The sequence below is a fragment of the Bolinopsis microptera genome, chromosome 11 (genome assembly GCF_026151205.1).
Source record: "Bolinopsis microptera isolate Bmic1 chromosome 11, MBARI_Bmic_1.0, whole genome shotgun sequence".
NCBI lineage: Eukaryota > Metazoa > Ctenophora > Tentaculata > Lobata > Bolinopsidae > Bolinopsis > Bolinopsis microptera.
In genome coordinates, this window is record NC_087082.1 from 4,828,765 (window position 1) to 5,319,912 (window position 491,148).

A 491,148-nucleotide genomic window follows, 5' to 3' on the forward strand; every position below is an offset into this window, starting at 1 on the left:
TCTCTAAAGCACTACCTTTAAAAGTGTATGGATATCTGATGAATAAACAACAGTTCTCAGACGCAATAGCTCTCAGATACAACCTGGTGGATATGCTCTTAGCACCAAGCCACTTATTGACCGCCTGCGAAACATCATCAAGCAAGTGTGGTTTGCAGATGATAGTGCTGCTGGTGGGAAATTGGAAGCAGTGTATAAGTGGTGGAAGGAGTTGCTCCAAGTAGGACCCAAGTATGGTTATTTTCCTAATCCATCTAAGAGCATTCTAGTAGTAAAGGACCCTCAGATGATTGTTTGGCACTGTTTGGAGAGTTCAATATGCAAATAACATCAGGTACCAGGCATCTTGGAGCAGTACTTGGCAATACAGGTGTCAAAGATCAGTACATTACCGATAAGGTTCAAGGGTGGTGTGACGACATCAAGATGCTAGCTGATATTGCAGAATCTGAGCCTCAAGCAGCCTACTCAGCCTACATCTCTGGCATCCAACACAGATGGAAGTTTGTTCAAAGGACTGTGCCCCACATCTCTGAAGCCATGGAGCCGCTAGAACATGAGATAAGACAAAAGCTCCTGCCAAAGATGCTGGGCAGGGAGATCTCAGACTTAGAAAGAGACGTGTTAAGTCTACCAATAAGATTGGGAGGATTGGGATCTTGTTTTATTGAACAAAAGCAATAGTGGACCAACAGGAAGTTTACACTGCATCCAGTACCCTCACCAAATCGGGGAAAGAAATGATCAAAACATTGAAGAATTCCGAGCTCCAAGCCAAGTTTATTGCTATAGCTGAAAGATGTGGCACCTCCTCTAAGAGAGCATTACTAGCAGCAAGAGAAAAGGGAGCGTCCAGTTGGCTTAACACATTGCCACTTCAGCAGTATGGCTACACTCTGAACAAAGAGGAGTTTCGAGACAGTGTCTGCTTACGCTACAGTTGGTGGATACCAAACACTCCCATCACCTGTGGATGTGGGAAAACAAGTGATCTTGACCACCTTCTCACCTGTAAGCTAGGGGGCTACGTGATAATGACCCACAACAACATCAGAGACACAATGGCAAATCTCCTTCGTGAGGTATGTCATGATGTAAAAGTTGAACCCCAGCTACAGAAGGTAAATGAGGGTGACTGCCTCAACCCCAAGACTATAACAGGTGACCTGTGACGAGAAGGAGAAGAAGGACGAGTACTTGGAGAGAGTGTTGAATGTGGAGAAGGCTACCTTCACCCCGGCTGTATTCCTCACATCTGGAGGAATGTCTAAAGAGTGTAAGCAGTTCGTCAACAGAGTAGCAGACCTCATTGCAAGAAAAAGGAAGGAAAGGTACTGCGATGTAGTAAGACACGTGAGAACTAGGATAAGATTTGCAATGTTGAGAACAACTCTTATTGCTTTACGAGGGTACCGAGGAAAGAAGGTGGACACCAAACGTGAGATTCAGCTATCAGAAGTTTCATACAACCTCATCCCTGCCCCTATAATGGAGTAGATCATGTGTTTTGTTAAAATGTTTTTGAAAAAATTATTGGTAGCAATGAATTGTGCTCTGCCAATTGCAACACTTGATTTAATTGAATGTACATATTCTGTTTGACACACTTTTCTCAACCTGAACTTAAAGGACTGCCCTAAGACATGTACGTGTGGCCAGAAATACTCAGCAAACCATGCGCTCATCTGCAAACTCGGTGGATATGTGTCACTGCGACACAATTCGCTGAGAGACACCTTTGCAGAACTAATGAGAACTGTGAAATGCAAGGATGTGCAGACTGAGCCAGTTCTTCTTCCAGTTGATGGTCTAGAGTTACCAAAGGGAACAGTCCTAGGAGACCAAGCTAGGCTGGACATTTCTGCAAGATCGATTCGGAATTCTTCAGAGAGGGCTTTTTGTTGACGTAAGGGTATTTCATGCCCCAGCCCCTCCAATGCAAGCAAATCGATCCCAGCGATGTACCAGTCCCATGAAAATGAGAAAAAGCGATGTTACAACGCAAGGGTTCTTGAAGTGGAGAAAGGAAGCTTCACTCCTTTAGTTTTCTCGACTTCTGGTGGAATGGGTGGTGAAGCTGAAAGACGCTTAAGAAGCTGGCCAGTAAGATGGAGTACCACACTGGCCAGAGGTACTCGGATGCTGTAGGATACATTAGAAAGCGCCTTCGCTTTGAAATCCTAAGAACAACAGTGATTTCTCTCCGTGGAGACAGAGGTGCAAGAAAAAACATTGTTGATATAAACAGTCTAGATCTTAACTTGGAGCCACAAGGCCAAGGGTAATTTTTGATTGATTAGGAAACTTTTTTAATTCTTAAAGGATAGATTTTATATAGGGTCATTGTTATATTATGTGTATATTGTTTGAATAATTTTATTTCTAAAGCAAATCGTATGATCTGCTGGATTGTAAGGAATTTAGTTATTAGAGAACAGGTTGTAATGATAGCTATTTATAAAGCTTTGATAAGACCTCATTTTGAGTATTGTGTCCAATTGTGGAATCCAGTTGCAGCTCATGGAAGTTTAGGGACTGTTTTGGAGCTAAAGAGCGTCCAGAGGCGGTTTACCCGACTTATTGATGAGGTGGGTACTCTTCCATACAGCCATAGACTGGATATCCTCAATTTGACAACGCTGGCAGAGCGGCGAGTACATGGGGACCTTATCGAAGCTTTTAAAGAAACTAGTGGTTTGACTGAATATGGATCAGGTTTGTTCAGAATGAGCAGATCTGGTCTTAATCTTGTTTCAACCAATAGATGAAGTAAGAGTGTAACTGAAGTTAGGAATCTCCAGTCTTCTTTTCTTCTGGAGCGAGTCATTCCTTATTGAAACAAACTCCCTCCAGATATCAAGAACTGCTCGACAGTTTTAAGCTTTAAAGTTAGATTGAAAGGATTTAAGAAAGAAATGATTTCTCAAAACAGTGCAAGTGTAAATGATTTTTACTTTTGGAATGTTTCAAATGAAGTTTTAGGGAAAATTGAAGGACCCAGTTATTTAAGCAATAAGGAGAGACATAATTAATATCTTTGGTTTCATCCTTTTGTGCAAAGAAGTGTTTTGTAAATCTTTATTCCACTGGGAAGTTTTAATGAATTATTTATATATATATATATATAATGTATTAGATTTTATTAATTAATAAAATTAAATTTGATAAATTATTAATGTTGATGGAAAAATATATTTATTTTAATTTTTTTTCTATTTAGTGCAATGATATTTTGTAGACACTTGTGATGATGTTATGTCATAATCTTTACTTACTTACTTACTTACTTATGTGTACAAGTGATAAATTAATAGATTAATTTACACTAAAAAATGTACAAGAAATACACAATTTTTACTTTGCAACACTGGTATATTCTGAACACACTTACCACTGGCTGGTGAATGAGAAGTTGGAGCTGGCAATGGTCCTTGTGGCGTGTTTTCTGGATGATGAATAAAACAAAAGTTTAATAAAACAAAAGTTAAATTTATTACCAATTATTCAATCAATACATATCATAAATTCTAATATTGGAAACACAATGCAGAATGGATGTCTTAAACTATAATTTTGTTGTCACTAATAATCTATTTACTTTCAAAGTTGAAATTTAGTTAAGTATGAAATGCCACCACATCATAGTTAGGGTAAAATATAATTCTTAAAAATTTTAAAATTAAGAAGATTGCTCTATGACTTAAACTTTAAAATTTAGCAAAAGATATCTAATTTTTAAATAGTTGGTTACAGTTTATGACAGTACTGGCATGACCAATTTTATTGTGGCTGGTAAAAGGACCCAGTTGCCTGTAAGGGCTTTACCGAACCCCTGGGGACCACAATGTGATAGGATCAGGCCAGATGTTTCTATGTAGAGCAATTTATTTATTTCGGAGCTATGGTGAATGAATTGATGTATGAGAGAATTCTACAGATCTTGTTCATGGTAAACATTTGCTCATTTGCAAAGAAACATGATGATAAGGTAAAGGAAATTATGCTTATAACACATTACAGCTTAGCTTTGTCTGAAGGAATCCTTAATAATTCAAGAAGTTTGCTGCATGTTTTGACTTTAATGCAACTGATCCAACGTTTTACACACCTATACAATGATGAGGACAAACAAAAAATTAAACGTTGGATGATGAAAGAGGGTATTGTTGATGTTATTCTCATGATAAATGTTCATCCCAAGCCTTCTTTAGAAAAAATGTGTCCACTCATTGCATCGAAGAAGAGATTGTATATAAGAGCACAAATTTACTGTGTTGGATGAAAGAAGAACTTGTGAATCCCATGGACATTTTGCCAATTGTTCCCACTACCCTTGATTTGATGAACAAGCCTATGGTCCAAATTCCAATATGCCTATCCAATAAGAACTCAATTGATAGCATATTGTTTACAATTAATACAGTTTTTGGTTTCACAGCATCTACCATTTGAACTAAGGATGACAGTACTGAACAATGAATCTGTTGACAGAATCATCCATGCAGTTGACATCCATCCAACTGGATGAGGAGAGCTAAATACTAGACTTTTTTTACTATGTTTGTCACACATGCTCCTTGTAGAAGTAAGATATCACATTCAACTCACCAGAAGTTGGATAACATTTTAGAATATATGGTGTGTAAAATGAAATGTAATACACTCCCATCCAGTGACTTGAGAGTAAGTCTAACTCAGCTGCTCATCATTTCTTCTGTCTTTGCTATCGTTAGTAAAGAATCAATGCTTAGATTAATTGATGATGGTACATTAAGAATCCTGCTCCAAACATTCTTAGATTCGGAAACTCTGATGACAGACCAAGGGAAAACGAACCTTGAAGATCATCATATTGATGCACATAAATCTGTACTTTACGCAGTTCAAGTTATGACTTTGGAGGGAGGTCAAGAAGTGAGATCTAAAGTTGTAGCAGCCATCAAGGGACTTTATTTAGTGCCAAGAAACCTTTCAAATCCTAACCTAGCCCTCAATTTTCCATTCTTACCCATAAGCTATACTATATTGTCATCCCCTTTAGTTTTAAGATTCTTGCTATAAAGGGGGGGGGGGGGGGGGTGACATGTCTCCAATGTCTCCCGCACCTTATCTTTTCGAAAAAGACAAAGACATTGGAGACATTGGAGACATTGGAGACACAGCTTTTGGAGACATTGGAGATATTGGGGACATTGGAGACACAGCTTTTGGAGACATTGGAGACATTGGGGACATTGGGGACATTGGGGACATTAGGGACATAAAATGGATATTAAAGGGCATTGGAGACATTGGAGACACAGCTTTTGGAGACTCCTCCTCCTCTTCCTCCTCCTCTTCCTCCTCCTCCTCCTCCTCCTCCTCCTCCTCCTCCTCCTCCTCCTCCTCCTCCTCATCCTCCTCCTCCTCCTCTTCCTCCTCTTCCACCTCCTCCTCAGTCCTCCTCCTGGGTCCTCCTCCTCCTCTTCATCCTCCTCCTCTTCCTCCTCAATCATCAGAGTTCTAAACTATTTTCACAACTACAATTAAATACATTTATTGAGGTATGAGATATGATAGACGAGCGTAAGTGTTGACGTGCAAAGGACTGCTGTGAGTGTACTTAAAGATTACTCATCCTCCTCCTTCTCATCAAAACTATTCTCATCAAAACTACTATCTGGACTGAAGGTATTGCGTTTACAGTGTTTATTGTGCTTCTGAACATTGAACTCTTGATAATATAACTATGTCGAATAATCAGAGCTCAGACATTAGTCTCCACTCTTGTGAGCGCCCTTTAGAACATTTGAACTTTTCATTCCAGTCTGAAAAATCAGAGAACTGTAACAATTGTCTGTCAAAAGACATCAAGATTGACTTTTTAGAAAAAAGTTGTCTTTATTGAATGAAATTATCAGAACTAGTGATCTCATTGCTCAGTACAATGATAGTCTCATATCAGATCAAACTCAAATACAACAACAGAGTTTTAAGTGTGAAAATTTGCTGCCAAACTTATCAGAGGAGATTGAATGTGAGATCATAACCATTACCCCTCAGTCACACGTTGTTATCAATCAAGTAGAAGCGTTTGATGTAGATGACATTGTTGTGGAAGATGTTGTATCGGACAGTTTGTTTGTTAACAACGATGTCGTGGACAAGGTTGTTCCACAGGAGGTTGTTGGAAACGAGATTGTTATCAGTGAGATTGTTGTTAACGAGGTTATGGCAGACAAGGATGATGTGTCTGATCTCCCTGTATCTACTGCTACTGGTGAATCACGGATCAACACCCCTAAGCCCAGAGACAAATATCCAAACTTGGTCCCTGCCCCTGTCTACGATCCTATAACACCGGGGCCAATGAATATATCTGTAACTTGTTCCCCATCACCAGTGAAACCAGTTACCCTACTAGATGATGGTCCATTCTCTAAATTTTCACTTGATCTATTAATGGAAGAACTTGAGTTCAGTCACGGTTTTAAAAACAGGAAATCGGTTTATTTTGGTGACTTTCCCTATGAGTATTCAGGTGCAACACATGACCCAAAAAGTGTACACAATGATTCCTACCTTGCTAAACTCAGCTCCTACATTAATGTGATATTACCCAATTTCAGACACAATAGTATTCTCGTCAATCTATATGAAACTGGAGCAGAGTTCATGCCAGCTCATAGCGATTCTGAATCATGTATTGTAGAACACTCTGATATTGTAACCATTTCACTTGGTGCGACGAGAACACTGCAAATTAGATCAAACGGCAGCAATGAAGTTGTGGGCTCTGTGCAGCTTCAGCATGGAGATGTCTTCATCATGTCCAAATTGTCTCAGGCTGACTTTCAACATGAGATACTGCCAGACGAAATGTGTGATGAACCCCGGATCAGCATCACCCTAAGACTGATGAAGCCCCCTAGGATCACTCAGTCAACTGAGTTTGGTCTGCGTTCACCGCCCCCACCCATCCCTCATTCAGGACACAAACTGACAGACTCTTCTTCACCTGCACTCTCAGTTTGCAAACAGTCAGCTAAAGCTTCACAAAAGTCTGTCCTATTCATAAGCAGCTCTATGTTCAGGTTTCTTGATGCGGACAAGTTATCATCGTCCACTGTTAGTGCTAGTAAACTGTTTTATCCTGGGGCTGATGCCAAAGTAATGTTAAATAAACTAAAAACTGACCTACACTCTGTTCCATCCCCATCTATTATTTATATTATGACAGGAACTAATAATGTGAACACAGTCTATTTTGGCTCAAAGTCACTGAAGGATGCAGCGGGTGACTTAAGTAATCTCTTAAATTATCTCAAGTCAGTGTATCCGAATGCAATAATTAATGTTCTCAATATTCTTCCCAGGAGTACAAAAGGCCGCAATGATGTTGTGGCAGAGCTGAATAAGGTTATTAAGGATATGTGTAGCAAAGATTCTTGTTTTAATTACATTAGCACCCATAATTTATTTAACTATAATAGAAGTGGATTCAGGAAAGAATTTTATTTTGCCAGACCATCTGCAAAAATATCTGATATCTGTCACCTCAATACAAGCGGTGTTATTCGACTTGCTAAATTTCTGAAGTATTGGGCCCATAAGCAAGTTTGAATTTTCAGAAAGATTGTTAACATTTATTTCATCTAGATAAGGGATAATTACACATTGTTCCTCATGTTTATTGAAGTTTTAGAAAGTTTTGTTATTATCTCATACAAATTTGCCAGTTCTGCAATTTATCTTATTCTGACAAGTTTATAGCAGCATAAATTGGAAAATTTTCATGCTCTCACAGCAGTTCTTGCATTAACCCGTGCATTAGTAAAATCACAGTTTCATACCATGCCAAAAAGCTTGCAGTGGGACATTGCAACATGCAGGGAGGACTAACAGGTATGCCAAAATGTCTTGAAATCCAAGATCTAATCTGGAAAGAGAAATTAGATGTTTTATGCCTGAATGAAACAAATCTTAAGTCGGATATTGACTCAGCCAGTCTAAACCTACCCAAGAATTTTACTTTTATCCGCAAAGACCGTCCTAACGACAATGGTCATGGGGGATGTGGCATTCTCATCAGTGAGCACATAAAGTTTAAAATGATTCAACTAAACTTAGTTTTGCAATATGACCAAATCGAGGCTATTTGGATCCATCTTACAGATTGCAATATTTTCATCTGCTGTTTCTACAGATCTGAGTTGTTTAGTCCTCTTGACAAATTTTTAGATTATATGACAGACTGCATGATGAGTATAGGAAGTAAGAATGTTATTTGGCTGGGTGATGTAAATATAGACCAAAACAACATCAGCAGTATGAACTATAAGAAATTAGACATTACAATGAAAATGTTTGGAATGGTACAGGTAGTTCAAGATATTACCCGCATTGCTAAACTAGGAAACAGAATCACAAAGACCACAATCGATGTTGTCATAACAAACACTTACTCCAAGTTTCTTGACTGCAAAGTTCTTGATGATTGTATAGGAGATCATCAGGTCGTAAAGTTCATTGTCGATTTCAATGTGCATAAGGCCTCAAAATTCAAGAAGTTACTAATAAGAGATCACAGCAAAATGAATGTTACTGCTCTTAAAGAATTTTTGGAAACTTGTGATTATAGACCAATAATAGATTCAACTAGTCTGAATGATGCAGTTGATGGTTTAAACGAACATATTGATCACTACTATGATCACTTCTGTCCAATTAAACAAATTAAGTGCCATAGTGATTACATCCATAAGCCATCTCCAGAATTTTTAGAAAGTAAGAAGTTGAAAGGGAAACTTTACCGTAAATTTTTAACACACAACAAGAACAGACGTATACATCCAAATGGTCTTATACACTGTAATAAATGTGACTCATTATGGATGGCATATAAACGGCAGAGAAACTATTCAACCTATTTGTCTCTAGAATTAATAGGAAGACTAACTTAGCAACAGAACTGAAAGCCAAGTGTGCCATGAATGATCTAAAGGGTGTATGGAAAACGATAAAGACAGCATCAAATCTGCCTGTTAAAGCTAACAATATCAATAACAATCTTGATGCTGAAACCACCAATAAATATTTTGCTGAAATAGGTCCAAAGATCCAAGCAGAAGTGCAGCTGGAAAATGAAAATGAATTTCTATCTTATCTACAAAATGAGCAGATTGACAACGAGACCAGCTTGAATAGCTTTACTGAAATAACTGAGTCCAATATCTTAGACTATGTGGCAAGTATCCCTTGTAGCAAATCCACTATAATGATCATATACCATTGAGAGTGTTTAGACAAATTTTACCTGCATTTATTGCTCCATTAACACATCTTGTTAATTTGAGTTTATCCAGTGGCATCATGCCAAACAGCTGCAAGGTTGCAAAAGTCACCCCAATCCATAAGGATGGTGATACTGAGAATCCTATTAATTATCGACCAATCTCAATTTTACCGATTCTTGGAAAGTGCATCGAATTTTGAACTCCCAACTGACTCAATATCTTGATGAAAAGGGAATACTTTCAGAGCATCAATATGGTTTCCGTAAAGATCACTCTACACCTTATCTCATGTTAGATCTGTTTGATCGTATATTTACTGCTAAGAACAGTGCCAAGCATCCTGCAATTATCTTCCTGGACATCAGAAAGGCATTTGATACTGTTAACCATGATATTCTCATTCAAAAGCTGAAGCATTATGGAATAAAAGATACTGCATTGAGCTGGTTTAGGAGCTTCCTCACAGATAGATTACAGCAAACTAGAGTTGGGAGTAGGATAAGCAGTTTACATTCATTGAACTCTGGAGTGCCTCAAGGAAGTATATTAGGACCAATTCTATTCAGCATTTTTATCAATGACCTGCCTAATGCATGCCTATTTTCTAAACCTTATCTATTTGCTGATGTCGGTGCATTATATTTTGACAATATATCTAGAGGAAACTATGGTAACATCAAACAAGAGTTGAAATTAGTTATCAGATGGCTTCAGGCTAATAAACTATCCCTGAATAATGAAAAAACAAAACTAATGATCCTTGACTCTAAGCCTAACCTTGATGCCATCCTTGTTGAAATTTGTGATGACCTTACTTTGGTAATCTGTGAAACTAAATCCCATAAGTACCTTGGACTTATAGTTGACAGCAGATTGAAATTTAATGAACATATTGATAACATTAAGAAAAAGATATCCAAAAGAATTGGTGCTATGTATAGATCAAAAAAACTTCTCCCTCTTAAGTTCAGGAAGATGTTTGCTAATGCACTTATGTTGCCACATTTTGACTACTTAGACACCATCTGGTCAAGAACATATAAAAAACGACTAGGAGAGTTAGATATCATGTACATTGTACAAAAAGGTTGCTAAAATAGCCCTAGATGTAAACATCAGAGAGAGGTCGGTTAATGTATACAAAAATATGGGGGGGGGGGGGGGGTGTCACGTCCGTCTATGTCCGCTTGTCTCATAGAATCCAAAAAGGACAGGACATAGGCGGACATAGGCGGACATAGGCGGACATAGACGGACATAGGCGGACATAGGCGGACATAGGCAGACATAGGCGGACATAGGCGGACATTAATGGACACCTAAATTGCTTAATAAAATGTTCAATTTTTGCTGTTATAGGGGGATCATGTTTTTTGTCCGTTCGGTACCCTATATTTTCAAAACGGACAAAAAATAGAGCGGACAAAAACGGACAAAAATGGACAAAAACGGACAAAAATGGAAATAACATTTAGATGCTTCCTCCTCCTACTTTTCCTCCTCCTCCCCCTGGGTCTTCCTGATCTTCCTCAGTCCTCTTCCTCCTCCCCTCCTCAGTCCTCCTCCTACTCCTCCTCCTCGTCCTCAGTCCTCCTCATCAGTCCTCCTCCTCCCCAGTCCTCCTCCTTCTCCTGAGTCCTCCTCCTGGGTCCTCCTCCTCCTCTTCATCCTCCTCCTCTTCCTCCTCAGTCCTCAGTCCTCCTTAGTCCTCCTCCTCATCCTTCTCCTCAGTCCTCCATCCTCCTCCTCAGTCCTCCCCCAGTTCCCCTCCTCCTCCTCCTATTCAGTCCTCCTCCTCCTCCTCCTCCTTCTCAGTCCTCCTCAGTCCTCCTCCTCCTCCTCCTCTTCCCTCTCAGTCATCCTCCTCAGCCATCCTCCTCAGTCCTCCTCAGTCCTCCTCCTCCTGGGTCCTCCTCCTCCTCTTCATCCTCCTCCTCTTCCTCCTCGGTCCTCAGTCCTCCTCCTCCTGGGTCCTCCTCCTCATCCTTCTCATCAGTCCTCCTCCTCCCCAGTCCTCTCCCAGTCCCCCTCCTTCTCCTCCTCCTATTCAGTCCTCCTCCTCCTCCTCCTCCTCCTCTTCATCCTCCTCCTCTTCCTCCTCGGTCCTCAGTCCTCCTCCTCCTGGGTCCTCCTCCTCATCCTTCTCATCAGTCCTCCTCCCCAGTCCTCTCCCAGTCCCCCTCCTTCTCCTCCTCCTATTCAGGGGGGGGGGTCCAAGGGGAACTTTGGGGAACTTTGGGAAAGTCCCCCAAGATTTCTGAAGTTCCCCAAAAAAAGTTCCCCAAAACTCCCCAAAGTTCCCCAAAATTCCCCAAAATTATTTAAAATTATTTAAAATTATTCAAAATTATTCAAAATTATTCAAAATTTCTCTAATATACATTAATACCCATTAATGTTAACATGTATGTTATTATAAGGTATAATCTTAACTTACTTGTTGATACTTGCAGCATGATACTTTGTTTGGCATGATAATTTTTTTGGGGAACTTTGGGGAATTTTGGGGAACTTTCTGAAGTTCCCCAAAAAAAAGTTCCCCAAAATTCCCCAAAATTCCCCAAAATTATTTGTTTCATTGATAATTTTTTGGGGAACTTTGGGAAAGTCCCCCAGGTTTCCTGAAGTTCCCCAAAAAAAAGTTCCCCAAAACTCCCCAAAGTTCCCCTTGGACCCCCCCCCCTATTCAGTCCTCCTCCTCCTCCTCCTCCTCCTCAGTTCTCCTCAGTCCTCCTTCTCATTTCTCCTAAGTCCTCCTCCTGAGTCCTCCTCCTCTTCCTTCTGAGTCCTCCTCCTGAGTCCTCCTCCCTCTCAGTCATCCTCCTCAGTCATCCTCCTCAGTCATCCTCCTCAGCCATCCTCCCCAGCCATCCTCCTCAGCCATCCTCCTCAGTACTCCTCAGTCCTCCTCCTTCTCAGTCATCGTCAGTCCTCCTCTGAGGAGGAGAAGGAGGACCCAGAGGAGGAGGACCCAGGAGGAGGAGGACCCAGGAGGAGGACCCAGGAAAAGGCCCCAGGAGGAGGAGGAGGACCGGGGAGGAGGAGAACTGTTGAGGACTGATGAGTCATCCTCCTCAGCCATCCTCCTCAGCCATCCTCCTCAGTCCTCCTCCTTCTCAGTCCTCCTCAGTCCTCCTCCTGAGTCCTCCTCCTCCTGAGTCATCCTCCTCAGTTCTCCTCCTCCTCCTCCTAGGTCCTCCTGGGTCCTCCTCCTCCTCCTCCTCCTGGGTCTTCCTTATCCTTCTCCTCTCTCTCAGTCATCCTCCTCAGTCATCCTCCTCAGTCACCCTCCTCAGCCATCCTCCTCAGCCATCCTCCTCAGCCATCCTCCTCAGTACTCTTCAGTACTCTTCAGTCCTCAAAATGTTTGTCCGCTAATGTCCACCAATGTCCGCTAATGTCCACCAATGTCAATCCATGTCCGTCCGGGTCCGCCAATGTCCGTCCGAGTCCGCCAATGTCCGTCCGAGTCCGCCAATGTCGGTCCGAGTCCGCCAATGTCCGTCCGTGTCCGCCAATGTCCCAAAAAACACGTCCGTTGTCTCATAGAATCCAAAAAGGACAGGACATAGGCGGACATAGACGGACATGACACCCCCCCCCCCCCCCAATATGGGATGGCTTCCTCTCCATTTGAGACGACAGGTTCATCTTAGCTCATATATGTACCGTATAATCAATGAAACATGTCCAAAGCATTTTATCGGGAAATTCTCGTATATTTCTGGTGGATCACGTGAGGCAGAAAACTGCAATCTTTATACTCCTAAATCAAGATCTCACAAGGAGTTTAACTATCTAGGAACTAAGGCCTGGAACATATTACCAAAGTCCCTTAGAGAGTGTGACGACGTTAAGAAATTTTCTAAGTTATACAAAGAAACTCTTATGAATATGGTGCTAACTGATGAGAATTACCAAGGGGATAACTCTTACGATAAATTCATGATCCCACCCAACACTAGCCAATGTATCTAGGCAGTTATGTTATTTCGGTTAAGTTATCTCAGTTCATAAGTGAATCCAATCTATCCCCTGCAATCAAAGTATTTCCATGCCTATTAAGCTATTACAGGAAATTAGGAACATCAGTGGAAAGGTGCACTGTCAATCATTATTGCTCCATACCTCCAGTCCTCCTGTTATGTGCAATTCTCACTGCTATGTATGCTCCTCATTTGTATCAATTATATTGATGATACATTGTTATTGAATATGAAATAATTTTCAACCGTATTAATTTATTAACTTATTGTAAATAGCAAGTTTGACAAAGGGATTACGTTTATTTTACCCGGAGTTCGTTTAAGTTTAGTATTGTAAATAGTTAATTTGACGAAGGGAATACGTCTATTTTACCCTGAGTTATGTTTTAGTTCAATCTTGACACAATTTTAAATTATAATTTAATTATTTTATATATATATGTATTGTCCATAACTAGGGTGGCCTGCTAACAGAACCATGATCTGCCTTGATTCATCCTTCAGCACAGAGAAAAGCTCCTTTTTTATACATTATGATTACAGAGGATCTGATATTTAGATATATATTGCTGTGCTGTAAAAATTGACTTTATTTATTTATTTATTTATTTATTTAGTCCTCCTCCTCAGTCCTACTCCTCCTCAGTCCTCCCCAAGTCCCCCTCCTCCTCAGTCCTCCCCCAGTCCCCCTCCTCCTCCTATTCAGTCCTCCTCCTCCTCCTCCTCAGTTCTCCTCAGTCCTCCTTCTTCTCAGTCCTCCTCCTGAGTCCACTTCCTGAGTCCTCCTCCTGAGTCCTCCTCCTCCTCAGTTCTTCACCTCCTTCTCCTCCTCCACCTCCTCCTCAGTCCTCCTCAGTCATTCTCCTCCCCCTCCTGAGTCCTCCTCCTGGGTCCTCCTCCTGGGTCCTCCTCCTGGGTTCTCCTCCTCCTGGGTCCTTCTCCTCCTCCTCTTCATCCTCCTCCTCTTCCTCCTCTTCCTCCTCAATCATCAGTCCTCCTCCTCAGTCCTCCTCCTCATCCTTCTCGTCAGTCCTCCTCCTCCTCAGTCCTCCCCAAGTCCCCCTCCTCCTCAGTCCTCCCCCAGTCCCCCTCCTCCTCCTATTCAGTCCTCCTCCTCCTCCTCCTCAGTTCTCCTCAGTCCTCCTCCTTCTCAGTCTTCCTCCTGAGTCCTCTTCCGATCCTGAGTCCTTCTCCTCCTCCTCCTCCTCCCCCCTCTCAGTCATCCTCCTCAGTCATTCTCCTCAGCCATCCTCATCAGTACTCCTGAGTCCTCCTCCTGAGTCCTCCTCCTCCTCCTCAGTCCTCCTCCTTCTCAGTACTCCTGAGTCCTCCTCCTGAGTCCTCCTCCTCCTCTTCCTCCTCAATCATCAGTCCTCCTCCTCAGTCCTCATCCTCATCCTTCTCGTCAGTCCTACTCCTCCTCAGTCCTCCCCAAGTCCCCCTCCTCAGTCCTCCCCCAGTCCCCCTCCTCCTCCTATTCAGTCCTCCTCCTCCTCAGTTCTCCTCAGTCCTCCTCCTTCTCAGTCCTCCTCCTGAGTCCTCTTCCTGAGTCCTCCTCCTGTGTCCTCCTCCTCCTCAGTTCTTCACCTCCTCCTCCTCCTCAGTCCTCCTCAGTCGTTCTCCTCCCCCTCCTAAGTCCTCCTCCTGGGTCCTCCTCCTGGGTCCTCCTCCTGGGTTCTCCTCCTCCTGGGTCCTCCTCCTCCTCCTCTTCATCCTCCTCCTCTTCCTCCTCTTCCTCCTCAATCATCAGTCCTCCTCCTCAGTCCTCATCCTTCTCGTCAGTCCTCCTCCTCCTCAGTCCTCCCCAAGTCCCCCTCCTCCTCAGTCCTCCCCCAGTCCCCCTCCTCCTCCTATTCAGTCCTCCTCCTCCTCCTCCTCAGTTCTCCTCAGTCCTCCTCCTTCTCAGTCTTCCTCCTGAGTCCTCTTCCGATCCTGAGTCCTTCTCCTCCTCCTCCTCCTCCCCCCTCTCAGTCATCCTCCTCAGTCATTCTCCTCAGCCATCCTCATCAGTACTCCTGAGTCCTCCTCCTGAGTCCTCCTCCTCCTCCTCAGTCCTCCTCCTTCTCAGTACTCCTGAGTCCTCCTCCTGAGTCCTCCTCCTCCTCTTCCTCCTCAATCATCAGTCCTCCTCCTCAGTCCTCATCCTCATCCTTCTCGTCAGTCCTACTCCTCCTCAGTCCTCCCCAAGTCCCCCTCCTCAGTCCTCCCCCAGTCCCCCTCCTCCTCCTATTCAGTCCTCCTCCTCCTCCTCCTCAGTTCTCCTCAGTCCTCCTCCTTCTCAGTCCTCCTCCTGAGTCCTCTTCCTGAGTCCTCCTCCTGAGTCCTCCTCCTCCTCAGTTCTTCACCTCCTCCTCCTCCTCAGTCCTCCTCAGTCGTTCTCCTCCCCCTCCTGAGTCCTCCTCCTGGGTCCTCCTCCTGGGTCCTCCTCCTGGGTTCTCCTCCTCCTGGGTCCTCCTCCTCCTCCTCTTCATCCTCCTCCTCTTCCTCCTCTTCCTCCTCAATCATCAGTCCTCCTCCTTAGTCCTCCTCCTCATCCTTCTCGTCAGTCCTCCTCCTCCTCAGTCCTCCCCAAGTTCCCCTCCTCCTCAGTCCTCCCCCAGTCCCCCTCCTCCTCCTATTCAGTCCTCCTCCTCCTCCTCCTCAGTTCTCCTCAGTCCTCCTCCTTCTCAGTCTTCCTCCTGAGTCCTCTTCCGATCCTGAGTCCTTCTCCTCCTCCTCCTCCTCCCCCCCCCTCTCAGTCATCCTCCTCAGTCATTCTCCTCAGCCATCCTCCTCAGTACTCCTGAGTCCTCCTCCTGAGTCCTCCTCCTTCTCCTCCTCCTCCTCAGTCTTTCTCCTCCTCCTCCTCCTCCCTCTCAGTCATCTTCCTCAGTCATCCTCCTCAGCCATCCTCCTCAGCCATCCTCCTCAGCCATCCTCCTCAGTACTCCTCAGTCCTCCTCCTTCTCAGTACTCCTGAGTCCTCCTCCTGAGTCCTCTTCCTCCTCCTGAGTCCTCCTCCTCCTAGGTCCTCCTCCTTCTCCTCCTCCTCCTCAGTCCTTCTCCTCCTCCTCCTCCCTCTCAGTCATCCTCCTCAGTCATCCTCCTCAGCCATCCTCCTCATCCATCCACCTCACTCCTCAGCCATCCTCCCCAGTACTCCTTAGTCCTCCTCCTCAGTCCTCATCCTCCTCCTCAGTCCTCCTCCTCATCCTTCTCCTTAGTCCTTCTCCTCCTCAGTCCTCCCCAGTCACCCTCCTCCTCCCATTCACTCCTCCTCCTCCTCAGTTCTCCTGAGTCCTCCTCCTGAGTCCTCCTCCTGGGTCCTCCTCCTGGTTCCTCCTCCTTCTCCTCCTCAGTCTTTCTCCTCCTCCTCCTCAGTTCTCTTCAGTCCTCCTCCTCCTCCTCAGTCCTTATCCTCATCCTCCTCTTCAGTCCTCCTCCTCCTGGGTCCTCTTCCTCCTCTTCATCCTCCTCCGATCCTCTTCCTCCTCAGTCCTCCCCCTGTCCCCCTCCTCCTCCTCCTATTCAGGCCTCCTCCTCCTCCTCCTCAGTTCTCCTCAGTCCTCCTCCTTCTCATTCCTCCTAAGTCCTCCTGAGTCCTCCTCTTCTTCCTCCTGAGTCCTCCTCCTGGGTCCTCCTCCTCCTAGTTCCACCTCATCCTCCTCCTCCTCCTCAGTCATCCTCTTCATTCATCCTCCTCAGCCATCCTCCTCAGCCATCCTCCTCAGTACTCCTCAGTCCTCCTCCTTCTCAGTCCTCCTCAGTCCTCTTCCTGAGTTCTCATACTCCTCCTCCTGAGTCCTCCTCCTGGGTCCTCCCCCTCCTAGGTCCTCCTCCTTCTTCTCCTCAGTCCTACTCCTCCTCCTCAGTCCTCCTCCTCATCCTCCTCCTCCTCCTCCTCCTCCTCCTCCTCCTCCTCCTCCTCCTCCTCCTCCCTCTCAGTCATCCTCCTCAGCCATCCTCCTCAGCCATCGTCCTCAGTCCTCCTCAGTCCTCATCCTCCTCCTCAGTCCTCCTCCTCCTGGGTCTTCCTCCTCTTCATCCTCCTCAGTCCTCAGTCCTCCTCCTCAGTCCTCCTCCTCAACCTTCTCGTCAGTCTTCTTTATCCTCAGTCCTCCCCCAGTCCCCCTCCTCCTCCTATTCAGTTCTCCTCCTCCTCAGTTCTCCTCAGTCCTCTTCCTTTTCAGTCCTCCTGAGTCCTCCTCCTCCTCTTCCTCCTGAGTCCTCCTGGGTCCTCATCCTCCTAGGTCCTCTTCCTTCTCCTTCTCCACAGTCCTTCTTCTCCTCCTCCCTCTCAGTCATCCTCCTCAGTCATCCTCCTCAGTCATCCTCAGTCCTTTTCCTGAGTCCTCATCCTCCTCCTCCTGAGTCCTCCTCCTGGGTCATCCTCCTCCTAGATCCTCCTCCTTCTCCAATCATACATCTACGTCTCCAGTGTCTCCAATGTCTCCAATGTCTCCAAAAGCTTTGTCTCCAATGTCTCCAATGTCTCCAGGACATGTCTCTGCACCCTATCTTCTCAAAAAAGACAAGAGACATTGGAGACATGTCACCCCCCCTATAAATGGCTACAGCTAACACTATTAATGCTAAGTACCAAACAACAAGTGGGAGGTGGATCGTTGGTATACCGTTAAATCGATTTAACACCGCAATTCCAGTCGCAAGCCTGGGACCACTACTAGCATTGTCACAACATCTACAAAGCTGCCATATAGCCTGACTGACAATTTTCTCGACTGACTGACAATGTTTCTTCTTTTCCCCATTTAGAATACAAAGATTATTTCATTTTAGCTTATGATTAATATTATATTTTTTCCTATAGTTTACCTAGATATAAGCCTATTTACACTGGAGGAAGGATAAACTTTTCAGTCAATATGATGAGGATACAGAAACTTAAACTTAACTCTCTTCACTTTTTTAAATCTTCATTTTGATATGTCTCTGATTTACTAGACTACTTTCATGAACTGCATGTATTTTTATGGCCAAGAAATGCTGCAGGACTAAATTAATATGTCGAACATAATTATCACCACCTTATATAATGGACAATTTTCAGTGAACTGTATTATATTTTTCTTATGTATATTTAATCTTTTGAATGTTCAATGCCTATTTTTCTCTTGAACAGATTTTTAACAGATTTTTAACAGATTTTTAATTTCCTCAATAGTTAAATTTTTAATGTAAAAACATGTATATCTCATTTCGATGATGTTATTTTGTTACAATACTGTACAATGTGTATGTGATCTTAAGACTTTCACAGTTTTTCTTACAGCGTTTATTATTTCTTGTGTTTTATATTCAAAAATCCATTCGGGTATGTCTATGAACTACTCAGGGATAGTTATAATATTATGTTAGCTTTTCTAGACCCTCGTCATCTGTTAACTACTTTACACATAGCTATTCAGTAGAAATTAATGTAAGCTTTTCTAAACCTCATCCCCTATTACGTGATATATATTTTGGTAAAATTAAATATTATAATGTATCAAAATTCTCAATTTTAATTTTACTCCAGCTAGCAAGTTCCATTAAACATGAACAATATAATCTCACAAGACTTTTGGTGTGTAACCCTCGACAAGGACAACAGGGATTGTGTTTGGAAACACGATGAAGAGGAAATATCTCATCACCTTATGATCGAGCAGGTAAACTTATCTTAATAGACTGAATCAGACTACTAAACTAAACGTTATCAGACTAAGTCTGACAACGTGTACATGTACATAACACTGTCTTAGTGTGAAGTCTATACACGTTCTTTCTTTCTAAATCCAGAAATTGGTATCCAATTCTGATCTAATCATGATTTTGAAATCTGATTAAAGAATATCCTAACTCTTACACGTCTTTTGGCCCACAAGTAAAAATACAAAATCAATGATATTACCCATACATAACACTAATAAATAACAGATAGTGTTAGGACTGAACTGCAAGGAGCGATGTATGGTAGAAGCTACCTCACGACTAATAAGCGGAGAGGAGCGCAGTACCATGATCTGTCAGCTCATACCTTCAGCTGTACCCAACTGTAAACTATCACTCAGCTTCAAACAGGTTTATATCCTTCTATCCTTATATGGGCATCACCTGCTGCTTTTTAGTGTTGCTTTACTTTTTGTGGATTTTACCGTAGCCTCCACTTTAACAACCAATGTAGGGGGGGCCAACCATATTAAAGTATATTAAAGTATATTCCCGGTACGGGTCAAAATCGGAAAAAATCCTACATTTTAATATACTTTAATATACCTACAATTAGAAGATTTATATTCTTCGTTAAGATTTACATGATGAACTATATTTTTCGCTCAGATTCTCAAGATAAGCCTGTTTTAGGACTAGTACATGAATTTCCATCCAGATTGGTCAAAAATTGGCTGAGCTATGAGCTTTAAAAAATATGCCCATATTTGGACATACGCTTTTGCCCAAATTCGCTTTTGCCCAAATTCGATAAAATTTCAATATTTTTTAATGAGACTAACTCTATGTGAAAGATATAACTCAGTGTTTGTTGAATATAGTGGATACTAAGTAAAAAGACCTCCATGAACAAAATTGGGAAAATTGCACATAATATCTCGGTTAGGAATAGGGTAAGGCACGTAATTTTGTCAGGGTACCTAATTTTGTCATTTTGCTCTGAAAAACTGCCTCGGCTCGGAATTTCAGCTTGAAAGAAAAGGTTTGTGTATAAAAAGAAAGCTTAGACTTTGCTGAAACTGCTCCTACAAAGTTTAAGTTTTTAGCTCTTTTGCATCTGTGTCAAAAATGAAGGCGAAACTGTTAACCCGAAAAATAAATAAGATCCTTATATTAAGGTTTTCTTAAGGAATTTTCAAAATTTTGATTTATTGCTATTTCAAAAGTAATTGAGCTAGCTTCATGCCATTGCATATTTCAAATATCTTCTACAGCAGAAGTATACGTACAAATTTTCAAGTTTCTAGCGCAATTATTGTTTAAGTTACAGAGGGTGACAAAATTAGGTCCGATTTTGCCAAAAGTACCTAATTTTGTCAAAAAAATCGACCTTTCTCAAATTTCTTGTAAATCACAGATTGTGTTGAATTGTGTTGATTGTGATTGCCTTATACAACTATTCTGAAGTTTTTTTGCCCATAGGATATGTATAAGGCACTTATAATAGCATAACACTTATAATAGCATATTTTCGCCGAGGTGGATAATCTGATTTTTTCAATCTAAAATGACTAAAAAAATAATTGATGAAATTACTAAGCAAGTGATCTATCTACAGACATGAAAATTTCAACCTAGACCTAGAACCAATTGTTTTTCAAGATACCAGTGGTTTCAGGGGCATTTGGGGGCTATTTTCTAAGATTATATACCCAAAAAGTGTCATCTTTTCATCAAGCTACAAAACTATGAAAACATCATATCTTTGGGATTTTTGAGGTCAATGTTGGTAAAAAAAGCGCTCGAATGATGCATCCAGGTAGTCTAAAATACCGAGAAACGGTTACTTTTTGCACAATCTTCAAGTGACAAAATTAGGTTCGGGGTGACAAAATTAAGTAAAGTCACCTAATTTTGTCATTTTTTCAAAATAATTTTTTTGAACATCTTCAACCCCAGCAATTTCGATCATTTTTGTGATAGAACTTGCCTAGACTGTCTACTATAACATGGTGGAGGTTTCATCTAAATCGGAATTTCAGACGAGGTTAAAACCCATGGTTTATATCATGATCAGGCAGTCGGAAAATTGCCAAAAAATGACAAAATTATGTGCTTTACCCTACTAGCCAAAATGACTTCATTAAAATTGAAATAACTTCATCAGTTTTCAATATTTTTTCAAGAACTTTTTGGAATCGATTAAGAATTGTATTTCAAGCTTATTTTGGGCAACAATTTTTGATGTAGGCCTCCAAGGAGATAGGGATATATTAAAGTATATTGTAGGTATATTAAAGTATATCCCCGGGTCAAAATCGGGAAAAATCCTACATTTTGATATACTTTAATATGGTTGCCCCCGGCCCCCCCAATGTAAGTGTTATTCGGTTGTAAAACAATGTAACTTATGGTTGTTAGCAGGTGAAGCTAAGTCTAGCATCAGGTGACGGACCTGTCTACCTGACAGGAACACACTCCCAAGAAATAGAGGAGGAGATGGACAGTGACGGTAAGAGCTTTTACAATTAGACGACTGATGCCCCCCCCCCCCCCCCCCCCCCCCCCCGACTGATGTCTAACATTTACAACATTCTGATATCCAGTCGCTGTTTTGATACATTTTTCTCTATTATCTAAGTAACTTACAAATTAACGATATTGCACTCCAAATGTAAAAGTTGTGTATAATCACTGTACAGATGAAGGTGAAGGTATGGAGGTGCCCCAGCTGGTAGACAATGAAGCTGAAGAAGAAAGTGGTGAAGATGAAGAAGAATCATCATCAGATGATGAGGTGAGATCATTACCAAGTATATTAATGTATACTAATTTATATATAAGTTATTTTTGTGCGGAAATGTAAGCTTTGGGACGTCAGACATTTTTACTGTGGAGCTATCTTTAACTGATGTTACATGAAAAGTTCAACATTTGTTATCTCATGGAATGATAGTCCATTAAATATTTGCCAAGCAAGTACAATAGATTTGAAGATCTAAAATATCATGCACACGGTCATTTCATTTCCTCAAATTACATGTCTTTATATTTGGTATTTGCAGGAGATAGATGAGGATAAGATGTTGGAAGAACTGGCTGCTGCACAAGCAAACAAACTGAAGAGTTTCATGAAGAAAGACAAAAGTAAGATTATCATTCAGTTTTAAACGCTTCTCTGGGATCCAAACTTAATTATATACGTATAAGTACGTATATATAATAGTAAACGTATATTATATAATAGTTAATACGTATTATCCGTCGGTTTGGAAGTTATTTCAATTAAAATATAATTTTCAGAAGCGATCGCCAGCTCAAAGCCTGGCCCCGCCTCCAAAAAGGCGCCAAAACCTGAAACAAAGGTCGCAGAGGTAGTAGAAGAAGCAAAGGAAGAAGTACCAGCCAAAGAAGACGAAGAAATGGAAGAAGCACCTGCAGCCCCAGCAGAAGCAGTAGAGAAGAAAGATGAGCCAATGGAAGAGATAAACACACCTGCCGCTGCGGTGGAAGCTGAGGAAGAATCAGACGATGAAGAAGAATCAGGTATGAAACATTTTCATAGAGCTCACAATTCAGTGGTTCTGTGTCTTTCGGGTGGTTTATCCTAATTTCTTAATTTGCTATTTGTTCTTCTGTCCAGTTAAGGGGGGTATCTAACCCCAAAAAACCCATATAACCTCAAAAATTCCCATTTTAAGGTTGGGTTTTTTGGGGTCGGACATCCCCAGTTAAATTTTGTTTTCAGTAATGAATATTTACAGATGAAGAGGATGACGACGATGAGGAGGATGATGACGAAGATGATGAGGATGAAGACGGTTTGTGTTAACTTTTCTCTGATTTCATGACTATCGGATTCTTCCCGCCTAGGCACATGCGTACTGACGGTCACAATTTGAACTTTAAGTTTGCGTCGCGCGCTGGTTATATTTCGTGTGAAAACTACGTTTTTCAGCGCTCGTCGATCAAAAATTTTCATTTTGCGCGGCTCATCTTACGAATTTTCCGTGTGATGACACTCTTTAGGGGCCACCTACTTAGGACGTCCGGCGAATAGGGGGGGGGGGGGGGGGGGGGGGGGGGGGGGGGGGGTTTGGAATTTCGGAAAAAACCCGGGGAGGGGGGGGGGGGGGGTTGTTTCTGCAAATCCGGACAGGGGGGGGGGGGGGGGGGGGTGGTCTGAAAATCTGCCCCCTACAAATTTGTCCTCTGAAAAGCATTTCGATGGTGGCCTGTTTGTAAATTCACCCACTGTCTGCACACGATTACACACGAATATTGCCTTTGCTGTTCACTCCAGTTCGACATATTATATGAGACTATTCACACGTGTAAATTATCTATTCCTCAGGAGGCGAAGAAGTGGAATCTGATGATGAAGAAGAAGAAGATGACGATGATGAAGAGGATGGCGATGAAGAATCAGAGGAAGAGAGTGAAGAGGAGGCCGCTCCAGTTACTAAAAAGAGGAAAACCGAAGCTCCAGCCCCGGTAAGTTGTACGACTCAGCTTTTAACCTAGGCGAATCGATTTTTTGTTTTCCTTGTTTTAAATCGTCCCAATTCTTTACTGCTTGTGTAATAACAGCTTAGCATGTTGGTCATTCAAGAGATAATAAGGGATGAAATTTAAAACAGGAAACTTACGAATAAGGTATTTCAAGTGAACCAACATGTAACAGCGTATTAGAGTGGTATAAACCTTGCAACAGAAAGCAGCTCAGAATCCAATAATCTATTTCCTATTTAATAAATCTTATAACGATAAGATGCTAGCATGTAAAAACCAATCGCTGGCCCATATGAAATAACATTAAACTTAACATTACACTTTCATTAAAAGCAAAGAGAAGCCGGAATCATGTTCCACAATCGTGTCCTTACTACACTGACGTATCAAGTCAGATCTTACTTTCCATTTTAACGGTTGTGTTCTCCTTTTGAGGCGTATTTTCCTCTTCCACTCCATTATTCTCCGTCTTCCCAATCTTCAATAACATCACGAGCAACACACCGGCAGAAACAGTGCTGACAATAGCCACTACCATAAACAAGTAGTAGAGCTTTCTCTTTCTTATCTTTCCGTCTCCACCCTCTCTTGGACTGATAACGTTTACAGAGCCTTGGTTTAGCATCCTCCGAACATGTCACTGTCTGCACTGTTGTATAGTTGAGACTTGTCACTCCGTAACCCTGGTCACACTGTATCTCCACCTTGTTTCCTGGTAGGAATAAAGGGACGTTATCTTTGTTTTCAACTCTTCCGTGAAGTACGGAGAACTGGTGTAGGGGGCAGGACTGAGCTCCAGTTTGTTCAGGCTCCTCAAAGCTTACCCCATGAAGTGATTCTGCGTTATTGCCATTGCTAGTGAAGAGTATGTAAGATTGGTACGAGACCGAGTATATTGTGTGTCTTTCATAGTCTACTATCGATGATTCGTTTGTCAAGAACATTATTTGTGGGTCCTCCTGGTTAGTCATTGAAATGTCCCGGCACTTGGCCAATACAGCTCGTAACACTGCCTCGTTCTTCTCGCCATAATGAACATCTAAACAAAAGTCTGGTCCTTCTACTGGTGTTATCTGATAATATTCTAGAGCGTCATTTTGGATCTCAACGGTTTTCAGGGCCCATCTGCTAGCTTCTGCGCAACTTTTCCAAGCCAAATGGTAAACTTCCTCCTCCACGTTCTGTAACGGTGTTTTGTGTTTAGTCAAACAAGCTAACCCTGCTCTGTCTTGCCGGATCAGAAATCCTGCTCCGGATAGACTTAGTGATACTACCTCTGAAATGCTCAATCCTGGAGTACTTCGTTGGACGTTCTCGATGCAGTACTTAAGAAGTGTAAAGTACAGGAGCCTTTCACGCTTTTGCTGTTTCGTAAGGAAATCTTGCGTGAATAAAGAACAGGTGCCGTTTGTGATATCGAACGAAAGAGCATAGCATTTGAAGATGTGTTTGCAGTACAGCCAGCATTGGTGCGCCCCAGCCGTAGTGAAGGTGGCCAAGAGACTATCATCAGGAATTATTTTCCAGCCGGTTTTCAAACATGCTACAAAATTGTCATCTATATCCAATGCACTGCACCTGCAAGCCTGAACTGCGATAATTAACACAAGAAGCGTTGTTGCGACTCCAGAGGACATTGCTACAAACGAATATTGTTGTTTAGCTACCACAGGTACTTTCCTAAGAGATTGTAAGGAGTTGGTTTAGTGTCCTTAATATGGCCAGAATTTTGTCTCTTTGCAAATTTTCACTTATCTAATTGAAGAGAACTGCAATAACCTTAATTCATCCTAATTTTTGTGAAACCTATTTTCGAGATGGCAGTTGACCAAAATATTTGGTCGCTCAATTGTTTTGGAAACCTAAATCAAAAATCAGAAAATTGAATTAAGTGTGAAATATGATTTTGCGCCTATCTTGAGCCTTGGGCTTGTGAGTCAAAAATTGACCAAATACGAGCATTACTGCACCATTGAGCGTCCGGGTCCCCCTCAAAAGTTAGGTCAAGGGTCATAGTTTTTGGTTAACTGGTTATCTCGAAAACACGTTTCTACAATAAAAAAATAAATCAGGGTGAACAGGGCTTTACTAAAAAACAAGCCTATTTCAAGTATCTAGATTTGCTAAAGAAAAAAGTTCCAAAATTAATTAGATTTAGAATCAAATTTACACTGCAATAAAATGAAAATAGTAAACAATTTAGAGATGCTCCGATCTGCTCACTGCTGTGCAGGACATTCGAATCAGTCAAAAATTGTCGATTCAAAGAATGCCCTTTTAAAGACTAAGAGAGGGCCGGGACTACGAGTGCCCATTGTCATGCTACAAAACGGTAATCTTTATCCAATGCACAGAGGGTGGGGGGGGGGGTAATGGCATAAATGGAGAATTACCCAAGGTTTTTCCATTTTCTCCATAGAAAGAGTCTCCATTTATGCCATTCAAAAACTGAAAGATACAACATACTGTACTCAATTTTGTTACAAAATTTTGATCTTTAAGGACGAAACAATTTAAATACAATATTCATCTAGTAAATAGAATGTAAATATCATTTCGAACACCAAAAAAACAATTTACCAGCTTGAACACAAGGGTCCCCCCCCCTTGTAAATTTTGAAAAAATTGTAAAATAATTTGTTTTTCAAATATCATAATTTTGGTACTAAACGTTTTGCCTTTCCAAGCTGAAAACAATCATTTAAAAATATTTCCAAGATTTATAAGTTTTCATGCTTTCTATCCCGATTTCGAAGTCCCCACATCACCCTCGATATGCGATCTTGGAGTCGAGGCTTCCCCTTTGTAATGCGATCTCGAAGGGCAGGCCTCCTGTATGCAATACGAGCTCGGGAGCGGTGAGTCAGCCTTTACATATCAATCGAATAACTCAGGCCGAAAATTTTCTTAGTCAAAAACTTTAAGTGGTTTTCCTGGAAACCACTTTTCTCCAGTGTTCATGTTACTTTGATCATTATGAGCCGAAAATATTTTTCGGGACCTAGCCCTCGATAATTTTTCCTGAAAATTAATGAAGTTTCTGATTGACATCCGGCCAAGCACCTTCTTAACTACTTACTATAGCCGGATATTCGATCGATTCCTAAATTGTATCACTATCAGAGTGAAATTGAGTGGAATTTGAATTGCAAAATTTACACAGCAATACAATAAAAACAGTAATTAATTTAAAGATGCTTCGATCTGATGTGCAGGACATTCAAATCAAGCCAAAAGTGTTTAAATAATAGAGTGTTATTAATAGAGTGCCCTTCTAGGGACTAAGAATCAAAACATATAGTATTTTATAGTATTATATATAAATAATAAGTTAATGAGTATAAACTATGGTATGTTGGTTTAATTAAGCATTTGATATAAATTATCGTTCAAATAAAAAGAAGCTATTCTGAAATGTTAGAATGACCCGTTGCCCCATACAAATTTTAAAGAAAATATTTCCAACTCTATACATAAAAGGAGAGTATAATGCTTTGCAGGGGTGTAGGAAGCAGGGGGGGGGGGCAATTGCCCCCCCCCCCCCCCCCACCCCCATAAAATCTGGGCAAGGGGAACATTTTTTTCCCCGTTTTTTCTAAGTTTTCTTGGAAACTACTTTAGTTCATGTTTCATGCTACGCTGATCATTATGAGCCGGAAACATTTTTTTGATTTTGAAGTCCGTACGTTCATTCGCTGTGGATGTGATAGGTTTCATATACTTATAAAAAACGTGATATATGGCCCGCAGATTTAAAGAAAAATACGCGAATTTGGTCCTCAGATTTAAAGGAAGATGAGCAATCATTTGTCCCGGAAAACTGAAAAAATCGCGATTCCGCACATGCTGCAATTACCTTTTGTACTTATCCCGACAATTTTTTGAAATTCAGGCTTTGGCGTGAAGCGCCAAAAAATTCAGGCTTTGGCGCAAAGTGCTTAAAAATATTTAGAATTTGCCCCAGCCGTAGTAAAGGTGGCCAAGTGACTATCATCAGGAATTATTTTCCAGCCGGTTTTTAAACATGCTACAAAATTGTCATCTTTATCCAATGCACTGCACCTGCAAGCCTGAACTGCGATCATTAACACAAGAACGTTGTTGCGAATCCAGAGGACATTGCTACAAACGAATATTGTTGTTTAGCTACCACAGGCACTTTCCTAATATAAGAGATTTTAAGGAGTTGGTTTAGTGTCCTTAATATGGCCAGAATTTTGTCCCTTTTTCTCATTTATATAATTGAAGAGAACTGCAATAACCTTAATTCATCCTAATTTTTTGTGAAACTTATTTTCGAGATGGCATTTGACCAAAATATCTGGTCGCTCAATTGTTTTGGAAACTTAAATCAAAAATCAGCAAAGTAAATAAAGTGTGAAATGCGATTTTGCGCCTATACTATCTTGAGCCTTATGCTCAAAAAATGAGTCTGCGACCACCTCAAAAATGTGGTCATGGGTTATAGATTGTTGGTCTTATCTCGAAAACACGTTTTACAATAAATCAGGGTGAACAGGCCTTACAAGAAAAAAAGTTCAAAAATTAAGCATTTGATATAGATTATCGTGCAAATAAAAATGGGCTATTCTAAAATGTTAGAGTGGCCCGTTGCCCGGGGCAACCTTTGCCCCATACAAATTTTAAAGAAAATATTTTCAACTCTGGAAACATATAAAAAGAGAATAAAGGATCTTGAATTCTGCTGCTAAAAATAACTTCTCATTTTGAATTGTTTTTTAATAATGTCCTGCGAACATCTGACCGTTCACGTGATGCCGTGATCTGTCACGTGGGCCAGTGACCGAGAGTGCCCATTGTCATGGATTTCAACTACGAAGAAAAGGAAGATGTAGAGGGCTGTACTGAAAGATGGTTCACTTCGATGGCAAGAGAACTGAAATTAGAAAACTTCGAAATTCGTGGAAATATGGACCAGGAAATACTCATGTCTCCGTCTATCTATAAAAGGTATATGGCAAACTGGGTTATGCAAGCAGCAGACCTCGTACGACGGCAGAGTAGTCAGATGAGCGCTATGATGGAAATCGTTGAGTGCCTCAAGACGGAAACACTAGCAGACAATGAAAAGATGGTCAGGTTGCAGGACCAGTTGCTAGTGCAGAAGGACGAACAGCTACAGTTGTTTAAGACGTCAGTTGAAGAGACAGTACAAACAACGGTGGAGACAGGAATTAAGAGCTACAGTGCAGCTGTACAAAAGAACAGCACAAGTGGCGCGGTCTGCAACAGTAAAATTCTGAAGAATGTAATGAAGAGTGTGGCTGCAGAGGAGGACAGGAGCAAGAATCTGATAGTGTTTGGTCTGAAAGAAGAGGATGAAGAACAGCTACCAGCTCTGGTAACCGCACTATTGGAGGAGATCGGGGAGAAACCTCATTTTGAAGCGACTAGAGTCGGCTGGAAGAGGCCAGGTACGGCTATCCGACCAGTCAAGATCACCGTCCCAAGCTCAACAGCAGTTCATCAGATTTTGATGAAAACAGGGAGACTGAAGATGGCTGATGCACACAAAAATGTATGGATCTGTCCTGATAGATCCAGTGAAGAGCGTGCAGCAAGGAAGAACGTGGTAACTGACCTGAAGAAGAAGAGGGCTGAACAGACTCATCTCGACCACTACATCCGTAACGGGAAGGTCTGTAGCCGGGTTAAGAAGACACCATGATGACGTAATTCATGTTTCTCGGACACCACCGATCAGTATAATATGTACTTGTAGGGGTATTTTAAGAGTTAACGGACGTTATCTGTATTTGAGAGACAATTATATTATATACATACATTATTATTTGATTGTTTCACACTTTTCACATTTCATAATTTTATTACTAGGTGGAGGTGATGTTATTGAGACTTTGGGCGGCCAAAAAACTCTTGTTCTGAAAGTTGTCCTCTGTACTTGTTTCACTGACCCACGCTTTTTAGCATTTATACATTTCGGCCCATTTTATATGTTTGTTCGAATTGCTGTACATTTGTATACTTGCTATTTTGTAAAAGTTTCAAATCAAATCATGATAATATACGACAAGATTTGACAATATATGACAATACATGGCAATACTTGACACTATTTATTCGACAATAAACGACAACATTTGACAATATATGCCAATATAAGACGATACATGGCGATACTTGACACTATTTATTCGACAAAAAACGACAATATTTGACAATATACGACAAAATGATATGACAATATACAACAAGATTGGACAATATGCTACAAAATGATATGACAATATATGACAATATATGACAAAATACGACAAGATTTGACAATATACGACAGTATATGACAGATTGACAATAAGTGACAAACCGTGGGAAAATGGGCACTCTTGGTTCCTGCTCCACTTGTTAGTGTTATTTTTGTATTTAACAAGAAATATCATAAATATTCAATGTTAGCATAATACTAGGTACAAAAGACTGGCTGAAAAACCTGTTGGATACATTTTAACGGAATTTATATATCGCGAGACAAATGGAAATGGTGTTTGTGACAGAAAGAATAAGATCTGTACTAAAATGATAATTTGACGATGATTCAGATGTTTTTAATTTTTCTAAAAAGTATCTACAATATTCACGATCAGCAACTTTCTCCCGCGGTGTTTCAGCAGCATGAAATCCCCATCAACAATATTTGTTCGCATTCCTTCATCAGCAAGGAATACGTCTATCGCAGCATTTCACAGCAGTGCCCCAACAATCAACATCCAAATAATTTGTACCTCTTCCAGATTCTCCCCATTACGTTTTAACCCATCACCTGGACGCAAAAAAAAAACACAAGTAATAACCACAGCTCACTTCAAATTCATCTGAATGCATGGGGGCGGGGGGGGGGGGGGGAGTAATGACTACTTTTGGGGACTTGGGGAATTACGTCAACGATTTTACCCCGAGTCCCCATGATTTTTAGTCCCCATTAGTCCCCAAAAGTCTCCATTAGTCCCCATTTAGATTTCAAAAAAATCTGGCTTCTCCAGACCAGATCGTAAACTTCTCAAGACTGAAGTCTAGAATATTTATCAATGGTCACTGGACATTCCTGACTTCTTGGGAGCTACTTGAGGGCTGTTAGAGTACCTCAGGTAAATTAAGGGAGGGGGCGGGGGCGACTACCAATGACAACATTGAGGAGACATATTGCATATATACGCTTATTTTATCAGATTGATCTAGTAACACGAGTTGTAGCGCAAGGAAAATAAACGCATTATCAAGGGGCCAGGGGGGGGGGGCAACGCCCCAAAAAGCCCTACACATATAAAAAATCCGAAGAGGGCCCTAGAAATCGGGGCCTTTTGACCCTGTATTTTTGGCATGAATTTTGTTCAATTTAAAACAAATATACACGAATTTGAAAGATGTGAGAGGGATGTAATTCTTTTCATACTCGACTATCTGACAGAGAAATACATTCACCGGGGGGGGGGGGGGGGGATTTCAGCATCAGCATTCGATCAAGAAAGCGAAGCTGAGAGAGTGCAAATATCAAGATTGTCAAGGGTCGGGTCAAGTTTGTTTCGCAAAACTATACTCCAGCAAAGTTTGCTTATCCTGTACAAACCGGGGGGGGGGGGGGGGGGGGGGGGTCCAACCCGATTTCCACATGAGTGTTGATGAGGCCAAAATCGGAAAATCGGAAAATTGAGAAATTTACAGAATCGATCTCAAAAACCTCTCAAAGGGATATAAGTCCTCCTCCTCCTTAGTCTTCCTCCTCGTCCTGAGTCCTCCTCCTCCTCCGATCCTTCTCAGTCCTCCTCCTCTTCAGTCCTCCTCCTGACTCCTCTTCCTTATCCTCCTCCACCTCCTGAGTCCTCCTCCTCCTCCTCCTCCTCCTCCTCCTCCTCCTCCTCCTCCTCCTCGTTCTTCCTCTTCCTCATCCTCCTCCTTCTCCTCCTCTTTCTTCTCCCTATCAGTCCTCCTCCTCAGTCCTCCTCATAGTCGACCTCGTCCTTAGACCTCGTCCTCCTCCTGGGTCCTCCTCCTGAGTCCTCCTGAGTCCTCCTCCTTCTCCTCCTCCTCCTCCTCCTCCTACTCCTCCTCATTCCTCCTCTTCCTTCTCCTCCTCCTTCTCCTCTTCCTTCTCCCTATCAGTCCTTCTCCTCAGTCCTCCTCACCCTCCACCTTAGTCCTCATTCCCCCTCCTCCCCCTCAGTCTTACTCCCAGTACTCCTTCTCCTCTCCTCCTCCTCCTCCTCCTCCTCCTCCTCCTCCTCCTCCTCCTCCTCCTGCTCCTCCTCTTCCTCCTGCTCCTCCTCCTCTTCCTCCTCCTCCTCCTCCTCCTCCTCCCTTCTCTTCCTCCTCCTCCTCCTCCTCCTCCTCCTCCGTGTGACATAATCATGATTGAGTCGATCCAACGCTCATTCACTGCAAAAATAGCAGGATACAAGTATCTTAGCTACTGGGAGCGCCTGAAGCAGCTTGATCTCTACTTCCTACAGCGCCGCCGCGAGAGGTACACGATCACACTTGTCTGGAAAATTTACTACGGTGAGATTCCCAACAGTGTAAACATTACTTTCCAACACTCTCAAAGAAGAGGAGTTACATGTCTTCGTCCTCTTGGCGGATCAAAATACAAAAGCACCAAACACCATGAGGTTTCATTCTTTTCCCTTTAGTGGCCTCTGCTTTGTATAACGCTGTGCCTCACGACATCAAGTCTATCCCAACCTTGCCAAAAATCCTCCTCCTCAGTCCCCAGTCCTTCTCCTACTCGTCAGGTCCTCATCCTCAGTTCTCCTTCTCCTACTCCTAAGTCTTCTTCCTCGTCAGTCCTCCTCCTCCTCCTCAGTCTTCCTCCTCCTCCTCCTCATCCTAATCAGTCCTCAGTCCTCCTCATCCTCCTCAGTCCTCTTCCTCAGCTTCAGTCCTCCTCCTCCTCCTCCTGCACGTCAGCCCTCCTCCTCCTCCTCCTCAGTCCCCAGTCCTTTTCTTACTTGTCAGTCCTCATCCTCCTCCTCATCCTCCTCCTCAGTCCCCAGTCCCCCTTCTCCTCCTACTCCTAAGTCCTCCTTCTCCTCCTCCTCAGTCCTCCTCCTCTTCCTTCTCATCAGTCCAGCCCCAGTCTTCCTTCTCCTCTTCCTTCTCATCAGTCCTCCCCCAGTCTTCCTTCTCCTCTTCCTCATCCTCAGTCCTCCCCCAGTCCTCCTCTTCATCAGTCCTCCTCCTCGTCCTTAGTTCTCGTCCTCATCCTCCTAGTCCTCGTCCTTAGTTCTCGTCCTCATCCTCCTAGTCTCGTTCTCGTCCTCCTCAGTCTTCTTCCTCAGTCTTCTCAGTCTTCCTCAGTCCTCCTCCTCAGCCCTCAGTCCTCCTTCTCAGTCCTCTTGCTCCTCAGTCCCCAGTCCTCTTCTACTCGTCAGCATTCTCCTCATCATCCTCCTCCTCATCAGTCCTCCTCCTCCTCAGTCTCCTCCTCAGTTCTCCTCCCCCTTCTCCTACTCCTAAGTCTTCCTCCTCGTCAGTCCTCCTCCTCCTCCTCAGTCTTTCTCCTCCTCCTCCTCTCCAGTCCTTTTCCTCCTCCTCATCCTCCTCAGTCCTCAGTTCTCCTTATCCTCCTCAGTCCCCTTCCTCTGTCCTCCTCCTCAGTCCTCCTCCTCAGTCCCCAGTCTTCCTCCTGCACGTCAGTCATCCCCCTCATCCTCACCTCCTCCTCCTCCTCAGTCCCCTCTTCCCTTTGGAATTCAATGACAGCACGGGAGATCAGAGCTTTAAATCCCCCCCCCCCCCCCCCCCCCCCAAATGCAATATGGTCAACATTTAAAAAGATAGCTCCACCCTGTTAGATCATTGTTTTCTCATTTGATAGTGTTTTTTGGACCACATTCCCTGAATACATCAATAAACCCCTAAAAGTACTGTGCAAGAGTCAGATAATATCATAAGCACTTAGCAATATCAAACTTGATAAATTGAAATTAATTCTAGGGGCCCCAAAAGGCCCCCCACAATACACATATCGAAATCCCTAAAGGGCCCTAAAATGGGGGTTTTTGGGGCCCTTTTTTTGGGGGTTGGCCCCCCCCCCCCCCCCCCCCCCCACCCCGAATATTTTTAAATTTCTATAATTTAAAAATTGGCGTTGGTTTTTTTTTTTTTGGTTTTTTACGACTTTATGGAAAAATCACAAAAGAGTGCTTGTCAGTGCTTAAAATAAAGATCATTCAAGTCTGTTCACAGAACGGCTGTTATAAATACTCATTCACCCATCATCTAACATCTTTAAGTGTATTAGAGGGTAGTCGAAGGGTTAATTCATGATTTTTCAGCGAGTCGGCTACTTCTACCTACTTCTACCTTCACGAGAGCTAAACTTCAATTAACCTCAATTTGAACTGACTTGTACAGTGGTAGAACACATTACAACCGGGCTTATCATTTACTTTTAAGTCAGATTTATCCTACTCTTATCTTGGACAAAACATCTTCGATCGTATTGTTATTAAACTAACTTGAAAACCATGAATAACTGTCAAAAATTCTGGGGACTTATGGGGACAAATGGTGAATTTACGTCAACGAGTTGACCTCTAGTCCCCATGATTTTTAGTCCCCATTAGTCCCAAAAGTCTCCATTGGTAGTCATTACTCCCCCCCCCCCCCCCCCCCCCCCCCCCCCCCCCCGAACGATGCATTTATAAGTATTATTTAGGGGGGGGGGGGGGTACCACTGTCCATTTTATCCCTGCACAAAAAAAACTGACAAAGACAAAAGGGACAAAAAAAAGATAATAGGACAAAAAAGACAAAAAAGACGGGGACAAAAAGGACAAAATGGACAAAAAGGACAGGGACAAACGAGACAAATAGACAGGGACAAAATCATAGATGCGGAGTTCGTTGATTTTTGGCGTAGAGTTCGTGGAGTTCGTTCAAAATTTGGAGTTCGTTAGAGTTCGTTGGAGTTCGTTAGTCAATTTTTCAAAAAAAAACATGGAAAATGTTTTTTTTTAAAAAGTAATCAGCTCAGGATTTCTCGCATGATCTCAGATATTTATTGGGGTAAAATAAAGAATAAAACTATAATATTTTTGTATAAATAAATAAATAAACGAGCAATACAGAATGTTAAATTTTACTAACTTTCAGCAGACATAACATCGGAAATATACTTCAACAGACTTGTTGAAGCATGTTTATGGGAACAGCGAACTTCCTGTTTTGACTTACAATAACGTAGATTTCCATGAAACGTAAACCAGCTTTTCAACTTATCAGTCGACAATCTCTTCCTCTTTTTATTGAATATATACTCAAATGAGCTCCAATTATGTTCACACAAGGAAGCTGACGTATGTTGTTTAAAGACCTTAATGGCCTATTGGCGCCAGAATGTTCCAGTCGATCGACCAGTCCTTGTACTGTGAAATGTACAGTGAACACGCGACGGCGTGGTAGAAGTTTCGAGTACCAATATATTTAGTTGTTTTACAATCGTATGTTATGTGTTGAATTGGCTGAATTTGTAAATACAATTCTGTTTTAATTTCATTTTACGTAAGTTGTACAAAACGAATCCTCAAGAAGTTCGTAATTTTGGGTTGATGAGTTCGTAGAGTTCGTTGTCACTGAGGAGTTCGTAGAGTTCGTACGTATCATCTATGGACAAAATGGACAGTAAAGAAAATAAGGTCAATTATCCGTTGAAATGCAAAAAATAAGTTCAGGCACAGTTCCAACAAGCTAATAAGTTGGGTAAATTCAGACAGAACAGTAAAGTCAATCTTGATTATATATAATCAGCCTTAGTGTACTCACTGTTCAAGACAACTTGGTCTAGTCCGATATGCCTGCTCACTGATTCACATTTGACGTATGAGCTAAACTTGATGATGACTTTTTTGATATCACCACTTGATTAATGGGATTAATGAAATATTGACTGAACCGTGTACACATTTATTTATGTGATGCCGTTGATGAATTCTGCTTATTTCAGTCCTTCAGTGGTTTCAGTTGATTCTAAGTACAGCAAAACACTGACATGAAAATCTAAATTGTTGATGTCGAGTAGAATATATACATTCTCTACATTTGAGCTTGTCTAATTTTTTGTCTCAATTGTCCAAAATTTTTGTCCATTTTGTCCATTTTATCCCCAAACACTGTCCTTCACAAAAAAATGTAAAAAAAGACAAAATGGACAGTGGTACCCCCCCCCCCCCCCCCCCCCCCCCCCCCCCCCCCCAATCAACTTGCTTCGACTGCTTGCTTTCCTCGAATCAAACTTTCCTGTAGATAGTATAGAGTGTAGGTCGTTCGAGAATGAATCTACTATGCTCTTACATTGGGATATGTGATTATAACGTGTTGATATTTAATTTTATCAGGAACTTATGATGTTATGAAATATGAAATATGAATACCTTAACAAAGCATTATATAGTTGGTTGATGAACGCGTGTCTCCGGGCAGTCTTTCTCGTGTTCCACACGATCTGGAGTTCCTTGCGAAGTAGGTCGTGGTTTCGTATCATCTGGGCAATACGATCAGCTTTCACTATATCAGATTCGACAAAACGATGCTTACAGATGTCTTCAGCGAGGAAGATCTAAGGTGTGTGGTCAGCAGGGTCCAGTCACAAGAATCGGGGCAGAGTCAGCTTAGCAGTTCCTGGCTTCTAAAGTCGATCCGCTCTGTCGGTGATTATACAACACATTTAATGACCTCTTTCTGCAACTCTGTATCTTTAGCTGCAGGAGACTTTGCCGCATTTCATACGGTCTTTCCTGTCTCCCCCAACAGATGATACAGGAATGGAAGGATCTGTTATCACCGAAACACTATGAAAATTTTACCATGGCTGTTGATGTAGTGTCTTTCCAGCCGTCGGAAGCCTTGTTTACCGGCTCTGTTTCCAAGTGTAGGTTTGTTTGACGCGTTGGTAGTAGCTGCATACTCTGCTTCTAGCCGGGGTCAGACAGTCTATTCATACAGGGTGGTGTGTAGCCGGGGTGACTTCGCTGATAGATTGTATCATATCCTTGAAGTGGGGCACTTTCGACTTTTTGAAGGCAATCCTCAGAAATGAGAAGCGGGCTAGGTGCCATATCCGCATTGCCTTTTTCGTAGTGCTGAAAATGCGAGGCCAGATCTGATGCCGGAACTGTAGCATCAGACTTACGGCGTAAACTTGTCATGTACTCTTAGTAATTCAGTAGTTGCTTCTACTCTGCATCTTCCTGAGATAGTTTCCCGATCATTCACTCCTTGGGAGGTTTCCCTTGCACCCCCAAACCACTGTTTCTCCCGCGGCTTGAGATGCTTGGCGTATACGAAAGGCTGTTGCTTAAATCACACTTACAAAATATAATCTAACTTTATCGGGTGACTTGCCTTTTAAGAGTTTCCTACGACACGACAGCAGTGTGCTCGATACCCTTGACGATGGCTTTTACCTGGCATAGATACAACAATTAATACCGCTTAATATTTAATAATAATAATTTCTTATGGAACGTGTGTAGCAATTGTAGTGATAAATAAACTAACAACGAAGGACGCAGCAAAGTGCCAAGAATCGCAAAGTAAGAAATTAGATCCAAACTGTACGATCTTTTGGCAGGGCGTTATCACGTACCAAATATGCATACAGGTTCATAACTATAAACTGGTACTTATTTATCAACTTTACTGTAGTACTGTCACTGTCTACTTTACTGCTGATAGTTGTACCTACAATGACTTTGGAATCTTCAACTACTTATAATCTATACACTGTGCACTTCAATTTCAAATAGTTCAGTTGCTGTACATGCAAAATAAAATGTATCATCATACATGAACCAATGACTGTACAATGTAATTCGGTGTGATCCAGCTGTGTACCGCAGAAAAGCAAACGAACGCAAACGCAGGAAGAACCAAGTTGAAGTTTTCTGCAAGTGTCAGGCGAACCGTTGCGCGCGCAAATATGGCGCGCCAGAATGTTCCAGTCGATCCGGACCAGTCTTGTACTGTGAAATGTACAGTGTACACGCGACGACGCGTGGTAGAAGTTTCGAAGTACCCAGTATATTTAGTTGTTTACAATGTATGTTATGTGTGAAATGGCTGAATTGTAAATTCAATTTCTGTTTAATTTCATTTTACGTAAGTTGTACAAAACGAAACTCCTCAAGAGTTTCGTAATTTGGTGTTGATGAGTCGTTGTAGAGTCTCGTTGTCACTGAGGAGTTCGTAGGAGTTCGTACGTTCATCCATGCCTAGGCACGGCTTGCGCGCTTGAAAAATAAAAATGCTGAAGAATCTTAAAAGTAAAACGCCTACCTATTTCCAAAAATCCACTATCATAATTTACAAGGTCATGCCTTTAGCTTTGGGGAACGCTGGTGTATGCCCCGGGATCCAAAATTTGATCACATGATCATAACTTTGGCACGTGAACTTATCATACGACGGTAATGATTCCAATTAAATTTTCTTAGTTACATTAGTAGTTTATAGTAGCTAACCGATCACAGATAGGAAGAGCAAATTTGGGCTTTTGTTCTGCGAACCGTGTGTTTTTTTTTTTGTTCTCGGTGGGCCCGACAGGTTTTTGTTGTGTAGTAGTGCTGGGGAAAACAGCTTTGATTCTCAATGATGTCAATATTGGTAATTGCCATTAGTGCCACAGTTGCTGTGGAAAAAAAAGTTATGTTCCCACCCCCCAATTATATATCGTAGAAGGCAATGATTTTACGCACATCACCATGCATCTGGCTGGATAATTAAAAACAAGGCAAACTGACCTTTAGACTTGACCACCAGCAATATCATTATATCCCATAGCTCGAAATAATAAATGCTTACATAGAAAAATCTGGCTGATCTTATCACATTGTGGTCCCGGGGTTCCCCGGTTAAAGCCGCCTTACAGGAATGGGTCCTTTTACAGCCCAATTAAACTAGTCATGCCAGTACTGTCATTATACTGTAAACAAACTATTTAAAAAAGAATTTTTTGTAGAAGAAGAATAAGATAGCTTTTGCTAGAAATTTTAAATTGTAAGCCTTAGAGCATCTTCCAATTTTAAAAATTTAAAAAATAACATTTTACCCTCACTATGAGGTGGTGGTTCAACTTAACTAAATTTCAACTTTGAGTAATAGATTATTAGGTCACAACCAAAATATAGTTTTGACTTCCCATTTTGCATGTGCTTTTCCATTATTAGAATTTATGTATGGTATTGATTGAATAATTGTACTAAATATAACTTTTGTTTATTAAACTTTTGTTTTATTATACTCACCTATTTCTCGTCTTTCCTCCTTCCATTCCAAACTTATTTTAGAATCCTCATTTCCATTCCACTACGGAATGAGTACAAGGTAAAACTCTTTAAATATAAAATGAAATGGTTAATCAAATAAAAACAAGATTGAGAAGAACAGCCAGAGACACTTCGTCCTTGTCCGTGCTACTGAGGGCTGCTGTATGGCTCTGTGCCAGGAACAACAGGATTTTCGCGATTATTTTGGCCAAATTTCGCGGTACGCGAATTTAACAGGCTATTATAATTTAAACTTTCATAAAATTGGTCGCGGGAGAATGGGAAATTTCGCGATTTCGTACATGCCGCGAATTCCTTTGTCCTGCTCTGTGCTGGGGCGAGGTGGGCTGGGACATATGGCGGGGGCGCCGGTGGGTTGTCCATTCTAGCGCTGTTGTTCGCCAAACAAGTTCCTCCAATTCACTGTTAGGTCTCTTATTCTTCTTTCTGCCCGCCTGAGGCGTTTTTGAGTTCTTCTAAAAACTCTTTCAGGGTCGTCTGTATACGCATGCTGATGGCAGTTTCCAGGCCTTCTCAGGTCCCTTGATGAGACCATGCTAGAACTAGAAAAGGTAATAGAAGGTTAGACAAAGCGGATACGGGAGGTTTAGAGATGAAAGTGGGATTTTCAAAATCATAACATAAATCTAAAAAATTTCTTCAAGTAAACAAAATTTGAAGTTAAAAAAATGAAACTCGTGAATGAATCACAATAAAATAATACAATAAATATCAAACAGAAAGAAGGAATCCTCAGAAAGTCCTTCCAGTTTCTGAGGCTCACAGGCTGTCCAGTGGTACAGTGCCCAAGTGCGTGTTGGAACGAATTCTCGCGAATCTCGCCATCACGCGAGTCGCTGTGTTGAATCGCACTGCAAATGCCTCTGTTGTGTTTTTCACAATTGGTATCCTCGAGTTTCTGAAAAACCTTTCTTCGTTCTCCTTGCATACTGCCTGTGATGCTGGACATCACCTGTCTGCACTCTCCTCATCTTGCTTCAACAACTCCTTGCATCCTTAGTTTTCAAAATGTTTCAGCAGCCTCATCATCGCTGCTTCACCACTCATCTGATTTAGGTTATTGTAGGGGATGTTGATGGCTCCCTCGTAATGGGAAGGTGGCTAGATCTAAAATTTACACGAATTGTAGCACTCCCGGAAATGTGTAACGGTTCCCGTATACTACCTCCATTTCACAATTAAAAAGTGTTCCTATAAATTAACGCAACTCTCCTAATATTACTATGGCCGCTGTAAACAAAGTTAATATATCGCGAAACCTAACGATACTATTTACTATCATTGGCCTTCTCAAATGACCATAGACCTTGTATCCCTGGTTTTTTGGGAAGGGTGATAGTGGCATCCTTCTCGATTCTTCTATTGTCCATTTTATTGAATCTGTTATTAAGATCTGTGTTTTCCTCCTTTAGGTTCATCTCCAGTTTGTGAGATTTGCAGGCAAACCGCTCCTCATGATCGTTGGTGTTTTCTGCTTACTGTTTCGGTGGGGCACTGGGCACAGTGCTCGCTTCTCCGTGACTGTTGTTGTGTCGGGTTGTGCATCTCTCAATGTGCTCTGAATCTCCTCCCTTACCTCTTTGTACTCCTGTTTGAATGTGTTTGGGAGGATTTGTAGCGGTTGAATCGTTTGTCCAATTCTTTCTGCACTATTCTTATGATCCTTTGAGTGGATTTCCATATCGGGTGTGGTGATTAGCCCTCACTAGTAGGTTTTCTTCAATCCTCTTATAATTATAAAACAAAATATTGATTATAATTATTAAAGTAATATAATAATTTTTGAAATAATTACAATTTATTCTCTTACGTCTTGTTTATCGAAAAGTTGTATAAAACGTATAAATTTTATATCTAAATCTTTGCCGATTATCCCATGAGAGAAAACTCAGGGCACTCCTAAGATTAGTCTACTTAGTGGCCAGTGCTCAAGAGCTATGTCCGGGATATTGATTAAAAGATCCAGGTCCGTTCTCTTAAACCCCAAATTCTTTGATGGATGCATCTAGAGTCAGGGTGGGTTATTTTGGGCCCTTTTTAGTTAGTCTCCAAGATGGAAAATTATCGCTTAAATAATTCTATTTTGTAAGAAAAAATTCAGATATGTAGAAAGTTTGTGTTCTGTTGGCCGCTTTCAGGCAATTTTTCTATGAAATCTGGAATGGCTAATCATTATACGTAAAACTGTCGCCACTGTATTTATAAAAACTCCAGGGCAGCATCCAGAAGCTCTGTGAGGTACCGTAGTGAAATCTCCAATGAAACTTGGTGTATGGTATTAAAACCTCGCTCGAACAAGAAAGAAACAAATTTAATTGGAATGAGGTTACGTGGGAATAAACCGAAAGGGGAATGGTCGTTAGTAACAGTATATGAAATAGGTTGACAGCTGCAGCCCGACATGAGTTTGCGCACAGGTGTCATGACACACGTGTTTTCGGGACAGGGTTAAGGTTAAGGTTAGGTTAGGGTTAGGGTTAGGGTTAAGGTTAGGGTTAGGGTTAACCCAACCACCGGTTCGGAAAACTCCTTGTTCGCGAAAAATGTGGGCCACTTGGGTTACTGTCAAACTCTGCTGGCTGCTGTGTATGTAATCCGCAGCATCTTGATTTGAAAGCTTTTTGATTACTGACTTAGTTTTTTTTTAGAGTTTGGTAATGTTCGAAATTAGTTGCATTGAAATAAAAAAGAAGATATTGTTAATGTTGTTATTGAGACTTCAAACATGAAAAACATGACAAAAGAATGAAAGGAGAATTTAGTGGATAAAATAAATATTGAGATTACAAAGAAAAATGAAATGAAAGAAAGAAAATTTTGGCAAAGTACGAGAAGAAAATGAATAAATCAATAATGTAAAGACGAAAGATGAAAAGAATGAAAGAGGTTATTTTCTGGTCAGTTAAGATTAATTAATTCATAAGTAGTTACACAAGCAGAACAGGTACTTTCTTTAGTAATTTTTTTTAATGGTCGTTGCCAGTTGTTGCTGTCTTGCATTGATGCCATCATGAGACTTCAATTTGATGGTTGTCAGAATGTTTAATGTAGGGGCTTATCACTTCAAGAGTTGATGGGAAAACCAAACCTTGTTTCCTGCCTCCGTCCTGTTGATGCACCTTTGTCGGTTCTTCTAAACAACATAGAAACTAGTTTTGGTTTCGCTACTTAAGCCGGCTGCGGATTTCTGAAGAAAAAAAATGTATAGGAATATAGATCTAGTGTGTATAAATATTTATTGTAGATGTAGATGAGTGAGCTGTACTGCAAAAAAGCTAGCAAACCTCTTTGTCGATAAAAAAGCTGTGATAACATACAAAGAATGAATAATGGTAATTAAACTGCCTTTAATTTATGATCATAAATGTATTATGTAAGCAAAACGAATTCGATTTAGAATTAGTCAAGTGAATAATACATTAATACACTCGAAATTTAATCAATTAATATTATTATCCGAAATAGGAAAATAACTCATATATTTAAATATACTTGGAACTTGTAACAGTTTTAGGTTAAATACTGCACTAGATTTAATGGCTAAGAGCGTGGTTTGAGACGGAATTTAGCTTCATTAGACTTCATGTCTCCCGAAATAAACTGCGGAACAAAGTGAAACAAGGATAAGTTTTAAAACGGTAAAACCAAAATTTTCGTCACGCATTGGGACTTTATCAAGGTTACACTTGATAAAGTCCTATAGCGTGACGACAATTTGGTTTTCAGTTTACTTAGTCTTGTTTCACTTTGTTTTCGCAGTTTTATTTTCGGGAGCGTGAAGTCTAATATGACAGCTAAATCGGAAATACTGACAATTTGGACGGAAATGGCCCACACGCAGTGATTTCTTTAGTATAGCAATAAACTTAACGGATTGTTTCCTATTCTCTTGATCGCTAACGAAGTTTCGTATGTGTTTAACCTGCATCTGTCTTCCAACCGTCTATTATTATGGAAATCCTAATATCATGGAAATAACTTATCTTTTTGTCTACTCTTGGAAAGGTACAAATTAGCATTTTCATGCAAAAAACGCTGTGCAAAAGTACGGATCCATCCCATTATATTCAATCACTCGTTGGGGTAATACGGGATAGCTTGGACCGGCCGGTTTAGTTGGACGTGGAGCCGGGTGCTGTATTTCTCCCTCTTGTCCTTGCCGCTGCCCTTTCTACCTCGGCTCCCTAACTCCTCTTCCCCGATTTCTAGCACAGGCATTCTGATTCAGTTAGTTAGTTATGTCAGCCCCCCCCCGGAAAACATTGACCAGAAAAAAGATAAGCACTTAGTCCATGGTGCCTGGTAACTGGGCTGTCTTAAGGACTGCGTCAGTCAAACGATATGACCTGTGGTTAGAATATATCTGTCCATAACATCAAGTCAAACATTCTTAGAAGATTTCTATAAATAGCCAATAGTGTCCCTCGACCATAGGAAATGTAAAATCTTTTTAAATCGATGAGGCCTGAGTTAAGTCGTAAATTTGATTTGGGAATGCAGATTACTGTTGTGAAGTTACCAATTTTACGTGAGTACTTGATTCTTTTTCATCCCAGTTTGAAAAATTACTAATAGAATTGTTCGTGCAGACTCGGCAAAGCAAATTTCTTGTCAAGTGTTTTGAAACCAGAAGAAATTTAAGAGTGAAATAGATTATTGTAAACTAGGTCTTAGTTTACAGATAGAGCAATGTCCGAACAAAAACTGTGTCTAGAGCACATTGATGCTGTGTGTATTAACAAGTGTACCTGTACAGCTGGCCGGCTGTAGGCACATCGGATCATTATATAACTAATATTCTCCTCAGATAGAAAGGACAGATGTAGCAATCATCCACTTATCTTAACAAAACACTATTCTATGATTACGAGAAAATGTCACGGCAGGTTTGATTACCACTTTGCAACATCTTAGTGGCTGAGCAGGTACGCATCACTCGAGAAATTATAGAGAATTTGATAGAACATCAAAGTGGATGTTTTTTTTAGGTCGAGCTTCACGATTTCACACTTGCTGTACTTCATTATAGAAAGGGCTGGTTGTGGGTGGTTCCACAATATCGTTTACGATAACCATTCGGATTGCTGAATCGGTGTTTAACCAAACTTTATTAACACACAAGTCTCGTTTTTTTCTTTTGCTAGCCAACATATTCGCCATGCTTTTATTATAAGCCGATCTTGAGGAGGTTGACTTCCCCAAAAGCATGTTTGATCAATTGCTTCATTAAAGATTGTGTGTGGCTTTAATGGCGCAAGATGCAAAGCTTTAAGAAGCTTAAGACGTTCTCAAGAACGATGTCTTAATGCCTATTGATGAACTTTAACAGTCAATGTTTGATAGGAGACAATCCTTGCCTGTGACTAAAAATATTTTTTGGCAGCTTCCGTGTTATAACTATTCTTTTCATCTTTAATAGACTGTTGAAGAAGGTTGATCGCCTTTCTGTGTGTTTCTCATTGCTTCTTCGACCATTAGCTTTAACCCAGCATCAGCGCTTTCGTGCCTTAGCTTGATATATAGCCCACCTTGCCTTTTAGATATGAGAACAGTTTTCGAGGGAACCTATAACACCTTTAAATTCCAACCTCATTATTCATTGTTTTAGTGATAAGATCTAAGGTGCTCTTCTTGGTTACGTCGTAAGACCATGCCTCAGACCAAAACAGATAATGTTGTTGATTTAGACCGTAGTTGACTAAAGTTGAAGAATTTAGCCAATGATGATCGATAATCCTAGCTTCTACTTCAAGTGTTTTTGGGCCATTTTTCTGAGGGCAATGATGTTCTGTTGCCGGCGAGAGGTTTGCGACGGGCAAATACTGGTAACCGTTAGCTCAACGAAGTTCGCAACCTCGGCTCCTCAAGCTCGCCAGAGAGCAAGGTTCACAGTGGTCCAGTAACGGTTACTAACACTTTCTGCCCTCTTATTGAGGGTGAGCTCTTTCAGGTGACCTTACGCCTGATGCAAATCTTCACAAATTCCAGTGTAGTCAGTTCATTGTACCTTCTTTGGAGGAGCATTTTTGATACGGATAGCATTTCTTAGTGGCCCTGATCTTTTGACGAAACAGGCCAAACCTATAGGGGGGAGGCCTTATGACGCAGTATCGAGATTTCTGCGTTAGTACCTTCTCCAAGTGGTTGTAGTGATCGAGGTCATTAGTGAGAATGAGCTCTCCGTATTTCTGTTTGGTGGTGGTTCGTCTCCCGTTTGTCTGTTTGTTCTTTGAAGTAAGAATGGTAACGAATGTGGTTCATGTTTTAGCCAGTGATGTTCTTGTATTGGTATTATTCTCGTTATGACTACTTTTTTTGCTTTCTATTTCTCCATTTCCAGCTTTTGTATGCATTTAAAACACGCATTAATCATACTGGAAATAAATTACTTTGTAGTGGTAATGTGTTTGTTATTTTTATTTTTTCCAGGAAATACCCGTCAGACCTGTTCTATTCTTTATAGCAGCTTAATTAGTTGTTCAGCTCGGTTGAGACATCATACCGGGCCAGGTGATATCTTTGCACCCTTGGTTATTATTACCGTTCATTCATGGTAGTCATTCTATGTTCGCATTACGGGCTTCCGCTTTTGGTGTGTGAAGCTGTCATAGGAGAAAATTAATTTTCATCTTCCAGGGACTTTTGACCCTTACGTTCACAATATGGTTTCTTTCTTCGAATTTAGGTGGGGTCATTTGGCGGCTGCGTGCTGTCTGGGTGCTGTCTGGGCTCCAATTCTTTGCTATATTCAAATATGGCTGAATCATGGTCCCTTCTTCCTGTTAAAAACCAAAGAATTAATTTACAATTATTGCTTAAATCCTATAAAGTAACTGTAAGATTTGTCTACTGCACACCATCTGAAACGGTTAGCAACAGTTTTCTATTGATTTACGGCTTGTCGATAAGTTCCTTCACTTTTGGACTTGAGAAGTGGTGGTTGTTATTCTTTACTTTTGGTTTTACAAATGATAGACTTTAGTGTTTCTTAACAGAGGTGCAATAGTAGAATCTTCTTCGTTTCTCCGAACTTTCGTCTTAGTGGTGGTTGATCGCCTGTTTGTGGTCTTCTGATTTTCTGAAAATAAAGAACTGGATGTGGTACTCTATCAATACATTACATAGCTCGAGGGTCCATTCTTATTGTCCTCCAGGGCGTGTGCTCGTATCCACTGTTTTAACCTGGAAGTGACTTAGTAATAACTAGTATAATAAAAGTTGGTCTTACGTGGCGAGGAAAGTGGGCGTTCCTTGATATGATAATGGTGGGCCCTATTTCCAAAAAACTATAGAATTTCGGTTTGTGAGACATTTTACCATTTTTTCGAAAAATGTCAAGAAAAAGGTTCATTATGGTTAAATTAAGTTTCTTAGGCGTGCAAACCTACAATTTACATTATCTGCAAAAGAGAAATAGAGAGTATATAATCGTTTTTGAGTATTAAAAGTGGAATTTCGTTACGGAGTGATTAGATAATTTTTCAAGATTTTGGACACCCCTATTTCTTGAACTAATTTTTATCTCAGATATTCCTTGAACGTTGTATTTGGGACGGCTTCCAGGCACTTTTCCAGAATTTTTCCTTCAATTTAATTTATCAAGTAAAAGTGTGTATTGCCTAAGGATTACAAAATTTGAGGGCTTCAAAATTTTGGGTATTGTTCCGGAGGGACTGTTACGAGTGACGCATCAACAGTTCTTCATTCACTCGAATATTTCATCATGTTTCATCTGTTCTGGCTCAAATAGTGGAATTCTTTTGCAAATAGATAGATATCCACTTTTAAACAAGGTTAGACACACAAATATATTGTTGTGAATAAATCAAAATCTGGTTCAAATCCTTGTCTGATCCACAATTCTGAAATAAAAATCCGATATGTGAAAAAATCAAACCTGGAGCTTAAAACTCTGTAAATTTCCCTGTAAAATACAGACATTTAATATCACTGTTGAAAAAAATATAAATCAGAGTTCTTTTCAAAGCTGTTGCCGACAGCTAACAATGTTTCTCCATGGAGGGCGGATTTTACCAACTACTTCAGAAGCTAATCTCTAACTTAAATTTGTAGATCTATGTTGATATAATATCTGCTTGCTCTAGATATTTGATGGTTACACTTCGGTTCTGACGAGTAAACGGTCTCGGGATGAGAGAGTATCCCTGGTCGTCTGGTCTATCTCTCTGTCAGGTCGTTGCGCAACTGTTGTTTCAGGCATTGTTACCGCAGTGTAAGGGGGATGTAGGAATTTTCACGTGCTTCCTTAATGATTCTTGATCTTAACTCCAGCGGGGGTTGACCAAATGTGTGGGTTGCACCCGTAGGGAGAGAGGTTGATATTCTTTAAGTATTCGGGTGAGGGGGAGGCCAAGTGTTGAGGTTGGTGCGAGCAATAGGGAGCTGGTTTCTTGGTGGAAGTGCTGTCGGGGGATAGTAACTTCAATCTTCCTGTGGTCTTCTTAGTGGGAGGTTGTTCGTGGGGACAGTTTATCGGTAATTCTGCCGGAAAATTCGTTCACATAAAATGGATAACTTCCACTTGTACAATTCAGTAATCAGTATGCCAACATAAACCTATCCAGTGTGGAATATATTAGTACTTGCTTTACTACCTTTTGCAACTTATTTTTTTAATCGAATTATTCGAATCCAGTAGCCAGGTTTGTTTCTCACGGATCAAATTATATCGCTGGCTACATTTAATAAGGTGCTGTTTGTCACTTACTTGACTATTACATTTTTGGTATTTCTTGACTGATTTTTATTTGTTTGTCCTATGTTTCACCACAAAGATTTCTGTGTGGAGAAAGGAAATAGTTATGTTTATATATGATGCCGTAAGATCCTGAATAAAAGACAGGATTTAGAATTATACTGTTTTAAGTCCTCTATGACTCTATGAAGACGTTCCCTCATACACTCTTCAGTACGCCTCAGAAGCTGGAAGGTTGTGTGCATTAGAATATGTCTCACTTCCGCTCAAATACCGGAACAACTCAGTCGTAACCCTTGTTAATACTTTAAACAGGTATTTTTCACACCAAGAAAAGAAAAGTGTGTGCAAAGTTGAAAAAAGTAAATTGACAAAAAAAGTTATTGTAACAAGATGAAAAAAGGAATGAAGAAATGAAAAGAAATGAGTGACCCTATATAAATGCGTTCCCTGTACAACACAGAATTAGTTACGCTAAAATCGTTATCCACAAACTGTGTTATATAGAGGCGGAAATACTGTCTTAAGATACAAAGAAAAAGGGGAAATGAAAGAAAGAAAAGTGCAAGATATGAAAACAAGAAGAAAAAGCAAAGTTATTAAGAATTTTGTTAAAGATCAATAATTGGAAATATGAAAAATATGTGACCTAGTGCAGCGAAAAGATGTGTATTATAAAAACAGAATTTGGCACATTATCTTTCTAAAGTATAAAAGGTTTAGTGTCAATTACACGCCCCGCGCCCTGCACGTTTCAGAGGTAAGGAATTTGTTGTTGTGGTCCGTGTTCTCACCAGTTGCCCTTTTTAAACACTCTTATCGGAGTGAAGTTGCATTTTGGCTCTCCGCAGTGCTTGTGCGGGAGTATGTACAAGCAGTTACGGGGCTCTCCGCACGTGGTGAATAGCCAGCCACTCGTTTTCTGGCAGTGTTCACTTTTTGTGCCAGTGTCCCTGTTTATTGAAAATACACTTATTGAATGAAATGTTTATCAAATTGTTATAATACACATTAATATCACATTTGTTAATATTTGTTTCAAGGTCCCTTCTAAGTCGTTCTTATCCTTTCGAGATCTTTATAGAGTGGAGAAAAACTCTTGAGCCAATGAATATCATAAACGTGCCATCCTCATAGGATTTAATAATATTTAAGATATGACCATCTTATAAATCCAAACGAAATATAAAACATTTTATCATTAAAATATCAGTCAAGTTTTTAATATCAAATCAAACACTAATTGGGTTTAAATTTGACTGGATGTTAGATAGTTTAGAATTTACAAATATCAAATGTAAAGTAACGAGAAATTCTATAATTTAACACTTAAAAATCTTTGAATCTAGTTTAAAAAGATGGGTCATACCCATTTAGTTTTACACGTTTACAATTTGAGGTTTTACAGTTGCGCTTGGGACTTGTTCTTTATTTGCATGGTGTAGTGATAGAGGTTGGGATCGGAGGAGTTTGAGATTGTAGATTGTAGTTGGGATCGGTTTCTTGCCAAGCCTTTTGCGGGCTGGAGTCGGATTCAGTTGGAAAGGGTGTGCAAGGGAGTGTGATCTTCTGGCGTTTTGGCAAATTAAGATTGTGAGTGTTAGTTAAGGGAAGTGTAGTCAGGTCGCCCGCCGGGGAGGCGTCTGTGGATGGCTGGTACTGTGGAGGATGCGGGGAATCAGTGTGGGGTGGTGGAGAGATACTACTCAATGAATGATTTTGCGTTGAGAGAGGTTCAAAAACAGATCGGGAGCAGGATTTTTACTCTTAGCCCGGAGTACATCGGTTCCGTCTAGTTAGTAGTTTTTTGCTGATTGATACCGAGATATCGTGATGTTGGCCTTGTACGGTCAGTTATTGGTTGTCGATTCACAGGTAATTCCGAGGACGCGTGATTAGTTGAAGGCGTATCCTATTTATGTGATTATTGACTGGACAGTGTACCCCCCTTAGTTATAATCCTTAAAATTTATTACAAAGTAAAAAAAACATTTGTAAAATGAATCTATCATTAAAAATATTAATTGATTGAAAAACCAAACGGAAAAAGCAGGCCCAATGTACATATCTCTACTATAATTCCAAACGATTCTTTTGTCTGTTGTCTATCTCTGTACGACCGCCCCCGTGCAAATAGACGAGAATAGGAAGTTGCGTAGTACTGCGTGGTACAAACGCGGATTTGTACACGCACGTGCAATGATATGTTGTAACGTCATTTTAATCGGTTTAGTTGATATTACGCTGTGTTTATTTCGGAGCAACATTTAATTTTGGCTGTTATCTACGGTTGTGTAGGATATGTTTTGACGCTATTTAAACTATTAACTACTAACCAAAGTAATACTATCAATATTAGTTCTTCCCTGTGACCACGGGTTTTCTATATATATATAAATAATTTATACATTAGCTATATTATATATAATTAGCGCCATGTAAAAATATACTTGAAAAAATAAAAAAAAATATTTATTTTTTGTTTGGGGGGGAGGATAAAAAAATCACATCGCTCGATGTCAAAATGATTATTTACATGATATAAATTTAGTTTGAGTCAAACAATAGCTCTTGCATCTAATCTCGAATCTACTCGCTCAGTTCATGTCGGCATTCTCTCATCGATAAACTGATCGCGTCTTGAAACGCTTTGTTTGGTGTTTTCCGGAGAGGTTGAAGTCAGGCGGTCATACTTAGTAATAAGGAGCTCTCTGAGATTATACGTGTTAAAGCCCTAACTCGCTCTTCAGTTCCATCTCTCGCCATATGGCCTGCGTTGCCCCATTTCAATTGCCACTTAATCTGCAGTGTATTTTGTTTTTCCTTTTCATCGTGTCAGAAAAAATCATTAACTACGTAGCGGCAGGACAGTACCTGGAACCTATTGAGTTCTTGTGTGAGTATCCAAGTTTCGGAGGCAGATTGAAACTTTAAATGTAGGGATGGAGGGATGGTCTTCACCTAGGAGGAGTATGGTGAGAGGAACCCCCCGGTAAATCCGGGGGACCCCCGAAAAGTGAAGGAGGAAACATGGGACAGTTCTCGATTGCAAGGGGTTAACACTGTGTTTAAAGAGGCGGAATACTGTATATGATACAAAGAAAAAAAAGGAAATGACGAAAAAGAAAAAGTGCAAAGTATGAAAAAAAAAGAAAAGAAAAGCTAAGTAATGAAAGAATTTTGTTAAAAGATCATAAAAATGGAATTATGCAAAACACATAAAAAAGTAGGAAACTTGTGATAGTGCAGCGAAAAGATTGAGAATTCATAAAAAGAATTTGGGTTACTTTATGCTTTTAAAAGGTATAAATGTTTTTAAGGTAAAATACAAGCCCGCTAAAACGTTCATCCCAAAAATTGTTATATAGAGGCGAATTACTGTTATTAAGTACAAGAAAAATAAGGAAATGAAGAAAAGGAAAAAAGTGCTAAGATATGAAAAAAAGATGAAAAAAAGCAAGTTATAAAGAATTTTGTTAAAAAGATCATAAATTGGATATGGAATATATGAGATAGTGAGCGGAAGCATGAGAATTAATAAAGAATTTGGCACATTATCTCAACGTATAAAAAGTTTTTAAGTGTAATACAAGCCCGCGACCTGCACGTATTTCAGATGTAGACATTTTGTGGTTTGTCCGTGTTTTTCTCACCAGTTGCCTTTTAAAACACTCTGAATCGGAGTGATATTGCATTTTGCTCTCCGCACGTGCTGTGCGGAGTATGGTAAAAGCAGTTACGAGGCTATACGCACGTGGTGGAAGTGCCCAGCCACTAATTTTGGGCAGCTGTTCTCTTTAAGAGCCAGTGTCACAGTTCCTTGTAAAAGGACGGTGTTAAGTATCTGTAAAATACCTGTCATTGACATGGGTTACCTATACTTATTGGTTAACAATTTAAACAGATAGTTTAGTTTTTTTAGTCTGGTTCAGAGAGGGAATTGTTCTTTTATATACTTTAATTAAATATACTGATTTTTGTTTGAGATTTGATAACGTTTTTTAACACGTACTTCACCTCTCTAATGGACAGTTCGATTAGCATGTGGCTTTCATGGACTTCATGTAATCAACCATTCTTCTTTTGTTTCTATAGCTTTTCTCCTGTGTCTCCAAACCGCTTGACCCATCAATATTTCCGCTTATGGTTGGTGGGCTAGACAGTGAAACACGCAAAATGTAGTGTATATGCGTTAAATTACATATTTAGCTCAAAAGGGCTTAAAGTTGGTTAGATTATAAGTACTATATATACGAGATTCTAAAATTGCCTCAACAATCGTGAATAAATAACTAAATAAAATACACAAGGTAAATGGAAGATGGAACTACACAAAAATATAGCTTCAATAATGAAGCTTCAAAAAGAAGAAATAAAAAAAACCTAAGAACCTGATCTTTCAACTTTGCATCTATATTAAACACAAGGCAATGAGTTCTATACTTTCAACATATACCTAAATTCTTCCTATTATTCACCTGGGTTACATTCTTTCAAAATGTGCAAATTTATAGTTGTCTATAGTAAAATGTCTCTGTGATGTTCATAGGCATGAATCGAAAAGGGCATTTTTCCGAGTATTTTAATTCTCTGAGCTTTCCTGCTCCTGGTTCCTCTTTTTCCCTGTCTTATTCTCCTCTCCTCACTGGATTCTCCATGCTTCAATCAAAGCTCCTGCTTCGCTCCAGCTGGTCTTCCTCCATTTGCTATTTCCATGCACCTATAGATCTTCTTTAGATGTTATCTTCTCCTTTTCTTTCGGTCCTATCTTCTCTATCTCTTTCTTTGCTAATGTGTTATTGAGACTTCAAACACGAAAACAGAATAAGAAATGAAAGAAAATTAGTGGAAAAAAATAAACTATAGAGAATACAAAGGAAAGAATGAAATGAATGAAAGAAATAGGCAAAGATAATGAAAAAATTTTAAAAAACAAGCATGTATAATAAATTCTGCCTCTTTCAATGTGATACAGGCAGTTCCAAAACTCTTATTATATGTCCGAACTCGACCGTAGCTGGGAGAACTAGCGGGTATCACGTTTTTTCCCAATCCCTTGACAGTGATACCGGGTTTGTAGCTGGGAGCGTCTCTCCCTTGCGTTCTGGATCATTGGATCTATATTCTTGCATTTTATGCTACATGTAGTATTATCGATTTTAAAGGGTCACAATTCTTGCATATTATAGATAAGTTTGAAGGATGCTGGTTTTGGCAGTAAGTTTTAATGGTTAGATTATGAATGCACCACATTATTTAAATTCTCCCATATTAATTAAGTACACTTACTGTATTAAAGTTCTGCATAAAGTTAATCTCCTTAGTTAGTCAAGTGTGTTGAGATTTTATTCATAGTGATTGGTTATTTTGTAAGAAAAGGACATTATTGTGTTCCATATGATATTGCTTTAAATTTACTGGAGTATTATTCTTTCTACGTAAATACGGCACAGTTTCCAAGTTATAAATGACCACACTCTGGGCCAAGTTGTATTTTTGGAAGGGTGACCTGGATGAATGGAAGAGGTCTGTCTCTGTATATCGCTCCATTTTGTAGCGGAGCTGCCGGGATGGTGTTTCTTTTGTTTCGTAAACGCCCGGGACATTCTGTTGTTTTCAAGCATGACCCTCCCCCCTATATATATTATATATATATATTATTTCCTCCGAAGCACTTTTCGTTTCTTGTATTTACCTGCTATTTTTTAATGTGAAACAAACATTACCTTATGCATTAGCTCATTATAAAGTGGTATTGCGGTAAAAAGTTATATCTTTCGAGATCTTGATTCTACGTTCGAGAATTTTAAGAGTATGCGTGTGAACTGTAGGTTCAAAAAGACACACAATTATTGAATAGCAACTATATCCCCTCAAACAAACCTATTCGCTTCAAAAATTTTTGGAGAGTCTTGGTAGCTGAAAGTTCTGTGTAGAGTGGTGACTGTTTTTCGTCCACATCGTTGGCATACGCTAATCGCTAAAGCTACCCTTCTGTGCAACAGATTGGGGGGGAAGACGCATATTTTGTAGCCCACGTAGGATATAACTGATGGATGAACCGCTTCTATCGGAAGAGGACACGAGTTCGGTTTTAAAGTCTTCTCGCTTTTATATCGTAAGATGGATACGTACTATTTTAAATAATCATGGTGGGCCAGAGTGACATGAGCCTTCCAAATGTTAGCTTTTATTCTCCCAACTGGAACCCATACATGACAACTAATACCTCTAATCCTTACGGAGGAGGTTCTTTGTAGGATTGGCTAATCTTGGCTTACATGAACCGATTGTTCCTAATGTCTCCCTTGAAGTGGCGACTCCCTGGGCTTAACAACTTCCTGGTGGAGCCACTGGTTTACACCTTCATGGTCAGATCACTGGTTTGCACTGCAGGTTTTTAATAGATATGTATTTTAGAAAACGAAGAGGAATCACCTAGACCTTTTCATGCACCAAATGTTCCTTATATGATTGCAGGTTTTTATATACAGTTAAAACACGATTCACCACGCCCGATTAACGGAAACCCTGGTTTGATTATACGATACCCCTCCCCCTCAACGTAGTCCCATTTATAACACTTATATTTTTAAACTCCGCAGTACCTCGGCGTTTTTACTGAATATTATGTTATTCAGTACTTACAATACCACAGACTTCTTTGATGGCTTTCTTCTTCACTGCAAAGCAAGACAATTTTGATTCCTTTGCCAACTGTTCGGAATTTTCTTTGTGAGGATTTTGGCTTATCCTTTATCTGAAAACAGAGTTTTGTTGGATTTTTTAGTAGATAGATAATCATGAAAAACTTACCTAAGGAGGGGACTGCTGTTAGAAAAAATCCTGGTGTGTATTATCAACGACTTGAAAAGAAATTGGAGGACTTTATGGCGGATAGAGTTCTGTGGCCACATCGCAATGATACCAGCTGGATGGCGAAAGTCGCATGAAAGTCACCTCACCAATACTAAATCACGACTAAATTATAAAAAATTCTTACAAAACAACCCTCCACAACAATGTGTTCCTTCTGAGTTATGTTCTTGACTCTTCTTCCAACTAGAACATCTCCATTTACCATCTGTATTAACGGTGTAAGTCACGTGACTTCCCTCTTCCTCTGGGAGGAGGATCTCTACAGAGGAGTACAGCATTAAACACACAAACCTTGACAAGCTTAATTAACAGCTGTAGCAGTTAAAATTAGTAACAAATATGACCAGCTCTTCTTTGCACATGTGTTTTGACAGTGTTCTTCTCATTTTAAATTCTAACTCTTGACAAGACACGGAAAAAAATTATAATTATTGCGTCTGCACTGTTCACTTTCCGATTCATTTCATTGTATCGTAACAAGGATGTAACAAGATCAAAAATATAACAACAAAATGTTCTACACTCAGAATATTGAGTGAAGCTACATACATCAAGAACGGGTTCCATATTTTAAACTAATCCAAATCTAGCCAGAAAAATATATACAACTATAATAATTACAATAATGACGAGAACTAGGAAGAAGCATGGAGAACAAAAACTTTAGCAATACATGACACGATAGAGCTCAAACAACCACAAACTCTGGCACAAAGTCCACAACAGCAATCACAAATCCCTCTAAAGTATCTGCCACATCCTTTACAGATACAGCAGCATATTTTACAACATTTCCCTTCTGAAGGGCCTTTTTCACCCTCTAAAATCATTAATTCGTCATCCTTCATGTTTTCTTGACACGAAACTTTTTGCGATGAGTTCTTGTCATCCTCTATAAGATGTTCTTCTTCCTCCTTCATAGTTGATGATCTTTATCGTGAGAAGCAAAACTGATAAATTAACTCGGCAAATAAAACAGTTTGATTTAGAATAATAACATGAGAGCTGGTTTGACAGGTAAAATATAAGAAACAGCGTGACCACGTGCGGACTGCACTAAACGTTGTATTTCTTGATGTTTTATGTAACAAGCTACAATTCTACTATTTTATACAGACATTATCATTTAAGAATGAAGCAACAAAGCATCTCAGCAGCACAGGATATAATATGAGTTAAATATTACCAGATCGTCCCCCAAAATCGGGAACTAACGTTTTATTTCACTATTTCAAGCCAGATAAATCTCTAGGCTGTTCAAGAAGCCCATTGTGGTATCCACCATAAAATGATTAAGATTCTCTAAAACCAACAACGAGCACAATTCTGAGAATATTGGGCGTACAAAATTTTGGATATTTTAGGATTTTCCCGAAAAGGCCCCAGAATTTAAACCCCTGAGCCCCTTCCGCCACCAACAACAGAACAGGTTGGAATATCGTTATACTTATAACCCTCGCATTACAATTAGCAACTGTTCATGTACTTGTATAATTAATTATTTTATTTATTTTTGATAATATGAAGTTTATCAACGACAATTAGTTTTACAATATTTGTTTTTATACTCGAACGGGGCAATACCAAACTAAACAAGCGAATAAAGTAATAAAAACTTCGACAACTTTCCTCTCCTCGTAAACAAAATTTGTTCTCTTAAAACATGTATTTAAAGCATAATATGATGTACATAAAATCCCAACATTCCACTAAGTTCTGCAATGTTGTCTGACTATATCATCTGGAGAAGTTGAAATAGAAGAAGTAAAGGACAGCAAGTGCAGCTAAGACTGGCAATATCCTAACAATACACTGTGCAACACCTTCGTAGCATTTACAGCACCCTCCGCAGCAACTCTTACAACATCCCCCCAGTTTCTTACAAAACAACCCTCCACAACAATTTGTTCCTTCTGAGTTATGTTCTTGACTCTTCTTCCAACTAGAACATCTCCATTTACCATCTGTATTAACGGTGTAAGTCACGTGAGTTCCCTCTTACTCTGGGAGGAGGATCTCTACAGAGGAGTACAGCATTAAACACACAAACTTTGACAAGCTTAATTAACAGCTGTAGCAGTTAAAATTAGTAAGAAATATTACCAGCTCTTCTTTGCACATGTGTTTTGACAGTGTTCTTCTCATTTTAAATTCTAACTCTTGACAAGACACGGAAAAAAACATTTTAATTGCGTCTGCGCTGTTCACTTTCCGATTCATTTCATTGTATCGTAACAAGGATGTAACAAGATCAAAAATATAACAACAAAATTACAACAAAATGTTCTACACTCAGAATATTGAGTGAAGCTACATACATCAAGAACGGGTTCCATATTTTAAACTAATCCAAATCTATCCAGAACAAAATATACAACTATAATAATTACAATAATGACGAGAACTAGGAAGAAGCATGGAATATTAGCGATACATGACACGATAGAGCTCAAACAACCACAAACTCTGGTACAAAGTCCACAACAGCAATCACAAATCCCTCTAAAGCATCTGCCACATCCTTTACAGATACAGCAGCATATTTTACAACATTTCCTTTGCGATGAGTTCTTGTCATCCTCTATAACATCTATAACATCCTCTAAAAGATGTTCTTCTCCCTCATTCATAGTTGATGATCTTTATCGTGAGAAGCAAAACTGCTAAATTAACTCGGCAAATAAAACAGTTTTGTTAAGAATAATAACATGAGAGCTGGTTTGACAGGTAAAATATAAGAAACAGCGTGACCACGTGCGGACTGCACTAAACGTTGTATTTCTTGATGTGACAAGCTATAAATTGTCTACTATTTTATTCATTTCATTGTATCGTAACAAGGAGACAAGATCAACAAAATAACAACAAAATAACAACAAAATAATAACAAAATAACAACAAAATAACAACAAAATGTTCTACACTCAGAATATTGAGTAAAGCTACATACATCAAGAACGGGTTCCATATTTTAAACTAATCCATAAAAAGCCAGAATAAAATATACAACTATAATAGTTAAAATAATAGAGCTCAAACGTCCACAAACTCGTCCACAACAGCAACAACAAATCCCTCTAAAGCATCTGCCACATTCTTTACAGATACAGCAGCATATTTTACAACATGTTCCTTCTGAAGGGCCTTTTTCACCCTCTAAAATCATTTCTTCGTCATCCTTCATGTTTTCTTGACACGAAACTTTTTGCGATGAATTCTTGTCATCCTCTATATCTATAAGATGTTCTTCTCCCATAGTTGATAGACTTTATCGTGAGAAGCAAAACTGATAAATTAACTCGGCAAATAAAACAGTTTTGTTAAGAATAATAACATGAGAGCTGGTTTGACAGGTAAAATATAAACCCAGGATACATGACATAAAAGATTCGTTTTAACTTGTTTGCATGAAAAGCATTAATAAGAAACAGCGTGACCACGTCCGGACTGCACTAAACGTTGTATTTCTTGATGTTTTATGTAACAAGCTACAATTCTACTATTTTATACAGACATTATCATCTAAGAATGAAGCAACAAAGCATCTCAGCAGCACAGGATATAATATGAGTTAAATATTACCAGATCGTCCCCCAAAATCGGGAAATAAGTCCACAAAAACAACCAAAAACCCTTTACAACATCCAAAAAACCCTCAACAAAAAACCCTCTAGAATATCCTTTACAGATACAGCAGCAAATTTTACGACATTTTCCTTCTGAAGGGCCTATTTAACCCTCTAAAATCATTAATTCGTCATCCTTCATGTTTTCTTGACACGATACTACAAAATACGGAGATACAACAAATTAGAGTAAATAAAGCATCTAAGTTTGATTTGTATAGGCACGTAACATGTGACAGTTTGATAATAGGTCCTCTCAATGGTGGGACAGGTAAACTTAGCTTAACATCCTTCACCTCAGACAAGAAGTTTTACTTAGTGGCGCTTTTAATTCCATAATTCTTAGACTCAGTACTATTTTTCACTTAAATTATAAAATGTAGCAATTAAGAACACAGTCTAATAAGTAGTTTATTAATTAAGTATGTAGTAACTGTGAGCAGTTAAAGCTGTTGTATACTAATTACTATAATAATACTTACATGTGCAACATTCCATAACAATCCGCAGACTATCGCTAACTAACTGTTTCCTACACTGAGCAGCTATAAATAACATATGTTTGGTAGAGTAATTACACACGCGTGTAGCTAGTTTTCTGTAGTGCAGTGTATACATTGTTAACTCTACACTGTTAACATTACAGTCTACACTAGACAGTCAAGTGTACATCATTTCGAGTAGGTACTAAGACACTATATTCACATCGCAACACGAATATCTACAGACTGTATGAATTTGTAGGTAGAATACTTAACAACCGATGTTAATACGATTCGTTGATGTGTCACTAAGTTACTACATTTTCAAATTATTTATATAATATTCGTAGCACTAACGTCTAACACACAGTATTAACCACACAGTACTAACCACAAAGTATTAACCACACAGTACTAACCACACAGTACTAACCACACAGTACTAACCACACAGTACTAACAACACAGTATTAACCACACAGTACTAACCACACAGTACTAACCACACAGTACTAACCACACAGTATTAACCACACAGTACTAACCACACAGTACTAACCACACAGTACTAACCACACAGTACTAACCACACAGTACTAACCACACAGTACTAACAACACAGTACTAACCACACAGTACTAATCACACATTACTAACCACACAGTACTAACCACACAGTATTAACCACACAGTACTAACCACACAGTACTAACCACACGGTACTAACCACACAGTACTAACCACACAGTACTAACCACACAGTACTAACCACACAGTACTAACCACACAGTACTAACCACACAGTACTAACCACACAGTACTAACCACACAGTACTAACCACACAGTACTAACCACACAGTACTAACCACACAGTACTAACCACACAGTACTAACCACACAGTACTAACCACAGTACTAACCTGAGAGGTGGCAGAGTGTTGGTGGAGAAGGTGCTATACAGCCAGTAAGAAGGCCACAACCTCAGTTTGGTCGGAATCACGTAGTAACGTGGTAACCATATTATACCTGGGAAATAAGGGACTATATTGTTATACTTTACTTTTAACTAATATAACTTATAGTATTGTCACATTAAATAGGTGTATGAGATCAGTTAAAAATAGCAATCTCTTATCATATTATATTTACGACATTCAGATTACAGGTATAAGTCAGCAAACTGAAAACAATCTCAGACACCGATTTCATCAGTTGATAACATTGATAACACTAAGAAACTATTAAAGTTAAACAGTAAAAGGTTAAAGGTGTACCAGTTTAATTAATAGTCAAACTCCAGGAAAAACAGTAACATTTCAGAAGCTAAACTTATTTCCGATTTAAAAGTATGATGTTAATTTTAAGGTTCAAACAGCCTGTACCTAATAGACCGAAGTAGAGAGCAACGGTCCAGAATCCTTGTAGTGTCAGCAGCATGTTGTAACCAACTTCCCTCTGCCCATAACCCCTCCTCCTGTAATAATATACAGTATACAATTGTAGAATACGTTATAATACATTATAGGGATTATAGTTTATACATTATACACACCCTTAACAAGCCATCTGATTTATAATACATGATTAGCTCACACAGCCAATGAGTCCACACCCTAAACTACAGCTTCAACACAATTTCTGTATTATAAATACGTAAATACAGTTATGTAACAACTAACATTTACTTGCTGTAGGGTGTTTTAAACTAAAAAACTGCTACTTTACAGCTAATCCCTATAAACACAGGTTTTTTTGTATATAAAATAATCTGTCCGTTAATTTTAATTCTAAATTAATTCAACTCACGTGTACTAAAAACAGCGGCAGTCTTGAGATGCAGATTTGTTCAGCGTTTATTATCTCACATTTTTGTTATATCATAAAATCCTGGTAATTTTAGATGAGTTAAACTGGCGAATACTTTTAGAAATTAATCTGCAAATGTAAATTAATCTGCAAATGTAAATTAATCTTCAAATGTATGCTTTTTATCAGTTTAATTTGCTTGGAGATATAGATGTATGTACTACCAGGACAAGCAACATATTACATAGGCGACAGATTTGAACAAGTAGATCTGAATAATAAACTGTAGCAGTACGTGATAATGTGATATAAATAAACTGTTTGTGCCAAAACAGCAAGACAATTGATGTAGAACATACAAGGCTTCGTTTCCCTTACACGCGCTAACTACGTCGTTTTGAACAGCTTGCTAATTGTCAGTTTAAATGCCACAAATTGTTGATTACACAACATAACAAATTAACGAATTAAAATTTAAATCATTCGTAGACATATTCAATTGTGAAATTGAAATGAAATGTCTATTGTGTTTTATTAAAAAATCATAAATCAATTAATTTATAAAATTTCCACGTTCATGTTACTTTGCCACTACTAACTACACTGAATATACCAATAAACAAAAGAACAAACAACACAACAAAGTACACAAGGCTAGTATATACAGCCAGTATACACGTATACAGAGAGCAATTACACAGTTGAGCTGCACATAATAAGTCAGGAAGTCAGGAAAAGCAGACTACTGGTAGAGCAATTTAGAAGACTACAACAGCGAACTGAGCACACTTGGTACTTTACTACTTTACTACATACAGTACTGGCTCTAATTAGGTAGAGCAGCAAATTGTGAACTGAGTGACTTACCTCTGGTGGACAAGCTTTTAATTTATTGTTTTATGAATAACATGCGCTGCTAGGTTTCTAATATCGGCGCAAATGTCAAGTGAGTACGTAAGTATTGCGACACGACAGAATGTTCTCGATCAGTACACAGTAGCCTGGTAGCCAGTAAGTCAACTAGAGAGTATCCAAAATTTTCAATTAGTCTCCTTAATTATACATTTTCTGATAACAAACAAGAGTGTGAAAGAAGATACTTTGATCGAATCATTGCATGTAAGTAATCAAATCACAATTGCTGTTTTATCGGTCAGGGGGCAATATTAATCAAATAATCAAAATCAGACTGAAAATACCTACACACATCAAGTTTTTATGATCTCAAAAAATGAGGCATAAGCAAATGGGTTCTAGAATCTAGATACAATGGCGATTTTTAAAAAGAGACAAGATTTTACAACCATTCTATCAAAAATCAACCGGTCAATTAAAGTTGAGTAAAAATTGTCAATACATTATGAACATAATATGCAGATCATTATGTAAATCAGTTCAACACAGCATTCCCGTTGTGAGAGCAGGACTGAAAAGTGAAAATCCGAGGACTTAATTTCCAAGACAGAAAACCCGATGAAATTTGGAAAGATACTAGATAGAGAAACAGATTTCTAGGAATTTATTTTTATGTCTTACGAAAATATGGCCATGCCATGGTAGTGTCCCATAAGAAAGCTCTGTATGGGTGTAGCGGGCCTACTGGGAAATGGCAACTTTTATTATTTTCTAGTTGTGCTAATGTATAAGGTAGCACAAACTAAGATAACCTAAAAAGCTAAAATAACGACATGAGAAGGAAAAGAAGCAACTGCTGGTCTGGGTATGTTGATGGCACCGGACACCGAGCGTTCAAGCACTTGCCAAAATAAAAACATTCTAACAGCCAGTTCATTTCGTCTACAGCTAGGAGTGGTCTAGGTTTATCCAATGCGAAATTAAAAATATACTAACAGGAGACTGTACACTGTTATGTAGCGTGCTGCGCGCCGCACATTATATTATTAACATTATATTAACGGGTGGTACTCGTGAACAAATATTGACGAGTCCAACTCGGCGCGCGTCCTGGTAGGTTATAAACCTACAAACATTATACTATTATATGATATTGTCAATTTTATTAACAATATTACAATATCAGCGCGCACAAACTTTAATGTTAACATTTAACGAGCGATACTCTTGAAACATTTGTTCCCAATTTGGAGGACTTCCCAGCAGACCTTACCGGCTAGCGATATTACTACAGGGTGATCGCCTTTTCACAGCTTGTTGAGCTCCGCGCGCGCTCGTGAGTTCATTGCATTTGCACGCTTCAAACATTCCAAAGATGCAATTGTACCGCGTACCACGTGATACGATTAAGCCAATCAGAGAACAACAATCGGCAAAGTTAAAGCTGTGCAGTTTTATATGACCTAAAATATGACTTTTCGCGATAATTCAAAATCTACGTTGTTTTTAATTTTCCCCCTGGGGGAACGTTATTTTTACAAGGCGAACATTTTATTGAAAACCAGACGTTTCTATCTTTTTTACTTTCAAAGTTAGGCTCCAGCCAGTAAGGTTTCCTGGGTTCACCGCTTCGACACGCCGCGCAAACTAGCATTCGTTGCTTTGTTAATTCGCAGAGCAACAATCTGGAAGGGTTAACATCGTCAATCAAGTTCCAAATATTCGACCATTTAAGCATTAAGACCGTCGACGAATCCAACCGCTCTAGTTGGACTCGTTGACGGTCTCTTATATTTGGAAAAAATATTTTACGAGTATCACCCGTTAACATCACATTATACATTTTATATTAAAACTTATATTAAATTCACTTTGAGTTTAATTTTCAATTTATGCTTAATGCTAGTGTTATTTTAAATTTTTGATATATTTTGCATGCACTGATCTTTTTATATGTTATATTAGTCTTTACTTCACCTAACCATGTAATTTTGCGATTGATCTTGCTCTAAGTCTAACCAGAGCCCTCTCGCTTGCAGTAGCGCGCGACCGCCGAAGGCGGCAAAGGATATTCTACTTGTGAAACAAGCGCATCACGCAGTATAGTACATAGTACGCGTATTATACACATGGCTATGTGAACGATTGATCTAATGTCTATTAGTATAATAATGTAACTATTACTTGATTCACGATGTCAATCATTTTCATGCGCATCTCGGCCCGTTGAGACCCACTGGTGCATCTTGCCAATCTATTGACGGATGTTACTCGTCTAAATTTCTTCGAAGTAGCGCGCGCCGCTTTCTTCTCGAAGGTGTGGTTGCGAGAATCATTATTTGATGCGCGGCGCGGCCCAGTAGTGCATCGCGCTACAAAACTTCTACTAGAGCCTTGCTCTAACCAATTTTTAAAAAGCCCCCTCATGACATGGATGATTCATGACATTTTTTAGAAAAGCCCCAATTACCTTGAACCAATGTATTTTAAACGCTGATATAATAAGTCAGAAGGCGCAGTTTATATCTCCGCCAAAAGCAAATTTGTAAGCACTCACGCGCATTATATCCAAATGTGATTTTAAATTTTCGCATTGGATCGTTGCGCATTGGATGGTTGCTAAGCCGCGCCCTCCAGCATTATTCGTTCAATTGAGACCTTCGCCCCGCATTTAAGCTACTCGTCTGATATGATACCTTTATTTTTTAACAGCTTGTTTTTTAAACATTTGATCAATTATTCTGTCTTATTTTGTTCCATTTTAAACTGTACGATCAGTTGTGTATGAAAATTATAATGATTGTCACGAGATGTTTGATCTAGTTATTAGAGTTGAGGTAATTCTAGTCCTTGTTATGACAGTATTAAAACTGTAATAATTGTCACGAGATGTTTGATCTAGTGGCTAGAGTTGAGCTATTCCTAGTCCTTGCTATGACAGTATTACAACTACAATAGTTGTCACGAGATGTTTGATCTAGTGGCTAGAGTTGAGCTATTCCTAGTCCTTGTTATGACAGTATTAAAACTATAATAGTTGTCACGTGATGTTTGACCTTGTGGCTAGAGTTGAGCTATTCCTAGTCCTTGCTATGACAATATTAAAACTACAATAATTGTCACGAGATGTTTGATCTAGTTATTAGAGTTGAGCTATTCCTAGTCCCTGTTATGACAGTATTAAAACTACAATAGTTGTCACGAGATGTTTGATCTAGTTATTAGAGTTGAGCTATTCCTAGTCCTTGTTATGACAGTATTAAAACTACAATAGTTGTCACGAGATGTTTGATCTAGTTATTAGAGTTGAGCTATTCCTAGTCCTTGCTATGACAGTATTAAAACTACAATAATTGTCACGAGATGTTTGATCTAGTTATTAGAGTTGAGCTATTCCTAGTCCCTGTTATGACAGTATTAAAACTACAATAGTTGTCACGAGATGTTTGATCTAGTTATTAGAGTTGAGCTATTCCTAGTCCTTGTTATGACAGTATTAAAACTACAATAGTTGTCACGAGATGTTTGATCTAGTTGTTAGAGTTGAGCTATTCCTAGTCCTTGTTATGACAGTATCAAAACTACAATAATTGTCACGAGATGTTTGATCTAGTTATTAGAGTTGAGCTATTCCTAGTCCTTGCTATGACAGTATTAAAACTACAATAATTGTCACGAGATGTTTGATCTAGTGGCTAGAGTTGAGCTATTCCTAGTCCTTGTTATGACAGTATTAAAACTACAATAATTGTCACGAGATGATTGATCTAGTTATTAGAGTTGAGCTATTCCTAGTCCTTGCTATGACAGTATTAAAACTACAATAGTTGTCACGAGATGTTTGATCTAGTTATTAGAGTTGAGCTATTCCTAGTCCTTGTTATGACAGTATTAAAACTACAATAATTGTCACGAGATGTTGGTCTAGTTATTAGAGTTGAGATATTCCTAGTCCCTGTTATGACAATATTAAAACTACAATAGTTGTCACGAGATGTTTGATCTAGTGGCTAGATTTGAGCTATTCCTAGTCCTTGTTATGACAGTATTAAAACTATAATAGTTGTCACGTGATGTTTGACCTAGTGGCTAGAGTTGAGCTATTCCTAGTCCTTGCTATGACAGTATTAAAACTACAATAGTTGTCACGAGATGTTTGATCTAGTTATTAGAGTTGAGCTATTCCTAGTCCTTGTTATGACAGTATTAAAACTACAATAGTTGTCACGAGATGTTTGATCTAGTTATTAGAGTTGAGCTATTCCTAGTCCTTGTTATGACAGTATTAAAACTACAATAATTGTCACGAGATGTTTGATCTAGTTATTAGAGTTGAGCTATTCCTAGTCCTTGTTATGACAGTATTAAAACTACAATAGTTGTCACGAGATGTTTGATCTAGTTATTAAGAGTTGAGCTATTCCTAGTTCTTGTTATGACAGTATTAAAACTACAATAGTTGTCACGAGATGTTTGATCTAGTTATTAGAGTTGAGCTATTCCTAGTCCTTGCTATGACAGTATTAAAACTACAATAATTGTCACGAGATGTTTGATCTAGTTATTAGAGTTGAGCTATTCCTAGTCCCTGTTATGACAGTATTAAAACTACAATAGTTGTCACGAGATGTTTGATCTAGTTATTAGAGTTGAGCTATTCCTAGTTCTTGTTATGACAGTATTAAAACTACAATAGTTGTCACGAGATGTTTGATCTAGTTATTAGAGTTGAGCTATTCCTAGTCCTTGCTATGACAGTATTAAAACTACAATAATTGTCACGAGATGTTTGATCTAGTTATTAGAGTTGAGCTATTCCTAGTCCCTGTTATGACAGTATTAAAACTACAATAGTTGTCACGAGATGTTTGATCTAGTTATTAGAGTTGAGCTATTCCTAGTTCTTGTTATGACAGTATTAAAACTACAATAGTTGTCACGAGATGTTTGATCTAGTTATTAGAGTTGAGCTATTCCTAGTTCTTGTTATGACAGTATTAAAACTACAATAGTTGTCACGAGATGTTTGATCTAGTTATTAGAGTTGAGCTATTCCTAGTCCTTGTTATGACAGTATTAAAACTACAATAATTGTCACGAGATGATTGATCTAGTTATTAGAGTTGAGCTATTCCTAGTCCCTGTTATGACAGTATTAAAACTACAATAGTTGTCACGAGATGTTTGATCTACATCTCGTGACAACTATTGTAGTTTTAATACTGTCATAACAGGGACTAGGAATAGCTCAACTCTAATAACTAGATCAAACGTCTCGTGACAATTATTGTAGTTTTAATACTGTCATAACAAGGACTAGGAATAGCTCAACTCTAATAACTAGATCAAACATCTCGTGATAACTATTGTAGTTTTAATACTGTCATAGCAAGGACTAGGAATAGCTCAACTCTAGCCACTAGATCAAACATCTCGTGACAATTATTGTAGTTTTAATACTGTCATAGCAAGGACTAGGAATAGCTCAACTCTAGCCACTAGATCAAACATCTCGTGACAACTATTGTAGTTTTAATACTGTCATATAGCAAGGACTAGGAATATCTCAACTCTAGCCACTAGATCAAACATCTCGTGACAACTATTGTAGTTTTAATACTGTTATAGCAAGGACTAGGAATAGCTCAACTCTAGCCACTAGATCAAACATCTCGTGACAACTATTGTAGTTTTAATACTGTCATATAGCAAGGACTAGGAATATCTCAACTCTAATAACTAGATCAAACATCTCGTGACAATTATTACAGTTTTAATACTGTCATAGCAATAAGGACTAGGAATAGCTCAACTCTAGCCACTAGATCAAACATCTCGTGACAATTATTGTAGTTTTAATACTGTCATAGCAAGGACTAGGAATAGCTCAACTCTAGCCACTTATAGGTCTAACATCTCGTGACAACTATTGTAGTTTTAATACTGTCATAACAAGGACTAGGAATAGCTCAACTCTAGCCACTAGATCAAACATCTCGTGACAACTATTGTAGTTTTAATACTGTCATAGCAAGGACTAGGAATAGCTCAACTCTAATAACTAGATCAAACATCTCGTGACAACTATTGTAGTTTTAATACTGTCATAACAAGGACTAGGAATAGCTCAACTCTAATAACTAGATCAAACATCTCGTGACAACTATTGTAGTTTTAATACTGTCATAACAAGGACTAGGAATAGCTCAACTCTAGCCACTAGATCAAACATCTCGTGACAATTATTGTAGTTTTAATACTGTCATAGCAAGGACTAGGAATAGCTCAACTCTAATAAATTTTATTCGTTGTTATGACAATAATATAACTCAGAATGTTAACAAGTTTTTGAAAAGACTTGTTAACATTGCTATCGCTTGAAACAACGATGCTGAAACACAAATTACATAAATTAAACTATTACATAGAAGAAGAAGATATCATGCCTCATTCGTTGGAGTTCTCAGACCCGTCGACACTCTACTGCACAATTTCTAAGAAGAGGGTTGACTTCCTCAAAATGGGAAACAGGAGAAAAAGCTACAGACCATCAAGGCAGAATTAAAAGAATCATTTACCTAATACTTTTTAACAGTCACAGAGTTTTATAATAAAACTTTGTAAGAATTTTGATCGTTCTTTAAAGTTGTTTTTTGTAACATCATATATTGTATTTCTCGACTCAAAAAAAGCATTATTATATAACAAACGAATCTTTTATCATTAAAGCATTTCATGCTTTACTGCCGGTTTACTATACGACTGAAGTGCACAATTGTATTGAAAAGTAAATTTATTCTCAATAATACGGGAGGAGGTGTTCTAACCAAATTGTACTAATATCACCCCGTAGGTATACCGGTACCGGTACACCGTAGGTACCGGTTTATTCTCTACTAAATATCGCCCATGTACAATATCGTCTCGGCCATGCTATTAATGTGCCAAGTTCGAATTCGGTTTCTTGCACTTTACTTATATATAATATTTTGCTTCCTATAAACTGGTATGTTAGGAAGCAAAAGTGGCTGTTTAATGTAACTTCAGGAAGGCGCGACTGTGAAAATAGTTGAGAAAACTACGCGCATTAATGCTAAAATGTGATGCTTTTGGCGGAGATATAAACTGCGCCTAAGTCAGAATCGCGATCGCCGCTTTATATGACATAGGGTAAAGGGTTAAAATGCTCCCGGCCCCTCATGGCGAGTTATCGGCGAAAATGTTAAATGTTCCAATCACGTGTTACTGTTATAACGTGGTGTAATCTTGTAGCGCGATGCGTTACTGATGTTTATCATTCAATTCTCCGACTTACAATAATCAATGATACTGCTGATTAGAACTCGATAATAGTAGAACAGTTAGACGCGCGATCACGTGGGCGCGTCACGTGCCACCAATAGCATACGCCGAGTCTATACCACGTGACACGAAAGCGCACCACGTGATATGAAACATCGTAACCGTCCACTTCTTTTACACGCAAATTCCCGCAAAAACGTTGCCAAAGCAGCTAATTCTTGGAATTTCTCCAACGCGTGGCGTGAGAAGTTGGCGACTAGCCAGCTACCCTTGTCCGTGCCCTAAAAATAATATTGTTTTGCTTGCTCTCCTTCCAGCTCTTGTTCCTGCTAACGTTCAAGCTATTGCTCCACTATGACAGATCGGTTTGACATTCAGATTGATGGTCTGCTTTCCAATCGTGTTCCGGGCAGTACAGTTAGAGTCAACAACTGGGCTCTAAACAAATTTAATTCTTGGCTTCAGTCATCCAGATTTGCTCGTGACTTCAATGACTTTGACCAAATTCCTGTTCAACGACTCAACTACATTTTAGAGTGCTTTCTTGTTTCTGTTGGAGTTTAATCACTCTCTTCTAAAGTATAAATCCCTTGTCGAAATCGCCGGAGATAATTATAATCCATAAACACTTCACGCTCAGGGCTAAATAAATGTAATCCCTCAGCTGGCGCTTCGGGATTACATATTAACACAAAACTCGTGCGCTACGCGCACTCGTATGTGTTTATCAGATCATCCCGCTAGCGCGGGATGATCTGTTATATAAACCCTTTGCGTGGCGGGTTTATGTTATTATAGCATCAAAAGTCTCCGTCATAATCGATTATACAGCCCATTAAAATGTAGCTTGCACTGAACACAACGTAATTACCACAAAACCGATCAAAATGATGATTAAAACAATCATTGCACGTGCACGTACACATTTCAACACTGTTACCATGGTTACTTTGCAACTACCTATTTCTCATCTATTTGCACGTGGGCGGTCGTGCAAACAAAAATAATTATCTGAATTATAGTATAGACTAGAAAACCCGTGGTCACAGGGAGGAAGGTAATAATATTCTTTTGTAGTCAGTTTTTGTAGCATCAAAAAATATCACAACTACACAGCCCATTAAAATGTAGCTCGCACTGAACACAACGTAGTCGTAATTACCACAAACCTGATAAAAATGATGTTAAAACGATCATTGTGCATTGCACGTGCATGTGCGTGTTTCAACACCATTACCATGGTTACTATGTAACTTCCTATTTCTCATCTGATTTGCACGTGGGCGGTCGTACAAAAATAATTCTTTGAATTATAATATAGACTAGAAAGCCCGTGGTAACAGGGACGAAGCTAGTAGTATTCTTTGAAAGAAAGTTTTAATCGCATCAAAAAAGATCCATCCCGACCGAAGATACAGCCAATTTAAATATAAAACACTTTAAACACAACGTAATTACCACAAAACCGATCAAAATGACGTTAAAACAATCTTTGCACGTGCATGTGTGCATTAAAACACCGTTGCTATGGAACCTTTTGGTTGTTACCTAAATTCCTATTTTTCATCTAATTTGCACGTGGGCGGTCGTACGTACAGTGTACAGTGTACAAAGGGAATTCTCTGAATTATAGTAGAGATTATTACATACTTAGACATCATTTTATTGAAGTTAATAAATATCTAACAAAACCTCAACAAACATAATCAAATTTAAAGTACAAAATGATTTTTGTCATGAAAACCTTTTTGAAACTATAATTTGTCATTTAATGAACGTTTGAAATAAATTAAAACGTGTAATTTCATATAATACTTAAAACTACAAAATATATTTGTATCAGAATTCTTTTGGACATAATATACAGTATTATATGAGTAATCTCATCTGATTTCTTATAGGAATCGAAATTTCGGATCTTACAAATACAACAAGAATTGCGCCCGTTGTTTCGTTTTGGCGGACGCTAGATTTCCGTTCACTATATTTATAAATATAAGCTCTAATCAGCTCACTGCATAATAATAATATACACATAGTACACTATACTACGAGTACGCATGCCACGTACAAATTGGGCTCATTACCTAATACTATACATTAATTAATACACTCACGCCGCGCATTTATTGACATGCTAGCTATATACATCATATCTCCGCAAGCAATACTCGCGCGCTGCACTGCGCGCTAGTTGTCATGGTAACTAACGAAAGGACGGACGACATATTTAAACCCACCTATCTCGTTCTCCAAAATCCACGTTTTTCTGCAAAAACGTCCATTCGTAACCTTTCACTATTGTCTTTTTACAAAAGAGTGTGAACGGAAAAAATTAATGATTTATCAACTTATTAAATTTAATAACTACTGTATAAAGAAATACTCAAAATATAGTTAATTAAACAGTTCAACGAGAAGCAAATTGTTCAACTGTGATCTGTGTATGTATGATGTGTTCGTGAATAAATCATAAATAAATCAATATCATCTGGAAACCAAACTCACTAACTACGCATGCTTCCCTTCGTCACACGTTGTTCAATAATAGGTCTCATATGTTGCTGATACACGTCTCTGTAGCTGGGTAACAATTGCGTGACTTCTAACGCAAGCTGGCACAACTCACGCGTTACGTCGTCACGTGACAGTAAATCGTCGCGTGATACGCCGCGGTTCCAGGCTTCGCATACCATCCACGCAGCCTCGTCTTCTGGGAACCTGGAGACATCAGGGGTTGGAGTGGGCATCAGGAAACCGGTTAATTATTACTAAATTAATATAGTGTAACTAACTTGTTATGATAAATATAGTGTAACTAACTTGTTACTTGATAAATATAGTGTAACTAACTTGTTACTTGATAAATATAGTGTAACTAACTTGTTACTTGATAAATATATTGTAACTAACTTGTAACTTGATAAATATAGTGTAACTAACTTGTTACTTGATAAATATAGTATAACTAACTTGTTACTTGATAAATATAGTGTAACTAACTTGTTACTTGATAAATATAGTGTAACTAACTTGTTACTTGATAAATATAGTGTAACTAACTTGTTACTTGATAAATATAGTGTAACTAACTTGTTACTTGATGAATATAGTGTAACTAACTTGTTACTTGATAAATATAGTGTAACTAACTGGTTACTTGATGAATTTAGTGTAACTAACTTGTTACTTGATGAATATAGTGTAACTAACTTGTTACTTGATTAATATAGTGCAACTAACTTGTTACTTGATAAATATAGTGTAACTAACTTGTTACTTGATAAATATAGTGTAACTAACTGGTTACTTGATAAACATAGTGTAACTAACTTATTACTTGATAAATATAGTGTAACTAACTTGTTACTTGATAAATATAGTGTAACTAACTTGTTACTTGATAAATATAGTGTAACTAATTGGTTACTAACTTGGAGGCGTACTGAGACCACAGCTTGAAGACCTGGGTGAAGTCAGGCGTATGTTTGCTCAGTCGAATAAACAGTTGACTAATAGTATTCCAGTTCGGCTCTGATTCTTGTAGGTGTTTCTCTATTGCATACCTGAAAAGAACCAACAAGTGAAACTAAAGATAAAACAGTTCAAAACTAAATTAACCATAATTTCTCTTTATCACACGTGCTATAAGTATAAATCAGAACAATATTCAGTGTATCTGACAGGTTTTAATTAAACCTTCAGTAGATATAATAATGATTTCAATAACGATAACGATACTGGAAAGTTGCAAAATAAGCCGAAGTCTTTAAATACAAATCTAAATCCAATGTTAGCACATTCCACAACTTTTTAAACTTTAAATACCTTTTTGTCTTCAAACTAAATAAGTTGATAATAATATTCATAATCTACAGGAATTAAGCTGTGCTATCTACTGTTTGCTTGGTTAAAAGTTTGCCGCCTATTTGTCACGAGGAACATCGGCCATTTTGTGTATGATACAACAAGATACAACCGTGTATGAATGTATCACTATCACGCATAGTTGTTAAGTTCGTCGACGAAATGCAAAAAGTTCGTCCAGTTCGGCACCTTTTAAAAATTCGTGAAAATTCGTGAAAATTCGTTGCGTAAATTTTCTTGGCATATGTTTTGATTTTATAATGAATGGCTTAGGTGCGATCACTATTACACTTGTAAACAAATGATACAGTTAGATATTATACATACTTGTATTGAAAAAAAACTAGATCAACAACAGATCATGACTTGTACTTCAATATAAACAGAGCTGGTTCACAGATTACAATTAAGCATCAATTATAGCAACAGCTCACAACTTATCATTGTTATCTAAATAATCTATAGCATATGTGATCTTAGTGATCTTAGTAAAGTTAAAGTTCGGTTAAAGTTCGTCTATTTCGTTAAAAAATTCGTCCAGTTCGGCACCTTTTTAAAGTTCGTCCAGGACGTCCGTAACAACTATGCTATCACGTGTATTACAATCTTTAGTCGTTCAATTTGACACTAAACGATCGTTTTTACCATGTCAAGTAACGCGGCACTATACTAATATATTTACTTTGACAGTTCACATTTCAGTTAAACGAGAATGTGCTCATTCCTGTATAACTGCCATCATTGTCGCGTTCTTACATGCCCTTCAGTTGTACGATAGGTTCATACTAATATTATGTGTTCATACTAACAGTAAACACCATCTGCCACTTTTGACTACAGTTTGTAGGTTTATAACCTACCAAGACGCGCGCCGAGTTGGACTCGTCGACGGCCCGGTGACCCAGCCCGTGGCAGAGTGAGCGCGGGACCGTGGAACCCAGGCCGTTATGGAACCCTCGTCGGTACCGTACTTCGATTAAAGTGTACAGTTATCATTCGTACACTTTCACCACATCAATCTGCTTTACCTATATCACATCAACAACGTCATGGAACCGTATTCTAAAAAAACGAACAGCTACACACAGTGACCGGCTGCCACCGAACGGCCAGGCCCCCCTCATTTATTCGGGAGATCAGATCATGAGACACCAATAGTGACGTATGATTAGTGATGTGGATCCATCAGTATAATTTAATTGACCTAGAAATGGCTAGATTTACAGAGTAGAGTCACAAGTCCGACTCTGTTCACCATAATATTATAGTTTTAATTGTGTTAATACTTTACCATACAACACGAAATAAAACAAATAAACCCTGTTTACCATTAGATAACATCACATGATCGAATCACGTGTTTTTGATAAACAGCTAAGACAAGGGGTAGGAGCACACTGCTTTTCATGTTTGTTTATAGACTGACCATTAGTTCTTTTACACAGAAGGTACTACTATCTTAACTATAATTGTCAATAAAGATTATCTTTTGGAGGGGACCGAGGCTCGTCCGCCGAAATAAAGCTGACACTCGCTGATCACTACGTTCATAGAAAAATTTCTAATACCCACATGATATGTTGGCTAATATATTTGGTTGCCTTAACAATTGATACAATGTTCTCATTTTCCCAATCTCATGATTCAATTTCACTTAACAAATTAACTCCTAACTAACCTTATGCAAACTTACCTAATGCCTAACACGCATTAACCCATTTATTTTATTTCTCATCTTTGGGGGCATTTGTTTTGATTGTTCCATCTTCTCGCACAATTCATTAAGTTGGGTGGAGTCATCGCAAGTGAAGGTTTGCATAAATTATCATTATGACATTATGAGCCTAACATATTTTTTTTCCGGTTTACTTGCACACGTTTGCGATCAAAAGGTGTGTCAAGACGATTTACTTTTACGTCGGTGGGGGGTGGTGGTTCTCACATGTGGTACGACACCACGTCGTGTACCTTTTAGTAGTACCTCACCTCTCGAATACAATTTTTGGAATCGAAGCTTCCCCCTTGTAATGCACCACATATGTATATACCAGTCAAGCGGTCAGATCTTAAAGAACATGTGTACTTCTTAATGCAATGCCATGATGTACAGAGTTGACAGTGAACTCAACCCAGTATCTAGCCCATTTCAGTCAGTTAAATTCTACTGATGTGATCAACATCACAAATTATACGTCACTAATTGGTGTTATGATCTGATCTACGTTGGAGACCCTAATAATAAGGGGGCCTGGTCGTCGGCCTCTCCAGTGACCATCATCAAGCTCACCACACAAGATACAGAAGATACCTGCAATGGGATCTGATCGACACTATCAAGAGGCGACTTCAAAATAACTTCTCCTGATCTCTACCAGATCAAGTCCACTGTTCTCCAGAGTAACTGCATCTCAATATTAGTACATCATGGTCTTAGTAAAGAACTACACCTTCAGTAACACAATAAACAGACCCTATTTTTGATAAGAGCGGAGGCGTGGCGTATACGTTTAAATTTCCAAAGGGTCCTTGAGTAAATGCAAAAGAAAACCGCTATAAATTCCCGGCACAAATTTCGCCCGCACGGGGTGATTTGCCGCAATAATTGGTATAAATTTACCCGCACCTTACCGCACATTTACCTTCATAGTCGGGTAGGGTACCGCATAATTTCGATTTTTTTTTAACCGCACCTAATATGAGCCTCTGGAGCATCACTTATAGCAACAGGCCTCCTACTTTACATTGTATCTAAAAAATCTATAGCATATGGTGAATCTTAGTGAATCTTAGTGCCACACTAGTGCTCACCTGTCCAATTGGCTGTATTTCCCTAGCAAATGGGTCGTTCAGAGCTTTTAAGTTTTGGAGTGAACGTACACCAGCTTTCCTGGTCATTTCTGTTTTAGTTTATTTCTCCCTTCGAGTAACATTTCAAACTGGCTCAATTTGTTTCGCATGCAAATAAAGTTCGGTTAATGTTCGTCCAATTTCGTTAAAAAAATTCGTCCCAGTTTCGGCAACCTTTTTAAAGTTCGTCCAGGACGTCCGTAAACAACTATGGTGGCAACATATAAAAGCGAAAAATGTATCAGCACTTGCCAAAAGATTGCTTAATGTCTGGTAAATTTGGCGAAGAGTGCGACTCGAGTGCAGCTTTCTGTGTTTGGAATATCCTTTTTGTGTTGCAAAGCTACTTTAAAACTGATACAAGGGTTAGAAGAATACCCGCATTTGTGTCATTCGCCCTCCGTGCCCTATAATAACCTACATATCGTATCATTATCACGGAACAACCTTTTTCACGAACCGAATGTTTCACGATATAATAATTTCACGCTCATGGCCGCCCAAACATTGTCCAAAAAAACTGATAAAAATTGTTGGTGATATTTTAATAACTGTTTTACTCTTAATATATAATCTCTTATTTATATATATATTCGGTAATATAAGAGAGCCAGATCGAACCCGAATAATGACCGCTACAAGTACGTTCCGACAGGTACTAGAGACAGACACAAGTGCGGCCGAGAGTGTCAATGCTACTGATATATATGGCATAGTCATGCCCCAACAATTACTGAAACGACAAAACGTGTGATCGATTATACCCGCTAGTAATTTACTAAAAGGATGAAAATAAAACAATTAGATTCAAGCCAAGTACCTGTCTTAGTGTGAAGTCTATACACGTTCTTTCTTTCTAAATCCAGAAATTGGTATCCAATTCTGATCTAATCATGATTTTGAAATCTGATTAAAGAATATCCTAACTCTTACACGTCTTTTGGCCCACAAGTAAAAATACAAAATCAATGATATTACCCATACATAACACTAATAAATAACAGATAGTGTTAGGACTGAACTGCAAGGAGCGATGTATGGTAGAAGCTACCTCACGACTAATAAGCGGAGAGGAGCGCAGTACCATGATCTGTCAGCTCATACCTTCAGCTGTACCCAACTGTAAACTATCACTCAGCTTCAAACAGGTTTATATCCTTCTATCCTTATATGGGCATCACCTGCTGCTTTTTAGTGTTGCTTTACTTTTTGTGGATTTTACCGTAGCCTCCACTTTAACAACCAATGTAGGGGGGGCCAACCATATTAAAGTATATTAAAGTATATCCCCGGTACGGGTCAAAATCGGAAAAAATCCTACATTTTAATATACTTTAATATACCTACAATTAGAAGATTTATATTCTTCGTTAAGATTTACATGATGAACTATATTTTTCGCTCAGATTCTCAAGATAAGCCTGTTTTAGGACTAGTACATGAATTTCCATCCAGATTGGTCAAAAATTGGCTGAGCTATGAGCTTTAAAAAATATGCCCATATTTGGGCATACGCTTTTGCCCAAATTCGCTTTTGCCCAAATTCGATAAAATTTCAATATTTTTTAATGAGACTAACTCTATGTGAAAGATATAACTCAGTGTTTGTTGAATATAGTGGATACTAAGTAAAAAGACCTCCATGAACAAAATTGGGAAAATTGCACATAATATCTCGGTTAGGAATACTAGCCAAAATGACTTCATTAAAATTGAAATAACTTCATCAGTTTTCAATATTTTTTCAAGAACTTTTTGGAATCGATTAAGAATTGTATTTCAAGCTTATTTTGGGCAACAATTTTTGATGTAGGCCTCCAAGGAGATAGGGATATATTAAAGTATATTGTAGGTATATTAAAGTATATCCCCGGGTCAAAATCGGAAAAAATCCTACATTTTGATATACTTTAATATGGTTGCCCCCGGCCCCCCCCCCCCCCCCAATGTAAGTGTTATTCGGTTGTAAAACAATGTAACTTATGGTTGTTAGCAGGTGAAGCTAAGTCTAGCATCAGGTGACGGACCTGTCTACCTGACAGGAACACACTCCCAAGAAATAGAGGAGGAGATGGACAGTGACGGTAAGAGCTTTTACAATTAGACGACTGATGCCCCCCCCCCCCCCCCGACTGATGTCTAACATTTACAACATTCTGATATCCAGTCGCTGTTTTGATACATTTTTCTCTATTATCTAAGTAACTTACAAATTAACGATATTGCACTCCAAATGTAAAAGTTGTGTATAATCACTGTACAGATGAAGGTGAAGGTATGGAGGTGCCCCAGCTGGTAGACAATGAAGCTGAAGAAGAAAGTGGTGAAGATGAAGAAGAATCATCATCAGATGATGAGGTGAGATCATTACCAAGTATATTAATGTATACTAATTTATATATAAGTTATTTTTGTGCGGAAATGTAAGCTTTGGGACGTCAGACATTTTTACTGTGGAGCTATCTTTAACTGATGTTACATGAAAAGTTCAACATTTGTTATCTCATGGAATGATAGTCCATTAAATATTTGCCAAGCAAGTACAATAGATTTGAAGATCTAAAATATCATGCACACGGTCATTTCATTTCCTCAAATTACATGTCTTTATATTTGGTATTTGCAGGAGATAGATGAGGATAAGATGTTGGAAGAACTGGCTGCTGCACAAGCAAACAAACTGAAGAGTTTCATGAAGAAAGACAAAAGTAAGATTATCATTCAGTTTTAAACGCTTCTCTGGGATCCAAACTTAATTATATACGTATAAGTACGTATATATAATAGTAAACGTATATTATATAATAGTTAATACGTATTATCCGTCGGTTTGGAAGTTATTTCAATTAAAATATAATTTTCAGAAGCGATCGCCAGCTCAAAGCCTGGCCCCGCCTCCAAAAAGGCGCCAAAACCTGAAACAAAGGTCGCAGAGGTAGTAGAAGAAGCAAAGGAAGAAGTACCAGCCAAAGAAGACGAAGAAATGGAAGAAGCACCTGCAGCCCCAGCAGAAGCAGTAGAGAAGAAAGATGAGCCAATGGAAGAGATAAACACACCTGCCGCTGCGGTGGTAGCTGAGGAAGAATCAGACGATGAAGAAGAATCAGGTATGAAACATTTTCATAGAGCTCACAATTCAGTGGTTCTGTGTCTTTCGGGTGGTTTATCCTAATTTGCTATTTGTTCTTCTGTCCAGTTAAGGGGGGTATCTAACCCCAAAAAACCCATTTAACCTCAAAAATTCCCATTTTAGGGTTGGGTTTTTTGGGGTCGGACATCCCCAGTTAAATTTTGTTTTCAGTAATGAATATTTACAGATGAAGAGGATGACGACGATGAGGAGGATGATGACGAAGATGATGAGGATGAAGACGGTTTGTGTTAACTTTTCTCTGATTTCATGACTATCGGATTCTTCCCGCCTAGGCACATGCGTACTGACGGTCACAATTTAAACTTTAAGTTTGCGTCGCGCGCTGGTTATATTTCGTGTGAAAACTACGTTTTTCAGCGCTCGTCGATCAAAAATTTTCATTTTGCGCGGCTCATCTTACGAATTTTCCATGTGATGACACTCTTTAGGGGCCACCTATTTTAGTAAGGGGAAAAGTGGCATTCCGTTGGATTCGAATGTTCACAAGGATTTCTCAACGGAATATGGTAGTTAGGACCCCTACGAACATAATTAGACTTGTTGCCAATTTTGTATCTCAACGGAAACACCACTTTTACCACTTTTTACCACCTTTGTACCACCTTTCTGGTTTGCCAAATATCTTTAGTTGTGAACATCATAGAAGGCTGAAAATTAACCTAGAATGTTTATCTTATCAAGGAGTAAAACTTTTGTATCAAAAGTTTTTACATCGGACAATCAGCTAATTGGATAATTACCAATTAGTTAATCACCAAAAAAAGTGAAAATTTTTTATTGGCTTAAAATGATTGAAATCGTTTGAAACACGGAGAAATGTAGTTTTTAGAAAAACATCAAAAATTTTTCACTTAAATTTTTTTTTCGAGACTTGAAAAAAAGTTTGAAAATTTGAAAATATTTTTTTCCGCCAAAAGTGATCGAATTGCATGAAACGTGGATAAAAATGCCTTGCAGAAAAATTTCGAAGATTTTTAGATTGAGGAATACTAAAATCATCAATATTTGAAGTTGGAGTTCAGTAAATCTCGACATATTTTAGTAATTAGGAATAGCTTAGCGGAAAGGGCTGGACCTGAAAAAGGTTAACCACACAATATTAGACTTTCGTAACTAATTACAATACAGCTTTATCAAATTCCACATAAAGAAACAGCACAAAAGGACCATTTAAGATCGAACCGATTTTACCTGCTGTACTATCATTTTATTGATTTCAATGATCAAAACCTCTGTCAATCTTGCCAATCTATACCGGGTATCTGAATGTACCGGACCTCTTATTTACCTCTATAATTAGACCCAGTTGTGCAAGAAATGCGATTTCTCACAGGGGTTTCTTTAAACTGTGCACTTTTTGTCACTCTCGCAACTCGCAAGAGGCCTGGTATTATAGGGGGGTATAGGAAGCGAGTGTAAATATACCTTCCATCATCCATTGTGGCTTTTTTGTATTGTGAATGCGCATGCCGCTTCGTTTGCTATGCCATATACCTCGAATAACCCCCATATGTCATTGCCAGGGTCGGGATAGAGCTGGAGATAGCATTGAAAAGTTGCTAGAAATAGCTAGATTTAGAGTAAACTGGTGGTAGCTGGGTGGTGCTAGCATGGATGTAGCAGAACGTAGCTACACGGGGTTTCATTGGAGTTGGTTATTTTAATGGCCAAAGAGTGCCGGAACTAAAGTTACTTAAGATTGCAGTTTAGGGGCAGTGTAAACCACGGTGTAGTCAGGGACACAGAGCTACAGTGCAGGAGTACTGCAAAAGAACAGTGCAAGTGATACAGTCTGCAACAGTAAAACTCCGAAGAAGGAGATTCAGATAAGATTGTGGCTGCAGAGGAGGAGAGTAGCTGGAACCTGATTGTGTTTGTGTTGAAAGAAGAGGAGGAAGAAGAGTTTCCTGCTCTGGTAACTGTATTTTTGGAAGAGGTGGGGTGAGAACTTATTTTCAAGCGACAAGGGTGGGCTGGAAGCAACCAGATACAGCTATCCGACCTATTAAGATCACCGTCCTGAGCTTAACAGCATTTCATCAGAATCTTATGAAAACAGAGAGACTGACCCACCCTTTTTCGATCCAACGAAACCCTTTATATAAATCGACTTTTCTGCATGAATTACTTCATGGTATCTTCTTATCAAGGCTACAGACCTTGCCGTACCGGATTTATTGATCAAAGTGAGTCTCTTTAGCCCTCTTCTTCTTTAGAGCTTTAGGTTAGTGATCAAACTCTTCGCTACTCGCTCTTCACTGGATCTATCAGGACAGATTCACATCTTTTTAGGTCTCAACCAGCCTTAGTTTTCCTGTTTTCATCATGTAGTACGTTCTGCTACCTCCATTTTAGCACCACCCAGCTTCCATCAGTTCACTCTAAGTCTAGCTTCGTCGGCGTTTTACTGTTGCAGACTGTATCACTTGCAGACTGTATCACTTGCACTGTTCTATTGCAGTACTCCTGCACTGTAGCTCTGTGTCCCTGACTACACCGTGGTTTACACTGCCCCTAAACTGCAATCTTAAGTAACTTTAGTTCCGGCACTCTTTGGCCATTAAAATAACCAACTCCAATGAAACCCCGTGTAGCTACGTTCTGCTACATCCATGCTAGCACCACCCAGCTACCACCAGTTTACTCTAAATCTAGCTATTTCTAGCAACTTTTCAATGCTATCTCCAGCTCTATCCCGACCCTGGCAATGACATATGGGGGTTATTCGAGGTATATGGCATAGCAAACGAAGCGGCATGTGCATTCACAATACAAAAAAGCCACAATGGATGATGGAAGGTATATTTACACTCGCTTCCTATACCCCCCCTATAATACCAGGCCTCTTGCGAGTTGCGAGAGTGATAAAAAGTGCACAGTTTAAAGAAACCCCTGTGAGAAATCGCATTTCTTGCACAACTGGGTCTAATTATAGAGGTAAATAAGAGGTCCGGTACATTCAGATACCCGGTATAGATTGGCAAGATTGACAGAGGTTTTGATCATTGAAATCAATAAAATGATAGTACAGCAGGTAAAATCGGTTCGATCTTAAATGGTCCTTTTGTGCTGTTTCTTTATGTGGAATTTGATAAAGCTGTATTGTAATTAGTTACGAAACTCTAATATTGTGTGGTTAACCTTTTTCAGGTCCAGCCCTTTCCGCTAAGCTATTCCTAATTACTAAAATATGTCGAGATTTACTGAACTCCAACTTCAAATATTGATGATTTTAGTATTCCTCAATCTAAAAATCTTCGAAATTTTTCTGCAAGGCATTTTTATCCACGTTTCATGCAATTCGATCACTTTTGGCGGAAAAAAAATATTTTCAAATTTTCAAACTTTTTTTCAAGTCTCGAAAAAAAATTTTAAGTGAAAAATTTTTGAAGTTTTTCTAAAAACTACATTTCTCCGTGTTTCAAACGATTTCAATCATTTTAAGCCAATAAAAAATTTTCACTTTTTTTGGTGATTAACTAATTGGTAATTATCCAATTAGCTGATTGTCCGATGTAAAAACTTTTGATACAAAAGTTTTACTCCTTGATAAGATAAACATTCTAGGTTAATTTTCAGCCTTCTACGACGTTCACAACTAAAGATATTTGGCAAACCAGAAAAGTGGTACAAAGGTGGTAAAAAGTGGTAAAAGTGGTGTTTCTGTTGAGATACAAAATTGGCAACAAGTCTAATTATGTTCGTAGGGGTCCTAACTACCATATTCCGTTGAGAAATCCTTGTGAACATTCAAATCCAACGGAACCCTTAAATCGACCACTTTTCCCCTTACTATTTTTAACGGCCAGGTAGCGCAGTTGGTTAGAACGCCTGTCTTACAATCGTTAGGTTGCGAGTTCGAAACCCACTGACTGCCTGGTCGTGGGGTGAGCGTCGTCGACGTTCAGCTAAGGATCATGAGTGGTCTATGCAGCCCCCCGGTCTACTCAGCCGAATACTCGAGAAATCGGGTGTGAGGGTTAAATGAGGAGCTGCACATTGCAGCAAAGTCTCGGACGAAGAAAGTATGGTACACACTACCTTAACCGTCACTGGCCAAAAAGATCCTTCGGCTTCCTGTAATTGGCTGGTTGCACTTGTGTAACATTGTGGCTGTTGGAATACACCGAAGTAAAATAAGTGTCTAGATAAAAAAAAAAAAAAAATTTAGGACGTCCGGCGAATGGGGGGGGGGGGGGGGGGGGGGGGTTTGGAATTTCGAACAAACCCGGGGAGGGGGGGGGGGTTGTTTCTGCAAATCCGGACAGGGGGGGGGGGTGGTCTGAAAATCTGCCCCCTACAAATTTGTCCTCTGAAAAGCATTTCGATGGTGGCCTGTTTGTAAATTCACCCACTGTCTGCACACGATTACACACGAATATTGCCTTTGCTGTTCACTCCAGTTCGACATATTATATGAGACTATTCACACGTGTAAATTATCTATTCCTCAGGAGGCGAAGAAGTGGAATCTGATGATGAAGAAGAAGAAGATGACGATGATGAAGAGGATGGCGATGAAGAATCAGAGGAAGAGAGTGAAGAGGAGGCCGCTCCAGTTACTAAAAAGAGGAAAACCGAAGCTCCAGCCCCGGTAAGTTGTACGACTCAGCTTTTAACCTAGGCGAATCTATTTTTTGTTTTCCTTGTTTTAAATCGTCCCAATTCTTTACTGCTTGTGTAATAACAGCTTAGCATGTTGGTCATTCAAGAGATAATAAGGGATGAAATTTAAAACAGGAAACTTACGAATAAGGTATTTCAAGTGAACCAACATGTAACAGCGTATTAGAGTTGTATAAACCTTGCAACAGAAAGCAGCTCAGAATCCAATAATCTATTTCCTATTTAATAAATCTTATAACGATAAGATGCTAGCATGTAAAAACCAATCGCTGGCCCATATGAAATAACATTAAACTTAACATTACACTTTCATTAAAAGCAAAAAGAAGCCGGAATCATGTTCCACAATCGTGTCCCTACTACACTGACGTATCAAGTCGGAATCTTACTTTCCATTTTAACGGTTGTGTTCTCCTTTTGAGGCGTATTTTCCTCTTCCACTCCATTATTCTCCGTCTTCCCAATCTTCAATAACATCACGAGCAACACACCGGCAGAAACAGTGCTGACAATAGCCACTACCATAAACAAGTAGTAGAGCTTTCTCTTTCTTATCTTTCCGTCTCCACCCTCTCTTGGACTGATACGTTTACAGAGCCTTGGTTTAGCATCCTCCGAACATGTCACTGTCTGCACTGTTGTATAGTTGAGACTTGTCACTCCGTAACCCTGGTCACACTGTATCTCCACCTTGTTTCCTGGTAGGAATAAAGGGACGTTATCTTTGTTTTCAACTCTTCCGTGAGGTACGGAGAACTGGTGTAGGGGGCAGGACTGAGCTCCAGTTTGTTCAGGCTCCTCAAAGCTTACCCCAAGAAGTGATTCTGCGTAATTGCCATTGCTAGTGAAGAGTATGTAAGATTGGTACGAGACCGAGTATATTGTGTGTCTTTCATAGTCTACTATCGACGATTCATTTGTCAAGAACATTATTTGTGGGTCCTCCTGGTTTGTCATTGAAATGTCCCGACACTTGGCCAATACAGCTCGAAATACTACCTCGTTCTTCTCGCTATAATGAACATCCAAACAAAAGTCCGGTCCTTTTACTGGTGTTATCTGATAATATTCTAAAGCGTCATTTTGGATCTCAACGGTTTTCAGCGCCCATCTGCCAGCTTCTGCGCAACTTTTCCAAGCCAAATGGTAAATTTCCTCCTTTACGTTCTGTAACGGTGTTTTGCGTTTAGTCAAACAAGCTAACTCTGCTCTGTCTTGCCGGATCAGAAATCCTGCTCCGGATTGACTTAGTGATACTACCTCTGAAATGCTCAATCCTGGAGTACTTCGTTGGACGTTCTCGATGCAGTACTTAAGAAGTGTAAAGTACAGGAGCCTTTCACGCTTTTGCTGTTTCGTAAGGAAATCTTGCGTGAATAAAGAACAAGTGCCGTTTGTGATATCGAACGAAAGAGCATAGCATTTGAAGATGTGTTTACAGTACAGCCAGCATTGGTGCGCCCCAGCCGTAGTGAAGGTGGCCAAGTGACTATCATCAGGAATTATTTTCCAGCCGGTTTTTAAACATGCTACAAAATTGTCATCTTTATCCAATGCACTGCACCTGCAAGCCTGAACTGCGATCATTAACACAAGAAGCGTTGTTGCGAATCCAGAGGACATTGCTACAAACGAATATTGTTGTTTAGCTACCACAGGCACTTTCCTAATATAAGAGATTTTAAGGAGTTGGTTTAGTGTCCTTAATATGGCCAGAATTTTGTCCCTTTTTCTCATTTATATAATTGAAGAGAACTGCAATAACCTTAATTCATCCTAATTTTTTGTGAAACTTATTTTCGAGATGGCATTTGACCAAAATATTTGGTCGCTCAATTGTTTTGGAAACTTAAATCAAAAATCAGCAAAGTAAATAAAGTGTGAAATGCGATTTTGCACCTATACCATCTTGAGCCTTATGCTCAAAAAATGAGTCTGCGACCACCTCAAAAATGTGGTCATGGGTTATAGATTGTTGGTCTTATCTCGAAAACACGTTTTACAATAAATCAGGGTGAACAGGCCTTACAAGAAAAAAAGTTCAAAAATTAAGCATTTGATATAGATTATCGTGCAAATAAAAATGGGCTATTCTAAAATGTTAGAGTGGCCCGTTGCCCGGGGCCCCATACAAATTTTAAAGAAAATATTTTCAACTCTGGAAACATAAAAAGATAATAAAGGATCTTGAATTCTGCTGCTAAAAATAACTTCTCATTTTGAATTGTTTTTTAATAATGTCCTGCGAACATCTGACCGTTCACGTGATGCGGTGATCTGTCACGTGGGCCAGTGACCGAGAGTGCCCATTGTCATGGATTTCAACTACGAAGAAAAGGAAGATGTAGAGGGCTGTGCTGAAAGATGGTTCACTTCGATGGCAAGAGAACTGAAATTAGAAAACTTCGAGATTCGTGGAAATATGGACCAGGAAATACTCATGTCTCCGTCTATCTATAAAAGGTATATGGCAAACTGGGTTATGCAAGCAGCAGACCTCGTACGACGGCAGAGTAGTCAGATGAGCGCTATGATGGAAATCGTTGAGTGCCTCAAGACGGAAGCACTAGCAGACAATGAAAAGATGGTCAGGTTGCAGGACCAGTTGCTAGTGCAGAAGGACGAACAGCTACAGTTGTTTAAGACGTTAGTTGAAGAGACAGTACAAACAACGGTGGAGACAGGAATTAAGAGCTACAGTGCAGCTGTACAAAAGAACAGCACAAGTGGCGCGGTCTGCAACAGTAAAATTCTGAAGAATGTAATGAAGAGTGTGGCTGCAGAGGAGGACAGGAGCAAGAATCTGATAGTGTTTGGTCTGAAAGAAGAGGATGAAGAACAGCTACCAGCTCTGGTAACCGCACTATTGGAGGAGATCGGGGAGAAACCTCATTTTGAAGCGACTAGAGTCGGCTGGAAGAGGCCAGGTACGGCTATCCGACCAGTCAAGATCACCGTCCCAAGCTCAACAGCAGTTCATCAGATTCTGATGAAAACAGGGAGACTGAAGATGGCTGATGCACACAAAAATGTATGGATCTGTCCTGATAGATCCAGTGAAGAGCGTGCAGCAAGGAAGAACGTGGTAACTGACCTGAAGAAGAAGAGGGCTGAACAGACTCATCTCGACCACTACATCCGTAACGGGAAGGTCTGTAGCCGGGTTAAGAAGACACCATGATGACGTAATTCATGTTTCTCGGACACCACCGATCAGTATAATATGTACTTGTAGGGGTATTTTAAGAGTTAACGGACGTTATCTGTATTTGAGAGACAATTATATTATATACATACATTATTATTTGATTGTTTCAAACTTTTCACATTTCATAATTTTATTACTAGGTGGAGGTGATGTTATTGAGACTTTGGGCGGCCAAAAAACTCTTGTTCTGAAAGTTGTCCTCTGTACTTGTTTCACTGACCCACGCTTTTTAGCATTTATACATTTCGGCCCATTTTATATGTTTGTTCGAATTGCTGTACATTTGTATACTTGCTATTTTGTAAAAGTTTCAAATCAAATCATGATAATATACGACAAGATTTGACAATATATGACAATACATGGCAATACTTGACACTATTTATTCGACAATAAACGACAACATTTGACAATATATGCCAATATAAGACGATACATGGCGATACTTGACACTATTTATTCGACAAAAAACGACAATATTTGACAATATACGACAAAATGATATGACAATATACAACAAGATTGGACAATATGCTACAAAATGATATGACAATATATGACAATATATGACAAAATACGACAAGATTTGACAATATACGACAGTATATGACAGATTGACAATAAGTGACAAACCGTGGGAAAATGGGCACTCTTGGTTCCTGCTCCACTTGTTAGTGTTATTTTTGTATTTAACAAGAAATATCATAAATATTCAATGTTAGCATAATACTAGGTACAAAAGACTGGCTGAAAAACCTGTTGGATACATTTTAACGGAATTTATATATCGCGAGACAAATGGAAATGGTGTTTGTGACAGAAAGAATAAGATCTGTACTAAAATGATAATTTGACGATGATTCAGATGTTTTTAATTTTTCTAAAAAGTATCTACAATATTCACGATCAGCAACTTTCTCCCGCGGTGTTTCAGCAGCATGAAATCCCCATCAACAATATTTGTTCGCATTCCCTCATCAGCAAGGAATACGTCTATCGCATCATTTCACAGCAGTGCCCCAACAATCAACATCCAAATAATTTGTACCTCTTCCAGATTCTCCCCATTACGTTTTAACCCATCACCTGGACGCAAAAAAAAACACAAGTAATAACCACAGCTCACTTCAAATTCATCTGAATGCATGGGGGCGGGGGGGGGGGGGGGGGGGGGGGAGTAATGACTACTTTTGGGGACTTGGGGAATTACGTCAACGATTTTACCCCGAGTCCCCATGATTTTTAGTCCCCATTAGTCCCCAAAAGTCTCCATTAGTCCCCATTTAGATTTCAAAAAAATCTGGCTTCTCCAGACCAGATCGTAAACTTCTCAAGACTGAAGTCTAGAATATTTATCAATGGTCACTGGACATTCCTGACTTCTTGGGAGCTACTTGAGGGCTGTTAGAGTACCTCAGGTAAATTAAGGGAGGGGGCGGGGGCGACTACCAATGACAACATTGAGGAGACATATTGCATATATACGCTTATTTTATCAGATTGATCTAGTAACACGAGTTGTAGCGCAAGGAAAATAAACGCATTATCAAGGGGCCAGGGGGGGGGGGGGGCAACGCCCCAAAAAGCCCTACACATATAAAAAATCCGAAGAGGGCCCTAGAAATCGGGGCCTTTTGGGGCCTTTTGACCCTGTATTTTTGGCATGAATTTTGTTCAATTTAAAACAAATATACACGAATTTGAAAGATGTGAGAGGGATGTAATTCTTTTCATACTCGACTATCTGACAGAGAAATACATTCACCGGGGGGGGGGGGGGGATTTCAGCATCAGCATTCGATCAAGAAAGCGAAGCTGAGAGAGTGCAAATATCAAGATTGTCAAGGGTCGGGTCAAGTTTGTTTCGCAAAACTATACTCCAGCAAAGTTTGCTTATCCTGTACAAACCGGGGGGGGGGGGGGGGGGGGGGGGGTCCAACCCGATTTCCACATGAGTGTTGATGAGGCCAAAATCGGAAAAATCGGAAAATTGAGAAATTTACAGAATCGATCTCAAAAACCTCTCAAAAGGGATATAAGTCCTCCTCCTCCTTAGTCTTCCTCCTCGTCCTGAGTCCTCCTCCTCCTCCTCCGATCCTTCTCAGTCCTCCTCCTCTTCAGTCCTCCTCCTGACTCCTCTTCCTCATCCTCCTCCACCTCCTGAGTCCACCTCCTGAGTCCTCCTCCTCCTTCTCCTCCTCCTCCTCCTCCTCCTCCTCCTCCTCCTCCTCCTCCTCCTCCTCCTCGTTCTTCCTCTTCCTTCTCCTCCTCCTTCTCCTCCTCTTTCTTCTCCCTATCAGTCCTCCTCCTCAGTCCTCCTCATAGTCGACCTCGTCCTTAGACCTCGTCCTCGTCCTCCTCCTGGGTCCTCCTCCTGAGTCCTCCTGAGTCCTCCTCCTTCTCCTCCTCCTCCTCCTCCTACTCCTCCTCATTCCTCCTCTTCCTTCTCCTCCTCCTTCTCCTCTTCCTTCTCCCTATCAGTCCTTCTCCTCAGTCCTCCTCACCCTCCACCTTAGTCCTCATTCCCCCTCCTCCCCCTCAGTCTTACTCCCAGTACTCCTTCTCCTCCTCCTCCTCCTCCTCCTCCTCCTCCTCCTCCTCCTCCTCCTCCTCCTCCTGCTCCTCCTCCTCCTCCTGCTCCTCCTCTTCCTCCTGCTCCTCCTCCTCCTCTTCCTCCTCCTCCTCCTCCTTCTCTTCCTCCTCCTCCTCCTCCTCCTCCAGTGTGACATAATCATGATTGAGTCGATCCAACGCTCATTCACTGCAAAAATAGCAGGATACAAGTATCTTAGCTACTGGGAGCGCCTGAAGCAGCTTGATCTCTACTTCCTACAGCGCCGCCGCGAGAGGTACACGATCACACTTGTCTGGAAAATTTACTACGGTGAGATTCCCAACAGTGTAAACATTACTTTCCAACACTCTCAAAGAAGAGGAGTTACATGTCTTCGTCCTCTTGGCGGATCAAAATACAAAAGCACCAACACCATGAGGTTTCATTCTTTCCCTTTAGTGGCCTCTGCTTTGTATAACGCTGTGCCTCACGACATCAAGTCTATCCCAACCTTGCCAAAAATCCTCCTCCTCAGTCCCCAGTCCTTCTCCTACTCGTCAGTCCTCATCCTCAGTTCTCCTTCTCCTACTCCTAAGTCTTCCTCCTCGTCAGTCCTCCTCCTCTTCTCAGTCTTCCTCCTCCTCCTCCTCATCCTAATCAGTCCTCAGTCCTCCTCATCCTCCTCAGTCCTCTTCCTCAGTCCTCCTCCTCCTCCTCCTGCACGTCAGCCCTCCTCCTCCTCCTCCTCAGTCCCCAGTCCTTTTCTTACTTGTCAGTCCTCATCCTCCTCCTCATCCTCATCCTCCTCCTCAGTCCCCAGTCCCCCTTCTCCTCCTACTCCTAAGTCCTCCTTCTCCTCCTCCTCAGTCCTCCTCCTCTTCCTTCTCATCAGTCCAGCCCCAGTCTTCCTTCTCCTCTTCCTTCTCATCAGTCCTCCCCCAGTCTTCCTTTTCTTCATCCTCAGTCCTCCTCATCAGTGTTCTTCCTCCTCCTTATCCTCGTCATCAGTCCTCTTCCTGATCCTCCCCCAGTCTCCTTCTCCTCCTCCTCCTCTTCACTCATCCTCAGTCCTCCCCCAGTCCTCCTCTTCATCAGTCCTCCTCCTCGTCCTTAGTTCTCGTCCTCATCCTCCTAGTCCTCGTCCTTAGTTCTCGTCCTCATCCTCCTAGTCCTCGTTCTCGTCCTCCTCAGTCTTCTTCCTCAGTCTTCCTCAGTCTTCCTCAGTCCTCCTCCTCAGTCCCTCAGTCCTCCTTCTCAGTCCTCTTGCTCCTCAGTCCCCAGTCCTCTTCTACTCGTCAGCATTCTCCTCATCATCCTCCTCCTCATCAGTCCTCCTCCTCCTCAGTCTCCTCCTCAGTTCTCCTCCCCCTTCTCCTACTCCTAAGTCTTCCTCCTCGTCAGTCCTCCTCCTCAGTATTTCTCCTCCTCCTCCTCCTCTCCAGTCCTTTTCCTCCTCCTCATCCTCCTCAGTCCTCAGTTCTCCTTATCCTCCTCAGTCCCCTTCCTCTGTCCTCCTCCTCAGTCCTCCTCCTCAGTCCCCAGTCTTCCTCCTGCACGTCAGTCATCCTCCTCATCCTCATCCTCCTCCTCCTCCTCAGTCCTCCTCTTCCTTGGAAGTTCAGACTGACAGCACGGGTAGAGATCAGAGCTTAAGTCCCCCCCCCCCCCCCCCCTAATATGCAATATGGTACAACATTAAATTAGATAGCTCCACCCTGTTAGATCATTGCTTTTCTCTATTTGATAGTGTTTATGGACCACATTCTCCATGTAATACACTCAAATAAACATAAAAGTACTGTGCAAGTAGTCAGATAATATCATTTAAGCACTTAGCATATATCAAACTTGATGAAATTGAAGTTAATTCTAGGGCCCCAAAAGGCCCCACACAATACACATATCGAAATCCATAAAGGGCCCTAGAAATCGGGGCTTTTTGGGGCCTTTTGGGGCGTTGGCCCCCCCGCCCCCCCCCCCCTATCAATTTTTCTTATTACTTTTGTATTGATTTGTCTGAAATGATATGCTCAGTAATTTGAAATTGGCGTTGGTTTCTTTTGTTTTTGACGATCATTGATGGAAATATTCACAAAAGAGTGCTTGTCAGTGCTTAAAATAAAGATCATTCAAGTCTGTTCACAGAACGGCTGTTATAAATACTCATTCACCCATCATCTAACATCTTTAAGTGTATTAGGAGGGTAAGTCGAAGGGTTAATTCATGATTTTTCAGCGAGTCGGCTACTTCTACCTACTTCTACCTTCACGAGAGCTAAACTTCAATTAACCTCAATTTGAACTGACTTGTACAGTGGTAGAACACATTACAACCGGGCTTATCATTTTACTTTTAAGTCAGATTTATCCTACTCTTATCTTGGACAAAACATCTCGATCGTATTGTTATTAAACTAACTTGAAAACCATGAATAACTGTCAAAAATTCTGGGGACTTATGGGGACAAATGGTGAATTACGTCAACGAGTTGACCTCTAGTCCCCATGATTTTTAGTCCCCATTAGTCCCCAAAAGTCTCCATTGGTAGTCATTACTCCCCCCCCCCCCCCCCCCCCCCCCCGAATGCATTTATAAGTATTATTTAGGGGGGGGGGGGGGGGGTACCACTGTCCATTTTATCCCTGCACAAAAAAAACTGGACAAAGACAAAAGGGACAAAAAAAAGATAATAGGGACAAAAAAGACAAAAAAGACGGGGACAAAAAGGACAAAATGGACAAAAAGGACAGGGACAAACGAGACAAATAGACAGGGACAAAATGGACAGTAAAGAAAATAAGGTCAATTATCCGTTGAAATGCAAAAAATAAGTTCAGGCACAGTTCCAACAAGCTAATTATAAGTTGGGTAAATTCAGACAGAACAGTAAAGTCAATCTTGATTATATATAATCAGCCTTAGTGTACTCACTGTTCAAGACAACTTGGTCTAGTCCGATATGCCTGCTCACTGATTCACATTTGACGTATGAGCTATTAACTTGATGATGACTTTTTTGATATCACCACTTGATTAATGGGATTAATGAAATATTGACTGAACCGTGTACACATTTATTTATGTGATGCCGTTGATGAATTCTGCTTATTTCAGTCCCTTCAGTGGTTTCAGTTGATTCTAAGTACAGCAAAACACTGACATGAACCCACATCCAGAAACACGCCATCTTGCCAGGCAGCCTGGGAGGAAATTTTTTTTGGGAGGAAAAACGGGAGAAAAAGAGGAAATTTTTGAGAAGTTACTCCTAAATTTCGAAATATTTTTTTGGAATGAAGACAAATTAATGGAGGAAATTTTTGAAGAAAATGTTTCGATTGTATAAAAAATCAAAGAGGAACATCCTGTCAGTTTTGGAACACAGTGAAATATTCTGATTGGAGAATGCAGATTGCTGTTGTGAAGTTATCAAATTTACGTGAGTACTTGATTCTTTTCAATCCCAGTTTATTGCTGTCCTACAAATTTCTTTAATGCCAAATGCCGTCTAAAACACCCTATTTCGCAAAAAATTTCCGGGGGGCTGCGCTCCCTAGCCCCCGCCAAGGGGCTTCACCCCTGGACCCTGCTGGGGGCTGCGCCCCCAGACCCCTGCCACAGCTTGCTCGCTACGCTCCCTGCGCAGCTGGATTGGACACGTCGACTTGCTTCGTTCGCCGACAGCCCCCTTCCCAAACTTGCGAGTGAAGCGAGCGGGCCACAGAATTTAGAAAAAAACGCATCTGGGAGGAAATATAAAACTTTCTGGATGTGGGGACATGAAAATCTAAATTGTTGATGTCGAGTAGAATATATACATTCTCTACATTTGAGCTTGTCTAATTTTTTGTCTCATTTGTCCAAAATTTTTGTCCATTTTGTCCATTTTATCCCCAAAACACTGTCCTTCACAAAAAAATGTAAAAAAAGACAAAATGGACAGTGGTACCCCCCCCCCCCCCCCCCCCCCCCCCCCCTTTAGGTAACATTGTATAGGAGTTGTAAAAACCTTGAAATAGGTGCCCTAGTGGTTAGAGCATCTGCCTTCTGCGCAGAAGGTTCAGGGTTCGAATCCCAGTGTCACCTAGTCTAGGAAGTAGCTAAGGATCCATAATTGGATCTATTCGATCTCCTCGGTCGATTCAGCCGAATGATAAGAAACTTGATTTAGGGTGAAATGAGGAGGGGTACCTGTTAAAAGTTCAAGAAACTTCCTAAGATACCCCTTCAGTACATACTGTAAACAAAGTACTATTATTATTATTAACAGAAAGCAGCTCGATGACTGATTTCCTATTCAATAAATCTTATAACGATAAGATGCTATAGCTAGCACTTACAAATCAATCGCTGAATTATCATAAAACTGTTAACATTGTTCTTTCATCAAAAGCAAAGAAAATACGTAATCATGTCCCACAATCGTGTTCCTACTGACATATCAAGTCGAAATCTTACTTAACATTTTAACGGTTGTGTTCTCCTTTTGTAGTTTCCTCTTCCACTCCATTATTCCCCGTCTTCCCAATCTTCAATAACATCACGAGCAACACACCGGCAGAAACAGTGCTGACAATAGCCACTACCATAAACAAGTAGTAGAGCTTTTCCTTTCTTATCTTTCCGTCTCCACCCTCTCTTGGACTGATGTAACGTTTACAGAGCCTTGGTTTAGCATCCTCCGAACATGTCACTGTCTGCACTGTTGTATAGTTGAGACTTGTCACTCCGTAACCCTGGTCACACTGTATCTCCACCTTGTTTCCTGGTAGGAATAAAGGGACGTTATCTTTGTTTTCAACTCTTCCGTGAAGTACGGAGAACTGGTGTAGGGGGCAGGACTGAGCTCCAGTTTGTTCAGGCTCCTCAAAGCTTACCCCATGAAGTGATTCTGCGTTATTGCCATTGCTAGTGAAGAGTATGTAAGATCGGTACGAGACCGAGTATATTGTGTGTCTTTCATAGTGTACTATCGATGATTCGTTTGTCAAGAACATTATTTGTGGGTCCTCCTGGTTAGTCATTGAAATGTCCCGGCACTTGGCCAATACAGCTCGTAACACTGCCTCGTTCTTCTCGCCATAATGAACATCTAAACAAAAGTCTGGTCCTTCTACTGGTGTTATCTGATAATATTCTAGAGCGTCATTTTGGATCTCAACGGTTTTCAGGGCCCATCTGCTAGCTTCTGCGCAACTTTTCCAAGCCAAATGGTAAACTTCCTCCTCCACGTTCTGTAACGGTGTTTTGTGTTTAGTCAAACAAGCTAACCCTGCTCTGTCTTGCCGGATCAGAAATCCTGCTCCGGATAGACTTAGTGATACTATCCTCTGAAATGCTCAATCCTGGAGTACTTCGTTGGACGTTCTCGATGCAGTACTTAAGAAGTGTAAAGTACAGGAGCCTTTCACGCTTTTTCTGTTTCGTAAGGAAATCTTGCGTGAATAAAGAACAGGTGCCGTTTGTGATATCGAACGAAAGAGCATAGCATTTGAAGATGTGTTTGCAGTACAGCCAGCATTGGTGCGCCCCAGCCGTAGTGAAGGTGGCCAAGAGACTATCATCAGGAATTATTTTCCAGCCGGTTTTCAAACATGCTACAAAATTGTCATCTATATCCAATGCACTGCACCTGCAAGCCTGAACTGCGATAATTAACACAAGAAGCGTTGTTGCGACTCCAGAGGACATTGCTACAAACGAATATTGTTGTTTAGCTACCACAGGTACTTTCCTAAGAGATTGTAAGGAGTTGGTTTAGTGTCCTTAATATGGCCAGAATTTTGTCTCTTTGCAAATTTTCACTTATCTAATTGAAGAGATCTGCAATAACCTTAATTCATCCTAATTTTTGTGAAACTTATTTTCGAGATGGCAGTTGACCAAAATATTTGGTCGCTCAATTGTTTTGGAAACCTAAATCAAAAATCAGAAAATTAATTAAGTGTGAAATATGATTTTGCGCCTATCTTGAGCCTTGGGCTTGTGAGTCAAAAATTGACCAAATACGAGCATTACTGCACCATTGAGCGTCCGGGTCCCCCTCAAAAGTTAGGTCAAGGGTCATAGTTTTTGGTTAACTGGTTATCTCGAAAACACGTTTCTACAATAAAAAAAATAAATCAGGGTGAATAGGGCTTTACTAAAAAACAAGCCTATTTCAAGTATCTAGATTTGCTAAAGAAAAAAGTTCCAAAATTAATTAGATTTAGAATCAAATTTACACTGCAATAAAATGAAAATAGTAAACAATTTAGAGATGCTCCGATCTGCTCACTGCTGTGCAGGACATTCGAATCAGTCAAAAATTGTCGAGTCAAAGAATGCCCTTTTAAGGACTAAGAGAGGGCCGGGACTACGAGTGCCCATTGTCATGCTACAAAACGGTAATCTTTATCCAATGCACAGAGGGTGGGGGGGGGGGGGGGTAATGGCATAAATGGAGAATTACCCAAGGTTTTTCCATTTTCTCCATAGAAAGAGTCTCCATTTATGCCATTCAAAAACTGAAAGATACAACATACTGTACTCAATTTTGTTACAAAATTTTGATCTTTAAGGACGAAATAATTTAAATACAATATTCATCTAGTAAATAGAATGTAAATATCATTTCGAACACCAAAAAAACAATTTACCAGCTTGAACACAAGGGTCCCCCCCCCCCCCTTGTAAATTTTGAAAAAATTGTAAAATAATTTGTTTTTCAAATATCATAATTTTGGTACTAAACGTTTTGCCTTTCCATGCTGAAAACAATCATTTAAAAATATTTCCAAGATTTATAAGTTTTCATGCTTTCTATCCCGATTTCGAAGTCCCCACATCACCCTCGATATGCGATCTTGGAGTCGAGGCTTCCCCTTTGTAATGCGATCTCGAAGGGCAGGCCTCCTGTATGCAATACGAGCTCGGGAGCAGTGAGTCAGCCTTTACCTATCAATCGAATAACTCAGGCCGAAAATTTTCTTAGTCAAAAACTTTAAGTGGTTTTCCTGGAAACCACTTTTCTCCAGTGTTCATGTTACTTTGATCATTATGAGCCGAAAATATTTTTCGGGACCTAGCCCTCGATAATTTTTCCTGAAAATTAATGAAGTTTCTGATTGACATCCGGCCAAGCACCTTCTTAACTACTTACTATAGCCGGATATTCGATCGATTCCTAAATTGTATCACTATCAGAGTGAAATTGAGTGGAATTTGAATTGCAAAATTTACACAGCAATACAATAAAAACAGTAATTAATTTAAAGATGCTTCGATCTGCTGTGCAGGACATTCAAATCAAGCCAAAAGTGTTTAAATAATAGAGTGTTATTAATAGAGTGCCCTTCTAAGGACTAAGAATCAAAACATATAGTATTATATAGTATTATATATCTATACTATAATTTAAACTTGACGAAATTTCCCCGGCAACGGGGACATAGAAGAAAAAACACCGAAAATCCGACCTCAAAATGAAGCCTCTGGTGAAATCAAACCCAGCTCGCAAATGGAGTTGAAAACCTCGCCATTTTTTAGCAGGGTTGTAGAAAAAGGGATAGAATAGGCTATAGCATTCTTAGGAATTTTGATTTAGGCTTTAGATTTTTTATAATTAACGTCGGAAGTGAGGTAAAATAACCGTTAGAATAATGTCGTTTTTTAGCAAAGGTTTACTGCGCTGTTGCGTAGCAACGTAAAAGTGCATCGTGCGCGAGCAAAAACATCTTAACTACGCGCGTTGTTATGCTGTATGCTACGTCATAAATTCAAAACTAGCTCACATTTACGCTTCACGCTATGACTTATTTCATAACTTTGGTTGTGATTGGTATTTTTTGATGCGGTAAAAAGTATCGTTTTGGGAATCCGAATACTAACACGCTTCGCCATTGTTAGATAAATCCATTATGTCTACAGTATAACAGAGCTATATGATGAGAGGAGAAATTAAAACATAACTGATTTTTAAAATTTCCTCGAACAAAGCTTTCGACTAGCGGGTTTCTAGTAAATAATAAGTTAATGAGTATAAACTATGGTATGTTGGTTTAATTAAGCATTTGATATAAATTATCGTTCAAATAAAAAGAAGCTATTCTGAAATGTTAGAATTGACCCGTTGCCCAATACAAATTTTAAAGAAAATATTTCCAACTCTATACATAAAAGGAGAGTATAATGCTTTGCAGGGGTGTAGGAAGCAGGGGGGGGGGGGGCCAATTGCCCCCCCCCCCACCCCCATAAAATCTGGGCAAGGGGAAACATTTTTATCCAATGCACTGCACCTGCAAGCCTGAACTGCGATCATCAACACAAGAAGCGTTGTTGCGACTCCAGAGGACATTGCTGCAAACGAATATTGTTGTTTAGCTACCACAGGCACTTTCCTAGAAGATTGAGGGCACTTTCAAAAACATCTGTCACGGAAAAAATTTTAAAATTTGTCAAAAATCAGATTTTGTGGCATAATTTGGTGGATAATTTTTGGAACGGGATGAAACTTCAGATATGGTGTGCTAAACCCTAACCTTTACTATCTCCACTTTTTGTTTCGATTTAGGGCTAAATCTGGTGGATAAAAGTGAAACAGACCGATCCACTTCAGGTGGGCCTTTAAAAATATTTAATTCCATCTAAACTCCTAAAATTGATTGAGACTTATAAATAATCGTTATAACTTCACAATTTCATATGTTAGGCCGGGATTTTTTTTAAGGGCCAAATTTGGTGGATATATTTTTTTACATCTTTTTTAAGACTGTTATTTGTTAGCTAACATCAATTAACTGGTCTTAAAATGGTGCAAAAGCAATGTTAAATCTATTGGCATCAACTATTAAAGTTCGAAGATTCAATTTAAATGGGCAAACTTTGGTGGAAAAAAGTCAATTTTAAATTAAATTTAACACGTAAATGCTCCCAAAAAATCAATAAATAATCATAAACATGATTAAAAACCATTTGAAAAAATGAAATAAAAGGATGTTGAACTTTAAATGTAAAAGGAAAGAAATGGTTTTTTAAGCTTTTGGGGCCAATTTGGGGGATAATTAACTCAAAAATATTTAAAATATGACCGGTATTTTGATACCCAAAATCAATTTTGGGCCCTTTAAAAAAGTCGGTTTGGGAGTTTATCAAAATTTTTTTGGCTGAAAAAGAAAAAGGTCTAAACAAACCCAAATTTTCCAGTATATGATTTCAAAATTGGGGCAAATCAAAGGCCAGAAAAAGTGGATAAAAAAGGGAAAATTTTAAAACCCGGGTTTTTTAAGCTAATTTCTTAGGAAATTTACCCCCAAAAAAAACCGGCCCAAAAGGGAGAAATTTGGGGGCAACTTTATTTGGGAAACTATACCCCCTTTCTTTAGGGACCCAGGGGCAATAATTTTCAGCTCTTTGGGCCCCTTTAAGAAATAATTTTTTGGTTTTTAAAAAAGGGGAAACCCACATACGTTATCAGTAAAGAAATGGTTTTTTCCCAAACGGAAGGGAAGGTTACCCACTTTTAAATTTATCTCCCAAATTTTTTAAACCTTAAAAGTCTTTTGGGAAACTGAAAATTTCTTTTTGAACGGGACTCAGAAAAAAGGGATTTTCTATTAAAACATTTGTAGTTTTCATGATAGAACACATTTTGGGGCCAAAAAAAATTTGTAAAAAAAAGAAATTTTCCCTTTTTGTAGGGTTTTTAAAATCCACCAAAAACGGCTCTAAAGGCTGAAAGGAGACATTTGTTAATTTGGGTATGAAACTTTATCCTTTTCTTTAAAGGCCCCTAGAGCAATAAAGGAATACATTTCCGCTTAAAGACGAAAAAAGGGGGCCCTAAAAAAGGGGATTCCCCAGCATTTTTGACTCAAAGGACTTCCCAAATCCCTTTCCCCGGGGGAATTTTTTGACCGGGAAAAGTGGGGGGTTTTTAGGGAAATTTTCCGCCATATTTTTCCCGAACCCCCCAATTTTTCACCCGGCGTTAATAAACCCCCTACCGGGGCTTTTAGGTTCCCAAAGGGGAAATGGGGGGCTCTTTTTTTTAATCGTTTCTTATATTCACTAAAGAAGACTACCTTACTCGGATTATTACGACGGGGTTTATTAACGACCGTTAAAATATGGTTCGGGAAAAATATGGCGAAATTGCTCAAAACCCACCACATTTACCGGTCGCCATTTTACCGGTGTCCAACCTTTCAATTTTAGATTCAAAAATTTTGTCTCAGATGTAAATTTCCTTATTAGAGATAAGCAAGTTTAGAAATTTTCGCATTGCTAAACTTGTGAAACAAGTCGAATTATCAATAATTGTTGAAAGTAGACAGAAATAATGACTCGTGGGAATCAAACAAGATGGAAAATAATTACATTTGAAGCGTAACAACCAGATCGATATCTTACTATATTTAAAGCGAGACATATATATATATATATTTATCTGTGCCATTTTACTGACACCAAGGCATCATCTTTAAACGCAACTTTCCCCGCAAAAACCGTAAAAGATATACAACTGAAATTTGTTTGACTGAGTCAAATGCTTTTATGCTTTTCAAATCAGCATGAAAAAATAAAAAATTGGCCAAGGAATAATTATTTTAGTGCCCAAAATTTGGACCCCCAAGTGGTGTCAAAAACGCGAATTAAATAGGTAATAATTATTTTAGTCTCTTGAGTCTTGACACCACTTTAGAGTAATACGGGTTCCTGTTAGTTAAGATAAAGGGAGAGCTGTTTAGTCTTCCAATAAGTTGTAATCATCTTCGTTATCTTCATCTGGATCATCCCTTTCATCAGTTTTAATTAATTCAAGTTTTAATTTAACTGTTACTTTACTTTGAGTCCTATTTCATTATGTAGAGATAGTCATACCTAAGAAATTAAAAATTGGCCTATTTAAATCAAATTTGACAATAAGGATATATTGACAAGAATTGGCAAAAAGGTGAATTTTTTGCAATTTTTAGCCAAATGAAGTCGAAAAACCTACAACAAGTGTCCCAATACTAATAGTCTTCTTTAGTGAATATAAGACAACGATTAAAATATGAGCAACCCATACCCCTTGGGAACCCTAAAAGCTGAGTAGGCGGGTTTATTAACGACCGGTGAAAATGTGGTTCGGGAAAAATATGGCGAAATTACCCTAAACCCACCACTTTATCCCGGTCATAATAATCCCGAGTAAGGTATTGGGACACTTGTTGTAGGTTTTTCGACTTCATTTGGCTAAAATTGCAAAAATTCACCTTTTTGCCCATTCTTGTCATATATCCTTATTGTCAAATTTGATTTAAATAGGCCAATTTTTAATTTCTTAGGTATTGACTATCTCTACATAATGAAATAGGACTCAAAGTAAAAGTAACAGTTAAATTAAAACTTGAATTAATTAAAACTGATGAAAGGGATGATCCAGATGAAGATAACGAAGATGATTACAACTTATTGGAAGACTAAACAGCTCTCCCTTTATCTTAACTAGCAGGAACCCGTATTACTCTAAAGTGGTGTCAAGACTCAGAGACTAAAATAATTATTACCTATTTAATTCGCGTTTTTGACACCACTTGGGGTCCAAATTTTGGGCACTAAAATAATTATCCTTGGCCAATTTTTATTTTTTCATGCTGATTTGAAAAGCATAAAAGCATTTGACTCAGTCAAAAAATTTCAGTTGTATATCTTTTACGGTTTTTGCGGAAAGTTGCGTTAAAGATGATGCACTAATTTTGGGCACTAAAATAATTATTCCTTGGCCAATTTTTATTTTTTCATGCTGATTTGAAAAGCATAAAAGCATTTGACTCAGTCAAAAAAATTTCAGTTGTATATCTTTTACGGTTTTTGCGGAAAGTTGCGTTAAAGATGATGCCTTGGTGTCAGTAAAATGGCACAGATAAATATATATATATATATCGTCTCGCTTTATATATAGTAAGATATCGATCTGGTTGTTACGCTTCAAATGTAATTATTTTCCATCTAGTTTGATTAACCACGAGTCATTATTTCTGTCTACTTTCAACAATTATTGATAATTCGACTTGTTTCACAAGTTTTAGCAATGCGAAAATTTCTAAACTTGCTTATCTCTAATAAGGAAATTTACATCTGAGACAAAATTTTTGAATCTGAAATTGAAAGGTTGGACTCCGGTAAAATGGCGACCGGTAAAATATGGTGGGTTTTGAGCAATTTCGCCATATTTTTCCCGAACCATATTTTAACCGGTCGTTAATAAACCCGTCGTAATAATCCCGAGTAAGGTAAAATCATTCTTGAAGCTCGAATATATCCACCAAAAATGGCCTAAAAATTAAATCTTCTATGCTATAATAAGCTTGAAACGATTTCCAACCTGATCCGTTCACTGAGTAAAGCTGGTGAACTTGTTGACCAATATAATTTTTTCAGTTGAAAATTTTAGGTATTGAATTTTATTTCATCGTTTTATTATCCACCATATCTAGCCTTAAAATTGGAATCTTTCTTTATTTTCGCCTTTTATCATAAAGGCATATCGATTTGCTACAATTCTATCTTTAAATAATCACCATAAATTAACCACACGTAAAGTTACAGGCCAACAAATGATATATCCACCAAACCCCTCTGAAAAGTATATCCACCATTATTAGCCCTGATTTAAATGCTTGTATCTCTGCTCATAGACATAGTAGACATTTTATTCTTTTTGTAAAAGTTGAACTATCGCAAATCCTCTGCTGAAAAAAGTTTAATCAAAATATTGAGTTTATCCACCAAATGAGAGCTTCTAGAAGTTGAAATTTTTCCCGTGACAGATTCGTTAACATAGTTTTTGAAAGTGCCCTTAGGTCCCCTGATATGGCAACAACTTTGATTCATTCGTCATTTAAATCGGATAAGACTAACACCCCTACGTTTCACACAGGTGCCAGTTAAGAACGGAAAGCCGGCTGCTACCCCCAAGCAGAAGAAGGAGAAACTTCAAACACCCTCCAAACCCAACCTTAACGATCTGAAAAAGAAGCTCCTCGCATCCCCCAGTCTCCCAAAGAAGTACGAGAAGTTCGTTAATCTTATGAAAAATGCTCATAAAGTTACCGACGAGAAGGAAATCAAAAACACGTGGGAATTTGTTCAAAAGAACAAGAAATAGAATAACGGGTTTTAATGGTGGACTTGATGACAGATTTTTTTACTAATTTATTTCTTTTATTATTTATTCGATGGTTTGACACGGGTTTTTTGCCAGTCTTCATTATATCGTCGCGGTTGTAGTGGACTCTGAATCTCAAAATATGAACATACCAGCGTTTGATTATATTACGAAAGTTAATTTTTAACATTATTACAATAATAACAACGTTTTACTCTTATTGCTGTCCCAAAATTTTGCTTTGTTGATAATAGTCCAAACTGAAGTTGAATTTTTGAATTTTGTCAATGATATCGCATTAATTTCCTACAACGGAAAAATGTGAATATTTGAATACGTAAATAAGTAAATACGAAGCTAACCAACAAAACTGTAGCAATGAGACGGGTTGTGCTCCTCTGTATTAGTGTTTACTTTGTCCACGGCACACTAGAGCCCCTTACTAAAGAGGAAAAGAAGAAAGGCAAGGAGAAGAAGGTATGTACGACACCCCCCCCCCCCCCCCCCCCCCCCCCTTAATTCAGTAGAGGACTACTGCACAATAGAGAGCTATTTTAGGGTTCGATCCGATTGATTAATAGTCACTATTGACCAATCGAACCGAACCACAAAACTATTGACTCTAGTGGAAGCTGATTGATTTATTGCTGTGACAAAAAATTATATAAATATGGTCACCTCTCCACCAGCATCTATGATATTAAAATTTATTTGTCAGTTTGCGGCCTGTATTATACTGTTCTTCTATTCAGCACCTGAACAAAAGATGCGAGAGCATTGTGCTGATGATTGGATCTTTGATCATTCTCGAACTGTACTACGAAATACATACAATCACGTCATATTAATGATTTCAAAACAAATGAAAATAATATTATTTTTGCAGGAGCAAAGACCGATCCTAAAAACAGTCGGTGAACGAGGTCTCATCAACACGGAGCCCACTTCTTGGGCTGAAGTAACAAAGAATTATAAGAAGTACAGTAGAAACCATGTTGACAAGAAGATGTTTAAAGGTGACTTGTTGGGTTTTGTCACACCTTGGAATAACCATGGTTACGACGTTGCTAAGACGTTTGGTGCTAAGTTCAACTACATTTCCCCAGGTTAGTTTTACTATGAGTTCCAGTACTTACTTGGTATTTTTGTTCGATGTAAAGTCACAAGATAAACAATCTTTGAATTTAGAAAAAAGGGCGTTCCCAGGGCGTTCACGGTTCATCCCGTTTAATCTTTAAAATCAGGTAATATACAGGGTGGGCCAAAAGTCAGTACCCATACTATACGTTGGGTCTTATACCTCCGCCTTGTTTTATATTTGAGATTTGTTGCTTAGGGGGGGGGGGGGGGGGGGGGGGTTCACCCTGATTTTTTTGTGAAACTTGGTTTCGAGATAGCAGTTGACCAGGGGCGGTTTGGCGGTTGGGGTCCCGCTCAATCCAGGAGCCTAAGTAAGTAGATGAAATCATCTACATTTTCTATGGCTTCCCCGGATCGACTTTGTAGGTCGCTAGATCGATCCTCCATATTCAGTGTCATGACCTTGGTCTTGCCTTCGTTTATGTGTAGTCCCACGCTTGCTGCCGCCGATTCTACTCTGAGCAGGAACTCCGAGTAGATCACCAAATTTGATCGATTTTGGCCCATAAATTGGTCAAATATCAATATTTTTGAATGAAACCAACTTTATATGGAAGGTTAGCTTATACTACACATTATTTATGATTATCAGCTCTGTATCTACCTAACTAAGGATTCTGTGTTCAAATAATCGCAAAAAATGAACAAAATTGCCCATATCTCAGTTCACGATATTTGCAAAACTGACTTCGCTCAAAACAATAGAACTCAATAGGGTTTCAATATTTTTTCATGAAATTTTCAGAATCAACGTAGAATTGTCTCATGACCTTAAGTTTTGGGACAGAATTTTGAGTTAGGCCTTTAAAAAAATTTGGCGGCCAAATTCTAAATTTAGCAGTGCAAATTTTGGAATTTGGCCGCCAAAATCGATCAAATTTGGTGATCTACTCTGAGTTCCTGCTCAGAGTAGAATCGGCGGCAGCAAGCGTGGGACTACACATAAACGAAGGCAAGACCAAGGTCATGACACTGAATATGGAGGATCGATCTAGCGACCTACAAAGTCGATCCGGGGAAGCCATAGAAAATGTAGATGATTTCATCTACTTAGGCTCCTGGATTGAGAGCACATATAGGGAGGTAAGGGTAAGAAAGGGAAAAGCGTGGGGTGCCCTACATAGACTGAAGGATATCTGGAAATCCAAACTCTCAAAGAGCCTCAAGATTAGATTGTTCATAGCGGCTTGTGAATCAGTACTGCTCTACGGATCAGAAACCTGGACACTGACAAAGGCTCAAGAGAAAAGTTTGGACGGGACATACACGAAGATGTTGCGTATGGTGCTGGGTATCTCATGGAAGGACAAGGTCAGCAATATAACTTTGTATGGTAGCCTCCCAAGGCTGTCAAACAAGTTACGAAGCAGGAGATTAAAAATGGCGGGACACTGCATCCGACATTCTGAGCTACTTGCCAGTGATTTAGTCTTATGGGAACCTACGCACGGTAGAGCACAGCAAGGCCGACCAAGACAAAGCTACTTGTCTATGTTACTGAAGGAAGTTGGGACAAACTCTAAAGAGAAACTGCGAACCCTGATGCGGGACAGGGATATATGGAGGGGGTTTTCTGGCGTAGATCGGACTTAGCTCCGACATAGTAGTAGTAGTAGTAGTAGTATTTGGTGCGTATGCCCAAATATGGTCATATGGTTTTTTGCTCATAACTCAGTCATTTTTTGTCCAATCTTGATGAAAATTCATATACGAGTTCAGGGAACCACTAGCTACAAGTAGAGTACCTAAAATCTGGATTTTCGGCATGTTCAGGGTATTTGGCTAAATTGGGCCTAATTTGGACCAAATATGGGCGTGGCTGCCCCGCGAGCACCGTTTGGCGGTTAGGGTCCGGGACCCCCTCAAAAGTTCGGTCACTGGTCCTAGTTTGTTGGTCAACTGCTATCTCGAAACCAAGTTTCACAAAAAAATCAGGGTGAACCTCCCCCCTTAAGGGGGCCGGGGGGGTCTTCATCAAAATTCTCTCGAAATTGACTTTATAGTTGTTTCTGGTAGAAGGGGGTGATATCTACCAGCTGCTTTTGATATCTACCAGCTGCTTTTGGTCCAATGGAAAAATATTGTTCCTAGCCGAAATTATCGCCGGTCTAAGGTCAGCGCTTATGTGTAATTGTATTGTTCGAGCGATTTTCAATCGCAAATTCTGAAAATCGAGTCGAAAAATCTATCTTCTCCTACATTTTTAGAGCAATCACCCTGAAACTTTCAGGATATGTTCTAGGGACCATTTAGAAGAGATCGTTCATGTCAAAATTTTGAGATAGGCCTTTAAAGAAATTTATTCAATTTTGAAAATCTTTGACCTCGTTTTTTTACGATGATCGTTTTTTGGCATGAACGATATCTTCTAAATGGTCCCTAGAACATATCCTGAAAGTTTCAGGGTGATTGCTCTAAAAATGTAGGAGAAGATAGATTTTTTAGACTCGATTTTCAGAATTTGCGATTGAAAATCGCTCGCACAATACAATTACACATATAAGCGCTGACCTTAGACCGGCGATAATTTCGGCTAGGAACAATATTTTTCCATTGGACCAAAAGCAGCTGGTAAATATCACTCCCTTCTACCAGAAACAACTATAAAGTCAATTTCGAGAGAATTTTGATGAAGACCCCCCCCCCCCTCGGCCCCCTTAATGCTTTTCAGATGGCATACTGTACCTACTTGTTCGAGGATTCCGTCGCCAAAATTTGAAAATTCGAATATTTTAGACCACGCTCTGACGCTCATTGAATATTAAGGGGGGGGGTTCATCCTGATTTTTTTGTGAAACTTGGTTTCGAGATAGTAGTTGACCAACAAACTAAGACCAGTTACCGAACTTTTGAGGGGTCCCGGACCCCAACCGCCAAACGGTGCCCGCGGGGCAGCCACGGCCATATTTTGTCCAAATTAGGCCCAATTTAACCAAATACCCTGAACATGCCCAAAATCCAGATTTTAGGTGCTCTACTTGTAGCTAGTGGTCCTCTGAACTCGTATATGAATTTCCATCAAGATTGGACAAAAAATGACTGAGTTATGAGCAAAAAACCATATGACCATATTTGGGCATACGCACCAAATTTGATCGATTTTGGCCCATATATTGGTCGAATATCAATATTTTTGAATGAAACCAACTTTATATGGAAGGTAAGCCTATACTACACATTCTTTATGATTATCAGCTCAGTATCTACCTAACTGTGGATTCTGTGTTCAAATAATCGCAAAAAATGAACAAAATTGCCCATATCTCAGTTCGCGATATTTGCAAAACTGATTTCGCTGAAAACAATAGAACTCAACAGGGTTTCAATATTTTTACATGAAATTTTCAGAATCAACGTAGAATCGCATTTCGACCTTAAGTTTTGGGACAGAATTTTGAGTTAGGTCTTTTTAAAAATTTGGCGGCCAAATTCCAAAATTCGCAATGCGAAATTCAGAATTTGGCCGCCAAACACCTATATTGTTCTCTCTGAACATGCTGGACGCCTAATCTTTTCAGAGACGGTAGATTATTAAATATTGCATCTGATCTGAAAAAATGATGCGAGACGGATTAGGATTTAGGAATGACGAAATTATCAAGCATTTTGTGTACCTCGTTAGCAAAATTGATTGGGTGAATATGTGACACCGTGACAGGACACCTTAATTGGACATCTTTAACAATTCCCATAATGGTTACCGGGATCACCTTATCACGTGATTAGGTAAGCCAATCACCTGATCACACGTAATGAATAAACTCATTATGCTTCGTATCTCAATCATCTGAGAAGCTACAACTCTAATTTTTTTTTTCAGGACAAGCGTAATTCGAATGGCCAAACACAATCCAATAAAATTTAGCTCGATCCGACTATCCAAACTATCAAATAAATGCGAAAACGAACCTTCATTTGAAAAAATGAAGACGAATATTTTTCGAGTTGACAAATTCCTCGAACTAGTAGTAGTACAGACAGATCCGTCTGAAAAAATCGATCTGCCGACACACAAAGCTTACAAAGGATTTTTGACGTTTTTGAGTCCTAATAGATGTCCTTTATGGCTGACCAACTTTTCCAAACTTTTCCACGTGTCTTAAGGCCACTTTTTGCCACTTTACCACTTTTTACCACCTTTCTTGTTTGTCGAATATCTTTAGTTGTGAACATCGTAAAAGGTTGCGGATCAATCGAGTGTGTTCATATTACCATGAAGAAAAACTTTTGTACTAACAATTTTTACGTCAGAAAATCAGTTAATTGAATAATTATCAATTAGCTAATTAGCAAAATTCTAAAAAATTTTTATTGGCTCAAAATGATCAGAATAGCTTAAAACACGGAGAAAAGTAGTTTTTAGAAAAACTTCGAAAATTTTTCACTTACATTTTCTTTCGAGACTTGGAAAAATTTCGAAAATTCAAAATATTTTTTTCCGCCAAAAGTGATCAAATTGCATGAAACGCGGAGAAAAATGCTTTTCAAAAAAACTTAGTAAATTTTTCGTTTCAAGAATACTTAAATCACCAATATTTGTAGTTGGAGTTCAGTAAATCGCGGCAGATTTTAGTAATCAGGAATTACTAAGTGGAAAGGTCTGAAACTGAAAAACGTTAACCATACGATATAAGAGTTTCATAACTAATTACAATACAGCCTTATCGATTCTCACAGAAACTGCACCAATGGCACAGTCAAGATCGAAAGACGAAACGATAGCCTGCTGTACTATCATTTTATTGATTTCAATGATGAATCAGTGGGGTTAAGATAATCACATTTGTAATAAATAAAACCTCTCTGTACCGTCAATTGTGCTAATCTAAACCGGCCTACCTGGATTACCAGACCTCTTCTTTTCCTCAACAATGAAGCCAAGTTGTCCATATCGCATTTGGTGGGCGATGTAAGTACATATCGAGCTGTATTCAATCACAATACGACACAATGCAATACGTGTATATTATATTATGGCCCTTAATGAGGTATATGAAACGTTCTATACCGTACACTTCTCGTTTCTCCCGTGAGAGGCCCGGTATGGAGAGGTTTTACAGTTTATCACGAAAACGTCTACTTGGCCTCATGACTCTTTGACAGATCAAAGAAGGCAAGAAAAGACCAGAAAGCTTAAAATGTCAACTCGCTCTTTTCAATGCTCTTAGATCTGTCCCACGTTAATCTCGAGCTGATCATCATGGGCCCCGAATATCCTGCGGGAAGAACCTGTATTTTTACTTCACAACGTCCAGATTTCAAATCAACATCCTCAATAACATTAACAATCCTTCCTGATCAGGATCTGTCTCTATTAGCAATTTCCAAAATATCCTGACTCTCGTGGAATATTTTACTGAATGAATTATTACCGGTTCTTTACTAACCCTTGCCCGACGCTCGTATCTAAATCTTATCCTTGCCCGTAGTTACCCTTGTTGATTTTACTTTTAGCCGACCCTGACAAATGGGGGTGTTTTTATACCGCATAGCAAATGAAGCGGTATGCAGTACAATACAAAACAAGTCACAGTAGATGTTGGAAGGTGTATTTACACTTGCTTCCTGAATCTGGCTGTTCCTTAGTTTCCCTGGTCTGTTCTTGCCTTCTTCGAACTGTAAATGAGCCATGAGGCCAAGTATATATGTACGTTTTCGTGATAAACTGTAAAACCTCTCTATACCGGGTTTCTCAAGGTATTAAGCGTTTCATAAACCTCATTAAGAGCCATATAATATACACGTATTGTGTCGTATTGTGATTGAATACAGCTCGATAAGTACTTACATCGCCCACCAAATGCTATATGAACAACTTGGTTTGATTGTTGAGGAAAAGAAGAGGTCTGGTAATCCAGGTAGGCCGGTTTAGATTAGCACAATTGACGGTACAGAGAAGTTTTATTTATTACAAATGTGATTATCTTAACCCCACTGATTCATCATTGAAATCAATAAAATGATAGTACATAAATAAAATAAATAAGTACAGCAGGCTATCGTTTCGTCTTTCGATCTTGACTGTGCCATTGGTGCAGTTTCTGTGAGAATCGATAAGGCTGTATTGTAATTAGTTATGAAACTCTTATATCGTATGGTTAACGTTTTTCAGTTTCAGACCTTTCCACTTAGTAATTCCTGATTACTAAAATCTGCCGCGATTTACTGAACTCCAACTACAAATATTGGTGATTTAAGTATTCTTGAAACGAAAAATTCACTAAGTTTTTTTGAAAAGCATTTTTCTCCGCGTTTCATGCAATTTGATCACTTTATGTAAGTGAAAAATTTTCGAAGTTTTTCTAAAAACTACTTTTCTCCGTGTTTTAAGCTATTCTGATCATTTTGAGCCAATAAAATTTTTTTAGAATTTTGCTAATTAGCTAATTGATAATTATTCAATTAACTGATTTTCGGACGTAAAAATTGTTAGTACAAAAGTTTTTCTTCATGGTAATATGAACACACTCGATTGATCCGCAACCTTTTACGATGTTCACAACTAAAGATATTCGACAAACAAGAAAGGTGGTAAAAAGTGGTAAAGTGGCAAAAAGTGGCCTTAAGACACGTGGAAAAGTTTGGAAAAGTTGGTCAGCCATAAAGGACATCTATTAGGACTCAAAAACGCCCAAAATCCTTTGTAAGCTTTGTGTGTCGGCAGATCGATTTTTTCAGACGGATCTGTCTGTACTATAGTGGTACTGAGTCATACCAGAAAGAAGTATTTCAATTCGGCACTCAGTGACTGAGCTATAAAAGCCAACGTATGGGTACTGACTTTTGGCCCACCCTGTATTTTCATTGTAAAAGTATATTCACACTATCCTGACTCACAAACTGTACGTATTTATCAGTGTGGCTGCAAATAGTTCCCACAACTCAAGGAACCTTCAAGATAAAAGGAGGGCATGATATAGATGCAGGGTGGGTTAGAGATGTCCGGGCTAACAATACAAATGTTAAGATAGCTCCGAGACTCATATTCGGGGAGTGGTCCATGGCACATCTCACTCAGGTAATGAAGAGATAACTTTTTTAGCGGCCAGCTTTTCGAACATTTGACTGCTAAACATCTTTAAAAATGTCAGTTTCGTCTGACACAGAAGACATGTTGCAAGTGTCTACAATTGCAATGTGATAACAAAACCCTTACATAATATGTATAATGCTTGTATAAATTGTCCTAACTTGCTTGTGTAACTTACATAACTTGCATAACCTGCTTGTGTAACTTGAATTGCTTGTGTAACTTGCTTGTGTCTAGGTAACATCGTCAGAAGGTGAGCTTATGCACTTGGTACAAGTTGTGGTGGAGTTCTTCAAGGGAGAAAAGTTTGACGGGGTTGTTCTGGAAATCTGGAGACAGTTTCAAGGAAGGGTTAGTAGTTGGGGGGGGGGGGGGGGGCCAATGCCCATTAAGTAGTCTGAAGTTAATTTATCCAATTATCCTGGGAATCATATCCTGACCAGCTGTACCATTCGCTTACAATTTATCCAGAGAAGTCAGAAAAAAGTTACTTCCATTCGGGAACTTATCCTCTATGATCTGTATTGTGCAATTCTTTATCATAATTTCAACCTTATCATTGGTAACGTTTCAATATAACCCAGGAAAAGCCAAGGCTGCACCAGATAATAAAAGCGATAAGCGAGGGAATGTCTGAGGGACAAATGACAACCCAGCTGGTCATACCACCCGGAGTGAGACCCTTCCCTGAGATATTCGACAAGTACGACTTTCAGATCCTGCAACCGTACATCGAGAAGTTTGTGATGATGACGTATGATCATCATCACGGTACTGGAAAAGCAGGTACGTTAGGGCCGGGGTCGTTTACATATTACGTAATCAGCCGAGGGGGGAGGGGGTTTTTTAAATGATTACGCTAGTGTAATTTTGACACAATAGCTATACGTGTAAAACTGATTACGGAGGGGGGAGGGGGGTTAACAATTTTCCAAAAAGTGATTACGTAATATTTGGACGACACCTTATCATCATTAAAACCAGGATGGGTCAAGGCTGAGTCTGAATTGACCCTAACGGGGGGAGGGGGGTACACTACCCTGACTAGCATGTTTCAGATTGTTTTGTATCTCTTTTTCACTTAGCAGAACCAGGTATTGATATTGACGATTAATTTACCATAGGTCGATTTAACCATAGGTACCATGGCCGTTTAAAAGCTATTAAAGCCCGCCCACCCCCCACCCGGCCCCTGTCCTCCAGCCATTGGAGTTTAACGAATATTCCACTCAATATTACCATGACAACCATGTGTTCAGGTCCGGTGGGTCCTATGGACTGGGGTCTGCGGAATATACTGCTGATCATGGAACACGAAAATAACGATAACTACCGACACAAGCTCCTCTATGGAGTCAACTTCTACGGGGCTGACTTTAGAGGAGACGGGCACTTTGATGGTGAGTTGATGTAACCTAGTAACCTAGTAACATAGTAACCTAGTAACCTAGTTGATGTAATCTAATAGAAATAGAAGACATCTTTATCATAGCTTTACCATCTGATAGTGTAACTTAGCAGGTGCTATGATGTTTCATTCCACAGATTTCTGAGGATTTAGGTTCAATCAATGATCAAGCATCATTTTGATTTATTTGATTTATTTGATTTATTTGATTTATTTGATTTATTTGATTTATTTGATTTATTTGATTTATTTGATTTATTTGATTTATTTGATTTATTTGATTTATTTGATTTATTTGATTTATTTGATTTATTTGATTTATTTGATTTATTTGATTTATTTGATTTATTTGATTTATTTGATTTATTTGATTTATTTGATTTATTTGATTTATTTGATTTATTTGATTTATTTGATTCAACTTAATAAGAACAGTGTATTGATACAGTAAACCCTGCAGCTATTGTAGGAAGCCAGTATATTGACCTACTCAAATCCGCGAAGCCCTCACAGTTCTCCTGGCACCTAAAGGCATCTGAACTAAGTTTTGAGTACAGGGATAACAAACAGATACACAAAGTATTCTACCCTTCTTTACGGGTAAGTTATTAAGTTACTATTGGTATGAGTGTGGATGTTATTGAGTTACTAGTGTTGATGTGATGTGTGTGGAAATTAGATTCACATTTACACGGCGACCAATACTGTATCCCCATAAGGTCCATACATTAATGTAGTTTTACTGAAGTCAAGTTAAATACTTAAATAGCATTACTGTACGAATTACATGCTTTGACTGTTTTTACGATGTACGGTTTCGACCATTAAAATCAAATTCACCATAATGTTATAATCATATTTAAATCAATTTGTCCCCTTTCAGTTTATCCAGAAAAGAGTGGAAGCAGCTGAAAGATTCAAGATTGGTATCGCTATATGGGAGATAGGTCAGGGTTTAGACTATTTCTTTGATTTATTATAAACTGTGTGGTAAGTCTTAAAATTAAGTTAATTTTAATTTACTCGTGTTTTAACTGCTAAACCTAAGTGACATATGTCTCATCTTGATGTGAAATGTTGTTATAAAGTTGAATTTTGTGTTACTGGTTTTTGGTCTAGAAGTATAGATGAGATTGATGATTTTATTTTGTTGTATAATGTTTGAAGTTTTAATGCACCGTTATTGTATATTTATTCAGAATTTTGGTTTATTTTATGTTTTGCATGAATTATGAGTTTTGCACGAACTAAATTGCATGATATTGAAGTTTTTGAGGCACCTACGATTGTATACAGCCGTTTGATTATGTTCAGAATTCAGATAAAAATGTAAAGTGGCTGTTTCAGTCGCTGGGTTGTGAAGGTGTGTTTCAATATTATTTACATTCTGGCTATCAACATTAAAGCATCCACAGATTCGCCATGTTGGTGTATAATTAAGTGGCCTCTAATTAAGTGGCCTCTATTTCCATGAAAAGACATTTCTGAGCTGATGAGATCTTTAAACTTCCTGACCTCAATGGATAATGTACATGGTGTGTTTAACTCAACCCTGGCCTTATTAATTAAATATTATTCATAGCATGGATTCAGAAGATGATGGCTCAATGGAAGAGGGGGATTTGGAGTATTTCTCGGATAAAAGGTCCTACAAATTCCTTCTCAGCAATCTTGAAGAGGATAAACCCTCTAAAAAGTAAGCAACATATTCTCGGAAAAATTAGTGTTTATGCACTTATTACAGTCTGCAATTCCTTGACAATATATCTAGAACACTGCAGGAATCAAATTATGTTACTAATCAGTAATTAGCTGATTTAAATCGCTCAATTAGCCAATTAACACCACGTGATAGCTAACCTAGCAACTGTTGATAACCTAGCAACTGTTGCAGATCTAAAACCACAGAGGATGTGTACGAAGAGAAGAGGTACAAGGAGGAGAAGGGTAAGCCAGTAGAGGAGATACACCACTTGTTACCTTTCAAGACAAAAGAGGGGCTCCAACAGCGGTCTAGAGTCATTGAGAAGGTAACACTGATTATCATAGTGTTAGATTTTTTACTATATAGGGGGGGAGGGGGGGGGGGGGGGGGCAATGGCATAAAATGGAGAATTACTTATGGGTTTTTCCCTTTTCACCATAGAAAAGGTCTCCATTTTATGCCATTTTATGCCATTGCCCCCCCCCCCCCCCCCCCCCCCCTTCCCCCACTATATATATTGTGTTCATTTGTCGTTGAATTGTTACTGTTTGGTATCAAAATAGATCCACTAACTGTTGCAACTGTGAACGCCTCTGTGGTCTTTCTATGATATGTCATTTCTACTTTTCTAGGAGAAGCCGGAATTGTAGTATTAGATACTACCTTAGTTCCCAAAAATTAATTAATCAAAACTAACTGCTGCAACTTTGAGTTTCTTTTGCACTTCACAGATTTAACATTTATCACTTGTAGGAGAAGCCGGAGGTTGAAGCAGCACCAGAGCCGGTAGAGGAAGAGTACCAACCTACATCTGTTTCAGAACTTTACTCTTTGAGACAACAGTATATTGCTAAAGCAAAACAGGCAAGTTCAAGTTGAGAATTTATTCACCTAATGTCTTATATCTATTGTATATACTGTTAACTGAACCATTCTTGACGTTCTATATTAAGACGCAATGAAACTACCGGACCACGATGTATGGGGACTTCGTTATATCGACTCTGTTACATCGTTTCCTCAAATTATTTGTTATATAGTGGGGGGGGGGGCCAATGGCATAAATGGAGAAAATGGAGAATTACTCATAGGTTTTTCCATTTTCTCCATAGAAATAGTCTCCATTTTATGCCATTTTATGCCATTTTATGCCATTGAAAACCTGAAAAATTTAGAATTTCGAGAAAAATTATTTTTTAAAAAGATATTTTCGGCTAATAATGAACAGAGTATCATGAAACATGGAGAAAAGTGGTTTTCAGAAAAAACTTTGAAAAATGTTGACTTAGAAAATGTTAGGTCCGAGTCATTTTCGATACGTACCTCCCGTACCGAGAGCTCCCGATTCCGAGCTCGTGTTGCAAAGGGGAGGCCTGCCTTCCGAGATCGCATTACTTCGAGTCCAAAATTGTGTATCGAGGGGAAGTTGTGGACTTCGAAAAACCGAAAAAATATTTTCGGCAAATAATGAACAGAGTAGCATGAAACGTGGAGAAAAGCGGTTTTCAGAAAAAATTTGAAAAATTTTGACCGAAAAAATATTTTCGGCTTATAATGAACAAGGTAGCATGAAACGAGTTTTTCAGAAAAACTTTGAAAAATTTTTACTTAGAAAATTACCCCTCGGTACACAATTTTGGACTCGAGGCTTCCCCCTGGTAATGCGATCTCGGAAGGCAGGCCTCCCCTTTGCAACACGAGCTCGGAATCGGGAGCTCTCGATACGAGAGGTACGTATCGAGAATGACTCGGGTCGAAAATTTTCTAAGTCAAAATTTTTCAAAGTTTTTCTAAAAACCACTTTTCTCCACGTTTCATGCTACCCTCTTCATTATTAGCCGAAAATATTTTTTTGGTTTTTCGGTTTATCGAAGTCTGCACCTACCCCTCGATACACAAATTTGGACTCGAGGCTTCCCCCTGGTAATGCGATCTCGGAAGGCAGGCCTCCCCTTTGCAGTGCGAGATTGTTTCGACCGTCGAGGATGTAGGTCTCACTTCTCAGTACCTATTACTCTCCCCTATTACTCACTCCTGCTGTAGCCTGTAGAAATAACTTTACACTAGAAGAGTAATTATGAGTTTGCCTGAAGTGTGCCTCTACTAACCTAGTATAAGCATCTAGTAGCATACTATGAGCTTTCATAAGCTTGTTACGCCCCTAGTAAGCGTAAATAAACATGTTAGGATGTCCAATTTAGGTGTTAAATGGTGTTAAAGATGAAATTTCGAAGACAAAATTCATGGCATAAAATGGAGAAAATGGAGAATTACTCATGGGTTCCATTTTCTCCATAGAAAAAGTCTCCATTTTATGCCATTTTATGCCATTGGCCCCCCCCCCCCCCCCCCTATATAGTAGTGTTGAAAGTATCAATATATCTCAACCATTCACCAGCTTGACGTTCTATATCCCATTGCTAGAAGGTAGGTTGCTAGTTTGCCAGGTAGGTTGGTAGGTAGGTTTAACCGTGCTATATCTACAGGATATAGCGAAGCTGTGCTGTGGAATAACAGAAGACCCGTATAATAACATAGCGGCAATGAAGAAGCTCCGACATTACTGTGCTACTGAGGACAGCAAGGCTGGTATGTATCTCTTTACTCTTCTTTGCTAGTAGGTAGGTTGCTAGGTTGCTAGGTAATGAAGAAGCTCCGACATTACTGTGCTACTGAGGACAGCAAGGCTGGTATGTCTCTCTCTTTTTACTTTTACTCTTCTTAACCTGGCCTTGCTGGCACTATTTAGGGCCTTAATGGATTTTGAAAATCGCCATAATTAATTCATACATAATTCGCCAAAATTCCCCTTGGCTTCCCCCCCTATTTACCTTAGTCCGGTATTTTAGATCTCTTTTACATCACAGAAAAGGTTGAAATTATCCACGATCCTTGGTAGCTTTGCTAACAACATAGCACACTAGACAAATATTCTAGTAAACAAATGTTTAAAAGCTCAAAATCTATTAATAAAACAAATGTTTAATAAAACAAATTTTTATTTTTACGGCACAATCAAATAATATCAATGATATATAAATCAGGGGAGGTTTGAGGAGGTTTCAAGTGCCGAAGGCCACTGCTTATCTTTAGATTTGAGAGTGACCTGTGCTTGAAACCCCCTCAACCATCCACTACGTCAATATACTTATTATCCCAGGTCAGACTGTGAGAAAGTTAGCTATAATCTCTCTGACTGCTATCTACAATGACATCCTGCCCTCTTACTCCATCAACCCATCCAAGGAACTAGAATCTCTCAGCAAAGAGGTATAACTTAACCCTGCTAATATCTCCCTCAATATCTTCCGTTATTCGGCCAGTTTCTGATATCTCCTTTCAGATTTGTACGCTAAGTTGTTTAAATCCACGATTTCTGATCGAATACGATGCAGGTGTCGTTATCGATATCTTCGTGAGAGATCTCACTTATTTATAAACAGCACATTCAATCAGGTGAAAGTGCAGCATAGTTATGAGACTGACCTCTTGAGGAACTACCGTGTATTCCTTGACTTGCTCTTTGAAAACCTTAACGTTGCCTTCAAGGTTAGCAAGCTCAATCTTCATTTTTATTGATAAGATAACACGATCTCCAAACAGTTATCTCTATTTTGAACACAAATTATCCCGTGAATCTGTTATCTGAGTGTATTTATAATGATTTATAAATCATAATAAATACCCTTGCTACAGTCGAAGGGAAAGATTAGACTTGGACGTTATTATGAACTATCCCTTTACTTGTTTAGAACCTTTATTTAATAATTCTTGCTGCAGAATAAGAAGCGAGCAGAGAGAGTAGCAACAGAAGTGTTCCAAGCCCGCCGGAATCTAGGACTCCTCTCCCTAAAGTGCATGGCAGAGCTGCTCTCAAAGAACTACAACTTTAACTTCAGGTCTAACATTGTGGTTACTCTGATCCCTTACGGGGCTAGTAAAGCTAAGGGGGGTCAGCTGGCTGATGTCGTCACTGCTACTATAGTTGAGGTTTTTACTTTTGGTTTTTACTTTTGGTTTTTACTTTCGGTTTTTACTTTCGGTTTTTACTTTCGGTTTTTACTTTCGGTTTTTACTTCTGATTTGTCTCCATTTATTTGTGTCTGGGGTAATAATAGTGTAAGATTTCATCCTTGACATAATCCAGAGATCATCTTCCAAATATTATAGAAACATTCTTATTCAGATATTTGAAAAGGACAAGCAAGGTGAATGTTCGGTCGAGATAGTCAGAGTGATAGCCTCGCTAGTCAAAAAGAAGGGCAGCAGTGTTAATGGTTCGTGACATATCTTTAATTTAAAGTATCAGCGTCACCATGGTAACCATCAGTGTGAAGTCTTGTAAACATTTTCACCGTGTCTGTAGTTAATAAGCCAACAAAAGGGAATTATTTTAGTGTTTCTTGTTTTAACCACGTTTATGCAACGTGCAGATAAATATTCAATGATATGCCACGTGCAGGTAAGCTGATCAGCTGTCTAATGCACGTGCGCCTGGTGGAACTAGGGGAGGTGAAGAGAGAGGAAAAAGAAAAGTTACCGGACACAGCCATGCTCAGCAAGAAACAGAGAAAACACAGGAAGGAACAGGTATGTGGTGACTGATAAGTTTTGGAGTGCTTTGCAATGTTATGTATTCTTCTACGTTTACAATCCCTAATAATTCAAAGAGATCTGTGAGTATGAAATGGTGTTTGCATATAAATTGTGCTGTAAATAAACTTTAATGACTACTGATATGTAAAGTTTATTTGAATTTTGAAATTTTTTAAAAAAATAAGGGTCCAGGTCAGAAATATATAGCACGCTCTCCTGAAAACCTTGATTAATTTTACCTTTCATTTCAGGCTAAAGTGAGGGTTGAGCTACGTGAGGCAGAGGCAGTGGAGAACAAAAAGAAGAAGTTCAGGCTTCAGTCAGAATCACTCGATCACATATTTGTGACGTATTTTAGAGTATTGAAACAGTTCCACGATACCCCACTTCTTCCTCTTGCCTTAGCTGGTATGATTTAGTTACTTCTCACATTTCTAGAGAGCTGGTATGATTTAGTTACTTCTCAGTTCTCACTTTCTTAGAAAAGTGATCTGAAATTTTCTACAACTTCTTCCTCCTGTATCAATATCATAGTACATAGTATATTCTCTACCCCGTCTATGATACCCGATTAAATTCACTTTTCTGCCATTCTTTATATCTAAGCCCAGTTTTACAATGCTACTGTAACGACAATGATATCACAACTTTAATTCTCAATAGGTTTATCCAAGTTCGCTCACCTGATAAACGTTGACTTCTTCACCGACCTGTTCGAGTGTCTGAAGAGTATTATAAAGGAGGAATCACTGAACCTAGCGGACTCGCTCAACTGTGTCTCTACTATTTTCACCATCTTATCAGGTTTATATTTCTATGCAATGTTATATCGAAATATTTTCCTCAGTATCCAACCTTACGCAGATTGAATACCATCGAAGACCATTTTTATTGAAGCCTGATAAATTTAGGTAAAATTGTATTATTTTGAAATATTTTAGGTAGTACATTGTACACAACTCTCAATTGAAACAAACACTCTTCAGGCCAAGGATCAGTTCTTGAAGTTGACATAGGAGAGTTTTACTCCTTACTCTACCAAAACATCCTCCTCTTCACCCCTGACACGCCCATGAAGACCTTCCACCAGCTCAAAGCAAGTCTCACCAGCACCCTAAAACGTAAAGTACCCCTCGCCTGCCAGATGGCAATGGTTAAGCGCCTCTGCACCATGTCCACCCACTTGAACCCTGAACAAGCCCATATCCTCCTCTGTGAGTCCAGGAAGATCATCAGAACCGCCCCGAGGATAGCTCAGATGTTAGAATCAGATGAGGACTTCGGTAAGCCTTTCTACCCGGAAGCAGACGATCCTGGTCAGGCTAATGCTGAGGCGGCGGTTCTGTGGGAACTGTCTGCTATTGCAGGGCGGTCTTATCATGAGTCTGTTAGGACTACTGCCAGGCATCTCAGTAGGTACGATCCTAATTCTACTAAGCGTTCAGAGGTCGACTATTTTCTGAATAATAAGTTCAAACGCAGTGCGGAGTGCTGTGTTTTGTTGGAGGAGAGTTTCCCTAATAGTTGTAAGAAAATGCATAATAGACGGGCACATTTAAATGGTCCGTTAACGACCGATCAACAAACTGATGATGTCAAACATTTGGAGTTTTATAATGATATTAAAGCAAATAGGTAGGGTTTTTTTTATGAAACGAAGGTTTTATTTTACGACTTTGGGGTAAGCTTGATTATTTAAGTTATGATAAGCCGACATGTTATATGGAAACTTATACTGCACTGGATAAGTGAATATTAATTAATTAACGAGACATTGTACATATATTCTTGTTTCTATATGCTTTAAAACGCTTTCTCTCTCTGAGCTCATCGTATTGATTATTTAAGCATCAGTGCTTAACATGATGAATAGACAACCGTATACATTTGTTTAAAAAGAAATACCTTTATTTTAAATATTGGCTTTATTTGACATTTTCAGTGTAACCTCTCCAGAAAATTATTCCTATCGATTCCATCTTTTTAGGAAGTATTCCAGCTGACGAATCTCGCTATTGACATCAAACGGTAGAAATGTTAAAACAGAATAATCTTTGTTTCCAGACATGAAGTTATTGTCCACAGTTCAACACACTTAGAAATTCTTATGATCTGTAATGTCTTCAACTAGCAAAGCTTCCACACTATTCAATCTCAAAGATGAGTACTTGAAAGCCAAGTCTGATACGAACAAGTCAACAGCTCAAGGCCCAAATAACCACAAGAAACTAAAAGACATCATCCACTACAAGAAGGAGGAGAAAGATAAACGACAGGCGGAGAGGGACGCGAAACAGAGGAAAAGAGAAGAGCGTCTAGCACTGACTCAGAAAGAAAAGCAAGACTTGGAAAACTCTAGGTCAATCTTGGAAGCGAAGAGTGCTGTTTACGACAAACTCTTAAAACGAGATGGTGAGTCTTCAGAAAACATCCTAGTAGATTTCTCTCAGAAACGTATTGAAGGACACGAGATTCCCTTTGATTACACCTCCAGAACTAGGAACTATGATGAGAATAGCGTACCTGTGGACGAATCTGAGGCGGAGTACGATGAAATTCATCTCTCGAATGTCGACAAGGGCGAGATTCGCAGCAAGGGTGTCGGGTTTTATAGCTTCTCCAAAGACCCTGAAATAAGAAAGCAGCAGATGGATTTTCTTAATTCTATGAGGGAATCAACAGAAAAGTCTAGAGAGATCTTCCAAGCCACAAAAACAAAGAGGAAGCAGGAAAAATTAGACAGACTCAACCGGCTAAGAAAACGGTTAAACATGGATCCTTTAACTGTTCTGCCAAACGAGAAATCTGTTGAAGACGAAGAAATAGATCCGAATGTATCAGAGATTGTCACACAGCCAGAGCCGAACTCGACTGCTAACTTGCAAGATCAATCTTCCCAGCCCCTGGACGTAGGAAAATCAATCGAAGAGAAGTTCCTGATCAGGGAACAAACACTTTGGGAGAAAAAGGTGGAGGACCTGAGGAATGAGCGGGAAATGGAGTTTGCTCCCGTGTATCCAGGACAACTGTATCCAGGCAACCATGATGCTCCCGTGTATCCAGGCAACCATGATGCTGGTAGGTCGAGTAGGACTGAGGAGCAGGAGTTGGACGATGAGGATGATGCTATCGTTAACTTTATATCTTTTGTCAGACAGAACACCTGAGCTAATGTTCTATTAAGTCTTGCAAGGTTAAGCAAGTTACCCTGAATTCAAAATGCCAGAAGACGAGCTAAAGCGGAAGAAATCAGTTTAAATAAAAGAGACTTCATTGTTATGATGGATGATGGCTTGTTGACTGTTCAGATAATTGCGTTTTGTATATTATTCTTTGGAGTTATCTTTGATTATGATCAAAACATGATGCTATCAACTTCTTTGAGAGTTTCAATCGATCTTAATTCATTCATGTTTGATTCATGTTTGATATTACGAAGTTAAATTTACTTGATATTCTGATGCTTTCACAAAAAGAGATTGCTACTTGCTATACTTCTCAGTCACATCTTTATCCATGCCTAAAAGCACAATCCTAAGATAAGGAATGAGATAGAAATGAGTAGAGATCACGATGAAGTACCCACTATTCTGCAACACAACCCTCCAACACACTTTACACCGGTATAACGCACCCAGCTTCAGGGGTGCTCTAGCTCGGTTAACCCCGTGTGTCGCTACTCGGAGGTTTTCTAGTAGAGTTGGAGCAGATGATCGGAACCGTCAGCTCTCTTCGCTCCCCATAAGAGGTTAGTTCCAGTCTCAATGTTGTCATTTGACGGCAATGTTTTTAACAACAAAAACGTTTACCCCCATTTACTTAAAACATCTGACATTACTTTCAAGGTTATATTTCTATGTTCAGGCATTTGATGGTTCATACAATGATTGAGTTTGTACTAATTTAATCCTCCTAATATCACCAGGAGATTATGTTGGCGAGGCCATAAAGAAGTCGTCTGATCTGACACCGAGAGAAAATGTGCGCCACTACTTAGAGATCATGAACAAGTCTATTGATAGTGAGTAAGTGAGTTGTTATTTGAGAATACATAGAAACAACGCGGCAGCTACAAAATTGGTTAGTTATTGAATTTTAATCCTCCTTTCTTATAAAACTTTTGGAAATGCCCTCCCCAGCTCAGTATCGCATGTGAATTATAATTTTGCATTAATACGAAACGTTTTGAAAAAATAAATGCCTCCCCCGGTATCGTATTTAATTTTGATATCAGTCACCTGAATAATAAAACTGTTTCTACGCTTATTGTTAACTCCTCACTTTCCAGTTGAAAATGATGTTCTGAAACGGCTCTGTGAATCACCTGAGGGACTTACCGCGGTTATGGACGCTAGAGGTCAGTGAGCAGTTCGTTGGATGGTATTATGCTGTAAATTGTAATAATTTATAATGATCTATGCATATTGTATTATCCCCATATTATTCTGCTATTTATATTTAGTTTTATAACATTTTGTTATTGTTTTTATTAATGAGATTTCAAAATATAATAAGATTTTGCTCAAATTTTAGAGATCTGAGTTTTACAATAAACATTTCAGCTGAATGCAATGACATGATAGTCAAGCTACCTCGACCCGAACTCATGAAACTAGACAAGATACTGTTCAAAGTGTTACGCTTTGCTGTTACTTTTGATAATACTGAGATATCCACAGTTAAACTAGGTTGGTATTTTTCTGAAAATATGAAAATTTTGAAAAGATGTCAGAAGTGGGATTTGAACCCACGCCCACATTCGTGGACCAGAATGCTCCATCTTACGACGGCAAGAGATTCTTGAGTCTGGCGCCTTAGACCACTCGGCCATCCTGACTGTTATACAAGACGAAATATGATAATCGGTCTTTATCTACTTCAACCTATGTTCAACTCTTTCGAAATGCAAAAGCAGAAATGACATTCTGATATAGGAGAGGCTGTAAAATCTTACCGTTAGTAAAATATGTAAAGCCTCATATTTCAATATTATATATGTTTTTGTCAATAACTCTTCATCAAGTTAGAAATCAGTAGGTTACTTGGGTTACGCACACGAGTTGAACACACGTCAAAAAAATTGATAATTAATTGCGATTTAGGCAAACTAGTTCTCAGACCACAATGTTTTATATTTACAATAGTTTGAAAGATTTGTTACGTCTATATTATATAGTCTCATTTTGCTTACAATAACACGCAATTTGTATTCAGAGTCACCTAAAGCAATTGTGGAAATGGTAAGGAGCAGTGACAGAGTTCACCCTATTAAAACTCAACTAGACCTTCAAAACAGACTTGCTGAAAATCGTAGGTACTCCAGTTGAAACGTCATTAAACTTCGTTCCGACGTCTCTTTCAGAAGCTTTGGTTGTTTGTACGAAAAAGGTGAAGGGTCGATTTCCCAGATTTTCAAATTGTATCCCATACTCTAAATCTGAAATAATCCACAGGTTCCGTATTTGTACTGACCCACACCCTCCTTCCCTCTCGCCCCCTGGTAATCCTGCACGTGGCTCACAGTTCAGGAATGTTCCAGTGTGTCTCAGACATCAAGGAGGGTCTGGATGAGAGCTTAGCTAGCTCTCTTTGTACTCCAACAGACGGACGGACACACGGACTAGACCACGGGAGGGAGATTAGTTCTGGAGCTGAGGATGGGGAGATATTGTCCTGTACTCGGTTTACAGAGGATGCTTCATATAGGAGAGTCAATACTTTCTACTCTATTTCTTCTCTGGAAGTTGCATTAAGAGGTATGGATCATGCTGCTCTCTTCATTTCAATTAAATGTCTGTACCATGACACCATAGATCAGATAAATAAAAGTGATGCTCCCAGTCCCTCTCACACTCTCATGACTAGGTATCCCCTGCGGAGGCTGGTGTATAGGTAAAGCAAAGTCCCAACTAACAGCACCCCGAACCCTCTACACCACCCTGTCTCCAATACCTGGTCTCAGGAACTGGATTAGCGTTTCTCTGAAGCGACCTAACCCAAGGGTGCTCAGACTTATCGGTAAATTCCAGATATTTATTTTGGGTTTTTTGTCTGAATTTCTTAATTCAGGGACTACGATTTAACCTTATTGTTTTCTGCCCTGTCATGTAAAATGATAACGTTATTTATGTATTATGTAAATAATATTTTCATTCCTTTCTCTAACCTTGGTAAAATTTAAAATTGAAACAGAAATATCCAGCTACAGGATCATATCGCACTGAACTAGAGAACATGTTGTCGTCTCCCTCAATAGTTGCCGTCCCTGAGGGTCTGCAAGCTACTGTCTCCAGGCTGGCAGCTTACTACCTGACCTCAGAGAAACAAAGAGGGAATGTTCTGGACCCAGTGGGTCACTTTCATGTCACCAATGGAGCTGTTGTGTGGGGTCTGAGATGGGGTGGCACCCGGTTAGTTTACATTAAAGAGTTTAGTGCTCAGTGATAAATTGGGGGGGGGGGGGGGATAACATTTTTTTGTTTTTTTTGTTTAGGTAAAAGTAGTTTTTTGAAAAAACCAAAAAAGGAAGGGAAAAAAAGGAAAAAAACCAATAAAATGATAAAAATATAGCTCAAAATCGAAATAGCTACTATTAATTATAGTCTCTAGATTAATGTCCCTAAAGTAACCATATCTCCGCTCAGGAGTGTTGAGATGCAGGAGCAGTCACTGGGACTAATGGTCAACTACTTGTACGACACCTCCTCCCCCCACAGAGCGACCCAATACGCCTCAGATGACAGGATTATATCTGTGGGTCCAGCTGTCAGCAACCTGCTGCTTGATTGACATTTTTAGTTATAATGAAACGGAAAACGCTCGTAATAAAATGTTGCTTTTCTGGTCGGGACTTTAGATTTATAACTGTTAAACGATTTTTACCTAATTATAAGTTTTTATTTCATAATAGTGATAGATAAAATTCTATAAACGAAATATTTTTTCATTCTGCATTCTAAAAAGAAATTTTACGGTAATTTGTGTTTTTGAGTACCTTACTCGGGAATATTATAGCGGGTTAATTTATGACTGGGAAAAGTAATAACCGGGAAAAATATGGCGGACTTTCCCAAAACCCGCCAAATTATCCCGGTCATGTATTTACCGGTGGCCGACCTTTCGAGTTTTTTTTTTTCAGAGGTCAACAAATTTTCAACCGAAATTTCTGTTTTTGTTACTTGTTAAAGAAGTTATTTCAATTTACAGTTACTGATATTACTCAGAAATAGAAAAAAAGACACGTCTAGTATTTAAAGGAAAATAAATCTATAGCAATAATAAGTCAAATCTTCATTAAAGCGTATTCTCATTCTCATTATCGCTAATGTCCCCTCCATTATCATTATTGATATCCCCCTGCTGCTGACCGTCAAATTCGAAGTTGTATTGTTGTCTTAACAAGACTTTCATTTTGTCCGCTAATGGGGCTACTGCTCTGAAGGTCAGCCGGAGCTTAATTTCCTGCCCACCGCTTGGTATTGGGGAACGTCTTGGCTTTGCATCTTCAACTGCTCCAGTAATCAATCCACCGTGGACCATGAAATAGTGGCACAGTTTACTCACTTCATGGGCAAGAAAAGTGAGAATCACGGTCCACCCTGAAATCTGATTTCTATAACCAAATTGTGATTTTTATAACGAAATTATGGTAGCAACTGCCAATAAAGTTACAGCCCTCCATCCACTGCTTCAAAAGTCTTCTCTAGCACATATGAGACTTCAGGTAAAATATGATGATCACCACCCCCTTGGAACCCCATAATCTGAGTCGGCGGGTTTTTTTATGACTGGTAAAATTTTTGACCGGGAAAAATATGGCGGAATCTTCCAAAACCCACCACTTTATCCCGGTTATAATAATCCCGAGTAAGGTATGTCACTTTCTAAAGTGTGTGCGATATGATTTTTGTATAGAAGTTCAGATCTTATCAAATATTTCTTGGTATCTTCAGTATTGATTTTAACCGCCAAATTTAAGGATTTGTTTCCCTTCTGTGTAGAATTTTACAAGACAATTAAATACGCGGCATTTTTACTTGGAAGCTAATTGTAATTAAAACGCTAAAATGGTAACCATTTTTCCGAAAAAGATTGTTTCCTTTTGTTCATACACTTATTTTTATACTTATTTTAAGGATGGTATATTAACGGAACCTCTTGAAAGAATCTAAAGAAATGTTAGGAATGTGAAGAAACCGAGCTGAGATGAATCAGAAACAGGCTGTTCTACTGCCTCTGAAGCAGATAAAAGTACCGTTGGAGCTAGGTGAGGATACTGGTCAAAAACACGGAATAGCTGTGGAAGTAAAATCAGTTGTCTTTATTAAATATCACTGCATAGACTTATACACTGCATGGACTATCATGTAGATTATTGGAATTCTTAAGTATTTTTATGACCATAATAAATGAAAAGTCTGCAGCCGTCAAAATTCTCCCATTCGTACCGAAAATTAAAATTAGCCCATCCAATCGTTAAAGAGATAAAATCTTCTGTGAAGGTCTGCCAAATGCCAAACGCCTCATAACTTAAAACTCGCACATCGTCGACCAATATTCTACCTACGTACGCACAAATCTAAAAGTTTCCATGAATATGAAGATAACGATAAATTCAATTTATCAATAATCATATTCAAACCGGCTTCCTATCTCATCCTTCCCCCCGAGCGATTAATTAAATTTATCCTGTTACCTTGGCAACTATTTACCCTGTCCAGAATGGAAACTTGATCACAGTTCCCGGTCGAGTATTAACTAAAACGAGAGATAAACAGATAAGCGTTGATTATTAATTATTTGGATTTGTGAACCAGCCTACCGCCCAGGATGGAAACGGAAGCTGGTTGAAGAGTCCGGCATGGTTAACTCGGTAATACACTACATTAGCCCCCATGACAACAAAACCTTCTCTAACAAGAAACAGGTACAGTTATACACTACATTAGCCCCCATGACAACAAAACCTTCTCTAACAAGAAACAGGTACAGTTATACACTACATTAGCCCCCATGACAACAAAACCTTCTCTAACAAGAAACAGGTACAGTTATACACTACATTAGCCCCCATGACAACAAAACCTTCTCTAACAAGAAACAGGTACAGTTATACACGACATTAGCCCCCATGACAACAAAACCTTCTCTAACAAGAAACAGGTACAGTTATACACTACATTAGCCCCCATGACAACAAAACCTTCTCTAACAAGAAACAGGTACAGTTATACACAACATTAGCCCCCATGACCGTTATGTCTCTTTCTTGTAGAAGTACGTAACGTTATGTCTCTTTCTTGTAAAAGTACGTACCGTTATGTCTCTTTCTTGTAGAAGTACGTACCGTTATGTCTCTTTCTTGTAAAAGTACGTAACGTTATGTCGATTTCTTGTCGAAGTACGTACCGTTATGTCTGTTTCTTGTAGAAGTACGTACCGTTATGTCTCTTTCTTGTAGAATCCGTACCGTTATGTCTCTCTCTTGTAGAAGTACGTACCGTTATGTCTCTCTCTTGTAGAAGTACGTACCGTTATGTCTCTTTCTTGTAGAAAGTTACTGTGCGAGCTCTACTTTGTGTTTAACGTTAAAACTCTCATATTGTACTTAAAAGTATACCTTGTCCCTGTCAAATGACATTTTAATAGCAGGAAAAGCTACGTTCCCTGTCATTTTAGTAGTCTCAGCTACCCTCGACCCTCCATAGGCCGAACCAAATGTAGTCTGAAACACGTTTTTATGATACTAGTAGTTGTAACTAGTAGTATAGTAGTATAGTAGTAGTAGTAGTAGTAGTAATAGTAGTAGTAGTAGTAGTAGTAGTAGTAGTAGTAGTAGTAGTAGTAGTAGTAGTAGTAGTAGTAGTAGTAGTAGTAGTAGTAGTAGTAGTAGTAGTAGTAGTAGTAGTAGTAGTAGTAGTAGTAGTAGTAGTAGTAGTAGTAGTAGTAGTAGTAGTAGTAGTAGTAGTAGTAGTAGTAAATCTTTCAAAGTACGAAATATCTCTTTAAAAGAGCATCCTAGGCAAACATCAACCATCTTCTAACTTCTTCCACTCCTCCCTATCTAAAGCTAAAAATCTAAGGTCTTCGAAATCAGTCAAATTCTTAAGTCTAATATCAAGATTTCTACTAGTCAAGTCTTTTCTAATAACATCTAATAAGTTTAAACATGGTCTACCCCGTCTCCCTTCCATAAAAATATCAGAATTTATAGCAAATAACATAGAGGTGTATGCTGGTGAGTCTTCCTGTCCTCTTAAGATATGTCCTAACATTCTCCATCGAAACTTAGAGACTCTCACAGACAAGGGAGTGACATAACAACGAGCATAGAAATAACCCCAGTAGGCCATCTGATGTTGAGGATTCTTCGGAGGTGTTTGCGATGAGCAATATCAAGTTCATTCAACGAAGCTAGTGGTGCAGCCCAGGAGTTGCAGTTGTAGAGTAGAATAGAGACTACTTGTGCCTCGTAGATTTTGATCTTCCTTTGGACTGAAATCTTGCTCTTCATCCAAACTTTCTGAAATTTACTAAAGGCAACATTACCAAGGAATATTCGATTCTTGATATCCTTAACAGTGCACATCAACGATCCTAAAGTTTTGTTAGAGCGCCACTCTTCATCACCTCTATACACTTTTCCAACAATCACCTTGCGTTTAACAGTGGGTTTAGGATCTGCTAAATAAAAATGGACAAATTCAGTCTTGGAAGAATTGATATGAAGGTCCCACTGCTGGAATATATCTTTAGCGATAGGAAGCATTTCTTTGAGTGGAGCAAGTTCAGTGTTATTAAAGTCAATATCATCAGAGTATCCTGTTTCGAGTGGCATGAATTCTTCTGAGATAGGAGGATTAGGGATTGGATGATTCACTGGGTAAGGTGTTGATGATACTTGGGAGAGTACAGATCTGAGGTGAATAAGTGCAGCAGCTTCAACAACAGTAAATAGATTACCTGATAGTGCATCTCCTTGAAATGCTCCAGTTGTGCTTTGGAACTCAATTGATACAGTATTATTGACTTTTACTTTCAACACTGTGTTTGATAGTAGGAGCCGTACCATCCTAATTTCATCACTAGTACAGCCAGCATCTTCAAGAACATTGAGTACTGTTTCTCTGCTGATGGTGTCAAAGGCACTTGACATGTCTATACTCATTCTGTGGTAGCTCCAATGCTTTCTAAGTACCACTGAGGTTAGCATACGTTGAGACCAAATTATATCGCCACAACTTCTACCTCTCTTGTAAGCACTTTGTGTAGGACCGGTGTACTGATCTAGCTTGCCTTGGATACGTTTTAGGGTAATCATTGACAGTAATTTTCTGGAGCAGTTTGAGAGGGTGAGAGGTCTGATGTTTGCTGCTGGACCAAGTGGTTTCTTGGGCTAGTAGTAGTAGTAGTAGTATACCTGCGTAGTAGTAGTAGTAGTAGTAGTAGTATACCTGCGATGGTGCTTAATAGGATATTACATAAATATACAATATACAGGGTGTTTCAAAAATAATGTCCTGATTTAAAAAAACAATTAAACAAAATTTATGAAGGAGCAAAATGCCCATTATCGGTTGCCATTAGTTCATAAAGCTTACAAATTTAATTTTTTAAGCTCATTTGTTCCAGCGATTCAACTTTGTTAATTTTTTTGGCTCTGTTCCAAAAAGTCGAATTTTGAGACAAATGGGGTTCACAAAAGAATAATTTTTCGATATATTTGTTACGCTTATAACCAAAATTTGAAAAGTTATTTCATTTGTACTAAATTTGACGATAAATCAAAAACAGGACACTATTTATGAAACACCCTGTACATTATGATAGTCATATAATATTCAAACAATATAAATATTTTGATGGATCGTTTACACTAAATATAAAAATCCATACAAAAGAAGTCAATATTCTCTATTATTAATTATATTAATCAGTTATCTAATTTCTCCACTTTTGTTTTTGGCTGTGTTATTAGTGTATGAGGGATGGTTCATTTGTTCGTGCTTAATATTGAAATTGTGAGAAACTTGTTTAATGAAGATCATCGTAATTATATTTTACTTCTTATTACAGTAAAACCCTGATTTACCGCGGAGTTTGGGGAAGGAAACAACCGCGGTAAATCGGGGTTTGCGTTAAATCGGGGTTTTCTGTTCACATTATGCATGTTAACCCCTATTTGGGAGAAGGAAATAATCTAGGTTCTACTGTATATCTATTATCTAATATTCTACTAGGTTTAATAAGGTTTTTATATCTCTGATTCTACTCTGAGCAGGAACTCGTTAGCCTTGTCCATGTATATATAAGTGCTATATCATCTGCAAAGTCCAATCCTGCAGTATAAAATTAATTTCTTATCAGTTTTAATTAGTATTGCTGCTCTGCATCTGCACACCATGTTTATCAAGTCTAGGAGAGCATTTAACTTGAGCCGGGTTTTAATTCAATGACCGGTTGGATATATTACCCTGGGACTCCTAATCTTTCATAACCGTATTAGACTCTGTTATCTGAACATTCTTTATGTGGAAGAGGTCTATGATGTTATTTAAGTCACTTTTATTGTGTTATTTGGAAATGTATGTTTATTTCCACGGCACGCACACTTCTGTACTGATTGCTCGTTTTTTGTAGTTTTCTGTAGTTTTCCTACTAGTCTTATAGTGGTTAGGGGGGGGAGCCAAGTGGATATTTGTAGATATTTGGATAATGTCATCCACTTTTTTCGTGAATTATCCATTGACAATAATCTACAAATATCTACATTTATCTACAAAAAATGTATATCTCAAATATGTGCCCAGAAATTCTACTGAATTTTTGGAGATAAATGTATAAATTTGTAGAATTTGTAGAATTTTCGTGAATTATCCATTGACAATAATCTACAAATATCTATGTTTATCTACAAAAAATGTAATCTCAAATATGTGCCCAGAAATTCTACTGAATTTTTGGAGATAAATGTATAAATTTGTAGAATGTCATCCACTATTTTCGTGGATTATCCATTCTACATTAATCTACAAATATCTACAAATATCCACTTGGCTCCCCCCCTGGTTAATTGTTATCCGAAAAGATTTAATAACGAACAAATTTGAAAACATAACGTTACTTATTTATGCTTATATTTATTATTTATGCTATAATATCTTTGTGTATATTGCCCAATGTGGTCATATTATGATATATAAATTACTTCGTCCTAGAGTTTGAAGACATAACCCCACAGATATGATTCTTCTTTTGGTCCTGTGCTTGTTTGCAGCTGGCTCTGCTCAGCTGCAAACCATGCCTCCCCCCTTTACCGGACCTGATGGGGGATTTCCTTTCTCCGTGAACGTATTTGACATAATGGGCCCCCTGCTGAGTGAAGGAATATTCGGGAACCTGACCGAGAGCGACCTCGGACTGGATAACATGACCTCAACAGGGTTCAGCCGAGAAGTAGAGGCCGTGTTCAACATGATGCGTCCTGACGTCTGTCCTGATGATCCCAAGAAGTGTTCTTTCTCCATGATCATGGGGTGCACCTGCCGGAAAGCCTTCAAGAAGCTTGGTAAGGACTGTACCTCCCTGCCGTGCGACATGTTCACCTACGTGTCCGAGAACGCAGCTGGGTACATGAAGAGGATGCTGCAAGCGGAGAGTATCGGGGAAATAGTGGAGGTGGTACTTGAGGGAGTTGCACCTCTCTTGAAGAAGGTCTGTAGTTGCAGTCCTGGTGTTTACAACGCAGTTGAGACCTGTCTCACTAAATATGACGGGATGATGCTGGGAGACGCGGCGGCCACAAAGAACTTCACAGACAGCATGAAGGGGCTGGAGTTCAAAGCACTGAAGAAGGCACTTGGAGTAGCTAGCAGCGCACTGTGTGGTTCCAAGGAGGGTGAGTGTGTTGAGGACTTCAGTGATATGATGGTTGAACTGGCAACAATGTTCGATAGGTCCCTCGGAGAGACAGCTCCCGGTGAACAATGTCTCTCTTTCAGACGGCTAAATGCTGTTATCATGAATGTATACGGAGCTATTGCTGGTATAAAAGAAGATAAGAAAATGAGTGAAGCTAAACGAATGAACGCGTGGGTGAAAGAAGTGCTGAAGGTAAAAGAAGACTTCTGGTGTGGTGCTCCCGATTGTGCAGAGCATCTTTCTGAGGAGTTCGCTACCTGTTGTGTGAGGAGTGGAATAAAGAAACTAGACATGAAGTTCATGAAGAACATCATCATGTTTGCTAACAGTGCTGCAAGTGTCATAACTGAGATGAGTGGAGACGATATGAGTGTTGATGCTCTGATGGCTGCAGACATGATGAAGGGGAAGACGTTGAAAGCTATACTGAGAGCTGCAGATCCTTTCGACAAAATGTGTCCCGAGCTTTACGAGGATTTTATGCCTGAGTGTTACTAGACTGTTCGCAGATAATGAAAAACTGATTTTTTGTGATTTAGTATTATGCTATTGATATTTTAAGTCTGTAAACTATTGTAATTCACTCGCATTTATTCAAAAATCACCCATCACATTTTTTTGTGAAAATTTATAAACTATATATTTTATTTCCTATCATTTGCAATAAGCTTGTTTTATTGGTCACTTAACAGATTTTGGTTGGGGACTGGCCCGAAGTGCCAGCCAATGTTTCAGTTTACTCAAAATATAATGACAATATAATAATCTCATGAAATAGTAAATGCTGAATGAAATGGTATTGAAACCTAAATAATAATAATAAGACCTGAGTGGGGCTTAGTGAGACTGGGTGGGACTGGGTGAGACTGGATGAGACTGGGTGAGACCGGGCCGAGTATCAACTTCAAGTTGTCCGGTTTTACAAGATATATGTGCTTTTTGGTTCGCCCTTCTTTGGACCGGTCTGGTAACAAGAAAATTTCTTTGAAGCGTTGGTTGTTATGCTTTGGATGTAGGACTATAATTTGCTGACACGTGCACAACCCTCCTCAGATAAAAGAGTACCTGGAGTCACGTGGAGATGACATGTCCACCCTCTCCCCCGACTGGTTTGTGTTCTCTGCCGCTGCAATACTGGAAAAGGAGCTGGAGTATGAGACTCAAGGTGTGGATTAGTTTGATGTAATTTTTTGGAATTCTAATATTTTAAATCATATTATCCATGGTACTTGACTGTTCGGAAACAACAATCAAAACAACGAGGCCCATTATGTGTCTAAAGATGAATGATGAATGTACAGGGTGTTCACGATACATTGAAACGGTTTTAAATGTCTATACAAAAATTTATGAAGGAGCAGTCCACTATATTTTCCACTCATTTTCTTTGCTAATCGGTTAAGATTATGTTTAAAACCAGTTCAGATTCGAATATTATACATACAGCTCATGAAATTTCGTATATTATTCTGCAAGGCTCTTCAAACATGCTATTGTCAAGGCCTAATTTGAGAATGATCCGAGCCCGTTTGTCGCCAAAAGGTACCTTTAACTCACCCAAAATACAGTTTTCAGGTGTTCTAAGTTGTTAGATACTGGTCTCTTAAGTTCATATATAAACTTTATCAAAATCTGACGAAAAATGGCTGAAACACAACATAACAATTATGAGCCTAACCTTTAAGTTCATACAGGGCATACACGATAAAATATGATAGCTTTCAGCCCAAAAATTGGTCAAGTATCGATATTTTTATACGAAACCAATTTGATGTGAAAAATAAAACCAAACTACATATTATTCACTACAATTTTTAGCTCAATATTTGTTGAAATGTGATTACTAAGGCCAAAAAACGTTGAAAATCGCTAGTATCTCAGTTTTCGTCTTTCACAAGAGCGAATTCGCTCAATTCGTAATTTAACTTCTCCAACATTTTCGCATGACATTTTCAGAGTCAATAAAGAATCGTATTTTGGGCTCACACTATTGATCAGATTTTAGATTAAGGCCCAATGAACAAATTTTGGGGCCAATTTCCAAACTAGTTCTGGCAGAAACACTCTTCGCAGTTATCACATTAACAACATTATGCAACATTATGTTGCAGCACAATATTTGAAATTTTGAGAACTGTGTGACATTTTTGATATCTGGACTGGTTGTAACATAACTTTAATCGATTAGCAAAGAAAATTAGTGGAAAATATAGTGGGATGCTCCTTCATAAATGTTTTATAGACATTTAAAACCGTTTCAATGTATCGTGAACACCCTGTAAAATAGATGTAAATTAAAGGTCAAATATTTATAAAATAGGATAAAAAGGATTTAAAGATTACAAATCAACAAATCAGGGGACACATAACAGCTCATAGTTAATAATTACCTAGAATAACATGTTAACATAGTTAATAATTACTTAATAACATGTTAACATAGTTAATATCACAGTAACCAATTAGTTGTCCACAGGCGGAGAGAAGAAGCTCCTGAACCGAGTAGCCAGCGCGGCACTGGATGTGATCTGTTCCCGGTCCTGTCCGGGGAGGGGGGGTACTCGTCCCTCGCTCTCCTGCTCCATGTGCCTCACTTACTATCACCACAAGTGTGTGCAGATACCTGAGGAGAGTGTGAGTAACCGTAGTAACTTGACCCCCCCCCCCCCCCCCCCCATCTTGTGTGTGTTTGTGCCATTGTTTAAGTAACGTGTGATATTTGCATAACTTACCTTACTGCCCGCAGGACGACTACTTGTGCCAGGCGTGCACGCAGACCACTCACCTGCAACAGAAAACTAAGAGGAGACACCTGGAGTCCCCTGCTTTCACCTCCATCCCTGATAAACCTGTTCTTATTGTACTCTCCTGTTTAGAGGACACTAAGGACCTTATCAATGCTGGCCTGGTTAGTAGATTACATGTTTCCAGCTTCAAGTCCAGGTATCTTTGGAAGGTCTTCAATGGGGTATACTTAACCTCTCATAAGAAGCCTGCGCAGGCAAATGCGCTATTTGCACGTGCAAAATAGCATTTTTAAAGTCATAAAACCAGGTTTGCAAGCAGTGGAGGAGGGTTAGTAAGACTCCCTTCCTCTGGAAACGAGGTGCTTTGTCGAACGTAACTTTAACAGATAACTGGTCTACCTTCAAATCTCAGTTTGAGTTTCTCGTTAAACTTGATTCCAGAGGTATGTACTTTCAATAGTCGTCGTAGTTTTCTGCTCTTGGAGACTAAATCATTAAACTGTTTATTATATATTATACACTAAAAAGAGCAAGTTATCTCTACTTATATTGTAATCAATTTAAACACAGCAACAATTTCACATCTACAATTACATTCTGTGTTTCGTGAAGATTTGCTCTGACTTTATCTCTATCAGGAATGGGGTTCAGCACACACATGAACAAGGTATGGGAATCTCTAGGACCAGTCCTTGGCTCGATTCCAACTCTTAAGTTCATAACCCTGGGTTCAGTGACTGCTCCTGTTATCTCCGTTCTCCTCAATAACATCAAGGGAATCAAACACTTCGAGGTTTGTTGTGTAACTGATTTACTATTTACTGTTTCTGATGCGCTGTTTCGAATTCTGATGTTTTTAGAATTCGGATTTATTTTATTGGCCATTGAACTGTTCCTTAAACTATTTACATTGGGTGAAACATTAACAACTTTAGATAATTTTTCAAATCATATCCCCCCACCAGGCTCAGTACATAATCCACGACTCCACGCGGCGCTACAACGACAACAAGCAGGTGAGTGAAGTGGAAGTGGAACCGTGTTCCTCCCAACCCCACCTCCGCCACCTCTCCCTCTGTAGTCCCACTCTGCTGAAACTACCCGCTCAGTCTGATCTCAAGTTGCTCAGGAAGTTACAGAGGTTACAGAACTTGTCCATTACCAGCTTCGTACCGGGTGGGTGGACTAGTATTCTTAGAATTTACTAGACTACTAGTCTTAATAGTAGTATTAATACTATTCTTACTTCTTAGAATTTACTAGACTACTAGTCTTAATATTAGTCTTAACAGTAGTCTTACTACTAGTCTTACTTCTTAGAATTTACTAGACTACTAGTCTTAATACTAGTCTTACTACTAGTCTTACTTCCTAGAATTTACTAGACTACTAGTCTTAATAGTAGTCTTACTACAAGTCTCCCTAGTCTTACTTCTTAGAATTTGATTATCTGATGTTATTAGTTATCTCACTTTCTTTTATCAGCTCGTTCCATAACTTTATCCAATTTATTAGCTTTTATTTCCAAGGTAAGGGGCTATGTTGTACTACTAATTGTGATTAGCTTATTAAGGGGGGGGAGGGCATTGTGAATTAGCTTATTAAACCAAGTGTTCTTTATTTCAGGAAGTCTGGATAAGGCGGGCCTAGGATTCATATCTCATCTGAGGAACTTGTCTGCCCTGCAGCTGGGTTCCTGTTCTAACTGGGCCGCTGATCAATACAGTGTCCTCAGCAACCTTACCAACCTCAAACATCTCAGGTACACGTCCTCAGCAATCTTACCAACCTCAAACATCTCAGGTACACGTCCTCAGCAATCTTACCAACATTAAACATCTCAGGTACACGTCCTCAGCAATCTTACCAACCTTAAACATCTCAGGTACACGTCCTCAGCAATCTTACCAACATTAAACATCTCAGATACACGTCCTCAGCAATCTTACCAACATTAAACATCTCAGGTACACGTCCTCAGCAATCTTACCAACCTTAAACATCTCAGGTACACGTCCTCAGCAATCTTACCAACCTTAAACATCTCAGGTACACGTCCTCAGCAATCTTACCAACCTTAAACATCTCAGGTACACGTCCTCAGCAATCTTACCAACCTTAAACATCTCAGGTACACGTCCTCAGCAATCTTACCAACCTTAAACATCTCAGGTACACGTCCTCAGCAATCTTACCAACCTTAAACATCTCAGGTACACGTCCTCAGCAATCTTACCAACCTTAAACATCTCAGGTACACGTCCTCAGCAATCTTACCAACCTTAAACATCTCAGGTACACGTCCTCAGCAATCTTACCAACCTTAAACATCTCAGGTACACGTCCTCAGCAATCTTACCAACCTTAAACATCTCAGGTACACGTCCTCAGCAATCTTACCAACATTAAACATCTCAGGTACACGTCCTCAGCAACCTTACCAACCTTAAACATCTCAGGTACACGTCCTCAGCAATCTTACCAACCTTAAACATCTCAGGTACACGTCCTCAGCAACCTTACCAACCTTAAACATCTCAGGTACACGTCCTCAGCAATCTTACCAACATTAAACATCTCAGGTACACGTCCTCAGCCATCTTACCAACATTAAACATCTCAGGTACACGTCCTCAGCAACTTTACCAACCTTAAACATCTCAGGTACACGTCCTCAGCCATCTTACCAACCTTAAACATCTCAGGTACACGTCCTCAGCAATCTTACCAACCTTAAACATCTCAGGTACACGTCCTCAGCAATCTTACCAACCTTAAACATCTCAGGTACACGTCCTCAGCAATCTTACCAACCTTAAACATCTCAGGTACACGTCCTCAGCAATCTTACCAACCTTAAACATCTCAGGTACACGTCCTCAGCAACCTTACCAACCTTAAACATCTCAGGTACACGTCCTCAGCAATCTTACCAACATTAAACATCTCAGGTACACGTCCTCAGCCATCTTACCAACATTAAACATCTCAGGTACACGTCCTCAGCAATCTTACCAACCTTAAACATCTCAGGTACACGTCCTCAGCAATCTTACCAACCTCAAACATCTCAGGTACACGTCCTCAGCAACCTTACCAACCTCAAACATCTCAGGTACACGTCCTCAGCAATCTTACCAACCTTAAACATCTCAGGTACACGTCCTCAGCAACCTTACCAACCTTAAACATCTCAGGTACACGTCCTTAGCAACCTTACCAACCTTAAACATCTCAGGTACACGTCCTTAGCAACCTTACCAACCTTAAACATCTCAAGTACACGTCCTCAGCAACCTTACCAACCTTAAACATCTCAGGTACACGTCCTCAGCAATCTTACCAACCTTAAACATCTCAAGTACACGTCCTCAGCAACCTTACCAACCTTAAACATCTCAGGTACACGTCCTCAGCCATCTTACCAACATTAAACATCTCAGGTACACGTCCTCAGCAATCTTACCAACCTTAAACATCTCAGGTACACGTCCTCAGCAACCTTACCAACCTTAAACATCTCAGGTACACGTCCTTAGCAACCTTACCAACCTCAAACATCTCAGGTACACGTCCTCAGCAATCTTACCAACCTTAAACATCTCAGGTACACGTCCTCAGCCATCTTACCAACCTTAAACATCTCAGGTACACGTCCTCAGCAATCTTACCAACATTAAACATCTCAGATACACGTCCTCAGCAATCTTACCAACCTTAAACATCTCAGATACACGTCCTCAGCAACCTTACCAACCTTAAACATCTCAGGTACACGTCCTCAGCAATCTTACCAACATTAAACATCTCATTATCTAAACAAAGGTCTAATTACAATTACAATTACAGGTCTAACAATAAAGAATATGTTATACATTTCTCTCAATGAATGATTATGTTACACTCACTTAACTGATATCACAGTATCACTATGTCGTTTATCGTTATAATAGTAGGTATTACATTTACCATTGTTTCAGACTAGAGAGTGGTCCCTCAGAACCTACAGTAGGACTGAGCTCAGCCCTGGTGAAGCTCCACCAGTTAATACAGCTAGAACTGATAGCCTTCCCTCTCCACGCTACTCTAAACGACGCCATCACACAGCTCCCCAAACTCAACCTCCTGAATCTGGCTCCAGCAGCCAGCAACAACGAGCAGTTAGCTAGTTAGTCGAGCCATTATTCTGTACTTTTAAATCATTTGTTATTTAGTTTGCTGGATTTGAGCCAAATTTCTAGAAATAAATACTAATAATTTGATTGCTTAAGGAAATTGTTTCAAATTTATATTTACCAATTAATTTGTAGAATAAGGAAGTACCCATAATCGAGATATGTTGCACACCATGCGTACATGCCATGCCAATCAATATCTCTACAAAGCTCTAACAGCAGGCCTCCCCCTAACAGCAGTATCCCCCCAGGAATGAACCAGATCCTGTTAACAGTTATGAGGTCAGGTAACAACTGGTGCGGGGAGTGGGGAGCCGTTATCTCCCCCCCCCCCCCCCTCTAACAGCAGTATCCCCCCAGGAATGAACCAGATCCTGTTAACAGTTATGAGGTCAGGTAACAACTGGTGCGGGGAGTGGGGAGCCGTTATCTCCCCCCCCCCCCCCCCCCCCCCCTCTAACAGCAGTATCCCCCCAGGAATGAACCAGATCCTGTTAACAGTTATGAGGTCAGGTAACAACTGGTGCGGGGAGTGGGGAGCCGTTATCTCCCCCCCCCCCCCCCCCCCTCTAACAGCAGTATCCCCCCAGGAATGAACCAGATCCTGTTAACAGTTATGAGGTCAGGTAACATCTGGTGCGGGGAGTGGGGAGCCGTTATCTCCGTTAACAAGACTTGTCACACTAACACCCTGGTGATACCGGTACTGCGGGCTTTTGTAGCTGACAGCGTGCTTTACAAGGTGGGTGGTAGGAAGTTGGTGGGATTGTTTTTCTGATTCATCTTGCTTGCCACTTTTGAAGATTTTTGAAGATTTTAGTGATTAGTTCACTTTTGGAATCTAACTCTTACAATTCAATAACTTTCCAATGAACACAACACCTCCTATTGCAGGCAGCATCTAGACGAGGTCAAGGAGACATCCTGATGATTAATGTGGCGGAAGCTAAACAACTCTTGGCTGAATTTCTCCCTGAAAAGGGGGTGTGTGGGGTGTACACGCTATCTAAAAACACTTCTCATTGGATCAAGATGTGTCACTGAACTAATCTGATGAGGTACAAGTTCGTTTTGGTATTGAGATCTGACAGTTGTTCCGGATTTAAACCATTGTCTCCGATACCGTAAGACCGGGATTCGACCCCCCCCCCCCCCTCCACTGTCTCCGATCGTTTTGGTAGATAAGAGTGCCGTCTTGGTGGTGGTGTCCGATATTTCTACCTATCCTGGCATCCTGTGGACCACGTCAAAGAATTGTCAGATCAGTTCTACTGAGCGGCCTGTCTTGACCCCCCTCTAATGACTAGATCGTGGATTGAACACCGATTAAATAATTAATTTTATGATTAATTATATTTATAGACATTGCTCCGATAGCTCAATATGTGGCTGAATACTGCTGACTAATATGAAAATCGGCTGATTCTTTTTTTTTTGCAATTTCGAAATCAATTTCTCAAACTGTACAGATTATGCAGGGATAATTGTCCTACTTTGTCCTTTTTTCTTTGAGCCTTATTCTTGTATAATTTATATGATTATATTTTGAGTAAACATTGTCTGGTTCTACGAGCCAGTCCCCAATCAATCGTGTGTACTTATTGGACGCAGGTTTTAGTTTCTAATCAAAGTTTTCCGTTTTGATGTGTTAAATTTACCTAAATCACAAAGAAAACTGTACTATAACAAAATTAAAACAAAAAATCCCAATTTCATTTCAATCGTGTTGATATCTCTTTAAGTTTTAGCTCTCATCATATTCATAATTAAAATTAGGCCATTGTGTGATTGTGCAAGTTAAATGTTCCTTACCAGCATCGGGGGGGGGGAGTAATGACTACTTTTGGGGACTTGGGGAATTACGTCAACGATTTTACCCCGAGTCCCCATGATTTTTAGTCCCCATTAGTCCCCAAAAGTCTCCATTAGTCCCCATTTAGATTTCAAAAAATCTGGCTTCTCCAGACCAGATCGTAAACTTCTCAAGACTGAAGTCTAGAATATTTATCAATGGTCACTGGACATTCCTGACTTCTTGGGAGCTACTTGAGGGCTGTTAGAGTACCTCAGGTAAATTAAGGGAGGGGGCGGGGGCGACTACCAATGACAACATTGAGGAGACATATTGCATATATACGCTTATTTTATCAGATTGATCTAGTAACACGAGTTGTAGCGCAAGGAAAATAAACGCATTATCAAGGGGCCAGGGGGGGGGGGCAACGCCCCAAAAAGCCCTACACATATAAAAAATCCGAAGAGGGCCCTAGAAATCGGGGCTTTTTGGGGCCTTTTGACCCTGTATTTTTGGCATGAATTTTGTTCAATTTAAAACAAATATACACGAATTTGAAAGATGTGAGAGGGATGTAATTCTTTTCATACTCGACTATCTGACAGAGAAATACATTCACCGGGGGGGGGGGGGATTTCAGCATCAGCATTCGATCAAGAAAGCGAAGCTGAGAGAGTGCAAATATCAAGATTGTCAAGGGTCGGGTCAAGTTTGTTTCGCAAAACTATACTCCAGCAAAGTTTGCTTATCCTGTACAAACCGGGGGGGGGGGGGGTCCAACCCGATTTCCACATGAGTGTTGATGAGGCAAAAATCGGAAAATTGAGAAATTTACAGAATCGATCTCAAAAACCTCTCAAAAGGGATATAAGTCCTCCTCCTCCTTAGTCTTCCTCCTCGTCCTGAGTCCTCCTCCTCCTCCTCCGATCCTTCTCAGTCCTCCTCCTCTTCAGTCCTCCTCCTGACTCCTCTTCCTCATCCTCCTCCACCTCCTGAGTCCACCTCCTGAGTCCTCCTCCTCCTTCTCCTCCTCCTCCTCCTCGTTCTTCCTCTTCCTTCTCCTCCTTCTCCTCCTCTTTCTTCTCCCTATCAGTCCTCCTCCTCAGTCCTCCTCATAGTCGACCTCGTCCTCGTCCTCCTCCTGGGTCGTCCTCCGCCTTCTCCTCCTCCTCCTCCTACTCCTCCTCATTCCTCCTCTTCCTTCTCCTCCTCCTTCTCCTCTTCCTTCTCCCTATCAGTCCTTCTCCTCAGTCCTCCTCACCCTCCACCTTAGTCCTCATTCCCCCTCCTCCCCCTCAGTCTTACTCCCAGTACTCCTTCTCCTCCTCCTCCTCCTCCTCCTCCTCCTCCTCCTCCTCCTCCTCCTCCTCCTCCTCCTGCTCCTCCTCCTCCTCCTGCTCCTCCTCTTCCTCCTGCTCCTCCTCCTCCTCTTCCTCCTCCTCCTCCTCCTTCTCTTCCTCCTCCTCCTCCTCCTCCTCCAGTGTGACATAATCATGATTGAGTCGATCCAACGCTCATTCACTGCAAAAATAGCAGGATACAAGTATCTTAGCTACTGGGAGCGCCTGAAGCAGCTTGATCTCTACTTCCTACAGCGCCGCCGCGAGAGGTACACGATCATCCTTGTCTGGAAAATTTACTACGGTGAGATTCCCAACAGTGTAAACATTACTTTCCAACACTCTCAAAGAAGAGGAGTTACATGTCTTCGTCCTCTTGGCGGATCAAAATACAAAAGCACCAACACCATGAGGTTTCATTCTTTCCCTTTAGTGGCCTCTGCTTTGTATAACGCTGTGCCTCACGACATCAAGTCTATCCCAACCTTGCCAAAAATCCTCCTCAGTCCCCAGTCCTTCTCCTACTCGTCAGTCCTCATCCTCAGTTCTCCTTCTCCTACTCCTAAGTCTTCCTCCTCGTCAGTCCTCCTCCTCCTCCTCAGTCTTCCTCCTCCTCCTCCTCATCCTAATCAGTCCTCAGTCCTCCTCATCCTCCTCAGTCCTCCTCCTCCTCCTCCTGCACGTCAGCCCTCCTCCTCCTCCTCCTCAGTCCCCAGTCCTTTTCTTACTTGTCAGTCCTCATCCTCCTCCTCATCCTCATCCTCCTCCTCAGTCCCCAGTCCCCCTTCTCCTCCTACTCCTAAGTCCTCCTTCTCCTCCTCCTCAGTCCTCCTCCCTTCCTTCTCATCAGTCCAGCCCCAGTCTTCCTTCTCCTCTTCCTTCTCATCAGTCCTCCCCCAGTCTTCCTTCTCCTCTTCCTCATCCTCAGTCCTCCTCGTCATCCTCCTCATCAGTGTTCTTCCTCCTCCTTATCCTCGTCATCAGTCCTCTTCCTGATCCTCCCCCAGTCTCCTTCTCCTCCTCCTCCTCTTCACTCCTCCTTAGTCCTCCCCCAGTCCTCCTCTTCATCAGTCCTCCTCCTCAGTCGTCCTCCTCCTCCTCCTTAGTTCTCGTCCTCATCCTCCTAGTCCTCGTCCTTAGTTCTCTTCCTCATCCTCCTAGTCCTCGTTCTCGTCATCCTCAGTCTTCTTCCTCAGTCTTCTTCAGTCTTCCTCAGTCCTCCTCCTCCTCCTCAGTCCTCAGTCCTCCTTCTCAGTCCTCTTGCTCCTCAGTCCCCAGTCCTCTTCTACTCGTCAGCATTCTCCTCATCATCCTCCTCCTCATCCTCCTCCTCATCAGTCCTCCTCCTCCTCAGTCCTCCTCCTCAGTTCTCCTCCCCCTTCTCCTACTCCTAAGTTTTCCTCCTCGTCAGTCCTCCTCCTCCTCAGTCTTTCTCCTCCTCCTCCTCCTCTCCAGTCCTTTTCCTCCTCCTCATCCTCCTCAGTCCTCAGTTCTCCTTATCCTCCTCAGTCCCCTTCCTCTGTCCTCCTCCTCAGTCCTCCTCCTCAGTCCCCAGTCTTCCTCCTGCACGTCAGTCCTCCTCCTCATCCTCTTCCTCCTCCTCCTCCTCAGTCCTCCTCTTCCTTGGAAGTTCAGACTGACAGCACGGGTAGAGATCAGAGCTTAAGTCCCCCCCCCCCCCCCCCCCCCCCTAATATGCAATATGGTACAACATTAAATTTTATAGCTCCACCCTGTTAGATCATTGCTTTTCTCTATTTGATAGTGTTTATGGACCACATTCTCCATGTAATACACTCAAATAAACATAAAAGTACTGTGCAAGTAGTCAGATAATATCATTTAAGCACTTAGCATATATCAAACTTGATGAAATTGAAGTTAATTCTAGGGCCCCAAAAGGCCCCACACAATACACATATCGAAATCCATAAAGGGCCCTAGAAATCGGGGCTTTTTGGGGCCTTTTGGGGCGTTGAAGTTAATTCTAGGGCCCCAAAAGGCCCCACACAATACACATATCGAAATCCATAAAGGGCCCTAGAAATCGGGGCTTTTTGGGGCCTTTTGGGGCGTTGCCCCCCCCCCCCCCCCCCCCCCCCCCCCCCCTATCCATTTTTCTTATTACTTTTGTATTGATTTGTCTGAAATGATATGCTCAGTAATTTGAAATTGGCGTTGGTTTCTTTTGTTTTTGACGATCATTGATGGAAATATTCACAAAAGAGTGCTTGTCAGTGCTTAAAATAAAGATCATTCAAGTCTGTTCACAGAACGGCTGTTATAAATACTCATTCACCTTGATTCACGATTTCAATCCTTCGCAGCTCGGTGAGGCACAGTGGTGCATCTCGCCGATCTACCGAAGTGGTTGCGAGAAGCATTATTTGATGCGCGCGCGACCCAGTAGTGCATCGCGCTACAATCATTCACCCATCATCTAACATCTTTAAGTGTATTAGGAGGGTAAGTCGAAGGGTTAATTCATGATTTTTCAGCGAGTCGGCTACTTCTACCTACTTCTACCTTCACGAGAGCTAAACTTCAATTAACCTCAATTTGAACTGACTTGTACAGTGGTAGAACACATTACAACCGGGCTTATCATTTTACTTTTAAGTCAGATTTATCCTACTCTTATCTTGGACAAAACATCTCGATCGTATTGTTATTAAACTAACTTGAAAACCATGAATAACTGTCAAAAATTCTGGGGACTTATGGGGACAAATGGTGAATTACGTCAACGAGTTGACCTCTAGTCCCCATGATTTTTAGTCCCCATTAGTCCCCAAAAGTCTCCATTGGTAGTCATTACTCCCCCCCCCCCCCCCCCCCCCCCCCCCCCCAGCATCAATAGTCCCATTAGCCTCTCTGTCGTAATGTTTGATGATATTATCGAAATCAACCGCTGAGAACCGTCCATGAGGTTTCAGTTTCTTCAGGAAGTTTCCTTCGATATTGAATAACCGCGGGAAATCCTGAGCAAAAGTGGAAAATCTTGAATTTCTGAATGGAACAAATTGGGCATATTGATAACTTAAGAACGTGGTCTCATTAAAAGCATGGGTTCGCTGCGTTGCCACATCGTGTCAGGGACTGACGATGAGGATCACGACGTGAGACAAAAAATTCAAGGTTGATTCGGAATTACAAATTTTATTACTCACAAATATGTCCAAAGTAGAATCCCCCCTCTAATGACTAGATCGTGGATTGAACACCGATTTTTATCTCAATTCTTATTTTACTTCGGACATTCCAACAGCCACATTGTTACACAAGTGTGTAACCAGCCAATTACAGGAAGCCGAAGGATTCAATTATACATTAGGCCAGTGACGGTTAAGGTAGTGTGTACCATACTTTCTTCGCCCGAGACTTTGCTGCAATGGGCAGCTCCTCATTTAACCCTCACACCCGATTTCTCGAGTATTTGGCTGAGTGGACCGGGGGGCTGCATAGACCACTCAGGATCCTTAGCTGAGCGTCGACGACGCTCACCCCACGGCTAGTGGCAGAGTCGGGAATCGAACCTGGTACCTCAAGCAATACCAGGCCTGGATTAACCAACTGAGCCACTAAGCCGTTACCAACTGAGCCACTAAGCCGTTAAAATTAATTAATTAAATAATTAATTTTATGATTAATTATATTTATAGACATTGCTCCGATAGCTCAATATGTGGCTGAATACTGCTGACTAATATGAAAATCGGCTGATTCTTCTTTTTTTGCAATTTCGAAATCAATTTCTCAAACTGTACAGATTATGCAGGGATAATTGTCCTACTTTGTCCTTTTTTCTTTGAACCTTATTCTTGTATAATTTATATGCTTATATTTTGAGTAAACATTGTCTGGTTCTACGAGCCAGTCCCCAATCAATACTTATTGGACGCAGGTTTTAGTTTCTAATCAAAGTTTTCCGTTTTGATGTGTTAAATTTACCTAAATCACAAAGAAAACTGTACTATAACAAAATTAAAACAAAAAATACAATTAAATTGGGAAATGTCAATTGAACATGGTCTGGCTTCCTTATCTCGAAAAAGTTATTGTGCAAAATAAAATGAATAAACGGATTATAGTTTTTTGATGTCCTGAAACGTTATCAAAATAAGCTAACCAGAGCCATTAAAATGTAAATATTTTCCAAGTTCCTGACATCGATGCAATGCTCGATAGGGCAATTGCTGACTTTTTAAACATATTTTCGATATCAGAAGTGATATTATTGTTTATGAGATTATCGTGTACCTCATTGGCTTAAGCTAGGTACTGCGCCATCGACAGTGAGCCGTGCGTGCTGACTGTAGGATGGTTTTTTAGCGCTAATTTCGGCCAGCACAATTTTCTTCAAACAAATAGATATTACGTATCCTTCCCGACCTCCGACAGCAACAAAAATTAGTCAGCTTACTCATAGACTTACAATTAAGGAAAGTGTCCGAAAAGTTTAAAGCATATCCAACCATCAGACATTATGTTACAGCTAAAAGCAGCGTATTTTGCCCCATTTTGATCACTATATCAACTCCGATATCCACCAAATTTTTCGGACAGTTGTGAAAGCCCTATTGGAAGGTCGTCGCCAATTTTCAGAATGATCTCATTCAAGGAACTGAAGATATATCCAAATAATACGACAAAAATCAACGAATTTTGTCAAATTTGGTCAAATTACGCGACTTTTACAGCTAATTTTGCTCCAAAAGCCGCGCACCATCAAATATGGCACCTAGGCGAAACTCACTGATCTTTTTAAAAAGGTATGACAAATTTGGTATTGTGAAAATTCTCACAGTCTCTAGAAAACAATGGTACAAAAATTTTTAAAATCCGAGCAAGTTTATTTTTATGGTGCACCCCCTACTTAAGCTGTAAACATTTCTCAAAAAGCCCTCTTCTTAAACACATTTTCGATATCAGAAGAAAGGAAAATAATATAATTATTGTAGTCAAACATGGACTCACTCAGTAGTCAATAACTAAATTGTTAAATAACAAATAACAGTTGTTAGCAATTCCTGTACATAAACATTCTTCACATTTCGTAAAATAGACTCGTGTTTTGAGCGATGACAAAATTTCTACCATAATAATCGGTAAACTTCACTCATATAACCAGACCCAAGCCGTAATCACCTTCGGATGCAATCAGCATCTTTTCTTAATTCAAAATTTACCAAGCAAATTCTTCTGGTGTCGTTGTTTGTCCTCCAGAGCACTGATTTTAACAAACTCTCTACCTATTCCTGAACCCGGGGCGTTCTGATGAGCTAAAACTACAGTTCCTAACTACCCCATCCTCTGTTTTGGCAGCTGTGTGAGAATGATTTTCAGGTCCTCAGTCCCCAACTTTTGGAGGTTTGTCTTCTCGCAGAGCTCGAGAGCTGCATCCACCATTTCGAAGAGTAGCTCTCCGTTTACCCTGATGTCAGCGTATTCCAGCACATCTGCTATGAGCGCCATCAGTTCCCCACCTTGGGAGGGTATAGAGTTGACGGCCGGATGTTATTCGCCGCTTTCTTCTCGAAATAGCCAGAGGCAAGTGCTACGCTACGAAGTAGCGCGCTCCGGGTTAATCCATGAACAATGGACAAGTTTAAAGTTATTACTATTAGTGATGATGAACAGGATTTCAGTTACAGCAGGGTTTAAGCGGGGGTTCACCCTGAATTTTTTGTGAAACTTGGTCTCGAGATAGCAGTTGACCAACAAACTAGGACCGGTGACCGAACTTTTGAGGGGTCCCGGACCCCAACCGCCAAACGGTGCCCGCGGGGCAGCCACGCCCATATTTGGTCCAAATTAGGCCCAATTTAGCCAAATACCTTAACGGGTGATACTCGTAAAATATCTGTTCCATATATTGGACCGTCGACGAGTCCAACTCGGCGCGCGTCCTGGTAGGTTGTAAACCTACAACAAATACCCTGAACATGCCCAAAAACCAGATTTTAGGAAAAAAATGACTAAGTTATGACTATGAGCCAAAAACCATATGATCATATTTGGGCATAGAAATGTGTCCGAAAAGTTTAAAGCATATCCAACCATCAAACATTATGTTACAGCTAAAAGCAGCGTATTTTGCTCCATTTTGATCACTATATCAACTCCGATATCCACCAAATTTTTCGGACAGTTGTAAAAGCCCTATTGGAAGGTCGTCACCAATTTTCAGAATGATCTCATTCAAGGAACTGAAGATATATCCAAATAATGCGACAAAAATCAACGAATTTGGTCAAATTTGGTCAAATTACGCGACTTTTACAGCTAATTTTGCTCCAAAAGCCGCGCACCATCAAATATGGCACCTAGGCAAAACTCACTGATCTTTCCAAAAAGGTATGACAAATTTGGTATTGTGAAAATTCTCACAGTCTCTAGAAAACAATGGTACAAAAATTTTTTAAATCCGAGCAAGTTTATTTTTATGGTGCACCTCCTAGCATACGCACCAAATTTGATCGGTTTTGGTTGTATCACGTGGTGACCCCCACGGTCGCTTCACTATAGTGTTTCGACGATACAGGGGGAGCCGCGCACTCGTGCGCGGCGGGTCATACAACGTATGACAAGGTTTTGGCCCATAAATTAGTCAAATATCAATATTTTTGAATGAAACCAACTTTATATATGGAAGGTAAGCCTATACTACACATTTTCTTTAATTATCAGCTCTGTATCTTGACGGATGTTACTCGTCTAAATTTCTTCGAAGTAGCGCGCGCCGCTTTCTTCTCGAAATGTTGGCCCGATGGCAAGTGCTACAAAGTAGTAGAGGCTCTTACGGGCATTGTCTGCTCGATACGCTAGGGACCCCAGATACACCTTACTAGACGTATTTTTACCGTAGAAACGATTAAAAGTAGTTTCAAGATGATTGGACTGATTTTTCTTGGTTAAAATCGCAAAAAACCGATTTTTGGGCCAAAAAACCATGTTTTTTTGATATTTTGAGCAAGTTAATTTTGTTGGCATATCGGCAAAACTTGCATGGATATAGCTAAAAGACAGCCGCACAAGATGGTATAAAAATAAAACAAATCCCTCTATTTTTTTGAGGTAAAAATCCAAAAAAGTGGTAAAAATTTTGACTTTTTTGCTTGAAGTTTGAATTATTTTTTTGCAGTTGTATTAAATCAACTCAAAAATAGTCACATCGTGTTTGCCTAAATTTTTCCTTTCTGAGAAGTACCCACTTCATATACTTTATCGAAGTTTGAATATTGTCACTCCGCAAGCGTTTTTGCCAAATTTTCGACGCGCACTACGCGCAAAAGCATTTAGTTGTTATCAATCGGCACCCGCGCGTTCATCATAAATTTCAAACAGCTATAACTCAGCGAAATTATGTCCGTTCTAGCTCATATTTTCACACCAAATAGAAAATGATGTGATCTTATTGCTGACAAAATATGAATATAATTTCTCTATTTGCCTTAGAGTAATAGACTGTCAAAGTTTAAAACGCGCATTGGTATAGCACGTGACTAATAAGGCCAAATCTATACTTCTTAACATGTTATCGATCCTTAGACATCATACTATTGTGTCCAATTAGCGGTTAGGTCTCTAAACTCGTAGCAGAAAACACGCCTTTTTGCCCGTAAGAGCCTCTACTAAAGTAGCGCGCGCCGGGCCAGATCATTAACAATGGTCAACTCTGTATCTACCTAACTGTGGATTCTGTGTCCAAATAATCGCAAAAAATAAACAAAATCGTCCATATCTCAGTTTGCGATATTTGCAAACACTGATTTCGCTCAAAACAATAGATCAACTCAATAGGGTTTTAATATTTTTACATGACATTTTCAGAATCAACGTAGAATCGCATTTCGACCTTAAGTTTTTTATTGGAATTTTGAGTTAGGCCTTTAAAAAAAATGGTTTTTGGCTCATAACTCAGTCATTTTTTGTCCAATCTTGATGAAAATTCATAAACGAGTTTAAGGGACCACTAGCTCAAAAGTTCGGTCACTGGTCCTAGTTTGTTGGTCAACTGCTATCTCAAAACCAAGTTTCACAAGAAAATCAGGGTGAACCCCCCCCCCCCCCCCCTTAAGTTAGTGAACAGAGTTTCAGTTAAAATTATCCCAATTTCATTTCAATCGTGTTGATATCTCTTTAAGTTTTAGCTCTCATCATATTCATAATTAAAATTAGGCCATTGTGTGATTGTGCAAGTTAAATGTTCCTTACTGCTTACCAGCATCAATAGTCCCATTAGTATCTCTGTCGTAATGTTTGATGATATTATCGAAATCAACCGCTGAGAACCGTCCATGAGGTTTCAGTTTCTTCAGGAAGTTTCCTTCGATATTGAATAACCGCGGGAAATCCTGAGCAAAAGTGGAAAATCTTGAATTTCTGAATGGAACAAATTGGGCATATTGATAACTTAAGAACGTGGTCTCATTAAAAGCATGGGCCCGCTGCGTGGCCACATCGTGTCAGGGACTGACGATGAGGATCACGACGTGAGACAAAAAATTCAAGGTTGATTCGGAATTACAAATTTTAGTACTCACAAATATGTCCAAAGTAGAATCGTCATCAGCGTTGAACAGAGCGAGTATGTATCTGACACAGTCATTGCAGTGATCCTCTGGTGCCCCTATCTCATCTGCAAAGTCCTTCACCATCTTGTAGAGGGCATCTTGGGAGATCTTTCCTGACTTGTCAGTAGCGTACCTTGTCGGGGTCAGATTTTACAATTCAGGGGGATTAAAATCAGTTTAATTGAATTGAACAGCTGATGCTCTTGAAACAGGATATATAGTAGATAACCTTCAAATCCGTACTTATTACAAAATAAGATGTACGCCTTCTTTTTACTATCTTGCATCAGCTCAATCTCTGGAATCTTGTAAAGCTCTTCAGCTTCTAAAAACGTACCTATTTAAACTGTCCCTAAATGAACTTGAGAAACATTATCGATAATCTAATTATTATGTATTATCATTAAACAAAGCTACTAACTTGAGGAGCAGTTCGAAGAACTCTACGCTAGTGATCTGCTTTCTACAGAAGCTGATGAACTTTAGGAAGAGCCGTTCCTTTTGTGGCAGCAGCAGTGCCAGATCTGATATCTTGATCCTGTTGTCGTTGTTCTTTATCTGTAGTTCGAATGCTTCTACCTGACATGGTGCATTTTGTTATTGCATGGAAATTTCAGAAGGTTTAAACTTTAAGCTCTATACTTAACAGTTGGCCTATTAAATTGAATTATTTTCATAATTCCCATTTCTAATCCGTACATTCATATAACTACAAGTAAGATTATTATTCTATTTTCTAACCTCAGATCTCAGTTTGTTGATATTGATCGTATCGTCGTTTCGTAGGGCATCATCTACATACAGTGTCTTAAAAAACTCTAGCAGTTCAGTCTGGAAATAAACGAGTTCACCCCCAGTTTACCAAAACTAAAACCAATCTTATCAAAATTCAAATTATATTAGATATTTGACGTTCACGCTTCAAATTCAACGTCTTTAGTATATCTTTTTGGGGAATTTAATTTTTGTAAAATCGTGTCATTGCTTTTCTTGATTATGCTAATATAGATTATAATGGCTATTTCCTTTAAAATAGGATGGCCGATCTATGACAGATATTATAGATGTCAACTAACAGTATTTTTTAAATTATCTTACCGCTTTGATACTGCCATCTTCATCTATCTTGTGGCTGTCCAGAATAGCCCTCACGTACTCTGCCTTCACTGGATACAGCTCTAGGATCTTCGTCAGCAGTAAACCCTTGTCTGTCATCTTGAAGAACTCTAACTGAAATATAAAAGATTATAATCTTTGCTGTATTCTATAAACGGTGTTACTTTTCTCCAATTACTTTGATTACCTAAATCATAAATAAGCACGAACTTCACAACTGGAAAATGCAATTATCGTTATCAGTTTTACACATGGCTTTGGCTATTGTATCAAAATTACACTAGTGTAATCATTTCGATACCCCCGCTCGGCTGATTACGTGATATGCGAACGACTCTTAAGTCGTATAACTATAGTTATACTGCACAGCATTTAGCATTTATGTCGTTGATCAGTTTTGAATATTAAATTTAAAAAGATCGCCCAGGCATTTTTCTAATATATTTTAATCGATCGAAAAGTATTTATCTTTAATCGGACGTTAAAGCCGCGCATTAATTCAGTTGGTCAGGAGTATTTGTGGTCCACGATCTATCGTGTGATCATAAATGACTCACTGCTTCAGCAGATCGGCCAAGGTATACCAATTATCAGCTTGATAAAACCGCTATTTTCAGCATGTTTACTTTAAATTTAGAATGGTCCTTGGACTTGGTAGTTCGATCGGTTAAAAGTCCTGTCCGTGGATTTTCAGATTCTTCATTTGATTTCATTCGAACTTTTTTTTTGTCTCCAAGAGCAAGTGCCATGACCCTAGAACCTAGTTCAACGATCGATGACCTTCTAGCCATATTGTGACAACTTCCTTAGCTTGAAAAAAATTCCTATGAAACCACGGTTGGATTTTATAAATTCCAACTTTAAAATCTGATCACCCGCAAAGTAATATGTACCCAGTGATTTATCTTTTTTTGTCGAGTCAAAAATAGGATTTTAAAAGCTCAAAAGTAGTTTAATTTTTGTATTTACAACTTGAACGCACAGGTTCGCCGTTATCGAACGAAGGCTACTTTTCTAAATGGAACATGCCTTAACACTCACTGTGGAGTAAATCAAAATGTAAAATACCCGGCCCGACAATGAATACCTTACAAATACAAACTCAGACATCAGAGAATGCGCAATGTTAGTGTTAGTGTTACCAGCTCAATAACATTAACCTTCAGAACGATACATTAAACGGTAAACAGATCATTAATTGAACATTGAACTGTCAGTGAGTTGGCTCTCGCAACTACACACCGAATAATTACATAATAGATCATCAGAACCGTACAATTTAACGTATTATTAGCTTCCACCGTGTACATCCAATTTTGGTTTGAGGATATTGGATATTGTCCAGGAAATTAATAAAATGCTATATTATTGGATTTGGAGAGGATTTATTTTTTCCCGATCCATGACTCGTGCCGAAGGCACAAAAGAGTCAAGGACAAGGGTTAGCGATCGAGGTTTTTTTTGTATATGGTAGCTTTGCGAGCGTGCCTGCGAGCGTGCGTGCGTGCGTGCGTGCGTGCGTACGTGCCTGCGAGCACTGTTATCGCCCACGTGACTATCTGCGCAAAGTTATTTTGCGTGATAATCTGAATTACATAATTGTTGGCGCGCGGCGCTGAACCAACCAAGTACATTATTAATTTCATCATGTACGTATCCCACTAGGCACTAATTGATAGCATATTATTATTATTTTGAGTTAGTATTACTATTGTCTATTACTATTTTGCACAGATCCGTGTCAGGTTGCATAAACAATAAACATATGGTTACATAGAAGTATACATACATACATACATACATGGTAAGGTCTCCTCCTAGTCGTTGGAGTGGCCTGCATCACACACATCGCGTTGGCGGCGTAACATATGTCTCCACTGTACTCGGTTGGTAGCCAAAGCTTCTGTTGTGTTGTTGTCGATGTTTTCAACACCTGTAAACTTAGCAGCATCTTCGAGTACGCAGGACTTCCAGTTCTTACGGGGTCTGCCCCTTGACCTCTTTCCATAATTTGGCTTCCAGTTCAACAGAAACCTCGGTAGCCTAGAGTCTGGCATTCTAACTACATGTCCATACCAACGTAGCCTGGCAGCACTGATGAAAGTCTCAACAGACTTGATGCCAGCCCTCCTAAGAACTTCTTCGTTGGTCACATGAAAGAACCATTTAATCCTAAGGATCCTTCTCAAGGAGGTTTGATGGAAAACCTCGAAGCGTTTCATCTGCTTTTTGGTGGTGTTCCAGACTTCAGCTCCATACAATAAGATGGTGAGGACAGCAGCCCTATAGATCCTGATCTTGGTTGGAGTCTTTATAGTTCTGCTATTCCAAATGTTCCAGAGCTGATGAAAGGCGCCATTAGCCTTCTGAATACGGACATCCAGGTCTCTGTTGATTGTCCCATCCCCACTGATAGTTGCACCCAGGTAGACAAAGTTACTAACCTGCTCGACGGGTTCACCCTCAACCGACAGTTCAATACAATCATCCTTGATGAAAGGTCGCTGGGAGGCGCACTTGCTTACAGCCATGCATTGGGTCTTCTTTGCATTTAGTCTGAGCCCAGCGTAGGAGCTGTAATGAACTAATAGATCAGTTGACTCCTGTAGGCCTTCCCCTGAGTTGTCCATAATAGCCATGTCATCAGCATAGTCGGTGTCCAGAATGACCTTTTCCTCGACCGTCTTCATCTCTTTCTGCAACACTGCGCCTTGACTGATGATCTTGTTGGTCTCAGCCAGAAATGCAGAAAAGTTTAGGCAGAAATTAAAGACAGGAGGTGCTTGAATGTCACCCTGACCTGTGCCTGAGTTAACATCAAACCAGTCTGTCAGCTCCCCATTAACCCTCACGGCACTCATGGTACCCCCAAAAAATGACTGAAATATTCTGACATATTTTTCAGGCAGCCCATAGTGTCTCATACTGCACCAAATAAAGTCCCTTCTGATAGAATCGAACGCTGCCTTGAAATCGACAAAATTAATGTAAAGAGGAATGTTAAACTCAAGACAGTTATGAATAATAGTTCGGAGAGAATAAATCTGATCAATACATGAGCGGTTCTGTCTAAATCCGCACTGATTCTCCCTGAGAAGACACTCCATACCAGCATGTAACCGCTTAAGAAGAATCATCTGAAAAAGCTTTGATGCTGTAGACCTTAAGGTGATCCCTCTGTTGTTCCCGCAGACTGAAGTGTCTCCTTTCTTCCCAATAACAATGATTACACCCTTTAACCAATCTTCAGGAACAGTCTCTTCTTCCCACACTTTCTTGAATAGACACTCTAGTTGATCAACTAGAGCACTCGCACCATACTTCAGTTGCTCGTTAGTTATCCCGTCCACTCCTGGGCTTTTGTTGTTCTTAAGCTTTGTCAGGGAATAACTTATCTCGTCTCTGGTGGGTGGTCCATCCGAACAAGAGAGAGAGTCAAAGTGTGGTTGGAGTGGTACTGTATCAAGGTCGGCAAGGTCGACACTTGATAATGGAGGGTTCAGAAGTTCAGTAAAGTGCTCCTTCCACCTATCCCTCTGCTGTTGGGGATCCGTGATCTTCCTACCGTCCTTGTCCCGGACACAAGATGCTTGAGGCTTCTTGTTCTTACCAGAGATCTTCTTGATCTTTGCCCATACCTCACGCTGCTGACCTTTGCTCGCTGCTTCCTCAAGATCAGTAGCTACTCTAACTGCCCAGTTATTGTCGTCTAGCTTGCTGCTTTTCTTGACTAACTTATTAAGTTTAGAATACTCTGACCTGTTAGCGTCCGAGTTTGGGTCTTTGCGCTTAAACTGTGCCCGCTGAATCAATAAATCCTTTGTTTTCCGTGACAGGTGTTGCTCCTTTGCCTTCCGGGGTCTTTTGCCTAGTACCTCCAGTGAGACCTCAGTGACGGTCTGACTGAGATTACGCCACATATCCTCGAGGTCGACCTCACTATCCAGACTTGCAAATCGGTTTTGAAGAGCCACATTGTACTCTGTAACCGTAGTACTATCCCTCAGGCGCTCAATGGCAGGCACATTGGGCCTGTTGGCGTTGATCTTTGTCACTGACTGAAGTTTGATTTTCAGCAGTCCTAGAACCAGATAATGATCGGAGCCGATGTCTGCCCCGCGACATACCCTAACATCAAAAAGTGACTGACGAAACCGCTTTCCAATGCAGATATGATCTATCTGATTGACGGTGAGCCCGTTGGGGGACCGCCATGTTCCCTTGTGAATGTTCTTGTGCTCGAAGAGAGTTCCCCCGATGACAAGCTGGTTCGTCGCACAGAAATCCACATGTCTTGTCCCGTTGTCATTTGATGAGCTATGGAGTGATTCCCCACCGATGACCGCTTCACTTCCATATCTGCCTGATGTTACTTTTGCATTAAAATCGCCGAGCAGTAACTTGATATCGTGACGAGGTAGCCCATCAAATGTATCTGTGAGTGTCCTATAAAACTTATCTTTCTCACTCTCCTCTGCACCCTCAGTTGGAGCATAGGCCACAACAACAGAGATGTTGATTTGCTTACTATGCAGCCTAGCTGTTAAAACCCGCTCCGATGTGGGAGTGAACGATATCAGGGAGTTTCTGATTCGTTTTGAAAGACTGAGACCGACTCCCTGTCTCTTGATCCCGTCGACTCTACCGGAATGGATGAGTAGACTGCCATTGTCCAGTAGAGTGGTGCCAGATCCAGGCATGTGAGTCTCGGTGATCCCCAAAAGATCCAATCTGTACTGATCAATGTTTTGACTAAGTTGGTAGAGCTGTGTAGATGAGCTGACAAGAGATAGAACGTTCCATGTTCCAAAACGTAAAAACTGTTTGCAATAATTTACTGGATTGGATTTGTTGAAAGCAGGGTCAACATGGATGATCTGTTGACTAATAAATCTGGTCGGATGACGAGTACCCCCTCTTCTCATCAGGCGAAGTATACACGATTTTCAAATTCAATATATATACATATCACCGGAGACTCGCGGGCGGAACAAAATATTGCACGCGCACGCGCGTGCAATATTTCATATGTCCCCGAGGGCGCTAGCCCGAGGAGGACATATTTTCGTATAGCACGGAGGGCCCATCGGGCCCGAGTGCTATACGATTTTTCCGCCCGCGGGTCGAGGTGATGTGGATTATATCCACCAGCGTGAGCTTTTTCTTACAGATATTAGTTTTTACTTTAGTTTCTTCAAGAGATCCGTTTTTAATTTAGTTTCACTTTTACTTTCAACATGTTTCTAATACGATAGTTCCGCCCTCGAGGCGAGGAATGATATCGTGTATATCCATCAGCGGGCGTTTATCACGAAGCTTCAGTTTGCAACAATCACAGCAAATTAATGTACAAGATTTCAGAAAAGTTACGAAAAAATCATGTTGCTTTTGGTTTAAGACATGTAAAACAGGCCAAAATGACTGACTATAGAACGAAAAACCGGCTGCTATCAAACAATGTTTCAGCTCATTGTTTCAGGTACATATTTTAATGTAAACGATCAAAATATAGGCCTCTCTCCCTCTCTCCTTCTCTCCCTCTCTCCCTCTCTCCCTCTATCCCTCTATCCCTCACTCACTCTCTCCCTATCTCCTCCTCTCCCTCTCTCCTCCTCTCCCTCTCTTTCTCTCCCTCTCTACTTCTCTACCTCTCTCCCTGCCTGAAACCAGAACAAGCACCACCAGTCGCCACAGAGCCCTCTACTACCAAGTTAGTTGTCATTATCATGTCAGTTACCCGGGTAACCAGGGTTACCCGGGTAACCAGTTACTACAGTTTCTGTAGCAGCTACTGAGTGGCTGTACACTTAAAAGTAGTAACCCAGAGAGCTCGAGATCACAGTCTGATCATGGACATTTAATATGAAAGTTAAAGATCAAATTCATAACATCAATTTAAATGGCAGTTTCAAAACAAAAACAGGGCAAAATATCTTTCGGGAACACAATAGAATAACACGTAAAATTTCGGCCTACATTTCAAGATTTATCGACTGAACTAGTGAAATGAAAATGGTAAACACAACTGAAATGGTAAACACAAAACAATTATCGATACTATAATAGAGATCACCGGCTTAGAATTTAGTCTGGACGTCTCCACGAATTTGGTAACCATAGTAACAGTGTGTCAGTGTCACGTGTTAATTATGAGCCAATCATGGCAAACTGCGTGACAACTGATATAGCGTCCGATAGGGTGAGCTCAGAGTGTACAGTTGATACATTCTTTACATCCACTGCATATTGCCGTGGGAATTTAGAAACAGAAACTACACCAATTAGCTCACTGTACGATTATTACAATTGAATTCATCGTTAATGAATTAAACCGGTTTCAACTATAGTTCTAAGTAACTTGTAAGTTGTTGTCTTATGGAATTTCACATGGAGACGATACAGAAACTGAAAATATTTTAGAGAACTCCGGGCTATATTGCTACTGGTCAAATTAAATGTCACTTGTTAGCGGGCTATATCATGAGCGGGCTGTAGAGATATCGGGCCCTTTGACAGCGGGCTGGTGAGAGCCCGCTATGCGAAAAAGCGCACGCTGGTGGATATAGAATTATATTAACTGGGCGCCGCTCGGCAGTCGGCATGTCACTTCGCCATATTTGCATGTTTATATAAACAGGGCCGTCCTGACTGGGCCGTCCTCAGGTTGTATGGAATATGATAAATACGCCATCACGGATCGGGAAATTGAGCGGCCATCCACAAGGCACAAAAGAAAAGCGGCCGCATTTCTTGTTAATTTAATTTTAATGACGTCAGACGTGGTGCACTACATTTCACGTCGGCTTTCTTTTAACATCTAACGTGGAACGTTAAATTTTTAATTTTAATTGTACTGTGCAACATTGTGTGCTGGTAGGAACAACTAGTGCATGGTTTGCGGTAGCCTTACTAAATATCTGTACGGCACGGGGCACCCCACGTACGGCACCCCACCGACATTATGGGTCGGGCAGCGTTTGAACAGGAAATATGTGATATTCATGATGGTCTACCCTAAAGGCTCTCCTACAGAGTCAAATGGTCTTTGATAAGATTTAATAGTATGTTTGTTAGATGTACAGGGTGGGCCAAAAGTCAGTACCCATACGTTGGCCTTAATAGCTCCGCCGTGTTTTATATTTGAGAGCTGTTGCTTTGCAGATGGCATACTGTACTTACTGGTTCGAGGATTCCGTCGTCAAAATTTGAAAATTCGAATATTTTAGACCACGCCCATTCAATATTAAAACACCTATATTGTTTTCTATGAACATGCTGAACGCCTAATTTTTTCAGAGACGGTAGATTATCAAATGTTGCATATGATCTGAAAACATGAGGCAAATCGGATTAGAAATGACGAAGTTATCAAGCATTTTTTGTATCTCGTTAACAATATTGACTGGGTGATTATGTGACACCGTGACACGACACCTTAATTGGGCACCCTTAACAATTCCCATAATGTTTAACGGGGTAGTTAACGGGGGCACCTTATCACGTGATTAGGTAAACCAATCACCTGATCACACGTAATGAATAAACTCGTTATGCTTCATATCTCGGTCATCTGAGAAGCTACAGTTCTAATTCTTTCAGGACAAACGTAATTCGAATGGCCAAACACAATTCAATAACATTTAGCTTGATCCGACTATCCAAACTATCAAATAAATGTGAAAATGAACCTCCATTTGAAAAAAATGAACGTGAATATTTTTCAAGTTGACAAATTCCTCGAACCAGTGGTGGTACTAAGTCATACCAGAAAGAAGTATTTAAATTGGGCACTCAGTGACTGAGCTATAAAGGCCAACGTATGGGTACTGACTTTTGGCCCACCCACTGTATATATAGTGTGATCGATTATATACTACGATATTATCCAACTTCAAGACAGGAAATTTGAGAGTACAGTAATGGGTAACTGCGGGGTTCATGATAATAAATGAATTTATAAAATTTATAATTTAGATTAAATTATTAACGGGTGATACTCGTATAATTTCTGTTCCATATATTGGACCGTCGACGAGTCCAACTCGGCGCGCGTCCTGGTAGGTTGTAAACCTACATTTAAATTACAATTAAAATATAATATAATTATATTGATTTTCTAGGGTTATTACTGGTAGACCTGTTGCAAGTTTTTACCTGTGCTAAAGACCGTTTTTTAGCCATCAGATGTTCTTTACTTTTCATCTCTATCAGTATCACTATCAGTATGATGGTGATGATGAAAAATATTTCAATATTTCAAGTTGTTTCACATAAATCATAAATCACAATGATTTAATACTTTGAACTTGAAATACGGACCTGTTGGGCCACAATTAACTGCATGCATTAATGTAAGCTACAAGATCAACTCCTAACAAACGGGTCAAACCTCTACGTAACATCTCACTACCTTATCCATAAAGTTGGATAAATTAAAGTTTATATAAAGTATATAACAATTAACACAATTTAATACTTTCAACACTACTAGTACTACATAACAAATAGTTTGAGAATTGTGTAATGTAACGTGATGGAAATATTTTAAGCGGGTATATCCTGTCCAAACCCAGGATGCACTACATGAAGAATTCGTTATAACTTTGTATGAAAAGCATTAATACTAAGAGTAACCCTAACCCTAACCCATACCAAAGCAGAATGGCTAAAACACGTTTAGACAAACAGAAGAGCACGACCGCATCTCGAGGAAGCAGTCAGATGATGAATTACTGACCACTTAGCATGATATACGCTCACTCCGCGGTTTGGAAAAGGAATAACAACCCTCTAATACCTGCTAATACCTGCTAATAGGTAGTACCCGGAAAAACATTAAGTCTTGTAACCCGTCCAACAATCTAAATATTGTTTGGTGACTTCCATTCTTTGGGCAAGATGACCGGGGTGTCATGTGACTGTGGTGTCCGGGGTGTCCGGGGTGTCATGTGTCACAGTTCGTGTCGATTAGTCGGCGCAGTCAGGTATTTTGTGGCTACTGTAAGCAGTTTTAGTCTGATATGGTAATTGATTGATACTAGTGGACACTCCCACTAATGTCTAGTGCCCATTACTGCTGCACATCTCGTTTAAGTGCAGATTGGTTAGAGCGAGCATCAACCCTTATTGATGTGGTCTGTACTATAGGTATATAGTATGTGGCATGGTTTAATCATTAGGGGACAGGCCGGGTCGTCCACATATTAACCCTCTCTTTTCATTATCAGTTTTACACATGGCCATTAGGATCAGGATAGTTCACATATTACGTTATTATATTATCGCACTGGGATCATCGAAATGTTTATCTACTTACTTACTTAGAAATTATTGTGTATCCTTTTACCCAAAATTTATACCATCTGGATTCTCAAAATGGAATCATTGCTATAAGTATACATTTTGCAAGTTACTTCTTCTTTTGCATTTTCTATCCTTCAAAATAAAAATCAGAATTGTAGTTGTATATTACAAGAGGCAAGTCTCATTTGAGAAGATAAGATTTTATTCGTTACAACTTAAGTTCAGCGCTATTAGTTTTACCGCGTAATGTGTAAAGCACTCAAGCCTTTACAAATTCAGATCTTAAAGTTAAGGCATATAACCACCGTCCGTGTACTAGGCGGCAATCATATCTTCATTCGTTAATGAACGCTACAGCCTGTCATTCTGCCTTAACTTCATTCGTTAATGAACGCTACAGCCTGTCATTCCGTCACATCTTCATTCGTTAATAAACACCACGGCATGTCATTCCGTCATATTTTCATTCGTTAATGAACACTACAGCCTGTCATTCCGCCATAACTTCATTCGTTAATGAACGCTACAGCCTGTCATTCCGTCATATCTTCATTTGTTAATGAACACTACAGCCTGCCATTCCGTCATATCTCCATCGGTTAATGAACACTACAGCCGGTCATTCCGTCATATCTCCATCGGTTAATGAACACTACAGCCTGTCATTCCGTCATATCTCCATTCTCCATCGGTTAACGAACACTACAGCCTGTCATTCCGTCATATCTCCATCGGTTAATGAACACTACAGCCTGTCATTCCGTCATATCTTCATTCGTTAATGAGCACTACAGCCTGTCATTCCGTCATATCTCCATCGGTTAATGAACACTACAGCCTGTCATTCCGTCATATCTCCATCGGTTAACGAACACTACAGCCTGTCATTCCGTCATATCTCCATCGGTTAATGAACACTACAGCCTGTCATTCCGTCATATCTTCATTCGTTAATGAGCACTACAGCCTGTCATTCCGTCATATCTCCATCGGTTAATGAACACTACAGCCTGTCATTCCGTCATATCTTCATTCGTTAATGAGCAATACAGCCTGTCATTCCGTCATATCTCCATCGGTTAATGAACACTACAGCCTGTCATTCCGTCATATCTCCATCGGTTAACGAACACTACAGCCTGTCATTCCGTCATATCTTCATTTGTTAATGAACACTACAGCCTGTCATTCCGTCATATGAACATTAAAGGTAAAGCCTGGGGTCCTCAGTAACCATCCGTCTATTCCACAGAAAAGCTATAAGCCTCTCGATGTCAAGCTTAAGGTTTTATTGTTATTTTTAGCTCTCAGTGACCACCTGTTTGTGAACAGTAAACACGAGTCATGTTTCATTCAAAACAGTCAACCAGTCTCATTTTGCAAGTGTCTCACGTTTTGTCACAGCTGCTTTGCGTAATTTCCTAAATTCAGCGATTCTACGATTAACAATTTTCGTGGTAGAAAGAAAAGGGGAATAATAAGCACATCACATTAACAGTAGCTTTTAATAAAGCGAATCCTAAACACAACCGCAACCAACCACAGCGGTCAGCACAGTTATTGAATGATCCAAGATAGATAGAACGGTCATTTAGCGCTAGTGTGATACATAGCTCAGATAGGATTGTGATTACTTTAATCTTGTTGACCAAATGAGATATCTGGATTGTTTGGCTCGTAACATAGCTCCATGTAAGGAATTTAATAGTCTACTATTATAATATCTACTGCCATATATGGTATAAACTATAAACAAAACCAAGGACAAAGGTACGTGTTCTCATCACCATATTAACCTGACCGTCTTTCACTTCTGTCTTATAGGAATACCTAGCGATACCATTAACCAGATTGCAATTGGATAATAAGAATGATGTCCCATATTGATGAACAACATTCCCTAACATGTCCCATATTGGTGAACAACATTCCCTAACATGTCCCATATTGGTGAACAACATTCCCTTACATGTCCCATATTGGTGAACAACATTCCTTAACATGTCTCATATTGGTGAACAATATTCCCTTACATGTCCCATATTGGTGAACAACATTCCCTAACATGTCCCATATTGGTGAACAACATTCCCTTACATGTCCCAAATTGGTGAACAACATTCCCTAACATGTCCCATATTGGTGAACAACATTCCCTAACATGTCCCATATTGGTGAACAACATTCCCTAACATGTCTCATATTGGTGAACAACATTCCCTTACATGTCCCATATCGGTGAACAACATTCCCTAACATGTCCCATATTGGTGAACAACATTCCCTAACATGTCCCATATTGGTGAACAACATACCCTTACATGTCCCATATTGGTGAACAACATTCCCTAACATGTCCCATATTGATAAACAACATTCCCTAACATGTCCCATATTGGTGAACAACATTCCCTTACATGTCCCATATTGATAAACAACATTCCCTTACATGTCCCATATTGGTGAACAACATTCCCTTACATGTCCCATATTGATAAACAACATTCCCTTACATGTCCCATATTGGTGAACAACATTCCCTTACATGTCCCATATTGGTGAACAACATTCCCTTACATGTCCCATATTGATAAACAACATTCCCTTACATGTCCCATATTGGTGAACAACATTCCCTAACATGTCCGATATTGGTGAACAACATTCCCTAACATGTCCCATATTGATAAACAACATTCCCTTACATGTCCCATATTGATGAACAACATTCCCTTACATGTCACATATTGATGAACAACATTCCCTTACATGTCTCATATTGATAAACAACATTCCTTAACATGTCCCATATTGATAAACATGTCCCATATTGATAAACAACATTCCCTTACATGTCCCATATTGATAAACAACATTCCCTTACATGTCCCATATTGATGAACAACATTCCCTTACATGTCTCATATTGATGAACAACATTCCCTTACATGTCCCATATTGATGAACAACATTCCCTTACATGTCCCATATTGATGAACAACATTCCCTTACATGTCCCATATTGATAAACAACATTCCTTAACATGTCCCATATTGATAAACAACATTCCTTAACATGTCCCATATTGATAAACATTAAACATGTCCCATATTGATGAACAACACTCACAAGGCTCATAAAACACCCACCTCCTGTTTTCAAGCATGTAGAGCTATTCTTAGGAGGTCTATAGGGCAATTCCACCGTGACGGACACCACGATTTTGCTGTTTTTTAAAGTTCAAACGAATGTTGTACTCGAGATGTTGTTTATTTATCAGCTCCAACTGTTTATTAGTCCACATTTAACCTTTCTACAGGTTGTGTGAAAATTTCAGACCCCTACTATTATTACTTTCTGAGATAGCACCCCTGTGACGGACGTGACGTAAATATGACACTTTTTTTGGGTGTCTACTCAGATGGTACCCAAATTTATCTCAAAAAGTTATCTATTGTATCTAATTTGGAATTACAATGATAGAAGAAGGTTTAGGGATTTCTGAGATGCCATTTTCTTAGAGATTGCTCAATTTTTGTTTGCGTGGCGCCATTTTCAAATTGTGACAGACGTGACTGTGACGGACACACGTTTTTTTTTCAATTTTTCCAAATCTTCCACTTGACACTTTTATCTTGTTCAGTGACATCTACTCTGTATTCATGCCAATTTTTAGGCCTCAAATACCCCCAAGAGGTCTGCAACAGCCAAAATCGTCCATTTTGGGCATACGCTAGGGTATCAGTCTAGGGGCATCAATTATTTCTTTACTTGAACAAATTTATAACTCTGGTAAAACATTCATCACTGTTCAACGCATCATACTGTTGAGACCATCTCCTAAAAGTTTCATTACTTTAGTGTTAAAAATGTGGAAGATATTGAATTTTTACTTCAAAAATATGCGAAAATAGGGTTAAGTCCATTTTTTGTGCCTTTAACCTCTGAAAAAGTTGTAAGCAAATAAAATGGCAAAAAATCAGTAAATTAAATTATTGAATTGCATATGATGTTCTTTGATAGTCTAGTCAACATAATCAACACAATCCAACCTTATTTGACTTCTATCTGTCTTTGTTTTAGTCAAAATAATGGAAATATGGATAAAAATGGCTAAAAGTGAGCCGTATGCCCATATATGGGCATATACAAAATTATACATAACTCGGTCATTTTCTGTCCAATTTTTGATTTGACGACATAGTTTTGTTGAGGACGGCCTCAGCTTTAAGAAAAATGCCTTTAAAGTCTGTTTAAAGATTTTTTGGAGCATTTTCAAAAAAATGTGACGGACGCGACAAGTTGGGACCCCCCTTACAAAATTTTTTTCTTAAAAGATACAAGCCTGATAATTTCTACGGTACTCCCTTACCTTCAGAAGAGATAGGTTACAGTGGTTTTTTGAATATAAATAGCACTATGTGGCTCTGAAAAAACTTTTTTGCTTAATTTTGTGACGGACGTGACACCATCTTTGTGGAAATTTTTTAGAAAAAGTATTTGAGTAACGGTTTTGAAACTTTGCATAGCTCTCATTCTTATGCATATGCCTAAGTGTATGGAATTTCATAGAGAAATATTGCTGCATACCCAAACTATGGCCCTTTGAAAATTTGAACGATTTTTTTCATTTCCGAGTAGTGTTCCTTTGAATGAGAAAAATCAAAAGTTAACGCAATATGAAACAAAAAACTTTTGTTGACTTGTAAGGTTAAGAGTCTAATGAACATATTTTAACCAAAATTAGGTGCCTATCTTAACATTTTTCATTTTCACCAAGTGGAACCTTACCGTGGAATTGCCCTATACTTGAACAGTACTGAATTGTAAGGAGAGCAAACAAACAAGTAGTTACAAAGGGAATGAATCAGTGACCTCCCTTGTACACTGTGCACTGTACACTGTACACTGTACACTGTACACTGTGCACTGCAGTACACTGTGCAATGTGTTGTGTGTACTAACATTTCCGTTATATTTGTTTTGCATTTGAGGGCAATTTTAAGGCTTCTTTGCAATGAATGATCAAATTTGATGAAAATATGAATGGAAAAGTTTTGAATTTTTTGTTAAAAACAGGTCTGGTTTACTTTCATCTTCATTCTTCAGATTTTAATGATAATCACCCCAATTTCGTCAATACCTGCATTGGTGTTTCTCTCTTTATCATTTGTTAGTGTCGTGTCCCCTTACTCCTTAGGTAAAAGGTGCAAAGTCTTAAGTGAAATCTCTATTTTATATTCAAAGCACCCTAAAAGACCCAACAAATTGGAATGTGGTGTTTTCAACAAACCTTTTGTAGGTTTATGAATAAATGTACGTCGCTATAACAGTAACACCATAGTAACACTCGTTAACAAACCTTGGACTTCTTTCCGAGGAAGCTCATCCTGGTTATCAAGTTTGCTTTTTTGCTGAGCTTTTTAGGAACACTCTGTTCGGAACTCTGTTCGGTCATATTAGAGTTTCCTTGATTGTTATCTCCTTGGTGTTGGTTTTTGTAGTTGTTGGCACGGTCTTCGAAGGAAACGTGTCGATCAGGAGGGGAGTTGTGGGACTTTTTAAGCGACAGTTTGATGCTTTTGCTGCCGGCAACCTGGCTACTACTGCTTCAAGTTCATAATTTAATGGTTTTATTTGGTTCGGTTATCATATAAGTGTAACCCTGATTGGCAATCTAGGTCCGACTGACTGTATAGTTATGAGACGAGGTTTTTCTGGTTATGAGAGGTAACGGAGTAAAAGTGTTCTACAATTAATGCAAAGTCAGATTTCAAACTCGCAAATCCTACACGATGTATAAACTGCTAAACAAATCCAAGCGAAGAGCTGTGCATTATAAAGCTACGGAACAGGCCTTGGCCACTTGAACTCGTCCTCTTAAATCCAAACTGAGTGCCCGGGTCAAAATGGCTTTAATTCGTCCATCTAGATTCTAGACAGATGAGCATCAGGGTACAATTCAATTAGAGTAACCTAGGAATTGTAATCTTTCCTAGCTGCTTCAAACTATTTAAATCTTGATGCAGTGCACAGTGCACACTGATTTACATGACTTTTAAGTTTTGTCAGTAAATGGGGACAAATGGAGTAAATTCGGGAAAAATACCCACAAGTTCACAACTCTCAAAGTAACTAACATATCATGGAAACTCCAGAAAGCTAAATATCGTTGTACGGGTAAAACAAAAAGCTGGCCACTCCCGCAACTACCCCTGTTAATTACGCCATTACGAGATTCCCATATTCCGGATAATGATGTACCCTACAATTTTCCGGTCACGTAGTGCTGTGTGTTAAGTTAGAGATATAACTTACCACGTGGGCGGGGTGAGATTGGGGGGAGTACCAGGAGTCCTGAGGAGGGAGGTTCCGCTATGTGCGCTCTGTGACCAAATTAAACAGTAGAAAGAAATGTATGTTCGATTCAAATCTTAAATGATCTGGCCGATATGATTACGCATTAGTCCGATGTTTATTCTGTTCTTGGCGGTAAAGCTCACGGTAAAGCTCGCTGTAAATAGCGATTAGGCCCCTTATTTGGGATAATCGCCCTCATTATCGTAATTAACACGACTCCCACTACAGCCCAGCAAATACTCCGAAATATCAAATAAAAGTTCAGATGTGGGTTATAGAACGAGTCCGGAGACAGTCTCCGCTAACCGTTACACCACCCAATCTGAGACACCTATCTGTGCTACTAACCTGGGGAAATTGGTACAAAATGGTTTTTTACTTGGTCTTGTCTCAGCAAAGTTACTTGTCTCACTAGCCATTCTACCACGAGTAGCTATCTCTAATGATCTAATGGTTATAATCAGGCAGCCCGGGTAGTAACGAGTAGCAAGTTCTCACTAAGTAACTTCGTAACTTAGTAACTAGGTAACTTAGTAACTTATTAATTTAGTAACTAAGTAACTTAGTAACTAAGTAACTTAGTAACTAAGTAACTAAGTAACTAAGTAACTTAGTAACTAAGTAACTTAATAATTTAGTAACCTAGTAATCAAGTAACTTAGAAACTTAGTAACTAGGTAACTTAGTAACTTAGTAACTAGGTAACTTCGTAACTTATTTATTTAGAAACTAAGTAACTTAGTAACTTATTAATTTAGTAACTAAATAACTTAGTAACTTAGTAACTAAGTAACTTAGTAACTAAGTAACTTAGTAACTAAGTAACTTAGTAACTAAGTAACTTAGTAACTAAGTAACTAAGTAACTTAGTAACTAAGTAACTTAGTAACTAAGTAACTAAGTAACATAATAATTTAGTAACCTAGTAATCAAGTAACTTAGTAACTAAGTAACTTAGTAACTAAGTAACTTAGTAACTAAGTAACTAAGTAACTTAGTAACTAAGTAACTTAATAATTTAGTAACCTAGTAATCAAGTAACTTAGTAACTAAGTAACTTATTAAATAAGTAACTTAGTAACTTAGTTACAAAGTGACCGCAGCACATGCTCTTGTAACCGAATAATTTGCTCAGTATGAGCAATGAGTCGTCGACGTAAATATGAATATTATGGAGTTCAACATAACAGCCTCGCCGGGCTAAAGTAGTGAATGTCCTTGCTGTACGGCAAGTTAAACAAGGAACTGAAACTACTAGGTTCCGTATCATGTTACTACATAATACTATAATATAACATACTACCAGTACTTACAATATAATCAATAATGTTACCCTAACGTTGGAACTGGTGAAAGCTAACATCGACCATTCAAAAGATAGTAATGATTGTTGACGTTGTTGTTATATTATTATATTGTTGGTTATGAATATATTTCACGAATTGCGTTGTTGTTGTTGCCAATCAGAACTGTTTCCATGATTTGGCTTGGTTCTCAGCAAAGATGGTGACTTTTAGCAAGACCGTGGTGCGTGGGCCGGGGGTGGGGTGGTGCGTGGGCCGGGGGGTGTAGTTAATTTAGTTATCACCAAACAAAGGTCTATAATAATGAGATGTCCAACAAAAGCATTAAGTGATTAACCATAAACGTTAAGCGATAGCACTGATAAGAAAAGATATATATATCGGATTGAGGTAGGAAATGGTACAGAGGGAAACGATATCGACTGAATCACGACCAAAATTACAGTTGTTCAGGTTCCCAGTGGGACTGAACCACGACCAAAAGTACAGTTGTTCAGGTTCCCAGTGGGACTGAACCACGACCAAAAGTACAGTTGGTCAGGTTCCCAGTGAGACTGAACCACGACCAAAATAACAGTTGTTCAGGTTCCCAGTGAGACTGAACCACGACCAAAAGTACAGTTGTTCAGGTTCCCAGTGAGACTGAACCACGACCAAAAGTACAGTTGTTCAGGTTCCCAGTGAGACTGAACCACGACCAAAAGTACAGTGGTCAGGTTCCCAGTGGGACTGAACCACGACCAAAAGTACAGTTGGTCAGGTTCCCAGTGAGACTGAACCACGACCAAAAGTACAGTTGGTCAGGTTCCCAGTGAGACTGAACCACGACCAAAAGTACAGTTGTTCAGGTTCCCAGTGGGACTGAACCACGACCAAAAGTACAGTTGTTCAGGTTCCCAGTGAGACTGAACCACGACCAAAAGTACAGTTGTTCAGGTTCCCAGTGAGACTGAGAAACTGAGAAAGAATGGACTCTTCAAAAAGATCTAAGCAAGGAGTGATTGGAGGACGTACTTGATACTGTTGTCCAGAAGCGATCCGAACTTACATAAAGTATTATAACCCCAGGTGATTGTTGATAAAGATCCCCAATTAGGGTTACCTGACATAATAAACGACTAGGGTTAGCAAAATCCGTCTCTAATTAAGGGGGCATACACCAAACCTGTCCAACCCAAATGACCTCATAGGCAGTTCAGTGACCTTCTAGCGCACCGTTTCCACACCAAAGTTAAAAATCATTTTGAGAATACCCATTTTTGTAATCAAGCATTTCCTGGTTAAGAGTGCAATTTTCGGAAAAAATAATTTTTTGGTTGAGACGCTATAATTTAACTAATTTTTAAGATGAACCTCGGAACCTATTGAATATTATTACAGGGTGGGCCAAAATTCAGTGTACATACGTTGGCCTTAATAGCTCAGTCACTGAGTGCCCAATTGCGAAATAATTCTTTCTGGTATGACTTACTACTACCACTGGTTCGAGGAATTTGTCAAATCGAAAAATATTAGAGTTCATTTTTTTCAAATGAACGTTCATTTTTGCATTTATTTGATAGTTTGGACAGTCGGATCGAGCTAAATTTTATTGAATTGTGTTTGGCCATTCGAATTACGTTTGTCCTGAAAAAATTAGATCTGTACCTTCTCAGATGACCGAGATATGAAGCATAACGAGTTTATTCATTACGTGTGATCAGATGATTGGTTTACCTAATCACGTGATTAGGTGACCCTGTTAACCACCCCGTTGAACATTATGCTATTATGGAAATTGTTAAAAGGGTGCCCAATTAAGGTGTCGTGTCACGGTGTTACATAATCACCCAGCCAATTTTGTTAACGAATAATACAGAAAATGCTTCATAACTTCGTTATTTCTAATCCGTTTTGCCTCATGTTTTCAGATCATATTATGCAACATTTAATAATCTACCGTCTCTAAAAAAATTAGGCGTTCAGCATGTTCAGAAAAAACACTGTAGGTGTTTTAATATTGAATGGGCGTGGTCTAAAATATTCGAATTTTCAAATTTTGACGACGGAATCCTCGAACCAGTAAGTACAGTGTGCCATCTGCAAAGCAACAGCTCTCAAATCTAAAACACGGCGGAGCTATTAAGGCCAACGTATGTACACTGACTTTTGGCCCACCCTGTATGAGTCGAGTTCTTACTCATTCATAATTCATATCTGTCAATTCATAGTACATAGTAATTATAAACTTTGCCACCTTAAAAGTTAACAGTCACCCAGATGGATCAAAGATTGTCATAATTATATTTACCCTGTAATCATAGTAAAGGTTGCTGAAGGAGGTTCTTCTGTCCCTCCGACCGGATCTAGGACTACTCAGTCCTGTGTCGGTGTGGAAGGGGGGTGCCGACCAGGGGCAATCCTCTATCTACAGAGAAGTGTAGAACGTAATATGGAACTACAGAGAATGTTATGCTCAATAAATCGGGTCTTCGATAATTATTTCAATAATTATTCTACAATTCATTTGAAGATACCTTCAAGCACTATCATATGGGTAATTATTCATAGAAGTATTACTATTACAGAAAGAAGAGGTGTCAAAGCTTTATTCAGAAAAGTTTGTACAAAGTACAAACCTCCTGATCCTGCTCTCCAAAACAACTGTTGCTGTCAAACTCGTCATCCGTTAAGCTTGAGGTCGAATTCCGTGACTCTAGTCCGGTCACCAGGAACAAGTTAGGGTTCACTGCCGAGTAACTAAATCGTCGAAACGCCATTTCAGAGCAATGCAAACTGTTCAAAGAAACGGTAGAATTCTCGTAAAAAAATAAAATACATTCAAAGCTAGCTCCGCGGACAAATGTGCAATCTGATAACGAAAACGGGACCAATTTTCCTGTTGAGTAGACTCTACTCAACAAGAATATTGCCCCCCACTCCACTGTGAAGGCCACCTCGTGAGTATGTGGCTCATCTGAGCAGATTAAGACTTATAAGACTACGAGTTGGATGAAAGGAACTTGATGTTAGATCTACTGATTACTATCACTGTATGCTGACTGTACACGAAGTACCGAGAGTATCCATCACGTACATTGTTGCACCTCATTGTCGGGTAGAAATATAATGTAGATGTTGCAGAAGCGCTACACCCGTCATGATACGGCATTTAGTATATGTAGTAAAAAGTTGGCACAGAATTCTTCTCTCCGATTTTTATAAATTTGGTACCAAAAGTTGCGTGCATGAAATGAAGTATTGTACTGAGCTGAATGAAATAATTCCACCGTGAAGCACGGTAAAAGTAAAAAATGCTACACGGCGCTTGTTCGCTGCGTGCACTTTATGGGTCCAAAATTCGCAAATTTTCCAGTCTTTGGCCTGCAATTTCCAAGGTATAACTATAAGTTATTTTCATATAATTATTATGATGTCGTAATCAGCTATACGAAACAAAACATTTAATACTATTATTGTTCGATTCAAAGAAATTTTATTTTCAAAATATTTGAACCCGAACATAATGATATATGTAATTTTTGAATTTTTTTTGAAAAGTTGATTCCTATGGCTATAGTCGCGGTCGAATAATTGTGATTTTGTATCAAAAGATTTTTCTGATCGAGCTGATTAAAATTCCGTTCATTCGTCCGGTTTTCTCTGAGACGTAATCCATATAATGGAGACTTTCACTTAATTGGGAGGTTGTTGTGCAATGTACATCCACAATGCAGGAGTTGTTGTTATTGGTGAAAATTATTGATGAATGATGAAGTCTGATAATATTGATATTTGCTAATATTGATGTGCTCTCGTAAGGTAGGTAGTTATTCGTCTTAACAATGTCAAAATTACATAAACAATTTCTAATTTCTAAACAAGGCAACAAGCTTGACACCGTTAAAAATCGAGTGCGATGATGTGAACCCTGTTTGGACTGGGTCGGGCTTTTTAGATACTGCCCCAAATTTATCAAAATCGGAGACAAAACATTGTGTGCGAACTCATGGCACTTATAGTCATAACTATAAGTATATAAATATACTTAAAGTATAAATATAAATAAAGTAATTAGATGCAGCTAGTTAGCAGAGCTAGTGAGCGGAGTCAGACTGTGATATATATATATGTTTAAATAAATAAAAATATATGTTTAAATAAATAAATATACGTTTAGCTGGATGCTAAACGAATCCGTTAAACGGTTGATATTTTTATTAATGTTTGCCGAGGGTAAAGATTAGAGTGGTCACAAGTACGCGTTCACCATGTTAATTAATTAGTACAGTTATCATATATTATTAAATTCAGTATATCTTCATCTTGGTAGTCAAAGTAATTTATTCAACGCGCATGTTCCTCTGTAAAAAGCTCAGAATTTGATGTTTGACAGTGACACCGAAATACTGCTGGGTGACCGTCCTTTTTATAAAATCAGTGAATTAGAAACTTCAAACTGGCCGCCATGTTACTGTCACCAATCTGTGGCCAACATTGGACCAATTTTTATTATTGGTCCGATGTACTTGTTTTAATTTTTGATGACATGAAAGGAACCGCAGTAAAAGAGGGAATGGTCGAGCATGGCATAAATGTGGATTTGGTAATAAGTTTATTGAGTAAGTTAGTAACAATATTTCAAAATAAAACATTAACGGCTTAAAGCCGACACACAAATCCTAAGCTCATAATGCCATAACATATCACTAAGAAATGAGAACAGTTTCTCGTTTATTATCTAAAGAAATTAGAATGATGTTAGGCTAGTATAATACTGATTACGTTCAATAAATATCTAAGTATCCTAATAAAGCTCATAATGCCATAACAATTGTTAAGAAATGAGAACCATTTATTATCTAAAGAAATTAGAATGATGTTAGACTAGTATAATATTGATTACGTTCAATAAATATCTAAATATCCTAAATAAATATCTAAATATCCTATAAAATGTCCTATAAAATATCCTATAAGCTCATAATGCCATAACATATCGCTAAGAAATGAGAACAGTTTCTCGTTTATTATCTAAAGAAATTAGAATGATGTTAGGCTAGTATAATATTTATTTCGTTAAATAAATATCTATTAACTGCAGACTCTCTGTTTTCTCCGAGAAGATTTAGGACTATAGAATGCGGAAATGATATGAAACTAGTTGTATGCATATTATTATTGCATAATTATGCATATTATTATTGCATAATTTACTAATTATCCGAGGTGATTTTGGACGTGATGATGATTTCAGATTTTCGAAAGTTTTTCAGCCCTTATGCTCAAAATTTCAGTTTAAGAAGCCAAAAATGAAGCTTAACGTGACAGCTTCTGAAGATGTGTGACTATACCTCGGGTCCGAAAAACTGGGCCCTTAAAAATAAACTAAATCTCCGAAATCTGGAGCCAGGTTTGGGAGACGCTGACTAGACGCTGACCGGTGATTATATCGGTTATACTTTAATAGCCTATAAGCTTTACATGACAGGTATCCGCGACACACTGTAACTACTCGACTAAAGATCCCTAGTAACTAATAACTCAGGGAACCCAGTAACTAATAGTTATATCAACCAACACGCACGGTTAAATACTCCAACTGGTAAAGTTACATACCCCTGATATAGGTTCTCACTGGAGTGTGATTTGCTCTACTAATGACTCAGTAGTATCTTACACCCCTCACCTGGTCCCCCCTACATGTAATTTCTAGCTGACATCTAGCATGTGGAGTAGACAATAAGCTGTTTAAAAATTAGAGACTGACTAGAGATTGTGATTGAGATTCGCATGAGGGCACTAGGGCCCTAGTAGGCTCCCTACTTCCCTAGTGGCCCATCACCGGCTATAAGTATGGACTAGGTACAAGATATTGTAAACTGTATTGTGTAATTAGTATAGAGAGAGAAACTATCTGTATAAAACACTGTACGCTAGACTTAGTATTGGCAACAATTATGATACAAAATAAGCTGATGATTTCCAGCATGGTAAATTAATTTGTAACCTCTAGTAGAGCTGTTGGATTATCACTGTCATGAAGATGTAACTAGGTGAGACCGAGCTAATAGTCGTTACCACTGGAAACCGAGCTAATAGTCGTTACCACTGGAAACCGAGCTAATAGTCGTTACTACTGGAAATCGAGCTAATAGTCGTTACCAGTGCGCGGCTCTACTTGTAGACTACAAGTAGAACCGCGCACTGGTCTCACCTATTACTCTATTAGCTCGGTCTCACATATTAGCTCGGTCTCGCCTATTAGCTCACCTAGTTACATCTTCATGACAGTTAAAACAACCCACCGTGTTAACATTGGAGGCACACTGAACAATTTAAACAAACGTGTCCTAGAATTCTGCGAAAGGGTACATTTTCTTGAGAGTTATCTGAATCATGAATATCCAACATAGTCTAGTCATGCTTCCTTTTCTTCTGAACCATCTAAATCATGAATAGCTTAGGTCTGTCTCACCTAGAGGCACACTCAACAATTTAAACGAACGTGTCCTAGAATTCTGTAAAAGGGGACATTTTCTTGAGAATTATCTGAATCATGAATATCCAACATAGTCTAGTGGCTGGTTTCTGTAGAAAATGTAGAGGGTGCAAGAGAACCCGCCAGCAGAGGTATTGTGCTAGCTGTGAATATGTGAGGTCACGAACCGGACAATATCCGGCTACAGAAGCACCGATCCCTTCAATGTAGCTGGTAATTAGCTAAAGTAAAGAACTAACGCTACAAGTCGTGTCACAAGATCAGTTCTGACTTTTTAATCGGAAAGCGAATCAGCATATTGTAGCGGCCAAATAGTATAACTATATGCAATATGCATGTATGAATGATACAGTTATATCCATTTTTAATTTCCTCCGAATCAACTAAACGAATCCTTAAAGTTAAATAGTGCAGCGTTTCTTTTATTTGGTCGCTAGCTTATAAACAATTATACTTAATTGCTGGAAAGAATTCATTGTAAAGCGGGAGGTAAAATGGTATTGAAGTTATAAATGCTAATTACAAATTACGGAATTGAGGTTATAAATGTGAAATAAAAATTACGGAATTTAGGTTATAAATGTGAATTATAAAAACATGACCTGTGCACGAGATCTCGACGCGGTGCTGGCTAGTGTTAGGTTACTAGTAATAGTAATACTGACCTTCATTAATTAATTTTAACTTCATCTAGGACTTTTCTCTTTTCAAATTTAGTAATTTTTCAAATTTAATTGTTTAGCTTTAATAGAATGCTACCTTTTACTTTAAGATGTTACATTATTCAAATTCTTCAAGTAAAATCCCCCCACCAGCATTCATTTGTTTAATCATTAATACAGGATATCAATTATCATGGTACCAGCACACCCAAACAAGCTGACAAGATGATCGCCCAAGATTGTTGCGAGCGTGCTAAATCACTCTACAGTCGATCTTCGAGATTTTCTAAAAGGGCCCCCGACAGTTGAGACCAACTTCCATAGATACTATTTTCGGACGCTGATTCCGAATCACCCCCCATGACATAGGGTTAAAATGCTCCCCTAGCGAGATATTGGCGAAAAACTGTCTCGATCACGTGATATGACCACGTCATCATCCAGATTATTGCATGGCAGCTCTTTGTTTCAGCAGTCTGCTTGGCCTTGTTAATGTCCGTTATCAGACTGATCATACTAAATTTAAAATCACCAATTATAACGTCAAGTTCCACTATCGGAAGTAATTAAATTATTTTTAATAACAGTTAAATCCTACCCATAGATGAAAATAAGTTCAAAAAGTGGCAACTGGCACATTAACGTAAACTGAAATTTGTTAACCTGGCTAGGGCTGTCGCTGAATTTTAAAAGGTTTTTGCCACATTAGTTTAAGTTAGTATTAATTCTATGGGGGTTTCTCCATGTGCTTGCTGCCCGCTTGCTGTGACAAGATGATCAAGGCCCCTGTCATGTGTCCGGAGCAAAAGGGCAAGGTGTCCACCCAAATGACGATCACCCGGAGACCATAATGGCGGAGGAGCAAAATCGCCAGAGGCGGAGATTTTTTGAGATATTGGGCCTAAATCCATTATAAAATACCCTCCTAGAGGCGCCACATGCAAGTTTGATGCAGTTTAGAAACGTTTTGAAAATAATTAAATTTGAAGCAAATTGATTAATTTGAATTTGATGGCTCTCTGGGACTTCCAAACAGGTTAAATTAACCTCTCTCAAGTTAAATTTCCTTGAGGTTAATCTGTTCACTTGAACTTTTTCTAAATTTAACCTGGTTTTGGAATTTTAACGTAAGCAGGGGTGAGAAGGTACTTTTTTACAGTGGTGAGTGGTGACCTTACCTTACTACGACCCTTCTTGAACAGTTTGTTCTGACTCTTGTTGTTCTCCGACAGCATCGCAGAAAAGGACTGTAACCCCTTTAATTTAGTCGTGCTGATCCTTTTCTGTTCACTTTTCTGTCTCTCTCGTTCACTTTTCTTGTCTATATCTCCTCCGTTCTTTCTCTTGTCCTGGTTCTCACTAGTCGCCCATCTTTCTTCCTCCCTCGGTGGAGGACTGTCCTAAAGGGTATATATATATATAGTACCATAATTAATAACAAAACTAGTCAAACTCTTCTCTAGGAAGAGAACATCTTAACTCGACAGAGAAATAAAAACAATGAAAGTTACTGTCACCAACACTGGCCAATGTTGGTGACAGAGATTGCAAAGTGTTAACATTCCCTTCCCCCCCCCCCCCCCCCCCCCCCCCCCCCCATTGCTGAGGGTGACAATGAAAAAGACTGCTACTGGCATGGGTGATGGGGGCCAATGACATAAAATAAAGAACTGCCCCAAGGTTTTTCCATACTATGTCCATAGAAATAGTCTCCATTTTGTGCCATTGGGGGGCTAATATCCTGACCTCTGAGCTGGAGGAAGCAGTAGAGGTTCTAGAAGGAAGTGTATACTCTTTATCCGGCTCACTGCTGAATGAAACTTTCGAGTGCAGCTTCTTTAACATCCTCTCTTTTGACATGTCACAGCTGGGTACGTGTATCACGTCATAGTATTGCTACTAACTTGCCTGGCTTAGGGTGATACAGATTTAGAGGTTGCTGTTCAGAAAAATCTCAAATAAACTATAAAGTTAGATGATACTCAACTACCTAATCAGTTAAAATATGATACATCAGTATAAGTGGGAATTTCAGTGGGCAGGAATCATGGTGAAGTTTTAAATTTAAGATCAATAAAACAGTACAAAGCAGATATAATGACAGTATAAAAACTATAAAGAAAAGGCAGAAAAACTGAAAGTAAGAGGTGAGATAATGCCACAACTTAGATTCCGATAGTTGTGCCACAATTACCGGCCACAACTTCCGGAACTTATAGCCCGCAAATCTGACATTAGCGACCTATACTGTTAACTTGTTAAGCAATGGCAACAACCCAATGCTCTCCTGTCCGGCTGTCCTGTTGTATCAGGAGTGCTGGTACACTACAAGCGATACAAGTCAATGTATAGTTTCGTAGAGCAGGACAATGTAAATTGCAGAAGCTATTATGGTATTGATAAATCAGCGCAATCATCATAGACACGTTCCACGAATAACTAGTCGAGCAACTAGTCGCTACTAGTCGCTACTTACCAAGCTCATTTAAACGAACAGAGTACTGGTTACCATTGGTTACCATTGGTTACCATTGGTTGCCATTACTGGTTACCATTTCTGATCCTATCTTACTATCACGTGACCAGACGAACAATTAATTACCCGGCCAGCAGCTGACCAAACCGCGAGATTGTGGTCACACACCACTACACATGCTACTGTATAGTGCACATGTTTTAGTTGCCGTGTGCACTGGTGCATCATCGTAACATGGACACGATTGGTATTAAAACAGGTTCGGTTTAACATGCTGCTCACTCCCACGCACACGTGCTGCAATTATAGAATTATTGGTCTCACCGTGCCCAATTGCTAAACGATCTTTATGTGCATAATTATGATAATTAATATTTTGTATATATACCACAGTGGCTGTGCTTTCCGCCTTTATACAGAACACAGGCGTATATAATTGATTACCTATTACAATTACAGTATGCATGATACGGTGAGTACCTACCGTAGGTACCCTCCGCAAGCATCCCTCCGTAGGATTGCCTCATCTCATTACTAAAATGAAAGTCACAACTACTAGTGCTCTAGTGCTAGCAGAGGATGATGACTTGGTGCTAATACATGTTGCATAATCAGTAATTAGTAATGAGTAGGTAGAGACTAGAGATGATGATATATGTCGTAATACAGCGACAAAATGGCACTGCACAACGTTAACCTGCGGTAACGTAAAGTAAAGCCGGGGTAAAGCCTGTTTAGGATGGTTTATTTGAGAATATAATTTAAACCTTTACAATTTGGTCTCCAAAAGGTTATTATTTCCTATGATTAAGTGACCAGTTGGAGCAGTTCAACCCTGAAATCGAGACATTGCACTGGGCGACCGACATCTACACTGTAAGATTAAAGAAAGTCTCAAAAGGTGATAAAGTCAGAACCGCGGGTATAGAGCAACTATAAAGTTACTACAGGGCTACCCTGCAATATAACATTAACATGTGGAGACTTAGCCTCATTAGCTGGCGCCAAATAGTGTCTAAGAACCATTATCTGGCTCAGTACCATTATCTGGCTCACAACTGTCTGGTGTGCGGCTATGTCACTGGTGTATTACCCTTACCCCATGTCACCTACTCATTATGATGATCATGGTGTATCGTGTCACCCGATTAGCATCGCTGAAATTTGTCGTATAAAATCGTGGTACACTTCGTGTTGCAATGTTGTGTAAGTTACACAACATTGCAACACGAATTGTTACACTGTAACTGTAAAGAAAGCATGAGTGGACTTTTCACCGAGTGACCAGTCGGCAGTTTCATTTTTAGCGGTGTTAACTCACAAACGGAACCCACTGAAACCTGGTAGCTATAACAAGTACTTAGTACATACTAAACCGGTAGCCGTATAGCGAAAATGTTTGACTCAGGGTTTAACAACACAACTTGTCAGTTGAAATGACTAATGTCTGCTTAATCGTCTCATCAAACTAAATGCTAAACCTCTACTAATCTTTGTGTGTCTCGTTTACTCATTCTGTAACTGAGGACACTAACTTAAGTAACTAACCTATTTCAAACAAGCATCCTGCAACTGTTCAGAAACCCTCTCCCCAGAAACCCTCTCCCCAGAAACCCTCTCCCCAGAAACCCTCTCCCCAGAAACCCTCTCCCCATAAACCCTCCCCCAAGAAACCCTCTCCCCAGAAACCCTCTCCCCAGAAACCCTCTCTCCAGAAACCCTCTCCCCAGAAACCCTCTCCCCAGAAACCCTCTCCCCTTGTGATTTCATCTATGAACGCTCAGGCCTCAGAGATAAACATAACTCACACAAAATGGCGTGTTAAACAGATTTTATTGAACTCTAAGCCATGCATTAGGCACTAGCTAACCCGTCATTTGTACGTGCTTTCTATGGTGTTAACAAATGATATGATCACTGAGCCCCCCCCCCCCCTCCTCTATCACTGCATTGTTATACAAGCTGTGAAGGGTGATTAGGGCTGGTAATTGTAGAGAGATCACCATTTTTTGAGTGTCTACAAAATATGACATGGGATATTACGTCATGTGTGTGTGGTAGTTAGTGCAGTACATACAATGAGTTAGATATGAATTAGTACTATCTAAATGGACGGGGCAGACTCGAAGATACGTAATTAAGAAAATGTAATCAACTATAAATGCTCAATAGTTAGAGAACATTAATATTTAAAAATCTTCAATTGCAACAAGACCCATAAAAGTTTCAGTAAATAATTCCACCGTGCAATTATTCGTGAACATATTACCACGACAGAGAGCTACAGTCACGATGTTAATTAAACTGTAATTACTACTATTAGCATTATAATCGCTCACGGAAGCACTGGGAAATGAAAGATCGAGCTTTGTTGAATGATTAATCTAGATTATTTGTTTTATCTAACATTTAATCATTATTATAATTTTCGAATCAGACTTAATGATGCTGTAATAAACAAACTTAAAATTAGTTTGATAACAACCTGGAGGGGGATTATTTAAAACATATAAGTGATACGAAAAGTTTGTTTTAAGCAGGAGCTTTCACAATATATGTGTAAATCGTCTTCAGCTGATAAATCGTCTTCAGCTTGATAACAACCATCCCGACATACCCACAATAGTACGATATGAAGGGGACGTTGATCTAGTGACGACTATTGGAAAAGGTCAAAATACCATCCTACCCAGCTTCAGTGAGCTGGAGTGTGTTGAAAATGAGCAGTACTCAATGCACAAGCCTGTTAGTATTAATAAGCCTTTCACAACGATATCTTCAACAATTGACTTCCGCTACCAAGCAGGATCTGGGATTAAAATACATCTCACACAACGAGAATACTATAGTATTTACTAATACCAGAATACTAACACTTCGTGATCATGGTTGGTTCTATTGTGAGACCCTCACGTAGGTCACGCACAGTGCACACGGTTTGCCGATACGACTACAACATAGCATGACCAAGGACGCTGGCAAACTTTCAAGAGTATGACAGTGAGCTGTGGTGAGCGCTGCAAATTATGTATACTAGGTACTTAACCTATTATATATCATCATAATATAGGTTAAGTACCTAAAGTTTCTGCACTATATTATGTTAATTAATAATTATACTCGTGTATTGAATTGCATTAAGTCGCATAATGTGCAGGGTGCGACAACTGACTCAAATAGAAAATAAAATCGACTATAAAACAATTCATTCTGCTGAACCAACACAGCAGGAGCCACATTAAAGGGCCGTCAAGAAAAGACTTTTACGTAAATTCAATATTCGGCAGTAAAGGCTACTACCAGTACTACTACTTCAAGTTAAAAAGTGCATTAGTATAATGCACTCGGTTTAACCACAAATGTAATTAGTGTTATATAATTATATTTATTGAGATTATTAGTATAGATTGCGTTATTCATTTTGATCGACATTATCTTAGCTTTTAAACTGACTGCCCGGTACTGCCGGTACCCACTGCCCGGTACTGCCGGTACCCAGCCGGTACCCACAAGTGCACTGCGCGGCTCACGCACGTAGACAGTATTTAATATAAAGATCCTCAGTATATTTTAGGATTTAACATGTAATGCTTAATACACAACCAATTAACCAATTAAATGCAATTAACTAATTAAATGCAGTTGACCCCAATCTGAATCTCATAACATAACTGAAATATAACTATAACATTAATTGAAATATGTAAATTATAAGAGACAGTCTGACGAAACAAAGTGTGGTAAGATCATGAGGTTCACAATATTTTAAAAATTTATCTTGAATTAAAGTATATATAATTCGTACATTGATATTTAATTATAGACCTTAATCCTAGAGTATTCACCCAGAACGTAGGCATACTCATAGTAATTTAATTCCAGCTGGCGCTGCTCAATTTAGGCTGCCAACAATGCTCCAATCTGAACTGAATATTTGAGATGCTTTCCATTAGTAATTACTAATTAATATACTAACGAGCGAAAACTAAAACACCCAATTTCCCTTTTATTTAATTTTAGATTTAAAATAACTTCTTAGCTGCAACACACAATTGTTAAAATAAATATGTTGTATAACTATAACTATCAATGACTAGAAGTAGAACCTGAAATATTTACAATGTTCCTTCTTCTTCTGATTGGTCAGCGTCGACTATAAGCCTTCCTTTCGGTGGCTTTCACAACGCGTCCCTATGTCTCCAACTCCTGCTGCTGGAGAGAGAGAAGAGACTCCCAAGGTATATACCATATTCATATTAATCATAGATATCGACAACAGACTCCGAGAGTCTTGAAGCTCTGTTACGACCACCCCTGGGGCCTGGTGCAACCCCGTCGGGTTAAAGACGGAGAGACAGGGGCTTCCAAGTTCCAGGGTAGATCATAGCCTGCTACGTGCAACTCGTAGGAGTATGCAGTGTTCCTGGTGGGTGTTATTTCTAAAACTGGGATCGTCAAACAGTTGATACACAGTTGCCTGGGTGTCTAAGCCAAAGCTTGTCTCTGGTCCTCGCTTATATGTTTAATATATCTCGAGTCACACAGTATCCTTTACTTTTACTTTACTTTACGTTGTTAAGCTGCAAGGCAGCAGGGTCATCTATGAAAACCACCCTTTTTCTTTTACTTCGGACAACCATGGCTGGCACCAGCACTTACAGGAACCCGAAGGATTGATAACTAAGGCCAGCGACGGTTAAGGTATTATACCTAACCTTCTTCGTCCGTGGCTCCGCTGTATAGATAATGTACAGCTCCTCATTTTACCCTCACACACGATTTCTCGAGCATTCGGCTGAGTAGACCGGGGGCTGCATAGGTCCATGGGAACCCTTAGCAGAACGGCAACGCCGCTCACCCCATGGCTAGTGGCACAGGCGGGGATCGAACCCGCAACCTCGTGATTGAGCAGCATATCACGAGTAAGGCAGGTCGACTAACGAACTGCGCCACTTATCCTGCTCCTGATTATTTCCCTATGTTTGAACCGTCCATGACTATTGCTAAGAGTGATTCCAACCTGTAACACTAACGTCACTGTAGACCGCTCCTCTATCGTTTTTGAGTGGCCGATCCAAAACCAAATCCTGGAGTTACACGAGACGTGAAAGCATGCGAGCGTCTTAAATCCTGGTGTTACACGAGACGTGGTAGCATGTGAGCGTGTTAAATCCTGGGGTTACACGAAACGTGGTAGCATGTGACTGTGAGCGTGTAGACCGCTCCTCTATCGTTGTTTTGAGTGACCGAACCAAAACCAAATCCTGGGGTTACACGAGACGTCATGGGAGCCTGTGAGCGTGTTAGTTTCCTAACACTAAGGAAGGTGTTATTTGCCTGTGGGAAGAGCGATTATGCTGGCTATTAGCGCCTTTGTTGTAGAGATGGCTAGTCCATTCCTTTGCATAGGTTAGAAACAGACGTGGTAGCCTGTGAGCGTGGAAGCCTATGAGCGTGTAGACCGCTCCTCTATCGTTGTTTTGAGTGTCTGATCCAAAACCAAATCCTGGAGTTACACGAGACGTGGAAGCCTGTGAGCGTGTTAGCTTCCTGCGACAGGTGTTATTTGCCTGTAGGAAGAGCGGTTATGCTGCGGTTCTAAGGTAAGTAGAAGCTATTAGTGTTTTGTTAACAACAATATATCTGTCGCACTGGTAACCCTGGTTACTGGTAGTGGTAGTATTTGTACTGGTAGTGGTAGTAATAGTATTTGCTCGCACTTAGATCTTGCCATGGGCATGAGACGTTGTCCTGTTGATGATGTAACCCTGGTTACTCATTGAAACAATATCTCTGTTGTCATGTCGGTATGAGTACACAAAGAAACATGTGCAGAGTCGCACACTGATGGAAAATAATAACAATGCAAAATTAACATCAGGGCCAGAGAAATCTGTTTTTCGTATTTGCCTACTGTTAAACAAATCTGTTTAGTCTGGCCCTACTGTGTGCTATTTAACTTATCTGTAAGACACATTGTATAGCAATAAATCTTTCATTAGTCAAAGAAGGATAATAGCATTTATAGCAAAGAAAACACAATGACGTAGTGATGATTCATTTTTAATGAATATGATTACTTTATTGTCTGGAAATTACCAAAGCCCAAATGCAGAAATGATACCGAGAATGAAATCAATCGCACGCTTTTTCTATTTGAGTTATTTTTTAAACATGAAAATAATCGTTCACTTTCCCCTCAGAATCCAACACCTTTATTTCATTTGATTTCTTTGTTAAATTGTTACAATAACCTACATAAATTCATAAATTGCGTGGTCGAGGCTCACTGTGAAGTGTATAAGTTTGGATTACTTTTTCGTTATTTTGTTGGAGATCGTATAACTTCTTGCTATACAATATACATAATACATTAGGTACAAACTAACGACAGTATGACATATGCTTACCCTACCAAAGTCATGGGACTTCATCCAACCGAAAAACTACCATCGGTGGACAAAGGCCGCAGGAATGCAATGCTCGAACTGACCTTGAGATCAAGGACAAGTTTTAAGAATATGGGATTGAGAGGAAAGTCGATGATCCAACTTAAATCTCACAAGATTGATGAGTTCGAGGAGGACGACCACCTTTTCACCAAACTCATGATCAGTTTTGCTGAAAAAGCTGAAGATGACCATTTGACTCTTAAGGAGCTCCTGAAGTATTCGGATTCCAAGCCAAATTCTCAAATGTTCATCAAGGAAGAAGGAGTGAGACTAGAATTTTTGAAGGACCCCACAGAGTGGATGAGTAAATGTACTCGCCATACACAAACCTTTGCAGAAGATGACCACTACATTGGTTATATGGTGGGCTTGCTAGAGATAATCATCAACAGTTCCCCCTACGGAGAAGACAGGTATGATATTTACTCGCCCATGCTGCTTCTAGAGAAGATGGTGTCAGTAAAGGCTCTGATGGAACGGCGGGATCCCATGAGAGCAGCTCTGAAGTTGCAGCACCACCTCCAGGAGTACGCTCAGAAAGAGAATGATAAGAATTCGTTGTACGACAGGAGGATTGAGGAGTTGGAGAAGATACCTAGGAACTTTGCCGTGAAACTGATTAAAGCTTGTATCACACCCCTGGAAGTTACCAAACTGATGAGACTGGAGGATGAGACGATGTTCCTGGATGTGCTGAAATCCAAGAACACCCAACTTGTTGCATCTAAAATGTATCAGAAGGTCGTTTGGCAAAGCTTTTGGGGAACTGTAGCCTCGTCAGAGGAAAATGCAGGAAAATTCATAAAAATCATTAACGTCCTCAAGAGACTCATCAACTTCTTTTTTTGGAACTTTTTCTATATGCCTTTATTTCTCCTGTCACTTTACTCCAGCAGAGTAAAGCAGGGCATAAAAACAGTAGACAACAATTTCTTCTCCCCCTTCGATTCCTATCTAGCCGATTTGCTGAACTACACCATCCTTGTTGCTCTCTTACTGACTGTTTCCTTAACGACCGCCCCTGACCCGAAACTAGTGCATCTTCTAATCCACCAACTTAAAGCGGGCAACATCACAGCAGAGAATAATCCCGATTTCAAGGTCCAGAAGGACGGCAGTATCCTCGTGAAACTCCCAACCCCCACTATACCTCTTTCTGAGATGACCTTGTGGATGTGCATCTTCTCCCGAGTTCTTGCTGAGTGGTACCAGGCTTACAGGAAGAAAGGATCCTCGGCTAAGGCTAAATCGAAGAAGTACTTCAAAAGTTTCTCCAATCTGAATGATGCTGTTCTGATGATACTTCTAATAACGGGGATGGTATGCAAACTGCAAGTCCACATAATCTCCAAGGTGTCTGGTGTGTTCCATCCTATTGACGACAAGCCCTTAGTGTCCCGTAGGTTGATATTCACTATCTATTTTTACAGCACAGCTTCAGTTATGGCTATGGTTCACTTACTCGAGGACTGCACTGTCCACGTCCCAGGGCTGGGTCCCTTGCTCCGGGCTATCAGTAGGATGTTTGCGGAGATATCACAAGTCATCTTCCTGTTCGGGTTCTTTATAGTTGGGTTCATAGTCCCTGTGCTAAGCTTAGCGTCCTGCTACCGGGCTGTTCACGAGATTGATGGGGTAGATGATGGAGATGACTTTTACTTGTTTAAGTCGCTAATCAACACAGTCCTCTCCCTAGTATGGTCCCTGTTTGATGGAGTTGCTAATGGGCACAGGATAAGTCTCTACAACTCCAAGGATGGAGCAATGACAGTGTTCATGGGGCTTCTCTTGGTCCTCTACGAACTTCTCCTCTGCATTATGTGCATGAATCTGCTGATTGCTATAATGTGTGATGCGTATTCCAAGGTTAACGCCGACAAGTTTGCTGACTGGAGGTTCTCCCAGTTCGAGTCCATCATGGAGTACAATGCAGTAACCAACGTGGAGGCTGACGGGATGCCGTTCCTCTTTCCTTTCTGTATTCCTTATATTGCTTTCAATCTCATCACCAAAACGTGCAAGAAGAGGCAACTCAAGAGGATAAATTCCGGGAGAAGCAATGACAATCATTTCGCACAGTTTCTTTGTAAGTGCAGAGGAATTGGCGTTGATAAAAGAGGAAACACGGTGACAGCGACAAAGCGGGAAGCTGAGGTAACAACGAGGGATCAGCTTGATGAACCTTTCACTTTCACCCGACAGTGTAGCAACCTCATTTAACAATCTCTATTGTGGATTTTGTGTGATCAAAATAACAATCATGTCCAAAAAAGTTTGGACCTGAACCTAATCATGCTGATAATTTTCAAAGTTATTCAAGTTTGGCTTATCGTCGAAATGATTATTTCATTACCAAATTTTATTGATTGTCTTTTTGTCTTTTCCTATTACCTTGTTTTTTATCAAAATTTTTTCAAACAATACATAATTATACATAATTGAATGCTTCTAAATAAACCCAGATATAAAAGGAGAAAACCATTGGTGCTCAAATTTCCAGTATCCCAGTTTATCGAAACCCAAATTATGTATTGAAAGAGGGGTAGCCAAAACACGGTAGTGTGTAGTAAGAAATACCACACCCGCAATAAATTGGGCCCTAGAAAAAAATCTAATTAATCAATGAATCAAAACATATAATATTGTATTTATAGAAAATATATACTCTCAAGGATCCTTCTCCGAGCTAACGACTCTAAAGTTCCTGATTACGTGAACTTTGTCCGGCTCTGCTGTCCTTTTGTTGAGTAGCTGGTCGACATTTTTCTTGTATACCATCCTGTCTGCAGCTGATCTATGAAGAGTAATGTAAACCGAGCTAAACCCCTCAACATGTCTTAATAGTTTAGTCTTGCTAAAGATGGTACGAGCTTGATCTGAGCTATACAAAGCGAATTTCACTGGCTTGACTCGCTCACTTGTACTTGTGTCCTTTCCAACTCGTTTACAGCTCAAGATTTTCGGTTTTTGCTGAGATGGTCCAACAGAATACCCGATACCTTAGCATGCAAGTTCTCCTCAGTCACCGGAAGCTTAAAGATTATCAGACTTTTACTTCGATCTTCTTCGAGGGCAACCCTTTTCACTGCAGCTTGGATCTTCTTCGGTACAAAGGCATTTTTACACGTATTTTTCAACAGAGACGGAAAGGTTTTAATATCCTTCTGAGCTGCACTGTTCACATTCCAATCTCATCATCCTTCTTCAATCTTCATAGCTAACTTCTCCTGCAAATCACTAATTTTTGCCATGTCTTCTTCTTGCTTGGAGAGTAACTTCTCTTGTAGTTCTATGATTTTATTCGTATCTGCTATTTTTGCTTTCCTGAACTTGCTGTTGTCGGTAGCTGTTTCAACGGCGGATTGTAAAAATGGACCACAATAATTGTCCAGCATACAGCACACTGTCTCTAACCACTCTGACAACCTTTCTCTAGGCACACTTCTCTGGTTCAGTTTATCAAATCGCACATCATCGCGCACACAAAACTACTGATAATACCTCACAAGTCACAGCGTGTAAATACGAAAAGGACCGAACTTTTTGTTTTTGTTTGGGGACCAGCTTTGACGGGCCGGGCGGTAAACTCTAATGAAAGAAGTTAATATTTTAATTAAATGTTTTTTGCTCAGAGATTTTGTGCTACGATTACTTAAACATTTGATTATATGCAGTGTGACGCGAACGAAAAGTTATCAAATAATTAGACAACAATAATAATATGTCAAATCAGGACTTTCTCTTTTAATTTGTCGATTAAAAGATTATTGCAGAGAAGCGAGAAACCTTGCTACAGGGTGTTTCGAAATTCTTGTAAGGATGTACTTTTTAAATAACATTTTGTCCATTTGTATAAACTTCATTCTGCAAAAAGTTACTGGTAGTTCAAAGGTTTAAAATTAATGGCGACTTCTGAAATTTTGTACGTTGCCATGGCCACCATAGCGACCACAATCAGTCCCCTAGCAACCGAGGTAAGATTTGGTGATTTACCTTACGATACACCCCGTACAGCCATTTCCTTGGCTTCCTCTGACATGATTATCAGATATCACACTGTTAAACACTCCCTCCACTACCAAAGTGGTATTTGCAACATTACTCTAGTATTAACATGCAGATCCACCCACTATAAGCAGGATATGTGCGGATTGTGACTGGGTAGGAGTGTTGACGGCAAAGCAGCACTACTTCAGCAGCACTACTTCACTACATCACTACATAACTACACTTACTAGAACTACAAGGCCTGTTGCACGTTGACAGCCACGTAATTATGATATTGAGTTGCTTCCATTTAAAAGTAACATATACTAACCAAAAATAATACAAACCATTAGTTGGTTTGTATTATTTTCGCCGTACGTTTTAGGTACCTACAATACCTTTATCCTTTTTAATTTTTACGATGTTAAGCATTACAAACATGGATCAATCTTTTGGCAGACCCTCTGACTGATAATTCACAAATACCTCACCGAAACACCGCCCCCATTGATTACAAAACGAATTACATAAGAAATCAAACGTGTAAAAATTAATCGCTCATAACTTCATAAGGAATTAGTTATATAGGTCCAATAATCTGACACTTTAATTCGTGTGCGTGTTTGAGAATTAGTTCTGCATATTCTATACCATTAGATACCTACACCTAGCATCGGGTGATAATCTGATCAGATATTACTGTATTGGGCTGTATCCCGATCCAGCAAATTGTGTTCAGAGCTATTTTACATCTGCAGCAACGTGTGATCTGGTTCAAGAGGAGATTCGTTTCTTTGTTTGACATTGCGGCAACCATTTTGATTAACTTCACGTTTTGAAGCAGCTTGTTTTTGTAATCGTTTATATTACCCGCTGTTGGTATACTTGACCAATACTGTAATAGAGGGGACTGTCTCCTGATCATGGATTTGTCAAGTTTTTACCTTTTGGTGATCCAGCTCTTGCTCTCAATCAAAGGTTTAAGTGATTTGTTGGTATTCATCATTTCATAATGGTTCGAGGAACCGGCCGTTTTACATTTTCATTGATAAATCATAAGTTTTTTTAGATATTTCGATCAGCTAACCTTTCAAAGAGTAAAATAAAAGTCTCAACTCATATCTTTATAACAGCTTTCCAAGGATTCAAAATGTTTTATCTTTGATAAATAAAGGTTTTCCCAAAAAGGATTTAACAACGTAACCATAACGGAAACCCCTAATTTCAGTTGGTCGTGCATTGAATCCTCTCCAATTTACAACAAATCCCGCAACCAGTACCACAGGGGAATACGTTGATTCGGGAAACCATCAATACTCTGGTATGGAATTACACTTGCCACGAGTCTTTCAAGATAGGAAACTAACTATATATATAATTTATGAATCTTTAAGATAGGAAACTAACATAATCAGTACTTGTACCTCCTAATAAATTTCTATTGATTGGTTCTCCCAGGTGATATAAAGAAGTGGAGAGAGGACGGTAGGTGTGGAGGAATGTACCGGCTCCAGGACGGGAGAGTGGGAGAGTGTGACCCGGACAGTGACACACCGTGTTGTGCTGACCACTTCGGCTGGTGTGGAAACGGACACGATTACTGCAACTGTCCCGACTGTACTGACTATAGGATTGTTAAAATACTATCAACATCTGAGGGGGCGTGTGTAGTTACGGCAGTGGGGGGGTTCCTTAAGAAGGTGTGTAGTTACAATAAGAACAAGTCTGGGTATAACTACGCGTGTCCGCATTCCAATGTTAACTATGAGATCCACTTTCAGTTCAACAGCAGATCCTTCAGTTTCGTTATCCACAGCGTGACGGCTGTGTGTGAGGGGGATCCTTACTCCTACCAGGCGTGTGGGTTCAACACCAGGGTCACCAACACAAACCACGTGCTTTGCCAAGGTTACTTCTGCTACAAAGACCCCACAACCTTCAGATTTGAAAGGTGTGATGATTGCTCAGCGGATGAGAAAGTGTGTTCCACATCAGGAGAACACGATCACACAGACAGTTCGGTTGGCAGGTTCTTAAGGTGTGACGGAAAGTGTGACGACTGGTTATGTGAGGATGAGAGTGAGTGTAATAACTACAGGTATGGGGTGCACTGTACCTCTAGGGGGAGGGATATGTACGTGCCCATCCAAGGGGTGTGTGATGGATGGGCTATCTGTGATGGCAATGAGGATGAGGCGGATTGTGATGTTACAGAACAAACCTCATCATCATCATGTGTTCATTATGGGCGGTTAGTTTTGGTGGGAGAAAGTGTCACTGTTCCTATTCTCAACTACACGAGATGTGGTGTGTTTGATGTGTCTCCTTACTGTCTCAACTTTATAGACCAGACAAACTGCTCGGATACCACACGAGTTGGGGGCTATTGTTATGTGAACGGATTTCTATCTAGTGTCTCTAAAAATGTAATCTGTCATGATTACAATACCAAAGGGGCCTCATCAGATCAGATATGTGATGATGGCATGGAGAATACCTGTATTTCACCCTCTGTTTCGAAGTCATGTCGGGTACATAAACACAAGATGTGTGACGGAAAGTTCGACTGTATTGATGAAAGTGATGAGACAGACGACATGTGTAAAACAATGACAACAACCCACACTTGTAAGCGAGGGTTTGGTATAGACGTGTCGTTACCCCTCGTTACCCCTCGTTTCCCCTCGTTACCTCTCCCCGTATCCTGGATCATGGACGGCCAGGTGGATTGCCTGGATGGGTTAGATGAAGGTTTGAACGAGGGGTGGTCGTTCTGCGGGGATACAGACAGTGGAACATTCAGGGTTAAATTGGAATATGATCAGGTCTGTCAGGATGTGTTTCTATGTCCAGGATCTAACAGATCGTACGTCCATCTCGATCTGCTTTGTGATGGAGTGGAATCATGTGGAACTGAAAATGAGGTTTGTGCGATTGCCAGGGATTTTCCTCATATCAATAAATCCACCCTGTATTCTGGTGCACATAAAGATGTTTGCAGCTCTATATTCGTTCCGTCTGATGTTCCTTGTGTTATTACAGAGTTTCCGATACCTTCAGTTGATGTTTTCGGGGTAGAAAAGATCAACGTAAACGTTCCAACCACAAAAGTTGATTGCAGCAACATATTTGGGGAGCTGTATGTATTTTTGAGTTGTATGGATCTATGTCTAAACTCTTCCTGTCCTCTTGAGAATGCCCCTCCTCTGCTGCACGACTCTTGTCCGGGACAGTACCCTGACCGTACCTTTACACTAGCTGACAACTCTTACCTAACTTTCGTGACAGATACCAACCCTGAGGGTGTGTACCAACAGAACTATTTCCAGTGTGATAACGGCGGATGTGTGCAGTACCATCAAGTGTGTGATCTTGTTGACGATTGTGGCGACTTTTCAGATGAGATTAACTGTACTAATCATCGGGTATGTGCGGATACGATTTTCTCTTCTAAGATGCAGCTGATATCCGTATCACAAACATGTGACGGTATATATGATTGTTACGACCTCTCTGACGAGTGTAATGAACACTGTGGACGAGAAATACTGGGAAGCTGGATACTAAAATGTGTTTGTTGGATTATGGGTGTTTTGGCAATTCTGTTCAATGCAGTCGCTATGATCAGAACAATCGTCTCTTTAAAGGATAAACAGTCCATGACTCTACTAGCACTATTCAACAAAACCCTCGTCACATTGATCAGTATTGGAGATCTTCAAGTTGGAGTCTATCTGATATTGTTGTCAGTTTATGACAGTATAGTGTTTGGGAGGGAGTTCTGCAGACATCAGGCAGAATGGTTGACCAGCTCGGCTTGTTCTTCACTTGGTGTCCTCAGTACGATTGGTTCTCAGTTATCCTTATTTTCAATGGCAGCTCTAAGTATTGTCAGATTTGTTGCTCTCCTCAAGCCTTCTATGAGCATATCACACCAGATTAACGTTAAAACTCTCCTCAAGATCTTACCAACTATTGTTATAATCATTGCTTCTTCCCTCTTGGTGGCTTTGATACCTCTGGCACCTTCGCTGGAAGATTACTTTGTTCAGGGAATGTTCTATGACGGGCCTTCTTATAAAATTTTCACTGGTTTCCAAAACAAAGCTAAACACCTCCAAGTGCTTCAAGCATACTACAAAACCTCAAACATTTCTGCAGACTTGACATGGTCTGAGATTGGTAGTCTGGTAGATGGTATGTTCAGTCAACATTACGGACGTCTGGAGAGGAGTGCAGTTCATTTCTACGGAAATGATGGAGTTTGTTTGTTCAAGTATTTTGTCCGTAGTGACGACCCTAGAAGGAGTAGGGACACTCTGAAAGTGGTCACCACACACGGAAATGAGATGGTATGGTTAATGCTTCTGCTCAACTTCTTGTGCTTTGTGGTGATCACGGTGCTCTACATCCTGATAAGCATAAAGACGAGACGTTCTTCAGAAGGAAGAGGTCAATATCATGGCTTAGATCAGGAAAAGAAGAGCAGACTGCTTCAGAGGAGGATAACTATTCTCATCGCCACAGATTTCCTGTGCTGGATTCCGTTCATCATCATCAGTTCACTGCACAACCTCTCTTTAATAGATGCTACTTACTGGTACGTACCCTTTGCTATGACGGTCCTGCCTCTTAACTCTGTGTTAAATCCTCTTATATACGACACCACTGTTCAGGACTTTATGCGGAGGAAATGGGTTATCTTGCGAGCGAGTTTCAAGAGGAATGATTCGACAAAGGGAATAAGAATAGCAGAAGGGGAAACCACAGCTGGCGAGTATATTGGAATGGGAACCATGCAAACTGTAGTACAGGAGTGAACTGTAGTGCAGGAGTGAACTGTAGTGCAGGAGTGAACTGTAGTGCAGGAGTGAACTGTAGTGCAGGAGTGAACTGTAGTGCAGGAGTGAACTGTAGTGCAGGAGTGAACTGTAGTGCAGGAGTGAACTGTAGTACAGGAGTGAACTGTAGTGCAGGAGTGAACTGTAGTGCAGGAGTGAACTGTAGTGCAGGAGTGAACTGTAACAGCAACTTTGATTTTTAACGAGTTTAAATAATTCTGCAATTATAAAGAAAAATAGATTTTTAAACACAAATAAAATAAATCATGTCGACAAGAGACACCGACGATTTTATAAACACCTTCTGATTCTGAAATAATTGATTTATTTTCTTGAAACGTAAGAGTTGATCACATCCATGGATCACATCACCAATTAATAGTAGGCATGTCACATGATCAAAATAGTTCTAGTTTTACTGTAACTCAGAAGGAAAGTGTTGATTTAAGGGGGGGTTCACCCTGATTTTTTTGTGAAACTTGGTTTCGAGATAGCAGTTGACCAACAAACTAGGACCAGTGACCAAACTTTTGAGGGGGTCCCCGACCCCAACCGCCAAACGGTGCCCGCGGGGCAGCCACGCCCATATTTGGTCCAAATTAGGCCCAATTTAGCCAAATACCCTGAACATGCCCAAAACCCAGATTTTAGGTGCTCTATTAGTAGCTAGTGGTCCCCTAAACAAGTATATGAATTTTCATCAAGATTGGGCAAAAAATGACTGAGTTATGAGTCAAAAACCATATGACCATATTTGGGCATACGCACCAAATTTGATCAATTTTGGCCCATAAATTGGTCAAATATCAATATTTTTGAATGAAACCAACTTTATATGAAAGGTAAGCTTATACTACACATTCTCTATGATTATCAGCTCAGTATCTACCTAACTGTGGATTCTGTGTGCAAATAATCACAAAAAATGAACAAAATCGTCCATATCTCAGTTCGCGATATTTGCAAAACTGATTTCGCTCAAAACAATAGAACTCAATAGGGTTTCAATATTTTTACATGAAATTTTCAGAATCAACGTAGAATCGCATTTCGACCTTAAGTCTTGTATTGAAATTTTGAGTTAGGCCTTTAAAAAAATTTGGCGGCCAAATTCCAAAATTTGCCAGGCATTTTTCAGAATTTGGCCGCCAAATTTTTTTAAAGGCCTAACTCAAAATTTCAATACAAGACTTAAGGTCGAAATGCGATTCTACGTTGATTCTGAAAATTTCATGTAAAAATATTGAAACCCTATTGAGTTCTATTGTTTTGAGCGAAATCAGTTTTGCAAATATCGCGAACTGAGATATGGACGATTTTGTTCATTTTTTGTGATTATTTGCACACAGAATCCACAGTTAGGTAGATACTGAGCTGATAATCATAGAGAATGTGTAGTATAAGCTTACCTTTCATATAAAGTTGGTTTCATTCAAAAATATTGATATTTGACCAATTTATGGGCCAAAATCGATCAAATTTGGTGCGTATGCCCAAATATGGTCATATGGTTTTTGGCTCATAACTCAGTCATTTTTTGCCCAATCTTGATGAAAATTCATATACTTGTTCAGGGGACCACTAACTAGAAGTAGAGCACCTAAAATCTGGGTTTTGGGCATGTTCAGGGTATTTGGCTGAATTGGGCCTAATTTGGACCAAATATGGGCGTGGCTGCCCCCCCCCCCCCCTTAACTTATGTTTAAAGACCGTGGTGTGCACGATGATAACAACTTAATGCTTTTGCGCGTTGTGCGCCTCGAATATTTGACAAAAACGCTTGCGGAGTGACCATATTCAAACTTCGATAAAGTATATAATTATAAAGTGGGTACTTCTCCGAAAGGACAAATTTTGCTAAACACGATACGAATATTTTTGAGTTGATTTAACACAACTGCAGATTATTATTTTAAATTTAAGCAAAAAAACACATTACATTACGGAGATAACAAAGATCACAAATACATGTTATTAATAAATAGGAATCATGCACAATCAGCAATCGAAATAGATTGCTTAGGGGTCTTCACTTTTTTAACGGGGTCTTCACTTTTTTAACGGGTGATACTCGTAAAATATTTGTTCCAAATATTATATTCCAAGAACTTCGGCGAGTCCAACTCCGCTCACCTCTTGGTACTTACTTACTTTGGTAGAGTTTATCCTCGTAGCAGGAAGGGTCATCAGATGTCTGATTACCTCGATGGCAAGTAGTCTACCAGGGAATTGGACCAGCTGCAGCTATAACCGGAAATCGGAGGGTTGTCCGGTATCAAAGCAAGAAACTTGGACAAGTTAACTTTAAACGACTCAAAAGTATGTAGCTTCAGCTTTTATACTGTCAGGCACTTCGTTCCATAGTTTAAGTTCTCTTACAGCAAATGAACTATCATAGAGTGTCTGGTTGCTCAAGGAACTCAACCTAGACAGGGAAGGGATGATTGCTCGGGTACCATGTCTGGATGTTCTTAATGTTATTATTGCTGCAATTGGGGACAACATTGTGAAGGATCTTCCACATCATCAGAATGGTATACCGTTCCCTTCTGCGCTGCAGTGACATCAGCTTTAGATGTGAAAACCTTTCCCAATAGTTTATATTTTCCAGACTGCCTATACGATTGGTGAATGTTCGCTGGACCCCCTCCAAAAGCTGGATCTCAGTCACCTTAACAGGGTCCCACAGCGGACAACAGTACTCTAGTAGGCTTCTGACCAAAGACTCATATAGGGTAGTCATTACTGTCCGATCATAAGTTTTGAAGACAGTCGGTTATAAACTACGGAGATAATAAAGATCACAAATACATATTATTAATAAATAGGAATCATGCACCATCAGCAATTGAAATATATTGCTTTGGGGTCTTCCACTTTGCACTTTTTAACGGATGATACACGTAAAATATTTGTTCCAAATATCATATTCCAAGAACTTCGACGAGTCCAACTCGGCGCACTTAAGTTGGTCGGTTATAAACCTACAACTGTTTCTCATTTTACTTGTATTTTATTGATAAGGTTAGTGTAAAATTGATGTCAAAAATGAGAGAGGAAACCGCTTGTCCATCAACAGGACCCCGCTAAATATGCTTTAACATTCTCCACCAAATATGGCAGTGGCGCCAACAGGCAACGTTACGCCACTGGAATACGGTCCACTTTTTCTGAGAATAGTTCAACTTTGTAGCGTTTATACAAGTTTTTGTTGGAGATGACTCCTGGGAACTTTATATTTAAAACGAAGATGTCTGTGGTGAACAACATTTAATTTCTCGATGAATATGTTGAGGACTGCCCAGCAGGATGAGTTGTACATAAAAACTGATTAACTGATACGATTACGACTATAGAATTTTAGAGTATTATACTATTACTCTATTAGACGTTTGTTTACAGTCAGTTTATCACTCCAGGCCTTCTAGTAAGGCAGCGTATCCCAGGTTTATGCGATGCTGAATATCAGCTTTGCTACACAAGACGGACACTAAAGTGATACGTTTCCTCCATGCTTCATTCCCCGCATAATGATTTTCCATTACAGCTGTTTACTTAGGAAACATATAAGCTTAAGTCCGGAAAATGATTTTCCATTACAGCTGTCGCTTAATGCTGACAGCTAAGTTGGGGATGGGGGAGGGTGGATGAGGGGGGGGGGTCGCTTAATGCTGACAGCTAAGTTGGGGATGGGGGGGTCGCTTAATACGGACAGCTAAGTTGGGGATGGGGGGTCGCTTAATGCTGACAGCTAAGTTGGGGATGGGGGGAGGGTGGATGAGGGGGGGTATAAGAACCTCGGCCCCCTATTCTTTTTGCCGCTCAGTAAACAACTGAGCACCGGGAGTTGACATTTACACTTCATACCTGTACCCGCACAAAGATGTATGGATATGTCCAGACAGATCCTGCGAAGAACGAGCAACAAGGAAGCATCTGGTAACTGACCTGAAGAAGAAGAGGGCTGAACAGACTCATCTCGACCACTATATCCGGTACGGGAAGGTATGTAGCCGTGATAAAAAGCCATCATGAGTTATTTATGTCTCTCGGACACTGATCAGTATATGTAGGAGTGATGAGAATTTTATGAGTTTTCGGATGTTATCTGTATTTGAGAGACAATTATATAATTTAAATACTTTATTATTTGATTGTTTCACACTTTTCACATTTCATAATCTTATTACTAGGTGGAGGTGATGTTATTGAGACTTTGGGCGGCCAAAAACTCCTGTTTTAAAAGTTGTTCTCTGTACTTGTTTCACTGACCCACGCTTTATAGCATTTATACATTTCGGCCCAATTTATATGTTTGTTCGATTTGCTGTACATTTGTATATTTGCTATTTTGTAAAAGTTTCAAATCAAATCAAATCACCTAGTTCATACCGTGATGGACCGGACGGGACCTCCCTAGCAGCGAGTGAAGGCTCATTAGGTGCTGCAGTGGCAAGGCATCCATCAACTTGTGGAGCGCGCCAATCACCATGGCAATCGTACGAATAGTAACCAATCACGGGGCCCCCGAACCGGTGTCCTGACGGTGAAATCTCATATCTCAGTGCCCCAGGAAAAGATGAGTTAAACTGAGCTGACACGATCAATTATCGGACCTCTAAGTTTAAACGGTAATTACTAGAACCTGGGAGACCATCCGAGGATGACGACCCGGACTTCTCTCCACTTCTACTCAGTTCCACCTTTTCCAACATCGAGTTGGCATCTCGGCCTCTCGTTCCATTATTCCAACTTCGACTTGGTCACTCGGCCTCCGATCGTCCCTGCACTCTGGATCTCTTCACTTCCACTCTGTTCCTGCCCTAATCCCTAAGATGACGCCCTGATTCTGCCTCCGTGCGACTGAAGATGATCAGACTCATCTCCAGCCAGCGATCAGACTCATCTCCGGACTTGTTGAGGAAAGTCGACTCTTTAAGCTGCGGTGGCGATATGCAGATTAAAGAACCAGCTCTTCAACTGTCCACCCCTCCTACTCATCCTAAGGTCGGTTAGCTCGGTCGATACTATATTTTATTGTATTATACTGTGATACTTGATACTACTTACCTTGATGACCAGATGTTTTGCTGGTCTTTTCATATACTGTCATTAATCGCTTACACTACAACTGCTAACACTGCTATATTGCAAGTCTCTGAGACTATGATTGAAAGTTGAGTCGTTACAATTACTAAAAGTGTGCAGTGACACAAGTAAATTTGAGTCCTTGACACAGAAAATCGTATTTAATCACAAGTTTAACTCGTACAGTTTCAGGAGGATACAAGTTCTTGACGAATTAGAGTAACACCATACTGGTGGAGACTATCGATCCCGAAGACCCTCAAGCTAGTCATCATTAGAGCGCTCTAGCTACTAGTAGTTTGACCGCAAGTTATTAAGACTTGTAGTCAGTACTATATACCAGGCGTAGTTAGATCCTATACTGGTTCTTATAGGATGGAGCCCTATAAATTGCGTAGACCTAGTGACTAGTTTGTAGTAACTCCCACGGGAGGTTCCTACAGGGGGGTCGCTTAATGCTGACAGCTAAGTTGGGGATGGGGGGGTCGCTTAATACTGACAGCTAAGTTGGGGATGGGGGGGTCGCTTAATACTGACAGCTAAGTTGGGGATGGGGGGGTCGCTTAATGCTGACAGCTAAGTTGGGGATGGGTCATGGGGGTGGGGTCGCTTAATGCTGACAGCTAAGTTGGGGATGGGGTCGCTTAATGCTGACAGTTGCTGACGATCAAGGAGGGGGGATGCTACAAAAATTTCTGAACCTTTGTTGACGTAAAATGTGGACGCTCTCCTAGTATAGGTATAATAATACACTTGATACAGTGTTTATGTTTTCGTCAAAGGTGATGCCCCTCCAACATACCATGTGGATGAGCTGTTTATATTACGACAAAACAGGCAGACTTGTTTAACTTAAAACTGATACTTCTGAATCAGAGCTATAAAATAAATATATAAATATAAAAAGGACGAACAGGACCCCACGTTTATAAAGCAATAGTTCATTGTGGGTGGCCTCGTCTGCTGACAATTGGCTAGCCGAGAGCGGAATACAAAGTGAAACGACAAGTTCCCTCGAACAAATGTTTTGTTAATCTTTGGTGACAGATGAAATGGGAAATAAATATTTTTTTGAGTTCAAAGCTAAAATGCAAGAGAACAGTTCTACACCCGATACCCAGTGTCTGGAGTTATACCTGCTGAAATGAAGTTCACGGTTCTCTAAAGAGTAATTGTCTCTTCATAATCATATCTATTCATATATCAATCCTTTAACGATCAAGTATATTCCACGGCAATAATACCATTCTCTTTCAGTTAAACAAAAATTTCAGTTAAACAAAAATCGAGCCTTTTCCTTTTCCTTTATCTTTTTCCAAGATATTTTTTGAATTAAAATCCTCGTTTTGAGATGTTTCGCATTCTTCAGGAATGGTTGTCAATATCGTTTGCGTAATACTGAATTTGCTCGCAAAAACTTTTCCTCTTAGGAAAATTTCAGAATATTCAGTTTCTGTTTTATTCAATGTGGCGGAATTCTTTTTTGTGATATCTGATTTTGAAGCAGAATCCAAGTCCATAGTATCATCATTTTTGTGCAAAAAAATATAATCTTCCTTGTTGACAGTTTTGTTATTATTACAAGTTCTGATTTCTTCATCTTGTCCTGGCAGCTCATTTGCATTGAAAGCGAATTGCGGAGTCATGGCGACGTTTCTTTCCACATCTCTTTTCTTTCTTCTAGTTCTAGCGAATTTGTTTATCGATAGTAAACATCGTCTTATATAAGACATGTAAAATAGAGATACCCAATATCTAATTTTATTGACCATCAACTTGATTGTCACGATTATGTAATCATGATATAGAATGGGATTTATCACAGAATTTATTGGTAGAATCACGATCGAAGATATTGGATACAAGGCTGTAGCATCCATTAATTCAAAATAATGCAACATACACACCGATATAAAAGGGACCCAACAAAAGAAATCTGTCGCAATTATGAGGGCTATTTGAAGATGGGATTCCTCTTTATCTCTTGAGCGTCTATTTTGAGCTTCGTTATTGCACATTCTATTTCGTTGTTGTGAGCTCTTTTTAAAAAACAAAACCTTGCTGTAGCAGATAAATATGGTGATGAAACACACAAAAATCAGGATTAGATTTGACCATACATAAACTTTTTGTGGGTCTTCTCTTGATACAAAGTATTTGAACAGACAAACGCCATCATTACCATAAAAGTGAACTTTGCGTCTCCCTATGCCTCCATATTGGTTTGAAAACATTGGGCTTATCAAACTATCGATTTTTGCCCAAGTGTACTCTGCAGAGTCAACGAGTCTTCCATAATACTTGCTTATTTTGTTAATGTGCATGTCTTTGGTCACAAATGCTGAAAATATTGCAATTTTTGGATTATATGTCATGCCATTAACAAAGATATCCTCATATCGGACCATTAAGGGGATATAGGCTAGACAAAATGATGCAATTGACATTATTGCGATGATGATGACCATTTTTGCAGCTGCATGTTTGGATGTCATTTTTTGGACTTTGATGATACCGACAGCCCTAAATATGCTGAGAACTGTCATTGAAAAGAGGGATATTTGACCACCGAATGTACTGAACACTCCCAAGAAAGCACACCCATCACTGGATAACCAATTAAATCTTTCTTTACAGTATGATTCCGCAAAGATGACTGAGTCTAAAATAGCAATGGTTAACAGGTACAGTCCCGTTATTAGATCCCCAACATGGATGGCAGTTGTTAGAGCTTTATTGTTCAATGCAGACGTAAAATGTCTGGTTGCCAGGTGTCTAAAATTCTTAAAAAGTTTGACTGAGTTTAGGATAACTGCTGCACAACCAACAACCCAACTGAAAACCTTTAGAGAGAGTTTTGAAATAATTGTTGTTCTACAGTCCTCATTGCACTCGTCGGTGTAGTCAGCACAATCTATTTTCCCATCACATTTCTGGCTCCGTCCAATGAAGCGTTTTGAAGATATGCATAAGAAGTTGTTAATGCATGTATCTTCATCTGAGCTATCGCCACAATCGTCTACCAAATTGCAAACTTTGTCATAATCGACACATCTATCGTTGTTGCAGAGAAATATGTTATTTTGATACCGTCCACTTTTCTTATTTTTATTTAAAAAGGTCAGGCGATTTTTATTCTCTATTGTAAAAATCCTGTCCTCGTATTGATTATCAATCTTACATGAGTCATAGTTAAGTGGTCGCAATGGACAAACAGGCTGCTCTTTGCATTTTTTCAAGCAACTAAGATAAACGTACACTCTTCCATATACGTTTGTGCAGTCTACCATGGTCTTTGGTAAAATTATTTTTGGTATACCATCGAGTCCAAAAATTGAGACTGGCAAGAAATCTTCTTTGACGCATTGTGATATATAGTGACCTAAACTTGTACTCACTCCGGCAACACAATGTATAAGAAATTCCAATGGCTTTCTTGTTCCAATGGCGATGGGGTTTGTGAAAACATGTTCGGATGATCTAGTCTGACCGCAAACTCTTGCATGATCACAAATGTCATAACCGTTACACAGATCTTGGAACATTACATAATGGTACGATCTAGGGCTGCAGATGTAAACATCTTCACATTTACTGCTGTCAGGCACATAACGAGACAATCTGCCGATTCCACATGTTGGCCAGATTTTTGTTTCGTCTTCTCCTTTTAGACAGTCTTTACTTCCGTCCATCAGCCAAGAGATGGGTATGGGAAGTTTTGTGTCGTGACGATATCGGCGGGAACATGTAGACAAAGTCATTCTGTCACATATCTTGGATGTTTCATCACTTTTATCAGAACAGTCCGAAATTCCATTGCAAAATCGATGCTTATGGACATTACAAGAGCGACTGGTTGTAAAGCATAGGCTGTCGAACCCATCATCGCACAAACCTGGCTTCTGAACGCAGGTGGCAAATTTAGACACTGTAGATTGGTATCCGTCAATCTTGCACGACACTACTCCTCTCATTGGGTCCGTACAATTGGTTTGGTCCATGTAGAATTTGCAATATGGCACATACGGCTCACCGTCAACTTGCTTCAGCATTTTACTTGATAAATCAAAATAGTACGATTTATAAAAAATTAGCGCAGAACATCTTGTAAAATTAGATAGCCTCCGGTATGAAAACGATATTGCTGGATTCAATATTGGAATATGTATTGAAATGCATTGTTTGCTCTTTTTGACATCTTCATACAATTTTTTATGGGCCAAGTTATGTTTGTAATCCAAATAATTGATGGGTTCAAATCCTGTAGGTTTTATGTTAAATAAACCATTCTTACTAGTATAGAGATCTGTCATATTATGATTGTACTCGTTACAACCAATTTCATCCTCACCACTTTCGCAATCAAGTCTGGTATCGCATATTAGTTGCGCGCTTACATATGACATATTACTTGTGATACTCTCACAAAATATACCATAACGATAACCATTACACAACGCTTCATCAAGACAACCATGAACTTCGCATAATCCATTACATGTTGTAGAATTAGTCATACTAAAATCCATATTAGGTGTTTCATATTCTCTAGTTAGGGTGAAAACCTTAGGTGTTACTACCCCAATTTCTTCCGTAAAATTTCTGCTACAAAAAGATTTCGACTTGTCTCCTGATAGCATCTCTATAATTGATAAACTGGGGTGGTCGTGTATACAACCTTGATAAACACGAGGATCGTCAGAACAGAGCTTTGTTACATCAGGGTTGGGGTGGATTTTGAGGAAGTCTGCTGATTTCGGTCGCTTACGTGGAAGATATACGTAATATTTTGACGAATCGATGCATTCGATAATTTCAAAATTGTCGTCTTGTTGACAAACATTTTGAAAAAATCCGTTAGTTTCGGCAACGGTACACGCTCCTGAAATAATTTTTAAAGAAATAAGAATATCAATGTTGCTTCAAAAGTCAAAACCAGTGTGCGGCTGAAAATCCTTTTCAGCCGTTAAAGGTGAAAATAAGAATAAACTGAAAATAAGTGACAAATGTCTATTTATAAATTCTTTGATAGTCTATATTATTAATTATTAGACACAACAAATGAAAAAAAATATGCTAAGATAAATACTTGAATATGAAATGTTGAGGACTTACCAGGCTGTATATTGCAAAGAAGTCCCAATGTGTAGTTGTGATATTTATCACCCATACCTAAATGTCTCCTCTCCAAGGAATAAGAACAACTATCGAAATCGAAATCACTTTTAGTTTTGTCACAAGCAAAATTTGTCATCACTCTAGCATGATCTAGTAGATCTCTCATAGCTGTATTTTCTTTGTTATCGTCATGTTTCAGGATTTCTTGGTATCGTTCTGGTGCATCATCTAATACAGTGATCCTGTGTTTGGAATTTGAATTATTAGAACATTATACGTGGACTTGCACAATTATAATTCGGCACTTTTTTAAAACTTAAGACTTTTTTTTGTTGGAGCAGTTCTCAAGTTGAAGTTGAGCTGTATCTGATATTGAAATTAAATGCTTAGGAGAAAAATGGCCGTATTTTGGTGTATCTTGAGAAGCGGGATTGTGCAAAGTGAAAAGTTTTGCATGTGATCAATAAACCGTATTATCACACTTTCGAGGCAAATTTGGCAGGAACGCAGAATTGATATTCCATGCCCCGATGGGGAGCACTGGCTCTCACCCTGGGGCATGAAATATCAATTAGTTGCTCAGAGAGTGCTCCATAGAAACGAGGAGCCCGCTCTCAGCAACTGATTTACTACTGTAAGGTACTGATTTAAATAAAGATTTAAATCAACAACCTGAAGTATTCTATGACCGTTAATGCAATGATCAGATTATCTTTCCACAATGAGGAAAAATGTATATTTATGAGTATTGCTGAAAGCACAGTGTAAGGCCTACACGGACCGCCTCTAACTAGCCAATCCCTGTTTACATGCCGTGTAGCAGGGGACTAGAAAGAGCTAAACTAGTAAGCGGGGCATAGCCAATACTACGATTTAAAAACATTTCCTTGCGTTAGACGAAATAAAAATTTTTGTTGTAATACTTTTTCAAACTGTTGCTTTTTTATTGCACTTCATAGTTAAAAGCCTAATTAGGCTTGATATCAAATGGCCCCATTAAGAGCAGTGCTGATCACAGAGGCATGAGAAACAAGTCAATTGATCAAAGAGCTCCATCCAAGTCGGCCAGTCACTAAGCAGCTAATTAATACAGATTCGGTTGATAATATTAATACAAACTCCCTGGCTCGTACGACTAACCCCATACAGCTAGTATTCAAGTATAGTGCCTGGCACAGTGCAGAGTGACTTAAGGTTACTGAAAAGGAGATCAACGTTTACAAGCAGACTTGAAAGTTGCACAAAGTTTTGGTTTGTTTGTTTTGAAACCCCACGGTGGAGGTTGGCGTGTGCCGCAGTTTATTAATCAATGGTTATTACATAAATGAAATTATAGAAGTCACACTAAAATATAATAATGTAAAATAAAATATATTAAAATAAATGCCCTACTAAAAGTACTATATAACTAACGGTCTGCAAAACTGGTTGAAGTCGCAATTTGTAAACATGCTAATTACTATTTAATAATAATAGATAAAAAGTTTTGCGCGGCAGATGTAAATTCGGCATTGCATAATGGCAGTGAAATTAAAATGATATGTTGTTGATAAAAGATCATGGTCATTTGTCGCGAGTGATCTTTCTTTACGCGTTGTCGCTTACTAACTCGGTGTTGTAGTCTATCTGCGAGCGCCCTTCTCTTTGAGACTTTCTTAGCCCAGGTATACTATAAAGTAAGAAATTTGGCCAATTTTCATCGTCTCCTGAGCTTTGCAGCTTGAGGAGTTCGCGCTTAGCTGAATTTTTAAAGATTTCAATTGAAAAGGTAGAACTTGGAATAGTTATATCCTTACTTTGTTTTGTAATAGAGAGCATGGGTCCTTTGAAGAAAAGAGTATTATTAAATGTTGGGCCGTTGTAAGTTGTGAACCAAGAAAGGTTATGTTCGTATGTGGAATTATAGGTGGGAATATCGTGAGGGAAAAGTTCTTTGATGGATTTAGGGAGAAGGCTTGGCATGTTCCTTACTTTGTGTAGTAGAATAAAAGCGTTTTTTACAATGACGCTATGGACTGTTAGGATATTATGCAATCTAAACGCACCTTTTGTGTGCTCCGGGGGATTGCCGTCTTTATATCTATAATTTACATATCCTGACATAACAGCTCTAATTCCCTGCTTTTGCTTGGTGAACAGAGATTCAATGTGACATTTTGAGGCAAATCCCCACACTAAAGAACAGAAATTTAGATGGGATTGGATAAGGCTTTGGAAAATGTTTGGGCTTTGATAGGTAGAAGGTGCTTTAGCTTATACATAACTCCGAGGTAGCGACCCATCTTTATTCTAACTGCCGTAATGTGTTTTTGCCAAGTGAGCTTTTCGTCTAGGATCACTCCTAAAAATCTTGCTTCAGTCTTACGTTCGATTACAGTGTTGTCAATGGACAAATTAAAGCCGCTGAAGTCGATTCTTTTTCTAGTGAAAATCATGTAACACGTCTTTTTTACATTTAAAGATAGCCCATTAGCACCTACCCAATCTACAAGACGTGAAATTAGCTGATTAGCTTTTAATTGTATTTCTTCTAGGGTGGTTCCACTAATTAATATGTTTGCGTCGTCGGCATAAAGGATGAACTTTGCAAAATCACTAATTCCAGGTAGGTCGTTTATATAAATTACAAATAAGAGAGGTCCTAAAATGCTACCCTGAGGTACGCCGTAAACTATGGGCATGCTAGAAGAGCAAGTTCCGTCAAGCTTCTTAAGTAAGGTCTCATGATCAAGCACGTCAAAGGCTTTACTGTAATCGAGCAGGAGCAGTAGGGAAATTTGTTTCTTATTCAGAGAGTGTAGTATAGAATTTTTGGCATTGAGCAGTGCATGTTCGCACGATCTTCCTGGCCGAAATCCGTATTGATTTTCGAAAAGAGAATCGTTCTTATCTAAAAATTCTAAAACACGAGCATGCATAAGTTTCTCATAAATTTTCGAGAATGATCCCAAAAGAGAGATCGGCCTATAATTAGCTACTTCCAATTTTGAACCACCTTTATGGATAGGAACGACTTTCGCAGTTTTTAGAGCATTTGGGAAGGTACCACTGGAGAACGAACAGTTAATGACATTAGCTAGTGCCCTGGTAAAGTTTTCGCAGCTGTTTGCAATTTTCAATGGCTCAATTTTACAATCGAGTGTGGACTTGTTCTTAAGCCCTGATATTATCTTTTGGACTTCACCGTGTGATGTAGGCTTAAGAAACATCGAGTTACTACACGAAGCCTTAAGAAAATGCTTGAAACCACCTGGGTCAAAGGTTCGACGGGCAGCGATTTGCCTCTTGATACTGGCTGCAATACCGGAGAAGTAGCCGTTAAATTTCTCAGCGACTGCCAGATCGGAGCTTATAATCGTGCCATCGTCGTCCTTCAGACGGGTGTGTCCGAACTTTTTTCTGTTACGGTTCAGGAGGCCATTGATCATTTTCCATTGATTTTTAGAGCAGTTTTGGTATTTGTCAAACATTTTCTTATAGTACTTTTCTTTGGCTAGATTCACATGTTTGTGACAAAACTTTTTCATTTTATCATACGCGTCGCAGTTTTTTTGTGATGGATTTATAGTTTTTTCAAAAAAAAGTAACTTCTTGCGGTTGCATGCCGCCTCAAGCCAGGGTAAGATCCAAGGCTTTGGGTCAGCTCTTTCGAATTTTCTTCTCGAACTGTTGCGCTTCAGGGGGTATGCAGTATTGTAGTGTTTCATGTACGTTTGATAGATGGAATTGTATTGTTCATCAGCGCACGTTGAGGAGGTAGCATCATCCCAGGTCTCACTTACAATAAGCTCTTTGAATTTAGCATGATTAGCTTCGTTAAATACACGGGCCTCTAATTTCAAGCTAGTGTTGTTGTTCTTTACACGTTGACTACGGAATCGCTCGTTCAAACTAGGTGTGGCTCCTAAACTAATGGTCGTGCTAACCGCGAGATGATCTGACATATCCAACGTCACGACATTACAACTAATAACGTTGGTCACGTGATTAGTATACACGTGATCAATAAGCGTTGCACTGTGGTCAGTTACCCTGGTAGGCTTGGAGACAGTCTGGGCAAACCCATATTTTTCTAGTAAGCTTATAAGATCCTGGCTGTAAGCGTCGGTATCGTATTTTATAAGATCAATATTTGCATCACCCAGGAAGACTATCTGCTTTCTGGAGTGTCTATCAAGACCCCTGAGCACGTTTTCAAACTTTTCAAGGAATTTTTTAGGGCTTGTGGATGGCGAGCGGTAGAAATTTACGATGATTTTTGTCTTATTTCCGTTTTTAAAATTGTTGATTTTAAGCAATTGAAATTCTCCGCAAGTAACTTCTTCTGGACTCAGATTGAGTTCGAGTTCCTGTATTTTATCGTAATCACAAACGCGTTTGTTAACATAGAGCGCAAGACCACCTCCTTTTCCAGATTTACGTGCAGGTTCTTTGATAAAGGGCTCGTAAAACTGTTCGATTTCAATGTCGTTCAGACCATTAGGAAGATTAGAAATTTTACAGTTGGTTTCATTGAGGCAGATGAGGTCAAATTTGGAGAATGTTTCTATTTCTTCTCTAAAATTCGAGATATTCTTCACGAGTGATCTAACGTTTAACGAAAGTATCTTAATTTCGCGATTGCTAGGGGTCTTGATATTATCAGGGTGTTGGTACTTACAGCTAACCAATATCTCCGATATACAATTGTTGAGATCGATTTCGCTGGAATCTATTTCATCAGTAAGTTCGCCTATTTGATTCAGTACGTGAGAACGAATATAGGGGTTAAAAGTGGGGGTTATTGTATTGTAATTATCATTAAGTTCGTAGGAAGTTACTCTATCGCCAGGTATTAGGTTTAGACAGCATGTAATACAACCAAGATAATCTTTGAGGCATTTTTTATGAACTGGTTTGTCACATAGAGGACAAATGAAAACATTTCTAGGAGCATAAGACCACCCGAAGCAACTTGAGCATTGTGATTTGAAACTAGGTTCAACCATTGTTCAAGATGTGTAAATACCAGATATCTGTGAATAATTAAGTAAGATATTAAAAAGATAAGAGTGTAAAGTATGGTGTATAGAATAGCTTGTACAGTCTAAGAATATGTATAAAATGCTAATGTGTGTGCGTGTGAATGAATGAGGAATAAACTGTGTGCTGAGAAAGCGTAAAGAAGAAAAAGAAAACTTGTTAGACCATTATAACTATAAGATGTAAGCTATAATCCCTTAAAGATTTTGTAAAAATTTTGTGAAAATTTAGGCGCGGCAAGTATAAGTAGTAGGCTTGGGTACGGCTTTGTGAGTTTGTATTTAACCGTTAGTTACCAGGCAAGAGCGAGACAAACTCCCGCCTTAATGGCCAGTGCTTTCGAACTTTCTCGCTTCGCATAGAGAGTTTTTGAACACCGGTCACCAGACAGTTAGCTATCTCACTCTTGGGCAGCTGAGTAATGTGAATCCCATTTCCAGATCTATCTAAAATCTCAAACCCTTTGTTAAATATCACTCTACAAATATAGTGGGAGTCGAAAAACCAAAAGTTACGATTTTCGATCAGACTAAAGTCAAACATGCAGCGGTTAAACAAATCAACTTCCTTATTTAACCATGCAAATCTCGTTCTAAGAAGGGAGTTGAAAACAACTTGTCAGCGATACAATCAATCAGGCTAATTTATTTCCTTAATCGCTTACTTGAAATTAAAAAGGAAGTGTCAGAACAAACTAAAGTCACCACTCACCCTCACAAAAATAGTAAACACTAAGCGATGTTTGAATAATTCGAAGGAAGAAAACACACAAAACAAGAATCTTGATGTCAAATAGTTATATTTGAAAGGAAATTATTGTCAAGAACTGATAAAGGGCTGGTCAGCAAATCATAACATAATAAATTGCTTTAAGTTTAAATTATGATACATTACGATATGGGATCATTCGCATATTAATTTAGCCACATTTCAGCCATTTCAGACCTCACTTTTAACCCCAGCTCTGATCCCTTCTTTGAGCCATATTCCATATAGAAATTGTGCAGAAATTATACTAAGATTTTCCAAGCCGGCTTCCCCTAGAATGGCTTGCGAAATTCGTGGCTGATATATAAAGAGACTTATAAATTCTGTACAATAAAGAGCGACAATTCTATCCCTGCACCAGTTTTAACTGAAGTTTAGTTAGTGCAATAAAAACATTCTATAAAACATATTATATATATAAAGATATCAAGGGACGAATGGCGTAACTTAATCAGCTAATCAGGTTATAAATTGGTCTGGTCACTGGGGCAAATTTAGGTCCGATGATTGATATGCTGCCATTCTTTAGACCAATTCAATATTGCTAACAGTACGGGTGAACTGCCTGGCAATGACCAGGGTGTATCTAGGCTGGTGGAGTGCGTTCTAAAATGGTATATCGGGCTATTAAGTCAAGAGTTACTTTCATAAACAATACTAAAGAGTACGGATGTCTGCCCTTGATATTAAAACAATCTAGAGTTGTATTGAAGAGATACATTATATTACGGCTGTTCTGATAATTTCTAACGAAGCAAATAATGGCAAAATGAATATAAGCAGACTATACTCGAAAAAATTCAATAAAAGTCAATGATTACGAGTTCCAGTGATAAATCATTCTGAAATAACAGACAATCAAGAAGGACGATAATATTTTTGATATGAATTAGGGCGTGTAGTACAAGTACAACATGAACAGTCGATAATTTGGACTTATAAATAGACAATCATGGCACCGCCACAGCCCTATTCAAATATAACAACCAGGAAATACTATCACCTTATCGCAGATACAGATTACATGATAAGGACTAGGATGTATAATCAACACTGAAACAGATGTTCTATACATTATACATCTTCAGTTTTAATGACTCAAAATATATCTAATAGAAATGAAGTATAAGAATCACCTCACATCGATTGATATCCAGGATATAATTTATGATTAAAAGACGCGCTCGTGGCGGAATATTCTAGACTGCAATAAGTACAAGACCCATACTCATAGGCGAGAAATAAATCAATATTCCATGCACTACGTATCAGTTGAAAGCAAATTGGGCGCGGCCGTTAGCATTCACTGTGACATTGGACATTAGCACGTGAGATCCTAATTTTACGTATTGTATCTTCGATATCTGAAATACTATAAACTCATCGAGACCTATTTATAGCTTGGACATTATAAACATAAATAAGTTGGACATGTCTAGTTTTACTTTGGTGGAATTCAATACTAACGTTTGATCAAATTCTGCTTTCCCGGCCAAATTTGGCTCCAAAGAAAGTGTGATAAAACATTAATCACATACCTTCTCATCCGATATCAACATTTTCAAAGCTCGGCAAGCCTCGTGATTGAAAATGTCGATATAACCCTCGGCAAGCCTCGGGAAATATCGAAACTTTCGCTACTTCAGCAAGCCTCGTGGGTGAAAGTTTTGATATCGCATGAGAAGGTATGTGATAAATGTATAATATGAAATAAAAATCCTACAAATTTGATCAAAGCCGCAAAATCGAAATTTGCTCGTTAATCTAATACATAGTTACTGTTTATTGATCAAATAATCAATTCTAATAAAAATTAAGTCAAAAGCTTCCCCGCTTTCACAGAAACACACGGTTTAACTGTTTCAACCAGTTATAAATAGATAAATAAAGCGTTCCTTACCAGGTTTCTATCGCTCCCCAAAAGTACTCGTTATCTAAGCCAAACCAATCTTCGGCATAATTGTACCCAAGCTCTTTGCATATGACATTTGCTTTATAGTCTGAGAAGTTCGACAGAGAGACGGTTGCTGTCTGAAAATAAAAATTGTAACATTTTAGATATTTATCAAATATTTATATATTTTTGTTCGACTAGGCCAAATGATTTGATGTTTTTTGATTGACAATAAATATTTATAACCATTTTGAAATCTCTTTCAATATTTTCGGATATACATTTTTATTCCTTGAACTGGTGCAGTTACACACGTTTTGAAATACACATATTATAAAGATATAACATAAAATTCACAGGGCCTTTATACTAGTTACTTTTACAAATACAGTTACAATAATACAATATAAAACGTTAGTAGCCAAACCCGGTTAAGCACTTTAGCCAAAACTACTCCAGCGCTTCCGTTGCTCGGTTTACCGTCCGTCCCGTAAAGAGCAAACTGAACTTCATCTGTAATAGTAAGCAATGCTTTAGACGATTATATTTATCAAATACAGAGAGTTCAATCTAAATACATTATAATACTAGTGTAACCCGGCCTACGGCCGGGATTTCACTGCCGCAGTTAAAAAGGGTAGGAGTAATTACCCGCTGAGTCAAAACCCGGATTAGGCGAGCAATTCTATTCGGAGTGCCCTCACGTATCCAATAGTATGCTTAAAAGATAGTAATTCTTAATCAATAATCAATAGAAATTAACCCTTAACACCATGCACCACACCAGCCTATCATATTTGTGAACATGCATTACATTGTCGTATGAAAGTATGAACTCTCTCTACAGTCCAAACAGACCGTTTGAGCACTCCCTCCCCTAATAAGTTTATAGTATTATATGACCATGTAATATATACGCCATGTAATATATACGCTACATAATATTATGCAGAGAGAGAGAGAGCTAGCCCCGTAACTCTTGCCGTTCTTCTCAAGCCATTTTATGTAACATATTTTGTGGTACAAAACCATCAATTAAACCACTTACCACCGGCCGATTTTTATAAAATTTGCTTATTGGCTTCGTTAGAGTTTTGTCGGCACTATACCGAAAAAACCAGTCCCGTAACTATTACCGTTTTTTTTTGTATAACCGTTCGGAAATTACACACAGACGATCAGACAGACAGACAGACAGACAGACACACACACACACACACACACACACACACACACACACACACACACACACACACACACACACACACACACACACACACACACACACACACACACACACACACACATTCTGGTGTTATTAAGGTGATATTAGGAACTTTTAAGTCTAATCAGTTTATTCGATATTATATATTTTCAATTTTTGGTGGACCCACTTAGTAAAAAATAAACCAAAAGCTTCACAATTCGGTCCCAAATAAAGATGCAATTTGGTCGAACACACTCAGATATCTTGAAAAACCATTATTTTCTTACTCTTAGAAAACGAAAGACATGCAGTATAAAAATATCAACGTATTAAAAAAACTCGAACGATCGTTTTTCCCATGTACGAAGTCGCACATTTCTGGGGATTAAGCAATGGTATAAAGGTTTGAATAATTCCACGGTATAAAATCTGGAAAGGTTTAGAGTTTTTGCTGTACTTCATTCACAGTATCTTCCCTTAAAATAATTAAAATATCAGGTATATATGTATCAGTGTATACACGACATAATTCTGTTGTGTGTTGAAGCTCAAAGAACAATATAACATTGATGCATCTCTACTGAGATTCTTCAAGTGCTACCTTGAAAACAGATACCAAAGGGTTGTCATTGGAAATAAAGTGTCTGCTCCCTGTCAGGTTAGATCAGGACCGTGTCCCCCAGGGCTCAATTTTAGGGCCAACTTTATTTATACTTTTTCTTAATGACATTACAGAAAATTTGTCACCGGAAACAAATATAACCATGGAATTAAACTGGAATTAAACTGGAATTAAACTTGAAATTACCAAGGAGAACACTAACGAACTCGTTTTGGCTATACATCAATTCATAAATAAGTTCAGATATAAAACAAAAGCCGAATAAAAGTATGAAAATAAAATCTTAAAATTTAACTGCGTTACAATATCACGAAGTGGAAATAAAATAAAATATAATAATTTAAATGCTAATAAAAATTCTGGATGTGTGCATAAAAGCAAGTCCAAGGAGATAGGTTAGACTTAACGACTACAAAAGTTGATGGGACGATGAAGGAGATGAGTAGGGGACGTGAAGCGAGGATTAGGACATTTTCTTAGGATTTCGAAGGTTTGAAGAGTCTGTTAGGTGGTGATTACTAGGACTTGTATGCTGATGATACAAAAATATGGCGTAGAATCACGTCTCAGGATGACCATTGTTTCACCCCTCAAAAAGTTGTTCACCCCTCAAAAAGTCACGTTCCTTCTATTACCCGAGCATATTCTATGAATCGTAGAGTTAATTTTGTGTACTCTATGAATGGAACGGCTATCGAATACACAGACATCGAAAAAGATCTAGCTAGTCAGAGGTTAGGCCTTCTAAAAGAACATGTTTCTTCAGTGATTCACCAAGAACACTAAAAAACGTCGGGCCTTCTATCTATCTCAGGTTAGAAGTCATTTCGAACACTGCACAATTGTCTGGCGGCCTCATTCAGAAACCTCGGTGGAGAAACTTGAATCGATACAAAAAATAGGTCTCAAGTGGATCCTTAATGATATTTACTTGAGCCTTAGGGACAAAAAAAGGTATTTCATAGCGTGTAAGGAACTAAATATCCTTCCACTCTCGGTAAGGTTTGATTACAAGGATATATTATATTTTCATAATATTTTTTATGACATGTCAGTTGTGACATTTTCACCTTAATTACAACTTTGCATGGGAAGTAGGTTAAGGCGATCACATCTAGACGATCTCAGTATGATTAGTGACATTTCCCCTCAAGTTCCAAAAAACCTTACGTCAAGCCAGACCAGATGTTCAGGCATATCTAAGTCTTACTTTTACAGAGCACATATTCTTTGGAATAAACTCCCTTATGATTTAAGGGAAATCTCAAGGCCATCAGTGTTTAAAACCCATTTAATTCAGTACCTGTGGACAGTTCTAAACGACCATATAACAACTTCTGACAGTTAAACAATTTACCTAAACTTTCACGATGATCAGACACACAAACTTTGATAACAATAACGAAACAATACTTTACTATCAAGACGAATTATGAATAACCTTGAGCAGTTTTACAATACTAAACACCTCAGTACACTTTCACTGTCATTTTACTGATTTCAGATCTGTATGCATTCCTGGCATTAATCTCACGAATTATATTTTTGTACTTTACAACCCCGTACAAATGCCGCAAATCCTTAATCAGTAATTATAATCTCTTGTTATAGATCACGATATTATATATTTTGATAATTGAAAGTTTTCGTTATCTTTAATGTAACTATATTATCTAAATATAAATTGATAAAAAGTGTAATTAATAAAATATGTTTAATAAAGTGTGTTTATAATTATGGTACATTGTTATTTACTATATTTATATTTTAGGCTGTAACCTTATTAGTTCAATGGAATAAACCTAGCATGCCTTGGTTGCAGCATCGCTTCACTTATAGGTGCATATAGGGCCCGATGTAATTGCTTTGACCAGTTTACTGGTCAACTGGTGTTTCGGTGTCCCTAATTTTGTTTACACTCGGTCACTTGTCAAGGCATGTAAGGTCATTCGGCGAAATTTTCTTTGAAATAAAATTATGTATTTGTGTAACAATTTGAAAGTTTATTGATGGGCCATTGTTAGCCCCAAGCGTTTTGGTCCGTCATTCCTGCCACTCAGCATTGCCTACTGTAAAGTAGAAATTTTTCTGAGACAATAGAGAAACTGACCTTGTCTCACTAAAATCAACCACTTTCCATAATAAAAATACTAACAAATAAAGTTTTTTAAATAATTATACACATCCACTAAAGAATATTTCCTCAAGTTTACTTCTATTTAACTAATTCGTGGTTTAAGCTCTTATTTTATTTACGAAAGGAATGTAAAATAAAACTTATTGTTTAATTGGATTTTTTAAAAATATTTGCAAAAACAATGTTGGTAAAACTTATTGCTAAATTTAATTCATTGTTTTGTTGAACTTACCTGGGCATTTCTTTGCGTAGCAGATTTGGTATTCGGTGCTATGCCCTTTACAATATGACCTTTCAAGTAGGTCATCCATAACTTCTCTGTTGGTAATTTTATTTTCACATGTCCTATATCTAGATCTAGTGCCTCCTCCACAGTCAGATGAACAATTTGACCAGCTATTGAAATCACCCCAATGAAATCTTTCAATACCTGAAACAGTCATGTATAGTATATGACCAGAAAAACTATAATATGTTTGTCGAACATGTGGTTTAACTAACTACATACTTAAATGATTATTAAGAACTAGTACTTCGTTCAATCGAACATTCTTCCGGTCAGCACATAGACTAAGTCTGTTTTGCCCAAATTTATTCTATGAAATTCGGTAACCATCACTCGCACCATTTTCACATCCTTTTTTAGAACAACTACATATGTAGTTGGGGGTATTAATACCAGTGGCGTAACTTAGGGCCCCGCAGACCCCGCTGTGCGGGGGGCGCCGTATAAGGGGGGCGCAATTTTCCTGAATTTTAGGCCCTTTCACTGAAAAAACGTCTTGTTTGTGTATTTCCCTGTCCAATTTAGCGCTCGGTCGACGCGAAAAAAATATTTGGGGTACCCTTTTTTGCTTCAGGGGGGCGCAAAAAGCCTTAAGGGGGGCGAGAGAAAAAGTACCCGACCTTTTTTTTTTTTTTCTTTTTTTTTTAGGGACACAAAAAATTGTAGGGGGGCGCTTTTCGTCACTGAGCGGGGGGCGCCAACAGGCAAAGTTACGCCACTGATTAATACTATGGTTTACATCGTTTTTCAGTTTTGTTTGCTCTTCCCATTTATTTCCAATTACTATCCCGGCTTTTGATTCTATAGTTAAATTGACTCATACATTGATTACGTAATCCAACCGGGCTTGACTGTCTCATTTGATTTAAAGATTTCGTGTATTTTAACACACATGGTTCACGGTTGGGGGCAAAGTGGAACAAAGATTACGTTTAACTGTTTAAACAAACTTTCACATCCATCCTCGTCCGATGCATCGGCGCAGTCTACATTTCCATCACAATAGAAAGTGTCTAGGACGCATTTTCCTTTGCCATCTCTACATTTTGTCAAACCATCTTCCACACACGCTGATTGAAAACCAATGCAAAATTTAGTCGGGTTAACACAATTGTTGGACTCTGAGTTTCGCTGAACTGCTTTCCATTATTCAATCATTATAAGAACTTAAGGCCAGAGGGCCTTAATAATGTGTTATATATTTGACCAAAACCCATAATCATGGGAAGAGTGGACCGCTGCCATGGTGTCTCTCTTTCCCAAACAAAAGGAAATGATATTAATTTGATTGACCGTTCTCAAATGCAAAATGATAGTAAAACAAAGTAAAAAGTAAAACAAAGTATTTTATTTATTAGCAGTGCAATCAATTCATATGATATAATTATAAGAATATAATAGTATGTCACACCTATTTAACTGTTACTTTTGAGTAGTCGTGCCTTGGCTAAATCTAACTAGGACCAGTGGTGTCGATTAACATTTAATAGGTGAGTCTAAGTGACACAAATTGAAAATTTTAAGAAAAGACGGATCAAAACACAGATCCAAGGACAAGGAGACCCCACTGCAGGACCATACATGCTATTGGCTTGTGCATGGCCCAAAAAGGTTCCAGTTGTCCAGGAAACTGTACGTAGCTGGTCAACTAGTTTTGAATTCAGACTAGGCTTGATTTGTTCTGGGGTTTCTAGAGGTAAGATTTGATGGTGCCAGGTTTGTTCAGGCGGACATGGAAATTATGCGATGGATATATAGGTATATAAAAATCATATCAATATAAAAATAGATCCAAAAATAGATCCAAAGATTCACACGGCAGTCAGGGAACTTCCAGACAGGATGCTTTTGAAACAGGTATAATTAGCGCTTTTGTAATTAATTGTATGCAAGGGATGGGATGCTGATCAACTAAGCTGGTTCAATGCCCCAGCTATTTAGGGGGAGCCACTCAATTTCACGCCCAGGTGTTGTCAATTGCTGGGTTTCCAGTAACAGCTTTTTGATACGGCTCTTGATAATTGAGATGGGGGAGGAAAGGTCGGAAAATTTACTAGAGCCAGGGACCATGACATTGTTTTCATTAGGAGTGCATTTGTCGAATATTTTATCAATCAAACTGTTCCATATAGTCGTACCTTTGACGACAAAATTAAGTTTAGAAATGTCAAGTTTGCCGAGAATGAAATCGGTCGCCCGCTTTTTCCATTCATTCACGGCTTACAATCAATCACTGAATCACATGCTGTAAAAATTTCTTTGGGTTGCGTTTGGGTCGATATACCTAGTATTTCGGGATAAGGGTGGTAGTTAGTGAATTAGCTGAAGTTTATTGAATCTTTATCGCTGACGACAGCTGCCTTCGGCCTCGGGTAGTTCTTCTTAATTTATTACAATTGTAAATTAATGGGAAAAGCGAGCGACCGATTTCATTCTCGGTATCATTTTGCATTTGAGAACGGTCAATCGAATTAATATCATTTCCTTTTGTTTGGGAAAGAGAGACACCATGGCAGCGGTCCACTCTACCCATGATTATGGGTTTTGGTCAAATATCATCTCTTTTTGGTTATAATGTCAGGGTAGTTTATAAATTCGAAATATAAACTGATATCTTCATTAATAAGAAGGAATTTTCAACGATTTCGAAATTTTTCCTTTAAAAACATTTCCTTGTGTTTAGGTAAGCATATCGGTCTATCACTGACTGAACATAAAACATTATAATCATTCAAGTTGGCATTAAATTCATATATAATGACATTGAACTGTCGTCGCAAAGCAGAATTTGTTCGAAATCACGAATGACCAAATTATCACCTTTCGCACGTGCCAACTATGAGCGGACATTGCGTGCGCATCCAATATTGAATCGCCGTAAATTTTTGCGTGTTGGTGTTTTATATATAGTTTGATAAGTATGCAAAGTTTTAAAGTATTTCAAGAATTAACGTGTTATATTATATAACATGTTTTATTTATAACATATATATATTATATATATATATATCCACACCAACCAAGTATTCAGTATCAAATGGACGATTGGACTATGATACCAAAAATGTTGTGTACATAGTTAATGATATTAATTGTAAGTTAAGTTATATATGATGTACTTCAGACTCTCTAAAGGTTAGATTTAGGAACCATAAATCCCACATTAAAACTCAAAGAAGGACTTGCGAACTTTCCTGTCATTCTATAGATAATGAGATTTTGCACAATCTTGACCGTACCACCACTAAGTTGTTTACCAGTACTTTAAGTAAGGATATTAATGTTTCTATTATAGAGCAAGTTGACGTTGGGAATTTTGAGCAATGTGCCCAGGATAGACTAAGTATATGTAAACAAATGGTGAACTTTTGGCAAAATCAGCTTAAAACTTTAAAACACTTTGGAGGGATGAATGTTAGAGAAGAAAGATGATTTTTTTGTTGCATATTTTATTTTCTCACCTCTACCACGATCATTTGGGATTTTCACCCACCAGTAATTTGAATTGCTGAGTAACGTAAATTTCTAAATTTTAAATTTCTATTTATTTGATTGATTGATGGATTGATATTTTGAATAAATATACTAACATGTCTTTATATCAGGATGACTGTAAAGGTACATTTTACCGACATTTGAAGTCAAGGCGTTGTTTTACTGACAGTTGTGGCTGACTAACAATATATATATATATATATAAATCGTTTGATTATTACTCAGTATGTTTTAGTTTTGTACCGTTTTAAGTCACATAGTTTTGTGCGTCTTCCTAAGACTTGTTTTCCTTTCCTAGTTTGTAAGTTATTTTAAGGATTTGTGTATATTCCAGTTGCTTTTAGAACAATTTTATCTCAGATAGCGATGTTTAATAAAATGATGCAAAGAATTTCGAAGATCTAATCAACACCGACTTTTAATGTGTAGGAGTACAGCAACGAAATATATATATATATATATTTCATGGCTGGACTTCTACACAATAAAAGAAAGCGGTTGTGATACAACAATACCAATCATCAGTGCTGATGATTGGTATTGTTTTTATACATATCATGAAACGGATCGTTTGCCCGCCAATTTGATTTGTTTCAATTGTTCGAATTATAATGCTCCTGCTTAGCTGCAGTCGAGCACTCTCTTTGGGAAACCAAACAACAACTATTTATTATATATATATATATATATATATATGTCATATTATGTCCAATGGTATAAACGTCGCCAAACCTGTTAATGTGTAGCAGAAAACGCGACATTTTGCTTGTAAGGCCTTTTACTATAGAGCCAGTGATAATGCAATTGTATTTATAATGACTCTGATTAGTTTATTCGAAATAATTGACCCAAAATTTGAACTAAATATGGGAAATCTGCTACGTAAGAAACTGTTGGCGCCCGGAGTCCACGACCCCTCAAAAGTTTGGTCACTGGCCCTAGTTTGTTGGTCACACATGTTTGGCACAGTCAAACAAAGATTAAGTTCAAACAAACCGTCACAATCTTCCTCGTCTGATCCGTCATTACAGTCTTCTTCTCCGTCACACAACCATTCTTTATGGATACAACCGTCACCATCTGAACATGTTTCTTTGACATATCGTGCACAATCTGATTGAATAACAAGGCAAAATTAAGTTCACTTTAAAAACATAGTTGTCGAGAGATTTTTGCATATTTAACATACATAGATTTTATATAATTTTTTTGTGTGCAGTTTAGTTACGCATTGATTATGATTGAGCTCTCTTATCTCATCTCTTATCGCTACAATTTAACGACGACTTAGCTGCTAGTTTGTGTCTGCTGCTATACAATTCTGAGTACATTATGGAAAATGTGGACTTTGACTCTACAATGTGGTCACGTAAATATCTGGACATGTTTGCTGATGCTGCTAATGATCTTGGTTGTTGGGTTGAGGAAGTGATGAAGATAATAGACTGTGATGAAGAGTCATATTACATTAGACAATAGACAAGTTCAAGAAACTATATAAGGACGTTTTAGTAAAGCACATTTTTGATGCGTTTCAGGGTATTGTTGAATATAAGAAACTCTTTCTAAAAGCGACAACAAAAAAGAGGAAATGAAAAATGACATGATTAATGCTCAGGAATCAGTTATTCAGTTGCAAGGGGAACTCATGGATATTAAGACTGTAGATCTAGAATAAGTCCAGAGAACTGTTAAAACCGCTGTAGAAAATACTGTTCAAGCTGAGATTAAGTCTTACAGTTCTGCTGTGTCAAAAAATTTCCACAGCTCTGCCTCCACTTTCACTGAAGGGAACTTTAAGAATGTAGTTCAGAATGTGGTAGCTGAAGAGGATCGCAGCAGAAATATGTTGATTTTTGGTCTCAAGGAGGATGCAGGAGAGAAACTTGGTAATAAAATTTGCGATGAGTTTGAACAAATGACAGAGAAGCTACGCTTTGAAGCTGATCGAATTGGGAATAAAGCTGCAGAAAAACATAGAGCTGTCAAAGTTTAATTTGGAGTGTGCAGTACATAACTGACAGTTGGTTCTAGAATTGAAGAGGAAGGTCACGGAAAATCCTAATAAACTTTATTTTACCAGGACTGGTAAAATTTGTGAAATAGATGAGTGAGATATAATAGTATCTGTATATTTCTTATTTAATTCTTTTTAAATGTTTGCCATGCCATTTTATATGAACTCTTACACTTTACATTTACTGGGAATATACATGCATTCTGGAGTTTAAATTATCACTTTTGTCACCACTCCAGCCGCTTTGTAGTCGGCAATTTTTATCTTTAATAATATTGGTTGTTGATATAAGCGGGATATAAATGCTTTATTTCATTTCATTTCACTTAACCCAGAAGTACAAATATTTGCCGGTGAATTACATATCAATACAATTTACAAAATAAGTCTTGCGTTCTTTGAAGTTCATGAAGTTGAAGTGATATGACAAATAGCCAAGATGAGCGGCAATCGACATGGCAAAAGTACCATGCTTTAGCTTTAATTTAAGGGAAAATGAGTATATTTTTTCTAAGCCATAGATAGTTAATGATTACTACTGTTGAAACAAAGCAGATCGATTTAATAAAAGAATTTTAGATACATAATTTAAAACATGTGGATAAAATTTAGAACTAAAAACGAACGCTCACCTGTTTCGTAAGTCAGATGACACAGCCAACACACGAGAGCACCGATCGATTTAATAAAAGAATTTTAGATACATAATTTAAAACATGTGGATAAAATTTAGAACTAAAAACGAACGCTCACCTGTTTCGTAAGTCAGATGACACAGCCAACACACGAGAGCACCAGCAAGTAAATTCATCAACCTACAATTAAATATTAAATCATAAAATATGCACAGTAGTTGGTAAACTTCGTTAAAACGGGCCTCGCTATGCGGATGCCTATATAAAAGAACGCAGAACCAACGATATGCACCGTGTTAGTGGTCTGGACGCGGTCTGACTATTATGAAATAGTTCAAACCACGGTCTGTGAGTCGAACTGTGTACATGATGGTAATTTGGTTGTGTAACTGATGTAAATGAATCGATTTCTTAATGTCACTCTACATTGAATTTGAAGAACTAATTTATCTTTTACAGCTGTATTTGTTGATTTGCCGGCCAATACCTCAAAAAACAAGCAGACCGCGGTCTGGGTAAAAATTTGCTAAAAAAATAGTACATGAACCCAACATTTTACTCTGCACAGCATAACATACTATACTACAAAGATCTTCCAGTGTACCACTCGCAATAACGACAAAGCTAACGATAAGCTCGCTTGACATCAAGGACATGAACCATTTATGATAAAATTCGTATTTTCAAGGATTGCGTGAGATCCAATTTACAAATTTTGGGGAAAGGGTAGAAACTAGAGGTACTGGGTACGGCCGTAAATATGGGTACGGTAAATCGGGGTTTAACTGTAAGTCAAAGTCTATGATGAAGTTATAACTTTATAACTGATCTGATTCTGAGTATGGGCAGTGGATGGAAATATTTGCGTCCGTCCCCCTCCGAGAAAACGGGCGCAATTTTTGTTACAAATACAATTGTATGCTCCTAGTAGAACTCACAATATCTTAAAAGCAGTTTGTGATAATAAGTGATGCAAAATATTTATATCACCATCGACTGGTTATTAACGTAAGGCTCTCCAACGTAATGACTTATTCGATCGAAGCTAAGAGTTGCAATCATGAGAAAGTATATTTATATATATTTGATAGGCAAGTCAAGCTTCGAACTCCAACAAGTGATGAGTTCTTTTGTGTACAAACGACACAGTCGTTAACTTTTAAAAGAAATATTGTAGCTCGACACAATAAAGTTTGACAAATACTAAATAGTTTGACACATTGACATACTAAATAAAAGTTCGACAAGCCCTGATAGTCTATGTAATAAGCGCCATGAGTTGGCACAGAATTTGTTGTCTCTGATTTTGATAAATTTGGTACCAAAAGTTGCCTATAAGTGTGAATAATGCAAATTCACCGTGTAGCAAAATAACGTCGAGCTATATGTGGGCCTCCTGTGCATTACAAGAATGTACAAAAGACGAAAAATGGGTAATTTATTGCTTAAAATGCCTATAACTCCTAAAATATTGAATATTTTGACATAATTATTACAGTATCGTAATGAGCTTAGTCAGACGCAACTTTTGGTACCAAAATTATAATATTTGAAGCACCAAATTTTTCAAAAATTTGTTCAGATTGAAAAATTTTGAAAATAATTTTCCTTTAAATCTTAAAAAATTAGTACTAAAAGTTTCGTCTCGATGAGCTGATTACGATGCCATAATAATTATGTGATAATAACTGAAAATGTGAAAGTTATAAGCCAAAAACTAAAAATTTGCGCGAAAAAAGCACGCGCGGCAAACAAGCGCCGTGTAGCATTTTTCGCTCCTACTAAATCGCTCGCCCAAATTTTAAGAAAATTCTTGTGAAAAGGCCCTTTAGGCATGAAAGTGATCTAGATCGGTGTATTTTGGACGCTGATTCCGAATCACCCCCTATGACGTAGGGTTAAAATGCTTCCCTGTAGAGTTATGGTGAAAAAACCGTTCTGGTCACGTGACAGGCTAGTAAAACGCGAATTCGATTATTTAGGGCTCGGGTTCAGGGTTAGGGTTAGGGTTGGGATTAGGGTTTATGTAAAACCGTTTTGTACGGCTGCAAAACCAAAAAACCAAAGTCACGTGAAATTTTTGGGCGAGCGATTTAGTAAGAGCAGCTTTCGACAGCGTACACCGCGGGAAAATGCAATATTCAAAATACTATACCAGTGGCTCTGGGTAGAAAGAAATCACGTATGCACATGCATAGTAGAGGCTCTTACGGGCATTGTCTGCTCGATGCGTTAGGGACCCCAGATACACCTTACTAGACGTATTTTTGACCGTAGAATCGATTGAAAGTGGTTTCAAGATGATTGGACTGATTGTTCTGGGGTAAAATCGCAAAAAACCGATTTTTGGGCCAAAAATAGGCCAAAAAACCATGTTTTTTGATATTTTGAGCAAGTTAATTTTGTTGGCATGTCGGCAAAACTTGCATAAAGATAGCTAAAAGACAGCCGCACAAGATTGTATAAAAATAAAACAAATCCCTCTATTTGTTCTGAGGTAAAAATCCAAAAAAGTGGTAAAAATTTTGACTTTTTTGCTTTAAGTTTGAATAATTTTTTGCAGTTGTATTAAATCAACCCAAAAATAGTCACATCGTGTTTGCCTAAATTTTTCCTTTCCGAGAAGTACCCACTTCATATACTTAATCGAAGTTTGAATATTGTCACTCCGCAAGCGTTTTTGCCAAATTTTCGACGCGCACTACGCGCAAAAGCATTTAGTTGTTATCAATTGGCACCCGCGCGTTCATCATAAATTTCAAACAGCTATAACTCAGCGAGATTATGTCCGTTCTAGCTCATATTTTCACACTAAATAGAAAATAATGTGATCTTATTGCTGACAAAATATGGATATAATTACTTTATTTGCCTTAGAGTAATAGACTGTCAAAGTTTAAAACGCGCATTGGTATAGCACGTGACTAATAAGGCCAAATTTATACTTCTTAACATATTATCGATCCTTAGACATCATACTATTGTGTCCAATTAGCGGTTAGGTCTCTAAACTCGTAGCAGAAAACACGTCTTTTTGCCCGTAAGAGCCTCTACTAGCATGCACACTGCACAGTGAATTTTTGTATTACGTTGTGACCCCCACGGTCGTAATTCACTATGGTGATTGTAGCGCGATGCACTACTGGGTCGCGCGCGCATCAAATAATGCTTCTCGCAACCACACTTCGGTAGATCGGCGAGATGCACCACTGTGCCTCACCGAGCTGCGAAGGATTGACATCGTGAATCAAAGTCAAACGACAATGTTTTTCGTGATTTTACCCGGGGAAACTCAGTCATTTCTCTTATCATTTCAAAACCAGTTAAACTTGCTCTATCCGATCCAGAGCCCTTGTGCTTGCAGTAGCGCGCGCCCGCCGGGCTTCGGCGGGCGCAAAAACCGCCGAGGTTCCAAAAAATGATTACGTAATATGTGAACGACCCCAAACCAAAGTCACTTGATAGTTTTGGGCGAGCGAATTGTTTAAAAAGCCGGCGTTTTGTGGGCGACTTAGAAATAGAGGTGGCGGGTTAATAACTTTCGCTCGGAGCAGCCACCAGGTGACTCTGTCTCTACTCAATGAGATTTTCCCTAAGGTGTATAATATGTCGGGGTTTGCGAGACATAAAATGTTCACCCACAAGTTGACGCTCTTATTACATACATTGATAACAATTTAGTTTTGAAGTAAACATAACAAGTGCCTCGCAAGCTTAAGACTTGAAAGTGAACAGGTTTTTCCATTTTCAAAATGAAATTTATCAAGAATTTAGTAACAACATATTAAGAACTTAAGTACAACCAAAATATTAAATTCAGCAATTTCAAATCCAAAACGGATAATATAACATCAAGTAGAGTAAAAGAAATTAAAATCAAATTTTATCACAAATTCATGTCTAGTATACTTATAGTAATTTACATCCGAATTATTAAATTTATCCTAGAAAATAACTCATTGCGTAATGTTTATTAAATTATAATAATCCCTCAAACTTAGAACGTCTGATAGTTTCATGCCAAGTTAAAATGAGTTATTTCTCTTATTAAAGAAGTGGTCCCCACTTGCAGTTTTAGTTTTGACGAACAGCTCAGCCAGACATAATGCGGATAATTATGACGACGCTCCTATTAAAAGACGCTGGTACAGATGTCTGATTTACTGTGCGGCGCTCAGCCTGTCATTCCGCCGAATCTCTATTCGGTATATCAATATGTTTATGAACATTATAGCCTGGGGTCCCCAGGTAAATGTCTGATGAGTGGGGATTGAAGTTTGATCTTCTGGTATCACAAAACGTCAACCTCGCTCTCAGACTGTGACGTCATTGACGTAAGATCGGATGTTGACTGCGCTCCTGGAGAGAGATGGAAATTAAAGCGAGAGAAAAACAGAGTAATAATATTTATAGTTTTAAACTAATAACAACACTGTAAAAGTTTTACATTTATTGAGTACATATCTGAGCACATATCTGTTCTCTATTATAAATGGAGAACAGAAATTAGTTAAGAAATTAGTTAACCACAGACGTGTCAATGAAGCACGCAACTAATCTGAATTTTCGGCCAAATAAACCTTTACAATCATATATACATATATCGCATAAATATATCACTGGATAAATCGGATAATCCAACCAAAAATAATATACATATATGATACATATTATATTATAATAAATTAATATAAACTGACTTCTAGTTCTAATCCGAACACCTAGTCGTCTGTTCTTCAGCCTGTTGATTTTCCTGGCAATCCTGTTTTGGAGTCGTGAACTGGGTCCGAACAGTTCCGTGTCACTGTGTGCTGAGTCCTGAGCGTTGTCATGGAAACTAAGTCCGGAGAAAAGGGCAGTGTGTGGGGTGGGACGGAAGAAGGGAGGAGGGAGGAGGAGGTTGGAGGAGCAGGGGCTGGAGTTTAGAGCAGTAGTGGAGTAGGGCACTACCTGTTAGGAGGAGATTTATCAGACCTACCTCATCAACAAATATTATCTTTAAATGCTCTAACTTTTCAAAATTATAACATACAAGTGCGATATAATATAATATTAATATAATATATAATATATACGATATAATACTTTCCAAATAAACCGACAATGTATATTGTATGCAGAAGAGAAACGCATATGTTCAACATAGCTTCATTACTTACGACAGAATTGGAGTGGTCAGTGTTGTACCGGAGTGGGTAGTAAGGTAAAGGAATGGGTTCAGATATTGAGGTTGCACTGAGCGCCTCCGCAACTCCCGGGTCAAAGGAGTGGTTCAGAATATCCACCCTCTCACCTTCATTTATCAAGGAGGTGGTGGAATCTCGGGATCTAGAAGATAATTACAGTTTTTAATAGTTATATAATTATAGATAATACCAAGATGAACGTAATATGTATTAATGATTTGGTAATACGACAAGAACTGGAAGGGTTAGACAACACCATTATCTAACTATATATAAAGCGAGACGATATATGTTTATTGTTTATCCGTGCCATTTTACTGACACCACGGCATCAACTTTAACACGTCGTTACGCAAAAACCGTAAAAGATATAAAACTGAAACTTTTTTGACTGGGTCAAATGCCTTAATGGCCTTCAAATCAGCATGACATAATAAAAAATTGGCCAAGAAATAAGGATTTTAGTGCCCAAAATTTGGACCCCCAAGTGGTGTAAAAAACGCGAATTAAATAGGTAAAAATCATTTTAGTCTCTTGAGTCTTGACACCACTTTAGGGTCAGACGGGTTCCTGCTAGTGAGTGTAAAATACCAGCAAACTTCTTGGTAGAAAGGATATACAGAATCATATAGTTAACTTGAGTTTCACCATTAATTTCGAGCACTGTTAACCTCAATTGATAATTTGACTGACAATATGTGGCCCACTTCAAGTCAATTTCCAGTCTACTAAACTAAACCTGAGATATCAATTAAAGATTACCTATACTGTCAGCCGCAATACTTCCAAGTTCCCTTGGTAACAAGCTTGTTGCCATGCTGACATTGAAACTACTGCACAAGCTATGTTATTAGTTAACTCGAATTACTTTCTCTTATCACGGAACCCACGTTTCAAACAATGTTCCAGGTCAGTTATGAATGGAACCTTGTTTGCGGCAAGATCTCGAGTTTCCACTTCCACTTCTTCCAGTTATGGACAATTGTGTTCACGTGACCTCATACCTAAGTCACGTGATCTCAATAACGAAGAACACGCGTAAGTCAGACAGTCATGAGGTAGTCTGAAAACTTACTGAGCAGCAGAGCAGATATAAGGGGTCGGATACTTGGAGCAGATTAACAGTTAGTAGTTTAAAGTGATCAGTTTCTACTTCTATTTGTCATAGAATTGTTGTTATGTTGTTGGGGGAAATATCTGACCAGGACGAGTTTTGTTTGAGTGTTTCAGAGGGACCTACCGGTCTGGCGGAGCAGCTGAGTAGAGCAATAAAAACAGAGGGTGACCTTGAGGAACCATCTCTCTTGAAGCTGAGGGACGAAATACCGCTGATAAACAACCTATACATCTTCCCAGCACCCACTCTACTAGAAGTTTCACCCGGACTAGAAGTTCCTGATTTATTGTCAGAAAATATCCCACTATGCCTCCTGGAGGAACTCTTCTTCCCTCCACAACCCGAAACAGCGCAGAAGGGGCTCGAACTCGCTACCCCTCGACCGCGAGCCAGAGATCACTGCCATTACACCACCAACCCACAGATCATACCAGACTGCGTCCCACTGAACCCAAGCTTAAAAGAAAATATCTCTGAAAACACATGGTATGACAAATCTACCTGCACATTCCCCACAAGGTGTAAAGAGGACAAGGTGCCCTGGAGACATGGTGATTTGAAGTACGACACGTGGGCAGACAGGGTTAATCTGCAAAGCATTGGTCACGTGACCCCCGAGAAACACTCCGGTCTACGAGCTATGCTGACTGAGCCTGTTTGGATGGAGGGTGACATGACGGGGAAGCAGGGATCAACAGGAGGATCACAGGACACACAGGATAACACCACAACTTGGTCCCACCCTCCTCAACCCTACTACAATTACATGGACAGGGATTATACAACAGAAGACAGCACTTTTACCGAGCAAGTCAATTGTTACACAACAGACGATAAAACCAGCAAGCAAAAGAAGAGGTGCTTGTTTTCTGAGGACACGACAAGCAAGCAGAAGAAGAGATGGCGAAGGAAGAGGACGGTTTTCAGTCCTGCAGAGATTGCTATACTGGAGGGAGTGTACGAGGAACACAAGTTCCTGAACCCGACCCTGAAAGCCAGCATTCTGTCCCGGCTAAACGTGGCTAGTAATGTAGTTGTAATGTGGTTTCAGAACAGACGTGCTAAAGATAGGGCTACAGGCATTCTTATCTAGGATGCAAGCTGATAATCGAACTGTATGTTATGAAGAAAGATATCATGAGGGGACAGTGGAAACATTAGCCCAAAACGTGAGCAGCAGCAGACCTAAAATAGAGGAAGCGATTAAGACAACTACAAAATCAGCCATCCATCTTTTAATAGCTGCAAATTTGTCTGATATCGTTAACATTTGACGTTAATATTGCTGAATTTCTATCTAATATTGATTCCAATGTTTATTTATTGAAAGCGTGATATTTTGATATTACTTGTGTTCATGAAATTAAATCTTCTAAATAATTAAGACGTAATAAATTGAATTGAGTACTCATTTTGTAAAACCACTCTCTATTTCACAATCCATATATATAACCAATTATTTTAACGAGTTATAACATAATTTGGGGAATCAACTTGAAGTTTCTATTGTTCCCAATGGCCAATTGTAGAGATGCTGAAAATTCCTTAACACAGTAGAAAATTTCATTTCAATAAAGAAGTAAATCATAAATCGTGAGTTAAAATATGAGACAAAATTAACAACAAAAAAGTAAGAAATGAAAAATAAGAAGTGAAAGTTTCATTAAATGATTAGTAGTCAGCAACCCAGATCACTTTAGATCAAATGTTTTGAACACTTACAGGTCGTATAGCAAGGTAGTTACTGGCTCAGGAGACCTAGCAGCCAATTTAACCAATTAAGATATTTTAAAGTTCATAAACTGGGAGCATGTTATTTATGTAAGCCAGTCTAGGAGGGGGAGGGGTTTGGTGTGGGAGGGGTTTGGCGTGGGAGGGGTTTGGAGTGGGAGGGGTTTAGAAAAGATATCGCCTATGTACAATTTCTATTTGGCTTGCAGGGGACCCTCTCCCCTAGGGGAGAGGGTCTAGCTTTCATAATATGTAAACGATTCCTTACTAGTCAGTACATAACATGCAAAGCAATTAATTAACTACTTATTTAAGTTCACACTTACAAGTCGAACGGAGAGCTGTTGTGAGACGCTGGTTGAGAAGACCAGCCGGCGACCACATTCCGTCCCATGTTGTAGATGGACTGCATTATGGAGGAGTTTAGAGTACTGTGATGGGAGTTTTCTGATCCCGCTATACTTTCCTCTTCACTCTCCTGGAAGAGTGGGACATAAGTTAGATTATTCAACTTAGGGAGAAGGATAATTTAACAAATGTTATCACTCACATTCTGACATTCTGAGAGTGTCATACTTTCTTACTTCTTACTTCGGCGGAGTTTATTATTGCTGCTTTGGGTGAAAAATCTGGCGAGCATATCTAATCTCTGCTATAATATAACAGCTATACTACAACAGATATAATATAACAGCTATAATATAACAGCTATAATATAACTGATATCTGCTATGATAAAACAGAGAAAGAGGAATCTAACTCACTGAATGAGGGGTATCTGACAACATAAGAAGTTGAGGAGAGTTGTCCCGAGTAGAGAGGGGAGGAGCGTTAGGATCTACAGGCTGCCTACAGAGGGGGCAGGTCACGTGACAGAACACGTGCAACCACTGATTCAGACAGCCCCTACAGAACATGTGACCACAGTGTAGCTTACTGATGCGGGTTAGCCGGTATAACTTATCCATGCAGATAGGACAGGTCTGTGAACTGTTCCTGAGGGGATTATTGCTTATTTTTGAGCTGTTCATGACGAAAGTTTTCACGAATTCAAAAGTATGTTTTGGGTGGAATTTAACACAAAATCTCATCATCATCTGCTTACTTGCTAATTTGCTATTTTGCTATTCGAATACCGAATAGATTTGTTCTAAAATGTGTAACTTAACTAAAATGTGAAACTTACCATTCTAGATTAAGAATGCCCAGTTCCCTGTAGAGTGACAGAACATATCCCACACAGAAGATAACGCCCACAATACACAGCCCAATAACAGCTAACATTATCAGATACACTCCTAACTCTGTACTGTACAACTCTCTGTGGACCACACTTGAACTGTCACTACAGAAGCTCGAACAGCCCGTGAACACGGTCGTTTTATCTTGTTTGTACACTGATAAGTGTTGTTGTAGTTCGTCGCAGAATTGGTTTTTGTTGTAAAATCTTAGTTGGACCAGCTTGTTGAGGCAATGGAGGATGTTTTTAGTTCCGTGTTTGCTGTTTCCCAGACTGATCGAGAATCTTGGCGTGTAGTAGTATTTACCGTACTGTGTTCTGTGAGAGGTGTTGAACATTGTGTTCTTGTGGCAGATAGAGCACAATGTGCACGCTGCCCCACTGAACACGACGTTATAGTTAACATTGTCCACAACACATTGGCCCTGTTTAGCTAGACGCTGGTAACACGGGTAGTTCTCATATGTGTACACATCGTAACTGTCGGAAGTGTGTATGGAGTCAAATATAGCATCACTGTACATTAGAGAACTGCAGTGTTTTGGTTTCATATTCACTTGACAGGTGAAACACTCGTGTTTATAGTCTATGTTGAGAGAATAGTTCCGAGAATTGTAGGTCCTCTTATCGTAGGCTGAACTGAAATGTTAAGTGGGAGTGTTAATGAATAATAATTAGTCACATGTAATCAGTCGGTAAGTTTATATCACTGTCTGGCCAAGCTTGACTGATGAATATGCTAAATATAAACATGTAAACAGCTATTTGGCTCAAGTCCAAAATGATTCAGTTGCCACGCAAGCGCGCAGCATTTCAAATTAGCTTTTATCATTCAAAACACATCGCGCGCGACGTTATATGCCCGAATTCCTAAAATAACTTTTGCACACATAACTCTAGGCGAAGCTGGAGTTTCAACGTGACACGAGTTCAAGCGATTAGGTAACTGATTAAACAATAATTCGCTATCAGGTAATCATATATTCTGAGGGAAGCTATCACATCAACTTAAATTAGCCGGTAGAACACAAACCCTTAAATCACGATCATGCTGGTGCCATGGTAACAGTGCTGCTAGGTATTTGCGTGTGTGTGATACTATCCGATACCATAATAATAATATTATCTGTTGACAGCTCCACATTTTAAGTTGGCAGTCACACTGAGTAAACTATTGAGCTACTAGTGAGTAGAGTATGTGTAAATACAGAGATTGAGATTTGGGATGCGCTTTTCTAGGAGTTGGGTTTCTACAAATTGATATCAATTCGATGAAACTCAATTTGTTTATTAATGTGTAAAAATATGGATCTGATATATACAGACGTTTTATTTCATTATTTCAAGCCAGATAAATCTCTAGGCTGTCCAGGAAGCCCATTGTGGTATCCACCATAGAATTATTAAGATTCTCCAAAACCAACAACGAGCACAATTCTAAGTATATTGGGCGTACAAAATTTTGGATATTTTAGGATTTTCCCGGAAGGTCCCCAGAATTTAAACCCCTGAGCCCCTTCCGCCACCAACAATAGAACAGGTTGGAATATCGCTATCTTACTATATATAACCCTCGCATTACAATTAGCCACTGTTCATGTACTTGTTTAATTAATTATTTTACTTATTTTTTGATAATATGAAGTCTATCAACGACAATTAGTTTTACAATATTTGTTTTTATACTCGAACGGGGCAATACCAAACTAAACAAGCGAATAAAGTAATAAAAACTTCGACAACTTTCCTCTCCTCGTAAACAAAATTTGTTCTCTTAAAACATGTATTTAAAACATAATATGATGTACATAAAATCCCAACATTCCACAAAGTTCTGCAATGTTGTCTGACTATATCATCTGGAGAAGTTGAAATAGAAGAAGTAAAGGACAGCAAGTGCAGCTAAGACTGGCAATATCCTAACAATACACTGTGCAACACCTTCGTAGCATTTACAGCACCCTCCGCAGCAACTTTTACAACATCCCCCCAGTTTCTTACAAAACAACCCTCCACAACAATGTGTTCCTTCTGAGTTTTGTTCTTGACTCTTCTTCCAACTAGAACATCTCCATTTACCATCTGTATTAACGGTGTAAGTCACGTGAGTTCCCTCTTCCTCTGGGTGGAGGATCTCTACAGAGGAGTACAGCATTAAACACACAAACCTTGACAAGCTTAATTAACAGCTGTAGCAGTTAAAATTAGTAACAAATATGACCAGCTCTTCTTTGCACATGTGTTTTGACAGTGTTCTTCTCATTTTAAATTCTAACTCTTGACAAGACACGGAAAAAAATTATAATTGCGTCTGCACTGTTCACTTTCCGATTCATTTCATTGTATCGTAACAAGGATGTAACAAGATCAAAAATATAACAACAAAATGTTCTACACTCAGAATATTGAGTGAAGCTACATACATCAAGAACGGGTTCCATATTTTAAACTAATCCAAATCTAGCCAGAAAAATATATACAACTATAATAATTACAATAATGACGAGAACTAGGAAGAAGCATGGAGAACAAAAAACTTTAGCAATACATGACACGATAGAGCTCAAACAACCACAAACTCTGGCACAAAGTCCACAACAGCAATCACAAATCCCTCTAAAGCATCTGCCACATCCTTTACAGATACAGCAGCATATTTTACAACATTTCCCTTCTGAAGGGCCTTTTTCACCCTCTAAAATCATTAATTCGTCATCCTTCATGTTTTCTTGACACGAAACTTTTTGCGATGAGTTCTTGTCATCCTCTATAAGATGTTCTTCTTCCTCCTTCATAGTTGATGATCTTTATCGTGAGAAGCAAAACTGATAAATTAACTCGGCAAATAAAACAGTTTGATTTAGAATAATAACATGAGAGCTGGTTTGACAGGTAAAATATAAGAAACAGCGTGACCACGTGCGGACTGCACTAAACGTTGTATTTCTTGATGTTTTATGTAACAAGCTACAATTCTATTATTTTATACAGACATTATCATTTAAGAATGAAGCAACAAAGCATCTCAGCAGCACAGGATATAATATGAGTTAAATATTACCAGATCGTCCCCCAAAATCGGGAACTAACGTTTTATTTCACTATTTCAAGCCAGATAAATCTCTAGGCTGTTCAAGAAGCCCATTGTGGTATCCACCATAAAATGATTAAGATTCTCTAAAACCAACAACGAGCACAATTCTGAGAATATTGGGCGTACAAAATTTTGGATATTTTAGGATTTTCCCGAAAAGGCCCCAGAATTTAAACCCCTGAGCCCCTTCCGCCACCAACAACAGAACAGGTTGGAATATCGTTATACTTATAACCCTCGCATTACAATTAGCAACTGTTCATGTACTTGTTAAATTAATTATTTTATTTATTTTTGATAATATGAAGTTTATCAACGACAATTAGTTTTACAATATTTGTTTTTATACTCGAACGGGGCAATACCAAACTAAACAAGCGAATAAAGTAATAAAAACTTCGACAACTTTCCTCTCCTCGTAACGATTTTGTTAGTTTGGAGGAGCATCACGGCTCTCGACAGTCAAAGTACAAAAACAAAATGAAACTAGGCAAATGTGATAACAAAAGTGGAAAATAATACGGACATGTGTACCTGACGTTTCGGCACTTACTGGCCTTTTACTAAGGCCAGTAAGGCTCTCCTCGTAAACAAAATTTGTTCTCTTAAAACATGTATTTAAAGCATAATATGATGTACATAAAATCCCAACATTCCACTAAGTTCTGCAATGTTGTCTGACTATATCATCTGGAAAAGTTGAAATAGAAGAAGTAAAGGACAGCAAGTGCAGCTAAGACTGGCAATATCCTAACAATACACTGTGCAACACCTTCGTAGCATTTACAGCACCCTCCGCAGCAACTCTTACAACATCCCCCAGTTTCTTACAAAACAACCCTCCACAACAATGTGTTCCTTCTGAGTTATGTTCTTGACTCTTCTTCCAACTAGAACATCTCCATTTACCATCTGTATTAACGGTGTAAGTCACGTGAGTTCCCTCTTCCTCTGGGTGGAGGATCTCTACAGAGGAGTACAGCATTAAACACACAAACCTTGACAAGCTTAATTAACAGCTGTAGCAGTTAAAATTAGTAACAAATATGACCAGCTCTTCTTTGCACATGTGTTTTGACAGTGTTCTTCTCATTTTAAATTCTAACTCTTGAAAAGACACGGAAAAAAATTATAATTGCGTCTGCACTGTTCACTTTCCGATTCATTTCATGGTATCGTAACAAGGATGTAACAAGATCTAAAATATTACAACAAAATAACAACAAACTGTTCTACACTCAGAATATTGAGTGAAGCTACATACAATATACATCAAGAACGGGTTCCATATTTTAAATTAATCCAAATCTATCCAGAAAAAAATATACAACTATAATAATTACAATAATGACGAGAACTAGGAAGAAGCATGGAATATTAGCAATACATGACACGATAGAGCTCAAACAACCACAAACTCTGGCACAAAGTCCACAACAGCAATCACAAATCCCTCTAAAGCATCTGCCACATCCTTTACAGATACAGCAGCATATTTTACAACATTTCCTTTGCGATGAGTTCTTGTCATCCTCTATAACATCTATAACATCCTCTATAAGATGTTCTTCTCCCTCATTCATAGTTGATGATCTTTATCGTGAGAAGCAAAACTGATAAATTAACTCGGCAAATAAAACAGTTTGATTTAGAATAATAACATGAGAGCTGGTTTGACAGGTAAAATGGGGGGAATGCAACGTCAATTAATGTCAATTAATGTCAATTAATGTCAATTAATGTCAATGTCAGTTTTGCAAAATTTTGGAATACTGACATTAATTGACACGATATTTTTCGACCAGAGATTATGTAGTTCTACCATATTTTTATCACTTTAGAACGTTTATAAACGATAGTAGTGAATAAATTGATGATATAAATATCATCAATTTATTCACTACTATCACATATGGAAATGTGAAATGTGAAAAAAATTCAGATCATTAAACAATAAAACTAAAATAATACGGTTTCCCGAAATTTAATTTTCTTAAATGGGCGTGGCCATCCAAGGGCGTGGTTCTCAACATCATTAGAACTTAAAACCCACATTAAACGAAATGCCTTCATGACATTTATATTTGAATAATGAATCTTAAACAGCTAACATTACTCCTTCATACTAAAAAAACCGATTCTAGATATTTTACCTGTATAAGAAACCAATAAAATATGGGCGTGGCCGGTGTGGACCGAAGATGGAAGAGTTGAAAGCTGAAATTTGTTTTGTGGTCTTTGAACCTAAGGATCAACAGATAAGAACATACTCCTAATTATTCAAGGACATTTTGTTTTTTTGAACCGGTCTAACTTACATAGACGTGAATATCTTGAATATTTATCGAATAATGATAATCTCAAATTTCTAGACAAATTAATGTCAATTAATGTCAATTAATGTCAATTAATGTCAATTAATGTCAATTAATGTCAATTAATGTCAATGTCAGTTTGGGGTTTTTATGGAATACTGACATTAATTGACGTTGCATCACCCCCGGTAAAATATAAGAAACAGCGTGACCACGTGCGGACTGCACTAAACGTTGTATTTCTTGATGTGACAAGCTATAAATTTTCTACTATTTTATTCATTTCATTGTATCGTAACAAGCTGACAAGATCAACAAAATAACAACAAAATAATAACAAAATAACAACAAAATAACAACAAAATGTTCTACACTCAGAATATTGAGTAAAGCTACATACATCAAGAACGGGTTCCATATTTTAAACTAATCCATAAAAAGCCAGAATAAAATATACAACTATAATAGTTAAAATAATAGAGCTCAAACGTCCACAAACTCGTCCACAACAGCAACAACAAATCCCTCTAAAGCATCTGCCACATCCTTTACAGATACAGCAGCATATTTTACAACATGTTCCTTCTGAAGGGCCTTTTTCACCCTCTAAAATCATTTCTTCGTCATCCTTCATGTTTTCTTGACACGAAACTTTGGCAAGTTTCCATAAACGATATTTTATGATCGGCGACGATAATCGCTTATTGAGCGCTTTTTCGGCGCTTTTTTTTTTAAAAACCGTTTACAATCGCTTTTTTTACGATTATAAACGGTTCAAAAAAAATCGCTTATAATCGACTATAATTGGTGTCATAATTCAAAAAAGCGCTTTTATGAATTTAAAAGCGCTTATAAGCGCTTTTAAGCGCTTACTAGCGTCGCTGAGCGATTTGAAAGCGGTTTTCCAGTAGGATTGTCGCCAAAAACGGGTGGATAAGCGGTTGGCCGGATAAGCGATTCGTGGGCGCTTTTTTGAACCATTTATAAGCGATTATAAGCGCTTATAATTGGGGTGCAATTTAGCTGTTTGTAAAGCGCAAATAAAGCGCTTATAAGCGCTTTTAAAATTGAGTCAGGAAAACGCTATATTACATCTTATAACCGCTTATAATCGATTATAAGCGTTTTTTTAGAAATCGCTTATTACGGCTAATTCATCGCTATTTCACCGCTTTTACCGCTTTTCCTATCATCCATGGCCAGGTGAGCAGGAATTAAAAAGCGCTTATAAGCGCTTTTTCGATGCTGCCCCTAGCCTGGTCGGAACGGGGTAGTGCCCGGAATTTAAAAGCGCTTATAAGCGATTTCTCAATTCCCCTTAACCTGGTCGGAACTTGCATGGCATGTGCTTTTCTGAGCAACCTGGGGTGCACCGGCAGAGTCAGGATTTAAAAGCGCTTATAGGCGCTTATGATCGCTTTTCTACCACTTTTCCTATCACCCATGGCATGGGTTGGCAAGAATTATAAAGCGCTTATAAGCGTTTTTCAATGCTGCCCCTTAGCTGGTCGGAACGGGGGAGTGCCCGGAATTTAAAAGCGCTTATAAGCGCTTTTTCAATGCCGCCCCTAACCTGGTCGGAACGGGGTGGTGCCCGGAATTTAAAAGCGCTTATAAGCGATTTCTCAATTCCCCTTAACCTGGTCGGAACTGGAGAGTGCCCACTTGCATGTGCTTTTCTGAGCAACCTGGGGTGCACCGGTAGAGTCAGGATTTAAAAGCGCTTATAGGCGCTTATGATCGCTTTTCTACCACTTTTTCTATCACCAATGGCCTGGTTGGCAAGAATTATAAAGCGCTTATAAGCGTTTTTCAATGCTGCCCCTAACCTGTTCGGAACAGGGGTGTGCCCGGAATTAAAAAGCGCTTATAAGCGCTTCTTTAATGCTGCCACTAACCTGGTCGGAACGGGGGAGTGCCCGGAATTAAAAAGCGCTCATTAGCGCTTTTTTAATGCTGCGCTTATAAGCGATTTCTCAATTCCCCTTAACCTGGTCAGAACTGGAAATCAGTGTGGCCGCTTATAGTTATAAGTGCTTTTCTGTGCAACCTTGGGTCACCGGCAGAATCAGGATTTTAAAGCGCTTATGATCGCTTTTTCAATGCTGCCACTAACCTGGTCGGAACGGGGGAGTGCCCGGAATTAAAAAGCGCTCATAAGCGCTTTTTAAATGCTGCCCCTAACCTGGTCGGAACTGGAAATCAGAGTGCCCGCTTATAAGTGCTTTTCTGAGCAACCTGGGGTACACGGCAGAGTCAGGATTTAAAAGCGCTTATGATCGCTTTTCTGCCGCTTTTCCTATCACCCATGGCCTGGTTGGCAAGAATTAGAAAGCGCTTATAAGCACTTTTTCAATGCTGCCACTAACCTGGTCGGAACGGGGGAGTGCCCGTAATTAAAAAGCGCTCATTAGCGCTTTTTTAATGCTGCGCTTATAAGCAATTTCTCAATTCCCCTTAACCTGGTCAGAACTGGAAATCAGTGTGCCCGCTTATAGTTATAAGTGCTTTTCTGTGCACCTTGAGTCACCGGCAGAATCAGGATTTAAAAGCGCTTATAGGCGCTTATGATCGCTTTTCTACCGCTTCTACTAAATCGCTCGCCCAAATTTTAAGGAAATTCTTGTGAAAAGGCCCTTTGGGGCATGAAAGTGATATATATCGGTTTGGTTGACGATGTCAACCCATCGAGATCGTTGCTCTGCCAAGCAGAGCTCAACGATCGACGATGCGAAGCAAGAATGCTAGTTCGCGCGGCGCGTCGAAGCGGCGAAGTCCTCCAATATATCGGTGTATTTTTGGACGCTGATTCCGAATCAACCCCCATGACGTAGGGTTAAAATGCTTCCCTGGAGAGTTATGGGCAAAAAACCGTTTTGGTCACGTGACAGGCTAGTAAAATACGAATTCGATTGTTTAGGGCCCGGGTTAGGGTTAGGCTTGTGGTAAGGGTTATGGTTAACTTCGGGGTTATGCATTATGGTTAGGGTTAGGGTTGGGATTAGGATTTATGTAAAACCGTTTTGTACGGCCGCAAAACCATAAAAACCAAAGTCACGTGAAATTTTTGGGCGAGCGAATTAGTAAAAGCCGAGTTGGACTCCAATATATGGAACAAATATTTTACGAGTGTCACCCGTCAATTCTCGCAATCACATTCAACATTGCGCTTCGCTAGTTTGGTAAAAATTCACAACTAGACTGGGCCTCGCCAAGCTGTGAATTGAAAGATTGACATTGCATTGTGAGTCAATATTTTATTTTGTCTCATGTTATAGTTCATGCTGTAAAATGGGCATATCAGCTTGTTTACCGATTACCGCGCAATTGTTTAATTTACTTATGACTATGTCACGACGCGACCTGAATGATACAAATAGACCCAATACCCATGGTTAACAGGTGATACTCTTAATTGACGGATGTTACTCGTCTAAAGTAGCGCGCGCCGCTTTCTTCTCGAAATGCCACGATGGCACGTGCTATGTCGGGCCAGACCAGTAACATGTAACATGCAATGGTCAAGTGAGACTCTTAAAATATTTATCACAAATATAAGCAATTAGACCGGCGACAATTAAGTGTCTTGCATGCTTATAAATACGTTTTGCATGGTATAAATACGTCTTGTATGGTTATAAACACACAAACTTATGGTTATAACTATATATAATACAGCCATGAGGGGTGATTCGGAATTGAAGCGTCCTTGTAGGTTAATAACCTACCAGGGCGCGCGCCGAGTTGGACTCGTCGACGTTGACCATTGTTAATGATTTGGCCCGGCGCGCGCTACTTCGTAGCACTTGCCATCGACTTCGAGAAGAAAGCGGCGCGTGCTACTTCGAAGAAATTTAGACGAGTAACATCCGTCAATCGTCGACGGTCCTAATATTTGAAACAAATATATTACGAGTATCACCCGTTAAAAGCGTCCAAAATCTATACTATTTTTATCATAATTTAAAGCATTTTTAATTATTATTGTATTATTATAACTCTGTATTTAGTATGTATGCACGACTGCCTACGTGCAAATTAGGTAAAAAGCAAAAGGTTGTCATCCATAGCACATAGTAACCAGTTACCTGGGGACCGGGGACCCCAGGCTATTATGTTCATAAACATAATAAACGAATAAAGATCTGACTCTGCCGGTGCACCCCAGGTTGCTCAGAAAAGCAAATGCAAGTGGGCACTCTCCAGTTCCGACCAGGTTGAAGAGAATTGAGAAATCGTTTATAAGCGCCTTTTAATTCCGGGCACACCCCCGTTGCGACTAGGTTAGTGGCAGCATTGAAAAAGCGCTTATAAGCGCTTTCTAATTCCTGCCAACCAGGCCATGGGCGATAGGAAAAGCGGTAGAAAAGCGATCATAAGCGCCTATAAGCGCTTTTAAATCCTGACTCTGCCGGTGCACCCCAGGTTGCACAGAAAAGAACTTATAAGCGGGCACTCTGATTTCCAGTTCCGACCAGGTTAAGGGGAATTCAGAAATCGCTTATAAGCGCATATTAATTCCAGGCACTCCCCCGTTCCGACCAGGTTAGGGGTAGCATTGAAAAAGCGCTTAAAATTCCTGCCAACCAGGCCATGGGTAATGGGAAAAGCGGTAGAAAAGCGATCATAAGCGCCTATAAGCGCTTAATTAAATCCTGACTCTGCCGGTGCACCCCAGGTTGCACAGAAAAGCACTTATAAGCGGGCACTCTGATTTCTAGTTCCGACCAGGTTAAGGGGAATTGAGAAATCGCTTATAAGCGATTATTAATTCCAGGCACTCCCCCGTTCCGACCAGGTTTGGGGCAGCATTGAAAAAACGCTTATAAGCGCTTTATAATTCTTGCCAACCAGGCCATGGGTGATGGGAAAAGCGGTAGAAAAGCAATCATAAGCGCCTATAAGCGCTTTTAAATCCTGACTCTGCCGGTGCACCCCAGGTTGCTCAGAAAAGCACATGCAAGTGGGCACTCTCCAGTTCCGACCAGGTTGAAGAGAATTGAGAAATCGTTTATAAGCGCTTTTTAATTCCGGGCACACCCCTGTTCCGAACAGGTTAGGGGCAGCATTGAAAAAACGCTTATAAGTGCTTTATAATTCTTGCCAACCAGGCCATGGGTGATAGGAAAAGCGGTAGAAAAGCGATCATAAGCGCTTTTTAATCCTGACTCTGCCGGTGCACCCCAGGTTGCTCAGAAAAGCACTTATAAGCGGGCACTCTGATTTCCAGTTCCGACCAGGTTAGGGGCAGCATTTAAAAAGCGCTTATGAGCGCTTTTTTATTCCGGGCACTCCCCCGTTCCGACCAGGTAAGGGGCAGCATTGAAAAACGCTTATAAGCGCTTTATAATTCTTGCCAACCCATGCCATGGGTGATAAGAAAAGTGGTAGAAAAGCGATCATAAGCGCCTATAAGCGCTTTTAAATTCTGACTCTGCCGTGTACCCCAGGTTGCTCAGAAAAGCACTTATAAGCGGGCACTCTGATTTCCAGTTCCGACCAGGTTAGGGGCAGCATTTAAAAAGCGCTTATGAGCGCTTTTTAATTCCGGGCACTCCCCCGTTCCGACCAGGTTAGTGGCAGCATCGAAAAAGCGCTTATAAGCGCTTTTTAATTCCTGCTCACCTGGCCATGGATGATAGGAAAAGCGGTAAAAGCGGTGAAATAGCGATGAATTAGCCGTAATAAGCGATTTCTAAAAAAAACGCTTATAATCGATTATAAGCGGTTATAAGATGTAATATAGCGTTTTCCTGACTCAATTTTAAAAGCGCTTGTAAGCGCTTTATTTGCGCTTTACAAACAGCTAAATTGCACCCCAATTATAAGCGCTTATAATCGCTTATAAATGGTTCAAAAAAGCGCCCACGAATCGCTTATCCGGCCAACCGCTTATCCACCCGTTTTTGGCGACAATCCTACTGGAAAACCGCTTTCAAATCGCTCAGCGACGCTAGTAAGCGCTTAAAAGCGCTTATAAGCGCTTTTAAATTCAAAAAAGCGCTTTTTTGAATTATGACACCAATTATAGTCGATTATAAGCGATTTTTTTTGAACCGTTTATAATCGTAAAAAAAGCGATTGTAAACGGTTTTTTAAAAAAAAAGCGCCGAAAAAGCGCTCAATAAGCGATTATCGTCGCCGATCATAAAATATCGTTTATGGAAACTTGCCGAAACTTTTTGCGATGAGTTCTTGTCATCCTCTATATCTATAAGATGTTCTTCTCCCATAGTTGATGATCTTTATCGTGAGAAGCAAAACTGCTAAATTAACTCGGCAAATAAAACAGTTTGGTTAAGAATAATAACATGAGAGCTGGTTTGACAGGTAAAATATAAACCCAGGATACATGACATAAAAGATTCGTTTTAACTTGTTTGCATGAAAAGCATTAATAAGAAACAGCGTGACCACGTCCGGACTGCGCTAAACGTTGTATTTCTTGATGTTTTATGTAACAAGCTACAATTCTACTATTTTATACATACATTATCATCTAAGAATGAAGCAACAAAGCATCTCAGCAGCACAGGATATAATATGAGTTAAATATTACCAGATCGTCCCCCAAAATCGGGAAATAAGTCCACAAAAACAACCAAAAAACCCTTTACAACATCCAAAAAACCCTCAACAAAAACCCTCTAGAATATCCATTACAGATACAGCAGCAAATTTTACGACATTTCCCTTCTGAAGGGCTTATTTAACCCTCTAAAATCATTATTTCGTCATCCTTCATGTTTTCTTGACACGAAACTTTACAAAATACGGAGATACAACAAATTAGAGTAAATAAAGCATCTAAGTTTGATTTGTATAGGCACGTAACATGTGACAGTTTGATAATAGGTCCTCTCAATGGTGGGACAGGTAAACTTAGCTTAACATCCTTCACCTCAGACAAGAAGTTTTACTTAGTGGCGCTTTTAATTCCATAATTCTTAGACTCAGTACTATTTTTCACTTAAATTATAAAATGTAGCAACTAGGAACACAGTCTAATAAGTAGTAATTAAGTATGTAGTAACTGTGAGCAGTTAAAGCTTGTTGTATACTATAATAATACTTACATGCAACATTCCATAACAATCCGCAGACTATCGCTAACTAGCTGTTTCCTACATTGAGCAGCTATAAATAACATATGTTTGGTAGAGTAATTACACACGCGTGTAGCTAGTTATCTGTAATGCAGTGTGTACATTGTTAACTCTACACTGTTAACATTACAGTCTACACTAGACAGTCAAGTGTACATCATATCATTTCGAGTAGGTACTAAGACACAATATTCACATCGCAACACGAATATTATATATATCTATATATATCTATCTATATATATCTACAGACTGTATGAATTTGTAGGTAGAATACTTAACAACCGATGTTAATACGATTCGTTGATGTGTCACTAAGTTACTACATTTTCAAATTATTTAGATAAGATTCGTAGCACTAACACACATACTAATCACACAGTACTAACCACACAGTACTAACCACACAGTACTAACCACACAGTACTAACCACACAGTACTAACCACACAGTATTAACCACACAGTACTAGCCACACAGTACTAACCACACAGTACTAATCACACAGTACTAACCACACAGTATTAACCACACAGTACTAACCACACAGTACTAACCACACAGTACTAACCACACAGTACTAACCACACAGTACTAACCACACAGTACTAACCACACAGTACTAACCACACAGTACTAACCACACAGTATTAACCACACAGTATTAACCACACAGTACTAACCACACAGTACTAACCACACAGTACTAACCACACAGTACTAACCACACAGTACTAACCACACAGTACTAACCACACAGTACTAACCACACAGTACTAACCACACAGTACTAACCACACAGTACTAACCACACAGTACTAACCTGAGAGGTGGCAGAGTGTTGGTGGAGAAGGTGCTATACAGCCAGTAAGAAGGCCACAACCTCAGTTTGGTCGGAATCACGTAGTAACGTGGTAACCATATTATACCTGGGAAATAAGGGACTATATTGTTATACTTTACTTTTAACTAATATAACTTATAGTGTTGTCACATTAAATAGGTGTATGAGATCAGTTAAAAATAGCAATCTCTTCTCATATTTTATTTATAACATTCAGATTACAGGTATAAGTCAGCAAACTGAAACTAACTGAAAACAATCTCAGACACCGATTTCATCAGTTGATAACATTGGTAACACTAAGAAACTATTAAAGTTAAACAGGGTGTACCAGTTTAATTAATAGTCAAACTCCAGGAAAAACAGTAACATTTCAGAAGCTAAACTTATTTCCGATTTAAAAGTATGATGTTATTTTAAGGTTCAAACAGCCTGTACCTAATAGACCGAAGTAGAGAGCAACGGTCCAGAATCCTTGTAGTGTCAGCAGCATGTTGTAACCAACTTCCCTCTGCCCATAACCCCTCCTCCTGTAATAATATACATTATACAATTGTAGAATACATTATAATACATTATAGGGATTATAGTTTATACATTATACACACCCTTAACAAGCCATCTGATTTATAATACATGATTAGCTCACACAGCCAATGAGTCCACACCCTAAACTACATCTTCAACACAATTTCTGTATTATAAATACGTAAATACAGTTATGTAACAACTAACATTTACTTGCTGTAGGGTGTTTTAAACTAACAAACTGCTACTTTACAGCTAATCCCTGTAAACACAGGTTTTTTTTTGTATATAAAATAATCTGTCCGTTATTTTTAATTCTAAATTAATTCAACTCACGTGTACTAAAAACAGCGGCAGTCTTGAGATGTAGATTTGTTCAGCGTTTATTATCTCACATTTTTGTTATATCATAAAATCCTGGTAATTTTAGATGAGTTAAACTGGCGAATACTTTTAGAAATTAATCTGCAAATGTAAATTAATCTGCAAATGTAAATTAATCTGCAAATGTAAATTAATCTGCAAATGTAAATTAATCTGCAAATGTATGCTTTTTATCAGTTTAATTTGCAAGTTGGAGATGTAGGTACTACCAGGACAAGCAACATACTACATAGGCGACAGATTTGAACAAGTAGATCTGAATAATAAACTGTAGTGCAGTACGTGATAATGTGATATAAATAAACTGTTTGTGCCAAAACAGCAAGACAATTGATGTAGAACATACAAGGCTTCGTTTCCCTTACACGCGCTAACTACGTCGTTTTGAACAGCTTGCTAATTGTCAGTTTAAATGCCACAAATTGTTGATTACACAACATAACAAAATAACAAATTAAATCATTCATAGACATATTCAATTGTGAAATTGAAATGAAATGTCTATTGTGTTTTATTAAAAAATCATAAATCAATTAATTTATAAAATTTCCACGTTCATGTTACTTTGCCACTACTAACTACACTGAATATACCAATAAACAAAAGAACAAACAACACAACAAAGTACACAAGGTAGTATATACAGCCAGTATACACGTATACAGAGAGCAATTACACAGTTGAGCTGCACATAATAAGTCAGGAAGTCAGGAGAAGCAGACTACTGGTAGAGCAATTTAGAAGACTACAACAGCGAACTGAGCACACTTGGTACTTTACTACTTTACTACATACAGTACTGGCTCTAATTAGGTAGAGCAGCAAATTGTGAACTGAGCGACCTACCTTTAGTGGAGAAGTTTTTAATTTATTGTTTTATGAATAACATGCGCTGCTAGGTTTCTAATATCGGCGCAAATGTCAAGTGAGTACGTCAGTATTGCGACACGACAGAATGTTCTCGATCAGTACACAGTAGCCTGGTACCCAGTAAGTCAACTAGAGATGTATCCAAAATTTTCAATTAGTCTCCTTAATTATACATTTTCTGATAACAAACAAGATTGTGAAAGAAGATACTTTGATCGAATCATTGCATGTAATCAAATCACAATTGCTGTTTTATCGGTCAGGGGGCAATATTTATTAATCAAATAATCAAAATCAGACTGAAAATACCTACACACATCTAGTTTTTATGATCTCAAAACATGAGGCATAGGCAAATGGGTTCTAGAATCTAGATACAATGGCGATTTTTAAAAAGAGACAAGATTTTACAACCATTCTATCAAAAATCAACCGATCAATTAAAGTTGAGTAAAAATTGTCAATACATTATGAACATAATATGCAGATCATTATGTTAATCAATTCAACACATCATTCCCGTTGTGAGAGCAGGACTGAAAATCCGAGGACTGAATTTCCAAGACAGAAAACCCGATGAAATTTGGAAAGATAGAGAAACAGATTTCTAGGAATTTATTTTTATGTCTTACGAAAATATGGCCATGCCATGGTAGTGTCCCATAAGAAAGCTCTGTATGGGTGTAGCGGGCCTACTGGGAAATGGCAACTTTTATTATTTTCTAGTTGTGCTAATGTATTAGATAGCACAAACTAAGATAACCTAAAATAACGACATGAGAAGGAAAAGAAGCAACTGCGGATCTGGGTATGTTGATGGCACCGGACACCGAGCGTTCGAGCACTTGCCAAAATAAAAACATTCTAACAGCGAGTTCATTTCGTCTACAGCTAGGAGTGGTCTAGGTTTATCCAATGCGAAAATAAAAATACAATAACAGGAGACTGTACACTGTAGCGAGCTGCGCGCCGCACATTATATTATTAACATTATATTAACGGGTGATACTCGTAAAATATTTGTTCCGATTATCCATTATCGACGAGTCCAACTCGGCCTCGGCGCGCGTCCTGGTAGGTTATAAACCTACAAACATTATACTATTATATTATTGATTATATCATATTAACAATATTACAATATCAGCGCGCACAAACTTTAACATTTAACGGGCGGTACTCTTATATTACTGGGCCGCGATCAGCCTGTCATTCCGCCTGAGGTCCCCAAGTAAGCGATACTCTTTGCTCTTGAAACATTTGTTCCCAATTTCTAATTTGGAGGACTTCACTGCTTCGGCACGCCGCGCAAACTAGCGTTCGTTGCTTTGTTGCTCTAACCAGAGCCCTCTCGCTTGCAGTAGCGCGCGACCTATCTACTTGTGAAACAAGCGCGTCACGCAGTACGCGTAGGCACATGGCTATGTGAAGCGCGAAAGCACATGGTTAGGTGAATGTTAACGGGGTCGGGTGGTACTAGTAAAATTATATTTCATATTTGCTTCAAATATTGATTGTCATGTCGACAATTGATTCACGATGTCAATCCTTCGCAGCTCGGCGAGGCACAGTGGTGCATTTCGCCGATCTACCTACTGTGGTTGCGAGAAGCATTATTTGATGCGCGCGCGACCCAGTAGTGCATCGCGCTACAATGTCGACAAGTTTGAAGTTCAGCCATGATATTTTAATTTACCTGGGGACCTTTTGTATCACGTTGCGACCCCCACGGTCGTTTCACTATGGTCCTGGGGGAGCCGCGCACTCGTGCGCGGCGGGTCATACAACGTATGACAAGGGACCTCAGGCTATCATGTTCATAAACCGAATAGAGATTCGGCGGAATGACAGGCTGAGCGCGGCCCAGTAACCATGATATGAACTCTGTGCGCGTTTCGGTAGGACTACGTTCGCGTTATCTTCAATCTTCATCATTCATGCTTCAAATTCAATCTTGTCCAGTATTAAATATGGACTGAACAGTGACCCGGCGCGCGTTCTATTACATCGTAGCACTCGCATCTGGTCAAAATGCAAAATATTTTGAGAAGAAAGCGGCGTGCGCTACTTCGTCAAGCAATAGGTTATAAACTTACATACCACTTGCTCACGCGAAGCACGATCCGAGCGTGCACTCTGGCCCGGCCAGAGTCTGGCCAGCCTATTTTCGGCCGAAAATGGGTTACAACGTGTATCACTATCATTATCAACAAATCACCTAATATGGCCATATAATAAAAGAACTAAGAAGTTGGTATTATTTCTCGTTCTTGCTTCGCATCATTCTTGCTTCGCATCATTCTTGCTTCGCATCTTAGTAGATCGTTGCAAGGATCTCGAAGGGTTGACATCGTCAATCAAAGTAGCTAGCTATTTTCATGTGACAAAAACTGTCCTCTGGCTCCTTTTCAGTTTTCACCGTTCAGTGACCCAGACCTAGCCATTGCTGGTGCTAGAACACGAAACTCATACATCGTCAAATTGAATCCCTTCACTAGCAACTAGATGATGCTTGTTCAAGTATAGAGCTTCAATATTTTACACTAGCATTTATTCATTAAAATATTCTCGAGCAAAACAAATACCTCTCGTATTTTACTTACTTATAGTTGTAGCTTTAGCGACTTATAAGGTGACCATTACATTTATTATCTTCGGTAGGTGTGAACACTGAAGCCTGAGGTCACCAAGTAATACTAATATTTATTTTATGCTGTTTACAGAAAATAAGACGGTGCAATATAACATTTTTCATTTGTTATCAACTTCAAAAAGCATCTATAATGATTTTTATAAGTGTATTATTACAAACTTAGACATCATTTTATTGAAGTTAATAAATATCTAACAAAACCTCAACAAATATAATCAAATTTAAAGTACAAAATGATTTTTGTCATGAAAAGCTTTTTGAAACTATAATTTGACATTTAATGAACGTTTGAAATAAATTAAAACGTGTAATTTCATATAATACTTAAAACTACAAAATATATTTGTATCAGAATTCTTTTGGACATAATATACAGTATTATATGAGTAATCTCATCTGATTTCTTATAGGAATCGAAATTCCGGATCTTACAAATACAAAAATTAATGATTTATCAACTTATTAAATTTAATAACTACTGTATAAAGAAATACTCAAAATATAGTTAATTAAACAGTTCAACGAGAAACAAAATGTTCAACTGTGATCTGTGTATGTATGATGTGTTCGTGAGTAAATCATAAATAAATCAATATCATCTGGAAGCCAAACTCACTAACTACGCATACTTCCCTTCGTCACACGTTGTTCAATAATAGGTCTCATATGTTGCTGATACACGTCTCTATAGCTGGGTAACAATTGCGTGACTTCTAACGCAAGCTGGCACAACTCACGCGTTACGTCGTCACGTGACAGTAAATCGTCACGTGATACGCCGCGGTTCCAGGCTTCGCATACCATCCACGCAGCCTCGTCTTCTGGGAACCTGGAGACATCAGGGGTTGGAGTTGACATGAAGTGTTGGAGTGGGCATCAGGAAACCGGTTAATTATTACTAAATTAATATAGTGTAACTAACTGGTTACTTGATAAATATAGTGTAACTAACTGATTACTTGATAAATATAGTGTAACTAACTTGTTACTTGATAAATAAAGTGTAACTAACTTGTTACTTGATAAATATAGTGCAACTAACTGGTTACTTGATAAATATAGTGTAACTAACTTGTTACTTGATTAATATAGTGTAACTAACTTGTTACTTGATTAATATAGTGCAACTAACTTGTTACTTGATAAATATAGTGTAACTAACTGGTTACTTGATAAATAAAGTGTAACTAACTTGTTACTTGATTAATATAGTGTAACTAACTGGTTACTTGATAAATATAGTGTAACTAACTTGTTACTTGATAAATATAGTGTAACTAACTTGTTACTTGATTAATATAGTGTAACTAACTTGTTACTTGATAAATATAGTGTAACTAACTGGTTACTTGATTAATATAGTGTAACTAACTTGTTACTTGATAAATATAGTGTAACTAACTGGTTACTTGATAAATATAGTGTCACTAACTGGTTACTAACTTGGAGGCGTACTGAGACCACAGCTTGAAGACCTGGGTGAAGTCAGGCGTATGTTTGCTCAGTCGAATAAACAGTTGACTAATAGTATTCCAGTTCGGCTCTGATTCTTGTAGGTGTTTCTCTATTGCATACCTGAAAAGAACCAACAAGTGAAACTAAAGATAAAACAGTTCAAAACTAAATTAACCATAATTTCTCTTTATCACACGTGCTATAAGTATAAATCAGAACAACTCAATATTCAGTGTATTTGGCAGGTTTTATTCAAACCTTCAGTAGATATAATAATGATTTCAATAACGATAACGATACTGGAAAGTTGCAAAATAAGCCGAAGTCTTTAAATACAAATCTAAGTCTAACCCATTTTAGCACATTCCACAACTTTAAACTTAAAATACCTTTTTGTCTTCAAATTAAATAAGTTGATAATAATATTCATAATCTACAGGAATTGCGCTGTGTTATACGCTGTTTGCTTGGTTTAAAGTTTGCATCAGGCGTTTTGTGTATGACCGTGTATCACTGTATCACTATCACGTGTAATCTTTAGTCGTTCAATTCGACACTAAACGATCGTTTTTACCATGTCAAGTAACGCGGCACTATACTAATATATTTACTTTGACAGTTCACATTTCAGTTAAATGAGCCTGTGCTCATTCCTGTATAACTGCCATCATTGTCGTTCTTACATGCCCTTCAGTTGTACGAGAGGTTCATACTAATAGTCTGTGTTCATGCTAACACAAAACAACATCTCCACTTTTAACTTTTGACTACAGCGCGTGGCGGAGTAGAGTACGTGGCGGAGTAGAGTACGTGGCGGAGTAGAGTACGTGGCGGAGTAGAGTACTTGGCGGAGTAGAGTACGTGGCGGAGAAGAGTACCATATTTCACCAATTAGTCAGACCAGTAGTTACTAGTTACGCATATATTATTGTGATATCATTATAAAAAATACGCACATATTATAAAGTTTGAAAACCACTAATTAGTGTGTTGTAGTTGAGATCAGGTACTTACGACATACCGCTAATGTAGCTGGGTTTATAAAGTTAATTTATAGGAATACTCACAACAACAGTATTTACTATTTATTATCTTTGTGAGCTGTTTGTGAGTTTTCGTATTTTATTTTCCGCTAATTTGGTTATTGTTATTTTTATTTAAAACACTCGCGGTGAGTCTCAATGAGATTAGATATGAGCTGCCTCATTCTTTTAAATCGTTATTGTGACGTTTTTGTGTTTCCACAATTTCTGAACTTTTTTGCAACTCTACTTTTTTGCAACTCTACAGTCTACAGTGCAGTGGGGCTGTCCTGTTTAAGTTTTATGCCTATCCATATGACTCGATGTCTATTCTAAAATGCCTATTCAAATGACTCAAGGCGCTCAAGTTTGTTAAAAAGACATAGAAAGCAACTAATAGGAACCTGATGGCGGTGTGGGAGAGGGCGTGGTCGGTGCTGAGGGAACAGATCCTGACAACCCTGTCTAGAGTTCTGGTTGTGGTGTAGGGCACGGTACTGACACACTTCACTAGTTCTCCTGCTTCCGGCACCTCTGTTAATAGAGTCGTTAATTAGGGTCTTACGTTGGTAATTCGTGGGTGATACGTTGGTAATTCGTGGGTATTGGGTAATACGTCGCGTGGGTAATACGTGGATAATACAGAAAAACACCGATTTTCATTTACTGCGAACCCCGATTTACCACAGATATATTTCCCCCAAATTACGCAGTTATACTGTAGGTGATGGTGATGTTGAGCAGGGATACAGCCCTCTTGTATAAATTCACAAGAGGACGTGGCCATTAATCTGATCACGGGCCGTTTTTGGGCCGTACCCTGGAAAATAAGACCCTGATGAATTGATTTGCATGGGTAGGATCGCACGTGCAAAGTAGGGTAGCACGTGCAAAATAGGATCGCACGTGCAAAGTAACAGTAACACAGAACAGCTAACTCACCCAAAATCATTAATCTTATCAAGACGACCAACCGTTAATATTCCCTACAACGTGTTTACGCTGGATAATATACTGCATATACTTATAATAAGCTACTTATTTGATAACTGAGGCATTATTTCCAAAGCTGGAGTTTATAAAATACTCCCCCAGATTCGTATGTCAAATGAACCGCCAGTACAAGCTTGTGACAATTGCAGATTACTTTCAGAATCGGACGTGGTTTGTAGGATTATTTTCATGCTTTAATACTTTCAACACTACTTTATAACCTTTGATCTCAACAAGATCAAAGGTTTCCTTGTGGCTGAGTTAAAAGATTGTGCAGTTTTCCTTAAATTATGGGTGAGAAATGAAAACGAATCAAAGATAGTTAAGACCAGAGAAATCGTTGCTGACAGGATACTCCTGAAGAAGAACAGTGCGACGAAAGTGAAAAGGTTTGAGAGTCCACCCACGTAACTGGGTCAGTTTGGCTTTGTAGAGCATGTAGGCAAGTTTTCAGGTTCTAATAAACATGGACGAACTCTACAAGTTGCACGACGCGCGTGGGATTCGGGGTAAGTATGGAGTGATGACTCATGATCCATACTTTTGCATTCAATTTTGCTTTATTCTTTAGTAACTATAACTTGTTTAAGACTCGACAGTCAAGTTAATATTTTAAAGTTAATATCCCTTTTCTGTCTGTACTCTGTCTTCTCACTATTTCGTCACGAAGTGAGTACAGCTGCATTTTATCGCTGTCTAATTTTCTGTTATGAACACCAGAATACACCCCCTCACCCCTTACCTCCTCACCCCTCCTCAGTCCGCACCCCTCATCCATCCCTCACCCCTCCTCAGTCCGCACCCATCACCCCTCATCAGTCCGCACCTCTCACCACTCACCCCTCTCCCATCCCCCTGTACTTACTCACCTAGTTTAACAGCACACTCCAGTTCGTAGAGAAGTAACATCAGGGTAGTTGTCTGATCTAGGTTATCGTTACCTAGCAACTTGAACTGGGAGATGTGCCCCATGGCCGAGTGTAGGTGCTCTGAAAATATAGAGGGAGTGAAGGATTAACTCCCTCTGAAGATATAGAGGGAGTGAAGGATTAACTCCCTCTGAAGATATAGAGGGAGTGAAGGATTAATTCCCTCTGAAGATATAGAGGGAGTGAAGGATTAACTCCCTCTGAAGATATAGAGGGAGTGAAGGATTAACTCTGAAGATATAGAGGGAGTGAAGGATTAACTCCCTCTGAAGATATAGAGGAGTGAAGGATTAACTCCCTCTGAAGATATAGAGGGAGTGAAGGATTAGCTCCCTCTGAAGATATAGAGGGAGTGAAGGATTAACTCCCTCTGAAGATATAGAGGTAGTGGAGGATTAAGTCCCTCTGAAGATATAGAGGGAGTGAAGGATTAACTCCCTCTGAAGATTTAGAGGAGTGAAGGATTAACTCCCTCTGAAGATATAGAGGGAGTGAAGGATTAACTCCCTCTGAAGATATAGAGGGAGTGAAGGATTAACTCCCTCTGAAGATATAGAGGGAGTGAAGGATTAACTCCCTCTGAAAATATAGAGGGAGTGAAGGATTAACTCGGATATAATGAGAATATCTATAACTAATATAATACATGTTTATATTAATATAAGTTTGATATTTGGCGCCTGTGTTTAGTGAAGATGTTGCTTTCCCATGGCAGAACGTGGGTAACAGTGGCCTGGGTAACAGTGGCCTGGGTAACAGTGGCCTGGGTAACAATGGCCTGGGCAACAGTGGCCTGGGTAACAGTGGCCTGGGTAACAGTGGCCTGGGTAACATTGGCCTGGGTAACATTGGCCTGGGTAACAGTGGCCTGGGTAACTGTGGCCTGGATAACTGTGGCCTGGGTAACTGTGGCCTGGGTAACTGTGGCCTGGGTAACAGTTTATAATTGGCAGGTTTTTTAGAAATTCTCAGTAAGGTTAACCGAACAAAATACAAAAAAAACGATCCAATAATTTCTGGACCACATTTAATCGATTGTGCGGTCAATAAAATTCAGAGTTCCTACTTCCTAGTGTTTCGAGTAGAAATACCGCGAGGTAAGGAACTTGAGTTATACTTTCAAGGTGCCAGTCATACCTCACACGAACAGGCCAAAAGGGGTGCTCTTTGCCTCGCCGCCAGAGTAACAAAGGGTATTACCCTATTCAGTGACAAAGAACCCCATCTGTAACAGGGTACAGGAAGGTGCTAAACTTTGGACCTGTAATCTGTAGAAACTTGATGACTGGGGCCGTCAAGTGAATTACCGTGATCATTATTTTGAGCATTTGACATTTTTCCTTGTTGAAGACTGATCTCCGTTCTGTTTTATAGTTTAAGTTCTAATGATATAGTATAATCTTGTTTTGGTTCAACTTAGAGTTCGATTCTTTTACATCTAAGCCTGTCCAGCTTAGATTTAAGTTCATCAGGGTTGCGTTAACAGCTAAGGTTTTCTTTTTCCCTGTTACCTTTATATACCTTGACATGCAGGAACATACATATGATATTACATATGATTACATATAATATTACATACTGTACTTCCTTCCCCTTGCGTATTACACGTAAAAGCAGTAACAGCAATACTTGTTATTGGTTGTGTGAAAGGATAGTAAGTTTTTCAAAAAACCTAAAATGTGGGGTTTTATAACTCGATTATACTTAAAAAACACCCCGATACTGTGAGAGGGGTGAAATTAAATATTATTTTGATAGTTTGCGGACAGCAACTACAGCACTTGACTCCTTGGTGAAACTGGTGATTTAGTTCCGGAGACCGGAACCATGACAGATCACCTGATTCCTCTTACTTCAGTGACCACGGCTGTAATACTAACAGCAAATAGTATGATTTATTTACCGTGCATTATTAGCAACCTGGAGATTATGAGCGGATAATTCGGACCGGGAGCGGTGATCTGGGAGCTGTTACGTATCAGTACCCCAGCTTGAAACTGATATTTTATTGTCAGGATTATTACAGGTGGATGAGTTGTAACTGATACCACTGTGACAGTAACAGTTAGCAGCTTGATTGCCCCTGACCGACCAATCTCCCACTACTTTAATGGCCAGGCTGTATTATCTTAGTAACCATAGTAACCACAGGGCTGCTTTATCTTCACTAAAGCACGCACTGAACCCCAAACAAAGGTAAATTGGACGTTTCCCCGAAACCAGGCTCTCAGCCGTGCTGAGACGTGTCTTAATGAGAGTTGGTGACCGAGGTCGTGTTTAAGAGGGTGGTTTGGAGGAATGTCAACTCGTTAACTCTATTTAGACAAGCTTTTGTCGTCATTCTCTTTCCGAGAACGGCTGTGATCAGGTTTTTGGTCATAGTCGCCACTCCTTTCTCTGCAATGTTGCCACTCCTTTCTCTGCAATGTTGCAATGTTGCTATTTTTCTGTAGCTTCTGAAGCAATCTGAAGCAATCTGACACAACGTCATGTAGGCTGTTTCGGAACTTTTTGTTAATGAGGTTTTATCACTTGACTCTTGTTTAAGATGTTTCTCTCATTAACGCTATTTATACTACTACTACTACTACTACTACTATGTTTCTATCATTGAAGCTATTTAGGAAAAGCTTTTGTCGTAGTGAGATTTTGGGTTCGATTTTTAGACCTTTAAAAAGGTTGATATCCGGCATTGAATGTAAAAAATCTGATAACCTCAGAGTCATTGTACGAGGTATTACGACGAGATTATAATTTGTTCTTGAGAATGCCAATATCAATAATCTTACTGAACGCACCTTTATTATCACACAGGGTTACTGCTACCACTTCTATTAAGTCTACTTTTCAGCTTTATAATGAACTATACTGATATTTGAGTATCATTTGAGTATTATAATTATAAATGACTGTAACAACATAACAGCAGTTCCCCACTTAATTACCTAATTAAAATACCAATACTATCTACTACTACTACTACTACTTACTACTACTACTACTACTACTACTACAGCTGCTGCTGCTACTACTTCATATTATGGAGATGTCACTTTCAAATAATAAAACAGTTGGTAGCAATGGTTTCTATCACTGCTACTGAGTTCTGTTAACCAATCACAATACAGTTTCCTTCTCATTTATCTGAGGAGCGTCTCTCATTCATCAACTCGAGTGCCCATTCCTGAGCTTCCAATCATTCTTTGTCGTAACAAAACTTTAATACTATCAAGATGAAACGTATAGAGCACGTTTCTGAAGGAGAATATTTCTGAAGGAGCACGTTTCCCAATCACGGGCCCGCTTGATTGGGAGTGCAGATATATATACAGTTACGGTCATCTCACTATCTCATTGCCTTTTTCCAAACGCCACAGAGACTGCTGTAAATTGAAAACCATTTTCTTGAATCTATGTAAGTAGCTGATCATTTTCGTGAATCATAGGGACACCAGACATATAAGTAGCTGATTAACTGAAGACATTACACATGAGACCACCAGTCGATACAGCTGAACAACTCCCAGTGTGTGTTGCTATGCGTTGCTATGGTTACAAGTCACGTGATCTTGCAGGAGCCTGGACAGCTGCCCTAATCCCTATCTCCTGACCTCATGAACACCAAAAATGGGATATTTCCATCTCCGGGTTTAAAAGTTGTGAGATATGACAGGAAATATTACTGTAGATATTTATAGAGATAGTGCGGAGCACTATAACATTAACTAATATTATAAACCGGTTAAAATATGAAATAGTTTGATTTGTAATATCATCATATCATGACATGCTGTGGTCACTGGTCACTGATCACTGATCACTGATCACTGATCACTGGTCACTGGTCACTGGTCACTGGTCACTGGTCACTGGTCACTGGTCACTGGTCGCGTGGTGGCCTCAGTTAAATTTTGGTCGTTTTTCCTCAGAGACCAGAACATTGCTATCGTATGTACATTGTACATCATTTGTCCTCTAATTATCGATTTCATTCATATAATTGAATATCTCTCATCTGCTGAGGTTATTTTCGCAAACAACTGTGGAATGTGGATGAGCTACGCTATGATAGTGAGCTCATTACTGAAATTAACTCCTTGTTTAATATCAAATTGGGAGGAAATTTTGGGATTGTTGAATCCTTAGATCAGGGTATTTTAGTGAATCACCCACCCCTCATTTACCTCACTACCCTCGCTAGTGTCACCACTCTTAAATCAGGATATTGTTCAGCCTACTCAACCTAGTATTATCAAACTGGTGGGACATAGATTGGTCGTATGATCTGACTGTTATCTCGTTAATCTTCCTCTCCCGACCCATGACTTTGCTAGCTACCATCACGCGACTTTGCTAGCTACCATCACGTGACTATGAGATAGAAACTGTTTCTCCTAACCATGATGCTGGATTGGGTCTATTGGCATAAACCCAATTCTATCAGAAAGTAGTTCATCAGGCGGATTGTACCGAGTCAGAATAGTGAGGATTATTTCTGCGGACAATATTTGTATTTTGTTTACCATTCTAATCCGTATAATTTTCCTAGTTTCTCGCGTGAATCGTAAACATCGGTATTGCGGAACAACATATTCTCCAACGTAAATGTTTTGATATCCACGTACATTTTTGACGTAGTTAGAGAGCCCCACTGGATTTTTTATCAATATTTTCGTTAAACGCAATTGATTAATCTAAGATGAGTTGCAAATCTTGAAATTTTTAATTAATCAAGTGGAATTATTGACTGGAGAGGGGGTCTTGAAACAGCTTATTTGGATATCTTATATGATCTCTAGAATAAACTAAGGCCATAGTAACTTAGTAAGATATCCTATACCATCATGCGGCACAGTTTTGTCACATTGACAAAATATAGAGAAGTCTTCTGATTAAAAACAATTATTATTTCATTACGAATTAAACAATATTTTGAAATGTCACCGAATTTTAAGATTGGTGGATGATCTGTTCAAGAATATTTTGGCAGTGAATGACAAATACTCGAATGAGAAACCCCTACCTGAAACTGTAATCTGATTGTCTGTCTGGTCCGCTAGTTGAAGACAGGCGGCCGTCATGAGCAGGTAACAGTTCCTAATTCTCTGGTAGTATTGCGGAGTTAGAGGCGTCTTCATGCGTGTTACTAGTCTCGTACACTGTTCTAATAGCTTCTTCATTATCTCGTACTGAAAATTGAGATTAAACTAGGTTAATTGATTATTTGTTAACGTGTCTCTCTGAACCATGGGTAGGAAAAAAACCTTAACCCGGTAACCTTGCTGATATGCAGCCCCCCCCCCTCTTCATACACCCCTGCTGATATGCAGCCTCCCCCCTTCTTCATACACCCCTGATGATATGCAGCCTCCCCCCCCCCCCTTCTTCATACACCCCTGCTGATATGCAGCCCCCCCCCCTTCTTCATACACCCCTGCTGATATGCAGCCCCCCCTTCTTCGTACACCCCTGCTGATATGCAGCTTCCCCCCCCCTTCTTCATACACCCCTGCTGATATGCAGCCCCCCCTTCTTCATACACCCCTGCTGATATGCAGCCCCCCCCCCCCTTCTTCATACACCCCTGCTGATATGCAGCCCCTCCCCCTCTTCCTACACCCCTGATGATATGAATCCTATCTGGACAACATTATATGTTTTCTGCACATTAACTTTTCTCATGGCATGCTTTGGACCGGGGTCCGGACTATACGGCGTAATACTCTACGGCGTGAGACTCTACGGCGGGTTAGGTTAGGGTTAGGGTTAGGGTTAGGGTTAGGGTTAGGGTTAGGGTTAGGGTTAGGGTTAGGATTAGGGTTAGGGTTAGGGTTAGGGTTAGGGTTAGGGTCTTACGCCGTAGAGTCCCGGATATATAATAATAATATTCTGTTACATAGTTTATATATCGGATGCTTGGACTGATCGTTGAATCGTAGGTAGATGTACTGTGCTGAATTGATGGTAGTCTTGTTCCCGCTTGTGAAATATGTGCTGAATAATGTTCATGATATTGACGTGTTCAAAATCATCCTGTGATCGATCGATCGAATCTCTAGCATCTAATAGCTAGATAGTATCTAATAGATAATAGATTAGGTGGTTTTATCATATCTATACTATTTTATCACATTTTATTAATTTGTAGCTTTGAGTGAAAGAGAAATATCCTCTTGACTTAGTTTCCCCTTGACTAGTATACTGTAGTATAGAGAAACGCCTGAACTAGCTCGCAATTCAGAATCCCTCCTCTTGCCTTGTTCATGTGAGCGGACATTAATACATTGCACACTATACTACTACTGTAGTATTCTCTGTGTTGGGTCAGAGGTCCAATCTACTGTAGTATAGCTCGCAGGACAGACCCTACAAAAACTACTAGACTCTTTCAGTCATAGAGAGGGTGTAAAACCATCAGAGGTGTTCAAGATAGCACCTGTACCGCCCAGTAACACGTACCTGTAACACGTACATAATCATGACTCGGCAACATTCGAGCCTTTGCTTTGAGGGCTGCTGATATCTAATACGAAGCTTTTACTAACTTGTAAAATGCAGAAGTTGGTAGTTACAAAAATGTTTTTCCGAGACGGTCTCGATTCTCGAATATTTATTTTAGGTCACATAGCTATAGGTAGGTAGGAAATCTTACTAAGTCCAGGGAAAAGTGAAAGAGGTCAGACTATACGGTTTTTGGCAATTTTAATACACTAACCAGATGCTCACCTTGCTCAAGTATTTATTAAATTATGTACTTCCAGAAAATAAAGTTGAATTTGGTGTTATTACTACTGGGTCTGTACTAATTGTACTGTATTTCCTTTTATCCAAACAGCGTTTTTGTGCATAACTCATCCATTTAATTCATATTTCTGTCCATTTTCTGGAAAATGGAGATCGCATATTGGAATATTAGAAGGATAGGAAGGGCCAGGGGCTTAAAGAGGATTCACAGGTCCAATCTTCATCCGATATTCAACATCACATTAATTCTTAAATTATTTATTCTATATAGAGGCGGTAAAACTAACGGGCTGCGGTGAATTTCAAAAGCGAAATAGTTAAAATGCGGGCATTTTTTAATTTGACTGAGCATTCATGTTAAATTCTGGAATCCTGCGGATTTTCGACTTCTTAATTATAATAGTTCCCTCTAAAACTGTTCACTTGTTGCTTTCGTCGCAATCCTCATCGGAACACTGCAGAACTAGGAACCTTGCAGAACTCCGATACTCCTGTGAAAATACACCACTTTGGTAGCAGATACTTAGTAGAACTATTACCATTTACCAGGCAGCTCCCTCATCAATATGGTAAACTTGATGGTAACTGTATTGTTACCGTATTGTTAAAATAACCCGTTAAATAATCAGCACAATGCGGAGCAAGAACCTGGTTCTAACAATAATAATATTGATGAAGGAGCTGCCTGGTAATATTAGTCTAACAATAAGAGTAGCTAGTTAACTGTGTTACTACTTCCCACTAACAGTAATAGTAACCCTAATAAGTTATTAGCAGGTCACGTGACAAACAAATCTCTGTCCCTTATTATACCGTCCCTTATGCTCTAATAATATTTAGCATAATTGTTCAGCTCCCTCGCAGGTAACCACAATATATTAGCATGTTTGTAATAAGTAGTGTCCTAGTGTGGTTACAGTGAGGTTATCACTGATTTATAATTCTAATGATATCCTATCAAATTTGGTCTTATATACTATCAAGGGTTTGCACTTTGAATATGTAAACTAAATCAACTGTCCTGTTGTGTCCTGATCATTTTCACCATTTAATTACAAATTGGCATTTTTCCATTTGGCGCAGTCCTGGACGAATCATGAGACTCAATAACATGGCTTACTCAGAACATTCTTAGCAGCCGTGACACCACGTGACAACACATGACAACATGTGACAACACATGACAACAATACTAACTACTAAATTCTTAGGCGTTAAGGCGCGTTTTATTGTGGCTTGATTATCTGAGAATTCACCAGGAGAGATAGATAATGAAACTACGGAACATGTTTTGTGACACGGTCCTCTTTGACAACCAACTCTACAATGTGACAGTTGTTCGAGGCTTTGTTTAAATACCTCCTCCTTTACAACTATTTTATTTCTCTTTTATTTCTCTTTTATTTCTCAATTCCTTCGCATATATAATAAAAGTTTTAGTCATTACGAATCTTCTTGAACTATTTTTAAATAGTTTTGATATTGTAACACAACCTTGTAGGAAAGCAACAGTAAGCGCAGACTCTGCCTTGAAATAAGCGATGATTCCACAGTAAATTCAACAGAATTTACCATAGCTTTAAATCTGATCAATAATAACTTGTATACATTAAATATTCATCATCGTGTCTGCATAAGTTCATATAAACTATAAAGCACATAATGAGAAACATGACAATGGTGCGGTATGCTTTATTATCGTCCACTAAGCATAACTCCTCGATTTAATACTTTAATCGTGAACACTGGAGATATAGATTTACTAATTTAATAGCGCTGTGGACAGACAGTAGATCATTTATTAGATCATTTATTAGATCATTTATTAGATCATTTATTAGATCATTTATTATATATTGTCGATCTTTGTGTCCTAGATCAAAGAACCTTGTGTTATTCGTTCATTGATAGATGATGATTTGTCATCAGAGGGGCAAGGTAGGAATATGATTTAGGTTGCTTCACACATATAACCGGCATTTGGGCCTTAATACAGATTGCTCATCACGTTTTCTAGCCATTAGAGTAAGTTTTTATGAGCATAACTATAAATCAATTTTTTAAATTAATTTAAAGTTGATTGTTCGATGATTTTTAAGATGACTGTCTGGCATGCATAATGATTAATTATATTTGACACTGAATATAATTTGTGCGTCAGGGAGATATCAGTGCTTTCCACTGATTGGGAAGCCACAAAATCCAATCACGGATGAACGAAAGTGCTGAACAATGTTTTAAACAAACCATTTTCTCCTTTTTTTCTCATGAGAAATTTGTCAGCAGTTTGACTTTAAATTCATCAATTCCAGAAACCTACCGAGTACAACCTGGCCCCCACCCTACAGCCCCCCCCCCCCCCACTCTAGCATTGTGTTGGATGTTCAGCAACCCTTTACGGAGGGTAAAAGGGATGGTATTAAGGGATAATCAGGGTTTATAGCTTTATTTTTCTAATAGAGGCAAAGAACTCTCGCAATTTTTCAGATTGCCCGAGCAGAATAATTAATCTGGATACTGAACCGTATATTTCTCTGACACGTTGTTGTTTGTTGACAGCTTCACAACCCACTGTCAAGTGTCTCTATAAATAATTAACATGGTTCACCTCCTCATCATTATTCAGAACTATTGATTAGAGCTTGACTAAGCGACTACCAGTGCATAATATGCCTGGGCCCTGGGGTTGCTGGGTTTGCCATATTGTTGTTGTTGATTAAGGTGTGCGTGGGTGATCCTCATGTTACTGTAAGAATTTTACATACTAACATAAGTATTCCAACTATGCAGCACTAACCAGCATGACTTATTCAGGGCATATACCCCATATTATGAGAATATACCCCGCATTATGTGGGCCCATAATTAATAAACCAAACATGTGTCAGGATATGGGGACGTGAGGAGAGGTACTCTTCAATTAATCTTACCTTTACGGATCAGAACCTGAACCATTCTGGGTTGAGAGATTTAATGCCGCAGTGACGTCATCTGCACTTGATAATATCAAATTGACATGTTCTTATAATGCAAAATCTGTCGGTTGATCCACGTACAAAATCTATTAGAAATTGATTCAAGTAAAGAGCCCTGACCGCGTACAATATTTCACTGTTACAGGCTTATATTTGACACTGACACATGTTACCAGGTTACCAGGTTACCAGGTTACACCTGGTGAGTGGTGACGGATTTCTCTTGGATTTCAGCTTATTTATATTGTATTATAGATATTGTTTTGTTCAACTTGTAAAACTAGTACCTTGGCTAAGGCCTCTAGGGTAATGTCTTCTCTAGTTGACCTACGTTTTGTTTAGCCTTGAGAGAGCAGTTCCAGGCAGTATCAGCGAGGTAAGCAAGCTCCGATTCCGACACGTGGTCTGCTTGCATTTTCTCCACTAGTTCAAACAGCTTCAGGTCCTCTTCAGGAGTCTTGCTTAGTCGTAGTAAACACCTGTAACACCTTATATTAACACCTGTAACACCTTATATTAACACCTGTAACACCTTACATTAACACCTGTAACACCTTATATTAACACCTGTAACACCTTATATTAACACCTGTAACACCTTATATTAACACATGTAACACCTTATATTAACACCTGCAACACCTTATATTAACACCTGTAACACCTTATATCAACACCTGTAACACCTTATATTAATTTCAATTTAAGGGCACTTTCAAAAACATCTGTCACGGAAAAAATGTTAAAATTTGCCAAAAATCAGTTCTTGTGGCATAATTTGGTGGATAATTTTTGGAACGGGATGAAACTCCAGGATATGGTGTGCAATACCCTAACCTTAACTTTCTGCCACTTTTTGTTTCGATTTAGGGCTAAATCTGGTGGATAAAAGTGAAACAGACCAATCCACTTCAGGTGGCCTTTAAAAATATTTAATTCCATCTAAACTCCTAAAATATGATTGAGACTTATAATTTTTTTTTTTTTTATTAAATACTTTTCAAATTTTACAGAGTTATAATCGTTATAACTTCACAATTTCATAAGAAGGGCTGCGATTTTTCTTAAGGGGCAAATTTGGTGGATATATTTTTGTACCTCTTTTTAAGACTGTTATTTGTTACCTAACATCAATTTACTGGTCTTAAAATGATGCAAAGGCAATGTTAAATCCATGGCATCAACTATAAAGTTCGAGATTCAAGTTAAAAGGCTATTTTTGGTGGATATCAGTCAATATTAATTAGTTAAACGCCTAAATGCTACCAAAATATCAATAAATAAGACATCATCATGATTAAAAACAGTTGAAAAAGATGAAATATAGGATGTTGAACATTTATGCATAAGGTACTATGGCATTTTAAGCATTCAGGGCCAATTCGGTGGATAATTAACTCAAAAATACTTAAAATATCGACCTGGATATTTTGATATCCATCAATTTTGGCCTTAAAAGTCGGCTTGAGCTTATCACATTTTGTGCTGAACAAGAAAAAGGTCTAAACAAACCAATATCAGTGTATGATTTCATAATTGAGCAGAAATAGTGGATAAAAAAGCAACTTTTCCCGTTTGTGTGCTTTTATCCACCAAAAACGGCTCTGAAGGCTGAAATGAGACAGTTTGTTAAGTTCACATGAAACTATATCCATTCGTTATGGCCCTAAAATAATAATTGTAAGCATTTTCAGCTTCTAGACGAGATAATTGGGCGGGGTCTAACAATGGATAAAATGCATTATTGACACAGAATTTTACTTAAAAATAAAATCAATCTTGAAGCTCCAGTATATAATCCACCAAAAATGGCCTAGAAAGTAAATCTTCTATTCTATCATAAACTTGAAACGATTTCCAACCTGATCTGGTAACTGAGTAAACCTGATGAACTTGTTGACCAATATAAATATAATTTTTTCGATTGAAAATTTTCGGTATTGAATTTTATTTTATAGACATAGTAGACATTTTATTATTTTTGTAAAAGTTGTACTATCGCAAATCTGTAGATGTCGCACAGTTTGATCAAAATATTGAGTATATCCACCAAATGAGAGCTTCTAGAAGTTGAAATTTTTCCTGTGACAGATTCGTTAACATAGTTTTTGAAAGTGCCCATAAACATCAACATTATCTGTAGGAAACTAATGGATTATTGTTAGTCACGAAACAAAATTAACCCAAAACTGATTTCTTTTAAAGAAATGTAGGTCTGAAACCCGTGACCCAAGGAATCTTTATCTATTATAAAAATCTATTTATTAAGGCTGACTAGAACTTCATTAATCAAGTACACTAACAAGACAACGCATTTGCTAACTTCTTAGCTGTAATATCATTAAACTAGTCAGTAAAATACGAATAAACAACGCTCGGAACTGTATGTTGTAACAATAATAGGTTCATTAATAAAACACAAGTTTTAGCACTTAAAGTTTCTTAAAATTTTCAACTACTGGGCCACTCTTATTCTCATGTAAATGGTCGTCACTGTTGGCGTGATCTTCAGTTAGCCCTAGCACACTTAACTAAGACATGAAGAACTCTAGTACAGGGATGTTTAATTTCCCCCAAAAGTTAAATCGGGGTTTTACTGTACTTCTATAAAGAAGTAAGAACTATTGTACAGAGTTTTTAAGGTACGTTGCGAATTTTTATCCTAACCCCATAGACCTAAGACATCATTATCTATCGGTTCAACTGAGTTGAATCCTCAATCCTCATTAATAAACATTGATGAGTTGTTTGTCGGTTGACTCTTGTGAGAGATAATTTCAATCAGTCCTAGAGAGATATAAACCACACTCAAAGTTTTCCACAGGCCGTTGTTTTGCTCCTTAATCACCCTGGCTCGGAGATTTGATGAGTCTCAACAGGTACTCCGTACTGGTCACCTTGATCTCACCAGACAGTTGCGGATATATTTGTCGAAGTTGCTAATGTAGGATTAGACAAATAAATCCGTACCAGCAGTCTAGTTTTTTTACAATATTTAATTTTGTATGAGGTTTGACTTTTGATAGATAATAATTATGTCATATATACTTTGAGTGAACATTGGCTGGCACTTCAGGCCAGTCCCCAACCAAGAAAAACAACCATCCTATCATTATACACAGTCGGTTATGTTCTACCTGTCTGTGTTGTAACCTGTCTGTGTTGTAACCTGTCTGTGTTGTAACCTGTTTCTGTTTGTGTTTGTGTATCCTTATTAAAACTCGAGTGGCTCCAGTCCTGATCCTGCCCGACACCACCAATACGCGTATCAATTTCCACACGCAAATTATTTGGGCATGGAACAGGTCACTCGTATAATTTTATTTCACAAACAAAATTTGCCCAAATTATTTTCCTGTATTATTTGGCCATGGAACTTAAGGGTAACCCTTAAGTTCTATGTCTGTGTTGTAACCTGTCTGTGTTGTAACCTGTCTGTGTTGTCTACCTCAGGGTTCTCCCACTGAAGTGTACTTCTGAACTTGATGATATTATGTCTCATGCTAGGAGCTATTAATGCAGTTGTTATCAGTGTTGTAGGACTGACCAGAGCAGGCTTGTTATTCTCCACTACCCAACAGCTCATCAAATAAGAACTAAATGTGTATCAATATGAACACAGTCATATTTTTAGTTACAGTACAAGGTCCCAGTCCATCCTCAAAGACCAAAAGGAAAAAAGTAATTAATTTCATATTGGGATGTACTATATCATATACTCATATAGAGAAAGAGCGCCCAAGTGTTACGTTTTACCACATGTTACGTGTTACCAAGGGTACTGACCGTCCTCTAGCCTGACAACGGCGCAGTTCCATTAGGGTATAAGTTTTCATTACAGATAGTACTTTTCATTAGGGGTCGCAAGTCAGGAACATGAAACAGGGAAATGAAGGAAATGCCCGAAATGCAGCCATTTTGCTAGTCGAGTTTAAACCTTACTCTTAGATTCCAATATTACTTGATCAGCTATGAGTTGGCACTTAGCCAGCCGTTTACAGAGCTCCAAACCTTGAAATAGGAATCCAGCTAGCTGACTTGCATAGCAACACAAGTTGCCATAGCAACACAATCTTGGCTGAAATATTGAAATACCCAATCAGAACCCGTTAGCCTGTATCAATCAGGAATTTAATCAGAAACCAGAATGGTCTGTCATTTCTGGATATTTGTAGCCTTTTGTGTGGGTGCCCGGTGCAACATGTTCTCTTTACGTCAGAAACCCCGGATAACCGATAAGATCCGAATTTAAGATAATACATTCCCTAAAAATTAAAGATAAAATCGCACATGATAAAACTGAACATTTGCCAAAGTTAACAGAGCTTTAATGAGAGCACCCGTTCTGCCGAAGTCTGTGACACTCTGTGACTGTAGTCTGTGCCACTAGTCAGTACCACTTTCTAATCAATGCCACTTTTGTAACTAGCTCATGGTCAGCCCACCCCGACTCACCGGCTATAAATTCTAATATCCTGGAAATTGTCTCGTTTGCAAGCCAGTCATTCACTTTAGCAGCTGATTATCATTCTGGTAAAGTGGCATATTTAATAATAATTTTTCATTTAAATTCTCAGACAAAATATTTAAAATGGCAGTATTATGATCGCTACTGGTTGTATTGTTCGGTAAAATTCGGGTTGTGTGGGCCAGTAAATTTTGGTTTGACTATTTGACCCGTACGCCGTCAATCCAGGGCAGGTAATATTACAAATGCTTATTGTAAATAGTTGTAAATACTTATTAACTTATTACAGCACAAGGAGATGTCGAGCTCGATTTTCAAATTATTTGTAACTGTTCAAATCTAATTAATTGTAGTAACTTATAGACTAACGATTGTTGATCTATCTGTTGCTGTGGTTTATTTTACTATTTATTAAATTAAATGCTTCTCCGTTCAGTATCAGGGCACCTTAAACCTTGGTAACCCAATTTTAAGACACTTAGCAACATATTTTCCCAGCTCTGGCAATCAGCCCGCCACTCCAATGAACAGTCATTGTTCTCCTTCTTTAGATATATTTACAACGAGTCTCATTCTCACTCAGCTTGTTTCTTTTTGCAAACTACTTAACTACCTAGCAATCAATCCAGACATTTTACTCAAAATCGTATGCTCGCTATAGTATGATTGGTAGTAATTAAGTACTTTTTTAGGGCTATGTCATGAGTTATTCTGAGAGGTTTTGGTCTGAAAGAGTCGGCCTGATTGTACGGTACAATCAGACTGACAACTCTCAGACTGATGGTACAATTTGTAACCTCAACCCTGCTGAGAGGTTCAGAGGGGTCACTAGAGAGTTTGCTTTATACTATATAATATATATATATTACATATACAGCACCGATAGTTATAATAAATCTCGAGTAAAAGGTTAACGTAATCACTCTGATATAGCGCACTACAACGTTCTGATCACATTGTCATTAACATCTAACATCTTTACGCTATATCTTCAAGCGAGTATTATAGAAAGTATTAGTAATAGTAGTTGTAGTAAATATTTGTAGTAGTATTAGTGGAAAGGGAGTCGACCGTTGATTTTGTTAATAATAATGTGACGATAACCGGATAACAGATGATATCTGTATAATATATCTCTTATGTTAGCTATGAGTTATAGGTCCCTCTATAGTCTATAAGCTCCCCCTGTATAATAGGATCACAGCTAAGTGTTCTCACTAACTCGTATATTAAATGTGATACTTTACAGCACTTCTAATACTGCTTCAGGAGTACCCGTCATGCTCCCTTATACAAATAATAACAATATCAGAACACTGTTTAACTCTTTTGTTGTGTAGCCAGCTAGCTCAAGAGATTGGACTCTGAAATACATGAATTCAATCTCTGTTTCCTGATTAATTAGGTGTTTCCTGATAAATTAGGTGTTTGCTGATAAATTAGGTGTTGTCACGGCTGAATTCTCTGATAACTCCAAGGATTGGTAGCACTTGACGGGGCTCGAACCTAGAACCACCCGATTACAAAGTATCGAAGCTACACCCTGATCAACTAAAAGTAATCGACCCCGAAGGGACTCGAACCCCCAATCTTCTGATTCGAAGTCAGACGCCTTAGCCATTAGGCCACGAGGCCGATGCTAAGATTCTGATTGGAAAATTACATTTCAGGTATATATAATAATTGTTTTTCAGATAATCTAGTTGTTTTTTTAGATGATCTTGTTTTTAAAAAGATAATCTAGTTGTTTTTTAGATAATCTAGCTGTTTTTTGCACAATATTTTCACCTCACCCTTTAGAACCGGTCAGACATGGTTAGAACCTGACACTTGCTAACCATATGGGCGGTATACACTATACAAGCACATTATTTCACCTGATAATATATTGGCTCTGGGTATTGTTTGTGGTCGATCAGAGGGAGTCTTGGTTTCAATAGCTGGTCACATGGTGCACTTTCATTATACTATGACCACCGATTGAAATTTCAAATTCTATCATGGCCCTCGACAACTTGAGAATTTGAGCAGTCAATGAAAGGCTTTAAACAATAGCTGTTTGTTGTAAATAACAGTACAGTGTACCCTGTTGGATGGTTCATGTTTGTAAGTACCTTATGAATCATCCACTAGAGACCTCTGCCCCGTCTCTATTTGTCACTATATTGCCATCATAATGATCCTCCCTGTTCATTATCATTTATGCTCCACTACTTGCTCCATCTTGGTATTGTCAGACACCACCAGTAATTCGTAATATTCGGGGTATGTTTTAAGGAGCAAGGAGCTAGAGGGGGACTTGGTCGATCTAGAGGGGGACTTGGTCGAGCTAGGAGGGGGACTTGGTCGAGCTAGGGGGGGGGGGGGCCTTGGTCGAGCTAGGAGGGGGACTTGGTCGAGCTAGGAGGGGGGCTTGGTCGAACTAGGAGGGGGACTTGGTCGAGCTAGAGGGGGACTTGGTCGAGCAAGAGGGGGACTTGGTCGAGCTAGAGGGGGACATGGTCGAGCTAGAGGGGGACTTGGTCGAGCTAGAGGGGGACTTGGTCGAGCTAGAGGGGGACTTGGTCGAGCTAGAGGGGGACTTGGTCGAGCTAGAGGGGGACTTGGTCGAGCTAGAGGGGGACTTGGTCGAGCTAGAGGGGGACTTGGTCGAGCTAGAGGGGGACTTGGTCGAGCTAGAGGGGGACTTGGTCGAGCTAGAGGGGGGCTTGATCGAGCTAGGAGGGGGACTTGGTCGAGCTAGGAGGGGGACTTGGTCGAGCTAGGAGGGGGGCTAGGTCGAGCTAGAGGGGGACTAGGTCGAGCTAGAGGGGGACTAGGTCGAGCTAGAGGGGGACTTGGTCGAGCTAGGAGGGGGGCTTGGTCGAGCTAGGAGGAGGACTTGGTCGAGGGGGTTGATTAATACATGGTACTAGTCTGTCCGGGGACCTTGACAAATTACTTTATCCATCTCCTAGATTGCAGCTAGTAATTACAGCTGGTAGCAGGAATTTTTACCTCTTGGAGGTGGAATGTGATTGAGCTCTCAAATTTTAAAATATCAGATTGGACCGCACCTTAATCGAATACCAGTATTATTTGTAAGACAGTGCTGAGTCCCAGCTAGAATACCGTAGGGAATCCACGTTTCCACATCTCAAGATTTTTACCCTCTCCATTTTCCCCGCTTAGCATCCTTAGCATCTGGTGCAGGTTTAGTCTTGTTTGCTATTCGGGACAATACTGAATAACCAATGATAAATATGATGTAATGCCTCAATATCTTTAACCACTTAATAGCTTCTTCTACCTCTTCCGTGATCTGCTTAGATATAAATGTTATATTAAATGTTCCGAATACTACTTCCAAATACTACGAATAACGCGATATTATATATATTTATTCGTTACATTAGGTTTTGGATAATAAAGATGTGATTAATTATCTTAAAATTGCAATAATTTACGAGCATCTAGGACTTGAATTTTATTGATATTTATGCTTCATTTAATTTATGCTTTTGCATTTTCAGAAAAAAATTTAGATAGGGCGTCACTTGTTCTTTTACGAAACTGTTTTGAACAGAGAAACATCTTCTGTAAACAAAATATGTACTGGGAATCAAAAGCACACTGCCGCATACATAGTCAACTCTACAGTCTACATACACAACATGTTTACTGTAGCAGTTAACGGGCTAATATCCAGTGGATGACCGGGTAAAAGCAGTTAAATAACCGGGTAAAAGCAGTTAAATAACCGGGTAAAAGCCGTTAAATAACCGGGTAAAAGCCAACCAATAGCCATTGGATGGTAGGTTAACAGCAGATTAGTGTTGTACTGCTTATGCAAATACCTTCAGAGCCCTGGTCGTATTTACATAGACATTTAATTAATTAATAATTGTTTCATCGCTTCTGATTTGTAATCTCTGTTACCACACCATGGTTACTATGTATTTTCAGTGATGACAGCGACTACAACTCATTAGTCATTAGTCACTGTAGGTTCTTTAACTCGTATCCAATACCTTATTCTAATATCTTAGTCCGAAACCTCATTTACTGAATTGCATTTTTCTGAGTTAACCTTTTTATTAATTCAAATTCGACTACGTTTCGAATTGAAATCGTCGTTGTTTTTTAAGTATATCTCCTTTTGCTGAAATATTAGCCACAAAATTCCTCTGATAAAACACGATGACAGTCTGAGATTCAGGATTTGAGGAAGTGTCGAAACGTTAATCTGAAAGAAGATTATAATAGTTGTAAAATATTGCCGTGCTTGGTGTAATCGGGCTAACTGTTTGTAGCAAGACACACATTTTATTGCTTAAATAAAACAGGCGACTGTTAATTTGATGGGCGGTTAAATTGCAACTTGAACTTTTTCTTTGTATAGACGTGTCTACACACTCCGAGAATGTAGAAGACTGAATCTTATACGTTAAGTTACCATAACAACCTTCGTCCAGGAATGAACCCATAGTTTTTTCAGTCTGAGATGTTTTGCGAGGTGACAGTCATTGTAGGTTGTCTTAAAACAGTATCTCTATAGGTTGTCTTATAGCTTATATCTTATAGCTTTTATGTTTATAGGTACAAATATTAAATCGCAGGTTATTCAAAATGTGGGGCTATTTAACAGAGAATCAACTGGACATTTATTGACAGTTCAGTTTAAACTAAACTGTAATGAGATTGTCAATATTGTTTAGTATTTTATTGATAATAATAACACACACTCCAACAGTCGCTGCTCAACAACTTAGTTAAATGTAAGATCAGTAATTAGCAATTCTGAATTTGATCGTGGAAGCCAAAATTGCTCGATATTATTTGCATTCGTCAATAACTGCCAAACTGGCATCTGAAACGAATTCCTGAATTCTATTTGTCGTGTCCGACTATTTAGTTCATTCGTTAATGGAACTCTAGAACTTTGTTTGATTGATAAGTTGTTATTGGATAAATAAAAGGAAACCTCTTATTTCCTTTAAACTTCATATCAAGTCCCAAGGGGTTGTATCTGGAAATAGACATATCTAAATATAACCCTTCCGATTATTATTTCTTGAATCCGATTCTTTTTAAACCAATATGCAGAAACCACTGTTACCTAGTAACCAGTATGTAGAACCCACTGTTACCTAGTAACCACTGTTACCTAGTAACCACTTGCATTGTTACCTACTACCTAGTAACTACTGTTACCTAGTAACCACTTGCACTGTTACCTAGTAACCACTGTTACCTAGTAACCACTGTTACCTAGTAACCACTGTTACCTAGTAACCACTGTTACCTAGTAACCACTGTTACCTAGTAACCACTGTTACCTAGTAACCACTGTTACCTAGTAACCACTGTTACCTAGTAACCACTGTTACCTAGTAACCACTGTTACCTAGTAACCACTGTTACCTAGTAACCACTGTTACCTAGTAACCACTGTTACCTAGTAACCACTGTTACCTAGTAACCACTGTTACCTAGTAACCACTGTTACCTAGTAACCACTGTTACCTAGTAACCACCCTTACCTAGTAACCACCCTTACCTAGTAACCACCGTTACCTAGTAACCACCGTTACCTAGTAACCACTGTTACCTAGTAACCACTGTTACCTAGTAACCACTGTTACCTAGTAACCGGAGACCTGAAAACACTTCTCACGTGTCTCATGAAGCCCATGTACTGGTAGACAATGTTTTTAACGGAACAATATTTTGGGAGACGCTGCCCTCTGTACAGTTATACGTACCGCTTTATAAACTTATAAAGAACAACGAATGACCGGAGAGGTCATGTTCAACAGAAAGGTGAGGCGGTATTAGTGAGCTATTATTATTAGGAGTGGTATTACTATTAGGAGTGGTGGTAGGGCGCCACATGCGGTGGGTCTACCAGCTATGGTAGGTGTGGTAGTTGTCTCCTAGTAACCTCATATTAACCTCATAGTAACCTCATATTAACCTCATAGTAACCTTATAGTAACCTCCTAGTAACCTCATAGTAACCGCCTTGTAACTCCCTGGTAACTTTTCTTCTTTATATGAGGTGTGGCTTGTTTTCTTCTTTAAATAGTAAATATTTAAAGTTTATCTGCCATTTAACAGCTTTTATGGGTAATTGTGTCCAAATTGCCCGGATATTTTGTCATGATTCATACTCTGGCTTTGTGTTTGAAGTTTTGCCAGGCGTTGCTTATTGTTAACAATGCGTTATCAATACACAAGCAAACAGTGATTTCCCTGTTGTATTTATCACAATCCTTAAAATAGATTCCAATCCAACTAAACCGTCCCTTAACTCATCATGATTTTCATAATTTGTTTGATTTTATCAAATCAATCTGCCACAGGAAATGTAAAGGTTTCAACTCTACTTAGCAAGCACCGTTATAATACTGCTACCCACTGCTAGCCCTGTAGAACAACATTTTTAACTCTCCTTTGATCACCGCTAGAACTCCTTCACTTTTACAAAAAGGTGGTAATCGAATAGCGTAACGTGAAATATTTCCTGAAAAATTGGTCATTAGACCGTATAGGTACGGTTATCCTGTGGCCATCTTTAACTGAGTAAATACAACTTTTAGTCAGCAGCAGTGTTAGGATCGTGACATCTTACTTCTGTTACCTACAACTATGAGATCGTCCGTTATTTCTACAGTTTCTTTTTATTTTCTGTACATCGAATAATTTCCAAGTTACGAAGACTCGAGAGTCCAGAGCCACTTTATTTTCAAAGAAACCTTAGTTTTTTACTTATTTTCTACAGTCCCAACTTCTAGTTTTTGGTTACCAATTGAATGTTCGGCATTCAGCAATTTGAAACAATTTGAAGACATATTTGGCTTTACCGTATTTATCAATTTAATCGATAGCTCGATATATGGCTGGTAAAGTACTGCGTTGTGCACTGTATATAACTACATTATTTTCAGCACTTAAATCCAAAAAGAGAATATTTCTAAGAACATGCTAAAGAACCTGGTAATTTACGTCACTGATATTCACACGGTCCGCCCCGGGACCTATTAAAACATAAATCATCCGCTCTCAAGTCTCAAAGGCCACTTCAGATTGACTCCTTGTTCGCGGGGGCTCCAGTATTTAAACATAAAAGGTTTAAAAGGTCCGAGTAATACAGGGGATATTCACTTAATAGCTGGTATGTTGAACAGACCTGATAGCTGGTAGGTTGAACAGACCTAATAGCTGGTATGTTGAACAGACCTGATAGCTGGTACCTAGGTTGAACAGACCTGATAGCTGGTAGGTTGAACAGACCTGATAGCTGGTAGGTTGAACAGACCTGATAGCTGGTAGGTTGAACAGACCTGATAGCTGGTAGGTTGAACAGACCTGATAGTTGGTAGGTTGAACAGACCTGATAGCTGGTAGGTTGAACAGACCTGATAGCAGGTAGATTGAACAGACCTGATAGCTGGTAGATTTAACAAACCTGATAGCTGGTAGGTTGAACAGACCTGATAGTTGGTAGGTTGAACAGACCTGATAGCTGGTAGGTTGAACAGACCTGATAGCTGGTAGGTTGAACAGACCTGATAGCTGGTAGGTTGAACAGACCTGATAGCTGGTAGATTTAACAAACCTGATAGCTAGTAGATTGAACAGACCTGATAGCTGGTAGGTTGAACGTGAACAGACCTGATAGCTGGTAGGTTGAACAGGGGGTCGTTAGACGCGAGGACAGCTTTTCGTAAACTCTCTTTAGCCACCGTCTCTTGATTAGTCTTGAAAGCTAACATAGCTGCTGTTTGGAGCAGTTTCTCCTCTTTTATACTGCTGATTAGCTCCAGTGCTTTGCTCTCTTCGCCTGGGATAAAGAGCTCATTCACATGGGAATTTGTTTATTACAGAAATATTTGATATGAGTTTACTGAGTTCTCGGATGTTAACTTTTCAACCTTTTTAACTACTATTTGATGTGCCCTTAGCGAAAATTTGATCTTTCAAAACTAAAATGTAACCAAGATAGGTCGATTTCATATATAATAATATGATCTCGTATATAATAATAACTTGTCACTATTTAAAATGTGACTATTATATTATTATAGACAATAGATAATAGATAATTATATATAATAGATAATTATAGATATTCTATTTACTTAAGTATAGTTATACATTACTTTATCATATTTTATTGAACTAAGTCTAAGATTTATCAAATAACGGAGTAGTTCGCTGTTTATTAGTCTCATGATTGAAATACTGATATCTGGATATTATCCGGTTGGAAGAGACAAGGACAAGTGAAACAAGGAAGTTAGGAGTAAGGGCAAATTTTCGGCGTCAACGCCATCTTCAGGCTCAAATTGTTTGTTATATAGTAGTGTTGAAAGTAAGTATTTTAATACTTTCAACACTACTATATAACAAATAATTTGAGCCTGAAGATGGCGTTGACGCCGAAAATTTGCCCTTACTCCTAAATTCCTTGTTTCACTTGTCCTTGTCTCTTCCAACCGGATAATATCCAGATATCAGTAAGTCTAAGATTGACGTAGATCAATATTATTTTTTCTCTTTCATAACTGTTTAATATACTGTAAGAATATTGGTTACATCATACCAACTACTTAGTTACCAGGTAACCTACTTAGTTACCTGGTAAGTGGTAACCTACTTAACTGATTTTATAATAAGAAACTAGTACTATTATGAGAGTTTTAGTTCAGAAAGGACATGTCAAACTAATTATTATAATTATCTAATTACCATCACCTCAGACACCTCCTACAATCTCTTTAAATCTCACATTTACTTTAAAGTACCAGACGACTGGGATTTTCTCTTCCTGTCCTCTTTAAAACGGAAGTTGTAAATACTAAATATATAATACGAGAGGGAGACGTAATGTTAATATAGATAGTTTAGCAGAGTCTTAGTAGGCAAGCTCAGTTTAATTAAACATGAATTTTTACCTTCATTCGTAGTAAATCACAGCGAATAGTTCAATGGTCGAGTCGCGAATAGTTCAATGGTTTATGGTTGAGTCGCGAATAGTTCAATGGTCGATTCGCGAGCTTGGTCGCAGAGTTACACTATTGTGTGATTTAAATGTTCATTCTTTTTTCGATGGGTTAAAAAACCATTCGTCATAATTATTCTACAGACATTTACTTGATTTTAACGAAAAACTGTCCTTGACTAATGACTAAATGACTATGCCGATCACTGCCAGGTGGAACACATAGTGTTAAGTTATTTTATTCTTTATAGTTAACCATCCGACCGTTAAGTCGAGTTCAACAAATTAATTTCACCATTAATTCGAACGCTCACATATGTAATTTCCGGATTGGATCACCACTTATGTTACTTGATGAATTAAATCACATGAATGGTTCTATACCTCATGTCTACTGGCTCAATTTCAAGTTGAAGATAATCTGATCGTAGTTACAAGATGATGAGAATTGCTCCGACTTAACATAGTGCTTATCTGCAGCACTAGTATTAGCACCAACTGTTACTTTAACATAGTGCTTATCTGCAGCACTAGTATTAGCACCAACTGTTACTTTAGCATAGTGCTTATCTGCAGCACTAGTATTAGCACCAACTGTTACTTTAACATAGTGCTTATCTGCAGCACTAGTATTAGCACCAACTGTTACTTTAACATAGTGCTTATCTGCAGCACTAGTATTAGCACCAACTGTTACTTTAACATAGTGCTTATCTGCAGCACTAGTATTAGCACCAACTGTTACTTTAACATAGTGCTTATCTGCAGCACTAGTATTAGCACCAACTGTTACTTTAACATAGTGCTTATCTGCAGCACTAGTATTAGCACCAACTGTTACTTTAACATAGTGCTTATCTGCAGCACTAGTATTAGCACCAACTGTTACTTTAACATAGTGCTTATCTGCAGCACTAGTATTAGCACCAACTGTTACTTTAACATAGTGCTTATCTGCAGCACTAGTATTAGCACCAACTGTTACTTTAGCATAGTGCTTATCTGCAGCACTAGTATTAGCACCAACTGTTACTTTAGCATAGTGCTTATCTGCAGCACTAGTATTAGCACCAACTGTTACTTTAACATAGTGCTTATCTGCAGCACTAGTATTAGCACCAACTGTTACTTTAACATAGTGCTTATCTGCAGCACTAGTATTAGCACCAACTGTTACTTTAACATAGTGCTTATCTGCAGCACTAGTATTAGCACCAACTGTTACTTTAACATAGTGCTTATCTGCAGCACTAGTATTAGCACCAACTGTTACTTTAACATAGTGCTTATCTGCAGCACTAGTATTAGCACCAACTGTTACTTTAACATAGTGCTTATCTGCAGCACTAGTATTAGCACCAACTGTTACTTTAACATAGTGCTTATCTGCAGCACTAGTATTAGCACCAACTGTTACTTTAGCATAGTGCTTATCTGCAGCACTAGTATTAGCACCAACTGTTACTTTAGCATAGTGCTTATCTGCAGCACTAGTATTAGCACCAACTGCTACTTTAGCATAGTGCTTATCTGCAGCACTAGTATTAGCACCAACTGTTACTTTAGCATAGTGCTTATCTGCAGCACTAGTATTAGCACCAACTGTTACTTTAGCATAGTGCTTATCTGCAGCACTAGTATTAGCACCAATTGTTACTTTAGTATAGTGCTTATCTGCAGCACTAGTATTAGCACCAACTGTTACTTTAACATAGTGCTTATCTGCAGCACTAGTATTAGCACCAACTGTTACTTTAACATAGTGCTTATCTGCAGCACTAGTATTAGCACCAACTGTTACTTTAACATAGTGCTTATCTGCAGCACTAGTATTAACACCAACTGTTACTTTAACATAGTGCTTATCTGCAGCACTAGTATTAGCACCAACTGTTACTTTAACATAGTGCTTATCTGCAGCACTAGTATTAGCACCAACTGTTACTTTAACATAGTGCTTATCTGCAGCACTAGTATTAGCACCAACTGTTACTTTAACATAGTGCTTATCTGCAGCACTAGTATTAGCACCAACTGTTACTTTAACATAGTGCTTATCTGCAGCACTAGTATTAGCACCAACTGTTACTTTAGCATAGTGCTTATCTGCAGCACTAGTATTAGCACCAACTGCTACTTTAGCATAGTGCTTATCTGCAGCACTAGTATTAGCACCAACTGTTACTTTAGCATAGTGCTTATCTGCAGCACTAGTATTAGCACCAACTGTTACTTTAGCATAGTGCTTATCTGCAGCACTAGTATTAGCACCAACTGTTACTTTAGTATAGTGCTTATCTGCAGCACTAGTATTAGCACCAACTGTTACTTTAACATAGTGCTTATCTGCAGCACTAGTATTAGCACCAACTGTTACTTTAACATAGTGCTTATCTGCAGCACTAGTATTAGCACCAACTGTTACTTTAGTATAGTGCTTATCTGCAGCACTAGTATTAGCACCTACTGTTACTTTAGTATAGTGCTTATCTGCAGCACTAGTACTAGCACCAACTGTTACTTTACCATAGTGCTTATCTGCAGCACTAGTATTAGCACCAACTGTTACTTTAGCATAGTGCTTATCTGCAGCACTAGTATTAGCACCAACTGTTACTTTAGCATAGTGCTTATCTGCAGCACTAGTATTAGCACCAACTGTTACTTTAACATAGTGCTTATCTGCAGCACTAGTATTAGCACCAACTGTTACTTTAACATAGTGCTTATCTGCAGCACTAGTATTAGCACCAACTGTTACTTTAGCATAGTGCTTATCTGCAGCACTAGTATTAGCACCAACTGTTACTTTAGCATAGTGCTTATCTGCAGCACTAGTATTAGTACCAACTGTTACTTTAACATAGTGCTTATCTGCAGCACTAGTATTAGCACCAACTGTTACTTTAGCATTTACCACACTTTATTAACCATTAAGTACCTGGGGTAGGATCATAACCACACTAACTATTCCTGAAACACACTAAATAACTAAATAACGTATTAATAATACGATCATATCTTCTACAAGATGCAGCTTCTACCAGTTAAGTCCTGGAATCACTTGGTTAATAAGGGCCCCTCCATTAGAGCACGATGAAGCGTGAAGCGAGCAGATTTAAAGAGGTGTCAAAACAATCTCCACTACCAGACACGTGGTCAATAGTACCAGACACGTGGTCAACACGTGGTCAACACGTGGTCAATAGTGTGGCTCTACTACTAGTGTTGCTCCACTACCTCTTATTACCCACATCTATTAGGGTGGACACTTGACAGCTCGTTTCAGCCGGGCTTCACTTTAGCTGCTCCAGTTCAACTGGAGGTGATTACGGTAAACGGCCGGTACAGTGTTGTGGCTTACAGGCACCTAGAGGACGCTTCTCATTGTTTCAAACCCTTTCAAATCACTAGGAACATGTGTAGTAACCAGGGAACATGTGTAATTATGTGCTGTTTTAGGTCACGCGTTTTAGGTCACACACTAGGGCCCTAGTGTCCCTACCTACTAACAGTTTTAGAACGCCTCTCACGAATTATACCCTACTTGATGGGGTCATGTCAGGAGTAAGAATATTTAGACATGAGTTAGTTATGTGTCGCTGAAGTGAGAGGCTGTCTTTTATCATAAACGTGAGGCTTAGAGGGCGTTCATTTCTTGCAGGATTACATAACATCATCGTGTGATGGTGCAACATCTTGCAGTATCGTGATCATTTATCATTTAGAACCCTTCCCCTACCCTGATAACTGTCCACTATTCGGATGTTCTGTTTTTCAATAACGATGTTTAGTTTGTTTGCCACGCTCAACCGTGAGCCCTGCTAAACCCCCATTATATCATATTATTAATCCTCAACTCCACTAGACTAATTACTGATTTACCTGCAGTTTTGCTTTTGGCTCCCATTGCTCTCGTGAATTATTCCTTAATTAAAGGGGGTAAAATGAGGGAGAAGAACTAGGAGCGGACTTAATGCCGAGGGGAAGCGTGAGAGTCTTTATTCGTGACAATACTTACAGGACTACTGGGGTGTTACAGCTTGACTCATAGAGCCACGTGGAATCTAATATAAGATTACCTTGAAAACTCTAAATATATTGTAGATCTATCTTCTTGTTAACCTGTAAAACTAGTAAACAAAGATATGGACCTCTCAATGTACACTCCAAAACTCTGCGAACACATGGGATCCAGGCTGACTTGTTAAAAGTTATGGTTGTTTCTTGCACCAGGTATGTTTTAAAAGAAACAGCTCATCTCTCAAACCACTCTCTCTCTCTCTGCCCCACACATTGCTATTTAGCAGATAGTGACATGTATCAACTATCGGACCAGGTGCGAGTCTTTTGTTCAGATGTTATTTCATAAGTGGAATTGTCCGAAAATTATCCGCATCGTCTACGTTAAGAGTTATTAAAGGCAATGTTCTGTTATTATTTAATAATTTTCCATCTCATTCTCATTCTCGTCAACACACATTATAACACTTAGCTGCAATATCAAATCGCACTGAATAAAGCTAGTTATGCGCCATAATCGCAGGGGGATCATTTGCGCAAATCGCATTCAGTCTCGATTAGCAGGAACATGGCTGTGCTGTATTGTTCAATAATACTAGCCACCACTAAAACTTTCTGTAGGTCAGCAGGTGCCCCAGTTGCAAATGTTAATTATTCAGCTACCAGAGCGCCTCTCTTGATCTTGGTTGTTGAGACTTATTCATTATTTAGAACCGGGCCGTATTTCTCGCTCACCTTGCTTGATATTGATCGTGTCTGTTGGTTCATTGATTAAATGTACTTACTACTTATCTGTATTTCATAACAACTATAAAGGTGACTCTAACCATACACATGTGCCCAGGAAGCATGCCAGAAACTAATGATACTACCCCAGTACCGGGCACAATACCCATCCCTTACAATCCACACATTGACAACTTCTTCGGGGTCCTCTGTCTCTTCAGCTTCATCTTCGGAACCCTCGGCAACCTCCTCGCCCTGTCCTACTTCATCAGGAAGAAGAGGGATGTGCCCACTATCATCTACACTAACGTGGTTCTGGTGGACCTGATTCTAGCTGTGATAACAGTTCCCGTGGGCATCTCAATATTTGATGAGCGGAACAACTCCGTGTTCTTCCAGTACCAGATCTTCTGTGATGTGTGGGGTTTCATCTGGACAGCTCTAGCTCGAATGTCCGTGTTCCTAGTGGGACTCCTGTCCGTGTCCAGAGCTTACTCCCTCACTTTCCCCTTCAGGGCAGTCCAGAAGAGAGTGATAGTAGTGATAATCCTGGTGGCGTTTGCTATCCACATCACTGGAGCTAGTATCCCACTATGGTGGAACGATAATCACCTCTACCATCCTGCCATGGCTGCCTGCATCATGTTCGGAAAGAAGGCCATGCCGAAGGAAGCCATCACTGCTACTAAAGTGTTCGACTACGTGGGGATGCTGATTCCTGTGCCGGTGATAATAGTGAGCTTCATAGTGACGGTGTACCAGCTCGCTAAGAAGACAACAGCTGGGGGAGGCAGAGGAGACAACTACAAACAGAACATCACCGTTACTATAGCTCTCTTTACGGGTCTGTTTACGTGTAATGAGAAGCAGACTTTAACAAAACCTTTACTTAGTTTCTAATGATATGTTTCACGGGTTTGGTTTTTAATAAGTAGCTTGTTGAGCCAGGACCCTGTCCGGGTCCCATTTCGTAGTCTGACCTTAAAGCTTCCTTCAATTTAGAGCTATTCGAATTTATGACCAATAACATAATATCTGTTATTCAATAACTAACCCACTTCCCCTTCAGGAACGTACCTGTTCTTCAACGTGCCAGCAGCAGTGGTCATGCTAATCTTCAACTTCTTCCCCAACCTGCTGTGGCCTCACTACGTGTACCTGGTAGCTTACATCTACGTGATGGTGATCCCTCTGAACGCAGCGTGTAACCCCATCATCTACCTGTGGAGGATGGAGAGGATGAGAGAGCAAAGTATCAGCATCTTCAGACGCACTTTCAGCGGGAGAAAGAGTCTGGTGAGTGGAGCTCTGGATGCGGAGACAGTGCAGAGCTACGTGGCAGGAACCAGAGTGTCTAATGAGAACCTGTGTAATGCTACTTTGTGACTAGCCGTGAGGGAGTGTTGTGTCAGGTAGTGTGTTGGGAGGGAGACTGTTAGTTGTGAGGGAGAGTGTGGTGATAATAACACACTGGGGACACGTGTTGTACTGGACACTCCGGAGGCGCGCCGTGTTACGTTTAACTCTCCGTCTGAGTGTAACATATACTCTCCTAGAGTGAAGCATGTTACAATCAACTCTCCGAGGTATCTAATGAGGGAAACTCCCTTACTCTCGCCGAAAGATCTGACTGGGGACGTTCTGACTTGACCGCTAGTGCCCTTTTAAAAAGTTCAAAAAAATTTAGATTTACGCTGAGCTGCTTTCTTTCAGATGATTAAAAAAAGAGTAAAAAGCTTAATTCATCGAGAAAAATTCTCTAATGCTTGATGAATGATAGAAATCATGTTTTCTTAAAAGATTTTAAGTAACGAAATTGTTGATTATCTTAATCAAATGCTTATATTAATAAGGAATTTTAACAAATAGTTAAATCTTAATTGTAGTCTCTCCTGCCCGCCTCTATTCTACTGTATGCAGTAAAATAAACATATTCAAATGGCTAACCTGCTTTAACCTACTTAAAGCTATACCTCCCATTTCTTACACCACCAATTTCTTCCCGACCCACTTTTCCGATTTCGCTTTTATCAGTTCCTTCAGTAATCAGTTCCTACGCCTTTAACTCAACCTCTTCCTCTCTGCTCGCCTTCTCGTTGCTTCATTAGTTATTGCTATTTGACATTTGGCAATTATCCAAGGACATTCCCGGTGATAACCTCTTTTTATTGCCCTGTATTACATCTTACACACTTTCTCTGCAAGATCATAATGTTCACTACTCTAACATTAAACCCGGACTACTTTACGCTCGGTAAGCTGCTAAAAATAGAGCCCTGTAATAGGTTTGTTCTCTGACAATGTAGTGGGTATTAGAGAGAACTAGCAGGAAATCGTAATAACCCTAAAATGATGTCAAGACTCAAGAGACTAAAATAATTATTACCTATTTAATTTGCGTTTTTGACACCACTTGGGAGTCCAAATTTTGGGCTCTAAAATTCCTATTGCTTGGCCTATTTTTCATTTTTCATGCTGATTTGGAGGCCATTAAAGCATTTGACCCAGTCAAAAAAGTTTCAGTTGTATATCTTTTACGGTTTTTGCGGAAAGTCGCGTTAAAGTTGATGCCGCAGTGTCAGCAAAATGGCACGGATAAACATATATCGTCTCGCTTTATATATAGTAAGATGTTCTGGAAACTACTCTCCTTACAGGTAAAATTCTAGAGATTTAATCGGCGATAATTCCACAGAACATGAGGTAACTTGAACAATTTAGAGGCAGGAGACGTAAGGCAAATTAGTACGTTCCTTCGATTCTTTGATGGTAAAGACCTGCTTTTCATTTTTCTGTTGTGTATTTTATAACGATTTAATAATAGATCGGGTGACAAAGCCTGTTTTTCCTCGCGAATGTTCATATGACCATTAAAAAAGGTTGCGAAATTACTGGTCGGTCGATTAAAAAAGCGCATGCTCAAAGTGAACCTTCTAACACTGATGAAATTATTTAAGCGAATATGAAGGTTAGCATATTCCTACTGAAGAGTTTTGTGAAAAAATCTGACCATTAAATAACAAAAATAAATAACGTTAATAATTTTAAACGAACCTTTTAACAAAGCTAACTGGAAGTGAAGCACAGTCTCGTTAGGGTCCCCTGAATTAGCAAGAGAAAGCGTCGTCTCGGCTCCGGTAACGTTACCAAGTGCCATCTAGGAAAACTAGGTGTACTCTATATTATACTGCTATCAAACAGAGGAAAAGATTAGCAACTTCAGTGAACTTTTTACAGCATATTCATGAGTTCAATTAAAATCAGTTGCTTTATTTTTCGACCGGGTGAAGACTGGAGACTTAGAGAATACCGAGAAACTAAATTATAAATATGTCTGTCGAAATACCAAATGTGAGTCAGTGAGTGTTTTTAAGACTGTAAATATACAAACACGGCTGGTACCTGACAAGTAGCAATGTTTCGAAGCAGCTTCATCCTATCTGTGGTATCTGATAAGTCTAGACACAGAGTGTACAACTGTTCTGATATACTAAACTCGGACTTTTCCCACATGTTCACTCCTGCCTGGCAATACAAGGGTCAGTATTTGGTTAGTGCCAGAATCACAAATTATAAAAATGGCATATTCCATCCCAAAGAAAAACGAGTGGGTGAGTAATCACTATTGTCCATTTATCGATTAAAAACAATATGGAATCTGAAAATGAATTACAAATTACCAATTAATCAAAAGCAAATTACTACCACGAACCTTCCACAGAAGATCGCGTGCCTTGATGCGGAGATCAGTATCTTCTGTACCACTAGAGGTGTTCTTCAGTAGTTCTAGTGTTTTACTGACTCTCTCAATACTTTCCACTGAAACAAGATCCAGTCAGTTATAGAGCTCTTCAACTACTATGACCTATCCACAGTTTTCATCACTCCTGGATGATGGATTATCTCAGAGAGACACTAAATGCCTGTGTGTGCCAGATAGCATTCATCCTAAATTATTAAAAGAACTTGAACATAATTCAAGTTTTGTTTCTGCTGTGACTAAATTATTTCAAACATGTGCTTCAAGTGGGAAAATTCCAGAACAGTGGAAGACAGCAAATGTTACATCTCTTTATAAAAAGGGTAGTCGGAAAGATGCCCTAAATTACAGGCCAGTGTCACTTACATGCATTTTATGTAAATTATATGAAAAATTAGTAAGGAGGCATATTATGAGTTTTGTTAGTAAGAAGATAAATCCAAACCAGCATGGATTTGTAGAAGGTAAATCTTGTTTATCTAATCTATTAGAGAGTGTAGAATGTATCATCGAACTGTTAGAAGATGGTGCACCCGTAGATGTGTTTTACTTAGATTTTTGTAAAGCATTTGATAGTGTTCCACATCATAGACTACTTACAAAAATGAGAAATTTGGGTATAAGTGGTAACACTTTAGATATTGTGAAAGACTTTTTATCTGGAAGAAGATTTAAGACATTTGTTGGTGGAGCATATTCCTACCTTCGTGATGTTTTATCAGGCGTCCCACAAGGGTCTGTTTTAGGTCCTTTATTGTTTGTCATTTTTATCAATGACTTGCCTGATTGTATTAATGGTATATCAAAACTGTTTGCAGATGATCTTAAAGTTATTATGGATGCCAATGACACTGAAAGCACTTTCAATATGTTAGAAAGCTTGCAAAACTGGCAAAATGTGTGGCTGTTAAAGTTTAATCCTAGCAAATGCAAAATAATGCATGTTCCATTTAATGAAAATCCCCTTCAAGAATATGTATTTAGTGGTGTTACACTTGAATGTATTGAAGCAGAGAAAGATCTTGGAGTTTTAACTTCTTCAGATTTGAAATGGTCGAAACATATTAAAAGTTGTATTAGTAAAGCAAACAGTATGATTGCATGGGTTACAAGGAATCTCATTATAAGAGAAATTAATGTTATGAGAAATGTTTATAAAACTATAATAAGACCCCACTTGGAGTATTGTGCTCAGTTGTGGTCTCCACCTGCCTGCCATGGGAATTGGGCTACTATCATTGAACTGGAAAATGTCCAGAGAAGGTTCACACGCCTTATTGATGATATTGGAACACTGCCTTACAGTGAAAGGTTGGATGCCTTACAGATTACAACACTCGCAGAGAGACGGGTTAGAGGAGATTTGATTGAAGCCTACAAAATTGTAAATGGATTGGTTGAGTATGGAAAAGATATTTTCAATTTAAGTAGATCGGGAGATAAAATTGTTAGCACTAAATCTAACAATATTGATAGAAATATTAAAACCTTGTCTAATAATTTTTTATCAGAGCGTGTTATCAGCTTTTGGAATAAATTGCCATCTTTTGTTAGAAATTCAGTGTCTGTTATTGCTTTTAAAATTAATCTAGAAGAATTTAAAAAGACTAATAATTTAGTAGACACAGGCAACTTTTGGGAAGTGTCAAATATAGTTTCAGCAAAAATAGAGGGTGTAAATTATATCGAAAAGAAGAAGCAACAAGTCCAATATTTATATAAAAATCCGTGTGTTGCCAAGAGAAAGGGAATAAATATCTCATGAATTTGTTTTTATTTATTTATTTTTTAAATTAACGGTTTTTAACTTTTTAAACTTTTTTATATGTAAATAAATTATGACAATTATGTTAGTTATAGAATTTGTTTGTTTTTTAATGACGAAGGCTGTGAAATGTTCACAGTTCTGATAATGAGGAAATCAGAAAGAATGTTTAAAACTAGTGATGATGTTTATGTCATTATTCTTAATCTAATCTAAAATCTGTAATTTAAAGTTTGTCACAATTAACTAACAGACTTCAATCAACAGGGCCCGGAAAGAGTGAACTAAATAAGATAATGAATAATGTTAATGTGAACCACCCGATCGATCGGAAGGTTAATGATATATTATACGAGGCAATTGTGTTTTTCTTTTCTTCATTGCGGGGTCAGCGGGGCCCTTCGTTACGCCACTGTAGAATCCGTCCCCATTCTCGTGTAATTGGAAAAAGATCCTACTCAATACGGAGTGTAAATACTTTATATTACGGTGAATGCTGAAATTTGCGCGCGCATATTTAACTACAAATTGTTGGTTCGGCGCAAACGTTATGATATTTTGTCACGGCCCACAGTCGCCCAAAGAAATCTTCTTACTGGTTTTTACTGTCTTTTATTATAGCACTGAAGTTACCGTGGAAGGCTTCGCTAAATCAGCAAAATGTGTTAACTATATCTTTAAATATTGTAGACTTTCCTGGATCGAAACTTCGAAGTTTGATAGGAATTTCTCTTTAGATAACTTTTGTCATACGTTGTATGACCCGCCGCGCTCCCCCTGTATCGTCAGGGGGTCGACCGTGAAACGACCGTGGGGGTCGCAACGTGATACAAGATAACTTATAATGGAAGGTACAGCAGGGTGTCATAATTATTGGCGCGTAGACAATTTTGCGTGAAATTTTAGCTTACCCAAGCTTTTAGAAACGATCATTACTTGACTTCTGAGGATCAGTTTCCTATGGAGTCTTGATCATTCGAGAGATAATCCTTTATACTACAGTTTAGTCTAAAAACGAAGTCCGAAAGAAGTTAAATTTTGTACACAATAAATGAGTAACTTCAGAAAAGTACAATAAAATACAATAAATACATAACAGTAACTAACTGTTATCAGGTGAGAGTTGAGATTTGAGGAGAAGTAGTTGGGTGTTACAGGAAGTGAAGTTATTGTATCTGGACAGTATCTCTCCCGTGGTAACTGGTTTACCGTACTCCAACACAATGTCTAGTGCTTCGCTCAGCCAGTCTGGCAGGTTACTTTTTATCTCCTGTGGTGTACTGTGTAACTATATAGTTCAGTCTATTTTACTATCCTTGTAGTCAGGAATGTATTTCATTCCTGATCCTTCTTTAGGTACTTGTTTCATTGTTTGTCTCAATGAATTCACATTTGAAGGTGATTAAATCTTAACAAAAGTTGTAGACATAATAGCAAGAATAACCTTTAAACATATGTCATATTATGATACTAAACAGTAAACATACGCTAAAATAAAGAGAATAATAAATGTGATAATACGAATCCTTCCCAAACTTCTAATTATAAACCAATTAAATTTCACCTCTAACTGCTGCACTAACATGTCCCCATTATCCGTAACAGCAAGACACTTGACCAGTAAGAGTTGGGACTCTGCACAAGGGTCAAGCTGTGTCGCTAGCCGTGCAGCGGTGATGCACGTGCTCACATCAGCTCCTTCTTCAAAACAACAAGTTGTCAGCAGTCTGTACATCCGAGATAACTGCGGACATTTAATTAAGTCTCATATAGTTGTAGTAGTAGTAGTAGTAGTAGTGTAGTTAGTACCTAGCCTGATTACTGATAGATAAAATGTCTCATTGCAAGTATTATGTATACTGCCATTTAACCACAATATTAGTTATAAATTAATCACATTTGGTAAAGTAACCACGGACAATAGCTTACCGTGAACACAGAGCTACAAACATAACACGTGTCAGGCACCATCAAACAACCTCTCAAAGCAATCTCCTCTAAACCTCCTCCTCGCATATCTCTTAAAACAGTCTCCTCTTTGAGAGAAACCGTATATCCAATCAGCCAACCACTATTCTCATATATTTTATCATCTTACCTGCATTCTCCACCCATATATCCTTTAATCTCTTGTATCTTATCTCCAGAGCTAAATCTAATGAGTTTGTTGATTTCTACTTAATATTATTTGTTGTGGGTTTAATTTTATTCCTCAAAAGCAGCGAATTCTACAGCTCGGTCTGCGGATCCGTTAACACATACGAGGGAGATATAAATAGGCTACAAGCTAGGCTAGGCTGTGGTAGGTTCCATCGCAATAGATTTAGGTATTGTTCCCTCGACTCTCATCCAACTATTGAGCACGAAATAAATATCCTTTTGTTACATAGATACTATAATATCCTTTATTACATAATTTAACTATAATATCCTTAAACTCCATCGCTTCAGTGAATACAGGGGACGCCCGGACGCCGCCGCGGTAACTGATGTCTAATAAGCTTAAACTAGAAGTAGTGTTTTTAAAGATATCTAGTTTTATATAAAGTAAGCTACGTTCATCAGGTTAGATTCCACTAGTTATCGTTATTTATTAAATAATTAGTAGTGTTCTTAGTATAGTTGATTGAGTTAAATTAGTTAAATGTTAAATATTAAGTAAACCTCAAGCCCTCCGCTACACTCACTGACTACTCACCCTACCTTGCTATATCAGAAGAGAACTAAAAGGAAAGTACACTAGGGATAAGTCAGGTAAAGATTCAAAGAATTAACGACGGTTAAGAAGTGCAATAATTGCAAAGAAGAAAGAACACAGAGTGTAAAGAACCAATCAGAAGAAAGCACAGAGGGAGAGATGTCTATTAAAGATACGCATGAAGAATGGGAGATCTAGCGACGTTCCTAGATGTGAGAGCTTGTTCAAAATATCCAAAACTGCAGACAACAGTATAGTGAGGTATAGTGATTAGTGGGGTATAGTAAAAAAATAATATGGCAAGTTAAGAGTAAACTCAAACTTGGAACAGGAGTTAGAAGATTTCTCAGTGGAGGATAAGTTAATCAATGTTAATTTGTACGTAAATAATAAATAAGCTCCAATCGTTGTTTCGGTTTATTTGCTAAGTGGTTTGTTTAGTTTGTGTTATAAGTACAGTTAATACTTAATAAATCAAATTTGACCGTGATCGTTTCATACGGAACCATAGGTCAGACTAGAAAGCAAGAATATGCTGCAGAATGGGCTCTTATTTATCATGAGGTTCTCTCTATAACAAACACCTTAACTCTTAAGGGAGATGACAAACTCCGATAGAGGAGGAAACACAGAGGCCGCAACGTATCGTGATAAGGATCGAATTAATGATAATATATAGTCTATATATTTTAAATATAATTGATGTTAAAGGATGAGGGGACCTTAGAATTTACTTCCAAATATTCGCGTTTAAGTCCTGTGAAAGTGTGTAGAATTAAAAAATACGCCGGACTGTGAAATCGATAATTCGTGCAATATCACGCCGCGCTCCTATTGGCTGATAGCAATTTTGGGCTGTGACGTCACTTATGTGTTAAGACCAACGTGCGCGCGCACCCTTTGCTCGTGTCAACATTTTGTTCTGTTCTGTTTTAATTACGTCGTGTTACCTTTGGCGTTTGCGAGAGCGGTATCTTTGGTTGCACTGAATTAGTCTAAGTTACGAATAATTCTCTTTAATAATAATAGTTAAATGTAACTCAGAAAGGCTTTCTTGTAGTTGTAGTAGGTATTTCTATTTATAAATAGCTAAGGTAAGTAGCATCCGCTAACTAAACCACAAACTGCTATTTTGTTTTGACTTGTTTGAAACCCGATATGGACACAATTAAAAAGAATGTATGATGTAGTAGAAGACATTTTACTAGCTGGCCCTTGGCGCCTCTAGTCCTATCTGAGTACGCACGTGCGGTTTGACACTGCGCGTGTACCGGCCTTTAGTTGTACAATCATTTATAATTTACCGTTTTAGTTTGCTGTGACTTGAGTGTAAAGCGTAACGAATGTGGATGTGTTCGTCTGCTATGCTTGGTATAATATTGCTTGGTGTAATAGTTGCAAATCTTGCTTACGTTATAAGTAGTGTCACATAGTGAGTTAGAACTTAAAAGCTTGGTGCTTGGTGCTTGTCCAACTGGAATGAAGACATGCATTTCATACCTACCCGATCCATTTTTATTAGGACCGTGTTGTGTTGATATGACATGTTGATATATCAACTGTGGTACGAAACAGGGAGTTGCTAGGTGTTACGTTGGGAGCTATAAATATACATAATTTACATGCCTTTCTGTGTGACTTCAATCTTATTCCAGGTGTATCTCGGCTCATGGTTATCGTAGGGTGATAATTCTTTTTTCAACCGGTCATAAAAAGTCTCCTCTCCATTGGTTATAGGCTCGTTAGTATCGTAAATTGTTAATTTATTCTTAATTAGTAATTTAGTCGGCCCGCACGCTCATTTTACCTGTATTTCTATATGCGCGGATCAGAGCAACTCACATAATTGACGTCACAGGTTCAAATTGTTTTGGCTGGATATCTCGGCGCGCGAATGAAATACAACTTTGCGGATTTCACTAAAGTGGTTTATACGATTAATGTAATAAAAGGATTTGCACGAGAAAAAAACTTTTTCTAAGGTCCCCTCATCCTTTAATGGAATAATCCTGTTTATGAATCCCATTTTTAAACTTTTACCGGTATTTTAACTACAATGAACAGGCTCCCCGATCAACGTATTCGTTATTTTGAGGAAATACGTTAACTTTAGGAACATTTTGAAACTTTGCCCACACGTAGACGTAGACGTACACGTAGACGTTTGTAAAACAAGTAAGCTCTTTCGAATTTTTTTATATACAGAAAAGCTGAAAGTTTAAGAGAGACTCTCACTTAGTCATCAACTATCAAACTAAAAGAGAGAAAGCTCTGAAAAAAGCTCTTTCTCTAGGCCTGGTGTATAACAACTAGAACAACTATTTAATAGGTTTAAATAGTGGTTGTCAAATGTCAATGGATAAAATGAGTGTACAATAAACGTTCGATATTATTAAGGATTGATGTTGACGAGTTCAATTATGAACTACGATCATTATAAGTATTAAGAAGTATACAGCTGCCATGGTCAAAGAACAAAAAAGAATATGGCAAGTTAAGAGTAAACTTAAACTTGGAACAGGATTTAGAAGATTTTTTACCGGAGGATAAGTTAATTAATGTTCATTTTTACGTAAATAAGCATTAATTGTTGTTTCGGTTTATTTGCTAAGTGGTTCGTTTACATTTTTCTAAGATCATGTAGAAAGTTAGAAAGACAGAGATGAACCATTGTGGCTCCACGATTCCCTCAGATTGTGGAGACATATGCAGCATAAAAAAGGAGTGGATTGTTGTTGACCACAAATCATGCTATCCATGCTTTTTTACGTAGAGATAGCAAAGGAAAAAAAATGGTGACTGTTCCACCTGTCACCATGTCTGCACATTTCATACCGTGGATGAATTACTCCTCAGTTGTTGTGATGGGAAATTGGCGGGTAATTGAACCTCCGGTGGACCAGGACTACGAGTTCAACATATTAATAAACTCAAATTATGTGAATTACACGACCCCTATCTTTCATTCAAAAGAAAGCTAAGAAGTGAGAGGTCACGTGACATCACACGTGGCTAAACTTTAAATCATAATTTTAAATGTTATTACATTATACTTTATAACTTTATACTCAATTATCACTAAAATTTTAGGATAAAATAATAACCTTACAGCTATAATAACCAATATTACCTTGGTTAGCCATGTCTACCAGCAACGATCCTTCAAAAGCCAGGGTCAATGGCATAATGTATGAGACTGAGCCTATGTTTCTGAAGTCCTACACGGAGGTTCGTCTAGAAAGACTACATCTTAATGATGCTGGAGCAACTTTTCATCATACCCTTACGTACTCAGTGCTTACAAAATCATCACTGATCGCAACTTTCCAGGTGCAACAAACTGGATTTATTATTAACAGACAGTATGATGCTAGACTTACCAAATCAATTAGCACTCACTGACGGTCGATATCATGAATATAAATGTTTTTTCAAGCAGATGAGAAAGAGATGAGGTACATATCATTTTGCATGATATGTATCCCATTCAAAAGATTAAATTCCTATTCTAAAGATTAAATTATAATTTTTAATTAAAACTTAATTACAATTCTAATTAAATAAATCCCATAATGATTTTAATGCAGCGCTAAACACAAAATTTTAATCACCTATACAGAATAAGATAGAAAAGTATCGATTTTAACATTTCTGTTCCTTTTCTAGTTTTGTAGAAAATGTTTTTGCTTAAAAGAGACTAAAGATATTAAGTACCTGTCTTTATTCTATTCTTTTTTACGTAGAGATAGCAAAGGAAAAAAAATGGTGACTGTTCCACCTGTCACCATGTCTGCACATTTCATACCGTGGATGAATTACTCCTCAGTTGTTGTGATGGGAAATTGGCGGGTAATTGAACTATTGAACCTCCGGTGGACCAGGACTACGAGTTCAACATATTAATAAACTCAAATTATGTGAATTACACGACCCCTATCTTTCATTCAAAAGAAAGCTAAGAAGTGAGAGGTCACGTGACATCACACGTGGCTAAACTTTAAATCATAATTTTAAATGTTATTACATTATAATACTTTATAACTTTATACTCAATTATCACTAAAATTTTAGGATAAAATAATAATCCCTTAGGATAACCTTACAGCTAGCTATAACCAATATAACCTTGGTTATTAGCCATGTCTACCAGCAATGATCCTTCAAAAGCCAGGGTCAATGGCATAATGTATAAGACTGTGCCCATGTTTCCGAAGTCCTACACGGAGGTTCGTCTAGAAAGACTACATCTTAATGATGCTGGTCCTGGAGCAACTTTTCATTATACCCTTACGTACTCAGTGCTTACAAAATCATCACTGATCGCAACTTTCCAGGTGCAACAAACTGGATTTATTATTAACAGATAAGATATGATGCTAGACTTACCAAATCAATTAGCACTCACTGACGGTCGATATCATGTTCATATAAATGTGTTTTTAAGCAGATGAGAAAGAGATGAGGTACATATCATTTTGCATGATATGTATCCCATTCAAAAGATTAAATTCCTATTCTAAAGATTAAATTATAATTTTTAATTAAAACTTGATTACAATTCTAATTAAATAAATCCCATAATTATTTTAATGCAGCGCTAAACACAAAATTTTAATCACCTATACAGAATAAGATAGAAAAGTATCGATTTTAACATTTCTGTTCCTTTTCTAGTTTTGTAGAAAATGTTTTTGCTTAAAAGTGACTAAAGATATTAAGTAACTGTCTTTATTCTATTGTTGGTTGAATTTAATTGTTTGATAGTTATCACCTTGGTTTTGCTAAGTCTAGTAACTTATTATTTAACCGTTTAATTATATACGATCAATAATAGGAGAAAAATAGCACCTAACAATTCGGGATCCTATGTAAGCTTCCCAGAAAGTGGTCAAAGTAACACTTTGAATATTCGATGGAAAGCCTTTTCGATTGTAATTTGTAGTGAGAAAGCTCTGAAAGGAGCTCTAGGCCTGGTGTATAACAACTAGAACAACTAAAATAGGTTTAAATAGCGGTCAAGAAGTAAACACTAAACAGCTGCCATGGTCGAAGAACAAAAAAGAATATGGCAAGTTAAGAGTAAACTTAAACTTGGAACAGGATTTAGAAGATTTTTACCGGAGGATAAGTTAATTAATGTTCATATTTACGTAAATAAGCATTAATTGTTGTTTCGGATTATTTGCTAAGTGGTTCGTTTACATTTTTCTAAGATCATGGAGAAAGTGAGAAAAACAGAGAAAGTGAGAAAAACAGAGAAGTCCTACACGGAGGTTCGCTTAGAAAGGCTACATCTTAATGATGCTGGAGCAACTTTTATTATACCCTTACGTATCCAGTGCTAACAAAATCATCACTGATCGCAACTTTCCAGGTGCAACAAACTGGATTTGTTGTTAACGGACAATATGATGCTAGACTTGCCAAAAAAATTAGCACTCATTGGTGGTCGCTTTCATGAATATAAATGTAGACAAAAGATATTCGATCTATGCCGAATTAACACGACGACCATTAGGCCGTCGTGTCTGCAGGCTAAGGAATCCTTGACTGATAAATTGTGTTCCACGATTCCCTCAGATTGTGGAGACATATGCAGCATCAACACAAGGAGTGGATTGTTGTTGACCACAAATCATGCTATCCATATGTGAATTACACGACCCCTATATTTCATTCATAAGAGAGCTAAGAAGTGAGAGGTCACGTGACATCACACGTGGCTAAACTTTAAATCATCATTTTAAATGTTATTACATTATATTTTATAACTTTATACTCAATTATCACTAAAATTTTATCAAATTGAGTCACAATATCAGAGATCTTACTTCCTGGTTAGGTTTGGGGAAGAGATGTATAACAACTACAGTATAATCGTTTTCAGTTGGAAAACACAGAGGGGCACTTTCAAAAACATCTGTCACGGAAAAAATGTTAAAATTTGCCAAAAATCAGTTTTTGTGGCATAATTTGGTGGATAATTTTTGGAACGGGATGAAACTCCAGGATATGGTGTGCTATACCCTAACCTTTACTATCTGCCACTTTTTGTTTCGATTTAGGGCTAAATCTGGTGGATAAAAGTGAAACAGACCAATCCACTTCAGGTGGCCTTTAAAAATATTTAATTCCATCTAAACTCCTAAAATATGATTGAGACTTAACAATAATCGTTATAACTTCATAATTTCATAAGTAGGGCCGGGATTTTTCTTAAGGGCCAAATTTGGTGGATATATTTTTTTACCTCTTTTTTAAGACTGTTATTTGTTAGCTAACATCAATTTACTGGTCTTAAAATGATGCAAAGGCAATGTTAAATCTACGGCATCAACTATGAAGTACAAGATTCAAGTTAAAAGGCTATTTTTGGTGGATATAAGTCAATATTAATTAGTTAAACACGTAAATGTTACCAAAATATCAATAAATAAGACATCATCATGATTAGAAACAGTTGAAAAAGATGAAATATAAGATGTTGAACATTTATGCATAAGGTACTATGGCATTTTAAGCATTCAGGGCCAATTTGGTGGATAATTAACTCAAAAATACTTAAAATATCGACCTGGATATTTTGATATCCATCAATTTTGGCCTTAAAAGTCGGCTTGAGCTTATCACATTTTGTGCTGAACAAGAAAAAGGTCTAAACAAACCAATATCAGTGTATGATTTCATAATCGAGCAAATCTAAGGCCAGAAATAGTGGATAAAAAAGCAAATTTAACCGTTTTAAGCTAATTTAGGCATTTATCCACCAAAAACGGCCCTAAATGGAGAATGTTTGGAACGTTTACTTGAAACTATAGCCCTTCTTTTCGACCTCAGAGCAATTATTTTCAGCTCTTTCGACCTTAAGATATAATTATTGGGCGTTGAAAGTGGATCACATACGTTATCAGTCAAGAAATCGTTATTTCAATCACTGAGGTAGGTTATTCACATTTAATATCCACCAATTTTAACCTTAAAAGTCGTCTTGGACTGAAAATTGTTTTGAACTGACTCAGCAAAGGGGATTTTCTATCTAGAAACAGTTGTAGTTTCATGATAGAACACATCTAGGGCCAAAAATAGTGGATACAAAAGCAAATTTTCCCGTTTTAGTACTTTTATCCACCAAAAACAGCTCTAAAGGCTGAAAGGAAACAGTTTGTTAAGTTCGTATGAAACTATATCCATTCATTATGGCCCTAGAGCAATAATTGTATACATTTTCAGCTTCTAGACGAGATAATTGGGGTCTAACAATGGATAACCTGCATTATTGACTCAGAAATTGACTTAAAATTAAATCAACCTTGAAGCTCAAATATATCCACCAAAAATGGCCTAAAAATTAAATCTTCTATGCTATCATAAACTAGAAACGATTTCCAACCTGATCCGTTCACTGAGTAAAGCTGGTGAACTTGTTGACCAATATAATTTTTTCAGTTGAAAATTTTCGGTATTGAATTTTATTTCATCGTTTTATTATCCACCATATCTAGCCTTAAAATTGAAATCTTTATTTATTTTCGCCTTTTATCATAGAGGCATATCGATTTGCTACAATTCTATCTTTAAATAATCACCATAAATTAACCACACGTAAAGTTACAGGCCAACAAATGATATATCCACCAAACCCCTCTGAAAAGTATATCCACCATTATTAGCCCTGATTTAAATGCGTGTATCTCTGTTCATAGACATAGTAGACATTTTATTCTTTTTGTAAAAGTTGAACTATCGCAAATCCTATGCTGAAAAAAAGTTTAATCAAAATATTGAGTTTATCCACCAAATGAGAGCTTCTAGAAGTTGAAATTTTTCCCGTGACAGATTCGTTAACATAGTTTTTGAAAGTGCCCAGAGATAAAATGTGATATTTATACTCAGTGATACCATTTTTGAAACCTCGTGATCATCTTGTCATCACATTTCACAGTCATTCACCAGATAAAAATATCAGCGCGCATTCTTCTGACCCTGTGTAGTGGTAGCTGTTCTAAATTTATGTCAAGAGATAGAATTTAACTCTTTCGAATCGAAAATCAACTAATTTTTTGTCTGTTTTTATTTTGGCAATGATGATATTCATGATATACAACCTGTAATACTATTCTGTATATATCTAATTTCGTTTTCAACAAAAAAGAGATAATAGTTATTTAAGAATTTGCTAATAGTGTTATCATATTTTATACATGTGCAGTGTGCATATATTTATATTTGATTGTAATTAAAGATTTTAAGGCGTTAGTGCCGAGTAATGCCTCCGGGTAGTGCCCCTCAATCAATCAATCACAGCCGAAAATTTATTTTTTATTCGCGGGAGTTTGTAAAAGAGGTTTTATAATAAATTTGGAACAATCCAAATTGTTGAAAACAAATAAAGTTCTGGAACATAGACACATAGAGTAAGACCTCAGAGATGCATTCCGAGAAAGTCATCATGATGGATAAAGAAGGTGTTCTTTCTGGATCTTTGACTGTCTTCTAAATTATAAGAAACAAGCTATCAATATTTACTTGGCTTTAATCTGTCAGTCATAGCTTCACAACAAAGCACAGTAAAATATTTTTAATTACCTTAAAAATATTTCTTTTTGTAGCTTGGTATCTGAGCATAGACTGCTGATTTACTGGGTACAGGGTTACATTAGGGGTACTTTAGTCGTGAGGAAATCAATACGATATTTTAGAATCAATATAATCATCAATAAAAAGCTTCATAACTGAGAACTGAGAGGTCAGATTTGGGGAAGAGGTGTATAACAACTACAATATAATCGTTTTCAATTGGAAAACACAGAGATAAAATGTGTTGTTATGACAGTCTTAATAAGCAGGTACGAGGACCTCACTTTCTAACCGAACAATCAGATGAATTAAAGATTCGTGAAGAAGTTTAATAGAATTTAAGAGAAGACGCTGAGAAAGTATTCCGGTTTAAGGACTGATTATCTTTGTGTGTTGTCTGAACTCTGATGTAGAGTAAAATCGCAGCAAAACACAAGAAATATCAGTGAAATAGCTTAATACAGGCAATAAAAAGTAAGAACATGAGAAGAAGGATGAGGGGTATGTGACCCACCGAGACCCACTGAGGGTATCACTGAGGGTATCACGTGATACCCTCACGTGACCCATTGTTTTGTTTTAACTATAGAAGAATAGAGAGCCAGTTATTGGACAGATAAATTCCGTGACAACAACTACAAAACAGACTGTACTATCATGGTATAGACATTTCTTCTCTCGCGAATGAGTTAAAATTCTGTTAGACTCCCTGAAAGAATCGAGACAGATATGTAAATATGGGTCAAAAAAATAATCCCACGCTATGAGGAGAAGAGAAAGCGCATGATATCATAACAATTATACGTTACTGTTATTTAAACAAATTTACATCACGGTTTATTAATCATAATGTTATAGCCGGAATATCCATCTTCCGGTTCTGCTTCATCAAAAATTATCGTCCGGTTATTCATAATTCAATTCCTATCTATCTTCACCCTGTTGACCGTTGACTCCCTTCTTTATCTTCGTAACCGACTTAGTGAACTTTTTTTTCGTTTTCTCTATTTTTTTCACTCTTTGTTCTCTCTTTATTATCTGTTTATTCTCTCTTTTTTTTATTTTTTCACTTTTTTTACTTTTTTTAACCGAAAGAGCATGTGACTTCCTCTACAGCATGTGACTTAAGCTAAATAAAACACAGCAAGTATCAGTTTAGTAAGAGCCAGCTATTGGACATGAAATGGCAAGTTTCCATAAACGATATTTTATTATCGGCGCTGATAATCGCTTATTGGGCGCTTTCTCGGCGCTTTTTTTAATTAAACCGTTTACAATCGATTTTTTTACGATTATCGTTTATGGAAACTTGCCCATGAAATTAATCTCTGCAAAAGAAATTAGCATCAAAGGAGTGATACTCTGTGGATAAAATGGCTATTTTAATAAAATATACGAGCCATTCAGTAATTATACTAAAACAAATCATTATAATTATTTAAACCCGTATCGGATTCGGAATTCAAAGAGTTGGGAAAACTTCCACCTCCGAAGCACTCTACAAAAAGAAGGCTCCAGTTTAAGTAATGGAAATCGACTCCCAAGGTATTAATTTTAGATTAATTAGGTTAATTAGATTATCAACTACTTGTCCACGTTTTTGTAGTATTAAGATCATTCCTTGTTAAAGTTGTACGTTCTTAATAGTTTATTAATTCCTAGGTAAATATTACGGTGACCCCTATCCAACCTGCTCTGCTTGTCCTTACCTGAGCATCACGCGTAATATTTCCTCGTAAGTTTTATTGACTCCTATTTGAGAATTTCCTAGAAGAGTTGTCATTTTAACAGGCGCTGAGTACGGAAATAAGATAACAACTAAAGAAAATTCACTAGAAAAATTGTAGCAGCTGCAGCCGAACTGCAGCCAAACTACAGTCAAATGAAATTAGTATAGTAGATAAAGTAATACAGCTGAAAAAGTATAACTTTTAAATGTTTAAGGGTCGTCTTTAATTCATTATTTTACTGACAAGAAACAGTAAAAACGGGCACTTAAATTCCTTTTACATGTCTAATTTGTATCTTCTTAAGAATATATCCTTTTTTCATCCTGGTAGTATCTTTTTTCTGTTAAAAAAATGTTTCTCCAGTGAACTGTTTTTTTCTTCTTTCATATTTCTCTATTTTTCTTGTCTATTTTTCTGCATTTTGTTTTCTTTTTTTAACTAGAGTAATTATTTTTTGTTATTGCATTTGTTATGTATGTAGTTTCGTGGGTAGAAATGAATTTGTTCAATTCTGGTGCTAATAATATTATTTATATATCGTTTGTAATACCTAATAATTTTTGAAATTTAGTTCATAGTTTATATTGGCATATGAGTAGCGAAAATTAGTAGCGACTGGGTGCAACAACACCAGCTTCAAGCTCTTTACACGACCATAACCAGCCACTGGGAAAATCTCCGCAGTCAAAATAACAAGGACGAAACTAAAGATTACCGGAGTAAGGCTGTATAATTAGGAGAATTGTTCTCATAAAAACAATGCATTAAGTGACGAATTTATAAACAGCAGAAGATAGACACCTATCACATCAGTAACCAACATTTAAATATTATATAATTAAAATAATATGTTATAATTATCCCATATCCAAAAACCCGCATTCTCGCATTCTAAGAATGTAGGAAATTTTTAAAAGTAGGAAATTTTTGACAAAAAGTAGGAAATTCGAGAGCCAACTCTGAGAATTTTCGATAATATTTCAGTAGGAATTTAAGTGAAAGAGCAGACTAAAAGTTGCTGGACCGTTATTTAAATGTCCTCAGTCAGGGATCCACTGATCCAGTCTATCAAATTTCGTTTCACAGACCAAAGTTTGTTGCTATTAGCTACAAAATCTGTGCATCAAGTAACCACTAACCAGATGCTAATTATTGGGGCATTTTCGCGTACACGACATAAATAGTTGTCATTATTACTTTATTAACATTTTACTATCTACTTATCTAGTCTATGAAACCGGATATGTCTACAGTGTCACCCGATATCTGTATTGGCAAGCAGTAGCATATACACATCACGTCTTCAATGTGTGTATCACACTGCACACACCCAGCCCAAATTCGTGTGGCGTGAGAAAATATCAGAAAAACAGATTAGTTAAAACGCCCTGGCGTTTTAACTAATCTGTACGATGATGCTAGAATGGGCGTGAGAATTGGACTTTTTCTAGTTTTTTAATTAGTCGCTCTGCCCGCTTGCTTTTGTTGCTTACATTGGGTTGTTGAACTTCCTATTAATCATGAATCGTCCAAAGTTCCATCACCATGTTCTGCTGAGGGTGAAAAGCTTGTTCAACAGGTTGCTACGAGAATGGCAAGAAACCAATCTTTTCTAAAAACCACCCATGGGGGGATGGGCCCGGGGCGGCTATAGAAAACTTCTGCAAATCCCAATATAGACTACCATTCCAGTTTTGATAATAGCATTATCAGTCATGTAATGTTGTGAACGGTCTTCAATGCAATTGTAATAACTTTATGTCAGGAGTTCAAAGAACATTATATAGTATTATGAGTTGATGTAATACGTCTAAACATGCATAATGCATAAGCATTCTTTGTTGCGTTTCCTATCTTATTTAAATAGTAAATTATACTAATAGTCATTATTATATTTTTGGAAAATTTAAATTCCTTGTTTCTTGAATATTTGGTCTCATACTTGCTTCCTTCTCCAAATTCCCTTAACCCTGTATTAGTTTATAGCTTGAAAGCAGAAAGTGATGGTAGTAGATGAGAAAACATTTTTGCCAAAATTATAAACTCTTGATACTTCATGCTGTCTCCTATTTCGTGCTTTAGTTAAGCCAAGTGTTTAGGGATTCTAGAATCCAGACAATTTATCCCAATAAAAATTGAAATCAGAAAATAGTATGCTAAAATCGTTCTCCATTGTCAGATTCGTTCCAGGAGGCCAAATCTAGTTTAAATTTCCGAAATTTTCGGGGGCTTCGCCCCCAAAAGTAACCTAGGATTATCTATTAAAAAGCATTCCGAGCCCTAAAAAAGTAAAATTGAGAATCTGGAATCCGCCATGAAAAATCTTTGCACCGCGCGAATACAAAGACTTTTTATGCGAGCGAAGCGAGTGGGCCACAGAAAACGAAAAAATTGAGAATGTAGGAAATTAAAAATTTTTTGGATATGGGATAATTATATTAATTAACACGTTCACACGGAATATTAACCGTTTTATTGTTTCACTAATTTATTTGCTCGACAATATAATTGTCGGGTACCTATATAATACCAGGAGAGGATAATTGGAGCAGCAAAACAACATGCTCCTAACATCATATTGTATAATGTATATCATATTGACGTAGTGTATGGGTTGGTTTCAAGTTCAGGTTGCTCTGAATTCCAAAGATAAATGACCTTCGCGTTCGGCACTTGAAAGCGTTTTGTTATCAGGTGTGACAATATTATCAAATATACAGGATTTGCGGAGAGTGGTATCACCCCTGTTTAACATGGTCGTAATACAGTGTTAGGGAGGCAGGTAGTATATATAATCTGTATGATAAGCCGTTATTTTGTTGCTAAATACCAAATGTCTCGTGCACAGAGTTTGAATTATAGAAAATATGTGGGATGACTATTGTAGGAGATTAGTTCTTGTCGTAAAATTTAACCGGCTTTGAAAGCCTGCATTTTTATTATAAATCTGTTTTTATAAATCTCTCTGCCAACATTGAGACTGTATTGACCACTTGACTGTTGACGCCTTGTAGACTGTAGTGATCGTAGAGAGAGAGTCAGCCAGCCCCGTTATAATACACACCAGTTCCCATTGATCACCCAGCTACCCAACTGATTTAGGGATTAAGTTGGAAAAGATGACAATACGGAGATGCACTTCCTGTAACAGCAAAGAACACAAATACAAGGACTGCAAGGAACAATGGAGACGGAAACGATCAGCAGTGCTAAACCTGAACGTTATCTCAAAGATAATAGATTTAATCACAGCGGAAGGGGACTTTTATACCATCTCTGAGGTTAGAGTATGTAGTAAACAGTTCAAAAACGTTGTAGATAACAGTATTGCTCATTTCATAACTAACGGGAAATTTAAGGTCCAACTAAACTTCGCTGGATGAAACACTTTTGTAGGCAACTAGTTACTGCACAAATCCAGAGAACAGGAGCACCCTCACTTGAAAGTCAAAATTTAAATAGCATGACGTATTGTTGCATTTCTGCAAGTATGAATACCAACAAGCATAGCAAATCCAAGTACTGGCTTTTCTTGACATACGGGGACATAAAGTACTATGAGTTTGTTAGGAAATATCCAGGGGTCTCCAAGGAACAGTTTGTAAGGCATAAGGACATGATTTGGGATAGATATACACAGAGTCAGAAAGACGTTTATGACTATATGATAAAATCTCTGTTCGGAACTTATTTTTTTCAAGTCGCTTTTTTATAACAGATATGGGGCCGACTACCTTTATACCCCTCCTCCATGCTTTGATTTCATTTTTTCAAAAAAACGTAAAGCATTATTAAATAACAATAATGATTTGAGCGGCTTCTTTCCTTCACTGGATTGTTAGAATAAGTATATTTGCTTGGTTGGTAGCCCTTATTTTAATCATTGACCTTAGTGTTTGTATCCTTAAAGATCGTTTTAATTTAGTGAGGTTAGAATTAAGTTCATTGATTCAAAAGTCTTAGTATATTATGCGACTAAAATACTTATCCTTTCTTCCCCACCAGAGGTCACCAGAACATTGCAATTGGTTCCCGTTCCTAGCCGTAAATTCCCGCTAAGCTAGGAAGTCTGTTGCTCGAGGTATTGTTCTATTATTATGTAACCCATTCATTAGATGTTGTTCATTGCAATGTTATTCCCAAATTATTGATTCACATTGTTCGTAATACTAAGGTCATTCCCGATTTGTTATTATTTAGTTCCTAATAGTTTATCATTTCCTAGGTAATATTGTGGTGAGCCCTATCCTACCTGTCTGCTTGTCCCAACCTTAGCAGCACCTACATTATTGCCTCGTAAGTTATTTGAGCATTTGTTGTTAATTTCTTACATAATTCGTACTATATAAGTCTAGTTTAATTTATCTTTATCCTTGTTTAAATTTATCCTTGTTGAAAATCCATTCTAGTTAAGTAAGTTATTGTCATTAAAATAATCCGTCACTTGCTTATAATTTGTCCCTTTTCAGGACAAACCCCTCCCGCGGATTGTGCCTCGTTCCCAGCCGTTAGAAAGAATGTAGGAGAGAACGAGGTCAATCACGGTCAGTCACTTATAGATTTAATTTACATTGTGTATTCAATTATTGGTTATCGTTGTATTTACGTATTGTTTTATTATATGTTGATTTATCCGACCTAACGTGTCATTAGATTCTTAATTAATTATATGTCCACTTCACGTTCTCTTACCAATTCCATTTCGCAGTGATTCTAGAAGCTACCTGTCCATCGTCCAGAGAGAGAGTCAGCCAGCCCCGTTATAATACACACCAGTTCCCATTGATCACCCAGCTACCCAACTGATTTAGGGTAACGGACTTTATCATGAGATTGAACACTTATTTTACATGTTATATTGTTTATGTACTATTGGATTGGTCTTGCATTATTTTACAATCCTTATTTACTTGTTTCAATTGGTTATCTTCCAGATATAAATTCACCTAAAAATTCGAAGTCCATAATTACAATATAATTTCCTGTCATAAATCTACCCTTGTACACATGAGAGTTTGAACTGTGCCCTGAGTGAGTCTCAAACCGGGAGGTATTCCATAATATCGGAACCTGAATTTCCATACTCTAGTTAAAAGGAGCCCGTTATACGTAATTAAATTAATACCATCACAATTTAATGAAATATAATAAATAAATAATCTCTAGAAGTCATGGAAAATTGGAGCATTAAATAGGCCGTTAAGTAAGTTGTCGTGCTGAAATCCGAGTACGCCTCTTAACATACAGCACTATTATAAAGTTTAACATATTATAAGGTTACGAGATAAAATTCTGTGGAAACTGTGGAGTAATATTTTATAATTGTGACTTTGTGAAATTTCTGAGATATAAAAGTCGTTCCGCCATTTAAACAAGCTCTACTACGAGGCTGCGACGTTATGGTATCACGTGGGTATCACGTGGGTCTCACGTGAGTCTCACGTGAGTCTCACGTGGGTATCACGTGGGTATCACGTGGGTATCACGTGGGTCTCACGTGGGTATCACGTGGGTCTCATGTAGATTACAACACTAAACTGAGGGGACATTCAGAGTCTGCAGATAAAAGAGGGAAGATTAAGAATAACTAATATAATATATATATATAACTAAGTATATGTCAAGATTAACATCGCCATATTAACCTCGGCCACGGACGAAATTGACCGTCTACTGGAATCAATCTCTGGAGCTGAAGACAAAAACAGAAGAGGAAGTACTCATTAAATAAAAGATTTAACGAAAGCGCTAAATAGATAAAATATTTAATATGTATATTACATTTATTATAATACTACATATATTCATACCAAATATTTTTAATAACTTTGAATCATTCATTGATTCTACAATCTAACTTCATTGAACTGAAGATCTGTCCAAACTCAGTACACTACTAACATAGTCGGAATGTGCCCCTAAATACATGGACTCACCAGGGTCAGTGTCAGACAGTACTTTATAATAGTCCGCAAATATATTGAATATATTAGAGCGATCTTAACATAATTAACATAATTAACACAATTTATTTGGGCTAAAAGATAAAGCACTGTGGAAACCTTTGGTTAATGATTTATAAAATTCGTGTTAAAAGACTTGAAATTTTAAATTAGAAAACCTGTATTTTATCATTATATAATTATCCATTATATTATATATGCAAATAATTCAGTTATCAATCAGAAGTTCGTTACTTAGCAGGGGGCTCCTGCTCTAGCCTACTCACGGTGTTTACACTAAAGAAAAACTTCTCGCTGGTCTGTATTTTCTACATTATTTGCCTTATTATCCCTTTTATTTTTTACCGTTGATTTAGCAGCTTCTTACATATTTTGGGGACATTTAGTACGACAAAACAAGCAAGCCGGGCCTTAGCAAAAGCTGCACTTCGTCCTTAACCCCATCACTAACTGCTGACAGATGTACTGTACATTTCCATGCAAAATACAACAAAGAAGACAAGACACACTCGACCTTAAATAAAAGAGGGTGTCAACAGAAATATGATTCTCTGATAATAGCTATTTCGTAGAGCAAAATATGGCCTTTGTAGTTTCTGATCTATTCTACATTTCGTATTAAATAAAATATAATTTGTGCTGCTCTATAATCACAAAGTACAGGTTAAATATTTAAAGAGTAAAGGATAGTGCTGGATGTAACAGAGCCCAGTGATCCTCGGCGCTTAACATTTGGACCCTAAAAACTCTGGAAAACACTCCGTTCGGAATGATAAGGAATAACCTTGAGTGTTATCGATAGTACTATCAAATATTACAAGATTTGTGTCCTTCGTCCTTCGTTCGGTAAAAATTGTACATCTCAGGTCATTTTATTTCTATTGATTTCTGTCCGTTTCTATTATTCTTTTCTTTTCTATTTTTTGCTATTTTTTTCTTTTCCTTCTCAAAGATGTCTGTTATCATTTCTTTCATTATTGTTTCTTCAGATATAATGTCTTTCTGTGATATGTAAAGAATGTAAGGAATGGTAAGTGTAGGAACCTCGAAATTTAAATATTCCTTTTTAATAGCTACTTAAATAACTCAGGCTTAACAACCATAGTTGACTGATTAATTGGTTCCAATTCTGGTAGGCAAGGACGTTGTTACAGCATTAATTTGTATTTTACCTTTAATAAAGATATTACAGTAAGGAGCGTGTTGAAGATATTACAAACAAGCATCACAGACTACATTATCTAAAACTAAAAGCGATTACATTATAAGATTTAACCATGATATAAGGGAACTGATGTCAGTATAGCTTAGTAAATGTCAGTAAATAATATTCATTAACAAGAATTGCGCCCGTTGTTTCGTTTTGGCGGATGCTAGATTTCCGTTTATTATAAGTATAACTATAAATATAAGCTCCAATCAGCTCACTTCATAATAATAATATTGATACACATCAGTACACTATACTACGCATGCCACGTACAAATTGGGCTTATAACCTAATAGTTATACTATACATTGCATAGTATACATTAAAATACACTAGCGCCGCGCATTCAATGACAGCTAGCTATATACATCAAATCTCCGCAAGCAATACTTGCGCGCTGCACTGTGCGCTAGTTGTCATGGTAACGGACGGAAGTAAGGAATGACACCATATATTTAAACCCACCTACTGCTCCAAAATCCACGTTTTTCTGCAAAAAACGTCCATATATTTTGTAACCTTTCACTATTGCCTTTTTACAAAAGGGTGAACGGAAAAATAAAAAGGAAAAAGTTCTTTACTTCTGTATTTGGATTGGCTGAAATTGGACAAAAAGGCATCATACATACAAGTTACTGGGTGTTTGGGTATTCTCCACGATACTCAATCAACATAATAATATATTTCAGATGCTCCGGGTATACTGGACCCAAGAAGGGGTGCTATTGTTTTCCGACAAAAACGATGGATATCTAACTAACTGTTAACAAAGACGAGGTACTGTTACAGCAAACATTTTGTCATATTTTAACATAGTTCTGAACATGAATATGTGGACAACACAATATTTTTTACAGATTTAAGTTCAGAAGATTGGAACGTGGGGCCACATGTGTGCCACGTGGAGCAACCACAGCACAATTTCAGCCCTGGAGAACTGAAATTGTTTGTGGAAATTTTATTTTATATTTTACAGCTATAAAAAATAACAAATATAATAAGTAAAAAGTTTAACTACTGTGATTCTCATCACTATTTGAGATCGTAGCAATTTTTTTTTTCAATTGGCTCACTTGGACCACCAACGGAAATTCCATCTTATACATTTTTACGACTCGGAAGTGAATTATGAAAAAAACTAAATAAAAAGTTTAATAATATGGTTTTTATATGATTCGTTATATTATTATATGTGGGATTTCCATCAACATCGACACACTTTATTGACCGTTTTTTGTTTTATAAGTGGACACAAAATATGACGAATATCAGGATTGGTTCTGAGGATGTCATCTGGAACCTGGTTCCATAATTGTATAAGGATGTACAATTCTCAAAGAATGAAGATGCGAAATGCGAATACAAGGTCAATAACTAAACGGGCATTTAATATTACATATTTTTCTTAGTTGTTATGGACTTCAAAAACGTTTTTTTTTATTCAAGAGATCGTTAAAAAACGATTGGGAAGTTAAACTTGACTTTCGAGTAAAAGGAATTTTATCCAACATTAGTACAAAAGTCACGAAAGTTCAGAAGCAGGACATGATTCAAATTACTCCAAGGTTGAGCTAAGCTATTGAAACCACGAAACTCGATTTATTATTCTTTTTATAGCGAGAAAATAGGAAAAAAGGCATATTTATTTTTAATTCAAACAGGATTCCCTGTTGAAAACAATTTCTTCAGTTGAGATGTTCTGGATAACAATGTTAACAAAGATGGAGAGACAGGACGAATAAGTCTTGTAGAGTAAGATCACGGTCCCAAAAGGAACCTGGTTCCATGCATGTCTAACATGGAGTCCTGTAGAGTAAGTTCACAGTCCCAAAAGGAACCTGGTTCCATGCGTGCCTAACATGGAGTCTTGCGGAGTAAGTTCACGGTCCCAAAAGGAACATGGTTCCATGCGTGCCTAACATGGAGTCTTGCGGAGTAAGTTCACGGTCCCAAAAGGAACCTGGCTCCATGCTTGTCTAACATGGAGTCCTGTAGAGTAAGTTCACGGTCCCATGATAGCATAAAAACAGAGGTTTTGACTTTTAATCCATTAAGATAGCCTTATAGCTTTACAGCTGAAGCATTCAGACTTCAGAAGCTGCTCTATTGATCTTAAAGCATTTCAGATAAGGTTTATTATATTTATACGTAAAAGTACGTTTAAACGCATATTATAACTAGTGATAACATGTCATATTAGTCAGGAATATCTTTCATCACTTATAGATAAGAAGCTATACTCGGGAAATAATACAGAGATAAGGTGTTTAAAGGTGTAAGTAAATTACTGTAAGGAACCCAACCCTTAGAGATCTCTTAATTTCGGCAAGATCAGATTTCGTTTTATAAGCCCTTTCAAAAGCTTCAAGTTCCGAACGAACGCTACAACACTTATAATGTTTTTTTTCTTCATTACGAAGAATAATGATATATTATCTTCTAATACCTCAGTTGCTACCTTATAAGTGGAGTTATCAAACTGTTGACTGTTGGGTCATGTGCCAAAAGGAACCTGGTTTCATTACTGCCTCACTTGGAGCCTGGACTCACAAAACTAGGAGCTTAGTTCACCCTGCACCAATTAGTGTAGTTAGTTAATTAGTTAATTAGGAAGTTAGTGTAGTTATTTTTACTTACGTATTTTATAATTCTATCGATCTTATTATCTTTAATAAAAGTTATAATTTAAAAAAGCACGGATAATACTCAGAATTTTTAACCAGTGAGTTCACTGCAGGTACATGTTTCCACTATAGTGGGTGTCGCGTCGGAAGGAAAAACCTATTTCGGACAAACAACTAAGGAGCTGGTTCTACTATTGCTTTACAGGAGTCATTATATAATGCATCATGAATCCTGATTCATTCATGATAATATGGGCATACAACGAATTAACCTCAGCACAACTCTAGATGGTGATAATTTAGTACTAAATAGCTTTTATATAGTTATTAACCACAATATATAGTATATACTTATCTAAGATTCTTTAAAGGGAATTGTAAAGAGTTGGAAGCAATAATCTTTGTTATTTTATAATACATCCAATGACGCTTAAGTGATAAAGGAACTATCGCCTACGCTTCTAATTAGATAGACGAGGACATAGACGAGTTCTCAACGTAATATGAAGAAGAGAAGTAAGAAAAATAATAAAATACGGGCACAAGTAAGAAATACAGGACACCACAACACGCTGGCTCTAATGGCGGATTCAGTAAGGAGTTGGTAATGGTGGGTTTCAGTAAGGAGCTGGTAATGGTGGGTTTCAGTAAGGAGCTGGTAATGGTGGGTTTCAGTAAGGAGCTGGTAATGGTGGGTTTCAGTAAGGAGCTGGTAAGTGGTAATGGTGGGTTTCAGTAAGGAGCTGGTAATGGTGGGTTTCAGTAAGGAGCTGGTAATGGTGGGTTTCAGTAAGGAGCTGGTAATGGTGGGTTTCAGTAAGGAGCTGGTAATGGTGGGTTTCAGTAAGGAGCTGGTAATGGTGGGTTTCAGTAAGGAGCTGGTAATGGTGGGTTTCAGTAAGGAGCTGGTAATGGTGGGTTTCAGTAAGGAGCTGGTAATAGTGGTATCATGATTCATGACTGTATAACATATGCTACGTAGTGTTATTACAATATTCAAATAATCTTTTCAATTTTATAGCTTTTAATTCTAGTAAATCCTCCCTTGCTAAATTCTTGAAAGGCTTCCCGGATACCCCGCCCACAAAAGGGTATACCGTATGTACCGCCATCACAAATAACTCTCTTCTGGAATGGACTCTACAAAAATATCTAAGCCGGGAGTGATTGGAGGACGTACTTGATACTGTTGTCCAGAAGCGATCCCTGCCGAACCTACCTAAAGTAACCTAAAGTAAGTAAACCTGCTTAGACTTATAAAAAAAAGCTAGTACATTGCTTATAATGAATAAAGAGCATTCACTGTGGTCCCTCTTGCAAAAGAGTGCAGTACGCTGATAACAAAATACGGAAATAAATAAATTAAAGTGGCAACAACCACATCACCCCCTGATCCAAACTTTTCAGGGGTATCAATTTACAAAATAGGAATGTTACTTACAAGTTTCTTAAACCGTTACCGTAGTATCAGATAACGTTTTAACTTCTAAACTATAGCCAGGCTGTACCCACTTCAGCCCACCTACTCAGCCCACCTACTCAAACTAAGGATTCCAATATAGGAGCTGTGATCCCACTCAAATACCTTTAAACAATTCCTCTGAGCAGATAATGACCTTGGCATCCTTCCAGGTCACCTTGGTACCCTTCCGGGTGAACTTGGTATCCTTCCATAACTTTGAAGACAAGGATCCATAAAATGTTAAATAATCGTTTTGAACGATGAAAATAATTATTAGATGTTAACCCTTAGACCGTAATTAAATCCAAGCACCCCAGTATGATAAGGGTTAACAGTGTGTAAGCTCCATATTCCGCAAGGGAGTACAACCAACTGAATCAGCAGCTAAAGTTTCAAAAATAATTTCCAATTCATCAAGCTGAACTCCCGCAAACAATTCCAAATTTCAACGATGTAAAAACATGTTTAAATAAGCGTGTTGTGCACATTTGATAGCGTTAATTTTACCATAGTAACACTACCATGGTAACACTACCATAGTAACACAGTAACACTACCATAGGCATAGTAACACTACCATAGTAACACTACCATAGTAACACAGTAACACTACCATAGCACAGTAACACTACCATAGTAACACAGTAACACTACCATAGTAACACTACCATAGTAACACTACCATAGTAACACAGTAACACTACCATAGTAACACTACCATAGTAACACAGTAACACTACCATAGTAACACAGTAACACTACCATAGCATAGTAACACAGTAACACTGCCATAGTAACACTACCATAGTAACACAGTAACACTACCATAGTAACACTACCATAGTAACACTACCGTACCATAGTAACACTACCATAGTAACACTACCATAGTAACACAGTAATACTACCATAGTAACACTACCATAGTAACACTACCATAGTAACACTATCATAGTAACACTACCATAGTAACATAGTAACGCTATCATAGTAACACTACCATAGTAACACTACCATAGTAACACAGTAATACTACCATAGTAACACTACCATAGTAACACTACCATAGTAACACTACCATAGTAACACTACCATAGCAACACAGTAACACTACCATAGTAACACTACCATAGTAACATAGTCACGCTATCATAGTAACACTACCATAGTAACACTACAAATAATAACCGAGTTTTAGCTGTAAATGCTGGACTGCACAAGTGAACATGTAGAAACAGTCAACACGGCCCGGTGTGTAACACCTCACAATTAAATATTCGACAACATAAGCCGCGTATTATGCACAACAAAATAACATATTTGATGCTGGGTACTTCACGTAGATTACAACGCAGAACATTGAATGATACACTATATCCTTTGGATTGTAGAGGGTTCTTTTACTTAAGGATCCTTTATTACCTTTCATACATCTAATTATTGCAGTGAAGAGCGTTGTTCTAAATCAATTACGCTCAATGACAGTTCTGTTTCCCAAATTTAACTTAAATAATTTGTTTTTGACGAGGTAACAGATAATCATCTAGAAAGTCGTTGTCCAAATCTATTGTTACAATCTACAGAAGGATTGTTAGCTACTAAAGCTCATCAGATTAATAATAATGATATCTAGCGATCTGCTGTTACATCAGTTGTTGAAATCATATAGCGACGTTGTTGGTAAATCAAGTGATGTTTCTTCCATTCAAATTTCTGATTGTTTCTCAATAGACTCAGTGAAAACAGATTCTAATGGAATTAAATAGTTGAATAATGAATGATATATTTATTTCAATTAGAATCTGTCTTTCATTTATTCAAAAAGAATTAGAAATTTTAATGGGATACATTTTAATAAAAGGGGACAGTAAGATTAAATAATAATCCGTTTTATAAGTTCTATATAAGTAAATTGTAACGGTTCAACGATACCGACATAAGGAAGCTGGAAGGTAACATACGGTAACAATTATTAGGGATGACATAGTCATAATCTTTTCATAAAATATGATAACTATGAATTAGTTATTAGACTATATATCAAACTACTCACTTTGATTTAAAAGCTATAGATTCCAAAGTTGTACCGCTCTTTAATAAATTATCTTTCAATAAACACCATTACAAATTAATGAGCAAACATTTTATTGCTCCTCTGTAGTTATGATCTCCACAATTAAAACGACGACTTTAATAAAATATTTCGGATATATAAACGAAATATTCGTAAGTCTCAAGAACAACTGCAGAGCATTAAACCTAAATACACGTGTAATGTTAGAAACACACGTTAACAAAGACCTGTAAACCAAGAGACCTCAGCTCTGTAACGGTCAGGTAATCACAGCAGCCATCTAATCAGCTTACTAATCAGCGTATTGTATTACAGCCAATATTCTTACATATTATACAACATATTGTAATAATAACTAGTAAAACTTTATTAATTAATATATATATAATATATTCTGTGTTTTTAAACAGAATTTTATAATAAAACGTCGTCATGGTTTACTGACACGTTCCATTTTTTTATCGCACGTGCAACTTGCTTGCCACCGTTTTAAGCCGCACTAAAATTCGTGTAAAAACTCTTGGTGTGGTTCTGTGTGTTGGTTTTGCGCTGCATTTTGTCTTCGGGTGGGATTTACAAAGACCTAGGCAACAACCAGTGGAAGAGAATTTCGGGTGCTCTAACCAATGTTGATGTCAGTGGCGAAGACAATGTTTGGGGAGTCAACAGAAATCAGCTTATCTTCAGGTATTCAAAGAGTGAAAACAAGTGGCAACATGTCCTACAATCTTAAATGAGTGTCACATCATCGTAATCTTACTACAAGTGGTGTCAAAAACGCAAATTAAATGGATAATATTTATTTTAGTCTCTTGAGTCTTAACACCACTTTAGGGTTAGACGGGTTCCTGCTAGTATTCATAACGCCCTAACAGTAACTATAATCGGAATTTGTTTACAACATTTCATTCAATTAATGATGAGATAATATGGTCAAATCTTGTTTAGTACCTACACAAGTCTCTAAAGATACATCACGGATAAGGGATTCCTGTCATACCTTCACGTACAGATATAATAATACTTCAATCACGAGTCTAGTTTCATTTAAACAAAAATAGGTATTCTCAAAATAATCTTTTTTGGTGTGGAAACGGTGCGCTAGATAGTCACTGAACTGCCTATGAGGTCATTTGGGTTGAACAGGTTTGGTGTATGCCCCCTTATCAATTGCAGTTTGAAAGATAGGTGAATCATCTGATGAGTTTTTCTGAGAAACTTGACAAATCTAATTGATATAACCGGGGAAAGGGTTATCAGTTTTATATAGTATCGTAGGGACAGGGTTTCATTTGATTTTATTATTCGAGTTTGATCTTGAGTTGCGTCAAAATGTTTAAGTTTACGCGGTGCAAGTTTTTCCTGTCTGTACTAATCCTCGGGCTTACGGCTGAAGTTTCCTCCAAATATCTAACTGGAGTCTGGGAAAAGGCTCCAGGTGGACTCACTAGGGTATCTAAAGGTGATTCAGGGGTCTGGGGTGTCAACAGCAATGGTCACATCTATCAACTAAACTCGAACGAACGGACCTGGACTAGAATCTCTGGAGGATTGGTACAAGTATCGTCAGGAAAATCAGTCTGGGGAGTAAACAGCGTGGATGAGATTTATACATACCTAGGCAACAACCAGTGGAAGAGAATTTCGGGTGCTCTAACCAATGTTGATGTCAGTGACAAAGACAATGTTTGGGGAGTCAACAGAAATCAGCTTATCTTCAGGTATTCAAAGAGCGGAAACAAGTGGCAACATGTCGGAGGAAGAGCCATCCAGATCAGTGTTGGAGAAGCAGGGGTGTGGGTTGTCAATGAAAACCACGATATTTACTACCGCGCAGGGACATATGGAGATGTGGATACAACGGGGAGCCACTGGGTAAACGTTTCTGGGAAGCTCAAGTGGGTTTCATCAGGATCCGACATTGTTGTCGGGGTCAACGCTGCAGATGAAATATACTATCGAGAAGGAGTTAGCTCCACTAATCCAACAGGAAGCAGATGGGTTAAGGTTCCCGGCAGACTGATGCAGATTGACATTTCCGAGGACCAGGTCGTTGGGACAAATAGTGCTCACCATATCTACAAATCTCCTGTTGAAAAAAAAATCTGACCAATTGCAAATAACTGCGAGTTGGGAAAGGGTACCAGGTGGACTCACTAGGATATCTAAAGGCGATTCAGGGGTCTGGGGTGTCAACAGCAATGGTCACATCTATCAACTAAACTCGAACGAACGGACCTGGACTAGAATCTCTGGAGGATTGGTACAAGTATCGTCAGGAAAATCAGTCTGGGGAGTAAATAAGCGTGGATGAGATTTATACATACCTAGGTAACAACCAGTGGAAGAGAATTTCGGGTGCTCTAACCAATGTTGACGTCAGTGACAAAGACAATGTTTGGGGAGTCAACAGAAATCAGCTTATCTTCAGGTATTCAAAGAGCGGAAACAAGTGGCAACATGTCGGAGGAAGAGCCATCCAGATCAGTGTTGGAGAAGCAGGGGTGTGGGTTGTCAATGAAAACCACGATATTTACTACCGCGCAGGGACATATGGAGATGTGGATACAACGGGGAGCCACTAGGGTAAACGTTTCTGGGAAGCTCAAGTGGGTTTCATCAGGATCCGACATTGTTGTCGGGGTCAACGCTGCAGATGAAATATACTATCGAGAAGGAAGGAGTTAGCTCCACTAATCCAACAGGAAGCAGATGGGTTAAGGCAGACTGATGCAGATTGATGTACACAAAGATGAATATGTGGTGGGAACAAACTCCGCAAATCATATTTACAAATCCCCTGTTGCTTTGAGAACCTGAACATTTTGTATTTAGTGCGATTTTCAATCGGCATAATCAGTAAACGATGGACAGTGGCTACTTAACATAATAAAATATTAACAATAGTGCGGGATAGATACAAATTTAATAAAAGTTATTGATTTTTGTTGCAATTGATCAGTTAATGATAAGAAACCGATAAATAGTAATGGGGGATCATGTCCCCCCCCCCCCCCCCCCCTAATGACCAACTTATAATTGACTATTTATAATTAGACGTAATGGTAAAAGATAGTATACAAGACAGTATATATGATTCAGTATTGAATAGTATTCAGTATGATTTAATAAAATAAAATATAAAATATTCTGCAATTGCAGTTTACAGAAGTTGTGTATTATTTTGTGATCACCACCCAGCGAATTGTATGAGTTGCATCAAGTAAACTATGGAGTTAGTATTAAAGGCCACATAATTCCCAGGGAAACGAGATGGTATTCCCGGCCAATTATTATTATTGTTAATTAATCGGTCCAAAGTCTTACACGTGACTTTTCGATGTATATTTTATCTATATAATTATATTTTTCATTTGACGAAATCCCCCCGGCAACGGGGACATGTAAAATAGAATCGTTCAAAATATTGCCTCCATATGGCACCCAAACACGGTAAACACATAGTGAACTATGACTATGTCCGCAATTACTGGGACCCAATACATCAAATTAATCTAAATCCATCAAAACTTATGAAAAACTATTTAAGATCAAACAAATCAATGGTGAATAACTGCAGATACATAGATAAAATCGGTATTTCAATAGTCAAATTTCAGATACATTAGAAACAAGTCTGATATGGTCATTAATGTGAATGCAGCGAAAAGGTGTCATGTGTGGGGGAAGTGTGATATGATGTTGGAAGTATAGGAAGGTAGATAGAAAAAAATATGGGGAGCAAGGAGATTAGGCTAGACTGTTCTATTCACTATCCAATAAACATTTCCATAGATGCTTAGTGACCTCAAATTTAAAAGGATTAGTACTAGTAGACACAATCTGAATTACCTGTATATGTAAAGGGAGTCCATTCCACAGTAATATATGGGTTCTGTATAAAAAAACACTGAAAATCGACAAAAAACTGACCCTCTGGCGTGGCCAATTTCAGCCTGAAAATGGAGTTGAAACCTCGCCATTTTTAGCAGGGTTGTAAAAAAAGGATAGGAATTCTTAGAATTTTGATTAAGGCTTTAGATTTTCTATAATACTTAACGTCGGAAGTGAGGTAAAATAAACGTTAGAATAATGGCGTTTCATCAAAGATTACCTGCGTCGTTGCTTAGCACCCTTAGCAACATCAAGAGATTGCATGTGCACGAGCAAGAACAGATTAGCAACGCGCGTTGCTATGCTTTATGATACGTCATAACTTCATAACTAGCTCACGTTTACGCTCACGCTATGACTATATTCATACCTTTGGTTGTGATTGATATTTTTCGATGCAGTAGAAAGTATCGTTTAGGGAATCTGAATACTTACAACTTTTTTGTCAGTGTCAAATAAAATCCATGATTTCTACAGAATAACAGAGCTATACGATGAAGAGAAATTAACAGGGGTGTAGGAATGATTTTCTTCCTGAGGGGGCCAAAATCTTAGAGTTTTTCAAATTTAGCACGCGCTTTGGCCACAGCCTGAATTTCAAAAACAGCAAAACGTGTAAAAGGCCTAGCTTAGCAATTTGGCAATAGAGATCATTTTCAAACGCAGTTTTAAGAGCGATTAAAATAATACGCTTTTAAATGCATATTAGGGCCTACAAGCAGCTCTAGCAAAATATGTGTAGTTCGAAAAAGGGATGCATATTGTATTCTCTCGACAAAAATTTCAGGAAATTTGCTTCTAGAATTGAAATAAATCAATGTCAAATGATAGATCCAGCAAGATTTTGTTGTGCCAATTTAAGGGTCAAAGGAAAAGTCCGGATAATGATTAATCACTCTACACTCGTTTGTCATGTGACTTTTTCAACCCGTTCTCTAGCTGGTCCTGGACGACTATTCGATATTCGAAACCCTAACCCTTTAATCTGATCCCAACCCTAACCCGAACCCAATCCTTAACAAAAGCATTATATGCTGAAACCCTAATATAACGGTAACCCTTTAACGAGAAATTAGACTAACTTCCTTATGCGGTCTTATCACGTGATCGAGACAGTTTTTCGCCAATATCTCGTCAGGGGAGCATTTTTTACCCTATGTCATGGGGGTTGATTCGGAATCAGCGTCCGAAAATACATCGATTGTCGGGGCCCTTTTAGAACAATCTCGAAGATTGAGTAGAGTGATTTAGCACGCTCGGAAAAGTCCTGCAAATTTTGAAAAATATGCTCATGCTTACAGTAATAGGTCTCACTCTCAAAAAGGGTGCAAAATGCAAGAAGGGAGAATCTGGAACAATTTTTGGACAAATTTGTTTTAAGGAATGAATTCTAGCAATGAGGAATGTAAATTTGGACTACAAGGGGCAAACTGTGTCCTGATAATTTACTTGAAAATACTGAACACGGCACAGAAGAGTAACCAGCAATGTTATCTGAATTTTATAATCGCTAGGTTCCTGAACTTCTGATGAATTCTGACGTGTAATATCAGAATATTATGTACTATAAATTATCAGATTTCTGGTTCATGCCAGCTCACAACTGGATTGTGTCCTGCTAATTTACTTGAAAATACTGAACACGGCACAGAAGAGTAACCAGCAATGTTATATGAATTTTATAAATCGGCAACTATCGTGCAGTTAGACTGCAGTTAGACAGGATAGGCCAAATTATGAGGCCAACAAAGTTGGCCCCTTTTCGCCCCTTCTCATACGATCAAAAAACGAAGAAGCTACCTCTCTCAGGAGTGTGCGTAACTGTAAGTTTTAACAGCGATAAGTCATTCTCACCTTGATTAAGTTATTCTCACCTTGATTAAGTTATTCTCACATTGATTAAGTTATTCTCACATTGATTAAGTTATTCTCACCTTGATTAAGTCATTCTCACCTTGATTAAGTCATTCTCACCTTGATTAAGTTATTCTCAGTGCATTGATTAAGTTATTCTCAGTGCATTGATTAAGTTATTCTCAGTGCATTGGTTAAGTTATTCTCACCTTGATTAATTTATTCTCAGCTTGATTAAGTTATTCTCACCTTGATTAAGTTATTCTTACCTTGATTAAGTTATTCTCACCTTGATTAAGTCATTCTCACTTTGATTAAGTCATTCTCACCTTGATTAAGTTATTCTCAGTGCATTGATTAAGTTATTCTCAGTGCATTGATTAAGTTATTCTCACCTTGATTAATTTATTCTCAGCTTGATTAAGTTATTCTCACCTTGATTATTTTATTCTCACCTTGATTAAGTCATTCTCACCTTGATTAAGTTATTCTCAGTGCATTGATAAAGTTATTCTCACCTTGATTAAGTTATTCTTACCTAGATTAAGTTATTCTCACCTTGATTAAGTCATTCTCACCTTGATTAAGTCATTTTCACCTTGATTAAGTTATTCTCAGTGCATTGATTAAGTTATTCTCAGTGCATTGATTAAGTTATTCTCAGTGCATTGGTTAAGTTATTCTCACCTTGATTATGTTATTCTCACCTTTATTAAGTTATTCTCACCTTGACGTTTGGTAAGATTCCTTTGCCGAACTTGATCGCCCTTTCCACAGCGTAGCGTGTATTAGTCAATTTCTCCTGAGACGAATAAGCACTTCAAAAGGAGGTTAAAATTAGTAAACAATTAATGCTAATAAATGCTAATTTAAAACTAAGAAACCATGAACTTATAGAAGATGCTTCATGTTATTCTCAGTTTCAGGTTGTAATTAATTCATGTTTCAGTGTCTGTTCTTCATACCCCTGGAAGAGATAAAACCAGCTAGAAACAAACTTTGACTCCTTTAAGCTTATATCTAAGCTTATATTTTTTAAACATTTATATTTTGATATTTGTTAATGCTTGATATTCCATGATAATCACAGATGATTATATTAAAAAGACACTGCAAACGCCAGTACAGTCGCCCTTTAAGGTTCCACAAGTTCTTTTAGTCTGGGTCGCACTGTTTGAACTTATCAAAGAGCATCTAGGCCATTGTTATGTGGAGATATATCAGATAGCTGCTGGTCACGTGGGCACAACAAAGTCACCACGTGGGCACAACAAGGTCAGCACGTGGGCACATTAACTAGATGTATCAATTGTGAGTAACCCGTCTGCTACAATTAAGTTGAACCACTTTCTCAATAATATCATCTTCTAGCAAATCTATCCCTCCCACTGTTGGACAGACATCACTCATAGCTGAACAGGTGTGATGATCTCACCTTCTCACAGGTGTGATGATCTCACCTTCTCACAGGTATGTAAGGTAACTTTTAAAGCTCTACAAGTTATTACCCTTGGTTAGTACTTGATTTCTCTTGGAGAATTTCTCTTTAGACTCTTAACTTGCGAACAAATTGAAGCAGCAAACTTTAGGCTAGAAACTTTATTGAATTGAAATAATCATTCCACGTAACAACGTCTTCTTCAGTTCTGTAATAAAATTGTTAAACATGTGTAAAAATTAACGACGGAAAGAAATTTAAAATAACATTAAAACAAAAACAGAGAAATAAAATTTACGAAATATGACCCAAAAAATGTAATTGCAAAAAATGTCAAAACAACAAAAAATACGACAAGAAGAAATGTAAGCTAATACAACTAAATACTGTACTACTCATGATACTAAACTAATTAGTAAACGTAAAACTGGTTGTTCAGAATTCACAGTTCATGTGTAAAAACTAATGATAAAATCAGCACTTAAGCAACGATAACTCGGTTGTCATGGTTACTATCCAAGATAGTCCTATCAATACATTATTTACTAGTTAAACATCGACTAAATATTTGTACAAATAACTCAACTCAGAACGATCATTCATTTCAGGACTTAATCTCAATATATACATCGCTTCTACAATCTTTCTACGAACAGTTTTACTCTGTAAATCAAGTAACTTAAAAGATAAAACTGGGGTTCGGTTAGGATGTAGAGATGCGTAGTGCTGTCCAACCCCATTCTCTGGATGTGCTCTAGGATTCCTAGCAGCCTGTCTGTGCTCCATCAGACGAGCATGGAGGCTTCTCTCAGTTTCCCCACAGTATCTCTTACCACATAACTCGCAAGTAACTAAGTAAATAGCTCCTTTTGTTGAGCATGTTGTTCCTGTGAGTCTAGGGCAGATCTCACAATTGTTAGGGTTACCAAGGTCACAAGTCTTCTTATCCAGTGGACGAGAGCGGCAGAAGATGTCCTGTAACTTCTTACCAGGTGTAAAAATAACTCTGATGGGGAGTTTGTTAGATTTGATGTAGTTGCGAATCTTATTACACACTGTTCCAGAGATGAATGGTAAGGTGAGTGGGACAGAGTCAGGTGTGGTTTGACGTCTTCTCCTAGTCCTCCTGTTCCTTGCGTTATGACTCAGAGGTTGGTGTCCATTTTTCTTTAAGAGATGATCGATGATCTTAACTGAATGATCGAGTTCCTGGGGTCCTGAGGAAGCAATGGTGGCATTACGGTAGAAGTTCTTCTTACACTCCTCCTTCACTGAGTCCGGGTGGTGTGACTTCTGGTGTAATGTTATCCCCTTGTTCTGGGTTTTCCTGTAGAATCTGTGGTGCACTTTTCCTTCCTCATCGATCCGGATTTCCGTACTCAGGAACGGGACAAAATCCGCAGGGGTAGACGGGAACTCGATCTCCCACTTAATTCTGTTATCGGGATCCTGGTCGGCTATGCGTTGTAACATATCCAGTGCTTCTTCTCTGGATTTGGCTAAGGAACCAGCATCATCTACATACCGTTTGTATAAGAACCGAACAGGGTTACTGATGTAATAACTGTCTAAATATATACTATTACGCTCGAATTTCCACATTCTAATAATCGCTACAGGAGGGGATGGTCTACAACCATTGAATGATTATTTCAATTCAATAAAGTTTCTAGCCTAAAGTTTGCTGCTTCAATTTGTTCGCAAGTTAAGAGTCTAAAGAGAAATTCTCCAAGAGAAATCAAGTTCAAATGCGACTCATAAATATAGCCCCCTTGAACTATTGGTTAGTACTTAGTGGTTATTATCCCTGGTTACACCCCCACGGTAAGCCTATGTTGAACAATGAACACGTCTAACCTCCACGTTATTGTAGTTAGCTTTTGTACGTGCAATATATATATAACCTCATGAAACTAAGTCTTAAAGAGTTGAAGCAACTCCCTGCCTAAAGAGAGGGTGATACGAGCAATACTGCAGTCACGTGATCAATACTGGAGTCACGTGTTCAATGTTGGAATCACGTGATCGGAGTCAAAGGACTGGAGATAAGTTGTGAAAGAGATCTATTGTTAAACACCAATAATAAAATTGGTGTTTTAGCCGCATGGAATGTGGGACAACAGGTCCCGTTCAGAGAACCACATTGGATTGGGCATTCCTGAAATTCTACTTAAACAAACTAATAATGGTTAAGTTTATTTTCTATATTTTAACTTTTTGGAAATTTTGTAATTTTAAACTTCTATCTTATACGTACTCAAAAACATCGAACTATTCTACTGAATATCTCATTCAGATAGTATAATGTATATCGTGCATTTTGAATACTCTCTTGATCCTGAATCCATTGCATACCTGCTGATACCAGATCAAATAATAGTTAAAATGCTGTATTTAGACTTAGTCCTGTTTTGCATAAAAGAGATTTCTCATTTTTAAATGTTTAAATAAACAAGTGTGCTTTGCATTCTGGGGTGTTTGAAGTTTCTATGTCAAACACCATAAAGCTAAAAACCTACCTAATTAATTAATCGTTCCAACTTATATTCACCCCATCAGGTTATAACAATCAAATTACAGATATGTTGTTGCTACAAATCATCGGTGGTATTATCCTGGCCACAACTCTGGCACAGTTCCAAGAAGAAGGACACGGCGGCCACCATAACGGCTCACATAACGGCTCACATAACGGCTCACATAACGGCTCACATAACGGCTCACATAACGGCTCCCACAACGGCTCACATAACGGCACTGCCACTAACTGTACAGGAAGTAAGTTTTTTTAAAGTGATCAAATAATTTTATTGAATAATTATGCAAGCAGTGCACCAGTTAGTAACCTAGTAACCTAGTAACCTAGTAACCTAGTAACCTAGTAACCTAGTAACCTAGTAACATAGTAACCTAGTAACCTAGTAACCTAGTAACCTAGTAACCTAGTAACCTAGTAACCTAGTAACCCAGTTACCTAGTTACCTAGTTACCTAGTAACATAGTAACCTAGTAACCTAGTAACCTAGTAACCTAGTAACCTAGTAACCTAGTAACATAGTAACCTAGTAACATAGTAACCTAGTAACCTAGTAACCTAGTTAACTTAGTAACCTAGTAACCTAGTAACCTAGTAACCTAGTAACCTAGTAACCTAGTAACCTAGTAACCTAGTAACCCAGTTACCTAGTTACCTAGTAACCTATTTACCTCGTAACCTAGTAACCTAGTAACCAGGAAGTAACCTAGTAACCTCGTAACCTAGTAACCAGCGAGTAACCTAGTAACCAGGAAGTAACCTAGTAACCAGCTAGTAACCTAGAAACTAACTGTGTTTCAGATCAGTACGCCTGCGAATCCTCCTCTATGTGCATCTTCGAGCATTGGGTTTGTGACAATGAAGCTGACTGTCCTCAGGGTGACGATGAACTGAACTGTTCTAACAATAACAGTACAGACAACAACAACGGAACAGACGGCTCACATAACGGCACTGCCACTAACTGTACAGGAAGTAAGTTTTTTAAATTGATCAAATAATTTTATTGAATTATTATGCAAGCAGTGCACCAGTTAGTAACCTAGTAACCTAGTAACCTAGTAACCTAGTAACCTAGTAATCTAGTAGCCTAGTAACCTAGTAACCTAGTAACCTAGTAACCTAGTAACCTAGTAAACTAGTAACCTAGTAACCTAGTAACCTAGTAATCTAGTAACCTAGTAACCTAGTAACCTAGTAATCTAGTAACCTAGTAGCCTAGTAACCTAGTAACCTAGTAACCTAGTAACATAGTAACCTAGTAACCTAGTAACCTAGTAACCTAGTTACCTAGTAACCTAGTAACCTAGTAACCTAGTAACCTAGTAACCTAGTAACCTAGTAACCTAGTAACCTAGTAACCTATCAACCTAGTAACCTAGTAACCTAGTTACCTAGTAACCTTGTAACCTTGTAACCTAGTTACCTAGTAACCTAGTTCTGTGTTTCAGATCAGTACGCCTGCGAATCCTCCTCTACGTGCATCTTCGATTATTGGGTTTGTGATAACTACGATGACTGTCCCTATGGTGACGATGAACTGAACTGTTCTCACAATAACGGTACAGACAACAACAACGGAACAGACGTCTCCTGCCAGTATGGTATGAAATTTTGTTGTTATTTAAAGAGGACACGTATTTTTAAATGTGAAATATTTTTAATTTAAAAATCCAAACCACTCCAAATCCCAGCTCCGGCCAAAACAAGGTATTTCCCAGTGGCCAGTACTCTCTGTTGACTACTGGTTAGTGCAAGTGTTACGTTATGTATTGCAGATGAGTTCGCGTGTAACTCCACCAGTTGTATCCCCATGAGTGGGTTGTGTGACGGCTACGCTGACTGCAACACAGGTATTGATGAGTTGAACTGTAATGAAACAGAAAATGGAACTGACTCAGGCTGGTACACTGACCAGCCCTCTGACTTTCCCTCCGCCCCCTCCTCCAGCTGTCCACGTGGAGAGCACGCCTGCCCATCTGATAGAACCATTTGTGTTACAATGCACCAGATCTGTGATCATGTTTATGATTGTCCAGGTAATTTTAGTATTCTTCTTAGGGAATAGAAAAATGGGCCCTTTCAGCATCTTGAAATGTCTTAAAATGTCTTAAAATGTCTTAAAACTTCTTATTATTTATCAGCTATCCGAATTATCGTAATGAAACTTTAGGCTGATCTGAAGTCAAGTTCTAGGTCATTTCAGGTCTCTTAAATGAATGTTAGGTGGTAAAGATTAGCAGTTTAAAACTGTATTAGGTGGTAATTATCTTATTTACCACCTAACTGTATTGCTCCTCTCGCTTCTTAAACATCTAGGCCCTCAAAAATGTTCTATTAAAGAATTTTCACACGAGAATAGAGTCCACAGTTCAATACTATATTTACAGAGGGAGAAGATGAACTGAATCCCCACTGTCATGGAAGCCAGAACAAAACTTCCGTACATTTCGAGTTTGGAGGACTGGAGTTTGAGGTAAAAGCTGGCCGACACATTGACCATCAGAAGGTGGCCGGCCCGATGGAGTTCCTGTTCGGTCTGTTGAGCAATGTTGCTTGCCTGGTCTGGGATCAGTGTCATCCTGATGCTTAGTTACTCTCGTTATCCACAACAGAGACTTTTGTTATCATATTTAGATTTTTTGTTGAAAATTTAGCATAAGATATGAACTGCTATAGCTAATTACTTGCCTAATATTGTTGTTCCGTATTAATGTTTCAATACAATTGTAAACAGAAACTACTACTCATTAAATAAGCTGTTTTATTTGGTCAGTTATCAAGCCAACAAGAAGTTCAAAACTTTAAAACATTGCAAACTATTACCTCTTTGTAAAAGTTAATAGCTATTTCCCAACATGTAGCAGAAGCAATTTCTTTGCTTTGTTCAGAGATAGAGTGAAGAAGCTTCTCTGCCTTTTCCAAATCACCTTCAAAACACGCCAACTGAAGAGTATTTAAGTAACTATATAATTAGAAATTAGTTAAAATATTTACATACTAAACTTCTAGCAGTGGTGAAACAATTGATGCCAAACAAACATATTAAGATAAATTCTCGTTAGTGCAGTGTTTTTAATTTGTTGTCCAAAATGTAAATGTGTACTTATATATTTGAAATGATATGATAAAGTCCAGAGCTTACTACAGGTAGGCATATATTAATTAATGAAACCTGGGCTTTGATTGACAGGAATTCCAGTGTACGCTCAGTGGGGATGTTTTCCTCAACTTCTTTTAAGATCTGATAGCCTTCAACTATTTCACCTTGAAGTTATTTCTATTTTGCTTTTAAACATTATAATAATATGAATAGTGCTCCAGCAGACGTTTCATTTATTGAGGTAACTTGTTGCTGTAGCTGTGGTAACTTGATTGAAATAAATTTTCGTGCACATACAGAATGAATGGTTAATAATTTAATATATATGTAGACCAAGGTCTGTGCACGGGATGCTTCCTGGAAGAATCCAGTTCTTTTAGCGGGGCACCCTACCTAAAGCCAAATTGAGATATAATAATCATATTCCTAGAGAAATAATCAGAAATCGAATACCAATCAAATAATATGATATATAGGAGTAGTAACCATATTTACTATGCAAAATGCCCCAACCACATAGTGTAAATTTATATAGAATTCAAATTCCATATCATCATTAAACCTCAATAGTCAATATAATAGCCCAAGCAAAATTAAATAACTTCTTATATACCTTACTGTCATACTACAAATTAATTAAACATTTGAAATCTGTTAACCAGAGAATAAATTTCTAAACCTAATGCAAGTGAAATAATTTAGATGCAATAATGAATGCCTAATGTGAGTATCATCTGTTAATGTCCTTGTAAAAAAGTCTGTAAAAGAGATATGAGTAACTAAGTGGTAACTAGTGGTAACTAGCGATAACTGGTGGTAACTAGTGGTAACTAGTGGAAACTAGTGGTAAATAGTGGTAAATAGTGGTAAATAGTGGTAAATAGTGGTAAATAGTGGTAACTAGTGGTAACTTGGGACGCAGAGTTACTTTCAAGAAGGAGAAACAAATACCTGCTCGAGCCCAAGATACTGCAGCTTTGAGAGCCATTGTCACTGCAAGATTATAATTTCCGCCCTTCATGACGACAAGCGATGCTTGGTGTCGTACTCTTGCTGATAAATATAATACAGATCATTAAATCAAGAATTAGTCTCGGTTTACAAGATTTGCTTTAACCGGGATTGATACAGTAAAGATTGTAATCACTATGATTTATGATGATTTACATCATTTACTACTGAAACCAGCAGGTTCTTAATAAATCTATGCCCACTTTTGTGGAATGTTGAGGCAGAGTAAGGATTGACTGTACAGTGTACTATGATTGATCAGATTGCAGTCACTGCACCTTATAGACAACTTGAGTGTGTTAAAGATATGCAATCATAATGATACGATAACCATGATAACATGATAGTGAAAACGAAATCAACTTTTAATACCAATTGCAAGGTCGTCTCGACCGCTTTCCCAACAGTCAGCCTGGTTGTGAAGTTCCATAGTTTGGTTGCGAGCTCCACATTAACTATGTCATCTGTGCAAAATAAAATTGTTAGACTAGGCTAATGACTAGGCTCTCACGATTACAGTTTTTATGACAAACAATAATGAAACTTAATTGTCAAAAAGCACGAGCTGCCTCTGTGCCCATGATCATACTATTCTTCACTATTATATCTGTTAATCTGTATCTATAACTCGGTTTTTTTTAATGTTTTTCAAGTCAAACCTTGTATTGGTAGATTAGAGACTGCTAATTGGAGATCGTCAATCTTCCCGCTTGAAGGGTCGTAACACTTTATTAAATCCTCAATTATGGTGGATACAGACATTGTGTACAGACTGCAAAAAGTCGGTTATATCCCTCAATTAATTAAAGGGGCATTTAGGAATTACCTTGTAGATCTGTGTTAAACAAATAAATTTGATATTTAAAGTAATCCTAATGCAATTTATTATGTAGTATGTTTGTTTAATGTTTAACTAACTTAGATAGTGTCACAATCAATGAAACAAGAAATTTTTCAAAGTAAAGTAAAGTAAAGTAAAAATTATGACATAACATCATCACTAATGTCTACAAAGTATCATCACACTACATGGAAAAATAACTATTTCTCCATAAAATTTAAAGGTAATAATTTATCAAATATTAATCATGAATAAAAACAACATTCAAAATATTTAATTTATTCATACTTCCCAGTGGAGTACAGATTTATAAAACGTTTCTTTGCTACATAAGGATGAAACCACAGATATTCCTTGTGTTTTTCCTTATTACTGATATAACTGGTACCTTCAATTCTTGTTAAAACTTCTTTCGAAACATTCCAGAAATGAAAGTCATTTACAATACATTTAGAAATCATATTCGTTTTAAAACTTTCCAATCCAATTTTAAAACTCAAAACTGTCAAGCAGTTCTTCACCTCCGAAGGGAGTTTGTTCCAATAAGGAACAACCCGCTCTGGAAGAAAAGAACACTGAAGATTCTTGACCTTTGTCACACTCTTACTACATCTATTGGAGTAAACCAGATTAAGACCTGATCTGCTTGGTCTGAACAAGTCTGAACCATAATCGGTCAAACCATTAATAACCTTAAAAGCTTCAATAAGGTCCCCATGTATTCGCCGCTCTGCCAACGTTGTCAAATTAAGGATTTTCAGTCTACGGCTGTAAGGAAGAGTACCCACCTCATCAATCAGACGGGTAAACCGCCTCTGGACGCTCTCCAGCTCCAAAACAGTACCCCAATTTCCATGAGCCGCAACTGGATTCCACAATTGGACACAATACTCTAGATGAGGTCTTATCAAAGCTTTATAGATGGCTATCATTTATATAGACTAGCAGGAACCCGTCTAACCCCAAAATGGTGTCAAGACTCAAGAGACTAAAACAATTATTACCTATTTAATTCGCGTTTTTGACACCACTTGGGGTACCAAATTTTGGGCTCTAAAACTCCTATTTCTTGGCCAATTTTTTATTTTTTCATGCTTATTTGGAGGCCATTAAAGCATTTGACCCAGTCAAAAAAGTTTCAGTTGTATATCTTTGACGGTTTTTGCAGAAATTCGCATTAAAGTTGATGCTGTGGTGTCAATAAAATGGCACGGATAAATAAATATATATATATATATATATATATATATATATATATCGTCTCGCTTTATACAGGGTGGGCCAAAAGTCAGTGTGCAAACGTTGGCCTTAATAGCTCAGTCACTCAGTGCCCAATTGAAATACTTCCTTCTGGTATGACTTAATACCACCACTGGTTCGAGGAATTTGTCAACTCGAAAAATATTCGCGTTCATTTTTTTAAAATGGAGGTTCATTTTCACATTTATTTGATAGTTTGGATAGTCGGATCAAGCTAAATGTTATTGAATTGTGTTTGGCCATTCGAATTACGTTTGTCCTGAAAGAATTAGAACTGTAGCTTCTCAGATGACCGAGATATGAAGCATAACAAGTTTATTCATTACGTGTGATCAGGTGATTGGTTTACCTAATCACGTGATAAGGTGACCCCGTTAACTACCCCGTTAAACATTATGGGAATTGTTAAGGGTGCCCAATTAAGGTGTCGTGTCACGGTGTCACATAATCACCCTGTCAATTTTGTTAACGAGATACACAAAATGCTTGATAACTTCGTCATTTCTAATCCGTTTTGCCTCATGTTTTCAGATCATATGCAAAATTTGATAATCTACCGTCTCTAAAAAAATTAGGCGTTCAGCATGTTCAGAGAAAACAATATAGGTGTTTTAATATTGAATGGGCGTGGTCTAAAATATTCGAATTTTCAAATTTTGACGACGGAATCCTCGAACCAGTAAGTACAGTATGCCATCTGCAAAGCAACAGCTCTCAAATATAAAACACGGCGGAGGTATAAGACCCAACGTTTGCACACTGACTTTTGGCCCACCCTGTATATAGTAAGATGGCTATCATTCAATGAAACAACAAATTTAATTTTAGCACATTTTACAGAATAAAAAGATGTATGACTTTTTGTCCTTGACTGCTAGTTTGGTTTTGGAAGGACAGGTAACTAACGGGGCAAGGAATGCGCATCTGAAAGCTTTTGCACACACCGAAATGCTAGTTCAGTTTAGTTTTTAGAAACAAGGCTCATTATATTAGGACTAGAAGAAAATTGTTAGCAGACATAAGGGGTTCTGTTTATAGTTGTTACTATAGGTTGCAGTCTTGTTGTGACAAAAAGTCTACACTAAAACATACTTTAGTTTATATTGTGTAGTTCAAGGATATAAAATGCAGCTTCAAGGGGGATATTGGAGAGCTGGTGAAAGATTATGGCCTTTGTATCAATGGTTATAAATCGATTAATTTGCGAATTTCATTCTAGACCCCTCGCCATTTAAATGATATTTTTTTCAAACAACGAAATTTGGGAAAATGCTGCCCCCAAGGTGCATTGCCCCACATAGCGTTACGCCAGTGACCATTACATCAGGACATAATTGTTTTGAGCTGCATTAGCATGAGTTAGATCCCAGAGAAGCCACTATTCCTTCAACTGCTTTAGCTCAACGGCAGCATGAGCCCTGGTTTCCTGCCACATTATGTACCTCTGAAAGTACTGGAACAGTGGTGGGTTTCGGGGTCCAGGAACCTCCCTCCTTTACTTGAGACAGTGGCCTCCCCCTTTCAGATGTGGGCAAAGAGTGCACAGTCTAGTTACTTCGATGAATTCTAATTCGTTTTCAGCCTCCCAAACACTATACTTTGAAAATACGTTTCATGCTACCCTGATCATGCTATCATGATGAGCCGAAATTATTGTTATGCTATGATATCCGGCCAAGCACCTTTTAAACTACTTTCAATTTTTAAATTTTATCACTATTGAGTGGAATTTGAATTGAAATATTGTCAAATTGCTATTTTTCTAGAGGGTTTAAAAATATTTTGATTCCCAATAACGTAATCAACGACCAAACATTGGCCTAATTTTGAAAATTTAAAAATCTTAACTGAGCACGATAGACTGATAGCAGATAGAGCTTCAAACTTAGATATCTATAAGACCTATTACTTAAGTCATAGTGAAGTTTCATATACGCACTTTTTTTAAACACGACGATATCTTTTTGTACACGTGAAAAGAGAAATGCAACGTTAATCATATCAAGTCAATGTTGCAATCTTGTTTTATCAATTATTTCGACATTTCATGCAATTAAATTGGACTGGTTCAACTCGGCGCGCGTCTTGGTAACTTCAATTAACATTATAAGTTGACAGTTAAAATGTTTACCTTTGAACTGACCATTATTATTACATATGTAAATCAAAAAGACCAAAATAAAAATGGTTTTATAATTTGCGTCAAAGACAAAAAAAATTATACTTCACCCGGCCACCGGCGCACCATTTAATTAAAATACAATTTTAGTAAAACAAAATTTAAATTTTATTGCCATTACAATGAATAGTTACGATATCATTATAAATATAAGTAGACATCCGATAATAAACTTGTTAGGTCCAGTACAATCTAAGACATGTCGGCCGACTAACAAAAAAAATATTGCTTAGTTTCTCAAACAAGCATTCTTAAGCTTAGGCAATAGTTTTAATTCAACGTCATATTAAAACTTTACACCATTTTTGAGATTAAAATCAAATCGAATCAATGCGTGTAATAGTGGACTTACAAATTATTAAAAATACTGATATCTGGATATTATCCAGTTTGAAGAGACAAGGACGAATGAAACAAGGAAGTTAGGAGTAAAGGCAAATTTTCGGCGTCAACGCCATCTTCAGGCTAAAATTGGTATAAATGTTAGTATATAATTGTAAATGCTTCTATACTACAGGGTGGGCCAAAAGTCAGTACCCATACGTTGGCCTTAATAGCTCCGCCGTGTGTTATATTTGAGAGCTGTTGCTTTGCAGATGGCATACTGTACTTAATGGTTCGAGGATTCCGTCGTTAAAATTTGAAAATTCGAATATTTTAGACCACGCCCATTCAATATTAAAACACCTATATTGTTTTCTCTGAACATGCTGAACGCCTAATTTTTTCAGAGACGGTAGATTATCAAATGTTACATATGATCTGAAAACATGAGGCAAAACGGATTAGAAATGACGAAGTTATCAAGCATTTTCTGTATCTCGTTAACAAAATTGACTGGGTGATTATGTGACACCGTGACACAACACCTTAATTGGGCACCCTTAACAATTCCCATAATGTTTAACGGGGTAGTTAACGGGGTCACCTCAGTGGCATAACGAAGGGCCCTGCTGACCCCGCTGTGCAGGGGGGCGCTGTCTTAGGGGGGCGCCAAATCGTCGTTTGAATGTGGGACAATTTCGAAAACTTAACTAAAGTACTAGCAAAACTGCGCGTTTTGCTCTAGATACACACTTTTTTTTGGGATTTTACCGGTGTATCCTCTTAAATCGCCTAATTTGTTCAATTTTAGGGAGGGGCACCAAAAGGAGAGGGGCGCCAACAGGGGGGCGCCTTTTCGGCAGGGGGGCGCCAACAGGCAACGTTACGCCACTGGGTCACCTTATCACGTGATTAGGTAAACCAATCACCTGATCACACGTAATGAATAAACTCGTTATGCTTCATATCTCAGTCATCTGAAAAGCTACAGTTCTAATTCTTTCAGGACAAACGTAATTCGAATGGCCAAACACAATTCAATAACATTTAGCTTGATCCGACTATCCAAACTATCAAATAAATGTGAAAATGAACCTCCATTTGAAAAAAATGAACACGAATATTTTTCGAGTTGACAAATTCCTCGAACCAGTGGTGGTACTAAGTCATACCAGAAGGAAGTATTTAAATTGGGCACTCAGTGACTGAGCTATAAAGGCCAACGTATGGGTACTGGCTTTTGGCCCACCCTGTAGTTAAAATGCTTAATTGAAATTCCACACACTGAATACAGGTTACATCAAATGGTATTATATATTACATTGAAAATGGTGATGTACACACGTTTTACACTCTGTCCAAGTACATAATATCTACTGAACATGAGGGTCGTGTGCTATTTGTTTAAATTTGTCTTTGAATATGTTGTAAAAGAAATCCCTTAAGCTTTTTTTTTGTTTAAATAAAATATTCAAACAATATACACATAATATAGCAATGACCCTATATAAAAATTCTGTAAAAATGTTACAAATTTAAAAACTGAGGTAAAAATAAAACCCTTTGTAATAAATATATATAAAATCCACTAAATCACATCACAACAAAAAGCAGTTAAGACCCCCATCCAACAAGCACTCCATGACCTTTTAGGGTTTAAGAGTGTTGATCAGGTTAAGGTCCAAATCACTTATTGCCGTGGGTGGAAGGGTTCTGGTAACTCTGTACCCCCTGATAGAGATTATACAGGTTCTGAGTAATCCCTTAAGCTTCTCGCACTCTTCTTTGTTATTGATACTAGGTTTAAATAAATTAATGTAGTAAGCTTCTGTCACTTTTCGTTTAATGGTGCTATATAAGTTAATTTCTAAAATATCGAAAGAAATGTCTGGTTCTAAGTTATTGTGAAACTCTGAAATGTTGTACAATGTGAAAGTTTTTATATTAGCATTTAACTTGCTGCTTCTTTCTTTAACAGGTGATACTCGTAAATTATATTTGTTCCATATATTACCGTCGACGAGTCCAACTCGGCGCGCGTCCTGGTAAGTTGTAAATCTACAACTTCTTTCTTTACAAGGATAATACATTAATAATGATTTTTTCTTCTCGATATTATTTACACCATCTATTTCTCCCATATATATATATATGCAAACTTTGATTTACGATGTTAACCCTTCCAGATCCTTGCTTTGCAAATTAACAAAGCAACGATTTTGTTTGACCATTGTTAATGGTTTTGCCCGGCGCGCGCTTCTTCGTAGCACTTGCCATCGGGCTAGCATTTCGAGAAGAAAGCAGCGCGTGCTACTTCGAAGAAATTTAGACGAGAAACATCCGTCAACGATTTTGTCAGGAAGTAAGAATGATGCGAAGTAAAAATAATAGTTTTCGCGGCGCGTCGAATTGAAGCGGCGAAGTTCTTCAAATTGCAAATTCAAACTTATGTATTTGACACTTTCCAAAAGTTGCTTGTGTCCATCAAAAGCAAAACATTTGTTTTTTAAAGTTTATCTAGACCTATTTTTAAATCAACAACAGACTCGACTGCCAATTTAAAAAATTTGTGACACTTGAAGGACTTCCCCGCTTCGACGCGCCGCGCGAACTAGCATTCAGCATTCTTGCTTCGCAGAGCAACGATCTCGACGGATTGACATCGTCAATCAATTGTGACACGCTTTAATAAAAGGCGCACGTTATATCTCCGCCAAAAGCACATTCAATTTGATACGTATGAAATATGTTTATAACTTTTTTGATTATACACTTAGTTGGCGTTCTCCGACCAAAATAGAACAGGGAATCGTTTAAGATTTGACATTTGTATCACGTCGTGACCCCCATCGTCGTTTCACTATACACTATAGTGTTACCTGGGGACCTCAAGCTATTTTGATTCACGATGTCAATCCTTCACATCTCGCCGATCTGCATAAGTGGTTGCGAGAAGCATTATTTGATGCGCGCGCGACCCAGATTATGTGACACCGTGACACAACACCTTAATTGGGCACCCTTAACAATTCCCATAATGTTTAACGGGGTAGTTAACGGGGTCACCTCAGTGGCATAACGAAGGGCCCTGCTGACCCCGCTGTGCAGGGGGGCGCCGTCTTAGGGGGGCGCCAAATCGTCGTTTGAATGTGGGACAATTTCGAAAACTTAACTAAAGTACTAGCAAAACTGCGCGTTTTGCTCTAGATACACACTTTTTTTTGGGATTTTACCGGTGTATCCTCTTAAATCGCCTAATTTGTTCAATTTTAGGGAGGGGCACCAAAAGGAGAGGGGCGCCAACAGGGGGGCGCCTTTTCGGCAGGGGGGCGCCAACAGGCAACGTTACGCCACTGGGTCACCTTATCACGTGATTAGGTAAACCAATCACCTGATCACACGTAATGAATAAACTCGTTATGCTTCATATCTCAGTCATCTGAAAAGCTACAGTTCTAATTCTTTCAGGACAAACGTAATTCGAATGGCCAAACACAATTCAATAACATTTAGCTTGATCCGACTATCCAAACTATCAAATAAATGTGAAAATGAACCTCCATTTGAAAAAAATGAACACGAATATTTTTCGAGTTGACAAATTCCTCGAACCAGTGGTGGTACTAAGTCATACCAGAAGGAAGTATTTAAATTGGGCACTCAGTGACTGAGCTATAAAGGCCAACGTATGGGTACTGGCTTTTGGCCCACCCTGTAGTTAAAATGCTTAATTGAAATTCCACACACTGAATACAGGTTACATCAAATGGTATTATATATTACATTGAAAATGGTGATGTACACACGTTTTACACTCTGTCCAAGTACATAATATCTACTGAACATGAGGGTCGTGTGCTATTTGTTTAAATTTGTCTTTGAATATGTTGTAAAAGAAATCCCTTAAGCTTTTTTTTTGTTTAAATAAAATATTCAAACAATATACACATAATATAGCTTATGTATTTGACACTTTCCAAAAGTTGCTTGTGTCCATCAAAAGCAAAACATTTGTTTTTTAAAGTTTATCTAGACCTATTTTTAAATCAACAACAGACTCGACTGCCAATTTAAAAAATTTGTGACACTTGAAGGACTTCCCCGCTTCGACGCGCCGCGCGAACTAGCATTCAGCATTCTTGCTTCGCAGAGCAACGATCTCGACGGATTGACATCGTCAATCAATTGTGACACGCTTTAATAAAAGGCGCACGTTATATCTCCGCCAAAAGCACATTCAATTTGATACGTATGAAATATGTTTATAACTTTTTTGATTATACACTTAGTTGGCGTTCTCCGACCAAAATAGAACAGGGAATCGTTTAAGATTTGACATTTGTATCACGTCGTGACCCCCATCGTCGTTTCACTATACACTATAGTGTTACCTGGGGACCTCAAGCTATTTTGATTCACGATGTCAATCCTTCACATCTCGCCGATCTGCATAAGTGGTTGCGAGAAGCATTATTTGATGCGCGCGCGACCCAGTAGTGCATCGCGCTACAACGATACAGGTGACAGGGGAGCCGCGCACTCGTGCGCGGCGGGTCATACAACGTATGTCAATTTAAAATCACTTTCGAGGCACCTCGACAAAAGCTTCTCACGCTATTGTGCTTTCTATGGAGAAATACGTCATTAGCGTTTTTGAGCTTGTTATTATCTTTCAAAAGTATTCTAAGTTATTTGTTTAAGTGCATATATTAACTTTGAATACATTGCAATATAAATTATCTCGATTCATGAAGTTTGAAAGAAGTTACATCAATGCGCGCAATTTGGGGAGTGTGCTTTTGGAGGAGATATAAACTGCGCCTTTAATAAAAAGTTGATAGCGTTCGAAAAATTTCGTCAATATTGTAAGATTTAGTGCTAAAAATTTCATCTGCTGAAATAAAGTAAAGTAAAATTTCTGACATCACATCATCACACATGTTTACAAAATATCATCGCACTATGTGGAAAAACATATTATAAATATTCCCCCACCAACATTTATTATTTATCAAATACAATTTTAAAAAATTATCAAAAACATTATCCATTATCCTATTTTAAAACTTCCCAGTGGAGATTAAAGATTTATAAAACGCTTCTTCGCGACATTAGGATGAAACCAAAGTTAATCATTATGTTTCTTTTTATTGCCGACAAAACTGGCTCCCTCAATTCTTACTAAAACTTCATTAGAAACATTTCACAAAAAGCAATCATTTGTAATACTTTCAGAGATCATATCTTTCTTATACTTAAATCCTTCTCATTTTAAAGCCTAAAACTGTCACAGAGTTCATGATGTCCGGAGGGAGTTTGTTCCAATAGGGAATAACTCGCTCCGGGAGAAAAGACTTTTGGTTATTCTTTGTTTTATTTAACCTTCTACTACATCTATTGCTTGAAACAAGATTAAGACCGGATCTGCCAGTTCTAAACATCCCCCATCATATCCATATTCAGTTAAACCACTTGTTATATATATTACTCTGATCTACTGAAATTAAAAATATCCTTTCCACACCCACCCAATTGAGCGTTAACTAAATGTACCCTAACTCGTCTCTGCGATTGTTGAACTACATGCGAGTGTTGAAAGCTTCTCTTTTGTCCCGCGACGATTCCTCAATCTACAGTTTTTATATTGCAGTTTATCTTCGAAATAATATTTGTTCAATATCTAGTGACGTTATAAATATCCGAATCATATTATACTAACAACTAAACCACCAGATATTTCGATTACTGGGCGGCGCTCAGCCAGTCATTCCGCCGAATCTCTTCTAAGTAAAGCAAAATTTAAGGAGAACATGAAAACAACAAACTCGATTATCCGCGTTGGGTAGCTTCAATCTCTGAATTACTAATCACCTTGTGCTGCAGATGTATTCCACTTATTTACTTCTGCATCTTCTATCGTGATGTTATCGACACCTGTGAAGATAGCTGTATCCTCCAGAACACGCGACAACCAGTTATTCCGAGGTCTGGCCCTTGACCTTTTACCATGCTTAAAGAAAAACAAAATTTTAAGATCGAGTGAAGAAGATAATCAGGTATTTTTTTTTCTGGCATCCTCACCACATGTATGGCTAAACCATCTGTAAAATAAAGTAGATAGATATGTATTAGATATGTGATAAAACTGTTAAATTTTTAGGATTCTCCTGAGACATCGTTGATGGAACACTTCAAATCTTTTCATCTGCGTCTGCTTGGTATTCTATACCTCATTTCCATAAGGTAGTATATTAAGGACAGCCGCTTTGTATATCCTGATTTTAGTTGGTTTCTTGATGTTGCGACTGTACCATATACTGCTAATCTGACAGAATGCCCCAGAGGCCTTATGAATTCAAGCTGTTAGTTCCTTATCAATTGTTCCATCCGCACATAGCACCCAAGTAAGTAAAATTGACCTGCTGTATTGGGAGACCTTCCACAATGATGTCCACAGTGTCGTCTTTAGAATACGGCCTCCGCAATGTACTTTTACTGACAGCCATGCTGTGTGTTTTGCCGGCATTAATCTTTAGACCCGCACAGGCACTGTATTTGCAGAGAAGGTCAGTGGTTTCCTGCAGCCCCTCCATTGAGTCATCTAACATGGCCATGTAGTGAAAACTGGCCACGGGCCTAAATATTACATATCAATCAATTACAATTCATTAATATAACCAATATTAAAAACTATCGAAAATATTCAAGAAAGTATTCTCTAGCCAAAGGGCTCAATATTTAAATCTAAATCTGTAGTCAGATTTTCACACCACAGTTATCTCTAATAATCAATTCAAAATGTAATCTGGTTAGCTATCTAAGATTCACAATATTCACATACACATGTCACCAAAACAGTTCATTTAAAAATGGGGCGCTAAGGGTCGTCAGTTTTTGTTGTTTTGTAGCTGAAAACATCTTTCCTTTTTTACCTGCTGAAATATTTGAAATGCCTACCGACAAGAAATCCAGAGACTCATTGTTATTGCCATCATTGTCATCATCTCCAAAGTCTCCTGCAATCAGATTTATCGCTACCAGACAGAAGAAACGGAGCTCCGATCCTGATAGTAAACCAACAACTCCTAAGGCCGCTGCAACGTCATCACCACATCAACAATTCGCAGCCCCTGCTCACAGCCACCATCCCTTGCAGTAAACCATCGTTCCCTTAATAAATGTCCATGTGGCCGATCTTCTGACAGCTCCTCCTGGAAGATGGATTGCCCCAAGTGTGGCCACTACTGGCATGTTGACTGCCTAAGTCCTAACGGCCTTGATGCGTCCACCATTATTAAATTTATCAGTATTGGACTCTATCTTCTACACTTGAAGTTTTGCTCTTCACACTTACCGAGTTAACTTCTAGGTCAGAAATCGTGAATTTCTCATTATCACGTATCAACTCAGGCAAGGGTCTATGGGATTCCGTAACAAACACAGGACTGAAAGCGGTAAGCACCAGCCAGCACTTCTGCTGCTTCAGCTGGATTCTTAGTTTGTGTCCAATCTTCCTATTTTAAAGGATGTATGGTACACTTAACCTGTCTTCTGTTCCGCATGTACAAATATAATTATTTACAGTTTGTTAATGTTTATGTTATTTTCTCACATTCTACAACAAGTTATTACGTGCTGGGTCTTCATCAAGTTCGGCCCAGGCAATATCTTTTTCCATCTTCAGTCTTTTGAGTTTGGAACTGTTACATGGTAGATTTATTGGTCTGTTCTGAAACACAGCAGTGGTCAGTACAAGGTACCGATTCAGCAACCGTTTTCAATTTACCATGGAGCTCATTCCATACATCTTGTACTGGTAGAACTACCATAATTCCAATCTATACAACGAAAGCTCTCACACCTAGAGGGCTTCATTGTCTTGAACTTAACAGCACGTTTTTATTCTGATAAGACTGTCAGGCAATGTTTACTTTCACATGATCACTCTTGTGGAGACACTTTGGCAGTCGGTTGACAAGAGCATCATCGCTGTAAAGAACTGTATCGAGAAGTCACAGTTTCCTTCACAAGCCGAGTTTTAGTCAGTAAAAAAACCATGCCAGACCTAAACCATTCAAACATATTCATCCATTTCTTGTTCCATCGAGTCAGTGTCGTTGGCTAATCGTGTGCATTCCACGGAAGCTTAGTACCTTGTTACCATTTTGAAAAGTTTGGGGGTTTTAAAGTTGTTTTTTTTAAATAAATTTTTTCAAGAATTTTACAATTTCTTTATCTATCCAGCTTGCTTGTCTCACAATTCTTTCTTTGGGAAACAAAAGTGAAGGAATGATCGAACATTTCACTGCATTGCCATTGCACAGAGATGACATTTTGCAATAAGGGGCCACTGTTGTTTCAATTATGTAACTGAATGACATAATTATAATTTACTGATGTCCCGATTGTGGTAGTGAAATCATCTGTACAGTAGGTTTTATAAGTGCACTTCTATTTGTGTTCTTAAGGAGCTCCTTAACAGTTGCATGATCCTTTTCAATAAATCCTATTAGAGTACACTTCTTCTGAACGGTAGTTTATTTTAGTCTTTCCCAGAAGGTTTAATATTTTGTCCACTTCGCATGATGACATTTCTCTCTTGTCCTTCTCAGCCATATTCTACACAGCAGCAGCTGTGTATGCTAACAACACTACACTTGCTCTGGATCTCGATAATTGCATTTTGGTGGGAACCCTTCTCGGATGTTAAATGTTTTGTCTTCGATATTCCACATCTTTTTCTATAAATTAAAGAAATTGCTGCAGTTTCGAGCTTCAGGATAAATTTGTCTCTCCACTTCTATTCAACAATGCAAACATTTAATTCATTGAAAATTGCAATCTCCTCGTAGGTTAGTGTACGTGTGGTCAGTACTATACATACATTGTACAGACAGTGTACATGCCTCCTCATATACCAGTGTATAGTGTATACACTCCTGTTCACTACTGCTCACTACCATTTTATAATTATAATGTTAAATTTATTCGATTTCTTTGATTTGATTTTATTGATTTCCCAAACATTAAGTAACGTAGCAACTACTTTAGAATGTCTAGTCTCAAACTACAGAAGAGGCTGGCTGCCTCTGTCATGAAGTGCGGCAGGAAGAAGGTCTGGCTCGACCCAAACGAGGCCAGTGAAATCAGCAACGCTAACTCTCGTAAGTATTTATTTTTATAGATTTTACTACTATAATGGGGGGGGGGTGGGTGCCAAGTCCGTCTATGTCCGCTTGTCTCATAGAATCCATACAGGACTGGCCAGGACAGGACTGGACATAGGTGGACATAGGCGGACAAAAGTGGACATTAGCGGACAAAAATGAACAACAAAATTAGCTTAATTTTGTTTAATTTTGTTTAATTTTGTTAAAATTTGCTAATTAGGCAGGGTGATACTTTTTCAAAAAGTTGTATGTGGTCCACCCTATAGATCCTTTTTTAAATGTATTTTGAGGTGCGAAGTGAGATGTCAAGTTGTACTTGGATACAAGATCTAGAAATACATCGGTATCACGTGATCTATAAACACATGGAGCGGTTCTGCGCTTGACAGGGCTGTTGGCAAGCAGCCACTGTCTGGACTCTGGAACAGTGATAATCACCTTCTATAACTGATTCACTGTCGAGAGTCCAATATGGAGCCACATGACCTTGATATCCCGTATCAGTCGGTTGAGCCAGAGAGGCGTGACGAATGAACAAGCACAATGCTGGTAGAATAGGGAATAAGTTGCGAAGTTCAGGATCAAGTCAGGGGTGTAGGAAGCGGGGGAGGGGGGGGGGGGGGGCATCTGGACAAGGGGCCAAAAAGGGCCAACTTTTTATTTAGGTTTTTAAAAATTTAGGGGAAAAATACTCGGACCGAAGATTTTGTAGTGGTTTTCTGAAAATTGTAACTTTAACGGTCCGAGTCATATCCTTCGATTATCGAAGTCGGTACCCCTCGATACACAATTTTGGACTCGTTAATCCCCCCCCCCCCTGGTAATGCGATCTCGGAAGGCAGGCCTCCCCTTTGCAACACGAGTTCGGAATCGGGAGCACTTGATACGGGAGATACGTATCGAGAATGACTCGGACCGAAAATTTTTTAAGTTCTACCCTGTTCAATGTTCATGATTATAAGCCGAAAATATTTTTTTCGGTTTTTCGAAGTCCGCACCTACCCCTCAATACACAATTTTGGACTCGAGACTGGTAATGCGATCTCGGAAGGCAGGCCTCCCCTATGCAACACGAGCTCGGAATCGGCAGCTCTCGATACGGGAGGTACGTATCGAGAATAACTCTGACCGAAAATTTTTCAAAGTTTTTCTGAAAACTACTTTTCTCCACGTTTCATGCTACCCTGTTCATTATTAGCCGAAAAAATTGTGTCCAAATCATGTGCGAAAAATTCTCATAATTTTTGTCCGTTAATGTAATGTCCGCCTATGTCCGTCCGAGCCCGCTAATGTCCCAAAAATACGTCCGCTTGTCTCAAAGAATCCAAAAAGGACAGGACATTATACGCGGACATGTCACCCCCTCCTATAATTTTTGTTCTGTGAGTTGTGACAGTCGGTTTTTACCATCTAAGAACACCTTAAATATGCGTCAAATGGTAATTTTAAGGTGATGTTAATTTTATTTTCTTAAAATATGGTGGTAGACATAACTAACGAGGTGTTACATTATATTTATCCTCTAGCTCTGTAGTTGCAATCTCGACAACTAAAACGACGACTTGGGCCATTACAGAAGCATTATACAGGGGGTCAAAAAAGAGGCAACCAAGCCTTACCTGTACGGGTCATGTGCTATGGTGCTTCAGGTACCTGCTCATTTCACGGTGAAATTGTGTTTTGAGATTTGTAACTCAATGAAGTAATATAATCATTATCATTATTTGGTATTGCAATCTGACCGAAAAATTTGTCCATTCATTCCTCAACTTTTGGTCAAATGGGCATAAGCATCGATGGGGTTTAAAATTGTATCACGGCCTCCAGAGGTCATAGCTGAGCCACTGTAGCTGTAAATAATAAGTGATGATCTCAGACAGCCTTGAGTTATTAACAGAAATCACTTAGTCGCCTGAAGAAGAGAGAAGGAGGACTTGAAATGGGCTGTTAAAACTGAGTGAAGCTGAGGTTGGGATAGTTTGACCCCGTGATTATGTTCGCGGTTTTATATACTGCTGTCTGCTGTTGTCCATCGATAGTAATACCCAAGACCAAGGTATTTCGACATGATAAGCTTATTGCAATCGCTTCCTGTTACTTTCGCTCCTTCTCCCCTCCTTCATCACTGCCCGTCTCACGTCCGGGTCCCTTATGTGGTCCACGAATGAAGCCTTTACTTCTTAATCTACTTAACTTAAATCCATGGATCACATCGATTAATTACCACTGATTGGGTGACGTATCTCTGTGTTAGTCAAGTAAATGGTTCGGCTTGTAGGGTTGCTCTTCAACAAGCAAGGGTCGACCGAGGGCAGGATTTACGACCGAGGGCAGGATTTACGACCGAGGCCGAGGAAATTTTGCTTTGATAAAACCGAGGCCGAGGCAAACCGAGGAATTGTCCTTCCGACCGAGGCCAAGGAAAAATCGCTATTCCTTTGTAAAACCGAGGACTCGGTCAACAAGGAGGATTTAGTATATCAGTAGTATGGCAATTCCACGGTAACGTCCCAATAGGCATTGGTATCGATCTGCCCCACCAATGCATGTCTTACAGCGCTGTAAGACTTCAGATTCAGCAGCTGTACTGCATTTATCATATCGAAGAAAACCTGGCATTTAAAGATTATCTCTTGATACTGATTACACTCTGGTAACCCTTCCAAGTTCCATCGGGGGGGGGGGGGGGGGGGGGGGGATTTTTCAAAAGACCCACTCAGCCCCCTTCGTGGTAACTGTTAAGAAATCACGGTACTAATATAACTGTGTCTTGGTATATAAAATAAGATACCCACCCATAAATTGCTTTAAACAGCTCATTAAACGTTGGGAAATGGGCAAATTAAACCCACTATAAGTAGGGGTTTTTTTTTCAATGTAGTCGAATTAGATAAAAAGTTACAAAAAGAAGAAATTTTTGTTTAAAAACCTCAAAACCCATTCCCAAAATTGGAATTTGAGGTAAAAAGGGTTTTTTGGGTTGGACACCCCCCCTCAGTACCATGTGCTAACTGTTTTTCTGGGAAATGAGCAGCATACTAACTGTGTTTTGGAAGAAAATAATGACCCACACCCCCCGACGTCACGTACGATTCTCACCTTATGATCCCCCGCTTCCATTACTACTGAGCATGAAGCGCTATACCAGGTATAACAAGTAAGGGTATTACAGATAGCTAATCCTTAGCCAGTGTAAAGTAGAGATAACACCCAAAACTGTAGTATGGTTTTACTGAACACCATTTTAGAGATTATGTTAAGGTGCCCTTACGAGGTATTTCACTGTTTACTTGCTGTCTGTCATGTTGTAAACTACAAATGGTACAATAAGACAAAATTACACTTACCGATGATAACTGGAGAAGCAAGATACCATTAAAGAATTGAAATGAAAGAGGAACAATTGATTTTTTGTCTTGTTACGTGAGTTGGGTGTTGAGTCCTCATTCGTGTAATTATTTCATTCCTATCATTTTGTATGTGGTTCTATGTGTAATACAGATGTTTGAGGACTATGGTCTAGTCAACCTACAGGGACCCGTCTCCGCTTAGCCAGTATTTTATCAAATTCCCTGGTCCTATTCACAAGACACACGTTTCCACCAATTTATCGACGTAACGTAGCGCGCGAAGAGCGCCAAGTTGATTGTAATGTACTCTTGTCACTATCTACTTGAAAATTTTTGCGCGCAACGCGCGTCCTCACGTTTAATCCTTTTCCTCGGCGCTTCATCAGCACAAGTTGTGGGGTAGTAAACCACTCAACCACAGCTACCATCACAGCACCATTTATCAGGTCAGAACATCAAGAAGTTGATCAAGGACGGTCTTATCATCAAGAAGCCCCAGACAGTTCACTCCAGAGCTAGATGCAGGAAGAACAGGGAGGCCAGGCGTATGGGACGACACACCGGTAAATACTGAATATTTCTTTCACTCCTAGAGTAGGAGTTTATTCTCACTCTTTCCTGCCGAGTCCTTCTTTTCTGTTGGAATATTAATACTACTCATTTCAACAACTTCTATTCGATTATTTATTCTAATAACTCGTTTCAACAGTTTCCATTCGATTATTTATTATAATAATTTTTGCAATTTACTGTTAAAAATGAATCCCATTGTTCTTATGCACAGCAAATATTAAATCATACATTTCCAGATGAGGTCATGTTGATGACTTAATCCATTATGGATCATTACCAAAGTTATCTTTTCTGGCAAGATTTTAATTTTCAAATATCCAGGTACCGGTAAGAGGAAGGGTACAGCTAACGCCAGAATGCCCGAAAAGGTTATCTGGATGAGACGTATGCGTGTTCTTCGTCGTCTGCTCAAGAAATACAGGGAGGATAAGAAGATTGACAAGCATATGTAAGTAGTGATGTCTTGTCAGTTTCTGAAATATTGTCTTCCTTACCTACGACTTATTTGATAATAAACACAGTTATGTGGGCTTCACCAACTGAAGAATTATAACATAAAAATAAAGCGAGCTCCTAACCGCCCTAGTTAAGGGACCGTTCACATATCACGTAATTAGTTTTACACAGCTGTTGTGTCAAAATTACACAAGCGTAATTATTTAGGAACCCCCCTTACCTCCCCCCTCAGTGATGACGTAATATGTGAACGACCCCTAATGCCTCCTAGAATCAATTCCACTGAAAGAGTATCAGGGAGATCCGAATCGACGGGCAGTAATATACACTATAAGCATTGTAACCCTGAACTAGAATAGAGAAGGTTGCTCATAGATTAGAGTAATGCTATCAGAGATCTGCAAGTTTATTAACACTAAAACCAATTCTCTCCTCCCCAGGTACCACGCCCTGTACCTCCAGTCCAAGGGTAACATTTTCAAGAACAAACGTGTCCTGATGGAGCACATCCACAAGAAGAAGGCCGAGAGTGCTAGGTTGAAGACCCTCCAAGAGCAGGCTGAGGCCAGAAGGAACAGGTCCAAGGCCGCCCACGAGAGGAAGTCTGCTCGTAATGCTCAGAAAAACGCTGAAATGTTCGCTCATATTGAAGACAATGTTGCTGAGGAGGAATCTTAAGTTAAAATCTGATTTTTTTTAATCCATCCAATTTTTGTTTCATTTGTATTTCTTGGGGAGGAGATTTCATTATTTGATCTAGAATCTTCTCATGTTCGCCATTATCAAAACACAACCTTGTGGGTACGATAGCGTACCGGAAATGACCGTTGGGAAAATTTCAATAAAATTTGTTGGTAGAAGATCCTCGATAGTATAGAGGGGGTGGGGAAAAATTAGAGTGCGCCACTCCCTCCGTAATCAGTTCTACACATGGCTATTGTGTCAAAAGTACACAAGCGTAATCGATTGGAAACCCCCCGGCTGATACGTAATAATTGTGAACGACTACTAATGATCTCATCTGGAGCTGAAAATCATCTCACATACCAAATTGTTCCTGGGCCTTCGCTTGTAGCGCGATGCGTTACTGTGCCGCGCCGCGCACTCAATGAGGCTTCTCACAGCGAGATGCGCTACTTAACTGTGCTACTTAACTGTGCCGCGCCGAGCTGCGGTGAATTGACATCGTCAAGGCCTTCCCACGAATAAAATCGTTCATTAAGTGTTTGCCTGCAGCAAACAAAATTAGTTCCTGTCAACAATTAGGTAATATTATCGAGTCTGCAAACAAACTTTCTCCGGGCATGGTTGCTAAGACGATCGCCTCAATTTTTTAAAAATTCTTAGGTTTTGAGGGTATGGGGTCCCCCCTCTGTAATCAAGACCCAACTTAACCCCCCTCCCCCGGATGATGATTAATCACTCTACACTCGACTCACGTGACTTTTTTAACCTGTTCTCTAGCTGGCCCTGGACGATTATTCGAAACCCTAACCCTCTTATCTGATCCCAAACCCTAACAAAAGCATATGCTGAAACCCTAACTGCTAACCCCAACAAGAAATTCGACCAACTGCCTTATACGGTCATACTCATAGTCATATCACGTGATCAAGACAGTTTTTCGCCAGGGGAGCATTTAAGTTTAACACTAATTGTCATTAGGGTGATTCTGAATCAGCGTCCGAAAATTAGGGGGTGCACTATAAAAATAAACTTGCTCGGATTTTAAAAATTTTTGTACCATTGTTTTCTAGAGACTGTGAGAATTTTCACAATACCAAATTTGTCATACCTTTTTGGAAAGATCAGTGAGTGTCGCCTAGGTGCCAGGATGATAATTAATCACTCTACACTCGACTGTCACGTGACAAAAACGCCGTGATTTCATTGGTTAACCTGATAACGCGCCGCAGATCTCTATAAACACAAATTATTCATCGCGCGTGCAGTAAACTCAAATTAAGTCCTAATTTGTTACCGAAATTCAGACTTTCGACAAAACGGTACCATAATATGGATTAATGGTTGAAAATAAAGTGTTTTAGTGAATAACTTAGAATATATTTTCGATTTTCTCAAGATCTGACCGATAGATTTTCTTTAAACTTTCCAGATAATTACATGGCTATATGACGGATAATGTGTACGAGTTTGGGAGAATTTCTGTGTGCCAAACTTGAGATATGACTTCAAACACAAGAAAATATCTCCAAATTGGCGGTTTCTAACGGAACACAAGCATATATTTCGAGATCTAACTGATAGATTTTCTTTAAACTTTCCAGATAATTACATGGCTATATGACGGATAATCCGTGCAAGTTTGGGCGAATTTCTATGTGCCAAACTTGATATATGACTTCAAACACGACAAAACTGTACCATAATATGAATTGGTCGAAAATCGAGTGTTTTAGTGAATAACTTATAATATATTTTCAATTTTCTCAAGATCTGACCGATAGATTTTCTTCAAAATTTTGAGATAGTTACATGGTTATATGGCGGATAATGTATGAGAGTTTTGGAGAAATTCTATGTGCCAAACTTGAGATATGACTTCAAACACAAGAAAATATCTTCAAATTGGCGGTCTCGGCGGAACACAGGAATATATTTCATGATCTGACTGATAGATTTTCTTTAAACTTACATGGCTATATGACGGATAATGTGTACGAGTTTGGGAGAAATTCTATGTGCCAAACTTGAGATATGACTTAAAACACAAGAAAATAACTCAAATTGGTACAATATTTGACGAAAGTCGATTATCTCGAGATCTAACTGATAGAATTTTTTAAACTTTCCAGATAGTTCCAGGGCTATTAGACGGATAATCTGAGCAAGTTTGGGCGAATTTATATCTGAGATAATATATGACTTTGTTCCTCCGAAACCGCCAATTTGGAGATATTTTCTTGTGTTTGAAGTCATATCTCAAGTTTGGCACATAGAAATTTGCCCAAACTCGCACGGATTATCCGTCTTATAGCCATGTAACTATCTAAAAAGTTTAAAGAAAATCTATTGCTCAGATCTTGAGAAAATCGAAAATATATTCTAAGTTATTCACTAACATAGCTGCACGGAGGATGAGACTTGCAGGTCATTTAGCCAGACATGAAGAACTATTGAGTCATCAACTTCTCTTCTGGGAACCCCTTCAAGGACATCATCGAAGGGGAAGACCACACCTCACATACATTGACATCCTTCGGAAGGACACGGGGCTTGACGACAGCAAAGAGATTATCAAACTCATGCTGGATAGACAGATTTGGAAGAAGACTATTTCTGTTCGGACGCTGAAGCCGCCCTAAGTCGAGTTATTCACTAAAACACTCGATTTTCGACCAATCCATATTATGGTATAGTTTTGTCGTGTTTGAAGTCATATATCAAGTTTGGCACAGAGAATTTCTCCAAAACTCTCACACATTATCTGCCATATAACCATGTAACTATCTCAAAAGTTTAAAGAAAATCTATCGCTCAGATCTTGAGAAAATCGAAAATATATTCTAAGTTATTCACTAAAACACTCGATTTTCGACCAATCCATATTATGGTACAGTTTTGTCGTGTTTGAAGTCATATCTTAAGTTTGGCACTTAGAAATTTGCCCAAACTCGCACGGATTATCCGTCTTATAGCCATGTAATTATCTGGAAAGTTGAAAGAAAATCTATCAGTCAGATCTTGAAATATATGCCTGTGTTCCATTAGAAACCGCCAATTTGGAGATATTTTCTTGTGTTTGAAGTCATATCTCAAGTTTGGCACATAGAAATTTGCCCAAACTCGCACGGATTATCCGTCTTATAGCCATGTAACTATCTAAAAAGTTTAAAGAAAATCTATCGGTCAGATCTTGAGAAAATCGAAAATATATTCTAAGTTATTCACTAAAACACTCGATTTTCGACCAATCCATATTATGGTATAGTTTTGTCGTGTTTGAAGTCATATCTTAAGTTTGGCACATAGAAATTCTCCCAAACTCGTACACATTATCCGTCTTATAGCCATGTAATTATCTGGAAAGTTTTAAGAAAATCTATCGGTCAGATCTTGAAATATATGCCTGTGTTCCGTTAGAAACCGCCAATTTGGAGATATTTTCTTGTGTTTGAAGTCATATCTCAAGTTTGGCACATAGAAATTTGCCCAAACTCGCACGGATTATCCGTCTTATAGCCATGTAACTATCTGGAAAGTTTTAAGAAAATCTATCAGTTAGATCTCGAAATATATGCCTGTGTTCCGTTAGAAACCGCCAATTTGGAGATATTTTCTTGTGTTTGAAGTCATATATCAAGTTTGGCACATAGAATTTTTCCAAAACTCTCACACATTATCCGCCATATAACCATGTAACTATCTCAAAAGTTTAAAGAAAATCTATCGCTCAGATCTTGAGAAAATCGAAAATATATTCTAAGTTATTCACTAAAACACTCGATTTTCGACCAATCCATATTATGGTACAGTTTTGTCGTGTTTGAAGTCATATCTCAAGTTTAGCACATAGAAATTCGCCCAAACTCGTACACATTATCCGTCATATAGCCATGTAATTATCTGGAAAGTTGAAAGAAAATCTATCAGTCAGATCTTGAGAAAATCGAAAATATATTCTAAGTTATTCACTAAAACACTCGATTTTCGACCAATCCATATTATGGTATAGTTTTGTCGTGTTTGAAGTCATATCTCAAGTTTAGCACATAGAAATTCTCCCAAACTCGTACACATTATCCGTCATATAGCCATGTAATTATCTGGAAAGTTGAAAGAAAATCTATCAGTCAGATCTTGAAATATATGCCTGTGTTCCGTTAGAAACCGCCAATTTGGAGATATTTTCTTGTGTTTGAAGTCATATCTCAAGTTTGGCACATAGAAATTTGCCCAAACTCGCACGGATTATCCGTCTTATAGCCATGTAACTATCTAAAAAGTTTAAAGAAAATCTATCGGTCAGATCTTGAGAAAATCGAAAATATATTCTAAGTTATTCACTAAAACACTCGATTTTCGACCAATCCATATTATGGTATAGTTTTGTCGTGTTTGAAGTCATATCTTAAGTTTGGCACATAGAAATTCTCCCAAACTCGTACACATTGTCCGTCTTATAGCCATGTAATTATCTGGAAAGTTTTAAGAAAATCTATCGGTCAGATCTTGAAATATATGCCTGTGTTCCGTTAGAAACCGCCAATTTGGAGATATTTTCTTGTGTTTGAAGTCATATATCAAGTTTGGCACAGAGAATTTCTCCAAGACTCTCACACATTATCCGCCATATAACCATGTAACTATCTCAAAAGTTTAAAGAAAATCTATCGCTCAGATCTTGAGAAAATCGAAAATATATTCTAAGTTATTCACTAAAACACTCGATTTTCGACCAATCCATATTATGGTACAGTTTTGTCGTGTTTGAAGTCATATCTCAAGTTTAGCACATAGAAATTCTCCCAAACTCGTACACATTATCCGTCATATAGCCATGTAATTATCTGGAAAGTTGAAAGAAAATCTATCAGTCAGATCTTGAAATATATGCCTGTGTTCCGTTAGAAACCGCCAATTTGGAGATATTTTCTTGTGTTTGAAGTCATATCTCAAGTTTGGCACATAGAAATTTGCCCAAACTCGCACGGATTATCCGTCTTATAGCCATGTAACTATCTGGAAAGTTTTAAGAAAATCTATCAGTTAGATCTCGAAATATATGCCTGTGTTCCGTTAGAAACCGCCAATTTGGAGATATTTTCTTGTGTTTGAAGTCATATATCAAGTTTGGCACATAGAATTTTTCCAAAACTCTCACACATTATCCGCCATATAACCATGTAACTATCTCAAAAGTTTAAAGAAAATCTATCGCTCAGATCTTGAGAAAATCGAAAATATATTCTAAGTTATTCACTAAAACACTCGATTTTCGACCAATCCATATTATGGTACAGTTTTGTCGTGTTTGAAGTCATATCTCAAGTTTAGCACATAGAAATTCGCCCAAACTCGTACACATTATCCGTCATATAGCCATGTAATTATCTGGAAAGTTGAAAGAAAATCTATCAGTCAGATCTTGAGAAAATCGAAAATATATTCTAAGTTATTCACTAAAACACTCGATTTTCGACCAATCCATATTATGGTATAGTTTTGTCGTGTTTGAAGTCATATCTTAAGTTTGGCACATAGAAATTCTCCCAAACTCGTACACATTATCCGTCTTATAGCCATGTAATTATCTGGAAAGTTTTAAGAAAATCTATCGGTCAGATCTTGAAATATATGCCTGTGTTCCGTTAGAAACCGCCAATTTGGAGATATTTTCTTGTGTTTGAAGTCATATATCAAGTTTGGCACAGAGAAATTCTCCCAAACTCGTACACATTATCCGTCATATAGCCATGTAATTATCTGGAAAGTTGAAAGAAAATCTATCAGTCAGATCTTGAAATATATGCCTGTGTTCCGTTAGAAACCGCCAATTTGGAGATATTTTCTTGTGTTTGAAGTCATATCTCAAGTTTGGCACATAGAAATTTGCCCAAACTCGCACGGATTATCCGTCTTATAGCCATGTAACTATCTGGAAAGTTTTAAGAAAATCTATCAGTTAGATCTCGAAATATATGCCTGTGTTCCGTTAGAAACCGCCAATTTGGAGATATTTTCTTGTGTTTGAAGTCATATATCAAGTTTGGCACATAGAATTTTTCCAAAACTCTCACACATTATCCGCCATATAACCATGTAACTATCTCAAAAGTTTAAAGAAAATCTATCGCTCAGATCTTGAGAAAATCGAAAATATATTCTAAGTTATTCACTAAAACACTCGATTTTCGACCAATCCATATTATGGTACAGTTTTGTCGTGTTTGAAGTCATATCTCAAGTTTAGCACATAGAAATTCGCCCAAACTCGTACACATTATCCGTCATATAGCCATGTAATTATCTGGAAAGTTGAAAGAAAATCTATCAGTCAGATCTTGAAATATATGCCTGTGTTCCGTTAGAAACCGCCAATTTGGAGATATTTTCTTGTGTTTGAAATCATATCTCAAGTTTGGCACATAGAAATTTGCCCAAACTCGCACGGATTATCTGTCTTATAGCCATGTAACTATCTAAAAAGTTTAAAGAAAATCTATCAGTCAGATCTTGAAATATATGCCTGTGTTCCGTTAGAAACCGCCAATTTGGAGATATTTTCTTGTGTTTGAAGTCATATCTCAAGTTTGGCACATAGAAATTTGCCCAAACTCGCACGGATTATCCGTCTTATAGCCATGTAACTATCTAAAAAGTTTAAAGAAAATCTATCGGTCAGATCTTGAGAAAATTGAAAATATATTCTAAGTTATTCACTAAAACACTCGATTTTCGACCAATCCATATTATGGTATAGTTTTGTCGTGTTTGAAGTCATATCTTAAGTTTGGCACATAGAAATTTGCCCAAATTCGCACGGATTATCCGTCTTATAGCCATGTAACTATCTGGAAAGTTTTAAGAAAATCTATCAGTTAGATCTCGAAATATATGCCTGTGTTCCGTTAGAAACCGCCAATTTGGAGATATTTTCTTGTGTTTGAAGTCATATATCAAGTTTGGCACATAGAATTTTTCCAAGACTCTCACACATTATCCGCCATATAACCATGTAACTATCTCAAAAGTTTAAAGAAAATCTATCGCTCAGATCTTGAGAAAATCGAAAATACAGGGTGGGCCAAAAGTCAGTACCCATACGTTGGCCTTAATAGCCCCGCCGTGTTTTATATTTGAGAGCTGTTGCTTTGCAGATGGCATACTTTACCTACTGGTTCGAGGATTCCGTCGTCAAAATTTGAAAATTCGAATATTTTAGACCACGCCCATTCAATATTAAAACACCTATATTGTTTTCTCTGAACATGCTGAACGCCTAATTTTTTCAGAGACGGTAGATTATCAAATGTTGCATATGATCTCCAAACATGAGGCAAAACGGATTAGAAATGACGAAGTAATCAAGCATTTTCTGTATCTCGTTAACAAAATTGACTGGGTGATTATGTGACACCGTGACACGACACCTTAATTGGGCACCCTTAACAATTCCCATAATGTTTAACGGGGTAGTTAACGGGGTCACCTTATCACGTGATTAGGTAAACCAATCACCTGATCACACGTAATGAATAAACTCGTTATGCTTCATATCTCGGTCATCTGAGAAGCTACAGTTCTAATTCTTTCAGGACAAACGCAATTCGAATGGCCAAACACAATTCAATAATATTGAGCTTGATCCGACTATCCAAACTATCAAATAAATATGAAAATGAACCTCCATTTGAAAAAAATGAACGCGAATATTTTTCGAGTTGACAAATTCCTCGAACCAGTGGTGGTACTAAGTCATACCAGAAAGAAGTATTTAAATTGGGCACTCAGTGACTGAGCTATTAAGGCCAACGTATGGGTACTGACTTTTGGCCCACCCTGTATATTCTAAGTTATTCACTAAAACACTCGATTTTCGACCAATCCATATTATGGTACAGTTTTGTCGTGTTTGAAGTCATATCTTAAGTTTGGCACATAGAAATTTGCCCAAACTCGCACGGATTATCCGTCTTATAGCCATGTAACTATCTGGAAAGTTTAATGAAAATCTATCAGTTAGATCTCGAAATATATGCCTGTGGTCCGTTAGAAACCGCCAATTTGGAGATATTTTCTTGTGTTTGAAGTCATATCTCAAGTTTGGCACATAGAAATTCTCCCAAACTCGTACACATTATCCGTCATATAGCCATGTAATTATCTGGAAAGTTTAAAGAAAATCTATCAGTCAGATCTTGAAATATATTCCTGTGTTCCGCCGAGACCGCCAATTTGGAGATATTTTCTTGTGTTTGAAGTCATATCTCAAGTTTGGCACATAGAATTTCTCCAAAACTCTCACACATTATCTGCCATATAACCATCAATGAAAACCTTCCCCATGGGGAAGGTTTTCATAGTCAATTAAAACAAATAATAGTAATTAAATTAAATTAGCTGATAGTAGGAACTAATTGTTAATAAAGAGTGAACAGTGAACACATATAATTTGAGAGAGAATTGATTCGTTCAGCGGACACATACATTATATTGTCCAGAGATATTATGGGAGGTTCAAGCTTATTAAAAGATTCTTTGAACTTTTGAAAAGCAGCAAAATTTGAGATAAATGATAACCTAGAACCGGGATCAGTTGGTTTAAACCTTATATAAGTAATACGACATGTTTTATTTAGCAGAATTATACAATATTCATATGTAATCGTCTTTAATTGGGGATGATGGGGCGAAGACGTGATTTATATATATATAAATCATATATATATATGATAAAGTGCCAGGTGGTGACAATAATTGAGGGCGTGTAAGTGTGAGGATGAAGAATCAGTCTTGATGCAGCTAGGAGGGTGAAGGAGGTAAAAATATGTACAGTAAAATATCATAGAAACTAAGAACAAAAATCCTCTTAAATCAGTAAAAACCGATATGCTTGCCTTCAATTAAAAACCTTGCTTTAAAAATGATATTATTATTCAAGTTAAAAGCCTTCGAAGTTTTGTAATAATCTATCGCATGATATTGTTTATCAATTAAATTGCAACTCTTAAGTTAACTTGTTGTTTAATTATATTATTGAATCACAGCTGAACACATGTATAAGTACGCGTACCTAATATTTGGCGGTTATTGATCGAATTTTCCCATATTTTACATAATGCTGCTGAACCTGATAATTAAAATATTTGCTGTAAATATCTATAATATAATATTCACACTAGATTCTAGAAGGCAAAGTTCAAATGAACCAAACATCATATTAATATATTGACCAAAAAATATATGGATTCCTACATGCTACAGAATAGTTCGAATTGCAGTCGGAACTGCAGACGTACATTATGTTAGTTTACTAAATTAACTGGTCGAAAAACTTCTATAGAAATAAAATCAAGTTATACAATAAATTTATACTCTATAAACTACACGGTATAAGTATATTATAAATATAACAATAATGTCAGTTTCGGCTGCTCACTGCTCAGGTCACAATCCGAAAACCTATCATTTTTTGCAGCCTAGATTTAGGAATTATGATGTCAGAAATTAAGGATTCAAATAAGAAGCTTAGTGATTCTAAAGTGAGCAGCATTTTATACCGTAAACGCTTACAATAGCTGGGTCAGCCGGCTTAAGGAACAACAATAGATGCTCTTCGTATATAAAAGAAACACCTAACCATTAAAACGAATGTAAAATTTGCAATTCTAGGATCACACAATTAGCGCAAACGTGGATACTGGATATAATAAGTTCGTAATGTTATAACATATAACATCTGATTGATCATTGACTAATGGACACGATATCAAAAATATGTTTAAGTAGGACTCAAACAATCAGGCTTAACCTAAACTAGTCTAATGATACTTAGTTTTGCTTTATATTAAAATCTCAGCATTTTAATCCAGCAAACAATTCTATTAATTGTACCTATAGCATATGTCAGTACACCTGCGAGCAAATGAGGATCAACATTTTTAACAGCTACTCATTAAACTTATAGGATTATAACTCATAACTACATATAAGGTATAACACAAGTGGCACTGATGTAGATGAATCATGGATAATTATTGACTGTTGACGAAAACTCGAAGTTTGAAATCCAAAGTATAAAGCTGCATGTAGTAGAAACGTAATTGGGAAATCAGGATTAAATATGATCACACGTAACGCGCGGATATAACATGTGCTTTATCCAATGCGAAACTAAAAGTGATGAAATAAGAAAATCGACTGTAGAGTGATTTAGCGCGACCGTAGGTGCCATATTTGATGGTGCGCGGCTTTTAGAGTAAAATTAGCTGTAAAAGTTGCGTAATTTGACCAAATTTGACCAAATTCGTTGATTTTTGTCTTGGTTGACGATGTCAACCCATCGAGATCGTTGCTCTGCGAAGCAAGAATGCTAGTTCGCGCGGCGCGTCGAAGCGGCGAAGTCCTCCAAATTTTTGTCGTATTATTTGGATATATCTTCAGTTCCTTGAACGAGATCATTCTGAAAATTGGCGACGACCTTCCAATAGGGCTTTCACAACTGTCCGAAAAATTTGGTGGATATCGGAGTTGATATAGTGATCAAAATGGGGCAAAATACGATGCTTTTAGCTGTAACATAATGTCTGATGGTTGGATAGGCTTTAAACTTTTCGGACACCTTCCTTGTTGCAATCGGAGGTCGGGAAGGATACTTAATATCTATTTGTTTGAAGAAAATTGTGCTGGCCGAAATTAGCGCTAAAAAACCATCCTACAGTCGGCACGCGCGGCTCACTGTCGATGGCGCACTACCTACGAAAATGCATCGATTCAAGTTGGTTTCGAATAATCTCGAAGATCGACTGTAGAGTGATTTAGTTACCTGGGGACCCCAGGCTATTATGTTCATAAACAAGATAAAGATTTGGCGGAATGACAGGCTGAGCGCGGCCCAGTAATGATTTAGTAGTGGTTGCGAGAATATGCGCGGCCCAGTAGTGCATCGGCATCGCGCTACAAGCTAGAACCCCCCGGCCCCCCTCCTGACAGTAATATTATGTAATAATCTTGGCCTGAATTGACATCGTCAATCAACATCAAACACGCTATCGCGATGAGCCGAAATCATTGTTATGATATCCGGCCAAGCACCTTTTAAATTACTTCATACTTACCATTATAGCCAGATACTCGATCAATTTCTAAATTGTATCAATATCATTAACAAAGTGAAATTGAGTGGAATACAAATTAAAATATTGTCAAATTGTCATTATTCTATATAGAGGGTAAAAAAGAAAATTGTGATTACGTAATCAACGACCAAACCCACCCCCCCCCCCCCGTAATAATAATCAACCGTAAGCTTACCTGGGGACCCCAGGCTTTTATGTCCATAAGATTCGGCGGAATGACAGGCTGAGCTACGCCCAGTAACCGTAAGCATTTGGAACCCCCCTCGGCTGATTACGTAATATATGAACAACCCTATAACCCATATGCTCTATACTAAGTCTATGTAAGTAATCTAGATCGGTATATTTTTGGACGCTGATTTCGAATCACTTTTGACACTCGCTGTATTTTGTATTCGTACCTCTTTTAGTTTTATGTTTTAGCGGCGGCCGAAAAGATAAGATTAAAGGGCCATCTACTTAGGACGTCCGGCAAATTAAGGGAGGGGATGGTTTAGGAATTTCGGACAAATCCGGAGGGGCTGGTTTCTGAAAAAACGGACGTCCGGAAATTTAGGCAGAATTAACAAAAAAGTCCCATTTATTTCAACTCTTTGACACTAATTACTTTGTAAGTTTACTTTTAGATCCCTGTATTCTGAACGAGAAGCCGATTCCCAGAGCAGCACATGAGAGCCAAGACACAACTCGCATATTCTCCTACTTCCTTTTATACGTCATGTCGCCAGCCAGTATGGCGTTAATTGACGATGTCAGATGTCAATTCTTCGCATATCAGCGAGACCCAGTAGCGCATCTAATCTCGCCGATCTAACGAACAACGAAGTGGTTGCGAGAAGCATTATCGGATACGCGGCGCGACCCAGTGGCAGTAAACGCATTGCGCTACAATTGCAGCTTGCCTCGAAGAAATTCAGACGAGTATCATCCGTCAACTTAATTCGGGGTGATGGTTAGGATAATAGGGTTTTTGTAAAAACCGTTTTGTTGATTGTTCGACTGCAAAACCATGACATTAACAACGTGATTATAATTTTAAGGCGAGCGAATTAGTGAAAGCCGTCATTATTTGAAATTGAAGTGTGATAGATCGACATGGGCTCGCTATATAATATTGTATACTATGTATATTATATATAATTGATAGTGACGTTAACGGGTGATACTCGTAAAATATTTGTTTCGAATATTTCAAGACCGTCGACGAGTCCTACTCTGCGCGCGTCCTAAAAAATCAAAAAACGAGGTCCAATATTTTCAAAAGCCTATCTCTGATTTCAAAATTCTGCCTGCAGTCTGTCTCATCCTTATAAATATCCTTACAAAATAGTCCCTAGGACTTATTATGAAAGTTTCACAGGGTGATTCCTCAACAAAATTTTATAGAAGATTTTTAGGCTGGATTTCAAGGCGCAGTTGAAAATCACTCGCGCAATACAATTACCCATAAGAGCTGATATGACCTTTGTGTGCTTCCAGTTCCATTCTATTCGTGTCCAAATGCTATATATTGATATTGATTCCTTTTGTTTGGGGAGACACTGGCAATGGTCCACTCTATACCCAATTTTTGGCTTTGGACGATGAGGGTAGCATGAACTGTGGAGAAAAGTGGTTTCTAGGAAAATTTCTGACTCAGAAAATTTTCGGGTCTTGATTACGAAGTTATGCCAACAAGTTGATGACGTAATAAGCGAACGACCCTTAACACAGAAATACATATCTGAATAGAAGTTAACGATGATAAATTGTATTGTGGCAATTGAATATCAACATTTTGGCGCTATATAATTTCAAATATTAATCGTCATATACGTATAAAGATGATCGCAGTAATATCAATAAAAAACCAACATACTTTTTATAAAAGTTTTAAACAAATAGCAGACAAACTCGCATCTATACGAGTCGCAATAGAGAAAATTGAACCAGAAACTTGGCGAATGAAATACCTTTTTCAAGGACGTGCATAGTAAAGACATCACCAATTCAAGACGGTGTCCAGTAAAGACAATATCGTTTAAAGGCCGTACCCCTAAAAGTATCATATAACAACTCCCTCTCACTTTTGGTGCAAAACAAAAACTTAAACTCTCCAGGGGTCACGGTGGATTATAATTCCCCTTGCTCCTTCACCAAAGTCTCCCTAATATTCCTCCTGCTCCTCCGCCTCCTCGTCATCTATCTCCGGTTCACCCTCCAGTTCAGCCTCCACACCCCCGTCCTCTGCGGGTCCGAACCCTTCTTCTGTTGCGTACAGGATCTCGATTATATCTGCTACAAACTTAGCGTAAGCGTCGTCTCCTTCCTTCTCTTGACACACCACCTGGGAGAGAAGACGTCAGAATTAGCTGTCACTAAAGTTAACATAACAATCCTGATTAATAATTTATATATTATACGAGTGTCCTGACCAAAACATCGACTTGGTAATCTGTTGACAGTCACTTGAGAGACACTTGGGATGTGTGGTCGTAAGAAGTGGCTTCTTCGAGCGAAAATTAAATATTCAATGAATGATTATAGTGGGACGATTTCGAATACAGTTGAGATTTCTGATCATAATAGTATTTCCATTCTATTACTGAACGTATTTTTGACTGTACTAGAATCGATTAAAAGTGGTCCAGTAATGATTGGATTGATTTTGACGTGTATTTTTATTGGCTGAACTTATTACTAATTTCTAAAAAACCGCCAATTCTAAATCTTTGCACTATAACTTAAAGTGTTGTACCTCAATATCCCTAAGTTTTGAGAAGTAGAAATCTCGCTCTTTTTCCAGTCCCTCGATAGCTGTGTTAAGATCGGTCACCTCCCCCTGTAGTCGCTTCACCTCAGCGTTGTTTTGATTTGATCCTGACCGCTTTACGTTTGATAATGGAGCTGGAGCAGCCTTTTTGACTGAGGGAAAATGGCTTACTTATATCTCATAGATAATAGACCAAAAACAATCCTAATCGTAATGACCCCTATTACAGTGCTATGATGAGGATTGAGATAAATGCCAAGCACGTGAATACCGCCCAACTCAAATTACAGTGTTAGATCGTGATCATGTCAGTGATCTGCAGCATTGAAATGCGATCAGTAGTCAGTACATAGTTATTACACAATCATTGAACACAGTAGTAGCTGCAGAGTACTTACTTGGAGGCCGTTTAACTGGAGAACGAGAAGCAGCATGGGCTCCACCAGCCGGTCCCCCTCTCACTGCCACTGCGTCGTAGCTGGACGCAGCTGATCCGTCGTCGTTTATCGTGAAGAACTTGTAGAACCACTGCAGAAACTCGAAGTTGTCTTGGAATCGACCCTTAACCAGCCTCTGTATTGGGACGTCCTGAAATTAGTTGTTGTGAGTGAGGGGGTGTTTAGGTAGCCATTGTGTTTCACACTTCACAGTTTCCTATGTACCAAGTTAAAACAGATGTGTTTTGTCAAAACCTTTTCGATCTGGAGTTTTTTGAAGGTTTCCTGAAGTACTTTCCAGTTGTCAATCCAGGCAGTTTCCAACTTTGCGGTAAACTTCACTTTCTTGATCGGCACATTCTCTGAAGAATACAATATAATAAGGCGTGTTCTTTTCAGTGCAACTAATCTCTGGGAACAATTTCATCTAACAACAAGCCATACGGTGAACATTCCACACGAACGAAACCCTCAAACCCTTGGCAGATTTTCTCTCAACATTCCAACAAATTGGGATGGAACTCGTGATCTTAGTATTGAACCAAGAATAGAACATTCTTTTAACCTTTTTAAAAAACCTATCTCAGTATCTCTTTTAGGTGGAATGACCAGTGATGACGTCAGGCACATCAGCAGAAGCAGGGAGACACAGATTACCCCTGCTGCAGCATCTAACCCTCTACTCATCGTCCCTAAGTTGATCCCTCTCTCACTCATTCTAGCCCTTGCAACATTCAATGTTCGTGGGCTGAGCAAAGAAGTAGACCAACATATTTTAGGACGTGACTGTACTCAATATAAATTAGACATTATAGCCCTTCAAGAAACTAAGATCACTCAGCCATCTGAAGCAATGTTACCCTGTGGCAATAAGTTGATTATCATTGAACAAAAGGATGCCTCTTATGCAGGACTGGGGTTTGTGGTATCAAAGCGGCTAGTACCGTACATTGTTCAATATCATCGTGTCAGTGATCGTGTTGCGTGGATAGATTTCAGATTGCCTGTAAAGCACGGTGATCCCGTCATGTTTAGAGCCGTCAATGTGTACTGCCCCACCAACACCAAATCAGAACTCAGACCAGAAATTGTCAGGAAAGTGTACAAGCAAGTCAGTTCAGCTATTGTCGTTCCTTCAAGATACGAGTTGTTTGTGATGGGAGATTTCAACGGTAGGTTGGTAAGCTTGATGACTCAGACTATGTAAATGGTGTGTCAGATTATGTCGGCAGGCACGGTATGGGTAAAAGGAATCACAACGGTCACTACCTTCTCAACTTCATGTGTAGAAACGACTTGTTTGCTGCTAATACTGCCTTCCTTCACCGTGCGAGTCATCGGACCACTTACGAGGGTTTGGTTAATGTCAAAGGTCAGTCTGGTAAAAAGCGTAAAGTGTTTACTCAGATAGATTACATTCTTTGTAAAAGAAGAAGTAAATGTCTGCTCAGAGATGCTAGGTCGCACAATGGTATGGTTTTCAGTTCTGACCATAGGCTTGTAATATGTACGATTGAATTGACTAAACGCCCCCTGTTCTACGCTAAAGCTCCTAAACGTCCTAAAATGTTTGACACTCGCAGGCTCACATCAGACCCCGATTGTAAACGAGCGTATGAACATGACATTGCCAGTAGACTTTCTACTGTAATACCCTCAGGTGATCCCAACAAGGACTTTGCAGTAGTACTGGGTGAAGTTCATAAGTCAGCTGCTGAGACCCTAGGCTACAGGAAGGCTAAGAATAAGTGCTTCTTCTCTAATGACCCTACTGTTGTTGCCCTAGTCGCAGAACGACACGATATACGCCTTGCCCTGGCAAGCACCAACAAGCCCTGTGATAGCTCTGTACTGCGAGGACGGAGAAATAAGCTCGGTAAAGACATCAAAAAGAGACTGAAGGAGCTAGAGTGTGCTAAGGCTGACCAGTTAGCTGAAGAAATTTCATCAACTGACGACACGCGTCAAATGTTCGAAGCTGTGAGATCCTTAGCTAAGACCAAAGAGACAAAGCCTATAGTTGTCCACAATAAGGATGGGTACCCCATTGGTACAGACCTCGCTAAAGCTGAAGTACTCCGTGATTGGTATGAAGAACAGCTGACTGGAGATGAACCTGCCCTTGATCCGTTTGAAGGTCCCCCTTCTCCCCTCGACTGCCCTATCACAGAATATGAGGTAAAAACCGCTGCTAAACGCCTCAAGAACGGCAAAGCCAATGGACCTGACAATACCCCCAATGAGCTCCTCAAGTATGGTGGGAGTGCGCTATGTGTCCATTACGCCAAAATCATCAACACCTGCTTTGAAGAGAACCTGTTCCTTGACGCTGTTGGAGAATGTTTCATCACCCCTCTTCAAAAGCCTGGCAAGACTCCTGGTGAACTGAAAAGCCTCAGACCCCTGACATTATGTAACTGTGCTCGTAAGCTGCTATCCCTCATTACACTCAGGAGAATTGAAGCAAAGGTAGACGCTTACACAGGTCCATGGCAAGCTGCCTACAAGCAGAAGAGAAGCTGTGGAGACCTGGTATGGTGTCACCGTATGTTGATCAGCATCGTAAAAGAAAGAGAGTGGTCTTTCCACAAGATGGGCCTAGACATGTCCAGTGCCTTCGATACTATCAGTAGGCAGACTGTGCTCAACCTCCTAGAGGACGCAGGGTGCACAAGAGATGAGATCAGACTAGTGAGATTCCTCCTGAGCAACACCAAGATCAAGGTGCGAGTCAACAACGCTACCTCCCTTGAATTCATCAGCACCAACGGAGGACCCCAAGGTGATAGTGTTTCAGGCCTCTGTTTCACAATCACTCTAGCTGGTGCCTGCTACCACCTGCGTGCCGTGACGCTGCGCCCAACCCCTCCTATTAACCCTAGCGGCATGCCTGAAGAAGATGCCTACTCTGATGACATCGACTATCTTGGTGAAGACAAAGATACTCTAGAAGCCCTCCTCCCTATCGCTACTAAGGTGTTCAAAGAGTGGAATCTGAATATTAATGAATCAAAGACAGAGTTTGTACACGTCTACATAGCTGGGAAAGATGAGGTCATGGATGATGGTAAACCCCTTAGAATGAATGAAGAATGGTGCAGTAGCAAGTTGTTGGGTTCTCTGCTAGAAAGTAGGAAAGATGTCACCAGAAGAATCATGTTAGCCAATGTAGCATTCCAGAACTTCAAGAAGGTCTGGTGCGAGAGTAAGATCCCCTTACAGAAGAAGCTGAAGGTCTATGAGGCCCAAGTAGTATCTATCCTCATGTATAACTCTAGTTGCTGGGGAATGCCTAAATCGTACTGGGACAAACTAGATGCATGTCACCGTAACCACCTCAGAAAGATCATGAATGTCAGCTGGCCACGCAGTATGATGTCCAAAGATACCCTCTACAAACAGAGTAACTCTACCCCTATGTCCGAGCGTGCAGAGTTATCTAGGTGGAAGATGCTAGGACACATACTGAGGAGTGATGAAAGATCACCAGCTCAAGCTGCTCTGTCCTTTGCTGTCGAGATGTGTAGTGAAGTTGGTAGACTCGGGGCTCACAGACGTAACCTCCTACACCACCTGAAGGTTGACCTCTGGAAGCGTTTCATCCTGCTGGAGTCGTATGATGATATTCTTCATTTGAGAGAACTTGCTAGTAACCGTGGTTATTGGAGTAAATTATTCGATTTTATACTTGAGTACAAGTCAGTTTGACTTTTGGGACATATAATCTTACAAAGGATCACGTTCAGGTTCTAAATTATTTTAGGATTGTTGACATTTGTAAGATTGACATGTTTGATAATAATAAGTATCTCACACAGAGTTGACAGTTACACCGATCTGCAAAAGTACTCTGCACTCTATCTCTACGGCTAGAAGGAAAGCGCGCAGGTTGAAGAGGAATTCTTAACAACCATCCACTAAGAAGACCCTCTGAGATCACCAGGCTCCAAAGCCTTGTTCATGTGTCGAAGAGGCAATAATGCTAGAGATAAGAGACTGTCGCGAAAATATCGAACCTTCTGGAGAGGTATGATACCATCGACAACCTTCTGGCGGGTTTGGTATTGACTATTGCATGAGCCGCAATTATGCGTGCAACCCACAGTGGAAAATATCTGGATTTTATTCTTGCATAAAAGCGATAATGCAATTATCGCGTGTTTATCGCCCAATATGCGATTATCGCGTGTTTATCGCCTAACATGCGATTATTGCGCACGATTATCGCCTAACATTGGCGATTATCGCTAAATGCACGATAATCGCCATTAAATAGTGATAATCGCTAAAATCTGCGATGATAATGCAATAGTGAAATGATGAGTTAATTTTGACATACTGTGAGTCATATACTGCATCAACATTCAACACTGCACTGAATCAAAATTATGGTTGAACAGCAATAAAAAATATTATATTTGATATATATATATTAAACCTTGTGCCTGACGCCGCGCGCAGCGGATCCTGCATTTTCATTTTGAGTTTGACCCTGGCCTCACAATTACATTTTACAATCAAACTATAACCTTCAAAGGCGAAAGTAAACACAAGCATCAACATTTCATATTTCCAATTTCATTCCTCTTCCCCCTGTTTAACGGACGCAAACGCTATTTACGAATGACCCCTGGGCCCCTACGACAAACCCGAAACCATAAACATAAACTTCTATTCAATTTGTAATTCGAAAATTATCTCATAATTCCGTTATGGAAATAAATCTTATACATGAATAAGAATCTGAATCAATACATATTGTTCATTCTGTCTGCCGATGGCAATTATATCAATATTATATTCAAATAGTACACGGAGTTCATTACTGCATTTCAAGTTTGACACGCGCGGTGAGCCGCGCACTTTTGTTGGATTTGAACTATACGAAAATCAAATTATGAATCGAGCGCTACTAGGGCGCTCACTTAGCGCTTAGTTACCAGCCAACTTTACTTGTTATGATTTGTACCTCTTAGTGTGACCTGGATCAGAATATTTTCTTCGACTTCAGTTTTCAAAAGTGAGAGTGCTTGGATCGAATATAGATATATCTCTGTAAGAGTGTATAAGATGTTACAACTTACACACGTGCGGTAATCGGTATCATGTCACCAAGTGACTTGTCTATTGTCGTTACCAATGGCCACACTATTCACCTAATACCGTAATCTGCTTGACAGCTCGATCGAATTAAATGATTGCATTTGTTGTTATAAAGAACGAAATTAAGCACGTTCATATCGATTATCACATTAGTGAGAACATGAGTGGAAGCAGGACAGAAATGTTCGCAGGGTTAACTGTAACACGACAGTTAAGACCACTTGGTTCCGATGGCTTCCGCAGGAGATGTTGGTTGTAAGTTATTATACATCGAACTTGTTTGTTTCCTCTTACCTACATTTTTGCTGACTCGACCTGCAATCTGCACGAGTTGTAAGTGAAATTATATAAATCTTCTAATTGTAGGTATATTAAAGTATATTAAAATGTAGGATTTTTTCCGATTTTGACCCGGGGATATACTTTAATATACTTTAATATGGTTGGCCCCCCCCCCCCCAAATTTTACTCTTCAGGCACATGAGAGCCAGGTTCCCTACTCTCGAAGCGGTTCCCGAAATAAAACGAGCTGTGGCACGTTTCTGCCATATCGAGGGTAAATAAGTTTTTATCACTTGCCATTGCCTCACTTCTTATTAGGAACTAGAGAAGTTCTCGCAAAACATCATGGCTTAACAAATGACAACTCTGATCGATATATCTTTTGTAAAAATCGTTCTTTAATCATTAAGGAGATGAATACATTTCAGAAAGTGGCGTACACTCTGATTGGGTGAGGGAGGTCCAGCTACGATATAAGAAATATGCTGTTGACAAGAAATGCAAGAGGAAGGGGGCAGCAGTGAAGCAGAGAGCAGCATCGGATCATCCCCCAGTTACTGCTGCTGGTACCCAGACAGATCCACTGCACGCATTGCACTGCAAGGTAAGCTGCACCTGTATCACATATGAACAATCAAATTTCATCTGTCATGATATGAGATCCACTGAATCCCTGTTGAAACAAAGCTGTTAAAATAGTGATATTCAGGATTGTGTGACCAATGCCATGCGGCATGTCCTGGACGAAAAGGCGGCGGAAATTGCGGAGATGAGGACCAATCTCCTCCTCCACCAAGCACCCTCTCCGACCCCAGCACCCGTCAGGTAGCATAGCAGAATAAATATGACCCGGTGTCCAATGTTTTTGAAATGGTTGAAAATCGTCATTTAGTATGCAGTTTAATTCCATTGTAATGTTATTGCCAGGGTTATGTAATATGTTTGTACCCAGGCTAACAATATTTAGTCAAATTTAAAACTGATATATAACACATCTAAATATTGCAGCAGTATCCTGATCAGAACCCCTGACCCCATCCGCTCTCGCTCGCGAACTCCCTCCGTCAGTTCAAATGGGCCAGGGTAAATTTTTAAGCCATAAAAGTAAATGAGTTAATGTATGTGGTGTTTTGGTAAGTCAACTAGTTATTTTATTGATAAGAAAGGACTCTTATGAAGATTGGCGATGCGTTATATCATTTGTGATGAAATCTTAACACCATATTTATTTCAGACCGTCCCGTTCCAGTCACGGTACACCAGTCTGTGCTGTGCAACCACGATCACGGATTAATTCAGCAGCATCCAGGTATTAGGCAGTGAACCCCCCTCCTGGCTCTCCCTCCCTGGCCCTCCCTCCCTGGCTCTCCCTCCCTGGCTCTCCCTCCCTGGCCCTCCCTCCCTGGCTCTCCCTCCCTGGCCCTCCCTCCCTGGCCCTCCCTCCCTGTCCCTGCCTCACTCATTCTAATTTCAGTATCAGTGCGGACAATCAGTGCGGACAACTGGGGGCCCGAATCTGTCATAGAAGCCAGAGTCCGCATGGCTGCTGAGAGGAAAAAAAAGGCCTCTCAAAAGAAGCTCACTGCGACTGAGATTTTCCGACAGCGTTGGGGAGGTTCAGTTTAACTATAAAACTTGTAAATACACTGAATTTATTATTAATTTTTGAAAAAACGTTATCGGTAATAAGTTAAACTGTATATCACTTCCGCAGTTTGCCATCATAGCCATACTGAAACTGAACGAATCCCTACAGGCAATTTAGTTCAATCAACATGAATATTTGCAGGCTGAGTCAAGCTGTTCAAAATCTAATGACTCTGATATCGAATCAGTGACCAAACGGATCCGAACTGCGGAGTTAACATCACTCTCTAAAGAGCAGCGGGAGTATGTACAGGCGTTGGCTGGCGTTGACTGTAAGAAACGAATTGATGCTCTTCATGTTGCTATGTTCAAAGCTGAATGTAAGTTGTTAAGAACGATACAAATTGTCATTATCATTACAACTTAGCGGGTGGAAAAGTTAATTCTTAGTGTGCAATAGATTTCATCGCAATAAATTAAATGCTGACTCAATTTTTAGCTAACACGGGGACAGCCAATGTACGAAACAACCTGCGGCCACTGCTAAAAAAATATGATATAAAAATGGAATCAGAGAAGGAAATCAAGTCAATGGAAGAATTATACACCGTGAGTGCTCAGTTGAACTCAAAACCAATTATATATCATTTTGGTGTCATGGCGTACTAGCATATAGCATAGCACAACCCAGATTTTGAAATATAGAATATATTGTACATCAAAAATTAACATCATTCATGTTTTAAGGTGAACTATATGAGTGCAATGGTTTCTCTTTCCCATAAAGCTGCAGCACATGATAAAAATGAAACTAAAAGTGGTGAGCTGTTAGCAAGACGTACCCCAGTAGCCTACTGTGATGGACAGGAACTGCTAACCAAAACACTTATAACCTTGAAGAATACCGGTATTTCAAATTTCTAGAGATTATAGAGCTGTTTACAAAAAATTAATTTGATTTAAATAGGTCAAGGTGGGCAGTTCTTTTAGCGGTTTTTATCACATAGTTCATTAACAGCCAGCTGAATTCTATATATTCCAGGCCAGTTAGATGTGGGAACTGACAAAACTATACATGTTAAGCTGTTTGTAGACGCAGACACGAGCTCCACTAAAGTGGCAGTCAATGTGCTAAACCAGCCTTCGTGTAACAGCTCGTATGCCCACCCAATGCTGGTGTACACCGAAGCTCCGGACCATCGCAGGAACATGGAGGTCATATTTAAGGTATTTCTTCCACAGCTCAAGAACTTTGTCTTCTGTGGAGCACATGTGAAGATGATTCTCTGTGCAGACACAAAGGCACTGTGGGCTATGCTGGGTATGGGCAGCAATGGGACGTTCCCCTGTCCACTGTGCGAGGTACATAAAGACCTGATGCAAGTACCCAGAAGCCAGAGAGCTCTCTGCAAGCCCCGAACTTTTGCGGGAATTATGCAGAACTTTGATGCTAATATGAGGTACTTATAAACTTATAATACCAGTCATTAACTCGCTGATTGCAGCTCCTTCATTTCACAAAGTACAAACATTTATCTCGATGTATATTGTATACCATGTATGTATTTCGATAGATGTATACCATTTCTGTAAACTGTTAGTATCGAGTTTTTCCACATCAGAATGACTCAGTGTAACCCGAGATCCCAAGCCCAGTTTATGAATGTTGCTTCACGACCCATCACAGACTGTTTCGGGGAGGATTCTGATTATCTCATAAACTGGGTCGCTGTTCCGTTCTTGCACATAGTAAGTGATCGAAGCTCACAGTTTTTTATTCGAACACCGCTCATGCTGTTCCTGATATGTGGCAAATAGAACTAGGTACTAGAATTATTTGACTGATTGTCATGACTCTTGATACTTCCTTTAGAACATCAAAGTCGGGACTTTTCTGTGGACAGAGTACGGTAAACTGTGCGAGGAGATAGACTTTGTACTCGCTTGCAATGTGGCAGACGGGTTTCTTCCCAACAGCTACAGCAGTACGACAGACTTTGGAGCCATGATTCTGCGCATCGAACAAGGTAATGTAGATTCATCGATGAATGTATCACTTCATTATTGAAAAATTGGAGGCTTTGCAAACTGATATATAATGAGTTGAAGAAAATAAGTGTGGCACTGTACATTTTAGGTAACCGTGTGGCCTCGAAGTGCAACAGTGGGCCCCTTTCCTCGAAGTATGAGCAATATTTGAGGGGCATCAATGTCACTCCTGAGGCATACCATGGTGTGTCCCTGACCGGCGTGAGAGCAGGATATTTGGTTAAAGCCAATCACACTCAATTTTGGACAGACCACTTCTATAAAAACGAGTAAGTTCTGTGAGATCAGTGCGATTTAACTCATGTTACTAATGGTTGTCGTTTATAGTGAAATAACTACCACTTTTTACTTGTGATTGAAGGCTAAAATTCTGTATTGATAACGAGCTTCTGTGACTGACCGATTCTGTGTTGACAGGAAGATAAGACCACAGGACAAGCTGCACTTTCAGCAACGGCTCCTTGCACTGGATCGCATTAAGTCCTCGTATAGAGATCTCTTAGTTCTCGGTGGCAAAAGTGGGAAAGTGAAGAGTCCCCGTGAGATCGAAACTCTTGTCAAGGCCAGGGACCTCTTCTTGGCAGAGTACCGAAAGTTTGGTCAGTCCACATCGGTGAAGGTATTGTTGTTATCTCTTATAGCTTTACCTGTTGTCTCCAACCCCTAAATAGCCTGGAAGAAAGTTATTTTCATGACATATTTATAAGAAACTCCGGCCCAACCGAACTCTTAAAATTGCAACATCATTTCAACACCACCTCCACCAGATACATCTCCTTGAAGACCACTTTTTGGAGCAGATACAGCTCTGGGGGATGTTTTCTGGATCTTTCAATGAGCAAGGTGGTGAGAGTACTCACTCCCTTTTTAAGAATCACGAACACATGACAAGTAAGAAATAACTTGGGCTTTTAGAATTAATTGAGTTTGAGATCAAATTTTGATTTCCACACGTTGAATAGTAGTGTGTAAGGGGTCGTTCATATATTACTTAACCATCGAAGGTGAGGGGGAGTACATAATATGTGGACGACCACCACTTTAATACAGAAATGTAAGCAACATAAATTTTCAGACCATGTTCGTAATGACGAAGACCGAGTTGTGAAAAAGTGCGAGCTAGCAACACGGAAATACCTGTTGAAAGTGAAATCCAAGCTGTGTGACTGAAATGGGTCAATCATGATGGATTTAGTGTTTGGGACAATCTGCTATATGCCTAAAATTGAAAGATTGTTAATTTGGTGATGCTTCACCCTCTGTTCATATTTTCTACTTGATCAATAATGATATTCGCCACATATTATGTAAAACGCCGCTTATGTTTTGCCATTAAAATTTTTTCGTTATAGTAGTGACTGCGACTGAAACCGCGCATCACGCAAGTTTTTGTCGCCGCGCGAGGGTGATTCAATTTTGTCCACTTCGCCATAATTCTCAGAGGATGTAATTTGACGAGTGCGGGACAATTTTGAGCGCAAGGAATCACTTGAATCGAAGATAACGATTGAGCTGACAATTTCTCCGGTAAAAATTAGACCTTAGATAACTGAATTGGGATGACATCGGAAATAACTCTGATGCGAGCAGGAATACACTATGTCATACTCATAGCAGTAATACTTAGACGTGAATATTAATATCCGATGGATCAAATTAGTGTATATGTTATCATTATTATATATATAAAGTGTGCCTCACTGGGGCACCCTTAAGTAACAGTTCCAGCTCGATAGGCCTCGTAACCGGGATGGATAGAGACAAACGAAATACATCATCTCGTCACAAGCAATCAGATCTAAGTTAAACGATAAGGCCAGGACATACTATGAGCATTGAATTAACTGTCAAAATGGTAACCTGAGCCCTAGAGGTGATCACATGCTATAAGCCTAACGGAAAAGTATTCTAAAAATATAAATCTAATCGTTAAGTTAAACACATTTGAAAGCGGCTGTCAGATAATATAAACGGTTCGGGATGATGGCTGTCGAGGTTCGGGCATGACGCGCCCGGCCGCACAATAAGCGGTGACTAGGGAAGTCACAACAAAAAGTCCCCTCTCAGTCTAATCTGAGCTCTCGATATTTTGGAAGAATTCTGGATTCTAGCTAGAAATAGGTAAATTAGTCAACGAACATGAGATGAATCATATATTAACTTAAAGATGAAAACCCGCTAATCAACGTTGACCAAAATTAAATTATGTGGGCTTACAATTGAATCATATAGAGTAACTATTTGATCATTTGACGTAGCCATTTTGTCAACGCAGCATTTTGTCAATTTGTCAACTCTAAATATTCGACTGCTGTTAATCTTTTAACTTTAATTATAAACTTATGTTACCACTGAAAATCTGAAATGGCTCCAGTAGATCTGTAGATGTGGCAGCTAGGTTCTCGTTATATACTGCGATAATCGCAAATTGAGGCGACAATCGCACGATAATCGCATAATGAGGCGATTATCGCACAAGGGGGGGCGATAATCGCAAAATGAGGCGATAACCGCGCGATAATCGCAAAATGAGGCGATAATCGCACAAGGAGTCGATTATCGCGCGATAATCGCGAGGGAGTGCGATTATCGCTGCAAAAATAAAATCTGCGAAATGGCCAACATTTTCCACTGTGAGAAAAACGCGCGTTAATGCGCGCCAGGAAATTACATCGCCATTTACATAACTGTCCAAAACTAGCAATAAAAAAGAGCGGTAATGACTTCCCGCAGGGCTAAGCGGTCTGCTAATCTGTCGGATGATGAGTGAACTACTACGCAATAGAAACTAGGTCATAAAGTGGAAATAGTGTTGAAGCAGGTGAGAATAACAAGCCCCTTCTTCCCTGCTACAGCATTGAAATGACATCACTTCCTTGTATGTCTTCAGTATTAAGGTGGATGATTTCCGTATCATATTACATGTAATTTCAACGGTGTGGACCAATAGGAATGTGTAAAATGTAGCGTGTAGCAACATGTAAAGTATCATTACATTTCAACGTACTAACGTATACGTTACTAAGCAACTTATCACAACACGGTAGCGAACTTGTTTGGGTTCGCTCCTCGCCTCCTATGTAGCAGTCAACAGGCTTTTGTCGCACAATATACACATTATATACAATTTATTGGGCGCTCTAGAATATTCTATTTGTACTGAAATTACAAAATGGGTATTATTGTCGGCTAATCAAGTTTCCTATTGGTTGTTGTAAAGTTAATGTTAGATACAAATATAATTGCTACATCCTTCACACACGAGTATTTTATAACTTTTGGTTGACATTTAAAATGTGTATGTTATTTCTTTCTAAGGCTGATTCTTACGAAAACTAAAATCTTGTGACATGTCCAGATATGTAAAGCAGCTAGCTACAGTTTATCAATCTGGCGAATAAACGCGATAATTTCTCTGCAAATTCGAAGATAAATATGTAATAATTGGTAACATGGTTTAATTTTGTACACTAGCAGTGCTGACAGAATGAAGTTTCAGCACTTCTGTGAGGATGATTTTAAGGCGTTAGTTCTACACATGTTCACTGTTTATTAAGCAATAACATTGTTTCTTAAACAAGTTATTTACTTCATCTATAAGACTTAGATTACATAATATTAATAATGAAAAGTAAAATGAATTGACAACATGTTTTATTGGGGCCGTGTGTTAAATAAATGCAGCTAACAATGGAGAGCATACTAACACTAATCTCAACACTTTGTCTCTGTCTCACAACACTATAACTAGTATTTACTTACTATTTAGTTGTTATAATTATGATAAAAACAATGTAAAATAACTCACTGGGCCACAACATATGTAACATCTGGCAGTATGCTGCTCCTGAAAATGGTTTTAGTTTTAACACTTACATTACATTATATTATTAAATAGTTTTTAATTGAATCTTACCCCATTAAATAATTTATTTAACACTGTTGTTCCACTGATTATAGTATTGAATAATAACATTTGGTGTAGCGAGGGGAAGGGATGTGAATGATTTTTATAATTTATCCAACTTTTCGTTCTTCGCTCTCTTGAGTGGGTAAATTATGATAACTGAGGACCAGATTAGAGTCGCTACTCACAACAAAACAAAATACAACAGGTAATCAAGAGGTTAATCAGTTCATAAGTAATTTGCCTCTTATTCCGTTTAACTTTCTCCATTGAATTTAGCGGATGTAGATTAACATGATGTAGATGCGGCAATGACACCACTAATCACACATGACATTGGGTGTGCACATTATAGTGTGCTGTAGTAATACTACCTACTTAGTACCTACCACCTACTTCTCGTCATTATTAAGCAGAGTGGCAAACTGCCAACAGATGAAGTAGGGTCTGAAGTAGTAGTCTCTTCATTTGAAAGATATTGGAAATCTGGGAGTTACTCCCAGATTTCCAATATCTTTCCCAGTGCTATTCAGATTAAAGTATTTACAACCTAATATGTACAGATGGGGTAAACGTACATTACCAGTAGTATTATTGTAGTGTAAATTTAGTACTGAATATTAATATGATCTACATGTAACATGAGTCACGTAACATGACCATCCTACTGTGTTAGAAATACGACAGTGTAGGGTGCTGGGTGTATTATTATCTGTGATTTATTACCTTTACACTGATAAGAACTGTCACACTAATGTCACATCTGTCACACATCTGTCACACATATGTCACACATCTGTCACACTAATGTCACATCTGTCACACTTCTGTCACACTAATATCACATCTGTTACATTAATGTCACACTACTGTTTGACTTATATAATCGAGTTCTGAACACAAAACTTGCTTTTAAATATTCAACTACTTTAAGGGGGCATACACCAAATCTGTCCAGACCAAATGACCTCATAGGCAGTTCAGTGACCTTCTAGCGCACCGTTTCCACACCAAAAAAAATTATTTTGGGAATACCCATTTTTGTAATCGAGCATTTCCTGGTTAAGAGTGCAATTTTCGGAAAAAATTATTTTGTGGTTGAGACGCTATAAGTTAATCATTTCTTGCGGTATCGGGTTGAAATTTTGCTCGCCGTTTATTCACATCTCTTTCAAGGTGTGTGTAAAATCTTGATATCGTATCTAAAAAGGCTGGTGTGTTATGAATTTTTAAAGTCAAAAAGCTAAAATTGTCCCTTTCAGGCTTATTTTAACAAAAAGTCAGTCAGGGAAGATCGGATTTTTTGATGCTTGACATCAAATTGTTCTCTGAATTCTGGCGCAGTTTTTGATGCCCTCAAAAATGTTTTTACTCATTCACCTTCTGATCTATTGGACCTCAAAGCCAAACAACAAATTTAGGCACATTTTTCGTTTTTAATATTTACTGATTTTTCTAAAATTTTGATGGGAATGTGCTAGTGACTTTTTGAAGGGTGAAAAATAACCGCAACTAGCACATTTATATATGAGTTATGAACAACAAAACACCCTAAAATGCTTCCCTTTGAAGTTATGGGAGAAAATGTGATTTTTTGGCTTTGCAGATAAAAAATCACATTTTCTCCCATAACTTCAAAGGGAATTCTCAAAATAATTTTTTTGGGTGTGGAAACGGTGCGCTAGAAGGTCACTGAACTGCCTATGAGGTCATTTGGTCTGGACGGCACAAACCACTGTTTTGGTGTATGCCCCCTTAATCTACTGTATTTTAGAGATGAACACGTGGGAATCACGTACAATCTATTTATATTAGCTGTACAGTGTACACATTACACATGTACATTAATTATCAATAATGTGAATTACACTGAGGCTTCCAAATACGAGCTAAAATAGTACTAACAGTACAAGTAGTATAAACTAGTGTACTACACAAGTAGTATAAACTAGTGTACTACACAAGTAGTATAAACTAGTGCACTACACAAGTAGTATAAACTAGTGTACTACACAAGTAGTATAAACTAGTGTACTACACAAGTAGTATAAACTAGTGTACTACACAAGTAGTATAAACTAGTGTACTACACAAGTAGTATAAACTAGTGTACTACACAAGTAGTATAAACTAGTGTACTACACAAGTAGTATAAACTAGTGCACTACACAAGTAGTATAAACTAGTGCACTACACAAGTAGTATAAACTAGTGCACTACACAAGTAGTATAAACTAGTGTACTACACAAGTAGTATAAACTAGTGTACTACACAAGTAGTATAAACTAGTGTACTACACAAGTAGTATAAACTAGTGTACTACACAAGTAGTATAAACTAGTGTACTACACAAGTAGTATAAACTAGTGCACTACACAAGTAGTATAAACTAGTGCACTACACAAGTAGTATAAACTAGTGCACTACACAAGTAGTATAAACTAGTGCACTACACAAGTAGTATAAACTAGTGCACTACACAAGTAGTATAAACTAGTGTACTACACAAGTATAACACATAATTTAACGTACACTAAACACATTTGTTCAGTGTGTGTCACTATTCTGTTATACACACGAAGTGTAGCATATTATATACTATTCTGTTATACACATTGGACATCATGATCCTGATGTTGAACAATTTCATTGAAATACAGAATAGAATAAAATAGAAGGGAAATAAAATAAAATAAAATAAAATATAATAAAATAATAAAGAATATATAGAATAGAATAGAATAGAATAGAATAGAATAGAATAGAATAGAATAGAATAGAATAGAATAAAAAATAGAATAGAATAAAATAAAAAATAGAATAATATAATGTTATTAAGTAGGAGCTGCTCGACTTATTGCATATTCAACTTATTGCATATTTAACTTATTGCATATTTATATACTCTAGTTGCATATATAACTTCACTTATACGCAGTTAGATTAGCGTATTTATATATAGTAATCCCCTTCTCAATTATTGAAACTGTTCCACGTCAATCGTTTAAAATAACAACATTTCAGCTTTAGTTTTTTTGTAAATTACACATAAAATTCATTTTAAATTTATCAATTACGGTAAAAATGAAAAAATTAAAGACAACAGCCTATACTACAAAATCTCAACTGTTGCGTTCTACTTCACATGGTTTCACAAAACGAAATTCCTAACAACTACACCCTACGCTAACGTGTAATTGTACCGTACATTATACACTGCTGCTATGATACCAAATCTACCAAATCTACCCTACAGGCTACAGTACAGTAATGACTTTATACTGTAGATGTGGATTAGGTAACAGGTGAGGAGGGGGCTGGGGGGGGGGGGGGGGGGGGGGCTGTAACCATGGTAACAGGTGAGGAGGGGGCTGTAACCATGGTAACAGGTGAGGAGGGGGAGGGGCCTGTAACCATGGTAACAGGTGAGGAGGGGGCTGTAACCATGGTAACAGGTGAGGAGGGGGATGTCACCATGGTAACAGGTGAGGAGGGGGCTGTAACCATGGTAACAGGTGAGGAGGGGGCTGTAACCATGGTAACAGGTGAGGAGGGGGCTGTAACCATGGTAACAGGTGAGGAGGGGGATGTCACCATGGTAACAGGTGAGGAGGGGGCTGTAACCATGGTAACAGGTGAGGAGGGGATGTAACCATGGTAACAGGTGAGGAGGGGATGTAACCATGGTAACAGGCGAGGAGGGGGATGTAACCATGGTAACAGGTGAGGAGGGGGGCTGTAACCATGGTAACAGGTAAGGAGGGGGGGGGCTGTAACCATGGTAACAGGCGAGGAGGGGGATGTAACCATGGTAACAGGTGAGGAGGGGGGCTGTAACCATGGTAACAGGTGAGGAGGGGGGCTATAACCATGGTAACAGGTGAGGAGGGGGGCTGTAACCATGGTAACAGGTAAGGAGGGGGGGGGCTGTAACCATGGTAACAGGCGAGGAGGGGGATGTAACCATGGTAACAGGTGAGGAGGGGGGCTGTAACCATGGTAACAGGTGAGGAGGGGGGCTATAACCATGGTAACAGGTGAGGAGGGGGGGGGCTGTAACCATGGTAACAGGTGAGGAGGGGGAGGGGGATGTCACCATGGTAACAGGTGAGGAGGGGGCTGTAACCATGGTAAAAGGTGAGGAGGGGGCTGTAACCATGGTAACAGGTGAGGAGGGGGGCTGTAACCATGGTAACAGGTGAGGAGGGGGGTGGGCATATTATTTTGACACGTTACAATTATTCCGGGATTTGATCGGTCATTAAGTGGAAGGATTTGCCTCTACTTATTTTGTACACTGTGTAGAATCTGTGTAGAATCTTAATATAATACCAGACACAGAGGCTACACTCTACAGAGAGCTTTACATTTCCTCACTTAACGTAATATTGTAACAGTTTTGTAAGATCTGTTGAACGCATGTATGTTATAAACTAGCAGCATTATTGGGATTATACAATATAAGATTCCTTACACTGAACACATATCCAGGAATGCTATGTGCATAAAATATAATGTACTTGTACAGGTGCGGCGGTGAGTTAGAGAGTTGGTGGGATTATTATGTCACCGTTATTAGAGTTTTACAGTTTAACAGTGCAAGATGCTACTAGTTTGTAGACTCCGCATATGTAGTTAACTTTATTTTCGATCATAACAAAAAACTGAGGTATTAAATATGTGTGAGGTAATGTGAGAAAAAGAAAACTACTGCTGAGAAAGCGTTCTAACAGTGACTGAAGCACTAACACAGTATTAGAGGGAGAATTATACCAATGTCTAGAGAGTATTACAGTACCAGTAAAGTTATAGAGATTCATTAAGCTGGAGTCTGGACAGTGCTTAGTAACACTGTACAAGGATAACAAGGGTAACACACTAGGTATTACACTACACTGATCCACCTTGTGTTTAACACTGATCCACCTTGTGTTTAACACGGTGTTTTAAGTTAACTAATGTAGAAACTTTTGATATTTGTACCTGTCGGACCATGAGTAGTAGTTCATGAGTATTTTATCTTTTACATAACCATTAAATTATAAACAACCATTAAACCTAATGGGATGTTAGCACTTATTATTATGCTCCACAATATACCCTAATAAGAATAACCTTAACATTTGCTCTGGAATTAGCGAGCTTAATTTGCGTTTATCTCCCTCCGTGATCTGAGATAAAGTAACCATGGTAACCAGGTGAAGTAACCATGGTAACCAGGTGAAGTAACCATGGTAACCAGGTGAAGTAACCATAGTAACCAGGTGAAGTAACCATGGTAACCACTAACCAGGTGAAGTAACCATGGCCTGGTAACCAGGTGAAGTAACCATGGTAACCAGGTGAAGTAACCATGGTAACCAGGTGAAGTAACCATGGTAACCAGATGAAGTAACCATGGTAACCAGATGAAGTAACCATGGTAACCAGGTGAAGTAACCATGGTAACCAGGTGAAGTAACCATGGTAACCAGGTGAAGTAACCATGGTAACCAGGTGAAGTAACCATGGTAACCAGGTGAAGTAACCATGGTAACCAGGTGAAGTAACTATGGTAACCAGGTGAAGTAACCATGGTTACCAGGTGAAGTAACCATGGTAACCAGGTGAAGTAACCATGGTAATTGGTAACCAGATGAAGTAACCATGGTAACCAGGTGAAGTAACCATGGTAACCAGGTGAATTAACCATGGTAACCAGGTGAAGTAACCATGGTAACCAGGTGAAGTAACCATGGTAACCAGGTGAAGTAACCATGGTAACCAGGTAACCAGGTGAAGTAACCACGGTAACGAGGCATTGGAAATAGATTTACTTTATTGAGAATCAACTGTCTAGCAACGTTAATTAAACCAGTATCTTTGCTTAATGTTTGCGGATGGTTACATCATCCAGCTCACCGGTTAAAAAATGTAATATCTCAAGTACAAGTTGAGCGACGTCTAAACTAATCAAGCAGTATAATATAAGATTCCTGCTGGATCCCTACACCGAACATGTATTATGTATATAATAAGCATAAGCTAGCAGTATTACTAATTAATAGTTATAATACGCTATACTAGTAGTTATTAAAATTATAAGCTTTAGATACTAGATAGGATAATATCTTATGCTGAAATGACGCACGTGGTGTCTATTTTATCCACTAAATTCTAAAAGCAAATGGCCATGGTACATTTACATATTAAATATATTCTCTACATTTGGTGTGTCTAATGTACTGATGTAATGTACTTGTGTAATGTACTTGTGACTTGTGTTATGTATTTGTGTAATGTACTGATGTAATGTACGTTTGTAATGTGTTTGTGTAATGTACTAATTTAATGTACTTGTGTTATATGTATTTGTGCAAGAGATCCGTTTTGTAAAATTTACAGGAGAACAATCAAATCGAGGGGGGATGTAATCATTAAATTGAAACATTATTTAAAAGAATATTAATAAAACAAGTAAGAGTACAAACTTAGGGACCTTGCCTGTACATGTTATACAATATACATTATACAATATATATTATAATTATGTTATAATTATGTTATAATTACCTGAGCACATCTGCTCCACCTTGGTGTAGTTAAGGGCGAGGGTATCGTTAATAAATCCCACCAGTTCGTTCCTGCTCAGCGTGTCCATGTTGTTTGACGTGCTCGTCACGTTTATTGGTAACGTCATTGGTGGCATCGTTACTACTTAGCTACTGAATACAGGTATTAGTTTGGCGGCATCGTTACTACTTAACTACTGAATATAGGTATCAGTTTGGTGGCATCGTTACTACTTAACTACTGAATATAGGTATTAGTTTAATTTGGTGGCATCGTTACTACTTAGCTAATGAATACAGGTATTAGTTTGGTGGCATCGTTACTACTTAACTACTGAATATAGGTATTAGTTTGGTGGCATCGTTACTACTTAGCTACTGAATACAGGTATTAGTTTGGTGGCATCGTTACTACTTAGCTACTGAATACAGGTATTAGTTTGGTGGCATCGTTACTACTTAGCTACTGAATACAGGTATTAGTTTGGTGGCATCGTTACTACTTAGCTACTGAATATAGGTATTAGTTTGGCGGCATCGTTACTACTTAGCTACTGAATACAGGTATTAGTTTGGTGGCATCGTTACTACTTAACTACTGAATACAGGTATCAGTTTGGTGGCATCGTTACTACTTAGCTACTGAATACAGGTATCAGTTTGGTGGCATCGTTACTACTTAGCTACTGAATACAGGTAGCAGTTTGGTGGCATCGTTACTACTTAGCTACTGAATATAATAGGTATTAATACATGTGGTAGATATCCACATATTTTATAATATTCAGAAGGAAGTACCTTCCTCAGTACAAAGTGTTACCCCTCTCATCATATATACATTATACATACATAATATTATATTCTAGAAGATTCACTTCCTTTATCTTTGGAATGTAGAGCCTGTATAATGTTAAAACTATGTTTTCATAAACAGATGTTATTTTATATGTGGGAGTACTAGATAACAGAGAGAACACTTCATGCTTTACTGCATATTGATCTAATATAGAGACTATCTAGTTACTAATACATTAAGTAATGTTATCTCAAATTATACATTTCGTTTATCAATTATTAGTTTTAGAAATACACGTGATGGATGAATCATTAGTTTTTTTAGATAACGACATTATGTTATCAAAACAATAAATTAAGTATCAAATCATCTGTTAAAAACATAATATTATATTAATTCTAGATAAAACCAATTGGAATCAATTTTACAGGCAGATATCAACTGAAATGAATAATAAAACAGGTCGACACAGCTGAAAGTCAATAAACAGGGTCGGGTGGTAGTGGTATATATCCTCAGATGGCCTCATTTCACATCCTGACAGTTTCTATAAAAACAGGAGCCTCACTAGTGACGACTCTGACAACAGGTGCCTCCATCTGCGCACTCATAAACCCCACCACCATATTAGTCAGGGTGTGTTGCACGTGCACAGTCGCCACACCCTCCTCACCTTTCTCCACTGCTACAAACCCACACATCCTACTCTCCTTGTGCTGGAAGCACGCGTCCAGCGCAGCGCGCGGGTCCGTGCAGTAAGGTAGTTTGTGTGCCACGGTCACTGCTATTAGCTTGTTGATGATCTGCTCTCCGTTGCCAGTGGTTACGATACCAAGGGAAGGTGTTGTGTAACTCCCTGCACCGTGGGTACAGCACTGTCCTGATGGTAAACACGCGTTAATATTTAACTTATATTAATGGTAAATACACATTAATATTTGACTACTGATTTTGTACTTCTGCCATCGGTAAAGTCACAGAAAGAGAACATACCAGAAATACTTCAACAAATAATCGAGCCACTGACATTGTAATTGAAAGTTCATGCCACCTTGAATAAATACTAGTTGAGATGGCTAGTGCAGTGGTACCTACCATGAACACTGTTACTACTCACTATAGAGCTATAACTGTATGTCCAGTTAGAACAAACTAATTACCACTCTGTATTACACCACTATTTACACAACTACACGTGTTCAGTTATCCGCTTATTGGAAACTGTTCATTACCGAGTGTAAAGTATAGTAACTTTCACCACTTAAAAGCTAGGGATGTACAAGTAGAATTGTCCTATAAAGATATATCATTGTACAGGGCAATATTAAAGCTTACCAAGTCTGCCGCTGTACTTGTAAACACTGCCCCCTGAGGAAGTTGCACAGGTGATATCACCAGTACTATCAATACATACAACTCCCACTGTGTCCTCAACACCATCTGGTCCTTCTTCTTTCTCATGGTTAGATGCTATTTTACTACTTTCGCTAAACGAGACTTCTTTCTTTATTTCATCCGGATCTTTGATAGCTACCTCAGGGTCGACCTTCCGTCTTTTTGCGGGTAATTTACCATTGAAGTACTTTTCGGCTTTGTAGAACATCTTGATACTTCTTTTTGTACAGATGTTGGTTTGGCAGATGACAGCATCTTTCTGAGAGTACCGATCAATAGCACTTTGTCCCACCATGATCCTGGGAGGAATGTACTGTGAGGTATTTTCCAGGGTGTCCCTAGCCATCATCTCCACTATCTTTATAGGGTGTCTAACATTTTCCAGATCACCAGCACAGTGAAATCCGGAGACTGTCGAGCAGATAGAAGCCTCGGTCCTTGTCTTTTTATCATCTGTAATAGAACTTCCCAAGCCAGCATTAGTGAGAGGGGAATCTTCTAATAGAAGTGATCCGGCTACAGCAGCATCAGTAGCACTTCTCCCACCAGCTAATAGTGCGGACACTTCACTGCATACACTTTTGCATAAGATCTTTAGGAGTTTGTTTGTTTCATGTGAACAGTTTCCAGCTCCAGTGTGAACTGCGACAATGTGCGGCATAAATCCACATCGTCACCATAGTGTTACCATAGCAACCACATCGTCATCATTACATCTGAAATCTTATGTTGTTGTTGAGGTAAAAATAAATGAAAGATTTCAGTTACTAGCAGCTTACTAGGTTACTAGAATTTCAGTTATTGGCTCGTTTATATACGGAAGGTTAACATTTTGAATCATTTCATGAACGTATCGCAGCAGATCTATTTGGGGCACAAATATCTTAATTCATATGGGAGTTATAAACTTTAGTGACCTAAAAGAGTCATTTATAAGGAGCATCAATGTTGAATCAGCACAGAATATACACCTTGTTAAAGAATCATTATTAATCTAATGCTGTTTAATTCTACAGTAACTTAATAATTAAAACAAAACATAATGTGAAAACCGAAAACAAAAAGTAAAATCCCATCTATGGAAGAATTATAACACCTTCCTAGGGAAATGATATGAACACACTCTTCTATTCTACTTTTTAATAAAAGGGATAATATTAAGTTCTCCAGGACCATGAGCATAACCACAACTAGAAGCAGACAGATTACAACCTTGGGGATGATGTTCATAAAACCAACACAGTTTCGACTTCTTTAAAGCTGCGCTGTCATATTTCCTGTTGGGCGTTTTCCGATAGCTGGACTTTTTAGTTTCCTTTGACCAGTCTCTCAGGGAAACCATACCATTTCTAATGGTAAATAACTGATGGAAATTTCTCAAAACAGTTTGGATACCTCCATTTTGGTCTTTAAGAGCCTCTTCAAAGTCAATGTTTTGTTTGATAGCAGAAATTATTTCTTTCAGATGAATAGATTTGCCTGCAGACCAAGCGGTTTCTCCTCCCTTAACATCTTGCAGCAGTAAAGAAGCAGTAAAGTTAACTATTCTAGAGCACAGTGTCTTGTCCAATTTGGAACCGTTCCTGATTTTAATGTCTTTGGATCTTACAACACAATTCAAATTACTCTGATTGCCAGAATGCCCCCTGACCACATCAAGGATGAGTTTCTGTTTAATTTTATGATCAGTTTCAGTGTAATATCTTCCTTCGGATACAAAACAAGTTCGTTTAGTAGATGGGATTTTCATTACATCTCGTTGATACTTGAACCCAAAATCAGATATTACTGACTCTACAAAGTTCAAATAACAGTGGTATGTGGAGAGAGTAGCATTTGTTCTAGAGTACTTGGCAGTAAAATTCCACGTGCAGCAGGGTAAGACAAAGAAATCACAGTTGTATGAAATCATTGATGCTACATATGGCAACCAAGGGGTAAGTTCATCTGAATGATTTCCTATTAGCCAGTTGTGATCCGAGATTTCATTCCAGCTCTGAGGGTCAAAAAATTTCTCACACAATTTACTATTAGAAAACAATGTATACCAAATATTTCTGGATTTAACATCTATACCGATGCCACTAAATTTCTCTTGATTTAAGAGGTAAACAAGAAGCCCATTTCCACAACCTATATCAACAAATTTAACATAGTCTTGAGCATTATCTGCATATCGAGATTTCCAAAGACAGATAAGATATGATGCTATACCAATATCTTCATGTATGAATTTACTTGGATCTGTTTGCATGTCCCAAGCATCAAATATGTCTTGGGCATACTTTTCTTTTAGATGATTATATGTCAGATAGTATTGTTTAGGACACACAGCAGCATTAGGAGGAGTTTTAAATTTAAAATCATCTGCAGTCAACCATTTAACAACTTTTTGGATCTTAAAACTTAAGGAAGAGTTTTCAGGCTGTTTCTCCCATATCTTGGACCTCATCTTAACCTTGCATAGTCCTTTTTCGTAGCACACATATAAGAAACAATGAATTTCTTTGCTCACTGAGTCAAACACTGATACTATAAAATTCGATTCTGTCCTAGCGGCAACAAATTTTTGATGATGACCTTTGCTCAAAAGAACTTCTCCACTGATTATTATTTCTGGATTGAAGGTGTTTATATCAGAAATTCCAAAGAGTGGACGTTTTAAGAGATCATGAACTAATTCAGGTAGTGCTGGTTCATTTTCCAGTACGCAGTACTTTATGTCTTCAAAAATGAGCTGAGGCCTACTGGAGAGTGTATCAAAGACACTTACAAAGTTTTTAACATCCTGCTGTGTAACTTCAAAGTCCTTGTCCCCAATTGAGTTCATTGTCATGTTGGTAATATACTACACCTGGGCCTGCAAGAGGAAGTTAGAATCAAATTGTAAGCAGTGTGATTTACAATTTATTATTATAAAAAAAAAAAATGAAATCTTTCAAATCAAACAATTACATACGATTACACAATGGATTAAATTAAAAAATGCATCCTGAAAGTATAATATGTAGATTTGCAAACTATTTTTATATGCAAAAGACTTAAAATTTCTGTAATTAAACGACTTGTAATTGTGGATCACCAAAACACAGATATCGAGTGCAGATGCAACTCCTGTACAAGCATGGGCCCAGCCAAAATTAAAATATACCACCACAAATAACCAAAATAATTACCAATCAAATTAATTATCAATCAGATCATATAATATTTGAGTTGTGAAAGTGCGATGTTAGCAGTTAGTATAGGTGGAATGGAGACAGTTTAAAAGTTGAATATTATGCATCAGCTACCAAACATTAGGTATGGATCCTCTTTGATGAGGGAGTGCGCAGAAAAGAAAAGGTACATACACGTTACCTTGTCTACAAATAAAAAGTGAAACTAGCAACGTCAATCAAATGAATATGGTTTGTTTCATTGATTTACATCTGTCTCCAAAGAGGCATCCGATTCTGAATCAGTGCTCCTCGTCAAACTTTTCTCACACATGTGAGCAGTAAGCTTGGATTTAAATTCTGTAACATGGGATCGTTCACATATTATGTAATCACTACATATGGACACGTTCATTTGAGTTTGAGGATATTGGTAAACAAAAATAATAGCGTTTTTGACGATAGTGGCTTAATTTTGACATCTATTAACCTAGCACGTTCAGAAGTTCTGAACATTAGCCACGTAACCCATACTCCCATATGCACTGTTCAGAAAGAAAATCTATTGTTGTTAGGCACTATAATGTTTCAAATGTCACATTTTTGTGACTTAGTTAACTGCAGTTGTCTAATTATCATTCCTTGGTCTGAAACATAGTAGATTAGGTCAATCTAACAATTATGATACAGCATTGGTTAAAGGGCACGGATCGAACGGTTACAAGGCAATATTTAGGTAACTTTGTCACACTCAGAATACCATACCTCTATTCTACTGTGAGGTGTCCTCAAAACCCTTTTTACTCATTATTTGATGGTTGATCTACCAAGTATGGAGTACCAATCATAGCCCTAAAATATGTTGCTTTGAATAGATAGCTATTACAGGCACTTGGTTATTGGGAAATGAGGTTAATTCTGTCACAATATATGGAATTTAAAATTTTGGGCGAATTATTTATATCTGATTTTGGTTTGAAAGGTGGAAAAACTTTACATGATGACAATGTAGTTGATGCAAGTTAAGATCAGTTGATGTTTACATTGTCACAAAAAATTATACGAAATCGTAAATAGGTTAAAAACAATGATTATATAATGAAATAGTCTCTTATAATAACTCTTATAATAACTGATGTGACAAAGTAAACATGTCTTGCCCCTATTTTGAAGATCTATATATTCTATAACTCTTTTAGAATTCAACATTCTTTCAGAAAAAATTGGTAGAATATTGTCCAGAACATCAGAGCTCAAGTTTAACAATTTTAGGTTAAATTTGTCAAAGTCACTAAAAATGTGACAAAATTAACTTTTCCTGCCCCAACAATTTCAAGATAGTGTGTAAAAATTAGCATAGGCTGCCTTATTACCTAAATAAATCAATCCAAACTACAAAAAAATATATGTTAATGTGATGACGATTACCCAACTGTAATAATAACTGATGTGACAAAGTAAACATGTCTTGCCCCTATTTTGAAGATCTATAACTCTATTAGAATTCAATACTCTTTCAGAAACGATTGGTAGAATATTGTCCAGAACATCAGAGCTCAAGTTTAGCAATTTTAGGCTAAATTTGTCAAAGTCACTAAAAATGTGACAAAATTAACTTTTCCTGCCCCATCAATTTCAAGATAGTGTGTAAAAATTAGCATAGGCTGCTTTATTACCTAAATAAATCAATCCAAACTACAAAAGTACAATGCGTGTTAATTGTATACATTACCCTAAGTTCATATATTGAATGATATATAATTTTCTGTGTCACAACACAATTGGTCTTTTCTTTTCATGGTTAGACGCTATTGTACGATCTTTCGCTAAATCGAGTTCTTTCTTTTTTCATCGGGGACCCTTTAATAGCTACTCAGAGTTGACCTTCATCTTTTATGGGTAATTACATTGAAGTACTTTCGGCTTTGAGAACATCTTGATACTATTTTTGTACAGATTTGGTTTGGCAAAATGACAGCACTTTCTGAGAGTACCGATCATATAGTACTTTGTCCCACATGATCCTGGGAGGAATGACGTAGTATTTTCAGGGTGTCTAGCCATCATACTCCACGATCTATATGGTGTCAACATTTTCAATCAAAGTGACAATCAGGCTGTAGAGCAGATAGAAGCTGTCCTTGTTTTATCATCGTAATATACTTCAGCCGCATTAGAGAGGGGAATCTTCTACCTAGAAGTAATCCGGCTACAGCACATCAGTGCACTTCTCCACAGTAATAGTGCGGACATACTGCATACCAATTTTGCATAAGATCTTAGAGTTTGTTGGTTTCATGTGAAATTTCCAGCTTACGTGAACTGCGAAATGGCGGCCAATCCACATCGTGTCACATAGTGTTATATAGAACCACATTCCATATCATCTGAAATCCTTATGGTTGTTGAGGTAAAATAAATGAAATTAGTATAGCACTTCTTAGTTACTAGAATTTCAGTTATTGGCTCGTTTATATACAGAAGGTTAACATTTTGAATCATTTCATGAACGTAATCGCAGCAGATCTATTTGGGGCACAAATATCTTAATTCATATGGGAGTTATAAACTTTAGTGACCTAAAAGGTCATTTATAAGGAGCTCAATGTTGAATCAGCACAGAATATACACCTTGTTAAAGAATCATTATTAATCTAATGCTGTTTAATTCTACAGTAACTTAATAATTTAAAACAAAACATAATGTGAAAACCGAAAACAAAAAGTAAAATCCCATCTATGGAAGAATTATAACACCTTCCTAGGGAAATGATATGAACACACTCTTCTATTCTACTTTTTTAATAAAAGGGATAATATTAAGTTCTCCAGGACCATGAGCATAACCACAACTAGAAGCAGACAGATTACAACCTTGGGATGATGTTCATAAAACCAACACGTTTCGACTTCTTTAAAGCTGCGCTGTCATATTTCCTGTTGGGCGTTTTCCGATAGCTGGACTTTTTAGTTTCCTTTGACCAGTCTCTCAGGGAAACCATACCATTTCTAATGGTAAATAACTGATGGAAATTTCTCAAAAACAGTTTGGATACCTCCATTTTGGTCTTTAAGAGCCTCTTCAAAGTCAATGTTTTGTTTGATAGCAGAAATTATTTCTTTCAGATGAATAGATTTGCCTGCAGACCAAGCGGTTTTCTCCTCCCTTAACATCTTGCAGCAGTAAAGAAGCAGTAAAGTTAACTATTCTAGAGCACAGTGTCTTGTCCAATTTGGAACCGTTCCTGATTTTAATGTCTTTGGATCTTACAACACAATTCAAATTACTCTGATTGCCAGAATGCCCCCTGACCACATCAAGGATGAGTTTCTGTTTAATTTTATGATCAGTTTCAGTGTAATATCTTCCTTCGGATACAAAACAAGTTCGTTTAGTAGATGGGATTTTCATTACATCTCGTTGATACTTGAACCCAAAATCAGATATTACTGACTCTACAAAGTCAAATAACAGTGGTATGTGGAGAGAGTAGCGTTTGTTCTAGAGTACTTGGCAGTAAAATTCCACGTGCAGCAGGGTAAGACAAAGAAATCACAGTTGTATGAAATCATTGATGCTACATATGGCAACCAAGGGGTAAGTTCATCTGAATGATTTCCTATTAGCCAGTTGTGATCCGAGATTTCATTCCAGCTCTGAGGGTCAAAAAATTTCTCACACAATTTACTATTAGAAAACAATGTATACCAAATATTTCTGGATTTAACATCTATACCGATGCCACTAAATTTCTCTTGATTTAGGAGGTAAACAAGAAGCCCATTTCCACAACCTATATCAACAAATTTAACATAGTCTTGAGCATTATCTGCATATCGAGATTTCCAAAGACAGATAAGATATGATGCTATACCAATATCTTCATGTATGAATTTACTTGGATCTGTTTGCATGTCCCAAGCATCAAATATGTCTTGGGCATACTTTTCTTTTAGATGATTATATGTCAGATAGTATTGTTTAGGACACACAGCAGCATTAGGAGGAGTTTTAAATTTAAAATCATCTGCAGTCAACCATTTAACAACTTTTTGGATCTTAAAACTTAAGGAAGAGTTTTCAGGCTGTTTCTCCCATATCTTGGACCTCATCTTAACCTTGCATAGTCCTTTTTCGTAGCACACATATAAGAAACAATGAATTTCTTTGCTCACTGAGTCAAACACTGATACTATAAAATTCGATTCTGTCCTAGCGGCAACAAATTTTTGATGATGACCTTTGCTCAAAAGAACTTCTCCACTGATTATTATTTCTGGATTGAAGGTGTTTATATCAGAAATTCCAAAGAGTGGACGTTTTAAGAGATCATGAACTAATTCAGGTAGTGCTGGTTCATTTTCCAGTACACAGTACTTTATGTCTTCAAAAATGAGCTGAGGCCTACTGGAGAGTGTATCAAAGACACTTACAAAGTTTTTAACATCCTGCTGTGTAACTTCAAAGTCCTTGTCCCCAATTGAGTTCATTGTCATGTTGGTAATATACTACACCTGGGCCTGCAAGAGGAAGTTAGAATCAAATTGTAAGCAGTGTGATTTACAATTTATTATTATTTAAAAAAAAAATGAAATCTTTCAAATCAAACAATTACATACGATTACACAATGGATTAAATTAAAAAATGCATCCTGAAAGTATATGTAGATTTGCAAACTATTTTTATATGCGCAAAAGACTTAAAATTTCTGTAATTAAACGACTTGTAATTGTGGATCACCAAAACACAGATATCGAGTGCAGATGCAACTCCTGTACAAGCATGGGCCCAGCCAAAATTAAAATATACCACCACAAATAACCAAAATAATTACCTATCAAATTAATTATCAATCAGATCATATAATATTTGAGTTGTGAAAGTGCGATGTTAGCAGTTAGTATAGGTGGAATGGAGACAGTTTAAAAGTTGAATATTATGCATCAGCTACCAAACATTAGGTATGGATCCTCTTCGATGAGGGAGTGCGCAGAAAAGAAAAGGTACATACACGTTACCTTGTCTACAAATAAAAAGTGAAACTAGCAACGTCAATCAAATGAATATGGTTTGTTTCATTGATTTACATCTGTCTCCAAAGAGGCATCCGATTCTGAATCAGTGCTCCTCGTCAAACTTTTCTCACACATGTGAGCAGTAAGCTTGGATTTAAATTCTGTAACATGGGATCGTTCACATATTATGTAATCACATTTTGGACAATTTTTAATAAGTTTTACACATAGCTTTTGTGTTAAAATTACAGTAGCGTAATTATTTGGAAACCCCCTCCCCCTCGGCTGATTACGTAATATGTGAACATTGATGAAAACTGGCCACGGGCCTAAATATTACATATCAATCAATTACAATTCGTTAACATTACCAATATTAAAAACTGTCAAAAATATTTAAGAAAGTATTCTCTAGCCAAAGGGCTCAATATTTAAATCTAAATCTTCAATATTGTCTGGTTTAGGTCGCAACTTGGGCCCTCTGTCCCCCCCCCCTTATCGAAATAACTGTTGTCTTTAATACCTCAAAGCGCAAGCGCTTTCTAAGATATGTAACTGAGTCTGAATATCTCTGACCCGTTGGAGATTCCATCTTTTGTAATATGTGATCAACCCCATATTATCAACCTCTTTTTTAAAGAACTTTCGTTTTATTACAATACATATATAATATACAAAATTGGTTTTTTTTCGACCTCTTGAACATTGAATGGAACATGATTCCATTTGGTATGAGTCCTCATGAAGACACTTTTGGCAAAAGCATTGGTGGTTGTACTGGGTAGTGAATGAAAAAATATATAAAAATATATATATTCTCCCACCAACAAAAATTTATCAAAACATTATTCTATTTTCAAAAACTTAATCAAACTTCGCAGTGGAATAAAGATTTATAAAACACTTGTCCAATGTCTCTTTATTAGATCTGTTTCGGTTTTTATTTATTTTTTTAATTTTTTTAATTTTTTTGCACGATTGAAATTATTCAAACAATATACACATAATATAACAATAACCCTATACAAAATTTCTATATAGAAATTCAATAAAAAATCTTAGAAAATTTCATAAAAACCCTTTGTTGTAGTAGTAAAAGTAGCTAATTCAATTTGTTGGCTCTAAATTAATATCTAAATCTGATATCTTAACTTTACTACCGCTTTTTATCCCTCTTTCTCCTCAAAGAGCAATTATTGTCGTTCTTAATAAGTCAAGTCTTATTCTTTTCCTGTGGGGGTTCCCATTTGTAGCGCGATGGACTACTGGGCCGCGCATCCACTAATGCTTCTCGCAACCTTCTCGAAAGTCTGCCCGAGAGTTAATAGAACTATTAGTATTTTCGAAATCAATCTTGACGGATGTTACTCGTCTAAATTTCTTCGAAGTAGCGCGCGCCGCTTTCTTCTCGATGGCACGAGCTACGAAGTAGCGCGCGCCGGGCCAGATCATTAACAATGGTCAAAGTCAATCCTGTAAAAGTATACTCCTTGTTTAGTAATTTATTTATATTTGTGTTTTTCTTTCCAGACTATCACCGGTCATGCTAAATTTTGTATCACGTGGTGACCCCCACTGTCGCTTCACTATAGGGGGACGATACTTCGTGCGCGGCGGGTCATACAACGTATGACGAGCTAAATTATAATGACATCAGTGTGTTTAAATTAATTGTTGACATCACTCTGTAAACTGTGCGTCTTTGGCGTGTGTCTTGTTGGAATTATGTCTCAATCCTTATGCATATCGGTGAGATCATGCGAAGGATCAGGATTGACATCGTGAATCGAGGCGGCGCTCATTCTGTCATTCCACTGAATCTCTATTCGATTCCGCTTGACGGATGTTACTCGTCTAAATTTCTTCGAAGTAGCGCGCGCCGCTTTCTTCTCGAAATGTTAGCGCGCGCCGGGCCAGATCATTAACAATGGTCAACAATTAGTGCCACTGCCACGATGTAGCGCGCGCCGGGTTAGTCCATTAACAATGGAAAATTCAAGTCCTTGACCACTTTATATTTTGTATCACGTCGTGACCCCCATTGTCGTTTTACTAAGTGGTTAGTGGAAACAGTTTTTATTTCCCCTGTACCGTTTCTACGATACAGGGGGGGGGGGGGGGGGGGGCTCGTCGGGTTATATACAACGTATAACAATTTATATTTTTATCTACTAGTACTACTACTAGTACCTGGTACCACTACAGTCTACACACGTCAACGGGTGATACTCGTAAAATATTTTTTGGACTCGTCGACGAGTCCAACTCGGTGCGCGTCTTGGTAGTAGGTTATAAACCTACAACTATACACGCTGCCGAGAACGTTTGATAAGATCGCTTTTGAATGGTGAAAAATGCTTCAAATAGACTAATTTAATGGCGAATCATTGGATCAAGGAGATGGAAATTCTTACTTTTCCACCACATTTATTCCTTCTATAATTATAAAGCGCGACACTTTTTAGAATGTAACCGTGCGTCCTAACAATTTAAACAGTCTTATTTTGGTACAAAATGAGGAATAAATAAAGTTTAACAACAGATAAAGGTGAACAAAACAAGTAAGAATAATCACATGATTTAATTATAATACACTTTGCGGTTGCCTATAATACTACGTTCTTTAATATTTTTAATAATACAGTATACACATGTTGAGCGATGGGTTTGGGGTTCGAATCCAATAACAATAGAATGTCATTAACAATAACATAATATCCTTTCACGAACGTTTCATATAAAATAACAGGGCTATTCATATCATACCTTTTCAAATTAAACGATGGTGCTTGGTGATGATTATTGATAAAGTCGGAGATAATAATGTTATAGATTATAAGTAAGAAGATAAAATCTTGAGATGTTAACATAGCCCTAAGCCTTTATCGGGTTGGTATCATGGAGCAAAAAGAGATGACACTCCGGCCACAGTATTCATGTTTATCTTTAATTTGTCCTCTAAAACGAGGTCAAGTTGAACCAAAGGCTTGAAATGCGGTCAACAGGGCCCTCGTTAAACGTTTGATTCAACAATAAAAACTAGGATAATATACAGATATTGTGTATATTTCACGGGATTTAATATCTTAACAAAAATTGCATCAATTTATCGTACAAATAACTAACCAAATAATCTTAGCTATTGATAGCCGACCAGTAAGCCAGTATTTATTATAAAGCTTATGTTAGCTTCCTCGTGCGAGTGTGTTAAACTTAATGAGCCCGGGCGGCAATAGCGAGACTAAATCAGTCCTGACAATCATAAACCAATTATATAAATCCTAGAAGACTATTCTGCTCGACTAATGGTAGAAATTTCAGAATATTAGATAGGTCAACGTAAAGTGTACACTCGCACCTCAGTGACCTTTAATATGTACACAGTGTCCGTAGGGCTACAGGAACAATCTAGTGTTATGTTATGTACATCATGTTGTGGAGAGGTCACAGGACGCTCGAGGAGGATACAAGCATCACGTGACTTGTAAACTAGCACGTGCAATGTGTATCACGTGACTTGTAAAATAGCACGTGCAATGTGTATCACGTGACTTGTAAATTAGCACGCGCATCACGTGGACAAACACTCCTCCAGCGACTCCAGTACCATGTCTCTGTCCAGTTTGTTGAGAAGTCCGTATTGGATTATCTCGTCTACTAGAGCTCCTGGGTCCTCTTGCTCGTTTATATCCGTACTCATTATACGCACCTGACACAGGGTACCGTGTTTGTTAATTAGTTAATTAGTTAATTAGTTAACTAGTTAATTAGTTAATTAGTTAATTAGTTAATTAGTTAATTCTATCTCAGATAAATATCAAATCTGAGATTGGGACAAAATTTGAATTTAAAGCAATTCTTGAAGCTTCCTATATGCTATATTCACTGGTAAAACTCATTTCATAACATGCTGCATTTAGAAAAATTAATGCTTTATATAATAGATGATAAATGGATAGTAATTTCGTACTGATAACAATTATTATTATTGTAAGTAAGTTAGCTAGTTGGTTAATAAGTAAGTTATCTGGCTAGTTAGATTGTACGTACCATGTTATCGTTCATCTGGAACTCTAATTTTAGGTGCAGATTCCCACTCACAGCACTAGGGTTTAGCTGACACTTTATACACAGGATCTGGGATTAGTTAGTTAGTTAGTTAGTTAGTTAGTTAGTTAGTTAGTTAGTTATTTAGTTAGTTAGTTAGTTAGTTAGTTAGCGAGTTAGTTAGTTAGTTATTTGGTGAGTTAGTTAGTTAGTTAGTTATTTGGTGAGTTAGTTAGTTATTTAGTTAGTTAGTTAGTTAGTTAGTTAGCGAGTTAGTTAGTTAGTTATTTGGTGAGTTAGTTAGTTAGTTAGTTATTTGGTGAGTTAGTTAGTTAGTTAGTTAGTTAGTAAGTAAGTTAGTTAGTTAGTTAGTTAGTTATTTGGTGAGTTAGTTAGTTAGTTAGTTAGTTAGTTAGTTAGTTAGTAAGTTAGTTAGTTAGTAAGTAAGTTAGTTAGTTAGTTAGTTAGTTGGTTCGTTAGCTAGTTAGTTAGCTAGTTAGTTAGTTAGTTAGTTAGTTAGTTAGTTATTTGGTGAGTTAGTTAGTTAGTTAGTTATTTGGTGAGTTAGTTAGTTAGTTCTCTCTCTCTCTGGTTTGGTCAACGGTTTCTGGCCTCCTAGTGAAGAGGGAGGCCTTCTCGCCGTGCCCACAGAGTGTGACTCCTGCTAGCCACACTCCAGGACTCCCTAAGTATATACAAAAGCATAGAATAATAGATATCAACGCAACAGACCTCTGGAGTCTCGAAGCTGTTACTACCTTGCTCAGAGCAAACCCACTTCAGATGTTCTTCTTCGGCGGGCAGGCGAGGGACTTCTGAGCATGGTCCACTGGATATGTGTCACTATCTGAGATAGTCCTGTGTGGATCTAATGTATGATTGTTTATGAGCCTTGGTGTATGTCCTAGGTGCTTATCCAAATAGATCGTCTCTGTCAAACCTTGTTGACTTTTCCACAAATTTGATAATGTGGTCGAGTTTACTATTGATGAGTTCCTCAATTGTTAGGATGGGTTTACCAAATATCCTCAATCTAGTTGTCATCAGCTGGATGCATTCACATAGGAAGTGGAGTTAGTTAGTTAGTTAGTTAGTTAGTTAGTTAGTTAGTTAGTTAGTTAGTTAGTTAGTTAGTTTAGTGGCGAAACGCTAAATGCACCTTTGTGCCGCTATTATCTATTTCGTGGCTACTAGCCTTGTGCGCAGCAGGGCGCCGCAGCGTGGATTAACAATTAAGGAATTGGGCGCGAATTTACATACTTTTTGTTCTCATTGACATGGAATAATCAAATAAAACACTTGAATAAAATAATTTTTCTAAATGAACTCACTGAGTTATTCATTTTCATTTTAAAATGAGAAGCAAAATGAGAAATTAATCTGTTGGTCACGAAAGACAAAAAACCTAATAGGATGTTATTCTATATCAACAACCCTTGTCTCTGATAATATTACTCATGTTTATAATTGAGAGTTACTCTATTATATATATACATTATATTATATTCTAAAGTTAAAGTATATCAAAGATACAAAGTTCGTTCTAAGTAAAACGGCTAGCCTGTCTGTTTGGTCTAATGAGAAACCTATTTTGGTAGATCCATTGGCACTCAACAACTATGATGACATAGTATCTTGCTGTCCTGCATTGTCAACGTTTTTTATACTGTCTAACATCATAGTCCATTCAAATCAAAATATATTAAGCTGAAGTACTTAATTCTACTTTCATATCCAGGAGTTATATTGGTTTTATATTAGCAGATTTAGGTATTATATATAATTATTGTATACTATTGTATGTATAAATTATTGAGTAATCCAGTAAACAAAGCTGGTTTTCACTAAAATCATAGCCGGGATTCCACTTGCAGTTTCTAGCCACACCCCCTCGCTCTAGTAGCTTTGAGGTTACAGTCATCCAACTCCAGAAAATTGTACACAACGTCACTGGGTTAGAAATCTGGGGCATAAGGTTCTGGGGCACGAAGTTCCGGGGCTAAATATCAGGGGCACGTGCACGGAGTTCTGAGGCACAAAGTTCTGGGGCTAAATATTAGGGGCACGAAGTTCTGGGTAACAAAGTTCTGGGGAACGAGGTTCTAAGGCTTAATATCAGGGAAACGAAGTTCTGGGGCATAAGGTTCTGGGGCACGAGGTTCTAGGGCTAAATATCAAGGACACGAAGTTCTGGGGACGACTCAACCTATCAACCCCAGATTCCTTAACACAGCGCTGGTTTCTCAGCCTTTCCTCTCAACTGGAGAACCTCTGAGCCCCTCATCCCTCCATTTAACTTCAAGTAGTTGACAATGTCTCGCAACTGACCCTTGTCCGCGTTATCCAGAGGAGTAGAGTTCCACCTGTCCACAGGGTTAATATCAACTCCACATGTCTTTATGAGGTACTTGATGACTTGGAAGTTGCCCGCACACACCGCCAGATGCAGGGCTGTTCTCTCGTCGTAGTTGGTAGAGTTGAAGTCTACCCCTAACCCCATCTGGTTGTGTAGCTCTACCAGGTCACTGCTCAGAGCTGCACTCAACAAGTTACACAGCTCCATCTCCGGGCTCTCATTGTTTTGTTGAAGTCTCGGGTCTATCTTGTTCAGGTGACCCAGTACTCCGTCAAAGCTGTGGAACGCGTACCTCTCAATCAGCTTCTTAGCAAAGAGAATGCCCTTGTAACTGTTGCCTAGCTCATCTAGCGGAGGACTCCACACACATATCCCCATAACCCCCGGTATAACAATAAAGATGGAGCCTGCTACCCCAGACTTTGCAGGGAGCCCAACATCAAATGTCCACTCTCCTGAGTAGTCGTACATCCCACACGAGCTCATCAGACTCAGAGTGTTCCGTACTGCGTCCGGTGAGATGCACACCTGGGGAGGTTGGTTGTGACGAGTTAGACCGTGTAGAGACTATAGATCTGGTAATCTGACTCAGATTACCAGATCTCTAGTCTCTACACTATCTCAGATTAAATCTGAGATAGTGGGATATTTTGGTAATGCTGAAGTGGTTTTACACGGAGATTTTGCACTTGTATCTGCTGCAATGCGACAAAATGCGACTTAACACCCTAGATAGTTTACACAGTACCTGTTCAGTAGTAGGACACACTCCTCCATTAGCGATAGTCGCACTAATAACAGCAGCACTGTCACAACTAGCCTCCACACTGCACAGCTGGAAGTACAGGTCCAGGGTCTCCTTCAGTTTACAATCCTCGGGAAACACCCCCGCTTCCTTGAGGTAGTACCCAATAGCAAAGTTCCTGTCTGCCTCACCCTTCTCTGAGAGGAAGGTGGCATTGCTGAACCCGACAAACTCTCCCCCTGCCATTTTCTTATACATCTTCTCTGTGTATTCGTACCTGCAGTGTAGGTTATAGTATACGCGTACCTGCAGTGTATGTTATGGTGTACGCGTACCTGCAGTGTAGGTTATGGTGTACGCGTACATGCAGTGTAGGTTATAGTGTACGCGTACATGCAGTGTAGGTTATAGTGTACGCGTACATGCAGTGTAGGTTATAGTGTACGCGTACCTGCAGTGTAGGTTATAGTGTACGCGTACATGGTTAATAATCGTTGCCAATATTAACTTATGTGTGTAAAAAAGAGCTGGTAAACTCTTTAGTCTTTATTACGAGTACCCTACAGAGCAGGTAAACACAAGTTTCCAATGTGGCTTGAAGCTACACTACATTCAATATTCACAATCATTAGCATAAACAATAGTATAAACATCTAGAATCTAGATTGTTAATAAGTATTAAGCGTACCTGTCAGCTAGACTGTGGTCCTTCCTCAGTACACTGCAACAACTGATAGCTCCGGGGTTTATCATGGGGTTGTGAGGAAGTCCGTTCTTATCCAGTGCTATCTGATTAAACCCTAACCCACTTGGCTCCTTGCCAAGAAACTGGTGCACATACTCCTCACCGTGCTCGGTAACGTTTATAGCGTAGTTCAGAGCCTTGCTGCAGGACTGTATACAGAAGGGGATGTTCACGTCCCCTATAGAGTACCTCTGCCCGTCTACAGTGCACACTGATATACCGAAGCAGTCTGGGTTTGCACGTGCAAGTTGTGGAATGTATTGCGCGTTCTCTCCTCCTTTAACTGGTAACAGTTCCTCGTATATCTCTTTTATCTGATTGCAGAATTCCTTAAACTCTGGTATTGCTAGGTTACAGCTAAGGGCGTTGTTAAGTAGCCCAGGACAGCTTCTGCTAGCTCTCTCGAACTCCTTCACTGTCGCTTGTTTCTTTATCTCACTGTCTTCAGAGTTACCTGAGTGGCCCGGTTCCCCTGGTAACACACTCAACCTCCTGATAAATTTCTCAAATCTCAGATCTGTAGTGGGCCGGAGTCCGTTCCTCTTCAGGTGGGAGAGAACTTCTTTAACCTGCACAAACTCCTGCTTGTCATCTGTAAAGAGGTTGGTGAAGGTGGGATGCACTTCTTTACAGTCGTCAAAACAGATTTTCTCGCAGGTGGGATACGCGTCCTTGTCTGTCCTGTCAAACGAGATCTTATCCTGCGCGTGGTTTGCTTTTTCAGCAGCTTCAGAGTTGGGCTTCACAGGAGGTGGTACTACCTTTTTACTGCCATCTTCCTTGCTCATGTTTGATGTATTTGATGAAGGCGCACTAGCTGGGGTGTGAGGGTTAGAACTGGTTTTATAAGGTACGGTATTATGCAACCTGTAACCGGGCAACCTGTAACTGAGCAACCTGTTACCGGGCAATCTGTATGTAACCGGGCAACCTGTAACCGGGCAACCTGTAACCGGGCAACCTGTAACTGGACAACCTGTAACCGGGCAACCTGTAATCGGGCAACATGTAACTGAACAACCTGTAACCGGGCAACATGTAATCGGGCAACTGTATGTGTGAATGTTGTACAAAAGAAAGCCAGCAGCACGGTCAGAAAAGATATCTACAAAACAGTTGGAAATATCTTTACACAAAGCAACAGAAAGAATGCAGTGATTGGCACGATACACCCAGTTACGAATTCAATGTGTTTCTTTGTTATCATTCAATGGATCCCAACACAACATAATCGGGTATACCTATCGGCGCTTTTGTGAACGGCCCAAAATGTGGGTCATCGGGTATAAATATTAGTCCTTGAGATAAGCAATTAAAATGTTTTTGAAAATGTAAGCTTTATTAAGCAACATTTTGAAGGAACTATGAAATGCGCTTCGAATTAACAACGAACATAGTTTTAACGATTGAGAGTGTGTTCTAATAAAATTGAAGACTGGCTCATAAAAATCTAATACAGGATCAAATCGGATGTTGTATTATTCCACAATTACGTTTATTATTATTCTTTTACAACTGAATTTGTTTCTCTTTGTCTTGCTAACTGTGACATAGTGACATAGGTCTTTAGGTAGATGAACCATCCATTTTTATCAGAAATTAGGATTGGAAACAATGAACAGCCCAAATTAAAAACTGAAGCATTACTAATTTGAAAATTCTACACACAATACACAATTTACAGCACATTTGGTTGGGAGAAGTTGTAAAAAGCCCATACTACATGCATGTACATTGTACAAGCACTATGTACATTGTACAAGCACTATGTACATTGTACAAGCACTATGTACATTGTACAAGCACTATGTACATTGTGCAAGCACTATGTACATTGTACAAGCACTATGTACATTGTACAAGCACTATGTACATTGTACAAGCACTATGTACATTGTACAAGCACTATGTACATTGTACAAGCACTATGTACATTGTACAAGCACTATGTATAACAAAATGTATAATTCTAAAATTATCCCTATAGAGGTTTTACCAACTAGATGGGCAGGATGACCGGGACTAGTTGAGCTGGCGAAGAGCATAATTGAGGCAAAGTATTTCAACATTTTATCTTTTCAACATTGAGTTCTAATACATCGTGTGTCTAGGCTAAGCATCTTATTAATATGTTATTATCTAACTATAATATGTACATTTAATCGTGAATAAAGTGACTTGATTTCAATCTGTTTCGATCCAAGATTTACCCTCTTTTGTTCTTTATTAATTATCAATAGGATTAATAGTGTTTTTGATGTTACGTCATAAAAAACCATGTCGATCTTACTTCACTGAACACAGCAGTACCAAGCACACAAATCTGATAAAACGAATAACGGCCGATGGTGCGATAAAGTGCGGTATTAGGTCAATAGTGTGATTATGCCCCCACCGCACTTATGCATTGGTAAGAACGAAAAACTGTCAAAAGATGTGGCGGGAGATGTAAATGCTCAAATAAAGGTGTGCTTTGCAAAATTGATTGTTGTAACTTTAACTTATTCATCAAATAAATAATAATGTTTCTATTCATCATGATCTCATGAATGAAGTTCCAAAGTTTCCATTCAGGATTTGACGAATTTAAGTAAATTCACTGTTAATGTGAGTATTCTTTCGTATTCGCGGCAAAGATAAATTGCTTACAACTGCGATGGTTAAAACCATGCTTTAATGAGAAACCGAGATAACAATAATAATATAATAATTAATAAGTATATCAATTGCTACTCGCGAGAACTTAAAAATCTGACCTAATAACTCAACAAACTGAAGCTGAAGACTTTGAAACCGTGCTTGAATGTGATGATTCTGAATATTTTAATGCCCAAGATGAGCGCTTAGCTCCCATCAGAAGTGGAGATATGTGGGTTAAGATATCGCAAAAGCGCCAAAATTGCGCTAAACTGCCCATATTGAGAAAGTCTACCGAAGCTTGATTTGTTTCTAGTGGGTCCCTTTAAACCCACCGTACGAGTGAACTGATCACCGTTCTCGTTGCAAGCTTTTGTGCAAATCAACCCTTTTTTCTAATTTGGACGGTCCTAATTTTAAAAAATTCAAAAATTCAAACAAATTTACATCAAATTTTTCATTTCAGCACTTTTAGATAATTTTAAGCCATAGGATATAAAACTTTAATGGAAGGGCGATGAGCTGCAACATTTGGATTTAACTCTTTTTGTCAAAAATGTTTAAAAACTTATAATAAGTAAAAGTAAAGCGGGTTACAGTTAAATAACGATTAAAATAAATTAGAAATACTAAAATCAACGACAATATCAGTGTACGAGTAGTTAACTCAGATTGGAAATAAACGCATTGAATACGGCCCATAATTCTATTCAAACGTGTGCACTATCCGGCTCACTGGGTACTGTCCTGCTCTCATACTCTCAAACACATATAAGCTAAGAAAGTGCACCCTGGTCAATTGTGACGTCACGTGAGGGCCAGATTAGTCGCATTACATTGAGAAACATAGCCGATATGTGGATGTGAGCGCAAGAAAAACAATGCAAATATATATTGTTAACAACACAACTTGCTAATAACCTCTGTAGAACTGGAGTATTTCAATATTGACAACCACGTGATACCCATACAAGGAGATATTACTGGGATCGCAAGCCATGTTTGAAATTAGAGACAAAATTGCGGTGATTAACAGTTTTTACGATGTTTCAATATTACATACTGAGAAATGTGGTAATTTTCACGTTCGCATTAATTGGATTTTACGCAATGGTCATGTGATATCAAGATTACAAAATCGATTTTATTTTTTGCGAGAATTTCAGTTTTTAGCATCGATTTGCTTGATCAAGAGGCTTGCATATAATGAACATATTGACACGGGTGCAGAGTTGAGTCTGTACGGAACCTAGTAGTTTCAGATCCTTGTTTAACTTGCCGTACAGCAAGGTCATGTTTGAGAAGAGCTCGTTAGAACTGCTTCCTTTCCCTTCAGTATCCCACAGTCTCTCGAGTTTCGTAACTGCCAGAGAACTCTCTTAAACAATTACTAGACTCGGTGATTATAAATCAAGAGGCTTGCATATAATGAACATATTGACACGGGTGCAGAGTTGAGTCTGTACGGAACCTGGTAGTTTCAGATCCTTCTTTAACTTGCCGTACAGCAAGGTCATCCACTACTTTAGCCCGGCGAGGCACATAACTCCCTCTACAACTCCAAATCAAATGTTTCATATATACTAGCCAAGTTGACAAGATATATCCTTGTGTTTGAGAAGAGCTCGTTAGAACTGCTTCCTTTCCCTTCAGTATCCCACAGTCTCTCGAGTTTCGTAACTGCCAGAGAACTCTCTTAAACAATTACTAGACTCGGTGATTATAAATCAAGAGGCTTGCATATAATGAACATATTGACACGGGTGCAGAGTTGAGTCTGTACGGAACCTAGTAGTTTCAGATCCTTGTTTAACTTGCCGTACAGCAAGGTTATCCACTACTTTAGCCCGGCGAGGCACATAACTCCCTCTACAACTCCAAATCAAATGTTTCATATATACTAGCAGTTCTAAACGAGGCAGTATTAGCACTGTCAGTAGTGTAATGACTGCTAGTACCTTTTGATTTTATACATTTCTAAAATTTCAATTTATGGTTCCGATTTCTGCAAGTGCACGAAATCTCCTCTGTCTGTGGGCGACACAAAAATTCATCGGCAAGAGGTGTTAAAAGACTACACGAGGTTGGAAGAATGGTTTAAAACGAAAGAGAAGTGACAAAAAACTCGGGAATAGTAGTCAGAAATTTGTCGTCCTAGTGGAACAGCATTGTGGAACGCGACGGAATAATAACAGTAAAATGTCAAGTTTGTGCACGGTCCGTTAAAGTTGATAATTACACAACTAATAATAATAATTATATAACTAATAATGATCATTAAATAATCACAATAGAACTAACCAGTCTGGTTTCCTCAGTTCCGGTTCTGTTTCCGCTTTCAATCTCCTCCTGGTCATCTTCATGGGACACTTCTCTGAGGGGCAATCTTTTGTTGCAGTTAGTTTATATGTTGGACATGCAGAATTAGGGGCAACATCTTGTTGCAGTTAGTTTATATGTTGGACATGCAGAATTAGGGGCAATCTTTTGTTGCAGTTAGTTTATATGTTGGACATGCAGAATTAGGGGCAACATCTTGTTGCAGTTAGTTTATATGTTGGACATGCAGAATTAGGGGCAATCTTTTGTTGCAGTTAGTTTATATGTTGGACATGCAGAATTAGGGGCAATCTTTTGTTGCAGTTAGTTTATATGTTGGACATGCAGAATTAGGGGCAATCTTTTGTTGTAGTTAGTTTATATGTTGGACATGCAGAATTAGGGGCAACATCTTGTTGCAGTTAGTTTATATGTTGGACATGCAGAATTAGGGGCAATCTTTTGTTGCAGTTAGTTTATATGTTGGACATGCAGAATTAGGGGCAATCTTTTGTTGCAGTTAGTTTATATGTTGGACATGCAGAATTAGGGGCAATCTTTTGTTGCAGTTAGTTTATATGTTGGACATGCAGAATTAGGGGCAATCTTTTGTTGCAGTTAGTTTATATGTTGGACATGCAGAATTAGGGGCAACATCTTGTTGCAGTTAGTTTATATGTTGGACATGCAGAATTAGGGGCAACATCTTGTCGATGTTATTTGTTAACCTTATTAAGTAGCAACTAGCAAGGGATGATATCCGACTGTTATGTGCCACCAGTCGGCAAAGAAATTTTTACAAAATATCACATGTTTAAGTTTCCAAATATACAACAAATTGAACGGTGTTCAGAAAACTTACTTGGTATCAGGAGACAAAGTCTTGAAACGAATGGGGCTGATTTTCCCAATTACACCAACTTCGGGGATAGAGTGAAACCCGTTCCTGAAATGAGAAATAAATGACTGATAACAAATTCACTCATCTGTAGAAGCCAGAAGGATACAGAAGGGCAATACCATCGGTGGAAGCCTATAACTTTATGGTCGTCCTGCTGCCTGTATGCGCTCATCTATATAGCATTAATCATTATACATGTTATAGCTGCAATGATGCAGCTCAGTGCAGCGCGCGCTACACAATGAACCACGCGCGCGTGATCTGACATGATATTAATTGCGTTTTCAGCGCGTACGTAACCACACAAAATGACATCGCGTCTTACTGCAGCACGATTCCAAAACTTTCTAATTTTAGCTTTACGTAACTGATTTTGCAGCTCTTGCATACATCTAGGGCGCAGCAACAAATCTAGATTTTAGTACGATTCAGGAGTTATTACTTAGCAATCAGTTCTCTTATGATTTCGGGACCAACTGATATTTTACCAAATAATTCAAAGTAAATCAATAGAACACATTATTCTTACTTTATCTCTCGCTCTATTTTCTCAATATCTAGATGTTGAGGAGTGAATGCCGAGCAAGGTTTGTTGTCGACTGAAAAGTGTTGTTGACGACCAGCACTCTCTTCCACATCTCTGTAGTTCACATCATCAGCGTGTAGCAACATGTTCACACACATTATCCGCAAATCTGGTATCTGAAGTTTCATTTTCATAAAATAAGAACATCGAGTCGCAAAATCCTCCCATAAAAATGCATATTCACCAGAAACTTCAAAATAAAAGTCGAAAAACTTTAAATATGAGGTGAGAATAGGTCACCTCGTGTAAGATATTAAGTTTGAGAAGGTAGGCAGCGTCAGGTCTCTTACTGCCATCATATTCCATACATAGGTTTATCAAGTCTTGCTGGTGTGGCTCAAGACTAGCTATGGCTTGCTTTACATCGTCTAGTGTGGTTACTGGCGACTCTTGGGTTATCTTGTGCTCACCTGGCGGGGAATGTGCTGATTAGTTAATTAACTGATGAATTCATTTACCAAGCGGTGCGATCAGGAGATTTTGACTATAGAAATATAGAAGTAATGATGATGAAGAATGTTACAAGGGTAAATTCAGTAAATTTAGTGTATAGTACTGCACCTATACATGCTCCTGTACAACTATATAGAAGTCTCGTTAGAAGTATAAATCAGAGTGTATACAAGCCCCTAGCAAGGTAACAGTAGCTACAGGCTAGCTACATACTTGTTAGTAAGGTAGCGCAATGTTAATCAGATCGCTAGTTCTTCATTTTGGGTAGGCTAAAGACTTGCTAGTATAATAATATGGTAAGTATATTGTACACGGGATTGTAGTGATAAGACTTAGTCAAGTTGGGGGAGAGAGAGAGAGAGAGGGGGGGGGGGGGGGTTAATGTATGGAGGCTAATGACACGAATGAAGATTGACACACTGAGCAGGAGATAGGATCCTACTACCTTAACAACACATATGTAGAGGTAACTATGGGAGATTTAAAAGTATATAGTGATTTATGTGTTATGGGTAGATCTGAAAACTAATTATAAAACATTTGACTACTGTTTTCTTGTCATGTAAATAATATCTCTGACTAGAAGATAATCTACTCACTGAGATCGCAGAGAATCTCCAAACACAAAATACCAAATGCGTAGATATCAACCGAGTGAGGTCTTTGTATCTTGGTAGCTTGGGTAACATCAGCTGAAACAACACCGTCATTAACCAATTAATTAAATAATTAATTAATTTCCGAATTAATTAACTAATTTGTTGCTTTATTATTTGATTAATCACATATTTAACCATCTTACCAGCTTATCCATTGTTTTAAATTTATTAAGAGATCCACTAGTGCGGAGTTGGAAGTAAAATCACAATCTTAAGTACACAAATGTTTGGTAGCAAGTGACAGTGCACAATTGCTTGGTAGCAAGTGACAGTGCACAAATGTTTGGTAGCAAGTGACAGTGCACAATTGCTTGGTAGCAAGTGACATTGATTCTAAAGCCGAGTATAACCCTTATGGGTATCTGTTAAAGTAGGAAAGTTTAAATAGCACAGCTTAATTACATTGATGCACCACATTGACATGCTAATCACAGATCATTAAGTTTTAGTATAAGTATGCTATTAGTCTGTCACAATAGGAGGAGATCATCCATTCTGTTTAAGAGGTGCCAAAAAATCAGTCCCAAATATATATTACGGTTTATTACTGTTATATTACTGTTATATTACTGTTATATTTCTGTTATATTACTGTTATATATGTTTTATTACTGTTATATTACGGTTATATTACTGTATATTACTGTTATATTACTGTTATATTACTGTTATATTACTGTTATATTACTTTAATATTTACTGTTATGATTACTGTTATTTGAATGTTATATTATAGTTATAGTACAGTTTATTACTGTCTATTACTGCTTATTTTTTTTTTTTTATTTTATTTTACTGTTTTATTATGTTATATTACTGTTATTATTACTGTTTCATTACTGTAATATTACTGTGTATTATTAATGTTATATGATGTATATTACAGTTATATTATGTTACATTACTGTTATATTACTGGTTACATTACTGTTTATTACTGTTATTATTACTGTGATTTATCTGTTATATTACAGTTATATTACTGTTATATTACTGTTATATAATGTTCTATTACTGTTTAATATGTTATATTATGTTTTTTATGTTATATTACTGTTATATTTTATTTTTTTAATTTGTTATTTTTTTATAATTACTGTTATATTACTGTTATATTACTGTTATATTACTGTTATTATTACTGTTATTTACTGTTTGATTATGTTATATTACTGTTATATGACTGTTATATTACTGTTATATTACTGTTATATTACTGTTATATTACTGTATATTACTGTTCTATTACTGTTATATTACTGTTATATTACTGTTATATTCTGTTATATTACTGTTATATTACTGTTATATTTCTGTTATATATGTTATATTACTGTTATATTACAGGTTATATTTACTGTTATATATACGTGATATTATGTAATATTCTGTTACATACTGTAATATTACTGTTTATATTACTGTTTATTACTGTTATATATTAATGTTTTATTACAGTTTTATTACTGTTACCCTTACTGATATATTATGTTACATTACTGTTATATTACTGTTTTATTATGTTATAATACAGTTTATTACTGTTCCCTTTATGTTATATTACTGTTTAGTACTGTTTTATTACTGTTATTTACTGTTATTAATACTGTTATATTACTGATACTATTTACATGTTATTTTACTGTTATAGTACTGTTATATTTACTTGTTATTATGTTACATAACTGTTATATTACTGTTATATTACTGTCTATATTACTGTTATATTACTTTATATACTGTTATATTACTGTTATAGTAATGTTATATTACTGTGTTACATTACTGTCATTATTATGTTAGATTACTGGTATATTTACTGTTACATTACTGTTATTATTAATGTTTATATTGACTGTTATTTATTATGTATTTTTTCTAGTTTATACTGTTATATTACTGTCTATATTACTGTTATATTACAGTTATATTACTGTTATATTACTGTTATATTTACTGTTATATTACTGTTATATACTGTTATATTACTGTTATATTACTGTTATATTACTGTTATATTACTGTTATATTACTGTTATATTACTGTTATATTACTGTTATATTACTGTTATATTACTGTTATATTACTGTTATATTACTGTTATATTACTGTTATATTACTGTTATATTATGTTATATTACTGTTATATTACTGTTATATTACAGTTATATTACTGTTATAATTATGTTTATATTTACTGTTCTATTACTGTTATATTACTGTTATATTCTGTATATTACTGTTATATTACTGTTATATTACTGTTATATTACTGTTATATTACTGTTATATTACTGTTATATTACTGTTATATTACTGTTATATTACTGTTATATTACTGTTATATTACTGTTATATTACTGTTATATTACTGTTATATTATCTGTTATATTACTGTTATATTACTGTTATATTATGTTATATTACTGTTATATTACTGTTATATTACTGTTATATTACTGTTATATTACTGTTATATTACTGTTATATTACTGTTATATTACTGTTATATTACTGTTATATTACTGTTATATTACTGTTATATTACTGTTATATTACTGTTATATTACTGTTATATTACTGTTATATTACTGTTATATTACTGTTATATTACTGTCTGTTATATTACTGTTATATTACTGTTATATTACTGTTATATTACTGTTATATTACTGTTATATTACTGTTATATTACTGTTATATTACTGTTATATTACTGTTATATTACTGTTATATTACTGTTATATTACTGTTATATTACTGTTATATTACTGTTATATTACTGTTATATTACTGTTATATTACTGTTATATTACTGTTATATTACTGTTAATTCTGTTATATTACTGTTATATTACTGTTATATTACTGTTATATTACTGTTATATTACTGTTATATTACTGTTATATTACTGTTATATTACTGTTATATTACTGTTATATTACTGTTATATTACTGTTATATTACTGTTATATTACTGTTATATTACATTACTGTTATATTACTGTTATATTACTGTTATAATACTGTTACTATTACTGTTATATTACTGTTATATTACTGTTATATTACTGTTATATTACTGTTATATTACTGTTATATTACTGTTATATTACTGTTATATTACTGTTATATTACTGTTATATTACTGTTATATTACTGTTATATTACTGTTATATTACTGTTATATTACTGTTATATTACTGTTATATTACTGTTATATTACTGTAATATACTGTTATATTACTGTTTATATTACTGTTATATTACTGTTATATTACTGTTATATTACTGTTTTATTACTGTTATATTACTGTATAATTACTGTTCTATTACTGTTATATTATGTTATATTACTGTTATATTACTGTTATATTAAGTTGTTATATTACTGTTATATTACTGTTAATTATACTGTTATATTACTGTTATATTACTGTTATATACTGTTAATATTACTGTTTATTACTGTTATATTACTGTTATATTACTGTTATATTACTGTTATATTACTGTTATATTACGTGTTATATTACTGTTATATTACTGTTATATTACTGTTATATTACTGTATATTACTGTTATATTACTGTTATATTACAGTTATATTACTGTTATATTAAGTGTATATTACTGTTATATTACTGTTAAATTACTGTTATATTACTGTTATATTACTGTTATATTACTGTTATATTACTGTTACATTACTGTTATATTACTGTTATATTACTGTATATTATGTTATATACTGTTATATTACTGTTATATTACTGTTATATTACTGTTTTATTACTGTATATTACTGTTATATTACTGTTATATTACTGTTCTATTACTGTTATATTACTGTTATATTACTGTTATATTACTGTTATATTACTGTTATATTAAGTGTTATATTACTGTTATATTACTGTTATATTACTGTTATATTACTGTTATATTACTGTTATATTACTGTATCATTACTGTTATATTACTGTTATTATTACTGTTATATTACTGTTATATTACTGTTATATTACTGTTTATTACGGTTATATTACTGTTATATTACTGTTTATTACAGTTATATTACTGTTACATTACTGTTATATTACTGTTATATTACTGTTATATTACTGTTATATTACTGTTATATTACTGTTATATTACGGTTATATTACTGTTCTATCTACTGTTACATTACTGTTATCATTACTGTTATATTACTGTTATATTACTGTTAAATTACTGTTACATTACTGTTATATTCTCGTTAATTACGGTTCTATTACTGTTATATTAAGTGTTATATTACTGTTATATTACTGTTATATTACTGTTATATTACTGTTATATACTGTTATATTACTGTTATATTACTGTTATATTATGTTATATTACTGTTATATTACTGTTATATTACTGCTATATTACTGTTATATTACTGTTATATTACTGTTATATTACTGTTATATACTGTTATATTACTGTTATATTACTGTTATATTACTGTTATTATTACTGTTATATTACTGTTATATTACTGTTTATATATGTTATATTACTGTTATATTAATGTTATTATTACTGTTATTTTACTGTTAATTACTGTTATATTACTGTTATATTACTTGTTACATTACCTGTTACATTACTGATACATTACTGTTATATTACTGTTATATTAAGTTGTTATATTACTTGTATTTTACTGTTATATTACTGCTTATATTTACTGTTATATTACTGTTATATTACTGTGATATTTAAGTTGTTATATTACTGTTATATAAAGTTGTTATATTACTGTTGATTATGTTATATTAGGTTTATATTCACTGTTATTATTACTGTTACATTACTGTTATATTACTGTCTATATTAAGTTGTTTATATGTTATATTACTGTTATATTACGGCTTATAATTACTGATTATATTATTTTTATATTACTGTTATATTAACTGTATATTTACTGTTATATTACTGTTATATTCTGGTATAATTACTGTTAATAAGTTGTTAATTTACTGTTAACATAACTGTTAATTACTGTTACATTACTGTATTATATTACTGTATATTACTGTGATATATCGTTATAGTTACTTTTATATTACTGTTTATATTTCTGTTATATTATGTTACTGTTATGTTATATTAAGATGTCTTATATGAATGTTATATTACTGTTCGTATTACTGTTATATTTCTGTTTCATTACTGTTACATTACTGTTATATTAATTCCTAGTCTCTTAAGAGTTAGAGATTTTTGCTTAAACAAGCGGTCGTGAATTTTAGTATGTAATTAAATATAAATTCGGTGTTTGACACTGCATAAATACACACTTACAACAACACACTGACTTCACGTATGTACTCGGGATAGTATAGTTATTGGTAACTAACTAACCATATTAACAAAGCATTTAATCTGTATAGATGATAAACAAGAGTGCACACTACACAGTAACCTCACACACACACTGCAGTCTTTCTATAACACTAATACACGGAGTATTATCTAGGAAACTGGTGATCAAGATATATAGTTACAATATTGTTATAATGTTCATATCAAGTCTTAAAACAGCTATCACACATGATACTCACAGCTATCACAACTGTTTCCACACATCTATTACACCAATATCATGTTCACACACAGCTATCACACTTGTTCACAACAGCTATTACACATGTTACACACAGCTATCAACATGTTCACACACAGCTATTTACACATTGTTCACAACTGGCTATCAGCACCACTTGTTACTACTTATTTGTATCTGTTAATCTCTCTCTCTCTCACACTGTAATATTTATGTTACTTACTTACTGTTCTTACTGTACTATTTAGTTAGATAAGTAACCTGTGATGGAACGAGTTGTTCACCACAAGACACAATACAACAGGTTGGTTATGTGCAGAAATTAATGTGCAATCTTAGGGGGCGCTAAATTGTCGTTTTAATGTGGGACAATTTCGAATATAGACTTATCTTACGGTACTAGCAAAACTGCGCGTTTTGCTCTAGAAACACATTTTTTTAAGAGCTTATTACCGGCGTATCCTTTAAAATCATCTATTTTTTATATCTTTAGGGAGGGGCACGACAAGGGGAGGGGGCTGCCAACAGGAGGGCGCCTTTTTTGGTGGGGGCGCCAACAGGCAAACGTTACGCCACTGTGCTTGGACAAGGACTTATTTAAAGTTCTAATAAAGTAATCTAATCTTAGCCCCCGACTGCTAAGTAGTGCGAGTACCTACGCTATTAGAAGTGGGTAAATTATTAGGCAATGCTGGCACTTTGCCAGTCAACTTAGTGCGTTTAAAGCTTTAAAAAGAAGCTAAGATAGCTTACAGTTTTTATCTTTTTATTTATTAATTAATTGAATAAGGTTAAGTTAAGGTATTTATACCTTTTTATTTTATATAGCACTTTTTTAAATGTTTTTATATTATTGTGCATTATAGGTATAATGTTTCTTATGTTTATTTCTATAAAATTGGCAGATATGATGTTTATGATCTGAAATATCAAGCTAGCTTAGAAAGTGAGTTACGTTGCCAACCAGTTTTATTTATTAAGATTTATTATTATATATATCATATTTATATATTATTCTTAGCCAACCATGGGCGTTTGAGGAAGTGGTTTCCCTTTGAATCAATCAAACTAGTTGGAATTGTTGTGTAATAACGAGATCTTAACCGGCAAGTTTCCATAACTATTTTTTTGTGATGTCAGCCGTAATAACCGCTTTTCTTTACGATAAAAGCGCTGTGGGTTTATTGATTTTTTTTTTTAATAAAACCACGTTATTGGGCGATTATTAAGCGATTATAAACGGTCGTTAAGAAACGGTTAAACGATGATAATACGCTTTTTCCGATACATAGTTTTGCAAACGCGATTATTAGCGCTTTAAATAGCGATAATTAAAAATCGCGCGTAAATAAAATTATTAGTGATAAAAAAACCGATTTTATTTTGGGTTGTCGATTATTGATCGCTCCGTAAGAGCTTTTCAAAAATACGCTTATAAACCGTTTTTTGGACGTATTTAAAACGCTTATTTATCGAATATAAGCGCATTATATTCACAGGGAAAGTTCCCCAAAATAACAAGCGCTACTAATCGTAAAAAAAACGCTTTTTTATTTTAAGTTAATAAGCGGTTTAAATCGATATAAAGACTGAGTATAAGCGACAAAGCGATTTTTTGAAAATCTGCATAAAAGCGATATTTTCACTATGATCAGCGTTATAACGCTTTTCTTGAAATATTCTTTGAAAGCGGTTTATAAGGCTTATTTATTTTTTTATCTATAAGCGATTATAAACGATTATTAAGCGCTCTTTTTACGTATTTGAAACGAGAAAAAAATTTCAGTTACGAGATATTATAAGCGATTAAAGTGATTATAAAGTATCGAAAAGTTTATTGTTTCCAATTGTCGTTTATAAGGGATTATAAAGATGAAAAGCGCTTTTTGACGCATTTTAAAAACTATGATCAAAATATGTTTTGATTTGCTGTATTTGGGGTATACAAGCGTTTATCTAAAGCGGGGTTATAAGCGATTTATAACGTTATGAGCGCTTAAATCTTTACGTAATTTGGAACAGAGGGACACATGAACAACAAAAAATTACGCGATAGCCGGAGGTCCCAGGTAAGTCTCCGTCTCCGTCTCGTCTCCCGTCTCCGTCTCCGTCTCGTCTCGTCTCCGTATACCAGTCTCGTCTCCGCTGTCATCGTCTCACGTCTCCGTATCCTCTCGTCTCCGTCTACGTTCCTTTCCTTTTTGAATTCGATTGTTTGGGCTAGGGGCTCGGGGCTCGGGTTAGGTTGTGGGAGGGGTATCTGATTTGCTTTCGGGGGTATATATATTATGGCGTTTAGGTTTGGGATACGCAGGAGGAGCAAAGTGCAAAAGAAATGCCCACAAACTGCTACAAACTGCTACTAACTGCTACAATTGGCCAATAACTGCCACAAAACTGGCACTAACTGCTACAAACGGGCATGACTGCTACAAACGGGCACCTAACTGCTGCAATCGCGCCCACGCATTGTGCTCCTCCTGTGATTAGGGTTTATTGTACAACCGTTTTTTTTACGGCTTGCAAAAACGATTAAAATATCCCTTGTACCCCCCTTCGTTGTTTCATTTATAACTGTAGCGTTTTGAATACAGAATACTAGGGGGAGCTGCCGCAATGTATGCGCGGCGCGTCGGTTTACAAACGTAGGTCAATAAACCCAAAGTACATGAAATTTTTGGGCGAGGAATTTATTAAAGGTAGTGCGCATTCGGACAGTGAGCCGAGAGTTGCCGACTGTAGGATGGTTTTTTAGCGCTAATTTCGGCCCTAGCACAATTTTTTCAACAAAAAGATATTAAGTTCCTTCCCGACCTTCGATGCAACAAAAATTGGTAAGCTTACTCATAGACTTACAAGGGAAAGGTGGTCCGAAATGTTATAAAGCATATAGCCATCTAACATTATGTAACAGTCTAAAAGCAGCGTATTTTGCACCATTTTGATTCACTATATCAACTCCGATATCCACCAAATTTTTCGGACAGTTGTGAAAGCCTTATTGGAGGGCCGTCGCCAATTTTCAGATGATCTCATTCAAGGGAATGAAGAAGATATATCAATTAATACGGGGGGGGGGGGGGGTGGGGGGACGAAAATCACGGAATTTGGTCAAATTTGGGCAAATTGGGTCAAATACGGCGCTTTAAAGCTAATTTTGCTCCAAAAGCGCAGCACCATCAGATTCATGGCACTTAGCTGAACTCACTGATCTTTTCAAGAAGGTCTAAAATTTGGTATTGTGAAAATTTCTCACAGTCTCTAGAAAACTATGGTGCAATATTTTTAAATCGAGAAAGTTTATTTTATTATGGTTGGACCTCTATTTATTAGTAAAAGCCAGCTCTGCATTTTGCAGCAATCTCCGTGGTTTTTGCGAGAAGGATTATAAATTATTTGTTGCGCGGCGCAGCCAGTTGTGCATCGCGCTAAAGCAATTTTCTACTTTTTGTACCCAGAGTGGTATTTGACGCACGTTACTGGGCGAGCCTTAGCTTGTCATTCCGACGAATCTCTATTATGAACCATAATAGCTGAGGGTCACCAGGTAAGCCGCACGTTAAAAATTGTTTTATATTAGGCGTGCAGAATTTAACAAGAATTTCATACAAAAATTTTGCCGCGGGGAAAACACGCACGTCATTTTTCTAATTGCCCCAAACACCACTATGGGATTTACAAAAAGTTAGAACAATTACTTGTAGAGGACGATGCACAATACTAGACTGAATCTGGACTGCGCGACGCCTCAAATAGGTATTCTTCTCGCAACCACGTAGACGCAGCAAATGCATTATTGGGCCTTGCCGATGGCTTTTTCTAATTCGCTGATTTGCTCGCCCAAAAATGTTTGTGACTTTGGTTTTTATTGTCATACGTTGTATGACCCGCCGCGCACAAGTGCGCGGCTCCCATGTATCGTAGAAATCTACAGGGGTATAGTGAAATATAGTGAAACGGCGATGGGGGTTATTGGGCGGCGCTCAGCCTGTCATTTCCACCGATACTTGATTCTTTTATGAACATAATAGCCTGGGGGTCCCCACGGCTAACGCATGGGAGGTCACGACGTGATACAGGTTTTTATAGTTTTGCAGCCGTAGACAAAACGGTTTTACATAAAACCCTAATCCCAACCTAACAACCATAAATAATAACCTACCCGAGCCTAGCCCTAAAACAATCGAATTCAAAAAAGGTAAAGTAGCGGAGACGGAGACGGAGACGGAAGACGGAGACGGAGACGGAGACGGAGACGGAGAGACGGAGGACGGGAGACGGAGACGGGTGACGGAGGAGGAGTCGGGACGGAGAGGAGACGGAGACGGAGACGGTGACGGAGTCTCATATAATTGTTGTTATTCTCTAGCCGACGGCTCTTGTAAGTTAAATACATAGTACGCGTACTTCGTTTTAATCCGGCCCCACGGAATATCCGGAAACATCCGGTATCATAAAAGTATTCGTAACGGATGAAAGGCGACATGTTACTAGATTATATAGAGTATAGCTATAGTATTAGTTAGAAGTGTTACTGAGAGTGTGCACTTGTGTTCATGTGTCGGCAAAGAACACCTCATTTGATTCTCTTTTCTTCTCCTTGTCTCCTTGTTTCATTGTCTCTTGTCTCCTTGTGTCCTTGTCTCCTTGTGGCCTTGTGTCTTGTGTCTGGTGGTCCTTGTGTCATTGTGTCTTGTGTTCCTTTGTCTCTTTGTCTCTTGTCTCCTTGCTGCCTTGTTCTTTGTCTCTTGTGTCATTGTCTCTTGTGTCCTTGTTCCTTGTCTCCGTGTTCCTTGTGTCATTGTATCATTGTGTCCTTGTGTCCTTGGGTCTGTGTCCTTGTGTCCTTGTCGTCCCTTGTGTCTGTGTCCTTGTGTCCTTGTGTCCTTGTGTCCTTGTTTCCTTGTGTCCTTGTGTCCTTGTCTCCTTGTGTACTTGCCCTGGCCTTGTCCGATCGCGTTCCTTTTCTCCTTGTCCTTGTCACCTAGCTTGTCTCTTGTCATTGTCCTGTTTCATAGTCTTTGTTCCTTGTCCTTGTCTCTTGTCTCATTGTTCATTGTCTCCTTGTTCTCCTTGTCTCCTTGGTCTCTTGTTCTTATCTCCTTGTTCCTTGTCTTGTCCTCTTGTCCTTTGTCTCCTTTTCCTTGTTCCTCTGTCCTTGTCTCCTTGTCGTTGTCCTTTCCTTGTCTCCTGTCCTTGTCTCCTTTGCCTTGTCTCCTTGTCCTTGTCTCCTTGTCCTTGTCTCCTTGTCCTTGTCTCCTTGGCCTTGCCTTGTCTCTGTCTTGTCCTTGTCTTCCTTGTCTTTGTTTTTGTCCTTCTCCTTGTCTTTCTCCTGGTCCTTGTCCCTTGTCCTTCTCTTTCCTCCTTTCCTTCTCTTTCTCCTTCCTTCTCCTTCTCCTTTCCTCTCCTTCTTCTTTCTCCTTCTCCTTCTCCTTCTCTTTCTCCTTCTCCTTCTCCTTCTCCTTTTCTCCTTCTCTTTCCTTCTCCTTCTCCATTCTCCTTCTCTTCTCCTTCTCTTCTCCTTTCTCTTCTCCTTCTCCTTCTCTTCTCCTTCTCCTTCTCCTTCTCCTCTCCTTCTCCTTCTCTCTCCTTCTCCTTCTCCTTCTCCTTCTCTTTCTCCTTCTCTTCTCATTCCTCTCCTTCTCCTCTCCTTCTCCTTCTCTTCTCCTCTCCTTCTCCTGTCCTTCTCCTTCTCCTTATCCTTCTCCTTCTTCCTTCTCCTTCTCCTTCTCCATCTCCTTCTCTTCTCATTCTCTTCTCCTTCTCCTTCTCCTTCTCTTCTCCTTCTCCTTCTCCTTCTCCTTCACCTTCTCCTTCTCCTTCTCCTTCTCCTTCTCTTCTCCTTCTCCTTCTCCTTATCTTCTCCTTTCCTTCTCATTCTCCTTTCCTTCTCCTCACCTTCTCCTTCTCCTTCACCTTTCTTCTCCTTCTCCTTCTCCTTTCCTTTCTCCTTCTCCTTTCACCTTCCCTCCTCCTTCTCTTCTCCTTCTCCTTCTCTTCTTCCTTCTCCTTCTCTCTCTTTCTCCTTATCCTTCTCCTTCTCCTTCTCTTCTCCTTCTCTTTCTCCTTCTCCTTCTCCGTCTCCTTCTCCTTCTCCTTCGCCCTTACTTACCAACATCTTATCATCGTTGAGTACCATTGGTGTGGGTGCAGATACTTTCAGTTCTCTGGCAACAAGGTTAAGATAGATCGCTAAATATATGTCAAGAGTACAGTGTAACCTTATATTTCCATTAACATATGTGAAACAATGTAATTAACTCAAGATTAAGTGAGCGGTTGTAATTTATCAAAAGTCGCAAATTATTAAAAATCAAACGCAAATTATCGTCATGACGCAAAGATATATTTTTATTTCCAATTTGCGGCGAGAATATTGGAAGATTGTTGCAAAAACAAATCCCAAGCTTTCCTAGAATTCATGTTTTACTAGCCTGTCACGTGACCAAAACGGTTTTTTTTTTTTTTTGCTTTTAACTTCCAGGGACAGCTTTCTTTACCCTACGTCATGGGGGGCGATTCGGAATTAGCGTCAAAAATACATCGATTCAGAGCCAATTCATACCCAAAGGGCTTTTCACAAGAATTTTCTTAAAATTTGGGCGAGCGATTTAGTATGAGCGCGCCGGAGCTAGCTATGTCATTGATAATACCTTATAGTTATAATCGCTTATAGTCCAGTCATTTATGGAATATGAACCTGCAAATTTTTCGATACTCAAGAAACTTTTGCACAACCTTCCCAAAGGTATGAATAAACGATTTTCGGTTGGAGACATTTTTTTACCATGGGCGAAAACCACTGGAGGGCCACGCCATATTGACCAATAACGTAATACCGACCCATTTGCTTCTGAAGAAGCGTCGTAGAGACTTCTATATAGGCTTAAACGAAGCCGCATATATGCATGTTTATATCGAAGTTATTGATTCCAACACATGGCCTAAAATCCTTAATTTTCGAGAAATTCGCCAAAACCGTTTGGGAGGAGCTGAGCCAATTGCTAATTTTGATTTAATCGTGATAGAATCTCGGAAAATGCAAAAGAACGCAATTGGATATTTAGATATAAAACTATGAAGAAACATGTGCCTTATGTGCTTACTTTTTCAGTTATTGGCGAAACTGATTTTCGGTTCCAGAAATCATGCAAAAATATGGGTATTGGTAAATTGAGCTATGAAGGCCATAGAGTTTTTTAGAATAGGTGCAAATTGTGCAGATATGGCCATGTTTATATACAAACTTTATTGAAGCAATATGTACCCTAAAATGCCTCAGTTTTCGAGTTAATTGGGGGGGAAAACCAGAGAATTATTTTATGAATAGAGCAAATTGTGTTATATGCAGCCATTTTTGCTCCCGTTTATGTTATAACTCGAAAAGTGTGCATTTTAGGGTACATATTGCTTCACTAAGTTGTTTCACACAACATGGCCTTTTTGCACGAAATTGGCACCCATTCAAAAATCTGAGGGCCTTCATAGCCCCTTTACCAGATACCCATTTTTTGCATGATTTCTGACCGAAGAAAATCAGTTTTTCGCCAATAAACTGAAAACGTAAGCACTTTAGCACATGTTTTTCACTAAGTCTTATATAATATGCCAATTGCGGTTCCTTTTGCGGGCCCGTTCATATCAAATTTAGTAAAATGGCTCAGCGCCACGCCCCAAAATGGTTTTTGGCGGAATTTCTCGAAAGTTAAGGATTTTATGGCCCTGTGGGTTCATCAATATACTGATCTCTATAAACTGCATATATGCGGCTGTTACGTTTAAGCCTATTTTGAAGTCTCTCCGGACTATTCAGAAGCAAAGTGTCAGTAATAACTATTATTGGATCAATATGGGCGTGGGCCCTCCCTGGGTTTTCCCCATTGGTAAAAACAATGTCTCCAACTCTGAAATCGTTTATTCTACCTTTTGGAAGGTCTGTGAAAGTTTCTTGATTATCTGAAAATTTGCCGGTTTTATTTACCTAAATGTCGCGCGAAAAACTGGGGACTATTTTGATAATGAGTGACTCGCGTAGAGACGTTTGTTTTGTAATTGTGGTCCTCGCGCGTGTTGCGGCCCCAATACGTGTAAAAGAACAATTGTTAGAGCTCATAATCGTTTATAATCGCTTATATACCCCGCTTACGCAGATGAAGTCGCTTATATTGACCCGCCAAATATAGAGAGATGATTTTGATGGGGCGAGGAGAGATGTGCCGCGAGAAAGTAGAGATAGTTTGTGTGTAGTGTGTGCGCTGGAGATGAGTGAAAATGCGCTTTTCATCGTTGTTACTAATCGTCTATACGCGACAATTGAAGACACATAACATTTACGATACTTTATTAATCAACTTATATCGCTTATAATATCTCGTAGACACTGACAATTTTTTTCCTGTTCGTTTCAAGATACGTAAAAATAGCGCTTATAATCGTTTATAATCGCTTATAGACAGCAAATAATTAAAGCGTTATAAACGTTTCAGTAGAAAATTCAAAGAAAATAGCGCGTTTAATAAGCGGCGTGATCATAGGTGAAATATCGCTTTTTAGCAGATTTCAAAAATCGCTTATTGTCGCTTATAATCGTTTTATAATCGATTTTTTTATAACCGATTATTAACTTAAAATAAAAAGCGGTTTTTTTTAACGTTAGTAGGCGCTTTTTAATTTGGATACTTTCCCTAGTGAATAGATTCGCTTATAGTCGTTTAAAAGCGTTTTAAAAAACGGGTTCCAAAAAACGGTTTTAAGCGTTTTTTTTGAAAAGCGCTTACGGAGCGTATAATAATCGAAACCCCTAAAAATAAAAGCGTTTTTTTATCATTATAATTTTAATTGTCGCGATTTATTATTCGCTTTTAACGCGCTAATAATCGCTTTTGCAAAAATATTTTATGGAAAAAAGCGATTATAATCTGTTTTTAACGGTTTATTAACCCGGGGACGTTCAAAATCGCTTTTATATCGCAAATTAACGGGGGTTTTATCAGATTAAGCGCTTTTTTAGCGTATAAAAAAGCGGTTATATGACGCTGATCCAAAAAATTAGTTATGGAAATTGCCGATCCCAAAACTATCAATCTACAGGCTATCGTCAAACATGGTGCAAGGGTATCTTCAGTGACATAAGCCCTAAAAAATTGTAAAAAAGTTAGTACAAAACCAAAATTCCTTTTATAAATCTGAAACTCTTAAACCAGGGAGTTTATTAGATAAATATTCAAAACAGGTTATATTATGAAAGCTTCTTATAATTATTATCTTTATTACCTAATATTAGTTATTTAGAATATATATTAGACATTTTAATCCACACTATATTTCCATTCCACGTTACAACCGTGATTCGTTATCAGTGCAGTGTGTTACAACACCAACTACACCGATCAAGTGCCAAATCTGCGAAACATTTAATTATTATTTTATCCTTCGAGATGGCCAAGGCCGTTGGTAGGACCTGGCCATCTCGAAGTGATATAATAATTAAATGTTTCGGCAGATTGGCCAATTGATCGGTGTAGTTGGTGTTGTACACACTGCACTGATAACGATAATCTCGTTGTTCGGTAATGTATATATCGTGTGGATTAAAATGGAATATATATTCTAAATAATGATAAAATGTATTCCACACAAAGCATGAAATTGTGCTGTATATGAGTGGTGATTTCGCTTGAGAATCAGGGTCAGTAGCCTCATTTGGTAGAGCAGAGACGCGAAATCTCGAGGTTCTGGGATCTTTCCAGTTTGTCCCTATTTTTCAGAGTTAATCATCAATATGACAGCATGAGAGTAGGCCTGGCCATCTCGGAAGTGATAACCTAATATTTATTAAGCTTAATTAACACACATTTCATTTTTTTATCGAACAGAGATGTAATACTACAACTTATAACATCGACTAGGCGATTATCTAGACTCCAAAATAGAGTGGATAAACATGTAAGGCATCGGTAAGCAGTCTCTAGCAGCTATGAAAGTTATGGTTCGCAGATGTGTTTCCTTGAGAGGTAGCTTCGACCTGGATGTGAGAAGAACCTAATATCTAAACGCTAGACCACGCTCGCGAGAATAGAGATGTGTCATCATCGCACAGGGGTAGTTATTCTTGTTACTGTCAAGTTAAAATACACGCAGTAAATTATTGAGAGTTATTTTGATATATGTGCGATAAGTTGTGTGTACTAGGAGTAGAAGATTGCGTAGTGTGGAGTTGGGATTCAGTCCTTAAAGATATAATAGTAAGACGTGTACTTATTGACGGGTTTGTCACGTTATTCTCAAAAGTTATTACTTTTAGATAGATGGGTGTGTGGTTGTGCACCAATTTTATTAGCCTAGATACTCGATCTCTAGAACTGTACAGTAGTGAGACAGTGCTACGAGGCTTTTGTGAGGCGAGTTAATGTCCATGCGCAGAGGAAGATCGCTGTTAGCGCATCGCGAGGGTTGTAAGGTCTGAGCCGGAAGATGTGGTAAACGGCATGTGGGGAGATGGGGTTTGGTTGTGTTAAACTTCGATCAAGAGCGTGACATTGATAGAAGACGCTCCGTGTGCACAGATGACGTAGACCGTAGCAGAAAATCGCTTTGTATCGCAGTGGGAGGGCGGGTGTGAGATCTAGAGTGTCGACTAGTGAGTAGTACACTTCAAGCTATCTGGTAGACTTCAGTGTTGAGAATCTCGCAGATGTGCGCGTGCTCGTGATGATTCGTAGCGCCTCGCAAAATAGTGGTAGCAAGTTGGTGATGCAGTGTCATCAGTGGAGTGTTTATACGTGTTGCAACTCTGATGTTTTATCGCGAGGGTTGAAGACGCAGTGCGCGCAGTTTGAGTAAGTACGCTGCTCATAACTCTGAGGTAGGTCGCGGTATGTGTGAGGACTGAGAGTGCACAGTGAGGTATACCTCGAGATAAGAGGTGCTGTGACAGTGTGAAGGACAGTGCACTAAGTGAGAGTATATGTACCAGCTCGAACCTTGCACGAGTAGTAAGGAACGCTCGAGTGCTACGAGGGTGAGCAGATACCTCGATAGTGCCGGGAGCGGAGAGTGTGTACTTGTGTTCATGTTGTAGATGCGTAGCTGTGTTAGATTTGTGAGGATTGTATAAATGTGTCTCGGCGACTGTAATATACCGTCGCTTGGTATTCGTAAGTAAAGGGGTGAGCTGGTGGTTTGGGTGATTTACGCTCCTGAAGAGGTGAGTCTTTGTGATTGTGTATTTAATGTATAGCATCGTGTGTGATTACAATATCTTCTTGTCGAGTTAGATATTGTATGAAGATGTGGGCATGGTAGCGACGAGACGCTGTATTAATAGACAGAGTGATTAAAACTTCTTGGATGTAGCGTGGGTGATATAATATTGATCTATGTATTCTAGAAAGAATGTTAGTACATATTAGTGTAATTACGTGGATCGTGTCGCGGAGAGACAGAAGCTTGAGTAATGAAGAAATTAGAGTCTGCTATAAGGTCTTGGTTGTTCGCAGTTTAGAAGGTGAAATGCTCAGCTCTGGCAACGGATTTGAGAGAGAGGATGGGGTAACGCGCGCGCGCAGAGAAAGTAAGAGATTTTGGTTGAGAAAGGAGCTGTAATGTTGTATTATTAGTTAGTTGATTGAGAGTCGCTTGTAGGAAAGAGCGAGATTAAGTGTATCGGATTATGTGGGTAGGGAAGATGTTGTAATGTGTAGGTGGGGTTTTTAACTAGAAGAATAGAGAGATGAAGTATCGCTAATTTAGAACGTTGGGACTACTGTGGAGATAGCCAGCGCAACGCTGTGTAATTTTACCTTCGTTAAACTGGTAAACAGTCTGTGTAACATTTTGATTCGAGAGAAGTAAATTCGGGCAGAGTCTACGTGAGTATAGATGTATTGTCGCGGCAGGTATGATAGTATGGTAGTTCGTTGAGGTGCGATGAATATTAGATTGCTCTTATTGGTGAGCTAGTTATGTCTCGTGATATTGTTGCGATTATTATAAACAGCTCGAAGGAAGGACAGCTGTGGTTTGTAGTAGAATGTATCGTATTACATTGATTAGAGAAAAGTAAGCTCTCGCTCAGACGCGTGGTAATTTATTGTTTGATTATTAATAAAGAGACTCAAGAATCAGAAGTGGAATCAAGAGAACAAAATATGATTAAGTGTATGTAGATTCATTGATTATTTGTATAATTTGAGGGTGTAGAATGATAGTTGTACTCTAGAAGATAAAGTTATATAGTTGCTAACTAGTGTAAGAGAAAGGGACTGTTTTGCTAGTTTCTCTTCGGGATGCGTGATAATAAATTATGTGAGTGTGATTTATGGAGAGACAAGAGAAAGGGAGCTATGTACATGAGATATAAGATTCGAATAGAAGATGTTAAGGCAGGTGATTAGAGATAGATAGTACTCGCGCGCGCGCGATCTGGGCGTATGGAGATGCGAGGTAGAAGCGATCTCGCGCTAAGTGCGCGACTTCCTCGTGATCTTGCTCAGAAGACATAGTATCGAGACTGTTAACCGCTTAGATATGGTAGTTTGTGATAGCGCGTATGGGAGGTATACATAGGTGTAGTGGGTGTGAGAACGGGTTAACAGGTGCTCCATAGTATATCGGGATCTTGAATTCCACACGATCTGCATCTGACTAATAGTCTCAGCCATGATGGTGTCTTAATCAGGATGGTACAATGATAGCCTGGGTCCTTAGCTTGAAAGTAGAGGTGATGAGTCTATTTGCTATGTTAAAGGACGGACTGTTTGAATGTGTCAAGATCGATCTTACGACGAGTACTGCGGAGTCTCCGCAGGAGCGTCTTCTATGGTTTGTTAAGACTTAATGTTTTAAGTTAATTGCTGTCCTGAAATCTGACAAGGCTATGTTATAATTTAACCAATATATGTATTACATAATATTAGTAAAATTATAAGTAGCTAATTTAGATGTCCTGGTGTGACTCTTAGTTTAGGAATTTAAAGAATGCAGCTTAAAACCTCCCTAAAGAACAGGAATATCAGAGACACTCTAACTTGATCGGCTCATTTATCTATAAGTACTTATATCTGCTATTATATTATTATGTCTAACATGATCAAGTTGTAGTGTTTATTGGTAGCCAGGTATTCTGTGAAGTGTTTATTAAACCAATATGTAATATGACTTGTTACTAGTACGACAAGACACAAGTACTCTTTAGTCGGATAAACAGTATAAGTATAGTGATAGTAAAGTAATAGAGTAATAGAGATCTTATTACCATAATTTTGTGGTATGTTATGTGGTATGTTATTACCAGGATCAGATGGGATTAGAATATTATACCTAGTTCAGTGGTAAACAGTCCAACATCTCTTGTTACCATTATCATATCTTGTATATTATGTTACTACTATACGGTGTACTGTACAATGTACATTGTACAGCTAGATTTTAAAACTATACCACATTGTAGCTAGATGTAGTGTATATTGTATACCTCTACCCTATACACTGTAGTAATACATTGTAGTAACACTGTAATAAGTGTTGACAGTATGCAGCTTAACCACACCTTCACACGCAATAATAATGTGTCATTCTTCTTTCATTAATTAAGTTATGAAACATTGAACAAAAGATAGCGTCCAGATTGTGCGAAATGTTTTAGAAAATACAGTAAGTTATTAGTCTGATATTTAATAAAATATTTAAACCGCACTTATTAAATGCTTAGTTATATAATTACAAATCAGCTGAAAGAGATTTAAAAAGTTCTCTAGTTTCTAGGTTCTGCATGTCAACAAGTTGTGCTGCACAATTTAAAGTGTGCAAATAATGTCAATCGTGCTGTTGTCATGTAACCTTATATGGTAGTGTAACTATGGTTACATAACCTTATATGGTAGTGTAACTGTAGCCAGTCCACACCCTGCTCCGTAATATGAAAAATTTGTATTAATTCTAGATGAAAAGCTCGAATATAAAGTAATTCTTTACAATTTTAAAGTATGAAAAGAGCATGACATCTCAATCGCACTGTTTTGATTATAATCTTTACAATTACAGTACAGTACAGTTAAAAGACTTTGGATGTGTCAACGGGCAGCATTGTCTCAAGTATAGATTTATAAATTTTATACATATATTATATTATATATAATAATACATTATAATAAGTAAAACCAGCGTTTAAACGAAGGTAACACTAAAGATCCAGCTAATATCATTCGCGTTGGTGAGGTTTAACAAGTCCAACTAAAATAGAGTTTAATGCTCGCCGTGTTTGAAGAAATGTACCCATCACTAACTAGTTACTACTACTACTCTCTTAGTGATGTGTGTTGTATAGAGCTGTTTAACACTGCCCCTACAACTGTTGTGAGCTGTTGTGGCACCTAGTATAGTTGTGGCACCTAGTATAGTTGTGGCACCTAGTATAGTTGTGGCACCTAGTATAGTTGTGGCACCTAGTATAGTTGTGGCACCTAGTATAGTTGTGGCACATAGTATAGTTGTGGCACCTAGTATAGTTGTGGCACCTAGTATAGTTGTGGCACCTAGTATAGTTGTGGCACATAGTATAGTTGTGGCACATAGTATAGTTGTGGCACCTAGTATAGTTGTGGCACATAGTATAGTTGTGGCACCTAGTATAGTTGTGGCACATAGTATAGTTGTGGCACATAGTATAGTTGTGGCACATAGTATAATTGTGGCACCTAGTATAGTTGTGGCACATAGTATAGTTGTGGCTCAGCTAGTTGTAGCTGAGTGGCACCTAGTATAGTTGTGGCACCTAGTATAGTTGTGGCACCTAGTATAGTTGTGGCACCTAGTATAGTTGTGGCACATAATATAATTGTGGCACCTAGTATAGTTGTGGCACATAGTATAGTTGTAGCAGCACATAGTATAATTGTGGCACCTAGTATAGTTGTGGCACCTAGTATAGTTGTGGCACATAGTATAGTTGTGGCACATAGTATAGTTGTGGCACATAGTATAATTGTGGCACCTAGCATAGTTGTGGCACATAGTATAGTTGTGGCTCATAGTATAGTTGTGGCACCTAGTATAGTTGTGGCACCTAGTATAGTTGTGGCACATAGTATAGTTGTGGCACATAGTATAGTTGTGGCACCTAGTATAGTTGTGGCACATAGTATAGTTGTGGCACATAGTATAGTTGTGGCTCAGCTAGTTGTAGCTGTTGTGGCACCTAGTATAGTTGTGGCACATAGTATAGTTGTGGCACCTAGTATTATAGTTGTGGCTCAGCTAGTTGTAGCTGAGTGGCACCTTGTATAGTTGTGGCACCTAGTATAGTTGTGGCACCTAGTATAGTTGTGGCACCTAGTATAGTTGTGGCACATAGTATAGTTGTGGCACATAGTATAGTTGTGGCACCTAGTATAGTTGTGGCACATAGTATAGTTGTGGCACATAGTATAGTTGTGGCTCAGCTAGTTGTAGCTGTTGTGGCACCTAGTATAGTTGTGGCACATAGTATAGTTGTGGCACCTAGTATTATAGTTGTGGCTCAGCTAGTTGTAGCTGAGTGGCACCTTGTATAGTTGTGGCACCTAGTATAGTTGTGGCACATAGTATAGTTGTGGCACATAGTATAGTTGTGGCACCTAGTATTATAGTTGTGGCTCAGCTAGTTGTAGCTGAGTGGCACCTTGTATAGTTGTGGCACCTAGTATAGTTGTGGCACCTAGTATTATAGTTGTGGCTCAGCTAGTTGTAGCTGAGTGGCACCTAGCTAGCTGTTGTGGCACCTAGTATTATAGTTGTGGCTCAGAGCTAGTTGTAGCTGAGTGGCACCTTGTATAGTTGTGGCTATATTATTCTTTATTATTAGTTGTAGCTGAGTCAGCACAGTCAGTACTAAACTGTTTGTAGAGATAGTTCATGTTGTTATCCAGTACTATACCGTGAAAAGTTAATATTTTACAGCAGTTGACGGCGAACTTCATGTTTATTAAATGTTTATTAACAAACCAGGATATAAACACCACACCAGTTTAAAAAAAGGCAATTAATGTACAACATGTAATTGGTGGAAAGTGCAAACCGCGGCTTAACACAATTACGTCCGTGTTATGACATGGATATAGCTGAATACATAACATATAATAGCTAAATACATGCGATTATACATGCGATTATACATACGATTATACATTATACAGGGGGGGGGGGGGGGGCAAAGTCAGTACCCATACGTTGGCCTTAATAGCTCAATCACTGAGTGCCCAATTGAAATAATTCTTCCTGGTATGACTTACTACCACCACTGGTTCGAGGAATTTGTCAACTCGAAAAATATTCGTGTTCATTTTATACATTAGTTGTATAAGTACAAGAGCCAAATAACGGAACTGGTCCGGATTGTATTATCTAGTCCGGATATAATTATCTAGTCCGGATATTATCTAGTCCGGATATTATCTAGCCCGGATATTATCTAATCCGGATATTATCTAGTCCGGATATTATCTAGTCCGGATATTATCTAGCCTGGATATTATCTAGTCCGGATATCATCTAGTCCGGATATTATCTAGTCCGGATATTATCTAGTCCGGATATTATCTAGTCCAGATTCTATCTAGTCCGGATATTATCTAGTCCATATATTATCTAGCCCGGATATTATCTAGTCCGGATATTATCTAGTCCGGATATTATCTAGTCCGGATATTATCTAGCCCGGATATTATCTAGTCCGGATATTATCTAGTCCAGATATTATCTAGCCCGGATATTATCTAGTCCGGATAATATCTAGTCCGAATATTATCTAGTCCGAATCCCAGGTCAATATCATTACATATTTCGCATATTAATATACGACATATTTCGAAGGAAAACCACGACAAAACAAAATTATTGTTAAATTTTGTTACAAATTAATTTAATTTCAGAAATAGTTGATTACAAAATTCCTTTTAAAAAAAATTTTTCGAAAAAATTTCTTGAAAAAATTTTGCGAATATTTTGATATTTTCATGACATCCGAAATCATGACATCCGAAATCTTGACATTTGTCATGATTTACAAATATCTGAGAAAGTTCACGCATATTTTTACCTGTATTTTACAGGCAAAACTTGACATGAAAAACGTCCACGCATATTTGATCAGATGAACGTATATTTGACATGTATTTAAATATCTGACGGGGATATCATATAAAAAATATCCTTGTGTTTGAAAAATTATATCAAAATAGTTACGAATTTTTTAATAAATTTTTCTAGGACTCGCCTGTAGCAGGCTTTGTCCCCCTGGATCGGGCTCTGCTAATTTGGATCATTGTGGGGCCCAAAAATTCCCCATCGGGTGATAAAAACCATGACATATTTCACCCAGATATAATAATATACGACATATTTTTAATGATATTGACCTGGGGTCCGAATATTATCTAGTCCGGGGATTACATGTCCGGTGTTCAGTTTTATACTGGCTCGCTTTTTTTTTTTTTTTTTTTTTAAATACTGGCTCGTATCCGGAGATTGTTAATTATTTAATTGACAATAGCACCATTTTCAGCCGGAGATATTTACAATAAATGTACAGTTTTCAGCAGCAATTAATACAACCAACTTTATCACGTGATCACGCAGTGTTAAATTTCTACAAACTTCCTTCTTATTACACTCATTACTTTATTACTGACGAATTGTTTGTATGTATTTCATTACTTCACTATCATTGATTTGACAACTGTACAATGTACATGCCAAATGATTTTACTTGTAAATTGAATCTGCGACCAATAATATCACCCTCGCAATACTGCTATTGAATCATCACAATACAAGCATTTACCAATTAAAGTTATTAAAATAGCACATTTAACACTATTACTCTGTGTAAAATTAACTGGCACCAGTAAAAGCAAGAGGAAAGTCTCTAGATGGTAATTTAAGTAAGCTCTGTTAATTAGATAACCTCGTTCATATTGAACTTTACACTGATTTCCCAGGGGACTGCTACCAGGGGACTGCTACCAGTTTCAAGGACTTTAGAGAGAGAGATGTTACTTAAAGTCATGTGATAAGACACACAAGCAGTGTATTTAACGAACATGAACATAATATAAACAAGATATTACTTTCCAAAAAAAGGAATCCTGTTGGACATGCAATATAATGGAGTTTTTAGCTGAAAAATATATTAGAGGATTGTTCTCGACTTTTCAGAAAAATACACCTCGTACAGGTGCGAGATTATGGAAGGTTTGACCTCACTTTAATACTTACTTACTTTCTTTGTTTACATAGTTAAAAAAAGAAGACACTCTTTATAATTCAAGAATCATCCCACCACTATTGCCATGCCCTAGTTTACTTGGAACACCTCACTCAAAATAGCTGAAACCACCACTGCAAACTCAACCACATTGCACAACCATCTGAGTAACATAGCTTAAAACCACTCAAAACAGTTACCATAGCAACGCGGCCAGTAACCATAGCAACGCGGCCAGTAACCATAGCAACGCGGCCAGTAACCATAGCAACGCGGCCAGTAACCATAGCAACGCGGCCAGTTACCACAGCATCACACGTGACTTACCATTATCCAGCTCGGACACTAGAGCTAGAAGATTGGACATACTTTCCAGACTACGTGTTTTGCGAGCTGAAACACAAGCTCACAACACAATATCACAGGTTACTTGTAAATACAGTACAGTTACATGTACAGAGTGGAGGGTAACCATAGTTACATTAAGTAACCATGGTAACCAGAGGGAGGGTAACGTTATAATTAGGTAGAATCATTACCCTCTATTGTACAAAAACTGGTTACTAAGCGTTACAATAACTGGTTACTAAGCGTTACAATAACTAGTTACTAGGTGTGACAAGAACTGGTTACTAGGTGTGACAAGAACTGGTTACTAGGTGTGACAAGAACAGGTTACTAAGCGTTACAAAAACAGGTTACTAAGCGTTACAATAACTGGTTACTAAGCCTTACAATAACTAGTTACTGGGTGTGACAAGAACTGGTTACTAAGTGTGACAAGAACTGGTTACTAGGTGTGACAAGAACAGGTTACTAGGTGTGACAAGAACTGGTTACTAAGCGCTACAAGAACTAGTTACTAAGTGTGACAAGAACTGGTTACTAGGTGTGACGAGAACTGGTTAATAGGTGTGACAAGAACTGGTTACTAAGTGTGACAACTTAATACTGCTGAGCTACACGGCACACATTTCCATAAAAATTCCTCACATAATATAATATGATTCACTTAAAACTAAGTAATTCCAATTCAAGTGAAGAATAAAATCGACAATAATAATGAACAGTGATTGAACTTACTGTTTGAAGATTTCTTGCCATCCACACTTGAACTGCGTCTGTGAACCATCTTCTGAACTGAAAACATGGATAATTTTGAAATGTAGCCGTCTTTTGAACTTGTATAAACGAAATATTTATAATATAATTGGTACAACATTACAAACTGTGTAGTTATTTTACACAGGGTAGGTATTATAATACATATTTGTATGTTATACATATTTGTATATTCTAGGAAGTTGTAAAGTATTTAAAAGCAACGTAATTTGTAATCATGTAATACTCATGCAAATCTCGTTTGTCTTTTAAAAGCACTTCAACATCAAGAACAGAGAATTATAAGATTAAGAAATTGTGTGCACAGTATACTGCAGTAAAATCTTGATATTATATAAAAGTATAAGAACATAGTATCGAACTCAACAGCAGAACAACAATCTTTTTTACCCCTTTAAAAACACTCTTATATCGCAAAAAATCTCAGCAAATAACATTTATGATAATATTGTATTTGTAATATTATATGTAGTATACAGATTATACACTGGTATAATATTTTGCAATTATTTTCCTAAAACCGCAATGGTCACTGGAGTTAGTTCTAGTGTAGGAACCTTTATTTGGAACCTCTACTATAGTCTATACTCAATAGTGTAGAAACCTCTACTATAGTCTATACTATATAATGTAGAAACCTCTACTATAGTCTATACTCAATAGTGTAGAAACCTCTACTATAGTCTATACTCTATAGTGTAGAAACCTCTACTATAGTCTATACTCAATAGTGTAGAAACCTCTACTATAGTCTATACTCAATAGTGTAGAAACCTCTACTATAGTCTATACTCAATAGTGTAGAAACCTCTACTATAGTCTATACTCAATAGTGTAGAAACCTCTACTATAGTCTATACTCAATAGTGTAGAAACCTCTATTATAGTCTATACTATATAATGTAGAAACCTCTACTATAGTCTATACTCAATAGTGTAGAAACCTCTACTATAGTCTATACTCAATAGTGTAGAAACCTCTACTATAGTCTATACTCTATAGTGTATAAACCTCTACTATAGTCTATACTCAATAGTGTAGAAACCTCTACTATAGTCTATACTCTATAGTGTAGAAATCTCTACTATAGTCTATACTCTATAGTGTAGAAGCCTCTAATATAGTCTATTCTCAATAGTGTAGAAACCTCTACTATAGTCTATACTCAATAGTGTAGAAACCTCTACTATAGTCTATACTCAATAGTGTAGAAACCTCTACTATAGTCTATACTCTATAGTGTATAAACCTCTACTATAGTCTATACTCAATAGTGTAGAAACCTCTACTATAGTCTATACTCTATAGTGTAGAAATCTCTACTATAGTCTATACTCTATAGTGTAGAAACCTCTAATATAGTCTATTCTCAATAGTGTAGAAACCTCTACTATAGTCTATACTCAATAGTGTAGAAACCTCTACTATAGTCTATACTCAGTAGTGTAGAAACCTCTACTTTAGTCTATACTCTATAGTGTAGAAACCTCTAATATAGTCTATACTCAATAGTGTAGAAACCTCTACTATAGTCTATACTCTATAGTGTAGAAGCCTCTAATATAGTCTATTCTCAATAGTGTAGAAACCTCTACTATAGTCTATACTCAATAGTGTAGAAACCTCTACTATAGTCTATACTCAATAGTGTAGAAACCTCTACTATAGTCTATACTCTATAGTGTATAAACCTCTACTATAGTCATTACTCAATAGTGTAGAAACCTCTACTATAGTCTATACTCTATAGTGTAGAAATCTCTACTATAGTCTATACTCTATAGGGTAGAAACCTCTAATATAGTCTATTCTCAATAGTGTAGAAACCTCTACTATAGTCTATACTCAATAGTGTAGAAACCTCTACTATAGTCTATACTCAGTAGTGTAGAAACCTCTACTTTAGTCTATACTCTATAGTGTAGAAACCTCTAATATAGTCTATACTCAATAGTGTAGAAACCTCTACTATAGTCTATATACTCAATAGTGTAGAAATCTCTACTATAGTCTATACTCTAGAGTGTAGAAACCTCTACTATAGTCTATACTCTATAGTGTAGAAACCTCTACTATAGTCTATACTCTATAGTGTAGAAACCTCTACTTTAGTCTATACTCAATAGTGTAGAAACCTCTACTATAGTCTATACTCTATAGTGTAGAAACCTCTACTTTAGTCTATACTCTATAGTGTAGAAATCTCTACTATAGCGTAGAAACCTCTTTTTATTAGTGAGGCAAACAAGGGGACAAAAGACCATGATAACTTATCATAATATTGTATCTTCTGACAATATATCACTATTCATATTTTTATTTAATAATATCAGTACGTTAAGCTATGTATTTTTGGGGTCAATGGTAATAGTACGCAAAAGTCAATACAAGTATTGATACATGCGAGTTACCTGGACGCGGCGACAAAGAACAATTTTCACTACCTCTACGTAGTTGCTCGAGGTTTAAAGCTGCTGTGGAGATTGAAACCATGTTTATTACAAGATCTAGTTAACGAAACCGAAAGTGAAAGTAAAAGAGAAAGTGAAAGTTGTACACACCCTGACACATACCATATTCTGGAGCACAGTAATGTCTGTGTCTTTGTCTGTGTGTTCGGGAACAGGCTGCTATGTGGTCCTGTATAGTACTGGGCACAACTGAGAGTACACAATAATTTAGTTACAAGTTAGCACTTAATAAACATCAATATGGTTAAAAGGCAAGCGTTATAGCGTTGGATACAGTTCATTATGTTCACTGATTGATTTATATAATTTTTGCCCCCTGCTCCACAGCTGTGAAAACAGTTGAGTAACGGCTATCTAGTGCTACAGCATTACTAATGATAGGCATCACAATATTACAATATTATATTATATATATAGAGATATATCTCTACTATAATTCAGAGAATTATTTCTGTCTGTATGTCTGTACGACCGCCCACGTGCAAATTATACGAGAAATAGGAATTTAGGTAACAACCAAAAGGTTCCATAGCAACGGTGTTTTAATGCACACATGCACGTGCAAAGATTGTTTTAACGTCATTTTGATCGGTTTTGTGGTAATTACGTTGTGTTTAAAGTGTTTTATATTTAAATCGGCTGTATCTTCGATCGAGATGGATATTTTTTGATGCGATTAAAACGTTCTTTCAAAGAATACTACTAGCTTCGTCCCTGTTACCACGGGCTTTCTAGTTATATTATATTATAGACTATTACTTACTTGATCCCAGTTTGATTAAACCATCATGTTGTATAAACACTGTATCAGCTGTTACATATCCATGTGTAATTTCCTTGCTATGCAAATAACTGAAATGATACCAAATGAGCAAATGGGGACCAAATGTTATCACATTTTAGATTAATCATATTTTGACTTGAACCAAAATATTTTCAAATTTTTTCCATAACTAACAGGAAACATCTGAAACAAATCTTCAGTCATTTAAAACAGCTGCACAAACTGGTTATCATGGTAATACTGGCACAAACAGATGTACAGACCTGACAGCTGAGAGGATCTGCCGGCACCATCTCTTCCAAAGTGTCTCATTAATACGTGTCTTGTTGACTTGGAAACGCCGCTGTATGAAGGTATGAAGGGATCCGGCTGAGTAGTACTCTGTGGTGAATACTACCTTGCTCTGCTCTTTATTGTACCAACTACCGTACAGCTTCAGTAGGTTGGGGTGCTGAAAACGTTGTGTTTAGAGTGATACAAATATTAAAGATATGAGTATTCAGTGAGAATGTCACTGATGTCATCAATAGCAAAAACTTCAAAGTTAGAGCAGTTTGCAACAGTAACCTCGACTTTGGTGAGTTTGATTAGTTTTTCGCAGAGCTTAACAAGGTTGTCATCTTCAAGAGGAACACAAGCAATGGTTATCTCATTCCATACAACCTCCACCCCCTCTTCCATATCCATAGCCTGATACAGTGCATCTATACCCGGTACATCTGCAAGCTGAAATTTAGATAAATAGTAAACAAATATGTCGATAAATTACGTACTAAAATTTGGATAAAATACAGGTCCTATTTAAACAGTTATATAATCATAATGATATGTAGACATCTTATTATCTACCCCTGCAACCGGACAATTATTTTGGCGCTACATGCAAGTTTGCTTGTAAATCTAAAGTTAAAACCAATAGTTTAAAAGAAGAATCTTCTCTTGTCTTTAGTTATAAGGTATATAAAACAATTACCCTGACATTCCTGCGATGCCATCTGCCACAGGGACTCTCTTCTTTGTATGCATCTTCTTCGTCAGATGTTATAGACCCCTCCAATGACATGATGTCACAAAATTGCCATTATAATACTATGTAACTGGGAGATAGGCTATGTTAATGTAACTGACGGTTGTATCTAGTCTTTTGCCCATATCAAAAGTATTCAAACAATATACACATAATATCAGTCATCCAATGACCATATATACCAGGGGTAAACTCTTGAAATTATTCAGAATATTCTATGAATTGAATGAGCTGGAACAACTTAGCTCAAATTGTTAATTAAGCGTTTGGGTTTTCTGTACAGGCAAAACCATTCCTTACAACCGAATCAACAGACAGCATGTATCTTTTCCTATTTGCTTACTTTTAATACTTTCAACACTACTATATAACAAATAATTTGAGGTATGTCCAATGAACTCATGTCACCTAAAATGTCACCTAATTTGGCTTTCTAATTCCTAATATGTCTTCCTCAATTCCTAATGACAAGAAACCATTCACATCTTCTTCAAGGTACGGACTTCGACATCACATCAGACCAGAAAAACCCTTATCAATTAAAACTCAAGTCAGATCAGAAAATCCTTTGTCAATTAAACGTCAAGTCAGATTAGAAAAACCCTTGTCAAATAAATCTCAATCCCAAGTAGTAGACTCAGTAAAAGTAGTAGAAACATATCATTCTGTTGAAGTAGGAACTTCTAACAATCATAGCCCAGTTGAGGCTCCAATCAGAAATGGAAGCAACCCTGATGCCCCTTCTGTTGTGTATCCATGTGGTAAATGCTCTCATGATGTCACCGGCTTCGAATGCGTTAAGTGTGATGGTCCCTGTGAAAAATGGTATCATACTAAGTGTTGTATGCACAAAAAAACTTTTGAAAAACTTGGGCAACACTCAGAAGTAATGTGGGTATGTAAGAATTGTAAGGCCCTAGAGAAGAAACCGGCTAAGCTAGTTAAAGTAGTTAAATGGGGTAATTATGCTTCTTTAAGTGAGATATCCAATGCTGCTGATTTAGCCTACAGTGAAATTATGAAATGGACCAAGAACATGTTCCTAGTGCCACGGGGCAAAGTGGGCAACGCCTTCATTTTTGAAGTAAGCAGATTACTCAACCTGTTTAATGACAAGACAGAATGGGAGAGTATAGCGTTGAGATTACTATTTATCTTCATTCCTATGATGCTGCAAAAACCATCTAAAAACTCTCGTGCAAAGGATCACAACATCTATCTTGATAAAAGGCTCAAGTTATGGAAAGTTGGGGACTTGAACGCTATAATCAGTGAAGGGTGTGAGATTCAGAAACGACTTGAAGAAACACGTAAAGCCCAGGAGAGATCCCTTGCTACCAAGTTTGCACAGCTCATGATCCATGGCAAAGTCTCAGCAGCAACCAGTCTCATAAATCGTCAAAGTGGTGGACTGTTGGATGTTGATGAAACGGTTATTGGACAGCTAAAGGAAAAGCATCCCTCTGCTATGAATGCAGCAGATGAAATTTTGATCACAGGTAACAAAGTGGCAGTCGAAGAAGTTATCTTTGAAGCCATCGATTCAATGTTAGTGAAAAAGGCTGCTAAGCTGACATCAGGATCAGGTGGACCAACACTAGTAGATTCAGAGTGCTGGCAGCACATCCTGTGTTGTAGTGCATTTAGTAAATCCCAAGAGCTTGTCGCTGAAGCAATTGCCAGATTAGCCAGGCGTGTATGTACTGAAGATGTAGATTTCAAATCAATAGCAGTGCTCACAGCTGGTAGGCTTGTCCCCTTAGATAAATGTCCAGGCCTAAGACCAATTGGTATTGGTGAGATCCTGAGACGGATTATTGGGAAGTGTGTGATGATGGTATTAAAAAAAGATGTTCAGAAGAATGCTGGACCACTTCAAACATGTGCAGGCCATGAAGGGGGGATCGAGGCAGCAATACATGCTATGGCAGAGGTGCACGATGATGAGGACACGGAAGCCATTTTGTTAGTGGATGCTTCCAACGCATTCAACGCTCTCAATAGGACTGCTGCTACCAACAACATGCAGTATGTTTGCCCACCACTTGCTAAATATTTTGAGAACACCTACAGAGAACCAACAGACCTTTATGTGGCAAACAGCAAGGGAGTGATCATCAAGAGCTGCGAAGGTTTCACTCAAGGAGACAATATTGCCACTGGTGGATATGCTCTTAGCACCAAGCCACTTATCGACCGCCTGAGAAACATCATCAAACAGGTGTGGTTTGCCGATGATAGTGCTGCTGGAGGGAAATTGGAGGCAGTGTATAAGTGGTGGAAGGAGTTGCTCCAAGTTGGACCTAAGTATGGTTATTTTCCTAACCCATCTAAAAGCATTCTAGTAGTGAAGGACCCTCAGATGATCGACCAGGCCAAGGCATTGTTTGGAGAGTTCAATATGCAAATAACATCAGGCACAAGGCATCTTGGTGCAGTACTTGGCAATACAGGTGTCAAAGATCAGTACATTGCCGATAAGGTCCAAGGGTGGTGCGAAGACATCAAGATGCTAGCTGATATTGCAGAATCTGAGCCTCAAGCAGCCTATTCAGCCTACATCTCTGGCATACAACACCGATGGAAGTTTGTTCAAAGGACTGTTCCTCATATCTCTGAAGCCATGGAGCCGCTAGAACATGAAATAAGACAAAAGCTTCTGCCAAAGATGCTGGGCAGGGAGATTTCAGACTTAGAGAGGGACGTGTTAAGTCTACCAATAAGATTGGGAGGATTGGGCATTGGTAAACCCCACGAGGAATGCCAGTCTGAGTACACAGCTTCCAAGCTACTCACCACCGAGCTTACAAAGGCAATAGTGGACCAACAGGAAGTTTACACTGCATCCAGTAACCTCACCAAATCAGGGAAAGAAATGATAAAAAATTTGAAGAATTCCGAGCTCCAAGCCAAGTTTAACGCTATAGCTGAAAGATGTGGCACCTCCTCTAAGAGAGCACTACTAACAGCAAGAGAAAAGGGAGCGTCCAGTTGGCTTAACACATTGCCACTTCAGCAGTATGGCTACACTCTGAACAAAGAGGAGTTTCGAGACAGTGTCTGCTTACGCTACAGTTGGTGGATACCAAACACTCCCATCACCTGTGGATGTGGGAAAACAAGTGATCTTGACCACCTTCTCACCTGTAAGCTAGGGGGCTACGTGATAATGACCCACAACAACATCAGAGACACAATGGCAAATCTACTTCGTGAGGTATGTCATGATGTAAAAGTTGAACCCCAGCTACAGAAGGTGAATGAGGGTGACTGCCTCAACCCCAAGACTATAACAGGTGACCAAGCTCGGCTTGATGTATCTGCTAGAGGAGTTTGGACTCCATTTGATAAGACCTTTCTTGACATAAGGGTTTCACACCCCAATTGCTTATCAAACAGGACAAAAACTCTTCAAGAAGTATACGAAGAGAACGAGAAAGAGAAGAAGGACGAGTACTTGGAGAGAGTGTTGAATGTGGAGAAGGCTACCTTCACCCCGGCTGTATTCCTCACATCTGGAGGAATGTCTAAAGAGTGTAAGCAGTTCGTCAACAGAGTAGCAGACCTCATTGCAAGAAAAAGGAAGGAAAGGTACTGCGATGTAGTAAGACACGTGAGAACTAGGATAAGATTTGCAATGTTGAGAACAACTCTTATTGCTCTACGAGGGTACCGAGGAAAGAAGGTGGACACCAAACGTGAGATTCAGCTATCAGAAGTTTCATACAACCCCATCCCTGCCCCTATAATGGAGTAGATCATGTGTTTTGTTAAAATGTTTTTGAAAAAATTATTAGTAGCAATGAATTGTGCTCTGCCAATTGCAACACTTAAAATTTGATTGTGCTCTGCCAATTGCATCACTTGATTTAATTGAATGTATATATATACTTGATTTCTCTTGGAGAATTTCTCTTTAGACTCTTAACTTGCGAACAAATTGAAGCAGCAAACTTTAGGCTAGAAACTTTATTGAATTGAAATAATCATTCCACGTAACAACGTCTTCTTCAGTTCTGTAATAAAATTGTTAAACATGTGTAAAAATTAACGACGGAAAGAAATTTAAAATAACATTAAAACAAAAACAGAGAAATAAAATTTACGAAATATGACCCAAAAAATGTAATTGCAAAAAATGTCAAAACAACAAAAAATACGACAAGAAGAAATGTAAGCTAATACAACTAAATACTGTACTACTCATGATACTAAACTAATTAGTAAACGTAAAACTGGTTGTTCAGAATTCACAGTTCATGTGTAAAAACTAATGATAAAATCAGCACTTAAGCAACGATAACTCGGTTGTCATGGTTACTATCCAAGATAGTCCTATCAATACATTATTTACTAGTTAAACATTGACTAAATATTTGTACAAATAACTCAACTCAGAACGATCATTCATTTCAGGACTTAATCTCAATATATACATCGCTTCTACAATCTTTCTACGAACAGTTTTACTCTGTAAATCAAGTAACTTAAAAGATAAAACTGGGGTTCGGTTAGGATGTAGAGATGCGTAGTGCTGTCCAACCCCATTCTCTGGATGTGCTCTAGGATTCCTAGCAGCCTGTCTGTGCTCCATCAGACGAGCATGGAGGCTTCTCTCAGTTTCCCCACAGTATCTCTTACCACATAACTCGCAAGTAACTAAGTAAATAGCTCCTTTTGTTGAGCATGTTGTTCCTGTGAGTCTAGGGCAGATCTCACAATTGTTAGGGTTACCAAGGTCACAAGTTCTTTACAGCGGATGTATCAGCTTTGTATACGAATTTGAATATCAATGAGTGTATTGAGACAGTTATTGAATTTGCAGAAGAACATTGGAGTAAGTTAAGTACGTATGGTTAAAGTTTATCAGAAATTAGAGGTATCTTTACAGTAGTTTTGACGAATTCTTATTTTACATTTAATGGGAGACTTTATAAACAACTTTTAGGTTTATTCATGGGTTGTAGACCATCCCCTCCTGTAGCGATTATTAGAATGTGGAAATTCGAGCGTAATAGTATATATTGAGACAGTTATTACATCAGTAACCCTGTTCGGTTCTTATACAAACGGTATGTAGATGATGCTGGTTCCTTAGCCAAATCCAGAGAAGAAGCACTGGATATGTTACAACGCATAGCCGACCAGGATCCCGATAACAGAATCAAGTGGGAGATCGAGTTCCCGTCTACCCCTGCGGATTTTGTCCCGTTCCTGAGTACGGAAATCCGGATCGATGAGGAAGGAAAAGTGTACCACAGATTCTACAGGAAAACCCAGAATAAGGGGATAACATTACACCAGAAGTCACACCACCCGGACTCAGTGAAGGAGGAGTGTAAGAAGAACTTCTACCGTAATGCCACCATTGCTTCCTCAGGACCCCAGGAACTCGATCATTCAGTTAAGATCATCGATGATCTCTTAAAGAAAAATGGACACCAACCTCTGAGTCATAACGCAAGGAACAGGAGGACTAGGAGAAGACGTCAAACCACACCTGACTCTGTCCCACTCACCTTACCATTCATCTCTGGAACAGTTTGTAATAAGATTCGCAACTACATCAAATCTAACAAACTCCCCATCAGAGTTATTTTTACACCTGGTAAGAAGTTACAGGACATCTTCTGCCGCTCTCGTCCACTGGATAAGAAGACTTGTGACCTTGGTAACCCTAACAATTGTGAGATCTGCCCTAGACTCACAGGAACAACATGCTCAACAAAAGGAGCTATTTACTTAGTTACTTGCGAGTTATGTGGTAAGAGATACTGTGGGGAAACTGAGAGAAGCCTCCATGCTCGTCTGATGGAGCACAGACAGGCTGCTAGGAATCCTAGAGCACATCCAGAGAATGGGGTTGGACAGCACTACGCATCTCTACATCCTAACCGAACCCCAGTTTTATCTTTCTAGTTACTTGATTTACAGAGTAAAACTGTTCGTAGAAAGATTGTAGAAGCGATGTATATATTGAGATTAAGTCCTGAAATGAATGATCGTTCTGAGTTGAGTTATTTGTACAAATATTTAGTCAATGTTTAACTAGTAAATAATGTATTGATAGGACTATCTTGGATAGTAACCATGACAACCGAGTTATCGTTGCTTAAGTGCTGATTTTATCATTAGTTTTTACACATGAACTGTGAATTCTGAACAACCAGTTTTACGTTTACTAATTAGTTTAGTATCATGAGTAGTACAATACTTGGGGGCAAAATGTTGGAATAATGTTCCAACAGATCTACGAAATCTGCCCGATGTTAAAAGCTTTAGTGATTCGTATAAGAAACAGTTACTCTCATCTATAACAACAGACCCTAATTATACCGTCGACAATTCATATGACAAATTTTACACTGCAATCATAGTCGACGATAACTAAGTATCTTCTAATTCTTTTAAATCTGAGGCATATATAATTGATGTATCGAAAGGATTTTCCCTTTTTTACCACCTTACCGTTTTGATTGATTTTGCACATGACTGACATGTTTTAACTGGAGAAAGGGTTCGCACAGTGGTAGTTTTATAGACCACTTTTAATTTATTGACCTATTATACCTAGTGGTAGTTTTATAGACCACATTTAATTTATTTATTTATTATACTAAGTATTTATTTTTGGTGACTGTATCACCCAGTTTTAACATTTGATAATTGTACAGTTTATTGACGACACATTGACTGAATGTTATTTTATATTCTAATTTATATTCTAGATATTTTATTTATTTTTCAACAGACGAAGCTTCCTGTTTTTTCTTCTATATTAGTTACTCATATCTCTTTTACAGACTTTTTTACAAGGACATTGACAGATGATACTCACATTAGGCATTCATTATTGCATCTAAATTATCTCACTTGCATTAAATTAGGTTTAGAAATTTATTCTCTGGTTAACAGATTTCAAATGTTTAATTAATTTGTAGTATGACAGTAAGGTATATAAGAAGTTATTTAATTTTGCTTGGGCTATTATATTGACTATTGAGGTTTAATGATGATATGGAATTTGAATTCTATATAAATTTACACTATGTGGTTGGGGCATTTTGCATAGTAAATATGGTTACTACTCCTATATATCATATTATTTGATTGGTATTCGATTTCTGATTATTTCTCTAGGAATATGATTATTATATCTCAATTTGGCTTTAGGTAGGGTGCCCCGCTAAAAGAACTGGATTCTTCCAGGAAGCATCCCGTGCACAGACCTTGGTCTACATATATAATATCAAATTATTAACCATTCATTCTGTATGTGCACGAAAATTTATTTCAATCAAGTACAGTATTTAGTTGTATTAGCTTACATTTCTTCTTGTCGTATTTTTTGTTGTTTTGACATTTTTTGCAATTACATTTTTTGGGTCATATTTCGTAAATTTTATTTCTCTGTTTTTGTTTTAATGTTATTTTAAATTTCTTTCCGTCGTTAATTTTTACACATGTTTAACAATTTTATTACAGAACTGAAGAAGACGTTGTTACGTGGAATGATTATTTCAATTCAATAAAGTTTCTAGCCTAAAGTTTGCTGCTTCAATTTGTTCGCAAGTTAAGAGTCTAAAGAGAAATTCTCCATAGAAAAAAATCTACCAAGAGAAATCAAGTTCAAATGCGACTCATAAATATAGCCCCCTTGAACTATATATATATACTGTTTGACATATTTTTCTTTAAGAATTTTCTTACTGATAGCTTGAAAATATCCATTACATCCATTGAAGCATTGAGGTCATCTACAAGTAGTGAGTTTGACAGGGTATAAAAAGTGAGTTTGGCAGGTTGGGAATTGCCCCCAAGCTTTTTGACATCCTAAGGTACAACAAGAAGTAAACTAAAAAATATTTGTATCAGCAAACAAAATTTGGATGGCCTTGTGTAAGGTTGTATCACGTTGCGACCCCCACGGTCGTTTCACTATGGTGACGATACAGGGGGATACAGGGGCGGCGGGTCATACAACGTATGACAAGTGTAAGGATAGATGAGACGTATAGTATTTTTGTTTTGAATTGGCCTTTACTCTCGCAAAACTATCACCTTTAAGATTTGCCATAAGTTTTAATCGTTTTCAACAGATCAGAGTAAGTTAAAAAATATTGTAACAAAGATTCTATATAACACTCATAATCAATACAGTAAATTCAAATATTCATATTAGTTATATTACCAGTAGTATACTACTGATTGACGATGTCAACCCTTCCAGATCTTTGCTCTGCGAATTAACAGAGCAACGATCTTCGATTGGCAATGTGAGCTGCTTTACAGTTGTAGGTTTACAACCTACCAGGACGCGTGCCGAGTTGGACTCGTCGACGGTCCTGTATATGGAACAGATATTTTACGAGTATCACCCGTTAATATTTAACTCGCGGCTTTTCACTTTTGGAGTTGTAAAAGTCGCTTCATTTGATGAAATTCATTAACAATTAAACCGTTTGTAATCATTTTGTTATATTTTGAATTCCTGAACTAAAATCATGCCAATAATTAACGCAAAAGTCTTTTAATTAATTAAACAGAACAAATTTGTAAGTTTATAACCTACCAAGACGCGCGCCGAGTTGGACTCTTCAACGGTCTCGAAACGAATATTTTACGAATATCACCCGTTAAGAACAAATAAAACGGCGGTCGCGGTTAAAATTTTGTTCTGGCAAAAATTAGCGCTAAAATACCTCATCTATATTAATTGTTAATGGATTAATCCGGCGCGCGCTACTTCGAAGCACTTGTCTCGCGCTACTTCGAAGAAATTTAGACGATCAGTAAATACCCATTTTGGTTTATGGTTTAGTGACGGTATCAGATATGGGTTTCGAAGTTGGAAGTAGCGCGCGCCGCGCCGCACAGGAGGAGCAAAGTGCAAAGAAACTGCCACAAACTGCTACAAACTGCTACAAACTGCTACAAACTGCTACAAACTGCTAAAAACTGCTACGAACTGCCAAAAACTGCCAAAAACTGCCACAAACTGCTGCAATCGCGCCCACGCATTCGCGCGCTGTTTGCAGCAGTTATTAGCAGTTTATGGCAGTTGTGGACTGGCAGTTTGTAGCAGTTTGTAGCAATTTGTGGCATGGGCAGTTTCTTTGCACTTTGCTCCTCCTGTGGCCGGATTGGGTGCGATTAAATTTTGACCGGTCTGTGCCATGTGCATGAACATAATGCTTATACGTTTTTGTTTTATGCTTTAGTGTTACTGTTAGAGTTAGTTTTGGTTTTAAAAGTAATCGTGAAGACAATATAAAGATTTGAATTACAAATTTGTGCACTTTAATTTTTATATACTTACCTGTTACCATTAAAATCGAAATCAGCATTTAAAAATGTACATAGAACGATCAAAATCTAATTGCGCCCGCGCCGGGTTAGTTCATATTAACAATGAACAAGTTATAGTTACTGCATACTGAAGGTGATCGCGTCTTCACAGCTATAGCAAATTCAATTGACGGATGTTACTCATCTAAATTTCTTCGAAGTAGCGCGCACCAGGTTAGTCTATTAACAATGGACAACGTTCGCTCGCGCTTAAGTTTACTGATTGCACGCTTGACACGTAACATAATATTAATTCAGCCAACCAGAAGACAGAAATTTGAAAAATTAAAGTCGCAAAATAAAAGTAAAAAAAAAATACAAAACTGCAAGCGAGAGGGCTCTGGTTAGAGCAAGGGTCTAGCCATAGGGTTTTTAGTCATAGACTCTACCAGTAGTATTTCCAAAATGCAGTCCAAACTTATTATATGACTTTAAGGAACTAAAGCTAAATTTAAAAGTAGCTGCATTTCTCCGTTAACAGTTAAACTACAATTTAGAGTTTTTACTTTATGCTTTGGATGATGATTAATCACTTTACACTCAACTGTCACTTGACCAGTGACTTTCTAACCCGTTCTCTAGGTTGACTCTCTAATTAGCCCCACGAAAAACCTCACCGAACCTCCACGCGGTGTGGGGTGGGTGGCTCGAATGGGAGGTGCATGGATGTTTCTAACCTATGCAAAGGAAGGGACTATCCATCTCTACAACAAAGGAAAGGCTCTAATAGCCTCTACTATTACTAACCTAAGAACCGCAGCATACCCGCTTTTCCCACAGGCAAATAACACCTTCCGCAGGAAAATAACACGCTCACAGGCTCACACATGACGTGTAACCCCAGGATTTGGTTTTGGATCGGACACTCAAAATAACGATAGAGAAGCGGTCTACACGCTCACAGGCTACCAAGTCTTGTGTAACCCTGGGACTCTAACACTTAACAGACTCTAACACGCTCACATAACAAGCTTCCACGTCTCGTGTACCCTAGGATTTGGTCTTGGATCGGACACTCAAAACAACGATAGAAGAGCGGTCTGCACGCTCACAGGCTACCATGTCTCGTGTAACCCCAGGATTTGACACGTTCACAGGCTACGACGTTTCGTGTAACCCCAGGATTTAACACGCTCACAGACTACCACGTCTCGTGTAACCCCAGGATTTGACACGTTCACAGGCTACGACGTTTCGTGTAACCCCAGGATTTAACACGCTCACAGGCTACCATATCTCGTGTAACCCTAGGATTCAACACGCTCACAGTCACAGGCTACCACGTCTCGTGTAACCCTAGGACTCTAACACTTAACAGACTCTAACACGCTCACAGGCTTCCACGTCTCGTGTACCCTAGGATTTGGTTTTGGATCGGACACTCAAAACAATGATAGGGCTACCACATCTCGTGTAACCCTAGGATTCAACACGCTCACAGGCTACCACGTCTCGTGTAACCCTAGGACTCTAACACTTAACAGACTCTAACACGCTCACAGGCTTCCACGTCTCGTGTACCCTAGGCACTAGGATTTGGTTTTGGATCGGACACTCAAAACAACGATGGAGGAGCGGTCTACACGCTCACAGGCTACCATGTCTCGTGTAACCCCAGGATTTTACACGTTCACAGGCTACCACGCATCGTGTACCCCAGGATTTGGTTTTGGATCGAACACTCAAAACAATGATAGAGGAGCGGTCTACAGTGAAGTTACAGGAACATTGCATACTCTACAAATTGCACGTAGCAGGCCAAGACCTCCCGTGGAAGTCCCTGTCTCTCCGTCGTTAACCTGGCGGGGTTGCACCAGGGGCGGTGGTAACAGAACTTTAAGACTCTCGGAGTCTGTTGTAGATATCTATGTTTAATATGTATATTTATGGTATATAATTTGGGAGTCTCTCTCTCCGGCAGCAGGAGTTGGAGAATGGGGACGCGTTGTGAAAGCCACCGTAAGGAAGGCTTACTGTCGACGCCGACCAATCAAAAGAAGAACTCTCTAATTAAAATTTGATCTCAGATCTTTTTAGAATGATCTCGAATATCGAGTGTAAAGTGATTTAGCAGTAGCACGCTTGTTATATATGCTTTGTCATACGTTGTATGTGGTAGACCTACCGCGCACGATTGCGCAGCTGTATTACATTGTAGCCACGATACTATTACTATTACTAGCCACTTAGTGAAACGACAATGGGGGTCACGACGTGATACAAGGAACTCGCTATTAAGGTTGTTTCTCGAGCGTGCTAGAAATCACTCTACAGTCGATTCTTAACTGTCATACTCATGATAGCACCTCTCTTTTAATTTTCAAATTCATGATTATTAGAATGACAAAAGAAGAAACAAAACTTGTTTACAATAATATCCTCTTCGTTGTTTGACACAGTTTGTACACAGTACAAATTAAGAAATTACATGTACACATCTGACATATTACATTTAATGTATTACAAGTCATTGTAGCTCAAAGTTGCAAATTTCTTAATGCAAAACTTACAGTGTTTAAATCACATATCATGAGTCAAGGCAAGCGTGAGTAAAATAGTATCGTCAAATGATCTCAAAAAGTGATACAAGTTTAGGAGGAAAAAGTAAAAAAAAACAGTCATGAGCAGGCATTAGAGGGGTAGAACTGTGACGTGTTGCCCATACAAGGTAATCTTACTGTCAAGTATTGACAAGAAGATTGGTCCAATTTTCAGTAATCTAATGATGCAGGATTAACTTACGATCCATGGAGATATTGAGTACCTAATGGACGGATAAACTTTGTTTGATATGTACAGCAATGATCTCATCATTAGATATGATTTCCAGCATTATTCAAGTCTAAACCTGTCGCTGCCGAGCTCGCTTAATCTCATTTTCATTCGCATCGAATTACAATTCAATAATAGCCTTCAGATAATTTACAGGACTTTTTCATATCTGTAATTACAATTGCACACACCGACATTCAAACATTCAATTATATAGCAATTATATAATTATATAATTATATATCAATTATAATCGGGGAACGAGAAATAATTAAATTTTCAGCGCCCTAATGTGTCATGAAGTAACTGGTAAAACCTTCCGCCACTGTTCACTATTCCCGCTCGGGTATAAAACGTTATTATTAGCACTATAACTGGAAACAAGGTGAGAGAGTGAGCTAACCCCGCTAGAACCACCATGTGCTCCTTCATAAACTAAACCAGTTTTGGTAGTCCCTGAAAAGGGGCTCAAACACGTGGTCTCCAGGAAGTTCCTGTATCTGTCCATGTTTAGCCACGTGTGCCAGCGAATGTTCTCGAATCTGATGCGGAGATGACGGACTTTGTTGAGGGACTGCGTGATGAGATCGGAGCAGAAGGGGGAGAGGAAGGGAGGGAGGAGGGGCTCACTGAACACTACATCTCGTTTAGAAGAGAAGGGGGCCCGGCCGCACACCATGCAGTAGAGGAGACATCCCAGAGCCCAGGACGTAGCCTCTAGAGGGGTGTAGTGACGCTGCACCACCGCTTCAGGGGGCAGGAACAGCTCAGTTCCTTGTACTGAGGTATACACTGTCTTACTGTCGCACACTGACGACAGACCAAAGTCTATTAGTTTTATCTGGAGGCTGGATTGGTGCACTAGAATGTTCTGGTGTTTAACATCCCTGTGATCCACTCCAACTGATAAACAGTAAACTAAAGCATCGTACGTTTGCATCAGAATAGTCCGGGACATGGACTCGCTCAGTCTGCTGTGGAGTTTAATAAAAGTCTTCAGATCTACAAAGTTTTCCAGATAGTTCATAGTAAGGACCCAGTGCTGAGGAAGCTTATAACAGCCTACACAGGTCGCTATCTTAGGGTGGCTGAGCCGAGAGAGAAGGTAGATCTCAAGAGGCACTTCATCTCCAGCAGTACTGTCTGGTACCAGTTCCTTTATCTTGCTCCTCTTTATAAACTTAGCCACGTACAGCTTGTTGTCGAGCTTGTTTCGGGTGAGCAGCACGGTACCAAAACTACCACTACCAATGTCCTTCAAGATGGTGTGAGTTTTAGTGAAGGGGCGCAGAAGCAAGTCCAGCAAAACAGCAAACATAGCGACAATCAAAGAACTAGTCGAGAGCACGGGACAATCAGGGAACTGAGGAGTGCTATCACAGGACCAGCTATGTAGTTAATAGTGAGTCACGTGGGCTGCTATGGAGTCACGTGGGTTGCTATGGAGACACGTGGTCCGTTAGCGGGTCACGTGACACGTGTAACGAGGTTTGATTGGACTGTTAGTCTGAGAGATTGCACCACGTCAACAACAACAACAGAAAGGTAGAGTGTTTAGATAAACAGTGAGCTGCAGCGAGGAGAGAGGGTGATTAGCGGTGTATCTCCAGTCAGGTCCTGTGTCTCCAACAGTCTGATCCAGAGTTCAATCACTACAACGAAGAGAAAAGAGAGGAGAAGTGCACAGTAAAGATGAGAATGAGGGGTAACACAAGAACCTTCTATCAGACGTGTACTGAGCAGAGCAGCCCGCACCACATGTGGCTATATGAAATACAATACACCCCGGCACAGCACACAAATTAATGGAGTTACGCGGTCTACTCTGAAAAGTGTGACTAGTATACGTTGTTTAACATGGATCAGCTATCTCAAGACACGCAAACATTGCGGGCCCTCACGTGACATCCCACGTGGGCGCCCACGTGACCGGTCACGTGACCGCGCACTGCTGAGCTGGTAAACTGAGACGCTCTTTCAATTGTGTCCTATTATCTGTACTCCAATTATCTCGACGAGTTTTTACAATGAACTTAGAACATTTACTCGGTACACAACAGACTATAAAGGACATAGGGGGTTTTCAAGGCATGGAAATTCCCTTGCCGTAATCAATGATCTCACGGTGCTCACAAATGATTTTTACGAAATAATTCGATTGTTCGTCTTGGAATTCAATAAATTGTGAACGGTTAGCTGTTGAGATCTGATTACTGTAACATTGCTTAACATCCTGGGTATAAGATCATAGCAGTAAAAATAGCCCCAATAATATTTTGGGTGCTGTCAAGAAATCAGCTTCCGAGTTTTACTCGTCAAGTTATTATCTGGTTAAAGTTACAGGCTTTGAGACTAGATCCAGAGTGGTGTATTTTACCTGCTCATTTATTATCAGAAACTAGAAAACAAGGTTCATGTTACTGAGCTGATCAGATAATGTGACATTTTAACTGTATCCCCCGTTACAACCAGGATCAAACGGAGATAATATCTTCAAACGGAGATATTATCAGAGTCTACCCTTGCAGAGATCGTAGGTTTTGTAATTTAATCAGCTATACAGTGCAATTCTATACTGATTTTACCTAAACTGAGCAGCTGGTGCAGTTTGTACGATTTCGAAATATTTCTTAAAATCGAGTCTTCATTAGCTGTTTGGTAACTGGATTTAAGTTTAAAATGAACTTAGATTAGCGACAAAATAAAACGGAAAATCTCAGAGATATCAAAGATCATAGAAAATTCCCATTCAATGATTAAAAGTTGCATCTTAGAAAATATTGCAATAGTCAAATCTTTACACGATCAATCGGTAAAAGTTAAAACTTAATTTTTAGGACAGTATACAACGTTTCTCTAATGAAAATTCAGCAATTTCTGTTTGACAGTTTCTAGCTTTAATCACGTAACATTCCAGAGACTGATACGAAATATATGCGCTCGGCTGATGTTTGGACGACCTTTAGAATTTATCTATTCCTCTCTTTCTACCTCCCTTTCTCTTTATTCTTCCCCCTCTCCTCCTTTCTCTTCTTCTCCTTCTCCTTCTCCTTCTCTCTTTTCTTCTTCATCCTTTTCGTGGGGCTTTGAGGGCTCTTTAGCAGGTTTAGGGGCAGGTTTTGGGGCTGGTTTTGGGGCGGGTTTTGCGGCAGGTTTTGGGGCTGGTTTTGGGGCGGGTTTTGCGGCAGGTTTTGGGGCTGGTTTTGGGGCAAGTTTTGCGGCAGGTTTTGGGGCTGGTTCTGGGGCTGGTTTTGGGGCAGGTTTAGCGGCGGGTTTTGCGGCAGGTTTTGGGGCAGGTTTTGCGGCGGGTTTTGCGGCGGGTTTTGTGGTGGGTTTGATGCATGTCCACCAGAACAGGCTGTTCTATGATGACAAGTAAGCTGTCCTCTTCGACAAGAGCAGGTCTTGCAGCCGATATTAGCCGTGGTACCGTGTGGTACTTTGTGTTCTCCGGTGAAACAGTTCAGAGAGGGACGGGTGTGTCTGAAACATTGTTAGGGAGATTAAAGAACAAGGGAGCAGTATCTTTCTTTTGGTAACTAGTCCAAGTTAACGTAATTCTAATATTAAAATTACGTGTGGTAACACCATGTTACCACACCACATCTGGTGTGGTGTGGGTTTTAAGTAACCTTGTCACACAGTTGTAATCGAACTTGCAGACGAACACTCCGAAACCATTACAAGTACACCTCTTACAGCCTCGGCCTATGTGACTGCCTTGTTTGATCTGAGGTTATTATTAATTAACTTATTGGACTAGTAATGACGAGGAATTTAATTTGAATTTAATAATAACGGTTAAATTTGGACTATTTCGATATTCATCAGCGATATTTCAGTTAGACTTTTTAGACGAATTAATTTTTGATAGCAGTGAGAAATAAAAGAAAGCTGCACTAAACCTGATGATCACCGAGAAAGCAGCCTGCAGCATGTTTAACACTACCACACGACCTCTTCTCACAACTTAGTCTCTGTCTGCTACATCGACATGTCTGAAAATATTTCCTTGTGTTTCAACTATTACAACACGAATTGTTACCCATACTTTTAGTCACCGAATTTTTAAGAATTTTTTCTTTACCGCATCTCAGTGGTTTATAACGTTTCCTCCTAATGTGTGTCTCCATAGCAACCCACGTGACTCAAAGTATCATGTCATTATGGGTGTTGTCGACCTAATGAAAACAAACATTCTGAAATGAAGTGTAGATTTTCTGTACACTTGTAACACTCGGTTGTCATGGTTACACTCGTCGCACCCTTTATATCAGGAAGATCTGTTTCCCTCAGTCGCTGGTTTACATACTGGTACAATACCCACAGTGAGTAGGACGTAGGTACATGTCACGTGATATTTGTAAATAACACGTGGCATGTTGTAAATAACACGTGAAATTGTATACTCCTGTTTTTTAGGAAACTAAATCACTTTGGCTCGCACATCTACTGATTGTCCAACTAGTGGTTTAACTACTATAATATACTGTTACTACTGCTGCAACTAAAATATGGTATTCTCATTTCACATTACAAAGTGCATCCTTTGGATTCACATTACAAAGTGCATTCTCTGGAATTGTACTGCTGATACAGAAGGGGAAACTGGGGCTACTCTTCGTTGTAGTTCAACTTTTTAGTATTTTAGGTACCCAGGTACTTTATTTCCTCTTATTATTTACAAATACCAGCTACGTTTCCACTTGATTTGTCGGCAAGCGAAACTAATAAGACGAAAAGTAATACCCAGATTATAGGGATGGAGGGAAGTGTCCCAGATCAGAAGTATTTAAATGAGAATTACCCTGTAGTTCCCCTTGTAAAAGTAAGAAGATGGAATTACCCTGCAGTTCCCCTTGTAAAAGTAAGAAGATGGTATTACCAGCTGCAGTTCCCTTTGTAAAAGTAAGAAGATGGAATTACCCTGCAGTTCTCCTTGTAAAAGTAAGAAGATGGAATTACCCTGCAGTTCCCCTTGTAAAAGTAAGAAGATGGAATTACCCTGCAGTTCCCCTTGTAAAAGTAAGAAGATGGAATTACCCTGCAGTTCCCCTTGTAAAAGTAAGAAGATGGTATTACCCTGCAGTTCCCTTTGTAAAAGTAAGAAGATGGAATTACCCTGCAGTTCTCCTTGTAAAAGTAAGAAGATGGTATTACCCTGCAGTTCCCCTTGTAAAAGTAAGAAGATGGAATTACCCTGCAGTTCCCCTTGTAAAAGTAAGAAGATGGTATCACCCTGCAGTTCCCCTTGTAAAAGTAAGAAGATGGAATTACCCTGCAGTTCCCTTGTAAAAGAAAGAAGATGGAATTACCCTGCAGTTCTCCTTGTAAAAGTAAGAAGATGGAATTACCCTGCAGTTCCCCTTGTAAAAGTAAGAAGATGGAATTACCCTGCAGTTCCCCTTGTAAAAGTAAGAAGATGGAATTACCCTGCAGTTCCCCTTGTGAAAGTAAGAAGATGGAATTACCCTGCAGTTCCCCTTGTAAAAGTAAGAAGATGGAATTACCCTGCAGTTCCCCTTGTAAAAGTAAGAAGATGGAATTACCCTGCAGTTCCCCTTGTAAAAGTAAGAAGATGGAATTACCCTGCAGTTCCCCTTGTAAAAGTAAGAAGATGGAATTACCCTGCATTTCCCCTTGTGAAAGTAAGAAGATGGTATTACCCTGCAGTTCCCCTTGTGAAAGTAAGAAGATGGTATTACCCTGCAGTTCCCTTGTAAAAGTAAGAAGATGGAATTACCCTGCAGTTCCCCTTGTAAAAGAAAGAAGATGGAATTACCCTGCAGTTCCCCTTGTAAAAGAAAGAAGATGGAATTACCCTGCAGTTCCCCTTGTAAAAGTAAGAAGATGGAATTACCCTGCAGTTCCCCTTGTAAAAGTAAGAAGATGGAATTACCCTGCAGTTCCCCTTGTAAAAGTAAGAAGATGGAATTACCCTGCAGTTCCCCTTGTAAAAGTAAGAAGATGGAATTACCCTGCAGTTCCCCTTGTAAAAGTAAGAAGATGGAATTACCCTGCAGTTCCCCTTGTAAAAGTAAGAAGATGGAATTACCCTGCAGTTCCCCTTGTAAAAGTAAGAAGATGGAATTACCCTGCAGTTCCCCTTGTAAAAGTAAGAAGATGGAATTACCCTGCAGTTCCCCTTGTAAAAGTAAGAAGATGGAATTACCCTGCAGTTCCCCTTGTAAAAGTAAGAAGATGGTATTACCCTGCAGTTCCCCTTGTAAAAGTAAGAAGATGGAATTACCCTGCAGTTCCCCTTGTAAAAGTAAGAAGATGGAATTACCCTGCAGTTCCCCTTGTAAAAGTAAGAAGATGGAATTACCCTGCAGTTCCCCTTGTAAAAGTAAGAAGATGGAATTACCCTGCAGTTCCCCTTGTAAAAGTAAGAAGATGGAATTACCCTGCAGTTCCCCTTGTAAAAGTAAGAAGATGGTATTACCCTGCAGTTCCCCTTGTAAAAGTAAGAAGATGGAATTACCCTGCAGTTCCCCTTGTAAAAGTAAGAAGATGGAATTACCCTGCAGTTCCCCTTGTAAAAGTAAGAAGATGGTATTACCCTGCAGTTCCCCTTGTAAAAGTAAGAAGATGGAATTACCCTGCAGTTCCCCTTGTAAAAGTAAGAAGATGGAATTACCCTGCAGTTCCCCTTGTAAAAGTAAGAAGATGGAATTACCCTGCAGTTCCCCTTGTAAAAGTAAGAAGATGGAATTACCCTGCAGTTCCCCTTGTAAAAGTAAGAAGATGGTATTACCCTGCAGTTCCCCTTGTAAAAGTAAGAAGATGGAATTACCCTGCAGTTCCCCTTGTAAAAGTAAGAAGATGGAATTACCCTGCAGTTCCCCTTGTAAAAGTAAGAAGATGGTATTACCCTGCAGTTCCCCTTGTAAAAGTAAGAAGATGGAATTACCCTGCAGTTCCCCTTGTAAAAGTAAGAAGATGGTATTACCCTGCAGTTCCCCTTGTAAAAGTAAGAAGATGGTATTACCCTGCAGTTCCCCTTGTAAAAGTAAGAAGATGGAATTACCCTGCAGTTCCCCTTGTGAAAGTAAGAAGATGGTATTACCCTGCAGTTCCCCTTGTAAAAGTAAGAAGATGGTATTACCCTGCAGTTCCCCTTGTAAAAGTAAGAAGATGGAATTACCCTGCAGTTCCCCTTGTAAAAGTAAGAAGATGGTATTACCCTGCAGTTCCCCTTGTAAAAGTAAGAAGATGGAATTACCCTGCAGTTCCCTTGTAAAAGTAAGAAGATGGAATTACCCTGCAGTTCCCCTTGTAAAAGTAAGAAGATGGTATTACCCTGCAGTTCCCCTTGTAAAAGTAAGAAGATGGAATTACCCTGCAGTTCCCCTTGTAAAAGTAAGAAGATGGAATTACCCTGCAGTTCCCCTTGTAAAAGTAAGAAGATGGAATTACCCTGCAGTTCCCCTTGTAAAAGTAAGAAGATGGTATTACCCTGCAGTTCCCCTTGTAAAAGTAAGAAGATGGAATTACCCTGCAGTTCCCCTAGTAAAAGTAAGAAGATGGAATTACCCTGCAGTTCCCCTTGTAAAAGTAAGAAGATGGAATTACCCTTCAGTTCCCCTTGTAAAAGTAAGAAGATGGAATTACCCTGCAGTTCCCCTTGTAAAAGTAAGAAGATGGTATTACCCTGCAGTTCCCCTTGTAAAAGTAAGAAGATGGAATTACCCTGCAGTTCCCCTTGTAAAAGTAAGAAGATGGTATTGCCCTGCAGTTCCCCTTGTAAAAGTAAGAAGATGGAATTACCCTGCAGTTCCCCTTGTAAAAGTAAGAAGATGGAATTACCGTGCAGTTCCCCTTGTAAAAGTAAGAAGATGGAATTACCCTTCAGTTCCCCTTGTAAAAGTAAGAAGATGGAATTACCCTGCAGTTCCCTTGTAAAAGTAAGAAGATGGAATTACCCAGCAGTTCCCTTGTAAAAGTAAGAAGATGGAATTACCCTGCAGTTCCCCTTGTCGAGGAGACTGTCCCCCTCCATTACCACATTCCCATCATTTAGTCTACACCCAGACTTAAACTTTGGGTCCTCGTACTCCTCTACTGGTAGCTCCGTAGGGACCTGGAACCTGGACACTCGTCTGAAAGGTGTTATTTGTTTATACATTGGGATTAGCTTATACTGTTATAATGGCCGTTATAAACACGGCAACTCCTTACTTATTCACTGGTTTTTGTTTCTTTTTGTTATTCAGTTATTTTCTCTACAAGTCTACAAGACTAATTATTTTTACAGTTTTGGGTCTTTTTTGTTTTTTGTCATTTACTAAGTTAATATTTATTGCTATTTGTCCTCGTAAAACACTAATTATGTTTTTAATTTAAACAAATTCTCAAATTTCTTGTACCCTAAACAAGGCAATTGAATGTGACGCCACTAATCAGGCTTTAATAGAGCTTATTAACTGAATATCACACACATTCTCCTCTAATCTTGAGACAATGTCACCAATAAGAGTACAACAGACCTCATGTTTAATGGTAATTGTATTGTCACTACATAAAGGTAATCACTCAATTAGTGTACTAATTAATAGTGACATTAAACAGGTAGACAGATAATGAGTACTTAATAGTAAATTAATAATATCAGACCGTTATTGTAGCGAATGGGAGTTCGTTAAGCATTGAGGGAGTCGTTAACACTTGACAAGCAATACCACGTGACTTTACAAGAGTTGCACGTGATATTGAATGCGCCGCGCAGCACGTGACTCTACAAGAGGTGCACGTGATATTTAGTGCGCCGCGCAGCACGTGATTTTGTGCAGTGGTCACATGATAATAGGGCACGAGTTTTATTGAGCAAGCTTACTGGTTTTTACAAGCTGTTATTGGCAAGCGGGGCAACTTACTGCTTACTATAAAGTAGTAAAAAGCATGACAAAACGCACTTGTGCAGTTGGTGGCAACCTACACCCACGTCACTATATTATAGTGGCACATATCATTTTTATTATGTAAATCGTCTAACAGAAGATTAAGAAATAATTCCGAACACGCACTTTGACCTTTACTACAACAAAAGATCATTTTCCAGGTGATTTCAACAATCTGAACTAAGAATGGTCAGTACGATAGTAAGATGGTACCTATCATGGTACTACAACAGTATAATAATGGGGTTATGAACTATTGTACTATATGCTTACTGTTTTAAGCAACGGATAATTTAGTTCTGGACTGATAATAATTGAAAACTTCATAATACTGTAGTATTCTGTGTCATAATAATTGAAAACTTCACAGTACTGTAGTATTCTGTGTCATAACAACTGAAAACTTCACAATACTGTAGTATTCTGTGTGATAATAACTGAAAACATCACAGTACTGTAGTATTCTGTGTCATAACAACTGAAAACTTCACAATACTGTAGTATTCTGTGTGATAATAACTGAAAACATCATAGTACTGTAGTATTCTGTGTGATAATAACTGAAAACTTCACAGTACTGTAGTATTCTATGTGATAATAACTGAAAACTTCATAGTACTGTAGTATTCTGTGTCATAACAACTGAAAACTTCACAGTACTGTAGTATTCTATGTGATAATAACTGAAAACTTCATAGTACTGTAGTATTCTGTGTCATAACAACTGAAAACTTCACAATACTGTAGTATTCTGTGTGATAATAACTGAAAACTTCACAGTACTGTAGTATTCTGTGTGATAATAACTGAAAACTTCACAGTTCTGTAGTATTCTGTGTGATAATAACTGAAAACTTCATAGTAATGTAGTATTTTGTGTGATAATAACTGAAAACTTCACAATACTGTAGTAGTATTCTGTGTTAACCTGGATTGAGAGGCGTCACACTGGTGATCACGCGAGCAGGAGGCCTGAAAGCCGTTGAAACCGTAATGACAACTACAAGCAGTGCACCTTCCCACGCTGTACTGCTGGTTCCGGGGTACAACCACACCACTCACGTGACATCCTGTAGAGGGGAGGGTTATTGTATTGGGGGGGGGGGGGGGGGGGGGTACAACCACACCATTTACGTGACATCCTGCAGAGGGGAGGGTTATTGTATGGGGGGGGGGAGGGGGGTACAACCACACCATTCACGTGACATCCTGTGCAGAGAGGGTTATTGTATTGGGGGGGGGGGGGGGGGGGGGGGGGGGGGGAGGGGGGTAAAACCACACCACTCACGAGACATCCTGCAGAGGGGAGGGTTATTGTACTAGAGAACTCTACTCCACTCCACTCCATGACAGAGATGGGGTTATTTGGTTAAAGGAAGTTATGGCGAGTTATTAGACGAAACTAACTAACTAACCTGGCACAGGAGCGGTTCTAACACACTGTTTTCTCCAGTAACACACGAGTCTAGGACCATGATGAGGAGAGATGGGCTGTACACACTTACACAGCTTACAGCTGGAGATGAACACTCGGCTACCTACTGGCACTGTGATTCCTGGGAGGTTGTGGGTTAGAAGCAGTGGGAGGAGTTTGTCATAGTAAGTAGTGAACACTGAACCCCCTAGTTAAGTATGGTAGTGGTAGTGAACAGTATGGTACCTCCGTAACTGCAGACAGAATCTCCCCTATCCTCGCTGACCACATATCCCCTTCCAAACTTGGTTCTCTTTACTCTACCAAACCCATATGCTCGGTACCTGGGTAGAAGGGTAACATTATTTATAATCATATATTATTATAACTACTCTGATAATTTTCTTTACAATCAGATCATAAATATGAAAACATTTTATTAGTCTAATTATTGGTTTGACTGTTTACTAGAAACAAATTTTAGAGATGGTAAGTGGGACGTGCTAAATACTAACCCTTCACTGTGAGTGTTGATGATGTCCCGAGTGTTGCTCTCCCCGATCGAAGGGTTACTAGCGTACCCTATCTGTATACCCCCCGTTGTAATGGGAGTGTTTCTTCTCTTATCAGCAGCTGTGCTCCACGTGCTGGAACCATCACTCACCTGGAGACAGCAGGAGGTGACAACTAACTAACTAACTAACTAACTAACTAACTAACTAACTAACTAACTAACTAACTAACTAACTAACTAACTAACTAACTAACTAACTAACTAACTAACTAACTAACTAACTAACTAACTAACTAACTAACTAACTAACTAACTAACTAACTAACTAACTAACTAACTAACTAACTAACTAACTAACTAATATAGTTTAAGACGTTGAACGTTATTTAGTTGCTTGAATTGATTTCCGTTAAATCCATATTTTAGCTTTTAAAACTTTTTAAGTAAAAAAAAACTTTTAAAGTTATAACTTACTCCAGCGTCCACCGTTTTGGAGAACTCGAATATCTTGGTTTCTTGTTTTGAATTATTTGGAGTGGCAGGTTTACTGTTTTTATCAAAATGTTGAGGTGGCCCGTGTCGGAAATGACCAAATCTGAAGAAGATAAAGTAAGTGATCGAATTTATTTATAAATTTATAAATTTATTAATGTAAACATGTTAGTACTTTAGTAACATACTTAGTAGAGGAACTGTTTGTATTAACTTGGAATCAACCGAGACGACTGTAACAAGCACTACAAAGCAAAGCTACTGTTATCTTGAAGATATCCTGAGTACTGACTAACTAACTAATAATACTACTGACTAACTAACTAAACATGCTACTGACTAACTAACTAAACATGCTACTGACTAACTAACTAAACATGCTACTGACTAACTAACTAAACCTGCTACTGACTAACTAACTAAACCTGCTACTGACTAACTAACTAAACATGCTACTGACTAACTAACTAAACATGCTACTGACTAACTAACTAAACATGCTACTGACTAACTAACTAAACATGCTACTGACTAACTAACTAAACATGCTACTGACTAACTAACTAAACCTGCTACTGACTAACTAACTAAACCTGCTACTGACTAACTAACTAAACATGCTACTGACTAACTAACTAAACCTGCTACTGACTAACTAACTAAACATGCTACTGACTAACTAACTAAACCTGCTACTGACTAACTAACTAAACCTGCTACTGACTAACTAACTAAACCTGCTACTGACTAACTAACTAAACCTGCTACTGACTAACTAACTAAACCTGCTACTGACTAACTAACTAAACATGCTACTGACTAACTAACTAAACCTGCTACTGACTAACTAACTAAACCTGCTACTGACTAACTAACTAAACATGCTACTGACTAACTAACTAAACATGCTACTGACTAACTAACTAAACATGCTACTGACTAACTAACTAAACATGCTACTGACTAACTAACTAAACATGCTACTGACTAACTAACTAAACATGCTACTGACTAACTAACTAAACATGCTACTGACTAACTAACTAAACATGCTACTGACTAACTAACTAAACCTGCTACTGACTAACTAACTAAACATGCTACTGACTAACTAACTAAACCTGCTACTGACTAACTAACTAAACATGCTACTGACTAACTAACTAAACCTGCTACTGACTAACTAACTAAACCTGCTACTGACTAACTAACTAAACATGCTACTGACTAACTAACTAAACATGCTACTGACTAACTAACTAAACCTGCTACTGACTAACTAACTAAACATGCTACTGACTAACTAACTAAACCTGCTACTGACTAACTAACTAAACATGCTACTGACTAACTAACTAAACATGCTACTGACTAACTAACTAAACATGCTACTGACTAACTAACTAAACATGCTACTGACTAACTAACTAAACCTGCTACTGACTAACTAACTAAACATGCTACTGACTAACTAACTAAACCTGCTACTGACTAACTAACTAAACCTGCTACTGACTAACTAACTAAACCTGCTACTGACTAACTAACTAAACCTGCTACTGACTAACTAACTAAACCTGCTACTGACTAACTAACTAAACCTGCTACTGACTAACTAACTAAACCTGCTACTGACTAACTAACTAAACCTGCTACTGACTAACTAACTAAACATGCTACTGACTAACTAACTAAACATGCTACTGACTAACTAACTAAACATGCTACTGACTAACTAACTAAACATGCTACTGACTAACTAACTAAACATGCTACTGACTAACTAACTAAACATGCTACTGACTAACTAACTAAACCTGCTACTGACTAACTAACTAAACCTGCTACTGACTAACTAACTAAACCTGCTACTGACTAACTAACTAAACCTGCTACTGACTAACTAACTAAACCTGCTACTGACTAACTAACTAAACCTGCTACTGACTAACTAACTAAACCTGCTACTGACTAACTAACTAATAATACTACTGACTAACTAACTAAACATGCTACTGACTAACTAACTAACCTGCTACTGACTAACTAACTAAACCTGCTACTGACTAACTAACTAAACCTGCTACTGACTAACTAACTAAACATGCTACTGACTAACTAACTAAACTGCTACTGACTAACTAACTAAACATGCTACTGACTAACTAACTAAACCTGCTACTGACTAACTAACTAAACCTGCTACTGACTAACTAACTAAACATGCTACTGACTAACTAACTAAACCTGCTACTGACTAACTAACTAAACCTGCTACTGACTAACTAACTAAACCTGCTACTGACTAACTAACTAAACCTGCTACTGACTAACTAACTAAACATGCTACTGACTAACTAACTAAACATGCTACTGACTAACTAACTAAACATGCTACTGACTAACTAACTAAACATGCTACTGACTAACTAACTAAACCTGCTACTGACTAACTAACTAAACCTGCTACTGACTAACTAACTAAACCTGCTACTGACTAACTAACTAAACCTGCTACTGACTAACTAACTAAACCATGCTACTGACTAACTAACTAAACATGCTACTGACTAACTAACTAAACCTGCTACTGACTAACTAACTAACATGCTACTGACTAACTAACCTAAACCTGCTACTGACTAACTAACTAAACTGCTACTGACTAACTAACTAAACATGCTACTGACTAACTAACTAAACCTGCTACTGACTAACTAACTAAACCTGCTACTGACTAACTAACTAAACATGCTACTGACTAACTAACTAAACATGCTACTGACTAACTAACTAAACATGCTACTGACTAACTAACTAAACCTGCTACTGACTAACTAACTAAACCTGCTACTGACTAACTAACTAAACCTGCTACTGACTAACTAACTAAACCTGCTACTGACTAACTAACTAAACCTGCTACTGACTAACTAACTAAACATGCTACTGACTAACTAACTAAACCTGCTACTGACTAACTAACTAAACATGCTACTGACTAACTAACTAAACCTGCTACTGACTAACTAACTAAACTGCTACTGACTAACTAACTAAACATGCTACTGACTAACTAACTAAACCTGCTACTGACTAACTAACTAAACCTGCTACTGACTAACTAACTAAACCTGCTACTGACTAACTAACTAAACATGCTACTGACTAACTAAACTAAACCTGCTACTGACTAACTAACTAAACATGCTACTGACTAACTAACTAAACCTGCTACTGACTAACTAACTAAACCTGCTACTGACTAACTAACTAAACCTGCTACTGACTAACTAACTAAACCTGCTACTGACCTAACTAACTAAACATGCTACTGACTAACTAACTAAACCTGCTACTGACTAACTAACTAAACCTGCTACTGACTAACTAACTAAACCTGCTACTGACTAACTAACTAAACCTGCTACTGACTAACTAACTAAACCTGCTACTGACCTAACTAACTAAACCTGCTACTGACTAACTAACTAAACCTGCTACTGACTAAATAACTAAACATGCTACTGACTAACTAACTAAACCTGCTACTGACTAACCTAACTAAACCTGTACTGACTAACTAACTAAACCTGCTACTGACTAACTAACTAAACCTGCTACTGACTAACTAACTAAACATGTTACTGACTAACTAACTAATAATACTACTGACTAACTAACTAAACATGCTACTGACTAACTAACTAAACATGCTACTGACTAACTAACTAAACATGTTACTGACTAACTAACTAATAATACTACTGACTAACTAACTAAACATGCTACTGACTAACTAACTAAACCTGCTACTGACTAACTAACTAAACCTGCTACTGACTAACTAACTAAACCTGCTACTGACTAACTAACTAAACATGCTACTGACTAACTAACTAAACCTGCTACTGACTAACTAACTAAACATGCTACTGACTAACTAACTAAACATGCTACTGACTAACTAACTAAACCTGCTACTGACTAACTAACTAAACCTGCTACTGACTAACTAACTAAACATGCTACTGACTAACTAACTAAACATGCTACTGACTAACTAACTAAACATGCTACTGACTAACTAACTAAACATGCTACTGACTAACTAACTAAACCTGCTACTGACTAACTAACTAAACCTGCTACTGACTAACTAACTAAACCTGCTACTGACTAACTAACTAAACCTGCTACTGACTAACTAACTAAACATGCTACTGACTAACTAACTAAACATGCTACTGACTAACTAACTAAACCTGCTACTGACTAACTAACTAAACATGCTACTGACTAACTAACTAAACCTGCTACTGACTAACTAACTAAACCTGCTACTGACTAACTAACTAAACATGCTACTGACTAACTAACTAAACCTGCTACTGACTAACTAACTAAACCTGCTACTGACTAACTAACTAAACATGCTACTGACTAACTAACTAAACATGCTACTGACTAACTAACTAAACATGCTACTGACTAACTAACTAAACCTGCTACTGACTAACTAACTAAACATGCTACTGACTAACTAACTAAACATGCTACTGACTAACTAACTAAACATGCTACTGACTAACTAACTAAACCTGCTACTGACTAACTAACTAAACATGCTACTGACTAACTAACTAAACCTGCTACTGACTAACTAACTAATAATACTACTGACTAACTAACTAAACATGCTACTGACTAACTAACTAAACCTGCTACTGACTAACTAACTAAACCTGCTACTGACTAACTAACTAACCTGCTACTGACTAACTAACTAAACCTGCTACTGACTAACTAACTAAACCTGCTACTGACTAACTAACTAAACATGCTACTGACTAACTAACTAAACCTGCTACTGACTAACTAACTAAACATGCTACTGACTAACTAACTAAACATGCTACTGACTAACTAACTAAACATGCTACTGACTAACTAACTAAACATGCTACTGACTAACTAACTAAACCTGCTACTGACTAACTAACTAAACATGCTACTGACTAACTAACTAAACATGCTACTGACTAACTAACTAAACCTGCTACTGACTAACTAACTAAACCTGCTACTGACTAACTAACTAAACCTGCTACTGACTAACTAACTAAACCTGCTACTGACTAACTAACTAAACCTGCTACTGACTAACTAACTAAACCTGCTACTGACTAACTAACTAAACCTGCTACTGACTAACTAACTAAACCTGCTACTGACTAACTAACTAAACCTGCTACTGACTAACTAACTAAACCTGCTACTGACTAACTAACTAAACCTGCTACTGACTAACTAACTAAACCTGCTACTGACTAACTAACTAAACATGCTACTGACTAACTAACTAAACATGCTACTGACTAACTAACTAAACCTGCTACTGACTAACTAACTAAACATGCTACTGACTAACTAACTAAACATGCTACTGACTAACTAACTAAACCTGCTACTGACTAACTAACTAAACATGCTACTGACTAACTAACTAAACCTGCTACTGACTAACTAACTAAACCTGCTACTGACTAACTAACTAAACCTGCTACTGACTAACTAACTAAACCTGCTACTGACTAACTAACTAAACCTGCTACTGACTAACTAACTAAACCTGCTACTGACTAACTAACTAAACATGCTACTGACTAACTAACTAAACCTGCTACTGACTAACTAACTAAACCTGCTACTGACTAACTAACTAAACATGCTACTGACTAACTAACTAAACCTGCTACTGACTAACTAACTAAACCTGCTACTGACTAACTAACTAAACCTGCTACTGACTAACTAACTAAACATGCTACTGACTAACTAACTAAACCTGCTACTGACTAACTAACTAAACCTGCTACTGACTAACTAACTAAACCTGCTACTGACTAACTAACTAAACCTGCTACTGACTAACTAACTAAACCTGCTACTGACTAACTAACTAAACCTGCTACTGACTAACTAACTAAACCTGCTACTGACTAACTAACTAAACCTGCTACTGACTAACTAACTAAACCTGCTACTGACTAACTAACTAAACCTGCTACTGACTAACTAACTAAACCTGCTACTGACTAACTAACTAAACCTGCTACTGACTAACTAACTAAACCTGCTACTGACTAACTAACTAAACATGCTACTGACTAACTAACTAAACATGCTACTGACTAACTAACTAAACTACTACTGACTAACTAACTAAACATGCTACTGACTAACTAACTAAACATGCTACTGACTAACTAACTAAACCTGCTACTGACTAACTAACTAAACATGCTACTGACTAACTAACTAAACCTGCTACTGACTAACTAACTAAACCTGCTACTGACTAACTAACTAAACATGCTACTGACTAACTAACTAAACCTGCTACTGACTAACTAACTAAACATGCTACTGACTAACTAACTAAACCTGCTACTGACTAACTAACTAAACCTGCTACTGACTAACTAACTAAACCTGCTACTGACTAACTAACTAAACATGCTACTGACTAACTAACTAAACCTGCTACTGACTAACTAACTAAACCTGCTACTGACTAACTAACTAAACCTGCTACTGACTAACTAACTAAACATGCTACTGACTAACTAACTAAACCTGCTACTGACTAACTAACTAAACATGCTACTGACTAACTAACTAAACCTGCTACTGACTAACTAACTAAACCTGCTACTGACTAACTAACTAAACATGCTACTGACTAACTAACTAAACATGCTACTGACTAACTAACTAAACCTGCTACTGACTAACTAACTAAACATGCTACTGACTAACTAACTAAACCTGCTACTGACTAACTAACTAAACCTGCTACTGACTAACTAACTAAACATGCTACTGACTAACTAACTAAACATGCTACTGACTAACTAACTAAACATGCTACTGACTAACTAACTAAACATGTTACTGACTAACTAACTAAACCTGCTACTGACTAACTAACTAAACATGCTACTGACTAACTAACTAAACCTGCTACTGACTAACTAACTAAACCTGCTACTGACTAACTAACTAAACCTGCTACTGACTAACTAACTAAACCTGCTACTGACTAACTAACTAAACCTGCTACTGACTAACTAACTAAACCTGCTACTGACTAACTAACCAAACATGCTACTGACTAACTAACTAAACCTGCTACTGACTAACTAACTAAACATGCTACTGACTAACTAACTAAACATGCTACTGACTAACTAACTAAACCTGCTACTGACTAACTAACTAAACCTGCTACTGACTAACTAACTAAACCTGCTACTGACTAACTAACTAAACATGCTACTGACTAACTAACTAAACATGCTACTGACTAACTAACTAAACCTGCTACTGACTAACTAACTAAACATGCTACTGACTAACTAACTAAACCTGCTACTGACTAACTAACTAAACCTGCTACTGACTAACTAACTAAACCTGCTACTGACTAACTAACTAAACCTGCTACTGACTAACTAACTAAACCTGCTACTGACTAACTAACTAAACATGCTACTGACTAACTAACTAAACATGCTACTGACTAACTAACTAAACATGCTACTGACTAACTAACTAAACATGCTACTGACTAACTAACTAAACATGCTACTGACTAACTAACTAAACATGCTACTGACTAACTAACTAAACCTGCTACTGACTAACTAACTAAACATGCTACTGACTAACTAACTAAACCTGCTACTGACTAACTAACTAAACCTGCTACTGACTAACTAACTAAACATGCTACTGACTAACTAACTAAACCTGCTACTGACTAACTAACTAAACATGCTACTGACTAACTAACTAAACATGCTACTGACTAACTAATTAAACCTGCTACTGACTAACTAACTAAACCTGCTACTGACTAACTAACTAAACCTGCTACTGACTAACTAACTAAACATGCTACTGACTAACTAACTAAACATGCTACTGACTAACTAACTAAACATGCTACTGACTAACTAACTAAACATGCTACTGACTAACTAACTAAACCTGCTAGAGTGAACGTCATTACTGTCGTGTTTGTTATCAATATGGAACCGTTGTTTCCTGGACCCCCATCTGTTGTCATCTTTCTGAGATATTTAATTTCTTTTAAACCGGAATAATCAACCGGAATAATACAAATTGACCCAATTGAAACGAATGTTTGATATCGCGACTGAAACTGAGTTTTGTTTTCCTAAATAAACAAGTTTCAGCCCTCACATTAGTCCGTCCCCCAGTGTCTCTGTAACCACCTCTGGTGGGTCCTGTGCTCTTCTTCTCACTGTTACAAGTATCTTTACACACGAATACAGGGTGTTTACCTTCCTGTTCTACACAAGTACAACTCTGACAGGGTGGGATCTTGATCTGCGAGGGAGGTGTTACTAGGTTACTAGGTTACTAGGTTACTAGGTTACTAGGTTACTAGGTTACTAGGTTACTAGGTTACTAGGTTACTAAGTTACTAGGTTACTAGGTTACTAGGTTACTAGGTTACTAGGTTACTAGGTTACTAGGTTACTAGGTTACTAGGTTACTAGGTTACTAGGTTACTAGGTTACTAGGTTATTAGGTTACTAGGTTACTAGGTTACTAGGTTACTATGTTACTAGGTTACTAGGTTACTAGGTTACTAGGTTACTAGGTTACGTAAATACGTGTCTGGAAACAGCTGAACAGATTTTAAAATGTTTCTACTCTCAGATTGTCAATAAGAATATTTTAAAATCCCAAAATATTTATAACTTGTGTTTGGTTGCCATATAACTATAAGAGAAAATAACGTAAAAAATAAAGACGAAACAGTACCTTGCCTGAGAACGGCACCAGACTCCCTCTGTACATACAACCCCTGGTTTTTTCCTGTGTAACAACAGTTCTGATCACTTTTGTCTCTTTCTCTACAACAGTGTTGTCTCCTGTCTGGTCCTCCACCACTCCCTTGCCGTCTCCGTAGAGAGTTGTAGTGGAGCCGCTGGGTAGGGTTCTCTCCTCCTCACAACCTGTGGTTGTCCGGTGTAGTAACAACACTGTAACCATGACTACTGAATAATAAATAGCTTCTAAAATAGCCCTGGTAAAACCACTCATATCTTGAAATTAAGGTTTTTGTGATCCTCACCTTTAAGATCATCACAGAGGAATAGGGGACCCTCCCTACTCTTTACACAGATACAGTGGTTACATCGTCCGTACTGGATCTTACTACCAAACGTGACAACCTGCCCACCCAACATACAGTTATCTGGGGAGAGTAGGTTTTAGAGACGGGTAAAATGAAGGTAATCTTGAAAGAAGGTGCTGGATTAAAATAGTAAACTGATCTCACCTGTAGTTTTAACCACCGTGGGTCGAGTAGGACTGCTCTTCTTGGGGACCTCCCCACTGGGGACCTCTCCAGTCATTGATGAAGTGTTTAAACTACTTGGAGGGGAGCGAGTAGTTGAGTCTCCACTGATGGGAGAAGTGGAGACACAGCTGTTCTTACAACGGAACACAGGCACTTTGCCACTCATCGAGCATTTACATAAGGTACATTTCTTAAGTTGTAGGACGGAGCGTTGGGAGTAGTTACGACTTTTGTATCTGCAGACTGGGCCTGGGATATCAATGTTAGAGCTTTGGAGGCAACAGTTATCTTTACGACTTTTGTATCTGCAGACTGGGCCTGGGATATCAATGTTAGAACAGTTATCTTTACTAAAAGAAAGGATTAGGAGTGGAGGCAAACTAGTATATTATACCCATCAGCTGTGTGGTGTTATTAGAAATGGTTATTTAGGTTCTGTTGAAGGCAGGTTAACATTACAATATCAGTTAATATATTTGTTCATAATATGTGCATAATTCCTCAACTAAACGAACCTGTAACCCTCTTAGGAGAGTCTCCAGTGAGAGGAGTGTCTCCAGTGAGAGGAGTGTCTCCAGTGAGAGGAGTGTCTCCATTTCCTAGCTGTTCAGTGTGCTGGGTCGTACCTTGACCCTCACCAGAACCTTGACTCTTACTACTTGGTTTAGGGGGAACACTTTGTGGACGTTTCTTCTGACCTCCAGATTCAGTACTTTGGTTAGGGCGGCGACTAGGACGTCGGATAGGTCTTCTACTAGGACCAAAGTAGTGGTCCGATGTTCTAATGGGACCTTTAGAACCTTCTGGACGAACAGGTTGCTCCTGGACCTCAACAGGAACAGTTCGAGCCTGATCTACCTGGCTGTGATGAATAGGACCTCCAGATCCGTGAACTAACTGATCACGCGACATCGTCTTAGGACGTCCTGATACATCAGATAAGGTCCTACCACTGCCATCAGGGAGGAAGGGGTTAACAGGACTGCCAGGTCTGTCAGCAACTCTCCTCCCGTTAACGAACACCCCATCATACTGCACGTCAGAGTGAACGTACCGGTCACTAAAGCACTGAGGGTTGTACCGGCAGAGGATCCTGGGCTGGCTGTTCTTGCTGGTACACACGCACGTGCGGCAAGTTGTAGTGGCGAAGAGAGAGCCTGGAGCATAGCTTGCTCCGTTGTAGTGACACGTCATCGTACTGCCTGATAGCTGTCTTGATGCTCCCTGGATAACAGGAGTCAAGAGGTATCTAAATCTCTAAATCATCATGTATCCTTTAATCGAGCAAATAGTCAATAACTTTAACCTTATCTGATATCGTGGGCCGGACAGTCTCTCGAACCTCTCCCTCTAACCCCCTCTAACCCCCCTCTAACCCCCCTCTAACCCCCCTTACCCCCTCTAACCCCCCTCTAACCCCCTCTAACCCCCTCTAACCCCCTCTAACCCCTCTAACCCCCTCTAACCCCCTCTAACCCCCTCTAACCCCCTCTAACCCCCTCTAACCCCCTCTAACCCCCTCTAACCCCCCTCTAACCCCCCTCTAACCCCCTCTAACTCCCACCTAACCCTCATCTAACCCCCCTATAACCCCTCTAACCCCCTCTATCCCCCTCTAACCCCCTCTAACCCCCCTTACCCCCTCTAACCCCCTCTAACTCCCACCTAACCCCTCTAACCTTCCTCTAACCCCCTCTAACCCCCTCTAACCCCCCTCTAACCCCCCTTACCCCCTCTAACCCCCTCTAACCCCCCCTCTAACTCCCACCTAACCCCTCTAACCTTCCTCTAACCCCCTCTAACCCCCCTCTAACCCCCTCTAACCCTCTTCTGTGCTCACCTGTCTACAGTCCTCATCAAAGTGGCACCTCACCACAGGAGTCCCCTTGCCTCTAACACAGGAACACACCCTACACTTGGGTAGTCTGAAGGATTGTCCTAATGTGTAGCTCACTCCGGCCCAGGCACACTTCTTTTCTTTCTTTTCTTCTGGTAGGTATATTACAAATAAAACTTGGGTATATTTCTGTGTGGAGAAATATTCTATACACTCGTTTCTAGTCCGGTCTCGGTTTCATGATAACATTTGAATTACAATATTGCTGATTATAAACTTAGGAACATTTAAAAATCTTAATCTTTCTTTTCACTTAATTCACTGATATTTGAGGCGGATGTAATTAAAGTGTCGCTGATAATGACAAAGCGAAGTTGAGATAGGAGATAGAAGATAAAAAACCGGAAATTTCCTGATCGAATTACGATTCCTGGCAGTGGCACAGTGAATTACAATTTGATATTCTTAGGACAAGCAAATATAGACGTGATCAAACACGTGGTAGAAACATGGATCCCCAATCTATAATTACTCTTATAGAAAAAAAAATTTCACTTTCACTTTCACTTATTTCACTTTCACTTAAGCTCACCTTTACCCGGAGCACACCGTTCCCGTTTCTGGCAAAGAAACATCTTGTGAGGCTTGCGTCTGCAAATACAGTTGTGGCACTGTCCCAGCTGTATTGTGTGATCGTACTTTGCAAACTGTCCCTTGTAGAAACAACCGTACTTGTTCCTATATGTGGTGTACTTTAGTGGGGATCAATGTATAAAACAGTGGGGAAATGTATGAAACAGTGAGGATTAGTAAGTGTTTCTCCGATAAACTCTTTTCTCAATATGATCACCTCCAGGGAATTGTTAAACTAACGTAATATGAAAAATTAGAGGTAGGGAATTGTTAGGAAGTTATTGCATTCCACGATTTTTCTCAAGGGAGAGGCTAGGTCGACATTCGACGGAAAGCGTGTCATTAGCACTAAAAAGATGAACTAGTCGCAGTCACGCCTCTTAATGGGGAGGAAATTCCAAGACCATCACGTTTAGAATTTAATTGTGCACCGCAAACATCCGTGATCCTGTACACACTCTATAAATAACAATGGAAAACATTGTCCAACCACCCGCTGATCATAGCCATTCTCACATTCTAACAGATGTTGTTAACTAATGCAAAGTAGATTAAGTAGTGGGCGGTTTGGTAAGACACTAGTTTAAAAAACCGCAACACCTTTTATCTAACGTACTGATCATCTGATACTGTTCGCACGTGTCAGTGTAAGTAAGAGGGAGGGGTTAGGAGGAGGAGTTAGGGGGAGGAGGAGGAGTTAGGGGAGGAGGAAGGGAGGAGTTAGGGGGAGGAGGAAGGGAGGGGTTAGGGGAAGGAGGAGGGGATGGGTTAGGGGGAGGAGGAGGGGAGGGGTTAGGGGGAGGAAGGAGAAGGGTAGGGGTCAGGGGGCAGGAGGGGATGGGTTAGGAGAGGAGGAGAGTAGGAGTTAGGGGGAGGAGGAGGGGAAGGGTTAGGGGAATAAGGAGGGGAGGGGTTAGGAGGAGGAAGAGGGAGGGTTATGTGAAGGAAGAGGGGATGGTTAGGGGAGGGGTAAAAGTACCTGAAGACATCCTCAGTTTGATCTACGACCTTATCACTGTGTCCCTTACTAATCTCACCACTGTCAGTTGGTTCCTTCTGCTTTACGTAGCGTATATGTGTAGATATTGGTAGCTTTCTGTGACACCTGTGATTGTACAACAGTGAACAGTGTGATAATCAGTGGGCATCAAATGCTCAAATGGTAACCGTGGTAACGTTACGCCACTGGTCATGATGTAGCTGTACAATATGACGCAGTTAACATGGTACAGCAATATTACCCAGAAAGAAGCGTTATAGGTCTGAGGATGAGTTGATAATAATTTGTATTGTTTAGTAAATGCATAGAAAGATATATCATTGTAAGCGGAAAATATTCCGTGAAATGTGACCTGATAACAGGACTAGGCCCCACTTTGGCACACACACATGTTTTGCCGTGCTCCACTTTCACCACCTCCCCCGTGTAATAACCGTGTCCCTTGTAATGACATACTTTGTCTTTATCTTCCTGCACAACACATGTTACCAACAGATTTGGGTTCCAACTTGAACAATGAAGAGATAAATACAATTATACATTCATATATACAGGGTGGGCCAAAAGTCAGTACCCATATGTTGGCCTTAATAGCTCCGCCGTGTTTTATATTTGAGAGCTGTTGCTTTGCAGATGGCATACTGTACTTACTGGTTCGAGGATTCCGTCGTCAAAATTTGAAAATTCGAATATTTTAGACCACGCCCATTCAATATTAAAACACCTATATTGTTTTCTCTGAACATGCTGAACGCCTAATTTTTTCAGAGACGGTAGATTATCAAATGTTGCATATGATCTGAAAACATGAGGCAAAACAGATTAGAAATGACGAAGTTATCAAGCATTTTCTGTATCTCGTTAACAATATTGACTGGGTGATTATGTGACACCGTGACACGACACCTTAATTGGGCACCCTTAACAATTCCCATAATGTTTAACGGGGTAGTTAACGGGGGCACCTTATCACGTGATTAGGTAAACCAATCACCTGATCACACGTAATGAATAAACTCGTTATGCTTCATATCTCGGTCATCTGAGAAGCTACAGTTCTAATTCTTTCAGGACAAACGTAATTCGAATGGCCAAACACAATTCAATAACATTTAGCTTGATCCGACTATCCAAACTATCAAATAAATGTGAAAATGAACCTCCATTTGAAAAAAATGAACGCGAATATTTTTCGAGTTGACAAATTCCTCGAACCAGTGGTGGTACTAAGTCATACCAGAAAGAAGTATTTAAATTGGGCAATCAGTGACTGAGCTATAAAGGCCAACGTATGGGTACTGACTTTTGGCCCACCCTGTATTATATATATTATATACATATATATTATATATATTATAAATGTATATAGTATATAGTACATATATACCATGAGGAATATATTATATACAAAAAAAATCTGAATTCTAACCTCTGTGTTGGACACAACTTGAGTCTCGGCCCTACAAGCAGCAGTCTTATGACAGTAGAAAGTAGGGACTGCGCGGCGCGGCACGCACGTGCAGGACTGGCACTTGTTGACCAGGATGGAGTGGTAGAACTTTACTGGGTTTCCCTGAAACAGACAGTGAGAGCGGGAAGGGGAGATGAAGTCGGTGCTAGGTGTAGTGATAACGGGTTCTGTGGAGGCGAAGTTAGCTGATCTTTTGAGGCAGTTCTCGTCTGTTTTGCAAATTATTTTGCTGAGTCCTCCAACTCGGGTGCCTGGAGAGATTTGGGTTCAATATCGATTTCTCAGTATGATATACAGTAAAACCCCGATTTTGGGGATAGGAAACATCCGCGGTAAATCGGGGTTTACGGTAAATCGGGGTTTTGTTTGTTTACATTATGCATGTTAATAAGCCCTATTTGGGGGAAAGGAGCTATGGCCGCCGTAAATTATCGGGGTTTGCGGTAAATCAGGGCGCGGTAAATCGGGGTTTTACTGTATCTGCATATTCTCTTTACTATTTCCTTATTAATATCATTCAGTTTACCAGTGTACTCTAAGATGATAACACTGATTATAAACTCTGAAAGTTTTTAATAAAAATACTCACAAGAACACAGTTTACACCCCGCCACCAGAGATCTACCATACGGTATCTTATACCCTCGGTACAAGCAGTACCCTCTTAGACAGGCAATGTCTATCTGACACTTCACTGTTGCTGAGCTGGCTGTTCCATAGCAACCACACACCTGCGGGCAAGTCGCCAATTATAAACACAAACAAAAGTCACGTGATGTGATGACGTGTCGTGACGTGTTGTGATGACGTGACGTGTTGTGATGACGTGACGTGTTGTGATGACGTGTATAACGTGACCTACTACGGTCAAAAGAAATTTAAAAACTTTTCCTGTTCAACCCTCTAACAGTTTTAAAGTCGCTAGAGATTAGCGTTATAATCATGTGTATGTAGTGCACTGGACACTATGCACTGTAAACTATGCACTTATGCAGTCACCGTGTTTTCGTGAGGCCACATCATAAGTCCTAATGAATTGCTATCACCTTAATTTATAGAGAGAGTGCACTGTACCTCGACTTAATGTTGCAGTTCCTAACAATGATCCAGACAATTACATTAGATCCAGCAAAGCACCCCTGGTAATTACTACACATTACCCTTTAGACTTTACGAACCTTACACTTAGATAATAGATACTCTAGAGACAGCTCCAAAAGTAATGATAGTTCCCTGGTAACTGCAGCCCCTGGTATCTACTCCGTACCCTTTACTAACCTTACACTTAGAAACTCTAGAGACAGCTCCAAAAGTAATGATAGTTCCCCATGGTAACTGCAGCCCCTGGTGTCTACTCCGTACCCTTTACTAACCTTACACTTAGAAACTCTAGAGACAGCTCCAAAAGTAATGATAGTTCCCTGGTAACTGCAGCCCCTGTTATCTACTCCGTACCCTGAACTAACCTTACACTTAGAAACTCTAGAGACAGCTCCAAAAGTAATGATAGTTCCCTGGTAACTGCAGCCCCTGGTGTCTACTCCGTACCCTGAACTAACCTTACACTTAGCAACTCTAGAGACAGCTCCAAAAGTAATGATAGTTCCCTGGTATCTGCAGCCCCTGGCGTCTACTCCGTACCCTTTACCCCTCACTGCTGGTCTTCTCATATTATCCAGCAGACACTTTCTGGAGGTGAAGAGTTAGGTGAGGTTTAGTTTAAATGGAATTACAAATTTAGTTGATTGCTACTGAGGAGGGTATGTATACTGTCTTACAATTTGAGAAATACGTTTTATTCTGGGAAAAATGAATGTAACCTAAAGTTCATAAGAAGCGATTTCTTTTGCTTTTACTTGGAAGGTAGGTCTTCGGAGCAAAATCATAAATAAAATCTGGGTAGACGCAGATCGATTATAAAAATTAAAAATGTAAAACAGAGAAGAGAAGATATCACTAGTTTAACAATGAAAATAAAATCAAGTGTAAAATGTAAATAAGACCTGTTTACCTGTCAGTATGGCACTTGAGGTGCGCGAACCCGTTGCTAGCACTACAACTACACACGTTACACTTAGTAACTACACAGCTCGCACCAAACCGAACTAGTTTACCGTGGTAGTAGCAACCTGGGGTGAGAGAAGCAGGTGAATCAAGTTAGAGCAGGTTCTTAATACTTTCAAGTTTCAACACTACTATATAACAAATAATTTGAGGAGGTTCTCTAAAGATGATTTTTTATTCGAAAAATTTAAGAGCCTAAACTGTGTGTGATTCGCCTCTCCAAACAAATCTAAGGTTGTTACCGTGGTAACACTTGAACACACTTACCTCTAGAGCCAGCTTGGAACACAGACCCTCTAGATCGTACTACTCTAACTCCGCGGTAGTTCCTGGGAGTGGAACTTCAATTATTTGTTGTGGTCTAAAGCACATTATTCATAAATATTACAGATTATAAATTATAATGTCATATAAAACATAATAGAGAGATAATAGTATAGATAGTATCGATTTAAAACTTCAGTTTGAAAATTATTCGTTGTGGTCTAAAGCGCATTATTCATAAATCTTACTGACTATTAATTATAATGTCATATAAAAATTTAGCAGTAGAGATAATAGTTAAATGTTATCCTATCGCTTAGACTAAAAGTAACCTGTAAGTGGGTCCTCGCAGGACACAAGTTGTACCCCTGTTTATAAAATAGTGTGGCTGTCTTATGTACACTACTCTTTCAACCCTCCTTCTCCTGCGACACCCGTTATTATTTAGTATTGGCGGGGTTCATATCACATTTTTCACAATTTTTCTATGCACATTGCACAAGGAATAAAGACATTGCAGCAATTTTTACCTACCGAATTTCGGTATCGAAAGCCAGGTAATTGATCACCCTAACTGCATCTATTTCACGTTACTCTAAATACAGTTAAATAATGTCACTGCTTAGTATTCCCACCTCCTTATGTAGGTATAAACGGGACGTTTAGTAAAATAGTAGACAGGGACTCTGCGTCTCCTGATATAGCAGTATTTAATGTAGCACCGCCTCCTGCAGTGTGGCCGTCCTTTGTGTATCCTGGGCGAATTGTTTAGAAAACTTTTAGAAGCTTTGTAGTAGTTGTACAGCAATACTAAGGTAATAGTGGACTCTCGTCCTTTGTGTATCCTGTTTAGAAGCTTTGTTACATTGCAGGGTGACTTCAGTTCGGGAAATTCCCATCATTCCGTGATTAGTTTTTGGCATTCAATCAAAAATTGTCTACTTTCTCAGAATTTTGACAAAAAATGTATCATCTTAGTCTTACTTCTTATAATGCACCGTGAAGTCGCTGTACATATGACTATATCCGCATTCAACTTTAATTAATGCGGGGTGGTTATATATTTTTGTAATTATCTCAAAGCAGACTTTTATTTTCAAAACAGGACTAATACTTATAGGACGTATAGTAGTCCGTATAATAGTCCGTATAGTAGGACGAGCATACCTCCTACAGTCCTACCTTGGTCTACCTTTGTAGTAGAAGAGAATCTTGCGTTGTTTGTAGTGGATATAACCGTAGCGTACCGTCCGAGACGCGTCTACTCTCACCACTCCCCCGTCATGGAACGCACTGGACTGGGAACATTTGTGGTTGAAACAATATTGTTTAATTTAAACTGATTAAAACACTTTCTATACTAACCGTGGGATATGCGACCAGAATAGATTTTTGAAATTATTTACACTATGAGGGCCAAAGGTTGTAATCCAATTTGATAGTTTTTAATTTGCGATTGGGGAGGCGGATTATCGTTGTGAAGTACTGTACTACTCACGAAGTACTGTACACGATGTTTTCAACCCACGAGTCAGAGAGCAAGCTCAACTGACGGCTCCCAAGGATGTCGTATGCACATGTGTCTGATCAAGAATGTGGTTGGGCTGCGATTGTATCGACCATGAGTACCAAGCAAGCAGATATTTGAATTGACTAGATTTCCACTGGTAAGCGATTCGGAAAATCATGGGCCGGCATATTGCCGGGGCGGGTATGATCCGCCAACCTCCGAGTTACATGCCTGGTGCTCTACCAATTGAGCTACCGGCCCTATTCAGCTCAGGAATTTCTTGCACGCCTATCAGTAAGCAATCGTGTTGTTATCTCATATCTGCTGCTATTAGTACACTGCATTATATTATATATGAGTATTGCTGAAAGCACAGTGTAAGGCCTACACGGACCGCCTCTAACTAGCCAATCCCTGTTTACATGCCGTGTAGCAGGGGACTAGAAAGAGCTAAACTAGTAAGCGGGGAGTAGATGGTAAGTTGTGAAGGCCAGCCATCAAGTGACCCCCAGCCACTCACAGCACGCCCCCAGGTCACGTGACAGCACGTCACAAGGGTCACGTGACAGATCACATGTCATGTAACCACGTGACAAGCTCGTTAATTAAATGTCAAGGTCACGTGACAAGATAATTGACCAATGAGGAGCCAGAACGTCATGATGAATCAATCAATAACCCCGACTAAAGAATCTAAAGTCTGATTAAACGGTTGCCAAGCAGGTTCCTGTTACTTGATCACTGGTCACGTGTTTAGCTTAAGCATCATGTGACATGAATGTTATTTGATCCTCGAGATCACGTGACAGGAGTCACTTGATTACCCGTCAGAACGTCATGATGAATAATTCAATAATCCTGTCTAAAGGATCTAAAGTCTGATTAAACGGCTGCCAAGCAGGCTCCTGTCACTTGATTACTGGTCAAATGATTCTTCACGATTTACCCCGGTCCAGTCACCACTCCAAAAAAGCAGAGGGTGACATAACGAAATGTGGTGTAGGGTTACCATCGCTCGACCTCCTGGAAATTACAAGTCTTATCATCAATTTTCTGACATTTAAGCAATAGCTACAGTATCTGAACCACATTTTCACCCTTTAAGATATAACAACTGTTAGGTAGCCTAGTGGTTAGAACATCCGTCTTCTGCACAAAAGGTTCAGGGTTCAAAGTCGAGTCTAGGGAGTAGCTAAGGCTCCATACCATTCACTATTATTAACTATTAAATTTGCTTGTTATAAATTTGATAAATTTCGAGAGACAAATAAAGCTACCGTTTAATTGATAATTTGTTGTTGTCAACATTATAATCATAAATTGAAATCATCAAGAGTAAGATTGGGTACATAAATCATTGTATAACAGTTGCACGTTAATGGTGTTCTAGTACAGGTAGTTAGTTCCACCAACTACTTATTCAGATAAAGTTTGAGAATCTTATCGACAATAGTTGTGTTTTCGTTCATCAGTTTGTTTACATCAGATAGACTTGTAGTGGTGATAACTGCATCCAATAGAGATCGTTCTTCCAAACTTAAAATATCTGTTAGGTCTTTTCCGCTGTCAATTAAACGCTGCTTCAAGACAACAAACAATTCGGTTTTCATCATGTATGAGAATAAAATGTCAAAACATTTATTTTGCTCTTTACACAATTTACTTTGTAACAGGACGTCTAGAGATTTAAGTAAACTCGATATCTTTTTACTGTTTGGTTGTTTGATTGGTACTCCTTTCCGCTTGCCTACGTGTTGCCAGTCAGTATCAGATTCTAACTCTTTAGCACTATATTCTTTGTTGGACTCATCATCGCTACTTGTTACACCACTAAATTCATCATCACCACTACCTGGTACATCAGAGTTAGAACCACCTTGCTGAGATTCTTCAGAAACTATTGTATCAGCATCTGAACATACAGAATCAGGACCCTCCATTTTGACATCAGTCACATCTGAGTTAGCTTTTGACAGCGGCTGTAGAATTGCAGAACTTTCATCTGACTCTCGGTTCTCTCGATGATACCTACTAATGTGTGAGTACAGACTATATTTATTGGCAAAAGACTTGTCACAGAATGAGCAGGTTACAGAATTCATAACTGCAGTACAAACGTTTTATAATGCTATGCAACAACCATTATATAGCAATAATCGCATAAAATCGCAAATAATCGCAAAATAATCGCATATAATCGCATATAATAGCATATAATAGCATAAAATTGCAAATAATCGCATATAATTGCAAAATAATTGCATAAAATAGCATATAATAGCATATAATCGCATATAATCGCATATAATCGCATATAATAGCATATAATAGCATATAATCACATTTAATCACATATATAATCACGTATATTATCTCTTAAAATCACATTTTATTATTTATACTCGCAAATAATTGCATATAATTGCAAATAATCGCTTATAGTAGCAGGGTGAATATGATCCAACTTATGCATTCAACCTATTAAAGATCTTTTCAAAGATTTATTTTCATGCTGATTGCCAAGCATCATCCTTGAGATGGAACTGTAACTCTTGAGTCTACCAAAGACTGCACCCAACATGTAGGAATACTTCCTAGTGGGGATATTAAAGGACCACACCAGACAGGACAAGGAGATCATGGTAAATTCTACGTCAACTAGTTAGACGGAGATCATCTTCGAGATCTATCACTTTCTGGATTATCATTCATAACCAGTAGTCAGCGCACCATTGATTTCTGCTTTCAAATGATAACTGCTAATACTCTTATCGATTTTATTGCACAGAAACCAGCATTTGACTGGGACCGGGGCTGGGATAGCTCAAAATTGCTAATCCCGGTACCGGGATTCCCGGTACCGGGAATCCCGGTCGATTACTGGTGCATGCAACTGACCTTGTTTGGGTATCAGGTGATTTTTCCTGCAATTTGGTAATTGTGAAACATCACCTTGGATTTCTGTTGTCACAAAACGTACCTTTTTAGACCTTTTCTCAAAGCATATAATAGCATATAATAGCATATAATAGCATATAATAGCATATAATCGCATATAATCACATGTAATAGCATTCGATCACATATATAATCCATTGGGTGGGCGAAAATTGTCCCCCGACAGTTGACCCCCCGACAATTAACCCCCCCGACAATTGACACCTCGACAATTGACCACCTGACAATGTAACTCAATACAACATCACCTCATACCATACTCCTCACGGTTCTCTTGATCTAGGAAGAATGCACCTTTGTTGTGGTGTGCCGCACTCCACATGAATAGATTCCCGGAAAATTCAGATGCTCTCCCCATAGCTAGTGGCACAGACGGAAATCGAACCCGGGACCTTGTGAATGCGAAGCATTTCACAAGCAGGCAGACTAACAAACTGTGCCACATAGCCATTTATAACTATAATGTATTATTTTAAACTGACAAGCTCGTAAATGAAATGTCAAGGTTACGTGACAAGTTAATTGACCAATAAGAAGCAAGTACATCATAATAGCATCCGTCACGTGATATTCGTAACGATCTTGTTAAACATGTTTCACTTTTGTTGTGATGTGCCACACTCCACATGGACAAATCTCACGATACTCTTGATCTAGGAAGGAGGTACTTTTGTTGTGATGTGCCACACTCCACATGAACAAATCCGCTAAATACTGAATAAATGCCGAATACTGAATGAATATTGAATGAATACTGAATGAATACTGAATAAATACTGAATGAATATTGAATAAATACTGAATGAACACTGAATGGATACTGAATGAATACTGAATGAATACTGAATGAATACTGAATGAATACTGAATGAATACTGAATGAATACTGGATGAACACTGAATGAATACTGAATGAATACTGAATGAATACTGAATGAATACTGAAAATTATCGCAAATGATAGCATATAATATCATATAATAGCATATAATAGCATATAATAGCATATAATAGCATATAATAGCATATAATAGCATATAATAGCATATAATAGCATATAATAGCATATAATAGCATATAATTGCATATAATAGCATATAATAATAACATATAATCGCATTCGGTAGACTCAAGAATTACAGTTCAATCGCCAGCATATAATCGCATATAATAGCATATAATATCATATAATCGCATATAATAGCATTATATAATATCATATAATCGCATGTGATAGCTTATAATAGCATATAATAGCATATATAATCGCATTCGGTAGACTCAAGAGTTATAGTTCCATCTCCAACATATATTCATATAATTGCATATAATAGCATATAATATCTTATAATCGCATTTAAATGAATACCAATGGTTGTTACGTTTAAATTGATAAAATTAAATGTTTTAAAAGAGCGATCCATCTGGAGAAGTAGGCTAGGCGGGATTTGAACCCGCATTGTCCTGCATAGAAAAGTTGCCGTTAACTCACTAACCTGAGGCTCCAGCTGGACCGCTGTTAAAATGAAAATATGAACATGTTTAACAAGATCGTTACGAATATCACGTGATGGATGCTATTATGATGTACTTGCTTCTTATTGGTCAATTAACTTGTCACGTAACCTTGACATTTCATTTACGAGCTTGTCAGTTTAAAATAATACATTATAGTTATAAATGGCTATGTGGCACAGTTTGTTAGTCTGCCTGCTTGTGAAATGCTTCGCATTCACAAGGTCCCGGGTTCGATTTCCGTCTGTGCCACTAGCTATGGGGAGAGCATCTGAATTTTCCGGGAATCTATTCATGTGGAGTGCGGCACACCACAACAAAGGTGCATTCTTCCTAGATCAAGAGAACCGTGAGGAGTATGGTATGAGGTGATGTTGTATTGAGTTACATTGTCAGGTGGTCAATTGTCGAGGTGTCAATTGTCGGGGGGGTTAATTGTCGGGGGGTCAACTGTCGGGGGACAATTTTCGCCCACCCAATGGATTATATATGTGATCGAATGCTATTACATGTGATTATATGCGATTATATGCTATTATATGCTATTATATGCTATTATATGCTATTATATGCTTTGAGAAAAGGTCTAAAAAGGTACGTTTTGTGACAACAGAAATCCAAGGTGATGTTTCACAATTACCAAATTGCAGGAAAAATCACCTGATACCCAAACAAGGTCAGTTGCATGCACCAGTAATCGACCGGGATTCCCGGTACCGGGAATCCCGGTACCGGGATTAGCAATTTTGAGCTATCCCAGCCCCGGTCCCAGTCAAATGCTGGTTTCTGTGCAATAAAATCGATAAGAGTATTAGCAGTTATCATTTGAAAGCAGAAATCAATGGTGCGCTGACTACTGGTTATGAATGATAATCCAGAAAGTGATAGATCTCGAAGATGATCTCCGTCTAACTAGTTGACGTAGAATTTACCATGATCTCCTTGTCCTGTCTGGTGTGGTCCTTTAATATCCCCACTAGGAAGTATTCCTACATGTTGGGTGCAGTCTTTGGTAGACTCAAGAGTTACAGTTCCATCTCAAGGATGATGCTTGGCAATCAGCATGAAAATAAATCTTTGAAAAGATCTTTAATAGGTTGAATGCATAAGTTGGATCATATTCACCCTGCTACTATAAGCGATTATTTGCAATTATATGCAATTATTTGCGAGTATAAATAATAAAATGTGATTTTAAGAGATAATATACGTGATTATATATGTGATTAAATGTGATTATATGCTATTATATGCTATTATATGCGATTATATGCGATTATATGCGATTATATGCTATTATATGCTATTTTATGCAATTATTTTGCAATTATATGCGATTATTTGCAATTTTATGCTATTATATGCTATTATATGCGATTATATGCGATTATTTTGCGATTATTTGCGATTTTATGCGATTATTGCTATATAATGGTTGTTGCATAGCATTATAAAACGTTTGTACTGCAGTTATGAATTCTGTAACCTGCTCATTCTGTGACAAGTCTTTTGCCAATAAATATAGTCTGTACTCACACATTAGTAGGTATCATCGAGAGAACCGAGAGTCAGATGAAAGTTCTGCAATTCTACAGCCGCTGTCAAAAGCTAACTCAGATGTGACTGATGTCAAAATGGAGGGTCCTGATTCTGTATGTTCAGATGCTGATACAATAGTTTCTGAAGAATCTCAGCAAGGTGGTTCTAACTCTGATGTACCAGGTAGTGGTGATGATGAATTTAGTGGTGTAACAAGTAGCGATGATGAGTCCAACAAAGAATATAGTGCTAAAGAGTTAGAATCTGATACTGACTGGCAACACGTAGGCAAGCGGAAAGGAGTACCAATCAAACAACCAAACAGTAAAAAGATATCGAGTTTACTTAAATCTCTAGACGTCCTGTTACAAAGTAAATTGTGTAAAGAGCAAAATAAATGTTTTGACATTTTATTCTCATACATGATGAAAACCGAATTGTTTGTTGTCTTGAAGCAGCGTTTAATTGACAGCGGAAAAGACCTAACAGATATTTTAAGTTTGGAAGAACGATCTCTATTGGATGCAGTTATCACCACTACAAGTCTATCTGATGTAAACAAACTGATGAACGAAAACACAACTATTGTCGATAAGATTCTCAAACTTTATCTGAATAAGTAGTTGGTGGAACTAACTACCTGTACTAGAACACCATTAACGTGCAACTGTTATACAATGATTTATGTACCCAATCTTACTCTTGATGATTTCAATTTATGATTATAATGTTGACAACAACAAATTATCAATTAAACGGTAGCTTTATTTGTCTCTCGAAATTTATCAAATTTATAACAAGCAAATTTAATAGTTAATAATAGTGAATGGTATGGAGCCTTAGCTACTCCCTAGACTCGACTTTGAACCCTGAACCTTTTGTGCAGAAGACGGATGTTCTAACCACTAGGCTACCTAACAGTTGTTATATCTTAAAGGGTGAAAATGTGGTTCAGATACTGTAGCTATTGCTTAAATGTCAGAAAATTGATGATAAGACTTGTAATTTCCAGGAGGTCGAGCGATGGTAACCCTACACCACATTTCGTTATGTCACCCTCTGCTTTTTTGGAGTGGTGACTGGACCGGGGTAAATCGTGAAGAATCATTTGACCAGTAATCAAGTGACAGGAGCCTGCTTGGCAGCCGTTTAATCAGACTTTAGATCCTTTAGACAGGATTATTGAATTATTCATCATGACGTACTGACGGGTAATCAAGTGACTCCTGTCACGTGATCTCGAGGATCAAATAACATTCATGTCACATGATGCTTAAGCTAAACACGTGACCAGTGATCAAGTAACAGGAACCTGCTTGGCAACCGTTTAATCAGACTTTAGATTCTTTAGTCGGGGTTATTGATTGATTCATCATGACGTTCTGGCTCCTCATTGGTCAATTATCTTGTCACGTGACCTTGACATTTAATTAACGAGCTTGTCACGTGGTTACATGACATGTGATCTGTCACGTGACCCTTGTGACGTGCTGTCACGTGACCTGGGGGCGTGCTGTGAGTGGCTGGGGGTCACTTGATGGCTGGCCTTCACAACTTACCATCTACTGCGGGGCGTAGCCAATACACTATACTCCCATCATTGAGTATATTACCAACCAACAGGAAAATTTCCTTGTGTTTGGAATCTACCAAGACGAAAGTTGTACAATCCAGCGAAATTCCGAAGAATCATTCCAGTAGACTAGGCGCATTGCAACCACAGCCACGGAAATACTTATGAGTATTGCTGAAAGCACAGTGTAAGGCCTACACGGACCGCCTCTAACTAGCCAATCCCTGTTTGCATGCCGTGTAGCAGGGGACTAGAAAGAGCTAAACTAGTAAGCGGGGCATAGCCAATACACTATACTCCCATCATTGAGTATATTACCAACCAACAGGAAAATTTCCTTGTGTTTGGAATCTACCAAGACGAAAGTTGTACAATCCAGCGAAATTCCATATTTATGCATATATATTATGCAGCTGGGATACTCACTGCCATATTTGTGAGTGTGCATACTGTGTGTAATGTTTTTCATTTGCGATTGGGGAGGCAGATTATCGTTGTGAAGTACTGTACTACTCACGAAGTACTGTACACGATGTTTTCAACCCACGAGTCAGAGAGCAAGCTCAACTGACGGCTCCCAAATGGCGTATGCACAAGTGTCTGATCAAGAATGTGGTTGGGCTGTGATTGTATCGACCATGAATACCAAGCAAGCAGATATTTGAATTGACTAGATTTCCACTGTTCGATAGTATTATTATTAAAGCAAGTATTATTATTAAAGCAAGCTTCTAAATTCGGGAGAGCCTGTGGCAGGCAACGCCCGATTCTAATGCTTCTACAGACCTACACAAGTGCAAGTAAGTAGGTAAATATTTCATGCTAGGCATGTGGCACCCATTACGGTAACCATCCATTGAGTTTTTGCTTTTTCGCTGTACTATTGCACAGCTCCCCATTTAACCCTCACACACGATTTCTCGAGCATTCGGCTGGGTGAACTGGGATGCTGCATAGATCCTATGGGATCCTTAGCAGAACGTCGACGACGCTCACCTCACGACTAGGTAGACAGCGGGATTCGAACGGCATTGCAAAGCTGATGCTCTAACCAACTGCGCTACCTGGCCATTTGATAGTAGCTAAATAAAAGTAAAAAGCAGAGGAAACACTTACAGTTAAGCTCGCTCCAGACTGTGCCACCCAAAGAAGGGCACCAACAAGTACTATCAAAGTGCTGAAAGGCTGTTATTATCCATGTGATAGTATTACTATTAAGTATTATCAATGTAATACCTCATGCTGGGACTGGACGATTTTCTTAGTTTCTGGTCTAAATGAAATCACTGATGCGTAACACTGAATTAAATGGTTCATAAAAATTAATTCGAAGAGAAAATTTGAATAACGTAAATATTGGAATAACGTAATATTATTATATAGGTCACCAAACCTCATTCAACTCCAGATAACAAATCAGTTTCAATCTGAACCAATTAACAATAAGTCTGCAAATGAAGCAAAGTACAATTTGATATATTCTGAAGTTTCCTTTATCACAGACCTGTACCTGCTAAGGAGAGGTCTCGTGACCTGCTTCCTGGTTGCAGATCATGTGACCTCTCGTTCCAATATTTCACGTGCATTTTCACCATATCTGCTCCCAACTTCCATGAAAAGAGGAGAAAAATTCTATTTTACTATTTTTAATATTCGTGATGTTTTTGATATTTCGAAGGTAGCCCACGGATGTCATATAATTTCCAAAATACAAAATACATGTCATAAAAGTCTCCATACATATTGTTCTATAAGCTTGTGGGATAAAATGTCTATAACATCTTACATCAGTATTTGAAAGTATAAACTGAAAGGGAAAACTAAGTCTGGAATAGGAAGGGTGCCTGGCAAAGGTATGTTACTATGGTTACTAGTAACAGCCTGGCAGATGTATGTTACCATGGTTACTATTAACAGCCTGGCAGAGATAACCATGGTTACTAGTAACAGCCTGGCAGAGGTATGTTACCATGGTTACTAGTAACAGCCTGGCAGAGGTATGTTACCATGGTTACTAGTAACAGCATGGCAGAGGTTACCATGGTTACTAGTAACAGCCTGGCAGAGGTTACCATGGTTACTAGTAACAGCATGGCAGAGGTTACCATGGTTACTAGTAACAGCCTGGCAGAGGTTACCATGGTTACTAGTAACAGCCTGGCAGAGGTTACCATGGTTACTAGTAACAGCATGGCAGAGGTTACCATGGTTACTAGTAACAGCCTGGCAGAGGTTACCATGGTTACTGGTAACATCTCAGGTATGGAGGGTTTTCCACCAACACCCAGCCAACGTCTCCTTTATAAAATGAGTTTTGGTTTTTGTGTTGTAATCACTTGTAATTGGGTACAGTAATAATAATACCCCGATTCACCGCGGAGTTTGGGAGAAAGGTAAAACTAAAAGCCAAGATAAATCGGGGTTTGCGGTAAATCGAGGTTTTGATTGTTTACAATATGTTTGTTAAGTGTTAGCTGTTGAGCCCTATATGGGGGAAAGCTGCCCGGTAAATTGGGATTTTACTTGTAATTAGGTTTAACACTTGAATGTCGCACGTGTAGCGAGATTAGAAGTATCTACATACAAACACGCTAATAAATTGTTAATTTGTAGATGGCATACTGCTTTGCAGATGGCATACTCGTTAACAAAATTGACTGGGTGAATATGTGACGTGACACCGTGACACGACACCTTAATTGGGCAGCCTTAACGATTCCCATAATGTTTAATGGGTTGGTTAACGGGGTGACCTTATCACGTGATTAGGTAAGCCAATCACCTGATCACACGTAATGAATTAACTCGTTATGCTTCGTATCTCGGTCATACGAGAAGCTACAACTGTAATTTATTCAGGACAAACGTAATTCGAATGACCAAATACAATTCAATAAAATTTAGCTCGTTCCGACTATCCAAACTATGAAATAAATGTACAAATGAACCTTCATTCCTCAAACCAGTGGTGGTAGTAAGTCGTACCATAAATAATTATTTCAATTGGTCACTCAGTGACTGAGCTATTAATGCCAACGTATGCCCACTGACTTTTGGCCCACCCTGTATGTTTTTTAGATTTGTAAGAAATGTAAACTTTTGACACAATTTCATAGATCTATTGCCCGTTATCATCAAATATTTTTGACCAGGATTTCTACTAGTACTGTTATTCTATGTGTAATTGAACAATTCTTTAACCCACCTTATAAAACTCGCTGTTCTCTACGGTTCGATTATCCAAGTACTAGGAAACACATCAATGAGCACCGCCATCTTTTGAACAATGGAAATTTCATTTATAGCCCTCAACTTAGACTCAGAGTCCAGAGCCAGTACAAATGGAGCTCTTAATGGCCATTAGAGGGACCGTAAAGGGTCAGGTTTTACAAGTTTAACTTTAACAGCTCATGGATTATACAGAACTTCAAAACGATCCTCAGTCTACCTTAAACAGACCCGTGTGGGTTTAATCTGCTATTGTTTGTCTACTTCAAAAATTAGCACAATGCCCCTAACTTCAACTACCCTAATAGAGTTGATACATGGACAAGTCTGTCTGTTAGCTGATGCCTCATGGTTTATGCAAACATTAAACATCCTCCCAGTCCCTGCCTAATCGTATTTAAATTTGTCTGCAGGCGCAGGGCGCCTGAAGCTGAACCTTGACTCCGGGTTTCCCATTGATTCAGCAAGTTTGTGGTGTCATGTCATTTGACTCTTATAAAACTAAAAGGTCCATTCTGCAGTTAAGATATGGATAAGTCAGTTAAATATTCCTGTTCGTACCTCATGGTTTATAAAGAATGCTAAAATGCTCTTCTCATGATCTTAATTCGGCAGTATTCCCTTAACAATTCCCATAATTTTTAACGGAGTGGTTAACGAATAACGGGGTCACCTAATAACGTGATAAGTTAAACCAATCACCTGATCACACGTAATGAATAAACTCGTTATGCTTAATATCTCGGTCATCTGAGAAGCTACAGTTCTAATTTTTCAGGACAAACGTAATTCGAATGGCCAAACACGATTCAATAAAATTTAGCTCGATCCGACTATCCAAATTATCAAATAAATGCAAAAATGAACCTTAATTTGAAAACAATTAACTTGATTATTTTTAGATTTGGCAAATTCCTCGAACCAGTGGTGGTAGTAAGTCATACCAGAAAGAATTATTTCAATTGGGCACTCAGTGACTGAGCTATTATAAGGCCAACGTATGCCCACTGACTTTTGGCCCACCCTGTATTCTGTAGTATAAAACCAAGATGTCAACCTTTGCGAGACTGAATTTTAAGACGAACCCAAGTATTGTTTTTAATAGTCTAACACCCGCGTTATTATGTTATTTCCTATTTCTCATCTAATTTGCAGGTGGGTGGTCAAACAAAAATAAACGTTGGAATGACAATATAGATGTCAGTATGCGGTACCTTTGCAGTTTGCATTGTGCTGATTGATCTGCAAAGTATGTATTATTCATTGATATAAGCCTTATCTAAATTACAGTTTACGTTTGATTTTATTTCAGATTTATTTAAAAACAGAATTATTTAAATGTGGGCCCATACTTGTGCAGGAGGTGCATTTTGCTCTCAACATCTGTGTTTTGGTGACCCTCAGGTCCTTTGATTACATACATTTTGTCCTAGAAAATCTGATTTTATCGGAGTCTTATACTTTTGAGAAGATTTAATGTTGTTCATTCATTGTGTAAATTTGTATGTAATTGATTGATTTGAAAGATTTCAAAAAAAAAAATTAAAACCCGGACCTGTCTAAATGTACGTTACAAGAAAATATCTCATCCGTAATTGTCAGTTCATCTAACACAATATTATCTGTTTACAATGATGTTTTGACGTTTTTCCTCTGCAGTTTCTTATTGGTTGAAGATGAGACTCTGAGAAGTTTACTAGTTTCCTCAAGTTTGTTCGAATAATCCTGTAAAATGAAAGATCTCATCCTTGGATCGGTTCTCAGCTTTGAGCTTTTCGTTTTCTGCGGCCAGCCCCTCCATGCACTACTCAACCTCTGAGCACAATACCGACTTTCTGAAATACAGATATTTTATTGCTATGGTCATTTGGTAGTAGGGAACATAGCTAAGTAGCATTATCCAACGTTATTATCCAGCAGGCAACTTGTGACTGCTTAACTCTAGACTATACACCTTCTAGCTGTTCATCATAATCGTTTACTGCTCTTATTAGTCGAAATTCATTTCAAAGAAAAGCTCCTTAGTCGTGTTGCTATGAATCTTGTTGTACGAGCTCCTCCCTTATTCAGCCGCGAATCGCAAAGATTTCGGCTAATAACCGCAAGTATTTCGGCTAATCCCTTTACCATTTACATTATTTACCATGTGTACATTGTTTGTCTCATAATCATAACAATGGGACAAATATCATGAGCCTGCATCCGAGACTCTCCTATTCTTTGTCTAATTTCTTAACCTCTAGAACCCTGAACCGTTTGCTTTTAGTTTTAGTCATACAGAATTTAGCTGACAAGGAGGCTTTTAACCATCTTGACTATTTATCTGTTGATTTGGAAATTCTGTGGTGACAGGTGAACTTGTTTCAAATCGATCAAAGGATATAGTATTTAGAAAGCTAGACAATCTCTGCAGTATGTCCTTGGTTTGTTACAACAGAATGCTGACGATATTTTTAGTGACCCTCCTCCTGAACGAAGGTCGAGTCAAAGGTAAGAGAACTTTGTTATCTGTCGACATAGATATATCATGATTATAAACCCCTCCGGGATAGAATAAGATTATGATAATCCCGGCTCCCGCTAAATAGATTCTGATAATCCCGCCTCCCGCTGTTAGTTTTTTCCCGCTGAATAAATAACCCCGGCACAACTTCTATAATCCCGCCCCGCTAATTTGGCTCAACAAGATTTGTTTTGTTTTGATATTCCATGAGAATTTCAACTGCGCACTGTCACGTGTTTTGATGACGTGTATCACGTGACTAACTACTACGACGCGCATTGGTAAAAAATGTCACGTGACCTATGGCTTAACGTAAGAACTATAAATACACTTGATCTACGTATCGGTCTAATTGCAGGCGCTGGCAAAACTCCAGCACACTGCTTACATTACTTAAACTCTTACATTAATAGGACCAGTTCTAGAACTTGTCTCGACGGTTACATTTGATTTTGTCCGGTTAATTTTGTCGTGCTTGATATAAGCCATGTATTATAGTCGTCTACTTTGATGAACTTCATGACACGATATCATTATTAGCTCCACCTTTTATCGCTTGCCAGGCTTAACTCGACGCCCCTTTATATCGATATTCATATTCATTCAACGTACTTCTGACTGAGGAATAATGTTTAGATATAACACCAATTTCAAATGTCATAGTACCTTAGTTGTATTTATTTCAATTTGGTAGTCCCTTGTCATACGTTGTATGACCCGCCGCGCACGAAGTGCGCGGCTCCCCCTGTAGCGTCTTCACACTATAGTGAAGCGACAGTGGGGGTCACCGCGTGATACAAGTAGTCCCCAATTCCATTTCATATTTCCCATACTGATCACATATGGCTAGAATTAAGAGTAAAATGTCAAATTTGTTGGTCCTAGCACTAACCCGGAGGGGTTTATAACACATAACACCGGCACGCTTAAGTTATATTAAAATAACCCCTCGTGCTAAAGCACGTCGGGGTTATTTTTATAATAATCCCTCGTGCTTCGCACTCGAAATTATTATAAATTTTTCCCGCGCGTCGCGGGATAAATTGAAATATAATCCCTGCGCATGCCGGGGTTATGTGTGTTGTAAATCTGTTTCATTAATCTAAATTAAAATTCGGACAGCCTATCTAGATGATTCCATCATGTACAAAAGACCTTTCTATCTTCTATCTGTATAAATAGTTGGTAAATATTCAATTGAGAAAATAGATTACGATGTTCACTGTTTAGATGTAGCTACGATATCTGTGGAAAGTGATGCCTCCTTGGCTGTAGACGATGCCAAAACGACCGCTTCATGCCCTGTTGGATACAATCTTATAGGTGAAACTTCTTACTTTATAAAGTACAAACGTATATATACGTTTGTTGAATTATAGTGCTTGATTCCATTTCTATTGCTTGTAATCTGTTCGATTAGATAATTTTGATAGGAACTTACAGTACTAATCTATTATCTACAGGCTGTAAACTTACACAAGGGATATTCCGAACCGATGCTGATGGGATAAAGATAACAGACGGAGCATGCGTTGCTCTTCATTCAGGTGGTTCAAGTACAGGAGTCAAAGTAAGTTCAAATCCGTTCCTTCTCCAACAAGATAACAAATGTAAAATCTATGAATCTGAAGTTTATTTCGAATTCAAAAGTTGTAGGACGACACTAATCATCAGGTATCAGCAACATGCAACAACGAGAACTTGTCCTCTTTTGTCTATAAAGCAGTCGGTAAAGGAGAAGCATCTACTCTGACCTGCCCTGATGACAATTATAAAATTACATCCTGTGTCTACATAGTTGCTTGGGCGCTAGGCGCGATTAAGTAAGCTTGATTTTCAGTATATTATACATTATCTTGATGTATTTTATTATGATATCTTAGACTTTTATTTTTGTGGTATGCTTCTC

At 38.4% G+C, this 491,148-nt stretch overlaps 25 protein-coding genes, 2 long non-coding RNA genes and 2 other non-coding genes across 54 annotated transcripts in view; 14 read left to right on the forward strand and 15 right to left on the reverse strand.

Annotated features, from left to right (window-relative positions):
• The window catches only part of LOC134822979 (chitinase domain-containing protein 1-like), a 133,424-nt gene extending 20,754 nt beyond the window's left edge, over window positions 1-112,670 (forward strand). The window contains exons 1-9 of one of the 6 annotated variants that reach the window (XM_063834277.1): window positions 5,498-5,543; window positions 18,780-18,912; window positions 19,181-19,324; window positions 21,335-21,425; window positions 21,616-21,710; window positions 21,979-22,060; window positions 22,217-22,459; window positions 22,678-22,734; window positions 23,268-23,452. In XM_063834277.1, coding sequence (XP_063690347.1) covers window positions 18,799-18,912; window positions 19,181-19,324; window positions 21,335-21,425; window positions 21,616-21,710; window positions 21,979-22,060; window positions 22,217-22,459; window positions 22,678-22,734; window positions 23,268-23,437 — 996 coding nt within the window. In that variant the 5' untranslated portion in view covers window positions 5,498-5,543; window positions 18,780-18,798 and the 3' untranslated portion in view covers window positions 23,438-23,452. Of the gene's footprint in view, window positions 1-5,497; window positions 5,544-18,777; window positions 18,913-19,180; window positions 19,325-21,334; window positions 21,426-21,615; window positions 21,711-21,978; window positions 22,061-22,216; window positions 22,460-22,677; window positions 22,735-23,267; window positions 23,453-102,177; window positions 102,279-102,687; window positions 102,908-109,798; window positions 109,960-110,208; window positions 110,323-110,555; window positions 110,758-111,230; window positions 111,372-111,839; window positions 111,980-112,262 lie in introns of those variants that run through there. The other 5 variants (XM_063834280.1, XM_063834275.1, XM_063834278.1 and 2 more) reach the window with 5 other exon arrangements.
• Window positions 59,374-60,410, reverse strand: LOC134823771 (uncharacterized). The gene is made up of 3 exons (XR_010161319.1): window positions 60,259-60,410; window positions 59,835-59,926; window positions 59,374-59,478 (listed from the first exon to the last, which is right to left on the reverse strand). It is a non-coding gene; the product is annotated as an uncharacterized LOC134823771 (long non-coding RNA).
• LOC134822982 (mitotic apparatus protein p62-like) lies at window positions 76,137-101,985 on the forward strand. 2 transcript variants are annotated; one of them, XM_063834282.1, is made up of 8 exons: window positions 76,137-76,277; window positions 77,123-77,213; window positions 77,393-77,487; window positions 77,756-77,837; window positions 77,994-78,236; window positions 78,447-78,503; window positions 82,738-82,877; window positions 101,574-101,985. In XM_063834282.1, exons 1-8 carry the CDS (start codon window positions 76,167-76,169, stop codon window positions 101,799-101,801), a joined length of 1,047 nt encoding a protein of 348 aa, XP_063690352.1. In that variant the 5' UTR covers window positions 76,137-76,166; the 3' UTR covers window positions 101,802-101,985. The 2 variants fall into 2 exon arrangements, with proteins under 2 accessions (XP_063690352.1, XP_063690354.1); XM_063834284.1 differs by having other exon boundaries at window positions 77,126-77,213.
• Window positions 112,671-112,944: 274 nt separating the features above from the next.
• On the forward strand, window positions 112,945-121,059 carry LOC134822978 (nucleolar complex protein 3 homolog). Its single transcript, XM_063834274.1, has 12 exons — window positions 112,945-113,075; window positions 113,274-113,409; window positions 113,838-113,948; window positions 115,571-115,673; window positions 116,245-116,354; window positions 116,541-116,633; window positions 116,865-117,074; window positions 117,271-117,361; window positions 117,547-117,674; window positions 117,932-118,088; window positions 118,344-118,484; window positions 118,667-121,059. The coding sequence occupies exons 1-12, from the start codon at window positions 112,963-112,965 to the stop codon at window positions 119,317-119,319; spliced, it is 2,046 nt and encodes a 681-aa protein (XP_063690344.1). The 5' UTR covers window positions 112,945-112,962; the 3' UTR covers window positions 119,320-121,059.
• Window positions 119,798-121,059, forward strand: LOC134822981 (uncharacterized). The gene has a single exon (XM_063834281.1). It carries the CDS (start codon window positions 119,798-119,800, stop codon window positions 120,845-120,847), a length of 1,050 nt encoding a protein of 349 aa, XP_063690351.1. The 3' UTR covers window positions 120,848-121,059.
• A 139-nt stretch (window positions 121,060-121,198) lies between these two features.
• LOC134822986 (malonyl-CoA decarboxylase, mitochondrial-like) lies at window positions 121,199-125,764 on the forward strand. The gene is made up of 10 exons (XM_063834288.1): window positions 121,199-121,428; window positions 121,606-121,701; window positions 121,969-122,037; window positions 122,243-122,368; window positions 122,895-122,990; window positions 123,134-123,436; window positions 123,546-123,698; window positions 123,883-124,090; window positions 124,325-124,670; window positions 125,552-125,764. The coding sequence occupies exons 1-9, from the start codon at window positions 121,254-121,256 to the stop codon at window positions 124,467-124,469; spliced, it is 1,371 nt and encodes a 456-aa protein (XP_063690358.1). The 5' UTR covers window positions 121,199-121,253; the 3' UTR covers window positions 124,470-124,670; window positions 125,552-125,764.
• On the reverse strand, window positions 122,407-122,517 carry Trnal-caa (transfer RNA leucine (anticodon CAA)). Its single transcript has 2 exons — window positions 122,480-122,517; window positions 122,407-122,452 (listed from the first exon to the last, which is right to left on the reverse strand). It is a non-coding gene; the product is annotated as a tRNA-Leu (tRNA).
• Window positions 125,765-125,808: 44 nt separating the features above from the next.
• On the forward strand, window positions 125,809-140,144 carry LOC134822985 (uncharacterized). Its single transcript, XM_063834287.1, has 12 exons — window positions 125,809-125,946; window positions 126,509-126,606; window positions 132,654-132,765; window positions 134,077-134,234; window positions 134,347-134,508; window positions 134,655-134,790; window positions 134,986-135,140; window positions 135,313-135,523; window positions 135,974-136,109; window positions 138,328-138,515; window positions 139,113-139,264; window positions 139,417-140,144. Exons 1-12 carry the CDS (start codon window positions 125,886-125,888, stop codon window positions 139,564-139,566), a joined length of 1,719 nt encoding a protein of 572 aa, XP_063690357.1. The 5' UTR covers window positions 125,809-125,885; the 3' UTR covers window positions 139,567-140,144.
• Window positions 140,145-145,633: 5,489 nt separating this feature from the next.
• Window positions 145,634-177,368, reverse strand: LOC134822777 (calbindin-like). 3 transcript variants are annotated; one of them, XM_063834029.1, is made up of 8 exons: window positions 177,207-177,368; window positions 176,639-176,860; window positions 151,332-151,463; window positions 150,975-151,064; window positions 150,655-150,812; window positions 150,204-150,366; window positions 149,882-150,014; window positions 145,634-147,143 (listed from the first exon to the last, which is right to left on the reverse strand). In XM_063834029.1, exons 1-8 carry the CDS (start codon window positions 177,318-177,320, stop codon window positions 146,959-146,961), a joined length of 1,197 nt encoding a protein of 398 aa, XP_063690099.1. In that variant the 5' UTR covers window positions 177,321-177,368; the 3' UTR covers window positions 145,634-146,958. The 3 variants fall into 3 exon arrangements, with proteins under 3 accessions (XP_063690099.1, XP_063690101.1, XP_063690102.1); XM_063834031.1 differs by lacking the exons at window positions 176,639-176,860; window positions 177,207-177,368 and adding exons at window positions 170,608-170,724; window positions 170,936-171,174; XM_063834032.1 differs by lacking the exons at window positions 176,639-176,860; window positions 177,207-177,368 and adding an exon at window positions 159,504-159,561.
• A 47,906-nt stretch (window positions 177,369-225,274) lies between these two features.
• LOC134822669 (uncharacterized) lies at window positions 225,275-245,085 on the reverse strand. 2 transcript variants are annotated; one of them, XM_063833861.1, is made up of 10 exons: window positions 245,003-245,085; window positions 244,577-244,668; window positions 244,118-244,223; window positions 230,726-231,418; window positions 230,304-230,535; window positions 229,866-230,017; window positions 229,531-229,566; window positions 226,665-226,833; window positions 226,206-226,455; window positions 225,275-225,864 (listed from the first exon to the last, which is right to left on the reverse strand). In XM_063833861.1, the coding sequence occupies exons 2-10, from the start codon at window positions 244,629-244,631 to the stop codon at window positions 225,797-225,799; spliced, it is 1,761 nt and encodes a 586-aa protein (XP_063689931.1). In that variant the 5' UTR covers window positions 244,632-244,668; window positions 245,003-245,085; the 3' UTR covers window positions 225,275-225,796. The 2 variants fall into 2 exon arrangements, with proteins under 2 accessions (XP_063689931.1, XP_063689932.1); XM_063833862.1 differs by lacking the exon at window positions 229,531-229,566.
• LOC134822670 (uncharacterized) lies at window positions 227,818-229,293 on the forward strand. Its single transcript, XM_063833863.1, has one exon. It carries the CDS (start codon window positions 227,870-227,872, stop codon window positions 228,899-228,901), a length of 1,032 nt encoding a protein of 343 aa, XP_063689933.1. The 5' UTR covers window positions 227,818-227,869; the 3' UTR covers window positions 228,902-229,293.
• A 3,582-nt stretch (window positions 245,086-248,667) lies between the features above and the next one.
• LOC134823533 (uncharacterized) lies at window positions 248,668-327,372 on the reverse strand. Its single transcript, XM_063835033.1, has 18 exons — window positions 327,253-327,372; window positions 326,966-327,057; window positions 326,534-326,635; window positions 325,655-325,746; window positions 325,306-325,425; window positions 319,233-319,307; window positions 287,984-288,163; window positions 287,527-287,689; window positions 284,607-284,713; window positions 284,297-284,419; window positions 283,949-284,051; window positions 274,816-274,984; window positions 263,023-263,170; window positions 257,996-258,161; window positions 252,913-253,032; window positions 251,455-251,584; window positions 250,017-250,148; window positions 248,668-249,402 (listed from the first exon to the last, which is right to left on the reverse strand). The coding sequence occupies exons 2-18, from the start codon at window positions 327,021-327,023 to the stop codon at window positions 249,189-249,191; spliced, it is 2,202 nt and encodes a 733-aa protein (XP_063691103.1). The 5' UTR covers window positions 327,024-327,057; window positions 327,253-327,372; the 3' UTR covers window positions 248,668-249,188.
• On the reverse strand, window positions 268,722-268,794 carry Trnar-ucg (transfer RNA arginine (anticodon UCG)). Its single transcript has one exon. It is a non-coding gene; the product is annotated as a tRNA-Arg (tRNA).
• Window positions 275,532-345,455, forward strand: LOC134823541 (large ribosomal subunit protein eL19-like). Its single transcript, XM_063835056.1, has 5 exons — window positions 275,532-275,561; window positions 340,247-340,361; window positions 344,164-344,280; window positions 344,612-344,738; window positions 345,187-345,455. Exons 2-5 carry the CDS (start codon window positions 340,250-340,252, stop codon window positions 345,422-345,424), a joined length of 594 nt encoding a protein of 197 aa, XP_063691126.1. The 5' UTR covers window positions 275,532-275,561; window positions 340,247-340,249; the 3' UTR covers window positions 345,425-345,455.
• Window positions 281,017-282,760, forward strand: LOC134823539 (trace amine-associated receptor 5-like). Its single transcript, XM_063835054.1, has 2 exons — window positions 281,017-281,738; window positions 281,964-282,760. Exons 1-2 carry the CDS (start codon window positions 281,018-281,020, stop codon window positions 282,278-282,280), a joined length of 1,038 nt encoding a protein of 345 aa, XP_063691124.1. The 5' UTR covers window position 281,017; the 3' UTR covers window positions 282,281-282,760.
• Window positions 303,658-304,249, forward strand: LOC134822599 (uncharacterized). Its single transcript, XR_010161208.1, has 3 exons — window positions 303,658-303,720; window positions 303,894-303,968; window positions 304,133-304,249. It is a non-coding gene; the product is annotated as an uncharacterized LOC134822599 (long non-coding RNA).
• LOC134823767 (low-density lipoprotein receptor-related protein 2-like) lies at window positions 322,102-325,228 on the forward strand. The gene is made up of 6 exons (XM_063835322.1): window positions 322,102-322,131; window positions 322,524-322,721; window positions 323,281-323,454; window positions 323,931-324,083; window positions 324,258-324,518; window positions 324,870-325,228. Exons 2-6 carry the CDS (start codon window positions 322,526-322,528, stop codon window positions 325,070-325,072), a joined length of 987 nt encoding a protein of 328 aa, XP_063691392.1. The 5' UTR covers window positions 322,102-322,131; window positions 322,524-322,525; the 3' UTR covers window positions 325,073-325,228.
• Window positions 325,819-366,692, forward strand: LOC134823068 (uncharacterized). Its single transcript, XM_063834418.1, has 8 exons — window positions 325,819-325,823; window positions 365,014-365,115; window positions 365,337-365,416; window positions 365,571-365,746; window positions 365,852-365,967; window positions 366,151-366,225; window positions 366,377-366,451; window positions 366,617-366,692. The coding sequence occupies exons 2-8, from the start codon at window positions 365,021-365,023 to the stop codon at window positions 366,690-366,692; spliced, it is 693 nt and encodes a 230-aa protein (XP_063690488.1). The 5' UTR covers window positions 325,819-325,823; window positions 365,014-365,020.
• LOC134823540 (microtubule-associated protein RP/EB family member 3-like) lies at window positions 358,297-472,312 on the reverse strand. The gene is made up of 7 exons (XM_063835055.1): window positions 472,303-472,312; window positions 379,239-379,392; window positions 372,587-372,625; window positions 360,013-360,119; window positions 359,719-359,908; window positions 359,306-359,472; window positions 358,297-358,894 (listed from the first exon to the last, which is right to left on the reverse strand). Exons 2-7 carry the CDS (start codon window positions 379,372-379,374, stop codon window positions 358,715-358,717), a joined length of 819 nt encoding a protein of 272 aa, XP_063691125.1. The 5' UTR covers window positions 379,375-379,392; window positions 472,303-472,312; the 3' UTR covers window positions 358,297-358,714.
• On the forward strand, window positions 366,835-371,350 carry LOC134823537 (uncharacterized). 2 transcript variants are annotated; one of them, XM_063835052.1, is made up of 9 exons: window positions 366,835-367,109; window positions 367,229-367,338; window positions 367,477-367,636; window positions 367,772-367,956; window positions 368,603-368,756; window positions 368,867-369,047; window positions 369,196-369,397; window positions 369,546-369,669; window positions 369,854-371,350. In XM_063835052.1, exons 1-9 carry the CDS (start codon window positions 367,094-367,096, stop codon window positions 369,946-369,948), a joined length of 1,227 nt encoding a protein of 408 aa, XP_063691122.1. In that variant the 5' UTR covers window positions 366,835-367,093; the 3' UTR covers window positions 369,949-371,350. The 2 variants fall into 2 exon arrangements, with proteins under 2 accessions (XP_063691122.1, XP_063691123.1); XM_063835053.1 differs by lacking the exons at window positions 366,835-367,109; window positions 367,229-367,338; window positions 367,477-367,636; window positions 367,772-367,956 and adding exons at window positions 367,980-368,189; window positions 368,352-368,478.
• On the reverse strand, window positions 380,334-382,305 carry LOC134822863 (threonine aspartase 1-like). The gene is made up of 2 exons (XM_063834130.1): window positions 381,369-382,305; window positions 380,334-380,913 (listed from the first exon to the last, which is right to left on the reverse strand). The coding sequence occupies exons 1-2, from the start codon at window positions 382,087-382,089 to the stop codon at window positions 380,564-380,566; spliced, it is 1,071 nt and encodes a 356-aa protein (XP_063690200.1). The 5' UTR covers window positions 382,090-382,305; the 3' UTR covers window positions 380,334-380,563.
• On the reverse strand, window positions 382,561-384,264 carry LOC134822862 (probable tRNA (uracil-O(2)-)-methyltransferase). The gene has a single exon (XM_063834129.1). The coding sequence runs from the start codon at window positions 384,262-384,264 to the stop codon at window positions 382,561-382,563; it is 1,704 nt and encodes a 567-aa protein (XP_063690199.1).
• LOC134823279 (probable tRNA (uracil-O(2)-)-methyltransferase) lies at window positions 387,454-388,937 on the reverse strand. The gene is given in 4 exon segments (XM_063834689.1): window positions 387,454-387,630; window positions 387,632-387,760; window positions 388,002-388,054; window positions 388,057-388,937. Coding segments are annotated over 4 exon segments (1,002 nt in total). The 5' UTR covers window positions 388,700-388,937.
• On the reverse strand, window positions 392,323-434,388 carry LOC134823535 (nuclear receptor-binding protein-like). Of its 16 annotated transcripts, XM_063835035.1 has the most exons (15): window positions 434,251-434,376; window positions 433,845-434,003; window positions 433,541-433,728; window positions 433,257-433,345; window positions 432,596-432,682; window positions 432,434-432,496; window positions 429,983-430,039; window positions 429,227-429,292; window positions 404,992-405,084; window positions 404,180-404,349; window positions 403,883-404,055; window positions 403,315-403,398; window positions 402,435-402,507; window positions 393,654-393,740; window positions 392,323-393,312 (listed from the first exon to the last, which is right to left on the reverse strand). In XM_063835035.1, exons 1-15 carry the CDS (start codon window positions 434,338-434,340, stop codon window positions 393,175-393,177), a joined length of 1,617 nt encoding a protein of 538 aa, XP_063691105.1. In that variant the 5' UTR covers window positions 434,341-434,376; the 3' UTR covers window positions 392,323-393,174. The 16 variants fall into 16 exon arrangements, with proteins under 16 accessions (XP_063691105.1, XP_063691111.1, XP_063691109.1 ...); XM_063835041.1 differs by lacking the exon at window positions 432,434-432,496; XM_063835039.1 differs by lacking the exon at window positions 432,434-432,496 and having other exon boundaries at window positions 402,435-402,519.
• On the reverse strand, window positions 394,955-398,309 carry LOC134822784 (glutaminase kidney isoform, mitochondrial-like). The gene is made up of 3 exons (XM_063834040.1): window positions 397,440-398,309; window positions 396,755-397,028; window positions 394,955-396,534 (listed from the first exon to the last, which is right to left on the reverse strand). The coding sequence occupies exons 1-3, from the start codon at window positions 398,282-398,284 to the stop codon at window positions 395,875-395,877; spliced, it is 1,779 nt and encodes a 592-aa protein (XP_063690110.1). The 5' UTR covers window positions 398,285-398,309; the 3' UTR covers window positions 394,955-395,874.
• LOC134823070 (octapeptide-repeat protein T2-like) lies at window positions 415,671-416,797 on the reverse strand. Its single transcript, XM_063834420.1, has 2 exons — window positions 416,771-416,797; window positions 415,671-416,336 (listed from the first exon to the last, which is right to left on the reverse strand). The coding sequence occupies exons 1-2, from the start codon at window positions 416,795-416,797 to the stop codon at window positions 415,671-415,673; spliced, it is 693 nt and encodes a 230-aa protein (XP_063690490.1).
• LOC134823534 (uncharacterized) lies at window positions 434,660-438,196 on the forward strand. The gene is made up of 2 exons (XM_063835034.1): window positions 434,660-435,707; window positions 435,943-438,196. Exon 2 carries the CDS (start codon window positions 436,136-436,138, stop codon window positions 438,059-438,061), a length of 1,926 nt encoding a protein of 641 aa, XP_063691104.1. The 5' UTR covers window positions 434,660-435,707; window positions 435,943-436,135; the 3' UTR covers window positions 438,062-438,196.
• Window positions 446,015-448,272, reverse strand: LOC134823387 (serine/threonine-protein kinase pim-2-like). The gene has a single exon (XM_063834844.1). The coding sequence runs from the start codon at window positions 447,740-447,742 to the stop codon at window positions 446,720-446,722; it is 1,023 nt and encodes a 340-aa protein (XP_063690914.1). The 5' UTR covers window positions 447,743-448,272; the 3' UTR covers window positions 446,015-446,719.
• Window positions 449,142-477,863, reverse strand: LOC134823071 (uncharacterized). Its single transcript, XM_063834421.1, has 26 exons — window positions 477,675-477,863; window positions 475,596-475,711; window positions 474,417-474,478; window positions 474,097-474,214; window positions 473,645-473,774; window positions 472,675-472,816; window positions 472,044-472,336; window positions 470,967-471,085; window positions 470,594-470,719; window positions 469,574-469,719; window positions 468,985-469,133; window positions 467,660-468,368; window positions 467,124-467,393; window positions 466,917-467,039; window positions 466,604-466,797; window positions 466,016-466,162; window positions 465,800-465,882; window positions 457,727-457,847; window positions 457,254-457,402; window positions 456,985-457,082; window positions 456,740-456,880; window positions 456,253-456,394; window positions 454,388-454,526; window positions 450,330-450,422; window positions 450,057-450,154; window positions 449,142-449,907 (listed from the first exon to the last, which is right to left on the reverse strand). The coding sequence occupies exons 1-26, from the start codon at window positions 477,861-477,863 to the stop codon at window positions 449,412-449,414; spliced, it is 4,593 nt and encodes a 1,530-aa protein (XP_063690491.1). The 3' UTR covers window positions 449,142-449,411.
• Window positions 477,864-491,148: the final 13,285 nt, after the last annotated feature.

Coding starts and splice junctions, on each gene's coding strand:
- LOC134823068 (XM_063834418.1), top strand. CDS start 365,021: ATGAGTGGAAGCAGGACAGAAATGTTCGCAGGGTTAACTGTAACACGA. Junction 365,116..365,336: donor TTCCGCAGGAGATGTTGGTT/GTAAGTTATTAT, acceptor TTTACTCTTCAG/GCACATGAGAGCCAGGTTCC. Junction 365,747..365,851: donor TGCACGCATTGCACTGCAAG/GTAAGCTGCACC, acceptor AGTGATATTCAG/GATTGTGTGACCAATGCCAT.
- LOC134823535 (XM_063835035.1), bottom strand. CDS start 434,340: ATGTCATTGGAGGGGTCTATAACATCTGACGAAGAAGATGCATACAAA. Junction 429,293..429,982: donor TGGCAAGAAATCTTCAAACA/GTAAGTTCAATC, acceptor CTTGTGTTTCAG/CTCGCAAAACACGTAGTCTG. Junction 405,085..429,226: donor AGTGTCCGAGCTGGATAATG/GTAAGTCACGTG, acceptor GTGTTGTTTCAG/CTGATGTTACCCAAGCTACC.
- LOC134822669 (XM_063833861.1), bottom strand. CDS start 244,631: ATGCTGCTGACACTACAAGGATTCTGGACCGTTGCTCTCTACTTCGGT. Junction 226,834..229,530: donor ACTACCTTGCTATACGACCT/GTAAGTGTTCAA, acceptor ATTATCTTCTAG/ATCCCGAGATTCCACCACCT. Junction 226,456..226,664: donor CTGACCACTCCAATTCTGTC/GTAAGTAATGAA, acceptor TCCTCCTAACAG/GTAGTGCCCTACTCCACTAC.
- LOC134823387 (XM_063834844.1), bottom strand. CDS start 447,742: ATGTTTGCTGTTTTGCTGGACTTGCTTCTGCGCCCCTTCACTAAAACT.
- LOC134822670 (XM_063833863.1), top strand. CDS start 227,870: ATGTTGTTGGGGGAAATATCTGACCAGGACGAGTTTTGTTTGAGTGTT.
- LOC134822981 (XM_063834281.1), top strand. CDS start 119,798: ATGTCTTCAACTAGCAAAGCTTCCACACTATTCAATCTCAAAGATGAG.
- LOC134822978 (XM_063834274.1), top strand. CDS start 112,963: ATGGATTCAGAAGATGATGGCTCAATGGAAGAGGGGGATTTGGAGTAT. Junction 116,355..116,540: donor TAGAATCTCTCAGCAAAGAG/GTATAACTTAAC, acceptor ACATTCAATCAG/GTGAAAGTGCAGCATAGTTA. Junction 117,675..117,931: donor GAAAACACAGGAAGGAACAG/GTATGTGGTGAC, acceptor CTTTCATTTCAG/GCTAAAGTGAGGGTTGAGCT.
- LOC134823537 (XM_063835052.1), top strand. Junction 367,957..368,602: donor ACATGGAGGTCATATTTAAG/GTATTTCTTCCA, acceptor TACTTCCTTTAG/AACATCAAAGTCGGGACTTT. Junction 369,670..369,853: donor GAATCACGAACACATGACAA/GTAAGAAATAAC, acceptor ATAAATTTTCAG/ACCATGTTCGTAATGACGAA.
- LOC134822985 (XM_063834287.1), top strand. CDS start 125,886: ATGAATCAGAAACAGGCTGTTCTACTGCCTCTGAAGCAGATAAAAGTA. Junction 134,791..134,985: donor CGTTAAACTTGATTCCAGAG/GTATGTACTTTC, acceptor TATCTCTATCAG/GAATGGGGTTCAGCACACAC. Junction 135,141..135,312: donor AGGGAATCAAACACTTCGAG/GTTTGTTGTGTA, acceptor TCCCCCCACCAG/GCTCAGTACATAATCCACGA.
- LOC134822777 (XM_063834029.1), bottom strand. CDS start 177,320: ATGTCAAAAGAGAGGATGTTAAAGAAGCTGCACTCGAAAGTTTCATTC. Junction 150,813..150,974: donor TCAACAAACTGAGATCTGAG/GTTAGAAAATAG, acceptor GCACCATGTCAG/GTAGAAGCATTCGAACTACA. Junction 147,144..149,881: donor TAATGGGACTATTGATGCTG/GTAAGCAGTAAG, acceptor TACCCTCCCAAG/GTGGGGAACTGATGGCGCTC.
- LOC134822982 (XM_063834282.1), top strand. CDS start 76,167: ATGGTAGAAGCTACCTCACGACTAATAAGCGGAGAGGAGCGCAGTACC. Junction 78,237..78,446: donor AGACGATGAAGAAGAATCAG/GTATGAAACATT, acceptor GAATATTTACAG/ATGAAGAGGATGACGACGAT. Junction 78,504..82,737: donor AGATGATGAGGATGAAGACG/GTTTGTGTTAAC, acceptor TCTATTCCTCAG/GAGGCGAAGAAGTGGAATCT.
- LOC134823767 (XM_063835322.1), top strand. CDS start 322,526: ATGTTGTTGCTACAAATCATCGGTGGTATTATCCTGGCCACAACTCTG. Junction 323,455..323,930: donor TGCCACTAACTGTACAGGAA/GTAAGTTTTTTA, acceptor TCTGTGTTTCAG/ATCAGTACGCCTGCGAATCC. Junction 324,084..324,257: donor AGACGTCTCCTGCCAGTATG/GTATGAAATTTT, acceptor TATGTATTGCAG/ATGAGTTCGCGTGTAACTCC.
- LOC134823539 (XM_063835054.1), top strand. CDS start 281,018: ATGCCAGAAACTAATGATACTACCCCAGTACCGGGCACAATACCCATC. Junction 281,739..281,963: donor TACTATAGCTCTCTTTACGG/GTCTGTTTACGT, acceptor CTTCCCCTTCAG/GAACGTACCTGTTCTTCAAC.
- LOC134822784 (XM_063834040.1), bottom strand. CDS start 398,284: ATGAGCAAGGAAGATGGCAGTAAAAAGGTAGTACCACCTCCTGTGAAG. Junction 397,029..397,439: donor GACCACAGTCTAGCTGACAG/GTACGCTTAATA, acceptor CCTACACTGCAG/GTACGAATACACAGAGAAGA. Junction 396,535..396,754: donor TGTGTCCTACTACTGAACAG/GTACTGTGTAAA, acceptor CAACCTCCCCAG/GTGTGCATCTCACCGGACGC.
- LOC134823533 (XM_063835033.1), bottom strand. CDS start 327,023: ATGGAACTTCACAACCAGGCTGACTGTTGGGAAAGCGGTCGAGACGAC. Junction 287,690..287,983: donor TGTTAGTGCAGCAGTTAGAG/GTGAAATTTAAT, acceptor AGTACACCACAG/GAGATAAAAAGTAACCTGCC. Junction 250,149..251,454: donor CTCTCCCACACCGCCATCAG/GTTCCTATTAGT, acceptor GGTTCTTTTCAG/GTATGCAATAGAGAAACACC.
- LOC134822862 (XM_063834129.1), bottom strand. CDS start 384,264: ATGACAATGAACTCAATTGGGGACAAGGACTTTGAAGTTACACAGCAG.
- LOC134822863 (XM_063834130.1), bottom strand. CDS start 382,089: ATGCCGCACATTGTCGCAGTTCACACTGGAGCTGGAAACTGTTCACAT. Junction 380,914..381,368: donor CAAGTACAGCGGCAGACTTG/GTAAGCTTTAAT, acceptor GTTTACCATCAG/GACAGTGCTGTACCCACGGT.
- LOC134823070 (XM_063834420.1), bottom strand. CDS start 416,797: ATGGTACTCAACGATGATAAGATGTTG. Junction 416,337..416,770: donor TCAACGATGATAAGATGTTG/GTAAGTAAGGGC, acceptor GGAGAAGGACAG/GAGAAGGAGAGGAGAAGAGA.
- LOC134823541 (XM_063835056.1), top strand. CDS start 340,250: ATGTCTAGTCTCAAACTACAGAAGAGGCTGGCTGCCTCTGTCATGAAG. Junction 340,362..344,163: donor AATCAGCAACGCTAACTCTC/GTAAGTATTTAT, acceptor ACCATTTATCAG/GTCAGAACATCAAGAAGTTG. Junction 344,739..345,186: donor AAGAAGATTGACAAGCATAT/GTAAGTAGTGAT, acceptor TCTCCTCCCCAG/GTACCACGCCCTGTACCTCC.
- LOC134822986 (XM_063834288.1), top strand. CDS start 121,254: ATGAAGTACCCACTATTCTGCAACACAACCCTCCAACACACTTTACAC. Junction 122,038..122,242: donor CGCGGTTATGGACGCTAGAG/GTCAGTGAGCAG, acceptor TAAACATTTCAG/CTGAATGCAATGACATGATA. Junction 122,369..122,894: donor GATATCCACAGTTAAACTAG/GTTGGTATTTTT, acceptor ATTTGTATTCAG/AGTCACCTAAAGCAATTGTG.
- LOC134823540 (XM_063835055.1), bottom strand. CDS start 379,374: ATGCCACCAATGACGTTACCAATAAACGTGACGAGCACGTCAAACAAC. Junction 372,626..379,238: donor GGTGGAGCAGATGTGCTCAG/GTAATTATAACA, acceptor AACCATTTTCAG/GAGCAGCATACTGCCAGATG. Junction 358,895..359,305: donor CAAAACTTAGGGATATTGAG/GTACAACACTTT, acceptor CTTCTCTCCCAG/GTGGTGTGTCAAGAGAAGGA.
- LOC134823534 (XM_063835034.1), top strand. CDS start 436,136: ATGATGGTATTAAAAAAAGATGTTCAGAAGAATGCTGGACCACTTCAA.
- LOC134823071 (XM_063834421.1), bottom strand. CDS start 477,863: ATGGAGGGTCCTGATTCTGTATGTTCAGATGCTGATACAATAGTTTCT. Junction 474,215..474,416: donor GTTCCAAGCTGGCTCTAGAG/GTAAGTGTGTTC, acceptor CTCTCACCCCAG/GTTGCTACTACCACGGTAAA. Junction 457,083..457,253: donor ATCAACACTCACAGTGAAGG/GTTAGTATTTAG, acceptor CCTTCTACCCAG/GTACCGAGCATATGGGTTTG.